General features: G+C 38.3%; 9 protein-coding genes and 4 long non-coding RNA genes across 27 annotated transcripts; 8 read left to right on the top strand and 5 right to left on the bottom strand.

Moving 5' to 3' along the window:
- Window positions 1–19,532: 19,532 nt before the first annotated feature.
- LOC136249531 (uncharacterized) lies at window positions 19,533–20,580 on the top strand. Its single transcript, XM_066041576.1, has 2 exons — window positions 19,533–19,752; window positions 19,822–20,580. Exons 1-2 carry the CDS (start codon window positions 19,534–19,536, stop codon window positions 20,464–20,466), a joined length of 864 nt encoding a protein of 287 aa, XP_065897648.1. The 5' UTR covers window position 19,533; the 3' UTR covers window positions 20,467–20,580.
- A 20,626-nt stretch (window positions 20,581–41,206) lies between these two features.
- Window positions 41,207–65,396, top strand: LOC136249542 (contactin-1a-like). Its single transcript, XM_066041585.1, has 4 exons — window positions 41,207–41,406; window positions 45,264–45,593; window positions 57,771–58,109; window positions 64,782–65,396. Exons 1-4 carry the CDS (start codon window positions 41,334–41,336, stop codon window positions 65,177–65,179), a joined length of 1,140 nt encoding a protein of 379 aa, XP_065897657.1. The 5' UTR covers window positions 41,207–41,333; the 3' UTR covers window positions 65,180–65,396.
- Window positions 65,397–74,266: 8,870 nt separating this feature from the next.
- LOC136249551 (uncharacterized) lies at window positions 74,267–94,373 on the top strand. Its single transcript, XM_066041597.1, has 4 exons — window positions 74,267–74,445; window positions 78,595–78,912; window positions 89,696–90,049; window positions 93,848–94,373. The coding sequence occupies exons 1-4, from the start codon at window positions 74,379–74,381 to the stop codon at window positions 94,228–94,230; spliced, it is 1,122 nt and encodes a 373-aa protein (XP_065897669.1). The 5' UTR covers window positions 74,267–74,378; the 3' UTR covers window positions 94,231–94,373.
- Window positions 94,374–124,650: 30,277 nt separating this feature from the next.
- On the bottom strand, window positions 124,651–152,837 carry LOC136261105 (receptor-type tyrosine-protein phosphatase S-like). 3 transcript variants are annotated; one of them, XM_066055077.1, is made up of 8 exons: window positions 152,446–152,837; window positions 149,628–149,978; window positions 136,517–136,687; window positions 136,208–136,250; window positions 134,140–134,347; window positions 130,677–130,796; window positions 127,196–127,315; window positions 124,651–124,984 (listed from the first exon to the last, which is right to left on the bottom strand). In XM_066055077.1, exons 1-8 carry the CDS (start codon window positions 152,804–152,806, stop codon window positions 124,892–124,894), a joined length of 1,467 nt encoding a protein of 488 aa, XP_065911149.1. In that variant the 5' UTR covers window positions 152,807–152,837; the 3' UTR covers window positions 124,651–124,891. The 3 variants fall into 3 exon arrangements, with proteins under 3 accessions (XP_065911149.1, XP_065911162.1, XP_065911154.1); XM_066055090.1 differs by lacking the exon at window positions 130,677–130,796; XM_066055082.1 differs by lacking the exon at window positions 127,196–127,315.
- Window positions 152,838–177,781: 24,944 nt separating this feature from the next.
- Window positions 177,782–436,032, bottom strand: LOC136261137 (uncharacterized). Of its 5 annotated transcripts, none has more exons than XR_010703789.1 (7): window positions 435,251–435,440; window positions 435,020–435,124; window positions 434,702–434,766; window positions 434,613–434,641; window positions 434,430–434,562; window positions 433,921–433,985; window positions 177,782–177,792 (listed from the first exon to the last, which is right to left on the bottom strand). XR_010703789.1 is itself a non-coding variant. In XM_066055117.1 (7 exons), the coding sequence occupies exons 2-7, from the start codon at window positions 435,028–435,030 to the stop codon at window positions 433,786–433,788; spliced, it is 339 nt and encodes a 112-aa protein (XP_065911189.1). In that variant the 5' UTR covers window positions 435,031–435,124; window positions 435,251–435,445; the 3' UTR covers window positions 433,715–433,785. The 5 variants fall into 5 exon arrangements, 4 of the variants coding, with proteins under 4 accessions (XP_065911189.1, XP_065911196.1, XP_065911180.1 ...); XM_066055117.1 differs by lacking the exon at window positions 177,782–177,792 and adding an exon at window positions 433,715–433,861 and having other exon boundaries at window positions 434,430–434,522; window positions 435,251–435,445; XM_066055124.1 differs by lacking the exon at window positions 177,782–177,792 and adding an exon at window positions 433,715–433,861 and having other exon boundaries at window positions 435,251–435,433.
- On the bottom strand, window positions 181,258–217,224 carry LOC136261128 (uncharacterized). Its single transcript, XM_066055101.1, has 6 exons — window positions 217,060–217,224; window positions 201,531–201,573; window positions 200,882–201,089; window positions 199,286–199,405; window positions 194,108–194,227; window positions 181,258–181,595 (listed from the first exon to the last, which is right to left on the bottom strand). The coding sequence occupies exons 1-6, from the start codon at window positions 217,199–217,201 to the stop codon at window positions 181,503–181,505; spliced, it is 726 nt and encodes a 241-aa protein (XP_065911173.1). The 5' UTR covers window positions 217,202–217,224; the 3' UTR covers window positions 181,258–181,502.
- Window positions 253,969–254,965, bottom strand: LOC136249559 (uncharacterized). Of its 5 annotated transcripts, XR_010698267.1 has the most exons (5): window positions 254,842–254,965; window positions 254,725–254,781; window positions 254,603–254,667; window positions 254,325–254,534; window positions 253,969–254,275 (listed from the first exon to the last, which is right to left on the bottom strand). It is a non-coding gene; the product is annotated as an uncharacterized lncRNA (long non-coding RNA). The 5 variants fall into 5 exon arrangements; XR_010698266.1 differs by having other exon boundaries at window positions 254,603–254,660; window positions 254,725–254,965; XR_010698265.1 differs by having other exon boundaries at window positions 254,725–254,965.
- LOC136249572 (uncharacterized) lies at window positions 263,524–264,172 on the top strand. Its single transcript, XR_010698269.1, has 3 exons — window positions 263,524–263,826; window positions 263,876–263,966; window positions 264,023–264,172. It is a non-coding gene; the product is annotated as an uncharacterized lncRNA (long non-coding RNA).
- LOC136261047 (uncharacterized) lies at window positions 288,511–298,395 on the top strand. 2 transcript variants are annotated; one of them, XM_066055022.1, is made up of 8 exons: window positions 288,511–289,824; window positions 290,126–290,576; window positions 290,631–290,831; window positions 292,802–292,957; window positions 293,966–294,208; window positions 295,574–295,800; window positions 297,914–298,041; window positions 298,131–298,395. In XM_066055022.1, the coding sequence occupies exons 1-8, from the start codon at window positions 289,729–289,731 to the stop codon at window positions 298,231–298,233; spliced, it is 1,605 nt and encodes a 534-aa protein (XP_065911094.1). In that variant the 5' UTR covers window positions 288,511–289,728; the 3' UTR covers window positions 298,234–298,395. The 2 variants fall into 2 exon arrangements, with proteins under 2 accessions (XP_065911094.1, XP_065911086.1); XM_066055014.1 differs by having other exon boundaries at window positions 288,512–289,824; window positions 290,625–290,831.
- On the bottom strand, window positions 378,067–397,209 carry LOC136261072 (uncharacterized). 2 transcript variants are annotated; one of them, XM_066055039.1, is made up of 9 exons: window positions 396,077–397,209; window positions 388,162–388,286; window positions 387,304–387,629; window positions 382,550–382,623; window positions 381,697–381,802; window positions 380,666–380,889; window positions 379,688–379,908; window positions 379,552–379,633; window positions 378,067–378,499 (listed from the first exon to the last, which is right to left on the bottom strand). In XM_066055039.1, exons 1-9 carry the CDS (start codon window positions 397,097–397,099, stop codon window positions 378,131–378,133), a joined length of 2,550 nt encoding a protein of 849 aa, XP_065911111.1. In that variant the 5' UTR covers window positions 397,100–397,209; the 3' UTR covers window positions 378,067–378,130. The 2 variants fall into 2 exon arrangements, with proteins under 2 accessions (XP_065911111.1, XP_065911117.1); XM_066055045.1 differs by having other exon boundaries at window positions 378,358–378,499; window positions 379,699–379,908.
- On the top strand, window positions 414,210–425,495 carry LOC136261086 (uncharacterized). 3 transcript variants are annotated; one of them, XM_066055069.1, is made up of 5 exons: window positions 414,210–414,440; window positions 414,497–414,785; window positions 421,523–421,920; window positions 423,311–423,427; window positions 425,158–425,495. In XM_066055069.1, the coding sequence occupies exons 2-5, from the start codon at window positions 414,530–414,532 to the stop codon at window positions 425,167–425,169; spliced, it is 783 nt and encodes a 260-aa protein (XP_065911141.1). In that variant the 5' UTR covers window positions 414,210–414,440; window positions 414,497–414,529; the 3' UTR covers window positions 425,170–425,495. The 3 variants fall into 3 exon arrangements, with proteins under 3 accessions (XP_065911141.1, XP_065911127.1, XP_065911133.1); XM_066055055.1 differs by having other exon boundaries at window positions 414,210–414,436; XM_066055061.1 differs by having other exon boundaries at window positions 414,210–414,436; window positions 414,508–414,785.
- Window positions 436,033–446,117: 10,085 nt separating the features above from the next.
- LOC136249580 (uncharacterized) lies at window positions 446,118–448,076 on the top strand. Its single transcript, XR_010698271.1, has 2 exons — window positions 446,118–447,329; window positions 447,844–448,076. It is a non-coding gene; the product is annotated as an uncharacterized lncRNA (long non-coding RNA).
- A 2,137-nt stretch (window positions 448,077–450,213) lies between these two features.
- Window positions 450,214–452,421, top strand: LOC136249585 (uncharacterized). The gene is made up of 3 exons (XR_010698286.1): window positions 450,214–450,316; window positions 451,538–451,609; window positions 452,120–452,421. It is a non-coding gene; the product is annotated as an uncharacterized lncRNA (long non-coding RNA).
- The last annotated feature ends 19,662 nt before the right edge of the window (window positions 452,422–472,083 follow it).

Consider the following 472,083-nt stretch of genomic DNA (forward strand, 5'->3'; position numbering starts at 1 on the left):
ACACTGGCAAGGAAGCATGGGAAAAGTATAAGACATTGCCTTGGGCCTCCACCGGAGATGCAGACTATTTTGATAAAGTTGAAGCCTTTTGGAACTACCGTAACAGTATTGCTTACCATACAAGAACATTGTTTATGAGAGATACACATTTTGGAGCCTTCAACGAGAAAAGAGTGAATCCATTAACGTGTTCCTAATGTGACCGGCTGGAAGTTAAGTTAGATAGGTGTGAGTGAATGGCAAAGAAGGATGTCCTGCCAAGAGCAAATTCACCACTAATCTGTCTTCTAGCTAACCGATGATTCACTGAAAGAGAGACTCCTCTACAAAGCATCATTGACTCACAGTAAAGTGATTGAGATTGCTCAATGTTCAGAATCTTTGAAGCAGCAAATCAAAGACATGGCAAAACGTTTAAACAGAGCAAACGTTGATGCTATGAAATGGTGCAGTGGCTCTAAACCTACAATACTTACTGTGGTACAATGCAGACAGACACACAAACCAAAAACATTCCCAGCATATGAACATAAATTGCACCATTTTGCTAAAGTGTGCTGGGTCACCAATTATAAGATCACCAAACTAAAGCTAAGAGAATTTGCTCAAACTCAAAAGTAGACTGATAACAACACAAATCATAAGGACGTACAAGGTTCATATACACAAGGGCAAAAATAAACAGATAAAAGATGGCTAAAAGGCAATTACAAGTTCATGAACACAATACACTAAATGAACTACAAAGCCTGCAAAGGGCTAACTACTAAAAATAGATACATGATAATTAAAGTGTGTGCATGATGAATTTAATTGTTTGTGCAATATAGTTCAGTCTAATGGCTTCAGTGCAAGCTGCTACTTACAAGTAAAATCCCCACTTAAAACCACAAGCATGAAGGTGGGTGTTTATATAATACTAACCTACCGGTACTGGTACAATACATGCGAGCTTACCTGTACTGGTAACAGCAATGATAAGCTCTATGTTGTACCAGGAAATGCACAAGCAATACTGGGTATTAATGATTGTTCAAGAGAGTGTGTGCCCTCCAATCTGAGTTGTTGACTAAGGATGCCACCAACTGTCTCAGAGGACTTGGCAACTCTGGGAGGCACCTTATCACTATGGCAACTAACTGCATATTTGCTGTCAATCCACCTACTGTAGGTGTATCCCACACTCACTAAATCATACTATTGACAAAAAATGTGAAGTCAGTAATGAGTTGGTTTTGTGTAGGGGGACCAGCCAATGGGTCAACAACCTTGCCATAGTAGAAAATAAAAATGGCTCATTACAGCTTTGTGTCATGACACAATAAAGCATGTGCATTACAAGATTCCAACAGTTCAAGAGATTATAGTGACTATACAAGCAAAACTGCAGTCTCACAAGATGTATTTTTATAGCAAGTGCAATTAGATGTAGCAAAGCTTGCAATATAGCAAAGCTTGCTTAAATCTGACATATTTTTTAACCTGGAGTCCAGAGCATGCAAAAGTCCATACAAAAATCAAAGAAGTCCTTCCTGTAGTAAGCTATTTTAATCCAACTGTCACAAGCACCATACAAGCCGATGCAAGTCAGCATGGGTTTTGGGCATGCCTACTGAAGGAAGGCAAACCTGCCTCTGGAGGTCTTTGACCTGCTGGTGTAATTATGCTCAAAGGGAACTGTTGGTTGTAGTATTTTCTTGTCAGAAATTCCATCAATACATTTATATACCTTTGAAATCAAAGTTCAGAGTGAGCCTGAGTGACCACAAGCCACTGACTAGAATCTATTGTACACAAACCACTGTACCAAGCTTTACAAGATGAATAATAGCAGCAATAATTGTTTGCCATGAAGAAAGTTGTGGATGAGTATCACAGCCACCATTCAATTCCAGCTGCAATGCTATACGCCACCTCACAATCTCAAAAATGTAATTAAATGTATAAGACTAGTTAGTTGTGGTGATTGTGCAATTTGGTTCCCCATTATTTAGCATGCCAATTATCATTTGTAGTTCTTCACAATAATGTTGAATCATAAACAATATTAATCGTATAGTTGGTTACACACAGTATAATATTATTGTAGAACTCAGATCAATCAAATAATACAAGTGATTGCGTGATCAACACTAGGGATGTTGTATCATACAGTATATGTACTTCTTCTACACAGTACATACATACAGGTTTCAACAACCAGCTAGGGTTATGTGATTGTAAGAAAACATACAAGTGTGTGCTAAGTACAGAAATAACATTACACACAAACATATGTAGTAATTTACTGAATGTAGAGTTCCAGTTGATCAACCATTAGAGTTCCAACAGAAAAACTATGGATTCTACGTATTCTAGCTTCTATATTACTACTTGTAGTACTGTCACTCAACTGTCGGTAGAATCATGATTGACTAGGATTTGAGCAACAACTAGTACTACTGTGGCAACCAGATCTATCTCACAATGGGTCATTGAAGTAGTAAGCTGACCAATTATAAGTGCTGATAGCTCCTGATTCACAGTAATAGTTTGTTCCTACAAAAGAAGGAGAGGCTGATCCTGTTCCACCAACAGCACATAGACAATTCCAACAACACTCTGTACGATTATCATATGCTCCAGATGCATATGCTCCAGATGCATATGTCCATATGTGCTGACGAGGACTGCCATAGGTAATTGATAATCCATCAGCATAGTAGCCATCAATAGTTGTTTGACCATGAGCGTGATATCCCCAAAACCCATCTGTTACTCCCTTCTGCTAACCTCTTGCTCTACCACACACCCTCTGGTAACTTGTTCCATTAGTGGATAAACTGGCGGAAGAGCAAACACCACTAGAGTCACTGACCGTACGACAGAAACTATCACCAGAGTAGGTATCTGTACGCCATCCACTGGGGCAAGCATCTCCTGCAGTTATATCAAAGTTGACTACTCTTCTCCATCCATTTTCTGCACTAGCACCAGCAAAACATGAAGCAATTATTGTCATATCACAATATGTCCATAGTGCATTAATCCAATAGTATCCTGGCTTAGTTTCAGGATTAGCACTGTAGATGTCCTCACAAGATGAGGCAGTATAATTCATCCCACAATATACCTTGGTTGGACCATCAGTTATCCAATAATATCCTGACCTCTCTCGGCTTTCAGGATTCTTAGTATAGATATCCTCACAAGACTCACCAGGGTAGAAGGGAGATTTAAACCGGTATTCACCACACTGATCAGTAGCCATCACTAGCTCTTTAGTCAGGATCATTGTTAAAATGATATAAACTACCAACATCATCACAAATAGTGAACAGTACACAATAACTACAATACTGGTTGTTATAATGTTAAAAGTGATGTTAGCAGACTTATAGTGCATGTTCCACATCTCCCACGTGCTAAAGGTATGCTATAAGTGGCGAGTAGAAATAACATACTACCTACATATGTGGTAGTTTACTTTAAGTCATATTTGTCTACCCTGTAAACCACTTCATAGACCACAGAAGATTTGTGTCTGGTTTTCATATTTGTCTACCCTGTAAACCACTTCATAGACCACAGAAGATTTGTGTCTGGTTTTCTGACATTATTATGTCAGTCAACTGTATGATTTTTAAGGGAATTTCTTTCTTTAAGCTGTTTACTATCCCATATATTTTATGTGATCATGTATATGAATAGCTTCGAATTCACATTACATGTACATTTGTGAAGCATTACCTCTAAGCAATGGTACACAACACACTTCACCATATCAAGAGTTTGTGGAAGTTTGTCCCCAGCTATATAGCACAAATTCGTTCGCTATAAAATTGAACAATTTCTATTGTATGACACTTTATACTCATGAGTGGTAATATTACAAATGACAAGAAACATTTTCATGAAAACATAGCGGGCAGTTGAATTAATTGTCAACTTCATGGCCATATCGCATGTTTTGGATTCATAGCCATATCTTTATTCATCTATATATTAGCTGTTGAGGTGTTGTAGGTTAAGCTTTACTTTGAAATCACGAGATATTTGATGACATGTGACCAACAAATGTACATACAATAGAACATAGAAGTGTGTAGTTGTATTATTTGTATGTCATGTGGTGTCATGTTGCATCATCAAGGTATCTGGATAGCCAAAAGCTGAGACTAATATCCTGTAGGACAAGATGACTGGGAATGGTTCTGTGATGTGATTGGTTAGAAAGTTCATCACTTACTACTCACACAAATCTGTTTATCATTGTCAGTTTAGTCAGACACTAGAACATTAGAAATTGCTTTCAGATTTGTTATTTGAGAAGAAATTGTATTTAATTAGATCATAACATCACTCCTCTAACAACTAAATCTTAACAAAATATGGTCTTTCATATCAATTTGAAGCATTAATGTGTAGTACAAATCTACAATAGTTATAAAGGTGAAGATAAAGTAAATGAATAAGTAGAACATTTTGAGAGGTGTTTAATGTGCTTGAAGGTGGTAAAGAAACACTTTAGGTGGTTTTGTGTAATTTGAGTGGTTTGAGTATTAAAAGTTTAAAATTTCTACTATGTTTTGTTACTATTATAATAATATTTAGAGCCTTTACACACAATTATGAACACCATATTGTTTATATAAGTGGTTTACCCTACAGGCTTGACTAATTTTTGGCCTTTTTGATGCAAATATTGTCCATAGTTCTATGACTATTCATCAGATTTGCACCAAACTTGGTACAGTGGAACCCCAGTTATCCGGATTCTCAGTTAACCACAGAAATAACTGCTCTATTAGAGTAGTGACTGTTCTATTAGAGTAGTTGATAATAATGAATTTTAAAAATGTTCTTAATGCTATTTTAAGGTTATTTATATGCAGTTTCAGAGGTACAGACTTTTCAGACTTATGGACCACCCCTGGTCCCAAGGGGTTTGGATAACTGAGGTTCCACTGCATGTGATTTTACCTTAACACATCCTTAAAATACATATAATGCGGTACAAATTTCAAGGCTTTGAAGTATTTAAAATGTGAAATCTACTGTATGCAAACACGGTTAAGTTGTATGGAAAAGATGTAGTATTCAAAAGCCTAGGTGAAAAAGTTGTGAGATCAAATTAAGATGGCAGCCAAAAAATGGTTCCAATGATGTTAATATTTTAATACATTTATTATCAATAAGTTTAACATTGTAGCCATTTCGTGGCCACCATATTTGGTTTCACAAATTTTTCACCAAGGCTTGTGAAGGCCATACCTTTTATACAGCTTGGCTATGAGATGATTTACATTATGCAATAAGTATATACTGTGCTCTCTTTAGTGGTAAATTGACCTCAGATTCAAATGCAGCCAAAAACTGGTCAAGTTTTTTCCTGAAAGGATGTTCCATGGAACCCCTGTATATCCCTTGTAAATCCCTTGTATATCCCTTGTATATCCCTTGTATATCTCTTGTATATCCCTTGTATATCCCTTGTATATCTCTTGTATATCCCTTGTATATCCCTTGTATATCCCTTGTATATCCCTTGTATATCCCTTGTATATCCCTTGTATATCCCTTGTATATCCCTTGTATATCCCTTGTATATCTCTTGTATATCCCTGTATATCCCTTGTATATCTCTTGTATGCAGATAACTGGAATTACAATAACTATAGTAAAGGTATAATTATATCAATTTATGAATTGGTAAAATATTTTAAAAAGTGGTTAGCTATTAAAGTCTGTGTTGTATAGCTGAATTGGCAGACAGCTACTGCATACACAAAACACGTGAGCTGCATGCTAAATAAGGTGGTTTAGGTGCATGCTCTGAAGAAGGGAAATTTTATATATTTTAATATAGAAAATTTGAAATTGAATTTGGAAGCAATTCAGACTGAAACTATAGTACGTTCACGTTGAGCTGAATCCTCAAAAACATTTAATAACTCATGGATGCAATTACACATGATCTTGAAATTTGGTTCATTTGTAGTACTGCTTGATCCACTAAAAATATTTCGAAATCTTTTTGTTCAAATGTTTGACATAATATTTATGGCCAATCAAAATTTTCCCAATACATTTCCTATGGGGAAGCCATATAAGTGCAGTGTCCATTACAGCCCTTTCCCGAACTTGTGATGGAGCCAAACCGTACATGTCTGTTGTTGACACCTTTGCTGTTACCAATAATCATCTTGTTGGCTGAAATGTTAACTCTGTTGAGATAAAATCCACTTTTAATTTTTAGCTGTTTTTCAGGATTCAGCTCAACGTGAACATACTATACCAATGCAACAAAACCTATGTATATCTGGCTACTCTATTAGAATACTGTACATCAATCTAGTATAGCTGAAAGTTATTCAGCTAAAACTGGACACTTGCTACAACCCTTCTAAAGCATACTTTGGTATGTTAGTACTGTACTACACTAACTACGTATGGCTACCAGTAGGGACCCGCCGATTGTGCTGGCATAATTATGAGCATAATAGGTGCCTGAAAGCATTGAGCATAATGCTAGCATAATAGGTAGAATATTTGTGTAATAGTATGAATTCTAGCTTATTAAAATAGTTATCACAGAAAGATCGATATACTCTAATAGAACAATCAGTAACTCTAATAGAACAATCACATAGCTGACTGTTCTATTAGAGTATATCGATCTTTTCTGTGATATGCATTTTGACAAGTAAGTTAGTGCTTCAGCCACTTATCATTTATCCATAAACTGGAAATTATTAGCAGAGCATAAGAACTGAGGCATAAATAATTGAGCATAATTTGAGCATAAATTTGAGCATAATAGGTAAATTTTTTAGCAGTGCAGCATAGCATAATAGGTAAAATTGTGAGCATAATCGACGGGTCCCTAGCTACCAGGTTTATCATTGTGTACAGCCAAAATGTGATCTATACCTCAGTACTCTTTCAAGATAATTTGGTCAATGGAGAATTTTATGTTATATAATTCTCCATCGGCCAAATTATATTGTTGCTAGAAACTGTGTTTGAAGCTGTAGATATCATGTGGTTTATGTGCATAGATGTTTTTTGCTTCCTTTTGTAAGGAACATATCATGTGACTCACATGGACAGTGGTGTAAGTTTTTGTGTATGTGTGCATGCATGTGTGTAGGCCTGCATCAAATATGTCAGCTGTAGTGCAATTCCAGCATAATGCTGGCATATTAGGTAGATATTTTAAACTATGGAATGTAATTCCATCTATACTCCCTAATAGAGCAGTCAGTGGACAAACTGCAGTAAAGCACTCGAATGCATTGTAAATAGCTCCTCAGATTGATACTCTCTAATAGAACGGTCACTTTGTAGTGAAATACTCTAATAGAGCATTCACTGATTAAAATGTTCCAAGATAATTGTAAGAAATGTTATTAACCTAAGAGCATAATACAAGCATAATGGGAGCACTGAAGAGCATAATAGGTGAAAATTTTGGGAAATTCCCGAAAGCATTTTTGGCAAAATTTTTAAGCGTATTTGACTCAGGCCTGTGTGTGTGTGTGTGTGTGTGTTAGCTATAAATAAATAAAATTATTATTATTATTTAAATTAATACCGCCGCCAGGTCGTAATAATAATAAGATGAATAAAATGGCACATTTTAGTTGTTTAAAAAGTACTTTTATCAGGTCCTTTTGACTTACTTTGTGGTAATGTACCTAAACATCTTACTAATTAACTTCTAAGGTTTCTTTGAGGTTGGAAAAGATTTCTAAGGTGTTTTTAGTTGAGTATTCTATTAGGATTTTGGAAAAAAACATGTGTGATCTCTATTATGAACCAATACCGTGGTTCATGATACTTCTGCATATGTAAGGGTAAAGCTGACTAGCCCATTGCATAGTGGTAGATTGTGCAACATTTTACATCACACCTCCATTGGAGATTAACACAGCTATAAATAAATAATAAAATAGTAAGTAAATAAATAAATATAAGTACAAGAAAAGGTAGGAGTTTTATGTTTGATTAGGGATAAAATAAATAAAAAGTTGACCTTCTCTTGAAGATATGTTAGTGGACATTTAATCCCTACTACAGTCATGGGTAGTCGCCTAAATCTTAGAAATACTAGTAGATATATATATATATTTAATCAGTCTATACTCGTAGGGAGTAAATGTCCACTAATATATCTTCAGGTGAAGGCAACCTCCCTTGTTCACTACTTTTTATTTCTTGGATCACTATAGTCAAACTTAACATTATTAATTTTCCTTGTACTTGTTTATTGACTATTTTGTAACATTATTATGACTGGTGAACCCACCCTTACTGCATTAGAAGAAAGAATGGCACCAAGCTTATTGTTTTCATCTGAATGCATGCTCCAAAAAACAAAGTAGCCATCACTCTTTTATGTCAGCTATGTTCAGCCTGTTACACAATGTTACAAATGAAAAACACTGCAAGAACACTTGAAGGACCTCTGTAATCAATCCAGTTACAATGAGAAACTCTCATTACAAACATATAGAAGCCATCAAGTGGCACTACCTCAAATTGACACCTTGCATTGTCAGCAAAGATAACATTAATGGAGTACAAAGGAGGACATGGGGAAGTCAATGAAGTATGCACTGTACGCATTGCAGTATGCCAAACAGTGCAAAAAAATCAAGTCCATAGTTTAGATGTTTTGGAGTTATGCTTGTCTGAAGGTATCAGTCAGCCAATAGAAATAATCACTGTATATAATTCCACTGAAAATTTTTTTGTTTAAAAATTTTGTAGCAACCTAGCCATATTGACATTTTAGGTCGTACCGAAAGCACTTTTGGCCATGGGCTAGGTTGTAGTAGCCTATACTGCCAAAGGCTGCATGAAGGTTGCTACGAAGTATGAAGTTGGTTATAGGGTAATGTTTTGGCCAGAAAGGTCAAAACCTTTATGATCTAGTACTATGATACAAAAAGTCCAAAACTGCAAGGTTATACTATCTGCACACTAGGTGATTATATTGTATGTATATACATTTATACATATACTACATTACAATAATTATTTTAACCTTCTTACAGCAAGTCCTTCATCAAACTCATCCTATGTTTATAGAATACTTGTTGTGATATTTACTGTCATCGCTGTTATTGCTGTGGTAGCAGCTGCTGTTCTGATTGTTATTATTGCTAAAAGGAAGGTCAACTCTTCTGCTCAACAAATGCCTCCAGCAGCTCCAGTGTATGAAACAATTGATGAACCTCCTCTTAGTGAAAATGAACTGAAAAATCCCACCTATAGTACTCGTCATGAGATATCACATAATAAACACCCGATCACATCAACTGATGAAGTATTGTATGAGCCAGTGAGCTCACCCAACCACAGTACTAATGACATTGAATTACAACAAAATCCAGCTTATGGTACAAGTGATAAAGTGATCATGGATGGTAATCCTGCTTATAGACCCTTGAAGTGATTGATGCAGTAGTGAAACATTTTTTGTTAGACCATTACACACACACACACACACACACACACACACACACACACACACACACACACACACACACACACACACACACACACACAAACACGCATGGCATACACACACGATCAATCACTATACTTAACATTATAATGTGGTGTGTATTCATTTTATGCTACTTTAAGAATACAGTAATTATTGCTTGTATTACCCTTGTCATTTATCTTGTAGTTGTTGGTATGTATTTCTATGTACAGTAGCTACTGTAAGCAGATATCATACAGTTAAATTCTGTCACAGTAGATTACTGCAGAGATCATTGAGAGTCAAATTGGCTGCTATATTGTATGGCACAACAAAGTATTCTGTATTGTCACAAATTGCATGATCAATTAATTATTAAATCCACAAAATTGGCCACAAAAACAGTTACTGTATATGTGCACCAGCATAATGACTGACTATGTGAACTTCATGGGCATGCACACTGTGATCCATTAATCACACCGTATGCATAATGTACATTCCCAATAGCAATATACAGCTGAATGATAATTCGAAGTACAGTATTGGCTATCACTAAAACAACAGTCTTACCATCTTCCCAGTACATGATTTTAATTCTTACAGTGTAAAAAACTGACAGGCACCAGAAGCCATATATGTTCACTAACGGCTACGTATGTGAACATGGTAACATAATGCCATTCATATCCACTCAACCGGCATCTACCTGCTAAGTGCTGTTTTCACAAGTTGATAGTATACCCAGGTATAGGATTCATTACTGTTACAGTAGCTATGACAATAACAATCACTTAGTTGCTAAAGAATGGCAAATTGTACAACCAACGTAATGTGCTTAATGTTACATACACAGAAACTGAAGGAGAATTATTATGGAATAATAGACTAGATACAAGAATTAAAAAAAGAACAATAGCAGAATATTTTGAGGGAATAATACTATATTGGGCAAAATTTTGAGCATATAAAGGTCTAGGCCTGGTAATAGCTGGTAAACTCACTGTTTCATACAATGGCATCTATTGTGTTGGTTGGTGGGTAGTCTTGTAAATTTCAAATTTCCTTTTAACAATGACAAATGTGATCAGAAATGTGATGACGACAGACAGAGTTAATGTGATGATGAATGTTATACTGAGTGTATTCCAGAGAGTGGTCAGAGTTATGCTATATTTGCTATACTTTTCAGTAAAACAAGGATAAGTTTAATACCTCAGCCTGCCAGAAATAAAAAGATACGTATTATAGTTGTTATTTTTCAACATGCAGATTGTATAACAAACACTGTATGAATCTAAGATACTGTACATACACTTATCTACAAAATATGGACATGATACATTAAAATTATACTCACTGTATGGTACATGCACACATACTACTATACCTTGTTCTGACTACCTGTATATAACTTCATATTGATATATTGATATTCTGTACAAATTACTGTTATAGGGCTAGTTGCTTAGTTTTTAAGATGCACATAAGCAATTTGCCAAGAATTAATTGATGACCATTATATGAAGCATTCCTCTTACCAGGGGCATCAGAGTAAAAGTGAAAGTGGTAAGATCAGGGTCTGAAGGCATGCCCCCTCCCCCCTAGGAAAATTTTGAAATTGCACACTTTGAGCTGCTATGTGGAAGCAGTTTTGGACTGAAGTAGTGTACTGTGTGAAGGTGCTAGTAGCTACCTGACAAATGTTCAATGATACAACTGGACAGTGATCAAAATGTACTGCCATAATAAAGTTTAACAACCATTTGAGGCTATAAATAAGAAATAGGCTGTAAGAAATGTTTCCAAAGTACCATAGCTATATACAGTATAGTCTAAATATTTCGAGGGGAAAATCAGTTTTTCTGAGGTTGAGCAGTCAAAAAAAAATTTTTTTAAAAGCGGATTTGCAAACACTTCCTGAATGTATTAGACTATAATGAGGTCTAAATATTTCAAGGATAAATTTTCACTGGTAACCCCCCAAAAACCGTAAAACCAGCAAAAATATCCCCTCAAAATATTTAGGCTATATAGCTACAGCTACAAAGAGACAAGGCCAGTCGCTTACCATAGCGATAATTAGACTATTTTAGAGGCGCTTTAATGTCTGAGTTAGGTTCTGACTGAAAGACAGGTTAGTGTTGTTCCTGGCTATTGTAACTAACCATTAATATTAATAAAATATTAGCTAAGTATTGCATGTTCACTACTTTTAGGTTTAGCTCCATCAAGCTTGAGTCAAAAAGTGGTGAGGCCTTGGGTGAGGCTGTGGCAGTTTTAAGGGGGTTTCACTGGTTTCCAAAAGGGCAATTTTGTTTTATTGTTTATCCTCACAGTAGTCGGCAGAGCCGTTCTTCCCTACTGGAGCACACATAGCTACATACAACAGAGTATGAAAACAAAAACATACAAACACAAGAAACTTCGCTAACTATAATCACAATTAATTACTTTGAGTGTTGAGATAAAAGTCCTTAACAGAGAATACAAAGGAATTGTAATTATCGGAATAGATTGTATAAGAGAACTCCACCATGTTGTAGCAGAGGAACGGAAATATTTTCACTCGTAGTTAACTAACTAATCAATATAGTAGGTTCTAATTTCAGTACCACTGTATGGACCCCTCCCCTACCCTAAAGCTGGAAACCATACGGTCAGTAATTTTCTAGAATTTCCCCTGGGTTGTGGCCTCACTGGTTGCACCTACCCTTGTATCTTACACATCATTTTTTGTAACCATAGCTAGCTAAAGCAGACTCAGAATAGCTAGATCATTTACAACTTTATAGGTGTTCAGGGGGGGGGATTCAAAGGGTTCCATAGAACCCCCCTTTTGAAAGAGTCTCTCTTACTCGAGATACTCTAAATAGAGCAGTCAAGATTGAGATACTCTAACAGAGCAGTCACAGTATTCATAAGAGGAGTAGTTTAGCAAGTTATGTATGTAGTTATATATATATAAGGAAATATAGTTGGTGAGTGGATCTATGGTGAGGAGCAGCTATTGTCTGCAGGTGATGACTTTTTCTTTTTTGGTCTTTGACTTGTAAAACTTCCATTACTTGAACCTGGACCAGGATGTGAACGGCCAGAGTGTGGTACCAGCTGTGCTACCACTGCCAGCTACCCACCTCTCTATCTTATAAATGTGATTCAACAAGTAATCTGTATATTTATTTAGTAAGAAGACTGGATGAAGAAGAAACCAATTGAAAGCTAAATCTGAACCTAATGCTAACCTTAAGTTTTCCTGTTAAGCATAATGATATTCTTCACTATCTGTATAAAGGTAACTTTTTAGTGAGCTTGAGGCGAGCGTCCCAGTGAGACAGGGCCAACCCTGGCTTGCCTTGAACTTGTACCTTCATACAACTAGTGTTCATATTTGAGTTATGATAATCATTATTATGTTCTTAAACCACTGTATGCATAAATTTCTCTCCTTACAGTATATCAGCTACTGCATATACACTGTATATTTTCAAACAATCTATATGAGGTTTGGTGAATAGCATTAAGGTTAACAAACATCTGAAGATTATATACAAAGCTTGAAATCTTGATTTCAATCCTGTGGTAGGGTGGTATACCACTGGTTACCATAAATAACACACTAGGATGCACCAAGGAGTACTCATGAATATCAGCTAATTTAGCTTTCATTAAAAGAAGCTTGGATTGATATACTAGAAACTTAGGATTATGACATCATAAACCATTGGTATTGCATAATCATGAACAGTAACATTATTCCTTGAAATAAACTAAACACTACATACCAGTTTAGCTATGTATGTTTATTGATATCTTTGAACATTGACCTACAGTGATATTTGAGACTGTCAACTGTTTGTAACTCTACAGTATTGTGTTGGGTAGTTTGTGGTGGCTTATCTGGTTACAGGGAAAACTTTTGAAAGTTTTTAATAGTGTCTTTACAGCAACCAGCATGTAGCTACATAAACATATGAAGCCACAGTAGTTATAACAGGAAAAATGCATTGTGTGATCTTAATGAGTACTACAGTATCATTATTGCAACCAAAATTAATATGTACGTATGTACCAAGATACTTAGAACATCAATCATTTGCAGTTTTAGTCCTATTCCATGCTTTCAACAACCAAACATGTGGGCACACACTACACCAGTCATATAATAAATCGTGCTTCAGTATTGGAGTATTCTGTATTGCAATGCTATATATACAAGGACTCAAAAAAATTTGGAATTTTCAACTAGAGTAGGGACCATAGCACATCGATAAAAAGCACTGACACAAGCTGGAGTACTGCATGATATTAAATCACAGTAAAACGTGTTATATCCCTACTGTGCATTTCCATTATGGTATCTTGAGCACAGTAGGGATATAACACTTCTTATTGTTTACTGCGATTTAATATCATACACTACTCCAGCTTGTTGCTATGGTCCCTACTCTAGTTGAAAATTCCAAATTTTTTGTGTACTTGTTTGTTAACTTTTGTGAATAATTATTATGACTGGTAAACCCACGCATACCGCATCTGAAATGGCAACGTGTGCCCCAGCTATATCAATTATTGTCTGAAAAGTGAGTATCCATTACGCTTCGTTGTCAGATATGTTTAACCCGTTACACAGCATTTTGAATCAAGAACTGTTCGAAAAGCACCTCCGCAATCCACGCATACCAAAAGAATGAAATGGTGCTGCGCACCCCAGTTATATCAATTATCATCTGAAAAGTGAAGTATCCATCTTCGTTGTTGGCTATGTTCAACCTGTTACACAACAGTACGAATTAAGAACTGTTCGAAAAGCACCTCTGCAATCAAAATAGCCACTATGAAAAATATGGACGATTTCTGTTACGACGGGAAGCCAGCATGTGCTACCACCTAATCGACACTTCTCATTGACAGCAAAGATGAATGGGACACAAAGAGGACACTGGTAAGTCCATGAAGAATGCATTGTACATACTGCAGTATGCCAAAATGCACCTTTCAGGTCGAAGCGATGTCGAACAGTGAAAAAATCAAGCCTGTAGCCTTAGTCATCATCGAACTATGCTTGTCTGAATGTATCAGTCAGTCAGTTACTTATCAGTAGAAAATTTCATTAAATATATATTCTATAGCAGCTTGTTGACAGTATTTCAGGTTGATCTGAAAGCTTGTTTTGGCTTAGTTTTACCTAACCAATACTGCCTCATCATTGTCAGGGAAAATTGAGGCTGGTTTTTGGGTGATGTTATTTCGTGGGCCACACCTACTCCTTTGTGGTCCCTACTATCATACTATATATAGTTGAAAGATTTATCATACACTACGATAGTACTGTATAGTAGGGACCACAAAGGAGTAGGCATGGCCCACAAAATAGGAATTCCCCTATTTCCACTTTCCCCATAATGTGTGTGCCTTACTTCCATTGACCAATTTGGTGATCACCTTCTGCATGGTCCTATGAAAATTCATCGCCATTATGCTCCAGTTGACATTGTTTGTCATGCTCTGTCTCAGAGTCATTCAGGAGATATAAAGGAGCAACATGTTTCTTGTGAAGATCATTCTTGCCCAGGCAATGTGTACCACCCTGATTTTCAGTATGGTCATCCGGCCTATTTTGATGTGTCAGTTTATAGTACTGCCCAGCCTTCTTATATTTTTTCTTCTTGTGCTGGGGTAACGGCAGCAGCTGGTGAGTTAGCTAAGGGCCAGAGACATCAAGATGCTGTAGAAGAGGCAGGGTGTGACTTTGTCCCACTTGTAGAAACTTTTGGTGTTTGTTCACCATTTTCACTTCGAACCATTCATACCATCGCTGACCATACCAGTCAGAAGTCGTGCGTCAACCAAACAGACTTGTAAATATTTATTATAACAACTTTCAGCTTCATTATGGACGAATAATGCCCATATGATTTTACAGTACTGGGCTTTCCAGTGTTTTTCCTTTCCCCAAAATTGTGTTTGTAGTTTAGTTGTAGAGTAGTTTGCATTGTAGCTAGTTGTAGTTTATTTGTGTTTAATCAAATTACAAATTAAAAGAAAAGCTTTAAGATCGACCCAAAACACTTTCAACAAGTTGCTACAGAATTAAAACAAAACTATTTAACAGAATTTTCTACTGCTGACTGAGTAAATGACTGACTGATGCCTTTAGAAAAGCGTAACTCGATAACGGCTACCACAGTACGTACAATGCATTCTTCGTGGACTTACCAGTGTCCTCCTTTGTGTCTCATCCATCTTTGCTGACAACAAAAAGTGTCGATTTGGCGGTAGCAAGTGATGGCTTCCCTTCGTAATGGCGGAAATCGTCCGTAGTGGCTATTTTGATTGCAGAGGTGCTTTTCGAACAATTCTTGATTTGCTGTGTAACGGGTTGAACACAGCCGACAACGAAGCGTATAAATGAATACTTCACTTTTCAGATGATTATTATTGATATAGGGAGGCGTGCGGCACCATTTCACGCGGATGTGGTATGCGTGGGTATACCAGTCATAACAAAAAGTTTACAAACAAGTACACAAAATAGCATAGCTATAGCAAAAGATTATGGTAAAACAAAAGTTCACAAAAGTATAGGCAGATTTTATGTCCAATTTTTACAGCCTGACTCGGTTACATAATATAAGTAACCTTTTATCCCCATGACCTACAGTACATATGCACAGTGTACATACAGTACGTGATAATCCAATAGGCAATCATTTTACACAGTACTCTATAGTCACAAACACTTGACAGTCTCAAATATCACTGTCCATGATGTGTACCCAAATGCTACACATCATATGGACAGTGATGTGTGAAACTATATAAATTGTGGACAGTGATATTTGAGACTATTAATTTTATAGTTACACATTGTGGACAGTGATATTTGAGACTGTCATTTACTTGTAGTTACTGTACAGGTATAATATAGTAATACTGCTTTGTAATACTAGCAGACTGGCTGCAGGATTATCATGTACACACATGAATGTTCTTCCCTATATGTCAAAGAAATAAATGAAATTACTGCAAATATCAGTGTTTTATACAAATTAAACTCATATTTCCAATGTAGTAATTCTTTGCACAGTCTACAGTACATTAATAAACCAATTTCTGCACACTATATTACCATGTGCTACCCAGAAAAATCAAATGCTAGCTTTGGTGTATGTGTTCAGGAAACAATGATGAAAATGTAGTCTGCCACAATTAAATTTTCTATTGTTTACCCCATTAGCCATTTTCGCAAGTAATTAATTGACAAGAGGTACATACATGACCTTTAAGAATATCCACCATTCAGGGTCCTCTTGCCTAACATAAAAGTCATGTAAATTTCAGCATCCAGTGGGTGGATACTGTACATCACAAGAATTGAAGAAGTTTGGGGGATGATAATCAATTCTGATGTGTGGTCATATGATATTCAATATGTCAGCAAATGGACAGCGTAAAAGAATTTGTGTGTGTAAGGCAGGTTATGGGTGTATATTCTACCGGCAGTCACGTGAACCAAAAAAATGGAAAAACCTAAGAAAACAAAAAAGGCCAATGGTGATAGGGTAATTTGAACTTCTCCAAGCATCAGACACATGGACCTATCCATCTCCCTATACCTTGCAACTGAAGTGACCTCTGTAAGACATTATGCCTACCAGACAAACCTCAGTTAGCATTAGGGTAGTTTAGAGTTCAGCTTTGGTTTCAGTTGAGTTTGAAGTGAGCTAGGGTTGGAGAGTGCAAAACTCTCCAACCCTAGCTCACCTCAAATTCATCATAAACTTACTTTCGTACAGCTAGCATGTGTGATATAGTCAAGTTAACTGATGGTCCAGTGATGGACTGCCTGTACATATATAGTCATTTTTGTTTATAATCAGCACTGCCAACACCATATCCACTCTGATATAATTATATAACAAGGACCATAGAGCTGAATGTTAAGGTACTCTACTCTGGACACTTATCAATCCAACAGACATCCTTTAACTACCATTCTTTGAGCTAGAAAAATTAATAGCCACAGAGATGAATTCCCATGAATAGTTTAGAAATTAATCTACAGTATGATGCGGGACAGAGTGAATGCCACCAAATATATCACATCAACACCATAATCCTGGTTGACCACACTAGTACATTTCACAAAAGTGTCCTGCAAGTTAGTTTAACAAAACTTACTGCATACAAAATCATATTGCTGATGGATAAGAAGGTTCTTTTTTAATGTGGAGAAAAGTATGCAACTCTGTATCAATGATGGATTCTACAATTTAAATCACTGTACAATTCTTTATGTAGAATTAGTGCTGCTGATTACTCACTGTCATGACTGTCACTGGCCAAAAGCCAAGGGTTTGAAACTTGCATACAGTCTTGTACAGCCACAGTGCTACAATATCTGACATCTTTCTCGCCATAAAGTTTCATATTATAAGATAAGTAATTAATGTGGATGCTTGGATGTGATGGGGGAAGACGAAAGGAACTACATCTGGAGTGCATTTTAGGCATGGAAGTCCTTGGTTGTGTTAACGTATGTATAGATTTTCAAGTTTTTCCCATAAAAGTTTACTCTGCAGGCACAACAAAAATTGACATTTCTGAATCAATGCAAATTATTATACATTAATATTTATCAGTTTTGCACCAGATTTGGTATGTGAATTCACTTCAATATGTCCTTAACATATACCAAGATTCATGGCAATTGAGTTATGCATTTGTATTTTATATATACTATTTATGTGAATTATGCAAAAAAGCATAGGAAAACTAGCTATACCCCTGTTAAAATGAAGAAAAAATTCAAATCTAACATTGAGGGCTTGTATTTCATGAATGCATAGTGATTCAAATTTAGTACATGGCTGTATGTAAGGTGCCGAAGGTAAAGTGCTATAATGTGAAATTTGTGTGCTTTCGAGAAGGGACCAATGAGCTATGCATCCATGAAAGCCACACTCTCTTTCTTCCTGTCAATACTGAATGTACTCATGGTGTGATGCATCAGCTTCTTGACTGCACAAAACACTACTGATATAAATCATAGCTACGTGTATGAATGTGCATGACAGTGCTCGCAAAAAAACTAGGCAATGTGGGTACAAACATCATTGCATAACAGATCATAATAATTATCTCAGCATTAAAATAAAATGTTTGGTTTGCATCAACAAAACTAAATAAAGGTTCAATAAACTTAGGGCTGAAAAATTGTAGTAAAGCACAGCATCATGAAAAATTATATGTGCTAATTTTATGTGCCCTGTTTACACAGGCTCAGTCACATAATTGCAACCGAAAGTAATATTATAGTCCATACTATGCATATACAGAGTGCCGCTGAGGCATTCTATTGTTAGTGACTGTTACATATGCATTTTAATGTTGTGATACAGTGGAATCTCTATAGTGTTGGAAGAAAGTATTGTGGTCACAATAAATTAGACAGCTTGTCTCTAAGTTTGACAATTAGACATTAATGACATATTAAATGCTTAATGATTAGTAGATTGAGTGAGTGAATATGTAAGCGAGTGTTGTAATTGGCAGTTGCTTACATCGGTGATTTATCGAATGATTATATTAGGATAACCTCAGCCTCATCTTGAGCTGAACCTAATTTCCTGATCAGGTTATGGCCGAAAGTGTTTTGTGTTTCCACTGCAAGCCTACATACAGTATATCATGCTCACATATTTATATACTGTAGATAGGTACCTGTTTTCTATCTTGTGTCTGTCATCTTGTCCACAGGAATTCACCTTGCACAGTAACTGTGTTCCCATAACTTGTTCCAATACAGACTAAGAGTTTGAACAACACTGTACTGCTGTGCAAGATTCATTAGACTGTAATGGGTAGTGCAGCTGTTAAGTGCTACTTTGTAATGGTATTTGTTGGTATCTCATATGTAACTAAGTTATATGTGACTTGCGTAGTATGCATTATAAATATATCATGTGATTCTCATACGAAGCCATGTGCAAGTAATGTAACAGTATAAAAGCACCAAATCAAGCTATATAGCTACTTTATGTATAGCAGTAAAAATGACTGACTTCTTCTATGTGATAGTGCTTGTCTTCACAGCAGTGACTAGTGGGTCAGCACTGATCCAAAAGGTAGGGGATGATTACGACTTTGAACTGCAGCTGGGAATGACTGCAGAGTATCCAGCAGAGTCTTGCAAGGAGATATACAATAAGAACCCTGTAGGCCATAATCAGTCAGGATATTACTGGATCAAATCACGTGAAACGACAATGAAGGTATTATATATCTATCTTATCTTTAATAACACCATCAGGTCCATTAGTAATTTTTATTATGATGTATAGGTCTACTGTGATATGCACATGATTTGTGGCTGTATACAAGGTGGATGGATGAAGATTGCTGATGTACATGATGGTCAAAACTGTCCATCAACATGGAAAAGTTCAACTGTACCTGGCACCTCAATAAAAGTGTGTAGGTCTGGCAAAGATGCTGGTGGAGCTTACTCAGCTACCTATTCAACTGAGGGAGCTTGTGAAGGCTTTCAACATTTCTGTGGTAAAATAACTGGTTATCCAAAAGGCTCTCCTGATGGTTTCAATCCAGACTATATAGGTGGTAAGCAAATTAATGATCCTTACCTTGATGGCCTCTCCATTACATACGGTAAACCTCGCAAGCATCTGTGGAGCCTAGCAATGGGAAGCTGCCCTTGCTATAAAACTCCTGGGAAAAACCCTCCTGCTTTTGTTAGGGATTACTACTACTGTGGTGGTTCTGATTCACAGCAAAATTCCAGCCTTCCCGTTTGGGATGGTGAAAATTGTTCTTCAGATAATAGTTGCTGTTCTCAAGCTGGTATGCCATACTTCTATCGACGACTCCCAGTGCCAGTCAAGGAAGACATTGAAGTTAGGCTTTGCAATAATGAACCTTATAATAATGAGGCAATTCTAATTGGATCTATGGAGCTCTATGTTTTGTAAGAGCTGCTGAACTTTTTCACCATTGAACTGTGTAGTTTGTAGACATTATATGCAGGATTTTTGTAATTTTAGCCAGCAGTAGATGTTTCTTGTTACACAAAATTAATAATAGCTACTGCGTATATAAAGCTATAGATACACAGTATACAGGTATAAGGAATAATTAGGAATTATGGATCATAGCAGGGTGGATTTAAGGGAGGTGCATGGGGCTGAAGCACCCCACCAAAATTTTACTATGTGCTAGCTAGAAATATAGTAGAAGCTACAGTACAGGTGTAATTACATCTAAAGCATACATGGACAATGAATAGATGGAAAGAGTGAGAAGAGAAGAGCTAATCTCTTCTAAGAATCAACAAGAGGGTCCTGCCTATATAAGTAACAACTATATAAATATATAGCTTCATATATACACTTGTGAATGTTATTGTACTTGTTGGAAAGTTGCTGTATGCTTCCAGTAAACCCAAATAAGGAATGTGTTGGCATGTACATTTGTTAAGTTATGTACGTATACAATATGACGTATAGCTAGCTATTATATTCTATTAGTGGAATAGAACCATGAAAGAATGTGTACAAATTGTTTATTATTCAATACATGATGTAATTTTATTGCTTATTAAGTTATAATTACCTTTGATCTGGTAACTTGTCAGTTCAGCTACTTTAGCAGGCAATTACGTAGGTGATTCAACACTTTCAGTGGTGTTTAGTGTGTTTACTATTTCACTTTTAAAAACAAGGTACGAAAAGCAGTGGCATAACTAGGCTTTCCCTATTGGTAGGGTACAGCTAGGACACTGTAGCTATAAGCTGCTGAAGGCAGGAGCAATTCCCCAGAAAAAAGTTTGAATTTCAACAGCTGCTAAACGGAATCTGAGGCCATATTTAACTACAAAATGCTTTCAGATTTTCATGAAGTAGTTTATTATATATTTAACCTGTTCAAATTGTACAGCAGTAACACATTAGAACAAGACAACACTACACCTATACATGATGCAGCGCTTACAAGGATCTACAGATATGATGATTATAAACTACAAAACACTAGGAAGACATGTCCTTATCAATATTACCAACAACAGGTGATTTAATCACATGCTCAATTGTTGGTAGTTAATTAGTAATTATTGGCTTCGTACAGCTCGATACTAATAATTTGGTGAGCAATTTAGTATAGACCACTTGCTAGATATTGCAATGACCCATGAAAAGCTGTTGATTGTGGGTTTCACTTTTTTCAGTTTGGTAGCTAGGGCACCAGTCAAATTTAGCAGGGCTAGGCAGGGGCGTAGCTAGCCAGAAGGTGATGGAGGGGCAGGCATGCCCCCACAATACACTCAAAATCATTCATGATTGCAAAAAAAAGGCTGATGACCCAATGGTGGGCTAGCCAACATACGGTTGTATTATTACAGCTTAAATAACTAGCTACGTAACCATTTCAGTACTGACTGCTTCCAATCGAGGTAGCTATATTCGTCGAGCATCATCGCACGTGCCACAACTGTACTCCAACAAATTCATCCACAGTCCGGTAGAGCTAATACTTTAGTGTAAATACAAGTTACTTTACGTTAGCCACAGCCTGTGCTGCAGTCCTAGTACACTGCTGACAGGATGACGTATTCACTCACTTCACTCGGCGAAATTCAAATGCCATGTATTACACGAAATCCCACCTGTCTTGCTAGCAGAACTTGTAAGCTTGACTGATCCACCTGACTGACTGACAAAGTATAAACAGACTGCACTGCCGTACGTACAAAGGTCCAGTGTGATCGACCTGAACATATCAGTTTGTAACTGTGTTTTCAGTAATCATAATCATAATCATAATCGACTCGATAAAATAAACTTGGTACATTTATTTAGCTAACACTTTATCACCTCGTAGGCAGAAGGTTCGTAGCGTCATCTGGTCTCCTTTGTCACTTGTGAGTTGTGACTCCTGCCGCGGAGAAGCGGGTCATTCTTTTTAGATTCAAAAATGTTCTATCACGCGAGTAATCTAGGCTAAATATAGAAGTATGTGTCTAATATTTTCGTTCGGTGGATTCACGAGCAAGTTAAATGTTGTGTGTGCGCATTCACTAGCAACCCCTGGTGATACCGCGTAGTAGTGTACATAATTTACAGTCATTTGCGTCTCAGTTTAATACTGGTAAATTTGTGACGAAGGTTTTAAAAAATTCATTTAGTGATGGGGGGGCAAATGCCCCCCCTTGCCCCCCCTTAGCTACGCCTCTGGGGCTAGGTCCTACAAAGCCCTGCTGTAGATACGCCACTGGTGAAAAGCAATATTAGAATTCGGAAAGTAGACACTGACATTTTTGTTATTGATTCATATCAAAACTTGTGTAAGATATTCTGGATTTCCGAATGGGTTACGCCCGTTTCGTATAAAATAACACCGTCTTCTAAACAAGGCGCCATAACTTCCGTGTACTTTGGTTGACAGACGCGAAGTTTGGTTTATCAGATTTTTATTTATTTTATTTATTAATGCTTTACAGCACAAGTGCTGAAGGTCTGTAGGACACCTGGTCCTACAGCCTGCTCAAAGACTTTAGCTACTTAGACTTTAACTACTTAAGGTGTGTTTGAAAAGTTGGAGAAAGGAGAAAAAATCCATGACTGGACCTAGGTAGCCTCGAACCTGCAGCCATCCGATTTACGCTCGAACGCTTACAGGAGCCTACCAGGTGGTCAGGATGTTTTCTCCTTGTTATTTTTATGTAATTATATCCATAGGAATTCTAGAGAGTAACTCATTATCTCTAAGTACCCCAAGTAGAACCAAATGGACGCTAGTTTATTTATTAATGCTTTATTGATTCTTTGATGAAAGGCGATTCGATTCATTTGTAAGTTCTTTGTGTAGTAACGAAGGGGAAGCTAAAAAGGAGCCTTGTATCGCGAAATTTACGTGTTCAGAATGCCCGTAAAAACACGTGTTTTAAAACATATTTCTGTAAACTAACCTGTTTAGCAATTTGTGCGGTCGGAGTCTTATTAAGCATCCTTCGCTGTGTTGAATGATACCAAATTTAGCGAATTTGGTTGAGGATAACAACTTGTAAATTGGGATTTTCCCGCCGAGATAATTAAATTTTCCAATAGGTTAATGTATGGAACGCGTATTAGGCCAATGAAACTTGATTAGCAGTTTCGCGTCACCGCCCGCATGCTTCTGATACACCCGCATGGAATTTCATTATTGGCATTTCAGATTGAAATACTCTAATAGAGCAGTCACTTTTACTCTAATGGAGCAATCAGCTATACTCTAATGGAAAAATCATTTGTTATATGGATTAGTAACGTACTTTAGCTATTTAATGCAAGAGTAATCAATGTAGATCTCACTTTTTTAGGCAGAAATCTTCATGTTTTGGATGTGTGTTGTGCTTTTGGAAAATAATGAATAATGAATAATAACCGCCCGCCCTCATCAAAATTTCAAAAATCTAAGCGAGAAACTGGTAATCAAGTTTCATTGGCCTTATGTCATCATCAGCAGTAAATACCTGTCGCTATGGCACCATTTTCCCATTTGTACGGTCGGAAATGGATAGAGAAATTCAAGGGCTTTCTTTTATTGTATGGTGTGCTGTAGAGATTTTGTGAGTTAAAGGTTGTAAATTAGTGTTTTTGTGTGTAGTGTAAAATACATGTATTTTGTATTGGACAAGGAATGATGAGATTTTATAATCAGCCTGTTTTACCAAGTTGAGGTTTCAAAAAAGATACTAAACAGATATTAGATTTATTTAATGCTTAATTTTTAAAGGTTTAACCCATTGTTTTGAAAACTTTTAATGTTGACCACCTGAAAATGCTTGATTTTACAAATCCCATACATATGTTTTGATATGTAGTATATAGTTACACAACAGGCATGAGTGCTCTGCCTGATATAAACACACGAGCCTGAGGGCCGTCAGGCAAGTGTGTTTATACAGGCAGAGCACGGGTGCACGTTGTATAACTGTTATGTACCAGTCACCTAATAGGTTGGGAGAGTCTCACTAGACAGCTGTAACACTTATAAAGGCCAGGTTTCTAACATCGATTGTGGGTAACCAAGCCGAACATTGTGATGACGTTCCTTCTACGGTACTGCAGTCACCCGAGATATTGAAAACTTGTACGCTATGAGTTATATCACTAACCTGCATTCGCCATTTGACTCTTATCATGTAGTGCTCAGCATGCCAGCATGATCACTCAATCACCATATAGACCAAGCGCCAGACTAATTGCCATGATGGTTCCCTCGAGCTAAAAAAAGCAGCTAACAGACGTTTTAAGTAAACAAAACCTAACTACTAAACGATACTAGTCTAATTCTTACTATTCACAGTAGCTAAATTCGAATCTGGTGGCATGACAACAACTGGTTACCAAGGCGAGTATTAGCTATTTAGAATTTAATAGTTTTATTGGGTCATTGTCAAAGTGGACTACAGTTTATAATTAATCTGGGCTCAGATAGCACCAGACTAGTGGTGTATAAGTACGTTCATATATATGTAGACTAGAGTTGTGGCCACCACATTGGCTTTTTCGATCACCATTGGCTGCTTGGTAAACATTATAGGTATTGATGACGTTATGGCCCACAGTCGACCTTTACATATCAGGCTATAAAAGAATTCGAGTGATCTGTGAGGCGTCTTTCTATCTATTAGGTGAAGTGTCGTAGTGGTCTTAGCTGCCGGCACTTGTGAATTGCTGCACAAAACCGCAGCCAGTGCAATATCTGTATATTGCACTGCGGTCAGTGCATTAAAATTTATAATGCACTCGTTGCGGTCTGCAAAACTGCAACCAGTGCATTATAAGTTATAATGCACACGCTGCGGTCAGCAAGAGTGCCATATACAAATTGTGGCACTGGCGGGGCCTTTGCACTGCCCACGCAGAGTGGTACATTAACCATTATAACACCACCAGCATGTATATGCTGACAGAGTAAAGGGAACACCTGAAAGTGAATAAATTATCAAGCTGATGATGTTTTAAATTTAATTTTTTAGTCTTATCATTAACCACAGTAGTGGTTCATAGTAAAGGTCGCCCCGGTTTTTCCCAAAATCCTAATAGAACACTCAATTAAACACTACCTTAGAAATCTCTATGAGCACTTTTCCTAATATTTGGTAGGTGCCATATATTCCAACTGATCCTTGAAATATAATATTATGGAAGATGAGAGCTTTCCACCGTTTGCACTAAGCGAAGAAGGCATAGAAATATACCGATACATAGAATTATTCAGGCACTATTGCTTACCATTCCTATGAAGTTTCGTTGCTGTTCAACTCGTATTTATGAAGAAAAGACCATGCATAATACATATAACAGGCATAAGGTGAGTCACAAACAAATAATAATTATTAGTGGTGCTTGTTTTCACATTGTCAAGGTTGTTAAGGTTGTTAATTTGTTGTTAAGGTGAGTTACATTCCACCTGGCTTCTTTAAAGTTGGTAAGTCTATTTTGGTGTAGTGCCTAATTAGTCCCCCGGCTGATTTACCGCAAATTGTATAGTATATGGCATGTTACGTCATTTGTATTTGTTGTGGCTTCTTGTGCTCATCATTGCTTTATTGCCACCTTAATTAAGGCTTTACAGCACAAATGCTGAAAGTCTGTAAGACACCTGGTCCTACAGCCTGTTTAAAGTTGTTAGATAAAGTGTATAATTATGTTTGAAAAGGTTCAGTGTCAGATGGCTGGCCATTCACACTAGCACATGTAACCAGTTCAGGCATGTGAGCACATACATTACATATACTAAACCTCCTAAAGTCACACCTCAGTATCTGAATACAGTGCAACCTCCCTTATCCAGATCTCTATATCCGGCAATCCATTGTCTAGCCTAAAGTAGTATGTGACTTGTAGTCTACTGGCCACATTGAAGTTTGGGTCAGATGAAAGCATGCAAGGAACCTAAAAGTTGCTGTTTACTTATTAGGTAGCTATTGATAATAACTACCACTTGGTTGCTAGGTGATAATACATTTTTAAAGCCCAGGGTAGTGACCAGACTCTGCCCATTAAACTTTACAACACTAACTGATGGCAATAACACAATTACCTGTATTTTACTCAATTATTATTGGCATGTATGCCAAGTTAGTTTCGGACATTTCTGAGATACGGGTCAAGTTTATATCATTATGAGTAATTAGTAAGGCCCACCAGGGGCAACATGTTAATGTACATTTCAGTTACACATTGTTGTAATCAAATTATTCCTAAAAGCATCAATGTCAATCTTGTGAATGTCAGAAATAGGTAGTTGATTCCATTGAATAATTATTCATGGTAAGAAAGAGTACTTGTAAACATCGATTCTGGTTTGTAGGTGAACAAGTTTCAGGGGATGGTGAGAACAAGTGTGTGATATCAGGGCTGGCAAAGATCAGGTGTGTCCACTACTGTAACTTTCTTAAAAAAATTGAATAGTAAGATAACTTGAGCCATTGTTTTTCAGTCTTGCAGACTTGCCCAATTAAGGTAAATACACATGTCTGTTATGCTGTCATGCTGCTGCTGACTAGATCTATTTCAGGAGTAAAATTGTGAAACATTGAAATGCTCTTAGACTAATAGAACAGTCAACTACTGTAATAAAGTATCCATCATTAAAATAAAGTTCTTTACATTTATAATGAACAAAGACTGCAGAATTTGTGTTGTGCTCTTTGTAAATCATGAATGCCAGTTATCGGCTACTTAGAAAATGATTAATGGTTTCACTTTAATAGCTAAAGTGACTCACAATGCAAATTTTCCTATATCTATATAATATAGCTAAAGCTATCCCCAGACCCCCTAGATAAAGATGTTCTGCATGCTTACTGTGCTTTGCACACTGTACTACTAGTCAAGTAAGTTAGCAGATATATCATTATTTCTGCATACTGTAATGCTTAGAAGGTTGTATATGTAATCACTAGACTAGACTAGTGGACTGGACTACTGGATTTAAGTTTTTTACTTTTTTTAGCAGATATTTAGACAACTGGTTGTAGCTATTGCTACAGTGAATGTAAAACATGCAGGTGAACCTGTCTACTTGGTACTACCTGTTCATCTTAGGATTGTGTGCAATTTGTATAACAACTCTCTCTTTCCTTCTCTTGGCATAATCTTTATTGCATGACTGCAATTCATCTTATCATAAAGTAAAAACTATACTGTACATTGTGTAGTGTTGTAGCAACCATGCATTCTAAATACAAGTTATAGTCAAATAAGCTAAATTAAGTGGTGACAGTTAACTGTCTTGCTATTTCATAGCTAATACATAGCTGCAGCTGAGCAGTGTTGACAAGCCTGGCATGATCACACCTTTTTTGTGTGTGCGTGTGTGTGTATGTGCGTGCGTGTGTGTGCATGTACGTCAGTACGTGTGTGTGTTTCTTTATGTGCAGAGGATGGTCTAACTACATGAGACTAGCTAGCATACTTACAACCAGCTGCCCAAATATTTGAATATACCTTACAGTCCAGTTCACTAGTCCAGTCCAGTGATTGTATACAACCTATTTATAGAAGTAATCATGCTCTGTCTTTACATCTAGTGTTTACTGATTCTAATTATTTGACATACGTATTTGGTAATTAGCTGTTCTTATCCATAATAGATACTGGATGCACATAAGCATTTACATAGATTATTTACATACAGTATAATCAATGGGGAGGGAGAAAATGGACATGACGTTGAAGGGTGAAAGGGAGGTGTGGCTACTGTAAACTATTATAATTTTAGCATAAAAGTTTACTTTGACCATCTCAGCAGTGGTGGTGTAGTTCAGGAATAATATTATTGTAGATGTGGCACTATATTCATCTGTGGCTGGAAATTATAATAAATGACTGTAAAAACCTTGTCTTAGTGACTTGAAGACCAATAAGTGTGTGAATTAAGTAGATAAGCAGGATTGTCAGAAAATGACTGATGTAGATCAAATCAATAGTGAAGCGTGAACAGGTTAGGATTAGTTTGGTTAATCTTAATTGTATTTCTTGACCACTGTACAAATATCACTCCTACACAACCGCAAGGTTTCTCCAAAAGGAAAGAGTATGGTGCAAACCATCAACCCCAGACATTTACCTCACTGTCTGTAAGGTACATGTATAAGTGAAATGAATTTATTCCTTTGCTTGATGGAATGCACTTGCTACCATCCCTACCACTGGCTCTGGCGCTGGCTACTAAATAATAAGTGCTGGACATCATAAGCTACTAAGCAACATACGTACTGTAGACTTACAACTATGCATTAATAGATATAAAGAATACTATACCTAATTCTCATACAGTGCAGACTCCACTGTGCCCAACTGTTTTATTAGAGTATTTACATGACCGTCAAGCATCTCAATAATAATTATTATGAAGGAAGAGTTGAGAATCCGAAGCTTCAGAACACAAACTCCTTTTCTTCCCCAAATTTATTTAATGATACTGATGATACAAGGATAGCCCTGTTACAGCAGATACTCTGATACCTGACCACTTTTTTTCTCATAGTTAGCAAAAGTGTTTAGATAACCGAGGTTCGGATAAGCAAAGACTCACTGTATAGTGAATTTATTGAATCAATCTGGATCACTCCAACTTTTTTACTTTCTCCCACAATACACAAACTAGAGGTCATGCATATAAATTACTTAAGCCTCCTGCCCACCTTTCATGTCGGGTCAACTATTTTGGTACTAGAGTAATTAATGATTGGAACAATCTTACGAGTGATATTGTAGGAAATTCTTTATTAAATAATTTTAAATCAGCTGTAGATAATTACTTTTATGGCTATAGATTTATGTTAATGTAATAATTATCTAATCCAAAACAGCCAAGCTGTAAAAAAAAGTGTGCGGCCCTCAGAAAGGCTATGGTGAAAAAAGATGTGAAATCCAAGGTGGCGGCCAAGAAATGGCTGTGATGGTAGGTTAATGGTAAAAATTTTAATAATGACAATTCAGGTAAATTTTGTGAAGCGGCACAAAAATTCACCTGAATTGTCGTTATTAAAATTTTTACCATTAACCTACCATCACAGCCATTTCTTGGCCGCCACCTTGGATTTCACATCTTTTTTCACCATAGCCTTTCTGAGGGCCGCACACTTTTTTTACAGCTTGGCTGTTTTGGATTAGATTTCATTTCTTTTTATATTTGTATACCAGCTTTGGGACTTTTTTAACCTACGTTTTTTTCTTTACTACAGGAAGAAGAAAAGATGAAGTAGATGTACTTTAAATATTTTATCAGAAAATGTACAAATTATATATACTGTATAATACATATTTGACCGCATTTGCGAAAAGGGGTCTTCCACACACATCCAATTTGCCAACTTTGACAATTGATAACTTCGGATTGGAAAGAGCTATTGCCTTGATATTTGGACAGTGGTGAGCACCACTATAGCTGAATACATGGTGAAACTTTCAGGTTAATATGTTACTTGAACACTGAGTTATGGTCTCCAACGTTTACGGAATTGGATGTGTGTGGAAGACCCCTTTTCGCAAATCCGGTCACATATATTGATTACAGAAATCTCCATGGTGGTTTCTTTGTAACTGGACACTCTACAAGGTGACTTCTTCTAATTGCTCTCTCTACAGGGTGAATTGTTTGTAGCTGAACGATCTACAAGGTAACTTCTTCTAGCTGATCTCTCTACAAGGTGATGTGTTTGTAGCTGAATTTTGTATAGGTGATTTGTTTGCAGCTGAGCTCTTTACAGAATGGTTTCTTTGTAGCTGAACTCTCTAAAAGGTAACTTCTTCTAACTGATCTTTCTACAGGGCAATTTGTTTCTGGCAGAATTTTCTACAGGGTGATTTCTTTGCAGCTGAACTCTCTACATGGTGGTTTCTTTGTAGCTGAACTCTCTACAAGGTAATTTCTTCTAGCTGATCTCTCTACAGGGAGATTTGTTCATAGTTGAATTCTGTACAGGTGATTTGTTTGCAGCTGAGCTCTTTACAAAATGGTTTCTTTGTAGCTGAACTTTCTCCAAGGTAACTTGTTCTAACTGATCTTTCTACAGGGTGATTTGTTTGTAACTGAACTATCTACAAGGTAATTTCTTCTTGCTGATCTCTCTACAGGGTGATTTGTTTGTAGCTGAATTCTGTACAAGTGATTTGTTTGCAGCTGAGCTCTTTACAGAATGGTTTCTTTGTAGCTGAACTCTCTACAGGGTGATTTGTTTGTAGCTGAAATCCCTACAAGGTAACTTCTTCTAGCTGATCTCTCTACAGGGTGATTTGTTTGTAGCTGAACTCTCTACAGGTGGTTTCTTTGTAGCTGAACTCTCTACAATGTGACTTCTTCTAGCTGAACTCTCTACAAGGTGACTTGTTTCTAGCTGATCTCTCTACAGGGTGACTTGTTTGTAGCTGAACTCTCTACAGGTGATTTGTTTGTAGCTGAACTCTCTACATGGTGGTTTCGTTGTAGCTGAACTCTCTACAAGGTAACTTATTCTAGCTGATCTTTTTACACTGCATATTTGTTTGTAGCTGGGTTCTCTACAGGGTGATTTGTTTGCAGCTGAACTCTCTACATGGAAGTTTCATTGTAGCTGAACTCTCTACAATGTGACTTCTTCTAGCTGAACTCTCTACAGGGTGACTTGTTTCTAGCTGAACTCTCTACAGGTGATTTGTTTGCAGCTGAACTCTCTACATGGTGGTTTCTTTGTAGCTGAACTCTCTACAAGGTAACTTCTTCTAGCCGATCTTTCTACAAGGTGATTGAGTTTTTTGCAGCTGAACTCTTTACATGGTGGTTGCTTTGTAGCTGAACTCTCTAAAAGGTGACTTCTTCTAGCTGAACTCTCTACAGGATGATTTGTTTGCAGCTGAACTCTCTACGTGGTAGTTTCTTTGTAGTTGAACTCTCTACAATGTGACTTCTTCTAGCTGAACTCTCTACAGGGTGACTTGTTTTTAGCTGATCTCTCTACAGGGTGACTTGTTTCTAGCTGAACTCTCTACAGGTGATTTGTTTGCAGCTGAACTCTCTACATGGTGGTTTCTTTGTAGCTGAACTCTCTACAAGGTAACTTCTTCTAGCTGATCTTTCTACATTGTGATTTGTTTGTAGCTGAATTCTCTACAGGGTGATTTATTTGCAGCTTAACTCTCTACAAGGTGACTTCTTCTAGCTGAACTCTCTACAGAGTGATTGATTTTTTTTGCAGCTGAACTCTCTACATGGTGGTTTCTTTGTAACTGAACTCTCTACAGGGTGATTTGTTTGTAGCTGAACTCTCTTCAGGGTGATCTGTTCATAGCTGAACTCCCTTTAAGGTAACTTCTTCTAGCTGATCTCTCTACAGGGTGATTTGTTTGCAGCTGAACTCTACATGGTAGTTTCTTTGTAGCTCTACAATGTGACTTCTTCTAGCTGAACTCTCTATAAGGTGACTTGTTTCTAGCTGATCTCTCTACAGGGTGACTTGTTTCTAGCTGAACTCTCTACAGGTGATTTGTTTGCAGCTGAACTCTCTACATGGTTTATTTCTTTGTAACTGAACTCCCTGCAAGGTGACTTCTTCTAGCTGATCTCTCTACAGGGAGATTTGTTCGTAGCTTAACTCTCTACAGGTGATTTGTTTGCAGCTGAACTCTCTACATGATGGTTTCTTTGTAGCTGAACTCTCTACAAGGTAATTTCTTCTAGCTGATCTCTCTACAGGCCGATTTGTTTGTAGCTGAACTCTCTACATGATGGTTTCTTTGTAGCTGAACTCTCTACAAGGTGATTTCTTCTATAGCTGATCTTTCTACAGGGTGATTTGTTTGTAGTTGAACTCTCTACATGATAGATTCTTTGTAGCTGAACTCTCTACAAGGTGATTTCTTCTATAGCTGATCTTTCTACAGGGTGATTTGTTTGTACCTGAACTATCTACATGATGGTTTCTTTGTAGCTGAACTCTCTACAAGGTAACTTCTTCTAGCTGATCTCTCTACAGGACAATTTGTTTGTACCTGAACTCTCACATGATTGTTTCTTTGAAGCTGAACTCTCTACAAGGTGATTTCTTCTAGCTGATCTTTCTACAGGATGATTTGTTTGTAGCAGAACTCTCTACAAGGAAACTTCTTCTAGCTGATCTCTCTACAGGGAGATTTATTTGTAGCTGAACTCTCTATACATGATTTGTTTGCAGCTGAATTCTCTACATGATGGTTTCTTTGTAGCTGAACTCTTTACAAGGTAACTTCTTCTAGCTGATCTCTTTACAGGGTGAATTGTTTGTAGCTGAACGATCTACAAGGTAACTTCTTCTTACTTATCTCTCTACAGGGTGATTTGTTTGTAGCTGAACTTTCTACAAGGAAACCTCTTTTAACTGAGCTCTGTACAGGGTGAATTGTTTGTAGCTGAACTATCTACAAGGTAACTTCTTCTAGCTGATCTCTCTACAGGATGATTTGTTTGTAGCTGAACTATCTACAAGGTAACTTCTTCTAGCTGATCTCTCTACAGGGTGATTTGTTTGTAGCTGAATTCTGTATAGGTGATTTGTTTGCAGCTGAGCTCTTTACAGAATGGTTTCTTTGTAGCTGAACTCTCTACAAGGTAACTTCTTCTAGCTGATGTATCTACAGGGTCACTAGTTTGTAGCTGAATTCTCTACATGGTGGTTTCTTTGTAACTGAACTATCTACAAGGTGACATCTTCTAGCTGATCTTTCAACAGGGTGATTTGTTTGTAACTGAACTCTCTACAAGAAAACTTCTTCTAACTGATGTCTGAACAGGGTGAATTGTTTGTAGCTGAACTCTCTACAGGGTGATTTGTTTGTAGCTGATCTCTATACAGGTTACTTATTTCTAACTGATCTCTTGAATTCTGTTCAGGGTGACTACTCTATTAGGATGACTGCTCTATTAGAGTATCTCGATCTCGCACTTGCTACACCAAGTTGGATTTCGTGTTATAACTCCGTGGCTTTAAGTCTGATTTTTCTACACCATTGAAGAGCCTTTCTAAGATGATAACTCCATCTGTACAGCGATTTTCAAAGCATTACCCCAGGTGGTTTATCTGGTAGGCGTGGCAAGCATAATAATAATAATAATAATAAAATTAAAAAATTAAAAATTAGCTAATCTCGATTGCGTAATTGTTACACACTGTTGATTTTTTCGCTGTATCTTCCTGGTTTTTAGCTCGATTACTTTCAAACCACGAAAGGTTTGAGGTTCAATAGTTAACCTATTCACCCACCGATTTTCAGCTTCTTCCCATACGCGGTTTACCCTGTAGGCGTGACAACATATTGGTGTTATTTTTCGTGCATAATCGCTCATAACTCTTTGCCTGTTTATGGTATTCCAGCCAAAGTTGGTACCGAGATGCGCCTTTATACCCCCCTTCTGTGTGCCAAATTTCAAGGCAATCGGATAACGCGTTCGCGTTTTATAGCAGTTTTTGTAAGTGTGCGAAAAGAGGAAGAAAAATAAGAAGAAAAAAACGAAGAAACTAAGCCAATTTTTGAAGTCGCATATCTCAGGAATTCCTGAAGCGATTTCGCTCAAATTTGGAATGTGGAGTGCTGAAGATGGAGGGAATCTACACAGCAAAATTTGTCTTGTTTCATCAAGGCAGCACAGAGCTACGGAGGTGCGAAAATTGCGTTTTCTTTCTTCCTGTCAATATACTCACGGGGTTGCGCGCCGGCTTCTTGGGCCGCACGACACAGTACCGTGTGTCTTGATAATCATAGTTAATTTTTGTTCATTGCATCTAATTTATGTATGTATATGTATGTAATTGAATGGGTGTACAGGCTTCTAAGCCTCAACCCAAATCACATCATAATCATAATCATAATCATATATATATTGGAAATGAATGACATCCTTTTTGTTTGTGATTCTTAAAAATTCACATTTAGGAGCCCTGTGCGCCTTGTCTTTTCTTCGAGCTTTTCTTTTAATATCTTCAGTCAGGCTGCTTGTCTTCTTCTTCATCCAACGAAACCATATCGAGGCGTTAATTTTCCATATCAACACTTTCTTTAAGCAGCATAATTGACGCCACAAAATTATTTAAGGCGCTTAGACTGCGATACTGTACGAAGGTACCGGTATTCCACGATAGGTCACAACATCACGCCCATTCTTTATTCTAAGTATTATCGATCTATCGATCAAGATCACGATGACCACGCCCCTTTATCGCTAGCTGTATTTGTGACCACACACCGTCACGTTGGTAGGCTGATTCGAGCTCAGATTCGCGATTCTCTTAGCTATATCTAGCTAATACTGTATGAATCGATTGAAACCACGATGACCACACCTGGCATCTTTGCAGGTTGACTCGAGATACTCTAACACAGCAGTCACCCTAATAGAACAGTCACATGTTTATAGCTAGCTGTATGCTTTATCAAAAAACTAAACAAACTAGTATATAAATTTAAAAAATGAAGTAGGAATCCAAGCGATAAAAAGTAGTGAAACAAGAGATGAACAATGGTAGCTATTGCAGTATAACTCAGTGGGAAATCCCTACTTTGGCATGGTATAACAATTATTTTGTGTTGAATGCCAAAGTAGGATTTCCCACTGAGCTATGCTGTAATAGTTACCATGTTCATCTCTTGTTTCACTACTTTTTATCGCTTGGATTCCTACTTCATTTTTAAATCTATACTACTAGTGTATTTAACTGAAGTAATTTTGTATTTTGAAGTAATTTTGTAATTTTGTATTTCCTATAGGAAATACAAACTTAATGTAAACAAAAGTAAATGACCTTCTCAAAAGTAAAATTTTAAATTTATTACACTTACATGGTAATACTAAGAGGAGATGGATAGCTGGTAGCAATATCATTCAATTGTTAGCTTTTATCAACATTGCAGCAGTGTGACTGGATGAGTCGTACAGCAAGAGTCCATAAAAAAGAAGAGAGTGTCGAACTCAGTACGAATGGAACCAGAAACTGACTTTTTGGAGTTGAAACAAAACTGACACATGTTATAAAGTGATCAATCCTGCTTATGAAGTCTTCAAGTGATTAATAATGTTGTTGGTGAAGCATTAGTTGCATTTTATTCTACCACTAACTTTATAACACTCTACTGTAGCTATGCACAATGTATGTACGTAATACATGTATCATTCAAATTCAGACTATTATAGTAATGTTTTACATATTACCTCTGTTTGTCACTTGCCGATTGTGCTGTATAGCTACAATGTGATACCTGGTATTTACCATTATACAAGCACAGTACTATCGACACAAAAACAGTCAAGCTGTGAAAAATGGCACGGCCTTAAAGAGCCTGGGTGAAATAAGTTGCAAAATCAAAGGTGGCGGGCTGCAATGATGTTAATACTGATAAATTTTAACAAGGCACATAGCCATTATTAAAATTTGTTAGCCTTAACATCATTGCAGCTATTTCTTGGCCACCACCTTTGATTTCACAACTTTTTAAACCCAGGCTTTTAAGGCCGTGCCATTTTTTCACAGTTTGACTGTTTTTGTGTGAATTTCACTTCTTTTTGTAGTTTATAAGGTCCCAAAACAGCCTATGGCTGACTTAAGGTTTGTTTTTACTCACATTTCTTCTTTTCTATACAGATACAATGATGATTATTGAAGACATGCATTGTATTGCATGATTTACTTCAATTTGGTAATATTTTTGTAATACTCTAATAGCAATGGCGGACCCAGGATGGGGCATTTAGGGCAAATGCCCCCCCCCCCCCCCCTAACTTATGGAGGAGCCAACTATAACTAGTTAGCTAGTTCTAATTAAAATACTAAACTTTATGTCAGGACAAGATCATTTTATACAACTCATAAAAATATGCACATTTTACTAACATTTATTACAAATTCGATTGAAAACAAAGCAAACCGAAGTCAAACTAAGGCCACTACAATGAGATTACTTGTTTCTCATCAACCGCCCGCACCAAAATTTTCTTTTACCCATGCGCACTCATTATTGCACGAGATGGCAGCATGGCTTTTTTGAGTGTTGTGGTAGTGGGTTTATCACGTAGAAAAGCACTATTTCCATGAAAAACTGCAATCCCATTGAGATACAGACACCATTTACGAGTGTTTTTTTACTTCTGTGTTGATTAGAGAGCTTTCTGGAGCATCATCAACCACCAAGGCATCAACAGTGAGTGCTATACAGTGTACATTAGACCATACACTAGCATTGGTATCGTGACCTGCATGCCCTATGTGCAGGGCCATCATATCTAAGAGACATAGTAGCTTTAGTGTTGCTACTTCTGCCACAAGCTTACACAGCCCCTCCCCCTAATAAGACTGACCAGCCTACATGTGCTAAGACTGCTGCTGTCTGCTGCTGCATGGTACATGACTCCAAGACTGGTGGAACTTTCGCAAAGGACTTGAATGCTATGTTACTGAAGTTGAAGTTTATGTGCACTTGGAATTTTACCTTCAGTGTGCACCAGTGCTTGGTGTGCATCCTGCCAATAGTCTAAAAATAAAGGATTATTATACTGGTTTTGTACAAATATGCTATGGTTTGTGCAATAATGAGATAATGAGATAACCCGCCCGCCCGCATGTGTTACTCTATGAGAAGTTGATGAGAAACAAGTTATCTCATTGTAGTGGCCTAACTGTGAAACAGTCACACAACACCTTCGTGCGTACTAAGAGCCTCTAAAAATAATTATCGTGTTGCTGCTGTATAAGACATTCAGGGTCTTTAAACTCGTCTTTAAATCAACTTTTAAGACTTCACAACCATCTGCAAACGCCAAATGGCAAAAATTAACAGTGAGACACTACTGAGAGGTGCTTATTTGCTGCTTTAAAATTTCAGCATCTAACAAGAGAATCTGGCTCTCCCCAACCACCTACAACTTAGCCTGTTTGTGCCCCTCCCCTTGCCAGCTCCTGGATCCGCCCCTGAATAGAGCACACATTTTTGAGGACTTCTAATAGAACATACATTTTTATTTATTGATTGATTAGCAAAACCCTTAGAGGTCAGGTAACACGCTAATGTACAATTACATTACTAAGTAAATAAGTACGACCTAAATGTGTCTGTGTCAATCTCATGAAGATCAGGATAGGGTAAGAATTCCATTCTATGGTTGTCTTGGGGAAAAAGGAGTTTCGATAGATTTCTGTTCTTGATTGGTAGTGAGAAAATTTTAATTGATGGTATACATAGAATGTTCTAGAATAATCTAATACTTCTATTGGTAGAGATCTATCGACTATGAAATTACAAAAGTTTTTTTAGCTATAGGCAGATTTAAACTATTATAAAGCAGAACTTATTAATAAGTGAGGTGATCAGCCAAGATAGCAGTGGTTCAGTGGTTAAGGATGCGGGTGTTAGGTATGGGTGTCTCTGGTTCGAATTCTGGTAAGTTTTTTCAACATTTTTGTACACCATTTAGGCATTTCTTACCCCGCAATGACTGCTCTATTAGAGAATCTCGATCCCGCGATTTTTACACATGTTCGATTTTCGCTTTATAACTTTATAGCTGTAACACTATTGCTATTCAAACTATCAAAAGCACTGCTACGATGATCAGTCTATGTACACACCAATTTTCAAGCTGTTCCTATGCTTGATTTACCTGTACTGCAAACATTGTATGGAACTCTATAACTGTAATCTTTGTAACTACGTAGCTAAATTCATTTTATGATTGCTTTTTTTTCCTGAGCATATCAGCTGTGCTGTCTGCTCAGTAACAATAATAATAATAATAATAGCCGTGACAGAACTTTGCTCTATTTTTACGTGAATAATTGCTCATAATTTCTTGAATATTTCTCAGATTCACAGCAAAACCTAGTACGTGACTTCACCCAAGATCGATACAATCAAATCGCACATTTACGTTTTATAGCAATTTTTGCAAAGTGTGGGAAAATAAATCGAAGCCCCCGTAGTCCCGTACGGGATAAGAAGAAAAAAATAAAGAAATTAAAACGAAATTTGAATGCCCATATCTCGCAAATAGCTGTTGTGAATTGAATCAAATTTGCTGTGTGGCCTACCCCACCTGGCGGACAACTATTATTGCAAAACTGGTGTGTTTTGGAGAAGTGGTCATGGAGCTATGTGCGCATGAAAAAGCTGTTTTCTTTCTTCCTGTCAATTTTCTCACTGTACATGTGTGGAGCGCAGGCTTTCTTGGCTGCACGAAACACTACCGTGTGTCTTGATCAGAATTAGCTATATATATACGTATATATATATACACACACATTGTCAACATTTCATGAGAGGCTGAATAAATAATAATTATTGACATTTTTGTGAATTATTGAAATTTCTACAGTCTAATATTCACAGACTGTGTGTACAATTTCCATATGTGACTGCATAGAGTAAAAATGGAAGCTTATGCACATTTTGAATATGTTTAGATTTTAAATCCTGTATGCTACATGTATATTTATAAAAGCTTTTTAGTATTATCAAGTTATGTTCAATCCTTTGTCATGGAACTAGTGTTCATTGTGTACCCTATATCTGTTTCACATGGTTGTAATCAGTGATTAAAATCAGTTTTTCTTCAAAAATTAGGCGTGTTTAATCTTCCGTTTTTACTATATGCAGTCACATATACGTACTGACAATACGTAGCTTCAAACAGTACATGGCAGATATAACTTTATGTACCAGCACAAACTTAAAGTGGGCTATTTTAGATATCTGCAAAGTTGACTTATTCAATATGTCAGTACCAGTAAAGCAGCCAACTATATGTGCTGTTTATATACATCCTACACAATGTACACCTTTCCAGTAGCCATATGTGGTCAGTTGTGGTTAGTTGATAAAGGGAAATTGTATGATGTATAGTTATTGTATTCTGTACTTTAATTTACACTGAAATTATTGGCTATCACTAAGACAATTGTGTTACCATCTTCCTGGTAGGTGACTTTGCACCTGACAGTGTAACAAAATGGCATACACCAGAAGCCATATCCGGTCATCAATGAATAATAATATAAAATGCCATACAACTGACTATTTATGGTAATCTGTCTGCTAAGTGCATTTTCATGGTTTATACCATATAAGGATTCATTGCTGTAGCTGTCATATGACTGATGGCTACACTGTAGTTTAAGGTAGACTAGACAATATTAGTCACTATCCCACCCACAAAGAAGGTTACTGAAACAGGGAGTCAGAATGTGTTACTAAAACTGTTGAATGTAGAGTAAAAATTCCCAAGTGAGGTGGTGACTTGATCCACAGACAGCTTACAGTTTGGGCAAGTGCCTAAGCAGCTACACCACCTGACTTGCTGTCACTATCATGTTCTCTGCCACACAAATAAAAGCTGTAGGCTCTATGGCATTTCTGGGGCATGGCAATATTTTCGTACATTTGCTTTGGTAAAGCATGTCAGTTTCACTGGAAATAGTGCTAAAATTTAAATAAAGCCATAGATAACAAAACATCTTCATGGACAAATAAAGTATTGTTTCCACATACCCTAGACATCTTGTACTGAGCAGGACTCATGATCACAGGTATTTGCTTTTTAAGGATATACACTGTAAATATATTCCGGGGAATGACAATTAAGTTACAGAACCTGCTTGTTTATGGATAATTCCAACAACTGTGTTTTGGTAGTATTTGACAAGTTCAATGACAACCATTTGTACTTGTTTATTAATTTTACTGCTGTATAATAACTGTTCCTGGGTGTGTAGTCAACAATAGATTGATGTTTCATAGACCTTTACACACCCAAGGATATGGTTTTGCAAATAATACCCTACCAAAAACCAGACTATTTAATTTATTCAAATTACTGAATGATTGGAAATTTGGAAAAGCTATAACAAGACTCCAATCCGGTCACAATCTTTTTTTTGTCATGGTTAGCTACACTCCAATAAAACAGATATGTAGGATTTTCAACTCAAAATAGTAAGGTGCTTCCTTTTGTTGTTTCTGGAGATTTTCACACAGACTGACCTTTAAGATAAAGCAAACAAGTGTTAATTTATTACTGGATTGCTTGTAGCATTGAGTATCTGCATAAGTTTAACACACAAAAACATACAAAAAGTGGTCATGTGATCAAAAATACCATAATACAGGTATAGTTATATATTGGACAGCATATTTCAAAATCATAGTATTTTAGGGTAGTCAAAGTCACAATTAGTGTATTTCTTACTTTAATGAAGACTTCTACATCTTTTAGTGCTGTAGCACATCATGTACAGCTGTAATAGAATTTTTGGCCACATGACCACTTTTTGGATATTTGCAGTTAAAACAGCACTGATACTGAAATCGATAGACAAGTATATTAAAATATTAGCACTTGCTTGTTTTATCTTAAGGTCAGTCTGTGTGAAAACAATGAAAAGAGCAGAGGCATTATCCTACTTTGTAGTGAAAATCCTATATGAAAAGATTTTTGGTCACGTGACCACTCACATAGCTATGTTAACATTATGCTGATATCAAATGTTGCAAGCAATCCAATAACAAATTGGCACTTGTTTGCACGTGAAAATCTCCAGAAACAACAAAATGAAGCACTTTCCTATTTTGAGTGGAAACCCTAAGAACAGTCTCGTCAGCATTGCAATCATGAAACGACAATAAACGGATGCTTAAGAATTTCTCCGTTTCTCTTGGTCAATTGGTCTCTACTCGACTCTTCATCTACTAAGCCACAACTTCGATTCGTGTTACACGTACATTAGCTAACTGGGTTTGCTGCTTGTAACAACTACGCGAAGTTTCACTTCCGGCACGAGAATAACAGAACCATGTCATTGTATGTGATTTTAGTTTGGACTCCACTGCATTTCTTCCTTCTACTACAAAGTAGTGAAGCTCAGGGTTAGTCAATACTGTGTGATAATACTAGCGTATCAACTTACTGTGTATTTCAATAGCTAAGACTAAGTCATAATACACTGTACGCAAGTTAATGGTGCGATGCAGCAAGGTTGCAGTAGCTATTGCGAAATTAGCTAATTAATTTTGTGGCAAGAAGTTATGAACCACTGTAGCAACTAGCTACTGTATAGTCAATATGATAAGTCCTGTGGAACCAAGTTACATAAAGCTTTTGAGCAGTCGGCCATATAACTAGTTATTACACATTAGAGGCTTTTATTATGTCATAGTGATTTTTATCATGCTGAGATTGACCAGTGACCACACAGAAGTAAATTTCAGTTGCTGCACTATAGCTAATATCTGGCTAACTATTTCTGTCTTTGATTCTCAATGGGCTGATTTCAGTGGCTGGTGTGTTTACGACACTGCAAATTCAAGGCACCACAAAAAAGTAACCTTTAAGGTGCTGAGCATGTGATCATTTTGAATTTACGCTTTCCAGATGTGATGATCGACATAAATAGCTAGCAGAATATACAATAGCTACACTATAGCTAGCTATCTTAAGAAAAGTATGATCTTGATGCATTGACTGTTCCATGCATACGTATTTGCAGAAAGCTGCGTAGCTACTTACTGTAGAGGATATATCTGGAGAGTTACTATGCTATAAGCATTATCCAGTCATAAATGTTCATTCCATCTTTCACTTCGGATTGTTTAGCTATAACAGTTTATCTACAGCAGTTCAGCTTACTGTGCTTCATATTCTCACATAATATATTTTGTTACAGTTGTAGCAGTAGTTTATAGGTGTGGTCATTTCATCATTATAAGTACTGTATGAATATGTTTTAGAAAGATTAGCAGATGAAATGCCCCTCACGGTTATACATATATTACTTGTAGCTATCGAAAAATACTTGGCAATTTTGAGAGTGCTTTGCATAGTAGCTATAATCTTACTGATATACTGTACATAATTATTTGCACCTGGGGTTGCATCTTTTGTAGACACAGCACTATACTTAAACCAGTCAAAATCTGGGTAATTCAAAAATACACATGGCATTTACAAAATTATGACAGCTAGGGTTGATGCAACCTAAATATCACAAATACATAGGGATTATGGTTTTTGATTAGCTAATTTGGTACTCAAGTATGTTAACATCATGTGACTACTTTTGCCATTTCATGTAATGTATGTACATGTGTTTGCCATCAACAAATGATTTAACATTAGTATCACAGTTAATTGACTCAATGTGGTTCTTGATAGTTGTTTGAATTTGGCATGCTCATTGGTCATCACAGTATTACCAACTTACTATACTCTGCAAGAAATTCCGAAGCACAATCATGAATTGGGAAGGTAGGTAGACCATGTTTGTAGATTAAGCCTGTAACTACAATTACTGCTGTCCAACCTATTACAGCTGCATATACTTGTGGCCATGTAAACTAAAGCATAGCAATAATAAATCCTAACATCCATTTTTTTAAATTCTATGCCAACACAAACAGCAACTGGAATGCTAGGAAGTGCAGGGTTCTATCTTACTATCTGATCTTGTACAGCATAGAAAAGATTTGAAAAATAAACTGAAGGACTCATACCTGACCAATAAAAGTACTATTTCAATTTCTTCAAGGTCTTCTTTAAATTACTGACAAGCATCCAGCAAACAATTTGTCAATTTGTTCTGCTACTACTTGATCTCTGAGTATCTCTGCCAGTAGTACAGTAGATGTGTTTGTCCTGGCACTTCACACAAAAGCAAAGTATCCTCTTTTTGTCATATTGACGATTCTTTATACTTCTTGTTGATCTTCTGCTTTATAATGATATCAATTACAGCTGATCTTTTGGCTGCTGGTCATGACTTATAACCATTCTTCAGGACAAATCAAAACTAAATGTGCTTTCCCAGTATATCAGTACAGTATTTCTCACAATGGAAAATTGATGCTGTCTTTGCCTTAGATCATTCTTCCATTTTAACCTGGTGGAATCCTCACAACAGATCAAGAGTAATAAAATTTGTTGCCTTCTGCTTACCAATAGAATCTATCAATTAATGATCATCTACTGTACATGAGGTAATTGAAATTGGTATGGAACAGTATCCTTATTGATGCTTTGACAACTAACACAAAGTTGCAGACTTCTGTACTTATTTTTCACTGGCTGGTGAAGCAAAAGGACTGTTTGCTGGTTCAACACATTTGATATTATATCACCTACTCAGTTCTTCTGGTTGTTTTCTCATGACTCAGTGTAATTTTAATCCACACAAATTAAACAACCAATGTGTGACAAAAGGATGCATCCTTCAATAGCCTGGGTGAAAAAGTTCTGAAACCAAGAGTGGCAGCCAAGAAATGGCTACAATGACATAAACTTTAATAATGCATAAAGCCATTATTATATTTATTTGTATTAACATCACTGCAACCATTTGTTGGCTGCCACCTTAAATTTTACACCTTTTTTCAAAGCTTGGCTGCTTTGTGTGGATTTCAAATATTTTTGTACTTGGTACTGTATGGTCCCAAATTCTGGCTTCGTAGTTTTTTTCTTACCAGCAGTTAATGATGGTTATTGAAGACAGAAGCTATAATGATTGTATTGTATTGGAAGTTTTAATTGGCCTATTATTGTGATAATCTAATACAGTACACATTTTGTTGAGGAATTTTATTAGAATACACATAGAATGTTCTATTGATAGATCTATGAAATTAATCAAATTATAAACTTTTACTATTATTTTATATAGCATTTATGAAGTAGAAATTAAGTGATATGGGCAGGTGGCTCAGTGGTTAAAGATTTGGGTATTCAGTATGGAGGTTCCTAGTACAAACTCTGGTTAAGTTTCTTTTTTGACATTTTTGATGCACTTTTTTAACCACTTTTTTACCTAACGGTGTTCTATTCAAGTATCTTGACCTCGCGATTTACAGTTGTTAGGTTTTTGCATTTTACACTGTAACCCTAGTAGCTGTTACTTCTATCATCAAAAGGTACTGCTACGATGGTTAGCCTACATGTATGTGCACATGAAATTTCATAAGCAGTCTACCCAGTAGCTGTGACAACATTTTAATGTTTGTAGCACCGTGGATTATCAGCAAAGTTAGTACGTGAATTCACCTTTATAATGATCGTTATCCATACTGAATTTCAACCTAATCAAATCATGCATTTGCAGTATTTTTATAGCAATCTTTACAAAGTGGGTGAAAATAATAATCTGTGCCCCAATAGACCCCTTATCGCTTAAGAAGGAGAAAAAAATGAACTTTTGGCTGCCCATATCTCATGAATGGGTAAAGAGCAAATTTGATAATATTTGTTGTGTGGTCTACCCTATGCTGGGAGACGGTTATAATGCAATTTGGAGAAGGGGACATGAAGACAGAATTTTCTTTTCTTCCTGTCAATATACAAAATGGTGTGTTATGCCACTGCATGACACACTACCATGTGTCTTGATGCTGAATCTCAGTAGTCTAGCTCTGAATGGATCTCAGGAGTCTCCGGCTGAATATTTTGGTAGGACCTCCAAAAGTTGTAAACCCTTATTGCCAGAGAGCAGAATTAGCAGATTAACTCATTCCAACCCCTTTAGCATTAAAGTTACATTAACTATTTATTTATTTTTATAGAACTAATTCAGGTCACCGTTTTGTGTTTACTGCTTAGATAAGTACTATAGTATACAGTTATACAGTCTGGAAAACTTTTAACCTGTAAGACAACACCAACATGTATATTCTGTTTATTATTGCCATAGTAATGCTTATACTCTACTGTACTATAATCATTGTTATGTGTGGTGTTTTAGCTATAATAACAATACAAACAAATGCAAATGGTTCCTCAGTGTGTACTGGAAAACAAGTGATGTTTACTTGTGCAGTGGATAGGAATGGTACTAACATCACCTGTGATAATGTGAAATGGAGGTGGTTGAGAAGTGGAAGATCACGTTTTCAACCTACAAATATATCTAGATTTAAAACTTTCTTCAATCACACAAGAAATATCAGTAAAGACATATTGACTAATACACTCGCAATCAGTGATGTGAAAAGAAAACACAAGGGATTATATCGTTGTGTAGTACCAGTTAGCCATGTTGTGAGTAGGAATGCTTCCCTCATTGTCAAAACAGGTAAATTGTGTGGTATGCATAATACAGTGGAACCTCAGTTATCTGGACCCATCTTATCCAGATTCTAACTGAACTACGGAAATGACTGCTATAATAGAGCAGTGACTGTTCTATTAGGGTAGTTGACTACTGATATTTAATGTTTTTATGCTATTTTAAAGTCATTTATATACAGTTTCAGAGATACAAACTTTTCAGACTTATGGACCACCCCTGGTCCCAAGGGGTTCGAATTACAGAGGTTCCACTATATGTACTACGTACTTCACATACAGTATATACAAACTGTCCAAAGAATTATTGTCTGTTTATTAAATTTTTAGCAACATGCAGCCTTATAGCTGCATTCTTAATCACAAGTGTAAGTGGGAAATTTTATTTTTGTGTGTGCGTGTATGGATCATAGAAATAAAAGGCAATGAAACAAGGGAATTAATGTTGTAAGGCTGCATAGCAGATGGAAAAAAGCTAAAAATCATAAAAGCATGTGGAATTGCTACATTACTTCCATACAGTATTAATGGTCGGGCACATATTCAGTAGGTGACAATCAATTGTTTAGTCACACACACACACACACACACACACACACACACACACACACACACACACACACACACACACACACACACACACACACACACACACACACACACACACACACACACACACACACACACACACACACACACACACACACACACACACACACACACACACACACACACACACACACACACACACACACACACACACACACACACACACACACACACACACACACACACACACACACACACACACACACACACACACACACACACACACACACACACACACACACACACACACACACACACACACACACACACACACACACACACACACACACACACACACACACACACACACACACACACACACACACACACACACACACACACACACACACACACACACACACACACACACACACACACACACACACACACACACACACACACACACACACACACACACACACACACACACACACACACACACACACACACACACACACACACACACACACACACACACACACACACACACACACACACACACACACACACACACACACACACACACACACACACACACACACACACACACACACACACACACACACACACACACACACACACACACACACACACACACACACACACACACACACACACACACACACACACACACACACACACACACACACACACACACACACACACACACACACACACACACACACACACACACACACACACACACACACACACACACACACACACACACACACACACACACACACACACACACACACACACACACACACACACACACACACACACACACACACACACACACACACACACACACACACACACACACACACACACACACACACACACACACACACACACACACACACACACACACACACACACACACACACACACACACACACACACACACACACACACACACACACACACACACACACACACACACACACACACACACACACACACACACACACACACACACACACACACACACACACACACACACACACACACACACACACACACACACACACACACACACACACACACACACACACACACACACACACACACACACATGTACACATGTACACATGTACACATGTACACATGTACGCAGTTGATATACTTATACATCAAGACACACGATAGTGTGTCGTGCGGCCCAAGAAGCCGGCACGTAACACCCGTGAGTATATTGACAGGAAAGAAGAAAACGCAATTTTCGCACCTCAGTAGCTCTGTGCTGCCTTGATGAAACAAGACGAGTTTTGCTGTGGACACTCCCTCCACCTTCAGCACTGCACATTCCAAATTTGAGCGAAATCGCTTCAAGCGTTCCCGAGATATGCGACTTCAAAAATTGGCTTAGTTTCTTCGTTTTTTTTCTTCCTCTTTTCGCACACTTACAAAAAACTGCTATAAAACGCGAACGCCATATCCGATTGCCTTGAAATTTGGCACACCGAAGCGGGGTATAAAGGCGCATCTCGGTACCAACTTTGGCTAGGATACGATAAACAGGAAAAGAGTTATGATCGATTATTCACGAAAAATAACACCAACACGTTGTCACGCCTACAGGGTAAATCGCGTATGGGAAGAAGCTGAAAATCAGTGGGTGAATAGGTTAACTATTGAACCTCAAACCTTTTGTGGTTTGAAATAAATCGAGCTAAAAACCAGGAAGATACAACGAAAAAACCAACAGTGTGTAACAATAACGCAATCGAGATTACCTAATAAAAAACGATTACTTGCCACGCCTACCAGTTAAACCGCTTGGGGTAATGCTTTGAAAATCGCTGTATAGACGGAGAAATGATCTTAGAAAAGCTCTTCAATGGTGTAGAAGAATCAGACTTAAAGCCACGGAGTTATAACACGAAATCCAACTTGGTGCAGCAAGTGCGAGATCGAGATGTTCTAATAGAGCAGTCATCCTAATCGAGCAGTCACCCGAAGAGAATTCAAGAGATCAGCTAGAAACAGGTAACCTGTATAGAGATCAGCTACAAACAATTCACCCTGTAGAGTGATCAGCTACAAACTATTCACCCTGTAGAGAGACCAGCTAGAAGAAGTTACCTTGTAGGGAGTTCATGCAACTATGGAAAGAGATAGTTCAGCTAGAAGAAATCACCTTGTAGAGTTCAGCTACAAAGAAACTACCATGTAGAGAGTTCAACTACAAACAAATCGCCCTGTAGAGAGATCAATAGAAGAAGTTACCTTGTAGATAGTTCAGCTACAAAGAAACCATCATGTAGAGAAATCAGCTGCAAAAAAATCACCTGTAGAGAGTTCAATTACCAACAAATCTCCCTGTAGAGAGATCAGCTAGAAGAAATTATCTTGTAGAGAGTTCATCTATAAACAAATCACCCTGTAGAAAGATCAGCTAGAAGGAGTCACCTTGTAGAGAGTTCAGTTACAAAGAAACCATCATGTAGGCAGTTCAGCTACAAACAAATCACCCAGTAGAAAGATCAGCTAGAAGAAGTCACCTTGTAGAGAGTTAAGTTACAAAGAAACCACCACGTAGAGAGTTCAACTACAAACTAGTGACCTTGTAGAGACATCAGTTACCTTGTAGAGAGTTCAGCTACAAAGAAATCACCTGTAGAGAGTTCAGCTACAAACAAATCTCCCTGTAGAGAGATCAGCTAGAAGAAGTTTCCTTGTAGAGAGTTCAGGTACAAACAAATCACCCTGTAGAAAGATCAGCTAGAAAGATCAGCTAGAAGAAGTTACCTTGTGGAGTGCTCAGCTACAAAGAAACCATCATGTAGAGAGTTCAGCTGCAAACAAATCACCTGTAGAGAGTTCAGCTACAAACAAATCTCCCTGTATATAGAGAGTTCAGCTAGAAGAAATTACCTTGTAGAGAGTTCAGTTACAAAGAAACCATCATGTAGAGAGTTCAGCTACAAACAAATCTCCCTGTAGAAAGATCAGCTAGAAGAAGTCACCTTGTAGAGAGTTCAGCTACAAAGAACCATCATGTAGAGAGTTCAGCTGCAAAGAAATCACCTGTAGAGAGTTCAGCTACAAACAAATCTCCCTGTAGAGAGATCAGCTAGAAGAAGTTTCCTTGTAGAGAGTTCAGCTACAAACAAATCACCCTGTAGAAATATCAGCTAGAAGAAGTCACCTTGTAGAGAGTTCAGTTACAAAGAAACCACCACGTAGAGAGTTCAGCTACAAACTAGTGACCTTGTAGAGACATCAGTTACCTTGTAGAGAGTTCAGCTACAAAAAAACATCATGTAGAGAGTTTAGCTGCAAACAAATCACCTGTGGAGAGTTCAGCTACAAACAAATCACCCTGTAGAAAGATCAGCTAGAAGAAGTTACCTTGTGGAGAGTTCAGCTATAAAGAAACCATCATGTATATAGAGAGTTCAACTGCAAACAAATCACCTGTAGAGAGTTCAGTTACAAACAAATCTCCTTGTAGAAAGATCAGCTAGAAGAAATTACCTTGTAGAGAGATCAGTTACAAAGAAACCACCATGTAGAGAGTTCAGCTGCAAAGAAATCACCCTGCAGAAAATTCAGCCACAAACAAATTGCCCTGTAGAAAGATCAGTTAGAAGAAGTTACCTTGTTGAGAGTTCAGATACAAAGAAACCATTCTGTAAAGAGCTCAGCTGCAAACAAATCACCTGCACAGAATTCAGCTACAAACAAATCACCCTGTAGAGAGATCAGCTAAAAGAAGTTACCTTGTAGATAGTTCAGCTACAAACAAATCACCCTGTAGATAGATCAGCTAGAAGAAGTTATCTTGTAGATTATTCAGCTACAAACATTCACCCTGTAGAGAGAGCAGCAAGAAGAAGTCACCTTGTAGAGTGTTCAGTTACAAAGAAACCACCATGGAGAGTTCTATGATAAATATATGTATTATATATATAATTTGTACATTTACTGATATAATCAAAAATATTTAAAGTACATCTGCTTCACCTTTTCTTCTTCCTGTAGTAAAGGAAAAAAGACAGGTTAAAAAAGTCCCAAAGCTGGCCATAGGCCGGCTTTGGGGTATACAAATACAAAAAAAATGAAATCTAATCCAAAACAGCCAAGCTGTAAAAAACAGTGCGGCCCTTAAAAAGGCTATGGTGAAAAAAGATGTGAAATCCAAGGTGGCAGCCAAGAAATGGCTGTGATGGTAGGTTAATGGTAAAAATTTTAATAACGGCAATTTAGTTGAATTTTTTTTCCAAGACAAAGTGGCACAAAAATTCACTTGAATTGTCGTTATTAAAATTTTTTACCATTAACCTACCATCAAAGCCATTTCTTGGCCGCCACCTTGGATTTCACATCTTTTTTCACCATAGCCTTTTTGAGGGCCGCAGTGTTTTTTTACAGCTTGGCTGTTTTGGATTAAATAATATTATCTACTAGTATTTTAATGAAGAACGGTACAAGAAGAGCCTCTGTAATCAGTCCAGTCACTACGGAAATTGGAGATAATTTTAATGACAGCCAACTGCAATGAAGCTATCATACATTGCTGCAAATCAATACCTATGTGGCAGTGGAGAAGGAATGGGACATGAAGGAGGACAAACGTAAATCTGCAATAATGTATGTAACGGAGCTGCTGAAGTTGGTGAAAAGGGCACATCTCAGGCTGAATGGATGTTGAACAACGAAGAAATCAAGCCTAGGCTGGAGGCATAGTTAATATTTAGTTAAGTTCTAGAAAATTGTTGGAATGGTGTGGGGTCATTGGGCACTCTGAAAGTACGTTTAAACTGGGAGCGCACCTGGTTTACTGAAATTGCTTTCGAAGTACATGTGTGTGTGTGTGTGTGTGTGTGTGTGTGTGTGTGTGTGTGTGTGTGTGTGTGTGTGTGTGTGTGTGTGTGTGTGTGTGTGTGTGTGTGTGTGTGTGTGTGTGTGTGTGTGTGTGTGTGTGTGTGTGTGTGTGAGTGTGTGTGTGTGTGTGTGTGTGTGTGTTGGTGTGTGTGTGTGGGTGCGTGGGTGCGTGCGTGCGTGCGTGCGTGCGTGCGTGGGTGTGTGTGTGAGTGCATGCGTACGTGCATGCATGTGCACGTGTGCGTACTTATCTAGCTACCTATCATACAGCACAGTACTACTGTATCAGTATGGTAGTACTGTATACTAGGGATCATGGAGGTTTTGGTTTTTCTGGCCAAAAATATCACCTAAAAACCAGCTGGATAATGTTACAAAGAAAGTAAACAAATATGTTCAGTAGACCCTTGTTTATCTGTACCCTTGTAATCCGAAATTAGAAATAACTGTTCTATTAGAGTATTTTGAGTACAGGTGTTTGTTCTATTAGAGTATTTCAACAGAACTCTGTGTATAAATGTATGTGCTTCAGTTGTCTGAACTATTCACTTATCTGAACACTTTTACTATTGCCTGAGACACATTGGAATTTGGATAATCGAGGGTCTACTATAAGGAAAATAAGAATTTTAAGTATGATTATGGATCATAGAAATAGAAAGTAGTGAAACAAGGGAGGTCACTTACACCTGTAGATATGCTAATGGACATTTAATTCCTATGGGTATAGACTGAAATAGGGATTTAATGTCCACTGGTTAGTCTTCACGATCTCCCTTGTTTCACTACTTTTAAATTCTATGATCCCTAATCAAACTCCTTATAATACTTGTATTCATAGAAGCACTAGGGCTGTCCACTTACATTCCAGTTGCACCTACTATTGGTGTAGAAAAAAAAATCACTTTGTACAGATATCAGCTAGAAACAAATCACTTTGTAGAGAGTAGGGTCCAAATGAACTTAGCTGAATTTGAACATTCGTTCGAACTAACAAACCTTCGAATGTGGGTTAAGCAATTTGAATTATGCAATTAAATAGTATACGGAAAAGTGTACAATAATTTCTGTAGTTTAAAACATAGTGTCCACATCTGGAGGAAGTGTTTGCGTTACACGTGGTTCGAGCGCAAGTCTTATAAGGAATCTCAGACTGAGGAAATTGCTGAAAACGATCAAGAGACTGAAGAGAGTAAAACAGAAAGTATCTCAGTCTGCAGGCAGCAAAGAGCTGAAGCCGAAAAAGTTTCACTCAGATGTGTGGGACTTCTTCACGAAGGTGCCTGGTGGAAAGAAAGTGTTGTGTGGATTGTGCAAGAATGAATACTCTTACCTTGGAGCAACGAGTAACTTAGAGAACATTTGCTTCGTTATCACAAGGAAAAGTATAAATGAAATGAAAGTGGAAGTAACAAAGCTTCTGATGGCAAGGAACAAACTAGCATGAATGCTTTTTTTACTTGCAGTAAGTGCCCGCCAACACGTGCCAAGAAGATTACAGAATTGATTGCATTCATGGTGGCAAAAGATTTACGACTTGCTTCAGTTGTTGATGGAGAAGGGTTTAAGTACTTATAACGGATGTTGTTCGTTGGAAGTACACCATGGCTAAGGAAAAGCTTAAAAGAAAATTAGCTGAAAGTGGAAACACAACACAGTACTCGCTGACAACAGATATTCGGACCAGCTTTGCCAATGATGCCTATATTTCACTGACTGTTCATTTTATTGATGAGTGTTGGGAACTGAGGAGCTATATGCTGGCTACATATCCATTGACAATAGCATATTTGCTATTGTTCATGACCAAGACTCCAGTTTCCAGCATGCAGGGTGTCTTTTAGAAGCTGACAAACAGTGGAATAGTTTGAACTGTGCAGCTCATTGCTTACAATTGTGTGTTATTGATGGATTGACATAAATGCTATAGCACAAGCTTTAGCTGCTGCAAAAGCATTGGTCAAGTATTTTCATCACAGTGCACGGGCTACTGAAAATTTAAGGAAGAAACAAGAAAGTATGAATCGACACATAAACTGGTCAATGAATGTAAAACATGCTGGAACAGCACCTTTTACATGTGTCAGTCCCTTCTTCAAAACAGGTGGCCAGTTTCGGCTGTTTTAGCATATGAATCTGTTACTATATAGGGTAGAGCATAGAAGGCTAGATTTGTCAAATGTATAGTGGGAGCTACTTGGTGATTTGGTGAAAATTCTTTACCGACTAGAAATAGGAACAACTAACCTGAGTTCTGAGTCTATATCATCTATATCATCCATTCTTCCTGTTCTTTTTGGAACAATGAAGTACTTAGAGGTTACAAAAAGTGATTCAACAATGAATATTAAAAGATTTAAGATATCTGTTAAATCTCAATTAAAAGTAAATGGGATTTGAATGACTTTGCTTCTTCAGATATCAAAGTGATTGCAGCAGCCTTGGATCCTCGATACAAAGCTTTAAAGTTTCTCTCTGTAGAAAAAATATGTGAAGTTAAAACAGAAAGAAGACATAAAATACAAAACCTTCAAATTGACAGTGATAGTTCAAACTCAGAATCACAGGCTCAACCATCAATGAAACAGAAGGCACTTAACATATTGTTTGGACAGAAGAAAATGATATTATCTGTAAGGTTAGAGGACGAAGTAGATTTGTACTTCTCTGAAACATGCACACCTAGGAATTCCAATCCTTTAGTTTGGTGGAAAGCAAACTCATTACATTATCCTTGTCTCAGTAAGCTTGTAAAACCTCAGCAACTTCAACAAGCAGTGAAAGGCTGTTTTCAGTAACAGGCTTAACTGTCACTAATTGACATTTTGCATTGTCAGCAAAAAGAATTGAAACACAGAGGAGGATAAAGGCAATTCCATTTTGTGTGTATTGTACGTACATTGATTCCTTTAAAATTGTGCCACTGTTTATGCATATGTGCATCTTTTCCACCCATACACACACTGTGCTGATCATGCACTGCCCTATCGGTAGATTGTCATGTTTAGAGAGTTCAGGTAAGCAACCCAGTAGACACTAGTGGACATTTGTCCATGAAAATCCAATGAAAAAAACGTTCAACCTGTGAATAGTAAAGTTTTCATTGGGTGGTCCCAATGAAATTTTATTTTCATAGCATTTTAATTGGTCAAACTAATGAAAAACCAATGAAAAGTCCATGAAAAGTGTTTCACAGAGTTTTCAGTGGTAATTTTTCATTAGGTTTTCATTGATTTTTCATTAATTTTCCCAATTAAAATTCTATGGAAATAAAATTTCATTGTGGTCACCCAATGAAAACTTTACTTTTCACAGGTTGAACATTTTTTTCATTGGATTTTCATGGGAAATATGTATGTCCAGTAGTGAGAGAGTTCAGCTACATTACAAGACATCCTGCAGAGAGTTTGGTTACATTAGAAGTTTCAGCTATGTAACATTTCTCTCTGTAGAGAGATCAGTTATGTAACAAGACTCCCTGTAGAGAGTTCACGATGGGCTATAAACAAGTCACTCTGTAGAGCATTCTGCAGAAGCTACAGTATATTACAAGTTACCCTTTTGGTACATGTTATATTTCATCACAACTATAATCTTAGCAACAAAATATTTCAATTTTGAATATTTTTCCTTCTTTTCTTCCTACAATAAAGAAAAACAAGTTGATGTTGTGCTACTTCTAAAAACCAAGTGCCATGCAGCTAGCTAACTCATTTGGAATTAACCAACTATGTATTACTATTTTATTATTTTAACCAATAGGTTTGTGGTTATGCAGTAATACATACTTAATTTATTGTAATTCTAGGATTTCATAATTCATGGATTTTCACAATTCTTCAATTACGTTGCTAAGGAAGCGCTTGTTAAACAAACCAACATATTATGCACAGAAATAGCTACAGGGGTGTATCTTCTAAGTTATAGTTAAAGCACCACTGCACGTGTGTATGGAAAATACAGCATGAGGGGGCGTGTTGAGAGGCTAATACAGCACAAAGCGATGCTTAGTGCTGCATTTGCCTCTAGACACCCCCAAGTGCTGTATTTTTGGTACACACAAGCATAGGCAGTGCTTATAATAGTATTGTACTTCCTGGTTGTCTGGCTCAAAGCGATTTCCTGTATTACTCAAACCACTGCGATTTTCGGTGATCAGGATATCAGTAAGTGTTTGTATAATCTACTTCTAGTCATAGAACAAACTAATAGGATTAATTAGGCTAGTTTTAGCGATTTACAATGTCATGCACATGCATATCAAAAATAGCCATTGGGATTGCGAATCTAATGAAAAAATGGTAAATTTACTGATATTAATGAAATTCCTCATTTCAAATGACACAGCGGTAAACTCAAAACCCAGTAAACTGAGGACTAGGAAACATAATTTATGCTTATAAAGACTTATACTGGACTTATACAATCAAGAACCCAACCATTACAAAACAAGTCACTGACGTGGATGCTCCCATACATGAACTCCAATATAATAATATTGTTAATGATCTCCCATATACGTATTTCATCTAAACTCTAAAAAGGCAGTTAAAACCGGCCACTCTTAGTCAAATTCTTTTGAAATATCAAAGAATAATTCATATATATGGTATTCCAGACCGTTTATTCTAATTAACTAATTAGTTTAGGGTGGTCTTGACAATAGATGAATCCCACAATGCTTTCCCCCTACATTACGCATTGGGTGAAATGATGAACAAGTGACAAATTCGTGAAAAGACGGTGATATGCACTGCAGCTAGAGCCATGAGAACAAGGTACTAAGAGTATTTCTTTGAGGTATGTGAGTAATAAACAGGCTGTTTTTGTGGGTACCACCACGTAATGTTGCTGGTGTTTTGATAAATACTGTATACAAAAATCACTGTGTTTTTGCACCATTTTATGCATTTTACATGATTTTGGGGTGGCCTTTTTAATGGTAATGTATTACTAATGTTCAACACTTTTTGACATGTGATCAATCGTGCTGTCTTAGTGGAGTTGTCTTTAAATAGCTTTGTGATCAAACGATCGGTAAGTGTTTGTACAATCAATTTTTTGTCATAAAATGAACTGGTAGGATTAGTGTGGCTGGTTTTAGTGATTTACAGTGTCATGCATGTGGAGTTGTTTTTGTAACATTCCTTAAATAAATTAACTGCATAACTGCCCAAGTGTGCTGTATTTGCCCAATTAAGTGCATAATTGTACTGTATTTGCCCAATTAAGTGCATAACTGTACTGAATGACTCATAAAGAACAGTTATGCAGCTAATTAATACTGTATGGGCAATACAGTAGCTTTGATCCTCCCACGCAAAGTACAATATACTGTTTTATAGTTTAACTCTCGTATTTTTCCTACAAATTCTCTTGACAAAGCTGTAAAGCTGCTCTTCATTTTCGTTCGCGTACATAGGGGATATGCCCCCTTTCCAACTCGAAGGGATAGGCTATTTCTGGTAGTGTATGAGGCCTGCACCATTGTTTTTCAGTTGCTAAATGCCTGTAAAACCCGAAGGGAAGGGAATTCACAAAGTGTGAGGAGAGTTGCCACACTTGTATTTCAGACCACTAAAAAGAAACCACCTCAGAGCAAAGTTTACCTGTGCAGAAGTGTAATACAGACTTCATTTCGCTTTTACTTCTTATATAAAACTGCTTTTTCCATTGACAATTTTGTGTGCTAGGTAGATAGGTGCACACACACACACACACACACACACACACACACACACACACACACACACACACACACACACACACACACACACACACACACACACACACACACACACACACACACACACACACACACACACACACACACGCTTTTACAGAAACAATTTCAGTAAACAAGGCGAGTGCCCACAGCTGGCCTTCGGTTGGCTGCGGGCACAAGCCTGGTTTAAAAAGCAAGTACAGTGAAACCTCACTTAGTGGCAGCCTCATTAATAAGGCCATCTTGTTATAGTGGCCAGGTCCAGAAAGTACAGATGTATCTTCCATACTATTCCACTGATTTAATTTTCGTTAATAGGGCCACCTCATTAATAAGGCCAGTGGCCACATACTGCAGGACCAAACTGGTTTTAAACTAACACCACAATAAAGGGGCAGACAGTCAAGGTGTCACTGCAATAGTTGCTACTCCTGAGTACCTGCCAAAAGATATGCCAATATAGTTTTGGCAATGTGCTTCATACTTTTAGCTCATTATGAGTAATGAACAATCCTATCTGTGCATTATGATAAAACCTGTAGTATACATATGTAGCTGTTACAGCAACTATAGCCAGGTGTTGATTTGTTGAAACCTTGATAATAAGGCCACTTTGTTTAGGGCTGGATTAATGACAGAGGTTTTCATTAATAAGGCCACTTCACTAATAGGACCACTTATTGTGGGTCCCAATGGTGGTCCTATAAATGAGGTTTCACTGTAAAAAGTCAGTTCCAAAGCATGCTGTACTATAATCATATCAAGAACAGCCAAGCTGTGAAAAAAGGTTGCAGCTCCCAAAAAAAGGCCAGGGTGAAAAATTGTGAAATCAGAGGTGACGGCCAATAAATGGTTACAGTGATGCTAATGTCACTTTTACCTACAATTAATGTAACTTCTTGAGAATGTAAAGCAAAATAAGTCTCACTTTATATGCATATCTTTTTAAGATCACCTCAATGTTTCACTGTCAAGCATTATTTCAACATGATAGTATGTTTCTGGTTTATACTACAGGTCCACCTGGCATACCATTGAATGTCAGATTTAGTAACATCACTAGTACATCATTTGTTGTACAGTGGGATGAGGTGGATGATGCTGATCAGTATAATATTACTGTAAAAAGGAAGGGTAATGAAACTGCAACATCACAAACATCACACACATCACGAACTGTAACAGGATTAACCCCTAATACAATTTATGAATTGACTGTAATTGCTACTAATGGTTGTGGACGAAGTGCAATGAGTAATTCCACCTTTATGGTTACTCCCAATGTGACTACATTTATTAGACCATCAGTATCAGTGATGATGAGTTCCGTGGTTGATAGGGCAACAACACCTACAGGTAATAACATAACATTTTGTTTTTATATTTCATGCATTGTACATCAGTGCTATGATGCACTGAATTATATGCATACAGTAATGTTTGGTGCATCTGCATATTGCTGATGATGGCATTCTTACTCATTATATGCCTGTATCAATTTTTGATTTCAATGATGTTTCATGTATAGTACACATGCATGGTCTTTTAACCACCACTAGTAGCTAGCCATGTATACCTCCCTTACCTACAGTACACTTATTGACCTAATTAATTAATTAAGTTCTAGGTTAAAAGGTTTAGGGACAAACACACTAGAAATGGGAATGCAACTCTACATGTATCTTAAGTGCTAAGAATATACACTGATTGTTATACAAAACAGACAGATTGTCAAAATTATGCTACAGATTTAAATAGTTTGAGTTTTAAAAAGTTGTGTGGTGGCAACAATGGTTGATAAATGGCTACTGTAAATAGTGACTATACAGCCACTTTGGCTACCATCTATCCTATGGTTTGACAACAGTTTTATCCCTGGCTTCTTTGGGCTCCATACTGTTTTGCACCACTGGCCATTTTGGCATACATATTACTCAGGGGCGTAGGAAGCATGGGCACCATGGGTGCTTGGGCACCCATAAATATTTCCAGTGGTGTAACTAACGGGTGTCAGCACACTGTACTACATATTACTGAAAAGATTGAGATACTCTAATAGAGTAGTCAATGACTCTAATAAAACAGTCACACTCGAGACCTTTTTTTGGTCTTCAGTTTTACTACTGGGCACCCATAAGTTAAATATCTTGCTATGCCTCTGTTACTGACTTTTTATTTTATACATTCATAATAGGCAACACACAAACTGAAATCAGTGATGTATTAATTTTGACATACAGTGTAATAGTAGAATGGTTTATATACACCATCAAAGAATTTCAAGTTATTTTGAGTTTGAGTTGAGCTTATAATATAAAATACATGCATGAAACTACAGTACTTCAAAATTACCAAGTGGTCTTGAAACAATCAATTTGTTTTTCTGGATAATGAATTTGGACCATAAAGATCCTCTGGAGTGCTTTCTACTTAAAAAGTTATTTGCTTGTACTGTTCTATGGCTTCTTTTATAATTATGTATATACAGTTGCGCTGCAGTCATGCATATACTTGTAGCACTGTAGTCACAAACTGTAATGTGATATAAACATCACACATGAATCATGCAATCATGTAAATCTAATGGAAGCAATAAACTGTATAAAACTGGAAGATGGTAGCAGTTTCAAGTTGATAATTAATAGAATGCATGCAAGGGCAAATAATATTCAACAGATCCAGTGCTCTCTCCATTATCCAAACTCAGTCCCTTGGTGAGTTCAGATAATCAAAAAGTTTGGATAATAATAAAGTCCATTCATTTATATCCAGAACAAAATAATTATTCTAATAGAACGTACACCTTTGACAATTTGAAAATAGTTTAATAGACGATCATATATTTCAACAGTTTGGATAATGGATAATCAGTGACCAGATAATTGTGAGACTACAGTACAAGCTTTTCTTTGGCTTCCTAGGTAATTGTCTTCACTTGACCGGCTTTTTCTTTGGCCTTGACAGCAAGTTATTTCTCCGCAGATCGACCATTATTGACGACATGACTGAGTCTAATGAGACTTCTGAAGGACTTTTTCAAGAACTGTAGACTACACCTCAGGCCGATGTGGTGGCACTGAAAAACAGTGGGACCACTGGTGGCAACAACCCACAGACCGAGAAATCCATTCATACCACTCTATTACAGATTGGTAATGAAACAGGTGGCAATCCTCATAAGAGGAAATGATCTGGGTATAAGTCAGACTCATCTGATGATGAATATCCTGGCAGCAACACTGGTGATGGTGATGATGATGACACCTTCAAACTTTCTGAAGTGAGTAATGCCTTTATTGAGGCAGCCTTCAAGACAACACTGGATGATGTTACCAGAACTAAGAAAAAGGTTAAGCTTGGACTGCCCGACTTTAAGTGGCTGAAGCCACCTAAGCTAAACAGTTTCATCACCTACACTATTCCCAAAAATGTTATCAGAGTTGATGCTGCTGCTTAGAAGACTCATAAACTCTAGCTGGAGGCAACTGCTCCACTGACATCTATTATTGAGAAAGTGGATGCAGGTGACATAGACCAGGCTGAAGTCATCCAGGGAATAATTAATAGCTGCCCAGGTATTGTTGGGAAATGCTTCTCAACATTATTCCATTCAATGGAAGAAAGCAGTGCTACAACACCTCAACCCTCCACTAAAGTCACTAGTTTAAGATGAGGACTTTGCTGCCACAGCCCCCTTCCTTTTTGGACCAAATTTTGGTGAGATCACTAAAGAGGGATTGGAAGCTGCAGCCCTGATACAGAAGACCCAGACCAAGACAACCCAACATTTTCAGAAGTGCCACCCCCAGAAACAGAGCTACTGGGTGGCAGCAAAGGAAACAGCAGTCCCACCAGAAAAAGGAAGCAGGAGCTGGAAAGAAATGACTAGAGATGTACAGCTGTAGTAGCCAATTTATTGAATGTGCAAAATACAATTACACTTACATCAGTGTCAACACTTCCAGGTCCTGTTCAACCAAGGGAACTTGCAATGTTCATAGGGAAAGTTATAGCAACCTCCAGAGCTGTCAAACAAGGTCCACTACATTACAGAGCCCTATGCAGAGGGCACTCAACTCCCAAGAACAACTCCTGGGGTACTCAGACAAGTAATTCTCAGATAACTGTGATCAGCAATATGATCAGGAATCTCACTTGGTGGTCAACTCTAGACAGACAGACAATGGAAGCACCAGTATGTCCTTCACAACCATAGAATCAGATGCCTCACACCAATATAGTGGGAAGCAAGGCGTGGACAAGGGGTGAGCTGGTCAATAGAGGAAGTAACCCTGTGCATCAACTTCCTGGAACTTTCAACTGCCTTTAAGACGTTTACCATCAACCAAATGGGTATGGTCCTTCTGAAAATTGACGATATCTCTGCAGTGCGTTCATTAGGGAAGTATGCACTCAGTTCAATTGTGCAACTTATCTCTGGAAATATCGTAATGGTGTCTCCAGAGAGAGATATCACTGGAAGCAGAGCACCTACCTGGAATTCTCAACAAGGTGGCAGACACAGAATCCAGGGTAATGAAGGACTGATGCAACTGCATGATCATTCCATCTGTATTCCAATAAATTTAGCAATCAATGGATTCTCTCCAAACAGATTTATTTGCATCACGGCTAACCAAACAGCTACCCCACTTCTACAACTGGAGGCCAGACCCAAAAGCTTCCCTTCACACAAAACTGAGGGGTTATGCCAATCCCCCATGGTGCCTGATTTCTCATTGCCTAAGTCAGATAAAGAGACAAAAATCCAGAGTAGTTCTGGTGACACCACTGTGCATGGCCATAACAACCATGGTTTCCTCTGCTTCTCAAAATGCTGGCCTGCCAACTGCCAACTTCCAAACATCCCAGAACTAATCTTGAACCCAACCAACCAGGAGGTCGCATGGTCCATCTCAGGGAATCCTTTGCTTCACAAGGAATTTCTACACAGGCCTTAGACCTGTTGTTTTCCTCATAGAGAGACAAAACCAAACAGTAGTTACAACTCGCAGTGGACAGCCAAAGTTTCAGCCTGTAGTCTTGGAATTATATTTGGAATAGGAATACCATACATTTGATTTGTACAGAACAATGCGGCAAATATTATTACAGGCACTTATATAATCGAACAAAACTCCTGACTGAAACAAGCTACAAAGACAAGGGATTGGCTCAGTTTGTTTACCATGAACTGGTAAACTGATCAAGGTATAGTGTTTTCCTGTGTGGACAAAGAAGAAGGCCTATACAATAATGAAATGACAACAGTAAACTTTATTTCTATTGCATTGTAAATAAGTGCCCCTAACTCACACGCAGAGTTGGGGTCGCCACTCTAAAAATGTACCTCGTTACAGATTACTAGTTACATGTACTTCTATACAATATAACGTGTTACAGTTACATATTAGCTACTCCCTGAAAAATAGTAACTAGTTATAATTACATGTTACTTTGAGGGCTGTAACTAGTAATATTATTACATTTGTTCATTACAAACTATAAATTAAGTCCAACCATCTAAATACATTCTCCCAGCCTACAACTACAAGTAGCTAACACAAGTGAGACAAGCGTTTCTCTGGTGTAGTAGTATCTTGACACTTCCCATATGCTAACACTCTTTGTTCTTGCCTGCACAGCCATGCATATTCAGTGCTGTCAGGACCCAAAATGCAGCCAATCACAATGCACATTAAAAAGAAGTAACACGTTACAATTTCCGGATGTAACACTTACCCTTTCAAAATGCTTCCAGGTTTGATTTCATAAATTATTATTTTAAATTTTCAGGGGGGGGGGTATGCCCCCAGACTCCCCTAGAATGAGCATGCTTCACATGCTGAAGTACATTTTGAAGGTGATGGGACAACCAAAATTAATGACAGGTCATTGGTGACTTTGTCCAGACAGCACAATATTTTGACTTTATTTTGAGCACTGCTATGGCATATGGAGTGTGAGCAGAATTGGGGGTGACGAGTTACATTTATAATGTGTTATGCAATAATATTACTAATGTTGTAATGAAGTAATATAACACATTACATGACAAAGTAATGAGTAATACATAATGGATATTACACAATTATCGAATGTATTATTACACTGCTATTAGCTGATAATTACAGTAAGTGATATGGTCAGAAACAGTCATAGCTATAGCTAAGTCAACAATTTGAAGTTCACAAATAACTCCCATCTTAGTGAAGGCAAGGTTATCTTTAGCAATTGTGTAAGGAATTTCCACTTTTCTTTTGATCTTCAACTTTGCAGCCTCGCTAAGGTTGGTTTAAGCCATTGCCCTTGCAATTGGTGCAAGCTACTGGCTGCCTCTGTGGCCTCCAATGCCATTGCTCACTTGTGCATATCGGTTGCCGCATAATCTTTGAAGGTCAAAGTGCAAATATTGGTCATGCCTTCAATAAAGACCAGTCTATAACTTACAGCAAACTTCACATTTTAGCATGGTCATGTGCTCCTACTGTTTCAAACTGCAACCATTGTATCGTCTGAAGACTTTTATCATTAATGTTTTTTAAGACACACACTTCTCCACCATTTTCTTTGCTACCACATGCTTCTTAGTGCTTCCACAACCATTGCTGGCAGTATCTTTACTGGCACGCTTTTGTCTGGAAAATTGTCTGGACAATTTGTCCTGGTAAATAGAAACTTATTCAGACATTCCATGTGTTGTTCGGATAATATCCAGTTGTCAAACGTTATTTCAAGCACTGTGCTGTACAAACACGAAACAATTACTCCCCATGAAAATGTGAATCTGATGGTGTATAGTTTTATTCATTTGAGTTTTGTTTCAGTGCATACCTATGCGATTAAAACTTTTTATGTAGCACGTTTATTTTTACTTCAATACGTTCTTGTTGCAAAATAGAGTTTTGCGAAAATGGTTGGTTGTCACTCTGTGGGTCACATTTTATGCTCGGTCTCTTGAAGTAACAATTTTATGTGGCTATAATATATATATATATAGGTGCAGAAGGCAAAGTATTAATATTGCAATGCATAATTATGACTTTTTAAGTACTGTACACAGTAGAATTTTAAGGGACCTGGGGTGTACCCCTTGAAGCTATACAATAGCTTTAAAATACTTCTACTATAATATTACTAACATTTTAAACTATTCTTAAGACTTCCAAAGTCAATTCTTCACTATGCATGCAACATGCACCTTTGAATCACTGATTGTACATGTTATAACTCACGATGTTGATAAAGTAATGGTAATAACCACAAAACTTTAAGACATCGTAGACGCTTTGTCCTCCTTTTTGTTAAATCCATAAACTGCTACTACAGCTAGTATGCACCCAATTCTTTCTTGGAGTATTGTAATGTCCCCACTTGCAATTCAAGAAGTTAATTTTATTCATTTTATTTATTTATTAAGACTTTACAGCACAAGCACTGAAGCACCTGGTCCTATACAGTCTGTTTATAGATGTTATGTGTGTTTGAAAAGTTGCAGAAAGGATAAATGTTCCATGACCAGACCTAGGCAGCCTCGTGTCCTTAATCATTGACAAAGAGAAATACTGTACACAGTAGGTACCTAGAAATTAAGTTAAATTTATACATGTCATTGAGGTGATTATCTACCTATAGTCTCTTCATTGTCTTCACTAGGTTACAATATTCCTAACTTTTCCTTCCAGTTGTTAGCTATATATGGAAAACAAGGAAAATCATTACCATACCTGTGTAATGATAAGCACTTGGAGGATCATCACTTGAAGTGCAAATTTATCCCTACTTTAGCCATAATGGTTCATTGGTAATTATTGTAATGATCATCCTTGTGTAAGACATTTCCTGCACCTAGTAAGTAACTGTATGTTGAACAGTTTAAATTCAAAACTTAAAATTTAAATTTGTTTCTCATGAAATTAACCTGTTTTGTTACAAAATTCATATTGCTAATGATTTGGTATATAGCTCTGTATAGTAAATATAAGTTTAAGATCGTCCTCCTTATAATATTTATCACCTTATTTAAAGCAGGTTCATCATCAAGTTCATCTAGTTCTCCTAGAGTACTAGTTGTGATAATATTACCTGTCATTGCTGTTATCACTGTGGTTGGGATTGCTGTTCTTATTGTTATTATCATCATTGTGAAGAAGAAGGCCAACTCCTCTACAAACACAATACCTGCAAATATAGTAAATGAAACAGTCAATGAATCCAGTCTTACTAGAAATGGATACTTCTACAATACTACTCATAGAATATCACATGGTATACACACAATCAGATCAACTGCTAAAGTTCTGTATGAAACAATACGTCCATCCAGCCATGTTAATGAAGATATAAAGTTGCAACCAAATCCGGCCTATGGTAGAAGTGATAAAGTGGTCATGGATAACAATCCTTCTTATGGATTTTTAAAATGATTCATGCAGCATTGTGTGTCCGTGAAACATTTAGTTATCAGTGTTAGATATAGTTAAGATTCATATTCATATATAACACTATACAAAATTAGTACAAAGTTTGTCATTCAAGTGTGCATACATCTTCTGTACATTATTGTAGTTGTTTCTCCATAATTTACATATTGTTACCAATAGGTTGTAGTGTCTATTTATGTATTGACATATTAAAAATTATTGCTGGTTCTAAAATGTTTCCATGCATGGACAGTTATTGCTGTGCAATGTATGTATTGCATACAGTACTTCGGTATTGTGTTGGTAAACTAACTACCTCTGTACATCCAATTTTCTGTCTTCATTGTCACTATGAAAGGTAACTAAATATCCTGATAGATTGGTTTGTATGCTGATGATGTAATAATTTACAGTGCTATCCTTTCAAGTGAAGATGCTACAATATTGCAAGAATACTTAAATAAAGTAGTCAATGGGCTACAACCTCTCAACCTGAACAGATGCAAACACCTAATTATAACTAACAAAAAGCAACCTTCATCCATTATGTACAAGATCAGGATTTGCGAAGTTACTTCAGCAAAATATTTAGGAGTTACAGTAAGCCAAAATCTTTCTTGGTCTAAACATATTGACATTATCACTTGTAAAGCAAATTCTATTTGAGCTTTTTTACAAAGAAACATTAGCCAGTGTTAACTTTGTGTCAAATCTTTAGCTTATTTTACGTCAACTATGTTAGACCAATCTTGGAGTATGCCTCTGTTATTTGGTCACTATTCACAAAATCTAATATAGACAATTAAGATTGAAATGGTACAGCATAAGGCTGCTAGATTTGTTTTTGATGATTATTACAGATATGGTACTGTAGCATAACAAACATGCTCAACTGCTTAAAATGGGGAATTCCTTGAACACAGAAGAGCAAAGTCCACCATTATCATGTTCTACAAGCTGACTTTTCCAATCAAATTCATAGAAGCTTTATGAAGGACAAGAGAACAAATCAGATTTATGGCTATTTCTGGGAAATAACACTTCTTATTGTTTTACTGTGATTTAATATCATGGACTACTCCAACTTGTTCCAGTACTTTTTATCAATGTGCTATGGTCCTGAAATTTCCATTTTTTGTGTACATGTGAATGTTAAAACGGGAAACTAACTATAATTTATAAAAATTTGGTCCTTGATCATTGACTCGTGCAGTCTTGCTGCATTCCTAATAAATTCCCTGTAACTCTAATTGGCTAGTAATTTGGCCACCTTTTTTTCTCCGCCAAGCTTTTTTGCATGGGGTATTGCTGTATTACAAATCAGATATCACTGTGACTTTTCTAGGCATGTGGCACACAGCTGGTCAATAAGACCATTATGGGGATACGCTCTAAAACAACAAGATAGCAGCAATTTAAACATTAAGGTAAACTGTTCTTTACTTCATGCCTATTGAGCATATTATTAATTTAGTGATCAGATTTTGTAGAATCAATGTTTTTGGTGCAGCATACATTTGTGGAAATACTAGTTTACATTTTATTCAGATGCCTTTTATAGCTTTACATAATACTTATTATATTAGACAATGGTACGGTGTAGGTAGAGAATGCATCAATATTTGCATACGGGTTTTATTCTGCAACAGTATTATACCTGCACTGGCGTCTATGCTGGAACAATTGCTACACTAGCCACACCTCCAATGCAACTAGATACTAATACTGTAAATAAACTTCACAAAATTCTTTTATGATCATTAGTATACTGTTGAATTTCAATAGTTTGAGTGTAGAGCATACTGTGTAACGTAAAAATTCATCAGAGAAAATTTTGACAATTTCGACGATTTTCATTGCAATTTGTCAAATTTTTTCATCTAAAAGTTTTGCATTTAATGTATTAATACCCCTAATGGCATTTTGTAATTTTATTTGGCAAAATGCTCAATTGTCTGATGTATCAAAATTTTCCCTAATTAATTGTTTGCACTATGGTATACAGTATGTTATACATGATTCATAATGGTCTAGTATACTATCCAAATAATTAAAGAAAGTACTTGTGTCTCACAATTCTCGCAATACAAACATAGACCTTTGACAATAAACAGTGCCAATGGTGTATATACATATAGCAAGTAAATGTTGGTGTTACTCTATTATCTTGGGAATGAACAGTGACACTGACGCCTCACTTTAAGACTGCTCCTTTCATAAGACTGGAGGAAGCAGTTTTAAAGTGGTCAGGCCAATAGTACAGGCTGCATGGTAACTAGTATAAAATGTTGAGTGTTGAGCTGTGTGTTGTGGGAAGAAACATGCTAGTACTAGGGGTGTCTGCTTTCCCCCCAGGAAAATTTTTGTAGTTGCATGTTCTGAGATTGAATCTGAGGCTATTTTCAACTGTTAACTTCCTATTGTGTTAAATTCACACTGTATGTACATGTAAATGTGTTTACATTAATTTCTTACAATCTATACACTTGTAGATAACACTTGCATGTAATGGTGTGTAGCCATACATGCCACTGATACTAACATTTTAAATTAGAATTCAAACTCATGATCGTTGATCTATTATGCTTTATTTTACGTATTATGCTACAGTATATGCTGCAGTGTATTTGTGTTAGGCATTTACAATTATGACTGGATTATCACAGTCAGCAATTTTGACACATTCAAATGAAGGGAATTAGTACTGTGAAAGATTGAGATACTCTAACAGAGCAGTCACCAAACCATATCTCTAATAGAGCAGTCAGGGATGCCTCATCTGCTAAAATTTTCTGGCTAAACCCTTGGCAAACATGCTTAGTATGCTTAATGGCAACATATTTATAACTACCCAAGGTTTTCAACACGCCAACAAGATCTTGTGCAATATTTTATTTTATTTATTATTAAGGCTTTACAGCACAAGTGCTGAAGGTGTCCTACAGCCTGTTTAAAGTTGTTACAGAAAGTATGTTCAAAACAGTGGAGAAAGGAGAAAAACATTCATGACTAGACCTGGGCAGCCTCAAACCTGCAGCCATTTGATTAACGCTTGAATCTTAACTTCGATATTTTACTGATGTAATCCTGCACTGTATGATGTCAATATTGTGATCCTATCCATTTTTATTGGCCTAATTCAATGTGGTCCATGTGAGTTCAGTCATAGCTAAGTAGTCACAGATATACAAAGATTATAATGTAAAGAAAAGCACTGGCAATGAAGTCAATATATCTGTTACAGTAGTTGGTTTTGTGTTTGTAGCAAAGTTTGTTTTATGCAATGGATTTGTTTTTTATTTATTTTATTACTGTGTAGCACTCTACATAGTGTATGACACAGATATACAGCACTAGATTAGATTAGATTTGTAATCTACAGTAAGTGATTATACAATAGATCTCTAAAACCGTTCAAGGATGCTATCACATAACTGCTGCACTGATTAAAACATAAAGTTGACTTTAGGGTTTGAAACTAGTTCAACATGTCTAGTGGTAAAGAAGGGTGTGGCCTTCCAATAATTGGAAAATAAGAAAAAAGATGTGATATCAAAGATGGCAGCCAAGAAATGGCTGCAATGATGCTACACTGTATATTTATGCCATAGTTACATATACCATACACCTTGCATTTAAAACTGTGAATCCAAGTATAAGAGATTTATAGCTGCATATGGCATTCTGTTGTTCGACTACTTTCTCACACAGATCCCTACTTAATTTTAAATCAATATTTTTACATCTATAGCTATATGTAGCTATTAATAGGTAGATTTAAATTGGAAATTTATTTTGTCACATCGGCAGTACAGTCACTGTATAGTCCAATTAAATATGTCTTCCTAAAACAAGCCTCATTTTTCCTTTATAACAGCTTGGCAGTATTGTTTAGGCATAGCCATGCCTATATACGTAAATGTCTTCAGAGCAACCCTAACCCCTTTCAAAATTTTGAATTATTTAACTGAACTTTTTCTGCCAATTACCAGCCTAACCTGACTGGTGCCTCCAGCCAAGCACATTGTAACTCGACTACAGATAAGGCTACAGGCTTGATTTATTTACTGTTCTACATTGATTCAGCCTAAGATGTCCAACTCAAGGTACAACTATAGCAACTACATCATGGACTTACCTTTGTTCTCCTTTGTATTCCAGCGTAGGTGTTGATTGGTAGTAATGCACTGTGGTTTCAATGCTTTGATTTCTGTGAATTGATTGCAGAAGCACTTCTCCTACTGTTCTTTGTTTGTAATGCTGTGTAACTGGTAGGACATAGCTGAAACTGGAGTGGAATGGCTATTTTAAATTGCATTTCAGTAATTGATATATAGTTGGGATTCACGTTTAGTCACACAATATTAGTTTTTAAATGAGTCTGGCACAAATTTTCTTTTGATGCAGTATATGATGGTTTTATTACCAGTAATGAATTATGTTTTTACAACAAGAGACATATAATGGAAAATGTACGTTAACTATTTTACTGGCTATACGCAATGTTCTAATGCAACAGACTACAGCTATTGAAATAAGGGACTACATAGCTCCATTGTGGTTGCTACATAAATATCTTACATGAGAGGTTGAGGCAACAAGACATAACCCTTTGTTTCCCAAGTATTGTGCAACATTTGTACTACTTTACATATTGCTTTATATTATGGTTATTATTATGGTTAAAGTACCTGGTAAAGGCAGAGCCTGTATACCAGAAGGCCTTATAAAGGCCTAAGATGTTTATATCATTTAGCTATCATCATGAAATTTTCTGCACTACTTCTCTGCACCCCAGTGATCATGATCAGTTGAAAGCATGGGTGTGGTCATCGAATAACCTGATTAGGATTGTGGTGCATTTAAACATTAAGTATTTTCAATAATTTTTACTACATACAATGACTGCTCTATTAGGAATCTTTGGCATTTCAGTGGATAGCCACAACATTCAGCTACCTTTAGAAAAAAATTGGAATAGAAAAACATATTCTGTGATGTTTTTATGACTAGAATAAGGTTCTTCACTACCGCATGAAAGAATAGAAATTCAAAAAGCCATTATATTGCCTGAAGGCGTAAACAAGATCCTTTTAAGGAAATTTCTATTTCTAACCTGTGCTTAGAGGTTACTAACCAAATAAAAACCAGCAGTTTAAAGAAAGAGCTTTCCATCTACTAAGAAAGAAAGATTACCAGGAAGTACAAAAAATGTATGGAAAAAAGGTGCTGGGAAACCAAGGGATAATATCTACAAACTGTGTGTATGATTGCCATATACTGTAGCTACAAGCAGGTAGTATATTATGTACTGCACCTGTACAAAGTGTGGCTATTATTATCTGCAAAAAGCAATTTGCAAAAATATGTTAGTACCAGCAAAGCAACCAACTATGTTCCAGTAGCCATATATGGGTATAGTATAATTGATTAAGGGGAAATTATATGCTGTGCTTTATACTGAAATTATTGGCTATTACTAAAGACAATGGTCTTCCTGGTTGGTGATCTCAGTGTAAACAAATGACATACACCAGAAGCCATATCACCATATCTGGTCATCTATGAATAATATAATAAAATGCTTGTTAATGGTAACTTGATACCATTCATGTCCACTCTAAGCTGGTTTTTACTGGTGCCTACCTGCTACGTGTATAATTGAGTGTTTTCATAGTTGATACCATAAAGGATACGTTGCTATAGCTATGACAATAGCAATTATATATGCATAATGGTGCCTACATGTATAACAGTGGGTAATTTGTACAAAATATCAACACGTACTATATGACCTACTGTATGTAGATCGTTATTGTAATCAGTTTGATGATGGATGGTACAGTGAATTGCATGTGAATATGTACTTATCTGATGTATAGCACATTCTATAGCTAATTACATGTATTGTGTGTATACAGTGTATACAAGTGTGTGTAGAAAAGTGTATGTAGTTTCATGTCACATAATAAAAACTGTGTTGAAAATACATAGTATTATACATTTAATATATCACAACCATGTGCCTCTCTATTACTGGCTGCCTAGGATATTGTTGTTTTTAACCCCGTATTATCTGATCACTCTCTGGAATATCTGGACATGAATACTGCTGTGCATTCAAGGAACAGAATTGTTCATAAACGAACTACAGTAATAACTGCTGCAAGATTATATGAATTAAATGAATTTGAAGTCAATGGATGCTCATCATACACACACTATATAGCACACAGCCCATCCATCTGACTGTTCTATTAGAAATATATCATTCCAGCAGAGGTCTTTTTACTGTACATATTATCAGAGCACTCTGCTTCAACATATTCAAGACATGGTCCATAGCTAAACATGCATTAAACTGATTATTTTAGTGTAGTGGGGTAGAGAGAGCTCTTTCCCTAGGCTTCAAGGCTCTGCTACAGTAACTGTATATATTTCCTAGAATGCTCACTACACACAGCCCCACTGACTGTCTGACTCTATAAAATTAAGTGTAGAATTGAGACATAATTTCTTTTTAATGCATTCTGTCACACACTTCGAACACTATTTTTAACTCACTGTAGTTATTGTTATACAGCTTTAAAGATATCTGCTAATCTGTGTGAATTTTCATTCATACGTGTATGTACTATGCATACATTATAATGTTTGTCATTTCTGAGCTAGTTGTTAGATACAGTAATCGTTGATCAGAATAATTACGGTGGAGTCATGGGTAATGATTCAAAATTTTGAATAATACCTTTCGATCCTTTTAAGAAGCCACAAAACTAGTCTAGCAACATGAAAAGTTTAAAACTAATGTGAGGCTCTTCATATTTAGCTTACATGTAATGTTTTGTGTAGCTATGTTGTTGTAGTTAAGCCAGTCCAGACATTATTAGTCATAATTCCACTAGGGACACACAAAGAAAGCTACAAAAGCCTGTGTAGCAGGGATTCAGAAACATGTTACTATAACTCTGTTGAATGTACTGTAGAAAAAACCCAAACCAGGCATTGGCTTGATTCACAGACAGCTTGCAGTCTAGGTAAATGCCCGAGGAGCCACACAGTCTGACTTTGATCGACACACTCAGCTCTGTGGACCAGCTGTAACTATATGTTTTCTGCCACACAAAAGCTGTAGGTCATTTCTGAGGCATAATAATGCTTTCATTAGCACCTGTGGGAGCTTTTTGGCGTGGTTCTTCTATTGATGAAGATAGTGGCTTTAGTAGAACTTGTTTCACTGGAAAAAGTGCTAAAATCACAATCAAGCCATAGATAATAACAGTGATGAATAAAGTATTGTTTCCATATGCCCTGTAGATATTTTGTTTAGTAACATGTGAAATTATAAGGATTGAGTAATTTGTTAATTAGTCTGGTTTTTATGGCAGGGTAGTTTTGAAAAACCATATATAGGTCCTTTACATACCTATACCTAGGTGTGCAAAGGGTTTATAGTAAAACATCATTCTATCATGGGCCACACACCCAGGAACAGCTATTGTTCTGCAGTAAAATTAACAAACAAGTACGCACAAATGGTTGTATTATTACCACAACACAATTGCTGCAATCATCCATAAACAAGCAGGTCTTGTAATTTGTTATACCCAGGCATTTTGAAATATAACCTAAAAAGGAAATTGCCTGTGATCATGAGTCATGCTCAGTACATGTACACTTATACGATACCATAAAATCACACAATAAACAAATTGTAATCAAGCAATTGGGAGTAGTAGAGTACAGCAAAAACTTTTTTTTTCTTTGCACTAATCACAGTTCACTGGAATAAGAGCAACAATGTTTAATTTTAAGTATTCTTTAAAAATTAATTGAAAATAAGATTCACTGGGGTTTGAGTAGCAGCATCTTAAATTTACATGTAAAAGAAACTATTAAAACTAGAATGAGCAAGGAACAATTGCTATAGGCTGAGAGCTTCCTAATACTAGAAATTAGTACAACATTCTTGAAGAGTGCAAGGCAAATTGCAAATGTTGTAATATATACACATACTACTAATTAACTACCCATCCAGTGTTTTAATGTTATTCATTATAGCTAACAGTGTTTGCAAAATATATTTAAATTCTGATCAGCAAATGTATTATTGCACTGTAGGTTTATAAATTTCACTCAACAACCACAAAACTAAGGGAACTTATTATAATAAATGAATGTAAACCACTAAATGCAGGCAGTTAGCTTAGAATGCTAAAGAATTATGTTATATGTATAGGATGATTTGTCAAAGCCGGTTTAAAGTTGCTTATATGTAATTAGAAATGCGTATTTTTACAATGAGAAGTATTTATTTAGCTATGTAAACAAGCTACGTAGTGTCCATCTGTTGCATTTTTAGTTAGAATTAGAAGTGTGCATGGTTTAGCTGTAATTTTTCTGAAATTAAGAGTGCATTAATATTAGTAAACAGTTTTTGCTGTGTGGTTATCTATGCTCTACGTACCAACAGGTAATGTACTGTATCATGCAGTATAATACAGTATAGGACTCTTGAGATAATCTCACTAAGATGGCTTACAGAGTAGCCACAAAGTAATTGAATAGCTACTGTATGGTATTTGTGGAGTCCTATAACGAAATTCCAGCTACATTAGCCATTGCTGAGACATGTATTACAGCACCCCCCAAGATGGTTGCATGTAATCTTCGCAGAGCAGAATTTACGCAGTACTGATCCAACAATGATCTGTGACTAGACTTCAATCAAAAACCAAATTAAACATCAACTCTTAGAATCCCTCCTTGCTTTGATCATGGTAGCAACTAGCTACACTGATGTGTGAAAAGGGGCTTAGCTATAGCCTTTCCAATTGCATGTACCTGGCAACCGATAACTTGACTGTGAATAATGCACTGCATCAGCCTGAAATTCGGTAACATCATATCCCTACCACTATTGCTGGGTGTAATCTCAAGGTGATAGGCTAAACACATGTGGAATTATGATTAGTCAAACTTGGAAATTTGAAAAGGCTATAATATATTATCCGGTCACAAATACACTCTAATAGAGCAGTCACATCTGCAATTTGTAATAAACGACAATAAACGAATGCGTAATTTTTTCCCCCAGTTTTTCTTGATCTCTTACCTGAAGTGGTCTCTACCTGACTCTCCACCTGCCGCCGTTAAGCCAACGACTTTGCGAATTCAATACCTGGCACGAGGATACAGAACTATGCGTGTGGTTTTCGTTTGGATTCTACTGCATTTCTTCCTTCTGCTACGAAGTAGTGAAGCTCAGGGTGAGTTAATGTTATGTCATAAGAGTATATGGCGGGTATCAATCTAGCTACTGTGTATTTCAATAGCCATGCCAGTCATAACTAGCGGTACTGTGCTATGCAGCCAGGTTGCATAACATTATAGCTACTGTTGGTATTGCAAAATTTATTAGCTAACACAGCTATATTGTGGCAAGAAGTTATGAACTACGTACTGTAGCAACTAGCTAGTCGCTGTGATAAGTCCTACAGAACCATTTGACGATCGGAATCATGTGCCTATGTGGTCGAAAGTTGATTCAAGCAATCATGCATGTTATTGTGAAGTAGTGAATGCAAGTAGCAGTAGCTACTGTACATGTATACAGTACCAGAAAGTTACGCAAGAAAATTTTTAAGCAGTCGCCATAGCTAGATATTATATGCAAATTAAAAGCACTGTAAAAAAATGTCTTCAATTCTTGATTTCAGCAGCTGGTGTGTCTATGACACTGCAAATTTTAAAAAAAAATTAAAAACATTTTGAATTTAGTGCCACTCCACCATCCAGATATGATGACTCATGAGTAACAGCCTATAGCTATCTTTGAGAAAAATTATAGTGTGAAAAGTATACACTGTCAGGCGTTATGCACTAAGCAGTCTTGAGCTGGAGTGTTACCACACTCAAAAATAATGTTTATCTACGTATGAATTACTAATGCATTATCCATTCATAAATGCAACCATCTCAGCAAAAACCCTCCTTGTTCGCACAACTTTGGATTTAAAAAAAATTCTTAGCATTATCTACAGTGTCCAAGGAATGGTTCAGCTTATTGTGGTGTTTCTCTGGGTATAAAACTTTCATATTTCTTCTTTGTAGCATGTGTAATTTTGCAAACTGTTTTATTTTGTTTTTCTCAATACACATGCTTGTGCAAACAAGGCAGGTTTTTGCTGAGATGGTCACAAATATTCATTCCAACTTTTAGGCTAGGGCTGTTTAGCTATAACAGTCAGTTCAGCTTACTGCACCTCAGATGTACACATATCTTGTTACAGCTATCAGTAGTTTTATAGGTGTGGTTATTTCATCATTTCAAGTACTGTATGAATATGATTTAGAAAGATTGGCGGGTGAAATCCCACTCACAGTTTACCACATACGCATTATGAGATTAAGTACTGAGTAACCCAATACTGTGCCATCTGTGTTTCTGAAGTTCACACAAACTTGTAGCTATTGGAAATTCTGAACTTAGCGGAATACAACCTATTTGTGCTTTGCACACTATAATCTTACTGGTTTATTAAAATACATTGTACATTATAAGAAAACTGATTGCACTTAGAGTAGCATCTTTTGTAGGCACAACACTGCTTGAGCCAGCCAAAAATCTGGGCAAATTTAAAAAAAATAATAAGGGTTGATGCAACCTAAATATCACGAATACATGGATTAAGGATTATGTGTTTTGATTAGCTAATTTGGTACTCAAGTACATGTAGTGTATGTACATGTATTTGCCATCAACAAATGATTTAACATTAGTATGTAATTCTTGGTAGTTGCTCAAATTTGGCATGCTCATTAGTCATCACAGTATTATCAACTCACAAAACATCTGCAAGAAATTCCAAAGTAGGATCATGAGTCGGGAAGATATAAAGGCACTAGCGTTGTAAGTGGGTCAGTACTGTTGAGCCGGTTGACCCACTAACCTGAGTAGTAATCCAGATGGGACCTGGTTTAATGAAAATAGAGGCATGCCTCAAGAGCTCCACATGTTCCAAGTTTATTAGTTAGTTCTGTATTTTATACTATAAAAAGGATTGTCTGCAAGAAGCAAGTAGCTACATATTATCAAGTGGGTGTGGCTCCACATAAGTCAACATGTAGCTACAGCAATTAAGATTTCCAGAAGTTAGTTATTTAAATATAGTCACATGTGATCTCATCTGAGTCAGACCCAAATATTCAGTGAAGTGGATAAGACCCACTTGACCTGGACAAAGTGTGACCCAAATGACATGGATAATCCAGATGACCAAACCCACCTACAATGCTGAAAGGCCCACCATGTTTGTAGATTGAGTGATCTACAGCATATACCTGTGGGCATTTTGTTAAGGAATCTCAAGCATAGTGCACATGATTCTAGCATCCATTTCTGTGAATTCCATGTCATTATGGACAAAAGTTTCTCCAACTGGGATGCTAGGCAATGCAGGGTTCTACCTTATTTCTTAGCCTTGTACGGTTGCATAGGTAAGATCATACCTGGTCAATATAAATGCAATTTTAATTTCTTCAACATTTTCTTTTCTGAAAAGCGTCCAGCAAACAATTTGTCATTTTGCTCTCCTACTACTTTGTCTCTGAGTATCTCTGGCGGTACTAGACATCATTGTTCTAGCACATCACTCATAATAATTATAGACAACCATCTACATAAAGCAACGTACCCCTTCTTTGCTATACTTAGGATTCTTTATGTTTTTTTTTTTGGTCTTCTGATTGATAACTTCTTCTTTTGTAAATAATTAATGATATCAGTTATCTCTGATCTGTTGACTGCTGGTCATGAATTGTTAAACTTTAGGACTAAAGAAACTAAAAGTACTTTAATTTCCCATTAGTACAGTATCAGTATCAGCACTTTCCCTTTCCCCACACATCAAGCAACTCTTCATTCAGTACTGGTGTCCACGAAAGTGCATCAGCAGCTTCAGAGTTTCCTGGTTTATTGTATGCAAAGACTTGATGGACTGTAAAATCTTTTATCTTACGTCCAAGAAAACATACACTGTTACAGCACTATAAAAGTGATTCAAAGGAAACACGATTGTAACTATTTCTTCTAAACTTCACTGGTATACGTAGTCCTACTAGTAGATGTCAATCATTGTCATCACCAAGCTGTTCTCTAAAACCATTCTCTCAAGTATCAACCCACAGAAAAAACTCTCAATTTGTTAAGATTTAAAACTGATGAAGATATCAGTACTTGTTTGTGGTCTGGAAAACTTTACTCACACTGCTCTTTCAATTGTATTCAAATGGTACAGGTTGACCAGATTGTTTGTCTTTTTTAGTTAAAATTGTTTTAGGTTAACCGTTCATTCCCATGTTCTTGATGTGCCTCCAGCACAAATTAGTTAACCCTAGTAGTGCTATAGATGATCTAGGAAACTGCCTTAAGCCTAAATAGTTGGTCTTTTAAGCACGCAAGGGTTCTACTTTGTGAACCCTGCTTGCTGAAGTTTCTGAAATACTACACCCTCACATGAGCAATGTATTCAGATAGTGGCTCAGTGATTAAGCAGTATATAGAGATCCCTGGTTCAAACTCTGGTAAGTTTTTTTGACATTTTTCATGTATGTTTTTGTCCCACAGTGACTGTTTTATAAGAGTACAGTATCTCAACCCCATAATTTGCAGTAGTTAGATTTTTTTTTTGTGCTTTGTAATTCTGCAGTAGTGGTTACTTTTTTTATTTTTCAAACCATCTAAAAAGGCACTGCTACCATGACTAGCATATGTACACACCAAATTTCAAGGTATTCCATAAGCAGTTAGTTCACCCTGTAGCTATGATGATAATTATTCAGTCTTTTTTTATGCGAGTAAACACTCATAACTCCGTGGATATTTATCAGATTCGTAGCAAACTTAGAATGTTAATTCACCTTTATACACTCTTCATTTGCACTGAAGTTCGTGGCAATCAAGTTATACATTTTTGCATTTTATAATGATTTTACAAAGTGTGCGAAAAGAAAGCAAAGCCCCCGTATACTGTAGATTCCTTATGGCTAAAGAAAAAAACAAGAAAAATATTCAAAATTTTGAAAGTCCATATCTTGCAAATGGCTGGTGCAAATGGAATCAAATATTCTGTGCAGCCTACCCTACCTGGCAAAGTGATGAGCTTTTGAGAAGGGACCATGGAACTATGCATGTATAAAAATGCCATTTTCTTTCTTCCTGTAAATATACCCACAGTATGGCATGCCAGCTTTCTTGGCTGCATGACACACTACCATGTATCTTGATAACCTGTAAAGCAACAAAAATGTGTAACTTAAGATACCAAATACATTGTCATTATACTTCTGTCGTGATCCTTATACCTGTACTCTACTGTACTATAATCATTGTTACTGCATGTATGTGGTGTTTTTAGCTTCAATAACAACACAACCAAGAGATTTCACAGCGTGTACTGGAGGAGTTGCAGTGTTTACTTGTGTAGTGGAAAGGAACGGTGCTATCATTACTAGTGATGATGTGAGGTGGAGGCGGTTGAGAAGTGGAAGGTCTCGTTTTAACACTATATCTAGATCAGGAGCTATTTTCAATGTCATAACAACTATCAGTGGTGACATACTAACTAGTACACTCACAATCAGTGATGTGAGAAATAGACATAATGGTTTATATCACTGTGTACTGCCAGTTAGTGATGTAATGAGTAGGAATGCTTCCCTCAAAGTCAGAACAGGTAAATTGTGTAGTATGCACATGTGTACTACTTCACATTTACAGCACAAAGAATAATTATATCCAAAAATATTGATAGTCTGTTTATTGAATGTTAAGCAACATGCAGTGTTAGTAGCTGCATTCTTAATCACAGGTGTAAGGCAATTTTATCTTTGAGTAGGAATCGTAGAAATAAAAAAGCAATGAAACAAGGGAGGTCATCTATGTACACCTGCAGCTATACTAGTGGACATTTAATCCTATACTTCGGTCATATACAGAGTATAGCCATGACCAAAGTATAGGCTTTTTCTTATAACATACATGTAATTGTGATGAGTGAGCCAATGCATACCGCATCAAAGGAAAGAATGGCACCAGTCAGACATATTGTAGTCAATTGAGTATTAACTTATTGCACGTCTGAAAAGTGATGTGGCCATTCCACTTCATTTCAGCTTTTTTTTCCACCTGTTATATATATCTAATCCAAAACAGCCAAGCTGTAAAAAAAGAGTGCGGCCCTGAGAAAGGCTATGGTGAAAAAAGATGTGAAATCCAAGGTGGCGGCCAAGAAATGGCTGTGATGGTAGGTTAATGGTAAAAATTTTAATAACGACAATTCAAGTGAATTTTGTGCCAAGACCAAGCGGCACCAAATTCACTGAATTGTTGTTATTAAAATTTTTACCATTAACCTACCATCACAGCCATTTCTTGGCCGCCACCTTGGATTTCACATCTTTTTTCACCATAGCCTTTCTCAGGGCCGCACTCTTTTTTTACAGCTTGGCTGTTTTGGATTAGATTTCACTTCTTTTTGCATTTGTATACCCCAAAGCCGGCCTATGGCCGGCTTTAGGGCTTTTTAACCTGTCATTTTTTTCTTTACTACAGGAAGAAGAAAAGATGAAGCAGAGTGATTTCTTTGTAGCTGACCTCTCTGCAAGGTGATCCTTCTAGCTGATCCCTCTACCGGATGACTTGTTTGTAGCTGAACTCTCTACAAGGTGATTTGTTTGTAGCTGAACTCTCTACAAGGTAACTTCTTCTAGCTGATCTTTCTACAGGGTGATTTGTTTGTAGCTGAATTCTCTACAGGGCGATTTGTTTGCAGCTAAACTGCTGAACTCTCTACAATGTAACTTCTTCTAGCTAAACTCCCTACGGGTGGCTTGTTTCTAGCTGATCTCTCTACAGGGTGACTTGTTTGTAGCTGAACTCTCTACAAGGTGATTTGTTTGTAGCTGAACTCTCTACAAGGTAACTTCTTCTAGCTGATCTTTCTACAGGGTGATTTGTTTGTAGCTGAATTCTCTACAGGGCGATTTGTTTGCAGCTAAACTGCTGAACTCTCTACAATGTAACTTCTTCTAGCTAAACTCTCTATGGGTGGCTTGTTTCTAGCTGATCTCTCTACAGGGTGACTTGTTTGTAGCTTAACTCTCTACAAGGTGATTTGTTTGTAGCTGAACTCTCTACAAGGTAACTTCTTCTAGCTGATCTTTCTACAGGGTGATTTGTTTGTAGCTGAATTCTCTACAGGGCGATTTGTTTGCAGCTAAACTCTCTACATGGTAGTTTCTTTGTAGCTGAACTCTCTACAATGTAACTTTTTCTAGCTGAACTCTCTACAGGATGACTTGTTTCTAGCTGATCTCTCTACATAGTGACTAGTTTGTAGCTGAACTCTCTACAGGATGACTTGTTTCTAGCTGATCTCTCTACAGGGTGACTTGTTTGTAGCTGAACTCTCTACAGGGTGATTTGTTTGTAGCTGAACTCTCTACAAGATAACTTCTTCTAGCTGAACTCTCTACATGGTGACTTGTTTGTAGCTGAACTCTCTACAATGTAACTTCTTCTAGCTGAACTCTCTACGGGTGGCTTGTTTCTAGCTGATCTCTCTACAGGGTGACTTGTTTCTAGCTGAACTCTCTACAGGGTGACTTGTTTCTAGCTGAACTCTCTACAGGGTGATTTGTTTGTAGCTGAACTCTCTACAAGGTAACTTCTTCTAGCTGACCTTTCTACAGGGTGATTTGTTTGTAGCTGAATTCTCTACAGGGCAATTTGTTTGCAGCTGAACTCTCTACATGGTAGCTTCTTTGTAGCTGAACTCTCTACAATGTAACTTCTTCTAGCTGAACTCTCGACGGGTGGCTCGTTTCTAGCTGATCTCTCTACAGGGTGATTTGTTTGTAGCTGAACTCTCTACAAGGTAACTTCTTCTAGCTGACCTTTCTACAGGGTAATTTGTTTGTAGCTGAATTCTCTACAGGGTGATTTGTTTGCAGCTGAACTCTCTATATGGTAGTTTCTTTGTAGCTGAACTCTCTACAGGGTGATTTGTTTGTAGCTGAACTCTCTACAAGGTAACGTCTTCTAGCTGATCTTTCTACAGGGTGATTTGTTTGTAGCTGAATTCTCTACAGGGTGATTTATTTGCAGCTGAACTCTCTACATGGTAGTTTCTTTGTAGCTGAACTTTCTACAACGTAACTTCTTCTAGCTGAACTCTCTACAGGATGACTTGTTTCTAGCTGATCTCTCTACAGGGTGACTTGTTTGTAGCTGAATATTCTACAGGGTAATTTGTTTGTAGCTGAATTCTCTAAAGGGCGATTTGTTTGCAGCTGAACTCTCTACATGGTAGTTTCTTTGTAGCTAAACTCTCTACAATGTAACTTCTTCTAGCTGAACTCTCTACAGGATGACTTGTTTCTAGCTGATCTCTCTACAGGGTGACTTGTTTGTAGCTGAACTCTCTACAGGGTGATTTGTTTGTAGCTGAACTCTCTACAAGGTAACTTCTTCTAGCTGATCTTTCTACAGGGTGATTTGTTTGTAGCTGAATTCTCTACAGGGCAATTTTTTTGCAGCTGAACTCTCTACATGGTAGTTCTTTGTAGCCGAACTCTCTACAGTGTAACTTATTCTAGCTGAACTCTCTACGGGTGGCTTGTTTTTAGCTGATCTCTCTACAGAGTGTCTTGTTTCTAGCTGAACTCTCTACAGGGTGATTTGTTTGTAGCTGAACTCTCTACAAGGTAACTTCTTCTAGCTGATCTTTTTACAGGGTAATTTGTTTGTAGCTGAATTCTCTAAAGGGCGATTTGTTTGCAGCTGAACTCTCTACATGGTAGTTTCTTTGTAGCTGAATTCTCTACAATGTAACTTCTTCTAGCTGAACTCTCTACATAGTGTCTTGTTTGTAGCTGAACTCTCTACAGGGTGATTTGTTTGTAGCTGAACTCTCTACAAGGTAACTTCTTCTAGCTGATCTTTCTACAGGGTGATTTGTTTGTAGCTGAATTCTCTACAGGGCGATATATTTGCAGCTGAACTCTCTACATGGTAGTTTCTTTCTAGCTGAACTCTGTGCAATGTAACTTCTTCTAGCTGAACTCTCTACAGGATGACTTGTTTCTAGCTGATCTCTATACAGGATGACTTGTTTGTAGCTGAACTTTCTACAGGATGATTTGTTTGTAGCTGAACTCTCTACAAGGTAACTTCTTCTAGCTGATCTTTCTACAGGGTAATTAGTTTGTAGTTGAATTCTCTACAGGTGATTTGTTTGCAGCTGAACTCTTTTACATGGTGGTTTCTTTATAGCTGAACTCTCTACAAAGTGACTTCTTCTAGCTGATCTATCTACAGGATGACTTGTTTCTAACTGAACTCTCTACAGTGTGATCTGTTAATAGCGGAACTTTTTACTGGGTGATTTGTTTGTAGTTAAACTCTTTGCATGATTGTTTCTTTGTAACTGAACTCTCTACAAGGTGATTTCTTCTAGCTGATCTCTCTACAGGATGACTTGTTTCTAACTGAACTCTCTACAGTGTGATCTGTTCATAGCGGAACTTTTTACTGGGTGATTTGTTTGTAGCTAACTCTTTGCATGATTGTTTCTTTGTAACTGAACTCTCTACAAGGTAACTTCTTCTAGCTGATCTCTCTACAGGGCAATTTGTTTGTAGCTGAATTCTCTACAGTATGATTTATTTGAGCTGAACTCTCTATTAGGTACCTTCTTCTACCTGATCTGACTACAGGGTGACTTGTTTGTAGCTTGAATCCCTACAGAATAACTTACAATGTAATATAACTGAGTAAATTATAAATGCAACTGAATGCTTTATTAGGGTGACTGTTCTATTAGAGTATCTCGATCTCGCATTTGCTGCACCTAGTTGCCTTTCGAATCATAACTCAGTGATTTGTAATCCGATTCTTCTGTACTATTGCAAGGACTTTCTATGATGATTATTCCAGCTACATGCTGATTTTCAGCTCGTTACTCTAAGCGGTTTGCCTGGTAGATACGAAAACTAATAGTTTTTCTATTCATAAAAATCGATCGCGTAATTTTGACACAGGTTGGGTTTCGTGTAATATCTCCATGGTCTTTATCCCGATTCCTTTCAAACCACAAAAAGGCACTCCTACGATGGTTGCTCCATCTGCATATCAATTTTCAACTGATTCCTCCAAGGCGTTTACCCTGTAGGCGTGACAGACCTTCGACCTTATTTTACGCAAATAATCGGTCATAACTCCGTGAATGTTCATCGGATTCCTACCAAAGTTGGTACGGAAATCCGCCTTAATGAGCCCTTTAAGTGTGCCAAATTTCAGCCAAATCCGAGCACGCATTCGTGTTTTATGGCGAATTTTGCGAAGTGTGTGAAATGAAGATGAAGAAGAAGAAGAAGAAAAAAACGAAGAAATTAAAACGAAATTTTGTTCGCTCGTATCTCGGAAATGGCTGGAGCGATTTTCTTTAAATTTGGTATGTAGACTCCGCTAACTGGGCGGCACGTCTCCAGCAAATTTGGTTCCAATTGGATAAGGGATCACAGAGCTACATAGGTGTGAAAATTGCGTTTTCTTTCTTCCTGTTAATATACTCACGGTGTGGCGCGCCGGCTTCTTGGGCCGCACGACACACTATCGTGTGTCTTGATACAGGTTTACAAATGAAGAACAGCACAAGAAGTGCCTCTGAATTGAAGTGGCAATTCTGTTTTGTTTTCAAGTACAGATGTACAGTATGTTCTACCCATTATACATCATTAAAAACAAAATCAGTGTAAGAAATGCCTCTGAAATCAATTCAGTCACTACAGAAATTACGGATGATTTTCGTGACAGCCAGCTGTATTGAAGCCATCACACATTACCACGAATCAACATTCACATGGTAATGAAAAAAGAAATGGGACACAAAAGGTACTGTAAGTCCATGATGCTTGCACTGTAGCTACTACGGTTGGTGGAAAAGCACATCTCAAACTGAAGCGACGTTGAACAGTGAAGAATTCAAGCCTGTAGTGGTAACCATGGTCAATTGGCCAGAGGCATCAGTTAGTTAGTTAGTAGAAAATTCAGTTATTTAAATAGAGTGCAACAAAATAAATGAATGATGGTATAATTATAATTATGTGGAAAAATCCCTACATTGACATGTTACCACCATCTGTTCAATGCCAAGGTATAGGGATTCCTCCATACTGTAGCTATGTTGTAGTAGCTACCATCATTCAAATATCTTGTTTCACTACTTTTTTGTCACTGGTACCCTACATTTTTAAATTAATAATTTTAACTGCACTAGTTTGTTAACTTTTTATTATAGAATGTAGCTATCATGCACATGTGTGTCTGTGACTGCATTGTTTATTAGAATATCTCGATCCCTGCTTAATTTGACTAAAGTGAGCCATGGAATAGATTAAGGAAATGTGGTTGCCGTGTCTTGGTTTCTACAGCAAAAACTGCAGCTCATTGCAGCTAGATCATTAAGGAGTGTAGTCACGTGCTCTGATCATTTATAGACATGGTGGTGTGTTCTGATTGTTTAAGGATGTACATGCAATCGCCATGCAATTGCTTTATATAAGTGCAGCTACAGGTATCTACTCCCTCTTACAGTATAGTAATCACGTCAAATAGTTTTGACTGTAAATACATTCCTCCAAGGAAAATGCTTATACAAAAAATTAATTTCTCAGTTTGATTCATTAACAAGTTCCTTGCATAAAGTAGACGACAGTGTACTGTAGTTGAAAATAAAAGGAAAGGTAAGGAGCAGAAGGCAGATGCTCATCGGAACCAGAAAAGGCACATGCCACATACAAGTTTGTTGCTGTGGCATAAAATTGTAACCATACACTGCTTCATTTGGCCTCTAACCTTGCGAAGGTGGCCAAGCATGAAGGCATATCAAAATTCAGGTTTGGGTGATTGTTGTCAAAGTCAATATCCAGCCTTTTGGATGTGTTTTCTTGCTGTAATGCTGGATTTAATACTAGATTCCTTAAAGGTGCCTTTTGTTGTGTATGATATTTCTATGATAGTTTTTAACAGCAGTATTTTGTTGGGTGTTGTTCATTTTAGGAAGGAGCCATACTAAACAGTTGCCCTTTCTAGGCCACAGGAAAGCACTATAGGCTTTTGCACATCTGTGTGGTTCCAGAAATCATAAGACTAAGCTAGTTAGAAAAGCTACTACCCTAGTATGTATTAACTAAGGACCTGGAAGAAGGCTGCTGAAAGCCAGTTTTAATTATTTAATTTATTTTCCATAATGGATGCATCATTTTATGAAGTAGTCTAGGGTATGAGGCTATTATGCTTTTTTCTCACAAAACATCACCTATGCTCACTAGAAATTAATCTCTATAATATTATGTGATCGGAATTGTGAAAGGGATCTTCCACTCACATAGAATCTGCTAACTTTAGGTTTAAGTATACAGAATGGAAAAGGCTATTGATAAGAAATTTGGTCAGTAGTCAATACCAACATAGTTGGTGAAAATTTCAGATGCATTATTATGTTACTTGAACACTAGGTTATGATCTTCCAAGTTCATAGAATTGGATGTATGTAGAAGATCCGTTTCCGCAAATCTGGTTACGCATACCACAATCTGTTGCAAATATTTTAATGTTGATTCTGTTTTTAGAACATTTTTTTTGGTATACACACTGTCTCTTCTATTTCAAATAGTATAACAGGTACAGTACTGTAGCTACACGTAGCTATATTTTATACACATCTATACATGAGCCTAGTAGGGCCCGGATCCTACCAAAGATCTCTGATTCCCTACCAGAGATTTATGCATGGAAAATCGAGAGACTCTGAATAGAAGGACGAAATAGAACAGCCAATCCATTTGGACTTGTGTGTAACAAAATTCCTACTATTACTGCTGATCCCTGCTTCTTGTAAACATGACACTCCTGGACCAACTCCTTTGGATGATATGTCAGAGAATGCATGCATCGACATTTCAGTTTTATATATATACTAAGTTGAACTTCTTATTAATTTAAATAGTAATTGTTGAGGAGAAGATTAGAAGATTATCTGGAGTATTTCAGTAAAAATCACCTTTGAGAATGCTATGTAAACTGTGATATTTTACAGGTATGTCTAGCACCTAATTCTTTTATTTGCAATACATCACAATGGATCACCAACAATGATAGTGTACTCACTGTAGATTTATATATATGGTAATCCAGTTTAAGTGACAGAGGTGGTTGGAGGCTTTCCTATAGCAAAATAACAATATTAGTTAGGGTCCACAACATGAAAATCGATATCCTCCAATCAACTAGTCATGTGTTAGGCTAAGAGTAACTTGAATAACACCAGCATGGCAGCCAAGTTACCTTCTTCTAGTAGAAAATGTCTTAAAATCACATGATTTCTTTTGCTGCAGCAGTTTGTAAGGTTCACAATATCCACCCTCAATATTATTCAAGTAGTCTATTATCAACTCAAAGTATCGGTGGTTTGATTTTATTGGTTAGTTTCTGGTGGCAGCATGATCTGTGTGGCTTTTTGACGACAAAAAAAGTGTTTCTTCTTCTGGAGCACAGAACAAGCAGAGCAGCAACTGTGCCATGGGTCAGCAATGACCAGTACTAGGTAAAGTACTAGTATGGTTAAAATTGAAGCCTCGCTGAATCATCTACAGTATATGCTGAATTTCACCAAAACAACACAATTTTTGCAAACAAATACCAGAATGGGTGATGCATCAGTGAAACAATCTCCAATTACAAGGATACAACACTTATAAAACACCTAGCAATATGGCTATCTCATCCAGTAAATGCACAGAGCAATCTAATGGATGAAATCAGCACTCATGTGATTGAAATTTAAATAGCGAACATTGTGAACCATTAACACGAATATTTACAGTAGGAGCATATGTACTGCAAGGTTGCTTTTCATGGGTATTTGTTCCAATTTGAATTTTGATCAAGTGAGTGCCTATTTCATGTATTGGATTGCTCTATGCCTTTACTGGGAAAGATAGCTGTAGTGTGATTCATCACCCATTCTGGTATTTGTTTGCATAAATCATGTCATTTTGGCTGAATTTCAGCACATAGATGGCTCAGCCAGATGGCTGACAAGCTTCAATTTTAACCATACTCTGCATGCAGGTACTTTACCTAGTACTAATCATTGCTGACCCATGGCATAGTTGCTGCTCTGCTTGTCCTGTGCTCCAAAGGAAGAAACGATTTGTTTGCTGTCAAAAAGCCACACAAATCATTCTGTAACCAAAAACTAACCAATAAAATCAATACTATGAGTCAATAATAGACTACTCGAACAATGTTGAAGGTGAATATCATGGCATACAAAGAATCCAACAAACTGCTGCAGCAAAATAATGTGATTTTAACACATTTCTATATCATTTTTTTACTAGAAGAAAGTGACAAACTTTGCTGCCACACTGGTGTTATTCAAGTTACATTTAGCCTAACACATGACAATAGTTAGGTATATGTAGTTGATTGGAGGGTATTGATTTTTTTGTGTTGCGTACCCTATATTAGTATTATAATCTTTCTACTTGGTCACTATATAAACACATCTCAAGTCTTTGTTAATTATACATTTAATAATACTCATTGTTTTGACCCTCCTCCACCATTGTGCTTGGACACAGATGGTAGATTTGGAGGATGCAAGCACCCAGTCAAATGATTGGGTGGTGGTTTGGTAGGTGTACAAGAGGTTCGATCTGCATGGAGGCCTATTGAATCAGGCGTGTATGGTAAACTGCCTACCCACCAAGAATGGAACATAATGTTTAGGTGAAAAACAGGCTATATGTTTCATTTATACCAAAAATAGACCAACTTAGAAGGTATGTAGCTGAACCTCAACTGTACTGTCACGTTCCAGAGGAAAATACCAACGGCAGCACAATTGACACCAAGGGACTCCACACCAACCACTCTTATAATTATTAGTCACTGTAATGTTTTCTCATTACCTTGCATAGGAGAGAGATAACTAGATATAACAAGGAAGAGGACACATACAGTCAATACTGTCTTTGTTGTTTATTGATTCTTTTTAAAAAGTTTTTAGGCACGGGAGCCAATATGTATGTAAGGTGGGAGTTCAACACTGAAAGTTATCTACATAGAGCTACTAAAAATGATCGTGGAGAAGGCTTATGATAATTTACTCCTGGTTCCCTGCTTGTTTCTGGACAAAACTGGGAGTGGCCATTGTGATACACCTCTATAACTAAAAGAATAGAGGGGAGGAGTTAGCAATAGATGGTATTCATACAATAGAGATAAAGTGAGACATACAGGATAGCAGACTATCATTTTAATTTTAACTCAAATACTATAGCACTGATCGAACATACGGGGCAAGTTAAGTCTATGGAAATATTATCATATTCAGATGTTGGCCAACCTTGTAACACTTTTTACCACTCACAGCTTTCAACAACCTGTTGCATATACATAACCAGCAATACCTCTTATTGCCATCTGTATATAGTTGTTGATGTATGGTATACACAGCCTTTAACATGTTTATGTGTACATAAATGCATGCATGATACATGCATCCAAACTCACACAATATTATCATGTCCATACTTCCAGTAAATGTATTTGTGCTGATGGACAAACACATACACACACACACACACGCACACACGCACGCACGCACGCACGCACGCACACACACACACACACACACACACACACATGCATGCTTATATAGTACTTGTGGATAAATAATACACTAAATGATGTGTACATACAACTCTGTAAAATGGGTGCTCATAGATCTGTACTGTATGTTTAGAGATTGTATGCTGTAATTAGTGACTGTAATGTCATCCACTCTCACTTTCCCACCTCTGGCCTAAATGCCTCCCTACATCAAACATTTAATTTATATGGGTGGGAAGGGTGGGAAGACATCCTTCAATTTTGCTGCCAAATTAAGTCATGTGAATTAGCATGAAATAGGGTTAACGTAACCATTACAGTATGTAGTTTATCTGTGAAAGTAGACTTAATTTGACTTTTTTAATCAGGGGGGTATGCATATACCCCCAGAATCCCTAGCAGGCAGCAACATAGTACCTTACTAAACCAGATACTGTAATCTAGATATGCCATTGTATTCCTGTATATCCAAGAACAAGAAGAAAATAACTTGTGTTTATTGCTATTATAAAAGAAAAAAAATCCCAAGGTTTGTAAACTGCATGCTTTGTAAAAACAATTTAAAAAATAACAAAAAAAATAACTGGAACTCTGACAATACACCCACCAAATGGTTACAGGTACGTATGTACAGTATGCATGTACAACTTTTTGATAATGTAAAGCAAAGTCTCACTTTACAGGCATACCTTTTTAAAGATCACCTGACCTCACAGTGTTTCACTGTACAAACATAATTTTCAACATGATAGTATGTTTCTGGTTCTTTACCACAGATCCACCTGATACACCAATGAATATCAGATTTAGTGACATCACTAACACATCCTTTGTTGTACAGTGGGATGAGGTGGATGATGCTGATCAGTATATTGTAAACTGGAGAGGTGGAAGTAATGTCAGAGAATCTACAACATCACGGACATCACGTACTATAGCAGAATTAACTCCTAACACAACTTATTATGCAATTGTAATTGCTATTAATAGGTGTGGACAAAGTCCAAACAGTGATATTTTTATGGTTACTACTAAAGTGACTATGTTGATTAGACCATCATCCTCATCAGTGATGACCACCACATCAACTGTGTTGAGTTCCATGGTTGATAGGGCAACAACACCGACAGGTAATAATATTTTGGTTTCATAATAAACTTTTGCATGCATTGCACATCAAAATAATGTGCTATGGTACAGTAGTGCACATTGTATACGTAATGTTTTGTGTATTTTTGCATTATTGTTGACAATAGCATTCTTACATACTGTTCTATACGGTATTATACAAAAATACCTAATCTGTAAAAAAAAGGTGTGGCCCCACAGGTTGGAAAAGGTGTAAAGTCAACAGTAGCAGTCAAGAAATGACCTCTATGGTAGGTTAATGGCAAAAAATTTAATGACGACAATTCAGGTGAATTTGGTAGTGAAACATGGAGGAGGAAACATAAATTCACCAAATTGCTGTTATTAAAATTTTTGCCATTATTAATAATAAGCAATCATCACAGCCATTTTTTGGCCATCACTTTTGATTTCACAACCCTTTTCACCCTGGACTTTTGGGGGCGCACTCTTGTTTTACAGCTTGGTTGTTTTGGTATAGATATCACTTCTCTTTGTAATTGCAAGCCACAATAGGCAAGCTTAGGGCTTCATTTTAATGTGTTTTTTCTGTACTACAGGAAATGTCAAACAAGACAGAGATGTTTCTATTAAATGTGATATGTGTACAGTATATTTGAAACTGAATAATAATTATCACATGGGGTGACTTATTATGTAACTGAACACTGTACAGAGTGTTATGTATACTGTACAATGCACAGGGTGACTTTTTACATGGCTAAACACTCTACAGGGTGACTAGTTCATAGCTGAACTATCTATAGGGTGACTTGTTTGCAGCTAAACTATCTATAGGGCAACTTGTAATGTAACTGAACTCTGTACAGGATGATTTGTAAAAAAGCTGAACTCTCTATTTTCTACAAGTGAATTATTTGCAGTTGAACTCTCTACAGGTTACTTACAGTATTATGTAGCTGAACTCTTCAGAGTGCAACTTGAATTGTGACACAACTGAACTCTCTACATTGTGATTTTGTAGATACAAGCTCTACAGAGGACTTTTCTGTAGCTGAACTCTCTACAGGGTGACTTAAAATTTTGTTGAACTCTCTACACAGTGACTTTATAATTCACTACAGAATAACTGAACTCTCGACATGGTGACTTGTTTGTAGCTGAACTCAGTGACTTTTAACATACTTGAGCTCTCTAGAGTGACTTGTAATGTACAGTAGCTGAACTTCCTACAGGGTGACTTGTAATAGTGGAACTTCAGTTATCCGGCCAGATTCTTGGTTTACTAAACTACGGAAATGACTGCTCTATTAGAGCAGTGACTGTTCTATTAGAGTAGTTGATAATACTGAAACACAGTTTCGGAGATACGGACTTTTCAGACTTACAGATAACTGAGGTTCCACTGCATGTAGCTGAACTCTCTACAGGGTGACATTTTGAAGCTGAACTCTCTATAGGAGGGTGATTAGTTTGTAGCTGAACTCCCTACAGGATGACCTTTTGTGCAGCTGAAGTCTCTACAGGGTAACTTGTTTGTAGCTGAAGTCTCTTCTGGGTGACTAGTAATGTATTGTTTGTAGCTAAACTGTCTAGAGGCTGACTTGTTTGCAGATGAACTATCTATGAATTCTCTATAAGATAACTTGCTACTTAGCTGAATGTTCTAATAGGGTGACTGCACTATTAGAGTGTCTCAATCAAGTACTTATTACACATAGTTGGTTTTTGCAGTTATGTGATTTCTTCTAAACCATTGAAATTTCTACATTAATTAATCCACCTATATATCCATTTTCAGCTGATTTCCTTAAGTGTTTTGTTCTGTAGGTGTGGTAACTAAACGTTTTCTTAACAAAGCTCAATCGCGTGATTGTTATACACTATTGACCTTGCTGTTGAACTTTTCATTGTCTTCATAGTCTTTAAGAAAATTTCTTTCAAATCACTAAATGGCACTCCTACAATATTATGGTTACTCAACTACTTTTCAACCGATTCTTGAGGCAGTTTTTCCTGTAGACTTGACAGAAATTCGGTAGGTGTTATTTGCCTCCCTTAGCTACTTATTGGTGTTAAAATTTAGCACTAGAAATGAGAATGTACCCTACAGTATAATTAGAGTGCTAAGAATAACTGTGATTGCCATACAGTATTTGGGTGCAGAAAGTGTAAGTAAATTTCAATTATTAAGTCACTTAAAGTGAGTTGTTTTGGAAATTGCAAATGCAAGAAGAAATAATGTCTTTGAAAAAGTGGTGCAGCATAGTTTTTTTAAAAAGGTGTGAAATGAAAGGTGGTGGGTGATCAGTAGACAATGGCTGCAATGGTGCTAATGTTAATAATGACATATAACATCATTGCACCCATTTTAGCTGCTGCCTATATATCCTGTGTGCCCAATCCTTTCTTGGAGAATGGTTACTCCAAATTGATTTCTTGTTTCCTGTCCTGGCCAAACAAACTTTGCCATATGGATGGGCTGTAAATTTCATTATTCCATTATGTTACACAGTACACAAATACATATGTTTTGTACATGTCTACTATGTAGCTACAAAGTTGACAACCCATGGATAAACTTACCAGTCCAGTTAAGCAGGTGCTCACCTACATTGTGCATTCACTCATGTTTGATAAGAATCTGGACTAAAACAATCATGTGATACTTACCTTCAACCTGAGCTTACCAACATCATTCATGAATCTATATAGCTCCAAAATTTTGGGACATTCCCTCTTTCAAACAAGGATCTTATCCTTAATCTGCACATCAGGCACACTTTTTATTTTAATCATCCTTATCTACTAGGATGCAAAATTTCTAATTTTCCTTCCATTTTTCCTACAGTCTACAATGATAAGTGCTCTTAGGGAACTGAATACTGCACACACAACTTATCATGTTTAATTTAGCCTTGTGAAATATCAAGTACCACCAGCACCTTTTGTTATACAGTGCATGGTATCCATAAATGGATTTATAAAAACTACACAAACCAGCATAAGAAGAATTTTTGATGGGGAAAAGAGATTGCTGAAAACAACAAAAGAAAGAATAGTCAAACATGTCAGTATGTTGCCTGCTCTAAGACTAAAATGGAGCATGTCAAATTCTTTAAAACCTAACACTTGAAATTGTCACACACACACACACACACACACACACACACACACACACACACACACACACACACACACACACACACACACACACACACACACACACACACACACACACAACACACACAAACACACACAAACACGCACACAAACACACACACACACAAACACACACACACACAAACACACACACACAAACACACACACTCTATTTGGACTCAATGGATATGGTAGAGACTAAAGGAAAACATAAATCAAGAGCAGAAAATTAACTATTAAGAATGGTTCTGTATAGCTACCATGAAATGTATACCATTTTTAATCTTTAGGCATGGCATAGGCAGCTAGCTACATGCATTATTCTCATGTACGTACGTATGGGGTTGTGTAGCAGCAATTTCAGTATACTGTTTATTAATAAGCTTTTCTGATTATCCAACAATATAATGTATATACGTACTATTACTATCAATGGTACAGTACGTTCCATATCCGTTGGTTCCGAATAGAGATCTGCGTGTGTGACAATTTCAAGTGTTAGGCTTTAAAGCATTTGACATACTCCATTGTAGTCCTAGAGCAGTTTAACATGCTGACATGTTTGACCCTTGTTTCTTTCACTTTTTCAGTGATCTATATTTCCCATATTTTAATTTTTTTACTATAGTGAGTTTAAATCCATCCGCTTTATAGTATTTATCACCACCTTACAACAGGTTCATCATCAAGCTCATCTAGTGGTCCTGGAGTACTGGTTGTGATATTTCCTGTCATTGCTGTAATTGCTGTGGTTGTGATTACTGCTCTGATTGCTATTATTATTGTTGTGAAGAAGAAGGCCAAGTGTTTTATAAACACAACACCTGCAGCTGTAGTAGATGAAATTGTCGATGAATCCAGTCTTACTAGAAATAGATATTTCTTCACTACTACTCATAAAATATCACATGGCATACACACAATCAGATCAACTGCTAAAATTTTGTATGAAACAATGCATCCACCCAGTCGTGTTACTGAAGATATAAAGGTGCAACCAAATCCAGCCTATGGTAGAAGTGATAAAGTGGTCATGGATAATAATCCTGCGTACAAGTGATCCTTGCAGTATTGAATGGCTGTGAAACATTTATTCATCAGTGTTAAATTAGATATAGTCAGATTACATGTTCATAACACTATACAAAATAAATGCACAATTTGTCATCCAAGCATGTATGCATCTCTTGTACATCATTGCAGTTTGTCTCACAATATATTGTTTTGTTAAAAAAATAATTATTGAATTTACATAATAAAATTATTAAAAATTATTGCCGGTCGGCTCCAAAATGTTTAAATGCATTTATGGACAATAATTGTTGCACAATGTATGTATGTACTTTTAAATTAGTGGTGTGCTGGTAAACAAATCTACCTCATAGTATGTATATATAATTTTCTGTCTTCCTTGTTCAATAAGAAACATACTGTAACTAAACACCTGATATTAAGAATACCACTGTACGAAACATTGAAGTCTATGCTCTGAATCTATTCAGTGCACTTGACAGGAAAAACATGAACTACATTAATTATTTTCAAGTCTAGAGCTTATATTAACAAAACTAAACATAGCAGATGATCTCATAAAGTGTGACTATAATATATTTCCTGTGGTCACATAGTATGATGACACACATCAGAAGTATGAACATGTACATTGCACTATATAAGTGACCACAGGAGGCATACTGTTAGTACTTACAGCTTTGTTTGTTTACTGTACACATGATTAAACACCTCCTGTGATGATTTTTAGACAACTCCTTGGTTTGGCATGCACACTTGGAAGATATGTACATGGTGGGATTTCCACCCCGGCCCTGGATTAAGTACTCATCAAACTGATGACCATTAACAAATATTATTATGTTACTGTATAAAATCACAATAGGTCATTATACTTCTATGACCTTACTGCAATTTTCCTTGCCAAGGCCACTGTAGAGCCATGGGCTTTTTATGTCTATAAAAATCTGGTTTAGAAACCAGATTTTGGTGTCTAGAATGAAGGTGTCAATATGGAAAGTTAATGCCTTGATATGGCTCCATTGTATGAGGAAAAAGACAACCAGCATGATTGAAGATTAAACCATTCATTCCAATTTGACTTTGGAACTCACTACCTGATAACTTACTCAATAGTTAATGCACCTGACTTGAATAGTTTTTGTAATGCATTTCATCACTTTAGGCTGTAGATGCACATAACACTCAATTTTCAGGTATGTGCATAATTAATAATTATAAGAAAAGGGCAGACACTCGTTGGAACAACAAAAAGCACATGTCACTTGTGAGTTAAGTATTGTGGCAAAAATGGTAGCTATATGATGCTTCAAGCCTTACGACTGTGGTCAGGTAGGCTGGCAGGCAGGCAAACCAAAAGTTGGGTTTTAGCGATTTCTTAATATTGGCATGTGTATGAAGTTTTGTTTAAGTTATTTGACATATGCTAAGACTATGCCATTAAGGTACTTTTAGGGTAGTTTTTGAGGCAGCAATTTGGTGGGTGTCATTCATTATTGGGGTGATCCCTATTAAACGGTACTACTTACTGTTTGATAAGGGCACATACCTTGCGTCACACTATGCAAAGATAACATTGTCATCTGGAAGTCAAGACTTGTGTACTAAATGATGTGGGTAATCAACTGTAACACAACATGTTGTAGCAACCGAGCATTTGAAAACGTGAGGTGTCATGTGACCCAAACCTGTTATCCAGTTGATATAGATTACATAATGCTTCAAACCATTTTAACATTACTTCATGTGCTTAGGTCATAGCATGCACTTGGGTTACAGCAATTATATGCAAGTTCTTATATCCCTACATCTGCAGCATGCATGTTAACTCGCAATCTCCTGTTAACTATGGAGAAGTATCATGACATAACACAAACAAAAACTATTCATAGTTGCTTGAATCTCACCTCTTAGCTGTAAAAGTGAGAAATGGATTAAGGTAGCAATAATGAAAAGATACAACTTGCTTAGTAGAAGAAATTCAGAAACAGTTAAATCTTGTTAAGGAAATGCTAAATGAGCCATAGTCACCGAATTCTAACAATAAAGTTCAAAAAGAATGGGCTTGTATTTAGGGACCCGCCGATTATGCTCATTATTTTACCTATTATGCTATGCTGCACTGCTCAAAATTTTTCCTATTATGCTTAAATTAATGCTCAATATTTACCTATTATGCTCAAATTATGCTCGATATTTATACCTCAATTCCCATGTTTTTTCTAGTAAATATGCACTTTATGATAAACAGTAAGTTGCTGAAGCACAGACTCTAAATCCTTGCTTGTCAGAATGCATGTCACAGAAAAGATTGATATACTGATACTCTAATAGAACAGTCAGCTGTCTGACTATTCTCTGACTGTTCTATTAGAGTATATCGATCTTTTTCTGTGATTTGCATTTTGATAAGCAAGAATTCATGGTAATGCACAAGTGTTCTGCCTATTATGCTAGCATTATGCTCAATGCTTTCAGGCACCTATTATGCTCATTATTATGCCAGCATAATCGGCGGGTCCCTACTTGTATTTGTTAGAGATAGACACAAACTCTAAATTTACTGCAGCTGATATTACAGTAGCTAATAACTATAGCAAGGAAATGATGAAACAGCAAAATAGATAAATCATACACGGGAGATCCTGCAACAGTACACAATTTTCTATGTAACAAACTGAGCTACCCACTTACACAGCGACGTAAATTTAGAGTTTCATATACAGTATCATTAGTTTATACATGTATACAGTAGATTTTACTATAAATAAATTATTTGCATCATATTATAACGTTCTTGTTTTATTGAAAATACATATTTGGCTGCCATGCAGTATTATAAAAGTAACCTCAGTATTCAGCCTGTATTTAAAGTGCATACTTCATGCATGTTACAAGGCATGGATGGGCCCAGAGACATAGCAACAAAATTTAAAATGAGGGTGCTAGCAAGGTGATGACTGGTTGATACAATTTGTACAATGTGTAAAACTCATTCAGTTGCAGAACATGCGCATTCCAGGGTTTCTGGAACATTCCCCCACAGGAAATTCTGACTTTTGAGATTAGATTTTGTAACAATTTTGGCTAAATTTATGGGCACTACTGTAGAATATACAACATCTACACAGGAAAAGAATGACACTTGGTATTAATTTATTGCTAATGGTATAAAATAATGAAATACTGCATGTACTTCAATGATTAAGTTGAGATTGAATGCAGAGAAGATATGAGATCCCGCCAGCTGTTGTCTGTTCTGGTGCATGCCTAGACTGCACGTTGTTGGGGATCAAGTCACCACTGGGTCTGGGATTATTTTCTGCACTCTTCACAGTTTTAGACTGATACATGTTCCTGACTCCCTGTATTTACAGGCCTAACCTTCTCACAGGTCCCTAGTGGGATAGCATTTAATAAATAGATGTACTTCTGAATCACTCAACTATTACAAGTGTAGCTACAGCATCAGCACTTGTGCTGTAAAGCCTAAATAATTAAATATACTCATATTCGTAATTAATTTTGAGCCTCTTATTGTGAGTTGCTGTGTACAGGTCATGTTAAATTAACATACAGTCATCATAAAGGAAGTTTACAGCTACATATATACTGTAATGTCACCAATCCTTATACAAACATCTTCCCATTACAAGAAAGGACCTAGATAGTCATATACTTATTATACTCAGAACTACTGCAGTTGGGATGTCACATTGTAAGTAGCTTCAGTAACTCTGGGATAGCTATAACGTGTAGTTATACAGTAGCTGTTATTTGATAAATTCATTTGTCGGATATGAAGTGTAGGGGGTGACATGACAATCACTATAGTAATTCAGTTTCCCATGAATTTACCATGAACATACCCTATGAAATGTAACGTTTCATACAGCTTGTCAATGAGTTCATTATGGACTGACTGTGAAATTGAAAAATGCCCCATGAACCACCCATGGTACCTCTTGACTATGAATTTAATGATGAAATTCCAATGAATAAACATTTTCCATAGTGTATTCATATGATAATTGCTGGTTTATGTAGAATTTTATTTTCATTGCTATATGATGGAGGTATTATGGGTGATTCATGGGCTTTTCAATTTCATTGCTAATTCATAAAAATCTTACGAAAGGTCAATGTGAAACATTTATGTATGTTCCATAGGCAAATTTATGGGAAAACAAGTTGTAGCATTGATGAGTTTACATATACATGTAGTTTCACTTGGTTGAATCACTGAGTGAATATACCTGCTTATCACATGCCTCACATACATGTATTATGCATAAATCAAAGTACACATTTGTAATTAAATAAAGAATGTTATACCATTCACAAAAAGTATTAATGTCTGTAAAGCTGCATGTAGATACGTGTAACTTTCATCTTAACAAAAGAGTACTGCAATCTTTATACATAAAGTTGCCAATTGTGGATGACCTTGATTCCCCTCTGCATGCCCACGAGATATAAACTGTAAAGTTCATTAGCTATACAGACAAAACACTAACTTTGACATTAATTTTGGTATCCTTGCTGCAAGTCCACAAGCACAAAATTCAAAGGAGGTCTTTGGATCCATCCAGACCCTAAATCAAATATGCTTATTAATTTTAGACTTTTGTGTGTAATGTAAAATTGATGAGTGCTCTTGAAATAGGATCTGTGATTAGACTACATACCCTCTCCCTAAGCACAGACAGGTTGTAACCAGAAATTTCTAACAAAAGATGCAAGGGTCTGGGGTGCCCCAAACCCCTAGCTGCTGACAGACTTTGAATATTAACATCGTTCAAATTTTTAAAAACTCCTACACCACAGTTTCTGCAGGTATTAACCCTTTTCAGGAAACAACTAGAAACAAAGTCTATTTTGGTTTGGGAAAATCTAATGTGGGGAAAATGTTGCAAAATAAGGCACTATTACATCAATTTTGCAGACCTTAGTTGCAAATATTGCATAAATGTCCTACAATTTGCATGAGGTGTTTGCAAATATAGGTATAATCAATAGTTATTTGCAATTATCTTAGTGTTGCAAATTTAGGTCTTTCTTTATGTAAAATATTTACCAATTGCAAAAACAGCATAAATAAAATGTTAATATTAGCAGCAGATAGATTACACATACTCAGTGGAAGAGTATTTTTTTTGTTCAGTTCTTTCTTTGATATACACATATCACTTTAAAACTCCACTTGTGTCAAAATAGCGCGTATGGGAACTGTGTCTTTTATGATTCTTCCTCCGGTCTTCCAAACTTTCCAGTTTGAGTCATAGGTTCCATCAAGCCATGTTATATTCACATTTCCTGCAGTTCCATTTACTTTATTTATTTTTGCTATTTGTGGCTTGTATTCTTTTTTTGTATTTCTCACAGCATATAGCCACAAACTGGCCTGGTTGGTAAGCAATTTCTGCTGGTTCTTGTATCGATGCTTGCTTTTTAGATTTTTTAGTAGAACCAGTATCACTGCTTTTCCTTTTTCCAAGTTCCACCTGTGGGACATAATAATGGTGAACAGATGACACTAACAGCCAAAGTTTCAAATATAATAATGTTGAGACCATTTTAAAACTTTGCAGACCCTTTCTGAAATTTCAGTGATGCTTTCTTCAGGCATTCTGAAATTTCAGACGTCAGAGACTTTCTGAAATTTCAGAGATGCTTTCATAAGACATTCTGAAATTTCAGAGATTTCAGAGACCAGAGATGCCTTCTTAAAGTGTTCAGAAATACCTCTTCTGAAGTTTCAGAAATGTTTTCATGCAACTGTTCTGAAATTTCAGAAACACTTCTGAAATTTCACTGATGCTTTCTATTGTCCTGAAATTTCAAAGATCAGAGACATTTCAGAAACTTTCTCGCAAATAAGAAGCCTCTTCTGAAATTTCAGAGACCCTTTCTGAAATTTCTGCAGAAATATAAAAAATTTAATTGTTCTGAAATTTCAGGGACCCTTTCTGAAATTTCTGCAGATATAAATTCTTAAATTGTTCTGAAATTTCAGGTGGTTCACTATCGTGATATGATAATAGCTTGTGATTATCATGAGCACCAATATTAGACATTCTTACCTCGCCAGAATTACTCGAACAATTAAAGCATTCATTTGTTTATTCCATCATGTATTCTAATTGTTTTCTGAGATTGGATTTTGCTGTATTTAGGCATGACATATATACATTCAGGTATACAGGACGTGCCTTTACCCGTATTCATGGAAAATAAATAATAGTTATACGGGCACAATGTGGAGTCTATGAAATTTATAAACCCGAAGGCCCGGGCTGTAGCGCACGAGCGAAGCGAGGGCGCTACTAAGGGCCTGAGGGTTTATAAATTTCATAGACTCCACATTGTGCCCGTATAACTGCTTTAGACTCTATTTCACATTACACTCAGATCACTTATCTCATCCATGGCTGTTTCTGCTGTAGGCTCGGCAAAAGCGGCTGGTTTTCTTACGATAATACTAGCGCCATGGCAACTATGCGTCCTCACGTGACTAAATAATCGCGCTCGTTAAATCACTGCACGTGAACAACGCATAGCGATTGGACAAATCCGATTTTGAGCATATGTCATATTGTGCTTAAAGGCGTGGAGTATATTAGAAAACAAGGTGGAGTATATGAGATTTATTACCCACCCAAAACAGCCTAAATAGAGTCTAAGTAAAATTAGTGCTACATTATGTATCTTATCATTTGGATTTACTGCCGTGATAACTATCGTATGGTGATACAATTATTGTGATTAATCGATATAGTTGCAAACCAACCTAAAGAGTTCTGAAATTCATTATAAAGACAAACACAACTTTGACAGTGCAACTCTAAATACACTAGTACTTTTTTAAATTGTAAATTTAAAAATGAAGTAGGGATCTATGCAACAAAAATTAGTGAAACAAGAGATGAATGATGGTATTACAGCATAGCTCAGTGGGAAAATCCTTACTTTGGCATTGAGCAAAATAATTGTTATATATAGCTAATGTGCCAAAGTAGGGACTTTCCCACTGAGCTATGCTGTAATACTATCATTCATCCCTTGTTTCACCACTTTTTGTTGCATAGATCCTTACTTCATTTTTAAATTTACAATTTTAAAAAAATACTAGTTTGTTTAGTTTTGTTGTAGCACAGCCAGCTGCAAAGTAACTTGTGACTGTTCTATTAGAATATCATACAAGTATATCTCGAGTCAGCCAAGAGGTATGCAGCTAGCTAGACCAATAAGGGATGAGGTCATTTTGTTTACTATTAAGTAAACCGCTAGATTGTTAAGAGGTGTGATCTCTGTACTCTATCGCTACTAGTCTACTTAGATCTTTAATTGAAGGGCGTGGTCACAAACCTATTGCAAACGTGATCCCAATGGCGAACTTGCACTATGCTTGCACATATCTAGTCTTATAGTAGCGCCAGGACTGAAGCACTTCTGAAATCCACCTCTGAAATAATTTTGTGACGTCTATATATGTTGCTGAAAGAATGTGTTGGTACGGAAATTAATGTCTCAATATGGTTTCATTGGATAAAGAATAAGACAAGCAGCCTGATTGAAGTTAAAAGAAAAGGCGCAGAGGGCCTATACTTGTTGGAACCCAGGCACGTCCCACTAGTGAGTTTGCTATTGTGGCATAAAATGGTGATTTTGTGCTGCTTTGTTTGGCCTCTATCCTTGCGACTGTGGTTAGTGAGCAATGGCGGATCCAGGATGGGGCATTTGGGGCAAACGCCCCCCTTCAAGAAATTGCATACAAGATTGAGATACTCTAATAGAGCAGTCAATTGCTCTAATAAAGCAGTCACAATGTTCATGAGGCAGTGCATCTTACTTATGAAGCTATAAATAGGATTTTATTTTACATAGCATACGTGATATAATATATTTGGTAAAGGATAACTAGCTATTATTGTTGTGACCTTTTTTTTTCTGCTCTTCAACTTTTTTCAGCAAGGTGCCCCCTCTTTTTCCAAACTCTGCATTCGCTCCTGGTGAGTGAGGTAGTAAGACTAAAATTCGAGTTTTGGCGGTTTTTAAAAAAATCCTATATTCGGCCACCTGTAAGTGTTGTTATATTATAGGTTTTTGCAATTGAATACGTCGCCTTTGCAATTGAATTCGTCCCGTTTGCAATTGAATTTGTCGGTATTGCAATTGAATTCGTCCCGTTTGCAATTGAATTCGTCGGTTTGCAATTGAATTCGTCACCTTTGCAGTTGAATTAGTCGGTTTTGCAATAGAATTCGTCGCGTTTGCATTACAATTCGTCATAAACAAAACGGCTCCAAGAAACCAACCCGTTCATTAAGAGATGAACTATTTATTCCTTGGAGAGTTACACTTGAGACACTAGAAGGTAATTGAAGTTGGTAGTACGCGAAGCTGATAGCTGTCTGACAAGTTAATTAGCTTGCCCGCAAGTGACCACACCCACCATCATGAATGGCGTAGTAGAGTTTGGAATGTTGCTGGAGAGGCTGTAGAGGAAGAATTATTGCCTTATAAAGAGTTGTTTACTACTGTTGTACTTGAACAAGTTCTTGTACCAGCTGCTATATCATGTTTTCGTGTTTGCTCCAGCTGCCATTCTTGTTACGGACGAATTTAACTGCAAAAGCAATGAATTTAACTGCAAAAGTGACGAATTCAATTGCAAAACCGACGAATTCAATTGCAAACGGGACAAATTCAATTGCAAAACCGACGAATTCAATTGCAAACGGGACGAATTCAATTGCAAAGTTGCCAAATTCAATTGCAAAAACCTGTAATGATTATATGGACTAGTACTATTCCGTAAAGTTGGTTTTTATTGTGTAAAATGTCTCTAGGGCGATTTTTAAAGGTGGGATTTTGGGCAGCACACAAAATTTTCAAGGCAATCCCTATTTAAACGCTACTACCATACATTTTGATTCAGTCAGATGCACGTGAAGGCCGTCTAGTTTACAAAAATTAGGTCTTAGTTTTGTAACAATATTAATGCTAAAATGTATTATATTAAAAGAGGCTCAGAATCAGCCAAGTTAACTAGGCCAAACATGGTTGGTTATTGTGGCTTTTCTTAATAATGCTCACCTACCTGCTGTTTGTCCATTGCAATTGCATGCCATGCAGAGCTGTTAAAGGTGGCAGTTACCTCGAAGTCATGGTTTTGAAGCCTTGCAAACTAAGCCATATGTCCCACTACAAAAATTCGTTTATTGCATCATGTGATTAGTAAAAACATGATTAAAGTAGCAGTTGCTCATACTAAGGCCATTGCCTTGTAAGTTGTAACAAGAAGTAATTTGTTACTGTTGTGTAAGTATTATTCCAGAAGACATTCACTAAAGTAGTAGAGTAGTTTAGAACCTTTGTTTACAGGATTCCAGTACTTCATACATAACTTTGGCAGCATACGTTGTTTGTGGATGTAGTATGGTATGCTAAAGTGTTAGTACAACTTTCTGCATCAATTGTGTCTTGTACACTAGTGAGGGAGATCTCTGTAGTTGTGTAAAACAACTGAGTGGTATTTGTAGCAGGGCTGCATGTCAAGAAAAAAGAATTTTTTGCATTGCCTATTGATTTCACAGCAGGTTTTAGGTCCCTTCGCGGTGGCCAAAAGGACTTCAAAATCCAGCTGTGTTTCAGGCTGGCATAGGCTAAAGTTGTGTTGATTTCACCCTGCTTATGCTGCTAAAGAATAGATTCCAGATTTATTTCACAATAGTATGCAACACATGTTGCATAAACTGACACCGAAAGTATTTTCGCATGCTCTTACAATTGACTCTATAAAGTCACTGGCCATACAAAGGAGCATGTAGATAGAGGAAGAGCTGGTCTATAATGTAATGATGATTGTTTTAGCATAGCTCTCCAAATGTTTTTACAACTGAATTATAAAACTATCCTTCAAACCAGAAATTGTGAGGTAACTGCCACTTTAAACAAAATTTATTTGGTATAGAGTGTATGACTACCTGTAAAATTTGAAAAGAATAAGATTTGCTTATTCCATTATTCCACTAATCCTTATTAATACTACCCCCATGCTATACGTAAACTGTCAAGTCAAAGCTACTAATCATATAGGTGGGCTGGGCTCCAATCATTACTGTTTATTCACAAACTACACACACACGCACACACACACACACTACAGTAGACCACACTGTACTAAATGATATTTTCATAATTTTATTTTATTTCTTTCTGTAGTGTGTCATGAAGATGTCAGTGACCAACATCACAGTAACTTACAGCCTACTACATGTACATTCATGCCACAGTATTAGAATAGATGATTCACGGCTAAAACATGCTACGATAATGGGATTAACTTAATTTGCTCACCATGAACTGTCCAATCCACCAAGGTATGGTGCTTTCCCTGTACTCCTCTTTGTAGACAAAGAAGTTCCTCTATGGAAAAAGAAGAGGACAAAGAAAATCCTATGACTATGGGTAAACTTTATTTCTACTAGGAAAATCCGTAATGACATAGTTTTTGTTGATTTGATTGTGCGTCAAAGCAATTGTACAGCAAGATAATATTATTCACAAATTTATTACCCAGCTTATTTCATTACATTTCATTACATTTCTTGAACATTTGTTTTTGCAAAATCAATAGTTTTTGCTCAGTCAGTCACATATGTATTGTAGTTATATGCATTCTATGCTTATTTGTGCATGATGAATTATTTTAACACCTGTAATTTATTTCCCATATCATTGCTATATATATAAATCAAGTTTATTGCTATTTCAACTGTCTAGTGCTTTAAACTCAAGACTATCGATGATTAAAGTCTTATTGTAGCTGTCCACTCCCTGTTATTATAGATAACAGAAAAGCAATTCAAACGTTGTGCAAAATTATCTGTTTTGGTCACGTATGAGACTGGATTTATAAAAAAGTACCTTTTCACAGACAAACTTTGACCCAATTTTTGACCTTTGAAATTTCACAATTTTTCTGTCATTGTGTATAACTGTATGAAATTTTCCATCAGTAAAGCTACACTATCCGGCTATATTTTAATACAAACAGCAGCAGGTTTGTTTCGCAGGCTGATAGCCTACTAGGAAAAGGATCTCTTAAGTCACAATGGTAAACCTGGACGATTTCCATCAAACGTAGTGTAAGGGTCAGTTGTTACAACTTATTAATTTACTTATGATAGCATGCACTATAACCCTTAGAATATGACATCAGAGCTCCAAGCTTATTTATATATATTTACATGTATAGAACTTCTGTACCTAGGTATATTGCACAGCACAGGATCTTGCATAACATGAAGAAGAGTAACTGTTTAAATACACAAATATTTTAACATAAGAGTAACTTATGGCAAAGCAACCTGGATAATTTTTAATAATTGCAGTGATAGAATATGTGATAATACCACAGCATGCATGATCTGCTTAAATACTCCTTTTGTAGTGACCATCACTACACAAAAATAGTGAGCATTGTGGCAGAAATCAGTGAAATAAGTAGTGAAATTCACTACAATTTTTTTTACAGTGAATACTTAGTAGTACAGCTTGTTACTCAGCATAACTTATGGCTATGCAGTAGTTAACATAGTTACATGTTTATCAGAGTATAAGTGAAAGTGGTAAGGCTCAGTCTAGGAGCATGCTACCATGCTATTTGGAGGTCATTTTGGGCCATGACACTGTACATATGTACAAAGTGCTAGACATATGTAACAGAAACCAACACCTGACAAGTGTTGGTTTAATGATATAGCTGGACGCTGCTAAAAAGCATCTCCATAATACCAAGAATTTATAATGGTGTAGGGAGAGTATCAAACTAAGCTATACCCTGTGAAATATGAGCCCGTAAGCTACATGATTGCCTTGAAGTGGAAGCTACTGTACAGCCGAAGCTTGTACCACTGGTGGTATTGGCTCAACGTCCATGTGTTCAAAGTGTGACAGCTCAGTTGAAGGTTTCATCATGGATGGGACAGAATTTGACAAGGGCTTATTTTTGTAAATTCCTATGGCATCGTTCAAACAACTCGGTGATTTGCATTGATTGGTGACTAATTATAAGTACATGGGCGTGAGCATACAGGTTGAGAGACTGAAGCTAGAGTGAAAGAACATTGTAAAAGTATGACACAATGTGCTGATGAACTCAGTACAAAGAGAAAGGCGCAGCCAACTAACCTTGAAAGCCATAGATATTGACTTCACAACATGTGTGAAGTCTTAATTCGAGCATGGGTGGCATTGCATGCACATTCCATGTCCATGCCTCGACAGTTCTGATAGTGAAAGTGACACATCTAGATGGGGCTTTAGCCATAGGGATTCAATGTGGACTACCCGACCAAACAAAGGTGTTAAATTTTGGCAATCAACAGCGGTCAGATTTACGAGAGGACACAAAAGTATACAGACTACCTTACAGGCTCATTTTTCATTGCGTATAGCGAAGTTTGATACTCTTCCTAACACATTATAAACTCTTGATAATACTGCGTTAACCTTTTTCTGATGCTGTATATAGTGGGGACTAAACATTAAATACACACTATTGATATCAAACGTTAAGTAACATATTTTATAAACTGTTTGTTGTGCATAACAAGAAATATACAGTATCATGCTGGTCAAATTCCTGATTGCCTATTTCCAATAACACAGTCAGGAAAATATACTACTACTCGGTGTTTCCAATACTAACTTCTTTGTGCATATACAAGCAGCCAAACAGTATACAACAGTCAAGTGAATAGCAGTGCTTGAAATAAGCAGACAAAAATGCTAGGACATAGCACCTAAACTAAACTATTTTTGATCAGACATCTGTGAAACTTGTTCAGACATTGGATACTTTTACCATGAAAAATTATTTGTCTGAGTAAATTTTTGTTGGACCGGCATGATGTCCAACCAAAATAGAACATGTTCAGACATACACCAATTTTGGTCAGAAAATGTCAGATGTCTGACCACTATTTCAAGCACTGAATGGTCATCCTTGCAAGGATCACAGCATGTTAGAATGTCAAGGATGTATCCTCTAACTACTGAGACAGGCAATAAAATTGGCTTCCTATGTTTGCTGATTAAGCTATACTGATATTTAACACTATCTTTTCAGCTAAAATTGACACCTAGCTATAGCTACCAGAGCTGGATTGACAGACTGATTTCATGCTGCTACCCAACATTAGGATTTATGTATATAGCCAGAATGGATGCAATTCATAATAAAGAGGTGTCATCATCCGGCGTCAGTTCCCATTACATCATGACCATTTCAAAATTAATGGTCTTCACAAAGTGAAACGTATAAACTTAATAAGCTATTACAAACTGAGGCGATATAATTTCGCTTACATAATGCAGTAGTTACCTTATCGAGTCACATACCTTACAGTAGTTCACAACAAGCCGGTCCCGGCAACTTTGGCGAATCCGGCTCGAGTCGGCGTCCCTGGCGATTTGTGGGCAGTGACTACGCGCGCTTCTTTCCAGTTAGTTGATCACGCTGAGAATATACCACTGTGCTCCACTACATCTGGTAGGAACGTTGGTCCTTTCGCCCAGCTCTTTTGCTCGCCTCACGCAAATTCTCATGTGCCAGCATAGATTGTGCTATGGTGCCAGATTACAATATAATCTGGCGGCGCCCGTATATTTCTCTTTACAAGACTATAATTGCTACCATAAAGGTACAGATAACTAGCAACAAATGCATAATTATTAGGGGAAGTTCTAGGACTGACTTCACAAGGGGTGATACTGTATATCATTTACACAGCTGTATTAAAAGCACATCTAAAGTATATAATTAAGTTTATACAGTACTATATAGTCCGGGTGACAATTCTCTTAAACGCACTTTATTTTTAAGCAGGTAGCACTCCCCTGGCAACTTAAATACTTTAACACCATCGTATAAGTAGTAGTTTTACCATGGGCATGAGTGATTTGCCTGAAATAATATATATGCATGAGCACGAGGTGCACAGCCCGAGTACGTATATTTCAGGCAAATCACAAGTGCCCATGTTACAACTAATATATTCCACTTGGGTGACTCACCTGCATGTGTGGGAAACTGCACAGATGCTTTGTGAGTCTATTTATATGGGACCATGTGAATTTCAATTGTGGATAACATTGTAAGGGCAACGACAAGGTGTTGCTGAGAGGCCGAATGTAAGTGTATCGACACGAGCGAGCGTGCAGATCACTTCAATTGTGGGTATGCAATTAAACACAGGAAGCTCAAATGCGAGCTGAACAGCTCATAATGAAGCTTCAATACACTATAAAGTTCTTACTATACTAGCCATGAATAAACTGAAGCAGTGAATATGTTTACAGTGGTATAATGGCCTAGTCAATTAAGTGCCATGCCCAATCACTATGTGGGTGTGTGACATCACTAGAGTTGCACCGATATGCATTTTTTCATATTTGCCGATACCGATTATTTGCCTATTCCTGTAACCGATATGCCGATATTTACCGATATTCTTCATTTCTTCAGAACAGAGGAGGAGGAGCAGAAAATCACCTAAAGTTTATGCGTATAAACTGCATTTGTAATGATAATGTAATCAATGTAATTAATTACGTGGGCGGCCGACTTTTACAATGTTTTACACAGTTTTGCTAGTATCTCCTTTCATGGAAAAGGAAGCCAAGTAGTTATAAAACAGCTAATCAAACAGTGTTTTAGTGGGACTACAGACCCTTTGTGAAGAGTGATCAACCAATTGCGTGGGCGGACGATAAATATACACAGCCTACTATAGCCTTGCAACCACATTTGTGCAAACAAACAAACTCAAATAGTTACAAAACAGTTACAACAAACCACTTACTGCTACATTCACCACCTTCTTTACTTTCACCTGTTCATTGTCGTCAACTTAACGATTGATTGTGGGTTTCGGTTAACCGGCAAGTTATTTCCGCTTCGTAGCCGATACCGATACTTGTAAAATTAGCTAATATCGGTTGTTACCGATAATTCAACCGATTATCGGTGCAACTCTAGACATCACACCAAGTGTCAAAACAGCAATATAAAGATGATTCAAGTGCACTAGAGTACTTACTTTACTAGCCATGAATAAACTAAAGTAGTGGATATGTTAGCTAATTAGCACTAATGGCCAAATCAATTAAGTGCTATGCCAGTGTCTGTACATCTGCCACATCAATGCAATCAAACCAGCAATATAATCTAACCTGTGACCTTCTTCATTCAGTAAAACAACAAACTATCTTCTTCCCCAAGTCCATGATCTATGCTTTAGCTCACTTTACAAAACTAAAACCCACTATTTATCCTGTGAAGTGTCACTATATTAAAGCAGAGGAGATCACACAGTTTCATCAAAGAAATCATATGATTTCTGAGAAAGCTTGGAATGCATTAATGAGAATAGGAGGTAGTATATACAAGTTATATCCCTCCTAGAATATAACTTGTATATACTACCTCCTATTCTCATTAATGCATTCCTGAGCACTGATAGCAGTGCAATTATACCACTTATACACCTTCTCTTCCCTTTGAAGTGAGGTGTAAAAGTGGTCTATATTATAATGTACCTTATAAATAACATATTTTTTGTTTGTTACTTGTCCGGAATTGCTGCAGAAGTACACAAACTGGTTGCCACACAGTTCTGCTGCTCCATAAACTTTTAACCTGACTATCGCTGAAAATTATGTACACCCTGTACATCGGCATTTGCCTCTCATCAAAACTATAAACAAATTTTCGAGGTACTGTAGCTTATGCTGCCATTTAGTAGAGTTATAGTTCTAGGTAACAGTGCATGCACTTTATAACTACACAGTAAGACTGGTATCCGTCAAACGCCTTAGTCAAGTTGTCACCTAACTTTGCAGCGTACTAGTTGAGTACCATGCAAAATTTTCTACTAGCAAATTAGCACCTAAGGATTGCCATTTTAGTTGAAGGAAACATGACGAGGAAGATATTACAAAGATCCTGACCACTCTGACTACATGGTACAATCCATTTACAGACCATGGTAATGATAAATTACTGAATATTTCATCAGGCACAGTTGCCATTGAAACTGTTACAGATCATTTGCTTAATTAATGCATACACTGTGGGTGACGAACGCTTTAAAACTTTCATCTCAGAATGAATTGTGTAACCCAAAACTGGCCTGTTTGAACCAATCAAAAAGTTGAATCTGGGCAATTTTTCATCATTATCATCAAAGTCAGTTGTTAGCACAAAAACTGGGAAACAAGTAACCTTAAAAGCAGATCGCAATTTGCTAGCTTGCATGCTAGTGATAGCACAGGCTTGTACAAACACTTTTAATCTTCAAAGTGTACTGATGTACAGCCTGGTCCACTTCCCTGCTCCATAGCTAACACAAATGGCTCTCTAATGAGAACTAACAAATCAAAACTTTTTGAACTACTGGAAAGCCAAGCCTCACCATTTGATGTGAACATCAACCAAGTATTAACTTAGATGTATGATGGCATGGCTCTCATCTAATCTATCAATTCTCAAGCCATACCAGACACTATGGCACAGCTTGCACAGTACATCTTTTCTCTAATAATGAAACACACAAGCAATGAAATGCATGTGGACTTTGTTTGTGACACTTACCCAGATGTATCAATTAAGAATGCTGAGCGATCTAGAAGAGCTAAAGGTGATGGTGTACGTACAAAGAATGCTTCATTGAGATCAGCCCTGTCCAAAGTAATGGAAAAGGTACTTGTAAGTTGGGGGAAATAAAGAAGAATTGATTGAGTGTTTCTATTTAACCAGTGGCATCAAGATTGCTATGCACCTTACTACAGAGGAACACTGTACATAACACATGGAGAATATTGCCACTGCCTTAAAGTACAGAATTAACATGTAGTTTGCACTGAAGTAAGTGAATTGTGCAGTCATCAAGAAGAAACTGACACCAGACTATTACTTCATGCTTTCCATGCTTCACAACAGGTAAATCGGGATACCATCATCATTCAAACACCTGATACTGATGTAGCTGTAATTGCTTGTTCAGTAGCACATAAAATACATTCACGGATACTCTTAAACACTGGTACTAAGTATAGACAGAGAATAATCAACATCAAATCAGTAGCTAACAATATTGGAATCAATATAATATGTACTGGCATTACCAGGCTTTCATGTATTTACTGGATCTGATTCAACCAGCTCATTTTGTGGCCGTGGCAAGAAAGTTTCATTTGAATTAATGATCTCCAGTGCTAACACTCACCATCTATGTACAATGATGTCCATTGGTGAGACAGTTAGTCCATCACCAACACTGTTGTCTGCCACATGTATGGGAAGCGTGAACTTCAAAGCATAGATGAAGCTAGATATCAGTTATTCTGTGGTAAAGGATGTTCCTCTGAGCAACTCCCACCAACAGAAAATGAATTAGAGTTGCATTTGATGCGAGCATTCTACCAAGCTGCTATATGGAAACATTGCCTTCAAGCAAGACCTCCAGACAACATCAATCCTAATCCAAATGGTCATGGGTGGAAGGTAGAAGGAGACCAAATATTAAACATTTGGATGACACAACCTCCAGCTCCAGATGCCATTCTCTCCTTAATATGCTGTGGGTGTAAGTCAGGTTGCTCATCTGACAAGAGAATGTGCTCTTGTGTATGACAAGGACTTCCATGCACAGATTCATGCAAATGTGTTGAGTGTGGAAACCAATCAACAAACGTATCCTGTTCAGATGACCAGCAAGGGCCCGGGACACAGACAGAGAAGAATAGAATGGCAGCTCTAACATCTTGATGTACTGTATGGTGAACCTGCATGGAAAAAGTACATAAACATGTGAAATTGAGCAAATACTGAAATGTACAGTATTAATTATGTATGTAACATACAGTATATTCGAAAGTCACAAATTGAGTATTTTGGAATATGCAATTCATCACCTTAACAGCTCTATCTAATGCAAATTGTGGTACCTGTATAACAGACATACATCCAAAATCACAATAAATACCCTCAAGGTTTATTGCCGCAGAAGACACTTTGGTAACAGTTTTTGATGAGCAGCGACTTTACTACCGTATCCTTATTATGAACAGAATTAACTAACTGAGCTAGAAAACAAAAGTTGCCGGGGGGGGGGGGGGGGGGGGGACATAACATTGGATTTTGAGTTTTGTTACCCAGACTAATAGTAGGGATAAAGTTGTCTATATTGTTGTCCTGAAATTCTTCACCATGGATGATGCATGTGGAGGTTATTAGTAGTGCAAATATTTGATGAAACAAATTGATGATCAAGCATTTTGAAGAACCTATTAAACTTTTGTGCTAGCTATTATATGGTATTAAATCTCTGTAAGCAGGAGGCCTGGGAGGTGCAGTCTGCCAGACACAGAGGCATTGTTAATGCTTTCACTATACAGAATTCACAAATTATTTTGTCAATTCAAACATCATATTATTTTGTAGCTACATAGCTAACCCTGAAAATAATATCGTAATAATTAACTACAAGGAGTTATTATCATTTCAATGCTTTTCACAGTATCAATAAAGGGTTGCAGCTAATGATCAGCTACAGGTGTAGCTATTCAAGAAATTCAACCGGTAAAGTACAGGACTGAAGTGTAAGCTAGAATTTCAACACTGATAGGATGTTTGGCACAATGGTAAGAAAGTAAACTTTAACTTCAGCAAAAATACTGGTATTTTCCTTATGGCGTAGCAGAGCTTGAAATCTTAGCTATTGACTGCTCTGTTAGAGCATCTCAATTTGCTTTCTCCTCGGCTTTCTCGTTGATTCTTAAAAGAGCTACAGTATCTTCTCCCCTAGTGTAGCTTCTGCTATAGAAGTCTAGAATCACATTTTACATTAGTCTAGTATACGGTTTTTTTATTTTTTAAATAAATACGTGGTAAAGTAAAAAATAAGGCAAGTTATATAGTGCAGGCAGTCACGTGCATTAAAAAAAATTAGACAAAAACCTAAGAAAGAGAAAAAAAAAAAGTTGTCTCACAGTGTAATGGCTCGAAACCGGGCATCCGTACTCATAAGCAATGTTCGTAACGATTATACCAACGGTGCTGCAGCTACCCACCTCCTTTAGTTTCTACCTTATAAATATCCGACTGAAGTGACTTCTATATATAACAAGAGTGAAGAAGAAACCAAAGCTGAACCCTAGCCTATCCCTAACGCTAGGGAACTACTTTTCGCGTCCCCTAAAGTTGAATGCTAGGGGCAACCTACTAGACGCGTACCCTAAAGTTGAATGGCTCGGGGAAACCTACTTAGACGCCGGCGTGCCCTAAAGTCGAATGCTCGGGGCATATAGCTATTGGACGCGTACCAACTCTAGCTCGCCTAGACACAACTGGTTTGTTTGATAGTCCAGCAAATGATGGGCTTGTGCCGGTAAAATAGCCGTTCACCTTCGTAACCGGTGCCGGTACTATATCCACTTTGAAAAAATAAACAATAATAATTGTGGCCGGGGAGTCCCCCTCCCACCTCTCATAGTTGTGTTTGATCACGTGTTCCAAGACAAAGACTATATACTAACTTGAAGATATAGCTACGTAGCTAGTCATGGTAGTTAGATACGGCCTACAATGGATGAAGTAAGGCGAAAGTTTTTATCAACGGGCGGTTTCGCCGGGATCTTAATTACGTTAACAAGTGTAATGCTTGATTCAATAATTCATTAACAATCATATAAACAATCATACAACAATCACGACTTCACTTCTACGATCCCTATATTGTCAGTCTTTCTCTTGACACGAGGCCGCTTCCCGCGATTTCCGTGACTGTCCTCTCAGCTCCGTCCTGCTCCGGATACTACTATCATTAATCACCTTACAACTTCCCCCCCTTTTCAAAGCTGAGCCTGGGTGAAGTTTTCCATGTTCCCTGAATCTAGCAGGTAACCTAACCTGGCGTCCGCTCCTAGTAGTGGTAGTAGTAGAGGACTTGGAGTGTGTTAAATCAGTGGTAGCAGCCTCTGGTGAATCATCAACAGTTCCTTCCTGTTGCGTGGCTACTTTGGGCTCCCTTCTCCTCACTTGTCTTCTCTTATTAAGCCTGCCTGAGTGTCCAACCCAAGGGGTTGCCTCAGCCATCTCTCGTCTACACTTGGACAGTCGTTGTCGTGAAACATTCATCTCTTCAGCATTATCATCACTCTTTAACACAATAACTGCATTGGTTGATGTCAGTGACTTGATCTGAAATGGTCCCTTGTAGACTCGGTCCAAGCGAAACCTCGGCTCCACTTTCAACATCACAAGGTCTCCTACCTGTAGCTCTACATCTTTAACACCTCTGTCATAATGCTGTTTCTGTGCCCTTTGTGCAGATTGGATGTTCTTCCTTGCCAGCTCTCGAGCATACTTAAGTTCCTTAGCCAGCTCCTTCCCGAATTCAGTCTCTATCACGGGGTACTTAACTTGGGGCACACTAAAACTCAATGTACTTGGTAGATTTGGGTCTCTTCCATTAACCAGATAGAATGGAGTTTCACCCGACGATGAATGTGGTGTTGTGCGGTACGCAAACAACACGGGACCAAGCTTCTTGTCCCAATCCTTGCCACCCTTACTCACTAGCTTCCGCAGCATCTGTTTTAATGTCCTGTTGAACCGTTCAACTAGGCCGTCAGTCTGAGGGTGACCTCCTGACGTAGGCAATTGTTCTATGCCGATCAACTGTGCTGTCTCCTGTAGTACATTGGACAGAAATTCAGCTGCTCTATCATGGATTATCCGCCTTGGCACTCCATGTTTCCAGATCAGATCTAATAGGCACTGTGCTACAGTCTCAGCCTTCCTATTTGCCACTGCATACACCTCAGGCCACTTACTCAAATAGTCTTGAAAGACTAGAGCATACCTGTTCCCAGAAGAGCTGAGGTCAAACTCCACAAAATCCATGCCGACACATTCAAAGACACCCCCTACCGGAATGCTCACTAGTGGTGGTTTCCCTCTGAACCCTTGTCCTTTAACAGACGCACACACTACACATGAGGCACACTTCTTGTGTACTTGAGCATTCATGCCATCCCAATAAAAATACTGACTCACCCTTTGCTTCATCTTCTTGGCAGCAAAATGTCCAGCAAAACACGAGTCGTGGTGCTCATCAAGAATCCTCTCTCTCAGATGGTTGGGGACTACTAAACGGCGTCTCCCTGGCATGTCTGTACCCTCATAATACAGGATGTTATCAACAACATAGTATCCCTTCTTGCCTTGAACCGACACTCGCTGAGCTTCACTAGAATCCTCAGGCAGCGTTCCATCCCTCAGGTAGTCAATTAACTTGGCCAATACAGGGTCTTGTCTCTGTTCTTGTTGTACCTGCTCCATACCTGATCTATTATTTTCTGTCACATGTAACACTACATTATCATGTCCAATTGTCTGTTGGTCAGTCAGCTGTCCTCCTAGTATTGGGGCTCTAGATAGGGCATCAGCAGCAGTGTTAACTGTACCAGGCTTGTGCTCCAGTCTCATCTTTGGTAAGAATCTAGCTAACCTTAGATACCATCGTGCAAGTAAACCCTTGGTTTGACTCTTCAAATGCACTAGGAACGCACTGACCAATGACTGGTGATCGGTGTACACAGTAAACTCATTGCCAAGCAAGTACACCTCAAAATGTTCCACAGAGTAAACCAACGCAGCCACCTCTAACTGTGTAGGTGCATACTTAGCTTCCGCTGGGTTAGTCTGCCTACTGGCATACGCAATAGGATGCCTCCGGCCTTGATCATCCAACTGTTCCAACACAGCACCAAAACCCAATAAGCTGGCATCAGTCCATACATAAAAAGGCTTCGACAAATCAGGTGGATGCAACACAGGTGCTGTTGCTAACCTCTCCTTGAGCTCCTGAAAAGCTCCCTCACAGCCATCACTCCAATTGAACTGTACTGTTCCTCCAGTAGCTGGGTCCTTCCTAGTCAAGGCAGTCAGTGGTCTAGCCACAGCTGCTAGATTGGGCACATGCCTCCTATAAAAATTCACAAGCCCCAGGAAACCCTTCACATCCTTACAACACTGGGGAGTAGGGAAGTTCCTCACAGCTTGGACCTTCTTATCATTAGGACTCACTCCACTGGCTGACAATGTGTGTCCCAGGTACTCCACCTTCTCTTGTGCAAACGCACATTTACTAGGTTTAAGTCTCAGCCCAGCCTCCTCTAGTCTTGTCAGTACCTTCTCCACATGTTCTAGGTGCTCCTGGAAAGATCTGGACACAATTAACAGATCATCTAAATACACAAACACAAAGTTCCATATGTTACCACTGAAGAGTTGGTTCATCAGACGTTGAAACGTCGCAGGAGCATTGGTTAGTCCGAATGGCATCCTCCGATACTGGTACAAACCCATATGACAAGTGAATGCCGTCTTACTCTTGGAATCAGGATCCATCCTTATCTGATGATACCCCTTCATCAAATCTAGGGTAGTGAACCACTGGCCCTTCTGCCTGCCCACTGTGTCAATCAAGTCGTCAATCCGGGGAATAGGGTAACAATCCGGAATGGTGTCCTTGTTGATACCTCTGTAGTCAACACAAACACGGAGACTACCATCTTTCTTCCTTACCAATACTAATCCCGAAGCATATGGGCTTGTGGATTGCTCAATACAACCTGTTGCCTCTAGCCTGGTCAACTCTGTCTCTAACTCTGCACGTAAAGCATACGGCAACCTACGAGGGGCTGTTCTGAAGGGAACCACTTCCTTCATCTCTATCTTGTGTTGTACAAGATCTGTTTCTCCGAGTTCACCATCAGATAGGGCGAACACCTGGTGTTTCGTCAATAAAAGCTGCAACAAGGTCTCTTTCTCATCTGTTGAGCAAGCATCTCCTACCAATAACTGGGAACGCAGTTCTGTCTGGCGATGTTCCATTTGTGATGTACACATTCTCACAACTGTGTCAGGTACTGGTGCCTCTTCCCACACAGGGTCGGCTTGGTCCACTGGACTTACTTCCTCAATGGTACCTACAACTGTACCCTCGCCAATTACTACTGTACTACTGTTCCAATTAGTCACCATCACTCGTGGCTTAGCTTCTCCTTGCTGCCACAACTGTTCAGTGAAATCACATCCAAACTGTGCCATAGTGCACTCACTTGGTGACACAAGACCAACAGAGATTGACTCTTGGTTAGGGTCTACTTGAACACACACTGCTTTGGTCTGCCAGGGGCCCAGGCGGAGCTCTCTTCCAAGGGTAACCTGTAGTACACTAGCTCTACTTACTATGTGCTGTGACTCACCATTATCATACTGTGGATGTACTTCCATTCCATTGACATGGATGACTCTAAAACCAAGGCCCACCAGAGCATTGGTGCCTAGGATTAAGCCACAATTGCGTAGCTCCCCTTTCCAAATTGGTTTCTCAGATGCCAACACATGACATGGTACCTCCTTACAAACCCCAGTCTCCTCCACTTTAACTTGTAGAGAAACTAAACCAATAGTTCCTAGAGCAATACCAGCAGCACCCACTGGCTGTGTGCCCATCTCAAGGTTCCTCTTGTGACTCTCCTGTAGTGACCAATCATTGGCTTTCCTTATTGCTGGCAGTAGTTCTTTCCTCACTAAAGAAACTTGTGCCCCATGGTCCAAAAATCCTCTCGTTTTCACTCCATCTACAACAAGGTCTACTTTGTAAGTTGGCCCTCTCTGGTTACAGGACTGTTCTGGGGTGGCCTCAGCAATGTTTTCACCGACCGTCACTGTGCGTATCCATGGGTCTTCCTGCACTTCACTACTCTCCTCTGGTGTCACCTGACTAGGCTGCCCTTCTGAACTGTGCTGTTCCTTCTCTATAGGCTCTATTTCTCTGGGTTCCTCTATTGTCATTCTGTGGGCTCCTTTCTTCTTTCCATGTGGACAGGATTTGGCTAGATGGCCCTTCTCCTGACAATTAAAACACTTCACATGCTTTAAACTCATTTCACTCCCTTGTCTGGCAGTGGTTGCTGGCTCTCTTAATTGGTCCTTCTGAGTTGCACTGGTCTTCACCACTGGAAGTTTGCTTGGCCTGTGCTCAGGGATCGCTCTTCGTGGTTGGCTGGTAGCTTCTCTCTCCTTGCTACGGCGGTCTCTCTCCTGCACAGTGGCCTCTGCTTTAAGTAACTTGTGCAAGAGTTCCTGGACCGACCCTACAGTTATTTCCTTAATTTCCTTCTGCAGTTCTAGGGGTGCCTTGTTCCACAATATGGACTCCAATACCTCATCAGTGAGCTTGGTGGGAGCCATTCTCTGATAATCTCGCATGGCATCAAGTAAACCCTGGGCTGACCCAAATTGAGAATACTGTAATTCATGGCATCTCTGATATGCCGTACGTGGGTCTAAGTGTACTCCATATTGACCACGATATACTTCTACAATTCTGCTCCAGGATTTCTTGTCTTCTGATGTCAGTGTCCTCTGCCAAGTTGACTTGGCGGGGCCAGCCAGAAACCATGCAAACCACCTTGCTCGCAGCTGATCATTCCAGCCAGAGTCTGTTGTTGCTTCTTTAAAGTCTTCCACCCATACCTCAAAATCATTGTCACCAGTTCTACCACTGAACTTCTCAAGGCGTGTGCACAGTGCTCGAAAACCAGGGGGGTGGGGATCGAGATGCCTCCTACCATGCTGTGGTGGTGGGTGACTAGTGGTTTCATTTGTTTCTGAAGTGCTCTCATTGTCTGAGGACTCACTGGACTCTGGTGCTTCAATTTCTCCAACATCTGGCTGCACCACTGGAATTGTAACAGTCAACCTCTCTACCTCCTCACGGAGCCTGGTTACTTCCCGATCAAGAGCAGCACACCGTGCACCTAACAACTGCTTATCACTACGCAGTTCATTAATCAACGAGTCTCGTTCCGCTAATTGACGCGCGCTGGCCAGCCGCTCGTCATTCGCACGTGCACATTCAACCTCATATCGTAGCAATTTCTTTGCTACTGACCCTTCTCTTCGACATGCGGAGCACACATACATAATTGCCTTAGTACGACAACCAACTAGAGCATTATACAATGGTTCAGACAACTTATCACATTGCCTGATACACGCCACGTGCTCCCACCTGTCACAAAGGTCACACACCAGTGCCGCGTTGGACTCCTCCACTTCATGCCGGCACGTCACGCACGGGTATTCCACTGTACTGCTATCCATTATGTCTTGCAGGGTGATAGGACGAAATTTACTTCTGGTAGATTACTCAATCCGTCAATGTCGGCCTCAGGGATCTCGGTAGGACCTCCAAGTTGTAATGCTTGATTCAATAATTCATTAACAATCATATAAACAATCATACAACAATCACGACTTCACTTCTACGATCCCTATATTGTCAGTCTTTCTCTTGACACGAGGCCGCTTCCCGCGATTTCCGTGACTGTCCTCTCAGCTCCGTCCTGCTCCGGATACTACTATCATTAATCACCTTACAAAGCATTCTGGTGTTGCGTTACTTACTAATTACCCCCGACCTCACCTCCAGCACCATCCAGGACACCAGCCGGGAATCATGGTTTAGTGGCGGTTCAGCTTCACGAACTCCACCAGAAGATTCTGTGCTACCACATCGTCACGGCCCTCAGAGTCAAGTTCGTCCTGCAGACCGTTTGGATCACAGTGGTAAGAGCGGTGGTGATACCATTACAGCATGCCACACGAGTAATGACTCGATACTCCCCTGGTCTGTTATTGAACATGTTAAAAAGTTCTTGTTTTTTATTGGGCATGCGCGTAGTGGACATAGCATCATTGGAAGCATTCTAGACAGTCATCCTCATATGGTCATATCTTACGAATCAAACATTTTAGCTGATCTCCTTTACAGACCAGAAACTACTTTCAACAAATCATTTATATTTAACACAATTTGGAAAAACTTATGCCATATGATGGAGAATGACAGCAAAAGATTACGTGATGCTTCCAAAACCTATTCCCTCTTTTTTGATGGATTGTATCAAGGAAAATATGACACATACATTGATGTGATTGGTGATAAACGAGGAGGACAAGCAAGTAGGATATTCATGCGCGGTCCTGAAAATTTTAAATCAATGCTTAGAAATTTACAAGCAGCTGTCAGCATCCCCATTAAAGTAATACATGCAATACGAAATCCATTCGATAATATTGCTACTGCAATTTTATATGATGCATTTGATGAAAATAGAACTTTGATTTCAGAAGTAAAACAAAGAAATCGTTCCTTAGAAATTGACCCCAAAATAGTTGATGATAACATTGAAGAATATTTCCGCCGCTACCAAGCTTCAGAAGATGCAATAAACATGTTCAACTTGGATTCCATGAATGTACACAACAAGGATCTCATTATGAATCCAAGAAGGGTCATCATAAGCTTATGTGAGTTTTTGGAAGTGTCTTGTCCTGATGATTATATTGAAAAGTGCAGTAATAGAATGTTCCACAATCTGTCTAGAACACGTTATAGGATTCAGTGGGAAGACTATCACATCACAACTATTTATAAGAACATACAAAAGTTTGATAGCTTGTTAAGATACAATTTCAACTCATAGACTGTGTAAATACCTAATTTGGGGCATGAAAATCATAATTATATTATTGCTTATCACAATGTACAACTTGAAAACTCAATCTCATACTGGTGAAGTGTTGCACGTATATTCATATTATATTTCCAATCAGGCTGTTCAGAACAGCCACAAGAGTATGAAGCAGCAAAATGTTCTATTAGGCAGAAATGCTTTATTTTGGTTCACAATGTAGTCACTAAACATTTTGTGAGCTGAAAAAAAATCATTTGTGAATGAAAAATGTTCACTTGATTGTTCTATTAGAGTAAGTGACTGGTCTGTTAGAGTAATTACCTACATACCTCAACTATTTTTAATTACTTTATAATGCTGCAGCAATTCTGAATTCTTTTAAAGTATGTCATCATTATTCCCAAAATTGTTCAATCGTTTTTCTTGCATCTTTCACTTCAGCTGTACTGAAGGTGGCATAACACAAAATTTGATTTCTATCTTACAAGTTGCCTAACATATGAAGCTCTTGCGGTGCTACCCACTAATCAATACCTTTGCAGTAGTGAAGAAAAGAAGCCATATAATAAAGGAAGACAAAGGCGGATCATGACATATGCGCTGCTGTATGTGCCTCCAAATATGTAGCAGGATGTAAAAATGCACCATGTCTCAAACCCAAGAAATTATGTCAAAGCTTGCATATCTAGTTTTTAATATTTTCAGTTCAAAATTCATTAGAACATAGTTCAAACATGAATATTTTCAGGCAAAATGATTTTTGACTGAGCAGTATTGGCATCCATTTAGTTTGTGCACACATGTAGTATGTTGAAATGAGCCAGCTAGAGGATAACCTTAGTAACCTACCATATTTTGTGACATTTAATTGCTTTAACATATTATAATTGCATGATATGATGGGTGGTATTGATTAACATATATGTTGCTGGTGTATAGCTGTATGATATTATGGTGTATTTGAGGGTTTTTGAAACTATAACAGTCAATATAATAGCTTCTGCATTTACTTTAAATATAATTATTTCACAATCACATTACACACTTATATGGTTATGCATTACTTTACAGCTGTGACCATATTAAGAAATCTTGTGAGGATTCTTAACTACATTAATATAACATTCATGAGCTAAACTAATAATATACTGGTCAATGATACAATACAAATGCTTTGAGACTTAATTGATTTAGTGATGTTTCCATGGCTGCTGGAATAATACATAATAGAGTTATCGAAAAAGTAAAGCACCTTTTCATAAATTTTTCATGCCAACAAACAAAATGTTTAATCAGCTGAAGTTTCTCTTTAAAAAAATACTGTGGTTTCACTCATGGAATATGTAATTGCAACGATTTAAAGTTCAAAATGGGTCAAAATTTGTGTGTGAATTTGTGAAAAGGTATCTTTATGTAATTTCTGGTAACATTATACTCAACATGTTACACAATAATGCACACTCAATTAATTTATACAGTGATAATTAAATGTTGTTTTTACACAGTCTGTATATACTGTGACTCAGAGTGAGGGTGTAGCTATAACTCAATGATTTTAAATATAATCACTAATGACTGTACTATTAGCGTTATTGTCTGCTATTAGCGCTTCAATGATAAATAATGTTGTTTTGTATTTATATATTTATCATTATTTCACCAGGGACATGTGAGAACTGTGTAGTAAGAGTCAAAAACTTTCAACACTAAAGCTCTTTACTTAGTCAATCTGTAAAGAGCTGTGAAGAGGATTCTCTCAATCTGCCCCTGCATAAACGCAGTTTCCATAAATACAGCTTCTCTGTGCTTGCTTTGTTAGCCTTTGCACAGTACTGTGTATGGATAATCAAAAGATCAACCTGAAAGTGAAGGAGGGGACATTCTATATACTCCAAATGTTCGATGCCAGTTTCACCTTTTAGTTAAGCAAGCTTTTTCAGTATGTTTCCATTGGAATTCTAAAAAAAAGAGCAGCAGCTACCACTGACCACTTTATAACTATGCAAGACCCATGCAGGATTGCAGAAAAACAGCTTTGGCTGATGCTGTAGATATTATAAATTGTTAGGCCGCCAATTCAGCTGATTTACCTAGGATCAGCAATAACAATAATATTATTAAATTTAGCTTACTTAATTATAACTATATACTTAAAAATTCTTTAGAAACTGAAAACAGTCTAGTGTAGTGGCTTCAATTGTGCATGGTAATTGGTAATAAGTTCTTAATGTTGAAGAGTTTTGGAAAACAGCTGCAGTACGTACAGTACTAGCTAGATATTATAGTGGTTAGTACCAGCAGTGGGTATACTGAAATGTTGTGGATGTTGGAAACAAGTTGAATGACAAGTGGTGGTTGTAATACAGTATACAACAGTATTTCTAGTGAAATTAAGTTGTGTAGATGATTGCAAGTCTTGAAACTGTTTGCAAGAAGATAATTTTGATAGAAAGCGTGTGTGATACACTACTCTCCCATTTATTAGACTCTGCACTCTTTCAACAGTTATGTCTTTTGACAGATGAAGGTCCCAAACTGAGGATGCATACTCTAATTCAAGTCAAACTAGACCCAAGTAGCTAATTGGTAAATTTTACAAATTCATCACATTTGTTTAGATTACACCACACTGATTTTACTGCATTATACTAGCAATATTGTTAATATGTGGAGAGAATGACTTTGATGAATGAAATAAGACTCCGAGATATATTGTGGATGTTGATTTGTGTGATTCAGTGTTTCATTGTCAATATAATATTGAATCTCAGGCAGTAAGGTAGATCTTGAGCAGGTAAGTATGACACATTTATCAATGTTTAGGCTCATCTGGCACTCTTTAGTCCATTGAATGATGCAGTTTAGATCCTGTTGTAATCAATAATGATCCTGTTCAGAATGAATAGTCAATATACAGTAGTACACAGTTATCAGAATTATAATCTGATATGTGAAGAGATATTGGTAGTAATGTCATAACACAGTGTATAATTAAAACATAAGTAGGCTTAGAACCATTCCTTGAGGAACACCTGAATCAACATGAACATAAATGAACTGTGACCCTTGATGACAATCCATTGTGTTCTGTAGGTAAGCCAGATAAATATCCAGTTAATAGACTTTACATTGAATTTCATAATGGTGTTCTTAAGCAAGCGTTGGTGTGGCATAGTATCAAATACTTTGCAAAAATCAATAATATTACATCAACTGAATAAGTGATGATACTGTACTACTTCAATTTCTTCTACAATATTAAGTGACTGGGTCTTGCATGATGATTAGGTCTAAAACTGTATTGTAAGTAAGTATTTGGTAAATCGTTAAATTTTCCATCATGCAGTTATAGAGGATGTGTTCTGTTTACAACATATGGAAGTTAAAGAAACAGGTATAGGATTGGCTCTATCCCCCTTTGTAATATTGATGTAACATTAGATGTCGATTAGCCAATCTTCTGGTAGCTAAGTTGTCTGAGTTCAAGGATTGAGTAAATATTACACTACTGTTAGAATATGGAGCTATTTCATCATTATGATAACAGTACTTGCCAATGGGAATATTATGTGCGTCAGGACCAAATGGTTTGAGTGAGTCCAAAGTAGATAGTAACTTTTTCAATAACCACATCAACTAAATTGAGTAATAGTATTATAGGAAGTTCAGAGCATTCAAGAACGTTGGCAACTGGTTAATACAACTACACTTAGCATGCAGAACATGCTTTATCTATGGGGTCTAGGGGCATGCCCAATCACAAGTATAAAATGTAGTTATTTACTGAGGAATTAATGGCTATATAGCATTTTCAAATCACTTCTTGGCCCTCATAGCTAAGATCATCAAAAAATGTACATGTGGACAAAAACAGGTACATGAGGTTACACACATAATAGAGCATGTGACCAGCTCTAGAAAAATTGGCAGACTCATCTATGACAAATGGTTTGATATTTCACCACTACTGTATACAAATGTTTGCCCTACATAAGCTAAAATGATACATTGTAAAAGTAATGTATAAAAGAGTTAAAATACACAGCTTGAAGTCAGTGAGACTAAATGACCTGAGTATACTTCACAGTATTCTGATGATCATCTCGGGGCTTGTTTCCAGGTGTGACATCATGTTGCAAGTCAGCATAGTTGAGCTGTAAAAAGGCAGAGCTATACAATGTACTGTGTGTTGACAGAATGTTTTTTTTTTACAATTAATATAGCAATTTGCATGCATCTTCCTGGAGAAATGGCCTACTTGTATTCATGAATGTAATCATAGAGTATAATAGTACTCAATATTAGGAATCATGATGGTTTGGGCTTTTCTGACCAAATATATCACCCTAAAACCAGCCTGACCAACAATACTTTCATGGCACATTAATAGTATTGGTTAAGTATAAACCAAGCCCAAAAGTGCCTTCAGTATGACCTGAAACGCTTCCCATAGGTAGCTACAAAATATAAACAGCAGCATCTGACTGACTGGCTGGTGCGCTCATACAAGTGTAGCTTGATAACAGCTAAAGCTATGGGCTTGATTTTTTCACTGTTCAATGTTGCTTCAGCCCAACAGGTACCTGTTGGTATACCGCAGTATGTATATACAGTGCACGCATCATGGACTTACCTGTGTCCTCCTTTGTGTCACTTCCATCTTTGCTGACAGTGAAAGGTGTCAATTCGTGGTTACTGTAGGATAGCTGGACATTTGTAATGGGGTAATTTGAATCATCCAAGTTTTCCATTATGACTGGATTGATCACAGAGGTCTTTCTTGTAGTGTTCTTCATTTGTAATGCTATGTAATGAGCTGAACATAGCTGAAATGCTGCATGCACTTCTGCACCAGTGTGGTCAGGTAAAGTACCAGGATGCATGTTAATAAAAAGTAGTGAATCAAGGGAGGTCACCTACACTGAGGACATACTGGTGGTGGACATTTGTGCATGGGTATATGGAGTATGAAGTAAGGATTAAATGTCCACTAGTGTATCTTCAGGTGTAATTTATACAGGAAGATCAGTATGATGTGTTATTATTACATTTACCAAATATGCACAATTATTTTAATCTGTACCACATTCTACATTAATCAAGGATACAAGAAAGCTTATCGATATCCCAGTGAATCCATAATTATTTCAATAAGTTTACTAGAACCACATACATGATAGTTTAATAACATAATTATATCATGCAGTCCACTTATGTGTTTATATTTGACATAATAAGTACATGCATCAGCAATTTTAGGTTCCATACATGAAGCCACATACTACATTAAAGTACTTGAGCAAGTGTTCTACTTGGAAATAGTTTTCACCTGGAACTCGTGTCAATAACTAAGATATTCTACAGTACTTGTGCTGTGATATAACTGTAACATAAATCAATGTTCAATAGCCTTATATTGTAACACGTACAGGAATGAAAGATATCTATACATAAAATGAATTTATATACTCATAGCAATTTTACTATTGTATAAGCCCATTATATTGTAAATTATTTCTGGAGCATCACATGAGATCACCTGACCTACCAAGAATCCTGGAGCAGTGGAAAGACATTTAGATAGCTAGCACTGGAAGCAGATCATGATTGGAGTCCAGACACTAGATTACAGGGCTGTGCTGGCTTCTTAGTGGCTGGTATGTAGTAAAATCAACAGAAAAAATGTCTGGCAAACATTATCAGGCCATCTATGCATATCAGTAAACCACTGATTCTTGCCAAACCAGACACGTCACAAGGCCAGAAACTGCCATTCGAGCTCTCCACACCACCCAGAAAAGACGTCTGTTAAAACCAGCATTGAGTAGTTTGAGTAGTACTGAGTGTCACAACTAGTAGTACAATACTGTAGCTATCCACTGGTGGTGTTAGTTTGATTTTGCCTCATGTGTGATTTGGATCGGATTTGTAAAATCTGGTCATATACATCACCAAAATTTACAAAAGTGGTTACATTGTACATATAATGTACAATGTAACCACTTATCTCGGATATATACCCCCCTGTACCGCTATCAACGTAGACATTTCAGGACAAGCTTATCATTCTACACAAAACATGGTAAAGGCTGTAGCGAACTAAAACTGCCTTCAGTGTGAGTTTTATAATGCTGTGCTGTAAAAATCTGGCTTTTGCTTATGAACAATTATAGTTTCAAATTGATGCAAGCAAGTGTACAGTGAGATTGTTGGATTTATAGTAGATGGTTATAACAATCGAAATCAAATCACAGATCTATTGTAGTAGCTCTTGAAATTGCTTAACCAACATGGATACTACTCTATTGTTCACTGTACATCATACAGGGATTATAACTGTATTTTTTCTTTTGTGTCTTACATACCCCTTCTGGATCCTTCACATCATCATCTTCTCCTTGGACACTTTTAGTAGCCACTTTAGTGGATACAGCATACTGGACAGCACCAGCTGACATTTGGTGGGGAACACTTAAAGTGATTTGCTGTAATACACCAGTGCAGTGATTAGGGTGGTCAGGTAAAGTACCAGGATGCATGTTAATAAAAAGTAGTGAATCAAGGGAGGTCACCTACACTGAAGACATACTGTACTAGTGGTAGACATTTAAGCTCTAATTCAGTTGTGCATGGGTATATAGAGTATGAAGTAAGGATTAAATGTCCACTAGTATATCTTCAGGTGTAATTTATACAGGAGGACCAGTATGATGTGTTATTATAATATTTACCAAATATGCACAATTATTTTAATCTGTACCACATTCCACATTAATCAAGGATACAAGAAAGCTTATTGATATCCCAGTGAATCCATAATTATTTCAATAAGTTTACTAGAACCACATACATGATAGTTCAATGACATATATACCACTTTAGGTGGGTGTTCAAAGGTGCCACTCAGTGTTTAACTCTCATATTGCCTGGACAATATCAAGATATTGCCAGACAATATCATGGGAAAGCGGTATGCCAATGACTTTGACACCCAGCCAGTTCAAAGAATTGATGCGCTTTGACCCGTTATATTGAACGACACTGAGCTTTGTATTGTGGGTCTCATTTTTATAGTGGTTGCTAAACTTAGTACATTTGCTAAGATAGACTAGTTGGTTGTTGGTTGTTACTAAAGGATAATGAATTGTTTGGGCGATCGTGGATGCGTATTACTACCCACCATGTATCAGCCTTTGAACAGACCATGGAACAACAAAGCTACTACTGCTACGTTGAAACAGGTTAGTAACTTACATTCCTAAGTACTTAACTTATTATAGTAACTTACGTACTGCCCCAATACTGAAGTTAGTTGGCTTAACTTAGTACAAAATGGTAACAATACAAATTCCATCCCACAATCGCAAGTTTTCTAGCATTGTATGTTGAAGCATAGTAACATATTAATGACATTTTAGCATATGGACAACGTTTTTGATGGTTATTAGCCCACACTATTAAAACCACGATCAATCTTCAGATGCTATAACTGTATAAAACAAACGGGATGAGTTTTCGTTAGTTATTTCACCTATTAGGTGAGTGCACCCCAAGTGATATTTATCACTTATACCACGACGGCTTGGAATTTTGCTGACATATACACCTGCAGCCCTCGGGCCTGCGTCCCTCGGGCTTTGGGTGTATATATCAGCAAAATCCCTTGCAGCCATGGTACACCTATTACAAATCATGCAGTCCACTTATGTGTTTATATTTTAGTACATGCATCAGCAATTTTAGGTTCCATACATGAAGCCATATACTACATTAAAGTACTTGAACAAGTGTTCTACTTGGAAATAGTTTTCACCTGGAACTCGTGTCAATAAACTAAGATATTCTACAGTACTTGTGCTGTGATATAGTTGTAGCATAAATCAATATTCAATAGCCTTATGTTGTAGCACGTACAGGAACATAAAATGAATTTATATACTCATAGCAATTTTACTATTGCATAAGCCCATTATATTGTAAATTATTTCTGGAGCATCACATGAGATCACGTGATCTACCAAGAATCCTGGAGCAGTGGAAAGATGTCTGGTCAGTGTAGATGGCTAGCACTGGAGGCAGATCACGATTGGAATCCAGACACGAGACTACAGGGCTGTGCTGTCTTCTTAGTGGCTAATATGTAGCAAAATCAATAGAAAAATGTCTGGCAAACATTATCAGGCCATCTACCAGTAAACCTCTGATTCTTGCCAAGCCAGACACTTCAAAAGGTCAGAAACCACCATTCGAGCTCTCCACACCACCCAGAAAAGAGGTCTGTTAAAACCAGTCTCGAGTAGTTTTAGTACTGAGTGTCAAAACTAGTAGTACGATAGTGTAGCTATCCACTGGTGGTGTTAGTTTGATTTTGTCTCATGCATGATTTGGATCGCTTTTGTAAAATCTGATCACATATAACACCAGAATTTGTACAATGTAACCACTTATCTCAGATATACACTCCCTGTACTGCTATCAATGTACACATTTCAAGACAAACTTATCATTCTACAAGTACAAGAAAAAATTTGGAATTTTCAACTAGAGTAGGGACTATAGCACATCGATAAAAAGTACTGAAACAAGTTGGAGTAGTGCACGATATTAAATCACTGTAAAACAATAAGAAGTGTTATATCCCTACTGTGAACAAGATACCATAACAGAAATGCACAGTGGGAATATAACACTTCTTATTGTTTTACGGTGATTTAATTTTTTTTGTAAATAATTTTATTATGACTGCTGAACCCATGCATACCATATCTGAAATGGCACCGCGCGCCCCGGCTATATCAATTATTGTGTGAAAAGTGAAATATCCATTACACTTCGTTGTCAGGTATATTCAACCTGTCACACAGCATTTCGAATCAAAAACTGTTCGTAAAGCACCTCTACAATTCACGCATACAAAAAGAATAGTGCCACACACCCCAATTATATTAATTATCGTCTGAAAAGTGAAGTATCCATTACACTTCGTTGTCGGCTATGTTCAACCCATTACACAGCAGTACGAATCAAGAACTGTTTGAAAAGCACCTCTGCAATCAAAATAGCCACTATGAAAAATACAGATGATTTCCGTTACAAAAAAATACGGATGATTTCTGTTACGAGGGGAAGCCATCACATGCTACCGCCAAATCGACACCTTTTGCCATCAGCAAAGATGAATGGGACACAAAGGAGGACACTGGTAAGTCTATGAGAATGCATTGTATGTATTGTGGTATGCCAAAAGGCACCTGTCGGGCCGAAGCGATGTCAAACAGTGAAACAATCAAGCCCATAGCCTTAGCCGTTATTGAGTTACGCTTGTCTGAAGGCATCAGTCAGTCAGTTACTCAGTCAGTAGAAAATTCTGTCGAATAATTTAAAAAAAAATTCCGTAGCAACTTGTAGAAAGCGTTTCTGGTCAATCTGAAAACTTAGTTTTACCTAACCAATATGGCATCATCGTCATCAGAGAAAATTGAGGCTGGTTTTTGGGTGATATTATTTTGTATGCCACGCCTACTCCTTTGTGGTCCCTAATATACAGTTACTATAATAAAAAACATAGTAAAGGCTGTAGTGAACTAAAACTGCCTTCAGTGTGAGTTTTATAATGCTGTGCTGTAAAAATCTGGCTTTTGCTTATGAACAATTATAGTTTCAAATTGATGCATGCAAGTGTACAGTGAGATTGTTGGATTTATAGTAGATGGTTATAACAATCGAAATCAAATCACTGGCCTATTGTGATACTGTAGCTCTTTAACCAACATGGATACTACTCTACTGTTCACTGTACATCATACAGGGATTATAACTGTACTCTTTCTTTTGTGTCTTACATACCCCTTCTGGATCCTTCACATCATCATCTTCTCCTTGGACACTTTTAGCAGCCACTTTAGTGGACACAGCATACTGTACAGCACCAGCTGACATTTGGTGGGGAACACTTAAAGTGATTTGCTGTAATACACCAGTGCAATGAGTAGCTAAATGTGTGAATGCAAGCACCTATTGTATACATTAACACTTGTGTCCAAAACAGATAATTGAATTTATGCAAATACAGTAGACCCATATTGCCATGCATCTCTTCCATACTACAATTAGGTACTACACTCACTAAAGCCATATATCAGAGTGAAACACAGTGTTTTTTTATAGTAGTAAAGTTCTAACTTGGGTACATAAATGTCTTTTGAATTAAACTTTAACACATTCGTTAATGCTGAATTACAGTACAGTAAGGTAGTACTTTGGATGTAGACACAGATGTAGAACTGTGCGAAATATTCTAATACATAGTCAACTGTCAAGGCCATGCATGCACACTACTAAAATTATACTCTGAAATTCTAATGCAGCAACTATAACTATAACAATCTGCTGTAATTCACACAATATCATGTGAGATAGTCTATATACATTATCTACTGCAAGGGTACAGCATATCAGTTATCCTGATTCCTGGTGTAATTGACACCACAGGCACTAACTCCAGTAAATGTACTGTGATCATTTTTCTGTCAGCAATTAGCCATATGTAATTTGAGAGTATGGAATTATTGCTACTGTACCTGTAACAGACCATTACATACAGGTTTGGATTGTATATATATAAAGAATATACATACCTATATACAATACAAGATAGGCTTTAAAAGTTTCTAGATTGCATCTCCTGGTAGGGGGAAGGCATGGCCCCAGACCTATACACCAAGTAACCATGGGTGGCCCACCTATTTATATAATTTCTTTGTATTTGGCCACAGATGAGGTTGATAAAGTAACTACGACATCCTACTTGACAGTGTGCTTACAATAAAAAAAGATGATATAACCAACAACTTTTGAAAATTGTTGATGTTTGCACACACCACTGCAGTTGACTCTTCTCCCCACATTTCACCATGAGTAGATAACCACACCAATAATGTTTGCACTATAGCTACTAGATTGTTTTTCACACTTGGATTTTTAGAGACATGTGTTAGCCACCGGGAACGCAGCCCAAACAATCTGGCGCTTTGAAATTCCAGCTGGAACATAAGATTAGAGACATTAACACACTTGGACAGCTGCCCACATGTTTTCTATGTGTATTTCTTTAACTTTGAGTAAGACAGCTAGGGATCTTGAGAACCATATATTAAGACTGAAGACCCCTACCTTGCCATTTTCTGTTGACATATCAAAAATGTGCTCGAAACTACATATGGCTATACTAGTCATATCAAAAAATATGGCTCAGAAACGAAACTAAAATATTTCCGCATACTAAACATACAATTACAGCGATTTTCCATTTTTTTTATTGTAGGGAGACAGAGGCATTTAAGTAGCTGATTGATTTATCGGCATGCAGTTGGTGGATGTAGAAGTTAAAAGAATTTGTAGTAACAAAGGACTAATCCTTCTGCTTCGCCAGAAATGCTGTCGCCTAGGCTGTCACCATACTGCTAGAGGATATTGGAAACGGACGATGAAACTGAGTTACCCTGTGAAAGTTCGATACATTCAGTGATGGTCACTGTGAGAATGGAGTGGGAAGATTTTAGAATTACTAAAGGATACTTCTAGTAGTAACGGTGATGAATGGTCGCCATCTTTGGATATATCCCAGCTGCCAATCATCAATCATCAAGGATCAAGGCAGCAGTACTGCACTAGTGCCAAGGTTGATAAAATTTTGGTACTCTTGAGAGGAAGTTCAGAGGTGGTGAAAAACAGCGAATTTATAGTTTGTCTTCACTGACAATGTTTATCTTCACTGACAATGTTAGAACAGTGGTATGTATTTCAGAGGATTGAACATGGCTTGAGACTCTTATTATATTGAACCAGGCACTGTTAAGAAACCAGCTGCTGACTACCAGATTCTCAGTCTAAGGCACAGTCAAGGTGAACTGTTTTGGTGCCACCCAACCACTGGTATTTAAGTTTATTCAGACTGATGGCACTTCATCACAGTGGAATAGTGCATGTCTTGCATTTGTGTTGCAGCTACACAAATAATCAATGAAATAAATGTGCACAGAATGTACGTGTACGTATTCTGTAATGTTGTTATCTGTTCCTTGCACTTTGAAGAGATGTGTGTGTGTTGTGTTCTCTTCTGGCGGTCACTCAAGAGTCTTGGGCAGTATGACAGTGTGTGTATTGTGTTCGTTTCTATTATTTTTGTTATTTGTGTTGAAGTGTTGTGTATCTGGTGATTGTTCTCCTTTTCCTTCAGTGTTTCAAATTAGTTGCATACTAGCACACAGAACAATATCACTTTGCCTTACATCACAGTTTTTTGGTGACATATATTGTCAGTAAAATATCTTGCATATCACTCTATGAGCAGCTGTGTGTTTGGGTGGGTGTGTAAGTGTGGTCACTGATTTTTATATCTTGAGTGTGTTATTTTATTGGTTGTACCATTTTATGCCAGCTGTGTAATGAATGTCACAAACCACAAGTTTGTACACAAATTAGTCAAGATTAAGTTGTAGGAATTCCAACTTATTAAGCGTGGTTACTTACACAGTGAACGAACTTCATTTGTAGCGCTTGTTGTAGCCATTGAACTGACTGTTGAGACTAGCAAAGAAAGGTAAATCACCATTAGTTACGCACTCGTATCGAAATGCAATTTTGGCAATGTATTAGCCTGCTTTTCCCAGCCGGTTTATAGTGTCAGTACAATGAAACATTACTGTAGAACGTATTATTGACCGATATTTATGTTATTCGTCCCTCAGTAGTGCTATAAACAAACCTTTTCCCCTCCAGGTGAATCCCACAATATATTGCATATTGAGGGCTTCTGCTGGAACCCACATTTCATTGCCAAAAGGCGGATATTGGAAAGCCAGTCAAGCTACAGCATTGTCGATAAAATGGTTTGCTATATGATGTACGTTTAGTTTCTGAGCAATATAAGGCAATTTACTTTAAGATGGGGATGTATTTTAACAAAATGCAATTATTTTTTATGGCCTTCCCAATAGGAGCAATACATTTTCTGTAATTTTGTGGGCGTGGTCTTTGAATGATGTATTAAGAATATATTCAGACTTTTTGACATGTATTTGTAGCTACTATTGACTGAAGTGAAATAAACAAATATTATAATAGTTGACTGCATTGATTCATGGTGAAAACATAAATGTATAGTGGGTTGAAGTCTTTAAAATCAAATATCTCCTAATAAATTTGGTTACAAGTAACTGAAACAATGGCTATACATCTGTAAGTTTATGGATGTATGATATAGATAAAGTAAGAGTGCTAGTGCTTCTCTGTATTTACAACAGCTCACTTTCTCTTTATCAACTGTAGCATATGAATCTTCCAATGGTGGAAGCTCATCTTGTCCCTCCTTGGAAGCAGTTTTAGTAGACACAGCATATTGTACTCCATCAGTAGTAGCTTGGTGTGGAACTGATACACTCACAAGTTTATTAATCGCAGCATAGTCATATTCTGGATTTCTTTCTTCATAATTTTTGGTTAGGGTGTCTTGTTGACTACAGGTAATACACAAATATGTTGTGCAAAATGAGTCATCTTCATGAGATGCTATATTATCATAAAAGTATTTATGCTTGTAACAACAACTGGTCATATGACATACACACACAATAATTTGCCTTTTTATGCATATAAATTTTTACCCAAATATTTTTTACACAGCTACATGTACATGAAACTGTGATCTCAATTACCTGGACCCATAGTCCATAATTGATTATTGATTGATTATTTAATTGACTTCTTGATACTGTATTTTCAGGAAATAACAGATTTTAAGGCTTAAAGAATATGATAGAATGCTCTATTTAAGTATTTCGATCTTTTGGTGTAAGCAATGACCAATAAAAAATTTACAATAGGAGCAATCACCTCTGTGAAGTCATGTAACTATATTGTATGTATATATTATTTTTCTGGCTATTGCCTCAGGTGGACATTTAACTACTGTATTCTATCACCTTCTGTAATGGATAAAGTAACCATGAATGCAAAGACTTACACACCAAGTTACTGTAGTATTATCAAAAACTTTTTATACATTGAAAAATTCCCTTCAGTGTTAAATGATTATGTGTACATTTAGCTAAAATGAAAAGTTATGCATCACTAAAATAAACTGAATTATGGACATTACAATGTTCCGTATATATAAAAGCATAGATAGGATTTTGGATCAGAGATTAAAGGAAAAAAAAGTGAAACAAGAGAGGTTGTCTCTACCTGCAGATATACTAATGGACGTTTAATCTCTATGATGTCCACTAGTATATCTGCAGGCCAGTATAGACTTGTTTAACTACTTTTTAAAGTTATTTCTTGTTTTACTATTTAATTTCTTTGATCCCTAATCCAACTAAAAATTCTTAACTTTTCCTTCTATTTCTTTTACAACATAAGCTGGACACGCACATACCACATTAAAAGGAAGAATGGTGCCAGGCATGGCATAAAATTAATTTTGCATCTGACCACGCATCCCAACAATCAATTACTGAAAAGTGAAGTGGAAAGAACTGGGACACAAAAGAGGACAAAGGGAAGTCCATGATGACTGTATTGTATGTACTACAGTTGGCAAAAAGGCACGTCTCAAGATGAAGCGACTTCTAACAGTAAAGAAATCAAACCCATAGCCTTATCCATTGTCGAGTTATGTTTGGCTGGAAGCATCAGTTAGTCAGATAGATGGTCAATTGGCATAAAAACTATGCTAGATAGATTTTTTAAATTGAAGAAATACAGTGGAATGGTGTAGGGTCACTCTGAAGACATTTAAGTGACTGACTATGCCTAACCAATACTGCCAAGCTGTTATAAATGAAATGTGAGGCTGTTTTTGAGTGATATTGTTGGGAAAGAAAGCCCAAACCACCATGATCTCTGTATTATACTATGGTACCACACCTGTGGTGAAGATCAAAAGTGCCATGCTGTAATATACCAGCATGGTTTGTGTGCTACACTTGCCATATTATGGTGTAACTATATACACACATTCCACAGCAGCTGTATCTCCAAACTCAAAAAGCTGGATTGGTTTGCATTCGGCAATAAGCATAGTGAGCCTGGAATGACCGCCAAAAGTCATAATGGCTATTCTTACAACAAAAGTATATATATACATCTTGATACTACAGCTGTATACCAAATCATTGTGTGAAACATCCATTCTCTTGTTTTATTCACAGACACAAATGTTTACACAAGTGTCCGTGGTGTACAGAAGTTGTGTGCTAAGCAACACAAGTTACTTTTCGCCTATTCATTGACATGCTCTGTTACCTATCAACACCACTAACTTCTACTAAATCTATCTTTTCATTTGAAATTTTGTTGTTAACATGCATACTAACCTCCGAAGTGTTGCATATGCTTTTTTCTGTTGATCATCATCATCTAAAGGAGCAAACCATGTATTAAACAGAAACATTACATTTGCAGGTTACATTTGCACAAGTGCAGTTACCAGATGCCTTTGAGTATACACACTGTATAATGTATTGAATCTTGCATGTGTGTATGTGATTGAGAGAGCATTAAAAATAATTTAATGAAGGTTGTTGCATATGCAATACTGTAGCAAATGCTTCACATAGTATGTCATTGTGTAGTGTCACTATTTATACATACGTATGGTATAACAATACACCTGTATACTATACCAGATTTTGTATTGTAAGCACACCAGCAAATCACAGTGACAATGATAACCACCACAGTAACTACAATCAGCCCTCCAACAACTCCTCCAATTACAGCTCCAGCGCCACCACCATTACTATCACTAGCACTGTCATCTTTCATACTCACACTGCTAGTTGGTTGATTATGAACTACAATAAAATACATATAACAAGTATATGAGCTTGTGAATAGTGCAATAACATTAGTGGACACATTTACCTACATTGGTGGACTATGTATACATCAAGACACATGGTTGTGTGGCCAAGAAAGCCAGTGTGTCACACCATGTGTATATTGACAGGAAGAAAGAAAATACAATTTTCACCTCTGCACAAATGTATTCCTTCTCCAAAGCACACCATTCTAGCATTATACATGTAGCTGTCTGATAGGTTGACAACTCACTCCAGTCATTTGTGAGAATGAGTGGCCAAGGTTGTGCTGCAACCAGAAACTGACCAATAAAATCAAACCACCAATACTTTGAGTTGATGATAGAATACTTGAACAATGTTGAGAGTGAATATCGTGGCATACGAAGATCCCTACGAACCGCTGCAATAAAAAATCACATGATTTTAAGACATTTGTATCGTTTTCTACCATAAGAAAGTGACAAACTTGGCTGCCATGCTGGTGTTATTCAAGTTACACTTAGCCTAACACATGACAATAGATAGGTAGTTGATTGGAGGATATTGATTTTTTGTGTTGCGGACCCTAGTTATGATTTGAAAGCCAACTACGTGTAGCAAATGCGAGATCAAGATACTCTAATAGAACAGTCACCCTAATAGAGCATTCAGCTACATTTATAACTTTCTCCATTATAGAATTATATTACATTGCAAGTTATTCTGTAGGGAGTTCAGCTACAAACAGTTAATCTTATAGACAATTCAGCTACAAGCAAGTCACCCTGTAGGGAGCTCAGTATAGAGATCCAGAACATTATAAGTCACACTGAAGAGAGTTCAGCTATAAACAAGTCACCCTGTAGAGAGTTCAGCTACAACAAGTCACTCTGCAGAGAATTCAGCTGCAAACAAGTCACTATGTAGAGAATTCAGCTACAAAAAGCTATCCAGTGGAGAGTTCATCTAGATCAGCTACAAACAAGTTACTTTATACAATGTTCAGCTACCAGTAAGCCACTCTGTAGAGAGTTCAGCTACAAACAAGTCACTCTGTAGTACAAACAAGTCACCATGTAACTGGAGAGTTCAGCAACCAATCAAAAAAACCACCTTGTAAAGAGCTCAGCTATACAAACAAGTTATAGCTCTATAGAGAAAGTTGTAACTCTATAGAGAGATCAGCTAGAAACAAGTCATCCAGTAGAGAGATCAGCTAGAAAACATCACCTTATAGAGAGTTAAGCTACAAAGAAACCACCATGTAGAGAGTTCAGCTACAAACAAATCACCCTGTAGAGAGTTTAGCTACAAACAGATCACTCTGTAGAGAGATCAGCTAGAAAAGTCATCCTGTGGAGAGATCAGCTAGAAAGATCACCTTGTAGAGAGTTCAGCTACAAACAAATCACCCTACAGATATTTCAGCTACAAACAAGTCACCCTATAGAAAGATCAACTAGAAGAAGTTACTTTGTAGAGAGTTCAGCTACAAATAAACCATCATATAAAGAGTTCAGCTGCAAACAAATCATCTGTAGAGAGTTCTGCCAGAAACAAGTTCACCCTGTAGAGAGATCAGCTAGAAACAAGTCACCCTGTAGAGAGATCAGCTACAAAGAAACCATCCTGTAGAGAGTTCAGTTACAAACAGATAACCCTATAGAATTCAGCTAGAAACAAGTCATCCTGTAGAGAGATCAGTAGGGATGAGCTGATTTTGTTAGCAAAAGTTTTGGAAAAATATGTTGGTAAAAACAAAGAGTAAGATGCTGGAAAATAGGTGGAAAATTGGAAAAATGACACCAAGGAATGGCAACTTAGCACAGTTTGTAGGAAAAAGATCAAGATACTTTAATCTAATCCAAAACAGCCAGCTGTAATAAAAGTGTGCGGCCCTCAAAAAGGCTATGGTGAAAAAAGATGTGAAATCCAAGGTGGCGGCCAAGAAATGGCTGTGATGGTAGGTTAGTGGTAAAAATTTTAATAACACCAATTCAGGTGAATTTTTGTGCCGCTTGGTCTTGGCAAAAATTTCATCTAAATTGCCGTTATTAAAATTTTTACCATTAACCTACCATCACAGCCATTTCTTGGCCGCCACCTTGGATTTCACATCTTTTTTCACCATAGCCTTTTTGAGGGACGCACACTTTTTTTACAGCTGGCTGTTTTGGATTAGATTTCACTTCTTTTTGTATTTGTATACCCCAAAGCCGGCCTATCCGGCCATAGGCCGGCTTTGGGACTGTTTTAACCTGTCTTTTTTTCTTTTCCACAGGAAGAAGAAAAGATGAAGCAGATGTACTTTAACTATTTCTGATTTTATCAGTAAATGTACAAATTATATATATATAATACATATATTTATAACAGAACTCTCCATGGTGGTTTCTTTGTAACTGAACACTCTACAAAGTGACTTCTTCTTGCTGCTCTCTCTATAGGGTGAATTGTTTGTAGCTGAACAATATACAAGTAACTTCTTCTAGCTGATCCCTCTAGAGGGTGGTTTGTTTGTAGCTGAATTCTGTGCAGGTGATTTGTTTACAGCTGAGCTCTTTACAGAATGGTTTCTTTGTAGCTGAACTCTCTACAAGGTATCTTCTTCTAACTGATCTTTCTACAGGGCAATTTGTTTGTGGCTGAATTTTCTACAGGGTGATTTCTTTGCAGCTGAACTCTACATGGTGGTTTCTTTGTAACTGAACTCTCTACAAGGTAATTTCTTCTAGCTGATCTCTCTACAGGGAGATTTGTTTCTAGCTGAACTCTGTGCAGGTGATTTGTTTGCAGCTGAACTCTCTACATGATGGTTTCTTTGTAGCTGAAGTCTCCACAAGGTAACTTCTTCTAGCTGATCTTTCTACAGGGTGATTTGTTGTAGCTGAACTCTCTACAAGGAAACTTCTTCTAGCTGATCTCTCTACAGGGAGATTTGTTTGTAGCTGAACTCTATACAGGTGATTTGTTTGCAGCTGAACTCTCTACATGATGGTTCTTTGTAGCTGAACTCTCTACAAGGTGACTTCTTCTAGCTGACCTTTCTACAGGGAGATTTGTTTGTAGCTGAACTCTCTACAGATGATTTGTTTGCAGCTGAACTCTCTACATGATGGTTTTTTTGTAGCTGAACTCACTACAAGGTAACTTCTTCTAGCTGATCTCTCTACAGAGAGATTTGTTTGTAGCTGAACTCTCTACAGGTGATTTGTTTGCACCTTAACTCTCTACATGATGGTTTCTTTGTAGCTGAACTCTCTACAAGGTAATTTCTTCTAGCTGATCTATCTACAGAGAGATTTGTTTGTAGCTGAACTCTCTACAGGTGATTTGTTTGCACCTTAACTATCTACATGATGGTTTCTTTGTAGCTGAACTCTCTACAAGGTAATTTCTTCTAGCTGATCTCTCTACAGAGAGATTTGTTTGTAGCTGAACTCTCTACAGGTGATTTGTTTGAAGCTGAACTCTCTACATGATGGTTTATTTGTAACTGAACTCTCCACAAGGTAACAGCTTCTAACTGATCTTTCTACAGGGTGATTTGTTTGTAGCTGAACGAAACTTCTTCTAGCTGATCTCTCTACAGGGAGATTTGTTTGTAGCTGAACTCTATACAGGTGATTTGTTAGCAGCTGAACTCTCTACATGATGGTTCTTTGTAGCTGAACTCTCTACAAGGTGACTTCTTCTAGCTGACCTTTCTACAGGGAGGTTTGTTTGTAGCTGAACTCTCTACAGGTGATTTGTTTGCAGCTGAACTCTCTACATGATGGTTTCTTTGTAGCTGAACTCTCTACAAGGTAACTGATGTCTCTACAAGGTCACTAGTTTGTAGCTGAACTCTCTACATGGCGGTTTCTTTGTAATTGAACACTCTACAGGGTGACGTATTTTAGCTGATCTTTCTAGAGGGTGATTTGTTTGTAGCTGAACTCTCTACAGGTGATTTGTTTGTAGCTGAACTCTCTACATGATGGTTTCTTTGTAGCTGAACTCTCTACAAGGTAACTTCTTCTAGCTGATCTCTATACAGGGAGATTTGTTTGTAGCTGACCTCTCTACAGTGTGATTTTTTTTTGTAGCTGAACTTTCTACATACAAAGTGACTTGTTCTAGCTGGTCTCTCTACAGGATGACTTGTTTCTAGCTGATCTCTCTGCAGGGTGACTTGTTTCTAGCTGAACTCTACCGGGTGATCTGTTCGTAGCTGAACTCTCTACAGGATGATTTGTTTACAGCTGAACTATCTACATGGTGGTTTCTTTGCAGCTGAATTCTCTACAAGGTGACTTCTTCTAGCTGAACTCTCTATAGGGTGATCTTCTCGTAGCTGAACTCTCTGCAGGGTGATTTGTTTGCAACTTAACTTTCTACATGATGGTTTGTTCATAATTGAACACTCTATAAGGTAACCTCTTCTAGCTTATCTTTTTACAGGATAACTTGTTTCTAGCTGAACTCTCTACATGGTGATTTGTTGGTAGCTAAACTCTCTACAATTCGATTTGTTTGCAGCTGAACTCTCTACATGGTGGTTTCTTTGTAGCTGAACTCTCTACAAGGTAGCTTCTTCTAGCTGATCTCTCTACAGGATGACTTGTTTCTAGCTGAACTTTCTACAGGGTGATCCTTTCGTAGCTGAACTCTCTACAGGGTGATTTGTTTGCAGCTGAACTCTCTACAAGGTAACTTCTTCTAGTTGATTTCTCTACAGGGTGACTTGTTTCTAGCTGATCTCTCTACAGGGTGATTTGTTTGTAGCTGAACTCTGTACAGTTTGATTTGTTTGCAGTTGAACTTTCTACATGGTTGTTTCTTTGTCGCTGAACTCTCTACAAGGTAACTTCTTCTAGTTGATCTCTCTACAGGATGACTTGTTTCTAGCTGAACTCTCGACAGGATGATCTGTTCATAGCTGAATTCTCTACATGCATGGTAGTTTCTTTGTAGCTAAACTCTTTACAAGGTGACTTCTTCTAGCTGATCTCTCCATAGGGTGATTTGTTTGTAGCTGAACTATCTGCAGGGTGATTTGAACTCTCTACAAGGTGATGTTTTCTAGTTGATCTCTCTACTCAGTCTGGATGACTTGTTTCTAGCTGAACTCTCTATAGTGTGATCTGTTAAGTTTCTACCTGATCTCTCTATAGAGTTATATCTAGTTTGTATAGCTGAACTCTTTTGCATGGTGGTTTTTTGATTGGTTGCTGAACTCTCTCTCCACGGTGACTTGTTTGTACTACAGAGTGACTTGTTTGTAGCTGAACTCTCTACAGAGTGACTTACTTGTAGCTGAACATTGCATAAAGTAACTTGTTTGTAGCTGATCTAGATGAACTCTCTACTAGGTAGCTTTTTTTGTAGCTGAACCCTTTACGCAGTGACTTGTTTGTAGCTGAATTCTCTACAGAGTGACTTGTTGTAGCTGAACTCTCTACAAGGTGACTTGTTTATAGTTGAATTCTCTTCAGTGTGACTTATAATGTTCTGAATCTCTACAGCAACATATTTGTAGCTGAACTCTCTACAGGATGACTTGCTTGTAGCTGAATTGTCTATAAGATTAACTGTTTGTAGCTGAACTCCCTACAGAATAACTTGCAATGCCAAAGAAATTCTATAATGGAGTAAGTTATAAACGTAGCTGAATGCTTTATTAGGGTGACTGTTCTATTAGAGTATCTCGGTCTCGCATATGCTACACGTAGTTGGCTTTGGAATCATAACTCAGTGGTTTGTAATCCTATTCTTCTGTACTACTGCAAGGACTTTCTATGATAATTATTCCAGCTACACACCGATTTTCAGCTCATTGTTCTAAGCGTTTTGGCTGGTAGGCGTGAAAACTAATAGTTTTTTTATTCATAAAAGTCGATCGCGTAATTGTGACATAGGTTGGGTTTTGTGTCATATCTCGATGGCCTTTAACTGGATTCCTTTTAAACCACAGAAAGGCACTCCTACGATAGTTACTCCATCTACATAGCAAGTTTCAGCTCATTCCTTCAAGCGGTTTACCCTGTGGGCTTGACAGACCTTCGACCTTATTTTACGCAGATAATCGGTCATAACTCCGTGAATGTTCATCGGATTCCTACCAAACTTGGTACTGAGATTCGCCTTAATGAGCCCTATAAGTGTGCCAAATTTTAGCCCGATCCGAGCACGCATTCGTGTTTTATTGAGGAATTTTGCAAAGTGTGCTAAAAGAATAAGAAGAAGTAGAAGGAGAAAAAAACGAAGAAAAAAAACCCCAAACTTTGGCCGCTCATATCTCGGAAATGGCTGTAGCGATTTTCTTCAAATTTGGTATGTGGACTCCCCTACCTCGCCGGAATTTCTGTTGCAACTTTGGTTTTAATAGGATAAGGAATCACGGAGCTACAAAGGTGTGAAAATCGCGTTTACTTTCTTCCTGTAAATATACTCACGGTGTGGCGCGCCGGCTACTTGGGCCGCACGACACACTACCGTGTGTCTTGATAAATAGAACAGTCATGCATAGTATTAGGACAACATAATTATGCTCATAGGAAATGGTGACTAAAGATCGAGATACTCTAATAGAGCAGCCACTATGTACGAAATATTCTAATAGACCAGTCACACATGCTTGTAAGCTTGAGATACTGCAATAAATGTTTACTGATACTCAGCAAATTAGAAAAATTTTGAGCAAAATATTGAACAAAATAGGTAAGAAATAAAAGAATTGCTGGAAAGAAAATAGGTGGAAAAAAAGCAAAATAGGCTCATTTCTAGAGATCAGCTAGAAACAAGTCACCCTGTAGAGAGATTATCTACAAAGAAACCAACCTGCAGAGAGTTCAGCTACAAACAAGTTACACTATAGAGAGATCAGCTAGAAACAAATCACCTTGTAGAGAGTTTAGCTGCAAACAAATCGCCCTGTATAGAGTTCAGCCACCCTGTAGAGAGTTCAGCTAGAACACGTCACCTTGTATATAGAGAGTTCAGCTACAGTACAGCTCAGGGGTAACGTCGCATGTACACGCATGACGCGCGTGACGTGCGCTCGAGTGACCCGTGTGGATGCAGCAAAGCTACAGTAATGCTCCACGATAGCTAACTTTACTCGAGAGCGTCATGCAAGACCAAATAACAGGTCTCACCTATGGTCTTGGGAGGCGGCACTGGCTCAGTTCCGCCAGCTGTGAAGTCTCCTATTGCGATGCCTGTGTTGTAGCTACCGAATTAGGGACCCGCCGATTATGCTCATTATTTTACCTATTATGCTATGTTGCACTGCTCAAAATTTTGCCTATTATGCTTAAATTAATGCTCAATATTTACCTATTATGCTCAAATTATGCTCAATATTTATACCTCAGTTCTCATGTTTTTCTAGTAAATTTGCACTTTATGGGAAAACAGTAAGTTGCTGAAGCATAGACTCTAAATCCCTGCTTGTCAAAATCCAAGTCACGGAAAAGATCGATATACTCTAATAGAACGAAGTGTATATTTAGCCGGTACCGGTTTGCAAACGCTAACGGTTATTGTGCCGGCACTAGTAGGTTGCCCCGAGCATTCAACTTTAGGGCACGCGTCTATAGTAGATTGCCCCGAGCATTCAACTTTAGGGGATGCGAAAAGTAGTTCCTTAGCGTTAGGGGTAGGCTAGGGTTCAGCTTTGGTTTCTTCTTCACTCTTGTTATATATAGAAGTCACTTCAGTCGGATGTTTATAACGTAGAAACTAAATAATATGACTAGCTGCAGCACCGGTGGTATAATCGTTACAAACATTGCTTATGGGTACGGATGCCCGGGTTCGAACCCTCGCTTAGACAACTTTTTTTTGCTTTCTTAGGTTTTTTGTACAAGTTTTTTTTAATGCACATAACATTCTAAGTATTATACCCTCCACTGCCGGCAAAATAGCCGGCAAAACAGTGTAACCGGTACCGGCTCTATATAACCTGCCCTAATAGAACAGTCAGCTGTCTATTATTTTCTGACTGTTCTATTAGAGTATAACGATCTTTGCTAGAACAGATCATTATAAATTTAGCTATTACCCCAAATCTATCCGCGATTGGAACAATTTACCACTGACTGACACAATAGAATCCCAATCTCTACAAGTATTTTTAGATAAATTATAACTGACTCTTATCTATGTGATTTGTAATGTTTTTCCTTACCTGAACATATCAGTTTGTAACTGTGTTTTCAGTAATCATAATCATAATCTTTTTCTGTGATATATATTTTGATAAGCAAGAATTTATGGTAATGCACAAGTGTTCTGCCTATTATGCTAGCATTATGCTCAATGCTTTCAGGCACCTATTATGCTCATTATTATGCCAGCATAATCGGCGGGTCCCTATATACTAAATACTTGGTAACTTAGCTACTGACTTGACCTTGACTCTGTCACGGACTACAGTCAGTGCTGTAGCTAGCAGTATAGCTACCGTAAACCTAGATGGATTGGTCGCCAAGTAATGCCACAGAACCCCAGTTACTGCATTTTTCTAATTCGTATTTTCTTTATCTAGGTAGTTAAAGGAATGGTCAACCGAAGTTTCAACTCTAGAAGCCAAGAAATTTCGAAGTTACATGCAACGCTACGAAGGGCCTACTAATTGCTAACAGCAAAAAATCGATCTATTTATTTATTTGTAATGTACAGGACTCAGAATTGAGTATATGGTACATGTAAACATGCAAGTGATTAGTTAAATAAGTAATTTTATAAAAGTGCTTTGAATTTGTCCAAGTCTGGTGATGTAACAATATGTTCTCGGAGGGTGTTCCAAAGTCAGATGCTGGAGGGAAAGGAGTGTAGGTACGTGTTAGGTCTGGCTGCCAGGTGTATGAATCTCACACTGTGACCGCGGGTGGTTGTAGTAGATGATTGAATAAGATGGTCATGTGGTACTGATATAAGATTATTGATAATTTTATAAAACATATGTAACTTGGCTTGATTTCTTCTGAGCTCTAAAGTTGGCCAGTTAAGATAGTTTAGCATTAATGTTACACTAGCTGTTCGGTTGAAGTTGTTATGCACAAACCTCGCTGAGCGATGTTGGACCATTTCAATTCTATTTGTATCTCCAACTAGATGTGGAGACCAGACAGTTGAAGCATACTCAAGTGTAGGGCGGATGTAAGTAGTGTAGCAAGCTGACTTGACAGAAGGTTGGCACTGATTTAAGTTTCTTTGCAAGAAGGCTCTAGTTGAATTGGCTTTGTTGGTTATCTTGTTAATGTGTTCAGACCATGAGAGATTGTTCGTAATAGTAACACTGAGGTATTTTGTACTGTTGTCAATAACTGAGTCACAGATTGAATATCTTGATGGTAGCAGATGTGTCTTACGGGTGGTAGTTAAATGTATACATTTGGAAGGATTAAAACTCATTAGCCATTTCTTTGCCCATTCAGATAAGATGTACAAGTCTCTTTGTAACATTGCTATGTCTTCAGGTGTGTGAATAATTCTATATACTAAAGTGTCATCTGCATACAGCTTAACATTGGATGAAACAGAGGAAGGGAGATCATTAAGAACAAGAGAGACCCCAGGACAGAGCCCTGGGGAACACCTGACAGTACATCAACTGAGCTACTAGTAACATTATTCAGTACAACCTTTTGTGTTCTATTTGTGAGAAAGTCTTTGATCCATTCAAGTACCTAGTCTCGAATTCCATAATGTGCAAGTTTACAAACAGGTGCTGATGTGGTACTTTGTCGAAGGCTTTGGAGAAGTCTAGTAATATGACATTGATTTGTTCTCCGGAGTCAATATGATGTGAAAAATCTTCAATAGTGGTGAGTAGTTGGCTTTCACATGAGTGGTGTTTTCTAAATCCATGCTGGTAACTAGAGAGTATGTTGTGAGTAGAGAGAAGCTTAAATATGTGACTGTAAATGACGTGTTCGAAAATCTTACAAGGGACACATGTCAGTGAGATCGGGCGGTAGTTAGATGGATTTGTGCGGTCCCCTTTCTTGAAGACAGGAGCAACCAGTACCTTTTTCCATTCTGAGGGAACTTTATGCTGTTTCAGAGAAGCTTGGTACAATAGTGTAAGCATGGGAGCAACACTATGAGCGGTTTCTTTTATCAGTCTGGGATAGATTCCATCTGGGCCACAGGCCTTATGCACATCTAGACCACATAGTAAGGAGGCAATTCCATTTACTGTAACATTGAGAGGATCTATGGAGGGATATGGAGAGCTATCTAAGTTTGGTCAATTGACAACATTTTCCTTAGTAAACACAGTTGAAAAGTAATTATTTAAAATATTTGCCCTAGATTCATATGAAGTATATGTTCTGTTGCTGTCCTTCAGAGTTGGTATACCAAAATTCTCTTGTCTTTTACTTTTAATGTAAGACCATAGTCTCTTGTGATTGGTATCATAGTCAGGGTTGGTGAGTTGCTGGAGAAAACAATTGTGTGCCTTGTGGCATTCTTTCTTAGATGGTGTTTTAAGGGAATGATAGGCTGACCAGTCCGATGCTAGACCAGTGGTACATGCTTTGTTGTATGCTCGCTTCTTTCGATTAGAAAGGTGTTTAATATAAGCAGTGATCCAGGGGGCTTTAAAGTGGTTCTTGGAGGAGTTTGTGCTAGGAATAAGACTGAGACATTCAGAGCATATAGACTTGAAGGTTTCCCATATCACTTCAACTGGAGTGTCCGATGAATAGTTAGACAAAAATTCGGAACAATGTTGCATCATGATGTGATTGACTTGGTAAAAGTCAGCCTTATTCCATAAAAATATATGTCTAGATATTTCAGGAGTTGTCATTACATTAAGTTGGGTTTGTACAGTGACAATAAACTACAGGCGTTTAATAAAACGATCATAACATACGGATGCAGTCTTCTACCAAGTTGCACCATCGAATTCTCCATGAACAAGCAAATCCATTGCTGGGTAAGTTTTGTCTTCCAGGTCTTTCCTACGTCCACGGGGGACCGGCGAAGGCAAACGAACGTGAGAAAAAGCAATAGTGAACCGCTCGTCTAACGCAAGGCAGACTAACGCTGATATCGTCTGTCTCCTTGAGAGTACTGACACGAAACAAAGATTTTGGAACTCCTCTTACTTTTGGGATCACGATGCTGCCAAGGTTTTTGGTGTTATCACTTTCTTTCATTGTGAAACAAGCACTTTAGAATTTACGGATTTTTTTCTTTTTCGTAAATATTCCACCCATTGCATTCTGCGGGCCCAGGCGTGCGTTTATTACATTCTACTGTATAATTAGCTAGCTAGGCTTGCACGAAAATAATTATGGGACCGATCACAAATGTTTATGTGATTTAAGTGTTGCATGAAGTTATTAAACTCAGTAGCGAGTGTTCTCATGTGTGGCGAGTTTCTCGCGCGGCTAGTGCATATCCACGCGATATTCCACAGGTATTGTACAGTACACTGCAAAAGAAAGATCCCGCGAGAAGATTCGAGCATTACTCGCATTTGTATACTCGCGACGTTACCTTTGAGCTGTACTGTACAAAGAAACCTCCATGTAGAGAGTTCAGATGCAAACAAATCACCCTGTAGAAAGTTCAACTAGAAACAAACCATCCTGTAGAAAGTTAAGCTAGAAATAAATTACCCTGAAAAGATTTCAGCTACAAACAATGAGAGTTTCAGCTACAATTCAATTATGTAAGAAGTCACCTTATTGACTACAGTATGTGATAATCATTCAGCGTTAAATATACAAAGTTAATATTTAATCAGACAAAAGCTATACACACAATTTCTTTCGTTGTTCCACAATTCCTGCAGTCAAGAAAAGAAAACAAATTAATCAATGCCAGTTTATGGCAAGCTTGTGGCTTGCAATACAAAAAGAAGTGATATCTAAACCAAAACAGCCAAGCTGTAAAAAATGAGTGTGGCCCCAAAATGGCCAAGGTGAAAAAGATGTGAAATCCAAGGTGGCGGCCAAGAAATGGCTGTGATGGTAGGTTAATGGCAAAAAATTTAATTATGACAATTCAAGTGAATTTGGTGCCGAATCCTAGTGGAGGAGGCAACACAAATTCACCTGAATTGTCGTAATTAAATTTTTAGCCATTAACCTACCATCACAGCCATTTCTTGGCTGCCACGTTGGATTTCACATCTTTTTTAACCTTGGCCTTTATGGGGGTGCACTCATTTTTTACAGCTTGGCTGTTTTGGTTTAGATTAAACTACTCTAATAGAGCAGTCATTCACATAAATCATATAAAAATATTTGTAAACAAAAAAAAAATTTATTATGAAAATTTTTTGCATGAAAATAAAGCAAATTTTGGAGGCACAGTTTTTGTGCTTTGGGTATCAGAAAAGCTGAAATTGTGCATATTTTGCATGATGTAGATTAGAATAGTGTAATAAAACAGATAAACAGAGCAGATTTACAGCTACTTGTGAAGGGAACAGTGGCTAAATAGTGAAATACTCTAATAGAACATTCATTGCATGCTGAAATACTAGTTTACAGATATATCAGATACTTTAATAGAGCAGTCAAGATACAAGATAAATTTCCTATGACTGTATTTAAATGGGGCACAACTGAGCATAATTATCACTTAATATAAAGCCTTTGATGGTGAGAAGTCAGTGTTTAAGTAGTGGTTGAATGCAGAGAATATCTCAGATCCCAGCTGTCGTGGCTCCCTTGGTGCGTGCTTAGGTTGCATGTAGTGGGGGATCAAGTCACCACTGGGTCTGGGATTTTTTTTCTGCATTTTTCACAGTTACTAATCAGATACACGTTTCTGTATTTACAGTCCTAGCCTTCTCACAGGTCCCTAGTGGGATAGTACTTATAATAGGGAAATTTTGGAGTATGCTCAAAAGCATAATAGGCCCAGGCCTAATAAATATCTTATGCCTATGCACATAACATGCAGCAATTTATATAACAGACAGTTGCCATTGGCATACTTTCCATGGTGCTGAACATAGTTAATGGAGTGGTGAGCACTGATAATGATGTAGACACAGATGAAGGAAGCAAAAGGTATTCAGACATTTTAGTTGTAACATTTTTAATGCTACTATTTTTCTCTGATCCACAAGCATTGATAACACCCACATACACTACATAAGTTGTGTTAGGAGTTAATCCTGTTATAGTATGTGGTGTCAGTGATGGTGTAGATTCTCTGACACTACCACCATAATCCCTCCAGTTTACAATATACTGATCAGCATCATCCACCTCATCCCACTGTACAATAAAGGATGTGTTAGTGATGTCACTAAATCTGATGTTCATTGGCATACCAGGTGGACCTGTAAAGATACAGCACTATTACTATGATACACAAGCATACTCATTGACTTATTAAAGACATCTACATACAAATACAGTACATACAATATGATATGTATACAGGCATGTGCATGCATACATAATTTATTATTATTTTATTTATTTATTGATTAGCAAAACCCTTAGGGGTAACACGCTAATGTACAATTACATTATTAAGTAAATAAGTATGACCTAAATGTGCCTGTGTCAATCTCATGAAGATCAGGATAGGGTAAGGAATATAAAGAACTTTGTGTTGGAGGATCAAAGCAAAAAAGTGTTCTATATTAGCCATACAAGTGCAAGTGTTCTATATTGGGTACATAGGACACTTTATAGACCCATGCACAGTTCTATATCAGGTAGTTATAGGACAGGCAGGCCTATTTGCAAACTAATAGCCTGCTTTGAGTGAGTAATCATTCACTGTGGCCAGCACAACTAATCAACCAAGCCAAATTTCCTATGCTACACTAGCTGACCAGTCAGCCCAACCAGTAAGAAAACTACTAGATTTAATTTCTAGACACACTTTAAGATGGTTGCTTGTGGTCAGTAGCAGTGAATGTTCTTACTATATTTGTTCAGATAAATGGAGGCACATCACAGAAACATGAATATTAAATAAAAAACTTTCAGATGTTAAGAAGACAGACTAGACTCACAAAACTATTAAATAGGCATGCGTACATTATGCTGGAATAATTTTTGGAATAATTGGTAGTAAAAAGAATTAGGAATAATTCCAGAATAATAGGATGATCTTCCAGAATAATTAATTAGAATTCACATATTTTTCATGTAGTATTGCAGAAAACTTCATAAAGGAACATCTACAATCATTGCTAGCACAAAATCCGGCAAACGATCAAGATACTCTAATAGAGCAGTCACCTACCCTAATAAAACAGTCAGACAAGCTAGTTGTGACTGCTCTATTAGACTATCTTGATCTTTGGGTATAGATTTTATGCTTGCAGGTGGTTCTATTTTCAGCAGCAGAAGAAAATTCATTAGACTTTTACAATTCCAGGAAATGTTTGGAAATAATAGGTGAATAAAAAGAGAATTGCCAGAAAGAATAATAGGTAATTTAAAAAGCATAATGTACTCAAGCCTACTATTAATGCAGGCACAGATGCCTACTCTACAGATGATAAGACTACTCCATGAGTTTCTAATTGTTTCATGTGTCTTGTGTGTACCTCAAGTTGGCAGTTCTCTATACCAAATAAAGCACTGCCTTGTTACAGGAAATACAGCATTCAAAGAATGATCTCGAGACAAAATATAGCACTCAACTCACTCTGGTATAGAGAACTGTCAACTTGAGGTACACACAAGCCACATGAAACAATTAGAAACCCATGGAGTAGTCATCATCAGTAGAATAGGCATCTGTGCCTACATTAATCATTTTTTGAGTCTAGTCTGTCTTCTCAACGATTAAAGTTTTGATTGTGGTACTTTAATACGCATATTTCTGTGATATCCCTAGGACTTGTCCGTTTCTGTTTATAAGAATGTTCACTGCTGCTGATCACAGCAACCATCATCAAAATCTTAAAGTGTGTCTAGAAATTAAATCCAGTAATTCTCCTCTTACTGGTTGGGCTGACAGGTCAGCCAGCACAGCACATGCTATTACCTTGAACTGGCCATGGCTTGGTTGATTAGTTGTGCTGGCCTCAGTGAGTGATTACTTACTCAAAGTAGGCTATTAGTTTGCAAATAGGTCTGGAAGTTCTATAACTACCTGATATAGAACTGTGGGTCTATGTAGTGTTCTATAAATGCCAAATATAGAACACTTTTATTTTGATCTTCCAACACTGTGTACTGTATTTATGCTTTGCTATTTTCTTGTTGTGTATTGCACATTTTATAATTAAAAGTCTTGAGGATTCCCTTATTAGGCTGGTATAATCTTTGCTAGGTTACTATATATTCAATATTGTGCTGGCATATCAATGGCACAAGCCTATGTATAAATAGTTATGATAGTTTTGTAAGAAATTCCACTTCAAGTATAAATTGGAAGTAATAAAATTTCTATACACTTTATTGCCTCAGTGTATTCAGCTCAATGAGTAACTACAGTAGCTATAATAACAAGTCACACAGTATAGCAGATAAATTTTGAAAACTGTATTTCCAAATATTATGAAGAGGCCCTCATCTTCAAGAAATACATGCTGTTTCTTAATGATGTTAAGATGACTTGTTTATCCAGATTTACTTTAAATATCATCTCTCCTTTATATTAATATATTATGTAGTGTACCTATAAATTGTACAATATACAGACACTACCTGTTAAAACATTGAAGGAAACATTCCTACTCAACATAGTTTGTATTACAGTAAATGGGTATCCCCGGCCCTATGTACTGTATGGCTGGCTGTACATACAAATAACCTATGTATGTATACATACACATGTACCTGATGAAACATGGAGAGAAGCATTCCTACTCATGATATCATTTACTACACAACGATATGAACTAGTTCCAAGTGGATTACTATCTGTCGCACCAGTGATTGTGAGTGTACTGGTCAGTATATCTCCACTAATAGTTGTAGTGATATTGAAAGGAACTCCTCCTGTTACAGAAGTAGATAGTTTTTTTGGCATACCACCTGGCACTCTTATCTGCTGCCACATCATATCATCACTAGTAATGTTAGTTCCATTCCTATCCACCACACAAGTGAACACTGCAACTCTTCCAGTACACACTATGACATCACTTGGTTGCGTAGTTATGTTAGCTATGTTATAAAAATTGATGAAAGAAAACATAATAGATATTTTGTGCCATCTGTATACATTTTAATTTTAGTTTGCAAATCATTCTAGCAGTGATTTTTATACAGTGTATATAGCACCATAAAGATAATTGCCAACTTATAGACATGTTGCGATCTAGGATGTGGCACTCTATAAAATTACATGCTCACAATAAGACACCATTTTTGAGGGCAAAAAATGTATGCACTCTCTGCTAAGAAAATTTTAAAATGTTATTGCGAAGATTATTGGTACTACAAAATGAGTTTGCAGGTAAAGTACATCAAACGGTACAGTCGTACTGTTTAAGTAGGAATCCAGGTGAAATTTTTGCACGCTGCCAAATTTTCTGCCTTTAAAAATCATCCTAGAGATATCTTACGAGACGAAAATCACCTTTACGGAATAGTACTAGTCTATATAGTACATAAAACAGCATTAAATACAACAAAACGCTTACAGGTGGCTGGGTATAATTTTTTTTTAAATCGCCAAAACTCGAATTTTAGACTCACCGCCTCATTGCCTCACTCACTGACCACAGTCGCAAGCCTAGAGCCCAAATGAAGCAGCGCACGGCCACCATTTGTGACTGGATTTTGGAAAAACGATCCAAATCGCACATTGGAAGTTCCGAGATAAACGGTTTTAAAGAATTGAAGCCAGCATAACTCTCCAAGGATAGCAAGCACGCGTATGAAATTTACACAAAAGATGCATCAATCTGTTACCTTTCAAGCCACTTCCAGTACTTGTAGCTGCTTGTACAGTTTCCCGCCAAATAAGATAGAAAATCTGAGCAGTTGGACGAGCGAAGTAGTATCACGAGTGCTCACAAAGGGGTGGAGGCTGGGGGGTGGTGGGGAGGGCAAACGTTAGACCTCAAAATGGAGGCAGACCACGATTGGAGTCCAGACACGAGATTACAGGGCTGTGCTGGCTCCTTAGTGGCTGATATGTAGCAAAATCAACAGAGAACACGTCTGGCCAACATTATAAGGCTGTCCACCAGTAAACCACTGACTCTTGCCAAGCCAGGTCCTTCACAAGGCCTGAAACCGCCATTTGAGCACTCCACACCACCCAGAAAAGACGTGTGTAAAAACCAGCCTCGTGTAGTTTGAGTAGTGCTGAGGGTCAAAACTTGTAGTACGATGGTGTAGCTATCCACTGGTGGTGTTAGTTTGATTTTGCCTGATGTGCGATTTGGATCGGTTCTGTAAAATCTGGTCACATTTTACGCCACAATAACAAACTCACTAGTGGGATGTGCCTTTTGGGGTTCTGAGGAGTGCATGCCCTCTACACCTTGTCTTTTCTTTTATCTTCAATCAGGCTGCTTGTCTTCTTCATCCAACGAAACCATATAGGCATTAATTTTCTGTATCAACACTTTCTTTAAACAGCATAATACACGCCACAAGATTATTTAAGATGCTTAGACTACGCTACTGTACGGAAGAATAGATTATATTCCTTACTGATATAATCTATGATGGAGGGTACTGTACGGAGGTACTGGTATTAGATAGCTTCACGATAGGTCACAAGATCACACCCATTCTTCATTCTACGCATTATCGATCTATCGATTGAAACCATGATGACACACCCCTTTCACTAGCTGTATTTCAGTGACCACACACCTTTAATTTGGAAGGCTGACTCGACATACTCTATAACTGATCAAAACCACACCCCTTTTTGGCAAGCGCACATCTTGCAGGCTGCCTCGAGATACTCTAACACAGCAGTCACCCTAATAGAACAGTCACATGTTTGTAGCTAGCTGTATGATTTAACAAACAACTAAACAAACTAGTATATTAAAAATTATAAATTTAAAAATAAAGTAGGAATCCAAACGATAAAAAGTAGTGAAACAAGAGAAGAACAATGGTAGCTATTACAGCATAGCTCGGTGGGAAATTCCTACTTTGGCATTGAACACAAAATAATAGCTATATCATGCCAAAGTAGGGATTTCCCACCAAGCTATGCTGTAATAGCTACCATTGTTCTTCTCTTGTTTCACTACTTTTTATCGTTTGGATTCCTACTTTATGTTTAAATTTATAATTTTTAATATACTAGTAACATACTTGTGCCGTGGCAACTAATTCAGCTGAGGGAAGGCTTTCACTTGATACATTTACCATCACTTTTTCCCAGAGATCCAAAGCCATAACAACTTTTTACCGGATCACGCCTTTGGTCACAAAACATCTATAATAGGTAAAAACACAACCAAAGAGGTGGCATTTATTAACAATGAGAATAATATTTTCATTTTGTCTCCCAAATTGGCTTTGTTCCATCCTTTGAACATAGGAAATACTGAGGTTCATATGGACTGAAACCGACAATTATAATAAATTTACTTTTATATGAAATGATAGTATGGATTAAATTTTTGAAAAATTGCTGATCTTTGTACATGCCACTGAAGATGACTTTTCACCATTACAGGATAGCCACACCATATCACTACTGCAATTTAAACCACAGACTTGCTGCTGATTTGTTCACGTTGCAGGGTTTCCAGAGATGTGTGTCTGCCAGTAGGATGCTTTGGCTCCATGGAATGCTACTGGCCAGCTAGAATATATCTAATCAAAAACAGCCAAGCTGTAAAAAAAGGTGCTGCCCCCAAAATGGCCATGGTGAAAAAAGATGTGAAATCCAAGGTGGCGGCCAAGAAATGGCTGTGATGGTAGATTAATGGTTACATTTTAATAATGACAATTCAGGTGAATTTTGTGCCACTTGTTCACCTGAATTGTCATCATTAAAATGTAACCATTAACCTACCATCACAGCCATTTCTTGGCCGCCACCTTGGATTTCACATCTTTTTTCACCATGGCCTTTTTGGGGGCCGCACCTTTTTTTACAGCTTGGCTGTTTTTGATTAGATATCACTTCTTTTTGTATTTATATACTTCAAAGCCGGCCTATGGCTGGCTTTGGGGCTTTTTTAACCCATGTGTTTTTTTCTTTACCACAGGAAGAAGAAAAGAACTTAAAGAAGATTTGTAATACTTCAATTATTTTGATTTTGTTAGTAATTATACACATTATATACATATAATTATTACATGCCCATTATTCCCCACAGGATATTTTTTTGCAGCTGATCTCTCTACTGGGTGACTTGAAATGTAGCTGAACTATATACAGGATGGTTTCTTTGTAGCTGAACTCTCTACAAGGTGACCTCTTCTAGCTGGTCTATCTACAGGGTGATTTGTTTGGAGCTGAACTGTCTATAAGGTGATTTGTTTGTAGCTGATCTCTCTGCAGATTGATTTGTTTTAGCTGAACTCTCTACATGGTGATTTGTTTCTAGCTTACCTCTCTACAGGTTGATTTGTGTGTATTACTAACTGATCTCTCTACAAGCTGATTTGTTTGTAGCTGATCACTCTGCAGGTTGATTTGTTTCTAGATGATCTCTCTACAGGTTGATTTGTTTGTTGCTGATCGCTCTAAAGGTTGATTTGTTTGTAGCTGAACTCTCTGCAAAGTGTTTTGTTTGTAGTTGATCTCTCTACAAGATGATTTTTTTGTAGCTGACCTCTCTTCAGGGTGATTTGTTTCTAGCTGATCGCTCTACAGGTTGGTTTGTTTGTAGCTGAACTCTTTACATTGTGTCTAGTTTCTAGCTGATCTCTCTACAGGGTGATTTGTTTGTAGTTGATCTCTCTACAAGTTGATTTGTGTGTAGCTGATCTCTCTGCAGGTTGATTTGTTGTAGCTGAACTCTCTACAGGGTGATTTGCTTGTAGCTGAACTCCTTACATTGTGTCTAGTTTCTAGCTGATCTCTCTACAGGGTAATTTGTTTGTAGCTGAGCTCTCTATAAGGTGATTTGTTTGTAGCTGATCTCTCTGCAGGTTGATTTGTTTTAGCTGAACTCTCTGCAGGGTGATTGCTTGTAGCTGAACTCCTTACATTGTGTCTAGTTTCTAGCTGATGTCTCTACAGGGTGATTTTGTTGTAGCTGATCTCTCTACAAGTTGATTTATTTGTAGCTGATCTCTCTACAAGTTGATTTGTGTGTAGCTGATCTCTCTGCAGGTTGATTTGTTTTAGCTGAACTCTCTACAGGGTGATTGCTTGTAGCTGAACTCCTTACATTGTGTCTAGTTTCTAGTTGATGTCTCTACAGGGTGATGTTTTTGTAGCTGAACTCTCTACAGGGTGATTTGTTTCTAGCTTATCTCTCTACAGGTAGATTTGTGTTGATTTGTTCATTGCTGATCGTTCTAAAGGTTGATTTGTTGTAGCTGAACACTCTGCAAAGTGTTTTATTTGTAGCTGATCTCTTTACAGGGTAATTTGTTTGTAGCTGAACTCTCTCCACAGACCACAGTGACTTGTGTGTAGCTGAATTCTCTAGAGAGTGACTTAATTGTAGCTGAATTCTCTACAGGGTGCATGACTTATTTATAGCTGAACTTTCTTCAGTGTGACTTGTAATGTTATGAATCTCTATAGTGATATATTTGCTTAACTCTCCACATGGTGACTTGCTTCTTGCTGAACTGTCTATAAGATTAACTGTTTGCAGCTGAACTCCCTACAGAATAACTTGTGATGTAATAAAATTCTATAATGGAGTAAATAGATTAGCCGAATGCTCTATTAGGGTGACTGTTCTATTATAGGGTTTCCAATGTAAAATTCGACTTCTTCAAAATAATTTGCTAACTGCTGTACATGTTGGACTAACTCTCACTTGAATACAGCTGCAGTGGCAATAAATTACATTACCTTCTTGGGGTAGAAATCAATCGAAATATCTGCAAAATCCGACATTACGAGCTGTAACTCTCAGAAGCCTTGATCCTTTATCGCAATACTGGAGTTCAACCTTCCTCAGTGAGTAAACCTTCACCTAAAAGCATTGGTAGTTTGATTGGTGAGGTAGGATTCCTGTCGCTGCATCATTTGAGCACGATTTTGGGATCCAAAAACAGGTTTTCGTATACGGACACCAAACGATTGATAGCCCAAACTTCCTCACACCACAGTAGTAATCATCCATCGACAAAGAAGTCACATACGAAGTTTGGTTCAGTTGTGACATCTCCAACCATCTGGGTGAGCGTGATATAGGACAAAATTATCCGGAAATCACACCTTGACTGCATAATTTGCCCACTCAACTGCTTAAAAATAGAAATCTTGACGTAAAACAACCGTATGATCCCTAAAGTACGGCTAGAAGTGAGGTTATCGTCGCTGCAATTCACCTACACGCACTTAGCCTAGTTCAATCAGGCTCGGCGTAGGTGTGGTCAGTAATGATTCACTGCCTACATTTATTTGTTTATTATTACTGGGTAGGCAATATTTGTATTGAGGGATAAAATCACAGTTGTCCTAGCACTGCATAAGACATCAAGCGTTTTTTAGATGGCAGAAATCACGCGAGCTTAATTGTAATTTTCTTACCGCCATAAATTTTATTTTACGATTCCTGACGACGATAACCTCACTTCTAGCTATACTTTAGTGATCATGCAGTTGTTTTACGTCAAGATTTCTATTTTTAAGCAGTTGAGTGGGCAAGTTATGTAGTCAAGGCGTGATTTCCGGCTAATTTTGTCCTATCACGCTCACCCAGATGGTTGGAGATGTCACAACTGAACCAAACTTCGTATGTGACTTCTTTGTCGATGGATGATTACTACTGTGGTGTGAGGAAGTTTGGGCTATCAATCGTTTGGTGTCCGTATACGAAAACCTGTTTTTGGATCCCAAAATCGTGCTCAAATGATGCAGCGACAGGAATCCTACCTCACCAATCAAACTACTAATGCTTTTAGGTGAAGGTTTACTCACTGAGGAAGGTTGAACTCCAGTATTGCGATAAAGGATCAAGGCTTCTGAGAGTTATAGCTCGTAATGTCGGATTTTGCAGATATTTCGATCGATTTCAACCCCAAGAAGGTAATGAAATTTATTGCCACTGCAGCTGTATTCAAGTGAGAGTTAGTCCAACATGTAACAGCAGTTAGCAGATTAATTTGAAGAAGTCGAATTTTTGCATTGGAAACCCTATCTATTAGAGTATCTCGATCTCGCATTTGCTACACGTAGTTGGCTTTCGAATCATAACTCAGTGGTTTGTAATCCGATTCTTCTGTACTACTGCAAGTACTTTCTATGAATATTATTCCAGCTATACACCGATTTTCAGCTCATTGCTCTAAGCGGTTTGCCTAGTAGACGTGAAAACTAATACTTTTCTATTCGTAAAAATCGATCGCGTAATTGTGACACAGGTTGGGTTTTGTGTCATATCTCCATGGTCTTTATCTCGATTCCTTTCAAACCACCAAAAGGCACTCCTACGATGGTTACTCCATCTACATAGAAATTTTCAACTCATTCCATGAATCGGTTTATCCTGTAGGCGTGACAACAAATCGATCTTGTTTTACGCGAATAATCGGTCATAACTCCTGAACCATTCATCGGATTTGTACCAAATTTGATGCTAGGATTCGCCGTTGGACTCCCTTTCTGTGTGCCAAATTTCAAGGCGATCGGAGTACGCGTTTGTTTGTTATAGCAATTTTTGCAAGTGTGCGAAAAGACGAAGAAGATGAAAAAAAAACGAAGAAAAAAAAACGAAACTTTGGCAGCTCGTATCTCGGAAATGGCTGGAGCGATTTCCTTCAAATTTGGAATGTAGACTCCCCTGGCTGGCGGGCAACTGTGTAGCAAATTTGGTTCCAATCGGATAAGTGATCACTGAGATACAAAGGGGTGAAAATGACAGTTTCGTTATTTCAGTCAATATACTCACGGGTGTTGCGCGCCGGGTCCTTGGGCCGCACGACGCACTACCGTGTGTCTTGATATGGCTAGAAGTATAGACACTCTTGCTATGGATAGTTGCTGAAATGTTTTCAACATGTATTTTGTACTTTGTCAGTGGCACTGGTGGTCTTAAGAGCCCTATACTAAGGCTGGAGACTCCATATAACCTGCTTGGCCATTTTTAAATTAAATGTTTGATCCATTACCACCCATGGTTGTGTGCTTGTATAGCCGTAAAAGAATTCCTCAGAATTATAGCTAGCTACATAGTTAAACGCTATGATTAGCTGTACTGTATTTATAGTGAAAATTTCAAATTCTCATCTTTTTTGTTGGCCTTCCAAAGCTATACTGGATTAAAATATTTAAATTTGCATACATGTATCTCATAATCTATTCATGTGCATACATCAACCTTTTCTCTAGCTAGGTCACATACTGTACAGTATGTAATTAATTGCTAGAACTTTTAATTATAAGGTAGTGTTTATGACAAGGAGATGGAGGATTAATTGTTGTATCCTCGGGGTGTTTGTTGTGGATATCCGTGGTTTGGATCAATGTACTGAAACAGTACATTTTGTGTATCATTTGTTCTGACTAATTCTTATTATTATGATAAATTTGTCCAGATTTGTAAAAAGAGGGCTTTCACTGTCCAATTTATAATTCATAATTTCAGGTATAGTCAGTATGCGTTCACCTGAGCCCCCACCAAATATAGTAATATCAAAGAGGTGAACATGCATGTGCTCACCCCCAATGGTTTGTACTGGAACAAGTATGTTTCATGTTGTAAACATGTTTGCGCACCTGAATTGTCCATACTAAATGTATGGGATATTTTTAAAGCCTCATAAATCACTTGTTCTTGCCTGTATCAAGGCGCTTTTTTAATAAACAGTTCTAGCTTTTAAAGGGATTCACAGCACTACTAAATGTTTGGGCAGCTGGCCCATGTAACAACAGTTATTAACAAGAAACAAGGACTCAAGTGAACGACTATAGTGCTGGGTGATATACCAAATATACTGTAAGGACCCAATTTTTCTCTGGGTTTTGATGATATTTTATCAACTTTGTATTTTTTACGTTATACTAGTCTACCTTGCATGTCAAAATCACTTGCAATCACATAACTAGCTAAAGCACTACATGGTGCTTATTGATAAGTGCATTATAAGCACCTACTCTGAAAATGTCTTGAGTTTAGTCTTTAGCTGGCACCTGGTTAGTATTGGCAACTCACTCTGCAAAACTCCAACCATATGGGTGGTGGATCTAGCAATGTGTCATTAATCAAGTCTTGACCACAATCACTGAACTTGTCAAAGGTACTAGTTTCATGTTCCATGCTAAGCATGGGGGCTGAAGAAGCAAAAAATTTTGTAATGAACAACTTTGAAGAGGATTTGTGTGTAGGCACTCAAGATCTGCTATTGATATGCACTGTGACGGAATAATGGTCTACCCATGTGAACATAACCTGCAGAGTTAGCAGTTAATAATGCATATAAATATGCTTGAAGTACATAAATATCAGTCAAACCTAAAAAAAGTTGGGGTCCATAAGGACTAAAGAATGTGGTGGCTAATAATTGCAATTGTGCAAAATCCGTTGTCCTTAAATGTATTGAAGCCTATGGGAGTGAGATAAAAACCTTCATGGGAGCCTAAACTGTACCCTTTACCGTAATTTACAATTTTTCACTATAAAAATTTTCGTGTAAAAATGTTTTTGCATGATATATGTGAATGACTGCTCTATTAGAGTAGTTTGATCTTGTGTAAAAATTTTCGTGCAAGAAATTTTTGTACAAGTTTTTGCATACAAAAATTATTTTACACCAAAAAAAAAGCTAATTACGGTATTCTTACTACCTGTATGAGAACGAAATTATAAATTTCAGGTATATAGTTTGTAGAGATTCACTGTGTTATAAAAGTAGAAATAAGCAACTTCATTATGGCAGAAAACTCTATGACTTTGTTTTCAGCATGCATACAGGAAGTCTACCTAGAGAGAAAAACGTTATTATGTTTCTACAAGGCTGGGAACAATACTGTGCAATATTTCATTGTGGAAATAAGCGATCTTTCATTACTGAAACTAGCTTGATACTATACCTTTCCACAAGTTTTCCATGGTTGATTTACAATAGATTACAAAGATTTACTATTATCTTGATAAGCAAATTCATTATTAGGTGATTTATGGTATCTAGTAATCTTTTTACCTAAATTATCTTGCAAGCCATAGTTTTTTTTTTTGTTTTTTTTACCAAAATCACCCAATAGTAACTAGCCTCAGTTTTCCATCAAAACAGTTTGGTAGTATTAGTTGCAGGGGTGTAGGAAGCATGGGTTCCATGGGTGCTTGGGCACCCATAAATATTTCCAGTTACATAACTAATGGGTGCATGTCAGCACACTGTACTATATATTACTGAAAAGATCGAGATACTCTAATAGAGCACTCAATGACTCTAATAAAGCAGTCACACTTGCAACTATTTTTTTTGGTCTTCAGCTTTAACACTGGGCACCCATAAGATAAATATCTTCCTATGCCCCTGAGGTGAGTATAAGGCCACTCCAAATAAATTTCCTTATTTCTCGTCCTGACCTCAGGCATATTTGCATACAGGTGGGCATTTAAATTTCCATTATTTCATTATGAGATTGGCAGCTTTCAAGCCATTATTTTCCTGGCACAGCTATAAAAAGCTGCACAAAAGCATGTTCCTTCCTTTTCAAGTTGTAAAAAGAACACAATGTGAAGTCTGTGCCTACTTGATAGCACTGCGGACACTGTTTCAAGATGGTTTTTACTAAGCCTGTCAGTATATAAGAATAACCGGAAATTAATGGAAGAATATGGAATAATGGAATATTAATTTTAGAGCTGACAGTAACCAGATGTGGGCGGTGGATGGGAAACCGGAAATTTATTTGGAGTGGCCTAAAATGCCAAAGTGAGGAAAAAAACCCAATGGGCTTTACACTCCTTTCTTTCTTTCTTTTTTGTATTTTTTATTATGTGCCCATCAGGAAAAACTGAAGTGCAATTCCACCCTCTAAAACAACAAAACTGTACTCTAGTGTTGCACCGATAATCAGTTGAACAATCAGTAACAGCCGATATAAGGTGATTTTGCAAGTATCGGTATCGGCTACAAATAGGAAATTATTTGCTGATAACTTAAACCCACAATCCCACAATCAGTTGTAATAAACATGTGACAGTATCAAAAGAAAGCAGTGAATGCAGAGGTACGTGGTAAACATTTATTTGCTGTACCTGTTTATAAATATTTAGGCTTGTTTATCTGTGAATAGTGTGGCTGCAAGGATGTAATATGCTGTGTAATTTATCGGCTTCCCACGCAATTAACCAATCACTATTTGCAAAGGGTGGAATCCTGCCAAAACTCTGTCTGAGAAGCTGATATTAACTCATTTTTGTGAAAGGGGTTAAGGTAGCAAACATTGTTGAATCGGCCACCCACACAAGTAATTAAATAATGTTATACACACAAACTTTAGAGGATTTTTGCTTCTTCTCCCCTAACCTATAGAATAGAAGAATATCAGTAAATATCAGCATATTGGCTACAGGAATGAGTGAAAAATCGGTATCGGTAAATGTGAAATTATGCATATCGGCGCAACATTACTGTACTCTATGCATCCAGTCAACAAATTCAATGCATTGATAATTGTAATGGTCTACAACTGGTAAGGATTCCAACAAATATGTCAATCACACATACATTAATCACTTCTTGAAAGGGTGGGTGGGTGGGGGTAGCCTACACTTTAGTCTTATTTAATTTAGCTAATATTAATATATTAGCACTTGTTTGTGTTATCTTAAGGTCAGTCTGTGTGAAAACAATGAAAAGAGCAGAGGCAGTATCCTATTTTGTAGTGAAAATCCTATATGAAGGGATTTTTGGTCACGGAAAATCTCCAGAAACAACAAAATTATTAGAACTTCATCTTCTACCATTCATGTATATCCTCGAGATTCAGGATGTTTTGTTTGCGATCAAGTCACTTAAGTCACCCACAAGAAACTTTGACATTAATAGGTACATTACATTTACTCAGGGTCACACCAGATCCTCTACACATAATAAACTCAAACATCGTCTCCATAGTACAAACTTAAATAGAAACTCTTATTTCCATCGCCTTCCTCGTTTGTGGAATGCTCTTCCTGTAATCAATACCAATTTATCAATTGCAACCATCAAGGCTAAACTAAAGAAATTTATGTGGAATCATTTTGTAACTCATTTTGACGATGACAATCACTGTACCTACCATTATCTATGTCCGTGCAGCAAATGTCACGATCTCTCGCCACCATCAAACTTTCAAACACTATAGCTAAGTTATAATTAGTTAAAGTAATTATAATGTATGTATAACTTGTGTTTTAGGCTGCAAGCACCAGTTGCTTGCAGACCTTTGGCATACTTGCCATAAAGTAATAATAAATAAATAAAAATGAAGCACTTTCCTATTTTGAGTGGAAACCCTAAGAACAGTCTCGTCAGCATTGCAATCATGAAACGACAATAAACGGATGCTTAAGAATTTCTCCGTTTCTCTTGGTCACTTGGTCACTACTCGACTCTTCATCTACTAAGCCACAACTTCGATTCGTGTTACACGTACATTAGCTAACTGGGCTTGCTGCTTGTAAAAACTACGCCAAGTTTCACTTCCGGCACGAGAATAACAGCACCATGTCATTGTATGTGATTTTAGTTTGGACTCCACTGCATTTCTTCCTTCTACTACAAAGTAGTGAAGCTCAGGGTTAGTCAATACTGTGTGATAAGACTAGCGTATCAATTTACTGTGTATTTCAATAGCTATAAGACTAAGTCATAATACACTGTACATACAGTAAGTTAATGGTGCGATGCAGCCAGGTTGCAGATAGCTATTGCGAAATTAGCTAATTAATTTTGTGGCAAGAAGTTATGAACCACTGTAGCAACTAGCTACTGTATAGTCAATATGATAAGTCCAAGTTACATAAAGCTTTTGAGCAGTCGGCCATATAACTAGCTATTACACATTAGAGGCTTTTATTATGTCGTTGTGATTTTTATCATGCTGAGATTGACCACACAGAGGTAAATTTCAGTTGCTGCACTATAGCTAATATCAGGCTAACTATTTCTGTCTTTGATTCTCAATGGGTTGATTTCAGTGGCTGGTGTGCTTACGACACTGCAAATTCAAGGCACCACAAAAAAGTAACCTTTAAGGTGCTGAACATGTGATCATTTTGAATTTACGCTTTCCAGATATGATGATCGACATAAATAGCTAGCAGCATATACAATAGCTACACTATAGCTATCTTAAGAAAAGTATAATCTTGATGCATTGGCTGTTCCATGCATATTTGCTGAAAGCTGCGCAGCTACTTACTGTAGAGGATATATCTGGAGAGTTACTATGCTATAAGCATTATCCGGTCATAAATGTTCATTCCATCTTTCACTTAGGGTTATTTAGCTATAACAGTTTATCTACAGTAGTTCAGCTTACATATTCTCACATAATATATTTTGTTACAGTTGTAGCAGTAGTTTATAGGTGTGGTCATTTCATCGTTATAAGTACTGTATGAATATGTTTTAGAAAGATTAGCAGGTGACATCCCCCACACAGTTATACATATAATATTATTATGAGATTATGTAGTAACCTAATATTGTGCCATCTGTGTATTTTGAAATTCATACAAACTTATAGCTATTGAAAAATACTTGGCAATTTTGAAAGTGCTTTGCATAGTAGCTATAATCTTACTGATATACTGTACATAATTATTTGCACTTGGGGTTGCATCTTTTGTAGACACAGTACTATACTTAAACCAGTCAAAATCTGAAAATACACATGGCATATAGAAAATTATGACAACTAGGGGTGATGCAAACTAAATAAATATTATGATTAGGGATTATAGTGTTTGATTAGATAATTTAGTACTCAAGTATGTTAACATCATGTGACTATTTTTGCCATTTCATGTAATGTATGTACATGTGTTTGCCATAAATAAATTTTATATATATATATTAGTGTCTGCATGTTAATTCATACATTCCATGTGGTTACTGGTAGTTGTTTGAATTTGGCATGCTCATTGGTCATCACAGTATTACCAACTTACTATACTCTGCAAGAAATTCTGAAGCACAATCATGAATTGGGAAGATAGGTAGACCGTGTTAGTAGATTAAGCCTGTAACTACAATTACTGCTGTCCGACCTATTACAGCTGCATATACTTGTGGCCATGTAAACTAAAGCATAGCAATAATAAATCCTAACATCCATTTCTTTAAATTTTATGCCAACACAAACAGCAACTGGAATGCTAGGAAGTGCAGGGTTCTATCTTACTATCTGATCTTGTACAGCATAGAAAAGATTTGAAAAATATACTGAAGGACTCATACCTGACCAATAAAAGTACTATTTCAATTTCTTCAAGGTCTTCTTTTAATTACTGACAAACATCCAGCAAACAATTTGTCAATTTGTTCTGCTACTACTTGGTCTCTGACTATCTCTGCCAGTAGTACAGTAGATGTGTTTGTCCTGGCACTTCACACAAAAGCAAAGTATCCCCTTTTTGTCATATTGACGATTCTTTATACTTCTTGTTGATCTTCTGCTTTATAATGATATCAATTACAGCTGATCTTTTGGCTGCTGGTCATGACTTATAACCATTCTTCAGGACAGATCAAAACTAAATGTGTTTTCCCAGTATATCAGTACAGTATTTCTCACAATGGAAAATTGATGCTGTCTTTTCCTTAGATCATTCTTCCATTTTAACCTGGTGGAATCCTCACAACAGATCAAGAGTAATAAAATTTGTTGCCTTCTGCTTACCAATAGAATCTATCAATTAATGATCATCTACTGTACATGAGGTAATTGAAATTGGTATGGAACAGTATCCTTATTGATGCTTTGACAACTAACACAAAGTTGCAGACTTCTGTACTTAGTTTTCACTGGCTGGTGAAGCAAAAGGACTGTTTGCTGATTCAACACATTTGATATTATATCACCTACTCAGTTTTTCCGGTTGTTTTCTCATGACTCAGTGTAATTTTAATCCACACAAATTAAACAACCAAGGTGTGACAAAAGGATGCATCCTTCAATAGCCTGGGTGAAAAAGTTCTGAAACCAAGAGTGGCAGCCAAGAAATGGCTACAATGACATAAATTTTAATAATGCACAAAGCCATTATTAAATTTATTTGCATTAACATCACTGCAACCATTTGTTGGCTGCCACCTTAAATTTTACAACTTTTTTCAAAGCTTGGCTGCTTTGTGTGGATTTCAAATATTTTTGTACTTGGTACTGTATGGCCCCAAATTCTGGCTTCGTAGTTTTGTTCTTACTAGCAGTTAATGATGGTTATTGAAGACAGAAGCTATAATGATTGTATTGTATTGGAAGTTTTAATTGGCCTATTATTGTGATAATCTAATACAGCACACATTTTGTTGAGGAATTTTATTAGAATACACATAGAATGTTCTATTGATAGATCTATGAAATTAATCAAATTATAAACTTTTACTATTATTTTATATAGCATTTATGAAGTAGAAATTAGGTGATATGGGCAGGTGGCTCAGTGGTTAAAGATTTGGGTATTCAGTATGGAGGTTCCTAGTACAAACTCTGGTTAAGTTTCTTTTTTGACATTTTTGATGCACTTTTTTTACCACTTTTTTACCTAACGGTGTTCTATTCATTTGACAAGTATCTTGACCTTGCGATTTACAGTTGTTAGGTTTTTGCTTTTTACACTGTAACCCTAGTAGCTGTTACCTCTATCATCAAAAGGTACTGCTACGATGGTTAGCCTACATGTATGTGCACATGAAATTTCATAAGCAGTCTACCCAGTAGCTGTGACAACTTTTTAATGTTTGTAGCACCGTGGATAATCAGCAAAGTTAGTACGTGAATTCACCTTTATAATGATCTTTATCCGTACTGAATTTCAACCTAATCAAATCATGCATTTGCAGTATTTTTATAGCAATCTTTACAAAGTGTGTGGAAAATAATAATCTGTGCCCCAATAGACCCCTTATGGCTTAAGAAGGAGAAAAATATGAACTTTTGGCTGCCCATATCTCATGAATGGGTAAAGAGCAAATTTGATCATATTTGTTGTGTGGTCTACCCTACGCTGGGAGATGGTTATAACGCAATTTGGAGAAGGGGACATGAAGACAGAATTTCTTTCTTCCTGTCAGTATACAAAATGGTGTGTTATGCCACTGCATGACACACTACCATGTGTCTTGATGCTGAATCTCAGTAGTCTAGCTCTGAATGAATCTCAGGAGTCTCTGGCTGAATATCTTGGTAGGACCTCCAAAAGTTGTAAACCCTTATTGCCAGAGAGCAGAATTAGCAGATTAACTCATTCCAACCCCTTTAGCATTAAAATTACATTAACTATTTATTTATTTTTATAGAACTAATTCAGGTCACCGTTTTGTGTTTACTGCTTAAATAAGTACCATAGTATACAGTTATACAGTCTGGAAAACTTTTAACCTGTAAGACAACACCAACATGTATATTCTGTTTATTATTGCCATAGTAATGCTTATACTCTACTGTACTATAATCATTGTTATGTGTGGTGTTTTAGCTATAATAACAATACAAACAAATGCAAATGGTTCCTCAGTGTGTACTGGAAAAGAAGTGATGTTTACTTGTGCAGTGGATAAGAATGGTACTAACATCACCTGTGATAATGTGAAATGGAGGTGGTTGAGAAGTGGAAGATCACGTTTTCAACCTACAAATATATCTAGATTTGAAACTTTCTTCAATCACACAAGAACTATCAGTAAAGACATATTGACTAATACACTCTCGATCAGTGATGTGAAAAGAAAACATAACGGATTATATCGTTGTGTAGTACCAGTTAGCCATGTTGTGAGTAGGAATGCTTCCCTCATTGTCAAAAGAGGTAAATTGTGTGGTATGCATAATACAGTGGAATCTCAGTTATCTGGACCCATCTCATCCAGATTTTAACTGAACTACGGAAATGACTGCTATAATAGAGCAGTGACTGTTCTATTAGGGTAGTTGACTACTGATAATTAATTTTTTAATGCTATTTTAAAGTCATTTATATACAGTTTCAGAGATACAAACTTTTCAGACTTATGGACCACCCCTGGTCCCAAGGGGTTCGAATTACAGAGGTTCCACTGTATGTACTACGTACTTCACATACAGTATATACAAACTGTCCAAAGAATTGTTGTCTCTTTATTGAATTTTTAGCAACATGCAGCCTTATAGCTGCATTCTTAATCACAAGTGTAAGTGGGGAAATTTTATTTTTGTGTGTGCGTGTATGGATCATAGAAATAAAAGGCAATGAAACAAGGGAATTAATGCTGTAAGGCTGCATAGCAGATGGAAAAAAGCTAAAAATCATAAAATCATGTGGAATTGCTACATTACTTTCCATACAGTATTAATGGTCGGGCACATATTCAGTAGCTGACAATCAATTGTTTAGTCACACACACACACACACACACACACACACACACACACACACACACACACACACACACACACACACACACACACACACACACACACACACACACACACACACACACATGTACACATGTACACAGTTGATATACTTATACATCATGTCGTGCGGCCCAAGAAGCCGGCGCGCAACACCCGTGAGTATATTGACAGGAAGGAAGAAAACGCAATTTTCGCAACTCCGTAGCTCTGTGCTGCCTTAATGAAACAAGACGATTATTGCTGTGGACACTCCCTCCAACTTCAGTACTCTACATGCCAATTTTGAGCGAAATCGCTTGAAGCGTTCCCGAGATATGCGACTTCAAAAATTGGCTTAGTTTCTTCGTTTTTTCTTCTTATTTTTCTTCCTCTTTTCGCACACTTACAAAAACTGCTATAAAACGCGAACGCCATATCCGATTGCCTTGAAATTAGGCACACTGAATCAGGGTATAAAGGCGCATCTCTGTACCAACGTTGGCTAGGATACGATAAACAGAAAAAGAGTTATGATCGATTATTCACGAAAAATAACACCAATATGTTGTCACGCCTACAGGGTAAACCGCGTATGGGAAGAAGCTGAAAATCGGTGGGTGAATAGGTTAACTATTGAACCTCAAACCTTTTGTGGTTTGAAAGAAATCGAGCTAAAAACCAGGAAGATACAACGAAAAAACCAACAGTGTGTAACAATTACGCAATCGAGATTAGCTAATAAAAAACGATTACTTGCCACGCCTACCAGATAAACCGCTTGGGGTAATGCTATGAAAATCGCTGTATAGATGGAGTAATCATCTTAGAAAAGCTCTTCAATGGTGTAGAAGAATCAGACTTAAAGCCACGGAGTTATAACACGAAATCCAGCTTGGTGCAGCAAGTGCGAGGTCGAGATACTCTAATAGAGCAGTCATCCTAATAGAGCAGTCACCCTGAAGAGAATTCAAGAGATCAGCTAGAAACAAGTAGCCTGTATAGAGATCAGCTACAAACAATTCACCCTGTAGAGTGATCAGCTACAAACAATTCACCCTGTAGAGAGATCAGCTAGAAGAAGTTACCTTGTAGAGAGTTCATGCAACTATGGAAAGAGATAGTTCAGCTAGAAGAAATCACCTTGTAGAGTTCAGCTACAAAGAAACTATCATGTAGAGAGTTCAACTACAAACAAACCACCCTGTAGAGAGATCAATAGAAGAAGTTACCTTGTAGATAGTTCAGCTACAAAGAAACCATCATGTAGAGAAATCAGCTCCAAAAAAATCACCTGTAGAGAGTTCAATTACAAACAAATCTCACTGTAGAGAGATCAGCTAGAAGAAATTATCTTGTAGAGAGTTCATCTACAAACAAATCACCCTGTAGAAAGATCAGCTAGAAGGAGTCACCTTGTAGAGAGTTCAGTTACAAAGAAACCATCATGTAGAGAGTTCAGCTGCAAACAAATCTCCCTGTAGAGAGATCAGCTAGAAGAAGTTTCCTTGTAGAAAGTTCAGCTACAAACAAATCATCCTGTAGAAAGATCAGCAAGAAGAAGTTACCTTGTAGAGAGTTCAGCTACAAAGAAACCATCATGTAGAGAGTTCAGCTGCAAACAAATCACCTGTAGAAAGATCAGCTAGAAGAAGTCACCTTGTAGAGAGTTCAGGTTACAAAGAAACCACCACGTAGAGAGTTCAGCTACAAACTAGTGACCATGTAGAGACATCAGTTACCTTGTAGAGAGTTCAGCTACAAAGAAACCATCATGTGGAGAGTTCAGCTGCAAACAAATCACCTGTAGAGAGTTCAGCTACAAACAAATCACCCTGTAGAAAGATCAGCTAGAAGAAGTCACCTTGTAGAGAGTTCAGCTACAAAGAACCATCATGTAGAGAGTTCAGCTGCAAAGAAATCACCTGTAGAGAGTTCAGCTACAAACAAATCTCCCTGTAGAGAGATCAGCTAGAAGAAGTTTCCTTGTAGAGAGTTCAGCTACAAACAAATCATCCAGTAGAAAGATCAGCTAGAAGTTATCTTGTGGAGAGTTCAGCTACAAAGAAACGTTCAGCTGCAAACAAATCACCTGTAGAGAGTTAAGCTACAAACAAATCTCCCTGTAGAGAGATCAGCTAGAAGAAGTTTCCTTGTAGAGAGTTCAGCTACAAACAAATCATCCAGTAGAAAGATCAGCTAGAAGTTATCTTGTGGAGAGTTCAGCTACAAAGAAACGTTCAGCTGCAAACAAATCACCTGTAGAGAGTTAAGCTACAAACAAATCTCCCTGTAGAGAGATCAGCTAGAAGAAGTTTCCTTGTAGAGAGTTCAGCTACAAACAAATCATCCAGTAGAAAGATCAGCTAGAAGTTATCTTGTGGAGAGTTCAGCTACAAAGAAACGTTCAGCTGCAAACAAATCACCTGTAGAGAGTTAAGCTACAAACAAATCTCCCTGTAGAGAGATCAGCTAGAAGAAGTTTCCTTGTAGAGAGTTCAGCTACAAACAAATCATCCAGTAGAAAGATCAGCTAGAAGTTATCTTGTGGAGAGTTCAGCTACAAAGAAACGTTCAGCTGCAAACAAATCACCTGTAGAGAGTTAAGCTACAAACAAATCTCCCTGTAGAGAGATCAGCTAGAAGAAGTTTCCTTGTAGAGAGTTCAGCTACAAACAAATCACCCTCTAGAAAGATCAGCTAGAAGAAGTCACCTTGTAGAGAGTTCAGTTACAAAGAAACCACCACATAGAGAGTTCAGCTACAAACTAGTGACCTTGTAGAGACATCAGTTACCTTGTAGAGAGTTAAGCTACAAAGAAATCATCATGTAGAGAGTTCAGCTGCAAACAAATCACCTGTAGAGAGTTCAGCTACAAACAAATCACCCTGTAGAAAGATCAGCTAGAAGAAGTCACCTTGTAGAGAGTTAAGCTACAAAGAACCATCATGTAGAGAGTTCAGCTGCAAAGAAATCACCTGTAGAGAGTTCAGCTACAAACAAATCTCCCTGTAGAGAGATCAGCTAGAAGAAATTACCTTGTAGAGAGTTCAGTTACACAGAAACCATCATGTAGAGAGTTCAGCTACAAACAAATCTCCCTGTAGAAAGATCAGCTAGAAGAAGTCACCTTGTAGAGAGTTCAGCTACAAAGAATGCATCATGTAGAGAGTTCAGCTGCAAAGAAATCACCTGTAGAGAGTTCAGCTACAAACAAATCTCCCTGTAGAAAGATCAGCTAGAAGAAGTCACCTTGTAGAGAGTTAAGCTACAAAGAACCATCATGTAGAGAGATCAGCTGCAAAGAAATCACCTGTAGAGAGTTCAGCTACAAACAAATCACCCTGTAGAAAGATCAGCTAGAAGAAGTCACCTTGTAGAGAGTTCAGCTACAAAGAAAGCATCATGTAGAGAGTTCAGCTGCAAAGAAATCACCTGTAGAGAGTTCAGCTACAAACAAATCACCCTGTAGAAAGATCAGCTAGAAGAAGTCACCTTGTAGAGAGTTAAGCTACAAAGAACCATCATGTAGAGAGATCAGCTGCAAAGAAATCACCATAACTATAATTGCATGATATGATATGTGGCGTTGGTTAACATGTATGTTGTGATGTACAGCTATATATGGTGTATTTGAGGGTTTTGAAACTATAACAGTAAATATATAGGCTTTCAAAGGCTTCTGCATTTATTTAAAAATATAATTATTTCACAATCACATTACACACTTGTATGGTTATGCATTACTACAACATTAAGATAGCCAACAAAGCCACTTTTAGTCCGTGAGCCAGCCACCCAAATTTTACCGATCGGTACCATTCAAGGTGGCCAATTCTATCATGCATTTCCTGAAAGATACATGTCTATAGATTGTATATTGGCATGATAGCAATACTGAATCAGTAGCTTTCCCACTGTACGGCCCCTGTTTATGTTACCATGGCGTAACAAGGTATCAACTCCTAGACAATTTTAAATTTCACATTTTTGATTATAACTTCAGATCTACATTATATATCTTATTTCTGTTTTTTGCACATGATTACCCTCAAGAATTGCCACTTATTTGTATACTTGTTACCATGGCAACCACTACAATTATGCTGCTATTTGTATATTTATGGTTTTTAGATTAGTATTTAGCCTGCGAGTCACATCAGTACCATTCAAGGTGGCCAATTTTATCATGAATTTCCTGAAAGGTACATGTCTATAGATTGTATGTTGGCATGATAGCAATACTGAATCAGTAGCTTTCTCACTGTATAGCCTCTAGTTTATGGTGCAACAAGATATATCTCCAAGACAATTTTAAATTTCATGTTTTTGATTATAACTTTTGATCTACACCATATATTTTAATTCTGTTTTTTGCCATGATTACTCTCAAGGGTCATCACATTTTTGTACACTTGTTACCATGGTAACAACCACAATTATACGATTATTTGTATATTTATAGTCTTAAATTAGTCAAGTTTAGCCCATGAGTCACAATAGTTGGTTGGTACCATTCATGATTCTGTTGGTATCATATAAAATATTTACTCATAGACATTAATAATAGGCATGATAACAGTCCACTTTCATCAGCAAAACAGCAAACACTGATTTGTTCCATGCTTCCTCAACAAAAGTGTTAGTTGCTTTTGATTGGCTGCTTAATCATGTTTTCATGCATTTCCATGGAAATGAAGCAGTGGAATCTTTTAACTGAGATTCACTAAGTACTGGCTAGGTGAGTGGATTAGTGTCTTTAAGTGGTATATAGTTAGAAGTAAAAGCAAGGGATCAGCATAATTTAATAATACTAAACCCTGCACTGTGTCATGGTGTCTTTGATGGCTTCGCTCAGGTGCTGCTGTATTAGTTGAAGCTTAACTATATATGTTGATCCCAAGAGTTGCTGTCTAACTTTTTATATTCAGAACCCAGATATTATACCTTTTCAGCTGCTTGTAACAAAGAACCAAGACAAAATTGTAGCGATGTAGCATAACTGTGTAGTAGCTGTAAAAGCATTGACTGGCAATTTTGAGCTTATATGAATTTTAAACAGGCTTGGACATGGTATGTCATACACCAAAGTCGAAGAAAATGAAACTGCTCTGTGTCTGCTTAAGATTTCTGGTGCGACAGATGAAGTTATGTTGCCTGAAAATATATTTCCACATTTATTCACCACTCTAGCCTGGGATAACATTGATCAAATTGAGGAGCTCTTACAGGAGAAGGTACAACTCACAGAGTTAATGGCATCATTGTTCAGCCAAAGACGTTTGGACCAGAGCCAAACAAACCACTGTGCCCAGCTGTTCAGAAAGACAAGAAGAGAAGTTTAACTTTAGATGAAGATCCATTGCCTGTTTATGTTCAAGATAAGCACACAGATCCTCCTAATCTCCAAAGTGTAGACTTGCATATTTCTGAAGTCACTAACGAAGCACACAAGAAAACCTTGTATGGATGCTTAACAGACAAGTACATACAGAAAATCAACAAGTGATGGGATGGACAGGCTTCAATATTGTCATCAGAAAGGACCTAACAGTTAGAAAGGATAAAATTGGTTATCTTCCAACTATTAATGCCCCTGCAACTGAAATGACAACTGTACATGAAATACTGAGACAATCAGTGTTGATATGCAACAATCTTGGTCTTTCTAAAATTGTGGTCATGTTTGATCAGGCAATATATGCCAAAACTGTGGAGATAATTTGGAAACATCCAGACAAGTTCAAAGATGTGATCTTGCGCATGGGAGCATTTCACATTATGTGCAATCTAGTATCTATCATTGGAAAATTGTTTCAAGATAGTGGGTTCAAAGGCATCGTAATAGAAGCTGGTATTGTAGTGCAGGGATCTGTTGTGGGTGTTCTTGAAGATCGTCAATACAACAGAGCTGTAAGAACTCATAAGTGCATGTACGTATGAAACTTTCCTTCGCATGACATTCAAGGAATTTCCTGTTTGGATGGAACAGCATCATTTGCTACACAAAGGATGTATTGATGAGGGAGTAAAAGTTATCCAACAACTACGTGAAGATCTTTCTCCAAAAATGTACAATGATGATATGTCAGGTACAAGGCTTGATTGTATGCTTCATTACTCTTAAATAAATTTTCTTCAGAACAACAATGGTGATTTGTCTGCATTTTGGATGAGCTACATTGATATGGTCACTGTTTTGCTAGGTCCATTAAGGGCTTCAAGAGAAGGTAATTGGGATCTTCATGTTGCATGTATCCACTATATGCTGCCTTGGTGATTTGCATATGACAAAATCAATTATGCACGCCACCTTAGTGTTTATTATGCTGAGATGTCTCGCCTTTATGAAATACATCCTGATATTTATGAAGGTTTCAAATAGGGTTGGTTTACTGTTCAGATAGGGAAGTCAAATACATTATTTTGGTCGCATTTCCAGTTGATCAGGCAACAGAAGAAACAATCAATAAAGATACAAAACTCCAGGAGGAACGTATCATTTCAGTTTCAATCCTGGTGCAGTCGGATGTTATTATTTAACTTCTGAGTACAGAAGTGCTAACATTGGGATGTTGTATGGGATGGTTCAAGTAAACAAATCTGATTTACAACATACAGATATGCACAACCCTTGAATTATCATAGATGAAAGGCAGTTAGCAAAGTTATTGATGTGATTGGTGACTTGGTAAATCCCTTCAAAGACTCTAGTGAACTACTCAACATTGTAAACGTTACAGTTGCACCAGAGAAATCACTGCAGATCTTATGCAAGCAAATAGACGTGGTGAAGATACTTATAAACAATTTATATTGCAGCGACTTAAAGCAAACCTCCATTGAAAAGTTTTTATGACACCCTTCCCAAAATGAAACTTTAAACTATTACTGAGACTTACAAAATGAAGAGAGTGAAATGTAATGGCAGGGACATTATGCTCCGGCAACCACTGGACTGTTTGGGAATATTTTGATAATGGCCCAGACTGGACAACTTGACATGAAAAAAATTTTAAAGTTTCTGCTAGGTCCCTTGCCATGGTCTCTTGCTACAGCTGATGGTTTATCTAGTAAAACAGCAAAGCCCACACTATCCAGAAAATGACAAAAGAATGTTCCAGCATCTAAATTCATCTCTTTGTCATCTGCTTGCATAGTTGATGGAATGGCAATTGTTCACATGGTAAAAGGAGAAAAGAAAATATTTGGTGAAATTGCATCTTTGATTTTTCTGAAAGCTGTTCATGAAGCTTCAAACAGTACTAGGCTTGACATTGTCTTTGATGTTTATAATGAAAACTCCATAAAAAATACTGAACAATATTAGCGGTAATCAGCATCTGGAAGTTTAGAATGCAAGAACATTCAATCAAAACAGCTTGTAGTACAGCAGAGAAAATTTCTTACTTCCACAAGGAACAAAACATCCCTCATTCAGTTTCTCACTACTGAATAGAAGCAGCAGAAATACATCGAGAAACTTAATGGAAAATCTCTGTTTGTGACATGCAATGAAATGTGTCACTGCATAAATGCTCAAGGCTGTAAAGTAATACCAAAGCTAGAATTTAGCCAAGTAGAAGCAGACACACGGATTCTTTTGCGCTCTGCTCAAGCAGCAATGTCTGGTTTTGAAGCAGTTGTGATTGTTTCAGATGACAAAGACTTTTTTTTGTTATTGATTGCTTTCCAGAATGAAATCACTACTTCACTTTACTGGAAAAGTAGGATCCAGGCTATGGTGAAATATACTGAAATACAGAAAATCACAAGAATTTTTGGAGAGTCTGTTTGCAAAGCCATTATAGGAGTCCATAGTTTTACTGGATGTGATTCAGTCAGCACTTTTACTGGACGTGGTAAGCTGTATGCATTGAAACTGATGATAGAAGATGCTGAGCTACAGGAAAATTTGGTGGTCTTGGAAGAGAATGGATTGTACCAAGCCATACTAGAGACATTCAATTGCCACTTATATTTGTCAAAAACATCAGCAACTAAGGTTGATGATCTGTGCTACGGGCTCTTTGCAGCAAAAAAGGGTAATGTTGAACCTCATCATCTTCCACCCTGCAGTAATGTTTTGAAGAAGCATATTTTCCATGCCAACTATCAGACAGCAATTTTGAGACGATGTCTAGTACCAAAGCCAGAAGTACCACTGCCCAATGGTCATGGTTGGAAGCTGGAGACCTTGAGAGGTCAATGCACTCCTACAATTGATTGGATGGGTATTGGTACAGCTCCAGAGTCAGTTATGGCACTCCTGGCATGTAACTGTGCTAAGCCATGCACAGCACCGAAGTGTAGCTGTGTTGTCAATGGACTAAAATGCTCAGAACTTTGCAGACTGTCATCTTGTGAGAATCAAACTACAGAAGATGTTCCTCAAGGAGGACAGTTAGATGCCATCAATATTACAGATAGTGATGATGATGATGATTATGATGACTGAACACTACTTTTATTAACAAATTACGATGGTTGTAACACTATTGCACTGAAATATACAGTTTACTTAATCTTCCGATCTCTGAACAGTAACCAGACATTAGAAATCTACAATCTGGTTTCTTTGGTTTCATCACAAATAAACATTCACAAGTATTATAATTAAGATGTCCAATGAAACGCATGGAAGAATTTAAACCTTGATGACTCTGATCCTTGTTTGGTTACAGAACAAAGCACTTTTGGCAGCTGGAATCAGATTTTCAAGGGCTTTCTAATGGTGCAAATTGAAATTCATAGCTTATTGCATTAGGAAGTTACTATTAAACTAGTAATTTTAAAGATTCACATGAATACGTAGCTAGTACTAGCTACTGAATCAGCATGCCAATAATAATCTATATACACACCTTCTTAACAAAATGCAAAGTGCAATTGGTTTCCTTGAATGGTATCAATCGGTTAAATTTGGATGGTCAGCTTACGGACTAACGGTCTGAGTGCAACAACATAATTATTTTATAAATAGTAAATTTATTGTCACCACAATCTGAGCTACTGTATTATACACATGCAATGAAGTAAAGTCTGCATAGTATACCTTTCTTTGTACATATATTATAGGTTTAAGTACAGCACATACATGCATGTGAAACTAGGTAGATACGCTTTTCTAAATTGTGCAACAACCACAACATAGCTTTCTTTCACATGCTACAAATTTTTAACCATCATGAAGATTTTCATTAACTGCAATATATTACAAAATTAAGAAGTATATAAACTAGATACAATAGATCTAAAAACCATTGATAGTGACATAATTGTGTTTGTTACCATGGTAACAAGTGTACAAACTGTGATGACCCTTGAGAGTAATCACGTGTAAAAAAATGGAATTAAAATATATGGTGTAGATCAAAAGTTATAATCAAAAACATGAAATTTAAAATTGTCTTGGAGATATATCTTGTTGCGCCATAAACTAGAGGCTGTACAGTGAAAAAGCTACTGATTCAGTATTGCTATCATGCCAACATACAATCTATAGACATGTACCTTTCAGGAAATTCATGATAAAATTGGCCACCTTGAATGGTACTGATGTGACTCGCAGGCTAAATACTAATCTAAAAACCATAAATATACAAATAGCAGCATAATTGTGGTGGTTGCCATGGTAACGAGTATACAAATAAGTGGCAATTCTTGAGGGTAATCATGTGCAAAAAACAGAAATAAGATATATAATGTAGATCTGAAGTTATAATCAAAAATGTGAAATTTAAAATTGTTTAGGAGTTGATACCTTGTTACGCCATGGTAACATAAACAGGGGCCGTACAGTGGGAAAGCTACTGATTCAGCATTGCTATCATGCCAATATACAATCTATAGACATGTATCTTTCAGGAAATGCATGATAGAATTGGCCACCTCAAATGGTACCAACTGACCCCATTGGCTCACGGACTATTTACAGCGGTGACCATAATATTAAGATATCTTGTAAGGATTCTTAATTACATTAATATGACATTCATGAGCTAAACTAATAATATACTGGTCAATGATACAATACAAATGCTTTGAGACTTAATTGGTTCAGAGATGTTTCCATGGCTGCTGGAATAACACATAGAGTTATCAAAAAAGTAAAGTACCTTTTATACATTTTCATGCCAACAAACAAAATGTTTAATCCGCTGACCCTCTTTTCAAAGTATAGTAAAATACTAAAATACAGCTTTGGCTGATGCTGTGTTTATTATAAATTGTTAGGCAGCCAGCTCAGCTGATTTACCTAGGATCAGCAATAATAATCACCAAATTTAGCGTACTTAATTATAATTATATACTTCAAAACTCGTTTAGAAACTGAAAACAGTCTAGTGTGGTGGCTTCAATTGTGCATGGTGATTGGTAATAAGTTCTTAATGTTGAAGAGTTTTGGAAAACAGCTGCAGTACGTACAGTACTAGATATTATAGTGGTTAGTACTAGCAGTGGGAATACTGAAATGTTGTGGATGTTGGAAACAAGTTGAATGACAAGTGGTGGTTGTAATACAGTATACAACAGTGTTTCTAGTGAAATTAAGTTGTGTAGACAATTGCAAGTCTTGAAATCTGTTTGCAAGAAGATAATTTTGATAAAAAGTGTGAGTGATACACTACTCTCCCAGTTATTAGACTCTGCACTCTTTCAACAGTTATGTCTTTTGATAGATGAAGGCCCCAAACTGAGAATGCATACTCTAATTCAAGTCAAACTAGACCCAAGTAGCTAATTGGAAAATTTTACAAATTCATCGATTACACCACACAAAGTTTGGTGATTTTTCTGCATTATACTTGCAAAATTGTTAATATGTGGAGAGAATGACATTGATGAATGAAATAAGACTCCAAGATATATTGTAGATGTTGATTTGTATGATTCAGTGTCTCATTGTCAAATGTAATATTGAATCTCAGACAGTAAGGTAGATCTTGAGCAGGTAAGTATGACACATTTATCAATGTTTAGGTTCATCTGCCACTCGTCCATTAAATAATGCAGTTTAAATCCTGTTGTAAACAATAATGATCCTATTCAGAATGAATGGGTCAGTATAGTACACAGTTATCAGCATTATTATAATCTGACATGTGATATTGGTAGTAATGTCATAACACAGTGTATAATAAAAACATTAGAGGGCCTAGAACCATTCCTTGAGGAACACCTGAATCAACATGAACATAAGATGAACTGTGACCTTGATGACAACCCATTGTGTTCTCTTGGCAAGCCAAAGCCAGCTAAATATCCAGTTAATAGACTTTACCTTGAATTCCATAATGGTGTTCTTAAGCAAGCGTTGGTGTGGCATAGTATCAAATGCTTTGCAAAAATCAATAATTAATGTAAATCAACTGAAAAAGTAATGATACTGTCGCACTATTTGAATTTCTCCTACAATAGTAAGTGACTGGATCTTACATGAATGATTGGCTGTATTGTCAGTAAGTATTCATTGGTAAGTCGTTAATTTTTCCATCATGTAGTGATAGAGAAGGTGTTCTAACTGTTTACAACATATGGAAGTTAGGTATACGATTGGCTCTATCCGGTATATCCCTTTTTTGAATATTGGTGTGACATTAGATGTTGATTAGCCGATCTAAGTTGCCGAAGTTCAAGGATTGAGTAAATATTACACTACTGTTAGAATTGAGTTATTTCATTGTTATGATAATAGTACTTGCCAATGGGAATATTTTGTGTGTCAGGACCAAATGGTTTTAAAGTAGACAGTAACTTTTTCAATAACCACATCAACTGAATTGAGCATGCAATGGTGTTATAGGAAGTTCAGAGTATTCAGGAACATTGGCAACTGGTTAATACAACTACTGTAGCAGCTACAATATAAATAACAGTGTGCAAAGAACACTTAGCATGCGGAACATGCTTTATCTATGGGGTCTAGGGGCATGCCACATCACAAGTATAAATGTAGTTATTTACTGAGGAATTAATGGCTATAGCATTTTCAAATCACTTCTTGGCCCTCATAGCTAAGATCATCAAAAAAATGTACATATGGACAAAAACAAGTACATGAGGTTACACACATAATAGAGCATGTGACCAGCTCTAGAAAAACTGGCGGACTCATCTATGAAAAATGGTTTGATATTTCACCACTACTGTACACTGTATACAAATGTTTGCCCTACATAAACTAAAATGATACATTGTAAAAGTAATATATAAAAGAGTATACACAGCTTGAAGTCAGTGAGATTAAATGACCTGAGTATACTTTACAGTATTCTGATGATCATCTCGGGGTTTGTTTCCAGGTGTGACATCATGTTGCAAATCAGCATAGTTGAGCTGTAAAAAGGTAGAGCTACAATGTACTGTGTGTTGACAGAATGTTTTTTTTTTTTTACAATTAATATAGCAATTTGCATACGTACATCTTCCTTGAGAAATGGCCTTCTTGTATTCGTGAATGTAATCATACAGTATAATAGTACTCAATATTAGGAATCATGATGGTTTGGGCTTTTCTGACCAAAAATATCACCCTAAAACCAGCCTGACCAACAATACTTTCATGGCACATTAATAGTATTGGTTATATAAACTATAAACCAAGCCCAAAATTGCCTTTAGTATGACCTGAAACGCTTCCCATAGGTTGCTACAAAATTTAAACAGTAGCGTCTGACTGACTGGTGCCCTCAGACAAGTGTAATTCGATAACAGCTAAAGCTACAGGCTTGATTGTTTCACTGTTCAATGTTGCTTCAGCCCAACAGGTACCTTTTGGTATACCGCAGTATGTATATACAATGCGTGCATCATTAACTTACCTGTGTCCTCCTTTGTGTCAATTTCATCTTTGCTGACAGCGAAAGGTGTCAATTTGTGGTTACTGTAGGATAGCATGACATTTGTAATGGGGTAATGGGAATCATCCAAGTTTTCCATTATGACTGGATTGATCGCAGAGGTCTTTCTTGTAATGTTCTTCTTTTGTAATGCTATGTAATGAGCTGAACATAGCTGAAACGCTGCATGCACTTCTGCACCAGGGTGGTCAGGTAAAGTACCAGGATGCATGTTAATAAAAAGTAGTGAATCAAGGGAGGTCACCTACATTGAGGACATACTATACTGGTGGTGGACATTTATGCATGGGTATATAGAGTATGAAGTAAGGATTAAATGTCCACTAGTATATCTTCAGGTGTAATTTATACAGGAGGACCAGTATGATATGTTATTATAATCTAATCCAAAACAGCCAAGCTGTAAAAAAGTGTGCGGCCCTCAGAAAGGCTATGGTGAAAAAAGATGTGAAATCCAAGGTGGCGGCCAAGAAATGGCTGTGATGGTAGGTTAATGGTAAAAATTTTAATAACGACAATTCAGGTGAATTTTTGTGCCGCTTCACAAAATTTACCTAAATTGTCATTATTAAAATTTTTACCATTAACCTACCATCACAGCCATTTCTTGGCCGCCACCTTGGATTTCACATCTTTTTTCACCATAGCCTTTCTGAGGGCCGCACACTTTTTTACAGCTTGGCTGTTTTGGATTAGATTTCATTTCTTTTTGTATTTGTATACATAGGCCAGCTTTGGGACTTTTTTAACCTATGTTTTTTTCTTTACCACAGGAAGAAGAAAAAATGAAGTAGATGTACTTTAAATATTTTATCAGTAAATGTACAAATTATATATACTGTATAATACATATGTGACCGGATTTGCGAAAAGGGGTCTTCCACACACATCCAATTTGCCAACTTTGACAATTGATAACTTCAGATTGGAAAGAGCTATTGCCTTGAAATTTAGACAGTGGTGAGCACCACTATAGCTCAATACGTGGTGAAATTTTCAGGTTAATATGTTACTTGAACACTGAGTTATGGTCTCCAACGGTTACAGAATTGGATGTGTGTGGAAGACCCCTTTTTGCAAATCCGGTCACATAATATTATATTGATTACAGAAATCTCCATGGTGGTTTCTTTGTAACTGAACACTCTACAAGGTGACTTCTTCTAATTGCTCTCTCTACAGGGTGAATTGTTTGTAGCTGAACGATCTACAAGGTAACTTCTTCTAGCTGATCTCTCTACAGGGTGATGTGTTTGTAGCTGAATTCTGTATAGGTGATTTGTTTGCAGCTGAGCTCTTTACAGAATGGTTTCTTTGTAGCTGAACTCTCTAAAAGGTAACTTCTTCTAACTGATCTTTCTACAGGGCAATTTGTTTCTGGCAGAATTTTCTACAGGGTGATTTCTTTGCAGCTGAACTCTCTATATGGTGGTTTCTTTGTAGCTGAACTCTCTACAAGGTAATTTCTTCTAGCTGATCTCTCTACAGGGAGATTTGTTTGTAGTTGAATTATCTACAAGGTAACTTCTTATAGCTGATCTCTCTACAGGGTGATTTGTTCGTAGTTGAATTCTGTACAGGTGATTTGTTTGCAGCTGAGCTCTTTACAAAATGGTTTCTTTGTAGCTGAACTTTCTCCAAGGTAACTTCTTCTAACTGATCTTTCTACAGGGTGATTTGTTTGTAGCTGAACTATCTACAAGGTAATTTCTTCTAGCTGATCTCTCTACAGGGTGATTTGTTTGTAGCTGAATTCTGTACAAGTGATTTGTTTGCAGCTGAGCTCTTTACAGAATGGTTTCTTTGTAGCTGAACTCTCTACAGGGTGATTTGTTTGTAGCTGAAATCCCTACAAGGTAACTTCTTCTAGCTGATCTTTCTACCGGGCGATTTGTTTGTAGCTGAGTTCTCTACAGGGTGTTTATTTGCAGCTGAATTCTCTACATGGTGGTTTCTTTATAGCTGAACTCTCTACAAGGTGACTTCTTCTAGCTGATCTCTCTACAGGGTGATTTGTTTGTAGCTGAACTCTCTACAGGTGATTTGTTTGCAGCTGAACTCTCTACAACGTGACTTCTTCTAGCTGAACTCTCTACAAGGTGACTTGTTTCTAGCTGATCTCTCTACAGGGTGACTTGTTTCTAGCTGAACTCTCTACAGGTGATTTGTTTCTAGCTGAACTCTCTACATGGTGGTTTCGTTGTAGCTGAACTCTCTAAAAGGTAACTTCTTCTAGCTGATCTTTTTACACTGCATATTTGTTTGTAGCTGAGTTCTCTACAGGGTGATTTGTTTGCAGCTGAACTCTCTACATGGGAGTTTCATTGTAGCTGAACTCTCTACAATGTGACTTCTTCTAGCTGAACTCTCTACAGGGTGACTTGTTTCTAGCTGAACTCTCTATAGGTGATTTGTTTGCAGCTGAACTCTCTACATGGTGGTTTCTTCTATAGCTGATCTTTCTACAGGGTGATTTGTTTGTAGTTGAACTCTCTACATGATAGTTTCTTTGTAGCTGAACTCTCTACAAGGTGATTTCTTCTATAGCTGATCTTTCTACAGGGTGATTTGTTTGTACCTGAACTATCTACATGATGGTTTCTTTGTAGCTGAACTCTCTACAAGGTAACTTCTTCTAGCCGATCTTTCTACAAGGTGATTGAGTTTTTTGCAGCTGAACTCTTTACATGGTGGTTGCTTTGTAGCTGAACTCTCTAAAAGGTGACTTCTTCTAGCTGAACTCTCTACAGGATGATTTGTTTGCAGCTGAATTCTCTACGTGGTAGTTTCTTTGTAGCTGAACTCTCTACAGGGTGACTTGTTTTTAGCTGATCTCTCTACAGGGTGACTTGTTTCTAGCTGAGCTCTCTACAGGGGATTTGTTTGCAGCTAAACTCTCTACATGGTGGTTTCTTTGTAGCTGAACTCTCTACAAGGTAACTTCTTCTAGCTGATCTTTCTACAGGGAGATTTGTTTGTAGCTGAATTCTCTACAGGGTGATTTGTTTGCAGCTGAATTCTACATGGTAGTTTCTTTGTAGCTCTACAATGTGACTTCTTCTAGCTGAACTCTCTACAAGGTGACTTGTTTCTAGCTGATCTCTCTACAGGGTGACTTGTTTCTAGCTGAACTCTCTACAGGTGATTTGTTTGCAGCTGAACTCTCTACATGGTTTATTTCTTTGTAACTGAACTCCCTGCAAGGTGACTTCTTCTAGCTGATCTCTCTACAGGGAGATTTGTTTGTAGCTTAACTCTCTACAGGTGATTTGTTTGCAGCTGAACTCTCTACATGATGGTTTCTTTGTAGCTGAACTCTCTACAAGGTAATTTCTTCTAGCTGATCTCTCTACAGGCTGATTTGTTTGTAGTTGAACTCTCTACATGATGGTTTCTTTGTAGCTGAACTCTCTACAAGGTGATTTCTTCTATAGCTGATCTTTCTACAGGGTGATTTGTTTGTAGTTGAACTCTCTACATGATAGTTTCTTTGTAGCTGAACTCTCTACAAGGTGATTTCTTCTATAGCTGATCTTTCTACAGGGTGATTTGTTTGTACCTGAACTATCTACATGATGGTTTCTTTGTAGCTGAACTCTCTACAAGGTAACTTCTTCTTGCTGATTTCTCTACAGGGTGATTTGTTTGTAGCTGAACTCTCACATGATTGCTTCTTTGAAGCTGAACTCTCTACAAGGTGATTTCTTCTAGCTGATCTTTCTACAGGGTGATTTGTTTGTAGCAGAACTCTCTACAAGGAAACTTCTTCTAGCTGATCTCTCTACAGGGAGATTTGTTTGTAGCTGAACTCTCTATACATGATTTGTTTGTGGCTGAATTCTCTACATGATGGTTTCTTTGTAGCTGAACTCTCTACAAGGTAACTTCTTCTAGCTGATCTCTCTACAGGGTGATTTGTCTGTAGCTGAACTCTCTACAAGGAAACCTCTTTTAACTGAGCTCTGTACAGGGTGAATTGTTTGTAGCTGAACTATCTACAAGGTAACTTCTTCTAGCTGATCTCTCTACAGGATGATTTGTTTGTAGCTGAACTATCTACAAGGTAACTTCTTCTAGCTGATCATAAACTAGTGTCCATTTGGTTCTACTTGGGGTACTTAGAGATAATGAGTTACTCTCTAGAATTCCTATGGATATAATTACATGAAAATAACAAGGAGAAAACATCCTGACCACCTGGTAGACTCCTGTAAGCGTTCGAGCGTAAATCGGATGGCTGCAGGTTCGAGGCTACCTAGGTCCAGTCATGGATTTTTTCTCCTTTCTCCAACTTTTCAAACACACCTTAAGTAGTTAAAGTCTAAGTAGCTAAAGTCTTTGAGCAGGCTGTAGGACCAGGTGTCCTACAGACCTTCAGCACTTGTGCTGTAAAGCATTAATAAATAAATAAATAAATAAATCTCTCTACAGGGTGATTTGTTTGTAGCTGAACTATCTACAAGGTAACTTCTTCTAGCTGATCTCTCTACAGGGTGATTTGTTTGTAGCTGAATTCTGTATAGGTGATTTGTTTGCAGCTGAGCTATTTACAGACTGGTTTCTTTGTAGCTGAACTCTCTACAAGGTAACTTCTTCTAGCTGATGTATCTACAGAGTCACTAGTTTGTAGCTGAATTCTCTACATGGTGGTTTCTTTGTAACTGAACTATCTATAAGGTGACATCTTCTAGCTGATCTTTCAACAGGGTGATTTGTTTGTAACTGAACTCTCTACAAGAAAACTTCTTCTAAGGCCACTCCAAGTCATACCTTAGTTTCTGGTCACTCCCAAGCCTACAAATGGATGCGGGCGGGCGGATGATCAGGACTTCAGGACTATAGATTCTACTGTGACAATATACTGTATGGTATTATTATTTGCTCAATTTAGCAAATTCATGTTGATTTTGTTTTTAGTCAAACTTAACCAACAACATAAGTAGTTGACTAGTTGTGCTTCGGCAAAAAATGCACTAGGAAAGTTGTTGATGGATCATGGCTAGCTATACACTGATGCATAGCATTTAAGTATATTTATTTATTTATTTAGAATATACTATAGGAAATGTTTTGCTCATGTAGCTACTTATGCAATCCAAGTGAAATAAATGTCTCATTAGCTATGTCAGGAAAGTATTACTATGACTTATAGCTAAGTTGTTCAAATGATCATGCATGATCCAAAATGAAACTTAACTTCTATTTTCACATCAGAAATTCTTCATTCAAATGTGAAGTCTTAGCCCACTAGCTATGCGTTTCCAGCCTTCTATTCAGTAAACCTTGAGGAAAGTAACTGTCAAAGTTTTGAGTGATTGAGTGCTCCAGACTAGTGTTCTTTAGTGATCATCTGGGAATGTTTAAACTATAAGGGTTTATACTTGCCAATCTAATTTTAGTTATGGAAAAGTTTAAGTTTAATTAAGCTCACCGAATGTTGCCGGCTTTCCATACCCCTGTAGTGTTCAGTGATAAGGGATTTGAAGTTACTAGACTAATCATTAGAGGACTACATTTGAATTATAAAGTTAAAGCTATGGCCCATCTGCATGGGCTAGTAGTTAATACTACTGAAATTACTTTGGTTATACAGAAGCATTAGTAACAGTTATAATCTGAACAGCTGTGATTCCTGAGCACACCAGCAGGGCTGACTGCTCAGTAAACAATAATAATAATAATAATAAAAGCTATATAATCAAGGACAAAACTAGCTATAGTTAATAACATTTTATTAGTGTGGCATATATACCTAATATTAGAGTTAAGAGTAGTGTGACTGCTCTATTGGAATTCCTGACTGCTCTATTAGAGTATCTCGATCTTTTGCAGTAAAAAATAAGTGTCTTGCTGGGTCACATGCACTTAAGCACCTGTAATATTAATAATAGTCCTCATAAACTAGGGTTCCAGGTTTACCATGCGGGCGGGTGACCAGAAACTAAGGTTTGACTTGGTGTGGCCTAACTGATGTCTGAACAGGGTGAATTGTTTGTAGCTGAACTCTCTACAGGGTAATTTGTTTGTAGCTGATCTCTATACAGGTTACTTATTTCTAACTGATCTTTTGAATTCTGTTCAGGGTAACTGCTCTATTAGGATGACTGCTCTATTAGAGTATCTCGATCTCGCACTTGCTACACCAAGTTGGATTTCGTGTTATAACTCCGTGGCTTTAAGTCTGATTTTTCTACAGCATTGAAGAGCCTTTCTAAGATGATAACTCCATCTGTACAGCGATTTTCAAAGCATTACCCCAAGTGGTTTATCTGGTAGGCGTGGCAAGCATAATAATTACATAACCAAGTAATAATAATAATAATAAGAACGTGACGTCATAAATAATTAATTAATTAATTAATGTCCAGACGAAACTGCGTAGTGCACACAAGAACACTCACCGGAATTGAGTTAGACGAAACCCGAACGTCAAATTGAAGTGAGCGTTTTTTCTCCGTTGCCTTCGTTAAGCAGGACACTTTTCTAAATAGTGCCTTTCTTCTACCAGTAACTCGTTAGTTACCACCCGTAAAACTTGTTAGCGTGCCCCAGTAACTAGTAAGGCCGGTTTGTAGCTCATAGCAACCAATTTAAATGCGCTGCGCCGCCTGCGCGTTAAACCTGGAACTTGTCTCCTATGAGGGAAAGAACTATTATTGGTGGAAACAACGATATTTTCTTACTTGGAGGTTAGTTCTGTGTAATGTACTGCAACTATTACTTTACTGCAGATAGTTTTTAGGGTATTCCATTTGAGTATTAAAATGCGCAAAAGCATTAGAATACACTTACGAGATTTTAGCCTATAGTCAGTAGCGGCATAGATAATAGACACCCCATATGTAGGGGTGTCTATTATCTTTGGTAGAGGCAAGTCTTATTATTGGACCATATTTACAAGTCTGTGCTATTGTCCACTGATACTACGCTGTGTGGTCTGTTATTTAGTGACTAGTCCATAAGTGGCGACTTACTATTTATTGCTACTGTACAAGCATTGTTTAGCTAAAAGGTAGCAAAACAAAATTTCTATGGTAAAAGACTCTGTTTACTGTGCTCAGGATTGAGTAAGGGGGCACCAAGAAATAGTTTATTATAGAGCAGTTGTTCTCATAAGACTTGTTTATGTTTCATGTTCTGTAGACATGTCAGTACTGTGCATATTGTACACTAATGATGCAGTCACATGTGTCATAAGATAAATAATATGCTTTGAACATTTGCTTTTACCATACCTTTGCAGCACTGGATGTGCAACTATTGTACATAACATGGCTTATAGCTATTATAGCAATCAAACCAAGCACTGTAATACTGTTAACACTGAGTAATAATGATTACAATAGCAGTGCAAATGTAAGCTATTCAATTTGTGGATGGTAGCAGTGTTAGTGGAGTATGTACTAAGATTCTGTCTTATAACAGTGCTGCCTGTTCACGTCTCGAAACTATCCCAAAGATTCACTTGCAAACAACTATAAACTTGTTACTAACTACTCACGTAACACTAGTCTATATATCGCATACATACAGTATGCTATAGGAAACTAATATAGTTATGTTCTGGTTAAATGTCTGTTGTTGCATATAGCTTGTAATGTATGACTGTGTACAGTGCGTATGTATGATAACTTACAATATGTGACTGTCTCAGCGAAAACCTGTCTAGTTTGCACAAGCATGTGCATTGAGAAAATTGAAACTTAAAAAAATATTTTTCGTTACATTATGCATGCTACAAGAAAATTATGCAAGTTTTTATCAGGCCAGTACACGAAGAAGGAAAATTTAAATCGATTAAACTATACACCATCTTACTCATGGAGAGTTCAAAAACATTTGTTTCATTTCTGTAGCCCCAATGGTTTGCGTGTCACGTGAGTTTGTTTACGAAGCGGTAGACGCAAACAAAATTATTGCTATTCTTCAACAAAGCCGCCTTCATACGCCTACACAAAAATGAATGCAAGGCTAAAACTATATCTTGGTTGATCTGCCAATCCATGATGAACATTGTAAGCCAAATTTCAACTTTGTAGACTAATCCAAACGGAAGTTATGGCTACGAATGCAAGCGCCTGTAGTTTATTTTTAGTAGTCACTGTACAAATCAATTTCCTTGTTCTTCCTACTTTCTAGCACTGTAATTCCAAAACTACTCACCACAGAAAGCTGAAACTTTGGTGAATCATTCCTTGGACAATGCAGATAATGCTGAGAAATTAAAAGGATATTCAGAGGTTGTGCGAACTAGATGGGTTTTCGCTGAGATGGTCACATATGTGACTATTGTATATACATTCAGTGAAATCAAGTAATGGATAACTCTCAATCTTTCTTTAATATTGCTGCTTCTGTGTTGTGTTGGCTGGTCCATCTGCAATTCTATAATTTTTATAGCATACTGTAGCATTGTTACAAAGTTGTACTGAGAATAAATTAGATGGGGTTGATGATGGTCCTATTCAGTGTCACACATGGTAATGGGGACATTAGCTTTATATAAGTTGACCATATAATATTATTATGTATGTACACTGTGCAGGGTTGACGCTTGTTATCTGTATAGTAGTGTTGTAAACTGGTATGGAAAAACTGATTATAACTGGTATTGTCTTTTGCCCACTCACTTGGTAAACTTCTGCTGACAAGTGATAATGTCATAGCATAACCTCAAAGCATGTGTAAATGTCGTGTAACAACAAAATAATAATTAGGAAATTTGTAGTTGGCAAAATTTTAATTTGGCGACATACGCACTATTTAATTTTTATTAAATTTACTGATAAATTGGCACTACACTGTTGCACATGTTGTAGGCTGACAGAAGGATGAATTTGTATCCTGAACGTTTCTTGTGCTGAAATGTCTGCCTTGTAAATTTAGTGCTCAGTCACAGTAGGCTGTCCACTGATAGCTTTCACAGGGTTAGATCATCCGACGCGTGATCAAATATCTGAGTCTGACCTGGATTGGATCACGTGTGCAATGGATCAATTAGTTCACGTTGAAGTGTTTTAACCTAGTCCTGCCACAACCTAGTTTTTTTGTGAGCCACAACTACTTATCATGATCATGTATCTAAGTAATACAGTAAACCTTTGATTTCTTTAGGATGTCATGTCAAGTTACATATACAGTGTTAAGGAGTGTTGACAATGTCATCAGTGGACTGTTTATTGAAGCCAATCTACAAGGGTCATTGAAACTTACTACTGAGTAGAGACCTGACCAACTAACACATTGCAAGTGACTATAGGTATCGCATCATAACTTGGAGATATGCATTTGTACAGGCTATACCGAAGTAGGATACTCTCCTCTCTTTTTATATTATGAACTCTCGCTAGTGGGCTTGGCTCCATGTAAGCTTACAGACAGCATCAAACATAAGATTCATGCAGACTGTAATACTCTAATTGATAAATGAGCACAAGCAGTCTTATAATTAGAGCGAATTTGCTAGTTAGTGCATAGAATCACTGATATGAGCAGTTGTTCTTATAGATAAGACTTGTTCGTGTTTTATGTATACAGCTTCCCTAGACATATCAGTACTATCCATTTGGTGCATATAGACACACATGTCAGAGAATAATAGTATAGCTTTGAGCATCTTATTTAAAGATCACTTTCACCATACCTTGCAGCAGTTTGGATGTGTGACTACTGGTTAAGACAAATCTATTGTAGGTACACTTCTGTACACCTCGTAGAATGAAATTTGTGTGTATATACATGGCTTATAGCAACTGTAGCAATTAAACCAAGCACTTTATAATTAAATCAGAGTACTGATGACTACAATAGCAGTGCTAATATAAATGTAATGAGCTAGTCATTTTGGGAGTGGGTAGCCATGTTAGTAGTGTGCATACTAAGATTCTGTCATATAAACCATTGGCATATAGCTTATAATGTATGCGAACAGTATAGATCCTTGCTAATCCAAACTCCAATAATATGAACACTTGCTAATCCCAACAGTAGAAATGACTGTTCTATTAGGGTATTTTGTGAACAATAAAAATTAGCTAATCTCGATTGCGTAATTGTTACACACTGTTGATTTCTTCGCTGTATCTTCCTGGTTTTTAGCTCGATTTCTTTCAAACCACAAAAGGTTTGAGGTTCAATAGTTAACCTATTCACCCACCGATTTTCAGCTTCTTCCCATACGCGGTTTACCCTGTAGGCGTGACAACATATTGGTGTTATTTTTCGTGCATAATCGCTCATAACTCTTTGCCTGTTTATGGTATTCCAGCCAAAGTTGGTACAGAGATGCGCCTTTATACCCCCCTTCTGTGTACCAAATTTCAAGGCAATCGGATAACGCGTTCGCGTTTTATAGCAGTTTTTGTAAGTGTGCGAAAAGAGGAAGAAGAAGAAAAAAACCCGAAGAAACTAAGCCAATTTTTGAAGTCGCATACGGCATATCTCAGGAATGCCTGAAGCGATTTCGCTCAAATTTGGAATGTGGAGTACTAAAGTTGGAGGGAATGTACACAGCAAAATTTGTCTTGTTTCATCAAGGCAGCACAGAGCTACGGAGGTGCGAAAATTGCGTTTTCTTTCTTCCTGTCAATATACTCACGGGGTTGCGCGCCGGCTTCTTGGGCCGCACGACACACTACCGTGTGTCTTGATATTTACCAAATATGCACAATTATTTTAATCTGTACCACATTCCGCATTAATCAAGGATACAAGAAAGCTTATCGATATCCCAGTGAATCCATAATTATTTCAATAAGTTTACTAGAGCCACATACATGATAGTTCAATAACATAATTATATCATGCAGTCCACTTATGTGTTTATATTTGACATAATAAGTACATGCATCAGCAATTTTAGGTTCCATACATGAGGCCGCATACTACATTAAAGTACTTGAACAAGTGTTCTACTTGGAAATAGTTTTCACCTGGAACTCGTGTGTCGTTAACTAAGATATTCTACAGTACTTGTGCTGTGATATAGCTGTAACATAAATCTATGTTCAGTAGCCTTATATTGTAGCACGTACAGGAAAGATATCTATACATAAAATGAATTTATATACTCAAAGCAATTTTACTATTGCATAAGCCCACTATATTGTAAATTATTTCTGGAGCATCACATGAGATCACGTGACCTACCAAGAATCCTGGAACAGTGGAAAGATGTCTGGTCAATTTAGAAAGCTAGCACTGGAGACAGATCATGATTGGAGTCCAGACAAGAGATTACAGCGTTGTGCTGGCTTCTTAGTGGCTGGTATGTAGTAAAATCAACAGAAAAAATGTCTGGCAAACATTATCAGGCCATTTATGCATACCAGTAAACCCCTGATTCTTGCCAAGCCAGACACTTCACAAGGCCAGAAACTGTCATTCGAGCTCTCCACACCACCCAGAAAAGAGGTCCGTTAAAACCACCGTTGAATAGTTTGAGTAGTACTGAGTGTCAAAACTAGTAGTATAATAGTGTAACTATCCACTGGTGGTGTTAGTTTGATTTTGCCTCATGTGCGATTTGGATCGGTTTTGCAAAATCTGGTCACATACATGTATAACACCAGAATTTACAAAAGTGGTTACATTGTACATATAATGTGCAATGTAACCACTTATCTCGGATATATACCCCCTGTACTGCTATCAACGTTCAAATTTCAGGACAAGCTTATCATTCTATACAAAACATGGTAAAGGCTGTAGCGAACTAAAACTGCCTTCAGTGTGAGTTTTATAATGCTGTGCTGTAAAAATCTGGCTTTTGCTTATAACAATAATTATAGTTTCAAATTGATGCATGCAAGTTTACAGTGAGATTGTCGGATTTATAGTAAATGGTTACAGTGTATAACAATCAAAATCAAATCACAGATCTATTGTAGTAGCTCTTGAAATTGCTTAACTAACATGGATACTACTCTACTGTTTACTGTACATCATACAGGGATTATAACTGTATTCTTTCTTTTGTGTCTTACATACCCCTTCTGGATCCTTCACATCATCATCTTCTCCTTGGACACTTTTAGCAGCCACTTTAGTGGACACAGCATACTGTACAGCACCAGCTGACATTTGGTGGGGAACACTTAAAGTGATTTGCTGTAATACACCAGTGCAATGATTAGGGTGGTCAGGTAAAGTACCAGGATGTATGTTAATAAAAAGTAGTGAATCAAGGGAGGTCACCTACATTGAGGACATACTATACTGGTGGTGGACATTTGTGCATGGGTATATAGAGTATGAAGTAAGGATTAAATGTCCACTAGTATATCTTCAGGTGTAATTTATACAGGAGGACCAGTATGATGTGTTATTATAATATTTACCAAATATGCACAATTATTTTAATCTGTACCACATTCCACATTAATCAAGGATACAAAAAAACTTATCGATATCCCAGTGAATCCATAATTATTTCAATGAGTTTACTAGAACCACATACATGATAGTTCAAGTAATAGTTGTATCATGTACCCTCGTGATTTTCCTGATATGTACACCCACGCTCTTGGGCCTAACGGCCCTCGAGCTTGGGTGTACATATCAGGCAAATCACTTGAGCACGTGATACAACTGATATGTACCATGTAGGCTAATAGCCTACTGTGGTGGACGACTAATCACCCAAGCCAGTACGAGGCAACCCGCTGGATGTATTATAGACAGTCTTGTAAAATTCGATTGTGGGTCAGCAGCAAGTAACATTTGCAGTTACGTTTGTTAACATAAACGGGCAAATCCTATGAATATCACGGAAACACTCAATTTTGCGATTTAACAAGTGTTTCAAAGTTGCTACATCGTTTAACCACTGTTTACAATGTTTTCTAAACATCCAGAGGGGTAAGCTTCGCTGTAGAGTGGTTACCTCGTGATATACGAAAAGTGGGCGTGGTACGTAATCAAACACACAGACGCGCGATTGTAAATTAACCATGACACTAGTTCTCACCTTAAACTTCTGTTTGTCAACTCATAGGGTGGTAAGGGTGTTGAATCGCCTCCGTCTGAGTGCCGTAGAATGCAAAATCGGATTCATGGTTTTCATCACGTGAGCAATAATAAACTCCCACAATCGAATACTGCCAGGATTCTTATAAAAACAAACAATGTTATCTCATCAGATATCAAGGCCATGGTACATTTAAGTTAAACCATGGCAAGCCAGGGTTTATGAGATATGTACCCTGAAATTTTCCTATGAAGTTAGGTGGCTTCATGGTACATTGACATATATACCACTTTAGCGTGGGTGTTCAAAGGCGCCGCTTGGTGTTTAACTCGCATATTGCCCGGGCAATATCATGGGAAAGCAGTTTGCCAATGACTTTGATACCCAGCCAGTTCAAAGAATCGATGCACTTTGATTTGTTATATTGAGCAACATAGAACTTTGTATTGTGGGACTTATTTTTGTAGTGGTTGCTAAACTTAGTACATTTGCTAAGATAGACTAGTTGGCTGTTGGTTGTTACTAAAGGATAATGAATTGTTTGGGCAATCGTGGATACGTATTTCTGCCCACCGCGTATCAGCCTTTGAACAGACCATGGAACAACAAAGCTACTATTGCTACATTGAAACAGGTTAGTAACTTACAGTCCTAAGTACTTAACTTAATATAATAACTTACTTACTGCCCCAATAGCGAAGTCAGTTGGCTTAACTTAGTACAAAAATGATAACAATACAAATTCCAACCCACAATCACAAGTTTTCTAATATTGCGCGTTGAAGCATAGTAATGTATTAATGACGTTTTAGCATATGGACAATGTTTTGATGGCTATTAGCCAACGCTATTAAAACCACGATCAATCTTCAGATGCTATTCTATAAAACAAATGGGATGAGTTTTCGTTAGTTCTTTCACCTATTAGGTGAGTGCGCCCCAAGTGATATATATCACTTATACCATAACTGCTTGGGATTTTGCTGACATATACACCTGCAGCCCTCGGGCCTGTGGCCCTCGGGCTTTGGATGTATATATCAGCAAAATCCCTTGCAGCCATGGTATAACTATTACATATCGTGCAGTCCACTTATGTGTTTATATTTGACATTAAAGTACATGCATCAGCAATTTTAGGTTCCATACATGAAGCCACATACTAGTACTTGAGCAAGTGTCTACTTGGAAATAGTTTTCACCTGGAACTTGTGTCAATAACTAAGATATTCTGCAGTACTTGTGCTGTGATATAGTTGTAGCATAAATCAATATTCAGTAGCCTTATGTTGTAGCACGCACAGGAACATACAATGAATTTATATACTCATAGTAATTTTACTAATGCATAAGCCTATTATATTATAAATTGTTTCTGGAGCATCAAATGAGATCATGTGATCTACCAAGAATCCTGGAGTAGTGGAAAGATGCCTGGTCAGTGTAGATGGCTAGCACTGGAGGCAGATCACGATTGGAGTCCAGACACGAGATTACAGGGCTGTGCTGGCTTCTTAGTAGCTGCTATGTAGCAAAATCAACAGAAAAAATGTCTGGTCAACATTATCAGGCTATCTACCAGTAAACCTCTTATTCTTGCCAAGCCAGACACTTCACAAGGCCAGAAACCACCATTCAAGCTCTCCACACCACCCAGAAAAGACGTCTGTTAAAACCAGCCTCAAGTAGTAATACTAAGTGTCAAAACTAGTAGTACGATAGTGTAGCTATCCACTGGTGGTGTTAGTTTGATTTTTCCTCATGTGCGATTTGGATCAGTTTTGTAAAATGTGGTCACATATAACACCAGAATTTACAAAAGTGGTTACAACGTACATATATACCACTTTGACACCTCAGATCAAAGGAAAACCACAGGGTTATATATCACATATTGCCCTGACCATAACTGCCTTTGATGCTGAGGCAGCTACAAAGCATTAGTTCTCTTTGATTGTTTATATAGAGATGCTTAAAGTTTTGCATTGTGGGTTTGAATTAGAGCTGCTTAAAGTTTTGCATTGTGGGCTTGAGTTAAACATGTTGGTTTAGTTAGGAGCATTGTTGTGAAGCAAAAAGAATTGAGTGAGTCAGCATTGCATAATTCAGTTACTAAGCATCACTAAATAATCATTTTTGTAACATGGGGATTGTATTTCTACAGAGTACATTTCAACTGCATGAAAAGATGCCTCAAACAATCACAACCTATATGTCTAAGTGTTTATTTTAGCACCTTAGGTTGCTTTATTCATCCACAATGTGGTTATTTGGTTTAAAATGGTATCACTACAACCGGTGAAACCCACAATCATTTCATTTTTGTGCCCACAATTTAAACCCACAATCGATGTTTGCAAACCTCTTTATAAAAGTAATGTGGTGAATGCAGGTTTGTCTTCCTACCTATTAGGTGAGCATAGCAGAGTGGTATATATTACTTATACCATGGCCACTCAGAATTTGCCTGGTATATATGCCCGCGCCCTCAGGCCTACGGCCCTCGGGCCTGGGCATATATCAGGCAAGTCCCTCGTGGCCATGGTATAACTATTAAATAATGTACAATGTAACCACTTATCTCAGATATACACCCCCCTGTACCGCTATCAATGTACACATTTCAGGACAAGCTTATCATTCTACAAGTACACAAAAAAATTTGGAATTTTTCAACTAGAGTAGGGACCATAGTACATTGATAGAAGTACTGAAACAAGTTGGAGTAGTCCATGATAGTTAATCACCATAAAACAATAAGAAGTGTTATATCCCTACTGTGCATTTCTGTTATGGTATCTTGAGCACAGTAGGGATGTAACACTTCCTATTGTTTTACAGTGATTTAATATCATGGACTACTCCAACATTTTTCAGTACTTTTTATCGATGTGCTATGGTCCCTACTTTAGTTGAAAATTCCAAATTTTTCAGTGTACTTGTTTGTTAACCTTTTTTGTAAATAATTTTATTATGACTGCTAAACCCACGCATATCATATCTGAAATGGCACCGAGCGCCCCAGCTATATCAATTATCGTGTTGAAAGTGAAGTATCCATTACACTTTGTTGTCAGGTATGTTCAACCGTTACACAGCATTTCGAATCAAGAACTACTCGCAAAACACCTCTACAATCCACGCATACAAAAAGAAAGAATAGTGCCGCACGCCCCAATTATATTAATTATCGTCTGAAAAGTGAAGTATCCATTACGCTTCATTGTTGGCTATGTTCAACCCGTTACACAGCAGTATGAATCAAGAACTGTTTGAAAAGCACCTCTGCAATCAAAATAGCCACTATGAAAAATACGGACAATTTCCATTACGAAGGGAAGCCATCACATGCTACTGCCAAATCAACACCTTTCAATGTCAGAAATGATGAATGGGACACAAAGGAGGACACTGGTAAGTCCATGAAGAATGCATTGTATGTACTACGGAATGCCAAAAGGCACCTGTTGGGCCGAAGCGATGTCGAACAGTGAAAAAATCAAGACTGTAGCTTTAGCCGTTATCGAGTTACACTTGTCTGAAGGCATCAGTCAGTCAGTTAGTCAGTAGAAAATTACGTCGAATAATTTAAAAAAAGTCAAGTCACTAGGTCTAAGTCCTTGTAGGTTAGGTAATCCTAAGGCTGTAGCACATGTTGTTGTTAGACCTTCAGTGCTGGTCACTGTAAAGCACTAATAATAATAATAATAATAATAAAAATCCATAGCAACTTGTTGAAAGTGTTTCTGGTCAATCTGAAAGCTTGTTCGGGCTTAGTTTTACCTAACCAATACTGCCTCATCATCGTCAGGGAAAATTGAGGCTGGTTTTTGGGTTATATTATTTCGTGGGCCACGCCTACTCCTTTGTGGTCCCTACTATACAGTTACTATCGTACTGTATGATACAAAATATGGTAAAGGCTGTAGTGAATTAAAACTGCCTTCAGTGTGAGTTTTATAATGCTGTGCTTTAAAAATCTGGCTTTTGCTTAAGAAACAATTATATGCAGTTTCAAATTGATGCATGCAAATGCACAGTGAGATTGTTAGATTTATAGTAGTAGTTATAACAATCAAAATCAAATCACTGGCCTATTGTGATACTGTAGTTCTTTAACCAACATGGATGCTACTGTACTGTTCACTGTACATCATACAAGGATTATAACTGTATTCTTTCTTTTGTGTCTTACATACCCCTTCTGGATCCTTCACATCATCATCCTCTCCTTGGACACTTTTAGCAACCACCTTAGTGGACACAGCATACTGGACAGCACCAGCTGACATTTGGTGGGGAACACTTAAAGTGATGTGCTATAATACACCAGTGCAATGAGTAGCTAAATGTGTGAATGCAAGCACCTATTGTATACATTAACACTTTTGTATTCAAAACAGATAAGTGAATTTATGCAAATACAGTAGACCCATATTGCCATGCATCTCTTCCATACTACGATAAAAGGTACACTCACTAAAGCCATATATCAAAGTGAAACAGAGTGTTTTATAGTAGTGAAGTTCTAACTTGGGTACTTAAATGCCTTTTAAATTACATTTTAACACATTCGTTAATGCTGAATTACAGTATGGTAAGGTAGTATTTTGGATGTAGACACGGACGTAGTACTGTGCGAAATATTCTAATACATAGTCAACTGTCAAGGCCATGCACACTACTAAAATTTATAATTATGCTCTGAAATTCTAATGCAGTAACTATAACAGCCTGCTGTAATTCACACAATATCACATGAGATAGATTATCTAGTGCAAGGGTACAGTATATCAGTTATTCTGATTCCTGGTGTAATTGACACCACAGGCACTAACTCCTGACCAGTAACAGTAATGTTATCATTTTTCAGTCAACAATTAGCCATACATAGTTTGAGAGTATGGAATTATTGCTACTGTAACAGACCATTACATACAGGTCTGGATTGTATATATACAAATAATATACATACGTATATACAATACAAGATAACAAAGCCTAAAGCATATCAATTTGAAGTAGGCTAAAAAAGTTTCTAGATTGCATCTCCTGGGAGGGGGGAGGCATGGCCCCAGACGTATAAACCAAGAAACCATGGGTGGCTCACCTAATTATATAATTTCTTTGTGTCTGGCCACAGATGAGGTTGATAAAGTAACTACAACATCCTACTTGTGGTTACAATAAAACAAAAGATGATATAACCAACAACTTTTGAAAATTGTTGATGTTTGCACACACCACTGCAGTTGACTTTTCTCCCCTCATTTCACCATGAGTGGATAACCACACCAATAATGTTTACACCACAGCTATACTATCAGATTGCTTTTCACACTTGGATTTTTAGAGACATGTGTTAGTCACTGGGAGCACAGCCCAAACAATCTGGCGCCTTGAAATTCCAGCTGGAACATAAGACTAGAGACATTAACACACTTGGACAGCTGCCCAGATGTTTTCTATGTGTATTTCTTTAACTTTGAGTAAGACAGGGATCTTGAGAATCATATATTAAGACTGGAGACCCCTACCTTGCCATTTTCTGTTGACATACCATAAATTTGCTCAAAACTACGTATGGCTATACTAGTACTAGTATAGTTGATTGCATTAATTCATGGTGAAAACATAAATGTATAGTGGGTTGAAGTCTTTAAAATCACAAATATCCTAATTCCAAAATTTGGTTACAAGTAACTGAAACAATGGCTATACATCTGTAAGTTTATGGATGTATGATATAGATAAAGCAAGAGTGCTAGTGCTTTTCTGTATTTACAACAACTCACTTTTTCTTTATCAACTGTAGCATATGAATCTTCCAATGGTGGAAGCTCATCTTGTCCCTCCTTGGAAGCAGTTTTAGTAGACACAGCATATTGTACTCCATCAGTAGTAGCTTGGCGTGGAACTGATACACTCAAAAGTTTATTAATCACAGCATAGTCATATACTGGGTTTCTTTCTTCACAGTTTTTGGTTAGGGTGTCTTGTTGACTACAGGCAATACACAAATAGTATACTGTACAAAATGAGTTATCTTCATGAGATGCTATATTATCATAAAAGTATTTATGCTTGTAACAACAACTGGTCATATGACATACATACACGATAATTTGCCTTTTTATGAATATAAATTTTTACCCAAATATTTTTACACAGCTACATGGACATAAAACTGTGACCTGAATGACCTGGACCCATAGTCCATAACTGATCATTATGTGAAACATCCATACCATTAGGTTGCTTGTTTTATTCATAGAAGCAAAATTTTTACACAATTAAGTGCCCTTGGTATACAGTAGTTGTGTGCTAAGCAACACAAGCTACTTTTCGCTTATTCATTGACATCCTTTGTTACCTATCAACACCACTAACTTCTACCAAATCTATCTTTTCATTTGAAATTTTGTTGTTAACATGCATACTAACCTCTGAAGTGTTGCATATGCTTTTTTCTGTTGATCATCATCATCTAAAGGAGCATACCATGTATATTATTATATTAAACAGAAACACATTACACTTGCAGGTTACAGTTGCAAAAGTACAGTTACCAGATGCCTTTGAGTATACACACTTTATAATGTATGGAATCTTGCATGTGTGTATGTGATTGAGAGAGCATTAAAAATAGTTTAATAAATGAAGGTACAATACAGTACATATCAAGACACACGGTAGTGTGTCGTGCGGCCAAGAAAGCCAGCGACCACACCATGAGTATATTTACAGGAAGAAAGAAAACAGCTTTTTCATGTGTGCATACCTCCATGGCCCCTTCTCCAAAACACACCATTTTTGCATTATAGCTGTCCCCCAAGTAGGGTATGCCACACAGAAAATGTGATTAAATTCGCAATAGCCATTTGCGAGATATGGGCGTTCAAAATTCGTTTTAATTTCTTCGTTTTTTCTTCTTCTTAGGCCCGTACAGGGGCCACGGGGGCTTCGATTTCTTTTCGCACACTTAGCAAAAATTGCTATAAAATTCAAACGTGTAACGCGATTGCCACGATCTTTGGCACAAATGAAGAGCGTGTGACGGTGCATTCATGTACTAAGTTTGTTGTGAATCTGAGTAATATTCAAGGAGTTATGAGCGTTTATTCACATAAAAAAGATCAAACTTCTGTCACGGCTACAGGGTAAACCAAGTATAGAAATAACTTGAAAATTGGTGTGTAGATAGGCTGGTCATCGTAGCAGTGCCTTTTGATAGTTTGAATAGCAATAGAATTACAGCGACAAAGTTATAAAGCAAAAACTAAGCATGTGTAAAATCGTGGGATTGAAATACTCTAATAGAACAGTCACCACGGGGTAAAAAAGGTGCGCAAAAAATGTCGAAAAAAATCTTACCAGAGTTCGAACCAGGGACCTCCATACCCAACACCTGCATCCTTAACCACTGAACCACTGCTACCTTGGCTGATCACCTCACTTACTTTCTGCTTTATAAATGAATTTCTAATTGAAATCTGCTCATAATCAAACGTTTGTAATTTCATAGATCTACCAATAGAAGTACTAGATTGTTCTAGAACATTCTATGTATGTTCTATTAGAAATCCTCAAAAAAAAATGTGCACTCTATTAGAGTATTACAATAATATTATCAAATATTGAATTAAATCATGCAACAAAATACATTTATAAGGCTGTCTTCGATAATCATCATTGTATCTACATAGAAAAGAAGAAATGTGAGTGAAAACAAACCTCAAAGTCAGCCATAGGCTGGTTTTGGGGCCTTATAAAGTACAAAAAGGAGTGAAATCCACACAAAAACAGCCAAGCTGTGAAAAAATGGTTCGGCCTTAAAAAGCCTGGGTGAAAAAAGTTGTGAAATCAAAGGTGGCGGCCAAGAAATGGCTGCAATGATGTTAATGCTAAAAAAATTTAATAATGGCTGTGTGCATTGTTAAAATTTATTAGCATTAATATTAATTACTTGACTAACCTTTGACGTGTCCAGGGAAGTGCAGCACTGGTCACTCTTCGCCACCGACCAACTGTTGTTGGTAGTGGTGGTTTTGGTATGTGTACCTGGTCCCGGTTGCTGGGTTTGATTTAAAAAAATTTCTGTCCTAAGATTTCTTTTTGGGATCAATTGCCTACCGGGTCTTATATTTTTATTTTCCAGATGTGCTGATACTTGGGCAGGGAAGGACTTTGGTGCCCAGAGGCATTCTATGCACCAAAGGCCTTCCTTTAAGCCATGATTGAGTCTAAATACTAAAACAACCATCCTAGAGACCAGGTACTATCACATTCCCTCTATCAGGAATGGAGATGCTGCGAATGCAGCTAGAGCTTTTAAAAAGCTCTGTTTTTTCAGAATAGTGAGACCAGCATTGGCACTGGGCGGCCGAATGCTGATCTGGATTCTGAGAAGTGTGGAAGAGGCAGCATTTGCTAAGAAGCAGTGTGCTACACTCTTCGCAACGAGGGGCTGACACTGACCAGCTGTGGCAGAGCTGCGTGCCAAGACTCCTGTTGGGGGAGGTGGCATTGACTCATGAGGGGGGGTCACATGCCAGGCATTCCCGTTCTTGTATCACATCTGTTGGGGGAGGTGACATTGACTCATGTGAGTCGCATGCCAGACGCTCCCTTGCTTGAATTACATCTGTTGGGGGAGGTGACATTGACCCATGGAAGTCACATGCCAGGCACTCCCTGCCTGCAGTGAGCAAAGGAGTGCATCGTGTGTATCAGTAGCTGTAATAACAACAACAAAAAAATACAGTATGCAATATTGGCTAATAACTGCAACAGCTTTGGCATGGCAGAGCTGTGGAAGTTCTGGTATTGGTCCGTGATACAGTCTCCTGCCAGGTACTCCCTTGCGTTTGGCATCGCTGCTTGGTAATGGCCCATGATAGTCTCCAGGCTATACTACCACTTAGCATTGGCAGTATAATAGGTTCACCTGCAGGGAGCTAATGAGTACATCAATGCACAAGTATGATAGCATCATGTGATGACAATACAACAGAGACGCAGTACTGGCTAGTTGTATCACCACCAGTGTGCCTGCTCGAAGGAGTGCTACCACTGAAGCGATTAATAGAGGGTGGAGTGCAATGTATATGTATATATATGTGTGTGCTATACCCTGTATGTGGATCAACCACATACATTTTTATTGGAATTTATTGTTGTAGGCATGATGTTGCTGTGAAAACTGGTATTTGTGCATAAGAGGGATGGGATGGGAGGGTAACACTTGTCTAACAACTAATGCCACGTGCTACTGCGCATGTGCTAGGATTCTTATTAGTGCATCGTTATTCTTATTAATGTCTCGTGTCTAAGAGTGAATGTTTGAGGCCGCCATCAAGCTCAACATTAACTTTGTTTAAAGGTATTTTAAACTACATTTAATATTAATTACTTGACTAAACTTTGACGTGTCCAAGGAGGTGCAGCACTGGTCGCTCTTCGCCACCGACCAACTGTTGTTGGTAGTGGTGGTTTTGGTATGTGTACCTGGTCCCGGTTGCTGGGTTTGATTTAAAGAATTTTCTGTCCTAAGATTTCTTTTTGGGATCAATTGCCTACCGGGTCTTATATTTTTATTTTCCAGATGTGCTGATACTTGGGCAGGGAAGGACTTTGGTGCCCAGAGGCATTCTACGCACCAAAGGTCTTCCTTTAAGTCATAGAAAGGTGAGCACCCCCCCCCCCCCCCACCAGGCACACAGGTGGGTGGGGGGAGAGATCTTTCACCCAAGTATCTAGATTATGTATTTTGGAGATACTGGCTGTTTGGGAACAGCACTTATGGCAGGTGTGCATGCCAACAAATTGTGTAGGTCAACCGTTATAGCGTGAAGCCACTTTGCGGTAGTGTCAAGACAAGCACGGTAGCAACAAGAAGTGACTGTACAACACTATCAATATGACATATGCAGTACTATTAGACAGTCCTTAGTACATATAAATACACCAATTACATGCTGAGGTTGTCAAAAAGGAGTCAGTGATGACCAGCTGCGATGATCTTGGACATATTTGCTACCTCACTGGGAGGAGGTCTGATATACCTTTTAAATGCGTTGCTTTTCCAGCGGCCAAGAATTTGTATGTGAGAGTCTGGCTGTTTGGCTAGAGACGCAGACGTTGCTGCCCCAATCCGAAGGCTATGTGTGTTATAACGGCGCTTATCGAGTTTGAGGCTGACCATCAGGGACTGGAGGCCTGCACGAAACATGGCTCCAGTCCAGCCATTTCCTTCTTCAGTGATGAAGAGTGGGCCTGGTTGTTCACTCCTTCTACCGAGGTATGAAATCATTGCTTTTATTGGACATACCAAGCTCTCTGTGGCACCCATGTGCACCTTGGCACCCTGCCTGAATGGGTCTGTTTTGGATTCTTTGAGGGACAGTTGCAGGAGACGGGGTTTCTTCCTGTTGTCAACTGCAATATCCTTGAGAGATAGGTGTCGTGATGGATCATAGGAGCCTGCTGTGGGAATTGTAAACTCGCTGACTCTTAAGAACCCAAAAAAGGCAAGACAGCACATACAGTAGCCCAGAGTGTGGTATTATAATAGGAAGGAGGTTTCTTTGATAGGAGGGCTTTTATGTTATAGAGCATCTGGATGGTAATCGGCAGTCGGGTTTTTCCTGAGTGCATGCCTACTTGGCGCTTTCTGATTCCACTTAAGATGAGATAGAGCCTAGGAGTGATTTGGCGGTTGAAGTGGTTATGAAGTCCCTTGCATACATGCATGTGTCTAACTGCTGATAGATACACCTTGATAGTTTCCTGCGAGATGTTGGAGGTAGCTAGGTGCGATATGAACAGAGTTAGGGTGCACTCGGATGTTGGGATCGGGTGAATCCTTGCCATTTTGCAGAAGTTAACATATCGTCTTCGTCCAGCTGTGTAGGTGTTTCTGCTGGATTTGGCCAGTCCATGATGTAGTAGCTTTTGGGCTTTGTTCAGTAGCTTGTTGAGGTGAGTACTCCTTGGTAAGTCTACAAATGGAATTTAAGTATGTATGTGTGGCCTTGTTTGCAAGTGCCTATTGGGGTTTTGTAACAAGAATGGCAAATGAATTATCAGCTAAGTTAATCTAATCAAAAACAGCCAAGCTGTAAAAAAAGGTGCGGCCCCCAAAAAGGCCATGGTGAAAAAAGATATGAAATCCAAGGTGGCGGCCAAGAAATGGCTGTGATGGTAGGTTAATGGTTACATTTTAATAACGACAATTCAGGTGAATTTTGTGCCGCTTGGTCTTGGCACCAAATTCACCTGAATTGTTGTTATTAAAATGTAACCATTAACCTACCATCACAGCCATTTCTTGGCCGCCACCTTGGATTTCACATCTTTTTTCACCATGGCCTTTTTGGGGGCCGCACCTTTTTTTTACAGCTTGGCTGTTTTTGATTAGATATCACTTCTTTTTGTATTTGTATACTGCAAAGCCGGCCTATGGCTGGCTTTGGGGCTTTTTAACCCATGTGTTTTTTTCGTTACTACAGGAAGAAGAAAAGAACTTAAAGAAGAATTTTGTACTTCAATTATTTTTGATTTTATTAGTAATTATACAAATTATATACATATATTTATTACATGCCCATTATGCCCCACAGGATATTTTTTTGCAGCTGATCTCTCTACTGGGTGACTTGAAATGTAGCTGAACTATATACAGGATGGTTTCTTTGTAGCTGAACTCTCTACAAGGTAACCTCTTCTAGCTGGTCTCTCTACAGGGTGTTTTGTTTCTAGCTGAACTCTCTACAGGTGATTTGTTTGCAGCTAAACTCTCTACATGGTGGTGTCTTTGTAGCCGAACTCTCTACATGATGGTTTCTTTGTAGCTGAACTCTCTATAAGGTGACTTCGTCTAGCTGAACTCACTACAGGGTGATTTTTTTGTAGCTGAACTCTCTACAGGGTGATTTGTTTGCAGCTGAACTCTCTACATGATGGTTTCTTTGTAGCTGAACTCTCTACAAGGTGATTTGTCCAGCTGATCTCTCTACGGGGTGATTTGTTTCTAGCTGAACTCTCTACAGGTGATTTGTTTGCAGCTAAACTCTCTACATGGTGGTTTCTTTGTAGCTGAACTTCCTACATGATGGTTTCTTTGTAGCTGAACTCTCTACAAGGTAACTTCTTCTCTACAGGGTGATTTGTTGTAGTTGAATTCTCTACAAGGTGGTTTGTATGAGGCTGAACTCTCTACATGGCGGTTTCATTGTAGCTGAATTCTCTACAGAGTGATTTGTTTGCAGCTGAACTCTCTACATGATAATTTCTTTGTAACTGAACACTCTACAAGGTGACTTCTTCTAGATGCTCTCTCTACAGGGTGAATTGTTGTAGCTGAACTATCTACAAGGTAACTTCTTCTAGCTGATCTCTATACAGGGTGATTTGTTTGTAGTTGAATTGTGTACAGGTGGTTTCTTTGTAGCTGAACTCTGTACATGATGGTTTCTTTGTAGCTGAACTCTTTACAAGGTGACTTCTTCTAGCTGAACTCTCTACGGGGTAATTTCTTTGTAGCTGAACTCTCTATATGATGGTTTCTTTGTAACTGATCTCTCTACAAGGTAACTTCTTCTAGCTGATCTTTCTACTGGGTGATTTGTTTGCAGCTGAACTCTCTACATGGTGGTTTCTTTGTTGCTGATAGGGACCCGCCGATTATGCTGGCATAATTATGAGCATAATATGTGTCTGAAAGCATTGAGCATAATGCTAGCATAATAGGTAGAATATTTGTGTAATAGTATGAATTCTTGCTTATCAAAATAGCTATCACAGAAAGATCGATATACTCTAATAGAACAGTCAGTAACTCTAATAGAACAATCACATAGCTGACTGTTCTATTAGAGTATATCGATCTTTTCTGTGATATGCATTTTGACAAGTAAGTTTGTGCTTCAGCCACTTATTATTTATCCATAGATTGGAAATTATTAGCAGAGCATGAGAACTGAGGCATAAATAATTGGGCATAATTTGAGCATAATGGGTAAGTATTGAGCATAAATTTAAGCATAATAGGTAAATTTTTGAGCAGTGCAGCATAGCATAATAGGTAAAATTATGAGCATAATCGGCGGGTCCCTAGTTGCTGAACTCTCTACAAGGTGAATTCTTCTACCTGATCTCTCTACAGGGTAATTTGTTTGTAACTGAACTCTGTACAAGTGCGTTTTTGTGGGTGATCTCACTGCAGGTTGATTTGTTTGTAGCTGAACTCACTAAAGGGTGATTTTGCTTGTAGCTGAACTCCTTGCATTGTATCTAATTTCTAGCTGATCTCTGTACAAGTTGATTTGAGTGTAGCTGATCTCTCTGCAGGTTGATTAATTTGTAGCCGATCTCTCTACAGGGTAATTTGTTTGTAGCTGAACTCTCTATAAGGTGATTTGTTTGTAGCTGATCTCTCTGCAGGTTGATTTGTTTTAACTGAACTCTCTACAGGGTGATTTACTTGTAGCTGAACTCCTTACATTGTGTCTAGTTTCTAGCTGATCTCTCTACAGGGTGATTTGTTTGTAGCTGATCTCTCTACAAGTTGATTTGTGTGTAGCTGATCTTTCTACAGGTTGATTTGTTTGTAGCCGATCTCTTTACAGGGTAATTTGTTTGTAGCTGAACTCTGTACAAGGTGCTTTTTGTAGGTGATCTCACTGCAGGTTGATTTGTTTGTAGCTGAACTCACTAAAGGGTGTTTTGCTTGTAGCTGAACTCCTTACATTGTGTCTAGTTTCTAGCTGATCTCTCTACAGGGTGATTTTGTTTGTAGCTGAACTCTCTATAAGGTGATTTGTTTGCAGCTGAACTCTCTACATGGTGGTTTCTTTGTTGCTGAACTCTCTACAGGGTGTTTTGCTTGTAGCTGAACTCTCTACAGGGTGATTTGTTTCTAGCTTATCTCTCGACAGGTTGATTTGTGTGTAACTGATCTCTCTACAAGCTGATTTGTTTGTAGTTGAATTCTCTGCAAAGTGTTTTGTTTGTAGCTGACCTCTCTTCAGGGTGATTTGTTTCTAGCTGATCTCTCTACAGAGTGATTTTTTTGTAGCTGACCTCTCTTCAGTGTGATTTGTTTCTAGCTGATCTCTCTACAGGGTGATTTTTTGTAGCTGACCTCTCTTCAGGGTGATTTGTTTCTAGCTGATTGCTCTGTAGGTTGATTTGCTTGTAGATGAACTCTCTACAGGGTAACTTGCTTGTAGCTGAACTCCTTACTTTGTGTCTAGTTTGTAGCTGATCTCTCTACAGGGTGATTTGTTTGTAGCTGATCTCTATACAAGTTGATTTGTGTGTAGCTGATCTCTCTGCAGGGTGATTTGTTTGTAGCCGATCTCTCTACAAGGTAATTTGTTTGTAGCTGAACTATCTATAAGATGATTTGTATGTAGCTAATCTCTCTGCAGATTGATTTGTTTTAGCTGAACTCTGATTTGTTTTTAGCTTATCTCTGTACAGGTTGATTTGTGTGTAACTGATCTCTCTACAAGCTGATTTGTTTGTAGCTGATAACTCTGCAGGTTGATTTGTTTCTAGATGATCTCTCTACAGGTTGATTTGTTTGTTTCTGATCGCTCTAAAGGTTGATTTGTTTGTAGTTGATCTCTCTACAAGGTGATTTTTTGTAGCTGACCTCTCTTCAGGATGATTTGTTTCTAGCTGATCGCTCTACAGGTTGGTTTGTTTGTAGCTGATCTCTCTACAGGGTGATTTGCTTGTAGCTGAACTCCTTACATTGTGTCTAGTTTCTAGCTGATCTCTCTACAGGGTGATTTGTTTGTAGCTGATCTCTCTACAAGTGTGTAGCTGATCTCTCTGCAGGTTGATTTGTTTGTAGCCAATCTCTCTACAAGGTAATTTGTTTGTAGCTGAACTGTCTAAAAGGTGATTTGTTTGTAGCTGATCTCTCTGCAGGTTGATTTGTTTTAGCTGAACTCTCTACAGGGTGATTTATTTGTAGCTGAACTCCTTACATTGTGTGTAGTTTCTAGCTGATCCCTCTACAGGGTGATTTGTTTGTAGCTGATCTCTCTACAAGTTGATTTGTGTGTAGCTGATCTCTCTGCAGGTTGATTTGTTTGTAGCCGATCTCTCTATAGGGTAATTTGTTTGTAGCTGAACTCTCTATAAGGTGATTTGTTTGTAGTTGATCTCTCTGCATGTTGATTTGTTTTAGCTGAACTCTCTACAGGCTGATTTGTTTGTAGCCGATCTCTCTACAGGGTAATTTGTTTGTAGCTGAACTCTCTACAAGTTGATTTGTGTGTAGCTGATCTCTCTGCAGGTTGATTTGTTTGTAGCCGATCTCTCTACAGGGTGATTTTTTTGTAGCTGACCTCTCTTCAGGGTGATTTGTTTCTAGCTGATCTCTCTACAGGATAATTTTTTGTAGCTGACCTCTCTTCAGGGTGATTTGTTTCTAGCTGATTGCTCTACAGGTTGATTTGTTTGTAGATGAAATCTCTACAGGGTAATTTGCTTGTAGCTGAACTCCATACTTTGTGTCTAGTTTGTAGCTGTTCTCTCTGCAGGGTGATTTGTTTGTAGCCGATCTCTCTACAAGGTAATTTGTTTCTAGCTGAACTATCTATAAGGTGATTTGTACATAGCTGATCTCTCTGCAGATGGATTTGTTTTAGCTGAACTCTCTACAGAGTGATTTGTTTCTAGCTTATCTATCTACAGGTTGATTTGTTTGTTGCTGATCGCTCTAAAGGTTGATTTGTTTGTAGCTGAACTCTCTGCAAAGTGTTTTGTTTGTAGTTGATTTCTCTACAAGGTGATTTTTTGTAGCTGACCTCTCTTCAGGGTGATTTGTTTCTAGCTGATATCTCTACAGGGTGATTTTTTGTAGCTGACCTCTCTTCAGGGTAATTTGTTTCTAGCTGATCGCTCTACAGGTTGGTTTGTTTGTAGCTGAACTCTCTACAGGGTGATTTGCTTGTAGCTGAACTCCTTAAATTGTGTGTAGTTTCTAGCTGATCTCTCTACAGGGTGATTTGTTTGTAGCTGATCTCTCTACAAGTTGAATTGTGTGTAGCTGATCACTCTGCAGGTTGATTTGTTTGTAGCCGATCTCTCTACAAGGTAATTTGTTTGTAGCTGAACTATCTATAAGGTGATTTGTTTGTAGCTGATCTCTCTGCAGGTTGATTTGTTTTAGCTGATCTCTCTACAAGTTGATTTGTGTGTAGCTGATCTCTCTGCATGTTGATTTGTTTGTAGCCGATCTCTCTACATGTAATCTGTTTGTAGCTAAACTCTCTATAAGGTGATTTGTCTGTAGCTGATCTCTCTGCAGGTTGATTTGTTTGTAGCCGATCTCTCTACATGTAATCTGTTTGTAGCTAAACTCTCTATAAGGTGATTTGTCTGTAGCTGATCTCTCTGCAGGTTGATTTGTTTTAGCTGAACTCTCTACAGGGTGATTGCTTGTAGCTGAACTCCTTACATTGTGTCTAGTTTCTAGCTGATGTCTCTACAGGGTGATTTTTTGTAGCTGAACTCTCTACAGGGTGATTTGTTTCTAGCTTATCTCTCTACAGGTAGATTTGTGTTGATTTGTTCATTGCTGATCGCTCTAAAGGTTGATTTGTTGCAGCTGAACACCCTGCAAAGTGTTTTTTGTTTGTAGCTGATCACTCTAAAGGGTAATTTGTTTGTAGCTGTACTCTCTCCACAGTAACTTGTGTGTAGCTGAATTCTGTGTAACTGAATTCTCTAGAGAGTGACTTAATTGTAGCTGAATTCTCTACACAGTGCATGACTTGTTTATAGCTGAACTTTCTTCAGTGTGACTTGTAATGTTCTGAATCTCTATAGTGATATATTTGCTTAACTCTCCACATGGTGACTGTCTTCTTGCTGAACTGTCTATAAGATTAACTGTTTGCAGCTGAACTCCCTACAGAATAACTTGTGATGTAATAAAATTCTATAATGGAATAAATAAATTAGCCGAATGCTCTATTAGGGTGACTGTTCTATTAGAGTATCTCGATCTCGCATTTGCTACACGGAGTTGGCTTTCGAATCATAACTCAGTGGTTTGTAATCCGATTCTTCTGTACTACTGCAAGGACTTTCAATGAAGATTATTCCAGCTATATACCGATTTTCAGCTCATTGCTCTAAGCGGTTTGCCTAGTAAGCGTGAAAACTAATACTTTTATATTTATAAAAAATCGATCGCGTAATTGTGACACAGGTTGGGTTTTGTGTCATATCTCCATGGTCTTTATCTCAATTCCTTTCAAACCACCAAAAGGCACTCCTACGATGGTTACTCCATCTACATAGCAATTTTCAACTCATTCCATGAAGCGGTTTACCCTGTAGGCGTGACAACAAATCGATCTTGTTTTACGCGAATAATCGGTCATAACTCCTGAACCATTCATCGGATTTGTACCAAAGTTGATGCTACGATTCGCCTTTGGACTCCCTTTCTGTGTGCCAAATTTCAAGGCGATCGGAGTACGCGTTTGCGAGTTACAGCAATTTTTGCAAGTGTGCGAAAAGACGAAGAAGAAAAAAAAAACGAAGAAAAAAAAACGAAACTTTGGCAGCTCGTATCTCGGAAATGGCTGGAGCGATTTCCTTCAAATTTGGAATGTAGACTCCCTTGGCTGGCGGGCAACTGTGTAGCAAATTTGGTTCCAATCAGATAAGTGATCACCGAGATACAAAGGTGTGAAAATGACGTTTTCGTTCTTCCTGTCAATATACTCACGGTGTGGCGCGCCGGCTTCTTGGGCCGCACGACACACTACCGTGTGTCTTGATCATACAGCAATTACAATGAACAGCATAAATTACATTGAACAACAAGTGTGTGGTCAATTATGTTGTAGCATTATTTTATGTGAGCTCATTAAGTATGTGATTTTTTATTTCTTGCAGGTGGAGACCCTTGCAGTGTATTGATGGTTCGCTTGAAGTGACGAAGAAAGGGGGGAGAAGTCCAGTCTTGTCTCCGGGGTGATATGAGCTTCAACAGTGACATTGGGATTGATGCAGGGGAGCGGCAAGTGTGAGGATGCAGCTTTAAGAATTCTGTTGATCTGTTTCTGGATAACTGGTCTGCGGCAGTGTTCAACGTGCCTGGAATATGGCAAGCTGAGATCTTTATATCAAAATGAGCTGAGAAGAACCAGAGACAGCATAAGAGGTGCATGACCATTATTTCCTTTGAGGATCCTTTGGTAATGGAGTCAACAACACTGTTGTTGTCACAGTGGAATTCCACTCTACTACCTGATAGTAGTGGTCCCCAAATAGTGCAGCTTAAAACAATTGGTGCTAACTCCTTCGCCATTATGTCGGTTTGTGCCCAGTCTTTTGACCATGCTAGTTGCAGCCACTGAGATCCAAATACTGCTCCACAGCCCCAGGACCCTAATGTGTCTGAGGCAATTATATAGTCTAGAGTGGAGCCGTTGATAAAACTGAGCCCATTCCAATGTGTGATGAAGAGGTGCCACCACCTAAGATCTGAGCGGAAGCCGCTTGTGAGATGCGTAAAGTGAGATAATTTTTTGAGGCGAGCTGCTAGTCTGTACATTCTGGACACAAAGGTCCTTCCTGGTGTTACCACCTTAGTGGCATGCTGCAGCAAGCCTACCAGGGATAAGATATCCCTTTTTGTTGCTTTTCTGCGAGATAGCCAAGCTGAAACTTGGTTCCGGATTCTTGAGAGTTTTTCATCAGGTAGGCGGGCCAGCATGAGTTGAGTATCCAGAGAGATTCCCAAAAAGGTTAGAGATTGGGAAGGGCCTTCAACCTTCTCTAGGGCAAGAGGTATTCTTAACAAGGAGCAAGTATCTTTAATCCTCTGAAGATTACTAGCACACGAAGAGGAATCCTGAGGGCCAATAGTAAGGAAATCATCCAGATAGTGCAGGACTAGTGTCACCATCTGTTGCTCCAGGACCCAAGACAGTAAGTCGGCCAGAACGTTGAACAACTTGGGGGCAGACCTAAGCCCGAAGGGTAGGCAAGTATCAACAAAGATCTGCTTCTTCCATCTCATAGACAAAAGGTGGTGATCGGCTGGGTGAACTGGAAGGAGGCGGAATGCACTTTTGATGTCAATTTTGGCTAGCAGTGCTCCACGGCCTGTGCACTTAATTTGGTCAATAGCTGAGTCCACTGTGATGTACTTCAGCGAACACAGTTCCTTAGGGATCCCTGCATTGATGCTGCCACTGGTCGGATGGGAGAGGTCAACAATCAGCCTCCACTTGTTTGGTTGGTGGTGCTTGGGGATGACCCCAAACCTGCTAGCATGTGCTTGTGGGACCGAAGACTTTTGGAATGGGCCAGCAACACGACCAAGTGCAATCTCATCGGTTAGGTAGTTCTCTACTGTGTCAGGGTGTTGAAGAGCACAACTCAGGTTTTGCTTGGCAGATTTCAATGGAGTTAATTGCTCTTTGAAGCCAATGCGAAAGCCCTCTGTGATACCGGAAATAAAAAAGTTGACCAATGGTCTGTTAGGGTGATCTACCAGCAATTTTTCCAGTTGCTTGCATCTAGTGGTGTGTTGACTGCCCTGGCCGCAGGTGGTACTTTGACATCAGATAGCTGGTGGCTCAGGTGATTGGTCCAAGATGAGATCCAGTCACTGTAGTTACAATGCAAGTCCTTAGTGTGCACACCAATAATATGTTGTTTCGACACCACTGCGAGGGGATAAGGTGTCGATAATTAGACTGTCAGCATTGTGCATACTTATCACCACACATAATATTGCATAATATTATATTGACTAAATAGTGTTATTGCACAACAAATCATATGGAAAGAAAAGAAACTACTATCAGTATTGGCCTAAAGTCAATTAACAAAGAAGGGAAAAAACAACAAATCAATCAAGTCAAGATTGGTTGTGCTGCCTGTCCTTCTGCCTATATGGACACTGGGAGGCCTTGTGATTCTTGTCTTGGGCTCTGGGATTATGAACACATCAGTAGCAAATATGCTTGAAGCGGCAGGGCGACCAAGAGCATCCATTAGGATTTTCGTTCCAGTCCAGGCAAATTGGTTGGTATTGATATTGGCATTGTGACCGTTGGGAAGGGTTTGAAGCATAGGGGGTGGAGCCTGTCTGCTGACGACTCTGAATAGCCCTTTCTGGGAAAGTCATATTCCAGAGTGTAACATCTATAACAGACCATAGAGCATTCCGAGAGGCTGATGCTTTTAGGCGAAAGCAACGATCATAAATAACCTACTTGCCTTCACGACAGTCCATTGATGCCCCAATTATTAGGCTCTGGTATCCTAGGAGGTCAGCAATCCTCTTGGGTTTATGGAGGGAAATAATTGCCATATATACTGCAAAGCACTGGATCCAATCAATTATATCTGTCACTGTAGGAAGTCGCTTGCATGATGCGACTTGCCCTTCATTAACGTTGAGGTAAGCTGAGTCCAGGTGGCTTGGTAGAAGTTCTGCCATCTCAACAAACAATCCATCCTCCACACGCTTCATCAGTCTGGATGGGATGGGAGGGAGGCCATTACTTATTAACACTGGTGGGCGTGACTTCTCCGAAGGGGATGTCTCATCCGAATCATGGCTGTCAATGCTAAGGAGATCATCGGAATCTAGATGGACTTCCAACTGCCAGATATGAGGGAGTTCACAGCCATCAGTGGACTCGTCTGCGGAACAGGACACAAAGGACAATGAGAAGGGTGGGGGGGGGGATTGAATAACGTCTGATTTTTTAACATTATATGGCCTGCGTTAAGTAAACATAGTAAGAGGCTTAGGCATGGTATTATGAGATACCCCTTGAATGAGGCTAGAGCATGGTGCATATTACAATTGGAAGGCTTTTTTTTTTTGTTGTTTTGTTTTTTTTGGAGGAACAGTAAGAGGCTTAGACATGGCGTAATAAAGATGGCTATTAACTGAAGGCTAGAACATGGTGCGGGCTACATAAAGTATGGTGTACATATAAAGCATAGGCTTGTGCATGGTGCGCCTTACAAGAAGCCTTTTCATGGTGCGCGTTATAAAGAAGGCTTTGCATAGTGCACTTTATTATTTTGTAAAACGAAACATTGCACGGACATAACATGCACTACTACATAACTTACCAAAATCCTCGTGGTCGGCGTCTCCTTCGTTGGAACTGTCGTCTGTCTCAGGAGTAGGCGTCGTGCGAGTAACGCGACGACGGGTTGATTGGCTAGGCTGGTCTGTGTTCTTCTGCTTGTGACGACTTGCTCTCTTCTGGCGTGTAGAGGAACTTGGGGTGGCCTCCGCAGACTGTGGCATGCCCCTGACCACCGCCGACATGATGTCCGGAATGTCAGCAGTTGTTAAGGGACACGTCTTTGATGTCTTTTCTCGTCGGGCTCCGGGACTTTCAGCTGGTCTTCCCCGCTTCGTTCCTGCCTTGGCGGAAGATTCGTTGGCGGGCGAGACAGCGGATGATCTAGTTTTAACAGGAGGCTTCTTAGGCGGGGATTTCTTCTTCTGCTGAGCATTTTTTCCTGTTCCATTCTTTACGGACGATTTCAATTTCTTTCCTACTGCCTTCGTAGGCATCTTGATAACAATTGATAACACTTGTCTAACAACTAACGCCACGTGCTACTGCGCATGTGCTAGGATTCTTATTAGTGCGTCGTTATTCTTATTAATGTCTCGTGTCTAAGAGTGAATGCTCGAGGCCGCTATCAAGTTCAACATTAACTTTGTTTAAAGGTATTTTAAACTACATTTAACATCATTGCAGCCATTTCTTGGCCGCCACCTTTGATTTCACAACTTTTTCACCCAGGCTTTTAAGGCCTCACCATTTTTTCACAGCTTGGCTGTTTTTGTGTGGTACAATATACAAGCCCATATACAATGCATATACAATACTGTAGCAAATGCTGTGTCATTGTGCAGTGTCATATGGTATAACAATACATATGTGTACTATACCAGATTTTGTATTGTAAGCACACCAGCAGATTACAGTGACAACGATAACCACCACAACAACTGCAACCAGCCCTCCAACAACTCCTCCAATTACAGCTCCGGCGCCACCACCATTACTATCACTAGCACTGTTATCTTTCATACTCACACTGCTGGATGGTTGATTATGAACTACAATAAAATACATAATAATTATATAAACTTGTGAATAGTGCAATAACATTAGTGGACACATTTACCTACATTGGTGGACTACACACCAAGACACATGGTAGTGTGTTGTGTGGCCAAGAAAGCCACTGTGCCACACCATGTGCATATTGACAGGAAGAAAGAAAATACAATTTTCACGCCTGAATACATGTATCCCTTCTCCAAAGCACACCATTCTAGCATTATACACGTAGCTGTCTGATAGGTTGACAATTCACTCCAGTCATTTGTGAGAAATGAGTGGCCAAAGTTTTAGTTTCTTTCTTGTTTTTTTTTTCTTAAGGGTCTATTCGAGGACCTGAATTATCATTTTCACACACTCTGCAAAACTCATAAATGTATAATTCGATTACCTTGATATATAGAGCATTATAAAGGCCAAGTTTGCAAGGAATCTGATAAGTATCCACGGTGCTATGAACATCTACTTGCGTAAAACAGGTTAAACTTGTCACATCTATAGGATAAATGGTGCATGATAATAGCTTGAAATTTGGCATGTACTGTACATAGGCTAGCCATCAAAGTGGCACTTTTTGATTTAGAAAAACAAAGAAAAGTAACAACTGAAGAGTTACAAAGCAAAAACCAAAACAACTTGTAAATCGTGGGGTTGAGAAATTCTAATAGAACAGTCACCACAGGGTTAATTAAGTAAAAAGTTCATGAAATTGTCTAAAAAACTTTCCAGAATTTGAACCAGGGATCCCATGCTATATACATGTACACACTGCACACCAAAATCCTTAATCACTAAGCCAGTGCTATCACTGTTGCTCACCTCACTTAATTTCTACTTTATAAACAAAACTTTCAGCTAAAATCTACTTTAAAACTTGATAGTTTCACACATCTACTAATGGAAATTCTAAACAATTTATACTACAAACAAAAAGTGTGCTCTATTAGTAACATTACCAAAAAGTTTAATAAAATAATATAATTATAACTTCAGTCTTCAATAATCATCATCATTGTGTCTATAGATTAGAAAAAATGTGGGAAAAGCAAACCGTATCAAAGGTGGTGGTCAAGAAACAGCTGCAAAAATGTTAATGTTAATAAAATTTAACAATGTACTGTACCATCATTAAACTTTACAGTATATCATTACAGCCTTTGATTTTACAAAATTTTTCACCCAGGCCGCAGCATGGTGTGGATAATATATGTGACCTGCTGAGCGAAAACCTGACATAAAATTCTGTTTTTGCTTGAATAACCTTCTTGCTTAATAGCATGGGCATATATTTAGGCCAAAATCTATACCTTGATGAATGCCCCAGTTCATGGTGAATAGAATGACACAAGTCCCAACTCTGTAGATGATCAATTGAACAAGTGCCTGTAATTTTCCCATATAGTACAAATTGATTGTTTTGCCTTTTTTGTTGCCTATTGGTATAACTCTGACAGCATTTACCAGATAAGGCTAAAACTTTAGCAGCCCATTGGTTTTTACCTCTAGACAACAAAAAGTCATAAAATGGCGTTTGAGGAGAATGCAAAAAAATCATGACAGGTTTTCACTCAGTGGGCTAAATATACTTATTTATTTATTTTGAATCTAATTTATATACATACAGCAGCACAGTGTCAATATACAGTACATAAATGTCTAAACATATCACATTTCACAAAATGTATGAAGCATTCAGTTGACAATATACAAATTGCTACAGTATGTAAAAACAATGATTGTTAGATAATTTGCTGTAAATACTGCCAGCAGAAGGAATGAAAAAAGTGCTTTAAACATTTAACAACTTTTGAGGCTATAATAAAGAGTACTGAAAGGTTAATGTACACCCAAATCCTTAACCACTGAGCCGCTGCTATCACAGTTGATCACCTCACTTTATTTCTACTTTATAAATGAAAAATTCTGGGTAAAATCTACTCAATAATCAGCTTCATAATTTTATAGATCTTTCATAGATCTACCAATAGATAATCTAGATTGTTCTAGAACATTCTACAAAAATTATTAAAGCAGCTGTGTCATGCGGCCAAGTACATCCAGTGTAGGCGGGTGACATGCTCATTTTATGGAACCAGAAAATGCCGTTTTCATGCATCCTTTACAGGTGATACCTGGCCTTCGATACGCAACAGCTAATAATGAGGATGGATTTCCTTTGGACTTTTGTGCATCAAGATTCTGGGGAGGTAAGCAAACTGTCGAGAACTAGACACTATAGCATAATTGTATTTAGGATATTATTTAGGCTGCTTTGTGTGTATTTAGGTTTCGTCATGCGCATGCATGTAGGTTGATGTAATAATTCAATATGGCGTGTATGTGGTACCACGAGGCGAGTCTCTAGTCCGGTGCTCCGACATCGCGGACCCTTTGAACCCCGCTACAGCCCCAGACATTATTGGTGCTGTGACTCGACAAGCATTCCGTGACCAGCAGATTACGTGTGTACGACCTGTCTACCGATCTGAGATAGCCCCTCTACTCCTAAACGCAAACGTTGTGGTACCGTGGCATTCCTAATAACGGTACCCGATAAGGCAAGCATTCTTACCGTGTAGAACTGTTGTTGCTGTCTTCCTTTCGTACACAGTGCGCGTCAATTGAAATCACCGGAACCACTCAGTCAATGGAGCAAATCACTCGTTTACAAAAGTCCAGAAATGCCTACAAGAGCCATGTAACGCGCCAGCTTAAGAAAGTGGAGGAATTAATGGCCAGTGAAACTGTTGATGAGTTTCTGCTCTCCTCCTTAAAGACCACTCAAGAACTTCTAATCAAAAAACGAGCGACCATTCACCAGCTGGACACACAAATCACTGAACTTATACAAGATGCAGATGCTCTTGAAGAGGCAATCCTAGAGACAGAAGACACACAAGACAGAATTTTAGAAAAGGTGAACCTTATAGACACATTTATAAACATACATTCAAGACCTCACCCCCAAAGCTCAGTAGCAGCTTCCTCATCGGCACCACCTTCCACAATTCAATCTAGTGGAGTAATCTCCTCACCCCCACCAGTTGACCCACGACAGAATCTACGACAGTCACCACACATACTACCACACCAATAGTGAGTCCTCAACTATACAACTCCAGTTGTCTCCCCAAGCTAGAGTTACCAACATTTTCAGGAGAACCTCTTAACTGGCAGTCATTTTGGGACTCCTTTGAGGCTGCAGTTAACTCCAATCCAACCTTGAGCCCCATACACAAGTTCAATTACCTCAAAGCTCAGCTACAAGGTGATGCAGCACGAGCGATATCTGGCCTTCCTTTGACCGAGCTGAATTATACACAGTCAATAACTCTCCTGAAACAGCGTTTTGGTCAGCTGGAGAAACTTATTAATACTCACACCCATTCACTTATAGAATTACCTGGACCAACTAATGACCTGTCGAGTTTACAACTGTTCCACGACATCACAGAAAACCACATCAGTGGTCTTGCATCACTTGGGGTATCCAAGGAATCATACAGCACACTACTGGTTCCAATAATCCTTGGAAAGCTTCCTGTACCTGTACGGAAAAATTTAGCAAGGGTCCATGATCAAACTAGATGGACACTTGATGATTTACAGGCTGCCATGCTGAAGGAGATCAGAGTATTAGAGTGTGGATTATATTCCACTGACACCCCACCCAGTCTATCGACAGCTAGAACACATGCTACAGCATCTTTCCATGCTGCTATTAAGGGAGGACGCCAACCAATTGGTGCTGCCAAGAAGAAGGCACAATGTGTGTATTGCAAAGGTGAACATTCACCTACTATCTGCTCAGAAGTTACCGACCACCAGAAACGACTAGAAATAGTTCGTAAGTCTAACCTATGCTTCAACTGTTTGGGGAATCACAAAATATCACAGTGTAACTCCAAGTTTCGATGCAAACATGGCAGACACAAACACCATACCAGCTTGTGTAAACCAATTTACAGTGACTCCCCCAAACCTAGTACTCAAGGCACTCTTACACAAGTACAACCAGCTAGTCAATCTTCACAGGTTGCACCAACTACTCAGTCTTCACAAGTAGCTGCTAATGCCGCTTCAATTCTTCATGACGCTCATAGTAACAAGAGCAATTCTTCCTCTTCCCTTGTGACTGTTAGTCTGCTGAAGACGGCTATTGCTCCTGTTGTTGGCAAAAGAATACGGATACATGGTAACATTCTCTTTGATGAGGGCTCACAACGCTCTTTTATCACTGAGAAGACAGCAGCCCAACTCAAATTAACACGAGTTAAGACTGAGAATATTGCCATAGCACCCTTTGGTGCTGAATACTCCCCACCCCAACCAATATCAGTGGGACAAGTCCTTATTGAAACCAACACAGGAGACAGAGTGCCGTTATCTGTGATAATAGTGCCATTTATCGCTGCACCATTGAAGAACTCTCTACGGCAATCTGTTGAGAACTTTCCTCACTTGCGTGGATTAAGGCTGGCACATCCCCATCACTAATGAGCACAACTTTCAGATATCGATTTTGATAGGAGCAGACTACTATTGAACATTTGTGGAAGATAAGATCATTCGAGGTAATGGCCCTACCGCCCAACAGTCAAAACTGGGATACCTCCTTTCTGGCCCCATGTCTTCCCCAACCTTACAATTATATGTTACCACCCTGCACGTAGCCACCTGTGAAGAACCTAACCTTGAAAGATTCTGGTCTATAGAAGAAGCTGGCACTACTCCAACTAAATCTGAACAGATAGACACCACTTTTATTCACCATTATCAGACCACTTGTATCAGCCAAGCAACTGATGGCACTTACACAGCTCAGCTTCCATGGAAATCAGTTCATCAACCGCTTCCCTCCAATTTTACAACCTATGAGAGAAGAACCAGGCAGTTAATATCTCATCTAACACAGACTCCATCTCTCCTACAACTGTACCACAGTATCATCACTGAACAGGAAGCACGTGGTTTCATAGAGAAGGTGTAATCCACTGACCAACCAGCTAATGTTCACTATCTCCCACACCACCCAGTTAAGAAAGAGTCGACGACCACACCAATAAGGATAGTCTACGACTGTAGCTCTCGTCAGAGTAAGGAACATGCAAGTTTGAACGATTGTTTACTGGTAGGTCCACCATTCCTTAATGATCTGTGTTCCATCATAATAAGATTCCATCATCACAAATTTGCCTTTGCCACTGATATAGAGAAGGCATTCTTACATGTCCGACTCCACGATTCAGACAGAGATTCAACCTGTTTTCTGTGGGTTTCAGATACAGGTGTATCAGTAATCCATTTGGGACTCTGACTACCTACCGTTTCAAGGTGGTGCCATTCGGAACGTCCAGCTCACCGTTTATGTTGAATGCTACGCTTGACTTACATCTGAGGAAGTTCTCCTCATCAGTGGCTAAGGATATGCAATCCAATCTCTACGTTGATAACCTCATTTCAGGATGTGATTCAGAACATCAACTCATGGACTACTATGCCCAATCTAGATCTATAATGAACCAGGAAAACTTCAATCTACGCTCATGGTCATCAAACAGCCACAAACTCAGAGCTACAACTGAAGGTGAGAAAACCAACGACTCCAACACATGTGTTAGTCTACTAGGCTTATGTTGGAACACATTACATGATACAATCGGATTTATAACTAAGTCATTCTCTTCACTCACATCCTCACCACTAGTAACCAAAAGACAGATACTACGTGATTCTGCCCAGATTTATGATCCACTGGGTCTTATCACTCTGATCACAGTCAAGGCCAAACTGTTACTACAAGCACTATGGAAAAAGAAAGTGGACTGGGATGAACCGGTTGATCAAGGAACTCATGACAAATGGCAGCACATAGCCACTGACATTCAAGAGGTAACAACTAGTGTGTATCCAAGATGTTATTTCACACAACACATCTACCCTGTTTCTTCCAAGCAAATCCATGTTTTTGCAGATGCTAGTTTATGTGCATATGGTGCAGTGGCCTACCTCCAGCACAATGACCAAGCTGCATTGGCGATGTCCAGATCCCGAGTTGCACCAGTAAGGTCTATTACACTCCCTAAACTGGAATTAATGGCAGCTGTCATTGCCACCCGACTAACCCAGTTCTTCATTCAGTCTCTATACCTGGCACCTGATACCACTGTACATTTGTGGAGTGATAGCCAGATCACTCTACACTGGATCTATGACATCAAAGAGACATCTGCAACCAAGCCATTTATTGCTAACCGTGTAGCAGAGATCACACAGTCATTCCCTGCTTCTGTTTGGACCTATGTACCCACCGATGACAATCCAGCAGATCTCTTGACAAGGGGTATTTCAGCAAAGCAGCTGAAGTCATCTCAACTCTGGCTTCACGGCCCTTCCTGGTTAACCTCTGCAGATCAGTGGCCCACATGGTTACCAGCCAATGTGCTTCACTTACAGAACATTGATATGGATGACACTCAAGAAGTTAACAACAAACCTACTAACCCTGCTGAGACTTGTGGAATTCATCTAGTGATTGATGCCTCCCGTTACAGCCGACTTACGAAATTGCTATCTGTTACTGTAATTGTCCTTCGTTTTGGTCACAATCTAAAGCATTCCCAAGATAAGCTGACTGGTCCCATAACTGCTAAAGAACTTTCAGATGCTACCATGATTTGGATCAAAACCTCCCAAGAACTGGAATACTTTGAAGAGATCACCAATCTGACATCAAATTCTCGCAAGCGTACTCTACTTGTACGGCAACTCAGATTGTTTTTAGATAGCAGAGGATATCTACACTGTGGGAGGAGGATCCATAATGCGCCTGTTAGTGAGATGGCAAAGTGCCCTATTTGCTGTTGCCCAGAACCACACCTCTAAGCTTATTGTGTATGCCACTCATGAGAGAATTCATCATTCAGGAGTTAGCAGTACAGTAACAGCAATCCGTCAATTGTACTGGATTCCAGCCATTAGAGTATATGTGAGGAAGTTATTGAGGAGATGTGTAACATGTGCAAGATTGACAGGGAAACCCTACAGGCTACCTGATCCACCACCACTTCCGAAGACTCGAATAGAAGATCCGATCCCGTTCTCTGTTTGTGGTGTAGACTTCACTGGAGCCATGTACGTTCGTGAAGGAGAGGGTGAGAGGAAAGTGTATATTTGCCTCTTTAAATGTGCCACCACGAGAGCAGTACATCTTGAAGTGGTACTGGATATGACAGTGGAGAGCTGTATGTTGGCCTTTCAGAAGTTTGTGGGTAGAAGATCATTACCTAGAACTATGATGTCTGACAACGCCTCGACATACTTGGCAGCAGCTGACGAGTTGGAACAGCTTCTCAATTCCACCTCTCTCAAGCAAGCTCTAGAAGGCCATGGTGTTACCTGGCAGTTTATTCCTAAAAGAGCACCCTGGCATGGTGGATTTTGGGAACAATCAGTGGGATTAACCAAACAGGTACTTAAGAAGACCTTGGGCAGAAGCTTTGTCACCTTGCAGATTCTTGAAACCATTGTTGTGGAAGTAGAGGCCACCCTTAACGATCGCCCCTTAACTTATGCGTCCTCAGATGTTACCGATGTTGAGCCTCTAACCCCAGCGCACTTGTTGTATGGCAAACGTATGACTTCTTTGCCCCATTCATATGAGGATGATGTAGAGAACCCAGACTATGTTGTATCAGAGTCACGAGTGAGGAAACGGCTAACCAATCATGCCAGATTGCTACAACATTTCCAGACAAGGTGGAAGAAGGAATATCTTACTAGTTTAAGAAAGTTCCACAAGGCATCAGGCCTGAACATGCAGAATGTGAAAGTTGGAGAAGTAGTTTTGATTCATGATGATGGACCTAGACTACACTGGAGACTCGGCATTATAGACAGCTTCATACAAGGAAATGATGGTTTGGTTCGAGCAGTGAACGTACGAACTAGTAACCGTGTAACATCCAGACCAATCAGCAGACTATATCCTCTGGAAGTCTCGCTCCCTCCTGATGATCAATCAAAACACAGCAGTCCAACAGAACCAATAACCCAAAATAGTCAAGATACAGCAAGAGATCGCCCACAACGAGCAGCAGCAAGGAAGGCAAGAACCCGTCTGTTGGAATGGACAGCTAGATTAGGCTGCCCCCCGGAGGATGTCGAGAACTAGACACTATAGCATAATTGTATTTAGGATATTATTTAGGCTGCTTTGTGTGTATTTAGGTTTTGTCATGCGCATGCGTGTAGGTTGATGTAATAATTCAATATGGCGTGTATGTGGTACCACGAGGCAAGTCTCTAGTCCGGTGCTCTGACGTTGCGGACCCTTCGAACCCCACTACAACCCCAGACACAAACATTTGAAGGCATTCTTTAATGTCAAAATTAAGGCTATTGCACCTTCATATCGTGGTGCCCGAGTATCCTCACCCGTGATAGTTTATCGACATTTTGAATGTGAGAAGCAACGGAAGTAGAAGTTGAGATGGGTTCTTTTACCCCACTTGTATTTTCAACATTAACAGGTGGCATGGGTCATGCTGCTCAGTGCTGTGTTTTACAGAAGACTTGCTCTCCTTGTCTTCAGAAGGAGTAGTTTCATATAGCTCTGTGATGTCAGGGTGGTGGTAAGAGGTGCTGGTAACCCTGGGAATATTAAAAAATCTAAATAACATGTATCCGTAACACCAAAGTGCTTGAATGGTATAATTAACCATTTCTGCAGTGGAAGCTTCCTCAGGGTAGGGCATCTCCCATTCTTAGTTTGAGTCGTTGGAGATATGCGCATCTTCAAAATTCATCTTATTCAGCCAAGCAGTCTTCGATGATTCCTGTAGAAAAGGGAAAAAAAGTTAAAATGAATTATCAAGGTCAACCAAATGGAACTTGCAATTACAAAAATAAGTGGTATCTACACAAAAACAGCCAAGCTGTGAAAAAAAGGTGCGGCCTTAAAAAGCCTGGGTGAATAAAGTTGTGAAATCAAAGGTGGCAGCCAACAAATGGTTGCATTGATGTTAATACTAACAAATTTAATAATGGCTTTGTGGATTGTTAACATTTATTAGTATTAACATCATTGCAGCCATTTGATGGCCACCACCTTCGATTTCACAAATTTTTTCACCCAGGCTTTTTAAGGCTGTGCCATTTATCACAGCTTGGCTGTTTTTGTGTGAATAATCATATGTATAAATATTGCATAATCATTTATGTGAACCTGAACTATTTGGTAAGAATGAAAGGTCATAGCCACAGATGTGTGAGTATTAAAGTGATCCATCTCTTTAGGGTAATGATAGTAGACACAATGCAATAGATTTGATGCACACCTAAACAGCCAAGCTGTGAAAATAGGGTGCGGCCATCTAAAAAGGTCAGGGTGAAAAATTTGTGAAATCAAAGGTGGCTGCCGAGAAATGGTTGCAATGACGGTAATGCCAAATCATTTTAATGATCATACCATCATCATTAAAATTATTGACATTGCAGCCATACGTACATTGGCTGCAACCTTTTGATTGATTTCACAAAAACATGCACTACAAACATGTTTTATATATGTTCATTACATCATTACACATAAATATTAGGCCTGCGCCGACTATGCCAGCATGATTTGGGGCATAATAGGTAGGCAAAGCATTGAGCATACGTCAACATTCTGTAATACTGTGATTTGTTTTTTTTTTCTGTTGTAAATAATTTTCATATGCAAAACTTGTGCGAAAATCTCTTGCACGAAAATTTTTTACATAAGATCAAACTACTCTAATAGAGCAGTCATTCACGTAAATCATATGAAAATATTTTTACACAAACTTTTTTAACAAAAAATTTTTGCACAAAAATAAGCAAATTATGGTAGGCATACTTTTTATGCTTTGGGTATCAGAGAAGCTGAAACTGTGCATATTCGCATGATGCAGATTGGAATAGTGTAATAAAACAGGTAAATGGAGCAGATTTACAGCTACTTAAAGATTGAGATACTCTAATAGAACAGTCATCACATGTTGAAATACCTGTTCACAATGTGTTAAATACTCTAATAAAGCAGTCAAGACACAATTTTCTATGTGCATGTTTAAATAAGGTACAACTGAGCATAATTAGCACTTAATATAAAATCCTTTGATGGCGAGAAGTCAGTGTTTAAGTAGTGGTTGAATGCAGAGAATATCTCAGATCCCAGCTGTTGTGGCTCCCTTGGTGTATGCCTAGACTGCATGTTGCGGGGGATCAAGTCACCACTGGGTCTGGGATTTTTTTCTGCATTCTTCACAATTCAGATACATGTTTCAGACCCCCTGTATTTACAGGCCTAACCTTCTCACAGGTCCCTAGTGGGATAGTAGTTGATATACAGTAATAGGGGAAAATTTGGAGCATTGCTCAAAAGCATAATAGACAATTTCAAAGCATAATAGGCTCAGGCCTAATAAATGTCCAATGCATTTACACATAACATGCAGCAATTTATATTACCGACAGTTACTTTTGGCATAGTTGACATGGTACTAAACATACTTAATGGAGTGGTGAGCATTGATGAGGATGTAGACACAGATGAAGGAAGCAAAAGATATCCAGACATTTTAGTTGTAACACTTTTAATGCTACTATTTTTCCCTGATCCACAAGCATTGATAACACCCACATACACTACATAAATTGTGTTAGGAGTTAATCCTATTATAGTATGTGGTGTCAGTGATGGTGTAGATTCTCTGACACTACTACCACCATCATCCCTCCAGTTTACAATATACCGATCAGCATCATCCACCTCATCCCACTGTACAACAAATGATGTGTTAGTGATGTTACCAAATGTGATGTTCATTGGCATACCAGGTGGACCTGTAAAGATACATCACCATCATTATGATACACAAGCATACTCATTGACTTATTAAAGGCATTTACATACAGTACATACAGTATGATATGTATCTAATCCAAAACAGCCAAGCTGTAAAAAAAGTGTGTGGCCCTCAGAAAGGCTATGGTGAAAAAAGATGTGAAATCCAAGGTGGCGGCCAAGAAATGGCTGTGATGGTAGGTTAATGGTAAAAATTTTAATAACGACAATTCGGGTGAATTAAGGCAAGGTGGCGGCCAAGAAATGGCTGTGATGGTAGGTTAATGGTAAAAATTTTAATAACGACAATTCGGGTGAATTAAGGCACTTAATTCACCCGAATTGTCGTTATTAAAATTTTTACCATTAATCTACCATCACAGCCATTTCTTGGCCGCCACCTTGGATTTCACATCTTTTTTCACCATAGCCTTTCTGAGGGCCACACACTTTTTTTACAGCTTGGCTGTTTTGGATTAGATTTCATTTCTTTTTGTATTTGTATACCCCAAAGCCGGCCTATGGCCAGCTTTGGGACTTTTTTAACCTATGTTTTTTTTCTTTACTACAGGAAGAAGAAAAGATGAAGTAGATGTACTTTAAATATTTTATCAGTAAATGTACAAATTTTATATATAATACATATGTGATCGGATTTGCGAAAAGGGGTCTTCCACACACATCCAATTTGCCAACTTTGACAATTGATAACTTCAGATTGGAAAGAGCTATTGCTTTGAAATTTGGGCAGTGGTGATTTCTTTGCAGCTGAACTCTCTACAATGTAACTTCTTCTAGCTGATCTCTCTACAAGGTGATTTGTTTGTAGCTGAAGTCTGTATAGGTGATTTGTTTGCAGCTGAGCTCTTTACAGAATGGTTTCTTTGTAGCTGAACTCTCTACAAAGTAACTTCTTCTAACTGATCTTTCTACACGGTGATTTGTTTGTAGCTGAACTATCTACAAGGTAATTTCTTCTAGCTGATCTCTCTACAGGGTGATTTGTTAGTAGCTGAATTCTTTACAGGTGATTTGTTTGCAGCTGAGCTCTTTACAGAATGGTTTCTTTGTAGCTGAACTCTCTACAAAGTAACTTCTTCTAACTGATCTTTCTACAGGGTGATTTGTTTGTAGCTGAACTATCTACAAGGTAACTTCTTCTAGCTGATCTCTCTACAGGGAGATTTGTTTGTAGCTGAACTCTCTACAGGTGATTTGTTTGTAGCTGAATTCTGTACAGGTGATTTTTTTGCAGCTGAGCTCTTTACAGAATGGTTTCTTTGTAGCTGAACTCTCTAAAAGGTAACTTCTTCTAACTGATCTTCCTACAGGGCAATTTGTTTCTGGCAGAATTTTCTACAGAGTGATTTCTTTGCAGCTGAACTATCTACAAGGTAACTTCTTCTAGCTGATCTCTCTACAGGGTGATTTGTTTGTAGCGGAACTATCTACAAGGTAACTTCTTCTAGCTGATCTCTCTACAGGGAGATTTGTTTGTAGCTGAACTATCTAGCTGAACTATCTACAAGGTAACTTCTTCTAGCTGATCTCTCTACAGGGAGATTTGTTTGTAGCTGAACTATCTACAAGGTAACTTCTTCTAGCTGATCTCTCTACAGGGAGATTTGTTTGTAGCTGAACTCTCTACAGGTGATTTGTTTGAAGCTGAACTCTCTAAATGATGGTTTCTTTGTAGCTGAACTCTCTCAAGGTAACTTCTTCTAGCTGATGTCTTTACAGGGTCACTAGTTTGTAGCTGAATTCTCTACATGGTGGTTTCTTTGTAACTGAACTCTCTACAAGGTAACTTTTTCTAGCTCATCTTTCTACAGGGTGATTTATTTGTAGCTGAATTCTGTACAGGTGGTTTGTTTGCAGCTGAGCTCTTTAAAGAATGGTTTCTTTGTAGTTGAACTCTCTACAAGGTAACTTCTTCTAGCTGATGTCTCTACAAGGTCACTAGTTTGTAGCTGAGCTCTCTACATGGTGGTTTTTTTGTAACTGAACTCTCTACAAGGTGACCTCTTCTAGCTGATCTTTCTACAGGGTGATTTGTTTGAAGCTGAACTTTCTACAAGGTAACTTCTTCTAGCTGATCTCTCTACAGGGAAATTTGTTTGTAGCTGAACTCTCTACATGATGGTTTTTTTGTAGCTGAACTCTCTACATGATGGTTTTTTTGTAGCTGAACTCTCTGCAAGGTAACTTCTTCTATTGATCTCTCCACAGGGCGATTTATTTGTAGCTGAACTCTCTACATGGTGGTTTCTTTGTAGCTGAACTCTACAAGGTGATTTATTCTAGCTGAACTATCTCTTTCCATAGTTGCATGAACTCTCTACAAGGTAACTTCTTCTAGCTGATCTCTCTACAGGGTGACTTGTGTGTAGCTGATCTCTATACAGGTTTCTTGTTTCTAGCTGATCTCTTGAATTCTCTTCAGGGTGACTGCTCTATTAGGATGACTGCTCTATTAGAGTATCTCGATCTCGCACTTGCTGCACCAAGTTGGATTTCGTGTTATAACTCCGTGGCTTTAAGTCTGATTCTTCTACACCATTGATGAGCCTTTCTAAGATGATTACTCCATCTGTACAACGATTTTCAAAGCATTACCCCAAGCAGTTTATCTGGTAGGCGTGGCAAGCAGTCGTTTTTTTTATTAGCTGATCTCGATTGCGTAATTGTTACACACTGTTGGTTTTTTCGTTGTATCTTCCTGTTTTTTAGCTCGATTTCTTTCAAACCACAATAGGTTTGAGGTTCAATAGTTAACCTATTCACCCACCGATTTTCAGCTTCTTCCCATACGTGGTTTACCCTGTAGGCGTGACAACATATTGGTGTTATTTTTCGTGAATAATCGCTCATAACTCTTTGCCTGTTTATCGTATTCCAGCCAAAGTTGGTACCGAGATGCGCCTTTATATCCCCCTTCTGTGTGCCAAATTTCAAGGCAATCGGATATGGCGTTCGAGTTTTATAGCAGTTTTTGTAAGTGTGCGACAAGAAAAAGAAAAATAAGAAGAAAAAAAACGAAGAAACTGAGCCAATTTTTGAAGTCGCATATCTCGGGAACGCGCGAAGCGATTTCGCTCAAATTTGGAATGTGGAGTACTGCAGTTGGAGGGCATGTCCACAGAAAATATCGTCTTGTTTTATCAAGGAAGCACAGAGCTACGGAGGTTCGAAAATTGCGTTTTCTTTCTTCCTGTCAATATACTCACAGGTGTTACGCGCCGGCTTCTTGGGCCACACGACACACTACCGTGTGTCTTGATACAGGCATGTGCATGCATGCATAATATGTGACTGGCTCTGGGAAAACCGGTCTTATCGGCCATTTAAGAGTATCAAGAAACGTCAGTTTTAAATATTCAGAGTGTTGTAGCTGGCCAGTGGTGGTAGCTACGCATACCAAATTTTCACACGTTTCACAGCAATTTCTTATCTTCCAGATCATCCACTGATGAAGTAGCCAACAGCCAAGTTTCCCACCATTTTAGATCGATTTTAAACCGAGGTTGTCTGTATCAGGCGAGCTCAGGAAGGGTGGGAGGTGGGGGCCCTGGAAGGCGGGCAAGATGGTGTTCAAAAATTGAATAGGAACGTGTTGGGATGAATTAGGCCAAGTTATGAGCCATTCAGGGCTCAGAACTGGCTAAAATGAAAGGAAATTTACAGCACAGGTCATTGTCCAACACCATGGAGCTGTACAGCCACACACAGCTATCTCCTGGTTGGCCAGGGCTCCATCAAGACTCCAGACCACTCGTATGGCTAGCCACTGTGCTTGAAAAAAGCAGCCAGAAAAAGCAGACCACTTTACTCTGGACAACTGTGACAGTGAAATTTGATAGTACATTCTTTAAGCTTTGTGTTTGTGTAAAAAAATCAAACTTCCTGTCTTGGGTGATAAGAACGGTTTTCGCAGATTCAGTCACATAATTATAAAGAACTTTGTGTGAGAGGATCAAAGCAAAAAAGTGTTCTAAATTAGCCATAAAAGCACAAGTGTTCTGTATTGGGCAGTTATAGAACACTTTATAGATCCACAGTTCTATATCAGGTAGTTTTAGGACAGTCAGGCCTATTTGCAAACTAATAGCCTGCTTTGAGTGAGTAAGCACTCACTGTGGCCAGCACAACTAACCAACCAAGCCAGATCAAGGTAATAGCCTGTACTACACTGGCTGACCAGTCAGCCCAACCAGTAATAGGAGAATTACTAGATTTAATTTCTAGACACACTTTAAGATGTTGATGATGGTTGCTTGTGGTCAGCAGCAGTGAATGTTGTTTCATGCATCTTGTGTATACCTTAAGTTGACAGTTCTCTATACCAGATAAAGCACTCAAAGATTGAGACAAAATATAGCACTCGGCTCATTTCTGGTATGAAAAAATTTCATGCTTCTCACTCATTTCCCTGGCTTCTACCCTGCACAGCACGAGCCTTATCTGATATAGAGTGTTGTCAACTTGAGGTACACACAAGACGCATGAAACAATTATAAACCCATGGAGTAATCATTATTGGTAGAGTAGGCATCTGTGCCTGTATTAATTGTTTTGTGACTGTGAGTCTAGTCTGTCTTCTCTCAACAACTAAAATTTTCGATTTTAGTACTTTAGTATGCATATTTCTGTTATATTGCTAGGACTTGTCCATTATGTGAACAGAATGTAATAAGAACGTTCACTGCTGCTGACCACAAGTAACCATCATCAAAATCTTAAAGTGTGTCTAGCAATTAAATCCAGTAATTCTCCTCTCACTGGTTGGGCTGACTGGTAAGCTAGCATAGCACAGGCTATTACGCTTGGTTGATCAGTTGTTTTAGTGAGTGATTACTCACTATTAGTTTTCAAATATGCCTGGCAGTTCTATAACTACCTGATATAAAACTGTAGGTCTATAAAGTATTCTATAAATGCCCTATATAGGACACTTGTGCTTGTATGCCTAATATAGAACAGTTTTATTTTGATCTTCCCACACAAAGTTCTTTATGTATAGTGATTTTTCAAAACTTGCACTGCCAAAAGCAATTTTTAATTTTAGAGGTGTTCCTTCTTTTAGAAGAATTTTACTGTAAATAAGTGGTGTACTTTGTACAAACAGGTAATCTATATATACAGGTGTGCATGGGTTCAAGCTACATAGTTTGCAAATCCAAAAGGTGGTGAAATAGTCGCTGAGGGTAATGCATAAGTTACATATTTACTAGGTTAAATGCTGTGATATTTACTACCTTAGTTTTAACAAGTTGATGTTATCCTACTTCTAAAAACCAGGCACCCATGCAGTTAATATCAGCCCATTCTAACTAAATTAATCAACCGTGTATTTATATTCATGGTAATGTTATAATTAATTCAGCTAGATAATTGGATTTGTGCATGTGAATACTGCGATTTGGCATATTTTGCAATTCGTGAAATAATTATATTGAGATGACTTGTTTATCCAGATTTACTATAAATATCATCTCTCCTTTATATTTAATATATTATGTAGTACGTATACATACCTATGAATTGTACAATATAGACACATTACCTGTTACAACATTGAAGGAAAAATTTCTACTCAACATAGTTTATATGCATGTATTATATACATTAATGGGTAACACCCTATGTATTGTATGGCTGTACATACAAATAACCTAATAAGAGTATGTACATATACATACACACGTACCTGATGAAACATGGAGAGAAGCATTCCTACTCATCGTATCATTTACTACACAATGATATAAACTAGTTCCAAGTACATTACTATCTGTTGCTCCAGTGATTGTGAGTATACTAGTCAGTATGTCTCCACTAATAGTTGTAGTGATACTGATATTGAAGGTACTTCCTCTTGTTCGTGATGTAGATAGTGTTTTTGGCAAACCACCTGGCAATCTTATCTGCTGCCACATCACATCATCACTAGTAATTTCAGTACCATTCCTATCCACTACACAAGTAAACACTGCAACTCCACTAGTACACGCTGTGACATCACTTGGTTGTGTCATTATCTTAGCTGTGTTATAAAAGTTGATGAAAGAAAAGATAATAAAGTTTTTTGTGCCATCTGTATTATTATATTTAATTTGCAATCAGTCTAGCACTGATTTTTATACAGTGCATATAGCACCATAAAGATAATTGTTAACTTATAGACATGTTACGTTGTGATCTAGGATGTGGCACTCTATAAAATCACATGCACAATAAGACACCATTTTTGAGGATAAAAAACGTATGCACTCTATGTGAGGGAAAATTTTTTTTAGTGTTCTTGTGAAGACTATCGGTACTACAAAGTGAGTTTGCAGGTCAAGTACATAACATACTTGTGCCGTGGCAACTAATTCAGCTTAGGGAAGACTTTCACTTGATACATTTCCCCTCACGTTTTCCCAGAAATCCAAAGCCATAGCAACTTTTTACCAGATCACACCTTTGGTCACAACACATCTATAATAGGTAAAACCCAACCAAAGAGGTGGCATTTACAAACAATGAAAATAATATTTTCATTTTGTCCCCCAAATTGGCTTTGTTCCATCCTTTGAACATAGGAAATACTGAGGTTCATATGGACTGAAACTGACGATTATATTAATTTTCTTTTTATATGCAATGATAGTATGGATTAAATTTTTGAAAAATTGTTGATCTTCATACACGCCACTGAAGATGAGCCACAACATAGCACTACTGCAATATGAACCACAGCCTTGCTGCTGATTTGTTTAGGTTGCAGGATATCCAGAGATGTGTGCCAGTTACTAGGATGCTTTGGCACCATGGAATGCTAATACTACTGGCCAGCTGGAATATATAAGGCTAGAGGCATAGACACTCTTACCATGGACAGTTGCTGAAATGTTTTCTACATGTATCATTTTGCACTTTGTGTGGTACTGGTGGTCTTAAGAGTCCTATAATAAGGCTGGAGACTCTATATAACCTGCTTGGCCATTTTTAATCAATTGCTTGACCCACTATCACCCATGATCATGTGCTTGTATAACTGTGAAAATGTTCCTTAAAATTATAGCTACCATATATTAAAAAACTTTGGTGAAAACCCACTATTACAAAATTGACAAAAAAAAAACTTTGGCGAATGGCACTACACATAAAAATTTTAAGCTACTGTGTACTGTACCACTCAAATGCAACATCGCTACACACGAATGCGAGTGATTAAACAACTCACTAATTAAGGGGTGTGGCAGCCATTTCAATTGCAAATCTATATTCTTCCTGGGACCGCCTTTGTGAGTTAGGCTCTTCTTTTGGGTACTTTGTCAATGCAGTGAAGACTTGGCTGGTTACGAAGGATCACTTGTTTCAGGACTCTATTTTTTCCTTCAGTGGGTCTGGAATCAGAGTTACCAGTGATGGCCATCCTTATTTAGGGGCTGCCATAGGTTCAGAGAGTTAATACAATCCTTTGTTGCTGACAAGGTCAAGGGCTGGTCTGAAGAGATTACTGTTTTGGCTAGATTTGCAGAGAGTCAGCCCCATGCTACTTACTGTGCTTTTACACATGGTTTGTCGAGCCATTGGATGTTTGTTACTCAGACTGTCCCCTTTGACAGTGTGATCTTTCAACCTCTTGAGGCCGTAATTCATCAACCGTTTATCCCTACCTTATCAGGCTGTACACCGTCTTGTGATAATTTACGGCAATTGTTTGCCCTTCCTGCTCATTGGGGAGGCCTGGGTATTTTTATTCCGACTATCACAGTCAAGTAACATGAGTTAGCTGCTTCCCACCAAATTGCTGATCTTCTTTGTTTGTGCATTCATGACCATTCTAAGAGCTTTATTGAGGTTATTTCTTTACAACAGTCTAGAAAATCTTCTGTGTGCAAAGCAAAGTTAGAAACCTACTCTAAGAGTTCTTCTGAATTGCGTCAGCAGTTGGAACCAACACTACAGCTTGCAGTGGAGCTAGCAGGGCTTCAAATTGGCTTACAACTCTCCCCTTGAATGAGCATGGTTTTGCTCTACACAAGTCCGCCTTTCAGGATGCCTTGGTCTTGCGTTATGGTTGGCCTCTCCTCTGTACTCCAACTCTTTGTGCTTGTGGGGATTCATTCTCGGTAGATCATGTGCTCTCTTGTCTAAAGGGGGTCTACCTTCCCTCCGCCACAATGAAATAAGGGACATCACTGCTACTCTTTTGACAGAGGTGTGCTCCCAGGTGTGTACTGAACCAGAACTGCAGCCCACCCACAATCCTGATGAGTTCCATCTTTCCACCTCAAATACTCAAGAAGCGGCTCATTGACATTGCCATGAATGGTTTTTGGGGTAGTCGCTTTCTTCTACCTTTAAGAAGCATGAGAATATTAAGCGTCAAGCTTACGGCCAGAGAATTCGTGAGGTTGAGCATGCTTCTATTACACCTATCGTCATGTCAGCAACAAGGGGGTTGGCTCACAAGGCTACAGTTTTCTACAAGCATCTGGCTTCCCTCCTATTGGCTAAGTGGGGTGATGAATATTTTGCAGTCCTGGGTTGGTGTTGGTTTTTCTCTGCTCCATTCAGCTATTCAATGCATTTGAGGTGCACGTTCATCCATTGGTGCTTACACTAGGGCTCCACCACCAATGGATCTAGTGCAAGTGGAGTCCCACTGGTCAGAGTAACATGCTGGCTGTGTTACTCTACTTTTCTCTTGTCTTGTTCAGTTGTCCAGCACGTACCTTTCTTTGTGCTGGGGGTGGTAGGCAAGGGCAGTCCATCAAGCTTGGGTTAAAAAAATAAATGAATAAAAAATATATATATCCTTCACATTGAGGGATGTCTACTCATGATAGAAATGGCTACCACACCCCTGAATTAACAAGTCTTTTAATCGCTTGCACTTGCACGTAGCAACATTGCATTCGAGTGGTAGCCACCGTACAAGTGCAAGCATCGTTCGCTGGCTCTTGTAATGGCAAGAGCAATGTTCAGATTTTTGTGAACTCTTATGGGACAATGAACCTCGTGACAATTAAAGGGAACAGTTGGAAATACTCACGATACTTTGATACCCATCCTTTCAACATGGCTAATCTGCTCATATGATTGTTAAAAAGAATTGGTAGATAAAACTTTGGTGATTGTAATGCTATTCGCCAAAGTTTTTTATTGTCAAAGTTTTTTACTATACGGTACATAGTTAAAAGCTATGATTAGCTGCACTGTATTAACTTTTACAGTGAAAATGTCAAATTCTTAGCTTTTTTGTTGGCCTTCCCAAGCTATACTAGATTAAAATATTTAAAATCGCGTACATGTATCTCATAATCTATTCATGCGCGTACATCGTTTTTTCTCAAACTAGGTCACATACTGTACAGTATGTAATTAATTGCTAGAAAACTTTCAATTATGAGGTAGAAACTATGACAAGGAGATGGAGGATTGATCATTGTAACCTCTGGGTGTTTGGTGTGGATATCCATGGTTTGGATCCATGTACTGTAACCATACATTGTGTATCTTTTATTCTAACTAACACTTATTATTATGATAATTGTCTTATTATTTTGATAAATTTGTCCAGATTTGTAAAAAGAGGTCTTTTACTGTCCAATTTATCAACATAGATAATACATAATTTCAGGTATAGTCAATACGCATTCACCAGAGCCCAACTAATTAAAAATATAGTAATTGTAAAGAGGTGAACATGTGTTCACTTCCCATGCTTTTGTACTGGAACAAGTATGTTTCATGTTGTAAACATGTTTGTGCACCTGAATCGTCCATACTAAATGTATGGGATATTTTTAAAACCTCATAACTCACTTGTTCTTGCCTGTATCGAAGTGCTTTTTTAATAAACAGTTCCAGTGTTTAAAGGGATTAACAGCACTACTAAATGTTTGGGCAGCTGGCCCATGTAACAAGAGTTATTAACAAGAAACGAGAGTTCAGTTGAATGACTATAGTGCTGGGTGATATGCCAAGTATACTGTAAGGACCCAACTTTCTCTGGGTTTTGATATTATTTTTATCAACTTTGTAACATTTATATATTTTACCTTGTACTAGTCTACCTTGCATGTAACAATTACTTGCAATCGCATAGCTAGCTAAAGCACTACATGGTGCTTATTGATAAGTGCATTATAAGCACCTACTCTGAAAATGTCTTGACTTTAGTCTTTAACTGGCAGCTGGTTAGTATTGGCCACTCACTCTGCAAAACTCCAACCACATTGGTGGTGGATCTAGCATTGTGTCATTAATCAAGTCTTGACCACAATCACTGAACTTGTCAAAGGTACCAGTTTTGTGCTCCATGCTAAGCATGGGGATTGAAGAAGCAAAATTTTTTGTAATGAACAACTTTGAAGAGGATTTGTATGTAGGCACTTAAAACCTGTTATCGGTATGCACCATGACAGAATAATGGTCTACCCATGCAAACATATCCTGCAGAGTTAGCTAGTACAAGGTAAATAATGAATACAAATATGTATGAAGTACATAAATTTCAGTCAAATCCTAAAGCTGGCCATAGGCCGGCTTTGGGGTATACAATTACAAAAAGCAATCCAAAACAGCCAAGCTGTAAAACAAGAGTGTGGCCCTCGAAAAGGCTATGGTGAAAAAAGATGCGAAATCCAAGGTGGCGGCCAAGAAATGGCTGTGATGGTAGGTTAATGGTAAAAATTTTAATAGCGACAATTCAGGTGAATTTTGTGCCAAGATCAAGCAGCACCAAATTCACCTGAATTGTCGCTATTAAAATTTTTACCATTAACCTATCATCACAGCCATTTCTTGGCCACCACCTTGGATTTCACATATTTTTTCACCATAGCCTTTTTGAGGGCCGCACTCTTTTTTTACAGCTTGGCTGTTTTGGATTAAATATATATACGTATATAGTGTTGTATAAACAAAGAAATCCAAAAATGCTGCATTTCATGCAATGGAAAATACCTTTACAGAAGAATAATACCTATCATCAATTTTTTATAGTGTTACATTGTTTTAATGAGTACAAGTGCTGTTTTGCTTCAAAACTTTCTGCAAAGCTTAGATTGGTATGATTAAACTGTGAAACGATGTTGTAGAGTGATTTTTACTGATTCATTGCTAGCTAGTTTACACTATAGATCTATGTAGCTATAGGCCACTTAGCTAAGTTAACAATTAACCCAGCCACACACTTCTCGGTCTGGGATCATAGTTATTAACTTCTTGAACCTGAAACCCCCTCTGAAAATTTCTAGATCCGTCACTTATATGCTCTGATGAACATCCACTGTGCACTTTACCTTTATTTACCTTTCATCTTCTGAATCAATATTTCATTATCTTTATGAGAAAAAATCATTTTCATATTCATAATTTTTTACCCAGGAAATAGTGTATCTGCTACACATGGTTGATGCTCCAAACAAATTTGCATTTATGGTACATGCTTTACAGTATATTGTCATCATGACAATAACAATAGTCGTCCGAACAGTTATAGTGAAACTAGGGCTTGTGTGGCAAAGTGCAGGTGGAGTGGACAGATTTCTCAGCACTAATGCTCCAACTAAGGGATCTAGGGGGCATGCTCCCCAGGAATTTTTTGAAAAATACTGCATCTGTGAACAATCTGAGAGAATACATACTAGATGATGTAGAGAAAATAGTGAACTAAAAGGGACAATTTAAAAAAAAAGAGCTACTGTATGTGCTGTAGCTATACAGTACTGTAGAAGTTCCATGCCAAGGTGCACACACACACACACACACACACACACACACACACACACACACACACACACACACACACACACACACACACACACACACACACACACACACACACACACACACACACACACTGTAGTGGTGCAGGCTATTTTAGTCTGACTTACAACTAACCCAATCACCACATGTGACTGGATTTTGGAAAAACGATCCAAATCGCACATTAGAAGTTTCGAGATAAAAGGTTTTAAAGAATTGAAGCCAGCATAACTCTCCAAGGATAGCAAGCATGTGTATGACATTTACACAAAAGATGCATCAATATGTTACCTTTCAGGCCACTTCCAGTACTTGTAACTGCTTGTAGAGTTTCCCGCCAAATAAGATAGAAAATCTGAGCAGTTGGACGAGCGAAGTAGTATCACGAGTGCTCAGAAAGGGGTGGAGGGTGGGGGTGGTGGGGAGGGCAAGAGATAGACCTCAAAATGGAGGCAGACCACGATTGGAGTCCAGACACGAGATTACAGGGCTGTGCTGGCTCCCTAGTGGCTGATATGTAGCAAAATCAACAGAGAAAACATCTGGCCAACATTATAAGGCTGTCCACCAGTAAACCACTGATTCTTGCCAAGCCAGGTCCTTCACAAGGCCTGAAACCGCCATTTGAGCACTCCACACCACCCAGAAAAGACGTCTGTTAAAACCAGCCTCGAGTAGTTTGAGGGTCAAAACTAGTAGTACGATAGTGTAGCTATCCACTGGTGGCGTTAGTTTGATTTTGCCTGATGTGCAATTTGGATCGGTTTTGTAAAATCTGGTCACATATACAATTCACAGCCTAGCTTTTTTGCCACAACCAGCCCCTTGTTTGTCCCATTGCATACGTTCTTTAATATTCCACAGCTTTCTTTAAAGGAATGTCTATCTACTGTACAGTATGTCACAATATTTATTTGAAAGGTGTTTTCTGTGATTTACACTAAAGCCTACTTCATAAGAAAGAATCCCTATGCATATGAAAAGATGGAGGGATGGAACAGGATACCAATATGAATCAGAAATGACACTACAGAAGTTCCATAATATGTCTACATGAACAGTACGTTGCGTATGTTTTCAGAACAAGGCCCAAAAGTCCAATAGTAATATTGGTTATAGTCAATTATCCCATCAAAATGATCACTGCATATTTGTTGTATTGATGCACATCAATGTATATGTTTACTATCATACAGTGTACAGTTCAGTAGTACTGTATAGTAGGGACTATGAAAGCTTACACCTTCCCATGAAAATATTGACCAGAAACCAGCATCATGATACTTTCAAGCATGCACCTGGCAGTATTAGTTTGGTATAAGTGTGCCTAAAAGTTCCTTCAGTGCCAATAAATGCATTTAACAAGTTGCTCCGAATTTCTTTTATTTTAGTCTACTAATTGACTGACTAGCTAATACATTTGACAAATGTAACAGCTAATGATATGCAGGCTTTATTTTTTCACTGTTTGATGTCACTTCAGCCTGACAGGTGCCTTTTGTTACATGTAGTTTTGGCATACAGTAGTACATTATGTACACTGCATACATCATGATCTTACCTTTGTCCTCCTTTGTGTCTCATTCCTTTTTGCGAAAAGTGCAAAAGTGATTTATGGTAGCACGCTAACTGTGGCTTTATGTTAGTCGTCACATTGAAATAAACAAAAACTGATTATGCCAGGTATTCGATAACTGAAGTGACCTGATTGGTTGTAGGCTAGCTTAAAATATTGTTCATATTGTGTAATGAGCAGAATATGGTCAAAAACTAGTTGAAATGACCATACACTACTTATCATAATAGTAAGCAGTATTGGGGAGCAAGCCTTGTCATAATTATAGCCTCATAGGTACCTGCATGTTTGGTCTGGCACTGTCTTTTTGTTTGATGCAATGTTATATATAATTATAGCTGCTCAATGATCAGTATAAGGAATGATAGTGATTTTAAAAAAATAGGAGGGATCATTACAGGGTGATTAAAACTTGAAGTGTAATTTCAATGCCTATTTTAGCCATGCTATGGGAGAAATCAAAATTAATATATAACTCATTAAATTTGTACTTTGAGCGATGATCGTTTAGTTATGCACTTTTCATTACTACTAGCTTGTAAATTTCTTACACTTGTAGTATGCTATAAGTCTTGATGCTATTGTGAAAAATTTATACTCTTGTGTTAATTAATTTGGTGCATGAATATTATACTGCATATCCATCTTCGATACATTATTCAAGTTCATACATACACAGTACCATATAGCCAGAAAGTTTGGTGGAAAGAAAATTTAGCAAATTTGGTGAGTGAGCAGTATATTGCCAAACTAAAATCCACGAAATTGTTTGTCCAATACAAATTACTAAATTCCTCAAACTTTATCCTTGTCAATACCCTATATGGCAAATTCACCAAAGTTTCTTCTCACCAATTTTTTTATGGCTATAATTATGGTATGTTGCCAGTCAACAACCAAACAAATACTGTATATGCACTCACAGACAAGTTGACATGACGTTAATTTTTCAATAATAATTACTTTACATACATATTGCCTATTGACACATAAAAACCACACTTAATAATTCAGCCACTAATCTGATAATATTAGATATGTACAAAATTATACAGGTTTCTTACATACTATATGTACATAATTATATGATTGGCTCTTAGGGCCATACTCACTAGTCAAGACATGTGCCTTTTGGTAAAGTGTGCTGCAGGAGCAACACAGTGTGTAGTATAGTGATACCATAAGTACCTTTGTAGCTATATTCTAATCTACAAGTGTTAATTTGTTGTCTGAATCATCAATGGCATTCACAACATCATTATAATGTATTATAGACAGGGGCGGATCCAGGGGATGTCTTTAGGGTCTCGAGACCCCCCCTTCAGGTTGGACTTCGAACAGGAAATCTAAGACAGAAAGTGCACGGAGGAAAGCAACAAATTGCAAAAGATTGATATACCCTAATAGAGCAGTCCCTAACTGTTTGATATAGCATCACGTGATGATAGCTCACGTGATATGGATTGTTTAAAGTTCAGCAAATGGTGGAAGACACACGCTTACTGTGCGTAGAAGAGCTGGTGGCTGCAAGGGAGCAATGGCGTTTGTAATCACTGATATTGTTGGAAAGGTACGTCTGATTTGTATATAAAGAGTGTTTTAACTACCGGTACTTTTCTTTTGTGGTAATACACCTGACTCCGCCTTTGGTCAATATGGTCACATGATATCACTCAGCTGTTCTTGAGACTTCACCCAGACGACACAGAATGCCGGTCCCCGCACTCAACAGTTGAATTACAAAGTGATACAGGAGTTAACTACTTCAGTAGTTTTGCAACTTGTTCAGGAAGACCAATTTCACTTGCACTTGCACAAGGTTCACTTTTGGTGCCACTTCTGCGAGGGTGCCGGACAGAAAGCAAGAAGTGTGATCGAAAATCTGGTGCGATGAAGAAGTGATCCATCATTCATCATGACTATACTGTATGGCAGGAAGTTGTGTATGTAGTAAGTTATAAGTCTACAATAGCATGGTATAGCAATAAGCTGCACAAACAGCAGTGTAAGTTTCCAGCTAGTTATAGCTAGATACACACATCGTGCTTGTTTGCCTAAGGGCAAATTTTATGTATGAATGCTACGTACAGCCGTAGGTTGGATGTACGGAGGTAATAATTGTGTGAACTTTGTGTGTGTGTGGGGGGGGGGGGGGGGGGGGTTACCCTCCACTCAGCTCAGAGACCCCCCTCTTGAAAATTCCTGGATCCGCCCCTGATAGGTATGTACTGATTGAGTCCCAAGCTATGTTCTCTATTCATTTACTTGAACAATTATCAGTAATGTCATGTACTGCAATGGAGCTGTGTTGATTCAAACATAGTTGGGTAATTAACATATATACTTGTGTGTATGATTGAACAAGAAACCCTTTCAGATATAATCACTCTTTAAGTGATTGGATAACAAAATGCTAAAGAAGGGATTTATATTGATGTTGCACAATCTGACCACTTTTATTTATAAAATTTGGAGCCACCTAAGAATGCAGGTGCTATGAATAGCCACACCAGTATACTCCACATGCATCCTGTGTCACCCAACTTGCCGATGGGTTTCAGGTCATGACCATATTATACTTATCTAAATGGCAGAAACAGTGCATAAGGATTCTCGTGCTTACCATTGCAAGAATTTCCTCAAACCACAATGTGAATTCAATTTAATGTCAGGTATTGTCTCCTTCCTATAATATACTAAATTATCCCTGGTCTTAAAATAAAAAACCCTATTCATTTTTAAGGCCAATTAAGGTGAAGTACTAAAATCCAGGGTTTAACGCTTTATTAAAGAAATAATAAAGTCAATAATTTGCATTATGTAACTAATATAGCCACTATTGCAATAAACACTGCACTGTTGTGCAGTATATGCGTCATCTATAATATCATAACCAATTTCCTGAATACATATAAATAATATTATACTGGACTACTCACCTACCTAACAAAAATCTACCCATGTATTCACAGATTAAAAAACACTGATTAGTAGTTGGCTTCTATGGTTAGACATGCTGTCTTTATCATTTTACATAAGAACAAGCTGTTATAATGGTAAGTGAATTCCCTTTTGTAACATTTCAATAGTTATTTGGTCAAGCACTAATGTGGCTGTAACTTCACTGGTAAACAAAATAACTACTGGTTTCAGTAAGGAAAGCTGTGTTCAATGCTGAAGTAAATGAAGATACCATTGATACAATGATGAGAATCACTGTACAGCACACATTATGTGGGACACTTACAAATAGGGGACCTGAGTGGGCATGGCAAGGGTGTACTTGCAATAATTGCAACACTTGATTGATTGAGATGCAAGCTGGAAAACAATGAATAAATAGGCAAATCACATGGTGTGTAGTTAGCTGGTTTATATGTCGCTATAGCTATACAAAAAATTGCCAGTCATCATGTATAGAGAATCCCATGCACAAACAGACACACTAGGTATAACTAATCTGGTAACTACAACATGATGTGACAAACACACGAAAGGTTAGTTAAATTGATTATATACCTCTATTGCCTTCACAGCAACCAATCAAGGCAGACAAAAGAATAATCACAGTCACAAGTACACCTTGCTTTGCGGAAGTCATTTCTTCTGTCCAGTATATAGTCTATATAGATAGCCAACCTCTCAAAGTGTAGTTATACATAATAAGAAGTCCTTTTTATGTTATCCAATTATTTTTAAAACGGTGGGCGTTAAATACAACACGTGATGTCGCACGAGATGAGAGAGAATTGAGGTGATTTGGCGCGCTATGCCTTTAGTCTCGCCTAGAGTTTCACCCACGGTGTAGCTACGTACCACAAACTGTTTGTATATACTTGATCACTGTAGCTGTGGTCAGGATAAATCTTGCTGTATTTTATCTTATTCTCCCAATTCCGTAAATTTTGCGTTTAAAAGTTCTCCGTAAACCTTCATTTGGTGAAGTGGCAGATTCTAGCACGTTTTTGTCACTGCACTATCTAATTCCCTTGTGAGAAACGACCTAGAACATGTTAGTTGTACTAAGGTCACCAGTTTTGTTTATCCAGTTGCATAGCTGGTCTAGTCTCGTGCCAGACGGCTCCTTTTTTTTCTTGTGTGGGGGCGGAGAAAAAATTTTTCTCCTCCCCCACACAAAAAGATAAAAGTGGTCTGGGCACGAGACTATAGCTGGTCAGCTAAAACCGGCTACAACCATGTAACACTTCAAATTCATTAAGGCGTGCCAGTTGCATTTTGTGAAAGTGACTGTTGACAGTGTTTGTGGACTCAGATCACATTTGTGACCAAATTTTGGAAAATCACCCTTATGGTCGCGCCTGAAACAATTAGAATTCTTGAAACTAGCATAGTGCTGTTAATAGCAGAAAACACTTTTCAAATATTTCAAAATTTTTTCTTGTAATTCAAGGTATCTATAGTTTATTCTACCCTTAAATGGGTAGGAGTTTAACTTAATAATAATGCTGTGTTTCAGAACTAAATATTTAATGTGTCAAATGTGCCCATAAGGGTGATTTTCCAAAATTCAGTCACATTTGACAACTGTAGCTATAACTACATATGTAACTTGTAAGATGCTGAGTAGCTAAATGCATAACTAGCATATGTACCTCTTTTTGACGGATGTCTAGAGATGGTGCTACATGTTTATAGTAAGGTATAAGTGGCTATTCGTATAAAACAGTCATTGCAAATGCTCTTGCAACCTGAGTTATATAGCTGTGTCGCTTTTAATGAAAAGAATTAAAGGAAACTTTATGTTTTATAGGATAGTAAATTGCTCTGAATTTTCAAAAGTTAACACAAATTAGGGGGTCTTACACCGTGACAAGCCACAAGGTTATGATGATTCCTTTAAAATTTTAAAGTTCTCTAAGAATGGCTAATAGCTACTACATAGACCTACATACTACCATACTGCATTCAGGACTAAAAGTTCTTCACTAATACTAGCTAATACTGTATACATAACCATGTATTGCCAGTTGGCAGTTGCATCAGTCCTCAGGTTGTCATGGTGGTTACCTTTGAGGTACAAAACACAGTTGCTTTGGCACAATACTGACACCGGGCTTAAATAAAGATAATATAACACAAACAGGAACTTATAAGTGCTGAAGGTAAGGTGCTTATGAGCTCCCGGTACAAAAAAATGCTACTGTATAAGTAAATATGGCTAGAAATTTTTTTTCACAATTGCGTGCTCTATCTGTCATACATTGTTGACTTTTCCCATACATCTTTGCCATCCCAAAATTTGAAATTGCTATTGCCAAATTGAATTCACCAGGCCTACAAAAATAGGGCATATGTACATAAACTATATACACTGACTCCCTCACACAACAGGTGAGAAAATATGTGAATCATGAGCACTTAACAAATTTTAAGTGCCCAAATGTGCCCTATTTTTGCTGGCCCAGTCACATATCCTCAAATAGTTTGTTACAAGGTCATGGCTACCAGTTGGCTTCAGATAATTTCTTCTCATCACATAGCTATTGCTGTCTAGGATATCTTTCTCCAAACTTTTTGTGTGTCATCTCTATAATAATGTTACTGCATAGACTCATGCATTTCTGTAACTTAGAGCACCTTTTACATTGTTGCAATTCTTAGCTTCTGAGATTGAATTTGGTAACACTTTGCATTTCATGATTATCAATTGGCTTTATTTAAAATTAAATTTTAAGCATCTATTGGTATACAGTGCATAGCTCCGAGTATTATTATATTTTGTAAGTAATGTATGTAGCTACTAGTAAAGCACTATTGGGAAAAACACTAAAAATAAAAAGCAATTTGTAACTGCAGAAAGATTTTTTGATTTTCTGTAGGGGAGGGCTATTTCCTTCTATAGAATCACTTATGGCAAGGAATTCTGGCCTAACTAGTTCCTTAGGAATTTTGTATATACACCCAATAAAGGGATGATGTGCTTTAGTTGTGAAGAATTCTCACCCCCCCCCCTTGTAATATATAGTACTGGTAATAGATAGAACCAATAAAGAGTAGATATCAAGTTATTATCAACACAAATGTCAAGAAGCAGAGGTTTGTTCCAGCTCACATGCTATTATATTTTTTCCATCAAAATCCTTTTGAATGTTCTATTAGAGTATTTTGATTTAGCAGCTTCAATTTAATTCCTACTCCAAGTTATAATTTTGACCACCTCTTATTGAAACTTAGAAAAGATTAGCCCTTTCCCTTTACTCTTTCATATCTTTTCATTGTCTATGCTTAATAAAATGTGATCACACTTGTAGCTCTACTATAGCTTCCTAACTAGCACATAATTGAAAATTCTTAAGAGGGATCTGCAAATTCACCCTTGACAGTCTGTCTTAGAAGACAAATGCACAAAAAGATTGGAATTTTCACCTAGAGTAGGGACCATAGCACATCAATAAAAGGTACTGTAACAAGTTGGAGTAGTCCATGATATTAAATCACCGTAAAACAATAAGAAGTGTTATATCCCTACTGTGCTCAAGATACCATAACAGAAATGCACAGTAGGGATATAACACTTCTTATTGTTTTACTGTGATTTAATATCATGGACTACTCCAACTTGTTTCAGTACTTTTTATCGATGTGCTATGGTCCCTACTCTAGTTGAAAATTCCAAATTTTTCGTGTACTTGTTTGATAACATTTTTTGTAATAGTTTTATTAACCCTTTGGCCTGTCACGAAAAATTTGGACCCTCCTATTTTGGTTCCCCCCCGGTCCAATATATCAAAATATTTGGAACCCCGGAACAAGAATGTTTGAAATATATGGTCCCGCTCTGAAATATTCTATCCCTCCTACAAATTTTATTATTAACACCATTTGCACACATTCAAAGTGGGGGTCTGAATATTTCAGCTGTAATCAATCCCCCTGTCTATATTAACCTTGCCTTTATCCGTTGTATTCAGCTAACTACCCGAGAACCACCCCATGCCAGTCTCTATTTGGAAAAGTGACAAATATGGAACCCCTCTGAAATATTCTATCCTCCTACAAATTTTCTTATTAACACTTTTTGCACGCATTCACAGGGGGATCCAAATATTTCAGCTGCTGCAATAATGATCCCCCTGTCTATGTTGCATTCAGCTAACTACCTGAGCACCACCCCAGTCTCTATTCGGAAGAGACAAATATGGAACCCCTCTGATATATTTTTCCCCTCTACAAATTTTATTAACACCATTTGCATGCATTCAAAGGGGGTCCAGATATTTCAGCTAAAATAATCGATCCCCCGTCTATATCCTCACCATTACCTGTTACATTCGGCTGACCACCCCAGTCTCTATACGGAAAAGTGACAAGCATAATATCATATCAAGTGTATAACTATACTTCATGCAAGCTAGTGTTTGCCACAGAGTAGAGGCTCAGCTGCAGGGAAGCAGGGGAACAAATATATTCATTTTTAAGTAAGTGAGTTTATTTTCCTACAGCTGGTAGCTATATAGCTACTGACTGACTCATATTAATTTCTTTTTGGAAAAGATTTAGGGTATTATTATTATTATTGCCAGTAACTATAGTCTATAATTTAGTCACAACAATGACAAGGTGAATACAAAAGGCTATAGGCCTATAGAAGCAGCACCTATACATGCACAAAACATAGTTAAGTAGCTACAAGAAACTAAACAATTACAAAACTAAACAGTTGCAAATACAGCTGAGACTTAAATACATTACGGTTAAGCAAATTAAGAATAAGGTATACATAAATACAATTCCAAAAGAAAACACTAGCTATTTACATAAACAATTAAGCAATATCTGCAAATGCGATCTTGCAGGGGTAGAAGACAGCAAAAATTAATACTCTTCAAAATCTCAGCAATGATGTGTGGTGATCCAAAATGTCATAGACACATTATGCAGATAAAGAATTTGTGATGAGATATGAGGGAAGGTCAATGTAAGTTAAAGTAACATTAAGATGAGGACTGCTGGACAGTAGGAGGTGATCGTTTATTAGAGATACACAAAAATTCACTTTCGTGGGTTCAAGCTCATTTTCCAGAGCCTACACCAAGGGCGTAGGCAGGGGGGGTTCGGATGGTTCGGACGAACCCCCCTTTCAGAGGCAGAATTTTTTAAAATTAAAAATCACACCAAATCTTACAGCTCTGGAGCTCTCCAGTAGCTACTTTCCCACTGGCACTCTTCTGTACTACTCTTGAGGGTCACATCATATTAATGCTGAACCATTGCAAAACATATCTATTGAATCACGTGATTAAATGCGCACGTGATGCATGGTTGAAATGGCGCGAGTGAAATGGCGAAAGACTGTTAAATGATCGGTTGGGACATATTACAAAGCAGCAGCTTCTAAACTTGAGTGGCCGTGTTATACATGTGTCAGGTTAGCACAAACTGTGAACTGTTGATGTATATTTAATTGATGAATGGTTTGTTTGTTACATGTTGTGGGCACGTGATGTCTCGAACATATTGGAGTACAAGCCAAGTCTGAAGTTATTGACCATCAACAGGAGGACCGGCCTAGAATATGTGACCGGATCTGCGAAAACAGGACATAATTGCGTTTTTCCGAATTCCTGTTTATTGAATATTTATAATCTATGTAGCCAAGTGTATCCACTGGCAAAATTTCAGCTTCATATCCCAAACACTCTGGGAGTTACAGCCCTACAAAGCAGTAACAACAGAAAAATCGATTTCAGTGTACAGCAAGTATAAGGAGAATAAATTACAGGCGCTTACAAAAACGGTTGTAACTTACCAACGGATCGAGGTACAGAGCTAAACTTTTCACCATCGTGTTCGCCATGAACAGGAGAATAAATTACTGGGTACGTTTTTCCTTTACTCACCCTTCTTCACTGCATACAAAGGAAAAATTCATGAAGTAAAATCGATCGCTTCGACATGACGTAAACAAACGCTCATCACTTACGTGTCCTTGGGTCTATTGTAACGAAACACTTTCAAGCAATCCCTACTCCAACGATGTTGAAAGTAATTGGAACAACTTTAAACAAGCTATAAACAATGCAATTACTTCACATATCCCTCAAAAACCAGAAACAACCTCCCATGGATTACCCCTTCTATAAAAAGATTAATGAACCGTCGAACTCGTTTATATCGCAAAGCTAAATCTCTTCAAACTGAAAAGGCTTGGAATGACTACCGTATTCTAAGAAATAAAATCACAAACTGTATTAGAAATGCTCACACCAAATATCAAACTAACCTATTTAACGAAAATGACAAGACAAATCACAAGAATTTCTGGAAATACATAAAGAATATTTGTAAAGACCAACATGGTATACCTCCTTTAAATGAAAATGGTAATACTATCAACAGCTCTAAAGAAAAAGCTACTGTTCTAAACAACAAATTTCAGTCTGTATTTACTCAAGAGAATACCACTGACATACCAAACTGCGACAGCACTCCACATCCTATAATTCCAGATATTGCAGTTTCATGTGATGGTGTACAAAACCTCCTCGAAACTCTAGATCCAAGTAAGGCATCTGGTCCGGACAACATCCCTACCAGGATTCTAAAATTTTGTGCAAAAGAGATTGCTCTAATTCTAACTGTTATCTTTATCCAGTCCCTAACATCTAGACATATACCAAATGATTGGCTAAAAGCCAACATAACACCTGTGTTTAAAAAGGGGGATAGAAGCAACACCAACAATTACCGGCCAATTTCACTAATTTCAGTTTGTTGCAAGATATTAGAACATATTATGTATCACCACATTGCAGAGCACCTCAACACCAACAACATATTAATTGACGAGCAATTTGGCTTTAGAGCAGGTCATTCATGTGAGGCTTAGCTCATATCTGTTGTTGAAGACGTACAATTGGCCATGGACAATACTTCCCAAGTCGATATGATTTTCATTGACTTTAGGAAAGCATTTGATACAGTTCCGCATTGTAGACTCTTAAACAAGCTTTCTCACTATGGGATTCAAGGTACAACTTATGACTGGATAAAGATTTGGCTGACTCAGCGAACACAGCGTGTTGTTGTGAATGGACATGATTCAAATTTTGGGCAAGTTCAGTCAGGTGTTCCCCAAGGAACTGTTCTTGGCCCATTGATGTTTTTGCTCTACATTAATGACATCAAGTGTGGCATCTCATCCCATTTGAAACTTTTGGCAGATGATTGCATATTATATCGAACTATCAATAGTCAGCTAGATCAATTATTATTACAACATGACCTCAACATTATATTAAAGTGGACTGAAACTTGGTTAATGGAATTAAACATTTCTAAGTGTGTGGTACTTACCTGTAGTAGACTAACATCCTCCTCTACTTTCAACTATACTATCAGAAATTACTTTTTGCAGCGAGTTACCCAACACCCTTATTTAGGAATTCTCTTAGACTCAAAAATGTCATTTACACCTCATATCAATCAAGTTATCTCTAAAGCAACAAGGATGCTAAACTTTGTTAAACGTAACCTTTATAGATGTTCTGCAGAAACTAAATGTTTAGCCTACACCAGTATAGTGTGACCACTGTTGGAGTATGGATCGGCAGTATGGGACCCCTACTTGCAGAAGGAGATACAAAGTATAGAAATGGTACAACGACATGCTGCTCGTTGGGTCAAGTCAGACTACCGATATAACAGTAGTGTTACATCTATGTTAGCAGATCTACAATGGCCATCACTTCAACACCGACGATATGTGACTAGATTAAAAGTCTTCTACAACATTGTTTACTCCTCATCAGTCTTAACAGTCCCAAATTATTTCACTAACACCACATATCCCACCCGCCACCACCACCCCTTCCATTTTGAGATTCCGTTTGCTAGAACAGATCATTATAAATTCAGCTATTACCCCAAATCTATCCGCGATTGGAACAATTTACCAACTGACACAATAGAATCCCAATCTCTACAAGTATTTTTAGATAAATTATAACTGACTCTTATCTATGTGATTTGTAATGTTTTTCCTTACCTGAACATATCAGTTTGTAACTGTGTTTTCAGTAATCATAATCATAAACAAAGATTTTCCAACTCCTCTTGAGCAGGTGAATAAGATGATATCCAGGTTTTTATTGTTAGTCCCTTCCTTCACTAAAACCAAGTTGATATTGTGCTACTTTTAATAACCAGGAGCCATGCAGCTAGCTAACTCATCTGGAATTAACTATAGACAGTATATACTACTATGAATTAACCAACTATGTATTACTACTTTACAATAGGGTAGTTTTGGATTGTGCAATAATATTATTAGCTAATTCTCGTATTTCGTAATTCATGAAATATTCGTAATTCGTTCAATTACGTTGCTATTCACTGCTAAGGAAGCGTTTGTTAAACAAACCGCTTTTACCAACATATTACGCACAAAACTATCTTCTAAACTGTTTTATAGTGTGACTAACGTGTTTTCCCCACAAATTCTCTCGACAAAGCCTCAAAGCTACTCTTCATTTTCTTTCGCGTACGTAAGGGATATGCCCCCTTTCAACTCGAAGCGATAGGCTATTCCTGGTAGTGTACGAGGCCTGCACCGTTGTTTTTCAGTTGCTAAATGCCTGAAAACCTCAAGGGGAAGGTAGTTTGAGGAAAGTCACCACACCCGTATTTCAGTCCGCCGAAAAGAAACCACCTCAGAGCAAAGTTCACCGTGCAGAAGTTTAATACAGACTTCATTTCACTTTTACTTCTTACGTAAAAGCTGCTTTTACCGTTGTTAAACGATTTTGCTCACGTGGGTGCGTACGGACAAACATAGATAGGTAGATAGGTACACACACACACACTTTTACGAAAACAATTTCAGTAAACCAGGCGCACGCCCACAGCCGGCCGAAGGGCGGCTGTGGGCGTGCGCCTGGTTTAACAAGGGGTTATAAAAATTTACGGAATTTTTCAATAATACGCAAGTATTTCACCCAATGCTTTATACTGTGAATTTAGGCTTGTGCGATTATGTCCCTTTTTCGCAGATCCGGTCACATATTGTATAGCTGGAAAGAAGTATTGCCAACTAAGGGACTCGACTGTGGAGGGCTTCCGTGTGCTACGACTGAGGTTGAAGTTGGCTGTCAGTATGCTGTCTGGAAGTGAAGATTAGTTAGTTTTACAATAGGTTTATAGTTTCTATAAGCTGCATAAACAGCAGTGTGTAGGTTCTAGCTAGTTAGATGCACAAACAGCACCTTTTATTGTTATTGCCTAAGGACGCATTTTGTGTATGCATCATTTTCGACCCAACATGGTCTAGGGGAAGCACCCAGGCCTTCCCCTTGAGACATTCCACTTTAAACCGAACCCCCTTCAAAAAAGTCCTGGCTACGCCGCTGTACACCATTCAGATACACAGTTTAAATCTTGTTAAAATGCAGTGTTGGGAATAACGCGTTACGTAATATTACTTTTGTGATAACTAAGTAATATAACGAAATACGCTATAAAAACAGGTACAGGGGATTTCAGTTTCGTTTGAAAATAAGTGTGTTGTGTTAGATAGCGAATCCTCAAGTCCAGTACCGGTGCTTTCTGGAGTACCACAAGGCACAGTGCTCGGACCATTAATGTTTCTGTTGTACATTAATGACATTACTAAAGATATCAACTCACCACTCCGCTTGTTTGCTGATGATTGTCTACTTTACAGAGTTATTAACAGTGCAGAAGACGCCAACATGCTTCAAGAAGACCTGAATAGGTTATCAGAATGGGCAAACACCTGGCAACTTAGATTCAATGTTAGTAAATGTACTGTCATACATTGTACAAGATCCTTGACACCATTCAATCACGTCTATACCCTCAATAATCACGTCTTAAATCTATCTGATCAACATACTTACTTGGGAGTAATCCTTAATACATCACTATCTTGGTCACCACACATTTCTAGTATTGTTACTAAAGCATCTAAAACACTTAATTTCCTGAAACGTAACTTAAACAAATGTTCAGAACAAGTTAAAGAATCTGCTTATCTAACAATGGTCAGGCCACAACTAGAATATGCATCTGACGTCTGGGACCCTCACCAAACTGGAGATATTGTAGAGCTAGAAAAAATACAACGAAGAGCAGCACGCTGGGTAATGAATGATTATGGTAGACTTAGTTCTGTCACCTCAATGTTAAATCAGCTTTCATGGCCAACTCTCCAGATTCGCCGCAAATTATCTCGACTACAAACTTTACACAAAATTTTTAACCAACAAATATCACTTATAATTCCTCCATACTACCTACCAACATCACGATCCACGAGACAGTACCATCCACTGCACTACATCTTACCACATGTATCTACCACAGCACACCAAAATAGTTATTTTTCAAGAACAATTAATGATTGGAACTCCTTACCAGTAGATCTTGTTGAAGTTGCAGATGCTGACATTTTTAGAACTGGACTACAATCATTATTGTAATTGTGTTACATGTATTCGGGCAAATCTGAGCACACCAGCAGGGCTGACTGCTCAGTAATAATAATGACAGTTTGCGTGATGACGTCATAGCATTTAAATATTTTACTACGCGTTATCGTCATGTCATCAGAGCCCAATAGAAAAGCGCCCTATGCAGCTGACTTAAGATGGAAAGTGGTGTACCAGAAGCTGGCACAAGATTCGACACATGCTCATTGACCTTAACATTCCCAGCTTAGAACACCGCAGACAAGTATCTAGTATCACCCTCCTCTACAAAATTGTTCATAATCTCATTGATATATCCCCAGTTGATTTAATCCCCGTCACTTCTAACACCAGAGGACATGATCAAAGATTTCATCATATCTATGCAAGGACCAATCAGTACAGTAATTCATTCTTCCCTAGATCAATTAGACTGTGGAATTCACTCCCACCTGACCTAATCCAACAACAATCATTACAAATTTTTAAGTACCAACTGAAATTATTATTACTTTCCCCTACCAATCAGTAATCCCATAATCAATCATATTGTAAAACATTTTGTATGCATGTTTCATATGTGCGTTAATCCTCAAACTGAGGCTGCACATTTTTGGAAAATAAAATAAAATAAAATAGACACCAAACAGAATAGCACGTAATTTTACTGTTTCGATTGGAACTGTTCATAATGTTTTAAAGTGCTTCACATTAACTGGAGAAGTTGCTGCTAAAGCTCAAGGTACACGCTTTGGATCTAGAAAGTTAAGTGTCAGGGAAGAATTGTTTGTGATAAGCCTGGTGTTGGAGAGACCGTCTATTTATTTGCAAGAAGTTTGCGAAGAAGTTTCAGCTCAGATTGGAGTTATGATTTCAGTACCTACTGTCTGCCGATTACTGAAACGACATGGCCTGACTCGTAAGAAAATTAGACAGATCGCCCTTCAAAGAAATATGCTGTATCGTGCTGAGTTCATGGCAGAAATATTACAATACAAAAAGGAGCAGTTAGTGTGGGTAGATGAGATGGGGGCTAACAGAAGGGATGGTATCAGGAAAAATGGGTATGCAATCATAGGGGAAACTCCTGCTTTTCACAGATTGCTGGAACGAGGACAGAGGATTACTGCTATGGCAGCATTAACAGTTGATGGTGTCCTTACAGTTCAATGTACTAACAGCACTGTAAATGCAGACACATTTTATGATTTTGCAAGGAGTTATCTCATACCAAACATGCACCAGTATGACGGAATAGCACCCAACTCAGTTGTGGTACTTGACAACTGTTCTATTCACCATGTAAGTGAAGTGGTGGATCTTTTTGAACAGGCAGAAATAATGGTTATATTCTTACCACCATACAGTCCTGATTTTAATCCTATTGAAAGTGCCTTTAGTTTTGTGAAAAGTTATCTTAAGAAGCATGATGGTATTATTGCAGGTATGAGTGATGTCACTCCTTTGATCAAAGATGCTTTTGACATCACCAGTGAACTAGCTCAATCATGGATTAAAGATTGTGGATATTAATTTTAACATGAAAATTGTACAGTACACAAAGTTGTATACAGTACATCATATTTTTAAAATCAAATTTTGTATTACTTGTCACTGTAAAGTCAGTAGTCATTTAGTATCACGGATGTCCTTGAGAATGCATTGCTGTAACTCGTCGTACTCAGCTTGAGTTAGCCCACCTTTTTCACAAATTCCTACACATTTTTCCAGTTGTTCAATGAGGGTTGTACGAATAGAGAGCCGTTTCACAGGGGAGACATGACTTGCATTTGAAGATGTATCACTACCACTCTTTCCACCATCTACTTTCTTGTAGCCCCTGAAAAAAGGATAATCTAGTGGTTCATCTAGGGAACTGTGCTTTTTCATCTGAATCAAATTAGCCCAAGTGTGTAGCTTTTCTTCGGAATATTTCTCACCATGCCTTTTCCTCAACTCATCCGCCATTTTCTCTTGATGTGCACTATAACCCTTGGAAGCCTTTGCTTCTTCACCAGTATCTGCAGATGATTCTGCAGAACATTTCCGGGTTCCCATCTTACCATAGCACCACAAAACAATTTCTTTTCTTCCTTTGTGTTCCTGGTACATTTCTTTCAAACATACATTTGAACATAACCACCTTTGTTTTCCTTTAAACCCATGGCCCGGTTGAATAAACCCCAGTTCAATTTCACCTTCTGGAAGTTTATCTGAAAATTGTTTGCATATATCTGTCTTCAGCGTTTGAACAGCACTATAAACATCCCTCTCTTGTAGCTTTTGAACTGTATACTCTGATTTCCTAGACGCATTCATTGTCTTTATTAGGGTCCGCAATCCGAAAAATCAACTTCTACAAATCAATCCCCCTACCATTGTGGGATGTTCATTGTAGTATCCCATTGCTTGATCCACCATGAAACCGGAGGCACGATTGTTGTCTTCACAGAAATATCATTTTCAGTATCTCACAAGATGCAAGATTTATTTTTAAAATTTCGTGCTCCACACAAAGAACCGGATGAAACTTGCTACTTAGCCAAATCGTATCCAAAGTTGTTGTAGTTGAAAACTACGCACAGAAATAAGTAAATGGTTTGCTGGGTGCCCGGTGTCACAGTGATATATGTTTCCCCGGGGAACGTGTTTCCCGCACACATATCCCTAGGGATCCGTGTTTCCCCACACACATATCACTAACTCGCTAGCGACCTACAAGTCACAGTGATATGTGTTTCCCCGGGTAATATGTTTCCCCTTTATAAAGTCATGTGCAACGTACGTAGTGTTATAGCATATATAGCTAGGCGCGCATGCACTTTTAATAATCATAGCTATAGCCATACCTATACAACTAATACTATAATTATACATGTTGATGGAGGAAATCAAGCCATTCACTGGCATTCAACTATAACTGCTAAACTGTGCTGTGATTTGGCTATGTAGCTATAGCATCAGTTTAATAAAACAGTAGCTACAAGTATATACATGTATATACAATAAAATACTATCTCTAGCTATATAGAGTAAATCATGTGATTGCAGCTATGTATAACTAATCAATGTAACTACAGCTTTGGCATGCAGTCAGTCATTATCTACCCCCTTGCCGGTTCTATCTGGGGTTCCCCAAGGGAGTATTTTGGGACCCCTACTCTTCATTATTTACATGAATGATTTACCATCTTGTGTTACCATCAGTAAAACTTTACTATTCATTGACGACACCAAGATTTATAATACTGTTTGTAGTCCTGAAGATATTTCACTGTTTCAAAATGATTTAGACTCAGCAACTTTGTGGAGTACGAGATATAATATGTCCTTTAATCCAAAAAAGAGTGTCCACTTATATTAATGCAAAAGTCATCACTAATTACAAAAATAGCTGACACACAGGTTTAACAAATAGTTCACATAAAAATCTCGGAATTATAATATCATCAGACCTAACTTGGGATCAACACTACAAAAACATAATCCCTAAGACCTAGCTACAGAATGCTAGGACTGCTCCATCGCAGCTTTAGCAAACATCAAACAGTGACAGCCAAGAGAACTTTGTATATTTCCTTAGTGAGATCGCAAGTTATATACGGTTCAGTGATTTGGAAACCTAACCATATCAAGCAGGGGCGGATCCAGGGGGGAGGGGGGCTTTGGGGGCTGAAGCCCCCCTTCATATTAAGGCTTTACTTGATCAATATGCTGAGAATTATAATGAAATTTATTTATTTATTTTTTATTTATTTATTAATGCTTTATACAGCACAAGTGCTGAAGGTCTGTAGGACACCTGGTCCTACAGCCTGCTCAAAGACTTTAGCTACTTAAGGAGTGTTTGAAAAGTTGGAGAAAGGAGAAAAAATCCATGACTGGACCTAGGTAGCCTCGAACCTGCAGCCATCCGGTTTACACTCGAACTCTTACAGGAGTCTACCAGGTGGTCAGGATGTCTTCTCCTTGTTATTTTCATGTAATTATATCCATAGGAATAGGAATTCTAGAGAGTAACTCATTATCTCTAAGTACCCCAAATAGAACCAAATGGACACTAGTTTATTTATTAATGCTTTACAGCACAAGTGCTGAAGGTCTGTAGGACACCTGGCCCTACAGCCTGCTCAAAGACTTTGTTTTGTCTTAGCATAATTATATGATCACTAATAATACAAATACTCATAAAACCACCTTATAAACATCTTTCCAAGGTATTATCAGTGGATTTATGCTAAAGTTTATGCAACAAGCAATGGCATATCCAGGATGGGGCATTTGGGGCAAATGCCCCCCCCCCCCCCTTCAAGAAATTGCATACAAGATCAAGATACTCTAATAGAGCAGTCAATTACTCTAATAAAGCAGACACAATGTTTATGAGGCAGTGCAACTTACTTATGAAGCTATAAATAGGATTTCATTTTACATAACATACGTGATATAATATATTTGGTAAAGGATAACTATAGCTATTATTGTTGTGACCTTTTTTTTTTTTTCTTTTTGCTCTTCAACTTTTTCAGCAAGGTGCCCCCCTCTTTCCAGACTCTGGATCCGCCCCTGACAAGGACCTGGATCAGCATTGGAGGTGTACAAGATCGAGATACTCTAATAGAGCAGTCAGCTAACTACTCTAATAGAACATTCACTGGAAACATGTAGTTGATTCTGTTATGAAATTTTTCCAAATCTACCTACACCTATACATACAATGAAGTGTATTGGTCTGTTTAAAGGGCTTCATTCATCCACTTGTGTAGTTAATATGTATGACAATACTTAATTCAGGTACACAATTTCCATTGAAAATGCTCTCAGATTCTATCTTGTATTGTTCAAATTTCAAAATTTTCCACTTTCAACATTATTATTCTAACATGCACCTATTCAGTGTTGTGCAATTGTGAGAGGGGTGCATCATGTACTTGGTTGTCTGTACCTACCCAAACTTTTCCATTAGCAAAATGCTTCAGAGAGCCATACCTATAATCTAAAGGCAGTATATATATAATCTACAGGCAGAAAATATTATGAAATTTATGTGGGAATGTCTCCAAATTGCAGCATTTTAGCATCTATTTTCAAAATTTCCTGGGGGGGACATGCCCCCAGGCCCCTCTAGTTCCAGTATGCTTTTGCTGGGAAGTGTGCTTTGCACACCTCTACCCAAGAGATTAGTACCTTGAGTTAGCCCCCCCTTTATAAATCCTAGATCCGCCCCTGTCAAGGACATCACACTTATTGAGCAGGTTCAGAGAAGAGCAACAAAGTTTATTTTAAATGACTGTAGTTCTGATTATTAGTATAGCTAGCTAGTATAATTATTGTATTAGCTTATATAGTAGCTATATAGCTAGTTAGCTAACTATAGCTATATACATGCAATATGCATGGGTGTCTATTAGCTAGATATAGCAATATATCTACTGAATGGTTGGATCGCGTACTGTTTGCAACTAGCCATAGGACCTTGGAGTTACTGCACGATGGCTATATCTTAGTGGGAAACACGGATCCCTGGTGATATATATGCGGGGAAACACGAATCCCTAGGGATATGTGTGTGCGGTGAAATATTTAAAAAATCGCTACGGGAAACACATATCACTGACAGCTTTTGGTGGGAAGCACGGATCCCTAGTGATACGTGTGCGGGGAAACACGGATCCCTAAGGATATGTGTGCGGGAAACACGTTCCCCGGGGAAACATATATCACTGTGACACCGGCACAGGGTTGCTTCCTTTGAAAAAACAGACAAAGAAATACGAAGTTTCGAATTCAAACTGCCCTACCACCCAGGGCAAGAGAAGCCAACTCTTCCTCATAGTGTTTCGATACGGTTGGGTGCATAGTCTGTCTATGCTGTTAGTTTGGAAAAGATCTGAGACTTCTCACCATCTGGGTGACGAGCGTAAAAATTTTTCGCAGCATCAAAGAATTGTGTTGCGAATTCTACCCATTTCCAGCGCTTCTGCAGCCACAACAATCATCAATTATAGACTAAAACTATGGCAAAAGATGTCCCTGAACGTTTGGTAGCAGCGGTTGTCAATTATTATTTCATCCACGGCTTCCACGCCTCGCTCTAAGCTATGCATCAAGGGAGGCAGCAAAATCGTCCAAATTTGACTTCACCTCTAACGCTCCACAGCAGTTTCAAATCTTCACTAGATCACCCTACATCACCATTATGCTGCAAAACATCCCAAAACAAACCGAAAAATGCACAAAATCTTTCATTTTTTATTCGAGCTGGGTGGAGCTCCTGGTGAGCTGCTGGTATACTGCATCATATGAAATCACAGAAACATCAACTACTACTACTACCAAACGTTTTGAACCATCATTTATCATCATTCTAAACAAAATTAAGTGACCAGTGTGGCATCAGAAGTACTGGAAAGCACTTTGGTACCATTGAGAGAATCCCTTGAAATGACGCACGAAAATTTTGACATTCTTCACCCAGATGGTGAGAAGTCTCAGATCTTTTCCAAACTAACAGCATAGACAGACTATACATCCAACCTTAACACATCACTATGAGGAAGAGTTGGCTTTTCTTGTCTTGGCTGGTAGGGCAGTTTGAATTCGAAAATTTGTGTTTCGTTTTCTACTTTTTGAGAGAAAGCAACCCTGTGCAGGGAACCCAGTGAATCATTCGCTTATTACTGTGCGTACTTTTTAACTACATTAACTCTAGATAATATCTAGCTAAGCAGCAAGTTCTATCCTGTTGTTTGTGTGGAGCCCAAATTTTTAAAAATTTTTTCATCTCACGAAATACTAAAATCGATAGTTCTGTGAAGACAACAACTGGTGCCTCCGGTTTCATGGTGGATCTAGCAATGGGATACTACAATGAACATCCCACAATGGTAGGGGGATTGATTTGTGAAAGTTGATTTTTCGGATTGCGGACCCTATATTTATACAGTGTAAATATACTGTTCCGCATCCTTTGTTAATTCAGGGTCATCAGGAATGTTTATCCGTTCCTGAAGAATATCCTACATCGTGACACACATCATACACGGTCCAGTTATTATCAACATGCTTTTTTTCCAAGAACAATCAAAGATTGGAACAGCTTGCCAGTATCTGTAATAGAATCAGAAAACATAGATACATTTACTAATTACTTATTGTCTATCTAATTGTTTGCTGCATATCTTATGTGTATGTGTGATTTCTTTGGGGTGTTGATCGCCCCCTGGGCGCATCGGCAATTGCCGTCTGCCCAGTAACAATAAATAAATAAATAAACACCTGCTGGCACTTTATTTTATTAAACCTACTTCGTCAGGTGGTAGTGGGTAGAAAACATTATAACCATTTACACCGACGATGTTGTTTTTCTCTCCATTACACCACAGACTTAACCGGCTTCCACTACTACTACCAGTTTCGTCAGAATGGTCAGAACAAGGCACGTAAGGATTCGACATGTTAACCGCCAAGTGCGCGCAAAAAAAGTATTTTGGAGGGAATGTTAAATTACGGCATCACGCAAAGCTGTGCTTTTTTTCAAACGGAATTGAAATCCCCGGTATTATAACTCAAGTTACTTTATTTATAAATGTGATGCGTTGCTTAAGTAATATAGTTACTGTAACGAATCTAATATTACGTATTATTATTACTACAAGTAACGAAGTTACTAATCTCGTTAGTAATCCACTAAGTAACTAGTCTGGCGCCCGCCCCTTCGCATAGAGTAGGGGTCTGGTACACTTATTTTATTATTATTATTATTATTATTATTATTGTTTACTGAGCAGTCAGCCCTGCTGGTGTGCTCAGCAATCACATAAACAAATACATTAGGTACAATAATATGATTGGAGTCTAGCTGTAAATAGATCAGTATCTGCAATTTCAATTGTATCAGTTGGTAGTATGTTCCACTCGTTTATTGTTCTTGAGAAATAGCTGTTATTATTATTATTATTTGTTAATTAGCAAAGCCCACTAGGGGCAACACGCTAATGAGCATTACAATCACATATTATATTATATTACTTACAGCGTTCTTAAATGTTTCAAGATCTATTGTGTCGATGTTAGGAATTTAAGATTTAGATTTAAGATTAGGTACTGGGCAGTCAATTTGAAGGGAGTTCCACTGAATAATTGTTCAGGGGAGGAAGGAGTATTTGTACACATACTCCTTCCTCCCTACTTCCTCCCTACTTCTTCATACATACAGTTCCACTGTTTTGGTATGCCGTGGTGGATGAGGTAGGTAAAATATAGTGAAGATGGTGGTATTGTCTTGTTGGTCGTGTTTTTGGTAAGTAATAATGAGGAATTTGGAGTGACTGTTGGTAGTGTATCTTATGCAATATTTGTAACCTAGATAATTTCCGACGAATTTGTAATGTAGGCCATTTCAGCTGATCCAACATTAGAGAAACTGAACTGAATCTGCCATAGTCATTCAACACCCAGCGCACTGCTCTTCGTTGTACTTTCTCTAACTCTGAAATATCTCCAACGTGGTAGGGATCCCAGACAGCAGATGCATACTCTAGTTGTGGTCTCACCATTGTTAGGTAAGCTGATTCTTTAACTTGTTTTGAACAGTTGTTTAGATTGCGTTTTAAGAAATTGAGTGTTCTAGATGCTTTATTGACATCATTTGATATGTGAGGTGACCAAGACAGTGATTTATGAATTAAGACTCCTAGGTACATATGTTGATCAGATATATCTAGTATGTGACTGTGAAGTGTGTAGTCGTAAGTGAGTGGTGATAAGGATCTCGTGCAACGTATAACTGTACATTTACTAATATTGAACTTAAGTTGCCAAGTATCGGCCCATTCTGACAATTTATGTAAATCTTCTTGAAGTCTGTTGATGTCTTCTACACTATTGATAACTCTATAAAGCAAGCAATCATCAGCGAACAGGCGGAGTGGTGAGTTGATGTCTTTAGTTATGTCATTTATATACAATAGGAACATTAGAGGTCCAAGAACTGTGCCTTGTGGTACCCCAGACATTACCGACACTGGACTAGAGGATTCACTATTTAAAACAACACACTGAGTACGTTGGGTAAGCCAAGTTTGGATCCAGTTATAAGTACTGCCATTAATTCCATAGTATCTTAGTTTGGTCATTAAGCGTTGGTGTGGTACTGTATCGAATGCTTTAGAAAAATCCAATAGGATGATATCTATTTGTTTCTGATGGTCTAGAGCAAAGGATATGTCTTCTGTAAGAGTAATTAGTTGAGTTATGCATGAATGATTAGATCTGAACCCATGTTGATTTTCACTTAGTATCACCGAGTTGTTCTGGAGGAATTTAATTTAAATGTAATGACGTAACGAAAATGGTCATAACGGAAGTGCCTCACCCAAAACTGTGGCAGTGATATTGAACTTTCTTTGCCTTTACACAGGCGAAAGTGGATTGGTCTACTTTTATAGAATACACATGTCTCCCTACCTAGGAAATCAGAGCGTAACCCGGGTTTTTCGCGTATCAAACAAGGCGAAAAGCCCTTCCCGAAATAACACTTTCTTCTCGTTGTTCTTTATTATTATTATTATTATTATTTATTCATTCATTCATTATGACAAATTAAATAAAACACATTAAAGCATACACACAATGAAAAACAGTAAATATGACAATTAAGCAAAAAGGAATATATCTGTCACAACTGTCAATAAGATGTCTCATCAATAGCCGCTCCATCTGCCAAACTTAGTGATCTCAATTTCGTTCGTGATCCACGCACACATAATAAGGCTGCTCGAATAATTGCAAATGATAATCATTATTATTGATTAGCAAAACCCATTGGGTAAATCGCTAATGTACAAAAACAAAATTTTAGTGTCTATGCATTTTGCAAACGGTTCTTGAAAGTAAGTAAGTCTATATTGTCAAGATCTTCCATATCTAAATTGTTCCAGTCTGGTATTGATCTTGGTAAGAAAGAGTTACCATATCGATTTGTTCTGGCATACAACTGTAATAGCTTCAAGGGATGGTTTGCCCTGGTACTTGTTGCAGGAGATAACACTGGCAGATACTGATTTGGAACATAAATTAATTTGTTTACAAACTTAAACAACAGCATCAGACGTGCCTGTTTCCTACAATCTTCCAGTGTTGGCCATTTTAATTCCACTAACATTTCAGTTATGCTGTCCCTATGATTCCTTCTCCAAGGTCTATTTAACATGAAACGTGCAGCACAATGTTGTATCATCTCTAACTTGTGAATGAGTGATTGTTGATGTGGATCCCAGATAGAAGAGCAGTATTCAATAGATGACAAGACGATCTGTTTATATGCATGTTCGATTCTTTTAAGTGAGGTGGACAATGGTGGAGAGTTCTTCGCAAAAATCCCAGTAGACGATTTGCTTTATTGCACGCTGAATTTATTTGAGGGGTCCATGACAACTTGCTATCTAAAAGTACTCCGATGTCTCTCAACAACTTCTAAGGGGATTTTGTACATTGTATAGGAGAACTCACTAGCAGAATGTAGTGTAGATATCTGCATGATGCAACATTTTGAAACATTAAATTCCATTTGCCAAATATTAGCCCATGATGATAATGTGTCAAGATCACTTTGGAGTATCTTATGATCTTCGGGTGAGTAGATAGGACGATAAACTAAACAATCATCTGCAAAAAGTCTCAACTGACTGTGGATGTTAGTTACAATATCATTTATATATATATCAGAAACAACACTGGACCGAGCACTGATCCTTGTGGTACACCTGATGTTACACTGCAAGGTGAAGACTGCCTACCATCAATGATTACTATTTGTGTACAATTTGTAAGAAACGATTGTAGCCACTGTAACAATTCACCTCTTATACCATAGAAATTCAACTTGTGAGCTAGCCTAGCATGGGCAACTTTATCAAAAGCTTTTGCAAAGTCTATGATAGCCACATCAACCTGAACTTTGTTATCAACTGCTCTGGCAAAATCATCAACTGCAAGAAATAGCTGGGCTTCACATGATCGCTTTGATCTAAATCCATATTGTACATCAGTTAATATGTTGTTTGACTCGAGGTGTTTCATTATTTGACTAACTAAAATGTGTTCTAATGTTTTACAGACCAAAGATGTAAGAGACACTGGGCGATAGTTTCTGGGATCAGTCTTATCACCCTTCTTGTATATTGGGGTTACATTAGCTTGTTTCCAGGAGTCAGGCACAGTGCCAATTCTTAATGATTGATTGAAGAGATGTGTCAGTAGAGGAGCTATTTCAGAAGCAACTTGTTTCAAAAATGCAGCATGTATGTTGTCAGGACCCGGGGATTTAGTTGTATCGCACTCAGCAAGAAGGTTTCTCACACCATTTAATGTAATGTGAATGTCTGGGATGGATGGATAGGGAGAATTACCCTTATCTGGAATACTAGTGTCCTCGGAGGTAAATACAGATTTAAACTGGTTGTTTAGGATCTCTGCTTTCTCTAGTGGGTCAGTAATTATATTCTCTGCTTGGTCCTTTAAGGTGCCAATTTCGATATTGTCTTGACATTTACTTTTAATATAATGCCAAAAACGTTTCATTTTGTTATTACCAGATTCAGGGTTTGAAATATTAGATAGATACTGTTTGTGCTGCTGACGTGTCATACATTTAGTTTGATGTTGTAGTCTTTTATAGTCATCCCAATCCTCTGTACGTTGGTATTTCTTTGCACGATTATAAGTTCGCTGTTTCTTCTTGATCAGTCGTTTTAGTGCAGCATTCATCCAGGGTAGGTGGAACTTGCTACCAATAGTTTTCTTGGGTACCATCTCTTGTATTAGTTGTGAGCATTGCTCATAAATATATTCCCAATTTTCGTTCACACTTCTCTAGGTGGTAGAGTTAGTTCACAATATCTCTCATAGATGTCTAACATTCTTTCTCGTATAAGGTCCCAGTTTGCTTTATGATATAGGAAGATTTCTCTAAGAGGTTTCTTTACTAATTTAACCTGAGTGGAGATATCCGCTACAACTGCATTATGGTCGCTGATGCCAGGGGTAGTTTGGCAGGATGTCACTAGATCAGGGTGGCTAGCAAAGAATAAGTCTAAATGTTTGTACCCCTTGTAGGTGTGGTAACCAACTGTTCGAAATGAAGATCTTCTGTAATTGAAAGGAGTTTCTTCCTAAAGGATACAGGTACATATGATTCTGTTAATGATTTACATTGCCAATCAATTCCAGAAGCATTAAAGTTACCACCAAGAAATATTCTTGCTGTTGGATGGGCATTTCTGATGTCGTTGATGGTATTTTCTAATTCATCTAGGATAGTTATAGGAGAGTTTGGAGGACAGTAGACTGAACCCACTATGATGCTTTGCTTGTGTTTCATATGGATATGCACCCAAACTTGTTCGACTGATGTAGAAACATGTAACAGAGAAGATGGGATTTCATTTCTAATTAGAATGAATACACCGCCACCATGTCGATTTCTTTCGTTTCGATAAACAGTCTAATGTGGGGGAAAATTTCTGAGGACATAATTTTTTCGTCTAAGTAGGACTCTGTTCCCATTAGGAGGTCTAACTTTTGTACATGGAGTAGGGTTTCAAGCTCAGGACATTTATTTACAACACTACGACAATTTACAATTGCTAGATTCAATGATTGTAGGTTTTGAGAATTTGCTTGGAGACCAGCCCCTTGAGATAGTCAATTTTGGGATTTCTTCTGCATTTGATTTGTGGCAGGCACCATTGGTTGGACATTTGAAGGAGCAGTACTGCTAGGATTTGTTTGAGTTCTTGCATTCCTGTAGACAATGGCATTGTTTCGGATTATCAGATTTGTTTCTCCTTTTGCTTTTCTTTGCTTAAGTTCTTCTACCAGCTTCTTGTACTTTAAAAGCTCGAATTTTGTTCTGTCCGGTGAGAAATACACTGCCTTATATGCGTCATGTTGACGCAGCCTTGCTGAGTTTGAAAGAAGAAATGATTTGTCTACTTCGTGTTTGAGTGTGACTAATACAGGTCTATTATTACTTTCATTCTTTTTACCCAGTCTCAGTACTTTTACTACTGCAAATTCCTCAGAAATTACAGTCTTACACAGTTCAGTAAAGAGCTTTATATCAGCTTCACGGTCAGATTTCTCAGATAAGTTGTAAATGATTACATTGTTCTTGCGTCGGTCTCGGTCAGCCAATTCATCTGCGATGCTTGATGCAGTGGTGCTCAATACTGTGCCAGCGCTGGCTGGGGAGTTTTGAAGTGACTGAGTCACTGTGCCTATTTCCATGTTTATACCAGACTGATTTGACAACAAGTGTTGGATTTTTGAACTCAAGTTTTCAATCTTTTCTTCTATTTGAGTCTTGAGGCCTGATAGAGATTCTTCTACAGATGCAGACTGTGTGGTCTGCTGCTCCAAATTGGTATAATGATGATGGGTTAGCTGTTTAATACGACTGTTGCAATGGTTTGCTTCGCAATAATAAGAAATGTTATTAACAATTTCACAAACTTGATTAACTTTTCATATATATCTTCAGGGAGACCCTCACATTTCACGTGGGCCCAAACACCACAAAGATCGCACTGTACTGCCTTATTTTCAACAGTACAGGGCTGCTTACAATGTGGACAGTTCTCACCAGGAAGACTGTGAATCATAGCATCTCTAGCTTCTGGAGATATTCCAGCGGCTGCTCTTGTCCGCTTGATAGCCGGGGTAGACATCGCGCGTGGACAGTTTCCGCCTCAGATACTAACGAAAGTGTACAGAAAACAAACAGTGGTACTTAAACGCTATGAACCTTTAGCGGTACCGTTCAGGAAACAATGATTACCACGGTACAACAGTCGTTGAACTTGTGGTTGGTGTTGGGTGGTGATTTAGTCGTCTTGGCTTCTCACTTGGGTTGGCTCTTCTGTCCCGGAAGGGACGTTCACAGTAACAAATCTTCTTAGGTGCTAAGTAAGGGCGGAAGACGTCTTCATTGAAGAAGTAGAGGTAGTTGAAGGGTAGCAGAGCAGTAGAGCAACCTTACTGTAGCTTGCTGCGATTTTACAGCTTCGCTCTGGCGAACAGCATTTAAAACTCAATTTACAGCTTTCTGTAAATTGAGTTTGGGATCCATTTGTAGCTTCACTAGTGTCTCTGATTCCCACAACAATACGATTGTAGGAAACACGAGGTCAACTCTCTTTATCACGTGATCACATAAACGTACACACATTAATAGAATTACTTAATGTTACAAGTATGTATGCATGTAAAGTAAGTGTTACAGTTTACTGTTCCTACACCTCCCCCCAAGCATTGGTGGCACAGGCGAGCACCAATGCTGATATCAATCAGGCCAGCTGGGGTCTTCAATAAGCCTTGCAGGTGGTCTGTGGGGACGCACAGAGCGTCGTATCTCAGCTGGAGGTTGTGATGGTGGTCTTGGAGATGTTGGTGGGGAGGAATGTGGAGCATTTGTTCTTCTATCATGTGACAGGGAGGGTGGTTGAAGTGAAGCTGGTGTACGGCGTCTGAGGAAGCGGCGATTACGGACAAGGATTCTTCCACTTTGCGTCTTGACAAAGTACCTGCGATTAGGTCCAACACTGACAACTATTCCATATATGTCCCACAGCTTTGTTTGTTGGTTTTGTAAAGCTACCTTAGAACCAACTTGAATGTCAGGAAGGGAATGAGCATGGGTGTTGTAAAATTCCTTAGATTGGGCTAGCGTCTCAGTGGCTTGTTGTTCAGCTTCTTGAGTGCTCTTCTGCCACTCTGGTGCAAACGATCGGCGGTGTGCTGGTATACTGTCCTGTATGGGATGTCCAAACAATTTCTGGGCTGGAGAGGTTCCATCTTTACGTGAAGGTGTATTACGGTATTGGAGAAGGGCACGACACAATCGGTCTTCATTGAGGTGACGATGATCCCATGAGGCTGCCAGAATCTTCTTCATTGATTTTACTGTGGCTTCTATCTTGCCGTTACTCTGTGGGTACCGTGGTGACGAGGTGTTGTGTGTGAAACCCCAGTGCGTTGCAAAGTTTCTGAATGCATGGGCTGTAAATTGTGGACCCCCATCGGACCATAGAATGTCAGGTACTGATGTGCGACAAAATGTTTGCCTTAATGCTGTGATAAGGTAGTGTGTAGTAGAGTTATGACCCATTGGAATAATCTCTGGCCAATCCGTGTGACAGTCTACAAGGATCAAGAATTGACGCCCACCATAGCTACAATAATCAACTGCAATTTCCTGAAAAGGACGAAGTGGCTTTGGTTTCTGCATCAGTGGCTCTTTGGGATGAGAGGGTAGGTGATCTTGGCACAACTGGCAAGATAAAATAATGTTATCGATATCATTATCGATTCCTGGCCAGTAGACAGTTAACCGTGCACGCTGTTTAGTACGAACTGCCCCCTGGTGTGATTCATGAAGGTCAGATAGTACTTGCTGTCTCATAGTGGTGGGGATTAACAAACGGCACCCGTGGACAATAAAGCCACCATCTATGCTAAGATGTTCTCGTACATTCCAGAATCGTCTGCAGGACTCTGGAAGCTGTTGTCGGTGATCTGGAAATCCTTTGAGAATCATCTCTCTCAGCTGTTGATATTCTGGGTCATTGGCTGCATTGTCTTGTAGTTCTTGTAAGCGTGTGGTGGTGAGAGGCTCTGAGCTTGACAGAGCTCTAATCTCGGCTGTTGATAATTCAGGGTTGTGTTGGCTATCATACTCTGCTAATGAGTCTTCAACAAGAGGGTTGCTAACAGGGTTGCGGGACAACGCATCAGGAGCACAGTGACTGCTACCTTTAGTCCATTGTGTGGTAAAGTGGTATCCCATCAAGCGAGACTTAAGGCGTTGCAACCTAGGGTTCTCTACCTCATCCAGGCGACGTGTATTAAGGATTGGGATCAGTGGGTTATGATCTGTTGTTATAAGAAAATGCTGTAGGCCTGCTAAGAATACTCTACACTTGGTGACTGCCCAACAGACAGCAAGCATTTCCAACTCAATCACTGCGTATCGTGTTTCTGCGTCAGATAAGAATCGAGATCCTGCTTGGACCAGGTTCCATTCATCTCCAGTCTTCTGTTGTAGAATAAATCCAAGGCCTTGTCTACTGGCATCCGTACTTAACCTTGTCGGTTTGGTCATGTCAAAGAAAGACAGCAGTGGTGAGGTAGTCAGGGATGTCTTGATGTTTGTGAAGGCTTCCTGATGATGACTAGACCATAAGAATTCATTTTTTGTACTGAGCAGTGGTCTGAGAGGTGTCAACAGTGATGCCAGAGTGTGGGTGCTCGTTGACAGTTGGTTGACTAGACCCATGAAGGAGCGCAAGTCGGACCTGGTTGTAGGTGTAGGGTACTTGGTAATTGCTTCTGTGATAGATGGGTCTACTTTGTATCCATGTGATGATAGCTGAAAGCCTGCAAAGGTGACTTGAGCTTTAAAGAACTGGCACTTCTCCATGTTCAGTGCAATGTTGTTCTCCACACACCGCTGCAAGAATTGCTCCACGTGCTTAACATGGTCTGTGACATTGTTATCATAGATTACAAAATCATCAACAATGCGTCTGAACCCTGACAACCCACTGAAGGCTTCAGTCATTCTCCGGTTGTAATGCTCAGAAATTGAGGAGATGCCATAGGGGGCTCGTAGGTATTTATATCTACCGAATGGTGTTATGAATGTGGTCAGTTCTTGGCTGTCTGCATTTAATGGGCATTGATGGTAGCCCTTAAGTGCGTCAAGAACAGTGAATACCATTGCGTCACTGGTGGCAATGTCAGCCACAGCTTGGGCAGGGGTGAGAGATTGGTATCTTTCTCGGATGACGAAGCGGTTGAGATGTGATAGGTCCACACACATGCGAATGTTCTGCGAATGCTTCTTCGGTGTGACCACAATCGGTGCACACCATGTTGTGGCCTCAGTGATTGGAACGATTACGTTCTGTGACTCCAGGAGGTCTAGCTCAGCTTTTAATTTGTCGCGATAAGCAAACGGTATTGTGCGAGGTGTGTGTACACAAAAGGGTTTGGCATTTGCTGCTAGACAGATATGGAACTCTTCGCCCTGCATGGTTCTGATCTGGCCATCAAACACTGTGGGGTATTTATTGATCATTGCACCAACTTCTGCTATACTGGGTGTTGCGTTGACAGTCTTGATGTCATTACTAGGTGTCATGGAGGGTGCAAAGATTGGTGTTGGTTGGGGGTACTGTGAGGGTAATATGCTGAGGCTTCTAGCTGCCTTCCAGGACATGATGACCCCTGATACTTGTGAATAAATGTGCATGTCTTCCTTGTGCTGCCTTCCCTGTAGGTGAAATGTTATAGGTATTTTGCCCATTGGCTGCATGCTATGGCCATCTGCTGTATGGGGGGTGATCTCTGACGGTAATAGGTTAAGGGGGTGTTCCTTAAGCAACTGTAGAAGCTGTGGTCCGGCTGCTGAAATGTCAGCACCTGAGTCTGGTAGGGCTAGTGTATCACATGAACCATTGGCAGAGCAGATACAAACTTCAATGGTGGGTGCTGGTTCAGTGGCGGCGATCTGTGTGATGGTGTCTAGCCTATGCTGCTGATGGTCCTCAGTCCATGTTGTCTGTACAGATTTAGCAGAGACTGGTGGTGGGGGTCGGGGTAGTGTGGCTTTCTTAGCCCGACATACTCTGGAAAAGTGTCCCACCTTGTTGCAGTGATGACAGATTTGTTCATATGCTGGGCAGCGTACTCGACCCCCAATGTGTGGCTTTGACCCACACCCTGGGCAGATCACAGGCTGCTGGCTGGGCTGAGTAGTTGGTGGCTGTCGCCGTTGTTTAAGTGCCAAGACAGCTCCAGGGTTTGCACTGTTCATTTCACTCCGCTGTTTCTTAGCAGCCTCCTGTGCTCTACACATGGTTATGGCAGTATCCAATGTCAAGTTTGGTTGCTTCAGTAGGTTCTCAGTGACATCACCATCGAGAGAGCCTTCAATTATCTGGTCCCGTATGCTTTTTTGCGTACATTGCTCTGAGCAGAAGCCACATGTCTTTGCTAGCTCGCGTAAGGAGACCAAGAAATCATCAAAGCTCTCACCAGGTTGCTGTGTGCGAAAGCGTAGATTACGTCGCTCTACAGATTCGTTGATATGACCATCGATATGGCGCTTTATTGCTGTGATGATGGCGGATGGGTCTTGCCGTTGCTCCGTAGTGAGACCAAGATTATTAACAATGGCGAGGGTTTCTCGTGACAAACACAAAGTTAATACTTGTACCTTAGTTGCTGCGGACTCCTCTGCCAGCCCTGAGAGGGTACAGTACGATGCCCATTGATCCTTCCACGCCTCAAAATCGGACCCTCTGTCTACTTGTATGTCGAGCTTGGGCAAGTCAGTTTGCCGGAACACGTATGGCATCTTCTCCGGGTAGTTTTGTATCTCTCTACAAGGGAGCACGCGACAGAAACGACTACGACTTGGTTAAAATCACCTTTACAGGTGCCTCGACCGGCACAGGGATATAGTCTGGTGGTTCCTTTACAGTTGCCGAATAGCGGTAAGTCGCAACTGCTCAGTTTCGAACTGCTCGCAGCGCCATGTAGGAAACACGAGGTCAACTCTCTTTATCACGTGATCACATAAACGTACACACATTAATAGAATTACTTAATGTTAAAAGTATGTATGCATGTAAAGTAAGTGTTACAGTTTACTGTTCCTACAACGATCACGAATTAGTTCGTCGTGTAGTGTACCAAACCCACAGTGTTCTGCTAGTCCATACAAAGAAGTAATAAAAGAGTCTGCTGATTCTCCTTCTTTTTGTATGCGAGAGTTAAATTTAGCTCTCACAAATAACATTTCGGCGAGCAATAAAATGATCTTGGAAACGGGTAATAACAGTGTCATACTTTTTCTGATCCTCAGTCGACAAGTTGAAGGATTGAAAAATGTCATCTGCTTTGGAGCCCATTGTATAGATCAATGTATTGATTTGACTTTCTTCTGACTTCTCCGCGAGTCCTGAAGGCCTATTTTATTCCACGGACTGGACTGGACTCGTGGACTGAGCTGGAAACAGCTTTTAAACAATAATCCAGGCATTATCCATCTCTTGCAACACTAGAGACACCACTATCGAGCTATAACTGCTGGTACTGCTCTTCCTTACAAGTCGGATGACACTAGCGCATGAACTAATCAATTAGAATACACTTACGATACATGTGTACTCGCAGTGATGAAGCGTGACAGAGGCTATTGTTGTAGCGTACATGTTTTCAGGGGCGGATCTAGGATTTATAAAGGGTGGGGGGGCTAACTCAAGGTACTAATCTCTTGGGTAGAGTTGTGTGAACTAGGTGGGTCTGCGGGCATGCCCCCCCCCAGGAAAATTTTGAAAATAGATGCTAAAATACTGCAATCTGGAGACATTTCCACATAAAATTCATAATATTTTCTGCCCGTAGATATTTTATATACTGCCTTTAGGTTATAGGTATGGCTCTCTGATGCATTTTGCTAATGGAAAAGTTTGGGTAGATACAGACAACCAAATACATGATGCACCCCTCTCACAATTGCACAACACTGAATAGGTGCATGTTAGAATAATAATGTTGAAAGTGGAAAATTTTGAAATTTGAACAATACAAGATTGAATCTGAGAGCACTTTCAATGGAAATTGTGTACCTGAATTAAGTATTGCCATACATATTAACTACACAAGTTAATGAATGAAGCCCTTTAAACAGACCAATGCACTTCATTGTATGTATAGGTACAGGCAGATTTGGAAAAATTCCATAACAGAACCAACTACATGTTTCCAGTGAATGTTCTATTAGAGTAGTTAGCTGACTGCTCTACTAGAGTATCTCGATCTTGTACACCTCCAATGCTGATCCGGGTCCTTGTTGCATAAACTTTAGCATAAATCTACTGATAATACCTTGGAAAGATGTTTATAAGGTGGTTTTATGAGTATTTGTATTATTAGTGATCATATAATTATGCTAAGACAAAATTCCATTATAATACTCAGCATATTGATCAAGTAAAGCCTAAATATGAAGGGGGGGGGGGGGGGGGGGGCTTCAGCCCCCAAAGCCCCCCCCTGGATCCGCCCCTGATTTTCCTTTGTTGCTTCAGTACTTAACACTAGCGTTGGAGTTGTAGTGATGAGCCAAATTATTTGCATAGCCCCATCACCTTGCCTGGTGGTGCCACCTAGTTATCTGCTAAGAATAATTACTAGCTTGTAACGTGTAATGGTATTGTAAAGTAGGTGCACGTAATGACAGATTGAATGAATTAGAATCGCTGAACATGCTGTGTCGGATACTGGCATAACGTTACATGGTGACAGGAGTACAAGTGCTCACGTTGTGGTACCGTGGCGTTCTATCAGATTAGTAACGGTATCTGTTAAGGCCAGTCACGCGTTTTAATCGTCTCCGTCGTGTTGCTGTTCTCCCTACATGGCACCAATTAGAACAATTGAGTACACATGGCATCTGGTTATAGCCTTCCGCCCCCACTTCCGTTGGAGATCCATAGTACCAACGCCTCGGAGAAGTGGAAGAAGTTCTACCGGGCATGGAACAGCTACATTGTTGCAACTGAATTAAATAAGAAATCAGAAGCCGTACAATTGGCCACACTGCTAACAGTAATTGGCGAAGAGGCTCGAGAAGTGTTTGCTACCTTCACATGGGAAGCTGAGGGCGACGACGCAAAGATTGGTATAGTGATAGATAAGTTTAAATCATATTGTGAGCCACGAAAGAAGATACCGTTCGAACATTACCGTTTCAACCTCAGAGCACAAGAGCCTGGGGAGTAGTACGACCAATATCGTACTGCACTACGAATGCTTGCGCATTTCAATCGACTGTTTATCACTTGGAGATCTGCAGGGCAGCTGAGCGCATGGTCGCACAAATGAAGATAGTTAACGAAGCAACGGATACAACAGTGCATACTGTAAAAGCACCAGTACGGGGGAAGTCTGCTAATAGGCAACCTGCACAAAGCCAGCATAAGCGACCAGAACCTCAGAAACTACAGAGAGAATGTTGGAACTGTGGACAGGTACATGATGTCACTAACAGGGAGACATGCCCAGCATATTTATTTATTTATTTATTTATTTTAATACTTTTTAATGCAGTTCAAGACTGCATTAAAGGTCAGTGGGTAATAAATAGAGGGTTGTCCAACGATGCCGTTGAATGTCCAATGGGAAGTTTGGTTATCCCAATGTACCGTTGGTACAGGTAAGGTATCCTGGGATAATCCCATTGTACCAACCAGAGGGGCTCAATCCCAAGTGTCCATCCCGTACCATTTGGTACAGGTGGAACATCCCGGGATAATCCCATTGTACCAACCAGAGGGGTTCAATCCCAAGTGTCCATCCCGTACCATTGTACCATTTGGTACGGGTGGGACATCCCGGGATAATCCCATTGTATCAACCAGACGGGTTCTATCCCAAGTGTCCATCCCGTACCATTGTACCATTTGGTACGGGTGGGACATCCCGGGATAATCCCATTGTATCAACCAGACGGGTTCTATCCCAAGTGTCCATCCCGTACCATTGTACCATTTGGTACGGGTGGGACATCCCGGGATAATCCCATTGTATCAACCAGACGGGTTCTATCCCAAGTGTCCATCCCATACCATTGTACCATTTGGTGCAGGTGGGACATCCCGGGATAATCCCATTGTACTAACCAGAGGGGTTCAATCCCAAGTGTCCATCCCGTACCATTGTACCATTTGGTGCAGGTGGGACATCCCGGGATAATCCCATTGTACCAACCAGAGGGGTTCAATCCCAAGTGTCCATCCCATACCATTGTACCATTTGGTGCAGGTGGGACATCCCGGGATAATCCCATTGTACCAACCAGAGGGGTTCAATCCCAAGTGCCCATCCCGTACCATTGTACCATTTGGTACAGGTGGAACATCCCGGGATAATCCCATTGTACCAACCAGAGGGGCTCAATCCCAAGTGTCCATCCCGTACCATTGTACCATTTGGTGCAGGTGGAACATCCCGGGATAATCCCATTGTACCAACCAGAGGGGTTCAATCCCAAGTGTCCATCCCATACCATTGTACCATTTGGTACAGGTGGGACATCCTAGGATAATCCCATTGTACCAACCAGAGGAGTTCAATCCCAAGTGTCCATCCCATACCATTGTACCATTTGGTACAGGTAGAACATCCCGGGATAATCCCATTGTACCAACCAGAGAGGCTCAATCCCAAGTGTCCATCCCGTACCATTGTACCATTTGGTACAGATGGGACATCCTGGGATAATCCCATTGTACCAACCAGAGGGGCTCAATCCCAAGTGTCCATCCCGTACCATGTACCATTTGGTGCAGGTGGAACATCCCAGGATAATCCCATTGTACCAACCAGAGGGGTTCAATCCCAAGTGTCCATCCCATACCATTGTACCATTTGGTACAGGTGGGACATCCTAGGATAATCCCATTGTACCAACCAGAGGAGTTCAATCCCAAGTGTCCATCCCATACCATTGTACCATTTGGTACAGGTAGAACATCCCGGGATAATCCCATTGTACCAACCAGAGAGGCTCAATCCCAAGTGTCCATCCCGTACCATTGTACCATTTGGTACAGATGGGACATCCTGGGATAATCCCATTGTACCAACCAGAGGGGTTCAATCCCAAGTCTCGTACCATTTGGTACAGGTGGAACATCCCAGGATAATCCCATTGTACCATCGTACTATTGTACCATTTGGTACAGGTGGGACATCCCGGGATAATCCCATTGTACCAACCAGAGGGGTTCTATCCCAAGTGTCCATCCCGTACCATTGTACCGTTTGGTACAGGTAGGATAATCCCATCGTACCAACAAGAGGGGTTTAATCCCCAAGTGTCCATCTTGTACCATTATACTGGTGGGACATCCCGGGATAATCCCATTGTACCAACAAGAGGGTTTTAATCCCAAGTGTCCATCTCGTACCATTGTACCGGTGGGACATCCCGGGATAATCTCCACGTCTCCATTCCATGCCATTTTATTGATTAAACTTCCTTTTAGATTGAATGGGTTTTTTTCTCAATTTCCAATTGATGATTATTTCATTTTGTTGTCAAATATTATTTGCATAATTACATGATTACAAGTAACAATGTTGCTTTCACAATGTTGAGTTTTAAATAATAAAGGAGTTTTATAGGCACATAGTATAAGAAGTGATATTTTTAGGAGTTGGCTAATTAAGTCCTGGTAAACAGGAAGACCAACACTATAATATAGTGTTACTATCATGATTATATCACACTGTAAAGTGCAAACAACCAATTAATGATCACATGCGCATTTACATAGTAACACTCTTTTCAGTTGAAATAAAAGCTACCATTAATTAAGATAGTACTGTATGTGCTAACATGTGTTTCTATTATGCAGATCACAAAGGTACAAAAGATAAAACATAAATCGTTCCTTGCACATATGTTGAGTTATTCTGGAATACCTTGAAAGCCATGAAAATAACTGCTCACATATTTCAGTGTCAACCTAAAGTAATGTATACATTCAAAAATCATATCAAGACACACGGTAGTGTGTCGTGCGGCCCAAGAAGCCGGCGCGCCACACCGTGAGTATATTGACAGGAAGAACGAAAACGTCATTTTCACACCTTTGTATCTCGGTGATCACTTATCTGATTGGAACCAAATTTGCTACACAGTTGCCCGCCAGCCAAGGGAGTCTACATTCCAAATTTGAAGGAAATCGCTCCAGCCATTCTCTCCGAGATACGAGCTGCCAAAGTTTCGTTTTTTTTTCTTCTTCTTCGTCTTTTCGCACACTTGCAAAAATTGCTATAACAAGCAAACGCGTACTCCGATCGCCTTGAAATTTGGCACAGAGAAAGGGAGTCCAAAGGCGAATCCTAGCATCAAATTTTGTACAAATCCGATGAATGGTTCAGGAGTTATGACCGATTATTCGCGTAAAACAAGATTGATTTGTTGTCACGCCTACAGGGTAAACCGCTTCATGTAATGAGTTGAAAATTGCTATGTAGATGGAGTAACCATCGTAGGAGTGCCTTTTGGTGGTTTGAAAGGAATCGAGATAAAGACCACGGAGATATGACACAAAACCCAACCTGTGTCACAATTACGCGATCGATTTTTATGAATAAAAAAATATTAGTTTTCACGCCTACTAGGCAAACCGCTTAGAGCAATGAGCTGAAAATCGGTGTATAGCTGGAATAATCTTCATAGAAAGTCCTTGCAGTAGTACAGAAGAATCGGATTACAAACCATTGAGTTATGATTCGAAAGCCAACTCCGTGTAGCAAATGCGAGATCGAGATACTCTAATAGAACAGTCACCCTAATAGAGCATTCGGCTAATTTATTTACTCCATTATAGAATTTTATTACATCACAACTTATTCTGTAGGGAGTTCAGCTGCAAACAGTTAATCTTATAGACAGTTCAGCAAGAAAACAGTCACAATGTGGAGAGTTAAGCAAATATATCACTATAGAAATTCAGAACATTACAAGTCACACTGAAGAAAGTTCAGCTATAAACAAGTCATGCACTGTGTAGAGAATTCAGCTACAATTAAGTCACTCTCTAGAGAATTCAGTTACACAGAATTCAGCTACACACAAGTCACTGTGGAGAGAGTTCAGCTACAAACAAATTACCCTTTAGAGTGATCAGCTACAAACAAAACACTTTGCAGGGTGTTCAACTGCAACAAATCAACCTTTAGAGCGATCAGCAATGAACAAATCAACACAAATCTACCTGTAGAGAGATAAGCTAGAAACAAATCACCCTGAAGAGAGTTCAGCTACAAAAAATCACCCTGTAGAGACATCAGCTAGAAACTAGATACAATGTAAGGAGTTCAGCTACAAGCAATCACCCTGTAGAGAGTTCAGCTAAAACAAATCAACCTGCAGAGAGATCAGTTACAAACAAATCACCTTATAGAGAGTTCAGCTACAAACAAATTACCTGTAGAGAGATCGGCTACAAACAAATCAACCTGCAGAGAGATCAGCTACACACAAATCAACTTGTAGAGAGATCAGCTACAAACAAATCACCCTGTAGAGAGATCAGCTAGAAACTACACACAATGTAAGGAGTTCAGCTACAAACAAATCACCCTGTAGAGAGATCAGCTACAAACTAGACACAAAGTAAGGAGTTCAGCTACAAGCAAATTACCCTGTAGAGAGTTCATCTACAAACAAATAAACCTGTAGAGCAATCAGCTAGAAACAAATCACCCTGAAGAGAGGTCAGCTACAAAAAATCACCCTGTAGAGAGATCAGCTAGAAACAAATCACCCTGAAGAGAGGTCAGCTACAAAAAATCACCCTGTAGAGAGATCAGCTACAAACAAATTGCCCTGTAGAGAGATCGGCTACAAACAAATCAACCTGCAGAGAGATCAGCTATACACACAAATCAACTTGTAGAGAGTTCAGCTACAAACAAATTACCCTGTAGAGAGATCGGCTACAAACAAATCAGCCTGTAGAGAGTTCAGCTAAAACAAATCAACCTGCAGAGAGATCAACTACAAACAAATCACCTTATAGAGAGTTCAGCTACAAACAAATTACCCTATAGAGAGATCGGCTACAAACAAATCAACCTGCAGAGAGATCAGCTACACACAAATCAACTTGTAGAGAGATCAATTACAAACAAATCACCCTGTAGAGAGATCAGCTAGAAACTACACACAATGTAAGGAGTTCAGCTACAAATAAATCACCCTGTAGAGAATTCAGCTAAAACAAATCAACCTGCAGAGAGATCAGCTACAAACAAATCACGTTTTAGACAGTTCAGCTACAAATAAATTACCTTGTAGAGAGATCGGCTACAAACAAATCAACCTGCAGAGAGATCAGCTACACACAATCAACTTGTATAGAGATCAGCTACAAACAAATCACCCTGTGGAGAGATCAGCTACAAACTAGACAACACAAAGTAAGGAGTTCAGCTACAAGCAAGTTACCCTGTAGAGAGTTCATCTACAAGCAAATCAACCTACAGAGCAATCAGCTAGAAACACATCACCCTGAAGAGAGGTCAGCTACAAAAAATCACCCTGTAGAGAGATCAGCTAGAAACAAATCACCCTGAAGAGAGGTCAGCTACAAAAAAATCACCCTGTAGAGAGATCAGCTAGAAACAAATCACCCTGAAGAGAGGTCAGCTACAAACAAAACACTTTGCAAAGAATTCAGCTACAAACAAATCAGCTTGTAGAGAGATCAGTTACACACAAATCAACCTGTAGAGAGATAAGCTAGAAACAAATCACCCTGTAGGGAGTTCAGCTACAAGCAAAACACCCTGTAGAGAGTTCAGCAACAAAGAAACCACCATGTAGAGAGTTCAGCTGCAAACAAATCACTTTATAGAGAGTTCAGCTACAAACAAATCACTCTGTATAGAGATCAGCTAGAAACTGGACACAATGTAAGGAGTTCAGCTACACGTAAATCACCCTGTAGAGAGTTCAGCTAAAACAAATCAACCTGCAGAGAGATCAGCTACAAATAAATCACTTTATAGACAGTTCAGCTACAAACAAATTACCTTGTAGAGAGATCGGCTGCAAATTAATCAACCTGCAGAGAGATCAGCTACACACAAATCAACTTGTAGAGAGATCAGCTACAAACAAATCACCCTGTAGAGAGATCAGCTAGAAACTAGATGCAATACAAGGAGTTCAGCTACAAGCAAAATCACCCTTTAGTGAGTTCAGCTACAAACAAATCAACCTGCAGTGAGATCACCCACAAAAACGCACTTGTACAGAGTTCAGTTACAAACAAATCACCCTGTAGAGAGATCTGGTAGAAGAATTCACCTTGTAGAGAGTTCAGCAACAAAGAAATCACCATGTAGAGAGTTCAGCTGCAAACAAATCACCCAGTAAAAAGATCAGCTAGAAGAAGTTACCTTGTAGAGAGTTTAGTTACAAAGAAACCATCATATAGAGAGTTCAGCTACAGAGAAATTACCCCGTAGAGAGTTCAGCTAGAAGAAGTCACCTTGTAAAGAGTTTAGCTACAAAGAAACCATCATGTACAGAGTTCAGCTACAAACAAATTACCCTGTATAGAGATCAGCTAGAAGAAGTCACCTTATAGAGAGTTCAGCTACAAAGAAACCATCATGTAGAGAGTTCGGCTACAAAGACACCACCATGTAGAGAGTTTAGCAGCAAACAAATCACCTGTAGAGAGTTCAGCTAGAAACAAAATACCCTGTAGAGAGACCAGCTAGAAGAGGTTACCTTGTAGAGAGTTCAGCTACAAAGAAACCATCCTGTATATAGTTCAGCTACATTTCAAGTCACCCAGTAGAGAGATCAGCTGCAAAAAAATCCTGTGGGGAATAATGGGCATGTAATAAATATATGTATATAATTTGTATAATTACTAATAAAATCAAAAATAATTGAAGTAATAAAATTCTTCTTTAAGTTCTTTTCTTCTTCCTGTGGTAAAGAAAAAAACACATGGGTTAAAAAAGCCCCAAAGCCAGCCATAGGCCGGCTTTGCAGTATACAAATACAAAAAGAAGTGATATCTAATCAAAAACAGCCAAGCTGTAAAAAAAGGTGCGGCCCCCAAAAAGGCCATGGTGAAAAAAGATGTGAAATCCAAGGTGGCGGCCAAGAAATGGTTGTGATGGTAGGTTAATGGTTACATTTTAATAACGACAATTCAGGTGAATTTTGTGCCGCTTGGTCTTGGCACCAAATTCACCTGAATTGTTGTTATTAAAATGTAACCATTAACCTACCATCACAGCCATTTCTTGGCCGCCACCTTGGATTTCACATCTTTTTTCACCATGGCCTTTTTGGGGGCCGCACCTTTTTTTACAGCTTCGCTGTTTTTGATTAGATATATACACACGTACATTTTATCTTATACGTATGTGCACCAGACATGGGCCCAAGTACATGAGTACTTATACTTAAATATACTTATGTACAAATTTGAAAGTACTTGTACGTAACTTAAATACTTTCTTAATTTCTCCAATGTACTTGTACTTATACTCAAGTACTTGTACGTAAGTACTTGAGTACTTAAAGTACTTTTAAGTACTTGTAAGTACTGCACACATTATACGTAGTTTGTACACAATGGGTGTACAATGAGAACAACAAAATTGTATGAAGCAACTTCTTGCAATTATTTTAGTGCCTTCCTCAACCTTACTATGTATCGTGTAGCCATGATTAATGATGTCATAGCATTCCAGCAAACAAAAGCAATGCTGCTATCTATTTTAAGGGTTTAAGAGAGAGAATGGTTGACAAAAGCCTGAAAGTACCATGCCCTTAGGCACACTTACATACTACAATACACTGAATACAGTATGTATATATTTTGCTACAGCAAATGTACTTGTACTTTACTTAAGCACTTCCAGTATGTACTTGTACTTTACTTAAGTACTCTCTTGATTGCTGCTGGAGTACTTGTACTTGTACTTGGAAAATTCAAAAGTACTTGTACTTTACTTAAGTACTTTTAAATGTACTTGGCCCCATGTCTGAGTACTATGTGAATTCTTGCACACAGTGAGTATATACATATGTGCCACTCTGCGTGGGCAGTTCAAAAGGCCCCACCAGTGCCATAATTTGTACATGGCACTGTTGCTGATCGCAGCGAGTGCATTATAACTTATAACGCACTAGTTGCGTTTTGCAGACTGCAACAAGTGCATTATAAGTTATAATGCACTGAACACAGTGCAATATACAGATATTGCACTGGCTGCAGTTTTGTACAGCAATGCACAAGTGCCGGCAGCCGAGATCACTATAACACCTCACCTAATAGGTGGAAAGACACCTCACAGATCACTTGAATTCTTTCATAGCCTGACATGTAAAGGTCGATTGTGGGCCATAACGTCATCAATACGTGTAATGTTTACCAAGCAGCCAATAGCAATTGAAAAAGCCAACACAGTGGCCACAACTCTAGCCTACACATATATAAACATACTTATACACCTTACTAATCTGGTGCTATCTGAGCCCAGATTAAACTGTAGTTCACTACAACAATAACTCAATAAAACTATTTTATTCTACATAATACTCACCTTTACGTTCGATTGTGGTAAACAGTTTCTGTCATGCCACCAGATTTGAGTTTAGCCAGTGTGAATAGTACGAATTAGACTAGTATAGTTTAGTAGTTAGGTTTTGTTTACTTAAACCATCTATTGGCTGCTTTTTTTTCGCTCAAAAGAATCACTAAGTTGATTAGTCCAGTGCTTAGTCTATAAGGCGATTGAGTGATCATGCTGGCATGCTGAGCACTACATGATGAGAGTAGAACAGTGAATGCAGGTTAATGATATAACCCATAGTGTACTAGCTTTCAATATCTCAGGTGGCTACATTACTGTAGAGGGAACGTTATCGCAACGCATTTGGCTTGGTTACCCACAATCAATGTTAGAAACCTGGCTTTTATAAATATTACAGCTGTCTTGTGTGAGATTCTCCCCACCTATTAGTTATATAACAGTTATAGAACATGCACTTGTGCATGCTCTGCCTGTATAAACACACTTGCCTTTGGACCTGATGGCACTCAGGCTCGTGCATTTATATCAGGCAGAGCACTTGGGCCCATAACTACAGTATATAATGCACAATTAAATATATATTCACAAACTAGTGCTGACATAAAATCTACATTTCCCTGATATTATCGAATACCTGAAAGGTTTGCAAGTAATAATGTGCTTATTACTTCACTGCAAACTTTTAAGCTTTCAACACCTTGTATAGTTGTATTTAAAAGACATTGTCCTATGGTATAAATATAAAGTTATGAATTTTAAGATGGATTAGAGATCAAAGAAATACATAGCTAAATGTACTAGTGGACTTCTAATCCCTATACTTCAGTCAAAATTTGTGCATCTGAATGTGTGCCCAGCCATACTAAGAAAGTGAATTAGCTAATAAGCTTCGGTTTAGCTATGGTCCGTCTTTTACACAACATTGGTATGTATGAGAAACATCTCTGCAATCAATCCGGTTGCTTTGAAAAATATGTGCATTGTATGTACGGAAGTATACTAATGAGTACATACCTGTGGGGCTGAAGTGATATCTAGCAGTGAAAAAACCAAGGCCATTACCTTAGTCGAGTTACACTATTCTTAACCATAGCAAAGTTGGTCTGTTATTTCAGCCAGTCTGTCAGAGAAATTTTTATCCCACTAAGTAGATCTTTTATTTTAAACTTTCATAACAATCTATTAGAAGCATTTTAATTAAAGGCACCTATGTTTGGATATACATACCTCAACAATACTACCAAGGAGTCATGAAAGTATAGTTTTTTTTATTTTTTTCCATGATCCCTAATGTGTATGTACAATACCATCACACTGTACGAGATGTTACCATAATTGTTAACACAATAATTTTGTACTGTATAAATCATGACTGTAACTAACCTATTTTGTAAACTACATGACAGTGTGTATGCTCTTACAAATGACGCCCCCTATACAATTTACCAGTTGTAATGTTTTGCATATATATATACGGTATATAGACTATATTTTATATGTGTGCTATATTAAACTACCATGGCATGTCACTACATACTTTATGTATACCTTTTTTAAAGCCTCAAATGAATCTGGATTACAGTTCTTCTTACACCAAGGATCTGTGTGTCCTGAAAAGTGGAATCTATCCACTACAAAGTTTAGAGATGCTAGATGTTCTGCTGTAGGTGTTAATTCATTTCTTTTATTGCTTGTAGCAAATCTTTTCAGGTGGCATCCATCATCATAGATCACAAACTCTAACAAGTATGGGAGCAACAAATTTATGCAATTAAAGAAAACATACATAGTACGAAGTGTCTAAAAAACTTATTAATGAACTTAAGAAGCAGCAATCACTTTATATAGGAGCAGAAAACATACCCTAATCCATAGTGATGCACCTATACCACTTTTTCACTACCGATCTGATACCAACTACATTTTAGGTGGAAATGGCCAATACCGATCCGATACCAATACTTTGCCAGACAGACTTTATATTTACAAAAAATACCTAAGTAAAAACCAGCTAACTAAATAAACCAGCTGAGTTTGCTGGTTTTGTGGCCATCAATCACGAATGTAAGGATTGTTTATGACGTCAATAAATCTTATTTAGTGGCTTACTGCCCTTTCCACTGTACTAATAGTGCCAGTAGCTGGCTTCTTTCAAGGAATCCAGCACTTATATCAGCTCTTGCTCAACTGCATTCAATTTGCTATGCACGCTACTGTCTTGAAAAGCAATTAAACGACATCATACAAAGTGTCAGTTAGTATCGGGCATTTATAGCCAATACAAGTCTGATAATGCCAAAATAGGGTTGATACCTAGTATCGATATCAGTGCATCACTACTAATCCATACCATACTTAGACTAGGGTGCAGTAGAGACATTGCATGGCCACTACAAATACATGCATTATGCATGCATTTTGTAGTGGCCAAATACTTGTATATCACCTTTATTCTGGATATACTCAAATTTTATGAAATTGGTCTAGTGGTCAACTGTATGCATATGCAGTTAAAATTTATTACCTAGACTGCTAGTTTCTCTTTCATTCTCTTGAAGAAATGTGTGTACAAATCCATATATCTGGGTCTTTGACTCTGCTCCAAAAAGCTCTCCTAGCATTGTTATTGTTCCACATGGCCAGGCACCAGCAGCTATCCCTACAAACATGCATGTACCTTGGTTAAAGGCTTCAGGATAAAATATTTCTAAATGTAAATATTTCCTGAATTAATGTAGGAAGGATGTAGTGCCTGTGCATTAAACCTAGCCTACACTGATATGTTTGCGGCACTAAACCCTTCCAACAAGTTATATTGTTACTAGCCAACTAACTAACTGATGCCTTAAGCCAAGCATAATTCAACCACACTACAGCCTTGATTTCTTTACTGTTTGACATTGCTTTGGTCCAAGACATGCTTTTTCACCAACCACAACAACTAGAGTTCATGCACCGTGGACTTATGTGCCTGCGTCCTACTTTTGTGGCCTATTTCTTTCTTCAACCACATAGATGATGGTTTGCAGCAACATGTGTGGCTCCACTGCAACTGGCTGTCACTAGGATTGTCCATAATTTCCATTGTGATTGGAGGTACTTCTCATGCTGTTCCTGATTATAACATTGTATAATGGGTAATAAACAAGGCTGAATGGCTTTCCCAGTAATTGATAGTGGGGGTGCTAGTTTAATTGCATGACTGGATTTATTGCAGAGAGAGGCACTTCTTGTATTGTCATTTATAACAGGTGAAACAAAGCTGAAAACAAAGTAGAATGGTAAATGTTTCACTACTTTAAAACATACCAATAATTTAACAACCATAAATGCACATTCATAATGTACATAAACTACAAAGTTAAATATTACAAACACCATATATACATAAACTGTACCTGCAGTGTAGTGATGTTTACGATGTTTGTCTTTCTCTGTATTACATTTCAGTGCTACTGAAGTGCCAGATTCTTGATCAATAAATACTCTGATATATATATATATATATATATATATTAATGTAAACACAAATTCAAGTTAATATACCCCATACTAGCTGACTCAATTGGAGTACACTCTAAGCGCAACTTCTTTGCTTCTGAAGCAGGTGTGACTACTGAAGAATTTGACACAACAGAAGTCATGGTACAAACTGTTTGGCCACCAGAAGTGTAATTATCTGTGATCAAATCACGTTTTACACCTTCTTCATACTCCCTAACCATTCCTACTGGTAGACTTGAGGCTGGCTCCCAAGTACTGTCTGCTTCTGAATAGCCTAACCAAACTACCTGCAAAATGGGGTGTACATGACACCCACTTTCTGTTTATACATACTTTGTACAAAATCGACGATCTTGTTTCTCGTTTTGCTATAATCAAGCCAACAGGATATTCACCTACAATCTTATCTGACTCAGCTGCACTGGCAATCGTAGGTTTATGTGAATCACAAAACAATGATTTGTCGGCAGGTGTATTGGTACAGCCTATCTGTACTCTACCAGGAAGCCCTTTGTACTCAGTGTATCCAGCAGCTGTTGCACGACAGACACTTCTATGATTCTTCATATTGCCATCTATGACCAAAGCTTTGCCACATCCTGGTCGTGCACAACGATGTCCTACAATTTGATAATTAATGCATATCTATACATATGTATCATACCACTGTACCTGCCCACTTTTTCATAAAAAGGCCATGATAGATGGCAGTAACATTATAAATAGTACTTGTAGCATTGTGGTGTAACTGCAATTTTGATGTGTCAAACTCTCCTGGGTACCATTGCACTACTTCCAGAACAGCAAACTGGAAAAATGCATCTTCTATTCGTCTGCGATCAAGCATTTGTCTTTCAATGAGAATAGCTGCACTGTTGCTGTAAGGTGTAAATGGATCACAATGTTAGGCCAGTACAGTGATAATAGTTGTAGGTGGAATGATTGCATGTATGCATCCATAAATGATTATGTTTTCATATTTACATACCTTGCATTGTCACCAGTACCATACTTGTGAATGTAGTTGTACAAGTCTGCACATTGCTTAAAACTAAGTTGACCAATTAAAATTTCAGCTTTACATTTAAGTAGCACTGTCATTGAAAAAACAGTCTCTCTAGATGACACAAAATAGTCTAAGGAATCCCAGTCACTGTTGTAAAGGACAGTAGTAGAGCCATTCCTTTGCAAAGTGTAGTAGCCATAATACTGGGTAAAACTACAAGACCTGTTCTGACAATATTTATGGTAATGGCTACCATGCAATGATCCCAAATTATCATCATAAACAATAACTGGAGAAGGCCGATCCTTTCTCACCAGCAATTTCGAATTGCACAAAAGGCAAGTGTTATTGTGGCTAATTAAGATAAGACCTAAAGGTCTACCCTTTTGATCTTTACATGCTATTAATTCTTGAAGTAAATGATCATCTGTTTGAAAAACAGCAGCATCCATCTCTTGTAAATTTTCCACACACATCCGGAAGTCTCCAATTGCAATAGCACTGCTATGATGTTCCTTGTAACTAAAGTCCATCAAAGTCTGCCAGTAATTGGGAAAATCTTTAGGTAAGTATCTTACACCAAAAGCAGCCCTCCTCAGCACTGAAGTCTTGATGGTGGGGTTTGACAGTGATTGTAACATTGTCAAGCAAGTACTATCCTGCAGTACAGTGTATTACACTCCAATCAAACTGGATAAACAGTGTGAATAAAGTAGAAACAGTGGAGTGCAAAGTTGGTGGTATGCAGAGAATGTCTCAATGTTAGTAGAATTCTTACCAGTAGAACAGCATTGTACAATTCTTGACAAATATCTTGCACACCTCATAGATATCAATCACATGGATAAACAACCCTCCCTGATGATACAGTACCATTGGTGAGGGTTGTTTATCCACTGAAGAATCTTAACACTGCATGATTGCCTTCTACACCTAAAACTATGGTCTACTCAAAATAAATTCTGTTATTTGATTGGCTAATGTACCGTTGTCATGGGGTGCATTTGCTGGTTTCCTTGTAAGGAGTTTAGGCCATCTATATAAGTAGAGAATATTTTGTTAATGCTGTACTCACTCTAATAGTATTGGAAAGTGTGTTATTAGATTGTATCAATGGCTGTCGATCCAAGAAGCAGAGAAACTAGACAACGGCTAGAAAAGTGTTGGGCCCTAGAACTGGACTGGAGTTTATTTCCAGAACTGAAAGAGGTATGTATGCATGGATTTGTAAATTATGAATACAACCAGTGGACAGTAGTTGTGTACACACATATACAAGTTCAAAATAGTGCATGTATGCTTAATAAAATTGCATCTGTTGGTTTAAGCAAAATCTTAGTAACTAATAACAAGCTACATGTATTGCATACAATTCAATCAGTCTGCTAGCTAATAGGAAACTCCACTAAATAGATGTGGACGTGCAGGCACATTACAGTGTAATTTATGGCATTAAAGCTTTTTGCACACTGTTGTTCAATTAATGAATACATTTTATCTACCACTGTAGGGCTGCTTTCAAATAGGTAAAGCTTTGTGTATACCTCCCATATCTGTGCTTGGAGGACTCGTTAGTTTAACGAGCTTCATGATCTCCCCTGCAATTGTACAAGTCCCAGGGACTGAGTGGTCTGAAAGAGTTCTTGTTTGGGAGTCCATTAATATGCCGACAGGCAGTACAAAGTCTGGTCTGTACCACTACCTTCTGAATCTGCTACAGTGTACCAGGAAAAAATGTAACTGCTCCGCTCGTGATCCGGTTTGGCTTTTAGGGGATTCAACATGTGAAAAGATGGGAGACTTGATGGCATCTAACAATAATCGGCTGCTTGGTCTATATGATGAGTTGTCAACTTTTCTCTCCCAACTTAACCTGTATCGAGGCAAGAACATACAACTCTCTCACGAACTTGCTCTATTCTTACAGCTCTATAATGGAAGGTCATGGGCTCGTAACACAGGTAAAAAGAATAATTTACTATTTCTACCTCATACATGTTTAATCTCAGTAACAGGTGATGCAAATTTCACAATGGAAAGTACCAGTCTCACAGTTGGAGGGTTTAGCCAACCCAGCATTGCAAGGTCTGTTATTGAGCAATGTGGCAGTGCTGAAATAGGGCTTGCACAACGATTTTTGTGGCTATTCCCTCAACCTGTATATTCTCGATTTGAAACACTGCAACCAGTGAAAAAGGAATTCACAGAGAGTCTCAGTGAGTACCAATAATTAAACTATAAGTAGATAACTAGTGTACTTGTAAGTCGCAATAATCGTTTTACTATGGCTGTGGGTACTGTTGGGGTGGTCACTATCTCCAAAAAGGAAGTTTGAAAGAAGGTCACACAATCCCCCCCTTGTAACTTAGTGCAATGGAACAAACTTTACACTAATCAACACAGTGTATATGCGTCTTGGATGATGTGCTGCTTGTCCAGTGTTTAAATGTCTAATTTTAAGGATGCTGATATATTGTGAAGTAGTTTGCTGTACAGCAACCAGTATACTGAGGAAGTTTAAATTAGAGTAGGGACATTGTATAGTACTGCTACAATAAAAATTACTGAAACATGCTGGATTGGAGTAGTATGTAATTATGTCCAGATACTGTAGAACGATAAGAAGTGAATTTCTATGATTAGAATCTCCATTGCGCAGTAGGGATGTTTTATTCACACTTCATATATCTGGACGTTACATACAGTACTACTCCAATCCAGCTTGTTTCAGTACTTTTTATTGTAGTACTACATATACTCTAATTTAAATAATAGTTATACCGACATGATGTGGGTCTATGGAATTTACAAACCATGAAAGCCCGATCTGTAGAGCACAAGCAAAGTGAGGGTGCTACTAAGGGCCTGAGGGGTTTATAAATTTCACAGATTCTAAATCGTACCCATATAATTGTTTTAGACTCTATTTTATACTACACTCAAATTAGTTACATGTACCTCTTCTATGGTAGTTTCTACCGTACCATTGGCAAAAGCGGCTGGTCTTCTCACAACAATGCTAGTGCCATGACAACCATGTGACACAATTTAGCGGTTCTCATTACATCACCACATTCTAGGAATGCATATTCATTGGTAGTTTGGTGCTGCCCACCATTTTTGCAAAGAAGGGGGGCACTTGGTTATCTCATTGGATAAACTTAAAATATTAAATATATGTTATGTTGCGCCTGAAGGTATGAAGTATATTAGAAAACAAGGTAGAGTATATGAGATTTATTACCCACCCAAAACAGGCAAAATGGTGTCTAAAATCCTTATATAATTTTTCTTATGCTTGTTCCAATAACCAGTATACACCCTGTATTGGCCACAGAATTATTGATTCTGATACCGGCTGACTTTATGAACACTACAATAAATGTATGGTAAAAAAGATGGTTTAAAAAGATTTTGCAATAAAGAATTTCAGGTAAAAGGCAAAGAAACCCATAGTCCTGGATTTGAACTATTGGCTATCATGGAAGGGTATGCTCCATTGCTTATGCACTGGAAACAGCACTATGAAGTCAACCGTAACAGTGATAATGTACCTTTTTCTGCTTTTTATCTATATCTAACATTATATTGTTTACTCTTGGTGAAACTGATATCTTTATCGACTCAAGATATGCCTTTTAAACTACCATGAGACCTAAAAGCATTGGTCATAGACTTACCTTTGTCCTCCTTTGTGTCCCTCTTTTTATGCTAGCACATAGGTATCGATTTGTGGGTAGTGCATCAATAGCTTTGTGTGCTAGTTCATGCAAGAATCAAATGTGATAATTTTTGTACTATGTTGGGTGAGCTGATTAACTGCAGAGGAAATCAGAATAGTATGCTATAGGAGTCATAACAATAAAAGTGATGAAAATCCTACTTCTCTACTGTAGCCTTGTTGTTGTTGGTTTTGCAAAGTATTTAATGGTTGAATTTGCACACCAGCAGATGGTTTTCATTACTTTGATCCCTACTGGGTTATTCAATTCCTTGCCCGTTAGAATGTTGATGTCAGTAAAATATTGTGTTTATTGGTATTGTTGAAGTATTTCTTACCCCTAAGTACAGCTTACCCAGAATACATTAATGTAGATTTGCTTGCAATAAAAAAAACCAACAAATTATGATGTACATATATTGTGTACATTTTGGCTTAGCACACATTTGCTATTTTGCTATGTAGTTGAGGTTCTACATAAAGTCTGGATACCTGGGAAAACTGGAATCCCTAAGGATAGGGTTTTCACCATCAAGGAAAAGTCAGAAGTATTTGTTGCATATTTTGATGAAGTGCAGGAGCAGTTGGAAGCCCTGGCATGTATGGATGATCTGCTATCAGGTACGTATATAATCATATTGTAATATCAGCAGTGCATTGAGTCCTAAGAATCATTGTTGTGGTGGCGTTTGCCACTGTACCAGTAACATTATTCTATTATGCAAATATTAGTATAGTAATTTCCTGTTAGACACTTGAAGTGTTAACATTGTAATAGTTATCCTGTGTGGTCTCCTAAACATATATTGAACACAAATGTGAGTGGATCTGACAAAATCGGTTGTTTCGCCATCAACAGCAAAACTGACTTTTTTAGTCACAAATACAAAGCTATAGAATACACTATCATATTTTACAGTGACAACTAGCCTGTGTCAAGTAGTCTGCTTTCTGCTGGCTGCTTTTCCAAGCCCAGTGGCAAGCAGTACAAGCTGTCTGGGACCTTGACGGAGTTCTTGGCAACAAGGAAATGGCTGTGTATGGCTGTACAACTCTGTGGTGTTTCTTTTGAGCCCCTAATGGTCCATTCTTGGTATAATTCATTCCTTATTTAGCCTTTCTCTTCCATTTGCCCTCCCACTGCCACTGCCACTGCCACTGCCACCATGCATTGTAGAGTTCAGCTGATACAGCTGAGCCAGGGTCAACCTTTGTAAAAAACTATCTACAATGGAAACTTACCTGTTGGCTACTTGTTCAGTGGATGATATTAAAGGTTAGGAAAGGATACAAAATGGGAGAAAATTTTGTACACATAGCTTCAACCATTGGTGAGATAAAACCTTCATGCTTGTAAATAGGTGATAAGACTGATTTTTTTCAGACCAGCTCACAAATAAAAATAAACCTTTGTTTTTACCATAATAGTGTACAAGTCTGTCAAAATGATTAATATGGTTTCACTGATTGTTGGAGAAGTTTTTTTATTTTTTTATTTTTACAGTAAACAGGTGTACTTTGCTTTAATGGCATTGGAAATTCTGCTTATTTTGCTATAGCTACTGCATACCCATATATTTGTGAGCATGATTGGTGTACAGTTTTCAATGAGACTTGTTACACATGTAGGAATGCTCAGCAAATCTAAAGGACAGGTCTTAAGGGTTGCAGCAGTTTTACATGTGTTATCCTACATCAAAGTGCAAAATGATGATTCAGCTGTAGAGACCCAGCAAAGTGATGAAATAGCATCCGTAATATCCGAATCAGCAATAAAAGCTGCCGTGAATTTTGTGAGCTTGTGTTGCCAGCAAACAGCCTATATGACTGGACGTGGCAACATCAAGGAAGAAGTAGAAATGCTAAAGACAAGTATGCTATACCTGTATTTAATTTACATAAGCAAGTATATACAATGACAGGTGGTGCATGCCATAGTATGTGTAAACATAGAACTGAACCAGATATTTAATAATGGAATCACACCCACGCTTGAAATTTGGCTCATTTGTAGTAGCTACTGCTTTACCTACTAAAAATAGTTCAAAATAGTTTCATTGACATCCAACACATTACATATGACCAATCAAATGTTTCACCATACATTCCCATTGCAGCCATATTTGATCTGTTATGGTTTTGTTCTGAACATGTAATGGAGTCAAACTGTACATGTCTGTTGTTGATTCCTACGCTGTCACCACTAAGCATTTGTTATTTTGGTTACCTGAAGGTCCGTTTCTCTTGGAAAACAATCCAGTTTTCCTTCTTTAGCTTTTTTCTCAAGGCTCAACTCAATGCACACATACTATTCATGTTTATGAAAGTGATAAATTCTTTCATTGTAGAGTAAATGTTTCTTACATCCATTGCATACAGGTAGAAATTGCACTGGTATTCAGGCAAGCTATTGAATTTATTACCATACTGTCTTGAATTATGGCCCAGGCGCTTATTTCTTTAAGCTCTTATCACTCCCAAAATCAACACTAATTGGATGTTAATCAGCTATACATGTAAAAGGTTTCAATGATACCTATTAAAGCTATGAATGGGCATTCATGGTGGTTATGATGTTATCAATCCTGATGACTAGACGAAACCAGGATTTTATACGAGACCGGCCATGCAATACGGTATGCTAGTATCAACTACTAAAGTGCTTGTATGCATCAAGGTTACAGTATATATCCGTTGTTGCACATCTACACCACTTTAGAGACTTGAGGAATAGTACAATATTCACTTGAAACTTGAGGTGATAGTTGTACCATTCCAAAGGTCTTTAGATAATATAAATATGTAAACAAAGGTTTTCAAATAACATACTTAAATTAATACTCATGTACGTGTAACAACTATGTTTGTGTGCTGGTGGCTTCCTAATCAAAACAGTGCTCACTTGCTGCACTTAGTGCTAAAATAATTCTTCTTTGATGAATATAATTATCTTAACGACTTAGTGATGCTTTGTAACAATGTCTCTACACACTAGTAGTGATCACTATATTGTGACTGAAATTCGCCTAAACATGTGACTTGCGTGGAAAAAATTGTTAATGGTATCTAACTAGTTGAGACCAAAGGGTATTTGAGGAAAATAACCTCAATAAAAGCTAAACTTCAAAAAACACAATGCATCATGACATAGTTTAATTTATAATCTGTCATCGATCTGCAACGAAGGGTATGGTAAATACTGCTGTTTACAATGTTTATGCTCTCTTGTTATTATAGGTCTACAAGACAGTAGCCTTCTGGATTGCAGCAGCTCGGGAGCAGAGTTGAATACACCCGGGTACTGCTTGAAATTGCCTGGAAAACAGCTGAACCTATCAGCCTTGCTTTATGCCAAGAAGTTTAGGGCTTATGGGTACAAGAGTGGAGCTGTGGATGCATTCAAGGAACTAGAAGCAGAGGGATTGGGTGTCCTTGAAGAAGTCAAGGCAAAAGCCAAAACAGTGGTAAGATTTACTGTGAATGCTTGCTATATAAGCTTTGCTAAGCAAACAAGTACATCATGGTAATAATAAAAAAGACTTTAATATAGAACTAGCACAAGAACAAGAGTAACAAGCACCTAAAACATCTGCATACATGCATGCATACGTACATACATACACACCTCTTCAAAATTACAACACCTGTATGATTTGGTAAATAGCTGACACTTACAGGCTTTCACTATAAACTTAGCAACCTTGCTACATAAACAGTTACTTGCTCACATTTATGTGCATGGTGCTTATGTCTGTGTTTCAAACTTCTATTTGAGATAAACCTACCATATTGTATTGTCGTCATAACCTCAAAGTAAAAGCTGCTTCATATGGGGTATGTATAGAGCATGAATACTTTGCTTCTTACAAATCAAACTAGGGTAAAGCTAAAGAACACGTTAATAACATCCGTATAACAACATCCATGCAACATCCGTATAATAATATGTACCGATCCTGTGCAACTTCATAATGAAGATTCTGCACAAGAAAAGGAAGAAAACAGTATGCATATAAAAGGGTGTAAAGCCATCTGTCAGTTCATCTAGTTACATTTCTTGGGGTCAGCCAGCTATTTCACTAACCACTGTATGTATTGGAGCAGTTTGTGTGCACTTGTCTGAATTCTCCAAGTTTGTTAAAAAGATGTTTGGTTTCAGGATGCATTAAATGCAGAGGTAAGAGCAAAACTAGCGAAAAATTTTGGTGTAAACCTCGTAATGACCACAAGTAAACATAATATGCTATTCAATTTTCCCACACCTTTTTTTACAAAACTTTTTGGTACAATTTTTTTTCTGTTACGAGTTATCTTACTGTGAAACTTTTCATGTCACCTTTTGTCTGTGATCATGCAACACCAACAAGCTTTACACCTTTTGTACTTACAATACGTAGGTTCACCTAGATTTAATATTGTAAACGTTTATATAGTTTCACTATGTTGTCTAATAGCTTGCTGTACACATCACCTGTACATGTGATAGGCATCGTTTCATGGAATTTTTTCTGAAACATATCATACAGCACAATATTAGGGATCATGAAGGTTTGGGCTTTTCTGGCCAAAAAAATATCACCCCAAAACCAGCTTCACAATGCCTTCACAGTGTCTTGGCAGTACTGGTGAGGTATAAACAAACTCAAAATTTCACAATAGCCAAAAATGCTTCAGATGTTAAATTTAGCAAAATTCTCTGATGGATGACGAACTGCCTGCTTGATGCCTTCAGACAAGCATAACTCGACAACCTCAAGGGCTACGGGCTTGATTTTTTTTGTTGTTTACATACAATACATCCATTATGGACCAACCATTGTCCTCCTAATTGTGCCCCATTTCTTTTCACTAACAGTGTAAGGTATTGATTTGAAGTAATGCATATGACTTCCTCTCTGCTGACTATTACACTTGAGTGTCACAAATATCGTCCTACTTTTCTATAGTATTTAAAGAGGTGTTTCTTGTAGTCATCTTCATATGTTACACTGCCTAATGGGTTGAACATTGCTGAAAATGAAACGTAATAGAACTTAGTTCTTTAGAAATTATATGGTTGGAGTGCTCATTTAAATGCAAATTTAATATGATATGTCAGTTACCTTTTGCCCTATGCCTGGCAGATATACTAGTGGACATTGTCATGGCTGAATTAGGGATTAAATATTCATTAGTTCACCCCTGTATATCTGCAGGTGTAGATGACCTCCTTTGTTTCCTTACTTTTTATTCTAATCAAACTTAAAATTCCTTTTATTTTTCTTTCTCCTTGTTTGCTTCTTTTTATAACAAGATTGTAACTGGTGAACCTGCAAATACCACATCAAAAGAAAGGGACACCAGACTAATTTTTTTTTAATCTGAATGCATGCCCCAACTATCAATTAGTGAAACGTAGATCGCTCATTTTGCTTCATTTCCAGCTATGTTCATGAAAATTGATCCACTTCATTATTAGATTATTCACTATATATAAGACTGATTCCAGAAAATATGGTATCACAATGTACACAGTATAGTGAATGTATAATTTCTTTTCTGTCACACATTATTTATGTAACACTGTATGGATTGTAGAATTACATCTTTGTGAAGGAAACAATTCCTGAAGATAGCGAAGGAAAAATCGAGTTAAGTGCAAAATTACAAAAATACAAAGTTTCATTGAGGGAATACAGAGAGGCCATGGAGGCGAATGAACTACAGTAAGCCATTATTGTAGCATAAATGTACAATTAATAAAAATACTTGAACAGCATAATAGCAGACTGTAATTATAAAAGTTGAATTACAGACCACCAAGGTTCAAGAAGAAGAAAAGAAATGCTGATGATGATGATAATAATGAGTGTCCAAGCACACCAAGAAGAAAGAGCCCTAGGAAAGTATCATGTTAAGCATTAAAACTCTTCTAATCACTAGGAATGATTACTTTATACAATTATATCACAGCGTAGGTCTCGAGTTACACACTGACATGTTATTGGCTTAATACTTAGAATGACAGGATTGTTTTATACTGTGCACATTTTGATTAAATATGTGAGCAGTTAAACGTACATGACACGAAATGGTAGATTATTTAAATGGTAAAAGCAGGGCTGACAGACCTCTCTTGGTTTTGTGATACTATAGGATTCAGATTTGTGAAAAAGGTTTTTCCACACACATCCATTTCCATAGAAGACCACGTTCAAAAATCACAAAGACCTGAAAATTTCTCCATCCATTAACCTATATTGGTACTCGCTATACTGACCATCAGTACATAGCTCTTACCAATCTTAAGTTATGAATTGTCTAAGTTGGTAAATTGTATGTCATATGTGTGTGGAAAACCCCTCTTTGCAAATCTGGTCACATATATCTGACTTGGTACAATGGTACAGGATGAATACTTCAGGTTGATATTACAATTGGATTATCCCGGGATGTCCCACCTGTACCAAATGGTACAATGGTACGGGATGGACACTTGGGATTAAACCCCACTTGGTGATACAATGGGATTATCCCAGGATGTCCCACCTGTATCAAATGGTACAATGGTACGAGATGGACATTTGGGATTAAACCCCACTTAGTGGTACAATGGGATTATCCCGGGATGTCCCACCTGTACCAAATGGTACAATGGTATGGGATGGACACTTGGGATTGAGCCCCTCTTGGTGGTACAATGGGATTATCCCAGGATGTCCCACCTGTACCAAATGGTACAATGGTACGGGATGGACACTTGGGATTGAACCCCTCTGGTTGGTACAATGGGATTATCCTGGATGTCCCACCTGTACCAAATGGTACAATGGTATGGGATGGACACTTGGGATTAAACCCTACTTGTTGGTACAATGAGATTATCCTGGATGTCCCACCTGTACCAAATGGTACAATGGTACGAGATGGACACTTGGGATTAAACCCCACTTAGTGGTACAATGGGATTATCCCGGGATGTCCCACCTGTACCAAATGGTACAGTGGTACAGGATGGACACTTGGGATTAAACCCTACTTGTTGGTACAATGAGATTATCCTGGATGTCCTACCTGTACCAAATGGTACAATGGTACGAGATGGACACTTGGGATTAAACCCCACTTAGTGGTACAATGGGATTATCCCGGGATGTCCCACCTGTACCAAATGGTACAATGGTATGGGATGGACACTTGGGCTTGAGCCACTCTTGGTGGTACAATGGGATTATCCCGGGATGTCCCACCTGTACCAAATGGTACAATGGTACGGGATGGACACTTGGGATTGAACCCCTCTGGTTGGTACAATGGGTTATCCCGGTTGTCCCACTTGTACCAAATGGTACAATGGTACAGGATGGACACTTGGGATTGAATCCTACTTGTTGGTACAATGGGATTATCCTGGATGTCCCACCTGTACCAAATGGTTCAATGGTACAGGATGGACACTTTAGTACAATGAGATTATCCTGGGATGTACCACCTGTACCAAATGGTACAATGGTACGGGATGGACGCTTGGGATTAAATCCCTCCTGGTAGTACAATGGGACTATCCCATGATGTCCCACCTGTACCAAATGGTACATTGGGATAGGTAAAAGTTCCACTGGACATTCAGCAGCATCATTGGACAATTGTGGCAATCCGACCTCTATTAGGGAGAAAGGCGTGCTTGGGAATGAAAATAATCACCTATCTTGACAACGATGACATGAACAGGCCAGACACAAAAGGTGCAGCAGTTTTTGCATTAGAGATCACACCATACACCTCTAAGGAACAGCTTCTTAAGCTTCACCCAATGGTTTTTTCACAAGGAGTAGGAATGTTGGAAGGACATTACCACATACGACTTGGTCCTGATGCAACCCCCATCCAACATAGTCCAAGAAGAGTACCTGCCGCACTGAGGGAACGTCTACAAGACACATTGGAAGATCTGGTGAAGCACCAGATTATTCACCAGTGACCGAGCCTACACCATGGATTAATTTAATGGTAGTAGTGCCAAAGAAGAATGGTGCATTGAGAATTTTCCTAGACCCAAGGGACCTCAATCGCTATATACAGAGGGAGCACTACCAATTACCTACGATCAAGGACATAGCAACACGGCTTGACAAGGCAAAAGTGTTTACTGTGCTGGATGTACGGTCAGGCTTCTGGCATGTTAAACTTGATGATCCGTCTTCACTCCTCACCACATTCCACACCCCTTTTGGTCGGTACCGGTGGCTAAGAATGCCATTTGGAATATCGTCAGCACCAGAAGTGTTCCAAAGGAAGATGCATGAGTTGATTGAAGGACTGAAGGGTGTTGAAGTAGTGGCAGGTGATTTGGGTTTTGGAGAAACTATGGAAGAAGCGACTATAGACCATGACAAGAACTTAAGAGGGCTGTTATTTAGATGTGAACAACATAATGTCAAGTTAAATCCAGACAAGATACAATTCAAGCAAGACAAGGTTCCATTTATTGGCCATTTAGCTACCAAAGATGGGCTATGCGTAGACCCACAGAAAGTCAAAGCAGTGTTGGAGATTCCTATGCCAACAGATGTGGCAGGTATTCGGCTTCTACTGGGTTTCGCTCAGTACTTAAGTAAGTTTCTCTCCCACTTGTCAGATGTCACAAAGCCCTTAAGGGACCTAACACAGAAAGAAACTGTCTGGACCTGGGAGCAACCTCAGCAGAAGGCTCCAGACACCTTAAAGCAAATGGTCACAAACACACCCGTATTGCACTACTATTCACTTCGTGATGAGGTCACTATCCAATGTGATGCCTCTCATATTGGCCTGGGTGCAGCATTGTTACAGAATGGACAGCCAGTAGCATATTCCTCGCGTGCATTAACATCAACTGAGGCTCACTATGCTCAGATAGAAAAAGAACTTTTAGCCATCATCTTTGCCTGTCAACATTATGATGCTTTTGTATATGGAAGAGAAAGAGTGCTAGTAGAAATGGACCACAAGCCATTAGTCCTAATTATGTAAAAACCATTATATCAAGCACCAAGCTGGTTGTAAAGAATGCTCCTTAAACTACAGAGATACAACATTAAGGTGACATACAAACAAGGGAAACATATGTATGTGGCAGATACATTGAGCCGTGCCTACCTACAGGATACAAACTGTTCCAAGTTTGTTCACAGCTTAGAGAGTATGGACCACATGCCGCTTTCTTTGTCATTGACTGCAGAACATCTTCAGCAAGTAAAACATGCATCAAGAGATGACCCAGTATTACAGCAACTTCGACACACCATAAGGAGTGGGTGGCCTTCAAATAAAGGAGCTTTGAGTGACTGTTTGCATCCATATTTTGACTTCCGTGATGAGCTAGTTACCCAAGATGAGCTGGTATTCAAAGGAAGTCTGGTAGTCATCCCTGCAGCATTGCGCAAAGGGATGATGGCTACAGTTCGTGCTACTCACATCGGGATGGAAGGGTGTATAAGGAGAGCTAGGGATAGCATGTTTTGGCCACGAATGAGTACAGAATTACGTGAGTACATTTCAAAGTGTGATGTGTGTCTGGCTCACCGCCCAGCACAAGGTAAAGAACCACTAATACAACATGATGTTTCTGACAGACCATGGTCAAAAATAGGGGTAGATATCTGTGAAATGAGGGGCCGTTCACTACTGGTTGTGTGCGACTATTACAGTAACTACATCGAAGTAGAAAACCTATCGAAAACAAACACGGGGCAGTCACCAAGGCTTTGAAAATTATGTATGCAAGATTCGGTGTACTAGATACAGTGATTACAGATAATGGCCCCCAGTTCGCATCACAAGAGTTTCCTCCTTTGCAAGAGTGTGGAGCTTCGTACATACAACATCTTCACCATATTACCCACAATCCAATGGGAAAGCAGAAAATGCGGTTAAGACTGCCAAGCGTCTATTCTCAAAGTGTCAAGAATCCGGCCAATCAGAATTTCAAGCTTTATTGGACTGGCGGAATACACCATCAGAAAGGATTGGCACCAGCCCAGCACAGCGTTTTTTGGGAAGGTGGTGTAAGACTCTACTACCTATAGCTACATCCAGACTCAAGCCTGCATACTCCACAGACAAGGATGCAGAAGCACGAGAAAGGCAACGAAAGCGACAGCAAACCTACTATGATCGTCATGTAAAGGAGCAAAGACCTATACCTAGTGGCAAGAGTGTGCGAATCAAACTTCCTGGAAAATCAACCTGGAGTGTAGGCATTTGTAGAGGATTGGTAGGGCCACGCAGCTATGAAGTGCAAGTAGGAGCTGCTTGTTACCGATGCAATCGGCGGCACCTGATCCTAACCAATGAACAGGTAAAGGATGATCCCATAATACCAGAGAAACAGGCTACACCTGAAAATGAAGACGCCGAGGAAGACGCAAATCATTCTGAAGACCAAACAGAATCAGAAAACGTAACACCAAGTACAGACAAAACACGATCGACTCCAAGACCAGAGGTAACTACAGCTCCGAGGAGGTCAAGTCGAGTGACTAGGAAATCATGGTGGCTAGAGGACTATGTGCCATTAAGCTAAACTGGACTTCTTGCTGTTATTTGTATGTGTGATTTACTGTTCGATTTTTGCATGCTTTTTTTTGTTTGTTTTTGTGTGTGTGTGTGTGTGTGTGCGTTCCCTGGAAAAAGGGAAGATGTAACGTGTAATGGTATTGTAAAGTAGGTGCACGTGATGACAGACTGAATGAATTAGAATCACTGAACATGCCGTGTCGGATACTGGCATAACGTTACATAGCTCATCTCTACTGCTGTTAACACTAGTGCTAAAGCAACAAAGGAAAACATATACGCTACAAGAATAGCCTTTATCACGCTGTATCACTGCTAATACGGCATGTATCGTAAGTGTATTCTAATTAATTAGTGCATGCGCTAGTGTTATGGCTTGTAAGGAAGAGCCAGCAGCAGTTGTAGCTCGATAGCGGTGTCTCCAGTGTTGCAAGATGGATAATTCCTGGATTATTGTTTAAAAGCTGTTTCCAGCTCAGTCTACGAGTCCAGTCCAGTCCAGTCCAGTCCAGTCCAGTCTAGTCCAGTCCGTGGAATAAAGTAGGCTAGTCCTGAAGCGTGTTTAAACCGCTCGAAACGTTTAAGCCACTTAGGCCACTCTTCTGGCCTAGCGAAGTTGAAGCTAGTGGGTGAAGCTAATTGAAATGTGGCCATCCTATGGATCCCACTTCTGACACCATGTAATATCTGGCTATGTGACGCCTAGCTAGCTACATGCGACTTCTCTCAGCTTTACTTAGACAATAACTAATCAAACAATAGCATACATACAATAGATAATTATAGATCAGCTACAACAATAGAACAATATGAAACCTATACAACAAACCATAATACATTAGGAAACTATGCAGCTACAACCACACATTAACAACCACATAATATAACATACAACTACAAACACATTACTACACTAAGGGCCATTCAGACCTCAGAACTGGCTAAAATGAAAGGAAATTTACAGCACAGGTCATTGTTCAGCACCACCCAGCAAAAATGATCCTGCAAGATCCCGCAGGAGTCCTTCAAGTTCCTGCAAGAAATGACTAGATTCTCTTGCAAGAGGAATCTCCTGCAAGAGTCTTGCAAGATCCTGGAAACCTCTTGCAGGATTTTGCAGGATTCCTGCAAAATCCTGCAAGAAATGACCGGATTCTCTTGCAAGATCTTGCTTAAAGTTCTTGCAGGATCATTTTGCCTGGGCACAGAGCTGTACAACCACTCACAGCCATCTCCTGGTTGGCCAGGGCTCCATCAAGACTCCAGACCACTTGTACGGCTCGCCACTGTGCTTTAAAAAAGCAGCCAGCAAAAGCAGACCACTTTAATCTGGTCGACTGTGGCAGTGAAACTTGATGGTGCATTCATTAAGCTTTGTGTTTGTGAGAAAAAATCAAACCTCCTGTTTTGGGCGATAACAATGGTTTTTGTAGATCCACTCACAAATTTGTTTGATTACACCTATGAACCTCTCCACATGAATTCTCACAACAGCCAACTCTATAGATTCCTGTACTTTTGCAGACAACTGTGTCTTACCCTTTGTAAAAACTGGTAACTTAGCCTCAGCTTGATGAATGCCAACAAGTTCGTAATATTCAAACCTCTATCAGCTATTACCACATTACCAGGTAACAGCAAGCTTAAAATTCCACACTCTTGAGTGATTTATTTATCTGAGACTCTACTTCCCATGCTCTTGACACAAATGACACAGTTCCTTGTGGTGTAATACCTATTCAATATTTTACAGGGTTGTGTGATTTTTTTCCTTACTTTGGCCCCTTTTCTGTTACACCTTATTCAGTCAGTAAGTCAAGTCACTAGGTCTAAGTCCTTGTAGGTTAGGTAATCCTAAGGCTGCAGCACATGTTGCTGTCAGACCTTCAGTGCTGGTCACTGTAAAACGCTAATAATAATAAAAAAATAATTTGTAAATAGACCAGGTCTGTGACCTAGCCAAGAGGTTGGTTACTCTTTTTTATGAATACTTCTGTACAATCAACAATTACAACATCTATTTGAAATTTAGGTAAAAAACATTCTGAGTGTGTAGTTCGTATCTCTTCCCTTGTTGGCCAGCATACGAGAAATTTTAGTGACACATACAAGATGTCCAGCCATTTTTGAATGATTTTGAATACTGTTGATTCTGCAATGCCAAAACCTAAGTCTGCATTTTGGAGATTCGATCTAAGCTTTACTATGGTCAACTAAAATTCATCAGCATTGGTAAGCTTAAACTTGCACAAACCAGTTGATGGTAGGCACTTACAACCTAAATCTAACACTAGGCTGCCTTCAGTATATCATAATCTGGCAGTCCTGTACAAAACTTCACAAATTTTTCATTTTCCCTTAGGCTTTCCATACTTATACACTTTGATTTTATAGTTGCTATTTTGTCCTCCAGTTCTTTTCTACCATGATCATTACTATCCTGCTGTGCTTCGTAACCCTTTTTAAACTCAACATTTCTTTCTTCCAAAGCTGCATTCTTCATATACAATTCGGTGATTCTGAATTCTAACTCTCCTGTTCTGGAATTAAATTCTGCCACAGCACTTTGTAGTTCCTTTCTGCTAGTATCAGTGCTACCACAATACTTTCCAGTTCATTTTCTCTAGTCTTAAGAGTTATTACAACACCTTCCAATTCCTTTACTCTAGAATCAAGTTCTGCTACAATGCATTCTAATTCTTTGCACTACTTTTCTTTTTCTATCATCTTTGAGGTTAGCTCTTCAATTAGCTTTAAAGTCTGGTGAACCTCTTCATTCGTTTCTGTACTACGTTATACAATCAAGTCATCATTATCTATGTCATTTGAGATCCCAGGAACTGTTTCAGACTCTTCAATGTGTGGAGGTTTATCCACCTCCACACTGTCATTGTCAATTTGTTTAGTTTGCTTTGATCGAATAAACTCTCATTCCTATTCCTAGCATTGGTTTGATTAACCTCACTTCTTGACGCTCAAGCCTTTTTGTTCTCATTTTCAACATTTGCTCATGCTTCTGTACTTTTATTTTCAGTACTACCCTTTCTTTTGCCAGTGGCGGAGGAAGTAGATTTTATGAGGGGGGCTGAATGGAGTATTGAGTCTCCGGCAGAAGGGGATCTAGGAAGCTGTAGCAATTTTAGATTTCACAAATGTCTCAAACTTCACCAAAATTAATAATTTATAACAATTTTATTAGTAATTTTTAATGCATTTTAACCAAAACACCAACTTTTAGTCAAAACTATTTAAAACAGGCTATTTTCCAGTTAAAAACGTTTTTGGCAAAGTTCACTACAGGGTTAATGAACATAATATAGCATTTATAAGCAGTACAAAACAGCCTATAGCCACCTGGAAACACTTGATACAGTGGTAAGAGACCAACTCTTAAAGCAAGAGGTACCTGGTTCGACTCCCGCTGTAGGCAACCTTTTTCTTTTCTTTTTAAAGCTATTTTTAGGAACTCCGCGTTTTTATGAAGGCTTTGACTGCTTTGTTAGGGTATTTGAGCGTTCTATTAGAGTATATCGATCTTTATTGCAGTTTTCAGCCCCACTCCAAGAAGGATAATTTTGGCGTGATATCATTGCAGGGCGAAGCCACTTAGCCTCCCCCTTTCGCCGCCTATGCTTCTGGTGTTGTAAACAAAAACAGCGTTGGTATGAAGCAGCGTTGAAACCGGGTCACTACTGCTGACCCGATGACCCACTGACCCAGATGTGACCCGGATTAAATAAAGCTGAGGCGTTCGATAAGAGCTATGTTTCGGGTAGTCTCGAGCGTTCGATTCGTGTTGAGTAAACGAGTAGTTATGTGATAACTAAGCCGATAAGTATATAATTTAAAATCAGTCAGTGGGTTTGGTTCCACGTAGCTACTGTGAGTTTACAGACAGAAATTGGGTGTGGATTCGTAAATACTTAGTATTGCAATTTCACGATAATTATATTAAAATGGGTGGGACTCACAAAAGGTAGAGGTTCCAACTAAATTAAATAATTAACATTCCATACATTCATTGGTATGACAAATATTGTGCATTTTTCAGGGTCATTTTAGTGTAAATCCCACCTCAATCAGTGGTTCCTATCAAAAGATATAAGGAAAAGAAGTTGACAGTGTGATGATTTTTGTGTACAGCTTTTTCAGTGCTTTTTATGTATATTGCATGGCACCAAACACAATATTCAGAGTATCATAAATCTAGATAGGAAACTAATAACGACATGAAATTTTCACCACATATCTATTTTATGAAGAACAGCATATGAACTAAGTAAAACCTCTCAAAAGTGACCACTTCTTTGTAGACTGACCACTCAGAATATTACATGAATAAAGCAAGTGATTCACAAATAAAACTGTGTGTACTGTGTAATACTAAGTATACACTGGTACCTAATGCATTTTCAGGGATAACTAACTAGAAAAATCAGTAATATTTTATAACATGGCAAGTACTAGCATCACAAGTCACAATTAACACATACTTCGGAAACATGACAATCAGATAACACAATGTAAGAGCAACATTATTTTTTAAATAGATTTCTTTGGACACTACTCAGCTTTATTTGTCACATTGTAAGCACTAAGGATGATAATTATTATATAACACAATGACATCACTGTACTACAAAGAGAAATTATAAATAGTTTCTGATCAAAATTACAATTACTGAAGCTGCTATAAAATGGATCAAAACAGCAGTAAATACACCAGAATATAACAACAGGTAAGTGTGAAGCCATATAAGGTTGGTATCACATGCCAGTCTCCACTTTTGAAAAGATTATGCTCAACCTTGAACCTTATTTTGCAATTCCGCACAAGACAACAAACTGCTCACCTTCAAACTATACTTGCATAGATGCAGGGGGATGCCTTGAAGCCCAGGGTGATTGTAATGCTGAATTCTGAGTAGTGCTAGATGGCGATTTACCTTTAAAAGGGCCATATTTCCATCGTAATCCAACATCAATCATCCTCCAATCAAAAAACACATGGAAAAATCGAAATCAGCATATACGGTTTGCCCAGAACCACTTTCTTCGTCCTCATCAGCAGCAGATTCACGCGGAAACACTCGGAAACTTCGGCTATCACAGGTGCCACATTCTTCCAATTAGAATTACGTACGCAATTATTTGTATGGGCTCCCTATGGGGATTTTTATTTTTCAAACTTTGATTTGCTGTATTTCAATAAATACTGCATGGATTTTAATCCAGTAAAGTGCATTACAAAGTACGAAGCATTGGCTACCATTTGCTGGAACGGCAGCTTATGAAACATTTATTGAAGGTGTATAATTTAAGTAGCAAAAATATGTGTGAAAAATTGGTAGGTTGGAAATCGCTACAAAAGGACTTATCCTGCTGCAAGACTAGACCTAGACTATACATAACTCCTACAATAATCGATGAGTGGGCATGGTTCCACGTGAGCTTGCAGGCAGCAACGGACACAGTTTCGTGCTACAAACTGCACTCACTAATTAATGGGCGTGGATAAGCGAATTTTTGTAACGCGATAAGTGGGAGTGGTTCACGAAAGAGCTACGCGACTAGCGTTTATAGATTCCACGTCGTCAAACGATCAATTTCGTTTTTCACGAGATCCAATCCGGTCAGACCCGGATAAATTGTAAACTGGGTCGGACCCGGATAACCGGAGAAAATGTGACCTGATTGACCCGACCCGGTTTCAACGCTGGTATGAAGTCAACATGAGCTGGATCCTTTGACGGTTTACAGTCAATTTTCACATGTCTACCTATTTCATGATTTGATGCTTACCTTTGATAAAGTTTGCTCCGCACAAGCGACTGTACTCCGTAGACTTCCAACCTTCTCGTCGAATCGCAGCTTCTCAAGCTTCTTTCCTATCATCGAGAAATTAAGCGATGAAAACTATACCCACAGAGTCCCTGTTCGTTTCCAGATCCGTGTGCGACACACCTGAACGGTTTTTTTTCCGATTGGTAGGCGTGAATAAGAACAGCTCCGAAATGGCAGCTGCAAAAACCGGTAAAATATTGGTTACGTAACGCGCAATGTCATCATGCGAAATACGATAATATGCGTGATTTCGTGATCTTCTGAATATACCTCTATATATGTGTAGCATTTACACAATAAGTTACTATAGTAGGTCCGAGCATTAAAGATACTTCTTGTGTTTAGCTATTTAATTCGTGACGAACTCAGCAGTACAATGGCCGTAACATCCACATCAAAATTCAGTGATCTGATGAAGAACACAGCAAATGGTATTTAACGACTAAAATATTAAGTTTATAATATGTTTGTGTTTAAACAGAAAAGGTATTAAACGTAGTAATACCACACGTGAGGGAATGGCTACACGAAGAAGGTATATTACCAGATGAATCGACTATATCTGAAGAAGTGATGTTTGACCGCTTAAAGAAAAACAAGAATTTTCTAGCTGCAGTCAACCTTGGTGTACAGAATGATTCCACCAAAGACGCTGTACAATCTCTAAGAGAAAACAAAGCAGAAATTGTTCAGTATTGCCGTGATGGGAAATTCTTTTGAGCAAAACTTACGATTTTGCTAGCTAGCTACAGTACCTTGCACTACGTATATAGGAATGCTATATCGTATGACAGTAAAGCACAACTAGTTATATATATATATATTATGCTGTAAAAGTGATTTATAATAGACTTATACTTCATTTTGTGCAAATTATGAGCAGATTGTTATAATGCTTGTATGACTATAATTATGTGACCCAGTCTGACAAAACCGGGCTTATCGCCCATGTCAGCATATTCGATTTTTCACCCAGGACACACAGCTACATGAATAAACTATCTAATTCCACATTTAAAATCAGCTAGACTTGAGTGGTCTGCTTTTGCTGGCTGCTTTTCACAAGCCCAGTGGCGATCCGTACGTGTGGTGTGGGGCCTTACTGGAGATCTGGTCAGCCTGGGAACGACTGTATGTGGCTGTACAGCTCTGTGGTGTTGAATAAGTATCTCTGCTGTAAATTTCCTTTCATTTTAGCCAGTTTTGAGACCTCAGTGGCTCAAAACTTGGCCTAATTCATCCCCTGGCCTTCCTTTTCAATTTTTGAACACCATCTTTCCCGCCTTCCACCCAATTTGCAGCTCGCCTGATACAGTCAACCTCGGTTTAAAAACTATCTAAAATGGCGGGAAACTTAGTTGTTGGGGCCTAACTGGAGCTCTGGTCAGCCTGGGAACGACTGTATGTGGCTGTACAGCTCTGTGGTGTTGAATAAGTATCTCTGATGTAAATTTCCTTTCATTTTAGCCAGTTTTGAGACCTCAGTGGCTCAAAACTTGGCCTAATTCATCCCCTGGCCTTCCTTTTCAATTTTTGAACACCATCTTTCCCGCCTCCCACCCAATTTGCAGCTCGCCTGATACAGTCAACCTCGGTTTAAAAACTATCTAAAATGGCGGGAAACTTAGTTGCTGGCTACTTGCACAGTGGATGCTCTGGAAGATAATAACTACTTTAGGTTTAAGGAAGAAAATCCATCCCTCCTGGAGGAAGACTGAGTGTGGCCCCGACTAGACATTGGGTGACCTGCAGTTCGAATCCTGGCGTAGGGTGGTGGGGTCTATGCTACGGAACGGAACGGAACGGAACGGAACGGAACGGAACGGAACGGAATGATGGACTAAACTGCGGAACGGAATGCTCTCTCAGATTGAAGCTTGCAGCTTACCATTGCTGTACAAGTTATCAGTGGCACTTCCAGCAGGTAATCAAACGTTACCCCAAGAAAGATAAAACGAATTTAAGGATCGATTGTGGGTTCTTGTTGGTTGTCATTAGTAACGAAGTACTAATTGTGGGAATAGCTGACTCAGTGTGTTCATCTTCGGATATCTCAAGTAGGGAACTAATGCATGACTTGTTTTTACTAGTATGTGAGTTATTTTTACTTACTTGACTTTAGAATGTACAGTCTGAGGCCCAGCCTTTCTAATCGGCATAAATCAGTATGTGTATAGCTACACTACAAAGGAAACAAGTATGGTGACAAGCTGAATCAACTCAGTCTAAGCAGAATCTAAAGGAATTTTGTGCAGTGTGTGAGGAGCAAACATTCAGATACCTCAAGGAGGCTATATTGTGTGAACATCAATGATTCATTAACAGAGTAGTGGACTATTGTCAGATATCTCAGCCTGAGTACTGAGTTGAATTCTGGATGGGGTCTATTTTACAGAATGGAATGCTTTCTGAATCAACTTGCAGCTTGGTTAGCTGCTATCATTGCTGAAATTGCATTTTATCAGTGGAACCTCCAGGAAAATGAAATAGGATAATTATAAAACATTAATTGATTGTTTAGGTAATCATGACTTTATTCAGTCTAATAAACAGATTATATGGTTGATTGAGTGAGGTATCACTTTCAGAATGTTCAGACGACCAGTGATGAGATGCATGGATTCATCGAATTTTTGTTGTGGTTGGAGACATTAAATATCCAAAAGCAAACTGACTGTATAGTATTAATTCACTTTCTTTATATTTTCTCAATTTTGAGCCTGTATACAAATAATTGAATTTTCCTTGTCAATAGAAATCCTAGAATAAGATGGGAGAGAAACTTATCTTTGTTTACCTATACTGTACAACCAAGAGTTCGTAATACTGATTTGTATGGGGGAGAGTGTCTAACTCTCAGTATGGCCTGTACAAACACCCTGCGTAAAGTTCACCTTTCATCAAATCAACACCTTTACTGGGGGATAGAAAACTGTTGATTAGTGTTGCTGAAGAAGGTAAAGCCTTTGTTTTGAAATAAGGCCGAGGTGTTACTTTAAGCAGGGTGTTTGGTGAATGCGCTCAAGTTAGACACTCTCCACCTTATTATGAACTCTTGGTACAACTTCAAAGGAAAATGAAGAAAACATACAGATGAATCAATAAAATCACTACAGTAAGGTGAATTACAGACTAGTGAGATCTTGGTTAATTAATGACAGTGGTTGGAGATTAAGTGTGGTAGCTTCTTGCTCTTGAATATGTTGCAAAGTAGAAGTACAAATCAAAATGGGATATCAATTTCATTATGAAAAATTTGTATACATAAATAATCTAGCATTACTATTTCATTTGTCCTCCACTTAAACATGCTACAACAGTACATTGGCAGTGAGTCTACCTTGAAATCTCAACTCTAGAGTAGATCCAACACAGGACAGCCCGCACTGTAACAAATACATGTGATCCCATTGTAATTTTATGGACCAGCTGGACTGGGAATCACTTGAAAATAGACGAACAAATTTAACCTGTTTTGTTTGAAGTGAAGCATGTGAAATGTTACACTTAAGAAATCCTAGGATTCTTAGGTGGTATGTAATTAATGTGAGTGTTCCATTTCAGGTCTGACTAGATACATTGAAATTACACACACATCCTGGTCCAAATCACGTTTGCCTGGTGGCTACGGGCATGGTTTCACATGCGGCTTATAATAGAGATTTGGCTGATCTTGGAGTTTTGGCATTTAGCCTGATTCAAGGCTAGCAGTCAGACACATCCTTGAATTGTGCAACAGATAAAATCAGCTCACTATTGAATACGGCATTAGTCCACTGCACCAGCTATTAATATATAAATAACTCCATGCATACACTTCAGTGATGTTTGCAGAATATACCCTCCTTGCGGTCTGCCAAAATATTTGCTCCTCACACACTGCACAAAATTCTTCAAGTTTTAATTCAGCTGGCTCTTTCCTGTTACCAGTATCTTCCTGCTTGCTTTATTTATACACTGACTTATGACTTGAAAGACCGGCCCAGACTGTTTTCTAAAGTCTAAATAAGAAAAACAGCTCACATAAAGTTCCCTTCCGTATGGATGAACATCACTGATACAGCCCATCCCACAATAATACTTCGGTACTAATGACAACCAACAAAAACCCACAATCGATCCGTTAATTCTTTTTATCTTATGTTTAATCACCCACTGGAGATGCCACTGCTAACTTATAAGGGAAGTTTCAGCAATGGTAAGTTGCAAGCTTCAATTTTAGAAAGAGTTCCGTTCCGTGGTTTAGTCCATCATTCCGTTCCGTTCCGTTCCGTTCCGTAGAATAGTCCCCACCGGGTAGGGTCCACAATCCGAAAAATCAACTTTCACAAATCGATCCCCCTACCATTGTGGGATGTTCATTGCAGTATCCCATTGCTAGATCCACCATGAAATCGGAGGCACGGTTGTTGTCTTTACAGAACTATCGATTTTAGAATTTCGTGAGATGCAAAAATTTTTTTTAAATTTCGGGGCTCCACACAAAGAACAGGATAGAACTTGCTGCTTAGCTAGATATTATCTAGAGTTAATGTAGTTAAAAAGTACGCACAGTAATAAGCAAATGATTCACTGGGTTCCCGGCACAGGGTTGCTTTCTCTCAAAAAGCAGAAAACGAAACACGAATTTTCGAATTCAAACTGCCCTACCAGCCAAAACAAGAAAAGCCAACTCTTCCTCATAGTGATGTGTTAAGGTTGGATGCATAGTCTGTCTATGCTTTTAGTTTGGAAAGGATCTGAGACTTCTCACCATCTGGGTGAAGAACGTCAAAATTTTCGTGGGTCATTTCAAGAGATTCTCTCAATGGTACCAAAGTGCTTTCCGGTACTTCTGATGCCACACTGGTCACTTAATTTTGTTTAGAATGATGATAAATGATGGTTCAAAACGTTTGGTAGCAGTAGTAGTTGGTGTTTCTGTGATTTCATATGATGCAGTATACCAGCAGCTCACCAGGAGCTCCACCCAGCTCGAATAAAAAATGAAAGATTTTGTGCATTTTTCGGTTTGTTTTGGGATGTTTTGCAGCATAATAGTGATGTAGGGTGATCTAGTAAAGATTTGAAGCTGCTGTGGAGCGTTAGAGGTGAAGTCAAATTTGGACGATTTTGCTGCCTCCCTTGATGCATAGCTTAGAGCGAGGCGTGGAAGCTGTGGATGAAATAATAATTGACAACCGCTGTTACCAAACGATCAGGGACATCTTTTTCCATAGTTTTAGTCTATAATTGATGATTGGTGTGGCTGCAGAAGCGCTGGAAATTGATAGAATTCGCAACACAATTCTTTGATGCTGCAAAAAAGTTTGACGCTCGTCACCCAGATGGTGAGAAGTCTCAGATCTTTTCCAAACTAACAGCATAGACAGACTATGCACCCAACCGTATCGAAACACTATGAGGAAGAGTTGGCTTCTCTTGCCCTGGGTGGTAGGGCAGTTTGAATTTGAAACTTCGTATTTCTTTGTCTGTTTTTTTCAAATAAAGCAACCCTGTGCCGGGCACCCAGCAAACCATTTACTTATTTCTGTGCGTAGTTTTCAACTACAACAACTCTGGATACGATTTGGCTAAGTAGCAAGTTTCATCCGGTCCTTTGTGTTGAGCACGAAATTTTAAAAATAAATCTTGCATTTTGTGAGATACTGAAAACGATATTTCTGTGAAGACAACAATCGTGCCTCCGGTTTCATGGTGGATCAAGCAATGGGATACTACAATGAACATCCCACAATGATAGGGGGATTGATTTGTAGAAGTTGATTTTTCGGATTGCAGACCCTACTTGGGGTTGGAGGGATTTTTTTCCTTACTTTGACCGTTTTTCTGTTACACCTTATCAGTCAGTCTGTAAGTCAAGTCATTAGGTCTAAGTCCCTGAAATTAGGTTAGGTAATCCTAAGGCTGCAGCACATGTTTATTTATTTTCCATAAATGTGCAGCCTCAGTTTGTGGATTAACGCACATATGAAACATGCATACAAAATGTTTTACAATATGATTGACTATGGGATTACTGATTGGTAGGGGAAAGTAATAATAATTTCAGTTGGTACTTAAAAATTTGTAATGATTGTTGTTGGATTAGGTCAGGTGGGAGTGAATTCCACAGTCTAATTGATCTAGGGAAAAATGAATTACTGTACTGATTGGTCCTTGCATAGATATGATGAAATCTTTGATCATGTCCTCTGGTGTTAGAAGTGACAGGGATTAAATCAACTGAAGATATATCAATGAGATTATGAACAATTTTGTAGAGGAGGGTGATACTAGATACTTGTCTGCGGTGTTCTAAGCTGGGAATGTTAAGGTCAATGAGCATGTTAGTGGATTAAATGTTGCTGTCAGACCTTCAGTGCTGGTCACTGTAAAGTGTTAATAATAATAAATAATAATAATAAGGAATTGGTGTAAAACGTGTGAAAAGTTGGTACACATAGCCTCAACCATTGGCGAGCTACAGCACACTAAATACTTAAAACCGGCATTTCTCGATACTTTTAAATAGGCGATAAGCCCGGTTTTGCCAGACTGGGTCACATATTATCAATCTACTTGCACTAATTGATCATGAAGTAATGACGCGAGAACTGAATATTGTGCAAGCATATAGTTTACGTCAGCTGAATAGTCTCTGTACAAAAAGTAGAGGAAGGGGCGCTGTGGTAAACAGAAGCTTTACCTATAAACTGTATTTCAGTGTAATTAGGGTATTAGCACTTATGTAAACAACTTGTAGAAATAATGTGGTTGCATATAAAATGTTATTGTAATTGGTAAACAACTTATTTATGATTATGTAAATGTGACCATATCTGCAAGAACCCTATATGTTAGTGCATTTTTTGAGTTCCATTTTAAGTACATTTTCTTTACTCTTCGATTCTCTAGCTACACCATATATGTTCATGCAATAGCACTCGGACATGATCCTCAAGCCAAATACAGCACTCGGCTTTGCCTCATGTTGTATTAGTCTCCCACATCCTCATGCTATTTTCCCATAGTTTACTCATGGTGGTGCTTTAAGCAATATGTAGGAATGTTACAAAAACAGTCTCACTCAGACAGCATGATTGATCACATGTGTGATATTGTAATCACTAAAACTAGTCAAATTACTTTTACAAAATTTGTCATATACCTAAAAATAAATTAATATTTACTATCTGGTAGTCTGGCTGATTGCCAAAAGTTGAGTGGTTCAGGATAACGAAGCCCTAAGTAAGATGGCGAGGAAGTACAGTATAATTATTACTTAAAGCACAGCCATGCTTGTGAGTACAAAAAATACAGTGCCTGGAAGTTGCATTAAGACAAATACAGCACTTGGCTTTGCCTCATGCTGTATGAGCCTTTCAACACTGGTACCTCCTCATGCTATACTTTCTGTAGACCTGTACATCGATACTTTAACTATAGCATAATGCATAATGTGTATTGAATTATGTGTAGTGCTATGCATGAACGTAGAGCCAGTGTGGTTCTTTACATTATTATGTTTACTTAAACTTGTTTTTTTTTTTTACTTTGGGATCTGTGGGTTACCAAGTTTGGTTTCCTGTATGTAAACAAACATGTCTCAGCTCAAATGATATGTATACTCTTAGGCTGTAAGTAGATACAAGGGAATTTTAAATTTGAATAGTGATCAGAAAATAAACAATGAAGCTGCTTACACTTGCAGATAAATATTATATTGGTGGACATTTATGTATAATCCTTACACTTCAGTCTATAGCTATGGGGATTAAATGTCTATATCTGCTGGTGGATTTGATTAAACTGAACTGATCTTGTCAATGCACCATTAAGACATTCAGAGGCTGGTTTCTATTTTTCTACTCAGTATGTACTGTATAGTTATATGAGCATCTCTGAAAAACAGAAAATAGCCATCTTCACAACTTCCAGGTATGAAAATAAGCCCCAATGTGAAAGTTGCATAGTCATTGAATGACTGTTGAATCTTTTATTATGTGACACATTTCAAACTTTAATGCATGGGAAAGTGCATACAGGTTACTGTGACTGACTCAGAATTTGAGAACACTGATAAACTGATTTTCATAGAAATACAGTGTACATAGCTATTTGGCAGCATGCTATTTGATGTTTTTACATTTGCAACAGTGAAACTTCTTATTATGTACAAGAGTCAGTAAAGTGAAAAGAATTATAATATTATACATTCATTGATTACCAATGTTATATGAATCTCAAATGACAATCATGAATAACCATTGCTACTCACAAATACACAATAAACACTACCACTTTCTGATCTACAGGCACACTACTTACCACCAATGAGACTGTGAACTGGTATATGCATGCATACATACAGGAAACCAAACTTGGTCACACACATGCAAAAGTGCAAAAACAAGTTATGGCAAAGGTCATAAACTCAAGTTAGGGGTATATGTAGTTACAGGCATAGATCATGTGCTCTACTTGCATGAGTGCAGTTTACCAGCTCTTTTATCTACCTATACAAATACCTAGCTTCATTGTAAACTAAACATATATTTTACAAATGTATGATACAAGACATTACATGCCAATGTTCCCAAATGTTATGATTACATTTGAATGATCATAACACTTGACTGGTAAACAAGAGCCTGCACACACACAAAACCCACAAATGCTCAAAACATCAACATCATGTTTTGATGCACAGGTACAGCAATAGTAGAAAGTAACAGTGAATGAGAGAGAGAGAAAGAGTGTGTTTTACTGTAAACTGATAAAGTACATAGAAAAGTATACATGCTGAAATACATACTGCACAAACATGTATACATTACATGGTACAGTAGTAGGCGTCATGAAGGTTTGCACCACCAAACCTAGCCCAACAACGTATCTTTACAGAGCTCACTGTTAAAACAGAAGCATTAATTGACCAGAGCATGACAGGAAACCACAAATGATCTGTATGGTAGTCTGTGGTTATGTACAAAAGTATATATTCTGTAATCGGTAAACCAGACTACCACAGAAGTGCACTTGGTTGTTCTGAAACAATCTGAGAGCAAACATATTTGTAGGTCATTTCAGAATATGCTACTCTCAGTTTTTTGACTTTCAGAACACTGCACCATCATAGTGACAGATTACCTTATAATATCAAACCCCATATATGGTGTTATTATTTAACATTAATAAATTATATGTTGATAATATAATGCTCTAAATAATATATTATAACACAAAATAAACTGTTCACTGTACATGCATCACTACTATGATTACTGTTTGATGTTAGTTAGGTGCCAGATGAAGTGCTACGTCAACTTTGGTTCACCATGGACAACTTGCATTCAAAATCACACTAGAATAAAAAGATAAATGTGGCCAGATTTTACAAAACCAATCCAAATCGCACATCAGGCAAAATCAAACTAACACCACCAGTGGATAGCTACACTATTATACTAGTAGTTTTGACACTCAAACTTCTCGAGGCTGGTTTCAACAAACGTCTTTTCTGGGGGATGTGTAGAGCTCGAATAGTGGTTTTAGGCCTTGTGAAGGACCTGGCTTGGCAAGAATCAGTGGTTTACTGGTGGACAGCCTAACAATGTTGGCCAGACATTTTTCTATGGATTTTGGTACATATCAACCACTAAGGAGCCAGCACAGCCTTGTAATCTAGTCTCTATCCTCCAATCATGGTCTGCCTCCATTTTGGTTCATTGTATATTTGTGAGTAACCATTGCTACTCACAAATACACAATAAACACTACCATTTTCTGACCTACAGGCACACTACTCACCACCAATGAGACTGTGAACTGGTATATGCATGCATACATACAGGAAACCAAACTTGGTCACACACATGCAATAGTGCAAAAACAAGTTATGGCAAAGGTCATAAACTCAAGCTAGGGGTGTATGTAGTTACAGGCATAGATCATGTGCTCTACTTGCATGAGTGCAGTTTACCAGCTCTTTTATCTACCTATACAAATACCTAGCTTCATTGTAAACTAAACATATATTTTACAAATGTATGATACAAGACATTACATGCCAATGTTCCCAAATGTTATGATTACATTTGAATGATCATAACACTTGACTGGTAAACAAGAGCCTGCACACACACAAAACCCACAAATGCTCAAAACATCAACATCATGTTTTGATGCACAGGTACAGCAATAGTAGAAAGTAACAGTGAATAAGAGAGAGAGAAAGAGTGTGTTTTACTGTAAATTGATAAAGTACATAGAAAAGTATACATGCTGAAATACATACTGCACAAACATGTATACATTACATGGTACAGTAGTAGGTGTCATGAAGATTTGCACCACCAAACCTAGCCCAACAACATATCTTTACAGAGGTCACTGCTAAAACAATCTATAGATATGGCACAATATGAGGTACAGTATTTAGATTTTGTGAAAATTTATCTTGTAACTGGTTTTAGAAGTTACTAGGTTACAGTGGAGATAAACTAAATGGCACAATAAATTGTGGTTTAAAATTACAATTATTTCAAGTGGTTAAAGCAGATGACAGTGGCTGCAACAAATTGCAATAGGTTACAATGGATTACAATAGGTTACAGTGGGTTACAATAGGTAACAGTAGGTTACAGTGGGTTACGGTAGGTTACAATGGGTTACAGTAGGTTACAATGGATTACAGTAGGTTACAATGGATTACAGTAGGTTACAGTGGATTACAGTAGGTTACAATTGGTTACGCTAGGTTACAATGAGCTATAATAGGTTATAGTAGGTTACAATGGATTACAATAGGCTACAATAGGTTACAGTGGGTTACAATGGGTTACGGTTGGTTACAGTGGGTTACAATAGGTTGTAGTGGGTTACAGTAGGTTACAGTGGGTTACAATAGGTTACAATGGGTTACAGTAGGTTACTATGGATTACAGTGGGTTACAATAGGTTACAATGGGTTACAGTAGGTTACAATGGGTTACAGTGGGTTACACTAGGTTACAGTAGATTACAATGGGTTACAATAGGTTACAGTAGGTTACAGTGAGTTACAATGGGATACATTGAGTTACAGTAGGTTACAATGGGTTATTTCAGGTTACAGTGGGTTACAATGGGTTACACTATGTTAAAATGAGTTATAGTAGGTTACAATAGGTTACAATGAGTTACAATAGTTTACAGTGGGTTACAATGGGTTACGGTAGGTTACAATGGGTTCTGGTAGGTTACAATGGGTTACAGTGGTTACAATAGTTTACAGTATGTTACAGTGGGTTACAATAAGTTACAATTGGTTATGGTAAGTTACAATGGGCTACGGTAGGTTACAATAGGTTACAATTGGCTACGGTAGGTTACAATGGGTTACGGTAGGTTACAATAGGTTACAGTGGGTTACAATGGGCTACGGTAGGTTACAATAGGTTACTGTAGGTTACAATAGGTTACAGTAGGTTACAATTGGTTACAATAGGTTACGATAGGTTACAATTGGTTACGGTAAGTTACAATAGGTTACGATGGGTTACAGTGAGTTACAATGAGTTACAATAGGTTGCAGTAGATTACAGTTAAATACAGTAGGTTTACTAGGTTACAATGAGTTACAATAGGTTACAATGTGTTACAATAGGTTACAGTGGGCTACAGTAGGTTACAGTGAATTACAGTGGGTTACAGTAGGTTACAATGGGTTACGGTAGGTTACAATGGGTTACGGTTGGTTACAGTGGGTTACAATAGGTTGTAGTGGGTTACAGTAGGTTACAGTGGGTTACAATAGGTTACAATGGGTTACAGTAGGTTACTATGGATTACAGTGGGTTACAATAGGTTACAATGGGTTACAGTAGGTTACAATGGGTTACAGTGGGTTACAGTAGATTACAATGGGTTACAATAGGTTACAGTAGGTTACAGTGAGTTACAATGGGATACATTGAGTTACAGTAGGTTACAATGGGTTATTTCAGGTTACAATGGGTTACAGTGGGTTACAATGGGTTACACTATGTTAAAATGAGTTATAGTAGGTTATAGTAGGTTACAATAGGTTACAATGAGTTACAATAGTTTACAGTGGGTTACAATGGGTTACGGTAGGTTACAATGGGTTCTGGTAGGTTACAATGGGTTACAGTGGTTACAATAGTTTACAGTATGTTATAGTGGGTTACAATAAGTTACAATTGGTTATGGTAAGTTACAATGGGTTACAATGGGTTACAGTGGGTTACAATGAGTTACAGTAGGTTACAATGGGTTATGGTAGGCTACAATAGGTTAAAGTGGGTTACAATAGGTTGCCATGGGTTATGGTAGGTTATAATAAGTTACAATAGGTTACAGTGGGTTACAATGGGCTACAGTAGGTTACAATTGGTTACAATGGGTTACAATAGGTTACGGTGGGTTACAATCTATAGGTTGCAATGGGTTACAGTGGTTTACAATGGGTTATGAATGGTAGGTTACAATGAATCACAGTGGGTTACAGTGGGTTACAATAGATTACAGAATGTTACAGTGGGTTACAATGGGTTATGGTAGGTTACAATGGGTTACAGTAGGCTGCAGTTAGTTACAATAGGTTACAGTGGGTTACAATAGGTTACAGTGGGTTACAATAGGTTACAGTGAGTTACAGTGGGTTACAATAGGTTGCAGTAGGTTACAGTTGAATACAGTAGGTTACAATAGGTTACAGTGGGTTACAGTAGGTTACAATGGGTACAGTGGTTTACAATGGGTTACAGTAGGTTACAGTGAATTACAGTGGGTTACGGTAGGGTACAATGGGTTACGGTAGGTTAAAATAGGTTTCAATGGGTTACAATGGGTTACGGTAGGTTACAATGGGTTACGGTAGGTTACAATGGGTTACAGTGGTTACAATAGGTTACGATAGGTTACAATTGGTTACAGTAAGTTACAATAGGTTACAATGGGTTACAGTGAGTTACAATGAGTTACAATAGGTTGCAGTAGATTACAGTTAAATACAGTAGGTTTACTAGGTTACAATGAGTTACAATAGGTTACAATGTGTTACAATAGGTTACAGTGGGCTACAGTAGGTTACAGTGAATTACAGTGGGTTACAGTAGGTTACAATGGGTTACGGTAGGTTACAATGGGTTACGGTAGGTTACAATGGGTTACGGTAGGTTACAATGGGTTACGGTAGGTTACAATGGGTTACGGTAGGTTACAATGGGTTACGGTAGGTTACAATGGGTTACGGTAGGTTACAATGGGTTACGGTAGGTTACAATGGGTTACGGTAGGTTACAATGGGTTACGGTAGGTTACAATGGGTTACGGTAGGTTACAATGGGTTACGGTAGGTTACAATGGGTTACGGTAGGTTACAATGGGTTACGGTAGGTTACAATGGGTTACGGTAGGTTACAATGGGTTACGGTAGGTTACAATGGGTTACGGTAGGTTACAATGGGTTACGGTAGGTTACAATGGGTTACGGTAGGTTACAATAGGTTACGGTGGGTTACAATGGGCTACGGTAGGTTACAATAGGTTACTGTAGGTTACAATAGGTTACGGTAGGTTACAATAGGTTACTGTAGGCTACGGTAGGTTACAATGGGTTACGGTAGGTTACAATAGGTTACGGTGGGTTACAATGGGCTACGGTAGGTTACAATAGGTTACTGTAGGTTACAATGGGTTACGGTAGGTTACAATAAGTTACAATTGGTTATGGTAAGTTACAATGGGCTACGGTAGGTTACAATTGGCTACGGTAGGTTACAATGGGTTACGGTAGGTTACAATAGGTTACGGTGGGTTACAATGGGCTACGGTAGGTTACAATAGGTTACAGTAGGTTACAATTGGTTACAGTGGTTACAATAGGTTACGATAGGTTACAATTGGTTACGGTAAGTTACAATAGGTTACAATGGGTTACAGTGAGTTACAATGAGTTACAATAGGTTGCAGTAGATTACAGTTAAATACAGTAGGTTTACTAGGTTACAATGAGTTACAATAGGTTACAATGTGTTACAATAGGTTACAGTGGGCTACAGTAGGTTACAGTGAATTACAGTGGGTTACAGTAGGTTACAATGGGTTACGGTAGGTTACAATGGGTTACGGTAGGTTACAATGGGTTACGGTAGGTTACAATGGGTTACGGTAGGTTACAATGGGTTACGGTAGTTTACAATAGGTTACGGTGGGTTACAATGGGCTACGGTAGGTTACAATAGGTTACGGTAGGTTACAATAGGTTACCGTAGGTTACAATTGGCTACGGTAGGTTACAATGGGTTACGGTAGGTTACAATGGGTTACAATAGGTTACAGCGGATTACAATAGGTTACAGTAGATTACAGTGGGTTACAATAGGTTACAATGGGTTACAGTGGTTTACAATGGGTTACAGTGGTTTACAATGGGTTATGAACGGTAGGTTACAATGGATTACGGTAGGTTACAATGGGTTACATTGGGTTACAATATGTTACAGTACGTTACAATTGATTATGGTAGGTTACAATCGGTTACAGTTAGTTACAATAGGTTACAGTTGGTTACAGTGGGTTACAATAGGTTACAATGGGTTACAGTGGTTTACAATGGGTTATGAACGGTAGGTTACAATGGATTACGGTAGGTTACAATGGGTTACAATATATTACAGTACGTTACAGTGGGTTACAACTGGTTATGGTAGGTTACAGTTGGTTACAGTAGGTTGCAGTAAGTTACAGTGGATTGCAGTAGGTTACAATGGGTTATGGCAGGTTACAATGGGCTACAATAGGATACAGTGGGTTACAATAGGTTACAATGGTTTACAGTAGGTTACAATGGGTTACAGTGGCTTACAATGGGTTACAGTGGCTTACAATGGGTTACAGTGGCTTACAATGGGTTACGAATGGTAGGTTACAATGGGTTACAGTAGGTTACAATAGTTTACAGAGGGTTACAATGGGTTATAGTGGGTTACAATAGGTTACAATGGGTTACAGTAGGTTAAGTTACAATGGGTTACGGTAGGTTAAGGTGTCGGTCAAGTCTCCGCCCACTCAATTAATTAAATTTCAAATATCCTGTGGTTTCCAAATTATTATTGAATTTAGTTTCGCTACCGAAATAAGCACTCAGAAAATGGGCTGTTTTGCACTGTTGTTGTAGCACATCACAAACGGGGAAGGTTCAAGAACGATTTTATAGTAGGATGAATGGCGCAACTTTATTCCATCACGCCAACCATTACGGGGTCCATATCCTAGTACTGACTTTCTTTTCATGGTGTGTACGTTTCTGCGTATTTAGAGTTTGATTGTGAATCAGCTAAAGGTCGAAGCGAAAGAAGAGCTCGGGAACTTGGACCGAAAAACACTGCACTCACAAATTCGGATCACTACAACGATACGCGTGCACATTCACATACCTTCGATCTTCTACAATAAAACTTTATAACCGATTCTGACAATTGCTTTGGCAACAAAGTTGATTGGAAAATCGAAGAAGTTTCAAAAATGCATTGCGCGGAATTGCGTAGTATATTGCGTCACCAACACACGTTTCTATTAAATTCGCAACCTCGTGTTCAATGATTGACGATGATGTTTACGACTCGAAAACGGTGGACCATTTAATGGCCTGATTTACTTGACGAGCAACTCTTACCTTTGATCATGAGATAAAGCGTGGTTAATGCCGGTGTCACAGTGATATATGTTTCCCCGGGTAACGTGTTTCCCGCACACATATCGCTAGGAATCTGTGTTTCCCCGCACACATATCACTAGGGATCCGTGTTTCCCACCAAAAGCTGTCAGTGATGTGTGTTTCCCGTAGCGATTTAAAAAAATATTTCACCACACACACATATCCCTAGGGATTCGTGTTTCCCCGCACATACAGTATATCACCAGGGATCCGTGTTTCCCACTAAGATATAGCCATCGTGCAGTAACTCCAAGGTCTTATGGCTAGTTGCAAACAGTACGCGATCCAACCATTCAGTAGATATATAGCTATCTAGCTAATAGACACCCATGCATATTACATGTATATAGCTATAGTTAGCTAACTAGCTATATATAGCTACTATATAAGCTAATACAATAATTATACTAGCTAGCTATACTAATAATCAGAACTATAGTCATTTAAAATAAACTTTGTTGCTATATTCTCTGGACCTGCTCAATAAGTGTGATGTCCTTGATATGGTTAGGTCTCCAAATCACTGAACAGTATAATTATAACTTGCAATCTCACAAAGGTAATATACAAAGTTCTCTTGGCTGTCACTGTTTGATGCTTGCTAAAGCTGCGATGGAGCAGTCCTAGCATTATAGGGATTATGTTTTTGTAGTGTTGATCCCAAGATAGGTCTGATGGTTTTATAATCTAATCCAAAACAGCCAAGCTGTAAAAAAAGTGTGTGGCGTCAAGCGGCACCAAGATTCACCTTAATTCTTGTTATTAAAATTTTTACCATTAACCTACCATCACAGCCATTTCTTGGCCGCCACCTTGGATTTCACATCTTTTTTCACCATAGCCTTTTTGAGGGCCGCACACTTTTTTTACAGCTTGGCTGTTTGGATTAGATTTCACTTCTTTTTGTATTTGTATACCCCAAAGCCGGCCTATAGCCTGCTTTGGGACTTTTTAAACATAATTATCTTTTTTTCTTTACCACAGGAAGAAGAAAAGATGAAGCAGATGTACCTTAAATATTTCTGATTTAATCAGTAAATGTACAAATTATATATATAATACATATATTTATTACAGAACTGTCCATGGTGGTTTCTGTGTAACTGAACACTCTTCAAGGCAACTTCTTCCAGCTGATCTCTCTACAGGGTGATTTATTTGTAGCTGGATTCTGTACAGGATTTTTTTGCTGCTGAGCTCTTTACAGAATGGTTTCTTTGTAGCTGAACTCTCTACAAGGTGACTTCTTCTAACTGATCTCTCTACAGGGAGATTTGTTTGTAGCTGAACACTCTACAAGGCAACTTCTTCTAACTGATCTCTCTACAGGGAGATTTTTTTGCAGCTGAACTCTCTACAGGTGATTTGTTTGCAGCTGAATTATCTAGATGATGGTTTCTTTGCAGCTGAACTCTCTACAAGGTAATTTCTTCTAGCTGAACTCTCTACAAGATAACTTCTTCTAACTGATCTTTCTACAGGGCAATTTGTTTGTGGCAGAATTTTCTACAGGGTGATTTCTTTGCAGCTGAACTCTCTACATGGTGGTTTCTTCTTACTGTAGCTGAACTCTCTACAAGGTAATTTCTTCTAGCTGATCTCTCTACAGAGTGATTTGTTTGTAGTTGAATTCTATACAGGTGATTTGTTTGCAGCTGAGCTCTTTACAGAATGGTTTCTTTGTAGCTGAACTTTCTACAAGGTAACTTCTTCTAACTGAACTCTCTACAGGGAGATTTGTTTGAAGCTGAACTCTCTTCATGATGGTTTCTTTGTAGCTGAACTCTTTACAAGGTAACTTCTTCTAGCTGAACTCCCTACATGATGGTTTCTTTGTAGCTGAACTCTCTACAAGGTGACTTATTCTAGCTGATCTTTCTACAGGGTGATTTGTTTGTAGCTGAATTCTGTACAGGTGATTTGTTTGCAGCTGAGCTCTTTACAGAATGGTTTCTTTATAGCTGAACTCTCTACAAGGTAGCTTCTTCTTGCTGATGTCTCCACAAGGTCACTAGTTTGTAGCTGAACTTTCTACATGGTAGTTTCTTTGTAACTGAACTCTCTACTAGGTAACTTCTTCTAGCTGATCTCTCTACAGGGAGATTGGTTTGTAGCTGAACTCTCTACAGGTGATTTGTTTGCAGCTGAACTCTCCACATGATGGTTTCTTTGTAGCTGAACTTTCTACAAGGTAACTTCTTCTAGCTGATCTCTCTACAGGGTGATTTGTTTGTAGCTGAACTATCAACAAGGTAACTTCTTCTAGCTGATGTCTCTACAGGGTCACTAGTTTGTAAATGAATTCTCTACATGGTGATTTCTTTGTAACTGAACTCACTACGAGGTAACTTCTTCTAGCTGATCTTTCTATAGGGTGATTTGTTTGTAGTGGAATTCTGTAAAGGTGATTTTTTTGCAGCTGAGCTCTTACAGAATGGTTTCTTTGTAGCTGAACTCTTTACAAGGTAACTTCTTCTAGCTGATGTCTCTACAAGGTCACTAGTTTGTAAACGAATTCTCTACATGGTGGTTCTTTGTAACTGAACTCTCTACAAGGAAACTTCTCCTAGCTGATCTCTCTACAGGGAGATTTGTTTGTACAGTAGCTGAACTCTCTACAGGTGATTTGTTTGCAGCTGAACTCTCCACATGATGGTTTCTTTGTAGCTGAACTCTCTACAAGGTAACTTCTTCTAGCTGATCTCTCTACAGGGTGATTTGTTTGTAGCTGAACTATCAACAAGGTAACTTCTTCTAGCTGATCTCTCTACAGGGTGATTTGTTTGTAGCTGAATTCTGTACATGTGATTTGTTTGCAGCTGAGCTCTTTACAGAATGGTTTCTATGTAGCTGAACTCTTTACAAGGTAACTTCTTCTAGCTGATGTCTCTACAGGGTCACTAGTTTGTAAATGAATTCTCTACATGATGGTTTCTTTGTAACTGAACTCTCTACAAGGAAACTTCTCCTAACTGATTTCTCTACAGGGAGATTTGTTTGTAGCTGAACTCTCTACAGGTGATTTGTTTGCAGCTGAACTCTCTACATGATGGTTTCTTTGTAGCTGAAATCTCTACAGGGTAACTTCTTCTAGCTGATCTCTCTACAGGGCGATTTGCTTGTAGCTGAACTCTCTACATTGTGGTTTCTTTGTAGCTGAACTCTACAAGGTGATTTCTTCTAGCTGAATTATCTCTTTCTATAGTTGCATGAATTCCCTACAAGGTAATTTCTTCTAGCTGATCTCTCTACAGGGTGAATTGTTTGTGGCTGATCTCTCTACAGGGTGACTTGTTTGTAGCTGATCTTTATACAGGTTACTTGTTTCTAACTGATTTCTTGAATTCTCTTCGGGTGAGTGCTCTATTAGGATGACTGCTCTATTAGGATGACTGTTCTATTAGAGTATCTTGATCTCGCACTTGCTACACCAAGTTGGATTTCGTGTTATAACTCCGTGGCTTTAAGTCTGATTCTTCTACACCATCGAAGAGCCTTTCTAAGATGATAACTCCATCTGTACAGCGATTTTCAAAGCATTACCCCAAGCGGTTTACCTGGTAGGCGTGGCAAGCCGTCGTTTTTTTTATTAGCTTATCTCGATTGCGTAATTGTTACACACTGTTGGTGTTTTCGTTGTATCTTCCTGGTTTTTAGCTCGATTTCTTTCAAACCACAAAAGGTTTGAGGTTCAATAGTTAACCTATTCACCCACCGAGTTTCAGCTTCTTCCCATACGCGGTTTACCCTGTAGGCGTGACAACATATTGGTGTTATTTTTCGTGATTAATCGCTCATAACTCTTTGCCTGTTTATCGTATTCCAGCCAAAGTTCGTACAGAGATGTGCCTTTATACCCCCCTTCTGTGTGCCAAATTTTAAGGCGATCGGTTATGGCGTTCGCGTTTTATAGCAGTTTTTGTAAGTGTGCGAGAAGAGGAAGAAAAATAAGAAGAAAAAAACCCAAGAAACTAAGCCAATTTTTGAAGTCGCTTATCTCGGGAACGCTTGAAGCGATTTCGCTCAAATTTGGAATGTGGAGTGCTGAAGGTAGAGGGAGTGTCCACAGCAAAAATCATCTTGCTTCATCAAGGCAGCACAGAGCTACGAAGGTGCGAAAATTGCGTTTTCTTTCTTCCTGTCAATATACTCACGGGTGTTACGCGCCGGCTTCTTGGGCCGCACGACACACTACCGTGTGTCTTGATACCGAGATCTTTATGTGAACCATTTGTTAAATCTGTGTGTCAGCTATTTTGTAATTAGTGATGATTTTTGAATTAATATAGGTGGACATTCTTTTTTAGATTAAAGAACACATTATATCTCGTACTCCACAAAGTTTCTGAGTCTAAATCATTTTGAAACAGTGAAATATCTCCAGGACTACAAACAGTATTATAAATCTTGGTGTCATCAATGAATAATAAAGTTTTACTGATGGTAACACAAGATGGTAAATCATTCATGTAAATAATGAAGAGTAAGGGTCCCAAAATACTCCCTTGGGAAACCCCAGATAGAACCAGCAAGGGGGTAGATAATGACTGACTGCAAGCCAAAGCTGTGGCTTCATTGATTAGTTATACATAGCTGCAATCACATGATTTACTCTATATAGCTAGAGATAGTATTTTATTGTATACATGTACTTGTAGCTACTGTTTTATTAAACTGATGCTATAGCTACATAGCCAAATCACAGCACAGTTTAGCAGTTATAGTTGAATGCCAGTGAATGGCTTGATTTCCTCCATCAACATGTATAATTATAGTATTAGATGAATAGGTATGGCTAGCTATGATTATTAAAAGTGCATGCGCGCCTATGCTAACACTACGTACGTTGCACATGACTTTATAAAGGGGAAACACATTACCCGGGGAAACACATATCACTGTGACTTGTAGGTCGCTAGCGAGTTAGTGATATGTGTGCGGGGAAACACGGATCCCTAGAGATATGTGTGCGAGAAACACGTTACCCGGGGAAACATATATCACTGTGACACCGGCTCTTCTATTTGTTGTCTCTGTCACTTTAGTTTTGGAAGCTGGACAATGTCAGTGTACTACTACACTGTTATTATTACAGGCGATACACCACTGAAACATGTTAGTTATGTCTCGCAGCAACTGGAAGTATACACTGTACATACTAAGGTCTTTAGCTAGCATTAATAAGAAAATTTGTCTGACCATAGATAATAGACGTCTATTATCTATGGTCTGACAATGCATCTCATGTCAGCGCATCTGGAAATTATTCTCAAGGTTTATGTGATGTTTGCCAATAAATCAGGTATGAGTTACGGTATATATAAGTATGGTTTTATACAGTAATAATATAATAATAAATATTTGTCGTTAAGGTTGTGTACAAAAACATAATTTATGTATTATACTGTTCAAGGTGACTCAAGGCGTCGAATTGGTTGGCAACTGCTAAACACTGGATCAGCTATCTCTGGAAGTAGATATTCCCTGTAGAAGAATCTTAGCTTGGGATACACCGTTGTCCAGAGTTTTTCATCGCTTTCAATTCGCTGTAAAGATGTTCCTTGTGGTGTCCAGTTAAGAAAGTCACACCAGGGTAACTGTGTAATTTCTAACTGGCCTTGCACTTGGTAATAGTAGTTGTGTGTTTTCTTTAGCATGACTTGACCATCTGCTAAAGAACTACAAAACTGGTTAACTTCCTGGCATGCAACTTCAGGTATCATTGTTCTCCCGGAATATGGACATTTTATTTCCAATAGACCCAATCGTCTTCCTTCAGCCTGGGTAGGATCTTCAACAACACCATCAGGAGAAGCAGCCAACCACGGATGCATTGTACTAATATGGATACCAGTTATACTGACTTGGTATGATGGATCAAACTGCTTGGTCATGTGAGTCACATACCACTGCCTTGCAGTGTCTTCATGTGATCGTCCCCATTCTAGTGCTGGAATTGTACCTGGTGGTGGTTTGTACAAGATGGTTTCTACTAGTTTTTCAAAGTTTTAACGACGTTTTATTACAGTGTCAAATGCAGATGCAGTCAGGCGTGGTCTTCTGAGTTGCTGCCATAGACTGTTGAGGGATGGATCTTGGTCCACAGTTTCTCTCATAAGTTCAGCAGCCTGTTCCACTGTGACTTGTAAAGATGTTAGGTATTCGTTGCAGATAACCCGCAGCTCGTCTTTACTGGAGTTGGTTGGAGTGATTGTTTCTGGCCCATAATCTTTATCAGTAATAGCTGGTGTGAGATGGTATCGCTTTTCAATTCTGACTTTCTTGTATGCATCTGAAGACTTTCTCTGGGTGTCACGCTCATGTTTACGTTTACGATGATTTGAAAATGTCTCAGTGATAGTTGAGCAGGATCCAAACAGGCATTTCCAAGTGGTCTCAATCCATCCTGGACCTAAAGTCATAGACAATCCTGCTGTCATGTAACGATGCTGGAATGATCCTGACTGAATCCTGTTAATTTGCTTTCCACCATCCATCTTTGCTCTGATCGACATGTAGCATTCACTCAAGTTGGTTGTGCTGTTACTGATGAGCTGAGCTGCTTTGTTTACCAGACGGTCACCAGCTCGATCTATCTCAAAGAGAAGGTTAGGTGGCAAGTCATGCAGATTAACACTGACTGGTGTTTCTTAAACAGCTTCTGAACACCAAGATGGATCACAATCTTTGTGATATCCTAAATAGTGCTTCGGACCTGCTCGAAGATCATTTCGTAGCTTTGTGATGTTGTTGGTTTTAGAGTGGCTCCGAATAGCATACCTTGCACCATGTGTGATTTTCATAATGACAGATTTGGTTAGACGACCTCGTCCACGGAAAGATGGAAAGTCCTTTGCTAACTGCTCTAGTCAGCCCCGAAAACACTTAATGGCATGATTTGCACACTCCACCTTCTCAACATCTCTGCCGTATGACTTAACTGTTGTTTGCATGGTGTGAAGAACGGAACTGTCTCCATCTCCAGTTACTTCTGTATATTGAAGACCGTGCATACTCCCGGATTGTCTAAATCCTGTGGCAATAATATCTGATTCCATAGATTTAGATGATCCTGACCAGTTTTTAAAGCATTTGTGATCAGGTGGTTTGGTATGTTTCTTGTGTGCTATAGAACATACTGCACAATACTTGTTTTTTATACCTATGTACAGAAGCTTTTTGGTAGCAGCACCAAATATGACTCCTACTCCAGAGTTCACATTGTAGGAATTCCCGTGGGACCTTTTGGACCATCCTCCATCAACTATTACAGTAATAGCTGGTACGTCATGATGGTATTGATTGTTTTGTATTGCTAATTCTCTCTCCTCTCTTCCAGCTTCCAAAATGAGTTCATTCAAGTGGTCCTCAAAAGCTGATCCCAAGAGCCTCTCGATGTTGATGAATGTTGGCTTGGATATTGAAGGAACTCCAATGGTACATGTACATAACCTCCTCAAGGTTACTATGACCACCACCTACTGACATCTGTCCCATCACAGCAGCTGCATTAGCTTCATAAGTAGATCTGATAGTCCCTTCTGGTGTTTGTAACTCTACTTTGTTGCAGGTCTTGAACACAATTTCCTTGTTACACTTGTTGCACCTGGCAAGCAATGTACTACAAAGTCCTCTCCTATATACTTCTTTGATGAGTTCGACTGGAGATTGACAGGAGAGGGTGTGTTGTGTGATGGTATGAATGGCATCATGTAACTTTTTCAGGTTGATAATTCTACTACCAGCCAGATGTGATGTACTTGAAGTTGGTGGTTGACCTACAGGCACCTCTGAAATTGTGCTTTTGGTAATGTGTTCAGAGCTAGTTGGTGTATACTGGCTGTGTGAGCTGTGGTCTTCGGTAGGAGTGGCACTTGTTACTACAAGAATGAATATTTTGAAATATATTTAAAGTGTATGTAAGAAATTGAATTTAAAATACATGCCTTATTTAAAAGAAATTCTAGTATGACTGTATGATACGCAACGGAAGAGTGTCACTTGGAGCTTCGCTTGTGCAACACTTTCATTTTGCTCCACCTCTCATTTATAGCGTTCTTGCTAGCTGTAATAACTCGTCGCTTTGTTCGCTTTTACCTTCGAGACGCACTACCTATTATAGAAGTATTATTTAAATAAGCCGCCGTAACTAACTGTGTTTCTTAGCGCACAAGACAACCGCTATTTCGTTCACTTACCTTTCAAACCGAGTTGTTGAGTTAAGCGCGAAGAATCGTTTCCATTCATTATTATATGGGAGCGTGCGCTTTACCTGAGGCACTTTAGCCGCTTGACCGCCACCTTAAAATAGGTTACAATGGGTTACAGTAGTTTACAATGGGTTACAGTAGGTTACAATGCGTTACGGCAGGTTACAACATATCCAACAATTAAGCGACTTTTAATAAAAAAATTTTTATTGGCAAGATACACGCGTCTACACTGGAAGCAGGTTTTCAAGGCTCTGTTATGGAGCGTCAGATAACTTTTAAACCCTTTCCAGGTTCTAGCAGGAATGGCCAGCATGACATCTACTTTCACGTAAAATGTAACAGCTTAATACGGCCTTCTTCATGGTACAAAGTAGGGGGTTTAACATTACACATAGAACCATTGGCCATGAAAATATTGGCTCACCTCAACAATCCAGGCGCAAACTTTTTAACGATTCCAGGTTATACCAGGCTAGATCTATCCTTTCTTGAATACTTCAGCTAGCTATACCGTTCGTGACGAACGTTTTACACGGTACAAATAATTTTATAAAAATCACTATCTCTATCTCAATCCAATAGTCGCATACCCTGGCTGAGCACTGATTATTAATGACGCGCGCGCTATATTGCGTGGGCGAGTTGTAATGGAGAAGTATTACGTTCTTGAATGTTTAATTCATCAACTTTTCAATGGTCAATAGTCCTTGTACATCATGCTAATAACTTTTTTAGATCACGTGATACATCTTTGTATTTTGTACATGTAATCAAATAAATATTTTGAAAAATGGTCATTATAAAAATTTCAAGTTACTTGTTTGCAGTTCTCCAACGTATAAACCTGTGGAAAAAACAGTCACATTTAAATTGGTGAATTTAAAAAATCTTTATCACGCACACACTACACACACACACACACACACACTACACACACACTACACACACTACACACACACTACACATACACACACACACACTACACACACACACACACACACACACACACACACACACACACACACACACACACACACTACACACTACACACACACACTTCACTACATATTCACATAAAAATAAAACACTACAAGGTATGGTAATGGTTGTTTACATTGGTTAATTTTGTGGTGTGCCACATATAGCAACAAGGGAAATGTGTATCTGTGATCAAGAATTTAATTTAGTTTGTAATATCAATCTTTGTCAACTAGAGATGAACTGGCTATTGGTAAAAAGCGAGGGGTAGCCAGTGGCGGATCTAGGAATTTATAAAGGGGGTTTCCAGTTTAGAAGGTGGAGATATATATTGACATGAGATACGCAAACGTTTGCACTACATCGTCTGGTTTGGTAAGGTGAGACCAAAAAAAAAAAAAAAAAAAAAAAAAAGGTCACAGCCTAGTAACAGTACATAAAATATATTAAAAACTTCCTACACACTACTTTAGTAGCTACTGTGACTGCTCTAATTACAGTATCTCAATCGAGACGCACGCCGCGATAATTAAAACATTTAATTGTTACGCAATCATTTTTCAAAGGGGGTTTCCGTGGAAACCAATGAAACCCCCCTGGATCCGCCACTGGTAGCCAATGCCTTGGGAATCTTGTATGCTATGTGAGAAATCCAATCAGAAATACACAAATATATTAGAAACCAAATCCTAAATCCTAAATCATGTAAAAATAAAGGAGAAAGTGAGTTTAACAAAGTAGACAATGATCGATCATGAATAACTAGAACAAGATGTAGATCAACAACTGTACAGGTAGTTACTAGTTAGCAATATCACTAAATGCTTTTAAAAATACATAAAGATTGGGAGTCTCGTATACGCCAGTTGGGTGCTTTGCTTGGGCATTGACAACCCCATTTCTGTGTTTTGTGTGGGCGTTGGCTACCCCTCGGGAAAAATAAAATAATGAAAGACTATACAGAAGCTGATCTGTACAGAAGATGAGCCCTGCACAGCTACGTGGGCTTCTTTTTACAAAGCATACGCTCACCTTATTTGCACATTGCCCAATCATCATCATAGACGCTTCCACCTCCCACCGTGCACTAAAGTAATAGAAACAAACATCATTAAATAATATAAGCATTAATATTATTATAGCATAACACAGCAGCACAATATTACAGCATGATAAACAAACCAAAGTATTTATACAGAAAACTATGTCATAGACATTTAATCGTCTTTGAGCAAGGCCATTTTAACGAAGGCGCAAATTGGGCGTGGGCGTGGGCGGGCAATTCATTACATTCTTTTCGCCGTTTATAACTATCACTGGCAAACTAATGCATATACTATATCAAAGAACGTATATATTTAAACAGTTGTATGATACTTATAGACTGTTTTTTCACTGTCAACCACTTCTTGCGCGTGGGCGGCCCACCACCTCTCCCCTCCGCACCCTCCCACCCACCCACCCCCTATATGATATACGTGCTATACAGCTGAGCATATAAAAGTTGCTAAAATTAACAGGTTTTTGTAGAATCAGTTTTATTTTTAAAATTCTAATTGAACAAACAGTACATTTTCATACTGTAGCTGAATGACATTTAAATACATTGAATTGTCTGATATGATGGGTTACAGTAGGTTACAATGGATTACAGTAGGTTACAATGAGTTACAGTAGGTTACAAGGGGTTACAATGGGTTACAGTAGGCTTCAATGGGTTACAGTAGGTTAAACAGGCGAGCTTACCTAAAACTATTATTGTTTTACAAAATTGAGAAAACTCTTGTCGAATTCACCATAAGCTTGACACCTTTGGATTCAGTCACACGAGGTCACTCTTGCCGCTATACCATCCCTTCCATCAGAACTGAAACCTTTGCACATTCCTACCTACCCTCAACTACCAAGATGTGGAATAATCTCCCCGAGATAGAAAACTGAAAAAACTTTTCGATTGTGGGAAACGTTTATGCTGTTTTTGCTCAGGACTGTTTCCTCTCGTGTTTTTCGCCACTACGTTGAGACGCTGTTGTACCGTGGCATGTTATTAATAACGGTACCACCTAAGGCTAGTCACTGTGATTTCAGGTTCGTTTTTTCTTCATGGTGTTCTTTATTTAGATTGAGGCGGCAAAATGACAACAACCCCACGTTCCAAGAGGAAGCGACCACCGCCAAACTCACCTGGTGATTCTGATGCAACGATCTGTCCAATCTGTTTGGACCTTATCATAGATGCCACAAAAGATGCAGAAGGACAAGAAGCCATATACTGTGAAAGTACTTGCAACGCCTGGATTCACAGGCAGTGTGCCGGTCTCTCACAAACACTTTATAAAGTCTACCAAGATGGAGATGATCCATTCTACTGTCCCCACTGTCGCCTAGCCATTCAAGAGCAGCAACTACATGAGCTTACATCCGCCATTGATAGCCTCAAAAAAGAAGTCACAGACTTGAAAGCTGAAAGTCCCCAACCCAAGGAAATTGTTGGTATCACTCAACATATCATTCCAGAGCCACAACTGATCACTTCAGAATCTTCTACCAGCAAATCACAGTCTACTCCTTCACCAAACAACAAACATGTAGCTGCGCCTGACAATCCCATAGATCGCAAATTCAATGTCGTGGTTTATGGCATCAAAGAGAATCCCACTGAGTGCCTGCACTAAGTCAGATATCGATTGTTGTGTCCACATTTTGAAGGAAGCAAATAATGACATCACTGAACAGTCTATTAGAGACTGCTTCCGACTGGGAAAGTTCGATTCAACTAGAACAAAGCCAAGACCTCTACTTGTGAAATTATCTCGTGCTTTTGATGTAAATACTATCCTTTACAATAGATCCAAAATTCCCGAAGGCACACAAGTCAAACCGGATATGAGCAAAGAAGAAAAGCTGAGAGAGCAACTACTATTAAAGGAACGTTGGAGCCTGATTAGCTCAGGAACTGATAAAAAACACATTAAAATTCGTGGCACTAAAATTTACGTTAAAAACCAAATACATGGTGAACTAGTTGATTCAACCTTTGTACCTAAATCTAGATCTGAAGCATCAAACACTTCTAATAGTAATTCTACAATGGAAGTCGTGACACCTACCTCTCAATGACTCTCTTTTTTCTATACCAATTCCAGAAGTATAGTAAATAAACTCCAGAAATTCCAATCTGTAGTTTACTCTAAATGGTTTGATATAATTGGCTTAACAGAAACTTCGCTTTCCGATAGCATATTTGATAATGAAATTCTACCCTCCAATTATACCCTGTTTTGTCACGATCGTCAATCTCGTGGTGGTGGGGTCCTCATTGCAGTCAACGATAAAATCTCCTCCCAGAAATTAACTTCACCAGTAAACTTGGAAGCCGTATGTGTCATACTGAATCTACCTAATCCTGTCACCGTTTGCACAGTTTACGTACCTCCCAACAGTACTGCTACTTATTATGAAACCTTGTTCGATTTTCTTTCAAATTTATCTTATGCTTCTGATCAATTAATCATTCTTGGTGATTTTAACTTTCCAGACATAGACTGGGACTCATTGTCAAGTCATTCTCTTCCTTCCAATCAGTTTTGTGATCTGGTTTTCCAGACTGGTTTAAGTCAACTCATCGACATACCTACCCATAATCATGGCAACATACTAGACCTGGTTCTTACTAATTTAGATGACAATATTTCCAATTTACAAGTCCATTCAACTCCACTACTACCATCTGATCACTTCAACATTACCTTTTCACTGTCCACAAGTACTACAATGTCTTCTAAGCCAACCACTTACTTTACATTTGGTTATTCCATAGGTGACTACCAAGGTTTACATGACTACCTATGTTGCTCTGACTTTACATCATGCTATTCAAGCGATGACGTTGAGTATATATTGCACATTGTTGAATATCAGATAATTACAGCCATGGAACTGTTCATTCCTGTAAATAAAGTTCATTCAGACCGACACCCCATATGGTTCAATTCAGAAATAAGGCACTGCATCAAACATCTCAGAACTCTTCGACGTAGAAATAAGCGGCACCCAACACATCACATTTCCCATATCATTGACTCCCTTGAAAACTCTCTTCAAGACAAAATAAAAGCAGCCAAACAGAACTATGAATTTCACCTCATAAACAATTTTGCCCCAACTAACAACAACAAAATATTTAAATATCTAAAATCTATCACTAAGTCTAATACTAATCCTCCTATCATGAACTTTGACTCTTCATCTGCTAGCACTGACTCCAGCAAGGCCAATTTGTTCAATCAATATTTCCACTCTGTTTTTTACAATTCATCTTCACCAGCAAACCATGACAATTACCCAGCCACACATGAATCCTTAAACTCCATAACTATTACTGTCACTGATGTTTTTGAAGCTCTCATTTCATTAGATGTTGAGAAATCTTGTGGCATTGACAGAATTGCTCCTAAAGTACTTCGCAGCTGTGCTGGACCTCTGTGTGAGCCACTACATCATCTGTTTTCCATGTCACTACGTCATGCCACCTTACCTTCTAGCTGGAAAATTCACAAAGTAATACCTATCTTCAAAGCTGGCGACCATTGTTCTGTAAGAAATTATCGTCCCATCTCGCTCCTATCCAACACATCTAAAGTTCTTGAAAGACTAATCTACAACAAAATTATCACTCACATTAGTAAATATATTAGTTGTTCTCAGTTTGGTTTCACTAAAAACTGTTCAACCTTACAACAAAATTAATGCTAATTTTCCTAGACTACATAATTAACAGCCCCTCACAAACTGATGTGGTGTACTTCGATATCAGTAAAGCCTTTGATACCGTATCTCATGCCATCTTGCTCAACAAGCTTTGGTCTGCTGGAATAACTGGTACACTCTGGGCTTGGTTCAGGGAATATCTGACTGATCGATATCAACGTGTTTGCATTAACAACTGTTACTCCGATTTACTGCCAGTTCTCTCAGGTGTGCCCCAGGGCAGCATACTTGGCCCCGTGCTATTTCTAATTTCTATAAATGACATGACATCATATATACACCAAAGCCAACTCCTAAAATTTGCCGATGATACCAAGTGTTTCATGCACATCTGTACTACATCTGACTACATCGCTCTGCAAGAAGATATCATCGCTTTATTTACTTGGTCCAGAGAGTCAGATCTGAACTTTGATCTAAAAAAATTCGTACATTTATCATTTAAATGCAAGTTAGAAACCACCTACACCATTTCGGATATTACTATACCACATAATGACTCACACAAGGACTTAGGGCTCATATTATCTGAGAATCTAAGTTGGGACAAACACTACAAATCAATCTCTGCTCGTGCATACAAGGTATTGGGACTAATACGTCGTACTATTGCTTCTACCCATTCTACTTCTACATTGGTCACATTATATATTTCAATGGTTCGATCTCAGCTGCTCTATTGCACCCAACTATGGCGTCCACACCTGATGAAAGACATTTTAACTCTCGAGCAAATCCAGCGCCGTGCCACTAAGTATCTATTAAATGATTACACCAGTAGTTACAAAACCCGTCTAGTAAAACTAAGGATCCTTCCTCTGATGTACCTGTTCGAGTTACAAGATATATTATTTGCAATCAAATCAATCAAGGTACAATCTAAACAGTTCAATATTCATGATCATATCAACTTCAGCTCAGCTAATACTAGATCCGGCACCAGCAACAAATTGATCATCCCTCATCATTTAAATAACGTATCTAGACATTCTTATTTCCATAGATTACCAACTCTCTGGAATGCCATGCCTATCCTTAACTTGGATCTAACGTTTCCTCTGCTAAAATTAAAACTAAAAACTTTTCTCTGGGATCATTAACTAACTTTGAAGATAACAACAATTGCTCATTGCACTATCTCTGTCCTTGCTCAAGATGCCACCAGTCACGTCCACCCACCTCAAACCTGAACTACTTGTAGAATCTGTATGTATGTGTGTATATAAGTAAGTAAGTAAGTAGGTAAATAAGTAATGTAATGTAATGTACTTTCGCGGTTGTTGGTACATGTTACCAACAGACCTTTGGTGTGTTTACACCATAAAGCAATAATAATAATAATAATAATAGGGGTGGATCCAGGGGGGGTCTTTGGGATCTCGAGACCTCCCTTCAGGTTGAACCTCGAACAGGAAATCTAAGACAGAAAGTGCTCGGAGGAAAGAAACAGATCGCAAAAGATCGATATACTCTAATAGAGCAGTCCCGAGTTATTTGAAATAGCATCACATCAACACTTTGGAGGCTCAACGTTTGGCTAAATCCGAAGTTGTACGTGTGACACATCAAGCACAAGCTGATTTTGCTGCCAGTTTGCACCAATCATTGTCTGCTGATCTACAGAGAATCATGGCACTGTCTAGTGAGAAATGGGCTTCATATTGGCTTTCAGCTTTGCCTGTTGACGAGCACGGCTTTGCTTTGCATAAGGGCGCTTTTCGTGATGCACCAAGTCTAAGTCCTTGAAATTAGGTTAGGTAATCCTAAGGCTGCAGCACATGTTGCTGCAGACCTTCAGTGCTGGTCACTGTAAAGCATTAATACAATAAGACTTTGTCTTCCTTATACCAATTAATAAATAATAATAATAAATACTTTAGGATTAAGGAAGAAAATCCATCCCTCCTGGAGGAGACTGAGTGTGGCCCCGACTAGACATTGGGTGACCTGCAGTTCGATTCCTGCGGTTGGAGGGATTTTTTTCCTTACTTTGGCCCCTTTTCTGTTACACCTTTTCAGCTATAAGTCACTAAGTCTAAGTCCTTGAAATTAGGTTAGGTAATCCTAAGGCTGCAGCACATGTTGCTGCAGACCTTCAGTGCTGGTCACTGTAAAGCATTAATACAATACAATAATACTTTGCTTGCGCTATGGGTAGCTTCCATCTGGTTTATATATATATATATATATATAAATTATTAATGAACACGTTTTAACAACACATAAAAACAATTGTTCTAATCAGTAAGAATACGGCTCTCCACTAAGCGTAGCTCAGTGGAGACAGCGGTGAGCTCGGTTGACTGCAGCTTTGAGCTTTCTGCTCCCACGAATGGCCAGTACAGCGGAACGTAATAGGGAAAATGATAAAGCACAGCGCATCCAGGAGAGTGTCTGGTTGTAAGACGTATTGTGCTTCTGTGATAAAAGATCTGCCAAACGGTTGTAGAAAATAGTAGCCTCCTTGCCCAAACCACCAAAAGTTGAAAAAACTAGCGGGGTGAAAGATTCACAGTCAACACTGCGTATACGATCCCCATATTCTCGCTTCTTCTTGAGCTCATGTCGACGAAAAAGGGAAGCAACCCGGGTCTGACGATAACTTGGTACGTTGGGATGGAAAACCCTGACGTCAAACAATGCACCTTGTCGTCTGCTCCAGAAGCCCCCTGCATGGATGTCAGCTCTTGCGGTATTACTGCAGTTAGCTGAAGATGGTGTAATTAGTTCCCCATTAAGTGGCAGTAATGGAGGTTCAACAGTAACATCATGACACACTTCTTGTAACCATTCTGCTGTTAAGTCTCGAAGTTCATTATGGCGGATGAAAGTCAAGCCACCATGTCGACAAATCATGGCATGATCAACACTAAATGGAGTTCCACAAACACAGTGACTTGGAATATTTGCTAGTTGCCAGCCATACCTCAGACACAGTGCATCTCTAAATTCTTGTTTGTTCAAATGAAACCTCTGCTCTTGAAGTGGAAGAGCAGTTAACCAAAGTGAAGAGCATTTAACACTGATTAATTCAATGGTTCGTTGAAGTGGAGGATCTACACGAGACTTGATATTGGCTAAGCTAGAAGTCATTATTTGTTGTCTGGACTGACGGATGGTAGAGCGAGCCTGTTGAAGGCAAGGGATATGAAAGTTCTCAGTTTGCTGTTGTATCATAGCAACTAAACTAGCACTCAGCAGCCTAGATGATGAAAACTGGGAATCACTACAGCAGGTGGGGTTGGTAATGTTCAGTCCACCAAAGCGACAAGGGAGTGAAAGTAGTTCCCTCTCCACCTCAGAACTGGGCATTCGACCTGTTAAAGCAGGAAGAAAGTGTTGGTGAATAGCTTCTTCAAGTGGTTGAAAGAATGCACCCACTGATTCGATGGTACGCATTACATAATTCCAGCGATGCTTGATACTGTGGGTAAAAGCACTGTACGCACTATGAGGATGAGTTTCAGCAATGTTTGATAAAGATAAAATCTCCTCAGACCACATTTTTACTTTGTTAGAGACATAGCTTTCTGTAAATGATCTAGTTCCAATAGCAGCACCCAAGTAACGTTGCCCCTCGCAAGAAATCTGTATATTAGTGTCATTAAACAGTGTCTGAGCAAAATTGAGTTGATCTGGCTTCACTATGAGGCATGTTTTAGCAGCATTTGGAAAGTAGCCATACATAGGGCCATAAACCAAAAGATGTTTCCACCAATGCAATAAGGAAGCAAGTTGTCCTCCCGCAGTGGCATCATCAGCATACCACACCTGTGAAACATCCGGCTGAGACTGACGAAGAGAACGTATTAAGGGGGTAATGGCCAGAGCATACATGGCCATAGCAAGAGGATCACCTTGAGTTGTGCCTTCTTTCGAAGCTATCTCTCCCTCTCCAGTAATGAATAGTCTAATAGGCACCCCATAGGTGTTCTTAAGAATAGTTGCAAAAGATGGACACAGAATTGAAATGTTATGCAGAGCACTTTGGCGATTAACCTGGTTGAAGGCATTACTGGCATCAACCAGTAAAACAGCATCAGTATTCTCATGTGCAAACATTTCTCTCATGGCATGGATGGCAGCTTCTGCCCCTGCATCATGGCCAGCACAAGTCTGTAATGCACCGGCAGTCAACTGAATGTCAGTATGAATAACATAGAGAATAGCTTTAGCAATAATTCTCCTTGAAACATCATCAATCCCAATTGGTCATACTCCTGGTTTCTTGTCAAGTGGAATAAGCCAACAGGCAACAAAAGCCATAAGTTCTTTGGGATCAACCTCCTGTGTACACAAACGTCGTGCCACAGCAGCTAGAGAGTTACATAAACTTACTGAAGCACGTCAAAAGGATGAGCACTGCCTACGCCAGGAGTATGCATCCACACCAGATGGACCAGCAGCACCTTGGGTATGAAAAGCTGCCAATTTAATTATATCTCCAGTTAAACGGTCAAATAAAATAGGATCATAGGATGGTGCATTAGCATTATCAGAGGATAAAAGGGATTCGGGAACTGCCATTCTTGCAGGGGGATGCTTGTCAGTAAGGATGTCGTTCACTGACTGAGTTAAAGGACAACCAGCTTCATCCAAACTACATGGTATCTGAGAGTCCAATGACAAGACACCACCTCTAGCATCTGCAGAAAAGAGTTTAACTGCAGCAGAAATCTTGCCCATTGACATTAGACGATCAAAATCACGAGCCACATTACTGTGACCAGTCTTGTGAATAGCAGATTGAAGATGATCCTGAATGCATTTTCCTTCCTTGATTAGGGCTGAAAAATCACCAGCATGCCACAAAGCAAGACGACATTCCAAACATGTGATATGATCTTTGGTTTTACTCTTGGCATGAGGTTTTAGGAGAAGTAGCACCTGAAAAATAAAACAGGCTGTGAGAGCAATAGAGTAAAGAGTTGTGTTATCGGCATAGGCTTGATATAGCCTAGCAAGCTCCAGTACAAATTCTTTACCTATCCTACCAGATGGAACTACTACTAAAAAACTATTACGTTTCCAGTGAATAACTTCCTCATAAGCATCGTTAATAGACTCAACAACAGTAGTACCATCAATCTCTCCCCACTGAAATTCAACACATGGATCTGTAGGATAGAATGAAGCAAACAGTGGCAAATTAGTTGTAGTAGCTTGTGAGGATGATACAGATGTACAAGTGGGACATATAAACATATCCATCTGTTGTCCAGCAGTTGAAGTTACTCACCATGATACCACTTGTCACATTGATCACAACAAATCATAAAACGCCCATCCTCAGGTTGATGACATGAACAAAACAATTCTTTGGAATGATTATCTTGCGGCTTACATTCGGGTGGTCTCAAAGAGTTGCTGCTAGCATTACGTTGTTGACGAGCCAGCAGTCGTGAGCTACGACGAGTTTCCATTTAAGAGTTCTAAATAAAGCACACTGTTCTCACCAAGTATAGCGGCGACACACTCACGAACCGAAAAAGATACGACAAAACGATGACAGGACAATCAGTTAGTACACTAAACCTTCTGAAACCATCCACAGTAAAGGTTTCTCACACAGTCTTCATGTCGCACCATTGTCGCACACAACCCACAATCGGATATCTGGTTTGCCTACACAGTGCGTTTGTATGGAACGCCAAATGCGACAAGAATCAGGCAAAATTTCTATTTGACATCGATAAAATCGGTCACATCGATGTTTTTACATCCATCTGATCGATGTTTTGTAATCGATGTCACAGCATCGATCTAAAAACATCGACGTTTTTAGATCGATAACAGCGATATTTTTAGATAGATGTCAAAACATCGATGATTTTGCATCGATTTCCAAACATCGATGATTTTGCATTGATCTCAAAACATCGATGATTTAGCATCGATCTCCAAACATCGATGTTTTTTCATCAATGTGGTGGCAGAACATACTTCGAAGTGAGTGTATACTTACAGCATGAATATATCGATAATACGCGAAAATTCTAATTCGCCAAGTAGCAACTAATTATTAGCGCATATACAAAGGCGTATTTATTCTTTGTGCGTTTCTTAGGGCGAAGGTGCGTATGAATTTTCTAGTATCAAGTAGCTCGTGTGAAGTTGGGAGTGAGTCCCATATAAACGTTCTACTCAAAATGGATGTCATCGTCGCCTCTTTGAAATAACTTCTTGAAATGTTATCACATTTAAAAGGTGAGCTGTAAATAGAAATATACACTATTATTATTATTATTATTATTATTTGAGGGGAAAAGGGCAGACAGCAAAGCTGATTAAGCCCAAACAATCACAAATTATAAGTGCCGTTCAATCAAGTTTGAAAATGTAGCTAGAGTGTTCAGTTCAATTAGATGCGGTGGCAGTGAATTCCATTCCCGGATGGTTCTTGGAAAGTAGCTTGTCATGTAGGTGGCGGTGTTTGTTGGTGGTGCAATCAAGTGAAACGGATGATGATGTCTAGTGTGTCTGGTGGTGAAATGAATGCATTCTGGTAAAGATAAGCCAATTCCTCCATGCATTACTTGATAGAACAAATTAAGCCTCTGTTGTTTCCTTCTCTTCACTAGGGGTAACCAGTTGAGCTGTTCCAGCATGGCACTAACACTACTGTGATAACTATAGTCAGATAGAACCCATCTAGCTGCACGCCTTTGAACCTTTTCTAAAATTGATATCTGAGTCTGATAGTATGGGTCCCAGTCAACGCTTGCATACTCCATGACTTGTCGAACCACAAGTAGATAAGCAGATGCCTTGACATGTGATGAACACTTACTAACTAAAGATGACGTTTAAGGAAGTTCAACATCCTTGTAGCCTTGTTAGCAACATTAGTAACATGGGTGGACCATGAGAGGTGGTCATCTAGCATAACTCCAAGGTATAAATGATTATGTGATAGAGATAAAATGGATCCATGAAGGGAATAATCTGCAATCATAGGATTCTGGGACCTTGTACATCTCATAACAGTGCATTTACTAAGATTGAACCTCATCTGCCAAGTGACTGCTCATTGGGACAGAGTGTCTAAATCCTGTTTGAGTAGGATAGAATCTTGTTCTGTTTTAATAGCACGATACAATAAACAGTCATCTGCAAAAAGTCTTAGCTATACACTTTACCAGGATTCTTGATGTGTGCACATAGATATATACGCCCACCTCATAGTATTAGTATTAAGTTTACATGTAAGGAGCAAGGAGCCTGTAAAGCCTGATCTTAGACAGATTATACAACTAATACTGAAACAGACATGCCCATAGAGGTCCAATTTCTGGGATAACTGGATCCTTACTATACTAGTGCATGTTTGTTATGTAATAGCATAAATTGTAACCTTTTATATAGGTAAATTACTCCGTTCCTCAAATTGAAAACTAGCAAAAAAAAAGTGTTGCATCGATGGAGACAGGTAAAGTTGACAGCCGGCCACTTTATCCCAGACATGGCATGTTGGACATGAGTGCAGATACTCAGGCGCAACAGCACAAATGGGACATATCATGAAAAAATCAGCTGTGAAATGGATCACACTGTAAGTAAATTGTATAGAATAGTTCTTTGGAGTGTAATGCACCTTAATAAATAGCTAGTTGGGGTTCTACTGTTTTTTTGGGCTGGTTTTTACCGAAGTTTAGACTTTGTTGTTTGATAACTTCATTGTGGTTACTGTTATATAAATAAAAACAGCACAGTCGACCTCCTTAGTTTATAGGAAGTATTTAGATTTATGGTTACTAAGTAGTTCTATGTAGTATGATGTGATTCAGCCAGTGATTCTGGAGAATTTGGCCGTTAGTGGGTTAAGGTAACTGATTGCTCTATTAGAGTAAGTTAATCTGAATCTTTGATTTGATACTACTTAACCAACTGCTGGAAACTTCAGAAAAAGCCCTGGTTTTATGGGTGTGTGGCTGGGTTATGCCTAATACCTAAACGTACTGTTACTATACTATGTACAAGTTTAGCTGAATGCTAAAAAACAGCTAAAAATTAAAGTGGATTTTTCTCAACATGCAGAGTTAACAATTTTCAGCCAATTACCACATGATTAGTGGTAACAGCAAAGGTGTCAACAACAGACATGTACGGTTTGGTTCCATTACAAGTTCAGGAAAAGACTGTAATGGACATTGTAGTTATATGGCTTCCCCATAGAAAATGTACTGTGAAATTTTTCATTGGCCGTAAATGTTATGTCAGACATTTGAACAAAAAGATTTTGAAATATTTTACTGGGTCAAGCAGTACTACAAATGAGCCAAATTTCAAGATCATGTGTAATTGCATCTATGAGTTATTAAATGTTTTTGAGGATTCAGCTCAATACATACATACTATAAATTATTAAGGTGCAGGCAAATATAGCATATACTCATTAAAATATATAACCTCACTTCAGGTAATGAGTAACTGTTATGTACATTTTTCTATAACCTCTTAGCAGCCACATACATGTATAAAGAAAGATCACCTCTCTAAATTCCCATAGTGAGACATTTGTTCACTAATCCAACTTTATAAAGCAACTAGGGATGCACTGATACCAATATTTTCTATTTTTGGCCATTTTGGTGGTATTGATTGGTATGGTTCAAGTGATCAATATACTGTGATGTTTTCAAGATGGTGGCTTGTGGAATGGATTTTTATGATATATAACCATGAATTACTTGAGCCAGTGATTACAATTATTAGTACATTTGAATGGGCAATAAGCCACGAAACAAGATTTATGTACTATGATTGATGCATGGTTAGATTAACAATGCCAGTGCACCTTGCACTAGTACAGTCATGACCGTGGAATAAATCCTTGCTGATACAATACACTGTAACGACCCCTCAGTACAAGGTCTTGTAGAATGGAAACCCTCACAAAATGCTATGTTGAACATACCACAGTGAAATCCACATTAGTTATGTAACGAAATGTAACTCACACAATCAAGTGCCCATTCTACCACCACACCTGCTAAACAGGTTTTTTCTACAACGGCTTGTTGTATCAAGCCAAAAATTTGAATGCTAATTGTAGCCAAGTAAAGGAATGTTCCCTCATACACTGTAAAGGTGTTTGTCTACACCTAAGTATATTGAAACCCACAATTGGATGCTTCTGTTGAAAGCTAACTTTCTATAAGTAACTTGGGAACAACTATGTGGTAAGTATGAAGTGCTGCAAAAATTATTGTGTACTGCTAACGTACTTTAATTTGCTGTTGGTGATCACTAAGTGTAAATTGAAATCAACATGAAGGTTACTGAAATGTTGCAACAAGCCTATATTTTATTTTGAATAAAATCCACCATGGAGAGCACTAGAACTGTACTGCATAACCTTTAGAGTTTGTCCTAGAACACCTTTAGGGAGTATTGTAATGCCATTTAATTGATCCTGGAGCACCCCTGGGGAGTACTACAACTCCCTTGAAAGGAGCTTAATTTAAACAGCAGTTAGAACATCCCTAATAGTGTTTGGAATATTCCTTATTTTTAACAGTGGATCGTATAACCATCATGCTGTGGTTAGGCTTTTTAGCAGTAGAGCTGTCTTTTCTGAGCTTAGTGTGAATTTTGTGCATTCTGTAGTGCTAGTGTTGATGAGAACATGAACACTGTTAATTGTTTGCCAAAAGAGGGAACGATTATTGCTTCGCGTTTGTTTATAAACTTGCTTCGAGCAATATAGAAACAGCCTTGTAACATAGTGTAGAAGATGAAATCATCTTCTTTACACAAAAGGAACATAGGTCCATTTCTCCTTATTGTTAATGCTTGTACAATTCCTCTGAACTCCGTGTAGAGAGAAAGATACAGCATTTTTAAAAAGTTAATAACAATGCCAGGCAACCACTAGCAGCTGCTTGACCACCACCATAAACAGCAGTGGCTGTTTCTTGTAAATAATGATCCTATGGCAAAGTATAAGTATCAGCCACCAAAAATGTATCAATAGCTATAAGATGAGCTGGTATCGGTGCATCCATAAAATAATCAACTGCCTTTTATGTTAAAACCAAGAAATTTTGTCTCAAAAGTGACCGGCTTAGACAAGTTTCTCTGTATATCTTTTATTAATATGACTATAGCAAGGGTTGTAGGCTACATACTATGGTACAATTGTAGTAAGAAGAGAAGATACTTTCCAAATGTAATGCTAAGTAACATGCAATCTCGGCCCCAGATCTACTCATATCACTTTATTTTTGACTAATTAAGTAGTTGTTTATAAATTGCTGGGATGTGTACCTCACTCTGTGTGAAGCCATGTTTACTCTAACGATGAAGTCACCTTCAATTAGTATTGTCTTCCTGACTCCCTGCTATAGAGGCTTTCAGTAGCCTAACTGAACAGTGATTGTTACTTTCATTGCATTCAAATCTTACTGAAGGTTTGTCTGACTTGTGGAATGGAACACCGGTAGTACTATGGTAATGTATCCCAAATTTTGTTAAGTCAGTATGTCAGCACTCAGTACCCTACATGCATGGTGTCTTACATAAAAATGGACAAGAATATGTTGTTTTTTGACACCTCTTAGATAATCTTGTGAGAAGAATCCTACCTGCCGTTTACACCACTAGGTGTTAATGTACAAGCATGTCCTCTAGTCTGGCTATCCTTTCCACCTACTATATATCCGAGGGATATCACTACAGTATGAAATGTCAATGGATTTTCTCCTTTTGTGAATATTTTATCAGTCAGAGTTTTGTATCAGGATAAATATTCTGACATTGCTTTTGCCCATGTATTTTATTTGATTGATGCAAATCTGCTTTTAACATTATCAATCTCGAAATTACTGCCCCTCAAAATGCTTAGCTATACCACTGCTTGAAGCATCTTAGTTTACTACAGTGGTATATCCCCAGTATATGGAACAGTTAATTGTTTGTTATTTTAGTAGTTTTTCAGTAAACCCGCATTCACTGATGTTTTACTGATAGTTTAAAACTTAGTAAAATAATTATGTTCCATATACTTAAGTTTACTGACACTTTACTATCAGTATAACTACAGTGAGGCATCTTAACAAATTAGTAAACTAAGAACCTTTAAGCAGTGTACATTACTGTATATGTACAACTTATTGAGAGATATAATTTTCGTGGACTTCATAGTTGCTTGGCTTTCCACAAAATTTCATCGACAAAAATGTAACAATTATTAACTACGTTTTATTATTGGTTGTAGCCATGGTGATAGGAGTGAGTAAGGATGTACAATGGACAATACTCCTTATATTTAATTAAAGTACTGTGATGGTTAGACCCAGTGGAATTTATTAGGGGCTATCAGCATTATTGATTTGTTTTCATAGATATAGACAGAAGTCAGATGTGTTTATTGTACCCACTGATGCATTCAAAACCTATGTGTGGTGTACCAGAGTGTATATACTACCTTGTCTTGTCAGGTATGTACCAGAACTATGATGCAGGAACTGTTACACAATAATTTTTTTTGTAGGTGGTTCCTGATACCCATGTCACAAGAAAGGTTGTGATTTTGTGACTGAATGATACACCATCTTGATTCCATGGGTGCTAAATATATTGTTGACTGGTGTTAATGACACATCTAAGTTGTCTGTCACAATATCAATGCATTAAATTAAGTAATTATAAGGTTTGTGGTTATCATTCACGTGATCGTATAGCTACGTATGCATGCTATTACCAACAACGGACACTTGTGTATGCAGCAGTGCTGAAGTTTCATATCAACTATCAGACGTTCACAAGCAAATCCAGCTACCTAGAAGGGTCAAAGCTATGGAAGCGGATAGACAGCTGTCACCACGGCGACTACAAAAGGCTACGGAGGCTATAATGTACCTATCCAACCTTCACGAAGCAGCAGGATCGAGTGAGTAACTGTAATTACCACAACAGTGTCCTTTTAGCTGCAGATAGCTGAATACTTTAGCGAGCTAGCAACACGCCGAGTTAATATCGCTTTGCACCCTCCGTGACCCGGCACTGATTTAAACCTTCCGGCTTACAAGTTATTTATTAGGATTAAAATTGTAGAGCTAGCAGGTGGAGTGAGGTGGTGAACAGTAACTGAAATAGCCGGCTACCATTGCATGCTTCGCTAATTAAGCACCGGCATCGGCATCGCGACCTGAGGAGCATGCTTCAGTCAAGCGGCCTAGAGGAACAACGCCTGAATACAGTGTAGTAGCAAGGGGGAATCCACACTTTTACAAGAGCATAATCCTACTTTACTCTAGTTACCTACTAGAAGATATAATTATATTTCATTGCAAGTATTAGCTGATCTGTCTTAAAATACTATAGTCAGTGATATGTACATGCCAATAGAATTTAGCTTCAGCTGGTGCGGCTTTATTAGACAGATGGCCCTAATGGCACCCCTCCCACCCACACATCTCTATGGAAAACAAGGTAGAAAAAAACATTAAAAAGGAAAAAGAAAGGATTTACCTACAGAAAAGACACCTAAAAGAACCTACAGAAACCCAGGGAGTGTTAGTGAACTGGTAGATTCCCCTCTGCAATGGCGAGATCTATTGACGTTGGCACACCAGGAGAGCATGATCGAGAACCACAGATGCACATGATGGAGGAGTAAAGCAAGGAGAACCCCAAACTGCAATGGAGCTAGCCCATCACCACTGAATATGGGGAACTCCACTTCTCACTTAGTAATTGAGCCAAATGCTTATAGGTGGTAGTGGCTGCTTTCCCCATTCCACTGGAGGAGGAAAAAACTAATGGGGTAAAGCTGCCATGCTCTACTTTGTGTATACGTTCCTCATAAGCACGACAATTCTCAGCCTCATGCCTACGAAAAGTGGCAGCCAAGGTGGTAGACCGATTAGAGGCTGCAGATAGGGTGTATATTCTCCAAACCAGCCCAATGAATTCTTCAGTGTTATTTGCTTAAATTAAAATGAAGCAGATAACTATATAGTGCCTGGGTTTAAATTATACATTAAAAATGTTAACGACTGAATCTATTTTGAATTGTTCTTGGCACAGGAAAAACGGTAACAGTTATCAGGGGAGGGAGGTGGGGGACTTTTGGGGGCTGAAGCCCCCCCCCCTTCACTTTTAGGCTTTATTTCAGTGATCAATATGCTGAGGATTGTAATGAAATTTTGTCTTAGCATAATTATATGATCACTGATAATACAAATACCCATAAACCCACCTTATAAACATCTTTCCAAGGTATTATCAGTGGATTTATGCTAAAGGTTATACAATGAGGACCCGGATCAGCATTGGAGGTGTACAAAGGTGAGATAGTCTAATAGAGCTGTCACCCAACTACTCTAATAGAACATTCAGCAGATACATAACAGTTGGCTCTACTATGGAATTTATCCATTATCTGTCTGTACCTATACATACAATGAAGTACATTGGTCCATTTAAGGCTTGATTCCTCTATTTGTGTAGTTGTTATGTATGGCAATACTTAATTCAGGTACACGATTTCCATTGCAAATTCTCTCAGATTCTATCTCATATCATTCAAACATCACTTTTTCTAACATGCACCTATTGTTGTGTGCAATTGTGAGAGGGTACATCATGTGCTTGGTTGTCTGAACCTTCCATTAACTAATGCTGCAGAGAGCCATGCCAATAATCTAATGGCAGTATATAAGGGTAGGTTATTGCACAAATCCAGGTATTTTCCCTCTGTGATTTTGTGCCATTCCTCAGGTCTCTAAAATAGCAAAGATACCATGGATTTGGGCAATAACCAATTTAGACTATGGTCATGTAGCTCTGGTTACTGCCAATAATGGCAGCTTCCTGACTGAATTAGTGCTAAAACAACTCACTGAGATGAATACAATCATCTCTATTATCCAGCGACATTTTCTTAACAGTCTAGCAATGATTTCTGATGGCTGTTGTGACTGGAATCCAGCAAAACACATGATGCACGTGACAAAATTTTGTCATGGGTATCTAACCAGTTTAGATACCTATGTCCACCCACGGGTATCTATTGGATTTTAAATACCTCATAAACAACCAAACTTCAAATAGTCTAAACAGAAATGTGCATTATATGTGGAAATGTCTCCAAATATCAGTATTTTAGCATCTATGTTTCAAAACTTTCCTGAGGGACATGCCCCCAGACCCCCTAGTTCCAGCATGCTTTGCACACCTCCACCCAAGATATTAGTACCTTGAGTTACATGTACCCCCCCCCCTTAAAAGTTTAAGTATATCACAGAATCATTACTGTTAAGCTTTCAAGGCATGGTCCTATAGTGTATAGAAATCCTAATTTCTATTACAGATATACAGGTATTGCAGCTTGCATTACTATAACGAGTAAGGCCACTCCAACTTGATTTTCCCATCCACCTCCTGCATGTTTTTTTTCCAAGCCAGAAAATTCCATTATTCCATAAACTGACGTGTTCTAAGTATCACATGGTTGTTTTAGTCCAGACTCTTAATTAGACACGATCAAACACATGGCAGCACCAGCCAGTATCATGTTTTGACATGTTCATAATAAATGCTGCAGGAAAACTTATTAGGACTAGCTATATTACAAGTTAATAACGAGGATACAGTTAATGATTATTTTTCACTTGTGTCGAACGATCCTCATGTTGAACTGAATAACCTCAAGTACACAGTAGATGATGCAGGTGCAGCTGTAGTAGTAGTTAACATGGATTGTCCACCTTGTAGCTGTGTAATAGACATGTACAAACATGTGTAGCTGTATTCATGTGTACTAGCTGGCATAATGGAGGCAAAGTTTGTTTGACTAGGCCGGGAAACTGAAATCAAGTTGGAGTGGCATAATTAATCATAGGCTGGATTTTTTTTTCAGAACACAAAGGTATTCTGCGTGCAAATTTTCTTTGCTTTGGCTATTATGGTACATATGTGTACCACTCAACTAAATAGTATCTGGATTAGTAGGAGTCTCTCATAATAGTTACTTTATGTATGTCAGGCCCAGCTGTTGACCATCCTATGCAAATTGTTAGTGCAGGATGGGTATGTATTCATTTTGTATTTGATGGCTTCGTAGAACTTCTAAAATACCTAACCCTAAAGGACTAATCCTTTCTGCAAGAGTTTTGTTTGCTATATTTAACAGTGCTGCAATGTCAGACATTGTAATATCACATTCCTGTATAGTTAAATTATAGGGGTTTAATTGCCATATAGTTAAATTGGAATACTTTTTAATGTCTGGGTCCACCCTTATGTAATTAATTTATGTTGTAATGCAGGGGCGGATCCAGGAGCTGGCAAGGGGAGGGGCACAAACAAGTTAATGGTTGGGAGAGCTAGATAATCACATTTTTGATGCAACAAATAATCACCTCGTAGTAGTCTCCCACTGTTGATGTTTGTCAATATGGCCTTTGCAGATGGTTGTGGAGTGTTAAAAGCTGCTCAAAATGTTTAAACAGCTACACGATAATTATTTTTAGAGGTGCTTAGTACGCATGAAGCTGTTGGATGACAATTTCACAGCTGGTTTAACTTTGGTTCACTTTATTTTCAGGTGAATTTGTAATAAATGGTAGTAAAATGTGCATATTTTAATAAGTTTTTTAAAACTGATCTTGACATTACAAGGTTTAGTATTTTCATCAGAAGTATGGCTGGCTCCTCCACAAGGTGAAGGGAGTGGGGGGAGACATTTGCCCAAATACCTCATCCTGGATCTGCCATTGTAATACTATTGTAGTTTCTGGAGAAAATTTGTTTTCTGCAACGTAATAAATGCAGATCTTCAATCACGTAACTCATACTGTATTTATATATATTTTTTGTAGCATCTACATCCAGTTCTAATTCTCAATTAGACAGGGATAGGAATTCATCAAGTGAGTAATGATGTCACAAGTTCAATTATACGTCTATAACTTCTGTTAACAATTTAATAAATTGTGTAACAGTATACTTTATGACTAATCATGATTATCACTGATGCATAGAGCTCATCTTTAATGGCTAGTCTAGTCTGGCGTAGCCAACCTGCACTTGAAACACAAGAATCTAGTGACAGTCCCATTAAATATGGGGGTTTGATTTTAAAAAGCACACGCATCAATTTCTGGTTGCAGGACGATGGTGACAATTGAATGGTGACAAACCCCTACATTTATGCAGAACTTAGTGTTGATATAACATAATACCATTCTACTTTTTTATCAGGTCTTTAGTTCATGAATTAATTCTACCCATGTCACCCAAAGATTTGAAACAGCTTTTTTTTTTATTCGCCAATACCGGGCAGAAACCAGTAAAAGAAGTTGGCTTCTGTACAATTGTACCTTATTTACTATCAAAAATTTGACAGTCTGATCTTGAAAACCAGCAACCAGTTATGCAGTGATCTCATTAACTCTAGGGGTGCCAGCTCTCAGGGTACTAAGGGTTGTTGTGTACAGCTGTGTAAATTTGTTTTTACCACTTTAACTACTACGTACTTCATAGGTGAAAACAAGGTATCATTAAGCTTCTCTTGATGAAGTTAACAAATGAAAGGTGTGGATTGTTCTGCAAGTGCTTTATTCAAAAGTTATGGTGATATTTGCTGTTCGTCTTAGCCTTCCTTGATTCTAGATGAACTCTATGTACAAAAAAAAGTGATAGAAATAAATTCTTTTCAGCCATAGTAGTGTATTACATCTAGCCCTGATGCCAATGCAAGTGCAACAACTGGATTCATTTTATATGCATGCCTGAAAGATTCGATTATGGTTAGGCAGTCAATGATGTTGTAGCTACAATCACTATAATAAACGGACCAGACAGATATCATGGAAAAGTTGAGTAGGGCAAGTGCTTTAATGCTTTCAAGTTATGTAAAGACTGAAGTGTACTAAATACCTAAAGGGGTAAGTGGTTAATTCGTGTCGTCCGTAACGTGGATGTGTCCACATTCAAAAACATGCCAAAACACTTGTGAATGCACTGTAAAACTAGTTCTCACATTTCCCAACTTGTGGAACGGCAAGGATACTGAAACACCTTCATTTGAGTGCTTCTTGTGGCAACACTTTAATTTGTGGTAGTCATCACGTGAGCACTAATTTATTCTCACAATCAATTTTGGTCTAAGCTGTATGAAATGAACAGAGTGTGATAATACCACTACCTCATCCATCACAAGGCCATGCTTTCTTTGATGAAAGTGGCTTGCTCTTTTAGAAGTGCAACCACTTTCCCGGGATACATTTCAATGTACACCAGTGTACATTTAGATGTCTCCCTGTAGAGAGGTATACATGGCTAATGTATCCTCTGGAATTCCTTTGATCTGAGGTGTCAAAGTGTTACATTTATTCTTGTAGCTTACATGGCATGCATGTTTTCTTACATTATAGTTATTGTAAGCCTGGTGGGAAGGTCGTTCACAAAGTCTGATAAGAATTGCTATACTTGTATTTTACATGTACAAAAAGCAAACCGTTTCAGAACTAAGCTTACCTAGTGTAGGCGAAACATGCTTGCAGGCCAGTTGTGGGTGTGCAACTGGTTTCCTAAGATTACTGTCGTTATGTACTTATGTAGTTATGTTTGCATTTGTGCATCCATGTGATTGAAACTATTGTACTGTAAAAGCAATCAGCATCAAAAAAATGAAACCTAAATGAGGCCTGTATTGAACTTATGCAGTTAGCTTTCCAGTTGATATCTGTACAACCCTTACTTCAGTCGTGCACGTGGCTATACTGCTAACAAGCTATATAACTGAAGTAGGACATAAATGTATACTGATATATATATATATATATATATACTTCTGTATAGGTGTGCTTTCCAGATGTGATGCAGCAATAGAAAGGCTACATGCATTTAGGAAAGCATATAAACCTCCTTCAGTCCGTGATGAACTCCTTAGTACTTTGAGAGGGGGGAAACGAATTGCTAAAAAGAAAAAGGATGTGAATGGAAACATAAATTCTATTGCCTAGCATACACAAATCAACATGTTCCAGTAAAAGAAGCTGAAAAAGATAAACTATTTTCAGCTGGTTTGGAGAAAAGGAAATTGAATTCACTAATCTTAATGCAAGAGCTGAAGAGTTTCGAGACACTCTGTTAGAGGCATTTCCCCAATTAAAGGACTCAGGAGGATACCAGTTCTTAAAATGTACCCCAAATACTCGAAGCCTAGAACCATTGTCAGGTCTGGTAATGCAGTCCCCCATCAAGTTAAGCAAAGAGTTGGTGTGACTCGGGCATACATAAGGCCATTACAGAAAAATCTGGATACTACACTTGTTGAAGCAGAGGATGAAAGCAGTGTATGTTGTTAATATATTTTATAGATAGTCTCTTTCTGTTATTGCCAGTAAATAAGAGGTCTACATGATATATAGCTAGTTGTGATTTGTAAAAGTTTCATTATGCAGATGAAAGAGCAATGCCTTGGTTGTGGAGCGCTATTTACTACAAGTGAATTGCCCAAGCATTTGGATATTTGTAATGGGTATGTTTATGTAAGATGTACTGTTGGTTATCGTTAAAGCACCGCCATGCGTGTGTATGGAAAATACAGTACGAAGGGGTGTATCAAGAGGCTAATACAGCACGAGGTGAAGCTGAGTGCTGTATTTTCCTTGAGACACACCCCCTCCATTCCCCAAGTGCTATATTTTTCATGCACATAAGCAAGATGGTGCTTTAAGTGGTATATTGTACTTGCTGGTCAAGCGATTTTCTCTAGTACTCAAATTGCTGCGATCTTTGGTGATCAGGATATCAGTAAGAATTTATATAATCTTTTTCTAGTCATAGAACTAACTAATAGGATCAGTTTGGCTAGTTTTAGCAACTTACGATTTCATGCATGTGATCAATTGTGCTGTCTTAGTGGCCGTGTTTAAATAGCTTTGTGATCAGATGATCAGTAAGTATTTATACAATCTATTTTTAGCCGTAAAACGAAGTGGTAGGATTATTTTAGCTGGTGTTAGTGATTTACAGTGTTATGCAAGATTGATTGCTACTAGCCACTAAACATTTTGGTTATGTATCAGTAATTAGTATCAGTAATCACTTTAGTTATCATTGATTGCCACTAGCCACTAAACATTTTGGTTATCAGTAAGCCACTTAACAATTTTGAAGTTTTGATATCAATTATTGAAGAACCAAACTTAAGTGGGATTGTTTTCTTAAATAAACATCCGCATAACTGTACTGTATTTGCCCAATTGGCTGTACTGTATGACTCATACAGACTCATACAGTACAGTTATGCAGCCAATTAGTACTGTATGAACCAGGCATGTGGGTAATCATAATCAGTAATCGCAGTTGATTACAATCGATTACAGATTTTCAAGTAATCATAATCGTAATTTAATCAAAGTATTCTATACCGGAATCGAATACATTGGTAAAGTAATCATAATCATGATTACCTCCATGATTACACACTTAATAGGTTCATTTATCTTACTACAGGATGTGTGGTTATTTAATAAACTACAGTAACATGTGCTTGTGTAGACAAAATAAACATACCTATAGTTTCTTGTATTACACAAATATATGCACACCCACACAATGTAATCATGATTGTAATCAGATCACTTTAGAAAGTAATTGTAATTTAATCAATTACATTATTTTATAAATCACCATAATCGTAATCATAATCGCAGAAAGCAAAGTAATCACAATCGTAATCGATTACCGTCCTTCTGTAATTGCCCCATGCCTGGTATGGACAATAGGATACGCGGCATCACTTTTATCTTTCGGATTCCTTCCACACAACGTACAATATATAATTATATTGCACATGAAGCCATATTGATAATGTGGTCATGTACTTAGTTCAGGGGGAGAGAAAGAAAGGGGGGCATCAATTCTGTTCCCTCTCCCACTTTACAGAGTGGAGGAGCAGTGCCCCCTTACCTTTTCCTATATGCTCAAAAGTTGAAGTACAGTGACTACTGTAATTAAAAGGTGTACCTATACAAATAGTATACCTTACTCAACTTCCACAGCTTTTATCATTGCTTAGCCGCACTACTAAATTATCTATTTCTTGTAATACCAGAGATATTATTATCGAGCTTAAGCTGCTGTTACTACTCACAAGTCGCGAAGAACTAACACAACATTTACAAAAATGCGTGACAGTAGTCAAGCTATATAGTTTTGTAGAGTGGTATGGCTATTTCTACTTGGTTTAGCCATAATTTATAATGCATACCTAATATCAACAGTAAATAATGGAAGAGAGAGTATCCAACTGCCATATACTGCATCAAAAATGAGCATGTCAAGTAGAGAAGCCATCCTGTAGTGCTTTCAAAGACAGTGTTGAATGAAGTAATAAACACCTGCTAGCTCAGACTGTTTGAAGTGTCCAGGCATGATTTGAAGTCAAACAGTCTGAGCTAGAAGGTGTTTATTACTTCATTCAACACTGCCTTTGAAAACACTACAGGATGGCTTCTCTACTTGACGTGCTCATTTTTGATGCAGTATATGGCAGTTGGATACTCTCTCTTCCATTATTTACTCTTGCTAATATAGATTAGATAGTATAAACTCGCTATTTGATATTGGGAAGGTGGGCAAAACGAGACAATGTGGCTATCCAATTAATAATATGTACTGGCTCATCGCTGAAGCTTAAACACTAGTACTAAGTACTGGAGAAATAAAGGAATGAACCTATGCTACTACAGTAGCCTCTATCTCTACTAGTACAGAAGGGTACATGTGTATTGTAAATCAGTATTCTAATAGTACTGTATAGTAGGGGTCATGTAGAACTGGGCTTTCCAACCAAAAATATCACCCTAAAACCAGTTCCTTCATGACAACTTGGCAGTATTGGTTGGGCACAACCAAGCCCAAAAATGTCTTCACACCAATCCCAAACCCTCAAAAAGTTTCTATACTTTTTCTGTTTAACAGATCTGATGCCTTCAGCCAAGCATAACTCAACAATGGATATAACTACAGGTTTGATTTCGATGTAGCTTGTCCCAAGATGCGCCTTTTCACCAACTGCAGTATGTACAATATACGCATCATGGACTTTCCTTTGTACACAGTTCTTTTTGCTGACAGTGCAATGTGTTCATTTATTTGCAATAGTGCATTAGCTAGTGGCTTCCTGTTAATAATTTATTTGTTATGCACTGCTCGACTCCGGTATGTTTGTTTCTTGTGTGTTTGAGTTCAACCGATTGTTCCAGGTGACAGGAGAAGTCCTTTTTGCAAAGTAGAACAAGTACATGCTGATTGGTTGGCACGGTTTATTATTAATCGTTTGTGTTTCTTAATGGGTATTTCATTTTATGAACACCAGCTAGCTAGCCTAATTGTTTGTTTCTTATGTCTTTGACTTCAACTGACTGTTCCAGACGATGGGTGGATAGCAACGTTGAAACCGGGTCACTACTGCTGACCCGGATGACCCACTGACCCGGATTTGACCAGGATGTGACCCGGATTAATTAAAGCCGAGACGTGTTTCGGCTAGTCTCGAGCGAGCGAACGAGTCTACATTATGAGCGTTCGGTTCGAGTTAGTTAGTTATTAGTTATTATTGTTACTGAGCAGGCAGCACAGCTGATATGCTCAGGAAAAAAAAGCAATCATAAAATGAATTTAGCTACGTAGTTACAAAGATTACAGTTATAGAGTTCCATACAATGTTTGCAGTTCCGCTGAAAAAGAGTCAATATTGTTGCTCTCAATGATGGAAGATGGTAAGTTGTTCAGTAAATATTGCAACTTCAGCCTAGCTGTAGGTTGAAGACCAAAAAAAAAAAAAAAAAAAAAAAGGTCTTCACCTACTGACAGTAGCTACCCCTCACCATAGATACCCTCAATTTCGTGCTACATACTACACTTACTAACAAATGAGCGTGGCTGAGCGTATGTTGGTAATGCGATAAGTGGGCGTGGCTCACGAAAGAGCTACGCGATAGCGTTTATAAGTTTCCACGTCGTCAAACGAACAGTTTCGTTTCTCACGTGATCCAACCCGGGTCAGACCCGGATAAATTGTAAACCGGGTCAGACCCGGAGAAAATGTGACCCGGATGACCCGACCCGGTTTCAACGCTGGTGGATAGCTAAGAACTAACCTTCTCACAGGTCCCTAGTGGGATAGCACTCACAGAGAACTGGTGCTTAGCAAAGTAGTGCTGACTATAAAACTGGCATAAGTTAATCGCTTTCGTTTCTTAATGCACTGCTTTGCCTTGTAAGTTCTTTGTACTAAAGTATTTCATTCTATGAGCACTCTATGATGTACTGGCCTGTATGCCCAGTTGAGATTGGTTGCTTTGGGCACTTAATACGACACCGACCAACATATCTCTTGCATGCAAGGTGCCATCCAGAGCTATTAAGCTACTGTTTGATCCAGCTGCCAGAATTGCAATATCCTGCTTGTACAGAATTTTTAATGCTCACTCCTCAGAACTGTGCATGCAGATCTGTTAATAAACTACATTAATTTAACTAATGATTGATGTATATGTGTGTGTTTTGTTTCTTTTTGTGTGTGTGTTGCCTTGCCAGAGTTAAAGCTTTTTGGTACCCTCCATCTAGGCCCCTTACATATTTCCTGTATACTTGTCTTAAACCATATGACATATAAATGAATCAATTAAATCAATTGTTTTAGCAGTTTATATTCAACAAAAAGAATTGATAATTCCCATAGCTATGTCAATTCATCTTACTGAAAAAAAAAACTATTTACGTAGATTGATCACCAGTTCTATAAAAGAAGTATAAGAATTTTAATCTAGAGTAGGGACCAACTAGAATATAGTGCACCAATGAAAAGTACTGAAACAGGCTGAGTTAGTATCTCCTTCTCCATTCGAACGTAGCGAAATTGTCTTCACGTGATCAAACAAACTTGCAATGGGAAGCACTTGGCCAAGTACATTGTAAAACCCTTTCCTGATGATCAAAAACCTGTAAAAGAGGACAGAAACTATTAGAACAGTCCAATAAACAAGTAGAGGAGTTCATTGTTTTTATGGGAAATGCTTAGGTCAATAATACATACCGGTCAATAATCGGTCACTTACGTTTATTCAAACTTTACAGTGCAACATAAATAAGATAGCACAATGAAAATATAATCGATCAAATATTGCACTGAACTTTACAATTAGTAGAACTACTACAAAGCTGGCCACTGTAAAGCTCTAATGATATAATAATATAAAGCATAAATCAGACAGCTACAGGATTAAGGTTGCCCTGGTGGATTTTTTCTCCTTTCTGCAACTTTTCAAACATGCTGTACTTTTTCTAACATGTTTAACCAGTCTATATGGACCAGGTGTCCTACAGACCTTCAGCACTTGTTTATTTATTAAGGCTTTACAGCACACATCTGAAATAAAAAGCAAGCAGGAAAGGGAATGGCAGTCACCATTATTTGAATGTGAAGCCATACTATTATATGTAATTGCATGTTCATTTATTGAAAGTATCACTTCTGTGTGTGCTCACAGTGGTGCAACCTTCAGCGATACTGATTATGAGCTGCCCCCTTGGCCTGGAGCTAATGCTGATAGTGGCAGTCGTATCAGCATCAATAGCCATGACAACTTCAGGAGTTGTGGAGATGATAGGAGCCATGTATATCCTAGGCACAGCAATCTGAGGTGTCATGATGGTGGTGACCAGAATCATGACTACTTGAGGCACAGCAATCTACGAAATTCTGATAGTGACAGGGGTCATGAAGGTGATGATAGGAGTCATGACTATCCGAGGCTAAGTGGTCACAGTAGCGACAATAGCAGTCATGGCTATTCAAGGTACAGTAATCCGAGTAGTCATGATGATATGAGGAGTCATGATGAGGTTGATGACAGGAGAGGGAGTCATAGCTATTTAAGGTACTGTACAGTAATCTGATGAGTGATGACAACGGAGTCATGAGTATTCTAGGTACAGCAATCTGAGAAGTCATGATAGTGACAGGAGTTATGACAGTGATGATAGGAACCATGGATATCATATGCTGACGAGTCATGATGATGTTGATGATAGGAGTCATGGCTGTTCAAGGTGCAGTAATTTGATTAATCATGATAGTATTAATTATAGGAGTCATGACTATTCTAGGCACAGCAATCTGAGGAGTCATGACAGTGACAGGAGTTATGGTAGTGATGATGGGAATCATGATTGTCCTAGGCATAGTCATCTAAATGATGACCCAGGGTATGGTATATAGTTAAGGATCGTGTGTATACATTTTCATCATTTAACTTTGTGTATCTAGGTACAGAGTTGGAGTCATTACTTAATAGAACTTGCAGCATACTCAGGGAAACAATTATTATGTAATAGGCCAATTATGACCACCTGGCAGACTTTTGAGCGAAATTGTATGGCTGCTGCCCAGGTCCAGTCATGGATTTTTTTTCTCCTTTCGTCACCTTTTCAAACATACTTAGTACAACATATTTAGACAGGCGTGTCCTGCAGACCTTCAGCACTGGTGTTGTAAAGCCTTACTAAATAAATAAATTTTGCTTGCTGTTGAGCATTGCTCATAAGTTTCGTTCAAATATGCCCTTAGAAATTTTGTCTTGGGTGTTTGGAGTTGGTCTGAAGACATTTTTGGGCTTAGTGATGCCTATCTAAATAAATACTGCCAAGCTGTCATGAAGGAAAAATGAGGCTATTTTTTGGGCGACCAATCCTAATCCCTAATGAACAATAATAGTACTGTATGATACATATTACTGGGGACAGTATTAACTACACGGGCACCTGGATTTTAGAAGAAGTCAACTTGTTTTTAGTACTTTTGTGCTTACCATTGTTGATTTATTAGTAATGTGTTTTCTCTGCTGGCAGAATGGTTGATTTAACAGATGATGTAATGGAAACGGAGCAACAAATGTTATTGCAAGTAGCTAGTGCTAGTGCACAAGGAGCTATTGCTAGCCCAGATCCACCACCATTTAGTCCATTAACGCCAGAGGCAAAGTAACCAATGTATAACACATGCTTATATATACATGATGTGTGTTTCAGTAACTTAAACAGTCTTGTCAATCAACTGCTACTTCCATTAGAAGGGTCATTTGCTATAGAGGTCAGAAGAAGCCACCTGTTGAATGATGCTTTAAAAGAAGCAAAGAAGAAGTTCAGTCCAATGAAGACAATGCGAGTATGTAATCTTAGTACTACATCAAGAAGGGAGAATGTCATAAAACTGGGGTTCTAAAATAATACTAGTGTAAAAATAATTATCTTTTTAAAAAGTAAAACATGCTAAACACACAGAGATCTCTATTTGGACTCCAATAAACATTTATACAGAAGCATTCTCGGTATTTATCTGCCCCTGATTTATATAAAACTACTGTTTTCCTTAGTCTCTAGTTACCATATCCATTGAGTCCAAATAGAGATCTCTGTGTGTTTAACATGCTGGCTTGTTTGTCTCTTGTTTCTTAACTTTTTTCAGCAATCTCTATTCCCATGTTTTATGGATCACTGAAAAGAGGTGCTGGTAGTGCTTGATATTACTCAGCAACTAGTCAGTCATCATCATCGTGTACATTAGATGTTGATTAAGTATAGTTAGCTAATACTGTATAACAACAAATATTGGCGAAACTAATATTTGGCGATTTGCTATAAAATTGCAGTTGGCGAGATTTTAATTTGCCAAAATGCTCTCATAGAAAAATTTGCAATGCACACAAGTTAGTGATGTAAGGATGAATTGTAATGCTGTAGCATACAATCCTTTTTATGCTGAAGTGTGATGGATTCAGCATCAGTCTGGCCTAGTTGCTTTCATGATTGAACTGGGTCCGGATGTTGTAAACATCCAAATCCTGCTGCAGCCTAATTTATTTTGTGGCATGCCCACTTATCAGGATTGTTTGCTGTCTATAGGGATACGTAGAGCCTCACCTGTTTATCAATGACTGGGCACAAATCAAATCTGCTGTCTGCAAACTTATGTGGAGCCATGCCCACTAATCAAATGTACAAGTCCATAAGCCATGCCCATTTTTATCTATGGAATGATTACGTGTTTATGTTGTCCACAAAGTCACACTTGGTATGTCAAAACTAGTGATGTGTGATATTAGGATTTTGGTTTCGGTACGATATTGATATGATAATTGATAAAATATTGAAATTTCGATACTTTTTAAGTATTTTTTCTTTTGATTAATTGTGTGGGGCAAATGTTTATAATTAGCAGCTATGCTTTATAGAATTTGTGATAGAGGTAATAAAAAGCCTTGGAAACTGGTAGACATTTTTTTAAATGGCTAAACTATACAGAATTGAGCTTCATTTCGACTGTGATTGCACAATCACACACCAAAAGTTGTAAATTTACCAAAATATTACTCAGCATTTTAAAAATTGTAGCAGAATATTGACTATACGATAAATATTGATATTGAGATTCAATACGATATCAGTATTGAAAAAAATATTGCAATGTCAATAATTTTTCGGTATATTGCACATCACTAGTCGAAACCTGTTTCATCAACTGCCATCAAAAGCTTGGAGACATGATAATAATGGTGGTGAAAATTAAATTTGGCAGTTTAGTGATGAATTGTTGATTCGCCAAATTCAGTTCATCGCCAATTTTAATTGATATACGGTACTGTCAGTGCTAACAAACACCAATGTATTGTTTCCTTACTATTGAATGTATTTTGTACAATACAGTATTGATGTATCCAACTATTTAGGCAACATTTAGCATGCTGTGGTCAGCAGTAGTATGGTTTCTGCTAGGTGATCACAATAAAGTACCCAGTGGTACAACATGTTCATGTGAATAGATTGGTATTAACAGATTAACTCATTGGTTACCCTTGCAGAGACTAAGACATGTAGGGATTAAATTAATGTCCGCTAGTTTATCTTCGGGTGTTCTGGTCTGCAACCCTTGTACATGCTCTTTGAGTGTATAAATCCCTCACAACCATGGTAAACTTTTAGTTGGCGCAGTTGGCCAGATACAGCACAATCATGAGAGGATGCTATAAATAAAAGTTTGTGAAAACAAATTCCCATGTTCAAGGATTTGTGTGACAATGATAAACGCTGAATAAATAATATACATAAGCGATGACTTATTTGTCATTGTGACTTTAGTGGGATTCAGTAGATCACAAATACAGGTATGTACATGCATCCATTTTTATTGTAGGTTACATTTTGTTGCTGAAGGGGCAATTGACGAAGATGGGAGTTTTTTCGGCTATTCATACAGGAGATTGGAAAATCCGAATATATGGAAGGTGGTCATCAAAAATTTTTTTTCTTGCAAATGTGCCAGCCATCCAGGTAAGTACTTGCTGCATAGACATAAATTTTGTTATATAATGTATATACTTTAATGCTGCAGAGGGAAGATTTTAAATCAATAGGATACTATGCAGGGATGTCTGCTATACAAGGGGGGCCAGGATTCCCAATTCTGACCGAACTCATGTATAGTTACATGATCAGCGGACAGTTACCATCAGTCAATGTTGAAGATGAAAATTTGCCACTGTCAATAAAGAGCCTTGTCACAACAGTAAAATTATGTATTATAATCATGTGACAAAACAACTGCTCACATATAGGTGAAAGAGACAACAACCGTAGAAGAGTTTCTTGGAGTGTTTGAAAACACTGATTTTGAAAACCTTTTATTAGAAACTGGATACACAACTCCATCCTCGAGACTTGCATTGGATGAAAAAATGAATGTGATGTCAGTTATTGCTGACTTTCACTGCATGATCAAGGCTAAAGCAGCAAATGATCAGTTTATAGAAGGGCTGAAAGCATCAAGAGTTCTTCAATATATACAACAGTATCCTGAAATAATGAAGCCTTTGTTTTGTTTCAGGAAGCCTCCATTAACTACTGGTAAATTTTATGATTTGTCCATTTTGTGAATAATGGACAACTATTATGCTGATAAGCTCATTTAATACCAAATATTTCACCATATAGAAAAACTGAAATCATTCTTAAATGTCGATTTCTCACCTGATGGGAGTTCTGTTCGAGAAAAAGAAGAAGCTGCATATGTTAATTTGATAGATTTTCTGGATGATTTTGAAGGTAAATAATGTGTATTATTAAATTAGAGCTGTGTGATTGACCCATTTTTGCATTTTGATGCATTAATAATTATGGTTTATATAACACATGAATGACCATCACAGCTGGTGACTGCTTGTGCAGCCTTGAGGATGTTTTGATATTTTGCACTGGAGTTGATTGTGAGCCACCAACAGGATTTGGAAAAAGATTGATGTAGTCTTTTTGTTACATGATGGGATGATGCCAACGTCTTCTACATTTGGTTTAATTCTTCGGGTACCAACATGCCATCCAGAGTAGTTGACATTTAAAACAAATGTGGATTATGGTGTTAAAGATGGCATCACAAACTTCGGATACATGTGACCATGGTCATGGCATCACCATTCATGTGAACTATATGATTTCTTACTGTGATTCGTACTGTACTTATAAAATTATTAATGGAAAATGCTAATAAACAATTTACAAAACATATACTTGTTACATAGAGAGTCATTGCTAAATGTGGTGAGCAGTACTTCCAGCATAGTCCTTTCATCTTGGGAGATGGGAGATTCTACTTCCTCAATAACAACCGTAGAATCATCATTCAACCCTACAGGGCCATCCCAATCTATACCCAGGTCTTCAACCTGAAAAACAGAAACTCACTGTATAGCTGAAATATTATATTATTGAGAAGGTATGGCCATAGTCAAAAGTTTCAGATGGACCAGAATATAAATAATTTTTGGTATACAACCCAGAACAATAGTTGCAAATATGCAATACAATGCTTTTTTTTTAGATTACAACAATAGTTGCAAACAGCACATATATACCTCATTACTCAGTCCATCTAAAACAGAGTGAGTAGGATGTTCACCTGCTAGGATTGTCATGCTTTCAATCCATATCTGGAGTGGGCTTCTGTTGTGTTCACACTGCTTGAAGTATCTTAGTTTACTACAGTGGTATATCCCCAGTATATGGAACAGTTAATTGTTTGTTATTTTAGTAGTTTTTCAGTAAACTTGCATTCACTGATGTTTTACTGAGAGTTTAAAACTTAGTAAAATAATTATGTTCCATATACTTAAGTTTACTGACACTTTACTATCAGTATAACTACAGTAAGGCATCTTAACAAATTAGTAAACTAAGAACCTTCAAGCAGTGTCAGTCCTCAGACAGTGATGACACCACCCAGTACTAAAAGAATCTAAGTGTGATTATATTTCTGGAAGAAATACAGTATGCAAACAAAATATATCTTCGTCACAGTCAGGATTCAATAATCCATTGTCTTCCATTTCATAAAACAAATGGTAGAAAAAGTTATGCATTCTGAGAACAGATCCCTCCAAAGTCTCTCCACTCTCTGATTATGAACGCTCCTACCCATTATTATGCTACCACGCCCAGTTCCTATATGGTATAACATATACTCTGTGATCCTTACATTTTCACCACCTCTGTCAGTTCGGAATCTAGATGGCAATCCATATTGATTCACACCCATTAAGAATGCTTCTAATGCAGTATCAGCTGTGTTGTTTGTGGATGCACGCATATATGGTATCAGTCGACTGAAGCCATCAATTGCACCATGAATGACAATTTTTCCACCTAACAAGCTTATGATAACCATCTACATGCCAAAGACGGTTTGCCCCAGCTACATGGTACTCTCTTCTGTACAAAGTACGTCTTAGTCTTAATCGAACACCTTCAGGATCAACAGACCACAAAATATCTCTAAGGGGTTGTCATTAAATAATAACTCATTAGAGCGCAATAGACCATCAATTGACTTTTCACCTAGATTTGGATTATTCTGCACTAGGTCTGTAACTCCCTGCTTTAAGTCATCATCACTGATGGAGGAATACCTTTCACGAGCTCTTGGTATTCCAAAGCTTCGCAGTCTCCTTTCTATTGTTCTCCTACTGCATTGAAATAGTTGTGAGATTTGTTCAATGGTAAAGCTGTGTTCCATATAGAACTCAAGATGTGACCTGTAGAAGACATGGCTAGATAGTCTAAGTGCAGCTAACAGTGATCTTCACTAGCATAGCTACACAGTGAAAGTAAATACAGGAGAGGTATTATTAACTCTGGGTGAAATTTACTAAGCACTGAACATGTTGGGGTTTGGGTGAGAGAAAACGTAACTATAATATAACTATGTGCATCAAAAAGGATCTGAAAATAGGTGCACAAAAACTTTAACTTATGTATGTGGATTTGAATTGTCACCTGCACAGGACTTCATGATTATGAAACATGCCATGTGACCACCAAGCCAACTATACATACCAAGGTAAAAGGTGTTTCAAAGGCCAGGTATGGTAAAGTTAAATGGCACAAGTGCTTACTTGCAGTAATGTATGTGGTTTACAAAAAAAAATTGCAAGAATTTCACTCAGTATTGGCTTAATATACTACTGTAGAGAATGAACAAAAGCATGTAACAATTTGTAACATACTTAGAGTTACCAGATGATGCAGCACTATACAGTATAATACTATACATAATTATAAAGCTATACATGTGTGTATTCCATTTTTGTGACGCTGCTAAATTGGCAACCAAAGCATGTACAGGCACACACTGCTGCAATTTTCACTTATAGAAGCGGCCTTTACATACAGCTGGCTGTGGATCATAAGAGAAACCATGGTCAGTAATATGCTTTATAAAGGATAATAGCATATCACAGAGGTTTTAATTATGATTTGCTAGAGTACAGTGCATTATTCACATTTTATTTTAATATTTCTGACTTCCTGTGGCTTTAAGCCTTCTCACAGGTCCCTAGTGGAATAATGTTCATGACAAGTATAGTGTAGGTATGGCAGAATTTTTTGACAAAAGAAAGCTAAGGATTTGATGAAACATTTAAATGTATGATTTCTCAACATTTAATTCATCATACATAGTTATAGCACTAGCACCTGCACTAATTACTTAGAATACACTTAGATACATGTGTACTAGCAGTGACAAAGTACGATAGAGGCTATTGTTGTAAAGTGGATGTTTTCCTTTGTTGCTTTAGCACTAAGAGATAAGCCAGCGATTACAGTGAAACCTCAGTTATCTGGACCCCACTTATCAGGATTCTAGGTTAACCGAACTATGGAAACGACTGCTCTATTAGAGCAGTGACTGTTCTATTAGGGTAGCTGAAATATAAAAGTTTTCTTTATGCTTATTTATACAGAGTTTCAGAGATACGGACTTTTCAGACTTATGGACCCAAGGGATTCAGATTACTGAGGTTCCACTGTATTGTTAGCAGGTAGCTATAGGTGGCAGCGTTGAAACCGGGTCGGGTCATCCGGTGTCACAGTGATATATGTTTCCCCGGGTAATGTGTTTCCCGCACACATATCCCTAGGGATCCGTGTTTCCCCGCACACATATCACTAGGGATCCGTGTTTCCCACCAAAAGCTGTCAGTGATATGTGTTTCCCGTAGCGATTTTTTAAATATTTCACCGCACACACATATCCCTAGGGATTCGTGTTTCCCCGCACATATATCACCAGGGATCCGTGTTTCCAACTCAGATATAGCCGTTGTGCAGTAACTCCAAGGTCTATATGGCTAGTTGCAAACAGTACGCGATCCAACCATTCAGTAGATATATTGCTATCTAGCTAATAGACACCCATGCATATTGCATGTATTTAGCTATAGTTAGCTAACTAGCTAACTAGCTGCTATATAAGCTAATACAATAATTATACTAGCTAGCTATACTAATAATCAGAACTATAGTCATTTAAAATAAACTTTGTTGCTCTTCTCTGGACCTGCTCAATAAGTGTGATGTCCTTGACAGGGGCGGATATAGGATTTATAAAAGGGGGGACTAACTCAAGGTACTAATCTCTTGGGTAGAGGTGTACAAAGCACACTTCCCAGCATGCAAAGCATGCTGGAACTAGGGAGTCTGGGGGCATGCCCCCCAGGAAATTTTGAAAAATAGATGCTAAAATACTGCAATTTGGAGACATTCCCACATAAAATTCATAATATTTTCTGCCTGTAGATTATATATACTGCCTTTAGATTATAGGTATGGCTCTCTGAAGTATTTTGCTAATGGAAAAGTTTGGGTAGGTACAGACAACCAAGTACATGATGCACCCCTCCCACAATTGCACAACACTGAATAGGTGCATGTTAGAATAATGTTGAAAGTGGAAAATTTTGAAATTTGAACAATACAAGATTGAATCTGCAGCATTTTCAATGGAAATTGTGTACCTGAATTAAGTATTGCCTCACATATTAACTACACAAGTGGATGAATGAAGCCCTTTAAACAGACCAATGCACTTCATTGTATGTATAGGTGCAGGCAGATTCAGAAAAATTTCATAACAGAACCAACTACATCTTTCCAGTGAATGTTCTATTAGAATAGTTAGCTGATTGCTCTATTAGAGTATCTCGATCTTGTACACCTCCAATGCTGATCCAGGTTCTTGTCGCATAAACTTTAGCATAAATCCACTGATAATACCTTGGAAAGATGTTTATAAGGTGGTTTTATGAGTATTTGTATTATTATAGTGATCATATAATTATGCTAAGACAAAATTTCATTATGATTTTCAGCATATTGATCAAGTAAAGCCTAAATATGAAGGGGAGCTTCAGCCCCCAAAGCCCCCCCCCCCCAGATCCGCCCCTGCTTGATATGGTTAGGTTTCCAAATCACTGAACAGCATATAACTTGCGATCTCACTAAGGAAATATACAAAGTTCTCTTGGCTGTCACTGTTTGATGCTTGCTAAAGCTGCGATGGAGCAGTCCTAGCATTCTGTAGGTCTTAGGGATTATGTTTTTGTAGTGTTGATCCCAAGATAGGTCTGATGACATTATAATACCGAGATCTTTATGTGAACTATTTGTTAAAACCTGTGTGTCAGCTATTTTGTAATTATAGTGATGACTTTTGCATTAATATAGGTGGACACTCTTTTATGGATTAAAGAACATATTATTTCTCGTACTCCACAAAGTTGCTGAGTCTAAATCATTTTGAAACAGTGAAATATCTAACAGTATTATAAATCTTGGTGTTGTCAATGAATAGTAAAGTTTTACTGATGGTAACACAAGATGGTAAATCATTCATGTAAATAATGAAGTGTATAGGGGTCCCAAAATACTCCCTTGGGGAACCCCAGATAGAACCGGCAAAGGGGTAGATAATGACTGACTGCATGCCAAAGCTGTAGCTACATTGATTAGTTATACATAGCTGCAACCACATGATTTACTCTATATAGCTAGAGATAGTATTTTATTGTATACATGTATTTGTAGCTACTGTTTTATTAAACTGATGCTATAGCTACATAGCCAAATCACAGCACAGTTTAGCAGTTATAGTTGAATACCAGTGAATGGCTTGATTTCCTCCATCAACATGTATACTTATAATATCTATCTAGTTGTATAGGTATGGCTAGCTATGATTATTAAAAGTGCATGCGCGCCTATGCTAACACTACGTACGTTGCACATGACTTTATAAAGGGGAAACATATTACCCGGGGAAACACATATCACTGTGACTTGTAGGTCGCTAGCGAGTTAGTGATATGTGTGCGGGGAAACACGGATCCCTAGGGATATGTGTGCGGGAAACACGTTACCCGGGGAAACATATATCACTGTGACACCGGGTCACATTTTCTCCGGGTCATCCGGGTCTGACCCGGTTTACAATTTATCCGGGTCTGACCCGGATTGGATCACGTGAAAAACGAAATTGTTTGTTTGACGACGTGGAAACTTATAAACGTTATCGCGTAGCTCTTTCGTGAGCCACGCCCACTTATCGCATTACCAACATACGCTCAGCCACGCTCATTTGTTAGTAAGTGTAGTATGTAGCACAAAATTGAGGGTATCTATGGTGAGGGGTAGCTATTGTCAGTAGGTGAAGACCTTTTTTTTTTTTTTTGTTTTTTTTTTTTTTTTGGTCTTCAACCTACAGCTAGGGAGAAGTTGCAATATTTACTAAACTCGAATCGAACGCTCATAATGTAGACTCGTTCGCTCGCTCGAGACTAGCCGAAACACGTCTCGGCTTTAATTAATCCGGGTCACATCCGGGTCAAATCCGGGTCAGTGGGTCATCCGGGTCAGCAGTAGTGACCCGGTTTCAACGTTGATAGGTGGCACCACCAGGTGAGGTGATGAGACTATGAAAATAAACAGGCTGATCACTACAGCCCTAACACTAGTGCTAAGTACTTAAGCAACAAAGAAAATATATACGCTACAACAATAGCCTCTATCACACTTTATCACTGCTAGTACACATATATCTAAGCATATTCCATTAATTAGTGCAGATGCTAGTGCCATAACTTATAACAAAGAGCAGTACCAACAGTTGTAGCTCAACAGTGATGTCTTCAGTGTTGCAAGAGATGGATAATGCCTGGATTATTGTTTTAAAGCAGTTTCTAGCTCAGTCAATGAGTCCAGTCTGTGAGTCTAGTCCACGAAATACTGTGTTATGAATGTTGTAAATTATTTCTGACATTTAAATTTGATATTAAACATCACAATGAAAGGTATAATAAATTTCATTATTAATAGCAGAAATGTATTGGACGGCTGGAATTTTTCTATGAACAGAGTATAGCAAATGTCTGCATATAGCTAATTATATTACATCATATCAAAAGATATGTATGGGATTTGTCTTAATCAGCATTTTCATGTGATCAACATTATAAGTTTTCAAAACACTGGGTTAAACCCTTAAAATTTAATAATTATGCATTAAATAAATCTAATATCTGTTTACTATCTTTTTTGAAACCTCAGCTTGGTAAAACAGGCTGATCATAAAATCTTATCATTCTTTGTCATTCATTGTCCAATGGAAAATACATGTATTTTACACTAAATACAAAAACACTAGTTTACAACCTTTAACTCACAAAATCTCTATAGCACACCTACAATAAAAGAAAGCCCTAAAATTTCTCTAACCAATGCCAACCATACAAATGTGAAAATGCTGCCATAGTGAGAGTTATTTACTGCTGATGATGATGACATAATATGCACTCCATACATTAACCTATTGGACAATTTAATTATCACGGTGGGAAAATCCCAGTTTACAAGTTGTTAGTCTCAACCAAATTCGCTAAATTTGGTATCATTCTATGCAGTGAAGGATGTTTAATAAGACTTCAACCGTACAAATTGTTAAACAGGTTAGTTTTAGGCCTGAGCCTATTATGCTCAAAATTTTACCTATTATTCTTTCCAGAATTTCCCAAAAAATTCTCCTATTATTCTTTTTGTTATTCTTGTATCCAGCCTATTATTCCATAATTATTCTCATTCAGTATAATTTTTATTATAATATGTGACTAGTCACTTGGTTTTTAAGATAGTAGTTTTGTCCAAATTGTAATAGCCATAATATCATTATGAAGCATTCCACCTTACACATCATTTTTCTATTCATAATAGTTACAGCAGACTTAGAATAGCTGTCTACAGTAATAATTCAAGTGTATACATATTTAATTATTAGTGTATTACAATAATATGCTGTAACTACTGTATAGCTACTAAGTTAGGTAGATAATAATGCTCAAAGACTTGAAGGAGATACACTGGCATAAGATGTACAAGTTTCAGATTTGCAGATAATTATGCAGTTAAATCCCTAATGCTGGCTGCAGATTGTTAACATGAAATGGTCTGACTGCTCTATTAGAGTATTTGAGCGTTCTATTAGAGTATATCGATCTTTTAGAGGCTTTTCAGCTCCTTTCATCCAGCACTCCTGTCAGCTTTATATCATTTGTAGTAGCTTAACTCTTTCTTCTAGATAATCAAGAAGAGACACGCCCCCTAATTCCACCGATTATTCACGTGGTCGTCCGATTACTCTAAAATTATGCCTGTAACCATCCTATTATTCCGGAATTATGCTCACGAAATTGGTGACCTATTATTCTCAAGATTATGCCGGCATAATAGGCGCAGGCCTAGTTAGTTTACAGGGATATGTTGAAAAACACGTGTTTTTACGAACATTCTGAATATGTAAATTTTGCGGTACAAGACTTTTTTTAGCTTCCCCTTCATTACTACACAAAGAACTTACACATGAATCAAATCGCCTTTCATCAAGGAATCTGATAAACCAAACTTCATGTTTATCAACCAGAATGTGTGGAAGTTATGACGTCTTGTTTAGAAGATGATGTAATTTTATACAAAACAGGCGTAATCTATTCGGAAATCCGGAATATCTTACACAAGTTTTGATATGTACTGTGCAGAAATCATGTTGCACAGGGGTAATTCTGAATCATTACTAAACTTACAGTAGTTGTGTTTGAACAATATTTTGGGTAGATTGTTCCATAGTTTAAAATCACTGAATGGTAAAAGGAAAATTTAAACTGCATACATTTGAAAGAGAAATTTAAAAAAAGAAGTGACTGTTATGATGTGTTGCTTATAGCATGTAAAATGTGTGAAAAGGCATCTTTTTTTGCAAAAAAAGAAACAAAAAAACTGCAGCAATCTAAGCAATGAAAAAATACCTCAGGATTGGAATCATCAGCCTTCCTCGTCCTCTATCAGCCCCCTGCAAGCAATCAAGCACTGCATCCCTTACAGCTATTATATAGGAAAGCAGATCTTCACCGTGTTCGATATCAGTCTCACATGATATGGCTAATGCCCATTCTGCTAACCTATGAGTATCTGCTTTCGCTATCACAGCTTCTATCTCTACTGCTCCTCCCTCGGCTCCTTCCGTAAAAAATGTTATTATTTCTATAACACCTCGCTCCAACTCATCTAGAACTACAGAACAGCAGTCAGGAATTGTATTCATCAGCCACATTAGATGGCATAAGACTCTCTAGTCTCTATAAATCTCACTATAAATCCACAAGGGAGACGGACCGGTTCGTTTTAAGTAGCCCACCCATTCGCAAAGACTTAAGCGTGTGCAGAATTATTAAGCACATTATTATTTTATAGATTATACGCTAATACATTAATTACGTTGCAACTTGGCGACTTAAAATTTTTGCGCATTATCAATATATTCATGCTGTAAGTATACACTCACTTCGAAGTATGTTCTTCCACCACATTGATAAAATCATCGATGTTTGAAGATCGATGCAAAATCATCGATGTCAAAAACATCGATCTAAAAACATCGATGTTTTGAGATCGATGCAAAATCATCGATGTTTGGAGTTTTGACATCGATCTGAAAACATCGCTGTTATCGATCTAAAAACATCGATGTTTTGAGATCGATGCAAAATCATCGATGTTTTTAGATCGATGCTGTAACATCGATTACAAAACATCGATGTGACCGATTTTATCGATGTAAAATAGAAATGTTTCCTGATTTTTGTTGCATTTGGCGTTCCATACGTTTGTGGTAAGGGATTCTCTGTTGACCATGCTATGAATTGTCCCACTGGTGGTTATCCCACCCTTAGACATAATGAATTAAGTGACTACTGCTGATGCCCTATATATCAGAAGTGTGTTCTGGTGTGTGTATGGAACCTCATTACAGACCCTTTCAGGTGAAACACTTACATACTCAACGGCAATTGCTGAGGATGGGACTCGTTTGGACGTCTCAGCTGATGGGTTCTGGGGTGGCCAACACCAGAGGACTTTTTTTGATGTCAAGGTTTTCAACCCAACTGCTTCATCGTACCGTACCACTCCAGTGTCTTCACTGTATCGGCGATTTGAGAAGGAGAAACGCAGAAAATATGAGCAAAGGATCAGAGAAGTTGAGATGGGCTCTTTTGTACCATTAGTGTTTTCCACATTTGGTGGAATGAGTTGGTGTACTAATGTTGTTTACAAATGTCTGGCCTATTTGCTGTCTTTGTAAAGGGGTGCTACTTACAGTTGTGTTATGGCCTGGCTACGCTGTCGCCTTAGTTTTTCGTTGCTTCGCTCAGCAATTGCTTGTCTCAGGGGAGCACGCTCCCACAGTGGCTGCCCGGCCAGCCATAGGGCTCTTGACCTTGCTCTGATAGAAGGTCAGGTGCCTTTCCCTTAATCCAATAAATTTTGTAGTCTTTCTTTTGGCTAGCACTTCAACATCTAGTGCTAGGGGTGGTGGCAAGTGGTGCTGGATACTCCGGGAAAAAATTAATTATTTTTTTAAATCACGTGATGGTAGCTCACGTGATATGGATTGTTTAAAGTTCAGCAAATGGCGGAAGACTCACGCTTACTTATTGTATTTGTTACTGTGCAGAAATCAAAAAGATTGTTGTGCACAGGTGTGATCATATTGAATGTTCAGGTTGGTACAAAACTCATCTAAGGTAGGGGAGTGAATTACAAAGGGGGGGAGTGTGTTCCAGAGTCTGATTGTAGAAGGGAAAAAGGAAAATTTATACTGTGCATAGAAGAGCTGGCAGCTGCAAGGGAGCAATGGCGTTTGTAAATCACTGATATTGTTGTAAAGGCACGTCTGATTTGTATATAAGAGTGTTTTACTGCCGGTACTTTTCTTTTGTGGTAATACACCTGACTCCACCTTTGGTCAATATGGGCACGTGATATCACTCGGCTGTTCTTGAGACCTCATCCAGAAGACACAGAATTCCGGTCCCCGCACTCGACAGTATGAAATACAAAGTGACACGGGAGTTAACTACTTCAGTACTTCAACTTAGTCAGGAAGACCAACTTCACTCGCACTTGCACAAGGTTCACTTTTGGTGCCACTTCTGCGAGGGTGACGGCTAGCAAGAAGTGTGATCGAAAATCTATGGTGTGAAGAACAAGTGCTCCATCGTTCGTTATGACTACTGTGTGCCAGGAAGTTGTGTATGCAGTAAGCTATAAGCCTACAATAGCCTAGGCTGCACAAACAGCAGTGCAGGTTTCCAGCTAGTTTTAGCTAGATACACACATCGCATGGTGCTTGTTAAAGTTTGCCTAAGGGCACATTTTATGTATGAATGCTACATACAGCCGTAGGCCGGATGTGCTTAGTTGAATATGTGAACTTTATGGGGTTACCCTCCACCCAGCTCAGAGACCCCCTCTTGAAAAATCTTGGATCCACTCCTGCGAGTCACTGCATGGTGATGATCAACAATTTAGATGAATTTAAAGATAAAACCAGCACACTATTTGTTATAGCACTTATTTGTACGATTATCTGTATTGTACACTGCATGAGGTTTACATAATAATAATAATAAATCGGATAGGTCTAATTGTTTGGAAGGCTACTGTGACGAGACGAGGAATCCGGGAAGGCTGATGCTTGGTGTGCGAACTCGTGCAACCTTGACCATATATACTATAGGCAGTGTTGGGACTTGGGAGTAACGCGTTACATAAAACAGACAATATTATATAGTGGGAATTACTATTTTACCAAATTTTGAGCAAAAATGGGCAATTATTTGTAAATTCTGCCTATTGCACGTTGAAATTAAGCAATTTTGTTTGAAATTTGCAGGAGTACCGTCAAAATCAACAATTAAGTACTTAATTTTTGTAATTTAGTTAAATTTCAAAATGCAGCAAATTTTATTCAAAATTTCAGCATCAAAAAACATTCAACAAAAACAAGTGCTATACGAATTCCGCTGTTACATAATTTTCTTTCATCATTATAATATCTTCACTGGATAATTCCATCGATGGTGACAATGATATTTTTCCGACCACTGCTCGCTTTGGAAATTCTTCAGTTACAATTTTGTTGCGACGTCCTCTCCAAAACTTGAATTTCTCATCGTAGTCTCCCTCGAGCCATCCCACCTTGATAACTGTAGTGCCTATACTGGCAACTTTACCAACTTGTGGTAAAAATTCCTTGTATCTTTGGCACTTCAAATAAACATAGTCACCGACTTCATATGGAGACGGAGCAATACTTTCTGGTTCTGTAGGTATAGTGTCTGGGCCTTTACGAGCAGGTTTCTTTTTTCCAATTTGTATCTGTAACAAAACAAAACAGATTCTTTTGGTAGCAAGTTACATATAATATGAGTGCTTGCATGCAGACCTGAAAATTCAGTTCCTTAAAATATCTTTAGAACTGAAAATTCAGTTTGCTCAAGAAATATTAGAACTGAAATTTCAGTTCGTTCAAGAAATATTAGAACTGAAAATTCAGTTCGTTCAAGAAATATTAGAACTGAAAATTCAGTTTGTTCAAGAAATATTAGAACTGAAATTTCAGTTAGTTCAAGAAATATTAGAACTGAAAATTCAGTTTGTTCAAGAAATATTAGAACTGAAAATTCAGTTTGTTCAATGTATTTTAGAACTGAAAATTCAGCTAAAACTGGTACTGGTGATAAAGCATAACCAGTGTGACGACATTCCGTAAGTTTCTTGAATCAAAACATTCCGTAAGTTTCTTTTGCCGTTCATGACTGGAACGGCAAAAGGGAAAATATGAGACACTACTTTCAATTAAAGCAAGAGTAAATTTACTCTTCATAATACATGTAGTAACATACAAAGTTTTAAATCCCTTTATTTTATAATGTATTTCGTAAATCATGATGTACTTGCTTTAGTGGCAAGGCCTACTACGCTGGTTATAATTGCAGAACACCTGAATGGTCCACTAGGAAAGTTCACCTTAAATAGCCTGCACGTGCATGGAGTTGCTGCACCTGCTTCTAAACTTAAAAAAGAACCCCACCTTCAAGCCAATGTTTTCCTAAGGAAACAATCATGATCATTATACACTTCGTTTAGCATTTAATTATTCTTTGTATACAGGTTGCTTTTAATACTTAATGGTTTGCTCATGTGGGTGCATACAGACAAACAAAGATAGGTAGGTAGGTAGGTGGGTACCCACTACCTACCTACCCACACACATACATCCAATTTTAGAAACAATTACAGCAAACTAGGTGGCCCACGGCCAGCTGTAGGCAAGCGTCTGGTTTAAAAGTGGTTCTAAAACACTAAATTTCAAAAATGGGAAACCATGATTAAATAAGGTTGAATTGGTAACAATTACATATACTGACCGGACGATGATTAGTATATTTGGAAGCATAGTTCTGAATCCTTGGATTAACTGGCACATCTATAGTACTGGACGCTGTAAACCTGAAATACATATAAATAATACATAAGCAATCTTTTTGAGGAGGTGCAACACACCGTTCATCTACCATTGTTATGCTGTCTAAAATCCAACCAGAACTTTGTGGGGTGCTTCCAAAACGGTTTTCAATCCCTGAAATGTCTTCCTTCCATTGAACTAAATCATCTGATTTTATAGCTCCAGCAATTTCATACTTCACAATATCCTTCTTCAGCTGTCCCAAATCTTGCTTGGCCAATGATGGTTGGATAAGCTCTGGTCTTCCGGTTGGCACAGACTGAAAACCACCAGTAAACCATAAATAATACCTTGGAATTACTCTCACAAGTTTATAAAATAGTCTATTTATATATACAACAGGGATGACTGCAAAAGGTAACAATATAATAAAAATTTCCCAGAAATTCCTGAATGGTGGCCTAATCTTTTCATAATTGATGTGCATGCTGCCTTTTATATTTGAGTATACTGTATGTAAGTGACATATATGTGCTGGTCAGATTTAAGAAGGTACTAGTCAGGTTTTAGAGGTAGTGATCATTTTGACCACTACTGACCAGTGTGGACAGAACCCTGGTAATTATATATCCACATGAGTGAACTATATACACAAAAGAACAGTTTGTTTTAATCTGAAACAGCTTCCCTAGCTAATACATAACAATAGCACTACATATAGTAGCTTCTATTTGCATTTTATCTGTTGTATTTTTTGTAGGATCAAAGTTCAAACTGGATTCACAGCAGTTTTACAAGATGATGGATATACTTATTGTCAGTGAGATTTCATTGCAGAGGTTGCCAAACTCTCCCCGCAGAATTCTGCTACAGCAGACCCATCTTAAGTGGTCGCCTTTGAGTCACAATTCATATAGGCAGGTGGCTGTATTAATTTGGGAATACAGACAGGTGCCCTTTCTATATAGACAGCCATTAAGACAGGTTCCAATGTATGTTGTCACACATGTATCACAATTAATGCACATTCATTTAGACACAATGAATTGGAGGTATATGTGGGAATATGCACTTACTTTTAAAAGGACACAATTACCAATCCAATCATTATGTGACCAAAACTTGTACTGCATCACGGCTTTCCCTGATCCATCCTTTTTGAACATAAAAATGTGTGGCTCAGTGTGGTAGTGGATTTCTTCAAGATGAGGAGCAATCCACTCCCTGATGTTATATACTTCTTCTACCACAGACGCATGGACCACATCTGGATTACTTCTTTTCGCTGACTCTAGCATTGCTACAACCAAAAAAGTGCACGTATGATTCATGACATGACACATTCTGGTGATATTCTTGAAAGAAACCTTAAAAGTAAAATTTGAACTTTCTAACACAACAAATACTCAGGGATGACAACATTTTGCCATATACTTTATAGTCCCAGTAAACCATGAAGTCTACTGCTCTATTTCATGTCCAAAATGGTAGGTCACTAGTATAGAAATCTTTATAATTACCTAGCACCACCCATATTCTTAGTCACTAGTATTAAATCAACCAAATCTGGTATCTACAACTTTGCAGAGAAGACTGTAGGTTGAGTAAAACCAACTAAAAGATACAAAAACTTCCCAGTACACACATGTACAAAGGTTCCAAATGTTCATTCCAGTCCTGGACATCCAAGGCGTAAACACACACACACACACACACACACACACACACACACACACACACACACACACACACACACACACACACACACACACACACACACACACACACACACACACACACACACACACACACACACACACACACACACACACACTGCTTCTGGAGTTAACATTAGGTGCCCCAGCTACCCCAACACCAGCTGGGTAGGCTGGAGTGGTTTCTTGGTCAAGGAAACAACACAAAACACACAATTAGCTGTACCAAGTGGGTGCATGCCTGGCTTGAAACATATAAAAGTTGTGGCTTTGCAAGACTATATTTGATCACAGGTTAGTTTTGATGGCAGTAACCCACTACTAAAACATTATACACTATTGTTGTAGGTATATGAGCAACATCAGGTTTACTACAGTGTACACATATTTACCAGCTATTGTACTTGCTGAATTTTTGCTTAAATATTGAGATAGTCGACTGAACCGTTGATCTACGTCCTCGTGGGTATGACCCACCATTAAAAATCCAAGTTCAATCTGAAACAGATGTAAAAAATCATTAAATTCTATAGGTACGGAGCAGCATTGAAACTGGGTTGGGTCATCCGGGTCATATTTTATCTGGATCATCCAGGTCTGACCTGCTTGAGTGGGTCAGAACGTACGAAAAAATTAGAATTTCACAATAGAAAAGTGTAATGTAGTATACTGTTGTACTCCTAATCCTTCTTGAGCCACGCCCACTTATTCTAATTCCATTTACTGCCTGCAAGAACAGCAGAGCCATGCCCCTTATTTTGTATGTGAATATACGCTAACAAAATTGCATATTTGCTGTTTGCAGACTATATATTGAGCCACACCCACTAATCACTGGAGTTAAAATACTCTGCCCTTACAGCAAATTAGTTTTCGTGTATAATACAGCTGCATAAATCATGGTAGCCATGCATTTATTGGTATTAGTGCATGCTACTGCTGCTATAAATCTAGCGTGCTCAATTGCCCGATGCCGCCAGAAGCACATGGCACTTGACTCAATTTTATTGATCCGGGTCACATCCAGGTCAGCAGTCGTGGCCCAGTTTCAATGCTGATATGGAGCATGGCTATACTCTACTATACGTCTCATATCATAAAGACATAATAAATAACAACACACAAATGTTTTGTTCTCTATAGCCATAGTTTGCATACATACAGTGCAAATTTGCAAGTAATGCTATAAAATTAATATGTATGATGTATGTACACATGTATGCAGTAAAAATAAATAAAACTTACTTCTTTAAAGATGTTCTTTTCTACTAAATATGCCATAAATCCATAAACATATTTGTTCTTATTTTCCCGAACACCTATAAAATAAATGCTTGTAGTGATAAATGCTTCAAAAGAATAATACAAGGAACTGCCTATAAGAATGTGTCGTCAGAACCAGCCATCCTCAGATAAGAGTAAGGACATCTTAACTTGGCCTGTGCAAAGGAAGGACCTTCGCAGACTTCTAGGCCTTGCAATTTTTTACACCATATTATCCCGCAAGTACACATAGCCAGCTCCCTCAATGCACCCACAGACAAAAACGTAATAACTAGGAGGGTGCACATCAACAAGCTCTCCACACTTTAAAACATGCCCTAGTTAGCCCTCCTGTACTCAATTACCTAACAAAACAAGACACGTTTGTGCCTATGACCAATGCATCAGACACTGGTGTTGGTGCAGCCCTTTCCCCAGCCAGGGCACAGTGATTGAATATGCCAGCCGAGCACTGACCAAAGCAGAACCACCACTGAGAAGGTGTGTCCATCTATTGCCTGGGAAATCCACAAGTTACAATACTATCGTACATTTGGTGATTGAGATAGATCACAAACCCTTAGAGTGGCTACAGTCAAAGTGATCTAGTTATGAAGTGGAAAACATTGACATATTTAAATCTATGCTACGTAACTATTATTTGGCAATCAATAACTGACATTATTGTATTATATTATCATGAACCACGATAGTGGATTCATAATAGGGATCGCCCATGTTTTTTGTTGCAAAAACTCTAATAGAACATACACCTAAAACCCACCTTGAAAAGCATTCTTCAGGCTAAAACCAACCTCTAGTGGTTCTTTACAAGGAATATAGGTCCCCTAGTTAGTAAAAAAGGAAGCAGAATGTGAATATCAGCCAAAACTGAAATTTGCCATTTTGTTCATATTTTCATCTTCATATTCATAATATTCTTTCACAGGCATAACTGATTTTAGAAGCAGAGTATTGAAATATAAAGTAGCTATATAGGCTTGTTAAGTGGATTAGTGTGTGTCTGTGAGTTATTTTCGACTTCATTTTCAAGCTGGAACAGCCCAAACGGGACCGCTTCTTCTTGCTCAGACGCCATTGCCCGTACGAGAAGCCATACAATGCCGCTCTTATCAATGGATTTGTGGCATGAATGAGTTAGTTTTTTGCTAGATCTGTTGTATTAAAGATTAATACAGCCGAGGAAGCTTATTTTGTGAGCAAGAGACTGTTTTTAGGTGGTTTTTCTTGCCTATGGTTTGTGTACGTGCGCGGGTACTGAGCGCGCGATCATGGCAAGGATTTATCAACCTTTGATAAACTGTACTGAGACATTCTGCATCGCTTTTATGGGTGAATACAAAGAATGATACAACAGTTCACTCGTGATAAAGCCTCTCATCTTGCGCCAACTACTGGGTTGGATTTCTTTCTTAGTTTCAATGGAATGTTGTGGTCACTAACTTGTGGTGCCACATTAGCTAATTGTCTGCAGCTGGTTAGCTTCCTGTTAAAATTACTGAACTTGAAGCAAGCTCAACAGTGATCATCCAGATTATAAGCTGGTGCTGTAGCACAGACTTTGCTTAATAACAAAAAACATCAAAGTTCATGCATCCAAGTACCTATAGCTGCATGCAGCTAACTACAAAATGTTTATTCTCCACTCTGCCATGAGTTTGCTTCGAGATTACACGATTGCTTGTGACTATCCGTGTGTGTGTGTGTGTGTGTGTGTGTGTGTGTGTGTGTGTGTGTGTGTGTGTGTGTGTGTGTGTGTGTGTGTGTGTGTGTGTGTATGTGTGTGAATACTAAACATAAAATATACTACCCTAGATATTTGTCATTTATGGACACGCACAAACTGCTAATTGGTGTAGCTACAGTACATGCGTGTCCAAAGTGTATCCGTGGGCGTGTGCATTTAATGTAAGTACATGTATGTGAGTGTATGCATGCACACCTACAAGTTAATCCATAAATGGATTAAGAAAAAAGTACGTAAACTAGAAATAATAAAAAATTAAAATTTTCAAACAAGGAATAGGCCTAGATCGCTGAAAAAGCCAGCAAACAAGAAGGGATCGCTGGGGTGGTAATGTTATCCACAAATCCCTATTTTGATTCAATTAACCTAAAATGAATTACATGATGCAATTAACACTTGACGTGGAGAGGCTTTAGTAGTCCACAAGAAAAAATTTCCTATATTGAGTCAATAGGGATTTGTGGATAACATTATCACCTCAGCGATCCCTTCTTGTTTGCTGGCTTTTATAGCGATCCCTAATCCTTGTTTGAAAATTTAAATTTTTTATTATTTCTAGTATCTGTATATATTCCTCTGTTTGTGAAGTTTTCACAGAAATCAAATCAAAAAATGCACACTTGAGAGGTGCATGGTTCTTGCAGTTGCGAGGACTCAATTTTTTGAGTTAGGAGGGATCCTGTAATCAACATGCTGCTGCGCTTTCCCCGTAAACCTGTTACCATGGTAGCCATCAGTAATGAACTAGCACCAATGTGCTCGCAGCAGCTCAGAGGTCAGACCCAGCCCTCTCTATAGTCCTTCAGCAAATGACATTACTGTTATCCACCAGCAACTGGAGAAAATTCCCTCTCAAGAGGTATCAACAGATCTGGTGCCAGTTGACCATGCATGACTCTGTGCTGTAGTAAAGTCTATACCTACAGTACCATGTAAGAAGAAAAGTTCCTCCTGATAGCGCTAAAGTCTCTACAGAGACAGCTATTGATGAATGCCCGCGATAAGGCTGGACACCAAGGAGCGGACAGAATGATGGCAAGACTCTATGAAGCAGCATAATGGGTAAGAATGTAATGCCACCTGTCAATGGACTAAGGCAGCAAGCAGGCATCCAGCTCTACTGCAGCCAGTGGTAGCAGCAGGCCATGGGAACTTGTGGCAGCTGATATTCCTAAGTTGCCAATGTCACGTCAAGGAAGCCAATACATGGTCATTGCACAAGATCATTTCTCAAAGTGGCCTTTACTGTACCCTTATCCGATCAGACAGCAGTAAGATAGTGCGGGCCTCACATTAATTGGACCCCCTCAGAAGCTACACTCTGACCAGGGCAGGAATTTTGAGAGCCTGATACTTGAGAGAAGTATGCAAAGTAGTGATGTGTGATAATAATTTTTGAACACTATCGACTATCATGATAATTTTGTCATGATCGATAATATAATAATAATAATAATATCACTGGTGTACATATGCCCATGCTTTTGAGCAAGAAGGCTGAAACATCTACATTTACGTAAAATTCTACCAACACGTAAACAAGGGTTCATAACTCCTATGTCCTTTATGCCAGCAAAGATACTCTTACTAATCATTAACAGACAAATCCATTGGTCACTTAGATCTGTTTACTGAATATGAGTATGATTCTTCTTGTGACATGCATTTTCTACAATACCGTAGACTCTGGTTGTTATGTGCATACGTATAATAAAAGTTTGCCAAAAAAATATTGAATTAGGATATACCTGTTACGTGCATGTGCTTGCCTAATAGAGAAGTTCATCATGAATTTGTTCTGTTAGGGTGGTGCAGTTCACAGTCAATTTGCAGTTTGTGTGCAAATCCGTCATGAAGAGCATGAATTTATAGCTGAGGTGACAGCATTTCTCTAGTGAAAGGTACACTACTAGTTATATCAATGGTAACGCCCCCAATAATCCTGTAAACTTTGAGCCTCAAAGTGTAAGCGAGCCCTTTGCATTTCTTTTTTTTTTTGCACAGCTGTAACTAGCACGGAAACTTTGTGTTCATAAATGCTCTTATCAACCATGGTTAATTAACAGAACCGAAGGTGCACTTAACAAACAATATGTGGTTAATATATGTGACCCGCTGAGCAAAAACCCGACTAGTTTGCATTTTTCTCAAACTTCAGTTTATGTCTTCTTGGTTATCTAGAGGGAAAAAACAATGGGCTGCCAAAGTTATAGCTTCATCTGATGAATAGTTGTGGAGTTATAGCGATAGACAGCAGGAAGAGCAAAATAGTCGATTTGTACTGTGCTTATACGGATAAAAAATTACAGGCACTTGTTTAATCCATCATAACTCGAGAAAGAAATAAGCTACGGAGATGGGACTTGGCTCATTCTCTTCCTTATGAAATGGGGCACCTAGTAAGGTAAACTAGTAAGCCTACAGATACTCACAGATTTAAGCATGAGCGCTGTTTAAGCTTAAAAATGGCGATGTGACGGCCGTTTTTACCGCAACGGCAACTAACGATCATAACTCACCTTTGCGTCATGGCACTGAAACAAAACAAAGATACTCTTACTCACCATTAACTGGGGAATCCGTTCGTCACTTAGTTATCTCGATTTGAGCTTTGTTTCACTGTTCACTGAATGGTTTAAAATTTGCGTAAAATTATTTTTGCAGTACGCATTTTTACCCAATGTATTTCAATGGGATTTATCTCAAAATCAGAATTATGCAAACTAGTTGGGTTTTCGCTCAGCGGGTCACATATACATGCCCTTAACAAACCAGAGTCTATAGTATAACTCCAGTACAGTGTGGCTTATCCCACAAACAAACTAGTCAGGTTGTTGATTGGAGGATCACATATGATACACCATAATGCACTGTAGGTAAACATACACACGCACGCACGCATGCACGCACGCACGCACGCACACACACACTGTACAGCACAATATGTTTTATAACACATTGCACTTACAATTGTCCATTTGAATAAAAAGCTTGCATGGGAGCCTCCTTGAGTTTAAAATCTCTTTTAGCACAAACAATATGGCTGTAAGTGTTAAATTTGCATCGTGCGGGAACTGCAAATAGTCGAACAAGCAGTGGTGTCCTAGGCCATGAACCACAACACCGGTTAAATGAGTCCTTAGTTTCCAAAGGTTCTGGCAACTCTTCGGCACGCTAATAAGACTAGGAATGTTTGTCTTGTTCTGATCCATTCCATCAATAATCAATGACAAGCATCCCCCAGTAATTTCTGCTCCTGCCAATTGATTTCTTCGGTATCTTTGACGTTCTTGGCTACAATATAAACAGTTTACAGTTATAAATTTACACAAATGATAAACTTTAACAATAATAAACATAGTAGGGATGAAGTAGCGTGCAGATTAATGTACACATGCGTATTGTAATGACATAGAAACATGCAGACATCAATTTTAGTGCTGTTTTGATAATAATTGTCGCTTGGAATGTGGAAAAGTTCTTTGATCTTGAATACCTTTGGTTCTCTCCATTCCATCAACCCTTGTAAGCTTTCACAAACATAATATACAGGAATTCACATAGCAAACTCCAGTACACACTTGTCAGTTTATGCTTAATTTCCACATTTTTAGTTTAGTTCAGTTGAAGTTCTACAGTGACCAGCACTGACCAGCACTGAAGGTCTGACAGCAACATGTGCTGCAGTCTTAACCTAACTACATATGGGGACTGAAATAGAAAAGGGCTAAAGTAGGAAAAAATCCCTCCAACCTGGGGCCACACTTAGTGTTATATAGTACATATACAGATAATGGTAAATAAAGTAATCCTAATTAAAGCTCACTCTTGTAAATTGACATGATCCTTTAGAATTTCTTCAAGCTTCTTTCGCTCTTCAATTGATGTGGTTGGCTTGCTGGACTCAAGTTTAAGCAGGATACAAAAGTCACACTTGCTGAATCTACATTGCTACATATAATGCAAAAAAAAATTCATTCAAAAAGTATACTGTGAAAGAGGGACCACATAACTAGCTACAGAGATAATTATCACATTTATGACATTGGAAGCAGCCCTTGTATCATACAGTACGATAGTAACTGTATATTAGGGATCACCAAGGTTTGGGGTTTCTTGCCCTATAAATATCACCCAAAACCAGCCTAATATTAACTTTCTGACGGCTTAGCAGTATTGGTTAGACATAGCCAAGCTCAAAAATGTCTTTAGATCAACTCTAAAACGTTCCATCAAGTTGCTATGAAATTTTAAAAATGTCATATTTAACCTAATTTTCTACTGACTGACTAACTTACTAACTTACTTACTAATGCCTTCAGACAAGCGTAACTCGATAACGGCTAAGGCTACAGGCCTGATTTCTTCACTGCTCGACGTCGCTTCATCCCGAGCCGTGCCTTTTCGCTAACCGCAGCAGCTACAATGCATGCATCATGGTGCTACCTTTGTCCTTCTTAAAGATCCTTTGTACCCAGTTCCTTTCTCCAGTACTGCATAAGTGACGATTTGCGGTACGCGCGTAATGGCTTCAGTGCGAGCATTATATAAGGCTTCAATGTAAGACTTAGAATACTCAGGCATTTTACACTACTCTTTGGTATATAGGTGTTCCAACATACAATTAACCTCGCTGGTAGCTGAAAACAGAGGATAATGGTGTCTCTCGCTTTACACTAATAGACATTAGAGGCGCCTAAGGCATTTACGGGCCTCTAATATTTATGCACTAACAACTGCTGGGGCGTGCGTTTTAGCAAGCGATTTTTCTGTATTTTCTGTAGTAGCAGAGGATCATTGCGGAGGTACTTTTCAAGCTGTTTCCCATTTATAATGAGCTAAATTTAGTTAAACATAAGGTGCACTGGCTTAGAAAATTTTTCACTGCGTAATTTTTGGGGCGCGCACTAGGGCGTGCCATCCTTTCTTCAGAAGCGGTAGGCGCGAGTTAATTAATGATAATTATGTTTCAAAAAAGTTAACAAACAAGTATAAGCAAAAATTAGTAATTTTACATCCAATTAGGGATCATAGTAATAAAAAGTAAAGAAACAAGGTGGTTGCCTATATGCCTGCAGATATACTAGTGGAAATTTAATCCCTAATTCAGTCTATAGCTGTACAACAGAGATTCTGCAGACTGAATTACGGATTAAATTTCCACTACTATATTTGCAGGCATATAGGCAACCACCTTGTTTCTTTACTTTTTATTACTATGATCCCTAATTGGATGTAAAATTACTAATTTTTGCTTACACTTGTGTAACTATAATTGACCCAAAAAAAATGAAAGTGCCAGCAGTCAACAAGTACTACCATAGATAATATATACCTCCGGACACGGGATATGAAACGGCAGTACTTCACTATACATTCTGATATACACTCCGCACCTCGGCTATCAACACCTTTGGAAGGTGTCGATAACCATTACACGGAAACAGTATCCGTGAATATACCAGAGGCGCGGTTGCGCGAATTAATTTTCTTCCTCGTGCTTTCGTTTTGTGTGAGTGTATCGCTTTGAATCAGCGTCCAGCAACGTTCAACCATTGAGGGAACAAGTCAGGTAAGGATTTTACGAAGGTTATTGTGTTTTTGGGAGAGATTTGGTGGCTGTGGGAGCATTTGTGTACCCACAACTCCCTCGTAACGATAGATGCGCACTTGTAACTTTATTCATAGTATAATAGTACCCAACTGTGTGTGGTAGTGGCGGTGAAACTTCCATTAAATATTCTTTCTTCGTTCCAGGCAGCAATATGTGTTATAAAGAGGCTACTCTTTGTGTACCCATATTTGGATAACTGGGCAAGGTGTGAAGAAATATCCAGTGTTTTTAAGTAAGGTAGGTATCACATTGTGCAGTTCTGTGAATAAATTTCCTCCAACAATAAGTGTAATTGTTTTATAGATTTTAAGGACATGCCTCGCAAGACTAGACTGTATGTCCCAAAAGGAGCTTCAAGGAAGTCAACAAAGAACGCTGCTCCTTCAAGTAGTCCTGCTTGTAAAGATGCACCTACATGCAGTGATGGCATGGAGGAGGTCACAACTGCCAGCAACTCCATCCAGGTGGCCTCGCCAACAGCACGGAATATATCCGTCGAAGCCATTGTGACTACTGCTGATGTTTCATGCCAGACTGATTTTGAAGCTTTTGATGAACTGGCTGAGGATGAAGATCTGCCTGAGCCAGAGAAGATGTGTGAAGGGAATAATGATATCAAGTTCCATCCGTTAATCATTAAGCACGAGGGTATTTTCACCAATCATAAAGGTACAGTATCTTAAATTCATGCATGGGCATGTGCTGTAAGTTTTGTCCATTAGGGTCATCTGTTGTTGCTTATTACGATCAGCTTCACCTGACAATCCGTCATGTCAGGTGTTTGTGGAAACTACCGGAAGGTACTTCAGGAAGTAGATGCCAGATCTGCAAACAGTATAGGAATGTTTTACGCAGTGGCCTTAATCGACTGCTTAAGCAGCAACAGCAACCGAACTCAGAATCGACTGGAGCCTCTAGCCATACCAACTACAGATATTTGACATCATCACAAAAGGATCAGAGAATGAGGAATCTGCATGATGAGGTTAGAAAGAAGGAGCGACAAATACAATCTTTACACAAAAAAGTAGAAGATATGATTCGTGAGGAAGGAGTGAAAGTGGACAGTAACATGCACAGTGATTTATTGACAATTATGAATAAGCACAGTCCTTCAGGTGACGATGCAAATGATACTAAATTTAAAGAAATTTTTTGGCAGCAGCAACTCAAGGCAGCTTCGTTAAAAGATAGTCGTTCCATGCGATGGCATCCAGCAGTGATTCGATGGTGCCTTTACTTGCACCACAGATCTAGTGGATGCTACTCAACTTTGCGAAACTCGGGAGTTATAAGGCTACCATCAGAAAGGACATTGAAAGATTACAAACACTTTACTCCTTCTGTTGTTGGTTTTTCAGTGTCGACGGATTTACAACTTCTAGACCACCTAAAGCAGCAAAAGCCTCGTCAGCTGTCAAAATATGTGAACATTGTTATAGATGAAATGTATATAAAGGAAGGATTGGTGTACGACAAGACCACAGGGACATTAGTGGGCTATGAAGATCTGGGAAAAGTCAATAATGTACTGATGGAAGCAGAACAGAAATTTCAGAACCCCAGCAGTGGTTTGCAAAGACCACTAGCAAAGCGCATGCTTGTGATAATGGTGAGGGGGCTCTTCAACAGCCTCAAGTTTGCGTATGCACAGTTTCCGGCCTCTAGCACAAAGGGTGCTCAGTTATTTCCACTTCTGCGGCAATGTATTTTTCGTCTGACTCGCCTTGGATTGACTGTGGTGTCAGTAACTTGTGACGAAGCCAGTGACAACCGGTGCATGTTTTCTTTGCATGGAAGAGGAAAGGGCTTGGTATGCAAGACGATGAATGTGTTCTGCAAAGGAAAACCACCAGTTTTTTTATTTCTGATCCCTCACACCTCATTAAAACTATTAGGAATTGTTTTGCTCGAGAAAAGCTTTGGGTAAGTATGCATTTTTTTAAATCATTGCTATAGTGTACCTTTCTTGTAGTGCAATGGTAGTGCGGTTGATTGGCAACTAGTTGTGGAGCTTTATCACAGGAATGCTGGTGCTAATACTTCAACACCTGGTCTTTGCTTAGTACCAAAGTTGACATATGAGCACATTAAGCTCACAAGTTTTTCGAAGATGCGTGTGGATTTGGCAGTACAGGTTTGTTAGTGTCTGTGTATGTTTCATATTTATATTATTGTACATTTGTGTTGTGCATAAAGGTTCTAAGTGACTCGGTATCCAAGGCAATTTTGCTCACTGGTGGTGGGGAAGCTTTTGAGACATCTTATTTCATAGCCAAGATGGACAAGTTTTTCGACTGTTTTAACGTGTCATCGTACTCTGCTGGCAAAAGAAGTAGAAAGCCATTTCTACAGCCATACCGAAGTGCTGAAGACTTCAGACTAACAGTAGGTTTTCAAGCCTCTTACATAATCTAATTATTTGATTGTTCTATGAATAGTTTTTGAAGGAGCTGATACTTTATCTGGATCATTGGAAGAAAACTGTTAATGACCGAGATGACTGTGAAGGTGATGAAAAAAAGCAGATGTTACTCAGCAGTATTACTGAGCAGGGAATTAGAATGACAGGTGTGCATTTGATGGTTACCATTGTGTTATTTTACTTTATAATTTTAGTTTGCTCTTTCCTGGAACTAATTCCGTATTTGTTTAGTATTGAGGGGGTCAGCAGTTTCCTTAGTGAAAAGCTCAGCCAGGATGCTCTTGAAAAATTTTTTGGGATACAGAGACAGCAAGGAAAGAGCAATGAGAATCCGACTGTCGCCCAGTTTCTTAAGAATACTCAGAGTATCCGTGTCATCAATTCAATTTGGCTAAAGGATATAACTGGTAACTGCCGTGGATGCAAAAGAAAAAGCTATGATCTAGAGTCAGTTGATTTGAATGAGCCACTCAAAAAAAGGCGGAGGCACACATCCAAGTGACAGTTTAAATTTTGATTCGGCTGTTCGTTGATGCATATCACTATCTATGCAAGTAGCCATTTTGCATTTCCCAGTTGTAACCATTTTGTTTACCCATGCTTGATTTGTTATTCCTATTTCATTATTATTGTATACACAATAATGAATTACAATGTAATTATGTACACAAAGTACTGCGCAATGATTTAGCCTTTTCAGTTCCTTTCTTATTGTTCTGCTTGTACATCTCTAAAATATTTTTAGCAAAGGAATTGGCTCTTATGGTTATCCACAAATCGGCAATCTTTGCCAAGCTTTTGTCAGCAACCTCATCACCTTCAATCTGTCCAGCAAGACACCAATAAAATAGAACATCACTATCTTGTAATATATTGGCCTGCAATGTATCCTTGATATTCTCCAGTATTTTAGGATTATCAGTGATCAGATGTCGCCTTGCACACATTTCAATTGCATAAAATAGTCGATAAGCTTCTGTGGTGATCCTGGTCAACCCTCCCCTGTCAATAGCATTGACCCACTCCTGAGCTGGTCCTTCTGCTGTACAAGCACCTGTATCTATTAGTTCACTAAGCACCTGCTTAACACCACTATCTACACTCTTGTGCATTAGCTGTCGAATGACATAGCCTCCAACATATCGTACAGCATTTTCCTCTTCAAATGTCAATTTCTCTTGATCTACACTGGTACCACCTTGTTCATTTGTTGGTAACTTATTCTTGATGAGGAGCTCAAAAGTCTGGTCTGTGATGTACTGGTAAAATAAAGGTTCCTTTGCAAGCTTCTCTCCAACAAGAAACCTTTCCCACTTTTCTTCAAAAGTGTCTGAACTACACAGTTGGTGGTATGTACTCCACAGTCTTTCTTCATTAAGCGAGTGAGAACCACGCTTTTTTGCTTTATCAATAAGTTTACTCAACTGCTCAACCAACCACTTTGAGTGGTCTAAACAGCTCCGTGAGCGCTGGCTAAATGCTTCAGAGAGAGATGTAGCAATTTGCAAGCACAATTTAGATTCTTCTGTCGGCAAAGTAAATCCCTCATCGGTTAAAACGCCTGAAATGACGCTCTCCACCAAACAAATTGGAGTATCTCGTCTATCGGCAGCAGCGTGAGCAGTATCCATCTTCTTGGAGTGTACAATAGAAGCGATTGTGGCATCAAGTTTATCTCAGGCGAGGTGCGAACTGTAAGTGTGAAGTGAAGCCGTTTCATATCCCGTGTCCGGAGGTATATATTATCTATGGTACTACGTAAGGAGACTATAGGTTTAATCTTATCAGCACCAATTAAATCACCAATCAGCAGTTCTGTATAGGTTGAGATAAAATTGTTCATACTGCTCACATCATAGTATACAAGTTTAAGAAAAAATAGGAATTTTCAGTATGAGTAGGGACTGCAACAGAGGAGGTTGGACGCGTTCACGTGAGCTGTATATTTTCAATGAAAATCTTCGTTTCAAGATGTTTATAGTAAAACTATAGTGCAATTGAAAGTTTATATATTTCTAAACGCAACGGCATTGATTGTGAACCCCGGTGAACCCCACCAATTAAGCTGGTAACAAAGCTTGAATTGTAAGCGCCACTAAAACAAATTACGCACAATAACGTTTATTGAGGAGGGTAATACAACGATCGCAGTGTATAACACAGTGAAGGGTTGCTGTTCATTATAGAAAGCGCACGTGGTAAGTCTGGTGCAGTACTTGTATGAATCAAATTGCAATTTATTAAATTTCACCCCGAAACCCGAGTGCTTTCAGAAACAAAGTACGTTGCCTTGAAGCTTACGTGAAGCATGATCTAATGAACCCCACTGTTTTTCAGTTTAGTATTGCGTTATTGTGAGTCACATGAAATGCCAGACAGCCTCCTCTGGGACTGCAATAAAAGGCACTGAAACAAGCTGTTGAAGCAAAACACAACTCAACAACTGAATGCATGCATTTTAATCCCTACTTTAGCAGTGCATTTGAAAATTCCTAATTCCTACTCATACTGAAAATTCCTATTTTTACTTACACTTGTTTGTGTACTTTTTATAAATGAAATTACTTGCAGTAGTAACTAAACATTTTTATCTTGTTTCACTATAAATACGAAACAAGTGCCTCTAGAAATAATTCTCGAAGAACTGCCTTGAGCTATCCAACTTGGTTTGAGATCCAATTCGCCACTGTGGAAGATGTTGAACAGGCAGCAGCACATCTCATGGTGTATCTCTAATAAAATCACGTGAGTGTTACAATACTGTCACATCACACGTGTTGATTGTGCGGTGATGGTGCATGACCTCTGATGGAAGCCGTACGGATGAGCAATGGCCACCATAAAGAAGGATCAAAGCTAAAACCGTAAAAGTAATGCATACACGTAGGCATTTAATATCATGGAAGGTTTTTTCGCCATGAAATCTAAGCATTTCCGCCCAAAGGAGTAAGGCTGTGGCTGTAGCCAAATTTGCGCTATGCTTGACTGAACGCATCAGGCAGGTAGGCAGTCAGTCAGTAGGAAAATTCGCTAAAAATAAAGTATTTTAAAAATTTCATAGTACCTCATCGAAAACGCTTCTGGTTGTTCTGAAGAGACGTTTTGGCTTGTTTATGCCTGACCAATATTACCAAGTCATTGTGAAGGATTTGTGAAGACGATTTTAGGTTGATTTCTTCGTGGACAATGCCCACCAATTATTGATGTCCATACTATACAGTACTATCGTACTGTATGATACAGTACTATCGTACTGTATGATGAGCCGACTACTAACTATAACATACAGTAGTATGCAAATGCACAAGACAACAGGGACAATCACAAAATCAGCTAAGCAGTCTTAAGGTGAAAAATAGTAAAAATGAAGGCATATCACACATGACATGGTCAAACACGCAAGCAGATGTACACAACTTATTTAAATAAATTAAAGTATGCAGGGCCTTGTTTTGGTAACAATGATGGATAGAATATCTACAAAAGTATTCATATACCTTAAGAGAGAGAAATAAATTATAAGGAAAACATTTCAAGAATACCCTTTCTTGATTAGACAAGAGATCATGCCTAATAAAAATTGACCTGTAGATGACAACACGTTAACACAGTCTAGCCCATAATCACACAACCTATATTTCGCTTAATCCAGAGTATGTATCTCAGTATCTATGATGTTCGGTATATGATATACAAACAAACCTTTGGAATGGATACATTCTTAAACTCTTCTCTAAACAGCTTGTTGAATTGTGACAGACAAATGGCTTTGGAGGTGTCTCCGTGATAGAGTTGCTCTATCAAAATTTCATGAATACGCTTTTCAGTTAAACAGGTTGGTAATAAGATTGACTCCTTATCTGGACGCTTATCTCCAACTTTGTTGAAGTAATGCTCCATCCATGCTAAAGCATCCTTCGTCTTGGTAGACAATGACCTCCTTCGTTTTAGTTGCACAGCATTGCTTGTATCACCAAATTCAACAAATAGCTGGCAAAGCCTATAGAACCTGGATGCACTCAGAGAAAGTACAGTGAGCCACACCTTTAGGCAAACCGGCTTTCCTCTAACAATGTATAATGTGTTTTTTATATCCTTTGATCCATCTGAACTAGAAGGGCAGTGGGTGCCAAAGTATTGGCTTATCCAATTGTTCTGCTCTGGTTGCGTCTTGCCATCAAATCCGCAGTGATCAGACAGGATGTCATATTCAGTTAGTCCATGCTGCGTGGTAGCACACTTCTCCTTACAGCCATTAAGGTTCACAACATTACTGAGTTTCCACACACTTAAATCACCTGCTGTGCAACGCTCATGCTCTTCAGTGGCATCAATTGTATGCTCTTCAGTGGCATTGATTGTTTGCTGTTTACGCTGCTTCTTCACAGGCGTGCTGCTTTGAAGTGGAGAAAACCTCTTTCCGCCATTTGTAGGTAGAGTTAAAGCTACGGTTGTGTTTTCACAGCTGCAACTACCTGTTGCATTTGTTCTCGAGGGATTCAATTCAGCTTGGTCATTTGGTACTATTTTTGAGGGTGACTTGAGAGTACTATTCACGCGTAAAACTGAATTCTTATCGCCTTCATCTTCGCTGTGAACTACTGGCTCGATAAAGATCGGTAAACTAGTATCACTTTCCGATTCTTCGACAAATATTGGAAATCCATTGTTGCTAAACTGCTGTCCGTCACATATTCTTTGGTTGGACAGGACTGAAGACCACATGACTTCGAATCACCGAAGAATATTGGAAGTTCGTTGGTGTCGCTATCACTCAAAGTGATGTCCATACCGCCACGAAATTGTACACACCAGTAGTCAAGTACACGAGGAGATCACGTGATTGCCTTAATTAGGGCCTGGCACAAAATGCCTGCCTACTCGTGTTTAACTTGGGTTTGCTCAGCCATACAGCCTTCTAGGAAGATGAAACTCGCTATGGTGTTTGTTCATACGATGACCAACGTAAAACCTTAGTTTTATGGTGCGCGTTAAGTTTAAGTGAGTTTTGTGTCGTTTTTTAGACCTGTGATGTATGTAGAATACTTCGAAACTTAAAAAAAAAACAGTGTCGGATGGAAGGCATTCACCAGTGCTTATTTATTTGGCTTTAAGTCCAGCACATTTGCCTCTTGTGCTGGGGGTGGTAGGCAAGGGCATTCCATCTAGCCCGGGAAAAAATTTATTTGGCTTTTCAGCATGGGTACAACTACAGTGATTATGTGTACAGCTTAGTTTGAACATAGATAATAGAGTAAAGGGATAGGAAACGCAATAACGTGACGTCACAAAATACGTACATTTCTATTGGAATTCCGTGTAGTACGTCACGAACATACTCGTTACGCTTGCTGCGCTTGTATCAAAGAGAAACAAATTGTTGTAACGACAGAATTTTGTAACCAACGACTGTGAAACTTCGCTACAGTGAACTCAAGTAAGTAATCGAGGGAATTAGGATGGTACCAACCCTCAAGGAAGTTATACGCAAAAGTAAAGGAGATTGAAAGTGAAAAAAACGGCCCAAAAATTACTTTAAACCACTTTACTTTCTTCGTAAATATATTCTATCCTTTTAACTGTGATAAACCTATTCCTTACCATTTAACAGAGGGAACCAGAGGAAATATCGGAGCAAAACAGGAACTGTTGCTTGAAGAAACGACTAAGTATCTTCCATTTTTAACCAAAAGTTTTAACCACCTTGCAGTACAACGCAACGGTAAAAGACTGTGTTGGTGACACGCCTAGCTTACCACAAGATTCGAAAGTGGAACCGGCTATAAAAGAAGCGGTATGGAAGAGGCATGAAGGTACGATGAGCGAAAGTGTGACAGCGTGTAACAATCACGGTTAATTCGATACGCTTTGTTACAAAATCTACGGTCTGAATTCTCTCGCCAAAATCTCTCACATAGGCCTAAATACTTACTGTAGTCTGTCGGATTACTATTTACGCTGCTTAGAACACTAATTCTCACAAAACTGTCTTGTCCTTTCAAGTCACGCGTAACGGAAATCAAACCGGAAATCGCTTGCGTTTCCTATCCCTTTACTCTATTATCTATGGTTTGAACCACACAGTTGCTTTGTGTGGAGTAGTGATTTTCAGCTACACAGCAATTTGTAATGGCTATGGTCACCATCCTCAAACTATCAGCCACTTCAAAGGCGGCATAACAATGACATAATTGAAACCACAACGCCACCTAAGGTACTTTGGATCTTTCTGAAACCTCTACTTGGGTTGTTTAATTACCTTTTAAAGTTGATTAGCACCCAATCTTGACTCACCTGGTATTACTACTTGCCAGTGATCCACCATGATATGTGTGCAATAGGTGAAATATTTTTGCCCGCCACAAGGCATTCAAAGATCACTGAGATTCAACAAACCCCAAAAGTACTCTCAATACTTGTACAAACTTGCAGCATGGAGCAACTGCCATTTTAGGTCAGTCCAAGGTACTAGCTGGCTTCCTGGATTTATTGACAATGTGCTATTCTTACCTATAAAATGTATGGGGAACCCTGGAGGAAAATGTACCTTTTTCGGTTTTTAAGCTCTGTGCTTGCCAAAGGAGCAAACTCCAACTTAACAAACTATGTAATCATATTCTGAAATCAGCAATCATTACTCTATCAGTTGAGCATATATATTAAGTTTGTTTTTTCAAAATTTTAAAATCGGGCTGGAATGCCTACCTTAATCTCGTGTCATAATTATTTTTAATGTAGAATATAATTACTTATTCTCGCGGCACTAATTATGTAAAAGTACTACCCTGGTAGCCGATTTCATTACCGTATTCCTTGCTGGGAAGCCTAGTACTAGTATTAGTCCCAGCACGGGCACGCTGGCCAGCCCAGCCTAATGTCAGCACGTGAGAGAATTGTTTTACACGTGCTTAAAGAGAATAGTTCTTGCGCGTCAAAAATTTAAAGAAGTCACGTACATTCTATTTGAGCCAATCAAATCACTTTGTTTCAACTTTTGAATATTTTCGGATGCCATTTCAAGATTAACATTGATTGCTCTACTTTGATTTATGTCTTCATGCGAACCTGACTGTTGTGGTGATTACAGTAAAGCTCTTACAGTGATTTGATTGGCTCGAATTGATTGACTTCCGCTTTTAATTTGTTGACGCGCAAGAACTATTCGATCCTCTGTATTCTCCGGGACGATCACTTCGTCAGATCATAGCGTCTTTTATCTACGGTCAGATTTACTACTAAAGGGTGAACATGTTGTAAAATAACTTATAATTATATCGTTACAAGCCCACAGAAACGCATCCCTAGAAAGCAGACATTACAACTGAGTTTTAGCACGGAAATTGTAGTGTAGTCGTCTTGTGTATGGTGTAATCTCAAATGTTGATTGTGCAGGGTTTCCAAAATTAGGTCAAATTTGTGCTTATCAACACTGTAGACAATTTTAAGGCTAGTGCACCATTCTTCATGTATTAACAGATAGTGTAGTGTCTCTGTTGAGTGTAATTATTAGTGATTTGCTATGTGAAGCAAATATAATAGTAATGTGTGTAATATGCATATAGGATGTTCTACTGGACACTAAGCAAGTGATCGATGTTGTTCCACTGGATGATAAGCAAGTGATCGATGTTGTTCCACTGGATGATAAGCAAGTGATCGATGTTGTTCCACTGAATGATAAGGAAGTGATCGATGTTGTTCCACTGGATGCTAAGCAAGTGATGTTGTTCCACTGGATGATAAGCAAGTGATCGATGTTGTTCCACTGGATGATAAGCAAGTGATCGATGTTGTTCCACTGGATGCTAAGCAAGTGATGTTGTTCCACGGGTATTCCAGGCAGGCGATGTTGATACTACACTAAGTAAACAAGATAGAAAAATAATTGAGTTTAATAACTTTTTTTTATAACCGAGACATTGCTGTTTCTAAATTGAATACTTTGTATGTATGTACATGATTACTTTAACAACAAAGCCATGTAAGAGCATACATTTAGGAAGGACACAACTAGAATCAAGTATATAACTTTCTTTTACCAGTTTTCCACTACTTATCTTGTATGCCTGATATCACATCACAATTTTAGGGTGAAAGTTTTGATGGTTGAAACATTAAAATAAAGCACCATTCACAATTAACTTTCACCTGGCTGTATAACTTTAGCCATGTGCTCACCTTCGGAAACCACAGGTTGACTGATCTAGTTGCTGAATCTAATATTATCTATGCTACTTTGAGTTCATATCATTCTTCGTTACTTATAGATAGCAAAGTGCATACATAATAAGTTGCACATGTACTATGTATATGGGAGCCATTTAGTGAAGAGCTGTCATGTGTGATCATCATTAATGATCATGATCCATAGACTGTGAGCATGATTAAAGGAAGACAGACAGATTTACCTGCACAGATCAGATTATACGTTCTGTTATTGTAGTATTTGTGTGTTACAAGATAATAGTGAAAATGCATTGAAATAGCATCTAATTTTTAAAAATTTCCTGGGGGGGCATGCCCCCAGACCCCCCTAGAAGGCTCAATGCTTCGCATTTCGGCACACTGCAGTGAGTGTGCCCCCCTTAGCAAAATCCTAGACCCACCCCTGACACTGCCCACATTATACAGCCTTGCCTCCTCCACACATAAATCCTAGTTACACCCCTGATCACGGGTTAATATGAGTCAACCAATGTCATAACACCAGCTGGTTCATGTGACATCACGGGTTGATATGAGTCAACCAATGTCATAACACCAGTTGGTTGATTTGGCAACACAGGTTGATATGAGTCAATCAATTTCATATCACCACCTGATCGATGTTACATCATGGGTTGACATGAGTCAACCAATGTCATAGCATCAGCTGGTTGATATGACATTAGAGGTTGATCATGATATGAGTCAACCAGTGTCATAATACCAGCTGGTTGATATGGCAACATGGGTTGATATGAGTCAATCAATGTCATAACATCAGCTAGTAACACACGTTGATATGAGTCAACCAATGTCATAACACCAGCTGGTTCATGTGACATCACGGCTTGATATGAGTCAATCAATGTCATAGCACCAGCTGGTTGATGTGGAAACACAGGTTGATAAATGTCATAACATCAGCTAGCAACACAGGTTGATATGAGTCAACCAATTTCATAACACCAGCTGGTTGACGTGACATCACGGGTTGATATGAGTCAACCAATGTCATAACACCAGCTGGTTGATATGGCAACACAGGTAGATATGAGTCAACCAATGTCATAACACCAGCTGGTTCATGTGACATCAGGGGTTGATATGAGTCAACCAATGTCATAACATCAGCTGGTTGACATCACAGGTTGATGCGAGTCAACTAATGTCATAGCATCAGCTGGTTGATGTGACATTAGAGGTTGATATGAGTCAACCAGTGTCATAATACCAGCTGGTTGATATGAGTCAATCAATGTCATAACATCAGCTAGCAACACACGTTGATATGAGTCAACCAATGTCATAACACCAGCTGGTTCATGTGACATCACGGGTTGATACGAGTCAATCAATGTCATAACATCAGCTAGCAACACAGGTTGATATGAGTCAACCAATGTCATAACATCAGCTGGTTGATATGGCAACACAGTTTGATATGAGTCAACCAATGTCATAACATCAGCTGGTTGATATGGCAACACAGTTTGATATGAGTCAACCAATGTCATAACACCGTTGGTTGATATGACAACACAGGCTGATACCGTATAGCGGGTTATGTGTGCGAAGTCCAAAGGTTTGCAAAATTTGCAAATGAAGCTCTGACAAGCAATTTTTTTGCTGTAAAATACCTGTAACAAAACATGCAAAAGCTATAACAAATCACTTGTGTCTTGCAAATGTAGCAACCGCAGAAATTTATACTAGAGGCTATTTCAGTAGCCTTGAAAAAATTTGGACTCACAACAAAAACCCGGTGTACGGTACGAGCCAACCGATGTCACAATACCAGCTGGTTGATGTGACATCACCGGTTGATATGAGTCAACCAATGTCACACACATAACCCGCTATACGGTATCAGCCTGTGTTGCCATATCAACCAACGGTGTTATGACATTGGTTGACTCATATCAACCTGTGTTGCCATATCAACCAGCTGGTGTTATGACATTGGTTGACTCATATCAACCTGTGTTGCCATATCAACCAGCTGATGTTATGACATTGGTTGACTCATATCAACCTGTGTTGCCATATCAACCAACGGTGTTATGACATTGGTTGACTCCAGTGCCTAACTGGTAAAGTAGATAATAATAACAATAACGACTCATATCAACCTGTGATGTCACATGAACCAGCTGGTGCACATTAGTTGACTTATATCAACGTGTGTTGCCATATCAACCAGCTGGTGTTATGACGTTGGTTGGCTCATATCAACCTGTGTTGCCATATCAACCAGCTGGTGTTATGACATTGGTTGACTCATATCAACCTGTGTTGATATGGCAACAGAGGTTGATATGAGTCAACCAATGTCATAGCACCAGCTGGTTGATGTGATATCACGGGTTGACATGAATCAACCAATGTAGACACTGGAATAGATACTATTATTCATGTGCATGTGTCTTATCCACTTTTTGAAACTAAAAACAATGATACATGCCTCCCTTTTCACTGACTCATTCAATTGAAATGTTGTGCATTCATTTCTTTAGAAATCTGAAGTAACTGTTCAACTCATAGCTATGTTATGTGTGTTATGTATTACATAATAAGTTGTGCTACATCTAAAACAAGGCACTATAGCTACAGTATAAGAAATATTACATGGCCAATGGAAATTTTGGTATTTTGATGACAGTATATTTGGTTTCTGTGGAACACAATGAGTGTTTTGCATGAACGTGTACGTTTCATAAAATTGATGGCATCCTAATGTGGCGTTACACATTTGATGTACCTAATCACCTCATATAAGGTAAGGCCAAAATTTACTCATACAGTGGTTCAATCCCTAATAACTTGATAAACGTATTCTCTTATGCTGTGTAGACTTATGAATCAGTTCAATTAATAAGTTGTATATTCTTGCTAAGGTAGTATATTTTTCTTAAAACATCACAATATGCACAGAAGTATATTGCTCTTCTCGACTGTTGTTTAGCTTGTCATTCTTTGATATATCTCTTTAAGAAAGCCTCAGCGGTGCTCTTCATTTTTGTTACTTTAAGTTCAGGTTATGAAACCCAAACTCATTACTTTTCTAATAGCAATTGATTTCTAAATCCATGAACTTTTGCCGATGTTGACTCTATTCGAGATTTTAAATTTATTATAAGAGTTAGTGCCAAAAAATTAAGTTAAGGCCTTTACGATCTCATATAAGTGGTATACTAATACATCTAACATAGTAAGTGTCTTCACACACCGAGAACAAAATATACATCTCATCCTAATCTACTCTGTCAGAAAAACCACTATAATTATCCAACATGCCAATGGCTAACTTTTTTGAAGCTAAACTAATTACTGCTTTTAGAAATGGCACTCAGCATATGAGAATCCCTCGTGTTGGAGATGATGAGAAACACTTTTCCTGCAAGCATACGAGGCCTAGTTACTATGGTATTTTTCAATTGTAGAATATACCTGAAACGTTAAGTGAAAAGTCCACTGGAAAGGCTACTCACATCAGCATTGAAACTGGGTCGGGTCAACCGGGTCAAAAGGGTCAAAAGTAAGGGGGACGGCGTGATAGTAGTAGCCTTCTGCAGCGATCTACGTGAAGGATTGCCTCGTAGTTCACGGATAACTCAAGCCTGTCGTTAACCTTCAAGTCTATTTACTGCACACACTAAATCACGTGATCATTTACATTACATCATACACTACTAATTCTATATAACGCTATACTAATGTAAGTCAGTCCGTGACATCCTCGGGGGGGGCGCCAAGTTCCTTGATCCAGTGTTTTACCTTGTCCATACCCCTCTCTGCGGCTCTTCGTTTAGGACGTTCCCTTCCACTATTCTTATCTTCACTGTTGGCTGCACTGTTAAGTTTATCATGAGACTGAGAAGTTTTGTCACTTGCTGTCAGATTAGAGGATACTTCTAAGGGAATAAGTTTAGCTATAGGACGATTAGTTCTTCCATGTGTTGTTCTAATGTTTGCAGCCCGGACCAGTCCATCATTTCCCTTCAACAACTCTTCCACTACTGCCAATCTCCATGAAATCCTAGGGCTCTCATCATACACTAATACAACGTCACCTTGCTTGATTCGTTGGTCATTGTTCCCTGAAGCTCTGTGATGTTCTCTGAGTGAGGTGAGGTATTCGTGCCTCCATCGGAACCAGAACTGATTTAGCAGAGCTGCTTGTGTCTGTGCTCTTCGAGTTACTTCTGAGGAGTTGCCAAACGTGGGGTCATCTATTTCTTGCTCCATTACATACTCGTGGGGAAGTGACACAATACGACGACCATGTAAAAGGTGAGATGGGGTTAGGGGTTCATCATCGTCTAGCTCTGAGGACACGTATGTCAAAGGTCTATTGTTTAGAATGGCCTCAACTTCAACCACCAGTGTTTGAAGGACTAGGAGTGAAACTCTTGATCTGCCAAGCACCTTCTTCAGGGCCATCTTGGTGAGACCAATTAGACGCTCCCACCAGCCACCGTACCAAGGAGCACGTTTTGGTATAAAACGCCATTGCACACCACGTCTCCCCAGTGCTTCGGTAAGGTGGTCTGATTTCAATAGCTGTTGTAGATCTTCTGCAGCTGCTGTATATGTTGAGGCATTATCGGACACCAGAATTTGTGGTAAGGATTTGCGGCTAGAAAACCTCCTAAATGCAAGTAGAAATGTTTCCACTGTCAAGTCTGTCACAACTTCGAGATGGATAGCCCTGCTTGTAGCACATGTAAATAAACATACATACACTTTGGCTTCTGAATTCATATGTCGTACATACATTGCACCAGTAAAATCAATACCTGTGACCTCAAAGGGTTCAGACTCACGTGTTCTGATCTCTGGTAGTGGTGCAGGGTCCGGAATGGTGTATGGCTTTCCCATGTGTCTACGACAAGTAGTGCAGTGGAGGAGGATTGACTTGATACGTTGCCTTCCAGTTGGGATCCAGAATTTCTGTCTGATCATAGTCAAGGTTGAATTGGTGCCGGCATGAAACAATCTGACATGAGCATCTAAGATGATGAGAGATGTTAAATGGTGCTTTGGTGGTAATAGCAAAGGAAATTTGGCAGTTGCACTTAGGGGGGCATTGTGAATTCTGCCTCCACAACGAAGTAGTCCATCATCAAGAAACAGGCGTAACTGACGGATAAGGGTGTTTCTCTTCCTACGAGACTTGGTAGTAATGTTGACTAGAACATTGCTGTAAACTTCTTGTTGGCTTGTCTTGACCCACTTCACTTCAGCGTAGCATAGTTCAGAAGGTGTCAATGGTCCTGTTGATCTTTCCTGATGTTGTGCTCGGCAGTTTGCAATGAATCTCAACACATAGGCTGACACTGCTAGTAGCTTGGAGAGAGTGCTGTGTTTGGAGATGTCAATTACACATTGAATACCAGTAGGATGTGACTCTGAAGCATTGGATGGTTGAAATTCTGTGGCAGTGACGGCTAATGCTTGCAGTTCAACAGTAGGTGAGTACTGCCAAGTAGGCCAACTGTCATCACAAGCAAGCCACTGGGGTCCGTGTTTCCACAATTCAGACAACTTCAGTTGTGAAGCGGTGATTCCTCTGGTCAGCAAATCTGCAGGGTTGTCCTGTGTTGGGCAATATCGCCAAGCATGTGGTTCTGAGAGGTGGTGAATTTCAGATATGCGGTTGGCTACAAATGTGTTGGTCCGTTTCTCACCCTGTATCCAGTGCAGGACAATTTGGCTGTCTGACCAGAAACAAGTGGATAAACTGAGAGGGTGAAGAGCTTGTAAAATAAAATTGCATAGTCGCACTGCTGTGAGAGCACCCATCAGCTCAAGTTTAGGTAATGTTAGTGGTTTGAGGGGTGCGACCCTGGACTTAGCCATGACGAATGAAGTACTATTTCCTCTACAAATGAAAGCCACTGCTCCATAAGCTGTCAGACTGGCATCAGCAAACACGTGAAGTTTGTCAAGTTGATTTGACAAATTGACTGTAGGGAAGTACTGCCTGGGGATCTGTACACTTCTGGCATCCTGGATATTCGTTGCTATGTTCAGCCACTGTGTTTGGTCTTCGTCGGATAGTGGTTCATCCCAGTCCAAGTTACGTTGCCACAATGATTGCATAAATATCTTGGCTCTGACTGTCACGGGAGACAACAGTCCTAGTGGGTCGAAAACCTTGGAGGACTCCTTCAACACTTCTCTCTTTGTGACTAGTGAAGTGATACTTGGAATAGGTGACTTGGACGTGAGGTGTAGAGTGTCTGCTTGTGTGTCCCACTGTAGTCCCAAGACATTGACTGGGTTGCTCAGGTCTGCTACCTTGTCTCTGGTTGCTTGCTCTGTGAGTTTGCAGCTGTTTGATGCCCAACTTCTTAAATTAAAATGTGCCTCTGTCATTATGGATCGAGCATTCTTGTATAACTGAACAGCCTCTGATTCTGAAGAGCATCCAGACACTATGTTATCTACATATAGGTTGGCGAGCATGTTCTGGGCAATGGGTGAGTTGTGCTGGGACAAATGACAGTGTAAGGCAGCATTTAACATGAAAGGTGAGCACACAGCACCAAACAAAACTACTCTAAATCTGTAAGTTACAAACTCACTCTCTGGATCCTTTGGGTTACTCAGCCACAGAAATCTTGTCCAATCTCTATCATCCTCATGAAGAGAGATGTGCAGAAATGCCTTCTCTATGTCTGTACATATTCCAATGGTGTGAAGGCGGAAACGAAGAATGATAGAGCACAGATCATTCAGCTGGGGTTGGCCTGTGAGCAAACAGTCATTCAGACTTGGTTGATTCCTGGCTTGATGGCAACTGCAATCATAAACTATCCGAAGCGGGGTAGTAGGTGAGTCTTTGCGGACAGCATGATGTGGAATATAGTGGCATCTAGAGGTGTTGGTTGGGTGTTCTACTTTCTCGATAAAGCCACGCTGCTCCTGATCAGCTAGGATGTCATTGTACTTGGCAAGTAAATGAGAATTCTGTGCCAGTTTGCGAGCCAATGTTCTTGTTCGGTGAATACAAGTTGAGAGATTTGTCGGAAGGGGAGCATGATTGTCCTTCCATGGGAAACGAGCACTGTATGAACCATCAGTCAAGCGTGTCACATTGTTGGCAATGTATGTGTCAAGAGTACTGTTAGTGGATTCCTCCTTTGGCGTGATTCCTACCGATTCTACAGACCAGAATTGCTCTAGGTTAGGAGTAGGTTGAGCTGCAACATGAAATGAACTAACAACTGGCTTCCTTGCAGAGGGTGTCTCTATTGGACCTGACAGAAGATAGCCGAGTTTGGATTTAACGGCAGTAGGACCATTGCCTCTGATCACATGGTCCTCCACAATGTTCCAATATTGGTCAGCTCCTATTAGTAGAGTGATAGAAAATTGATCAGTTGGAGGAATCGGGTGAGCCAAACGTAATCCTTTGAGATAGGGGAGGTTCGTGAGTGATGTTTGATCCACTGTATGTATCGGTGCGGCAATTGTCGGCACAATCAGGACGGTTAATGGTAACAGTTTACCAGAAATACTATGGAGGTTTATTGTTGCAACATCAAACTTGCTCGTGTTGCTGGTACCACTACCAAAGGTGGACAGGGAAAGTTCTATACTGTCATGTGGTTGTATCTGTAAGCATTCTGCTAAGCCTTTGGTAAGGAAGGAGCGTTGAGACCCCTCATCAAAGAGGATATTTGATTCCACATATGTGCCTCCAGCTGAAATGGTAGCTACTGCAGTCTTGAGCAGGCAAGTGTTGCTGCTTGCCAGGTGTAGTGAAGCTGATGTGGTTGGTTCTGAGACAATGGTACTCAAGGATCCTTCTGTGGTAAGAGAAGGTTGATTCAGTGTTGGGTCCAGGTCGAATGGTCTCCTGTTTCTTCGAATTGGCTTCACTGCAAAGGCTGGTATGGTGCTTACGTTGGCACTTGCGGCAGCGATACCTTGAATTGCAGACACTGACTTTATGCTTCCCAAGACAGTTGAAGCAGAGGTTCTTCTCGGTTACCAGCTCCTTGCGTGCTTGACTGGTTGCTACGGTCTGGCAATCTGAAGGGGAGTGGGTTCCCTTGCAGAAAACACATGTGCGTTGAGCAGGTGTACTGGATCGTCCTGTGTGTTTGTTGATGGCCTTACTTGTGCCAGCATGAAAGGCTGCAGTGGGGTGAGTACTCTGAAAGGCATGACCTGTCACAAGTTCTGATTCAAATACCCTGACTTCCTTCTTGATTGCGTTTTGTAATTCTGTCAAGGTCCACTCATCGCTGTCATGTTCTCTAACCATAGTCTTCCTTGTAGCCGGTGGTAACTTGTTTAGAATTATTGGGACTAATAGATTCTCATAGGTGTCTGTGGCTTTGCCCAAGGAGGAGAGACTTCTTACATGTCTTTCAATAGTGTCATAAAACTGCTGCAAGCCAGTGAGTGTATTAGGGGGCTTTGGAAGATCTATAAAGGCTTGCATGTGGGCTGCAACTAACTTGTGAGAGCTGCCATAGCGGTCTTTGAGGAGTGTCAACGAGTGTTCATAATTGTCACTTGTCAATGAAAATCCAGCAACAACTTGAGAGGCTTCACCGCGAAGAAGTGATCTGAGATAGTTCAACTTCTGGACTTCAGAAATAGCAGGGTTGCTGTGCACAGCGGCATCGAAGCCATCCCAGAAGGGCTGCCATTCCAGTGCGTTACCGGAGAAAGTAGGTAAATCAAGCCTGGGTAATCGCACGGTTGTGTTAACTGCCTGTGTGACCTGTGACGCTTTGGTAGGAGGATGAGGACTGGCTGATGTGTTTGTATCTGCTTTCATTGTCAGTGATGAAGTATCAGAGGAACGTGAAGCATCTTTGGTCTCAACTGTGTCTGTTTTAGATTCTAGTGTTACTGGTGGTTCTGTGATACTAGCACTAGGTGGGCGGTGTGTTTCTGTATCCTTAGGCTGTGGTACAACTGATATGGGTAGTTCCAGTACCTGAAGACGTTTCTGTAGTCGCCTCCCTTTTGACAGAGTCCTTGATATTTCTGATTGAAGTTCTTCTGATTCCAATACCTCCATTTCCAGTTCATCTTCGTTGGTTAAAGCCAAAATCTGCTTGTCTAAATCTGTCAGTATTGTTTTCTTCCTGTCCAGCTGTAAGATCAGTTCGTCGAGTGTGTCAGCATCGTCTTCTTCAGGTGTAGAGGTGGTGCACCGTTCCAGTAACTCGTTGGTAGAGGTAAAGAGACGTTTCAGGTGAGCACGGTATCCACGACGAGACTGAACGAGGCGTTTGAGTTCATCGGCCATGGTAGAGGCTCCAGTCGGCGTTGCTGTGGATGAAACAAACAAAGAAATGTTCTGAAAATGTTTCGCTTGCCTTAGTTGGTACCGTTAAACTGCCACGGTACCACGACGTTTAAGTAGCGGGTTAACAATGAGACTAAGGCGAAACGAATCTTCTCCCTTTACAGCACCAGAAATAAGGGGGACGGCGTGATAGTAGTAGCCTTCTGCAGCGATCTACGTGAAGGATTGCCTCGTAGTTCACGGATAACTCAAGCCTGTCGTTAACCTTCAAGTCTATTTACTGCACACACTAAATCACGTGATCATTTACATTACATCATACACTACTAATTCTATATAACGCTATACTAATGTAAGTCAGTCCGTGACAAAAAGGGTCACGTTTTGTCCGGGTCATCCGGGTCTGACCCGCTTTAAAAATTATCTGGGTCTAACCCGGATTGGATCACGTGGAACGTGAAGATTAGAATTTGAAGATATCAAAGTGCAATGATCCGTGCATTGCACTCCTAGTCCTTCGTGAGCCACGCCCACTTACTATATTTGCATTTTGCTACATTCAAGCATCAGTGGAGCCACTCCCCTATTTCTTAAATACATGGTAGCTGTTTGCAGTTTTCTATTGAGCCACGCCCACTAATCGCTGGAGAAAGTTTGGCTTTTCGTATAAATATTGTTGCATTGCACATGTATTAGTGCTATAAATGGTTACAGTACACTATCCTGCAGCACAATATTAAAGCCATCAAGCGCCAGTCTACACTCTTCGTTTTGCACCAGAAGGAAGTTCTTGGCGTGTGCTCGTGGTGTGCGCCCTGATTTTAAGCAATCCGGGTCACATCCGGGTCTGACCCGGATTGCTATCCGGGTCAGCTGCTATCCGGGTCAGCGGGTCATCCTGGTCAGCAGTAGTGACCCGGTTTCAACGCTGACTCACATGCAGTCTTGGCACAGCTGCTTTCAATTGTTAACTGCCTTCAAGTCAAAGTCCAAAGTTTAAGGATATATATATATATATATATATATATATATGTATATATAGCTGCTTTCCCACACATGGGAAGGACGAGCATTAATGTTACCATATATGGTCTGAATTGCGTGGACGGAATAAAATACAAAACCTGCTTTTAACCAAGTGAGGATGAGTAACTGTGTTGTAGTAGGGGTATATATTATGGGGTGCCGTTTGTACCAAAATTGTACAAAAATGCCTTATTTATAAACTATAACCATACTTTATAAATCAATGCACTACTTTATAAATCATGAACATATACTTTATAAATCATATGCATGATTTATAAACCATATACTTGATTTATAAACCATATACCTGATTTATAAATCATTGACATACTTTATAAACTATAACAATGATTTATATAAATTATACATGTGATTTGTAAACTATAACACTTATTTGTAAAGTATAAGCACTGATTTATAAATTATAATATTAATTTATATATCAATATACTACTTTATAAATCATGTGTATAGTTTATAAATAATACACATGATTTATAAATCAATAACATACTTTATGAACCATACATGCATAATTTATAAATCATCATTATGATTTATAAATTGCACATGTCAGATTAATAAATCATAAGTATATTTTACAAACCATCATCACGAGTGACTTAGTTTGGTTATTGTTGTATTTTATAAATCATTGTCGTGCTTTATAAATTTAACACATACTTTACAAATCACATGTACAATTTACTTTTGTAAACTAATACTATGATATATAAATCAATAGTGTAATTTAGTAGCCATATGTTGTTGTTTAGTATCAATAGTTATAGAATTCATATCAATATTGCTTAGATGTGCATCAAATGGAAAGCATTTGTGGCATGTGATCCAGCACAGGATTCAGTAAACTTAGTACAAGCTTTGGCAGCTGTTGTGAACACTTGCACTAATGAGAGCAACCCAGCAAAGTGGAGTATCACCATTACCAATGCCCCTGTCATCGTCATGGGTAACTCCCCTGCCAGTAATTCCACTAATTATGCTACTCTTGCTGGCTACTCTTACACAGTGTAGGATTTGGGCTCAAGCCAGTCAGTGACAACAGTGGCATAATTGGTGACAACAGTGGCATAGTTGGTGGGACCACTGGCAGGGGCATTGGTAATGGTGATACTCCACTTTGCCAGGTTGCTCTCATTAGTGCAAGTGCTCACAACAGCTGCCAAAGCTTGTACTAAGTGTGCTGAATCCTGTGTTGGATCACATGCCACAAATGCTTTCCATTTGATGCACATCTAAGCAATATTGATATGAATTCTAACTATTGATACTAAACAACAACATATGGCTACTAAATTACACTATTGATTTATATATCATGGTATTAGTTTACAAAAGTAAATTGTACATGTGATTTGTAAAGTATGTGTTAAATTTATAAAGCACGACAATGATTTATAAAATACAACAATAACCAAACTAAGTCACTCGTGATGATGATTTGTAAAATATACTTATGATTTATTAATCTGACATGTACAATTTATAAATCATAATGATGATTTATAAATTATGCATGTATGGTTCATAAAGTATGTTATTGATTTATAAATCATGTGTATTATTTATAAACTATACACATGATTTATAAAGTAGTATATTGATATATAAATTAATATTATAATTTATAAATCAGTGTTTATACTTTACAAATAAGTTATAGTTTACAAATCACATGTATAATTTATATAAATCAATGTTATAGTTTATAAAGTATGTCAATGATTTATAAATCAGGTATATGGTTTATAAATCAGGTATATGGTTTATAAATCATGCATATGATTTATAAAGTATATGTTCATGATTTATAAAGTAGTGCATTGATTTATAAAGTATGGTTATAGTTTATAAATAAGGCATTTTTGTACAATTTTGGTACAAACGGCACCCCATAATATACAACTATTTGTACTTGTTTGCTTTAAATTGTATGGTCCACTGACAGGCCATGTGTACTATAGACAGGGCAATCTTTCACAAAAATGCACCAAAAAATGACCAAAATATTAATGAAACCTTACAATTTCAACTAAGAAACAAATCCCAGTTAATTGCCCGAAAACAATCTTACACACATGCTATTCGAAAAAACAATTCCTTTAAACCAGGCACATGCCAATCTTAGTGTGGGTGCACGCGCCTTGTGTAGATAAAGCATAGTTCCTATTTCCGGCATAATATAATGCATTAAAAGAGATGATCAACTAGCTAATAGTCTTGTGCATTGGGCCAGCTGGTAACGATTCACTGCTATTTTTTGGGTACTGATGATAGGCTCTAGCTGGGCCAGTGCTAATTTTTTTGGGCCCACTTGTAACTTAAACTCAAAAAGTGTAAAAAGCCGAAAAAAAGCTTCTGAAAATCTCTGAGTGGATCCCCGGCCTATAGCTTCTGTGCTCCCACTCCTAACCATTGCGCTGTCGCTGCTAGCTGCCGAATCACAGAATTTTTGTCAGTTATGCGGGTCTGCCACAGAGTCTTATAGATCTTCTTGCGCTTCGCCACGCTCGAGGGTGAGCAAGGCTTACAACTTGCATCGATTTTAAACATGAGCCAAGCTAGGAGGAGATTCTACAGCTTTGTAAAGCTAAGGTGGTAACTCAATTGGATGCATGGAGCATGGTAGCAGTACCCTCTACCATACTATCCGCCTTTTAGGCCAACATTTATCCATACCTTGTTTCCTGTCCACCGCCCGCATCAATTTTTCGCTACCGCATGCGTAATTATTATGTATTTCATATTTCGAAATATTTTAAATAAACTTAATTATCAATACTGTGCTGCCTGAGTGTTGAACTTTTGGTCACCAGCTAATTCAATGGAGTATTGTAGAAGTGTACGATGTTGTTTGCTGACTTGTTTTGGGAGAAAAGTTGGCTGCCTCGAAACTATTGCAGTTTCAGACGATTTGAAATGTGATTAAGACTTGATTAAGACTTCTGTAGCTAATGCAGTGAGCTATGTAACTGCTGTGTGTTCAGTTTTATACATGGTAAAGGGAATAATGAATTTTAATAAAATAATAATAATAACCGCCCGCCCTCCCCTGTTTGATGCCTTATATAGGACAGGAAACAAGGTATTGATAAATGTTGGCCTTAGTACGATTATAAAACGAATGTGGGCCCAAAAAATTAGCTGTGCCGGTCACTTTGATAGGTCATTATTGATATATAGCTACTATATGCAAAACAACCATCACATCTTTTACTTACGTGACTGCTCTGTGCCATGCTGCTTCTCTACTAAAATTTCTCGGTCCAAACGCAAGGTCAAACGGTTGCTACGAAACCAATTTAAATCACGTGCTCAAAACAGGCGGGATATTTCGACCACGTTGTTGCTGCCTAGGTTGCTAGAAAACAATGCCTGGAACAAATCTTTGGCACTTTGTGCCAGTTTCTTCTCAACGAATAAACGAAGGAGTCTATATCGGAAAGGGCAGTAAGACCTACCAAAAATACGGTATTATTAAACTTGGCTCGTTGATGGTGAGAAAGGGCAACGATGGAGTATCTTGTCTTGTGGTAAGTGCGTCCGTCGTATACCTAGCACCTTAGGCTGTTCATTGTTCATATCTAATGCAGGCTACCTTTAGCCTTAAAGATTCGGAGCCAAGAATGTTGGATTTAAAACATTTTAACCGGGCTGCCAACGAATTTTGCAAATGCTTCAAGAGCTGCGGGAGCGAGGAGGCGTTCATCGAAATGTTCGACGGAAAGATGTCAGCAAGTGATGATCCAAATCCTAAGTGGCCTAAACTGATGGAAGTCGCTAGTCATGCTGCACGCAAAAGACAACAAGAAAATGTTAATGATCAGCAAGCTGAATTTAATGACTCCGGAATGGACAAAGAAATATCACCATACCATCAAGGTGACTGTGTGCTTATATACTTTGTACCTAAAGGGACCTCTAAAAATGTCAGCATGCAATGCACCCGGCCTTTCATTTTGCAGACTGGACTCGGCAACTTTGCTGGAAATGAAAGGGAATGGCTTGGTTGTATCTGTACTTGGTTAGCATTGTAAGGTAATACATAAGGCCCCATTGCATAATTGCTGTTAACGTTTGTTCAATAAGGGGTACGGCATCCATTTTGCTTCTGAATCTTTATCCTTTGTGTGTTGTATTATCTCTTGCATTTAACTTGTAAGTGCTAGCCAAGGTTCTTTTTTTGACTGACCATAATCCCAAGTATACAGACACAAATTCCTGTTTCAGAAGTATTCTAACAAATTAGTGCATGTACAACCTTCTTGGTTCATAAGGAGTAGTAGTATCAGTTATCAGAGTTCAATAGTGTTGTCTCCAGTATTAGAAGAGATAATTATAAAATGCCTAAATTATTGACCAGGCACCATTTCCAGTAGAATTGTCAAGTCCAGTTTGTGAGTCCAGTCCAGGAAACCTATTATAGGCCAATGCATCCATCTTTTGGCCAGTCTATAAGTTTTCCATGAGCATCTGATGTTACAGTAATATAAATCATGGTGTGATCTAATAGTCTGAATGTTGACTGAATTTTGTTTGACAAATTTCCTTTGTTTAATTGCTTAATGTCTCTCCATTACAAGCAGTTTTAATTTGTAACCGTAACTTTTTAAACTGGTTTTTCTATGAGGTTTCTCTCTCTCTCCTATTGGGACCATACATAATCAGCTTATTCCAAGACCACGAGCACAAGTGTGCCTGGCAAGGAGTTTAAAAATGGACATTGCTTTCTCCTTTACCAAGTGCAATACAGTGGGCAGCATTTATTGTGCCAGTGACCAAGTAATACCAGGCATTTGTATGGTATATGGGATCAACCTTATTATGGTAATGGTTATTTATTTGTGTTTTAAGACTTATGGGTCAATGCTTTATATTAAAACTAGTTTTGTAGACTCTTCCCATTTAGGTTTGTCCAATTTTAATATTTATTTAGGCATTAGAGAGCTGTTTATTGGTGCATACTAGCTTTCATAAGGTCAAAGCTTTGTTTTTTTGACACAGTACTCTAAATGTGTTCTAGTTAGATATGTTTTCCTTTGTTGTTATGGACTCTTGGTCATATCTAGCTATCCTAAGATAAATTCCTCAATAAATTATATACTCTACTATAATACTGTTCAGTCACATGCAGTGGTGGGTATTGCTTTCAGGGTTCTGCCCACACTTGTTGACAATGTTTCAAAATGACTAGTGTCTCTAAAATCCAATTATTGCTTTCTTAACTCTGTAATTACTAATGCTTTCTAATACAATAAGCCAACACTCAGAAATTCCTAAGCAGTATCCTGTACTATATCGTAGGGATCATGGATGTTTGCTCGTTTTCACAAGAAATTATTAACCAGAAATCATGTTAACTTGGTAGTATTAGTTAGAACCAAAAGTGATAATTTTTTTTTCAGAGTTACATGTACACTGTACTTAGAAAGCTGCTGTAGAACTTTTTCAGTTGAATTTTCTGACTAGCTTTCTATACAAGAGCACAAGCAAAGGGTTTTAACTCCAAGCACATGTTATGCATTGCTTCAGCCTGACTAGTACCTTTTGGATTTCAGTACATGAAGATTTTTTCCATGACATGGAACATTGCATTGGTTTGCCATTTTCAAAGCAAACACATGACATAATTTTGTGGGGTTCCAGAAAATGCGGAATTCTGGAATAAGTAAAATCTTAGATGAAGCTATTTCTACCCCATATACTGGCTCTACACTGAATAAATACTCCTCACCTTGTATAATCGCGAACACGAAAACACCAGAACAATGCCAAGCGATTCTTAAGGTAATCTTCAAATATAATTCACACAAAAACATTCTAAAGTGATCTTTTCAGGCTAAAATACTTTCAAATACACTTTTCTATAGATTCACTACTTAAACTTTAGTTCTTTTTCCTGTACTAGCTAATACAGCCAATGTACTCCTGGACGTGACCTAACTTATGTACCGTATCATGGTAAAGTATTAAAAGGTATCTCTTTTACGGACAAAATAGCAATCCAGCCTGGTATTTTTGGGCAAAGATCTAGGTACTATTGTACAAATATAGATACATATGCAAGTATGGATTTACCTAGCATTGGTTAAGTGATTTAAAAAAAGTAACAGGTACTAACTAAGCAACATACACCTAGGGACGGAGCGATGTAGAACATTGAAGAAATCATATATAGTTAGTTAGTTACTTAGTTAGGGTTTAGGATTAATCTGAAAGCATTTTTTAGCTTGGCTATGCCTAATCAATGCTGCCAAGCTGTCATAAAGTAAATATTTGGCTGGGTTTTGGTTGATATTGTAGGGAAGAAACCCCCAATATCCAGGATTCCTAATATACAGTCACTACTGTACTGTATGATAATATTCCAAGCAAAAACATTCGAATGTTTCCATCTGCTTTGGCTGTCAAGCTTCCAACAATGTTCTTAGTATCTGTTTGTCTTTTTTTGTTACTTGTTTATTTGATCTTGGGTTGAGTATCAATCAGTTTGCCAACTCAAAGAATCAATAGACTATTACCTACAGAGCAAGAAATAAAGAAAATTATATGGATTGGCATTGGTAAAATGCATGTGAAAGTTCATAAGAAAAATATACAGTATGAGTTCCTTTTGTGACCTTGACATTACATCATACGTATGTAGTACTGCTAATATTTACCTTATGATAGTATTGGTTAGACTCAAAAATGTATTCACATTTATAGGAAACCCTTCTACCAAGTTGCTATGAAAGTATATTATTAGAATTTTCTGACTGAATAACTGGGGTAGTGCTAAAAGCCGGAACGGAATAGGAATGGAACCAGTTAGGGCGCGCGCCGAACTAAACCTACCGTAACAAGCTATTTTACCACTCCTAACCCTTTGCACATTATTTAGACTAACAATTCCTGTACCTACAGCTGCATAGTAGGTCGCCTACGCTGTGTTTTTGATGACTACTAACGAGATTCTATTTAACAGCCACCAACATTTCAGAGTTTTTCATTTAGTTCCGTACCTAGCTACATCTTAGCTTACGCTACAAAACATTCTATTTAGAATCACTTCACATACTGTAGCTAGCTAAACTGCAGCCAATTCAAGCTGAAATAATGTAACTACCGAAACCAGCCTATATTTCCCATAAAATACTTGGAAACACTCTGTAACATTTAAATAATACGGTATTTTACCTCTTGCGATCACTAAGAAGTAATTTCACAATGTGATTACTGTTTACTGGAAGGATTAAACAAAGAACACGTACAAGTTGGCGAGCATTAAATAGAATTTTCACGAGGTGTTTCATAGAAACAAGGCATGTACAACTTACAATGTAACTGCAGACGAAGTAGCGTTAAGCTCTGGATAATTTTATATGGTTAGGGGTGATGAACAAGTCGATTAAGGTGAGTTTTGTTTAGCGTACGCCTAATTGGTTCCGTTCCGTTCCGTCTTTTAGCATTACCCGAATAACTGAATGACAAACCGATGTCCACAAAAAACAAAGAAAACATTCAACGATAAATTAGGCTATAGGTTACTGTTCAGCATCGCTGCATCTGTAGATGTGTGCCTTTCACCAAGAGTGGCAGCTAAAGTGCATGTGTCATGGTGGTAGCTACCTTTGTCCTTCTTTGTGTCTGGTTCCTTTTCCACTACCAAACAGGCGATGATTTGCAGTATAATTATGTGTCATTACTTCAGTATGATTCTTAATGATTGCAGAGGTACTTCTTACAGAGGAAAGGAGATTCAGCAGAATGACGGAAATAGCGAAATTGGCGGAAACAGTGGGATTTTGAATTACCATCGTTCACATACTTATATCTAGCTACTCTGTACTACTAGCTAATATGTATGACTGACCAAATTTAAATCGCATTTCCAATTTGGACCACCAGATCTGGTTTTCGTCAACCTAAGCAGAAGGAACAGTTGCCTGCTATCTGTTCTGTACACCTTCCGTTCCGTAGTCTCATCCATCAGTCACTTCACACCTTATCATGCCATATTGTAGTCTGCCATGGCTAGACTGCACGACTGCATGGTACCTGTCATGGTACTGTAGGCACTTATAATTTCCAATTAATGAGCGCTGTGCAGAACTTCAGAAGGATATATGGTGTGGTGAGATGACTGGTGGATAAGATTACGGAACTGAAGGTGTACAGAACTAAGCCTGGGCGGTATTGAAAATTATGAAACGATATACCTTCTGTAAATATATCAGTATTGAACAAGTAGTGTTTTACCTCAACAAAGGCACAAAATACCCATGGTAGCTCAATAAACCCCAGGTGCAAATCACCACAAACAAGCTTGTTTACATAATTTGACAAGGTGTCTACATCACCACATGCCTACAACCATTGTCACATGTCTAGTTACATTCTAAATATGGGATAAAACATGCCCACAGGGAGGCCATAATGCCTAGACGGTATGGCGGTAAAACCGGTATCACTCAAATATCACAGTTTACTAACAATACCGGTATATAGCACAGGCTTATACAGAACAGATAGCAGGCAACTGTTCCTTCTGTTTTGGTTGACGAAAACCAGATCTGGCGCTCCAAATTAGAAGTGCGATTTAAATTTGGTGAATCATACATATTTTAGCTAGTACAGTACGGAGTAGCTCCCAATAAAATTGAGGTGGTAGTGTGTGTAAACAATGTTAAAGTGGCATTGAAGTAATTATGTGAAGCCATACAAAACTAATTAAACAGCATGTTTGTGGTCATGCGCGAACAAATCCAGAAATCTGTAGACCATCACAAACCAATTCTAGGGCTGGAAAGAACCAACTCCATCAGACTACTGGGCTACTGCTGTTGATACAAGTAACGGTATTCACGTCTAGATGGCTTCAGTTTGTCAAAACTTTGGTTAGTTCACTGGCAAACATAGCACGCTGATGTCGTGTGATTAGTGCTATACGGAGCGCGCCCATACCAGCCAGATAGGCTCACTATTCAGCTTATTTCTTCAAAATTACTTGCCATAGACCATCAAAATTTGGTACAAGCATCGGGAAAGCTTGTCTCTAAAAGGCTACAGAGAGATTTTTGAGGATCTTTGTTTTGAGGGCGACTTGTTGTACGAGGAAGCCGTGAATGTGTCTTTTCTCTGCCTTTTATACTTTTCTACACTAAAAGGGCTCTGTCACATTGTTCTACAAAGTAAGAAAAGTTTATAACTTGAAAAGCTAAGCGCTGTGGTGTTCCATCACGGAGAAATAAGACAGAGTAGGCTGTAACTTGTGTGGCGCATCCTTGAAAAGAAATCACTGAATTGCCCAGAATCTTGTGTGATAACGTAGATGGTATTACATTACTTGGATGCCAATTCTTATTGAATTTCTCCAACTAAAACAAAAGTTATAAACGATTAATAAATTTCAATTAAGCGTGTGGGTGATAACAGACGCTTGTTTAATGGGATTTGTACGGCTTCGCATAATTACTTCAACGCCACCTTAATTCAAAATCCCACTGTTTCCGCCAATTCCACTACTTCCCCCTTCCACTGAATCTCCTTTCCCTTCTTACACTATTCTTTGCTTGGGATGCCTTGTATCATGTTTGGCATAGCTGAAAGTGAAGCCTAGCATCACATTCATTTTTGCTTAAGGTGGTGATGAAGTAATTATGTGAAGCCGTACAAGACTAATAGGACAGGATGTTTGTGGTCATGCTTGAAAAAAACATGGAAAACTATAGAACAAAGCTGTGCACTACGAAGAGATGAAAGAGAACCGTCAAAACTGTGGTAAATTAATGGTGAACAATGCCAGCTGTCATCACGTGATCACTCCTTGGCCATCACTATTTGTTAAATAACTTCATTTTTGTTTGCTGTAGAGCTTCAAGATTGCATAGAGGCAACAGGCAAGTGTATCTTTACAAGCCTACTTATAGATTTTTCAAGGTTCACATTTCACGAGCTAGTTCTCATGTTGAAGAACACTGGTTAGCGTTTTAACAACTTTCCATGTCGATATTGATAAAAGGAATCCGTAGATTCATTCTAACAGATGAGAAACTATAAGAGCCGAAGTAACTTAGCGCTAGCTTTTACCATAGGAGAGTTGTTTCAAAAATCGGCTTGTAATTGCAAAGTTCATAGTCATAAAATGAATTAGAAGAATGAAAAATATGGCATTCAAATATTTTATGAAATACAAAATTTAAGATTACTAGTATCTCGATAGAAAAATGCTGTTATCTTAAATTCTTTATCTTGATAATAAAAATTATCTCAGTAAATGATTTATCTAAATTATCTCCCAGCCCCACTTGTGACACAATGTTCTATAATTACGCTTACTTTCCTTTAGATGTCTGGTGACTTAGTGAGGTTACTAAATCCAATTTATCTACCTTGTAGTTGTTTTACCATGCACATTTAGAGGTTTCTGTAGGTACAGTATGTGTAATGTACAAAAAAAATTTGACTGTTCAAAATCCACATTGTCCACTATGTACAGTGTGTTCATGATCCATTCAGCAATTTAGTCATGTCCAATAAATCCTTACTTGGCCACCTCTCGAGTATATATGCGTAATGTTAATTAACTGTTGCTGAATTTGGTGCTTCCTTGTACATTATGTGTGTTTGTATTTCAGGTCATTTTGTGTTGCCAGTTAAGTGTTTGGAATGCCCCCCAGAAGAGTGGCTGGTGAGAAATTGCTCTGATACCATTGTCAAGCAGCTAAAACAAGAAATGTTAAAAAATGCTTGCACAGATGTCCAGCCTATTCTTTGCATAGTTCATCTGAAAGATGGTGAAATTTTCCAAGCTAACATGAAAGAGGGATACAAGTACTTCACTATAGGGGGAAATCATTCAAGACAGGCTCTTCAAGAACTTTTATCAGAGAAGGAAGAACTACAAAATTGCAAGCACTATACTCACAGATTATGTTCTGTATATTTACCAATGAATAATACCCTAGTGAGGAGGTTGGCCAGTAAACATAATTGTGCTGCATCACATGTGCATGAAATGACTACCTGGGATTTGGTAAGGTTACATGTAAAACCTAAAAGTATATACATAATGTGTGTTTAGCAGAATCATTTGTAATGGTGTTTTGTGTGTAAGTGTGTGTAAAAGATTGTTTGGTTTTGATTGTGAACATTTTCACTAGGGATTTTAACAATTTTTTAATCTATTTAATTTATGGTTGCAATTGACCGATGTAAACAACAGTGAGAAATATGTAGCTCCTTCCTTTTTTTCACCCTTTTCAACCCAACCCACAGCACCACTCAGTGGCGGCTACCAATACTTATTAAATTTAAAAAAAAAATACAACCAGTATGTATACTAGATAGGTAAATACAAAAATTATCAGGCAAACTATATTACAGCATAGTTATAAAGTACTGCCTGAATACTACTATGGCTATGTTTACAAAACAGATGAAAACTAACTACTGTAAGCGACACATTACGCATAGAAAAATCATCTCAACTGTTTTATAGTCTATCTATCATATTATTCTTTGAAAAGTCTCCAGGCTGCTCTTCATTTTTATCCGTGTAATCACGGGTCATGCCCACTTTTATAACAGACATATATGCGTCTTCTGAGAGAATGAGGCTTATTAAGGTCTTTTCATTGTAAAATACCTAAACAGTCCACAAGGAAAGCTGGTCTCGGAAGTCTGTGAAGAGTCGCTGTACCCATTATTAAATTCGGAAAAGAAACCCACCTTCGAGCCAAAGCTTACCTGAGAGAAAATTCATTACAGGCTTTATTTAGCCTTTATTCCTTATATATAGGCTGCTTTTAATACTTTATTGTTCATACGCATGTGTGTGCACGTACAAAGAAAGATAGGTAGATACATAGATAGGTAGGTACACGCACAATTTTTGGAAAACAATTCAGTAAATCACTTGGGCACACGCCTGGTTTAACAAAAGCAACACCACATGCACAAACACACAATCAACAGAATGTAAATGTATGTAGTGACAAGTCTTGTCCGTTCTCCCGCTCATCATGACCTTCTATCATACTGTAGCTAAGGATCCATTATCACTTACATCTTTCATCACATATCAGGGAGGTTGGGAGGGAAGTATCCTGTCTGAGAAATTGCAGCCTAGATTTGACAATTTTTTCACACAACATGCTCATTTATGTTAACCACCAAAACCATGCACATGATAGCACATGCATGCTTGTCCAATCTGGAAGGAGGTTATTTTCCATTTAATTCACTACATTCAACCGGCGGAAAATTACTAGCTTGAGAAGTGTTTCTGATGCCAGCAAAACCTAAACATTCTAATTATTTCAGGCATGACAATAAGGGTAACTTTTCAAAATTCTGCCAAAATTTAGATGAAGATGCATTGATTATAATGCCAATTGTTATGTATATATGCATTATTGCTGTAGATACAACAAAGCAGAAAGTTGCTGTATGAACTATCAGATATTCCTCTACATCAAGACCCACCAACGAGGAAGCCTGAAGGTTGGAGGAAAGCATGTTCAGCAGTTCTGGCTATAGAGGTAAGCATAGCTGTTGTGTCTTTACTGAGCATGCTGCTTAATACTGAGCAACACATACATATCATACAGTACGATAGTAACTGTATATTAGGGATCCCCAAGGATTGGGGTTTCTTGCCCTATAAATATCACTCAAAACCAGCCTAATATTAACTTTCTGACAGATTACCTGTATTGGTTAGGCGTAGCCAAGCTCAAAAATGTCTTCAGATCAACGCTAAGACATTCCACCAAGTTGCTATGAAATTTTAAAAATTTCGTATTTAACCGAATTTTCTTCTGACTGACTAACTTACTTACTAATGCCTTCAGATAAGCGTAACTCGATAACGGCTAAGCCTACAGGCCTGATTTCTTCACTGTTCGACGTCGCTTCATCCCGAGACGTGCCTTTTCGCTAACCGCAGCAGCTACAATGCGTGCATCATGGTGCTACCTTTGTCCTCCATAAAGATCTTTTGTGCCCAGTTCCTTTCTCCAGTACTACGTGTTTTGTAGGTGCTCAACATACCAATAGCCTCGCTGGTAGCTGAAAACAGAGGATAATGGTATCGTTCGTCTTACACTAATAGATATTAGAGGCGCATAAGGTGTTTACGCACCTCTAATACTGACAATGCCGCCTGGCTGGTCGAACTGACAGCACATAGTGTGCCCAAACCACTGTTATAAACGGTGGACGAACCCACTGAAGAACCCACCAACACATTGACAGTCAAAGGACGCTCTTTGGGGTCTTTGTTTGCCATTTTCACTTCAGCAGGCACGAGATTAGACTCGATTTCATTGGTTCATTTTGATAGTCAAAAAAAATTTGAACTGCCAATTGACTTGCAAAATCCTGTATGCTTTGGATCGAAGCTGGGTTTCTTTTCTGAATTTAAAAATGGGTTCAACAACTTTGAGACCGGCTTTCTTAGTGGACTGTTTAGGTATGGTACAACTGAAAAAACACCGTAGTAGGCTTCATAGGTTCCAGTGGATAAATATCTCGCCGTTCTAAAAGTGGGCGTGACTTGTATCTACTTGAACGAAAATGGAGAACAGCCTGAAAACTTTGTTGCGAGAATTTTCAAAGAATAGTATGATAGATAGACTATAAAACAGATACTTCTGTGCGTAATGTATCGCTTAGAGTGGTTTATTTAAAATAGGCTTCCTTAGCAGTACATAGCAATGTATTTCAATAATTATGAGTTATTCATGAATTACAAAATACATTATAAAATTGAAGTATGATTTAAAACTTTGCATGTTCAGTGTTGTAATACGTAGTTATACATCGGTAATTAAGTCCATGGTTTGCCCCTGGTTTTTTAGAAGTAGTAAAACGTCAACGTGTTTCTTGCATGTAATGTCAGAGAGGAGCTGAAATTTCAGTTTGGTCATAGTTATTGTTCTTGTCCTAAGAACTGAAACTTCAGTTCATAGGACAAGAACTAAAATTTCAGTTCATAGGACAAGAGGACAAGAGCTGAAATTTCAGTTCATAGGACAAGAGCTCAAAGTTCAGTACATAGGACAAGAACTGAATTTTCAGTTCATAGGACAAGAACTGAAATTTCAGTTCATAGGACAAGAACTGAAATTTCAGTTCATAGGACAAGAACTGAAATTTCAGTATAGCAATCACTAAAGTCTTGAATAATGACTACAGTTTCAAATAAACCGCATACAGGGGATTACATTTAGCATCTTTGATTAACCTGTCTCTTTTTACCACTATACAGGAAGTGCCATGATAGCTGGCATTACTGGAGAAAGAAACGTTTGTACGGCAGAGAACGCAGAGAACGACGATATCAGATTTATACATTCTAAAATACGAATAGTGAAAGAAGTGTCAATTACGCCTCCACCACCTGTTGCCCCTTTAGAGCACCCTGACAATGATGATTCTCAAGATATTGACAATTAGGATTTTTGTTCAAATTGTATGTACTCTATTTGCTAATGCTGTTTTGTTGCACTTGTTGTAGGTCTTTGTTTTTCCAACATTGTAAATCAGTTCTTTTGCACTGTAAATTGTGAATCCCTTGTTTCCATATTGTGTTATTTGCATGTTAAATTTTGAGAGGGTCAAAAGTTTCATATATAACGGATTTTTTTCAGGCAATATAATAGATAATAGCGATTCCCACAATATAATAGACAGTGTTAATAAGTAACGCGTTACGTAATATTATTACTTTTGTGGCAACTAAGTAGTATAACGAAATATGCTATAAAAACGGGTAATATAACTCAAGTTATTTTACTTACAAATGTAACGCATTACCTAAGTAATACAGTTACTGTAACGAGTGTAACATTACGTAATATTATTACTACAAGTAACGAAGTTACTGATCTCGTTAGTTATCCTCTGAATAATGCCGAACCACAACGAAGTAACGAAGCCTACTGAATGAAACTTATTCACCAGCTTCTTACTTAAAACCAAGATACGCACATTGTCCAACAACACAATCATGTCACGTGATAAAGTGGTAGTTTCACACGTGACAGCTTAAGGCTGTGGACACAAAGTAATATAATATGTAATATTATTATGCTAGTTACTTTATTTTATGAGTAATATGTAACTAACTAAATAGTTCAGTTGCAAGTAATATGTAATATGTAACTAGTTACTTTTACAAAGTAACTTTCCCAACACTGACTATAGGGCACGGCTATAGCATCTATGCCTTTACCTAGGTGAGAATGTATATAAAGTATTGTAATGCATCTCTGTACAATCGAGTGTCCGGGGTAGACCCGTCCGATATTAGGTGAATTCTTCTACATGGGTGGCGCTAAATGGAATTATCCTGAAAACACTCCCTAGGCAAGTTACGTTCTTCACAATACATTTATATGAGTGTTGGGTTTGTGTCAACGCTGCGTCTTTAAAAGTTATCATATGGATAAAGCCAGGGCCGGCCTTAGCATTCTGCACTGTAAAAATTTAGTACTGAATTGCTCTGCCACAATACTCACTACTTTTTGCAGTGAACGTCACTACTTGGTGGTCAATGTAGTGACGTTCACTACAAAATTAGTAGTGAACGTCACTACACAAAAATAGTGAGTATTGTGGCAGACATTAGTAGTGACGTTCACTACATTTAGTATTGACGTTCACTAGTTTACTTTTACTGTGTGGAGGCCTTAGGCAAAGCCAAAGTTAGAGGTCCCCTTTAACAGTCAAAGTATTGCCAGTTGTAGGGCCTTTATATACATTTATAAGCTTGTTATGCAAAACAGCACGGACTGCACAGCTCTATGTAGCTATGTTAGCTATAATACATGTATGTATGTATGGCTGCTGTTTTTGCAGCTTCATTTCTATCCTAGAAGTGTTTGTGTGACTTATTATAATATACATACAGCTCTATAGCACTGTATGGCAATCTTCCAGCTCTTCAGCTAGCTCATCTTGAAACTTTTGCAATTGAAGAACTAGTGCCTCATCCGCTCAATCATCTTTATCATGAACCATAGTGTTAAATTCCATCCAGTTTAGCTGCTACAGAACTACGCAGTTGCACCAAATCAGAGGCAGGATGCGCCAAAGCAGTACAGTCAAGGAGCGCCAAATGGCAAACAGCCAAACTATAGCAAACCACGGCTAAAATAGTGTATGCCTTTTCCTAAGTAATGTACAACTCACATGCATCGGTCGCAATACAAACAGACACTATATGAAATCCGTGTCTCTCCTATGTTCCAAACTATCACAACGCTGTCCCTCCTAATTAGTTTTTAAATACTCACTATCACGTGAATCAGTTCTGCACATGAATAGAACAATAGAGAATATTCCTGCGTGCTATTGTTATGATGATGTAAGTGCTTGTTCTGTAATGATATAAGTTGATAGAAGGCTATTCATAGCCTGGGAATATCTAGAACTGTCCACTAGTGTATGGCTGCATAAGGGAAATTGGCTGTATGAAGAGCGTTTTATTATAGATCTAGCAATCTGTAGGCCTGAGGCCCATTTTTGGTGCTCGGATGCCCCCTCAGCCCTGAGGCCCTAGCAGGCTGCCTACCCTGCCTAAGGTTAAGGATTAAGCGTTTGGTAAACAAAATCCGCTGTACAGGCAATCCAGTACTAGAAAACTGTGCCAGTATTAATACACAAAAGGCAGTGATAATATGGTGATAACACTAACACAAGCCGAAATATCAACGTGATAAAGTAAACTTGGTCTTATTTTCGTGGTTGCAACAAGATAACCACTCATTTACAATTTTGGTGCCCATTATACAATACATTTCTAATGGGAATGATTGCATAATTCAGGACTAAAATTGCAAAACCATCCCTACACGTAAATAAATCACGTAGTAGCTATGCGCATTTTAATTGCGGCGTGCGCTTTGTATTTTCTTGGCCGCGTACCTCACTACTGTGAGTCTTGATTTATACATGAGAAATTATCTCCAAATTCAATCCCAGAAAACAACTGTTTGCAATTTTCTGGTGCTAATCTGAGCATGCTGCAAATGCTGATTTTGCTTGCACATACAATGATACTGGTGGTGGTCATAGAAGTATGATCTCACAATTGCCTACCCACATTGTAGGTGCTTCCTCCACCGCTGAGCCGTGATTTAATTGCAGTACTGTATATATACTAGATGAATAAAAATTGAAAATTTTAAAATGGGAATAGGGATTGCTGAAAAAAACCACCAAACAAGAAGGGATCACTGGGGTGGTAATGTAAACCACAAACCCCTATTTTGACTAAGGCTCAAACGAATAACCGATTATTCGTATTAATATTCGTTGGCATAGTATTCGAATAATAAAATTAACCCCCGAATATTCGCACATGATCGTTATACAATGGCACGTGATTAGCTGTAAGCAATTAAGGAAGCGGAGACGATGCCATTGAATGGAAAGAATGGTGTTGAAGAAGCGAACAGTAGAAATAGCATTAGGCAGCCACTAATTGGTGAAGATGTACTAATGCTGTGGCAGATCGCCGTAAGCACAAGACTTCATATGGATTCATGGTTTACTCCAGATACTTCTACTTTGTTATGAACACTTTCCATCACAATATCGCTGCGGTAATCCTTTCAGAAAGGGCACTATGCTACCCTTTTCTTCTCAGTAAGTTATTCATACGAAGCCACAAACTTGTTTGTGGTTCTTTATAGGTTTCTTGGTAGTGGCCACCTTAATTACTGGATTGCATTCATAGCAATGAAACCTTACACCGAATATTCGAGTATTCGGACAATAGTTGAGTAAATATTCGAATACAGAAAGCTACTATTCGTTTGAGCCTTAATTTTGACTCTGTTATAAATCAAGACTCACGGTAGTGAGTCGCGAGGCCAAAAAACACAAAGCGAGCCCCGCAAAAACAAACACGCGACCACTACTGTGAGTGAGGGATTGATTACGCAATCTTTTAAAATTCGCATGGCGAAATCTCAGGCTTACTAAAAGATTGCACCTCGAAACCAGGGGCATGTAACCTTTGTATAATGAGTAACTACCACACGAAAAGTCAGGCGAATTGTTGGAGTAGTTTGCTCCATCGCCTACCCATTTACCATGCGTTAATTAAATTATTTATTCAAATGTGCATCGTTCTTTTTTTCATTTTCTTCGTCATCGCATTCCATTGAAGCGATTTTCTTTCAACCATGAAGTCGTATTGTAAAAAGGTTGCGGCTATCAGGGGCTTTTTACACAATGTATCTGTACATTTAATTTCGCTAAAAGTTGTTTGTTAGTTTATGAGATCGCTTTTGTGCTCTTTGAAGATTCAAACTTGCCGCCTTAACGTCGAGGTGTGGGCGCCCGCCTCAATTCCCTAACCCAAACAGTGTGGAAGTGAGCAAGGTCATTGGCCATAGCGAGCTGGCTGATTTGATAGACACTGTGCTGTCAACTCTTGGTTTAATTGTGAGCAGTCACTGATTTGTTTTAATTTCGCCACGGTATGCCTCCACTGACTCGTCAGCGTGACTCCGGCCCATACAGGGCCGTACATAGCTATAGCCAGCTGTTTCATACCTGCTCTCAGCGGCAGAGGAAGTAGTTGATATGAGGGGGGGCTGGGCTGACCCAGACTTATTTCTATAGTTTGGTAAGGTGAGACCAAAAAAAAAAAGGTCGCAACCAACTGACAAGAGCTTTCCACCTCACCAGCTACCATTTCTAACTTATAAACTACATAAAAATCCTTTCATAGCTCGCTACACACTGACTACTTTATTAGAGTGACTGCTCTATTAGAGTATCTCGATCTTTATCACGGTTTTCAGCCCCACTCCAAGAAAGATAATTTCGGTGTGATATCATTCTGAGAGGGGGCTAAGCCCCCCTCAGCAGACCGAGGGGGGGGGCTTTGGCCCCCTAGCTCCCCCCCCCCCCTTTCCGCCGCCTATGCCTGCTGTAGTGATACAGGTGAAATAATTTACTGCTACATTACCCGTGCACATCTCTAATCCCACCCCAGACCTTCAGTGCCTGTGAAACTTCAGCCGGCAATGTTGACTTAAAAAGCCAGCATCAGCGCATCACCTTTCAGTCACAGCACTTCGTAGACCCTCATACAACCACCCACAATTATAGAAACTCTTTAATGATAGCATGATGTATTGTAATAGTAAACATTTACATTATGATGATCCCATAAACTTTTAAATTACTACAATAGCACAAGAAGCCAGATACACTAGTGTTTGGCTATGAAGTACCACCAAGAGTTCATAATATAGTAGTGGGGTCTTGGTACCACATATTATTTTTTATTCACCATTTGTGCAATTTGTCCATTGACCATAAACTCACCCGCCAACAGTCACAACATCAGTATCCACCCTGCATATACAGAAAGGGATACAGTATGGTAAGGCACAGCTAACTAAAAACATGTAATCATAGTCAGACTAACATGTCAACAAACACTTACTTCCAGTATTATGATTATTGTTAAAGTGAACATCCCACATAGCCATTCCCAAGGTGTATTCAGCATACTGCAGCAATCGATGACCAATTTTGGAATATATTACTTGACTTCTTTTGTGGTTCTCACCTACATTGTTGACATAACAATTTTTTGTTGCTAGGAGACACATAAACTAGGAGGGACTAATGGTTATAGCATAATGGTAAACAAGTTACACAACAGCAAAGGAAATTTTAATAAACTAGCAGTGATTGGATAGTTGATAGATAAAAGTAGAAGACAATTTGTAGTTTTTCCAGTCCTGAATGTTTGAGGCTAAGTACATTAGCTGAAAAAAGCAAGACAGACTAAATTTCAACACAAGGTTTATGATGCAAACTCATTATGCACCTACCAATGTGTTACCCTACCACTCCCCTTGGATGTAAGTGGGGCTTTACAAGGGGAATTGACATGAAACTGCTGCTTCACTATGGGGCATTTGACAATCATTCATTAAGCACCCAAGTATTTTTTCTACGCTGTTAAATCTCCCACGTTGCAACTGGAACCAATGGTGGGGATTTGACTGTAATATACTCAGTAGTGTTCTGTGATACAGTGCATTTTGTGTATCGCGTATCACCATCAATAAACTGTTCGATACGATACTGTATTACGATACTATAATAATAAAGTGGTCATGGCTAGTTATGACTGGCATATTAGCTAATTAGATTAGATTAGATTATCCATTTTTGTCAAAAGACAAGGGTACACAAAAGGCTAAGCCTGTAAACGTGCTCCCCTTCACAAAAAGCACATACAAAACAACACACACACATGTACACTGAATAAAAAACAAACAAACAAACAAAAAAACACTAAACAGATGTATTAAAAGCTTATACAAAACTGAAGACATATAGTTGATGCTACACAAAAAGAAATCGACGAAGAGCAGAGTGAAAAGCAACACGATTCGACAGTTGAAGAATACTGTGAGGTATTGAGTTCCACAGAAAAGGAGTGTTGACAAAGAAAGAGTGACGATAAGGGTTGATGGTCGATGAGGGAATGGAAAGTGATTGAGGGTGAGATCTTGTGTTTGTAAAAGAAAATTGGAAATACTTGTTAAATGGGATTGAAATTCGATTGTGTAAAATATCATGAGCTAGGCTAATAGAACTGAAGGATCTCCTAGAGTGGAGGGTAGGCCACTTAAGCTGATGCAAACATGAGTCAGAGGATTTAGTCCAGTTTCTAGTAGCAGAATTCCACCTGCTACCACAGACCCAGCGTGCAGCACGTCTTTGAATTGATTCCAGCTGCGAAATATCTTTAGAAGAATGAACACACCAAACTGGAGAGGCATATTCAAGGATTGGCCTGACCAAACATTTATATGCTACTGCTTTAACATGTGATGGACATGAAAACAAAGTGTGTCGTAGGTAATTAAGTGAACGAGTTGCCTTAGCTGTCAGATGTCGAACATGATGGTCCCACTTAAGGTGGGAGTTGATGAATACTCCAAGGTAGCGTACCACTGGCTTCAATGGAATGGTTTGGCCAATAGCTAATAGTTGTAACAATATCCAATTTATCTGTACCTTAAAGAACCAACACTGATTCTACATTCATTGTGTATACAATTTCTTTATTCAGTGAATGCTGCTAAACTACAGTAATCAAGACTCACAGTAGTGAGTCGCGCGGCCAAGAAACTACAAAGCGCACGCCCAATTAAAAGACGCGCGGCCACTACTGTGAGTTATTTATGTGTAGGGCCGGTTTTGCAATATTAGTCCTAAATTATGCAACATCTCTCAATAGATTTGTATTGCGTTACGTGATAAAAAAATCTTTAGGAGTCGTTATCATCATCATCATATTTTTCATAGTTTTCTTGCGACCTCGCTAAAATAAAAAAGTAACCATCGCAAAATAAAAAATAGGCGTATTTCACTTTATTCAATTCAATTCAATTATTAGCTTTATAGTGCAATGTTACAGCTGTACATGGTTGTACAACAATAAAAGTGAGTTTATATACAATTGCACTAAAGGTAATCTGGTAAGTACCAGATCCCATAACTTAAATTAAGTACTTATCATTACTTATATAATTACAATTAGCTGCTGAATGCATTAAAGTTAGGTGGCTTGGGATGTTTGGAGCAGATGCTACAAGGACATGTAAAATGGAAACTATGCTGGTTGTCTGGATCGAAGTTTCTTGTAAAATGCTGCCATAGGATTTTAGTTAGTTGAAATTTAATGGTAACAAAGGGTTGAGTTAGGTCAATTACTGGCAAGCTGTTGAAGGTTCGAGGAAGTCTGTTGAAGTAGAAGTTTTTTTGTTGATTAGATGATGTAAAAACATGTTCAAGTTTGTTACTGGAAGAAGACCTAGTAGAATGATGACAGAATTTGATGAAGGTCTGGATGTTGAAATGATCAGATGGATTTTGAATTGATTTTATGAAAAACAGAATGTCACACTGGTCATAAATATACATTAATGGTAGTAGGTTGAGCTTGATAAGGCGAGTTTTATAATCAGAAACATAATCGTTGAGGATGTATTTGGTAGCTCGGCGCTGTATTCTTTCAAGAGCAGAGATATCTTGGATAAGGTAGGGATGCCACAATGGGGAACAATACAGAAGCTGAGACCTTACTAGTGCTATGTACAGAGTTCTTTTAGTTGTAGTGTTAATAGAATGGCTGAATGTATTTATCTACCTTATGTTACAACTACTGTCACGTTATACCAGTCAACCAGTCAACATAGCCGTGTTTGTATAGTCCATCTAGCACTGACATTATCCAATCCTGGTTTGCCTATACGCGTATTTTCTTCAATCAACCTCTAATCCCTACAATAACTTTTAAAGACAAGACGTGGACACAAACTCTAATGCCTGATAAACAAGTTGTGACAGCGTGCTGAACCGTAAGTTCCCTAGGGATGGCATTTTAAGCAGAAATCTTTTAAATTTCATGTAGCACCACACCCCATGCGAGCGTTTATAAATCGCCAGTTGTCTTAGAACAAAATCACTAGCGAAGGTGCTTTTAGCATACTCTTCAATTCTCTATTTACATGTAATTTTTAATAGATTAACCACAAAGGCCGATAAGGTGAATACAAAAGGTAACAAGCCTTTAGGGGGTACCACCTCTATGTAGTGTGTACCATGTAGCTTGTGTTGTGGCTTTCATTAAGTATTATGCACACACAAATGGTGCAACAAAATTTTGTAATGGATTGCTCGAATGTGGTTGGTGGTGTTGTGGCTCGAATGTGGTTTGTGGTTTGCCAGTGACCATGTATGAGTTGGGGTTGGTCCACACAACTTACACAATATTCAAATTTCATGATGGCCATGATAATTTCTTGCCATATGGTAAACATACAACAATGTGTAACAACGTTAATTAACATCACATCAAGACTTGACTAAAAATAGTTCCAACAATAGTGATGATTTCTTGTATGTCAGCATGACGATACTGAGACCTGTAAGAGAATAAGCAGGCACTGAAGTTAACCTTAAATTAAACACTCATGCAACTGACCTGGAACATCGGTCGCAACACCAAAAACACTTGTTTCGATATCTGATGACACAATCCAGCAGGCACTGAATTAAAAGAGAATGTACAAAAAATCAATATGCCGGGCTGTGTCAATAATAGCATGGATAATCAAAATGAACAAAAATTATATCCCAGGCTAAGTGAATGAATAACATAACTGTTGGGTAAGCATGTTAAACCAGAACAGGAGGACATTAGTCAAACCAGAACATTAGGACATTAGTCAAACAAAAGTACGCTATCACAACTTGGTCATAATACAATGTTTGTACCACTGGACTTCACACTGGTTGCCCAAAAATTGTGCCATTCCGGGACAACAGCATAATATTATGAAACAAATAGTTACTACAACACAGAAGGCTTACTGTTGCACTGTCTACACTGATATACCATAATTTAAAAACATAACAGGTGGGCATTAAATACAATACACTTAATATCTGGGTACTAGGAAATATCACTAACATCACAACATGTAAACTGACCTGGAAATTAACACCCTTGATGCCACTACAGTCTACACTGGATACTTGTTCGAACCCATCAACACTATGCCTGATACATCTGAGTAGACTGACCTGCAAATTCACATCATTAGTATACAGTGATAATTGATAACTGCAAAAACAACAATTGCAATAATATAATTCTTCTGTACGTCAACTGACCTGAAATTCATGACACTCAATACCGAGACCTGTAAAAGAATAAGCAGGCACTGAAGTCAACCTTAAATTAAACACACATGCAAACTGACCTGGAACATCGGTCGCAACATCAAAGACATCTGTTTCGATATCTGAAGAAACAATCCAGCAGGCACTGAATTAAAAAGAGAATGTCCAAAAAATCAATATGCCAGGCTGTACCAATAAAGGATGAATAATCAAAATGAACTAAAAATATATATCCCATATGCAGGTTAAGTGAGTAACATAACTGTTGGGTAAGCATGTAAACCAGAACATTTGGTCATTAGTCAAACAAAAGTACGCTATCACAAACTGGTCACTGATAATTGATAACTACAAAAAGAACAATTGCAATAATACAATTCCTCTGAATGTCAACTGACCTGAAATTCATGACACCTGTATCTTTGTTCCTGCATGGTCTCAACTTACATATGTACCATGATCACATTCAACTGCTAGTGGATAAACCAGTATGACCAGATGGCCTGCAAAAACCAACAAGCAGGTGTTAAATACAATACACATACCTAAAGCCTGGAATATGAAAAATATTATATAAGCATTATTCCACACTGATATAGTAATAGATTATAGGATGTTGTGGAACTTGCCTAAACGTGTAAACTTGAACATGAGGACAACTGCATAATCTGGACACTTGGAATTGTCCAATACCTGATGAACCGCTAGTAGGTACTAATGACATTAACTTCAACATTTTATCCCAGCTGGGTGAATCTCTTGTAACTGAGTAAAAAGGTGTTTATTTTCCACCTGCAACCAAAGTTCTACATTTCTGTGGTTGGGTGTACATAAACTGACCTGGAAAATCGGTATGCCATAGGGGTATGGAAATGGTTACTTTCCTTCTGTTGTGACATTACTTACAGCTGACTGGTAAATGATCATCGATGTCCCCATGGACCCCAACAATGAGTATACCAATAACTTCACAAGTTGGAATGAATTTCCTTTCAACATCTGGTGGACAGGTCCAAACACCCTATCGCACAAACACGGTGAATCAGTGTGTGGCGATGTGACACGTTGCACAAACTTCACTCCTCGTTTCGTTAGCATTCAAGACCGGCATATATCACAGAGTCCCTCAGTATTCTTGCCGGACTCTTACTTTTTCAAGCGTTGCTCAAGCGATGTAGTTTCTCACGAGGGGCTCGAGTTTCTCAGTAAAGTCGAGCCGATTAAAGTACGCCTCACCATCCAGTTACATTCTTAAACCATTCAATTTAAAACCACGTATCATGAGTGTCCGCTTAAGGTAATTAGGGACTTTCCACGAGATTTCCCCTAAATAGATCACGTGTTAGTTGTCAATCTGGTGGATTCTGGTGGTATACATGGTTCAACAATGCGGTAAGTGTAGTATAAGCTGTCAATGAATCAAGACACACGGTAGTGTGTCGTGCGGCCCAAGAAGCCGGCGCGCCACACCGTGAGTATATTGACAGGAAGAACGAAAACGTCATTTCACACCTTTGTATCTCGGTGATCACTTATCTGATTGGAACCAAATTTGCTACACAGTTGCCCGCCAGCCAATGGAGTCTACATTCCAAATTTGAAGGAAATCGCTCCAGCCATTTCCGAGATACGAGCTGCCAAAGTTTCGTTTTTTTTTCTTCGTTTTTTTTTTCTTCTTCGTCTTTTCGCACACTTGCAAAAATTGCTATAACAAGCAAACGCGTACTCCGATCGCCTTGAAATTTGGCACACAGAAAGGGAGTCCAAAGGCGAATCCTAGCATCAAATTTGGTACAAATCCGATGAATGGTTCAGGAGTTATGACCGATTATTCGCGTAAAACAAGATCGATTTGTTGTCACGCCTACAGGGTAAACCGCTTCATGGAATGAGTTGAAAATTGCTATGTAGATGGAGTAACCATCGTAGGAGTGCCTTTTGGTGGTTTGAAAGGAATCGAGATAAAGACCACGGAGATATGACACAAAACCCAACCTGTGTCACAATTACGCGATCGATTTTTATGAATAAAAAAGTATTAGTTTTCACGCCTACTAGGCAAACCGCTTAGAGCAATGAGCTGAAAATCGGTGTATAGCTGGAATAATCTTCATAGAAAGTCCTTGCAGTAGTACAGAAGAATCGGATTACAAACCACTGAGTTATGATTCGAAAGCCAACTCCGTGTAGCAAATGCGAGATCGAGATACTCTAATAGAACAGTCACCCTAATAGAGCATTCGGCTAATTTATTTACTCCATTATAGAATTTTATTACATCACAACTTATTCTGTAGGGAGTTCAGCTGCAAACAGTTAATCTTATAGACAGTTCAGCAAGAAAACAGTCACCATGTGGAGAGTTAAGCAAATATATCACTATAGAAATTCAGAACATTACAAGTCACACTGAAGAAAGTTCAGCTATAAACAAGTCATGCACTGTGTAGAGAATTCAGCTACAATTAAGTCACTCTCTAGAGAATTCAGTTACACAGAATTCAGCTACACACAAGTCACTGTGGAGAGAGTTCAGCTACAAACAAATTACCCTTTACAGTGATCAGCTACAAACAAAACACTTTGCAGGGTGTTCAACTGCAACAAATCAACCTTTAGAGCGATCAGCAATGAACAAATCAACACAAATCTACCTGTAGAGAGATAAGCTAGAAACAAATCACCCTGAAGAGAGTTCAGCTACAAAAAATCACCCTGTAGAGCCATCAGCTAGAAACTAGACACAATGTAAGGAGTTCAGCTACAAGCAATCACCCTGTAGAGAGTTCAGCTAAAACAAATCAACCTGCAGAGAGATCAGCTACAAACAAATCACCTTATAGAGAGTTCAGCTACAAACAGATTACCTGTAGAGAGATCGGCTACAAACAAATCAACCTGCAGAGAGATCAGCTACACACAAATCAACTTGTAGAGAGATCAGCTACAAACAAATCACCCTGTAGAGAGATCAGCTAGAAACTACACACAATGTAAGGAGTTCAGCTACAAACAAATCACCCTGTAGAGAGATCAGCTACAAACTAGACACAAAGTAAGGAGTTCAGCTACAAGCAAATTACCCTGTAGAGAGTTCATCTACAAACAAATAAACCTGTAGAGCAATCAGCTAGAAACAAATCACCCTGAAGAGAGGTCAGCTACAAAAAATCACCCTGTAGAGAGATCAGCTAGAAACAAATCACCCTGAAGAGAGGTCAGCTACAAAAAATCACCCTGTAGAGAGATCAGCTACAAACAAATTGCCCTGTAGAGAGATGGGCTACAAACAAATCAACCTGCAGAGAGATCAGCTATACACACAAATCAACTTGTAGAGAGTTCAGCTACAAACAAATTACCCTATAGAGAGATCGGCTACAAACAAATCAGCCTGTAGAGAGTTCAGCTAAAACAAATCAACCTGCAGAGAGATCAGCTACAAACAAATCACTTTTTAGACAGTTCAGCTACAAATAAATTACCTTGTAGAGAGATCGGCTACAAACAAATCAACCTGCAGAGAGATCAGCTACACACAATTCAACTTGTAGAGAGATCAGCTACAAACAAATCACCCTGTAGAGAGATCAGCTAGAAACTAGACACAATGTAAGGAGTTCAGCTACAAGCAAATCACCGTGTAGAGAGTTCAGCTACAAACAAACCAACCTGTAGAGAGATCAGCTAGAAACAAATCACCCTGAAGAGAGGTCAGCTGCAAAAAATCACCCTGTAGAGATATCAGCTAGAAACAAATCACCCTGAAGAGAGGTCAGCTACAAAAAATCACCTTGTAGAGAGATCAACTACAAACAAAACATTTTGCAGAGAGTTCAGCTACAAACAAATCAACCTTTAGAGCGATCAGCAACAAACAAATCAACCTGTAGAGAGATCATCTAGAAACAAATCAACCTGCAGAGTGATCAGCTACAAACAAATCAGCTTGTAGAGAGATCAGTTACACACAAATCAACCTGTACAGAGATAAGCTAAAAACAAATCAGAGTTCAGCTAAAACAAATCAATCTGCAGAGAGATTAGCTACATACAAATCACCTTATAGATAGTTCAGCTACAAACAAATTACCTTGTAGAGAGATCAGCTACAAACAAATCACCCTGTGGAGAGATCAGCTACAAACTAGACAACACAAAGTAAGGAGTTCAGCTACAAGCAAGTTACCCTGTAGAGAGTTCATCTACAAGCAAATCAACCTGCAGAGCAATCAGCTAGAAACACATCACCCTGAAGAGAGGTCAGCTACAAAAAATCACCCTGTAGAGAGATCAGCTAGAAACAAATCACCCTGAAGAGAGGTCGGCTACAAAAAAATCACCCTGTAGAGAGATCAGCTAGAAACAAATCACCCTGAAGAGAGGTCAGCTACAAACAAAACACTTTGCAAAGAATTCAGCTACAAAAAAATCAGCTTGTAGAGAGATCAGTTACACACAAATCAACCTGTAGAGAGATAAGCTAGAAACAAATCACCCTGTAGGGAGTTCAGCTACAAGCAAAACACCCTGTAGAGAGTTTAGCAACAAAGAAACCACCATGTAGAGAGTTCAGCTGCAAACAAATCACTTTATAGAGAGTTCAGCTACAAACAAATCACTCTGTAGAGAGATCAGCTAGAAACTGGACACAATGTAAGGAGTTCAGCTACAAGCAAATCACCCTTTAGTGAGTTCAGCTACAAACAAATCAACCTGCAGTGAGATCACCTACAAAAAAGAACCTTGTACAGAGTTCAGCTACAAACAAATTACCCTGTAGAGAGATCGGCTACAAACAAATCAACCAGTAGAAAGATCAGCTACACACAAATCAACTTGTAGAGAGATCAGCTACAAACAAATCACCCTGTAGAGAGATCAGCTAGAAACTAGACACAATGTAAGGAGTTCAGCTACACGTAAATCACCCTGTAGAGAGTTCAGCTAAAACAAATCAACCTGCAGAGAGATCAGCTACAAATAAATCACTTTATAGACAGTTCAGCTACAAACAAATTACCTTGTAGAGAGATCGGCTGCAAATTAATCAACCTGCAGAGAGATCAGCTACACACAAATCAACTTGTAGAGAGATCAGCTACAAACAAATCACCCTGTAGAGAGATCAGCTAGAAACTACACACAATGTAAGGAGTTCAGCTACAAGCAAAATCACCCTTTAGTGAGTTCAGCTACAAACAAATCAACCTGCAGTGAGATCACCCACAAAAACGCACTTGTACAGAGTTCAGTTACAAACAAATCACCCTGTAGAGAGATCAGGTAGAAGAATTCACCTTGTAGAGAGTTCAGCAACAAAGAAATCACCATGTAGAGAGTTCAGCTGCAAACAAATCACCCAGTAAAAAGATCAGCTAGAAGAAGTTACCTTGTAGAGAGTTCAGTTACAAAGAAACCATCATATAGAGAGTTCAGCTACAGAGAAATTACCCCGTAGAGAGTTCAGCTAGAAGAAGTCACCTTGTAAAGAGTTTAGCTACAAAGAAACCATCATGTACAGAGTTCAGCTACAAACAGATTACCCTGTATAGAGATCAGCTAGAAGAAGTCACCTTATAGAGAGTTCAGCTACAAAGAAACCATCATGTAGAGAGTTCGGCTACAAAGACACCACCATGTAGAGAGTTTAGCAGCAAACAAATCACCTGTAGAGAGTTCAGCTAGAAACAAAATACCCTGTAGAGAGACCAGCTAGAAGAGGTTACCTTGTAGAGAGTTCAGCTACAAAGAAACCATCCTGTATATAGTTCAGCTACATTTCAAGCCACCCAGTAGAGAGATCAGCTGCAAAAAAAATCCTGTGGGGAATAATGGGCATGTAATAAATATATGTATATAATTTGTATAATTACTAATAAAATCAAAAATAATTGAAGTAATAAAATTCTTCTTTAAGTTCTTTTCTTCTTCCTGTGGTAAAGAAAAAAACACATGGGTTAAAAAAGCCCCAAAGCCAGCCATAGGCCGGCTTTGCAGTATACAAATACAAAAAGAAGTGATATCTAATCAAAAACAGCCAAGCTGTAAAAAAAGGTGCGGCCCCCAAAAAGGCCATGGTGAAAAAAGATGTGAAATCCAAGGTGGCGGCCAAGAAATGGCTGTGATGGTAGGTTAATGGTTACATTTTAATAACGGCAATTCAGGTGAATTTTGTGCCGCTTGGTCTTGGCACCAAATTCACCTGAATTGTTGTTATTAAAATGTAACCATTAACCTACCATCACAGCCATTTCTTGGCCGCCACCTTGGATTTCACATCTTTTTTCACCATGGCCTTTTTGGGGGCCGCACCTTTTTTTACAGCTTGGCTGTTTTTGATTAGATTGTTTGTACACTGCTAAACTAAGTTATTTTTTTGTGATAAGCATGCTTGAGGAAGGGTCTGGGGGACGAAACTAATGTTTTGACAGCAGTTGATGGACAGCAGTTGATGATGGCCAGGCAAAGAACTGTGAGAAGAACTACTATGATAGTAGGGAAAAATTCCCACCCCTATAGCTCTGCCTAGGGGCATTAACTAGCATTATCTACAGCTACTGTATTATGTTGCTGATATGTACATTCAGGCCAAGAATAAAGGTGAAAATGGTAGTAAGGCTCAATCCTATTATTCTGCTGAACAGGCAAGGGAGTCTGGGACTCTGGGGACATGTTCCCTCAGGAAAGTACAAGTACTACAACTTTTTTGTTTTAATTGCTTCATCAAGTATAAAAATTTCAGTCAAAAGGTGGTGATCGAGCTCTGGTCTTATGCACTGGTTGGAGTGGTTGTATCGATACTGCACTGTGACATCCTTGAGGGGTTAGTGCTGGCATTGTCCATGGCAATACTATTCCATCTCCCCGAGTCTTGATGATTGAGTCCTCCATTCCTTTCTCTGCTGCTCCAATCCTGAAGTAGTGACCACAGTCAAAAGGTGACGATCGAGGCTCTGGTCTTGCATCTATACTGTACTGCAACACCCTTGAGGGGTTAGTACCGGCATTGTCCATCGCAATACTGTTCCATCTCCCATATACAAGTCTTGATGGTTGAGTCCTCTATTCCTTTCTCTGCTGCTCTAATCCTGAAGTTGTGACCAAAATATTAAAAAATGGTTATAACATGATAAATGATTATGATGATAACAATTACAAATGTATTTATAGCTGTGTAGCAACTGTGAACTAATTAGGCACTTGCAAGTTTAATTAGGTGTCTGAAGCATTTAACATGCACAGGTATGATATATATTCATGACGTGCAGGCAGTAAAGATAAATTTACTCTAATAGAACAGTCATACTACACCGTAAATTCATACTTCCGAATTTACAGTGTTATGAAACAATCATTATTATGTATGGATTTTACTGACTCTCCTAGATAATATTCTGCATTAATGTTAATTGCTCATTTCCAAAAAATTAGCTTTTAAACCAAATGTAGAGTCTATCACTGACAAAAATGAGTGATATCCACCCCAAAAACACCTTCACTGTAAAAAAGGCGCGCCCAAGAAACTACAAGTACCTGGAACCCAATGTAAAAAAGAAAAAGAAAAATCAGCTTAGCTGAAGTGAAAAGTAACTGGTAACTTAAAGAGCTGATATCTGAAGCGGCCAAGAATACAATTACTAAAGTTTAATCCATGCAAGAACACCTTGGCTATAAACAGGTGTATACATGAAAGTAACTGGCAACTGAAATGGCTGATATCTGAAGCGGTCAAGAATGAATGGTCATATACAACTAATCCAAAAATTTAACACTGAACCTTTATAATTCAGCTGTGTTCTATATTCACTCTTGCTGCATCGTAAAGTAATTTCTTTTAACTCTAATTGGCTGGTAATTTGGCCGCCTTTTTTAATAGTCAGTATAATAGAGCAAAAAAAGGCGGCCAAATTACCAGCCAATTAGAGTTAAAAGAAATTACTTTACGATGCAGCAAGAGTGAATATAGAACACAGCTGAATTATAAAGGTTCAGTGTTAAATTTTTGGATTAGTTGTATATGACCATTCATTCTTGGCCGCTTCAGATATCAGCCATTTCAGTTGCCAGTTACTTTCATGTATACACCTGTTTTATAGCCAAGGTGTTCTTGCATGGATTAAACTTTAGTAATTGTATTCTTGGCCACTTCAGATATCAGCTCTTTAAGTTACCAGTTACTTTTCACTTCAGCTAAGCTGATTTTTCTTTTTCTTTTTTACATTGGGTTCCAGGTACTTGTAGTTTCTTGGGCGCGCCTTTTTTACAGCGAAGGTGTTTTTGGGGTGGATAACAATTACACTGATCATGATGTGACAAATAGCTAGTGTGTTCCTGGTATGATTTTTAGTATGGAAACAGAGTTGCTATTAAAAGTACATCTCTACCTGGATACCTGCCTCTATTACACCACCCAGACAATTAGCTACACAAACATTTCATTTTAATAAATGCTCCCACAAAGACTTGTCCGGATTTCTCTGAATTTTGGTGAGTTGTCAAGATGGCTAGTATATACAGCAGATATTTACTGCTACCTGTAGTTCCTTATACTTAAAGTGTAACAGCTACTGTTTTTAGAAGACTTGAGTAAGAATATTTTAGCCATAACACAGTAACAGCAGCACTTATAAATGCGTATTGTATGGCTTCTCATAATGTTGCATTTTATAGCACGGGTAGGCTTTCTGTTCGAGTATTTAGATCACTGTTGCAGTAATAGAGCACTTACTACCTGTTCTACTAGAACACTTCGATATATCGATACTTCCTAAGTACTGTAACAGTATCGTATCGTGATACTTATTTGCTGTATCGGTATATTGCCGTATCGGTATGTATTGCAGATCCCTAATACTCAGTCAGTGAGCCGCTATCACGTGTACTGGACCAACAACAACACAAGTCAATAATATTAGAAGGATTAAAACAGCATGTACAATCATATACAAGTTACAATCACGAAAAAGTTAGAATCTGGAAAACTGGTATACGCATGCGTACAATTACATGATTATTCTAATTAATGTTCAAGTCACTACATTGACACGATAGGTTTATCCTACCATGGGGCATTTAACATTCGGTTGTGCCCACTATAGCCATATATATTCCCGAAGGGGGGGTAGTAGGGCAATACGTTGATATGTGCATTATATATATATAATATGGTGCATCTACTGGGGTAAGTAGACTAAGCCTGTACCTTGTGGGCCTAAGCATGTTCCTCTCCTGTTTTGAAAAATAATCTTTTATTGCCTGGCCCTAACTGGAGTTTGCCTGACACCTTCAACATCACAAAAAGCTATCTAAAATGGTTAATTTAGCTTTGACCATTGGCAAACTACAACACTCAACAATTATATCAGGGTATACATAACTCTACATATCTGCCCAGTTACTATATAGTAGGGTCCATGGTTGTCTCAGATCTGCACATATTATCATCACATCAATCGATTGATGCATAGTAATTATGGTATACTGTATCCCATCCAAAAACAGCTTATAGCTGTAACAAATGTGCGCGTCCAAGTAAAGCAGAGTTAACTGCGACAAAAAGTAATGATATCATAATGCGGCCATGTGCGAGGTGTGCAAGTTGTAAAATTAATATTAGCTAATCAGCTAGATAATACAATGTTATTGTTAAAGTTTTAATGAGAACTATGTGATGCTGCTAGTTTTTAAGTGTGTGAGCATCTTCATAAATGCCACATAAATTTAATTCTCAATAAAGCAATGTGTATAGATTCTCTGATAGTAATAAATAGTTTGAGTTTGGCCACCTTTCCTTTGTTCGTAGCATTGCTGTATACAGGAAACTCAAACTATTTATTACTATCAGAGAATCTATACACATTGCTTTATTGAGAATTAAATTTATGTGGCATTTATGAAGATGCTCACACACTTAAAAACTAGCAGCATCACATAGTTCTCATTAACACTTTAACAATAACATTGTATTATCTGATTAGCTAATATTAATTTTACAACTTGCACACCTTGCACATGGCCGCATTATGATATCATTACTTTTTGTCGCAGTTAACTCTGCTTTACTTGGACGCGCACTTTCTTACAGCTATAAGCTGTTTTTGGATGGGATTTCAATACTTTTTGTTAGAATAAGCAATGCACTGTTGATAACAGTAAGTGAGTTTCCATGGTCCCCAGATTACAGTGACAGAATATTAAAATATAACTGTAATTTTAGTGGCCAGGGCCACCCACATTGAGGGTAACTGGGGTATTTTGCCCCCTGCCACAGCCCGAAAGGGGCCACTTGAATACCTGTTTAAAAAAAGATCAATATACTCTAATAGAGCAGTCAGGATCTAGACTCTTCCTTGCCCCTGGGCCCCTCTTTAACTCTTTTCCCTGGGCCCTCTAATTTCTCTGGACGGCCCTGTTAGTGGCATGCAACTGCAGTCAACTAACACCCATATTAACTAGTAAACCCTTAACAACACTTTGCCTTTCATCTTGTACTGCATTGAAACGATCAAGATACTCTATTAGAGAAGTCACAAAATAGCTGTAACACAGCAATCAATATTTAGCATAGTTACAACTTCTGCTTAGCATCGGATTGTATAGTTTAAATTACTAGCTACTTACATACTTTACAATATAAAAATATGGCACTTGTAGAAATGTGACTGTTCTATTAGAGTATCTCGATCTACTTCAAGCATTGACTAATTCAAGTGAAGAAGCTACGCCCCTGCCAAGAGATCTTGTGAAATGAAATGAGAATAGTAAAGAAAAGGCAAGTATGTACAGAGACAATAGAGGGGCGCGTAATTATGTCCTGTTGTAAATAAACGCCTTTAAAATTTATATTACTACTAAATAAACGCACCAGAATAGGCTTGTGTGGCTGTTGTCTCCAAGGTTGTCTCCAAGGTTGTCTCATTACTTTTCTTTTCGTGTTGAAGGGATTTCGTCGCAATTGGTGAGTTTAACTATACATGTATTTGTGTTGTAAAACTTAATTGTAAAAAGGCGATTAGTACATATCATGATAAGGCCACTCCAATTGGTAATTATGTTTCTGGTCCACCGCCCGCATCCTTTTTTGGAGAATGTGAAATTTCAGAAATACATGGGCAAAATGTCCGCATCAGCTTTTTGAAAAACCTGGATTTCAGAAATAAATATTGGGCTGCAACAAGTATGCTAAATCTAACTATCTAAATGCCTTAATTTGTATTTTATCAGTGAAAACCAAGAAATGGGCAGAGTGCATAGTACTGATCGATATACTCTAATAGAACAGTCAGTAAATCACCTAATTGAGCAGTCACTTCATTGTTGCTTTGTTGCTGAAATCCGCCCGCCCGCACCTAAAACTGATTTTCAAAGGACCAGAAACATAATTACCAATTGGAGTGGCCTAAACATGTATTTGTCACAGTAGAGTCTCTCACGAAGTCACGATTATTACAAGACATTGGACCAGGGTAAAAAATTTACCGCTATATTTAGAGGTTGTAGCGTTTGTATATCTTAGTATCTTAATAAATAATCCCCCATGATCACTAATCACTAATAGTACAGTGAAAACTGGTCATTATTCAGGCCGTAGGGACAAAATTTTCTAACCTTGCCTTTTAAAGAGGTGGCTGCATTATGCGGCCTTAAAAAAAGGTAAGAAGCATGCTGTTCTAACTGGCTATAGAAATGGATTTAGTGTATGACAGCGTATGAGACAGTGAGTGCTGGCAGCAAGGGGGCAGCCAATCTGTTAGAGCACCAAAAGCACTGCTTCAGACATAGGCAGTTGACTGTCAGCCCCAAGTGTAAAAAGTTTCACTATTGGTCCTTATAAGCTCCTGATGAAGAAAGTGAAGAAGTCATTATCCATAGGATATATTTTTCAGAGTATCCATTTCAGTTCTACAATATAGTAGCCAAGCATAAGATGAACATAACACAGCATTCCAGTAGTTTAGTGGTGACCACAACACTGCCTGAGTTAAACTGTGGTGAGATTTGAGACTACCAGAAGCCCTGGAATGTCTTCAACACATGAAATACCAAATATCTAATGCCTGGCTTTCATCCACAGTGGACCTGTCTTGGTGGCCACTTGTACAGAAGGGAAACAGCTGCCACACAGTCTTGCGAGCGAAACAGCTAGTTGCCACACCCCTTAATTATCAATTTGTAAAATCTTTAGCAAAATTGTGTGTGCGAGCAAGTGTGATGTGGCAGTGCCGTGTATATGGTTGCTGCCTAGCAGTGACACATCACGAGTATTGAAGTCACAATGCATTACTGTATCATCCATCTAAATACAATCTCTGAATGTGTCATTTTGTGTAGAGAGCAATCTTCCACAAGAAGTGACCTGCAGGTTTCAGTGTATATTGTTAACCATTAATATTGTTCACAATATTGTGAACTATATGTACAGTGAAACCTCACTTAGTGGTCATCTCTTTAATAAGACCACCTCATTATATTGGCCACCTCTAGTAGGTCTCAAATATAGCTAAGCATCACTTATGACCTCATTAATAAGGCCACCTTGTTATTCAGGCCAAATTTTTTGGTCCCACAGCATGCCATATTATTGAGGTTTCATTGTACTTATGTGAATTTTTATTTTTCGTAACTTTTCTTCAGGTTTACTGATGGGCACTATGAAGCATTGTTGACTGGTACGTGTATAATGTGGTGACTTGAAATGCTAAAACAGTACGTAGCATGACTTGTATGTACATGTAATGTGTTGTAATGTGTCCACACATCCACACATCTTAGAAATAAATATAATTGTATTCTCTATAAATAGTCAGTTCCATTGTGCCACTGGGTCGTAAGTTGGTTGAGTATGGATCATCCAGGGCACTTGAGTCACATTTTGTCCTGGCCAAGTGGATCTCATCCACTGACAGAATATACAGGATCACATCACGTGTATAAATTACGGTGGAACTTGTTTATTGCCACCTTCACTCATTCAGCAGGTAACAGTGCATAAATTCTCAATTGGAATTGGCTTTTCAAGAGTGGTTGTCTTTCTATACTAGTGGCCATTAAGATAGGTTGTACTGATAGAGTGTACATACTAGAGATGCAACAATATCCTCTACTTAGTGTCGTTTGATAATGATGCAATGGAGACTATGTATTATTGCATTTAAATACTATACTATTATATTGCAACTCTAGCACGTATTTATAACAGGAATGTTTGTTAACTGTTTAGACATACTGGAGCCACACCCACTCATCTGGATTCTACAAATGGAGTCATACCAACTTGTTGTCATCATACTTACTCGTTACTCCCTTGGATGAATATACATGCCGTCATGTGAGACTTGCTACCATGGCGGGCCACTGGAAAACATTTGCATAGCAGTTATATTACAGTCATTATTGTACAATTCTTACATTATTGTTGTGAAAAGTGTTTGGTATTCATGTGTCTCCTCTGTATGTTGTAATTACATGTGTAATTTTGTGTGGGGGTGCTATAAAATGCAATAATGCATGGTGACAATTGTATTAGGCGATTTTGCACACTTCCTTTTAAGCTAGCTACATGTGCTAATTACTCACAGCTTGTGTCAACAACTGGTAACCGCAGTTGTACTCTTGTGTTATTCTTTAAGCCGCGCCCTTAGAGGACAAATTATGTGGGGGCGACTAATTTCAAAACGAAGGATGGTATGCAGCACCATCGATTATATCTATGGACTATAATCTGGCAGCACACTTCTTGGTGGCTATATGTACTGATTAACTACATAGAGCGCCAGTTCATCAATACCCAGTGACCGCAGTTGTGCTCTGCGTCATTCTTTAAATTCCCGAGTAAAATTCTTAGAGAGCAAATGACGTGGGGGCGACTAAATTCAAATTTCAAACTAGCCATTCTCGAAAACAAATGTTTCAATCTGAACGAAACTTTCAGAACAGTTTAAAGACACATTGCCCTACATGCCAAGCGAGTATTGCGGAAAACAACAATCTGCATTTGTATTTGGCCTTTAGGTCGACTGAAACTTCGTTTGGTGCTGAAATCACGACTGTAGGGTAATCATGTATGGTAAAATCGATGATGTGAATCTTGAGGTGATTGAGTGAATACTGAAGCGATAACAGGGCGATCAATGTTCGGAATGCACAAAGGAACGCAAGGCATACACCTGCGGTTGCGTCTAACCGCATGCGATTAAAAATAAAATAATAATCCCATCCAAAAACAGCTTATAGCTGTAAAAAAAGTGAGTTAACTGCGACAAAAAGTAATGATATTATAATGCGGCCATGTGTGAGGTGTGCAAGTTGTACAATTAATATTAGCTAATCAGATAATACAATGTTATTGTTAAAGTGTTAATGAGAACTATGTGATGCTGCTATTTTTAAGTGTGTGAGTATCTTCATAAATGCCACACAAATTTAATTCTCAATAAAGCAATGTGTATAGATTCTCTGATAGCAATAAATAGTTTGAGTTTGGCCACCTTTCCTTTGTTCGTAGCATTGCCGTATACAGGAAAGACGGCCAAACTCAAACTATTTATTGCTATCAGAGAATCTATACACATTGCTTTATTGAGAATTAAATTTGTGTGGCATTTATGAAGATGCTCACACACTTAAAAATAGCAGCATCACATAGTTCTCATTACACTCATTAACACTTTAATAATAACATTGTATTATCTGATTAGCTAATATTAATTTTACAACTTGCACACCTCACACATGGCCGCATTATGATATCATTACTTTTTGTCGCAGTTAACTCTGCTTTACTTGGACGCGCACTTTTTTACAGCTATAAGCTGTTTTTGGATGGGATTTCAATACTTTTTGTTAGAATAAGCAATGCACTGTTGATAACAGTAAGTGAGTTTCCATGGTTTTGACAGAAACCCCAGATTACAATGACAGAATGTTAAAATATAACTGTAATTTTAGTGGCCAGGGCCGCCCACATGGGGGGGGGGGGGGGGGGGGGGGCAACTGGGGTATTTTTCCCCCTGCCCCAGCCCGAAAGGGGCCCCTTGAATACCTGTTTAAAGAAAGATCGATATACTCTAATAGAGCAGTCAGGATCTAGACTCTTCCTTGCCCCTGGGCCCCTCTTTAACTCTTTTCCCTGGGCTCTCTAATTTCTCTGGACGGCCCTGTTAGTGGCATGCAACTGCAGTCAACTACCACCCGTTTTAACTAGTAAACCCTTAATAACACTTTGCCTTTCATCTTGTACTGCATTAAAATGATCAAGATACTCTATTAGAGCAGTCACAAAACAGCTGTAACACAGCAATCAATATTTAGCATAGTTACAACTTCTGCTTAGCATCGGATTGTATAGTTTAAATTACTAGCTACTTACATACTTTACAATATAAAAATATGGCACTTGTAGAAATGTGACTGTTCTATTAGAGTATCTCGATCTACTTCAAGCATTGACTGATTCAAGTGAAGAAGCTACGCCCCTGCCAAGAGATCTTGTGAAATGAAATGAGAATAGTAAAGAAAAGGCAAGTATGTACAGAGACAATAGAAGGGCGCGTAATTATGTCCTGTTGTAAATAAACGCCTTTAAAATTTATATTACTACTAAATAAGCGCACAAGAAAAGGCTTGTGAGGCTGTTGTCTCCAAGGTTGTCTCATTACTTGTCTTTTCGTGTTGAAGGGATTTAGTCACAATTGGTGAGTTTAACTATACATGTATTTGTGTTGTAAAACTTAATTGTAAAAAGGCGATTAGTACATATCATGATAAACATGTATTTGTCACAGTAGAGTCTCTCACAATTATTACGAGACATTGGACCAGGGTAAAAAAATTTACTGCTATATTTAGAGGTTGTAGCGTTTGTATATCTTAGTATCTTCCTCCATGATCACTAATCACTAATAGTACAGTGAAAACTGGTCATTATTCAGGCCGTAGGGACAAAAAATTTCTGACCTAGCTTTTTAAAGAGGTGGCTGCATTTTGCGGCTTTAAAAAAGGTAAGAAGCATGCTGTTCTAACTGGCTATAGAGATGGATTTAGTGTGTGACAGCGTATGAGACAGTGAGTGCTGGCAGCAAGGGGGCAGCCAATCTGTTAGAGCACCAAAGGCACTGCTTAAGACTTAGGCAGTTGGCTGTCAGCCCAAAGTGTAAAAGTTTCACTATTGGTCCTTATAAGCTCCTGATGAAGAAAGTGAAGAAGTCATTATCCATAGGATATATATTTTCAGAGTATCTATTTCAGTTCTACAATACAGTAGCCAAGCATAAGATGAACATAGCACAGCATTCCGGTGGTTTAGTGGTGACCACAACACTGCCTGAGGTAAACTGTGGTGAGATTTGAGACTACCGGAAGCCCTGGAATGCCTTCAACACATAAAATACCAAATATCTAATGCCTGGCTTTCATCCACAGTGGTGGCCACTTGTACAGAAGGAAAACAGCTGCCACACAGTGTGTTCGAGCAAGTGTGATGTTGTGCATTGGCAGTGCCGTGTATATGGTTGCTGCCTAGCATTGACACATCACGAGTATTGAAGTCACAATATGTTACTGTATCATCCATCTAAATACAATCTCTGAATGTGTCATTTAGTGTAGAGAGCAATCTTCCACAAGAAGTGATCTGCAGGTTTCAGTGTATATTGTTAACCATTAATATTGTTCACCATTGTGATTGTGAACTGTTTGTACAGTGAAACCTCACTTAGTGGCCACCTCTTTAATAAGACCACCTCATTATATTGGCCACCTCTAGTAGATCCCAAATATAGCTAAGCAGTACTTTATGACCTCATTAATAAGGCCACCTTGTTATTCAGGCCAAATTTTTTGGTTCCACAGCTGGCCATATTAATGAGGCTTCATTGTACTTATGTGAATTTTTATTTTTCGTAACTTTTCTTCAGGTTTACTGATGGGCACTATGAAGCATTGTTGACTGGTCCGTACATAATTTGGTGACTTGAATTGCTAAAACAGTATGTAGCATGTCTTGTATGTACATGTAATGTGTTGTAATGTGTCCACACATCCACACATCTTAGAAATAAATATAATTGTATTCTCTATACTCTGTTCCATTGTGCCACTGGGTCATAAGTGGGTTGAGTATGGATCATCCAGGATATTTGAGTCACATTTTGTCCTGGCCAAGTGGATCTCATCCACTGACAGAATATACAGGATCACATCACGTGTATAAATTACGGTGGAACTTGTTTATTGCCACCTTCACTCAATAAACAGGTAACAGTGTATAAATTCTCAATTGGAATTGGCTTTTCAAGAGTGGTTGTCTTTCTATACTGGTGGCCATTAAGACAGGTTGTACTGATAGAGTGTACATACTAGAGATGTAACAATATCCTCCACTTAGTGTCGTTTGATAGTGATGCAATGGAGACTATGTATTGTTGCATTTAAATACTGTACTATTATATTGCAACTCTAGCACGTATTTATAACAGGAATGTTTGTTAACTGTTTAGACATACTGGAGCAACACCCACTCATCTGGATTCTACAAATGGAGTCATATCAACTTGTCATCATACTTACTTGTTACTCCCATTGTGTTTGGATGAATATACATGCCGTCATGTGAGACTTGCTACCATGGCGGGCCACTGGAAACATTTTCATAGCAGTTATATTACAGTCATTATTGTACAATTCTTACCTTATTGTTGTGAAAAGTGTTTGGTATTCATGTGTCCTCTGTATGTTGTAATTACATGTGTAATTTTTGTGTGGGGGTGCTGTAAAATGCAATAATGCATGGTGACAATTGGCTAGCTACATGTGCTAATTACTCGCAGCTTGTGTCAACTGGTAACCACAGTTGTACTCTGTGTCATTCTTTAAGCCGCGTCCTTAGAGGACAAATTACATCACGGTGGGGGCGACTAAATTCAAATTTAAAAACGAACGATGGTATGTAGCACCATAGAGTATATCTGTGGACTATAATCTATGGCAGCACACTTCTTTGTGGCTATATGCACTGATTAACTACATAGAGCGCCAGTTCATCAATACCCAGTGACCGCAGTTGTGCTTTGCGTCATTCTTTAAATTCCGAGTAAAATTCTTAGAGAGCAAATTACGTGGGGGCGATTAAATTCAAATTTCAAACTAGCCATTCTCGAAAACATATGTTTCAATCTGAACGAAACTTTTAGAACAGTTTAAAGATACATTGCCCTACATGCCAAGCGAGTATTGCGGAAAACAACAATCTGGGATTTGTATTTGGCCTCTAGGTCGACTGAAACTTCGTTTGGTGCTGAAGTTAAGACTGTAGGGTAATCATGTATGGTGAAATCGATGATGTGAATCTTGAGGCGATTGAGTGAATACTGAAGCGATAGCAGGGAAATCAATGTTTGGAATGCACAAAGGAACGCAAGGCATACACATGCGGTTGCGTCTAACCGCATGCAATAAAAAAAAATAAATGAAACTTCCCCTTTGATGTCGGCAATCTCGATCACGAAACAATCGGCATGGATTTGCTTCACTGCTTGTGTGGTAGTTACTAGTGACACGATGAGTTCAACCCTAGAGTTTCAGAGGGATAGCGTAAGTGGCGGGTGAGTTACAGGAAGGCCGAATTTGACAACGTTCGTTCCTGTAAAATCCTCACATAGTGGTCGCGTCATTTATTGTCTGCGGCGCGCGTTTCTGCTTTACTGGCCAAAAAAATGAAACTTCCCCTTTGATGTCGGCAACCTCGATCACGAAACAATCGGCATGGATTTGCTTCACTGCTTGTGTGGTAGTTACTAGTGACACGATGAGTTCAACTCCAAAGTTTCAGAGGGATAGCGTAAGTGACGGGTGGATTACAGGAAGGCCGAATTTGACAACGTTCGTTCTTGTAAAATCCTCACGTAGTGGTCACGTAATTTATTGTCTGCGGCGCGCGTTTCTGCTCTACTGGTCGCGCAACTGAGTCTTGATGTACGAATTGAGCTGAGCCCTCAAATATATTAACTTATTGGTTTTGTAGTATTGACTTACTTGCTAATCATTCAAATGCCTTGCACATTATTTATAGCCAAAGATTTCACCATACGTTAGAGGAAGCCATAAAGTATATAGCCTTATAGCCTTTCCTGAACCATTGATGGAAGCATTTGTCTGCTCTTGACAACTTCGTTGTCATCACCAACCATCTGGTTGGTTGAAATGTTGAGAAAAAATCTTTCATTTTTAGCTGTTTTCTCACTAGGGTTCAGCTCAACTTGTTCGCGGTCTGACCCACACAGCTGCTAGAACGGGTATATATATAATATATAAATATTGGAGGTAAAAATACTTGTATTAAAGGCGACGGTAGCGTCTGTGATATCAGCAACTTCAAAGATGTTTGACATAAAGGCTGTGTAATAGCTGAGATTATGGCGACTTGATAAACCTTTGAATAAAACGCACCACAAACGCGGAGACTTTAGCAGCACGGTATACCTTTGATATAAAGACTGTCTAATAGCCAAGATTATGGCGACTTGAAAAAACCTTTGAATCAAATTCACCACAAACGCGGAGACTTCAGCAGCACGGTATACCTTTGATATAAACACTGTCTGATAGCCCAGAGTATGGCTATTAGGCAGTCTTTAGTACACAACGTCTCCGTGTTCGCTGAGATAGTGGCGACCTCGAATATCTTTAGTATACAACGTCTCCGTGCTCGCTGAGATAGTGGCGACCTCTGATATCTTTAGTATACAACGTCTCCGTCTTTGCTGAGATAGTGGCGACCTCTGATATCTTTATTATATACTAATCAAATGCATTGAAATCGCTGGGATTACTGCCACTGCTTTCTCCCGCCCACACAAAATGTACACATCATGGGTGAAATAGAAATTAAAACAGAAATTGCTTTCTCCAAGTTGTCAAGAATTTATTGCTTTCAGTTAAACAAGTTATATTTGCAGGTGTAGTATGGTTGCTATGACTGAAATAAATCTAGGTTCATAGTACTAATATGCCACGGTTCTGTAGTTTGTCTAGAGCCAGGTGCGCCCTCCCCTTTGTACAAAATTAATACTATTTACAAAAAGGCTATCACTTGGTGGACTAAGCAGGCACTTGCAACCATGGCAACCACATGCTTAGGGGCTTATTTAAATTTCTAGGTGTGGTAAGGAGCAGCCATGGATAAAGAACATTCTTTCTTATTCTTAAAGCTTCTGATTTTAATTTATTTTATCTATTAGCTAAGGCTTCACAGCTATAAGTGTTGAAGGTCTGTAGGACACCCGATCCTACAACCTATTTAAAGTTGTTATATAAAGTATGTTTGAAAAGGTGGAGAAAGGAGAAAAGTCCATGACTAGCTTTGGTCGGCCTTGTCGAACCTGCAGCCAGCTCATTACTAATATTGCTTGAATCATTTCTCTGCTGCAGGTGTGCTACTGCCAGGCCCCCAGATGTAAAATGCTATAAGTATGAGTACTAAGAAGCTACATATGTATCATGCTGACTTTCATGCCTATATATTCCCAAGGTAGCAACCACTGTAAAATCTAAAGTGTCCCCTGGCCACCAAAATATCCACTCTATTATCATCATTGCATGTGGTGTCTGTATTGGGACATTTTGGTGACTTCAGTATTTATCACTTTACTGAAAATAATTTCTAGAGTCATGTCAATAGAATCAACAGCAAGAGGAGAGCCTGTTGGATGAACTGTAGGAATGATGGTATTTTATCTTCAATGGTAAAAAGTAATCATTGCAAATTAAATTAAAGAATGAACATTTCAGAATCTGAGCACACTGTAACCATTGGGACATACACTTAAAAAAACTGCAGTATCCACAGGAAGTAAATATCCTGGGCCTGATGAATTCATTGCCGTCTAATATATATATATTCAATAAGTTGTTTAATAGTTGTATAGAGTTGTAGACTGAAAGTCTTCCCTAGTACCACCCATTCACAAGAGTGCATGGAATCTCATTTCAGAGTCAAACTATTGACCAATTAATTTAACTTCTATGTATGTATAATGTTTACAAGTTTAGGGGATCTATTGTTAATGATCACATGCATATTGAGAGTGCATGTGAGACATTTATCCACTAGCTGGTCTAGATCTCTGCTCATGAATTTTTACTTAAAGATCTTGTACTACCCAATTACTACACAAGAACAATTATTAAGTTGTATATAGGTCATACATCCCAGTAACAAGTGGTGTACCATGTACGAGATCAGTGTTAGGTCCTGTGCATGCTCTTCACAATGTTTAATTTGTCACTGGTATTATATACCATCAATTGTTTCAAGTCCTGCATGTATTCATGCATATGTTTGCCAATGACACTAATGATAATCTCATGCATGCACCTTTTCACACGTATAGTTTCTGTAAAAACTTTAAGGAGTCTACAGACCTTCAGAACTTATGTTGCAAATCTTAATGAATAAATAAATAAACAAAGTTAATAAATAAATAAAATTAATAAAGAAGTATAGTGGTGACTATAGCTCTTCAAAATGATCACTTTATAAAATGGTCAGTCACTTGGCTGACATTTAATGAAGTGCAACTATATTTTAGTGGAATTTTTGAAACATATCTCCAATGCCGCAACAGTTTGAAATACTATACCCCTTTAATTAACAATCATTTTTATAACCATGATTTATTTAACTATGTGTAATTACTGTATAATTATCACTTAACCCTCAGCATACCCAATACATCTAATCATTTGTTGTATACTTATATTTTCTTGTTTGCAACCATCATTATTGAAAATATACAGTGAATGAAATGAGAGAATGTAATGCACTAAGTATACACACAGAAAACCTTAGTCACATATGACCAAAGACTGGCTCTTAAAATGAAACTAGAGTGAAATGAGAAGTACAGAAACATTATAGCATAACTATATGTACATATAAATTATAAATGACAAGATTCAGTGAGTTCTAAGTAAGACACAGCCATTCTGGCCTTGAAGTCCCGTGCTATAAATATGGGATGCTGTGACGAAAGTTTAAAGACACTATTTAGAAATTAAATTCTGGCAAGTAAAATTTAATCAAAAATTCCAATTGACAGAAAATTGTCGGTAGCTAGTTCAGTCCCCAAAAATTCCAATTCATCTGGGTATAGGTTTTGTAGTGGTTAGGGATTTTCAGCTGATTGTTCTGCTAAACTGGTATTCTTCCTTAACATAATAATTGTGGCTATATAACTACCTTTCAGAGTATAGGTTTTTAAAACAAATACAATAGCGATAGATGGTCAGATCAGAATTTAAGGTTATCAGTAGAAAGTGTCTTTTACAAGTTCAGCTAAAGTATCAGACAGACGTCAACCTTGGATAAATGCTGAGATTAAATGGCCCTCAAATAAAAAAACTACAGTTATTATGATAATGAATAGGTAGATAAAGAAGAAATGGTGCAAGAAGAAATTTAGAAGGGTCTTAAGAACCTCCTTAAATTAATTTTGGTAAATTTATTAAGCATTTGTGGCCTACATGGTATATGTCATTGAATTAAGAGTTAATATGCAGCAATATAATGCAGGTTTGAAACCTGAGAGAAATCTTGCAACTTGATGGTTACATCCTAGGAGCTTCATCTTCACTGCGTGGTTACTGGTAAATGTGAAGTATCTTCAACAGTGAAAATAGAGGGAACATCTGCCTTAAATTGTCATTATCATCAGAGCATTATGATGTAGCTATACCCTAATTCCAGTTTGGTCCATGCTAAAAGAAACTGCTAATCAAAATTTCTCAAAGCTTCATGTACCAGTCCATGTTACAGACTCTGACTGGAAAGCTGCTCAGAAAAGGTGATAGATCATTACCTATAATAGTTATTAGGGCTAAAACAAACTATTCAAATAGTTCGTTATTCATTCTAAATTCTAAATCAAATATTCGATACTATGTGAGCAGATTCAATATTCTATAGACATACTTTACAATGGTAAAGCAATAGCTCTTTTGAATAATTCTTATCAACATAGCTAATAGACTAAAACTTTGATGAAATATATGGGGCTTATAGTAGTTGTACCAATAGATCAGCACAAATGAAGTACAGTTTCATTTCCTACAAAAACATAATCGCAAGTGTCTGTGAATAAAACATATTTAGAATATTCGAATCAGTATTTGTTATTTTTACAACAGAGGCATTTAGAATATTCATTTTAGCTCTAGCAATTATAGGTCAATATCATTATGCAGTAAGGCTCTTCATACATTCTCGGCAAGCAATAATAATTATTTATCCTGAGCCAAAATTGTTTATGATAACCAACATGTATCAGGGAAAGCATAAACCAATTATCACAATTGAGTTTATGAGGTGTTAACCCTATAATAGCAATTCTGACTATAACTACTGTAACTCAGAAAGGACACATTAAATCAAAAGCTTATGCAGCTCTAGCATTCTTGAATCATATTTGTGACCCTGCTCATGTCATATCAAAGAACATTGCTTTAAGACATCAGTGCTACATGTGTCCTCTAATAGAATAGGCCTCTACGATATGGACTCTTCAAAAATGTTCCAGAGAAGATCTAGAGCTGCTAGGTTGCGTATAGTAAGTATATGATCAGGACAACACTAGACTATTATAGTGTTACTATTTTGCTGAACTCTCTTGGTTGGCCAATGATATATTGAAACTAGAAGATCATAGCTACTTTAAAGTTGCAAAATTTTATAGAATCTGATTTGCATACCCATGCATGCAGGAGTATAGCTACCCCTTTCGCCTAATATAGATCTGCAGCTGTCACTCGTAACACCTGTGGGTATACCAATACCATCTACAACACTTACATAATGTACCTGTGAATCATACTGACATTCATTAATTTCCCTCAGCAAATAGATTCCACCTTACCTTAGATACATACTAGACTACATGCTGTGGGGACACCACTGGGTCTGGGAGTTTTTCTGCATTCTTCACATTTCAGCTACTGTAACATGTTTCTGCATGACTCTCTGTATTCACAAGCCTTCTCACAGGTTCCTAGTAGAATGGCATTCCCAGAATATAGCTACATGCAATGACTCAGCCGGTTTGATAGATTTACACAGAAATTCCGGTATAACTTTTATATATAATTTGTAAATAATTGATACCATCATTGAACAATGAGAGAATGTATATATCTGCAATAAAAGCATGAATGTGTCCTCGGTCTCATGCGACCACAGAGAAGTGTTAAATAAACACTGGTGTGGGCATGGCAAAGTGTGAAATATAAAAAAAATTGCTATATGCAAGAGAGAGAACCATCATCAAAATTATTTGTGTTGAAGAACTGAAATGTGCACAAACAATTAAACATGTGAAACCTCGGAAAACATGCAACCACAAAGTGAGCCATGCAGAAAACATACTGTGGGCATGGCAAGGTAAAAACATAGCGAGAAAACCTAAAGGCTCACTAGCATGTATTACAAAATATAAAGAATAAAAAAATCCCACCTAGTAGACCTATAGCTACACTAAGTAATACAGTTTAAAATCAGTTCACGATTAATTAGGCCACTCCAAATCTGTTTTCCGTCAACAGCCCACATTTGGTTACTGCCAGCTCTAAATATTCTATTATTCCGTATTCTTTCATTATTTTGTGGTTGTTCTTGAATACTGACAGACTCAGTAAAGCCATCTTGAAATGGTGTCAGCTCACGTTCCAGCAATGCTATATATATCAGGTCGATACAATCTTTACTTTTGTGTTATTTTTGCAACTTAAAAGGAAGGAACAAGCATTTATGCAGCTTTTTATGGTTGTGCCAATTTTATAATGAAATAATGGGAGCGGACCTTTTTTTTGCTTTGTTTTTTTGGAAATGGGACCGCCCGCCTGCCGGCATGCAAATATGCTTGAGTTCAGGATGGGAAACAGAGAATTTATTTGGAGTGGCCTTATATGCATTATACTCTATATAAAATCGAGGTTTCAACTTTACGCATGTCGTTGGCGTGCTTTCAAGCACCTGTTTCCATGTACTAAAGCATCACGTGCATCACAATCGCGGGAAAATTCAACACGTGGTAACACATGTTGAATTAGTTTTGTGGAAAAGTAAGTAGGAGATTGGTTTTCAGTGGTAGTCTACCATAGTTACGTGTATCTTTTTTGTGTAGCTAGCGAAACATTCAGTGCCTTACTCCAGGGTGCATCACACTGAACTGCAGGGAAATCGAGCACGTGTTGGCTAATAGTTTCGCGGAAAGTAAGCATTGATCATCAGTGGTACAATATTGGTACTTGTATCTTTTATAATAGTGGAACTTTCAGACGAGCCAGTGAGAAAGAAACGTAGAAAACAAAGTTTTGCTGTGCCACAATTGCCAAGATCAGTAGATAGCAATTGGGTGAGTAGGTTTAATTTAAATGGACAAATTGTCAAAACATCAGATGAAGTGGGAGATGGTGGTTCAAGTAGAGTGTACAAGGGCTTTTTGGGAGAAAAGATGGTTGCTGTTAAGCAATTGAAATTCTATTCTTCAAGGTTTGCATCCAGTGTGATAGCTGCTTATGAAGGTCTTTTTGAGCTGTCACATAGTAATGTTGTGAAAGTCTTAGGAATCTGTCCAAAAGAAGGATACATAATAATTGAGTATTGTGAAAAGGTTGTTGATGGTATTACTGTTAGAACCTTGGCTGACTTGCAGCTGCATTTTGGTAGCTTGTTACCATTGGATTTACGAATTACTGCAATTGCAGATGTTGCAGATGGAATTCAATATTTGCATGACAAGGGTGTGGTACATGGGGACATCAAACCCCTCAATGTGCTAGTATGTGGTGAGGAGAACGAACAGTTCTGCTTTAAGGTTACGGATTATGCATATTTAGGCAATAAAATTGCCACTCCGTCATCTTCTAAATCAGTATCAATAAAGCAACTGATGACACCTGCGTACATGGCCCCAGAGTTGTTTAGTGATGATGGCATTTACTCACAGCCTACAGCATCAAGTGATGTGTACTCTTTAGGACTTTTAGCCTATGAGGTCATCTTAGGTATAGACCCATGGAAGAATGTTTCATTTGATCTTATTGAACGAGTTAGGCATGGGTATCACCCTGTTATTCCAGACACAACTCCAGAGCATATAGTTAGTATAATTGAAAAATGTTGGCTGCATGATCACTTGCTACGTCCCTCAGCTTTTAATGTATATAAAGAATTGGAGCATTATTTAGACAGCAATGATGATGAATCAAATTCCACAGAAGTAAATAATGATGACACAGAAGCCAACAGCTTTCTAGCCATAGAAACATCTCCTTTAAAAGAAGTCCCAGTTTCCAGTATATCTGTAGCTTCAGGTGGCTATGAGGTTTCACACAGCATTGATGTAGCACATGCATCACTTCCAGACCACTCAGATGTACCACATGGATCAATATCACTTGTAGAGAACACTGATGTACCACATGGATCACTTTCACATGAAACTGACGTACCACATGCATTGTCATCTGAACCATGGCTGCTTGGTGATATAGCCACTGCAAAGTCACAGCTCAACATCAGAGAATTAAAGGAATTCCAAACACAATGCTTGGCTGCTATAAACAGGGGTAATGATGTCATAGTAGTACAGCCAACTGGATCGGGAAAGTCAGTTTGTTTTACATTGCCTGCATTACTGTCACATGGCAAGGTCAGCCTTGTTATTGAGCCAATAGTAGCTATAATCATAAACCAAGTTGAAATGTTACAACGCAAAGGAATTGATGCCATTGCTTTGGGCAATGCAGCAGGCATTCCTAAAAAAACAGCCAATTATCGACGTCTGTTTAAAGAATGTACAGATTTGCCTAAGATAGTTTTTTGTACTCCTGAATACCTTTTTGGAACTCCTTCCTCTGGTACATATTCAGGTACCAGTGGAATGTTTCACATATTCGTAGATAATAGCGAAATGTTTTGTATGGTGACTATTGACGAAGCCCACAAGGTTTTTGACCGCATGCCTGATTACCGGTCTACATTTGATAGCATGAAACGGCTAAAAGAGCTTTCTTGCCCTATTGTCGCAATGTCTGCTACTTTGACTGATAAACAGATCAGTGAATTAAAGCAGGAATTTCTGCGAAGTGATAAATGCGTAGTTTTGATCAACAGTGTAAGCCGGAGCAATTTGCAGATATTACTTCAACGATATCGACGGCGAAGACATCGACCATTTGCAGACATCAGCAATAGTATTAATTGTAATGATGAAGATTGTGATGAAGATGATGAGTATCAGTCTACTCTGTCCAGCAGTCAATCTATGTGGGGAGAAACTGTTTCAAAAGTCCTACCTCTGATGAAAGACCAATCCACAGTGCTATATTTGGACTTTGTTAAAGATGTAGAAGATGTCACAGATGTTATTAAAAGAGGTGATGTTAATGTAGGCAAATATACTGGGCAGATGAAAGTTCCTGTACGTGAAGAAATTGAGAAAAAAATTTTGCAGGGAAATTATTCAGTTCTTGTAGCCACTGAAGCTTATGAACTGGGTGTGGACAACCCCAACATTACTCAGGTAATAAGGATTGGCTGTCCCCGTAATCTAGGGGTCTTACTGCAAGAATTGGGTAGGGCAGGAAGGAAGCCAAACAGCACAGCTTTAGGGTTATTACTGTTTAATGAAGTGCAAGATGATAAGAGATTAGGAGTGTGGCTAAAATCGGCATTAGAAAAGTCAAATGAAGGAAATGCACATTATGAACAAAAAAATCAGAGGTCATAGAAACCTACATTACAGCATGGAAATTTGTTTACTCTGTATACCATGGAAAATGTCTTTCAAGATCCTTGGCTGCGTTGTATGGAGGTGCTGGTGATACCGATCCGCCAACATGTTTTGTTTCAAACAGCTCATTGTGCACAGTATGTGCACAAATTGATCACATCTGTCAATGGAGCATCGACATACAGCCTTTTTTATCAACATTATTTAATACAATGCAACAGTTACATGCTGCCAGTTTGCCAAGAGTCACCAAGACCCTGCTGATCTCAGTTTTGTTGCAGTGCAATGAAACATATGTGAGAAGTTTTGATAGTTTATCTGACTTGCTTGATAGTGATAATGATACTTGTTGGGGTAGTGGTCTTTACATTAATGATGCTAGAATGTCAAAACCGTCATGGCATAAAGTCATATATGTTGCTGTTCATTTGGGTTACGTTAATGTAACATTTGATTTTCGCCTTTATGAAAATCGTCATGAAGTGCATCGTAAATATTCACTTGCATTGACCGGGGAAGTATTCCTCAATAATCCGACTTCTGTAATGTCAGTTGATCCGCAGTCAAATATTGTTGATGTAATGTTGGGAGTGGTTGAAAGCAAGAAATATAGCAAGTGTCATCAGAACCGGGGTAAGCAGTTGAAACCGAGACTAATTGCTGCATTGGAAGGTAGCCCGATAGAAGGGACTATTGACAAAATCAAGTTTCTTGGATTAGGGCCGGAAGTAAATGATGACATGTGTTTTTTCTTTCATGATTGTTTTTCACTTCCTGAAGCAACTAGGAAGCCCCATTATCTATTAAATGTGATACAGTTCTCATGTTCGCAAGCTGGTATTAAACCAATTCAAGTTAATATAGATGGGGTTGAAACAGAGCTGATGGCCAACCGATCTTATTGTTCAGGCGTAAAGGTCTGTGCTGGAGAGGGGTGCAAATATACGGTGTCAACAAAACAACGGGTAAATCGATACACTGAGCATAAAAATGCTGCCCTTTTATCTACAGGTCCCTGTAACTGTTATATTGCATATGTGTACCCTCCCAATCCTTTGGAAGATGGTAGGAGATGGTTTGTAGTACTGAGTGCAGAGCAAACAGGACAAATTCACAATCATAGTTCTCCGCCCGAATGGAAGATAGCTCCAAATGTGTTACGTGACATTGCCAATGCAGCACAAAGGAACATGCGTATCACTCCTAAGGAGATTCAGAATGGAGTAGGTATGGAATATAGACCAATTGAAAGTTCGTTAGCTGCTATAAACATAGAACGGGTTAGAGTGCATGTAAAGAAAGCCAGGCAAGAGGTGGATAAAATTGGTAATGAGAGGGTTAATCCATTTAAGATCATTGCCTCTTTCCCTAACATTAAAGAGCGTATTGATAAGAGCAACCACTGCCAACAGAGTGAAACCGTAGATAAACTGGTAGGAAAATACCAAATCGATGGAAATGATGCATACTGCTTTGGCAGAGACAGACAATTTGCATTGTTTCAGTCACCATTTCAGGCAAAGCACTGGTCACAGGCAGAAGTTCTTTTCGTAGACATTGACCACACTGGGTGCCACCATTTTCCATATCTACTTAATGTCGTTTGTTTTAACACCATTACTTCAAAGTACATTGCTTGTGGACGAGGATTATTGAACCATCAAGATGCTGAATCTATTGGTACAGTGTTGTCTAAATTAGTTGAAAATGTGAAACTCTATCATAGCGAATACAACATCAAAACTGCTCACAAAGAGATACTAGTTGATTTTGATGATGCAGAATCAAATGCATTTGTTACTAGCTTTGGACAAGAACTTTCAAATGTTTTGCGAGGGTGTGCAGTACATTTTTTGAGGTCTGCTATGTGTGTTTCCAAGTTAGTAAATCCATCTACAACATCACCTAGCTATCACATTTTCATGTCAATTGCCAGGAGAATCCCAGATGAGCCGTCCAAGCAAAGGGTAGATGAAGCTTTTGATGTGCTATGTGGTTTGCAGTCATCTGAACAATTTACAGATCAATTACCACCAGATCTTAGGGCCACAGATTTCACTCAAGTGGATACCAGCAGATGGAAAGAAACAGAAACCTGGGTGGATTGGTGGAAAAGACCTCAGGTTTTGAAGAAGCTGAGTAAAGCATACAGCTCACTTTCAGCTGAAGAATGGGAAGATCTACCAGGAACCACCAATCCAGTGGAATCTATTAATCGACAAAGTGTACCAGAAAACCAGAAATTAAGCCTTTAGTGGAACATGTATATCTTGAAGATCGAAGGCAAGCTATTTTAGAAGTTGCCATAGCAGCCAATATCACAATTACTTACCATGTAAAGGCAAGAAGAAGAACCCGAAGACCCCTAAAGCCCCCTGAAAAGAGGTCTGCATTATCATCAAAGTCCAGGCAGACTAAAGAAATCCCAACAGGAAAGAAGGCTATAGGTACGCATGTTAGTGTGGAGTTCTATAATGATCCTGATAACAGTGCCACAACATGGTACAAAGGAACGGTTATAAGATACGATAAACAGGGCTATCTAATATCATTTGATGACTGTGGTCCTGAAGACAATGAAATTATAAAGTCTTTAAAAAAATCCATTGAAAAGGAAGAAGTAAAAATACTGTAGCACTTTTCTGGTTTTAGGTAATCGACTACTTGTCTAGATTTGCGTCAATTATAATTTATTCATGATTGCTGTAATAAATTATTGTTATTATACTTAACTAATATAGTACTATTATATCATTACAGAAATACACCACGGCATCTAAACTTGTTATTGATTTTATGACACTGTAGAGCGATATTACTATTATTATGTACATTATTGTTAACAATTATAAAACATTGTAGAACTTTTGTTTCACTGTAACTTATAATAACTGTGTGGTTTGATTATTTTCATTGTAACTTTTGCAGTTGATTAATTATTATAAATTGTAATAATTATTGTAGTGGCATGGAAACTTGATTCATATCAATAATATAAAATTATATTTCTCTGTATACTATGTGGCTATAAACAGTCAGTATGGACTTTCTATACTTATGAATTCATGTTCCATGCAAAGTCAGTATGGACTTTCTATACTTCTGAATTCATATTCCATGCAAGCCTATATAGTAGAGCGGCTAAGTAACAAATTTTGATGAAATTGTTCACTTTGTGATAAAAGCACTAAATTTTCTGTGGAAGTTGAGTAAGGTATACTAAATCATTTTAGATACGGTGCCATGTCAAAATCATTGCCTTAGGGCATGTTTTGAAACTTTTAAAGTAGATTATAAGTGCACTTCTAGCTGGTAAGGAAACCACACAAGTGCATTAAGAGCCTTCATTTTAATTTATTGAATGTATCTCAAATTTTCAAGTGTAATCAGAAAAATTTTCAAAATGTGTTAAAATTACCTGTTTTTAAACACTTCAAATGGAGCAAATATTTCAGTGTTAAAAGTACAGGTACGACCAAATAGAAATAATGTATTGTACATCTATGGCTTCACATGCCATGACCCTCCGTACATCTTAACATGGCAAGCTAGTGACCTGGATGGACACCTCCCTTGATCAGATTTGGATATTACCATCCCTCACTTGTCTATTCAAATGCTAAGTTTCAGTATATGCAAGAGTTCATAATAGAACTCTTGGTATATGTACCATTGAGCCAGCTCAGAGCTCTTTTATGGCTTCCCCAATACATTTTCTACTAACTTTACTTTTCAGGTTCTTTGAGCATGATATGATTGGTAATTTTAAAGGCACCATATCTAATATGAAATAGTATGAATTAAGCAAATGTTGTACCAAGTTTGTTGCTTTTATTGAAAAAGTGAACGATTTGCTCAATTAGCCACTCTACTTATATATTTGGTCATGAGATATATAGCCCACAATATTGGGGGAAGAGATTAGTACAGGTATGTGGTTGGTACTGATTTTGTACTCAATACATAAGTCTTGTGACTTAGCTTTGTAACAAGCAAACAGTTATGATACAGTAAAAGGGAGATTTGCCACATGCATGTTCAGAAATTCTCACGAGGGTCTTGTTTATTTATTTATTAAGACTTTACACTGGGCAGCCTCGAACCTGCAGCCATCCGATTAATGTTCGAATGCTTACAAGAGTCTCCCAGGCAGTCAAGATGTTTCCTCCTTGTCAATTTCTGTATAGGAACTCTGGAGAGTGACTTATTACCTCTAAGTACCCCATGTAGAACCATATGAATATTAGTTTATTGATTAAGCTGTACAAAATTGTCATCATAATAATCATTGATGAACTATCAATGCATTGCTCCATCCCTTTGGGATAAGCAGTATATATCATGCCTACCATTATTTAAGCTATATGTATACTATAAGTAATGAATTCCTACTTGTACCGTATACCCAGATTGTGGAACAGCTTACCATTAATTGACCTATCCCAAACCCCCAAACTATCAAATTCAAACTCAACTTGAGAATTATTTTTGGAATCATTTTGTTAGCAATTTTGACAGTAATAATCTGTGTACTTTTTATTTCCGTTGCCCCTGTTCCAAATGTTTAAACGTTCCAGCTCCTACAAACTATTTTATTCTTTAAGTTATACTCTTTATAGCTACCCATTGTAATTATTATTTGTAGTTATATAGCTTATTGTAATTTGTAAGTAATTAATTATGGCTACCAGTGCAAGACACTGGTAGACCTTCAGTTCTGTAATTTAATCATTTAAGCTCTTAAATTTTGTTTATTGATCTGTACAGTCCTGTATAGTAAAAAATAAAAGTACACCATTCTGTACATTTTGTGTGGGCGGGAGAAAGCAGTGGCAGTGATCCCAGCGATTTCAGTGCATTTGATTACTATATAATAAAGATATCCGAGGTCGCCACTATCTCAGCGAACACGAAGATGTTGCGTACTAAAGATATTCGAGGTCGCCACTATCTTAGCGAACAAGGAGAGGTTGTATAGTAAAGATATCCGAGGTTGCCACTGTATCAGCGAACACGAAGACGTTGTGTACTAAAGATATTCGAGGTCGCCACTATCTCAGCGAAAACCCGGAGAGGTTGTATACTAAAGATATCCGAGGTTGCCACTGTATCAGCGAACACGAAGACGTTGTGTACTAAAGATATTCGAGGTCGCCACTATCACAGAGAAGCAGAGAGAGGTTGTGTACTAAAGATATCAGAGGTCGCCACTATCTCTGCGATTAAGAACAGTTTACGTGAAGGGAAGTGAAGGCGCTGTTATCTCAGCGTAATATCATCTTTTAACCCAAAGTGAGAGGTAATTGCAGCAATACACTGTCATCAATTTTTCTTTAATAGAAACGTGTTTGTGGCGATTTTATTTTGTTTAATACTAAAGGTCACAACATCCAATATTCTTCACTAGTATGAACTCCGGTTTTTTTCTCCTACTTTTTCTTCATTTCGCACATTTCGCAAAATCCGCCTTAAAACACGAACGCGTGCTCAGATCGGGCTGAAATTTGGCACACTTAAAGGGCTCATTAAGGCGGATCTCTGTACCAACTTTGGTAGGAATCCGATGAACATTCATGGAGTTATGACCGATTATTTGGGTAAAATAAGGTCGAAGGTCTGTCACGCCTACAGGGTACTCATTTATATTACATTGCATAGGGAATTCAGCTACAAACAAGTCACCCTGTAGTCAGATAAGCCAGAAGAAGGTACCTAATAGAGAGTTCAGCTACAAAGAAACCATCATGTAGAGAGTTCAGCTCAAACAAATTGCCCTGTAGAGAGATCAGCTAGAAGAAGTTACCTTGTAGAGAGTTAAGCTAGGAACAAGTCACCCTGTTCAGAGATCAGCTAGTAACAAGTCACCCTGTACAGAGATTAGCTACAAACAAATCACCCTGTAGAAAGATCAGCTAGAAGAAGTTACCTTGCAGAGAGATCAGCTACGAACAAATCACCCTGTAGAGAGTTCAGCTAAAAACAAGTCACCCTGTAGAGAGATCAGCTAGAAACAAGTCACCCTATAGAGAGTTCAGCTAGAAGTTACATTGTAGATAGTATTATTATTATTATTATAGTTCAGCTACAAAGAAACTACCATGTAGAGAGTTCAGCTGCAAACAAATCGCCCTGTAGAAAATTCAGCTACAAACAAACCACCCTGTAGAGAGTTCAGCTACAAACAAGTCACCCTGTAGAGAGATCAGCTAGAAACAAGTCATCCGGTAGAGAGATCAGCTAGAAGGATAACCTTGTAGAGAGGTCAGCTACAAAGAAATCACCCTGCTTCATCTTTTCTTCTTCCTGTGGTAAAGAAAAAATGATAGGTTAAAAAAAGCCCTAAAGTCGGCCATAGGCCGGTGTCACAGTGATATATGTTTCCCCGGGTAACGTGTTTCCCGCACACATATCCCTACATATCAAAACTAGTCTGTACATTTTGTCAAATGAAGCCATATGCGTATTTCGTTTTTTCAATACATTTTGTACGCAAAACACATGTTTTTAAAGCGTAAAGTTTCATTACACCTTACACATTAGACTTTTCCAAAAAAAACGGGTGGAATTAACAATTTCTAACCTTCAGCTTTCTTTTGTTCAATACAATTTTATCACAATTCAACCGGGAAGTCACTGCTCTTGGAGGCTGAAGTCCGTTGATTGCAAATAACTCCCATACATTGCGTATTGATGATTGCGCATGGCTCAATTATCACGATGATTCTAAGTCACACATGGGGAAATCCCCATTAAAACGGGTAGCATTATTTAGAGCAGTCTAGCAGCAACAGGTTGGTGTGAAATTTATGTGGATTGCGACAGTATTTGCCAGTGCTCTCGTGGGTTAAACGTTTGTAACAAAAACTCCATATATTTGAATGGACACAAGAAATACCTACTTCCCAGAGAGCTACTTTTCGGATGCTACTCGATGCAACAGGGGTTCTAGTGGACTGAGGTTTGTAGTAATCTATTTTATAAGTAGGAAGTGAGATTCTACTAGTAACTCAGAGTCAAATTTTCGTATACGCGTAATTTAATTTTTGCGGTAAACTTGACACAAGTTTTGATATGAGGGATCCGTGTTTCCCCGCACACATATCACTAACTCGCTAGCGACCTACAAGTCACAGTGATATGTGTTTCCCCGGGTAATATGTTTCCCCTTTATAAAGTCATGTGCAACGTACGTAGTGTTAGCATAGGCGCGCATGCACTTTTAATAATCATAGCTAGCCATACCTATACAACTAATACTATAATTTTTTTATTTTATTTTTTTTATTTTATTATTGCTTTATGGTGTAAACACACCAAAGGTCTGTTGGTAACATGTACCAACAGCCGCGAAAGTACATTACATTACATTACTTATTTACCTACTTACTTACTTACTTATATACACACATACATACAGATTCTACAAGTAGTTCAGGTTTGAGGTGGGTGGACGTGACTGGTGGAATCTTGAGCAAGGACAGAGATAGTGCAATGAGCAATTGTTGTTATCTTCAAAGTTAGTTATAAAATGATCCCAGAGAAAAGATTTTAGTTTTGATTTTAGCAGAGGAAATGTTAGATCCAAGTTAAGGATAGGCATGGCATTCCAGAGAGTTGGTAATCTATGGAAATAAGAATGTCTAGATACGTTATTTAAATGATGAGGGATGATCAATTTGTTGCTGGTGCCGGATCTAGTATTAGCTGAGCTGAAGTTGATATGATCATGAATATTGAACTGCTTAGATTGTACCTTGATTGATTTGATTGCAAATAATATATCTTGTAACTCGAACAGGTACATCAGAGGAAGGATCCTTAGTTTGACTAGACGGGTTTTGTAACTACTGGTGTAATCATTTAATAGATACTTAGTGGCACGGCGCTGGATTTGCTCGAGAGTTAAAATGTCTTTCATCAGGTGTGGACGCCATAGTTGGGTGCAATAGAGCAGCTGAGATCGAACCATTGAAATATATAATGTGACCAATGTAGAAGTAGAATGGGTAGAAGCAATAGTACGACGTATTAGTCCCAATACCTTGTATGCACGAGCAGAGATTGATTTGTAGTGTTTGTCCCAACTTAGATTCTCAGATAATATGAGCCCTAAGTCCTTGTGTGAGTCATTATGTGGTATAGTAATATCCGAAATGGTGTAGGTGGTTTCTAACTTGCTTTTAAATGATAAATGTACGAATTTTTTTAGATTAAAGTTCAGATCTGTCTCTCTGGACCAAGTAAATAAAGCGATGATTGTACATGTTGATGGAGGAAATCAAGCCATTCACTGGCATTCAATTATAACTGCTAAACTGTGCTGTAATTTGGCTATGTATAGCTATAGCATCATGCAGTTTAATAAAACAGTAGAAGTACATGTATACATGCAATAAAATACTATCTCTAGCTATCTTGGCCAAGCCTTCAGCTGAGATGTAAAATATCCAGATTACAAGCACTTTTTAAAATTATACATCAAGATTATTCACTGTCAATTCCTCCTCATTTTATTTCAATGACAAGATCCACCAGACTATATCACCCACATCGTTTTATTCTACCAAATTCATCTACCTATTCATACCAACAGAGCTTTTTCTCCAGATCAATTAAGGATTGGAACAACTTACCATCTTCCATCATTGAGAGCAACAATATTGACTCTTTTTCAGCAGAACTGCAAACATTGTATGGAACTCAATAACTGTAATCTTTGTAACTATGTAGCTAAATTCATTTTATGATTGCTTTTTTTCCTGAGCATATCAGCTGTGCTGTCTGCTCAGTAACAATAATAATAATAATCATAGGCGGCGGAAGGGGGGGGGGGGGGGGGGGCTAGGAATGATATCACGCGAAATTATCCTTCTTGGAGTGTGGCTGAAAACCGCGATGAAGATCGAGATACTCTAATAGAGCAGTCACTCTAATAAGCAGTCACAGTATTAGAGCAGTGTGTAGTGAGCTATATAGGGATTTTATGTAGTTTATCAGCTATAAATGTGTAGCTGGTGAGGTGGGTAGCTATTCTCAGCTGGCTGTGACCTTTTTTTTTTTTTTTTGGTCTCACCTTACCAAACCAGAGACAATGTAGATCATTTCCATAAGTCTGGTCAGCCCATGGCAATCCCCCCTCATATCAACTACTTCCTCTGCCCCTGCTAGCTATATAGAGTAAATCATGTGATTGCAGCTATGTATAACTAATCAATGTAGCTACAGCTTTGGCATGCAGTCAGTCATTATCTACCCCCTTGCCGGTTCCATCTGGGGTTCCCCAAGGGAGTATCCCCTACTCTTCATTATTTACATGAATGATTTACCATCTTGTGTTACCATCAGTAAAACTTTACTATTCATTAACGACACCAAGATTTATAATACTGTTTGTAGTCCTGGAGATATTTCACTGTTTCAAAATGATTTAGACTCAACAACTTTGTGGAGTACGAGATATAATATGTTCTTTAATCCAAAAAAGAGTGTCCACCTATATATTAATGCAAAAGTCATCACTAATTACAAAATAGCTGACACACAGGTTTTAACAAATAGTTCACATAAAAATCTCGGTATTATAATATCGTCAGACTTATCTTGGGATCAACACTACAAAAACATAATCCCTAAGACCTACACAATGCTAGGACTGCTCCATCGCAGCTTTAGCAAGC

This window comes from Dysidea avara, chromosome 1 (assembly GCF_963678975.1).
Source record: "Dysidea avara chromosome 1, odDysAvar1.4, whole genome shotgun sequence".
NCBI lineage: Eukaryota > Metazoa > Porifera > Demospongiae > Dictyoceratida > Dysideidae > Dysidea > Dysidea avara.

Bases quoted from the DNA above. Each gene is read 5' to 3' on its own strand.
- LOC136249531 (XM_066041576.1), top strand. From the start codon at position 19,534: ATGACTGACTTCTTCTATGTGATAGTGCTTGTCTTCACAGCAGTGACT. The intron at 19,753-19,821 runs GTATTATATATC...TATGATGTATAG, and splicing joins CACGTGAAACGACAATGAAG to GTCTACTGTGATATGCACAT.
- LOC136249542 (XM_066041585.1), top strand. From the start codon at position 41,334: ATGTCATTGTATGTGATTTTAGTTTGGACTCCACTGCATTTCTTCCTT. The intron at 41,407-45,263 runs GTTAGTCAATAC...GTGGTGTTTTAG, and splicing joins ACAAAGTAGTGAAGCTCAGG to CTATAATAACAATACAAACA. The intron at 45,594-57,770 runs GTAAATTGTGTG...TTTATACTACAG, and splicing joins TTCCCTCATTGTCAAAACAG to GTCCACCTGGCATACCATTG.
- LOC136249551 (XM_066041597.1), top strand. From the start codon at position 74,379: ATGCGTGTGGTTTTCGTTTGGATTCTACTGCATTTCTTCCTTCTGCTA. The intron at 78,913-89,695 runs GTAAATTGTGTA...TCTTTACCACAG, and splicing joins TTCCCTCAAAGTCAGAACAG to ATCCACCTGATACACCAATG. The intron at 90,050-93,847 runs GTAATAATATTT...ACCTTACAACAG, and splicing joins TAGGGCAACAACACCGACAG to GTTCATCATCAAGCTCATCT.
- LOC136261105 (XM_066055077.1), bottom strand. From the start codon at position 152,806: ATGTTTTCTTTCATCAATTTTTATAACATAGCTAACATAACTACGCAA. The intron at 136,688-149,627 runs GTATGCCAATGG...ATTTTATTGTAG, and splicing joins TATGTTCAGCACCATGGAAA to TTCATAATCAACCAACTAGC. The intron at 136,251-136,516 runs GTATAGTATACA...TTGCTCCTTTAG, and splicing joins TGCTTACAATACAAAATCTG to ATGATGATGATCAACAGAAA.
- LOC136261128 (XM_066055101.1), bottom strand. From the start codon at position 217,201: ATGAAAGATAACAGTGCTAGTGATAGTAATGGTGGTGGCGCCGGAGCT. The intron at 201,574-217,059 runs GTATAGTACACA...ATGCTCCTTTAG, and splicing joins TGCTTACAATACAAAATCTG to ATGATGATGATCAACAGAAA. The intron at 181,596-194,107 runs GTATGTAAGACA...ACCTTTTTACAG, and splicing joins ATGTGAAGGATCCAGAAGGG to CTCAACTATGCTGATTTGCA.
- LOC136261047 (XM_066055014.1), top strand. From the start codon at position 289,729: ATGGCTGTCGATCCAAGAAGCAGAGAAACTAGACAACGGCTAGAAAAG. The intron at 289,825-290,125 runs GTATGTATGCAT...CTACCACTGTAG, and splicing joins TATTTCCAGAACTGAAAGAG to GGCTGCTTTCAAATAGGTAA. The intron at 290,577-290,624 runs GTAAAAAGAATA...GTTTAATCTCAG, and splicing joins GTCATGGGCTCGTAACACAG to TAACAGGTGATGCAAATTTC.
- LOC136261072 (XM_066055039.1), bottom strand. From the start codon at position 397,099: ATGTGGTCTTCAGTCCTGTCCAACCAAAGAATATGTGACGGACAGCAG. The intron at 388,287-396,076 runs GTTTGTTTGTAT...CATTATATGTAG, and splicing joins AGAATGTATCCATTCCAAAG to CAATGTAGATTCAGCAAGTG. The intron at 380,890-381,696 runs GTAAATATGTGT...TTTTGGTTGTAG, and splicing joins TTCAGCAAGTACAATAGCTG to CAATGCTAGAGTCAGCGAAA.
- LOC136261086 (XM_066055055.1), top strand. From the start codon at position 414,275: ATGCCTGGAACAAATCTTTGGCACTTTGTGCCAGTTTCTTCTCAACGA. The intron at 414,786-421,522 runs GTGACTGTGTGC...TTTGTATTTCAG, and splicing joins AATATCACCATACCATCAAG to GTCATTTTGTGTTGCCAGTT. The intron at 421,921-423,310 runs GTAAGGTTACAT...TTATTGCTGTAG, and splicing joins AAATGACTACCTGGGATTTG to ATACAACAAAGCAGAAAGTT.
- LOC136261137 (XM_066055108.1), bottom strand. The intron at 434,523-434,612 runs GTCAGTTGACGT...GTGAATTTGCAG, and splicing joins TTGAGTGTCATGAATTTCAG to GTCAGTCTACTCAGATGTAT. The intron at 433,986-434,429 runs GTCAGTTTACAT...CTTTTAATTCAG, and splicing joins TCAAGGGTGTTAATTTCCAG to TGCCTGCTGGATTGTGTCAT.